Consider the following 538,566-nt stretch of genomic DNA (forward strand, 5'->3'; position numbering starts at 1 on the left):
CCAAACCGCACGTGTGAGTTTTTCCACAGAGCTTTCCCCAAGAGATGCTTAAACACTGAGATTGAATCCATTTCAGTGAGCCGGGCTCACGCTTGTAATCTGAGCTATGCAGGAGGCTGAGATCTGAGGATCCCAGTTCAAAGCCAGTCAGGAAAAGTCTGTAAGAGTCTTATCTCCAAGGAACCAACAGAAAACTGGAAGTAGAGCTATCTCAAAGTGGTAGAGCACTAGCCTTGGGCAAAAGCGTTTGGGTCAGCACCCAGGCCTTGAGTTCAAGGAACAAAAAATAAAAAAAAAGGATCCATTTTACCACAAAAGTTAAATAGTATCACAGTCTGACTTCCTGTTAAATGTGGCTCTCTAGTATTCACTGCCACAAAAGGTTAAAGCTCAAAAGGACTGACAGTCTTTTTATATAGATTTTAAAAAAGATTAAAAAGGAGCTGTGCTCTTCACTGCCTACAGCAATCCTTTCCACCCACAGGGATTTGATGTTTGACTTGAAGCCTCGTGGAACGTAGTGTCGTGAATGGAATCATGCAGTGTGCGTAGGAAAAGCCCATGTGTTAAATCGCAGTGTGCCCTGCCACCGGGTGCAAATATCACACCTTATTGAATTCCTTCCTCCAGTGCAGGCTTCTTGATGGTGCTGGGTTTGAGTTGTGACGAATACAGCTGTCAGAACCACACCCACGCCTGCTTCTTTCTGATTGGCTCCAGGGGAATTGATGGGCCTTGGGTGTGGGGTGGATTGCTGTAACAGACTTAGCCAAGTCTTGTTCCAAAGTGGAGCCAGTTTACACTTGAGCCGTGGGTGCCTGAGGGCTCCACAGTCCCCTTCCATGCCCACACTTGCTGTTGTCAACTCTTCAGTCTTGGCCATTCCAAAGGCTGTGTAATGGGCCTCATTTGCATGTTAGCTAATGAAGGTGGGACGATTTCTATGTGTTTGTCAGTCCTCCAGATCTTCTAGCACAGGAACACATAGACTATCTTCTAAAAGGCCTCAGAGTAAAGTCCCTGCCATCACCAGCCAGTGGTCTGGTTTCAACTCTCCTATCTGCTGTGGTGGGGCAGCCACAGACCACACGTGGATGAATGGGTGTGGCCACAAAGATGCCCAGGCTCAGAGCTGTTAAATGGCCAGAAGCTCCACCCCCAGGACCTCTTTCCTGACACTGTACTGATCCCTGCAAGCACACAGTATTTTGTTTCCTTTATAGATGGTCTCTTCGAAAAGAGATTTGTCAACACACAGGAAATCATCCTTGTTTCCTTGGCTCCAGATGGCTGAGTAGCTGTCCACATTTCCAAATATTTCCAACATACAGCTCCTTGGAGATGTACGTAAGTCATCCTTCAATCGTGGGATTTATCAACTCTTGAGTGTTTATTCTTGTGCAATTAGCAATATTATTTCTGGAAAAAGGACTCTGATACAGCTATTCATGTCATTTTCCTACCAGCCCTTTGCATTTTTATGCATGCTCTCATTTTTAGGGTTTATGGGAAGTTTGGGTAAACAGAGCTCTTCTGAGTAATTAGTATCCAATTAGGCCACAGTTGCGTGCCAGTGTGAGTCAAGCTCTTTTCCAACCTCTGGGAAGAATTAAACAGGTCAGGGCTCTGTTTACTGAGCACGGCATTGATTGACTGCCCCGGGCATTTCTTTCAGCTCTTTCTGAGTAGCTGAATGAGTAAATGAAATTCTCCAGTCGTTTCTATCGGTCCTTGCTGCTGGTGAAGGGTGGCTGACACCCCAGGTCCTTCCTCCCTGCCCACATCCTTGTCCTGCGGGAGCTCCCACGCCCCCAGCATCGCCAGGAAGCCTCGTCCTGACATAGAAGGAAGATCTCAGTCCTGCCCTGAGAGAAAAAGGTCGAAACCCTGTCCTTCCCAGAGTGATGGCCTTCCGCTGACCAGTACCCCAGCCTGACAAATTCCCCTAATCATGGAAGATATCGCATGGGACCCAAGTCCCAAGGTGCTCAAGCCCCTTCCTGTCAAATGTCAAAGCCATAGTATAAAACACTAAGCATGTCATCCTGCATGTTTTGCTGTTTACATTACTTTTGATTGGCAGTATTGGGAGTGGACTCAGGGCCCCATGCAACTGTGCAACTTGACCTACCTCCCCTCTCCCCCCCCCCCCCCCCCCCCGCCAGCCCCTTCTCAGCTTGTTTTTTGGATAGGGTCTTATGTTTTTCCTGGGCTGGGCCTCAATTTGCAATCCAACCTCCACCTCCGGAGGCAGTAGGATTACAGGCTTGCACAATTGAGTCCAACCCTCCTCCGGTCTATTTTCAATCATTTTTGGATCACTTGCACTATCTAATACAATGTAAACATTCTGTAAACCATTCCTATATTGTTCAAGAAAAGCCATGACAAGAAGCCCACGCATGTCAAGACAGGTACGGTTTTTGCCTTGAACATTTTCCATCAGGCATCTGGTCAGATCCAAGGATGCACACTTTTCACAACAAGGGGTCAACTGGGGACAGGAGAGGCAAAGAAAGACCTCTCGAAACACTCGTGTACACTGCTTAGGTTCAACAATTTCCACCACTCTGAGCCTGAACTATGTGAATCTGAGTCACACTTCTTAATTTTTTTCACAATTATCTTCTAAGAACAAAGACGTTTCGAATGTCAACAATAGCATTATACCGAAGAATGTATTGCATTTGAGGTACTGAAGTAATTGAAATAAAATTGGTCAGAACACTTCCGTGTTGTGTCTTTGAGTCTCTGGGGTCTGCTTCATTTGGCTTTTGTCTCCTTCTTTTCAAGCAGGTCTAGTTAAGCATTCATCTATCTACTGACTATCATCTTGCTGACTCTCATCCAAAGAGTTATTTGGTTTTTAGTTGTTTTTTTTTAAATTTATTGATGTCTACTTTTATTTCCTATTATTTTGAGATTTGTCTTTCTGTTCTAGCCTCTTAAGGTAGAAATTTAGGGGTTTTTTCTTATCCTGCACATTTTAACGTTATCTATATTTGCTTTTAGTTCATTCAAAATATTTTTTTTTTTGGTCCGGTCATGGGGCCTGAACTCTGGGCCTGGGCACTGTCCCTCAGCTCTTCAGCTCAAGGTGAGCGCTCTACCACTTGAGCCACAGCACCATTTCCGGCTTTTTTTTGCTTATGTGGTGCTGAGGAATCGAACCCAGGGCCTCATGCATGCAAGGCAAGCGCTCTATCACTGAGCCATCTTCCCAGCCCCATTCAAAATATTATTAATCCTTCTTGCTTGGGACTTCTTTGACCCATGGGTTATTTTAGAAGTATGTTGTCTAATTCTCAAATATTTGGGGATTTTCCAGCTTCTTCTGTTGTTGACTTATTAAATTCTATTGTGGCCTTGCCCGACTTCAACCCTCTTGGAGTTGTTGAGGCTTGTTCTCAGGCCCTGCATGCGGTCTCTCATTGCACTTGAAATAGTGGGCATTCTTCTGGTGCTGGGAGATATGTTTACAGGCATTAGTCAAGTTGGTAAACAGCATCGCTCAAGTCTTCTGTATTCTCAATTTCTGTACGTGTTCTACAATCATGAGGAAAGGATTGCACACATTTTCGACTTTAAATGTTGATTTGCCTATATTTCACTGGAGTCTATCAGTGTGTGTGTGTGTGTGTGTGTGTGTGTGTGTGTGTGTGTGTGTGTAAGAGAGAGAAAACTTGAGGGGGGGAATTGGGACTGTTATGTCTCTGTGATGAATTAGCTCTCTGTCATGAAATGCCTATCTTCATTTTTATTAATAGTATCATTTTCTGAAACTTAGTTGGAATTACAGCTGGTCCTGATTCACTCATTACTGTTTGCATCATATATCTATTTCCAGACTTTAACTTTGCCTACCTTTGTTGTCAATTTGAGGTAGGTTTGTGCAGATCACAGGCAGGTCTTTCTTGCAGTCTTACACACTGTTAGTCAGTGCATAACAACTACATGAGAATCTGTTGCAAGTATGCCTGCATTTAAAAGTACAATCTGAGGGAGAATGATGGGGGGAAGGGGTGACAGGAATCAAGATGGGGAAAGATGGGGGAAACAATGGAAGTGTTTACACTGATCACTGGCTCGAATCCTCTTTGCCCAACTATTTAAGGTAATTTTAAAATTGTTTAGATATCTACCCTCTTGTTTTGTCTTTCTGTTTGTCACAACCCTCCTTCAGTTCTTTTTTTTTAGCTCAATTCTAACTTTTTGGATTTGGGGGGGGGCGGGATTTTATTTATATTTTTTACTGGTTTATTATTATTCACCAGTAGGTGATAAGCTATCTCCTTTTGTTGTATTATTCTTAAAGTGGTGCCTATAAGCTTTACAACATTCAACTTCTATTTAACATAGCCCAAGTAGAATTCACACGGTCACTTCATGAGTAGTGTACAGCTCTCAGAACACTCTGCTTCTGTGTCCGCCTGCTTCCTGCCGTGTTAATGCTGTCCTCCTTCTCTTCCGTTTGGTTTTTCTTATAGAACGTGGGATTGTGGTTGTTATATGGGTGGTCTGCGACTTGACTCACACTTCCCGTCTCTTTTTGTCTTGGTGGCATGTGAGCTAGGGTCTCACACTATGCCTGACCTGCGCTGTGATATTCCTGTGTGTGCGTCCACGCATGCACCACTGCATGGAGCCACTGTGCTGTCCCCCTAGCTGGGATGGCAGGCATACAACAGTGCACTCAGCCATTGGTTGAGATGAATCTTGCAAATGCTTAGGCTCATGTTGGCCTTGAGCCACTTGAACCCCAGGTCTCTGGTTCTTGACCAGGTGGAATTAGAGATGAGCCACCATAGCTGTGTGTTTTCCCACACAAGTTTAACCTCTAGATATTTTTTGACTTAAATACTCAAATGCTGCTTGAAGAAGTTTCTGATGAGGTACAGGCATCACATTTTTCCATATATTTATCATTCCAGCACTTTATTTTTGTCTACAGACTCAAGTTCCATGTGGTGACAGGTTTCTTATTCCTGTGCTGACGTGACTTAAGTTTATTATAGAGTAGGCCCCATGAAAATGAATTCTGCAGCTTGTGTTTGAAAAAGATTTTATTTCTATTTTCAAAAGATTATTCCCTATGAATATACAATATTGGTGAGCATGATCTATGTAACTATAGATAGATAGATTCTATTTATCAGTCTCTATTCATCCATCTATCTGCCATCAAACTTTAAACCTCATTTCTTTGTCTTCTAGGGCTCATAGTTTCTCATCAGAAGTCTGTAGTCATTCCTATTTTCTTCCCATGTACTCATTTCCCTCTCCGCTTTCAAGACTTTGATGTTGTTTTGAACTATTTTATCATCATGTTTGTGTGTGTGTGTGTGTGTCCTGTGTTAGATTTGTTGTTTTTTGATGATAATATTTTTATCAAACTTGGAAACATAGATAATTTGTTAATTTTTTTTCTAGAATTTCTTAGGATGGGATTTTTTTTTTACAAATCTCTGAACTTCAGTCCATATTTTGTCCTCTCTCTCACTTCAAATGACAATAATTCTTGTGTTTTACCACCTGAGCCATGCCCCTCATCCTCTACTGCCATATCTACTTCTCTGCCATTTACTTGCAAAGTATCTAACCTATGACTGTTCCTTCCTCTGTTTTAAATACCAGTTTCAGCATTTGCATGACCTTAAGTTCCAGTTAGTTATTTTAGATTTGTTTTATTTCTATAATCATTATGTTTCTGTTTTCTTTGAAATATTTAAACACAGTGATAGTATCTACTGTGATGTTCCTGCTCATGAATTCTATAGCTTGTCATTTCCAATTTGCTTCTCTCCTAGTTATCCGGCACCTTTTGTGTATCTTGTAGGTTTTGGCTTGACACTGTAAGTGGTGTGTTTCTGGGTCTAGTTAGGGACCAGCTTCCTCTACAGCATACAGGCTTTGTTTTGGAGAGCAGCTAAGCAACTTGAGGCTAGACCAATGCCTATGTGGCTGGTTTTTAAGCTATTGCCTTTAGTTTGGAACATCAGTATTTGACTTAATAAGCTAGGAGTCTATTCAAAGAGAATATCACAGAAAAATCTGTGTTAACTAAGCAATGCTTATGTAAAATTCAAATGATTTCATACATTACTTTTTAAAAGAACACTTTATGTAGATATAATTCATATACCACAAAATCCATTTTTTTGAAATGCACAGTTCAGTGGGGGTTTTCTATGTATTCAGAGTCACATAAGATTACCCCTCCCATTTTAGGATGTTTTTATCATTCCAAAAGAAAAACTGGCCTGTAATTCTAGCTACTCAGGAGGCTGGGATTAGAGGGTCATGGATCAAAGCCAGCCTGGACAGGAAAGTTCATAAGACTTTTATCTTCAATTAACCACAAAAAAGCTGCAAGTGGAGGTGTGGCTCAAGTGGTAGAATGCTAGCCTTGAGCACAAAAGCTCAGGAACAGTGCCCAGGCCCTGAGCTCAAGCCTTAGGAATGGCATTATAAGTATCAGAGGTAGGTGTAGGTATCTCTCCTCTAAGCTCCCACAAGACACTGACCTGTTTTCTGTGATGATGGATTTGCCTATCATGGATCTGTGACATAAATGGAATCCTATAGTAAGCAGTGTTTGTGATTGGCTCCTTCTGCTTGCCCTGTCAGTTTCAAGATCCATCATGCTCAGCATACACCATAACTACTCTCTCTCTCTCTCTCTCTCTCTCTCTCTCTCTCTCTCTCTTTCTCATCAGTCATGGGGGGCTTGAACTCAGAGTCTGGGCACTGTCTCTGATCTCTTGTGCTTGAGGCTAGTGCTCTACCACTTTGAGCCACAGTGCCACTTCCAGTTTTGGGGTGGTTAATTGGAGATGAGTCTCACAGGGACTTTCTTGCCTGGGTTGGCTTCAAACTGTGATCCTCAGATCTCAGCCTCCTGAGCAGCTCCATTCTCTTTCATAGTGTGATAGCCCCCTTTGGTTTATCCACTCATCAATGCATGTATATTTACTTCACTGGCTATTATGAATAATGCTGTTACAAACATGTCTGTATGAAGTTTTGTGTGGACATGTGTTTTCAATACTCTCAGCACGGAAGTGCTAGGTCGTATTGTGTTTTGAAGAATTGCCAAATTGTTTTCCAAAGCAGCTGTATTATTTTAAATTCCCTCCATCGGTGAATAAGTGTTCAAGTTTATCTAGAGCCTTACAAAATGTATGGATTTTGTCTTTTTTCCTTCCTCTTCCCCAATCAGCTACCCTAGTGGCTGTGAAATGTGTCACAGGGTGGTTCTGAATTGCATTTCTGGAAATACTAATGATTTTTTAATGTGCTTTTTATGTGCTTATTGACTGTTTGTTTGCTTTTTACCTATTTAGCTCTTACATTTAGGTCTGTGATTCATTTTGAGTTGCCTTTCCTGTGCGATATGTGGAGTTCTAAGTGTGTTCTTTTGTATGTACTTCTTCATTGTTTCAATATTGTTTGCTACACAACCCTGCATCCTCCTCATCTCTCACCAAAGAAAAGTATCCTCTTCTACTGTGTAAATGGTTTCATAATTTTATAAACTCCCAGGACTAACTTTACCATTCTTCCTACAGGAAGCTTATTCCAAATTCCTTTAAGCAGGCCAAATGGTTTCCCAAAGCCAGCCCTACCCTAATTCTGTCCCCAGTTCACACACACAGGGTAAGTACAGATCCTGGAGCTGTGTAGCTGCTTTTCTACCAAGTTGGTAGTGAGAATTCCCAATTCCTTTCTCCTTTCTCTCCCCAAGGACTTGTGTTTTTCACTAGAGATGGAAACTTAAAAAAAAAACAACTAATTGGTGAGAGAGGGAGATTGCTGGTGACACATTTCATTTGAGAAAATAAATTTCTAAAGGAGAAGGTAGGAAAATACCTAGAGTTGGTATAAAATGGTATTATGACTTCCAAATATCCCTTCTTGACAGAGCCCCAGAAAAACAGTATAATAGGCCACTGTGGAAAAAGGACTTTAGACCTAAACTTTCTTAGGGCCACAGATTTGGCCCACTTAGCTGTCACTCTAGTGTAACAGATTCCAGAACTGAACTAACTAACTAACTAAATATCAACTTAATGGTGCTGATGGCTCACACTTGTAATCTTAGCTACTCAGGAAGTTGAGATCTGAGGATTATGGTGCAAAGCCAGTGTAGGCAGACAAATCTAAGAGACTCATCTCCAATTAGCCAACAAAAACTGGAAGTAGAGGTATGGCCCAAGTGGGAGAGCACCAGCCAGTGAGCAGAAAAGCTGAGTGAGAGTGCTAGTCCCTGAGGTTCAAGCCCCAGTACTGGCACATGCACGCACGTGCACACACACACATACACACACACACAAACCCACTGACTACAACTAGTTCTGGATATGGATTAGATACTGCCAAGCACATGCCCACATGAGACTAGCAGATTCCAGGCAGTGTGACCACTCTCTGTGCTCAGGGAGACTAGAGGTCTGTGTGGACTTGGTCACAGATACCTGGCTTCTCCTGGAAGGTTCTGGAAGCTCTTCTGAATTAAGACTCTTAGAATAGGATCTAGCCCAGAAGTTCTGCTGACGATGACTTCTCCCATGACACCAGGGAAGGCTCTGACTGATCTCTCCTCCTCCAGGACTCCTGTAGTGACTCCACAGGGAGAGCATCTGCTGCCGAGAAGGCTGTGACCAAGGAGGAAGGCTGGTGAACAGACTGGTGGCTCCTGAGGGTCCCGCTTCCCAGAGCAACTCACAGGCTGCTCTGAAGGTGCATCGTGATCACAGTCACTCCTTCCATCGCCCTCCTCCCCCTCTCCTCTGTCCCGGCTCTACCTCAGGCTTTCTAATTCATGTACATGGAGTAATACGACTGACACCAACCACCATTCCCCTCTCCCTTCCTCTGTTTCCCTGTGAAGCCCCCCTCCCCAACATGTTTTCTGGTGTTCATTTTGTTAACCTGTCTGTTCATTGTTCAGAGGGGTTACACCACAAAATCTACCCCTGCAGGTCAGTTTAATTGAGTATATACATAGGTTAGATGGTCCTGTGTATTTTTCATATGTTTACATTTTACATCTAACTTCCACATATGAGAGAACATGTGCTCCTTTTGTCTCTCCGAGGCTGTCTCCCTTTACTCAACATGATTTTTTTTCTTTCAGGACCATCTGCTTCTGTGCAAATGGCATAATTGTGATGGATGAGAAAATTTTCATTTAATACAATATTTATTAGATATAATTAATAAATATAACAAATATATATATGCAACACCACACCCAGCTTGTTTGTTGAGTTGCAGTCTTACTAACTTTTTGTCTGGCTTGGCCTTGAACTGTCATGTTCTCCATCTCTTCCTCTGAGTAGCTGAGATTACAGACCTATACCACTCAGCCTATAACTTTAGATATGAATATATATATACACACACATACATACATACATATATTATTGAATTGGCTTGGCTTGAGTTTAAAATTAATCAACTGAAAGTTAACAATTCCTTGGTTGTAGATACTTTTAAAGATTCAGGATGTTGGCTCTCAACCAAGCAGAGGATGGGACTTTTCCAGAACACAGTGTAACGCCTCAGCACAGAATCTGACACAGCTTGGTGATGGTGTGGCGGTGCTGTTTCCCCTGGCCTCCCAAGCTGGCTGGTCTGCCTAGAAACTAATTTAAGAAAATGCAGATGACGTCACTGCAGGTGTTCTTTCAAAGAGAACATAAATTTATCATGCTTCGGGCTGACAAATTTGGAAGGGGAACAAGGTGTTTAAAAAGCCTCAAATAGTTTCTCTGTGGGTGCCAACAAACTTTATCTTCAAATGAACGTATCTCTGTTTCTTCCTTCTGCCCCCTGGGCTGTGGTTATTCCCCACGAAATGTCTTGTGAACTTCTGAAGAGAAGGAAAACGTTAGGAGTTGATAGCACAGAATGTTCTAGATTTTAAGGCTGTAAATACTTTCTAGCAGAGACCACCTATTGTGGAAGTTTCAGCTCCTCTAAGTCTTCCCATTCACTGCACAGTTTACAATCATTTCCAGGCTCAAGAAGTATATGCCAGATTGGCTTAATACACTTGTGAGTGAATACCCCGAATTTTTCAAAAGATCAACATACTAAAAAAGCATCAGGTCAAACCCCAAACAAAAGAGGTACTGCCAATCGAAAGAAAGAAAGAAAGAAAGAAAGAAAGAAAGAAAGAAAGAAAGAAAGAAAGAAAGAAAGAAAGAAAGAAAGAAAGAAAGAAAGAAAGAAAGAAAGGAAGAAAGGAAGGAAGAAAGGAAGGAAGGAAGAAAGGAAGAAAGAAAGGAAGAAAGAAAGGAAGGAAGGAAGAAAGGAAGAAGGAAGGAAAAGAAACAGCTATACTAAAACTGGCTGAATTATCTTAATAAAGTCATCAGGTTGTGTGTCTTTAAGCTAAAATTCTAACAAATATTGATTTCATATTGTAGTAGGTATTAGAGAAAAACAACTGATAATATCTCAGTAAATTTAGAAAGTAACAAAAAGAAAAGACAAGCCAGAAAAAAATAACATAACTCATATATGAAAACCCAAATAACCAATTTTTTAACAAGGGGTAAAGAAGCAAATAACTAGTGAATAAGCACATTATAATTTTGCCAATGTTAATAGGTGCAGGAGAAATGGAAATCAAAACTACAGCATGATGACATTTCACACCCACTAGGATGGTTAAAATAAAGATGACTGACAACACAAAATGTTGGCCAGGATGCAAAGCAACTGGAACTCCCACAGCTGAATGGGGCAGGATGGGAGGGGGAGAATGGAGAGGGAGGGGGCATTGGGAGAATGAGGAGGGAGGGAAGGAGGAGAACAGGGCAGGAACTGTGTGGAAAGGCTGGGAAGCTCAAGGCTAAATCCACATCCACCCCCTAATCCAGAAATTTCATTTCTAGGTTTCTATTTACCCAGGGAAAACTAAAGCATCCATCTACAGAAAGATATATGCAAGAGTCTTTATCATTATTTTTTGTTTGTTTTTTGGTTTTGTTGGTCATGGGGCTTGAACTCTGGGCCTGGGTGCTGTCCCTCAGCTCTTCAGCTCAAGGCAAGTGGTCTACCACTTGAGCCACAGCACCACTTTCAGTTTTCTGGTGGTATATGGGAGATAAGAGTTTCACGGTCTTCCCTACCCGGGCTGGCTCTGAACCATGATCCTCAGATCTCAGCCTCCTGAGTAGCTAAGATTACAGGTGTGAACCAATGGTGCCCGGCTCATTGTTTTATTTAAATGGAGAAAAATATGCCTTTCATTGAGAGGGTGAGGAGAAAAAAAAATGGAAGTACCGTCAGGCACTGGGCAAATTGCTGATGGCTGAAAGCAACCAGGACACATCTCTAAGAAGATAACAGATGCCCCAGCCATAAAGGATTCCTGAGTTCAATCCCCAGTACTACAAACATATAAAATAATAAAATAGTGACAGAAAGATTTCACATGAGACATTTACCCAGGTTATAGTCCCCAATCTTGAAAGAACACAGTCTTGTCTACATATTTAAATTGGTCCTGTGACCTCAAGTGAACACACAGGAAGCTCTGCTGGGGTGTTTAGTAGCTCCACAGAGAGCTGCTGCATTTGGTAGTTGCCTGTTAGGAGACTTCACAGAATTCTACCATGGTGCCTAGTATAGTATTATACAACATACCTCGTGGGACTGTAGATATATAGATATACATATACACATACCATTATATATATAAATACCATTTATATATTATTTGAGAGTTTGCCTGTTTCCATATTGCTAAAGTCTAGCTGCTGGCATTTCCCCAAATCCATATACTGGAATTTGATCCCCCAGAGGACAGTTCTGTGAAGTGGGGTCTTTGGTTGGGATTCATGGGAGGAAAGAGGCTTGAGGGCCCTTCCTGTTCCTCTCCACAGAAGGACATGGGGAGAAGGGGTCCCATGTGAAGGAGGAAACAGACCCTCACCAGACTATCCATTTGCTGATGCCTAGGCCTTGGACTCTTCAGTTTCCTGAACTCTGAGCAGTACTCTCTGTTGTTTATAAACTACCCAGTCCAAGGAGTTTTGTTACAGCATTACAAATGATGAATGATACACCTGTTAGGCAATAATAGACATTAGTCACCTTCAGTGTTTCCCACACTGGAGTTCAGGCATGCCTCTGCCCCAACACATGCCAGCAGCCAGAATGGCATTACCCATCAGTACCCATGGTGTCATGAGGCTGCCCTGCTCATGCAGAGCAATAGTGTGAAGATCCAGGGGTGGAGGTCAGGGTGGGTTGTGATGTACAGTTTCCTTCCACCATGATGCTTGCTGATTGAGCCAGAGGGTAAACCATGTAGGCAAGGAGAGGACCACTAGGAGCCTTTGCTCAGTTCTGAGGATGCTCTGACTCCTCTTTCTCTCCCAGACACTTCCAGTCCGGTTCATTCCAGCACTACCTCAGCCTTCTGCTCCCTCCTTCCCTCCCTCCCAGCCACCCTGTTGTTGAGCACTTGAGATACTCTTGCCTGAAGATCTCTGTGGAATGTGTATCTCCCAGGTACTCTACCCCCGGTGTCCTGAGGGCAATTCCGCCCCATCTCCACAGCCTTTTTTTGAAGATTCTCCTGTTCAGGGGGGTGGTTGACCATCCCTATTTAAAATTATACTGTCTCCAATTCCTGTGCCATCCTTCCCTGCTCTGAAGGCACTGTCACCTTCAACACAACACAGCATTTCTTCACTTTAGCATGTATATTTTTCATATTTTTTTGCCAGTCCTGGGGCTTGAACTCAGGGCCTGGGCACTGTCCCTGAGCTGCTTTTGCTCAAGACAAGCACTCTACTACTTGAGCCACATCTCCACTCATGGCTTTTTCTGTTCATATGGTACTGAGGAATGGAACCCAGGGCTTCATGCATGGTAGGCAAGCACTTTACCACTAAGCCACCTTCCCAGCCCTTTAGCATGTATATTTATTAGAATATACTTCTTACCTTTCATAATGTTATCTTATGAAACCCACTCTTCACATAAGTGCCTACAGCTCCAGTCTTCATTTTATTTATCAGCACCTCTTATGCACCGAGGCTGCTGCCTGATGCATTGTAACTGCTCAGTTGTGTGTTCTGTGTCTTCCTGGATAACTTAAGTCATAGCTACAACACACCTTGGTGAAGATTCCTCATCCCATGTTTTCTTCCCATTCCCACTCACTCACCCCTCAGCTCAGGGGAGATTTGTAGAAAGTGATTCTGCACACGGAAAACTACACCGAGTGGCCTGGAAAGGCTCAACGGCGACACTGAGTGTCAAGGGCCACAGCTCCTTTCCCTGCAATGGCATCTGTGAACAGCTGTGTCTGCAAAGGCCATGGTTCCCTCTCACGTCCTTCACCCTCTGCTTCTGGTGCAGTGCTTACCCAGTTAACAACGGGAGGTGGACACAAAGCATTTGAGTGGGGTTTTCTTTGTCCTTCAACTCCAATCCATCTGAAAAATCAAGTGGGTTAAGGTCATGGTTTTAGTTTGGTCATGAGATAAAGAGGTTTAAGGAGCCCCTGGTGCTGAGATTAATAACCCCTAGGACAAACTTCATAGTAATGCCATAAAGAGCAGACCTCGGGATCATTCAAGGCTATTTGGGGGACTCGGATTCTAAGCTGCTTGTCATCCCTAGATTGAGTGTTGACTCTGCACTGTGGCCTTCTATTAGCCCAGATCTCTGACTGTCCAGTGGCTGCCACCTCTCTCCAGATGTCGTCCTCTCTTAGCACCCTCTGACAGGTGCTACTCACATTTACACTGGAGGGGTGTGACTGTCCTTGTCAATTCCTGGGGTCCCTACTTAGGGATCCCTGGCACTCAAAGGTCAATACACAGCCTACACCACGTCCAGCCCCTGCAAAACTGGGAGTTATGTTTTAGAACATTGTAGCGATTAATTTTATGTGTCAACTTGACTGGGCTACAGGGTGCCAAGACCACTAGTCAAACATTCTGAACATATCCTGAAGGGTGTTCCCCTAAAAATTAACCCTTGAATTGGACTAAGTATAGCAGATGTCCTCCTTAGTGCATGCCAGGGGTCATCGCCACTCACTCAGGGGTAACAAGGTGCACAGGGTGGACAGGAGGAGCATGTGACCAGGAGGGAATCCCTCCCCCACTGACTACTAGAGCTGGGGCACTAGTCTTCCAGCCTCAGACTTCAGCCGAAACAACAGCTCCTCCAGACTCTCGAGCTTGCCAACCACAGGTCTCAGGAACTATTCAGCTTCTATCACCACATGAGCCAGTTCCAACATGGCTGCCCCAGAACAGAAACCACTTCCTGCTTCTCCCAAAGCTACGCTGTAGGTGACCAGTTCCAGGAGACCAGGCCACCATGATGGGTGTGGGAATCATGACTTCATCATCAGTGTGGCCGCAGGAGCTGGAGAGGGCCCTTCCAGTGGGCTTGTGTGTGATCACACCGTTTCTTCAGGATCTGCAGGCCATGGAGAGTTCACGGTGCTGTCCCAAATACCCCAGGCCTCAGGCTCTTAGTCTCTGGACTTTACTTGGAACACATTACTCCTGCATCTTCCCAACAGTCAAAACCCAGCTTTTAGGTTAGGGCAGGTGTTCACAGTGACAGAATCTTCTCACTACTGGACAGTCCTGCTGGCACCCAGTAAACCTCAGCTGGATCAGAGCATCTAGGACAGGCTGACCTCCCGGCTGGACCACAAGCAGAACAGATTTCTATGAGCACCAAGAAAGCACTGGAAAGTGAAATGGATATCACAGAGGCTCCAGAGCTTCCTTCACAGGGTCTACAGGGGAAAGTCATATAGCAACCATCTGCAAGGACAGGACAGCCAGGGTCTTGAGCCTGTAGGATGCCGACCTGTTCCACAGCCAGCCACACCCACAAGCTTTTGGTTCTGGGGAAATCACAGGCATGCAGAAAACAACCTGCTGGCTGCTCTCACCTGGCATTCCACACGGCAGCGGGCGGGGGTAGAAAGCGACTTGGGATTAATAGAAGCCCTTGATGTTTGGTCCTGCAAATATTTGCTGAGTGCCTACTACGTACCAAACTCCTTTGGCTCAGAGCAAGCCCGATCCTGTGGGTGTTTTTAGGCCTGTCTCCTGCCCTACCCGTAATCTGCTTGAAACTACAGGGAACCTGGCGCTTGGTGACAGGCCTCTACAAGCCCAGTGTATTGGCCACAACTCTGATTCACATCTTTGTCCAAGAATAAAAATAGAGGCTGATGATCCCGGGAGATTAAAAGGCCTAGATAAGCTCTGAGGGAGGCGGCCAGAGGCCAACCGTGTTTCGTGATGCCAGCCGTGTCCGGGAAAGGCTCCAGCAGCCTGACGGGACTCGTCCTGGCTGCCTCTTCCCTCCCCAGGTCCTGCTCCACGGGTGCTTCTGGGAGCTGGGCCACCCCATGCCCGGGCATAGCCATGGGCACCGCCAGCACCCCACTCACAGGTCCACTGCCCCAGCCTTTCCTGCCTAGTCATTTCCAGTTAAGTGTCAGCTGCTTGGTTTAGTTTTGTTGTAAAGTTATCTATCCTGTGGATCAGAAATATGTTGAATAAGCAACTAGCCCTGCTCTGCTGGCTCCATTTTTACATCTTCCTGTGCCCCAAGGGGAATAGACTTGGATGATTTCTCAGTTTTGACCCAGAATTCTTGTTTCTCTTCCAGGGCTCATGAGGGGGTGGGGATGGGGGAGTGCTGGGTCCTGTTGTGGGAGCCCCCTCCACTCCAGACAAGAAGTGTGTGGTCAGGATGTGCAGAGTGGTGATGTGGGAACCGATAACCCAATGACAGAAGACACCGCACCTCCTGGGGTGTAGGTACGGACAGGAGAAGCCATCCTCCCTCAACCCCTGCCCCACCTGAATACCTGGAGCAGCCACTCCAGGCACTGAGAAGAAGACCAGGAAAGACCAGGGAACGTTTAGACAGCCTCCGTCCATTTGTGTTGCTGTAACAAAATACCACAGACTTGATCATTTATAAAGGAGAAAAGGTTCCTGCAGCTCTGGAGTCCACAAGTCCAAGCCAAGCCTGGGTCATTGCATGGCAGAAGGCAGAGGCGGGAGGGAAGAGGAGGCCAGCCTGCTTCATGTCCCCTCTCATCTCACTAAGGAACCTGTTTCATGGTGGTGACATTAACCCTTGATGCGGGCCACCCCCCTCCTGCCCAGCGCCTTCCAACAGGGGGCCACACTCCCAACATGGAGGTTTGGGGGAACACAATGAGCCCACAGCAGAGACACACTCCATGGTAAGTCCTGTGCCGTGTTTTCACATCTTCAGTGATGATTCCGGAAGTTTGGTGACGTAAGGAGGCCAGAGGCCCGGTGGTAGGATGTTGTTAATCTACCTGTATGGACGGAGGCCTCCGGAGTGTGCACATGCCTCAGCCCCCACCTGTGGTCCTTCGTATATGAAGTGCAGGTAGTGAAACCTGCCAGCCAGAGTCATTGGGAAAGGACTGAGGGAGGCCGAGGCAGGGGTGGAGGGGTGGGGGTTGGAGGGGGGTGAGGGGAGTGGGTTGAGGGGGGTGGGGAGAGTCCACAGGACTGGCAACACCAGGGACTCTGTACTGAGAGAAAGGAAACGATGTGCATGCTTTCTAGAACAATCTGAGCCACCATAGAATACCTGGTGTCTCTGGGTGAAGAGGCGCCTGCTGCTTTTAGGATGGGCATGGTTTTCTCCCTGCCCTGAGAATCGGCAGGAGCTCTGCCTTTTGGGAAGTGGTTGCAAGTGAAAAGCAATGGCCTGGGCAGTTTCCATGGAGTCATGGAGGCTTCCACAACACAGAGAGAAAGAGAGGGAGACAGACAGACAAACAGGCCTTTTATAGAATGTTTAAGTGAAGGTGACACATTCTGTGTGCCATGTATACCATGCACGGTGCCAACCGCACAGTGGCAAACTGTCCTCCCAGAGTGCTCAGCAGGGGCTGGCCCCGTGGTGGAGAAGTCTGTGTGTCGGTATTCCTGCCCTGAGAGAGAAGACTGCCTAGTGCAGAATCAGGCCTTCTCCACCATCTCCCAAGCAGATGAAGAGCTGCGCCCAGGAGCCCCTGTGCCCACCAAGGAATCCCAGCACAGTATCTTATCGTGCATAGGACAGGAGCAGTGGCTCTCCATGTCATCCGGGAAGAGTGGCCTGACATTGTTCCTCCTCTCACGCCACGATCCCACCGTGGAATTCTGTTCTCAGGGATCCCGCAGTGGCCACTGGCCCCTTGCACCAGAGCGTTCTTCTAAAATCCTGCCCACCCCGCCTTTCCTGGCTCACATGACACCCAGGGGCCCCACACCGTGCTGTAAGCAGAGGCGTCCTGGCAGGTTCAGGGCTTTACTGGAAATGCAGCTGCTGAAAAACAACCGGGTACCCAGACAGCCCCGTGAACACTCATCAGCACAGGCAGAGAGGAGCCACGTCCTACACAGCTGCCATCCTGTCCTGGGCCAGCCTGGCTGGGCTGTCTGCAGGTGCCGCACACCCCTCACCCTTCTTCCTTGTTGAGTTTGCTCAAGGACCTTCCAACATTTGTTTCCTGGAACAAACTCAAGCCCGACTCCAACATGGGACCTGAGCCTGCTTCTCCCACACAGTGGGTGGGGGCATCCAAGTGAACATGGAGACAGATGGAAGTGCGGGAAACCAAGTCGTTCAACCGCAGAATCATGCAGACTGGCTGCTCGAGCATTTTCTGGGTGCCTCTGTCAGTGTCCGGGCAGGGGGGCTCCATCTGGGGTCCATGTCAGCTCATGAGAAGTAAGTGTAGTTTGCTTATAAGAATCACCTCGGTCCATCAGAGAGCTGCCTGTGTAGCTAGGCTCCAGAGGTATAGCAGATGACACTGGCTGACATTTGGGTAGCTATTGTCACTTTTTTGCTTTGGCCTGACTTGTGTTTGAACTCAGGACCCTGAGCTTGTTAGGAGATGCTCTTCCACTTCACACACACACACACACACACACACACACACACACACACACACACACACACACACACAGAGCCTTGCTTTTTTGCCCAGGGCCAGCCTGGACTGAAGATACTCATACCAGTCTCCCACCCTCATAGCTGGAGTGACAGACACACTCCAGCGATTGGTTGAGATGGAGTCTCACAGACTGAGCTGGCTGTGAACTGTGATCCTCCTATGTCCACTTTCTAAGTAGCTGGGATTAAAGATGTAAGCCACAGCACTTGGTACGATATTATTATCTTACTACATTTATTCTGTAATGCCCACTCTTGCAGCTACTACATAAGTTCCCTCGAACTCAAGACCCTCCTGCCTTTGCCTCCCGGTGCTGGGCTTGTTCGCGTTTGGAGAGGGCTTCCTGCCAGGATTCACAAAAGCAAGCCCCAGAGGGCCCACAGTGTGTGGATGAGTGGCTCAGCGGGGCCTGGGGAGCCCTTGGCAGGATGTGCCCGCGTCTGGAGCCAGCGCTGGGCCCGGCCGGGGCTGTGTGGGGAAGGCTGGCAGGAGCTGCCATCCTCGTCACGATGTCCTGCCTGCCCCCTGTGACAGCAATGCGCCCGGCCCGCGCCTCCAGCACATCTCCAGAGCCGCCGAGGACACTGAGACAGAGCCGGACTCCTCTGGGGACTCCCGGGTGAGTCGCTTCCAGGGGAGCCGGGGGTCCCCACTGGCGCTGCCTTAGGGTGGGTGGCTGCAGGCCGGGATCTGGAGGGCTGCGCGGTGGTTGCTCCGGCACCTGTGTCTCTGTTTCCCTTGTCTGTCAGCTCTGAGGCCCGTCATCTACTCACATGGCTGAGCTCCAGCAGCCTGGCACATGTGCCCTGGGGCCCAGCAGCCCTGGGCTCACAGGCAGGACAGGAGGCAGTGGTGTGTGGACCCTGCGTGGCACTGGACAGTGTCACCCAGGGCCACCTGGGCCACACCCTGTGTTTGCCTGGAGAACGGCACTGGAAGACCTTGGTGTCTGAACAGTGAAGAGGGTGACTGTGCCCGCCGTGCCACCTGCACCCATCGGATGGCGCCTCCCGCGGAAATGCCTTCCTTGGGGCCTGATGTCAGCCCACGGGCTGGGCCGCCCAAGGCGCCCGGCCTTCCAGACCCTAGAAAGTGACCAGGACATCGCCGTGGCCACCTCCAGCAGAACCAGCACCCTGACTCCCAGGCCACGCGCCTGACCCACGGTGGCCATGGTGGAGAGACAGCCAGCGGGGCTGGAGGCGCTTTCAGAGCCGGGAGAGGAAGCGCCACAGGGCTCCATCCCCTTCTCCCGCATCCTGGGGTGTGAAAGGCAACCGGCTCTGCCAGTCGCAGGTGGCGCCCAGGCCTGTGCCTGGCGTCAGAGCGTGTTCAGGAAAGAAACCGGCTTTCCCGCTGACCTCAGATGGCCGTGACTCACCCTCTCGGATGCAAAGCGGCCTCGGGTGGATTTGCCAAGCGACTGCCCCAGATGCAGGCGCATTGGCTCCCAGAATCCCTGGGAGTTTCGAGCCCACAAAGCCTATTGGCACAGTCAGCCATCCAACCCAAGCCCTCCGCTGGCAGGAGCCGGTCAAGACCCCACCAGGCCACTAGGGCGCCCAGCCGTTGACCCTTGCCACTCGGCCCCAACCCCCAGATGGAAACCAAGGACAAGCCAGCCTCTCCCTTGTCTATCTCTCACGCATGACACAGCCACAGCACGTGACCAGTGTCACCTCCCTTATTCCAGCCATTTGCCTCTACTAATATGATCGGAACTCCAGCTGACAGCCAATGGTGACGCGTAATGAGATTTACTCAGCATCTGCCAAAGCCTTTTATAAAGGGCACCGTCCGGACGACGCTCCCGAGCTGGGCACGGTCCTGTCGAGTTTTGGAGTTACCTGGCAGACTTCATGTTTGTCCCTGGCACATTTCTTTTCTACTGGGTCTTGCTATTGCTCCCCTGTCAGCGCAGGCAGCATTCTGTGATGACTTCCTGTCCAGTCAGAATCACTGCAATCTTGATGATTTAATTATCACGTTATTATTATCATCACTTTCCTTACAAAGGCAAAAGGCCCATCAGTTTGCAGATTGTGTTTCTCTGCCCTGTTCAAAAAAGTTAACAGGGCTGCTCGGGAGGCTGAGGTTGGAGGATCACGGTTCAAAGCCACCCCAAGCAGGAAAGTCCATGGGACTCTTCACGTTAATTAACTACAAAAAAATGTGTAAGTGAGGTGTGGCTCAAGTGCTAGAGTGCTAACTTTGAGCTCAAGCCCCAGTACACACACACACACACACACACACACACACACACACACACACACACACACACACGTTAATATCACACTTAAACCAAAGACGCAGCACACAGCACATATATCATACAGTACCTACCTATACACCACACACATCAGATGCAATGCACAACACACACACACACACACACACACCACATACACACTCCTACACCACACATAAAACACTCTCTACACACTATATATACATCTACAAATGTCACATGAAACATACACACAGCTCAGTCAAGTATCCTAAACAAACCACACACACACACACACACACACACACACACACACACACACACACGCTTCTCCCTCCCATCCCCCTCTCTCCACCCATGTGAGCCACTTCTGCTTCCAGCCTAGGCTTCCCAGAAAGTTCAGGAAGAGAGCATGAATGCTCAGAACAAGGGGCAGCCTAGCGGTTTGCATGACTCAGCATCCAGTGCCCTGAACATGGGGCAGCCTAGCGGTTTGCATGACTCGGCACCCAGAGAGCCTTCACTCCTTTGACTCGCAGACCCCTCATTTCTCGGGGCAGAGGGTCCTCATGCCGCACAAGGTATTGTCCACCCATGTGCGGCCACCAGGTAGGGCTATCATCAGCCATGGGGAAATGCTGAGATTTGAGGTGGGGACGCGATCTCAGGGCTCTGTTATTAAGAACCCCCAGGTCACCAGGGACCCACCTCGGTGTAGACCAAAACAGCCTGCAGAGGTCCGGGATGGCCGGGATGTCGCTCAGTCCCCACCCCCCGCAGGAGTAAGGCAAGGCTTGATTCAGGCCTCAGGTGGATTGACAAACAACGGTGCTGGATCTTTAACCTAAAACTAAGAACTAGGCCCACAGACCCTGCCCTGGAGGTCAGGTGGACCCCCTATTCATTGTGCCTTGTAATTCTGTGCACCTCCCAAGCCTCGGCACCTGCTGTCCACGAGACTTCACTGTGCCCTAGCCCAGTAGGCTAGAGCCCAGGACTAGGAACTTCTTACCAGCCAACCCAATAAATCCCCAAGGCCAATGCTGCCTTTCTCCTCCATTAGAGGAGAGATAATAATAAACCTAATAACCCAATAATAATAGTAACCTAATAATAGTAAAACCTATTAAGCCTCCATGTGACTGTCACTCTTGTTCCCCATATTGCCTGAATCCTTGACAGATCCCCAAATTGGGATAGCCTGTGACCCTCTTGTAACCTGTGGAAGAGATTGGAATCGTTCAAGGATTTCATTTCAAATGGTTATTTCTGGGCAGCTGTCTGAGATGGGGTGGGGGCCAGGAAGCTCTTCTTTCCCAGGATGAAAAGTACTCTATACTGATTTCTTCCACCAACCTTTTCTAAGGGAGAAAAGTCTAGTTGCATTTAAAAATGTGTGCAGACTGAGTCAAGCTGCAGGGGTGAGGGGCGAGGACCTAGCTCTCAGGTGAGGCTGGCAGATGCCAGACCTGCCTGGCATAGGTAAATGGTTGAAGAGCATGAACAAAAGCATCTGCAAGGAAAGAGGCATCGGAGAAGCCCAGGCCCGCTCTGACAGGCACACAAACAGCCCCCAAAACCAAAAGGGCAAGGCGGTGAATTACTTGGGGGGGGATGATACCTGAATGTCGCTACAATTCTCCCCCGTCCATCACTCCTCTGTTTCGTCTTGCTTCCCAATCTTCTCTGCTTTTTATGTTAAGGAAAGTAAAATATTGCAAGCAATGGTGATCCCTTTCCAAACTGTACGGGGCAGATGCCACCTCCCAGACCCCACGCCCCAGGTGGCTAGGACCTCTGCTTGAGCCCACTGAACAGTCTGGACCATGAACAAGCCTTCCCTCCGAACCCTCAATTTCCAGAACCTTCTGCTTCCAAGACCTACATCAAGGTCTTCACCAAGAAAGCCCATGATGAACACAGACAGACCCTGGTTCCCAGCTCCACAGATGAAAGTTCCCTGCAGGCTGCTGTGAGCTCAGCTATTTCTCACATGCAGGTCTGCTACCCCTGAGGGAAGAGGCAGGAAAAGATGCCCGTGGGGCTCTGGTGGCGTTTCAAAGCAGGCCTGGAGCTCTGTGGAGACACCCTGGTGACAATTAGATGTGGAAACAAAATGCGTTCATGGGGTATCATAAACCGGATGCCCCTCCACTGGGGACCAGCCGGAATCAGATCCAACCTTACACTCCCTTTCTGTGCAGAAGCTGGGCTAAGAAAAGATGCCATTCCAGGCTGCTCTGAGCCTCTAGAAATACTCCAACAGCTCAACCTCTGAGTGGAGACAGGAGGAGACACCCCGCTCCAAACTAATGCTCACGTTGATGCCCAGGACCCTGGAGCAGGGGACCTGGGAATGCTCTGGGCTTGACTTGGCTTCCCCGGTTCTTCGCTATGGTTCAGAGAACCGGAGTTCTTTGACTCACTCAAGGTGCTGGACTATCTGAACTGTCTGCTTCCAACCTGATGAACTCAAGACCCACAGTTCGGATCCCAGGACCCTGTCCTAGGAAAAGCAAGTGAAGAGAACGCGGGGCAGGGATGAGAGGAACAGCAGACAGAGGATGTTCCTAGCTGGCACCAGTCGCTCCCACCTGCAATTTCTGCTACTCAGAAGGCTGAGAGCTGAGGCTCGCCATTGAAAGCCAGCGGAGGCAGAGGAGTTTGTGAGGCTTGTATCTCCAATGAGCCATCAAAAACCTGAAGTAGAGGTTGGTGGTAGAGCAAGGGGGCCCGGGGCTCGAGTTCAAACCCCAGTACTGGCACAGAAAAATAAATACATAACAGATAAAACAACAGTGGCTGTTCGTGGGCACCCAGGAGCCCGTCACAGAGCAGGGTCTGATTCCAGAACTCAACAACTCAATAGCCAAAGAACAAAGACAAAGACCAAGACAGCTCTACCAGTCTTCCAAAACACTAGGGAAGACTCCAAGCGTCACCCGGGAGCCATGTCAGACACACTTGTGCACTTCTACGATGTCAAATTCATCGAACATCAGTAGGGCCACAAGCCCCAACAGTTGAATTGGCTTCCAATGACCAAGTCCGGTTGAGGACGCTCGAAAGCCATGACCCGCTCAAGCAGGAGCTCTCTCACTCCAGCGTGAACCCTCAGATCATGCGCTGTGCGTCACACAACAACACACAGGACTGGGAATGTAGAAAAAGGGTTGAAGAGGCTGCAGGCTCTGAAACGTCTCTGCTCAGGCACACAGCTGTTGAAGGGGTAGAGCTGCCACATGTACATCTGGGTGGCAGAGCGATTTCAGGTGTCCTCTGATGCACGCGGTGTGGGTCATGACATGAGAAATGGAGCTCCAGCTGCAGTCTGGGGAACAGAGGTGGGAGTCGTTGGCTGTGGCAATTTTCCTGACCAGGCTTATGACCTGACACTGAGACATGCCTGCCATGTCTCTCCGTTTTGGAGATAGTCCCAGATGAGGGGGCTACACCCGGTAAGGCTGAAGAGCTTATGCGTCTGGGGTTTCTGCTGTGATTGGATAGATACACAGGTATAATTTTCTACTAGCACAAATCAGCGATGAGTGTGCGCTGCCAGGTAGCATCTCTTATTTACTTGGGTAACAAGATACAGAGTCATTTGATTTGGGCGCTTAGTTTGGAAATAGAGTGGCTTTGGTCAAAACTGTTGCTTTTTAAATGGAGCAAGCCAGAGCCAGCCCCAGCCGCCAGCTGGTGTCTGTACAACATAGAGAAACCCAGAGTAACCCACCCATTCTCCTCACCAAGCCCAGCCCCTCCCCCTCCCAGCACCACCTTTCCTCTGCCCTCCCCCACAGAGCATGGAACTCTTTACCTTCACCAAACAAACCACCACGCTCTCCTGGAACTGGCCCACTCTTGCTTACGCATCTTCCTCAAATGTTTTGGTGGAAAGTCTTACACACCTCTCTCTTCCCAAGTCCCCTGTCCTTTCCTTTCCCTCTGTCTAAAGTTCAAGAGCAGGATACACTGAAGAGCGGGGATTCCGCACGCTGGTGGGACCGAGAGGCTGTGTCTCCTGGGGCCTCTCCCGTGCGGCTCTTGCTATGAAGACGTGGCTGATGCCCTGCTCCGGGTTGCATACCCCAGAGCTCATTTGTGAGCTGAGGTCTTTCAAGTGGGTTCTGAGGGAATGTCTCCCGACTCAGAGGCTTGCTCTACCACAGGCCACCCCTCATAGCCTGACATACATCACTCTGTATTCACCCTCTCACAGTCTTTAAATCCCCCATGATCCTTGCAATCCATTCACTCATTTGTCATTGGTCACCCCGTCTGTCCTACCTTACTGATCGCCAGATTTAGATATCGTGGTAACAGAAGGCACCCGTACCTGCCATCAGTATCAAGAGACATGCATATGCGCGCACACACACACACACACACACACACACACACACACACACACACACACACACACCTCAGATCTGCAAGGTGGAAATCACCCGGCTGATCATTGCTGGCCAGGTTTCCAAGCCAGGGGATGGGTAAAGATGAGTCAGTAAGACAATGTAGTAGCTGGTGCCTCATGCCTATAATACTACTATTCAAGAGGCTGAGAGCTGGAGGATCTCTGTTTTAAGCCAGCCAGGGCAGAAAAGCCTGTAAGACTACAGTTCCAATTTGTCAGCAAAAAGTTAGACTGGAGGCATGTCTGAAGTGGTAGTGTGTCAGCCATCAACAAGAAAGCTGAGCCAGGGCTGGGAAGGTGGCTCAGTGGTAGAGTGCTTGCCTTGCATGCATGAGGCCCTGGGTTCAATTCCTCAGCACCACATAAACAGAAAAAGCTGGAAGTGGCGCTGTGGGCTCAAGCGGTCTAGTACTCGCCTTGAGCTGAAGAGCTGAGGGACAGCGAGTAAGCCCAGAGTTCAGGTCCACGACTGGCAAAAAAAAAAAAAAAAAAAGAAAGCTGAGCCAGAGCATGAGGCCCTGAGTTCGAGCTCCAACATACCAACACCAAAACATAAATAAATAAATACAAAAAATCCGAGAGAGGAGTTGTGATGGCATCCAAGGCTCCCGAGGTTGACATCCAAGAGAACCGGAAGCACAGAGACAGCATGTTTAGGGGGAGCTGAGACCAGCACTGGCTCTCACAGGGCATCAGGGGCTGAAGAGCAACGGCCTAAAGCATAAATCAATGCTGGCGGAGACTTCACCTGAAGAGTAGCCACAGGAAAATCAGTCGAACCCATCTAGCGGGATATACTTCCAAAAAATGGTCTGGCTTTGCCATTGACCCCCAGGTCCCTGGGTCCCTTTCTCATGCTCCCCTTCTCCTGTCCGCACCCGCTCGTCAGTATTGTGGCTTTTCAAATTGGACCTGCCCCAGGACGGGGCCTGAGGAGGCCCGGCCTCCAGCGCAGGCCAGCCCAGCCCGGCATTGGTGACAGCCAAAAAGAGCTGCTTCCAGATCTGTGGCTCCAGGCAGTGCGTTTGCTTTCTTTCTTTCTTTCTTTTTTCTTTTGGAACTTCTTAAAACAAATCTCAAAGAACAGAAAACACATTCTGAAACACATTCCTTTTAGAATCTAAGAAGTGACTCATGGAGGCTGTTTGGGGCATTTATACTCCCTGTCAAGATGATTAAAGTCATAAATTCTATTTTAAAATATAGACTTTGTGCCTCAGTGTTCTTCTAGAACAACAAAAAGAAAAGAAGAAAGAAATCCACCCCAGCTTGGGGAGGCTGGCTGGTGTTTACTCGCTTGCTGAATCTGATATATGCTTGCTGCCGACTACTTCTGTGTTTCATCATCTATTTTTAGCACAGGATTAAAGAGGTTGGGGAAAATATTCAGGAAAGTTGCTTAAAATGTTCTTTAGAATTAGTCTTGTTCATATGTGGGCTGGAATAAGAAATAGTCTGCTTCACCACAATGCCCAAAGAATCATAGCTCAGAAAGTATAGTCAGGTGTTGGTGGCTCATGCCTGTCATCCCAGCTACTCAGGAAGCTGAGAGCTGAAGATCTGGGGTTGATGCCAGCCCAGGCAGGAATATCTTTGAGACTCTTATCTCTAATGAACAAGCAAAAAGCCAGAAGTGAAGCTGTGGCTCAAGTAGTAGAGTGCTAGACGTGAGCAAAATAGCTCAGGGACAGCACCCAGACCTTGACTTCAAGCCAAGGAAGGAAGGAAGGAATGAACGAACGAACGAACAAACGAAGGGAGGGAGGGAAGAAGGGAAGAAGGGAGGGAGGGAGGGAGAGAAAAGACAAGGCAAGGCAGCAGTGGCCATTGAGCCTGGGCAAGAATCACCTCTTTGTCCAGAGCACCCACACTATATTCGCTACCCTCTTGGGAGTCATCTCAGCTATTCAGCCTGAAAAGGAATCGAATTCTGATGGTGGCTACACGTACAGATGAACACCCAGGAAATTCTGTTAACAAGCCAGTCATGAGAGAACAAATATGGTGGATCTGCCTCTCTCCAGCCCCTCCAATATCCCATTCCCAGGGGCAGAGCTGAAGGGGGACACGCGGGCTGGGAGGGGGGCATTATGTAACTAGGAGAGCCCTTGACTTGAGGAAAATAAAAGGGTCCTGGAGATGGACGCTGGTGTGGGCTGTATCACAAGGTCAATGTGCTTAGTAGCACTGAGCTGTAGTACTATTATAGGTAGAATGATCGGTGTTGTCTTACACAGATCCTCACCACAGTGAAATGGGTTTCCTCTGGGAGGCATCTGTAAGCTGTACTGTGGCCGACTCTTCCTCCCACTGCTACAGAAATGAACAACCTCATGCCGGGCGCCGGTGGCTCACGCCTGTCATCCTAGCTACTCAGGAGGCTGAGATCTGAGGCTCACAGTTCAAAGCCAGCCCAGGCAGGAAAGGCAGTGAGATTATTATTTCCAATAAACCACCAGAAAACCAGAAGTAGCGCTGTGGCTCAAGTGGTAGAGTGCTCGCCTTGAGTTGAAGAGTCAAGGGACAGCACCCAGGCCCAGAGTTCAAGCCCCATGACCGACCACACACACACACACACACACACACACACACACACACACACACACACACACACACACACACACACACACACACACACACACAAAAGAAATGAATGACCTTGCTCATTGAAGGCCTCAGCTGCGCTGGCCAGGCCTGACTGCCCCCAAACTGGTCCAGCCCCTCCAGCCAGGACAACAGGTGTCAGCAGGGAGCAGGCCCAGCCTTCCCTCCTAGGGTGTAGGAGGAATAGAGTTAGTGGCTCCTGAGATTTGTCTTAAGTTATCTTCCCTGTTCCAAAGTTCACACACTTCTCCTTTTGTTCTCTTATAATAAATAGTCAGAGGCCGGTAAGATGTAAACAGCCTGGCCATAAAATCCCCTAATCTAAAACCACGCCTTCCTTTCTTAACCACCCATCGGCAAGCCCAAGGCTTTAAGAAGTGCTTTTGTGGGAGAACTTTTGATAAGGCCTATATAAAAAGCAACTGTTGCTCATGATAAAAGACATCATATCATCCAATCAAGAACAATGGCCAGCACTCAACTCAAAGTATTCAAGTATTTGAGCCTGAAATAAAATAAACAAAAGTGTAGCCATCACACAGACCTTTTGAAAACTTTGAAAGAGCCTTTGGCCTGAGTCAAATTGTGATATGTATGACTTTGTGAGCTTCTTGTTTAAGGCACATTACACATTTCAGGATTGCAGTTTACAAGACATGTAAACCTGATGAGTCACCAAAGGTAAGTCCAGAACATTCTCCCACTGAAGTGTATTACAATCCTTTAAAGCTCTACTAATCCAGAACACCAAGTTTTCTCTGCCATCCACACAGTGGACTTTGGTACAGTAAGGATTGGAGAGGCCTGACTTTATCAAATACAGACCACACTGGCAGGTGAAAACCACAGCCCAGCCAGACTCAGGTGGAGTGACTTTAACTCAATCTTCCCACCGTTACCCTTCCAGAGTCCAGACCCCCCACATGGCCTTAGGGGCATAGAAGACCAGCCAGCTAAGTAAGAAGTCCGTCACCACCCATTTCCAGGAGGCCACATTAGGAAGTTTTCTTCTGTGGCCAGGCCTGGCAAGGGGTACCACTTAATCCAGTACAAATCCAGAGGGGCTAGATTTCTACCACGTGAGACCTGCCTAGACCTGCCTAGAGAACTGCCACCAAGATAGCCAGTGGGGACCACAAGTGCATCAGCCTGCTGCCACAGTAACCATGGGGACTACCAGTGCATCCTCACTGCCGCCATGGTAACCATGGGGATCATGAGTGCATCAGCCCTGATGCCATGGTAACCATGGGGACCACGAATGCATCCGCACTGCCGCCATGGTAACCATGGGGACCACGAATGCATCTGCCCTGCTGCCATGGTAACCATGGGGACCACGAGTGCATCAGTCCTGACGCCATGGTAACCATGGGGACCACGAGTGCATCCACAAGGAAAGACCTCTCAGGCATGGATGGACATCTTGGCTCTGTCAACCTCTCCATCCCTCTTCTTGGTCCTCCCTGCACATGGGGACAGAAGGAAGGATAAAAATCTTACTGGGGTCCTAGGAGCAGCCCCTCACAATGAAGTTTGGGTTTTGTGGTCTGTAGTCATGGGTGGCAAGCAATAGTCGGTGCCCAATGCAACCCCGGGAGCATCTGGGAAAGACCCGCCCATTCTCAGGACGCTGCGTGGCCTCTTGCTCTGCAGGTAAGGGCCGGGATGCCACTCATCCCTGGCCTGTGAGCACTCCTCCAGGTGGGAGGAGCCATGAGAAGACGCAGGCAGGGTAGCCTGGTGGATGCCGGCAGCTCACCAGTCTGCCAGCCTGCTGGTCTTTTTTCAGATCCTGCCACCTCCTGCTCTGAGGCCAGCCCTCCATCCACCCCAAGAAAAGAGTGGGTAGTCTCAAGAATTCTACACTGTCACAGGAGAACAGGACAGGCCTGGGGAGCACTTAACCAGATCTCATCCCAGGCCGGGATCATTCAGGGTATCCACAGAATAGTCACTACCCTCCCACACATCACTGGTAGCCATCCCAGTTATCAGATCAGTGTTACCATAGCGCGATACTTGTACACAGGCCTTGGTACCAGCCTCAGGTCTAAGTATCCACTGGGGGTCTTGGGACACATCCCTGTCAGATGAGGGTGGGTCACTCTACTTCCTTAACACCAGTCCTCGGCAGGCAGTGAGTGATCTTCTCCCTGGTCGACACCATCCACTTCTGAAGGCATGAATTCCTGGCTGGCAGAGGAGCCACTGGCATCCACAGAGGGGACAAGGGGGCAAGGGAAGCTGTGAGCGTCCAGCCTCTACATGACGGAGCAGTCCCCAGCAGAACGGGCCTCACACAAAACATCGATAGAGAGACAAAAAGAACCACAGTCTCAGGGAGACTGAGGGAGGAACTTATTCCAGGAAAAAGAAAGAAAAGAAAAGAACTTGTAATAAAACTGGCTCAGCTCCTTTCAAAATTAAATTAGCGTCCCTGTTCGTCCCATGTTGGGAAACAAAGGAGGTTCTATTTCGGTCTCCGGGGTACGACTTCCATCCATTTGGTTGGCTGGCTGGCTGGTCTGGACACACCACAGACAGAGAAGTGTGGGTGCGATGCATCAGGGGTGAACCCCACACTGACAAGCCCATGCCCCTCTGTCCTGGGGACCCTCTGAGCTTCTAGGAGCTGCCCCCCCACCCACTGGCGCCTCCCAAACAGGTTGTGACTGGATAGGATGTTAAAGCTGAAAGCCTTCCTGAACGGTGGGTTTTCACCTCTGAGATTCTTCCCCCACCCTCCTGCCCCCTTATACCTGGCAGTAAGAGTTCTCAAACTCAAAGAAAGCAGTTTGCTTAAAAATATGTTTACAGGGGCTGGGAAGGTGGCTCCATGGGAGAGTGTTTGCCTTTTATGCATGAGGCCCTGGGTTCGATTCCTCAGCACCATATAAGCAGAAAAAGCCAGAAATGGCGCTGTGGCTCAAGTGGTAGAGCGCTAGCCTTGAGCTGAAGAGCTGAGGGACAGCACCCAGGCCAGAGTTCAGGCCCCATGACTGACAAAAAAAAAAAAAATACCCTTACAATAAGGACTGGGGATGCAGCTTAGTTATAGAGCACCTGCTAGTGTTAGGAGACCTAGAGTCCAATCCCAGCACTGGAAAAAGAAGAAACAAACTTAAATAGAGGCAGCAACAATGTCTTAACACAATACAGTAGCTACTTGCTAAATTTATTCTCCTAAATCCATCCATAGAAGTCCTGACCCCCGGACCTGGAAATGTGCCTGTGTTTGGAGACTGGGTCATTAAAGAGGTGTGTACCCTGATCCAGTATTAGTGGGGCCTCATGAGAAGAGGTGATCACAACACTGACTCACTCACACTCACACACACACACACACACACACACACACACACACAGAGGGAAGAATCGGGAAAAGATGTGGTCTGCAAGCTAAGAGGCAAGGAGCCAGCCCTACCTGCACCCTCCACCTTGGACTTCAAAATTTGAGAAGTGTGAGACATAATGTTTTGTTGTTTAAGCCCACCCAGTCTAAGGGAACTTTGTTAGAGCAGCTCGAGGAGACTCATCCATAGGTCTTACAGATACGAGGGGCTGGAACTCTTCCCCATGGGTTCCCTCCCCCAGCTACCTCCTCCTTTATGAGCATCTGAGAAGCCATCGGAGTGCTATTGCTGTTAGAAATGAAGCTCACAGGGCTGGGAAGGTGGCTCAGTGGTAGAGCGCTTGCCTTGCATGCACGAGGCCCTGGGTTCGATTCCTCAGCACCACATAAGCAAAAAGAAAAAAGCTGGAAGTGGTGCTGTGGCTCAAGTGGTAGAGTGCTAGCCTTGAGCTGAAGAGCTGAGGGACAGCGCCCAGGCCCCCCCCAAAAAAAAAAAGTGTGGGCAGCAGAAGGTTCCTTAACATCACAGGCCTTGTGTGATGTAGGCCACAGATGTCACTTCAGGCTCTAAGACCTGCATTTTTACCTGCAAGGAATGAGCCCTCAACATGGACAATCTGTGAGACCAGAGACTGTCCACCTCTGGCTTCCATTGCCTGGACCCCTGCCCAATCCCTTACAGGAGCTCGAAAACAGTCTTATTCACTAAACAAGTGTAACATTAATTCTACTTCTCTGGCCATAAATGTTTATTTTTAATCTCCTATGAATATACAACTGTTAGTATCAATCAGCAGTGATTTTTAGAAGAACAAAAAAAAAAGGCTTTGGGACGGGGAGAGAGGAAGGAAGGAAGGAAGGAAGGAAGGAAGGAAGGAAGGAAGGAAGGAAGGAAGGAAGAAAGGAAGGAAGGAAGGAAACAGAAACAGAAACAGAAACAGAGTTAGAGAGACAGAAGACAATCTGTGGGATGGTGAGGCAGACATCGTGGAGGGAGAAAGTGGTGGTGGAAGCTACAGTGTCTCATGGCAGCCAGGAAAGGAGAGAGAGAGAGAGAGAGAGAGAGAGAGAGAGAGAGAGAGAGAGAGAGAGAGAGAGAGAGAGAGAGAGAGAGAGAGAGGAGGAGGAGGAACAGACTGGAATCCCACAATCCCCTGGGAGGGCATATGCTAATGACTTATATCTTCCACTAAGCTTTACTTCTTTAAGGTCTTACGTCTTTAAGGCCTCCCCCACCCCACCCCCGCCCCACGGTGGCACCTGAGACTGAGGAGCAAACCTACAACACATAGATGTTTGGGAGACATTGCAGGATAACCTCCCCATATGTAAGATCCTGAATTTAGTGCCAAATGCAAAGTGTCTTTTACCATAAAAGTCACATATTAACAGGTACCAGGGAGAGGGACCCAGGCCTACCTGGGAGAGAACAAGGCAGAATTCTTGTGTCAGACATTTCTAGCTGATGGCAGGTGACTCAATCAGGGGACAAGACGCAGTTTGACAGCACGAGGCTCACCCGCTGCTCCATGAACCAAGGCGCTGTCTTGGGCCACACCGCACGCAATACCTGCCCTTGGCTGCTGGGGGTGTTTCTGAGGAAAGGGTTTGGGATGTAGCTTTTGCCTATGATGCAAAAGACCCTGTGCTCCATCCCCAGGACCGAAAAATAAATATGTGAATAAATAGCTGTACTTGGGGGTGGGTGGCATTGAATAAAGGGTTGAAGCATGGGAGGAAGGTGGTGTGACTTGAGCGATGTGCTCACGTGCAAGCAACCCCAAGCTTGCAGAAGTCTGGATGAGACCAAGTCCTGGGGCCAGGCCCATCTTCGCCTCTGGGCATTCAGCCCAGCAGGTCACGGGGTCCTCGGGGCTCCTGAAGGCTCAGCCCCACTCAGCAGCCTTTATTTCTTTAAAACTGCTTTGAAGAAATGGCTCCAGCTGGGCACTGGTGGCTCACGCCTGTCATCCTAGCTACTCAGGAGGCTGAGATCCAAGGATCACGGTTCAAAGTCAGCCCAGTCAGCAAAGTCGATGAGACTCTTGTCTCCAATAAACCAATAGAAAACCGGAAGTGGTGCTGTGGCTCAAGTGGTAGAACGCTTGCCTTGAACTGAAGAGTTCATGGACAGCACCCAGGCCCAGAGGTTCAAACCCATGACTGACAAAAAAAAAAAGAAAGGAAAAAAGAAAAAAAGAAATGGCTCCAAGCTCACAGGGAACTCAAATACTAACACATTATTAACCATGTATACAACTTCCTTCCAGAACAGTCCATCCAGAGGCAGGAGAGTGCAAGCATTCCTTCTCAGACCACCCCCATTACCGCTCCCTCCGGTCAGTAAATTGCCTCCAGGCAAAACAAAACAAAACAAAATGTTGAAAAGGCAGAAAGAGCTAACTTAGGGGTCCCGGGTCTCTCTTTAAGGATGCTAAAGCATCCCTTCTAGGAAGGGAGCCAGGAAGGGAGCCAGGATCTAAGACATCGCCAGATTTTTCAGGACCTGCTTTGCAGGTCCTGAGAGACCAACATTGCTTCCTAAGGGTCCTGCTGATCTCTGCACAGCCAGGCCTCTGGGGGAGGAAAGGAAGGGAGGCGGGCTTCCCCCGCCCCAGGAGCAAACCCCACAGCCAGCACCCCCGAGAAGAACATAGCTCACCACTGTCCCTGCCATCTCGTTCCCCACACTGAGCCACCATGACTCACACAGCTGCTTTGGAAGTGGTGAGTGCGGATGCCAGTGTGTCTCCCAGCGCATGTGCCAGGCCTCCGTGCCTGCCACCGAGGGTCCTCACCAACGGGGGCCCTGCGGAGGTCATACAAGACTGGGGTGGGTGCTGAGCCGGCTGGGGTTCTCTGAGGAAGAGGTGGGTGCAGGTGGGCACAGAGGCAGGGTGCCGGCCATGCACAGGAGAGCACCTGGGACTGAAGGACCCCCACCCCCACCCCGTGCCCCCTCCCAGCCACGGGAACTAAGCACAGGCCAGGAAGGATCTTCTGTGAGTCTCCAGAGATGAAGCTCCTGAGAACCCACTGGCTTCCAGAACTAGGGATAATAAATGTGTTATTTAAACTCATTATGTCTGTGGTCTTTTCACAGTAGCCCGGGATACTCATTCACTGAGCAAGGCCCTAAAACACCCCCCTTTAATTCAAAAGCTATTAGCTTATTATTATTTTTTTATTCTTTTCCATTTGGTAGTACTGGCACTGGAACTCAGGACCCTTGTACTTGCTAGGCAAGCCCACTGCCACTTGAGCCATGTCCCCAGCCCTTTCGCTTTGAGTTCATTTTCCAGTTTATTTTGCTTTTCATCCGTGCACCTGAGATCCTTTTACCTCAGCCTCCTGCACAGCTGGGATCACAGGCATGTGCCGCTGTGCCCAGCCTGTCTGTGCCAAAATACTGGAGCTGTCATGTTTGTCCTCCCTGTTAGCCTGTTAAAATGAAACATCTCAGAACCAGTCTCCGAACATGGCAGAGGACACACTGACCTAAGTTCACAGTCACAAAAGGGCAGGGAAATTGGGCCATTTGTAAAAGTCTACTTGGGGGGAGGGGTAAAGAACCCTAAACTTTTCCCCTCCTCCTCTCCCTCTCTCCTCCTTCTCCCTCTCATTCTCCCTATCCCTCTTCTTCTTCCTCTCTTTCTCCTCTCACTCTCTCTCCTGTCTCTGCCCAACCTGGGATCCGGACTTGGAGAAGCAGCCTCCTCCCTCTGGGAAGGTGTGTCTGTGTGTGCACAGGCATTGTATTTACGTAGACATGGTGTGCATACACGTGTGCCCTGCTCAGCCCTGGGTCTCCGCCGGCGCCATGTGCGGCGCAGAAGTCTACCACTGACCCGCCGCAGTGTGTGGCTTTCGCAGAGGTAGGGAATTGGTTTCCACCAAGAGCCATTGGAGTGTTGATCATATCATTCTCAGGCCACACACAGCTGTCCAGAACCTGTGTTTAGAAAAAGTTTCCTTTTACACATATACCCGGCTTACTCTTAACAGAAGTAAGCATTTGTCCACACACAGAACAGCCTCTTTCATTTTACCTGTTTTATGTGTTAGCCCAAGGTCGCCACGTTTCTGTTCACGTAGAAGGGCTTGTCTGTCTGCACCCCGGGCTCCCAGAGTCGCACACACACCCACGGGTCCCTTCTTGCTAAACGGAAAGGGCAGATGGGACAGGCAGCTGTGGCCCACCTGGTGCTTTTGTCCACATCAGCAAGGGCCCCTCCCCCTTCTCAGGTAAACACACAAGCTAGTGGCTCGGTGCAGGGCACAGGAAGGTTCTGGAACCCTCTTCTGCATGGCTGGTGCAGGTCACGACCCACACAACTGTCCATAATGGCCTTTGAAAGAAGAGGATGCTGGGTGCTGTGCTGACAGAAACTTCTCTGGTTTTGGCAAACTGACCAATGCCAGGCTCGGAGCAGGAGAAGCAGGGAGGGAGACAGGCAGAGGCAGAGGCAGAGGCAGAGACACAGAGACACAGAGACAGAGAGGCAGAGACAGAGACAGAGAGGCAGACAGGCAGAGACAGAGACAGACAGAAACAGAGACAGAGACAGACAGAGACACAGAGAGACAGAGACAGACAGAAACAGAGACAGAGTCAGAGGAGACAGAGCAGAAGCAGAGACAGCCCACTCCAGATAAGGGCAGAAAATCTGTCAGAGAAACATCTTGTCCTAATGCCAGCCCCAGAGCACCCCTCCGATCTCCATCTGTCTTTCACTTGTGGCTTTGGTCTCTTTGACTCTCTCCATTGGATTCTATTTAAATTCGTTGCAACAAATAGATACTGTAGTCTCTAGATGACGTCTCCGAACCACAGAGGACTTGGAGCAAGGGCCCCATTCACACTGCAAGCCTGAAGAGCGCCTCTGATTGGCTGTGGGCACGGTTGCCCAGGCAACGGGACTGAAGCTTCCTGCCCCACCCCCATTTTCATTACCCTCCTGGCACCAAGGATGATCAAAGCTCTTTCATTAACTCAGCTCTGATTCAGAAGTCCATAGCACTGTCACTGACAGCAGGTCTAGTCATTGCTTGTGGCTACTTGTGCCGCCTCTCAGAGCATGGCAGGTGAATCCGTTCTGGCCAGTTCTCACATTTGGGCCCTAATAACATTTATATCTAAATGGCAGCTGGTAAGCTGCTAAGGAGAAAGCCCGGGCTCCCTCCCGTGCCTTCTGCCAGACGTGAGATCCCTTTTATCTTCTGAGTCCCGTTCACTTCGTGGACAGGATGATATCTCGGAGAAGAACTTGTCTCTGTCCTTTCTGGTGGCTATAGAAAGACTGAGCAGTTGACAAATCATAGCAGGTCACTCTCACTCTTTGGAGGCTGGAACCTGAGAGGGAGATTCCAGTAGATTCCACATCTGGCGAGCACCCGCTTCCTGCCAGATGTGTGTCCTCGCGCCAGCGTCCCATGATGAACAACAGGAAGCACTGATTTCATTCATGAAGGGTCTCCCTTCCTGACCTACCTCCTGCCCAAAGGCCTCATTCCCTCACTGTACCCTGGGCATGAGGGTTTCCATGAGAGACTTTGGGAGGCGGGCAAGCGCAGCAGACCACTGCAAACTCCAACTGACTGCAAGGTACGTCCAGTTATTTTATACCAGTTATTTACACCAGTTATTGACCCCTGGTTATTTTACACCAAAGCGTTCTGGTTCTGAGACGACAGTCCAGCCCTTCCTGTCCTTGCCTTGGAGGGAGAGAGGGAGAAGAGAAGGGCAGAAGGGAAAAGGGATGAAGGGCTTTTAACCAGGATCCAGGGACTTAAATAGAAAAAAGAAGGAATTGCATTAATTCTCACTGAGGATCCCACTGAGTGGTGTCATTCCTTCCGCTGGGAATGGCGGCGACAGTCGCCGGCCTTGGGGCCTGGGTGTCCACCACGCCTCCACGGTGCTCACAGCCACCTCCTGCCACCAGGTGCTTTGTCCCACTCAGGGCTCTCTTTTGCTCTGGTTGTGACGTGGTGGCTATGTTCATCAGCTGCTTTAGAAGTGAAATGCAACATATTTCGTTTCCTCCATCACCTGTGTGTTATTTCCGGCACACTCAACCTTCCTCTCCTGGAAAGTAGTCCGCTGCCGAAGAGGGCCGTGGGCATCAGTTACTGAGGACACCAGGTACCAGTGTGCCTCACTCACACAAGGCAGAGACTAGCACCGGCTGGGTGCCAGAGGCGTGTGCCTGTAATCCTAGCTAGCCAGGAGGCTGAGATCTAAGGATGATGGATTTGAAGCCTGCTTGGGCAGTAAGGTCTATCAGACTCCTATGTCCGGTTAACCAGAAAGAAGTCAGAAGTAGAGGTGTGGCTCAAGTGGTAGAGTGCCATCCTTGGGCAAAAAAAAGCCATGAGGCACTGAGTTCAAGCCCCAGTACTGGCATACACACACAAAAAAATGATAGGTAGGTAGAAAATGGGAGAGAGAGAGTGTGTGTGTGTGTGTTCTGGAGTATAGAGAGAGACACTGACAGATACAGACATAAGTAATTCTATCCATCCATCATGCCTCTGTGTATGAAAGCTCTATTTGCAAAACTGATCTTTAATCATTGTATCATTCCAGTGCTCAGAAGTGCTGCTAACAGATAGGACTGCGGGCGGGAGGAGGTCTGGCTCTGGTCTGGGTGGGGTGGCAGCTCAATGATACAGCCCCCGGTCTGGTGTATGCAAGGTCCAGTCCCATCCTCCAATCACCAGAATCAAAGCAGTGAGACAGGATGCTTCCAGGTGGGAAAATTACATTGTGAAAATGAAGGCTGAGGATGTGGCATCTGATAAACAGGAGAGACACCATGGTGGCTATTTAAAACCTAGCTCTGTCTCAATTCCACCAAAGGAGACCCTGAAGCAGAAATCGCACCTTCACGAACTCAGTCCTTCGCGAACTGAGTCCGGAGCCGGTACGATGGCTCCCTGTGTCCGCACGTTGCATCTTGAGACTCAAACAAATGTCTGACACATGCGTGTGCAGCACTTCCTCTGTCTACATCTTCTACCTGTGGATTCTGCACACTACAAAAGCAGTGGCTCCTCCGCTCCTCGCAGCTCTGGGAGGAAGGCCGAGGCGCAGACCTCCGTGTGCAGATGGAGACCTGGGGCACAGGGCGGGTGGGACGTTCCTCGGCAGGTGATGGGAGGAGCCAGGGTTTGCTCCATCCCACCTGAGCCTGCTCACCACGGGCACCCCTCCCCTGTCTCACTAGCCCCCTCCCATGCTGAGCTTCCCACCCCTGTCTTCATGCAGCATGGGGTAGGACTTGAACCTAGAGCTGCATGGATAACAGAGCAATTGTTACTGCCACGCCTTGCAGGCTGGTGTTCCAGGAGCAGTGAGCATTGGAGAGGTAAGGTTACTAAGATCCTGAGTTGGCCTCGCAGGAGGCCTCGGGGTACACACCACCCGCCCATAAATGGAGGGCATGAACCCCCGAAAGTCCAAAGCAAGCACAGGCCGCTGACGTCGCTTGCTTGGTTTTGTTGTCCTCCTTCACAGGACACCTGCTTCACAGCTGCCAAGCCCGCATCAGATGATAGCAGCGGACTCGGCGCCTGTCATTGTGACTCGAGTCTCAACTGGCCCACCGTGTGCAAGTTCCACTGCCGCAAAGTACAGCTGCGACCCTGGCCGGCCAGTCCCCAGAGCGGCAGGATGGCGTGAGTCCAGCCGCACCGCCCGGTGGGGTTTAGCCTGAGGTCATGCATCGCTCCACCCGTGGGAAGGCAAACCCGTGGCCTCTGCCCGTGAATCTGCAGCAAGATCCGCATTCAGCTCAATCCTGCAGCACTGGCTTCTCCCACACAGACAGCAACTCGTCCTGGACATCTGGTTTACCTCCACTAAGAGGCACTCACTGCTGCTTGCATAGCATTCATAGGCTTTGCCAAGTGTAACCCTTCATAAAATGTGGCAGCAAGAAACACACAGAACTGTCCCATCATCCACCCGGGCTGGCCCGAGGCGGCCTCTGCTCCGCATGGCTGGTGGCTCAGCACAGCCTGCACACACAGCTCCCCATGGCCACACCTGCCCCTTGCCTGTCCAGTTGCTCTTCTTGCTCCCCAAGACCCAGCAAAGGCTCCCACCCCCTCCTCCCCATCTCACCAATGGAGCCCACACGGGCACCCGTCCCCCTGTTCCTTTCTAGTGGGCGGGACTGAGACATATCAAGGCGGCATGGGCACTGGTCTGGCAGAGAACAACTTCTAGAGCATTCTAGTTTAGAGGCTAGATGGGCATAGTCTGGGCCCTGGCTTTCCTACACTCTGATAGGAGAGGCTTGACCTTCTGGGACTCAGTTTCCCCATGAGAAACCCAGGCTACAGGAGGTCTCTGCCTCCTGGGATTGGGAGCAGAGTCTTTGCAGGAGTCCTGCTTGTAGCACGTGTACAATAGTCTGTGTTTAGGCTGCTGCCAGCAATACCTCGCCGTGGCCGTGGCCATGGCTGGGGCTGGGGCAAGCCCCACTCAGGCAGCCAGAGCCCTTCCTTTGCTTCGGAACAGTGATAAGTGGAGCGGACCTCGCAGACACCCGCCTGCCAGTCCTGAAATCCACAGTCATGCTCTGGAGAGGCCCTGGACGGTCCACACAGGCACGATCTAATCCCACAGGCCCCCACAGCATGGTGCTTCCTCCATTTGGAAGCCAGCGTAGGGTTTCACAGGCTTCTGCTGACGCTGCGGGGCAGAGGTCCTGTGCAAAGACCAGCCAGAGGCCCTGGGCACGGCCAGCAGCTCCCAGCTGGTGAGAACACAGGCTGGGCACCACCACCACAGGGAAACGGAGTCTGCTGGTGACCGGAAGAGCTTAAAGCAAACCCTCCCACCACCTCCGGATAAAGCCCAGCTGGTCAGCACCGTGAATTAGACCAGGACACCCAAGGCCAGCAAACACACTGAGCCACTTTGGACTGTGGACCTCTTGGCCTGTGCAGGGGTGGATGGCGGGGGGAGGGGTGCCTCTGTCCCGGGCTCTGGGTCCCCCAGGCCCAGCTCTCCCCATCAAACCCAGCGCCCACATCATGTGCCATGCGCCACTCACCTCTGCCCTGGACCACTCTTGTCTCCACAGCGCCTCCTCCCCTGCCTCAGGGGCTTTATTCAATGTCACCTCTCAGATGGGGCCAGATGGGGCCCCGTTCCCTCATCAATGTGCCGCATGACCCCCCCCCCCATAATGCCCACTTAATTTCTCTAATTAACAGTATGAACACTCATTGACCCCTTTTATCTCCTGGTTTCTCTATTAAATCATCGCCCGCATGGTGATTAGGTCTCTCTCCCTCCCTCGGGGACATTGGCAGTGCCTGGCAGCGCCTTTTATTGTCACAGCTCAGGGATAAAACTCCCATCTGGCTCACTCCGGTAACCCTAGCTACTCAGGAGGCTGAGATAGAAGGATCACAGTTTGAAGCCAGCAAGGCAGGAAAGTTCATGAGACTCTTATCTCCAATAAACCACACACACACACACACACACACACACACACACACACACACACAAGCCAGAAGTAGAGCTGTGACTCAAGCAGTAGAGCACTAACCTTGAGAAAAACAAACTCAGGAACAGCACCTAGGCCCTGAGTTCAAGCCCTAAGACTGGCACACAAAAGACAAAAAACAACCAAAAAACCCTGGTACTTAGTGGGTAAGACCAACAGTGCTGCTAGATGTTCCGCAGCGCACAGCACAGGCCCCAAGGCCTCAGCCAGTCCCAAATGCCAACTGTCCTGTACTTGTGAGCCACACCGCTGAGAAACAGGGGTGACTTTTGATTCCTGGGTCCTGACGGCTGGCACCGGCGGGCACATCAGAGTGGCTCCCAGATGAGTCTGAGTGAAGATGGATTCGGGGAGTGCCCCCCCAGTTCCACACTGGCTCACAAGTAGTTATCGACCAGCTCCTCCCCACCCCCTCTCCGACTTCCTTCTCCAAAGAAAGAAAACCAGGAGCCACTTCCTGGCAGCTGCTTCCGGCTGGTTTCCACAGGGACGCCTCACTATCAAGGCCTCGCCAGCTCCTCCGTCCTCCTCCGCCCTCCTCCGCCTCCTAATCTGGAGTCGGCTCGGCAAGGTGGCAGGGCACCGTGGTTCCTGCTGCAGGACAGGGGGAGAAGAGGCCAAGGCCCAGGGCTCTCGGCCTTCCTGGATTCCCAGAGCTGACTAGCATTCAGGAATTCAGGACGGGAAGGAGCCCCATGGAAGTCTTGCTCCCAGCGAGGGGCCAAGGCTGGCATTGTACTCATGCTCTCTGGCTTCGGGAGGACCAGGTTTGGTGGGTGATGATGTATGCAGATGGCTCTGCCCACCTGAGTAGAGCCCCCCCACCTCCAGAGTCCCCTCAGCTGGGTGCCTGAGGGCTGCAAACCACGGGAAGACAAAGAGAGACAAAAGCCAAGTTCTCAAGTAAGATTTCCTCCCAGAACCTAATGTTCTGGAAAAATCCTCCTAATTAGTCATTAATTAGTACATGATCAGCACTGTGTGCCAAGGATTAAGTGGATAATTCCCATTATTTGTAGACAGCGCAGAAATGCATCTAATCAGCCAGGCAGGAGGCGAGCAGCCACCCGCTTTGAGCCCTAGTCACAGCTGGAGGCCTCCACGGTGCCAGCACCAGCCACCAGCGCCAGTCACCAGCCACCAGCCACCAGCTACCAGCACCAGCCACCAGCTACCAGCCACCAGCCACCAACTACCAGCCACCAGCGCCAGCCACCAGCCACCAGCACCAGCCACCAGACATCAGCGCCAGCCACCAGCCACCAGCACCAGTCACCAGCCACCAGCCACCAGCTACCAGCCACCAGCACCAGCCACCAGCCACCAGCCACCAGCTACCAGCCACCAGCACCAGCCACCAGCGCCAGTTACCAGCCACCAGTGCCAGCCACCAGCCACCAGCTACCAGCCACCAGCTACCAGCCACCAGCCACCAGCCACCAGCGCCAGTTACCAGCGCCAGCCACCACCACCAGCCACCAGCCACCAGCACCAGCCACCAGTGCCAGCCACCAGCCACCAGCTACCAGCCACCAGCCACCAGCCACCAGCCACCAGCCACCAGCCACCAGCCACCAGCACCAGTTACCAGCGCCAGCCACCATCACCAGCCACCAGCCACCAGCACCAGCCGCCAGCGCCAGTCACCAGCTCCAGCCACCACCACCAGCCACCAGCCACCAGCCGCCAGCCACCAGCCGCCAGCCACCAGCTCCAGCCACCAGCCACCAGCTCCAGCCACCAGCACCAGCCACCAGCCACCAACTCCAGCCACCAGCCACCAGCTCCAGCCACCAGCACCAGCCACCAGCCACCAACTCCAGCCACCAGCCACCAGCGTCAGCCACCAGTGCTAGCCACCAGCCACCACTGCCAGCCACCAGTGCTAGCCACCAGCCACCACTGCCAGCCACCAGTGCCAGCCACTGGCCTAGTCCTCAGTTTTCCTATGGCATGCTATTCCCAAGTGCAGGGAGAAATGCCGCTTCCTGGATAGGCAGGTTTTGAACACAGATTCTTCCTCCTAAAGATTCTGCAGCCTGGCTCTCCTGCTTTGGAAGCCAGTGTTCAGAACCTTTTGGCTACTCGAGCAGAGTGCATGGGTAATTTTAGCATCCATAATTGAGTCTATAACAACACCTCCTTTAAGCGACTATGATTCAGCTCTTAATCACAGTAGTTTATTATAGTGTCATTCCAAAAACCCTAGACTTTATTCCTCATTAAAAACAATTAAGTCTAAGATGCTTTGTACACATAAATGGACACATTACATTGAATCTTTGTGCAACTATGTGAAGATAATTTTTTAAAAATTTTAATAGAAAATAATTTATGACAAGTATACAAGGCAAATTTAATCCTCAAAAACATTTACAGAATACTAGCAATAAATTATTTGAAATAATGGTATGAAGTAAGCCATCTTTAGAGAAAAGCATTAATGCTAGACTCTATTGAATGTGCATAAAAAGCCAATTTATTTTTTCTTTTGTTGGTCGTGGGGCTTGAATTCTAGGCCTGGGCGCTGTCCCTCAGCTCTTCAGCTCAAGGCTAGCACTCTACCGCTTGAGCCACCGTGCCACTTCCAGCTTTTTTCTTTTTGTCTATGTGATGCTGAGGAGCCGAACCCAGGGCTTCATGCATGCAAGGCCAGCACTGTACCCCCTAGGCTACCTTCCCAGCCCTATTTTCTAATTTGTATGAAAAGTACCTTGAAAATGCATGTTACTGTTACACAGATCAGAGCAGGAAGCCCCGATCTGATGCATGTTCCTCTTAATATGGGCCTCCGACTTTGTTTCAAAAGTTACAAGCAACCTTCTCTGACAGCTTTATGTGCAGCATTAGTGAAGACAAATTTTTAAATAAGGGAGACATGCCAAGTTAAAGCTTGACTGTTCTTACATCCGGCGCAACTCCTAGAAATCCTACAGAACCCTAAGACGTTATCTCCGGTGTCAGACTGTGGTTCACAGGATTCCATGCTCACAGACCTGTGCAGGGGCCAGGGCTGGAGCAGGATGGGCGTGGTCCACTAGCATCAAGTCCCACTACGCTCTATGCAGCTCTATGTTGTTGGCTGCTGCTGTTGTGGCTTCTTTATACCCTGAGGAAAAAGCTAGGAATGCAGTTGGCACCTGACTGCTGCTGACCTTTGAACCTCAGAGGTCCTGAGCACAGGAGCAGGTCCCCTACTTCCCCTGGGGAACCTGGTCATACCCGACCCGTGATCTTATAAGGAGTTTCAGGAAGTTGTGACTTTTTCTGTCTCCCCGCTAGAACCTGAGCCCCAGATTTCTCCAGTGTGTGCCGCTGCCACCGCCCTCTGCTTCCTAAACACCTGCATCACCGCATGAGAACCCCATGCCCACAAATAAGCCACTCCCACTTCAGCCCCGGCAGCCTCCAGTTTGCTTCGGTGTGGATGGGTTTAGCTCTTCCACGCAGGCCACGTGAGTGGAGTCAGGCAACATGTCACTTTGGGAACCTGTCTTCTTGGATTTCATACATGTGTATGCATGTGTCACAGCTTTATTCCTTTTGATAGCTGAATAATATTCCATTCGATTCCATATCTGGCTAGGCATCATAATGACAGGAACACATGCATTCTGAGTTTTGTTATGCAAACCTGAGAGATGGCACTTACCCACCCTTGAGTGTCGGGGCCTGGCCCCTCATAGCCCGGCTACAAACCTAGACCATGTGCTCAGCAGCGTGGGCCACTGCAAAGCCAGGTCCAGTGGCCTCGGTAGCGCCACCTTCCACTCCTCCATCATCTTTTAAGCACATTAAACACCTTCCATCTCGAGGCCCAGGATCACTGTGACTGTGGCTCTTCATACTGCATGCTGTACACTGGGTCTGTCTATCTGGCTTTTTTGCTGCTTAATTAGAGATAAGCGTCTTGATTTGTCTGCTCAGCCCGGTCTGATCCTCAGATCTCAGCCTCCTGTGCAGCTAGGATGACAGGCACGCAGGAAAGCTTCAGTTTTATAGATGAAGAAGCAGGCCGCTCACCCCCAGGTGACTTGTCCAATTGCCGGCTGAGCTGCTCTGGATGCAGGTCCTGGACACCTTGCTCCGTTCCCACCGAGCTGTGACGGTCAAGACCACAGGCCTCCCCGGCTGGCATCGCCTGCCTGCACGTCCCTGCTCTCCACACTTGCCCACCTACAGCTCTGCCTCCCCTTGAGGCCCCTCCACCTCCCTGATCTCTTACCTTCCCAGCCCTCTAATAATCCCCTTCTGAGCCCACACAGCAGTGTAGTGTAGCCCAGGCAGCCAGTGTGGACTGGGGGCCCCCGTACCTGGGGGGGAGAGTGTGGGAGGGAAGCTGGGGTCAGCCGGGGGCCTCGGCCTGGCAGAAGCGTCACTCAGGCCCACATGTCACAATGTCACATGGTGACACTCAATAACACAGAGGGCAGGCACCTCCCCTGCTGGTGAGGCTGGCGGCAGTGAAGTCTCCATGAATACAGAGATGTAAGGGTTGATGGATGGATGGGTAGATAAGTGGGTAGATGGATGGATGGATGGATGGGTAGATGGGTGGGTGGGTGGATGGGTAGACAGATGGTTAGGTAGAGGTGGGTGGATAGATGGATGGATGGATGGATGGATGGATGGATGGATGGATAGACAAAATGGGATGTGTACACACAATGGCATACTATTCAGCTAAACAGCAGGCAAACCTAACGCATGCTGTAGGACACAGTGTAACCTAAGAACACTGCGCTGAGCGGAGAAGGCAGTCATCAGAGAGGCAAATCCTCCCCCGTCCCACTGACACGAGGCGCCCAGGCTGCCAGGCCCAGGGAGAGGGGACCGTGGAGTATCACAGGGACAGAGCTTCAGTGTTACAACATCGAGTTCAGGAAATGGAGAATGGTGGCATTGCACAGCGATGTGGATGGACTTAATGCTGCAGAACTTACCTCAGTACAGACTAAAATTTAGGGTGGTGAACGTAGAGCCAGTGTAGTATCACACGCTTGTCATCACAGCTACTTCAAAGAAGATTGGGAAGAGCTGATTTGGGCTTGAGGCCAGCCTGAGCAAAATGTTAGTGAGCTCTCCATCTCCGCAGACAACCTGGATGTGATGGTTCATGCCTGCGATCCCAGCTACATAGGAGGTATAGGTAGTAAGAACAAAAGCATGCAATCTGTCTGAAAAATAACCATAACAGGGATGGAGATGTGGTTCTAGTAGAGAGTCTGACTAACAGGTGCAACGTCTTGAGTTCAAACCCCAGTACCACCAAATACAAGAATTTAAAAAGAAAGGCAAGGAAGGAACAGCATTTCTGGGCCATCCACCAGCGGAATGCAGGAAGTCCTCTGGTTTGCTGCTCCGGGTGTGTGTCAGATGCAATCACTCCCATTTATGGCTGAAGTCTCCCTCCTGCCAGGCCATCGGTCAGTGCTGTTTGTAAGTTATTGCACGTAGTCTCCCACATGGCTGCCGATTGGCCCATTCCACAGATGAGGGTGTGGAGGATCAGAGATGCTAAAAAACTTCCTCAGGTAATACCCAGAAAGCGGGAGATGGAAGGTGAGAGCGAGTCTTTGGTTTTGAAATCTACAACTTTGATGTTTATCGGAAAACGCCCCTCAGCTGGCACCAGTGACTCACCCCAGTAATATCCTAGCTACTCAGGAGGCTAAGATCAGAGGATCAGTGACTCACCTCTGTAATCCTAGCTACTCAGGAGGCTGAGATCAGAGGATCAGTGACTCACCTCTGTAATCCTAGCTACTCAGGAGGCTGAGATCGGAGGATCACAGCCTGAAGCTAGCTCGGGTAGGAAAGTCTCTTATCTCCAATTACTAGCAAAGAAAAAAAGCCAGAAGTAGAGATGTGGCTCAAATGGTGAAGCTCTGGATTTGAGTGAAAAGACTAAAAGACAACACCCAGGCCATAATTTCAAGTCCCAAGACTGGTGCACATCTACACACGATAAACAAATAAATATTAACTAAGCAAACAAGCAAATGAATAAATGAGACAGCCAGCTGCCCTCAGGTCACAGTTGGGAGCAGGGCTGGGGCCACTGGGCCCAGGGACCGTGGTGCTGACTCAGCCACCGTGAATGCAGGCTCAGCTCTGCAGCGGCTGCCCTGAATCCCCGCACCTGGCAGCCGGTGCTGCAGGGTTGGCGTGAGCCCAGAGATGGCTGGAGGCCTTGCGCCCTCCCTGGCCTCCCCGGCCACCCACGCTCGCTTCCTGATGGAAATGTACTGCACCCCTAAGCCAGTGCATGGAAAATTACACGGCCAGTGCCACGGGCCGGCCTGGCACGGCTTGCGTCCTGCAGAGATTTCAAATGATACAGCCTTTCATCTTTGTCCTTTTTTTTTTTCCTTTTTCATCTGTGGGCGGAGGAGGGAGGCAGCGTGCAGGCCCCGAGTGCAACATGACTCACTGCAGACAGAAATGACAAAGCCTTTCTGAGCAGATAGGGCAACAGACGGCGCGGAGCGAGGGCTGGTCTCACGCTCCCACAGCCCCGCTCCTAGTTCACGCCCCACACTGGCACGTGGGCAGCGGCAGACAAACACGGAGACGAACCAAAGCCTGCCCTCAGGCTTCTGCTCTGCAGGGGGGCTGGGCTGTCACGGGACAGGGAAGCGGACAGGGCGGGCACCTCTGAGGACTAGCAGGAGCTGACACCAGTAACTCACACTGTCCTCCTGCCACTCAGGAGGCTGAGATCTGTCAGGGAAGTCCATGACACTCTTTTTGTTGTTGTTGTCGTCGTTGGTCGTGGGTCTTGAACTCTGGGCCTGGGCGCTGTCTCCAAGTTCTTCAGCTCCAGGCAACCGCTCTACCACTTGAGCCACAGCGCCACTTCCAGTTTTCTGGTGGTTCATTGGAGATGAGTCTCATGGACTTTCCTGCCGGGCTGGCTTTAAACCATGATCCTCAGATCTCAGCCTCCTGAGTAGCTAGGATGACAGGCGTGAATCACCGGCATCCAGCTCATGACACTTTTATGTCTAGTTCACCATCACAAAGCTTGAAGAGGAGCTGTGGCTCAAGTGTACAGGAGCAGCCTTGAGGGAAAAGCCAAGGGACAGCGCCCAGGCCCTCAATTCAAGTCCCAGTCCTGGCACTAAAGAAAGTTATGGCGGGAGCTCGGTGGGCCCCCTGCGGGAGGGGAAGTCACTAGGGTTTGGGAAGTCGAGCCCAGCTTGACCCTGGGACTGGTGGAAAGAAGCAGTGGGAGCACTGGGTGTCACTGGGACCACAAAGGAGCACTTGGCTTTGACTCCAAGCAAGACGGCAGCCAGCACCCGGGGCAGAGGGCACAGAGGGCTGGAGGTGCCGATGGGGTCAGGCAGAGGTGGCTGACACAGGTGATAAATCCGGGGCCTGGTGTGGGTGGCCGGCAGAAGCCAGAGCCGCGCTGTGTGTTATTGACAGAGAGCGCCAGCTCGCGCCCTAGGGCACAGCTAGGCCAGGAGGCTTATGGGAAAGGCTCCCTGGGTCCGGCTGCTGCCCCCCTGGCTCTGCAGCCAGGGCTGGCAGGCGCTCAGAGCTGCGGCGGTGTGGTTCCCGGCAGGCTGTGCTGGGATTAGGCTGCTATCTCTGTTTACCATCAGGGCAGGACTTGTGGTTCAGGAGACGGCTGGATGCACGCCCCGCGCTGCCCCGGTGCCCGCCTGCCTGTCATGTGTGTGTCCTCCGGGCTGTGTGCTGGCCACGGCCTGGCCTCAGGCAGGAGAGCAGTGTGCAGCAGCGGCACGCATCACCTGATTCTTGTCTATAGACGCTTTGCTTTCTCAGCTCCTGATGAGCAATAAGAACGGGCCGAGCCTCAAGGCCTTGGGAAGCGTGCTGTCCTGGGCTTGTCAGGACACCGACAGAAAGCCCAACAGTTTCAACTGGGAGAAAGCTTTCCTTCCTCGCCCCCAAACTTCAAGGCAGGCAAGGATCACACGTCTGTTACACAAGCAACAGACTGGCCGTCTGCAGGGAGCAATTGATGCTCAGGCCTCCCGTGCAACCCGTTATGCCTGGGCAGCCCTCGGGGCCTGACTGCGGGACCTGGCGCCAGTGCCCACCTGGTCCCCCCCCATAGACACAGTCCTGTCACATTCCTGCGAATATGGCTCTTCGAGCTCAGGTCATGTCCAGCACCCCTGGTGGTCCAAGGCACCAGAGACAGCTCCTCACTGCCGCCCGTGGAGGCTTTGAATGGTGAGTTGTTTCTGACGCTGTTCCAGACAAGGCCATGGGTTGAGAGACACACACCTCTGTGAATGTGACTGTCCCCAAGTTGGAGATGCTAAGATGAGGTCCTCCTGGATCACCCAGATGGGCCCTCGGTGCAGAAACTTTATAAGAGACCAAGAGGACAGTCCCCTGACAATGGACACAGCCCACAGCAATATAACCACGAATCAGGAAACATCCAGAACCAAGAAGCTGGAAGAAGTGTGGGTAGAACCTCTGCGAGCCTGCCAGAGAGAGGAGCGCCCGCTTGATTTCAGACTTCCAACCTCCGAAACCGTGACGCCCTGAACACCTGTTGCTCACAGCCACCAGAGCGGGTGGGTACAGCAGCTTCAGTGGTCTCCGTCTTCTTGTGCTTGTGTAATAAAATACCTGAGGCTGAGTAGATGATAAAGAAGAAAACCACCTTCTCAGTGTCTACGACCCAGGCGCTGGCAGGCTTGATTGCCCGGTGCGGGCTACCATCTGTTTTCAAGATGGCGTCTCACCGCTGCCTCCCGGGCAGAAGTGCAGGGGGATGGAGCACGGGGGATGGAGCACGGAGTGTCACCTCGGTTGAGAGGACTCGCCAGGGGAGATGCCCTTCCCACCCATCCCCCTCTGAAAGACCTCAGGAAGTTTCAACACCTGAATTCTGGAAGAGATTCCTTCAAACCATAGTACCTAGGAAACAGTCTCCAAAAAGTAATCGCCCTTTGATACCTCAATTTCAGACTTTGGCGAACCCCACGCACTCCCAAGATGTCTGCCTGCTGACTGTGAAGTAGTAACCTACAAGACACAATGTGGGTGCTGTAACCAGTGCGGTGGTGGTCCTGCCAGGGGGCAGCTGTAGGTCAGGAGGGCAGCGGCCATGGTGGGGACCTATGGCCCATACAGCAGGTCAGTCAGGTGAGGCAGTGGATGGCAGAGAAAGTCCCAGAAAGGGAGTAGCAAAGGCTCAGAGATGTATAGTCCATGAACGCAAGGCAAATGACATTAGTTTTCCGTCACAACTCGGGGAGTGGAAGCCACCCAGGGTCCTAAGGAGCAGAGGAAAATAAGCCCAAAGCTGTGTGGGCCAGAGGGTAGGCTAGGGGAGTGGGGGAAACTGAGTCAGGGCAAATGCCTCACACAGCACAGGCTCGGGGCCCGCAGCATTTCACAGTAACGGCCAGTGGAGCCCTGGGACTTCTGTCTACTTGTGTCACCCAGCAGCTTCAGGAAAGCAACGCAGCCTCAGGCACACAGCTCTCCTCATGGAGTTCTACCATTTGGACCAGGCCCAGCGCGACGGGGCATGCTGCCGGCCTCCTCATCCTGGGAACAATGACCCACAAGAAAACACGTGACTCTGGTGTCTTTCCAAAGGAAATTCTAACCTGTCCCAAATGTCTGTTCCCAAACATGCTCTTCAGACTCGGGGGACGTGACAGGACTGGCATCCCCCGTGCGCCCTGGGGGACTGGCTGGGGCAACAGCATGCCACGTGCCAAGGCCACACGACACCATACTGCGTCAGGCCCACCTGGCTGGAAAGGCCCTGGCACATGGGCAGCTTGAGAGGGGAGCCCCTGGGGAAGACCAGACACCCCAAGACCAGACACCACATGGCTGACGGACGGGCAGCCATCCCAGCATCCCAGGCAGGTCCTGTCCATTGTCCCATGCATCGTTGTCTGTAACTATTAAAACAACAACAACAACAACAACAACAGAAACATTTGCAGGCAGCTTTTCCTGTCCCAGAAGCCCATTCGCCAGCTGCAAATTCTTCTTTCCCGCTTCCCAGCAGCACAGAGCACAGTCAGCATCGCTCCCCCCGCCTTATTCTGTGGTCTGAATGTGCTTCCTAAGCCTCAAATGTCTAGAGAGGCGCCCAGGCGACCGGCGGGGTCTGTGTAAGTATGAGAGAGCCCCCGACTGGCACCCCGGCTCTGGCTCACAATGCCAAGCTGCGGCAAGAAAGCCAGCGCCAGCCTCCACAACTCTGAGAAACGTGTTTCTTTGCTTTATAAACTTAGCTAGCCTCAACGATTCGGTGACAGCAACCAGAAATGAGCACAAAGATGCTGGGAAAGTTCGAGTTGGCCACTTACTCTCATGACTCTGAACGAAAGAAAGGGCCAAGAAATGGGTCGCATCCATGCTGTGAGCGTGGTCTCCGCCGTGCTAGCCTCCCTCTTCCCGCTTCTAGCTGGGGACACATCTGGGCAGGAATGCAGGGTAGAGCACCCTAACACCACAGCGCTGAAGACCAAAGACCTCACGTGTACTCTGTCTGCGCGTGGGTCTGAAGAGGAGGGGAACAGCCCAGAAAACGAACTGTCTGCCACAAGCAGGACCGCAAGGCCGCCTTCACACTCTTGTGCCCATCTCCAGAGAAGCACAGCTAAACAAGCAGCAGGGCCTGGCTCCCCGCCCCCCCCCCCCCGCCCTTCCCCACCCTGCCACCAGCCCCCTGGAAACTCTCCCGATTTTATCGAGGTTTTGCGTGATTTAATTACTGTCTCCTCTTTCCACCTTTATTATTAAGCTTCCCACACACTTAGCAGCTCAAAGAATATATGTTTATCTTGTACTTCTAGGGGTCAGAAAGGTCAGATTTAGTCTGAATGCGCTGGTAGCGCTGGGGTGGTTGGGGGGGTGGAGGTTTATAGCTCAGGCTGTAGGAGAGAACGGGTCCTGAGGCTGCCCACACGCCTCGGCTCACAGCCCCTCCCCTCACCAAAGCCAGCGGTAAAACCAGAGGCTGAGGAAGGAGCATCGAAGACTGAGGCCAGCCCCAGAACGCAGGACCCTGAAGGATCCTTCACATCCTTCCCAGGGGACCACACGGAGGCAGGCAGGCACACAAGAAAGAATATTGTAAGGTTTATCAGAGAGGCCATATTACCAGTAAAGGGAGCCCATGGCACCCATCCCCATCCAGGTAACAGGAGGGTCTGGGGGACAGGAAGTGAGGTAGGGGCGTGCCCAGGTGGGTCTGGACAGAGAGAGGGAGGGGCCAGCTGCAGGGCGGGAACTCCAGGGCAGGGAGGAACCCAGGTCTCGGTGGAGCTGAGGACAAAAGGTGGGCATAATGCTAACAGACACCACCTGAAAAATAACTTTAAAAAGCCAAACAGCGCTGAAGGCATGACTCAGGGGGTAAATCGCCTGCCTAGCCAGTGTAAGGTCTTGAGTTCCAACCCTAATATTGCCCCCAAATAAAACAGAAACAGACCTCTCATTTACTTCATTTTTTTAAGTTCTTTCTTTTTTAAAGTATTTCAAGTAGAATCTATGAGGCCAACGTAGAGACTAGACATTTTTGTTCCCAAGGTCTTGGCTGTGGTCCTTTGCCAGACGGCTAACATACTGTTCCCGGCTCTGCACCTTTTCACTACAACCCTGTTTCCTCTCGGTGTGTGTGTGGTGGGGAGGGGAGGGGTCAGTGGGGGGGGCCGTGGGGAGGAGGGACCGTGGAGAGGGCATTACGGGGGTCTCCCTTTGTTTTCACTACAAACATGCTGTGGGCTTTCTAGGGGACACTCGCCCCCGCCCCCACGTCTGTAAACATCGTATATTGCACAGAATCTTGTTTTCATGGTGTCCCTGCGGTGGGGACAGGGGACTTTCCCCGCCCACAAGCTCTAAACCACTCACCATCTGCCCCCTGAGGAAACGTTGGCCACTGCTTGCTGCAAACTGGCCCCACCCGCCAAACAGCCCTGCCTGCCCGCTGCCAGCCGGGGGTCTGTGTGCACTGGGTGAGTGAGGAAAGCCTGTCACACCCCACCTGACCCAGCGGTGACCGCCGAGGCACAAGCAGAAGCGGCCTCAGCAGCTGCCTGGCCGGGTCATTCGCCAGCCCCGGTCCCCTGCCCCGGCGCCCGGCCACATCCCCGAGGAGGGACTAAGTGGTCCCACCACGGTGCACCCCCGGCCCCTGCCACAGCCTCTGAGCTCACAGGAGCCACAAACACACAGCCTCTGTGCGCGTGGGGTTCTGATCCCGTTAGAGGCCTGGGGAGCCGGAGGCTGAGCGACGGGGCTTTGCCACGGTCGCAGTGGGGGGGTGGAGTAGGGAGGTGGAGGCAGACGGGGTGAAGGGGCGGCTCACAGGCAAGTCAGCCCCTTTCCGCTCCCTCAGCCGCATCAGAGCCTCTTTAAAGGTGCTGAAAGTAGCACTACTCAATTCAAGCTGGTTTGCTTGAAAATGTGGGTCACAGCATCTCTGCTTTTAGACATCGGAAGCTTCTAGATAGGAATCCACAGGCTCCATCCACAGGCAAATCCAACCCTTGCCTCCTGCCAAGCCGAACCCATGGGGTCTTCTCTGGGGACCCTGGAGGGTCCCCCCCCCCCACTTCTCCACCTGCCTTCCACCCTGCCCGGCCGCGACTCACACCTGGCCAGGACTGGGCCGGGGACTCGGCCCCTGCACGGCTCTTCTAACTTGGTGAATAACACCATTCCTGAGCAATGGGCTTTCTCAGGGCAAGGCCTTTGTCTTGCTGGGAAGAAGGCTCACAAATCTTCAATTAGCCAGAATGTTCCATGAGGTTCTCGTGGGCCTCATCAGGGACTGTTCAGAGAATCAGCACCGTGGGGAGGAGGGAGGTTGGCACAGAACACATCTTCCTGGGTGGATCCCGACATCAGTGGCTTTGTGATCCCGACATCAGTGGCTTTGTCTAGACACTGTCGGTGGCTCCATCTAGACACTGTATGAGGCTCTGTCTAGATGCTGTGGCTTTGTCTAGACACTGTGGCCCCGTCTAGACACTGTCTGCGGCTCTGTCTGGACGCTGTGACTCCGGCTAGACACTGTCTAGACGCTGTGACTCCGGCTAGATACTGTCTGTGGATCCATCTGCACACTGCGGATCCGCACAGCTCCACAGCTTCAAAGCCTGCTGCCCCTAGAGCAGTCCTTCCTAGCATCCTACCTCTTGCTTGTTTTTGGAAGTACTGGTGCTGAACTCAGGGCCCCACGCTTGCTAGGCAAGTGCTCCACCATGCGAGCCGTACCCGTCTTCCTGCCATTGGCTTTTAGGATTGGGCCTTAAACCTGCATCCTCCTGCCTCTGCCTCCCAGGTAGCGGATCCTGGCATAGCTCATAGGTCTACTCTCTTGGTTTGAAATGAGAGCCTCACTGATTTTATTGTTAACCAAGGGTGGCCTCAGACTGCAATCCTTCTGTCTGCCTCCCAAGCAGCTGGGATCACAGGTGTGTGCCACTGTGCCCCAATGCTTGGTTTACCTTTTGGGGTTCTCGAAGTATCTACCCCCAATCCTTGACAGACTGCAATGTCCTTAAGCCTGTCAACCCAAAGTCCCAAAGCCACATGCAGGCGTCTGGATGGAGAGCCAGGAACACGAGAGCCTTGAGCTGTCTCAGGCACCTGTGGGCCCTCGCGTGGGGTTCTCGGTGGCTGGCTCTCGAAGGCTGACCTCCGCCCACAGGGAGTGTGGGGCTCTGTCTGTGGCAGGGCCAGGAAGAAGTCAGACAAGAAAGACTATGCCTGGCCTGGCAGAGACTCCATTCACCAACAGGGGAGGAGAGATGTGGCCGGTCTCTGACGAGAAATCCCAGCGTCTAAGGGTCTCGGAGCGCCCCGCAATGGCTCACAAACGCCATGAGGGTCCTTGGCCGATGTCCATGAGGCAGAGCTGAGGGCCCTGCGCTAATTTAGTGTGAGCTGATTTTAGATGGTGGTCTCATGATGTTACTTACCCAAGCTGGCCCCAAACTCCTAAGCTCAAATGAGCCTTTGAGCCAGGCACCAGTGGCTCACGTCTGTCATCCTAGCCACGCAGTTGGCTAAGATCTGAGGATCACAGTTCAAAGCCAGGCTGGGCAGGAAAGTCCATGAGACTCTTATCTCCAATAAACCACTCAGAAAACCAGAAGTGGTGCTGTGGCTCAAGTGGTAGAGCGCTCACCTTGAGCTGAAGAGCTGAGGGACAGCGCCCAGACTCAGGCCCAGAGTTCAAACTCCATGATAAAAAAAAAAAAAAGATCCTCCTGCCTTCACCTCCCAAGCAGCACAACACCCAGCTGTCAACATATCTAATCAAGAATGGAAGATCATGGTGGATTCTGTGTTCTGAACTGCCAGCTTCCTCCCCTGTCACGACCCAGGCACCGTGGGTTCACGCTCCGACCTTCCCATCAACCCAGCCCTCTGACCATGGTGGTTTAACAGCCTCCGACCTCAGGCTGGCACGGAAGAGGAGGGCGGAGCTTGTGGGAGCAGCCAGGACAGCCCAGGAGGGTTGGGATCAGCCTGAGAATGACCAGTTGGGCTTCCTAGAATCTCATCTCCAAGGCCCTGAATGAGCTAGACATTACTTTAGAGAGAACACAAGTAGAACTGGCCTGGTGATTTAAAGAGCCGAATGGGCAACCTGGCAACGAGCCTGCCGTGATCCACTTCCATCAAGCCCAGGCTCGGGGGCCGGGCTTCGCTCCCTGCTTTGTCAGTGATCCCACTGAGGTCAGAGAAGGCCAGACGCCCGAAGGAGGTAACGGGCAGCGGGCATTCTTGAGAAGAATGAGGCCTGCCTTCCGGAACCATCCCTGGCTAGCCACCACGTGGCCGGGTGTGAGAGCTCCCCCGTGAGCATCCTCACGATCAGAATGGAGCTGCTGTGTCAAACCGGGATGGAAAGGAAGCAAAGGAGGAAAGAGGAAGAGAGGAGGATTTCATGCACATGGACCTGATGACAATAATCACCCTGGAAGACGGGGGAGACCTGGCTTAGCCTCGAACCCTCACCATCAGAGCGTCCTCTGGGACCCGTCCAGCAGCTCACCAGCGCCGGCCCCTGGTTGCTCCCTGCAGTCATGGATCATCGGTCCAGATCCACCTCTGCTTGCCTCACGCTCCTGCATGCATGGCTTAGCGCCGTCACTGCTCCGGGGAACTCAGTCTCTGGGGAATCTCTGCTGGGGGGGGGGGACGGAACTGGACATGACCAGAATTGCAGCTGACCCTGCAAAGCAAAATACCTGGCTAAAAAATCGAACTGTTGAAATCACGAGGGTCAGGGTGAAAGAAGGTCACTTGTGGGTTGGGGCTGGGGCAGAGCCAGGGGCCTGAGAAACCTGCACCATTCTGAGCCACCTGCACATCCATAACTGACGTCTCCACAATCACCTGACCAAGTCCAAGACGGCCTCAGACCCGCAAGCAAACACGCATGGAACACTCCAGATCTCCACAGGCGGAGCCCAGAAAGCCAACCCAAACCTCCTGCCAGGCCAAGGAGCCGAGGCTGTTTGTAATGAGACATGAGCCATTTGTCTGAGCAAGCAAAGAGTCATATCACGCATGCTCTTAAAGGAAGTTATGGCACGCTTTCAAACAGCCTGAATGCAAGTGCGTGGTGGATTACAGGTGGTAACTATAGACGTGTGCCTGTAGGTGTGTACTAAGTCCACACATCCAACCCCAGTGCCCCGGCCCTGGCAAAGCTGGCAGCCCAGCGCAGACAGAGCCATCCTCCCTTAACTCTTCTCAGATCCCACGTGACTCGCTGCCAGGGCTGTGGTTCATGCTAAGGCTGGCTGGCTGTCTTTGTTCTGAAGAAAACGATCCTGCAGGAAGAACCATGAAATCACAGAAGGCGAACCTGGAATGTCGCTCCGATTTCCAGAGTCTACGCCCTCTGCTTTCCAGAAGAAGAGACAAAATGATCTCCTGGGCCAGATTCCAGAGGAAGGAAGGGGCAGCCCTTGGGAATGAAGTGGATTACCTCTGGGAGTGGTGACTTACACGTGTAATCCCAGATACTCCAGGGACGCGATCAGGAGGACTGAGGGTCAACACTGGCCTAGGAAAATAATTGACACAATCCCATCTCAACCAACAAGTGTGTAGGTGCTCATGGGGGTAAACCCAGCTATTGAGGAGGCACAGGTAAGAGGATCATAGCTGGAGGCTGGGCGCAGGCAAAAGTGTGAGACCCTATCTGTAAAATAAAGCAAGAATGACTCAAGTCACATGTCACCTGGTGTGTGTCCTCGCTATCCGACAGGGAAGATGGCAGAATGGCATTTTCCCCCAAAGTTCTGAGACTGAAAGATCGTGTCCCCCACACCCGAACACACCCAAACCCACCCAGGTGAGAAGACAGAGAAATCAGGAGGAGATTGAGTTTAGTCCTCTGCTCTTAAAAAGTCAGACTTTCCAGCCAGGCGCCGTGGCTCCCACCTGTCATCCCAGCTACTCGAGGCTGAGATCTGAGGGCCGAAGGCAGCTCGCGCAGACAAGTGCGTGTGACTCTTACCTCCAATTAACTGCCAAAAAAGCCCGCGTGGAGGAGCAGCTCAAGCAGTAGAGAGCCAGCCGAGAGCAGGAAAGCCAAGCGAGAGCACAGACTCGAGTGCAAGCCCCACTACCAACACAAAAGGAAAAACCAAAACAAAACAAAACTCCGAATCTTTTGGCGATAGATGGGGGGGCGGTGACGCCGGCTCTCCTGACCAATGGGTGGCCACGCTGCCCGCCCCGCCCCGCCCCGCCCCAGGGTCTGTTTGTGGATGTGGACAGGTGGCCTCGGGGACCAGCCTGTTGGGGGTGGGCTTGTTCTGGGTCCCACGTCCTCGCCCACAGGGCACGCGTGTGTGTGTGTGTGTGTGTGTGTGTGTGTGTGTATACACACGCGTGCATGCGCCCGTGCACCAGGGAGGAGCCGAGTGGCCCCATCCTGGCTTCAAATGATGGGGAAATGACGTGAGGAGGCAGGGAGGCCGGGGGCTGCCCTTCCGTCGCTGAGTGTGCACAGCAGCGGCTGAAGGGGACCCCAGCCCTTGAGCCCCTCCCACCACAGCGTTACAATGGTCTGTCCCTCCAGGATTCACGTTGGAATGTTTCTTCTTGGAATGTTTCTTGTCTTGTTCTGTAGACACTGCTGGGCAGGACCTAAGCTCAGTCCCCCCATCTCAGCCTCCACGCACTGGGATTACGGAGTGCGCTACCACGCCCAGCTCCGGTACGGTCTGATGGTCAATGTCACAGATGCGTGAGGTGAGATCTGTACGATCCGATGAGCTTGCTCGGAGGGAATGATGTCTGTCCTGTTCCAGAAAGCGCGGGTTACACCTCTATGTCTTCTCCCTCTGTGGCACAGGACGCCTGGCTTTCTACTTCTCGCTGATGGTGCAGCGGCGTGTGAAGCCCTTGCCCCATGTGGCCTCCCAGCTGGGAGCTCCAGAACTGGGATGGGAGATAACGCGTGTGCCAGTCACGCTCTGCGTGTGTGTTCCGCTGGGGCAGGGAGAGCAGCCTGGGACCCCGGCCGTCCCGGTCGCGGCCCCCCTCCCCCCGCCCGCCGCCCTGGCCAGGCACGGCCACCGCTGCAGGTGGCGAAGGCCACGGTGGAATCCACCAGCACAGGCTGTCCAGCAGCGCCGGACACCGCACGCTGCCTTGTAGCTGTGGCCCCGGCCACAGCCTGCGGTGACTCAGGGGACTCCTGCATGTCTGCCCGTGATCACACGCTTCCTCAGTTTCCCCAGTTGTCAGCCAGAGCAGAGGGTTTGTAATTCTTCTCTGACCTGCCAGGCATGATTAGCCGGGCTTCCAGTACCTGCCTCCAGCTGAAACCTGCCCCACAGAGGGAGAGGGGAGGGAGGGAGGGAGGACAGGTCTCAGCACCCGCCACGCTTCACCTCTGCGGAGTGTTGAGCAACCCCAGGGCAGTCCTTTCTCTTCCTTGCCCACGGCCCCCTCCACTTGGCATTCCTCCCGCCAGTATCATGCTAGGAACCTAACAAACCGCAGGCACGCACACAGGCATGCATGCCCGTGCAAAGGTCCTGGGGCTGCCTCCCCCTGCCCTGCTTAGGCTCACTGAGGGACAAAGCAACCTCCACATGGGGTTCTCACAGGTGCCATGCTGAGCAGCGGACAGGTAGTAAAGAAGTACCCCAACTTCAAAATGCCAGGGTGGTGTGGGGCTCCTCCTCCCCAGCCAGCAGCAGCTGAAGCGAGATCCAGAGGGCAGCGGGGAGATGTCAGCCCTGAGCTTGGAGGCCACGTTTCACAACACTCCCCCGGTGGCCCCATGCGTGGCCGTTCCCTGCACCTCTGGGAACGCGGCTGTGCTGGCTCAGTCCCTCTGCCACTCGGCCCGCCTCCCTTTGGCTTCTCTCTCCCTCCGAGAATGAGTTGCTCTTGCTGGAGGACACAGAACTGCGGCGTGGCCTGGTGGGCGCGGCATGGAGCGGCCCCTTGCCACGCCGTGGGCTGCCGGCAGGAACATCAGGGTCTCCCCGGGGCGCGTGGCAGACACTCACCACATCTTGTCTTCACTACTCTAAACCCAAGCACCGGGCGTGGCAGACACTGTCCGTCTGGTCTCTGCTGCGGTAACAAGACACCTAAAGCTGGGTGTCCTATCAGGAGGAGAGGGCTGCTTGGGGTTAAAGGTCATGGTCCGGCACCTGCCTGGCTCTGGCCAGGGCTCCTGGCTGCATCACATGCCAGAGTTTAACCCTGTCGTGGCTGGATTGTGAGAGGTGGAGACCACTGGAAGTCAGGGGGTGGGTGAGGAGGACCTGGCCTGTTCCCACAGGAACTAGTCAGGATTTGTGAGTGTACCCAACTCCTGGGCTGGGGCCGCCACCCATGGGCAGAACATGAGACCATGACCCTCAGATCTCAGCCTGCAGCACAGCAGGGACCACAGCATGAGCTACTGGAGCCCAGCTTCCATCTTGTTGATAGTGTGCTATCAAAAAGCCCCGCTACAGTACACAATGCTGTAGCTGCTGTGACCCACTAACCATATTTCCGTAGAATGGTCTCCTTGGTGACCGTGCCTTGTGTCTCACGCACTTCAAGTCCATGTTCATGGACGGTGTGCAAAGGCTTCTCCAAGCTGCCCAGGGGTCCGTGGAACAAAGAACTCCTGACTTAGACACTGGAGACCTCCACAAGTGAGCCAGGTACTGTGGGCATGCCTGTAGTCCTAGCTGTGCAGGAGGCTAAGGTGAGAAGGTGGAGAGTTCAATGTTAGCCTAGGCTACACAGTGGGATCTCATCTCCACAACAAATGAGGGAGGGAGGGAGGGAGGGAGGGAGGGAGGGAGGGACAGAAGGATGGAAGGAGGGAGGGAGGAATGTCATGTTTCTTTCCAGACATGCTCTGTGCAGTTGGAATATTGTCAGGGTGGGGCTTGAACGCAGGCTCTGGGCACGGTCCCTGAGCTCTTTTGCTCATGGCTAGCGCTCTACCATTTGAGCCATAGTTCTACCTCCAGATTTTTGGTGCTTAATTAGAGATAAAGAGTTTCATGGAACTTCCTGTCTGGGCTGGCTTTGATCTGTGATCCTCAGATCTCAGCCTCCTGAGTAGTTAGGATTATAGGCATGAGCTGTTGGTGCCTGGCTGAGTTAGAGTTGTGCAAGGATGCAGTCACGTGGCCAAAGCAGATGATCTTGTAGAGCCGAACAGCACCCATGGCCGCGGCCATCTTTGTGGATGGACAGAGTCGCTGAACAGTGAATGTTTCCACCGCGCCGGCCCCAGCAGGCTCCCCCCCACCCAAGAACGGGAGGTCTGCCTTTGTGAATTGTTTTAGCGTGCGGCTGTCTCATTTCCAGGAATGAGACGGTAGAAAATGATGTATTTTTGTGGTTTGGCACTTGCAGCTCCGCTCTGGCTCTTCTGGTCACTGTCAGCATCTGGAGATCATTATGTGCTTTAAAGAAAACAACCCAAGTCAGCTACCACCGCAGGCTGCCTGGGGAGTGCCCGTGGGGAGTGCCCGTGGGGCCTGGTCAGGGGACCAGGCCGTGCTGTGGAGCAGGGACAGCGTGGTGGAGAGCCAGGTTTCCCGTGACCAGGACATGCCTGTGGAGATGACGGCTCGCCCCGGCTCCCGGAGGCTGCCCCCCTCCCCAGCGCAGGCGAGTGGAATTTCACCTGTGTCAGCACCACGGATGGCAGAGTCTCTGACTCATTTGCCCAGAGCCACCAAAGGGATCCCTGGTTTGGGGTGCTGGTCCCCAAATGCAGGCGTGGGGTCTCTGGCCGGCCACCCTCCCGGTGCTCACCTGGGTGGCCTGGGGCTCTCATGACTGACTAAGAACAGATCAGGTGTTCACCCAACACCTGTCCAGTGGTGGAAGCCGCTGTGGGGGGGCGGGGAGGGAGAGACACACGTCACCCGCGGTGTGTTCTAACCACAGGGGAATTGGGGTTCAACCCAACGCCACCGCCGCAGAAAGCGATCAGCTTTAGGCGCTCTGCCTGCTGTTTGTCCTCCGTTCATTTCCTCCCCAAGTCATGGGCACACCGAAACAATTCAGGACACACGGACTCATGTCCTGGACAGCAGGACCGAATCATGTCCAGAGCTGTGGGGAGGGAGGGGGACGAGGCAAGTCAGGATCTCAGACACACACTGCTCTACTCCCACGATGACAGTCAGAGGAAACACAGGAAGGAGCTCGGGGCCGTCCTGGAGGAGGTGAGCCCCACCAGAGGCCCTGTGGGTAAGACGCAGGGCTGAGGAACGGCCCAGAGCAGAGGAAAGACTCAGAGCAGGAGCAGGGGGTGGGCGACCTGGGGAGGGTCTCTGGCAGAGGCAACAGCTGGCGGGGACGAAGCGGTCGGTCCGGGATCGAGGACAGGAAACCTCCAAGCCAGGAACAGATAGGCGATGACAGACACCCACACGCCCACAGGGCCCTCCACCAACATCCACAGCATGGCAGAGACACCAGATGGGCCCAGGCTGGCCTCCAACTGACCATCCCCTGGCCTCAGCCAGCCAGCGCTGGGATTCTAGGTGTGTACTACCATGGCTGGCTCCCGCATTGGAAAATGTCAGAGTCTGAGGTGAAGTTCATTGTGCAGGGAGACGTGTCCATGGAGACAAGGACACAGAGACCCTGAGCAAGGCACGGGAAGACCCGGTGTGGCCAGGAGAGCAGCCCCGCACGGATGCCTCCTGACCTCCGGAGGCAAGGGGCACAAGGCTGCTGCAGAAGGCCCGGCCTGGTGTTCGGTTACGTCAGCCAGAGCAAACGACAGCACGTCCCAGGCTGGGGAGCCTCAGGAACACCAGCCTCACCCTGGCTCCCAGACTCCAGCTCGGGCCGGGGCTCTGGAGCTCCAGGATGGGGTGGCCAGGGCGGGGGAGTGAGCATGCCTCCTCCAGGCAGCCTTCCCGGGCTGAGCCCCACGCTCACCCGTGTGGAGCCCGCCGAGGGGCGTGCACAGGGAGATGCCTGGAGACACAGGATGCCTGGGATGGGGACGGGGAGGGGCTGGTCGGCACCCTAAAGAAGGTGCAGCTCCCAGGCCAGCCTGGAGGACATCGTGTGATGTGAATGCTGCTCGCTCCAAAGGGCCCATGGTGAAGCCGTTGACCTCTGTGAAGTGGAGGGGTGGCCGTGGGCAGCAGAGGTGGAGGGTGGAGGGGAAGGAGGGGCAGGAGGAAAGACTTGGACTGTTCTATGGCGTCGGATGGGTTGCGGCATTAAATATACATCTCCAAGAAGCTAGTAGCACAGAGGACTCTGCGTGCTGTCTGCACACAGCAGTAATGGACACATACCAGTGGCCCTGCTCTGCCTGACACACAGAGCAAGCGTGCTCAGGGCTATCACCCTGTGCACAGGGTACACGTGTGTCATCGGGGTCCAGTGAAAATTAAAGTTAGAACACATGGACCAGGATGGCTTGGAGAGGAAAGGCCTTATCTTGTTGCTACGTATCCTGGCTTGTAAAGAACGGCCTGGGATAGGGGACAGCTCTTTCCAGAGAGCACACTGCTGGGACAGAGACAAGAACAACACACGGTGGCCCAACACTGGAGGAAGTGGAGCTACGGTCTGTGGACAGCAAGGACAGGCACTAGTCACTTCAAATGCCTTGCCTGTGTTCGCTTCCTGCTTGTGTAAAAACCCAAATCAGGCAGGGCACCAGTGGCTCACGCCTGTAATTCCAGCTACTCAGGAGGCTGAGATCTGAGGGTCATGGTTCAAAGCCAGCCTGGGCAGGAAAGTCCGTGAGACTCTTATCTCAAAAACAGGAAGTGGAGCTGTGGCTCAATGTGGTAGAGAATTAGCCCTGAGCAAAAGAGCTCAGGGACAGCACTTAGCCCAGAGTGTAAGCCCCATGACCGAAAACCACAAAAACAAAAACAAAGAAAAAACACCCAACTCTGACACCCAGCACCCCAGGGCCGTCCACCCAAAGGACCTGACTCACAGACATGCGTCGGCAGAGGATGGTTTGTGTCCACCAGTGCTGGTCTCTTTGGTTTATATTTTCACATGGATAAGCACTAGCTGGCCTTAAGGAGGTTTTTAAAAAAAAAAACAAACTTGTTTTAAAATACTGAAACTAAATGATAAGGCTCCTTGTGATTCTTCTAGGATAGTGATGAAAAGAAAGAACCCTTTCTAGAACAAAATCATTCCTCAAACATGTTAAACATGACAGAAACGCCAGTCTGGTGCAGGTGAGAGGGAGTGAGAGGGAGATAAATCCTGAGGATGGACTGACTGACGATTCAGCTGTGAGTAACCAATCATAGGCATGCAGTAAATATTGGTTAAAGGGCTAAGGAAAGGAAGAGAGCAAGGGAGGGGAGGGAAAGAGGAAGGGAGGAGGGATAGGAAAAGAAGGAAGGGAGGGAAGAAAAGAAAGAGGAAGGAGGGAGGGAGGAAGGGTTGGAAAAGAGAGAGGGAAAGGAGGGAGGGAGGAGAGGAGGAAAGAGAAAGGAGGGAGAGGATTTGACTCAGTCTGAGTCTCACACCTACTTAAGCTTCTCCCTCACCTGGCACTGAGGAAGTGAGCTCCACTGACTTTCCAGGTGAGCATCAGACCCAGCCAGGCCTCAGCCGGGCTGAGCGGAGGCCATGGCAAGTCGGGGGAGCCCTGGACGGGCCTCCATGCGGAGGACCAGGCTCTGGAGTCCTGCTCCCAACACCAATGGGGGGGGGGGAGTAAGCTGCTCATCAGATCAGGGGCCCCTCAAGGAAGAACCAGCCTGAGAGGCCAGGACCAGCACTGGGGCAGGGTTCAGCATGGCTGCACCCCTTAGGCAAAGGCCACACACCCGGCAAGAGGTGCTGCTACTTAGCTCTTTCTCTGGGTTCAGCACTGGGCTCAGAGGCCACTTCCTGACCCCTCCTGAAATCCCTCACTGCGGGAGGGGTCTGGCCTACCGAGCCTGCCAGGGCACAAGGAACCTATGAAAAGAAGAAGAAGTTGAGTCCAAGTGGTCTCCCTGTTGCCCACAGAACTGCAAAGACGCAGGGACGGGCCAGCTGGGAGCTGCAGCGGGCAGGAATGTGAAGGAAAGGCCCGCGTGCAGGCCGCCAGCTGCCTACAGAGGAAGGGAGGAGGTGAACTCTGCGGCCAGAGCAAAGCCAGCGGCTATGCACACTACAGCCCCGACTCACAAACCCCCAGAACCTGGCAGCTTCCAGGAGCGCCAGCTTTACACACAGGACGCATGTGTGCACTGCAGCGCAGGCCTGTGATGGACGGCAGGCTCCTACCTCGTCAGTACAGAGGGCAGCTTTCAGGGCCACACCAAGGCCTTAGTCCGGCCTTGAAGGCTACATCTTCCCCCAGGAACATCTTGTGTGGCCCCCGACATACGGTACAGTGTCTGTATTCTTATGTCTAGTGCCCCAGTGGTGAGATTTCCTATTTAAAGGATCTTTTTAGGTTTCTTGTTTAATTGGCTATTTTTAGAGCAGTTCCATGCTCGTGGCAAGATGGAACAAAAAGTCTGTGCCTCAAACAGCACAACCAATCTCAGCTACGTCTAACTCCACTCAAGCGATCCTAGAGGGATCCCCACATCCTTCTAATCACACACACACACACACACACACACACACACACACACACACACACACACACACACACACACACACTGACCAAAGTAATCTGAGCATGGGAACTGAGACCCAAGGCTTCCTTCCCCCACGGCTACAGTAGAGTCTGCGGGAGAGCCGCGGCCTGGGCTGAGGACCCCAGCAGTGTGTGCCACTGGCTTCCAGGCCTGACAGAAATCGTCTTTTGCTTCCACTTCCAACAGGGAGCGCTGGCTCCGGCAGAGCGGGCTCCCCGGGGGTGTGGCTGGAAGGCAAAGCACAGGGAACCAAGGGCCTTGTCGCCATGGAAACAGAGCTAAGGTAGACAGCTGTTCACTCGCACGGTTCACTCACGCCTCCGCACAGCGCACCAGCCGCCGGCTCCAGCACCCACATAGCTTCCATCAAGGACAAGTGTCACACACGTTTAAAGGAGCTGGAGATGTGACCGCCCGCCTGCCCACCTTCCAACTGGTGCTGAGATCAGTGGTCAGCTCCAAAACCAGGCGATCAGCTGTGTCCATCAAAAAGAAAATGACACAGACTGCCCATGAGCCCCGGGGAAGACCTTCAGTGTCACAATCAAAATCACCATCAGGTGCTGCTTTTATTTCACTAGGAGAGTAATAATCCAATGGAACATCACAGAGCAGGAAATAACCAGAGGCGCGGAGGATTGGGGGAAGTCAGAGCCCTTGCACACCGCGTGGTGAGACCAGGATCTGGCCGCTCGCCTCTCACCCCAGGACCCCTGACCTCACTCCACACTGTGTCAGGAGATGGCTTCCATTCCTCTGGGGAATGAAGTCACCTCTCCCAGCTCACTGGCCAGCTCTGTTTACCTTCTACTGGTCTCAACGTGGCGAGGAGCTGTCCTCCTGAGCAGCCCAGACATTCTCCACTTAACCCACTGCGCAGTCACTGATGCCCAGCTGCTAAGACCGTGTGCCCCTGGGAAGATGGACGGGGCGGGCATGGCTCCCTTGTTCTGGCCACCAGGCTGTTTCTCCATCATGCTAAGGGTCGATACTGTGAACACACTGGAGTCCTCATCCTGTGGCTCAGAACTTTACAAAGGAAACATTTTCTGGAAGCTGTAGGCCCAGGAAGTCTCTGGAAGCTTCCTAACGGCCTGGCTACAGAGCAGGGACAGTCACCTTGGTCCTCACCCCTCAGGAGAGGCCAGGCACATGGGTGTGGTTCACGGTGTGGGGACCCGGTGGCCTGCGCACCCTCTGTTACTTCCCTGGGCCATGGTCGCAGCCTTAGTCCCCAGATGGTGGCCCTATTTTGGAAGGCACTAGAAACTTTACAAGATTAGGGTCTGGCTGAAAGAAATAGGTCATGAGGTGTGCTCTGGGAGAGGTGTCTCGTCCCGGGTCCCCCTCTTCTCTCTCCTCCTGCCACCTTACCAAGGAACACACATTTGTCTTGGGCTCCTTTTCCAGCTGAGGAAACCGAGGCAGCTGGGCACTGTTGTGTGAGTCAGAGCCCGCGTGGGGGCTGAGGGTGGCCACGCAGGTCTGACTGCAGCCCCTGTGCGAAGCCCTGGGGGGTTGCGTCTCCGGGCCTTGGCCGTGGCTTCCGTGGGAGGCCATACCCCTCCCCTTCCTCCCGGCCCTTCCTCAGGAGCTGGGCCTGTGGAGAAGCAGGCCGGCAAGACAACCAGATCGGTATCGGGCTTGGAACGTGGGCTGACACCAGGCCTCCTCTTGAATCCCACGGAGGCCGGTGCCGGGGGCCCGTCCTGCAGCTGAAGCAGGTGGGAGGGCCTGAGCAGACACTTCCCCGCCTTCCACACCTCACAAATAACTCCGGGCCTAGAGGGAGGCCTACAAATCTACCCTGACGGACACACAGCACCCCACAGACAGCAGCATTGGGGCGCCGCGGCCAGGCCCCCTCTGAGGTGCTGGGGGAGGGTACGTCTGGCCTTGCCAGGGGTTTGGGACCATTCCTGGAGACCCCCAGATCACCACTGCTTCACCGCACTCTCTGCCTCCCCGTGGTATGACTCCCACACACACACACATGCATGTCTCCCCACACGTGCGTCTCTCTTCCCTGTGCACCCGGCCTCAGGGTAGGAGCCACCCCCGCGCGCTATGGTGTCATCTCTCCCGGTCACTCCTGCAAAGGCCCTCCTCCCAACGGAAGCCTGTGCAGAGGCCGTGGGGGGGGGGGAGGGGGGGCACCACCCCGTCCATTTAGCCATGTGGACCAGCCACCCTCTCTGCCGGGGCGGGGGTGGGGAGCGCAGCGGGGACTCTGAGATGGCTCCAGCTGACCGCTCGTGGGGAGCCGGGGAAGCGGGACCTGGCCCGCAGCCCACCCTGCCCGTGCCTCCAAGCAAACCTCTCCCTCTCCCCAGACACAGGACCCGTGCCCACCCCCTTCCTGGCCCTGAACCCTGACTTCCTCAACAGCCACAGACCTGGCGTGGTCGGCTGTGGCAGGATCTAAAGCTTCTCTGAGGATTCAAACAAGTCACCAGTGGGATGCATGGCGGGCCCCGGGCCAGGGCTGGCCGGATGCACCATGCTTGAAATTCCCTGTGTCCCATCCGACCCTCTGCGCTGCCTGGGTCACATGACTCTGTCCTGGCGGGGCCTCGCCCGCATCAGACACCAGGGCCTCAGCTCGGGTTTCCCCTGGGAGTGTGGACGGCCATGAAAGGCGACAGCGTGGGGCAGGCGGACAGTGGTGGGGTGAGAGCTGTCCCATCAGGCCATGGCAGTCATTCTGAAGGGAAGGCCTGCTGAGAGCGTTGTACAGGAATGACAGGACGCAGGGCCTCCCGGGCCAACAGAAGGGGCGGGCAGCCGCAGGGCAGCGCAGGGCAGCGCAGGGCAGCCAAGGCCCGGGGTTAGATCCGCAGAGCTGTGCGCAGGGTAGAAGCCGCCCGGCGTCTCCATCTGGTCTAGTCCAGCTCTCCCTCCTCCCGGCGCCCCTGCTCTTGCCGCCACAGTGGGGAGACCACCCCAGGCCCCTAGCCTGCGGCCTTGCCAGCACCCCCAGTCTCCTGGGACCTCGGCCACGACACCTGATGGCAAAGCAGAACCCCACACGCAGGGTGAGCAACTCCACCTCCCCAGCCGCAAACACTGCTATTCTTATCCCACACTCAATTTAGGAGTTCGCCAGCAGAGTAACCGGAAAGCTCACCCCAGAGCCTCCCACACCATCCGCCTGCTCCCTCCTTCCTCGGCCAGCCAGAACCCTGTCACCCACACCCCAGCCACCGCCACCTCTGCTCCAGCAGGACATGGTTAAGACGCAGCCTCCCCCCCCCTCTCCAGCATCGCTCACCACCACGCACCAGGCTGACCACACCTCGTCCCACATCCATGGAACATTCCTCAATACAATAAAGGCTGCATATGACAAACCTACAGCCAGCATTCTACTTAATGGTGAAAAACTAAAGCCATTTCCTCTAAACTCAGGAACGAGACAAGGATGTCCACTCTCTCCACTTCTCTTCAATTTAGTATTAGAATGCCTAGATACAGCACTAAGACAAGATGCAAACATAAAGAGATCCAAATAGGGAAAGATGAAGTAAAATTCTCCCTCTTTGCAGATGACATGATCTTGTATTTATAAAATCCCACGGACTCCACTCCCAAATTACTTGAGCTGATTCAAAACTTTGGCAAAGTAGCAAGGTATAAAATTAACCCTCAAAAATCAATGGCTTTTCTTTTTTTGTTGTTTTGTTTTGTTTCTTTTTTGTCGGTCATGGGGCCTGAACTCTGGGCCTGGGCACTGTCCCTCAGCTCTTCAGCTCAAGGCTAGTGCTCTAACACTTGAGCCACAGTGCCACTTCCAGCTTTTTCTGCTTACATGGTGCTGAGGAATCGAACCCAGGGCCTCATGCATGCAAGGCAAGCACTCTACCACTGAGCTACATTCCCAGCCCTTCAATGGCTTTTCTGTATGCCAACAATGAGAAGAGCGGGCTGAAATCAGGAAAGCAGCTCCTTTTGTAATAACCCCACAAAAAATAAAATACCTAGGCGTTAACTAAAGAAGTGAAGGACCTCTACAATGAAAACTTTAAAAACCTGAAAAGGGAAATCAAAGCAGAACTTAGGAAGTAGAAAAACCTCCCATGCTCCTGGATTGGAAGGATCAACATCATGAAAATGGCAATACTTCCAAAGGCTATCTACAAATTCAATGTGATACCTATCAATATTCCAACCTCATTCTTCAATGAAATAGAAGAAGCAATCCAAACATTCATAAGGAACAATAAAAGACCCCGAATAGCAAAAACAATCCTTAACAGGAAGAACAGTGCTGGAGGAAGATCAATGACTTCTCTACCACTCTTAATGGTGCTGAATTTAAAGATTCAAAATGGCTGGCTAAGCGTGGTGGCACATGCCTATAAACCCACCTACTCAGAAAGCTGGAGAAGGAGTACATTAGGGAAACCAGATTGAAGGTCAGAGCCCACCCCAGGCAAAAACTCGAGATTTCACCACAAAAACAGCTATAGCAAAAACTGGAATGAATGAGGACATGGTTCAAGTAGTCGCGCAAAGTCCTGAGTTCAAATCCCAGTTGTATCCTCCATCACACAAAAAAATCTCTCTTAGAAAAATATTTCTTGGGGTATGTTTCCTGGGTGGTATAATTTCAGGAAAAAATTTTAACTTTGTATTTTCATTTCAGAAACAATATAACTGTAAAAACTATTCTGTTTTCATACATTCACAGCTGGAGGATGGTTTCACAGTTAGAGGAATGTGATGTTTTAGAAGTGAGAAGGAAGCTGGGGGGGTTCTGCCCTCCCTCCTCCACACACACACACACACACATACACATACACATACACACACACACACACACACACACACATACACACATACACACACACTGTAAATTTGATCTAAGCACTGCTCCGCTCTGGAGGGAGATAGACTGTGCTGGACTCTAACCTGTCATCTGCGGGCCTCGGATACCCCATCCATCCCACCACCTGCACAACTGTCCTGGGCTGCAAGCTTGGGCCTCGCCCAACCTCCAGTGTGGGGAACTGGTGGCTGGGGGACCAGCAGACCCTGAGGACCGGCCGGCACCTCCAGTCTTAACAAATGTTCCACGCAGGCTCTGAACAGTCAGGCACTTCCCTAACCTGGAACTCAGTCCCGTCCCCTGCATCTGTAATTACACTGGAAACAATGCCCGCTGCCCCCTTTCCACCGCCAGCCAGGGAGGCATTCACAGAGCGCTTACTGAACACACAGGACATGGTCCATCCTCCCCACCTCCTCTGAGCTTTAAAATAACCAACCAACAACAAGGCTCCACTATTAACCTCATTCCATAGAGGAGAGGATGGACACAACTTGCGGGGACACAATCGGCGCTGGAGCTCCCCCTGTGGCCTGCACCTCCTTGCCACCCTGCAGGAAGACCCCTTCCTGGGCTGTTTTCTAGGACAGCATTGGCCTCTAAACTTCAGGGGGCCCCTGGCCATCCCTGGGCCTCACAGCTAAGACCCCTAAGGCCCTAGGGGTAGGAGGCCGCCAACTTGAGTCCCTGATCTCACTGGAGAAAGCTGCAGGCGCTGGGGGCAAAGGGATCGCTTTAGTGAGAGAAGCACACACTTCATTCTATTTCAAAGGCTTTCCAGCCTCCAAAATGTGAGAACGAGGGGCCTGGGGCAGGGGCCCCCAGTTGCCAACTCGGTCCTTCCCAGAGGAGGTGTGCAGGAAGCAGCCAGCCTCACCCTCCGGCCTGCTCCACATCAAGCCAGACATATCCTGTCTCCCTTGGGCCGAAGGTCAGGCTGTCAGTGACGTGGCAGTGGTCATCCGGGTTCTTGGCATCTCTCACAAAGAGTTGATCGAACACACACAAGTAATGAGAGAAGCAGGGCTTGCCGCAGTGCGAGGAGGAGGGTGTAAAGTGGGATCCCAGCGCGGGGACGGGCAAGCTGAGGCAGAGGGGCGGGGCGGACAGGCCCTCCCACGGAGGGCGCTGTGCTACGGGCAGCCCTGCGTGGCGGTGGTAGTGACAGGCTTGTTTATAAGCTGCGTGTCCACTCCCGCAGCGCACTGATACAATATTAATCACAGGCCGTGCGTACACACAGGCCCTAATTAGAGGTCTCTCCGGAAGCCCGGCTAAGCCCGGTGCTGCCCGCCTGCCATCCAGGGAGGTTTGTGCTGCCGCGAGCGGTGGGCTGGTCTTCAGTCGCGGACCTGCTTCCTGGTTCTCCTTTTCTTCCTCCTGTCGCCTTGTCACCCGTGACCAGTGGTAGGGTAGGCCCCTTATCTCTTACACACACATCCACACACACTCCTGTATGTCTGCTTGTCTGTCTTTTCTTTTTCTAGAATCTTCTAAAGCGGTTGAGCTCCACCCCTCCCCTGCACGCACGGCTCATGACCCGCCCTCTCCTGGGAGAATGCGGGTGTGAACCAAAGGCCTTGTTCTGCCAGGACTTTGACAGTGACCACCTGCGGCTGATGTCAGATGGGCCACGCCCCCACCGTGGGCCACGTGACACGCAGGCCTGGGCAGAGCCACGCCCCCACCGTGGGCCACGTGACACGCAGGCCTGGGCAGAGCCACGCCCCCACCGTGGGCCACGTGACACGCAGGCCTGGGCAGAGCCACGCCCCTAACGTCGACCACGTGACACGCAGGCCTGGGCAGAGCCACGCCCCCACAGTGGGACACGTGACACGCAGGCCTGGGCAGAGCCACGCCCCCACAGTGGGACACGTGACACGCAGGCCTGGGCAGAGCCACGCCCCCACCATGGGACACGTGACCCGCAGGCCTGGGCAGAGCCACGCCCCCACCGTGGGACACGTGACACGCAGGCCTGGGCAGAGCCACGCACCTACCATGGACCACGTGACACTTAGGGCTGGGCAGAGCCACGCCCCCACCGTGGGTCACATGACACTTAGGGCTGGACAGAGCCACGTCACCACCACCGTGGGCCCCTTGACGCATGGGACTAGGTGCACCCCTCCCCCACACACACCGTGGGCCACGTGACCCCTCTCCCCAGCGGCAGGCCGCGCTTCCTCCCTGTCCCCGGAAGGCCTGCCACACGCCCCGGCCTGCAGCCGCCAGGGCTCTGCTCGTGGGCCCGGCCCGTGACCGGCCAGCCGGCCCAGCCCCACCCGGGTCCCCGCTGCCGCCCGGCACCCGCGCTGTTCTGACCTGGAGCCCCACCGCCTGCGTGGAGGGGATCACCCCTCCCCAGAGCGCCCTCGGCGCGCGCAGCCAAGGGCTCTCGGCGTCCGGCGCGGCAGGCGCGGTGTCCGCACGGCGAGGTCCGGCACGGGGAGGTGTCCGCACGGGGAGGTGTCCGCACGGGGAGGTGTCCGCACGGCGAGGTCCGGCACGGGGAGGTGTCCGCGCGGGGAGGTGTCCGCACGGGGAGGTGTCCGCACGGGGAGGTGTCCGCACGGGGAGGTGTCCGCACGGGGAGGTGTCCGCACGGGGAGGTGTCCGCACGGGGAGGTGTCCGCACGGGGAGGTGTCCGCACGGGGAGGTGTCCGCACGGGGAGGTGTCCGCACGGGGAGGTGTCCCCGCGGGGAGGTGTCCGCGCGGGGAGGTGTCCGCGCGGGGAGGTGTCCCCGCGGGGAGGTGTCCGGCACGGGGAGGTGTCCGCACGGGGAGGTGTCCGCACGGGGAGGTGTCCGCGCGGGGAGGTGTCCGCGCGGGGAGGTGTCCCCGCGGGGAGGTGTCCGCACGGGGAGGTGTCCCCGCGGGGAGGTGTCCGCACGGGGAGGTGTCCCCGCGGGGAGGTGTCCGCACGGGGAGGTGTCCGCACGGGGAGGTGTCCCGCACGGGGAGGTGTCCCCGCGGGGAGGTGTCCGGCACGGGGAGGTCCGGCACGGGGAGGTGTCCGCACGGGGAGGTGTCCGGCACGGGGAGGTGTCCGCACGGGGAGGTGTCCGCACGGGGAGGTGTCCGCACGGGGAGGTGTCCGCACGGGGAGGTGTCCGCACGGGGAGGCGTCTGCAAGGCCCTGCGCTGTGAAGGCAGCCGGTGGGACAAGCGTTTGAAGAGGGGTAGCAGCCCCCTAAGGGAGGGGTCTGGGGAGGTGAGAGGTGTGTCTGTCATGCCCCACTTTTTAAATACAAAAGCCTTTGCTGGAGGGGCTGGGAAGATGGCTCAGTGGTAGAGCACTTGCCTTGCATGCATGAGGCCCTGGGTTCGATTCCTTAGCACCACATAAGCAAAAAGAAAAAAGCCTGAAGTGGTGCTATGGCTCAAGTGGTAGAGCGTTAGCCTTGAGCTGAAGAGCTGAGGGACAGCACCCAGGCCCAGAGTTCAGGCCCCACGACTGGACCAAAAAAAAAAAAAAAGCCTTTGCTGGGGAGCACTGGCTGGAACCCTCGAGATGGACCCCATCTCCACAGCCAGGCCAGGTCCTGCTGCTGCAAGGATAGCCCGTGGGGGAGGCGGGGTGTGTCTAGCCTAGGGCCCAGGCTCCCTTCTGTCCCCATCCCTCACCCCACAGAGCAAGCGGAGGAGCCTCTGTTGTGCTTGGAGAAGGGAGGTCTGGAAAGGAGGCTGAATTGCCTAGAGGGCTAAGGGAGACTTGTATTTGCACAAACAAGGGGTGGGGATGCTTAGCCACTGCCTGGAAGTCTGTGGAGGCCGGGGGCCAGCGGAGCACTCTGGCTCTGCTACAGGAACAGCTGCTTATTTCACTCATTCTGTGATGGTCCACATGCAAAAACAACTAGGTGTGAGCCATGAGAGTTATTAAAACCTGCATCTGTTAATATTCAGAAATAACAATTATCACATTGGAGGGGTGGGTTGGGGGCTTTAAATTTATTTCTCTAATGTTACCACTTCATGTTTTTGAAAGGAAACTTTCATAAAGCAGAAGTGCTGGGCAGTGGTCTTCGACATTCTCAAATGCTATTGGCATCAGCACCCCATGTCTGCGGCCCGGAATGGGCCCCGCGGGACTGCACACATCTGGCTGTATCCATGACACACACCCTGGGAAGCCATGTCCAGAGGTGCAGGTGTCCGGTCCCCACACGGGTCGCCAGGCGTGTTTTCTAACCTCACTGCTGACACCGGGGGCGTCGGTTTCTTGGGCACCTGAGAGTGGCAGTGCCAGCCCTACAGGGAGGCGATGAGCAGCCGCCAATCTGCAAGTCCAGGGGAAGCGGCCCCGCCCAGCGGGTGCGTGTTGCTGCTCCATCCATGACCATTGGTCATCTATGAACATCCATAAGCCACGCCTCCTCCGGACCATGGCATGTGTCTGCCCTGGTGAGGGCCAGAGCCCAGGTTGGAACCAGGTCCTCACTCAGGACCCTGAGGTCCCCATGTGTCATCCAGCCGGCTATCCACAGGGAGTTACAGTCAGAACCCAGCGGCTCCTTCCAGCCACACCTGCAAGGAGCTGCTTCCTGCGCCGGGCCTTCTGTCTCTCTGGGGTTTGCAGGGTCCCATCCTGAGAGAGGAACCAGTTGTATACATCGCATGTGCCCCACATGAGTGGTTTTGGACATACATAGAAGAAAGAAAGAAAATGCTGCTGAATAGGATGAACATTTCACTCTTGACAGAAGCCCGGGCACTCATCCTAAGTGAGACAGCCAGGCTCCTGGAGAGGAAACCTTCATACGCAAAGCAGGAGAGCAGCGGCGTAAACTAGCCCCATGAGCAGGTTCCACATGGGGTGTAGTGACGGTCCTGGCTGGAGCCCCCCTCCTGCGGGGAGCCTCCTGGGCTCTGCGGACGGGATCTCTCGCCTTATTCTTCCTTTATTATTTTGGTGGGCCTGGGCTTGGGCTTCACACTAGTTAGGAAGGAACTTGACCGTTCAAGCTACTCTGCCAACCCACTTCAGTCAGGGCTATTGTAGAATAGGGCCTGGCTTCGCGCCAGGCTACTATAGGTGAGCCTCCTGTTTCCTCTCCTGCGCCAGTGCTGGAGCTTCAACTCAAAGCCTTGTGTTCTTGCTTCGCTTCTTCACTCAAGACTGGGGCTCTACTACTTGAGCCACTTCCAGATTTTTGCTAATAGGAAATGAGTCTCTCAGATTTATCTGCTCAGGCTAACCTTGAACCATGGTCTACAGATCTCAGCCTGGTAAGCAGGTAGAATTATGGGCATGATATATATATATATTTATATACACACACGCACACGCACACACACACACACACACGCACACGCACACGCACACACACACAAGTCTAGGTCCAGCCACTGCTGGAGACAGAGTCCAATCCCATGAATGTTTTGTCTTTAAAAAAAAAAAAAAAAAAAGCCTGGTCTAGCCTCAAACCAAGATCCCCTGGTCTTCTCCAAAGTAGGCTTACAGGCTTACACTACTCTGCCTAGCTAGTCCTGCAGCTTGAACTCTGGGCCTGGGTGCTGTCCCTGAACTTCTTTTGCTCAACGTTAATGTTCTACCACTTGAGCCACAGCACCACCTCCGGCTTTTTCTGAGTAGCTTATTAGAGATACAACTCTCACAGCTTTCCTCCCTGTGCTAGCTTTGAACTGTGATCCTCAAATCTCACCCTCCTAAATAGCTAGGATTACAGGCGCCCCGCTGGTCCTCCCGTTTGTGATAAGGCCTTGTCCCACGCCCAGAGAGGTGGGCTGATCACACAAGACTATAGCCAGTGATAGCAGTTCTTCAGGAAGAGCACATGGCAGAGTAAGTGCCTCAATGACCTTCAGTGACCTTCAGTACATTTGAAGAGGGGAGGATGGGTCTGGGGAAGGTTGACGTGGTCAACACTAAGCAGGGCTGAACTTGGATTGCTCAGCTCAGAATCTGAAGTAGCGCTGTGCTTGCTCAGGACCAGTTAAACCAGGGCTACGAGGCCTGAGGGCCGAGACTTTATCTGATGTGGAGGGGCATGTGTCCTCTGTGCACCTCGGTGTATTTCACTCTGAAGGAACTGAAACTATCCCAGCTCCCTTCCAAAAGTCTGTCAATAAGCCAGGGTTCACACCTCAGAACCTCCCATTTCCAGACGCCGTGGAAACCGTCTCTGCAGCTCCGTCTCTTCTTCCACCCAGATCCTTGACTGGATCAGTCAACACCCTAACCCCCAGAGCCCAGAGCCATCCACAGTCCCACAGGCACGCTCCGAACTATGGCTGACTCATAAATGGACTACGCCTGCCCCCGCTTCACACACACGCACGCACGCACGCACGCACGCACGGCCTGTCAGACCATTACCCCCCTTAAAGGTGTGTGTAGAGCTGCCTTCAAGATACCAAATGTTGCAGAAAGCAGAACAGTAGTCTTTCCACCACAGGGCAGAGCAGAAGACATGAATCCCACCTGAGGTCAGCATGGGCCTGCACCCCAGACAGGGCCTGCTGCCCCAATCTGTCCCTGAACCGTCTGTACCACCCTTCCCACAGACCAGGAAGGCAGGTGCCCTGACCCAGGGGAAGGATGGAGGACAGATTGCGATCCTTCTACAGAGCAACAGCGAGCAGCACTTCTTCGGTCGTGGTGAGGGTATGGCCAAAGTGTGGCCCTATGCCTCTGGGCTGCTTCTGTATCCCATCCGAGAGAGTTCAGAATCCCAGTCAGTCACACGTGAGAACCATCAGACCCAACACAGGCCACCAGGAGCCCTGTGGAAACACCGCCCTAATCAGCACTCCACTGACCTCCACTGTGCCTGGGAGCCAAGCCTGATAAGCTGCCCGTTTATTCCAGAAGATTAAAATCTGGAAAACAGAGCAAAGTGGAGAGCTGGCACTGCCACAGAGAAGGCCCCTCCCTGCCCACGTGGTTTATCACCAGCATCAGCAATTCCTGCGGCCCACGGCCCACCGCCGGCTGGACGTCAGCCTGGATCCTTGTCTCTCTGGGCCTTCCCAGCCCACAGGCGTGTGCTCGCCCCGGACGGCCACACACTCGACTCCCAAACTAATTCTGCTGTTGTCCTTCAGCCTGCTGATTGCCCCAATGGGAAAATTATAATAATTACGGGCAGTTACACAAAACCTTTGAGATAGCAATCCTGCACAGGTGAGTTGCCTAAATATGAACTGAAGGCCACACGGGCCACGTGGGCAGTGCAGGCTGCTGCCATCTTGCAGATTGGGGGGGGGAGGAGTTAAGGGACAGAGCATTACGTTTTGCGGGCAGGCATGAGCATCGCAGTTCTTCTACATCACGTTTTACGCAGCTTCTGCACGGATGCTCGGTGCAGAGACAGTTTAACCCAGGGCAAGAGCTGCTAAAATTCTTTTCAAAGACACGGAGAATGCTTACTATGTGGCCTTCAATGAAACCACGAGGGACGTTAGTGAACACGTGAACGCTGGGTGCAGTTCCCACGCCCGTGGGTGCCCCCCTGTGTCCAGAACGGACGCCACAGATAACAGGGTCGTCTTCGGCTGGTGGAATTCCGGGGGACTCGTATAGTTTTTTCTTATACTTCTCTGTCAGTTAATACCCAATCTTTCATAAGAAGAAAAATAGCGAAGTGTGGTTTTTTCAGGCCTTCACGCTTCCCTGTTCCAATCAGGCTGATGCGGCAGGGAGAATGTCAGCTTCAGCCCTGGTCACAGTCACCTCTCCTCCTGCTCGGGGACTGGGTCTAGCTGCAGGCGCCGGCAGGCCAGACTCCCCCGGGGAGACCCGAGAGACCTACTCTATGTCTGCCGACGGCACGGGCCAAGTCCAAAGTCAGAGCCCACCTGGAAGGGGGTGAGCAGCTGTGGCCTTGGCTCAGGGCCACACAGTGCCCTCGAGAGTCAGGAGGTCTCTGAAGTGTGCTGAGCGAGCACCCACACACACACGGGGGACACTGGTGCCAACATCAAAGGTCACCGCCAGTGACCTCCAGCCCTGCGGTGGAGCTGTCAGCCTGCCCAGACCTCACATCCTCTTCTGCACACAGCTGCCCTGGAAGGTTCCAGACTTCCCACCATACCACCTCCTGCCCTGCAGGGACACATCCTATGCAGATACGAAAACCCAGCCGAGCTCTTGGATGGCAGTGACAGTGTCTGCCCCCCCCAACCAAATATGCCCACCACACCCCAAAAAAGAGAGCCCCGTGCCCTGCTCACCTTTGGATCCACGTCTCAGATGCTCCAGCCACCGCCAGGGTGTGCGCCGGAGCCTGGGCAGCCCCTCTGGACACAGGCGGCTGTTCTGGGCAGTAGGCTCCGGAGGTTCGTGGCCCAGGTGCTCACCATTGGACCAGACTGGAGCCTCCACTTGCTTCCCCCTTTGCATTGTGGGAAAGTCCAGGTGAGCGTGGTTGGCTTGCAGGAATCCATGCACACAGCTGCTCTGGGTCTTGGTGAGGATTCATCTTCATCAGCTGTGCTTAGTCCCAAGCGCTGGGGGGGTGGGGGGGAGGGGGCGGGCCAGAGGGACTGGAAGATGGCAGCAGTGCCCTGGGGAGAAGAACGCTCTCTGTGGCATCCCAGGGAGTAAGCCCAGGGTGGATCGGAGGCCTGAGGTGGCCTGAGTGCCCGCACTGGCCGCGGGGAGGCAGGGCAGCCGGAAGCCCCCGAGGCCCCCTCTGTACTGCCTCCAAGAAAGCCCTTGCCTGGAAGCCACGCGGCGTCTGGATGGAGCCCACGCTGACGGCCCCCTTGGCCGCAGTCCTGCTTCCCACCATTTCAGTCAAGGCCTCTAACATCCCAAACAAAATCTGAAAATAAACGACTTGTGTCTTTAACGGTTGTGGAAGCCTCCCGACATGTCAAGGGCCCATGTCCTTCCAGGATCTCCTTCCAGAAAGATCTGCCACATCTTCTGAGTGCAGCCTTTGCTGAGCCAGTGGTGGCTCTTGAGGTCAAGGGAGACACTTTCAGAGTTCCCAAGCTCAACACCCACCACTGGGCCTGTAACAAACATGTTCTCCCCACCCCCGCCCCCAAATCCACGCAGGCCCTTCCCATGCCCGTCATGATCCTGAGATTCTGGCCTCAAGGTCCCACCCTAGAACTGTCCCATCAGAGACTGTCCCCCGAGACCACGGGGGCAGCGAAGACCATTCCTTCTGTCCGAGAGAGACCCACGGGTGTACCCGAACACACGCAGCATGGGGCTCACACAGGAACTATGTCGTGATCATAATGGGCCTTCACAGAGGTAACCCGCAACCAAAACCCTTCCCCCCGATATGCTGGACCCCTCCAAAACCCTCCACATGACATATGGCTCCGTGTTAGAAAGGATGAAAAATTGAAATGCTAAGTGTGTGTGCCAAGACGCTGAGACTCCCCCCGCGAGAGATGGCATCTTTGTATGTCCACATTGGTAAAAGGCAGTTTCTGTTTGGACAGGGGCGTGGTGAGCGGCGGGCGTGGTGGTTGGGTGGCACGTGTCGCGGGCAGGTACACCAGTACCTAGAGCAGAGGCACAGGCAGCTCTCGGACCTGTCTTTTGGCTCTGGCTCATCTGCTCCTCACTGTCACCCCCGAGGCCACCGCGGGGCGTTGGTGCAGGCCCTGTGTGTCATCACTGCGAGGGACGACGAAGTGCAGTCATGTGTGAGTGCTTCCCAAATAAAGTTCCTTTTTGAACAGTTCATGGTTACTTTTCCCCTCTTTCATTGGCCCATACCTGTAGAACAAGAAAGAGGCTTCACTGGAAATTCCGTGGATGCATGCAGTGTGGTTGGAACCTGCTCATGCTGTGCACACCCCCTTTTCAAACAGTCTACTTGGTGGGTTTCCTTATACTGTCTGCATACACCTATGAAGCATTCAATCCTCTTCAATCCTCTTCACCACACAGTCCTTCCTCTCCCCTCCCCAGTCATTTCTCAAGAATTATGGTAGATCTTTCTGGATTTCAGCATTTGGATTATGGTGTTCACCAGGGCAGGAAACAATCTGGGATTTGGAGGAATGGGGGCGGGGGGCGGGGTGTTAATCAGTGACTGCCAGGACTCAAGAGAAGCAAGTCACTCCACAATAACGTAACATATAAAACCAGTGTTTCCAAAATACACTCAGCATATGTGAGATGTTTAGTACAGCCATTTTCTGACTAGGGATTAAGATGGCATGCAGAGAGCGGGTTCGGGACTCATGTGAACTTCCAGCCAGTCTGAAACCTGCAGGCAGGCACAAAGAGCTCCACAGTCCGCCGGAAGAATTTCTCCTTCCCAGGGGAAATCCGTTTGGCTCTTGAGGCTGTGTGGTTGTTGCTGCATGACTGGGTTTGAACTCAGGACCGGGAGTTTGCTGGGCAGATGCTCTACCACTTGAGTCATGCCTCCAGATCTTCTCTGTTTAGTGAATGGATCTCTTTACTTTTTTCCTGGGCCATCCTCAGACTTTCATTCTCCTACCTCCACCTCCCAGTAGCTGGGATTACAGGAGTAGGCAGCACACCCAGCCCTCTGAGGCCTTTCAAATGATGGATGAAGCCTACTCTGGCCGGTGAGGATAATCTTTACTTAAAGCCAACTGGCTGTGGGTACACCCTGCATCTACACATCTCCATGCCCGTGTCTGACTCAAAGCTGGTGTGTGGCCACCCACACTCTGCTGTCATTGCTGATGAGCACGGCTACTGCCACTCACCAGGCGGGGGAGACTGAGGCACACAGGAGCAGCTAACTGACAGGACTTGCAGAGACCGCAGCCGTACACGGGCTCCCTAATGTCATCTACCTCTGACCTCCTCTGCTCTGACCCATCCCAATGTTCCACTTGCTCACCACTCCCCACGGCTGGAGCGGCTCCAGACTCCCGGCTGCGCACTGGGCATTAGCGTCAGCTTTTCCTAAACACTCTCTGGTTTCAAACCCCTGGAAATTCTACTTCATCCTCAAAACCCATCTTGAGTACCCCCTCACTTGAGAATCCCCCAATATTCTCCACTCTCCAGTCTTCTCACCCAACCAGCCTCCTAGGGCTAGACTTAGCTCTTCCTCCTTCCCTCTCCACTCAAATAGTCCGCAGTCTTCTGTCCCTTCTGTTCACCCCAGGGTGACATAATCGCCCTGTGATTTCAACAAGCGAGATCATCCAACTCATAATTCATAGCTTAGGATTCATTTCGTGTGGGGAAGACATTCTCATGGGCCACGAGCTGTCAACCTGAAAGGAAGCAGGGCCTAATCCAGTCTACTACCTACGTCTGTGAGTAAAGTTTTATTGGTACACAGCCAGGCCCACTCATTCCTACATTGTCTGTAGCTGCTCTGGGGCTGTCATGGCTGAGTCAGGCAGTTGTCCAAATGGAGGTTACCGGCTACCTGGCTCTGTACGGGGAGAAACCGTGAGCCCAGCCAGGCCTCCCCAGTAAGGGCTTGGCCTCCACCTCTCGGGATCAGCAGGGCACCTGCTCGTGGAGTCCCGAGGGAAGGAGGCTGGGGCGCTGGCAGAGGCGGCTGCCCGAGAAGCAGCGAGCACTTATGCAGTAGTGCAGCGGGGTCGCAGGGTGGCCAACATCCCCTTCCCTTCCAGTCCACACATTGCTGTGCATGTGCTAAGTGCTGGCTCTATCCCTGTGGAGTTGTGGCTATGAGAAATTTCCAGAAGAGTCTCCAGAAAGGAGAATTGCTCCTTCAGATGCTAGTAATCCTGCTGCTGGGCTCCACGGGTGTTTGCAGAGTGAGGAGATGCATGGGTCAAATGCTACACCCAGTGACACCCAACAGCATCTCTGCTCTCCCGGCCAGTCGCTGGCCTGGCCCTGGCCCATCAGCGCCGCGGGTCCAGGGGACATCTTCCTGTAGATGACGGCGCTGACAGGTGCTGAACGGGCAGATTCTGAAGCCCTGGTGTGGACTGAGCAGAATCAGAGGGCAGGGCAGAGAGCTGGCACGCTGTGCACACCGCCATGCCCTCACCAGGACCCGGGCACGAGTCCTCTGCACCAGCAGAATCTCATTCGTGTTCAAGCGTCATTTCCTTGGGAAATGTTGCAGCCACACATCTTCTACCCAGCCCAGGAGAATTTTCCCAGAATCTCAAATTATTGACAATCACGTGGCCATTGATCAAAGTGATGTCACGTGCTCCAACACCTCACTCAGAGAGACAAGAAAGAAAGAAAGAAAGAAAGAAAGAAGAAAGAAAGAAAGAAAGAAAGAAAGAAAGAAAGAAAGAAAGAAAGAAAGAAAGAAAGAAAGAAAGGAAAGAAAGAAAAGAAAGAAAGAAAGAAAGAAAGAAAGAAAGAAAGAAAGAAAGAAAGAAAAGAAAGAAAGCCAGCCACCTGCTCTGAAGAGCAGAGTAGAATGACTCCATCTCCTCCTCCCCACAGGGACACGGGAAATGACACTTCTGCAGAGCGTGTGCCAAGGGAGTTCCTAAGAAGCAGAGAGGCTTCTCGTCACGGGATTCAAGACAATGTAGCTGCCGGCTGCAGAAATGACGGATGTGCCGCTGACACTCTGTCACTGCTGCCCAGCGCCCCTCCCTGATTTCCAGTAACTTCAGTACTGTGGTTTGGGCTGGCCTTTTTTTTTTTTTTTTTTTTTTTAGGAAACATCTCAGTGTGGTTTCAACAGTTGTCATGGAGAGCTGGCATGACAGAAACCTTTTGGGAAAAATTACTTTCAAGGCTAATGTTCTCTCTCACACACACATGCCACATGCACCCATGCAAGCACACACACACACACACACACACACACACACACACACACACGAGGTCTTTGTGAGAGAAACAGCAGGAGCCCTTACAGATCACAAAGTATGGTGATGTGATCTATAAATTCATGTCTTCCTTCGGCACCCTCCAGCTGTGCACCGTGTGCTGTCACCTGCAGATTGCTGGCTTCTGTTACTGGCTAAGATTTTATGTGACAGCAAATGCAGAGCATTCAGAGTCATGAGGCCTGATGAACACAGCTGTACGGGACCGACGAGCAGCTACCAACTGGAGCGCCCATGGACGAGGCAGTTCGACACCAGAATGCGTGCTGCAAGAGAGGCTCAGGAGCCTCGTCAGCTCACATTCTGCTGAGCCATGCCGGGGGCATGCGTGACTGAGAGCAGTTCCAAAAACGACTACTGAATCAGCAACAGGCACTGGCGTGTGGGCCGTTACAGACTCCACACAGTTCTCCCGCAGGTCCGGCGTAAGGCCATCAACTCCAGCCCTGTCCACCATGAGGCTCCAGGATCTATGCCTATGGAGTTGGGGTGGGGACACAGAGGAGAAACAGAGGAACAAGGACCAACAGGAAAAGAGCTGTGACCTGTGCTCCAAGCTTTACCATCTGACTTCACAAAATGACAATTCTGAGAGTTGGGGAATGGGCCTGATTCCAAAAGCCATGTGCTCTAAAACAGCACTGGGGCTCAAGCAACAGAGCACTTGTCTTAAGCTCAAAGAGACTCAGGGACAGCGCTCAGGCCCTGAGTTCAAGCCCCACAACTGATGAGAGAGAGAGAGAGAGAGAGAGAGAGAGAGAGAGAGAGAGAGAGAGAGAGAGAGAGATCTGAGGATCATGGTTCAGAGCCAGCCCCGGCAGGAAAGTCTGTGAGACTCTTACCTCCAATGAACCACCAGAAACCTGGAAGTGGCGCTGTGGCTTCAAAAACTTCCCTCTGCGTCCCATCCCACCCTCCCCTGCCTGTTCTCTGAGCACCACGCACCCTCTGCCCACACTGCCAACTGAATAGAAAGGGATGCCAAGGTCCTAGAGGATGCCACCACTGTGTGGGAGCTGAGATCTTCAGAGCCCCCCAAGGCCGGCACTACTGGGGAAGGGGAGCCATGAGGAGGCGGCGCCTGGGGGACGTGGAAGGGGATAATCAGACCAAAGCCCCTTTCTCTCTCCCCTCTCTTCACCCCACCTTCTCTCTCTTTCCTTCCATCGCAATTTCCCATTCAACTGTAGATCTTAGCAACCTCAACATGCTCTGATGTTTCTTCTTTCCTTCATAAGTCCGCCACCTTTTGCACTTCTGTCCACCTGTGAGACCTTGCCATCTACCTGAACTGGGGGGGCACTGAGGGGCTTCTGTGGGACCACAGCAGGGGCTGTGGGCAGGGGGTGCGGGTCAGGGGCACGGGCAGCGTGGACACAGCAGGCCGGGGACCAGTCATAACCTGGGCAGCGCTGGACTGGATGGCACACGTGCCCACTATTCTGAACAGAACAGTTTAACACTTACCACATGCTCATTTCTAGAATCTTCCATGTAACATGTTTTGGAGCACTGTTAAGTTCAGGTAACAGAAACCATGAAACAAGTGAAACCAGGGACACGGCAGGACTCTGCACAGATCTCTCTTCTCACACACACTCCCTCACACAAACACACACGCATGGGCACAACCACACGCATGGGCACACACATACACACACTCACACAGGACTGGGACCCCCTACCTGCTTCACCTCCTGGGGGACCCCAGGGAACCTCCCAGACCCCAGTGTCTCCACAGCTGTTGTGTTTAGCTATGACAATTGCAGTGCTTTATAAATTATATAGTAACCATTCTTCCTTACAGAAAAAAAAAAAAACACATAAACTGTTGCTGGGGAGGAGGCTCAGAGACCCTCAAGAAGAGAAATGCCCACTCCCCGGGGATCCTGGGGGTCAGGTGTTGGGGACTGTGCAGCAGAGAGCCCCAAGCATGCACCTGACACCTGAATGACCCCCACGCCCCAGTGAGCACCCCGCTACCCAGGCCTCAGCCCGCCTCCAGCCCCAGGGAGACGAGAGCAGTTTTCTATTTAAACCAGTTCCAAGTTCTGTAACTCAAGACCCCATTGACCCATGAAAGGCTTCAGTCCAGTCCCGTTCCTCCTTTCTGACCAAAATCCTTTCTAACATCTATGGGCGGGGTGTGGGTGGCTCACGCCTGTCATCCTAGCTACTCAGGAGGCTGAGATCTGAGGATCGCAGTTCACAGCAGGCCTGGGCAGGGAAGTCCATGAGACTCTTACTGCCAATTCACAGGAAAAAAAAAAAGCCAGAAGTGGAGCTGTGGCTCAAGTGGTTGAACACTAGCCGTGAGCAAAAACAGTTCAGGGACAGAGCCCAGGCCCAGAGTTCCAGCCCTAAGACAGGTACACGAAAGCAGGACGCAGTGAGTGCTGCTGATCACACGCAGCAGGAACCCCGAGCTCTGCTGCTGATCACACGCAGCAGGGACCCCGAGCTCTGCGCACCTGCTCTGCCCTTCCTGTCCGCTCTCAGCGGGACTGTGAGGTCCGGAGGGCTGCTGCCTGCTGGGCAGACACAAACTGGAGGATTAGAATCCCTGCCTCACAAGGGGGAAGCCCGGAGTTCAAGCCCAGCATCACCAAAAGGCCCAATCAGCTATAATAGATGAAATCCAGATTGGTAATATTTAAAATGAACCACTTTGATAAAGAAAAGAATCAGCCATTACCTGTGCTCTGCCTTTCACAATACCAACAAAAGGTTAAGAGAAGAACTGATGTATAAGAGAATCCCAAGTAAAAAAAAAAAAAAAAAACAAAGAAGAAATGATCCTGCGTCATAGTTCGGAACTCCTAATGGACTAATGAACGGAAGCAGTGGTAACTAGAAAAAGAAAGCACAGAGACCCTCTACCTTCAGCCTTCCCGACAGATGCTTGCTGGTATGGTATGTGTGTTTCTTTTTTTCAATTTCCATAATGAAAAGTGTTTAAAGTCATGCTTAAAAATGTTTACGGGGGCTGGGAAGGTGGCTCCATGGTAGAGTGCTTGCCTCACATGCATGAGGCCCTGGGTTCGATTCCTCAGCACCACATAAGCAGAAAAAGCCAGAAGTGGTGCTGTGACTCAAGTGGTAGAGCACTAGCCTTGAGCTGAAAAGCTGAGGGACAGCGCCCAGGCCCAGAGTTCAAGACCTACTACCGACAAAAAAAAAAAGTTTACGGTTTAGTCATGGTGGGGGATAGGAAAAATATCAATGTCAATATCAATACAGTAAAGTCCAGCCCGGATAAAACAGTATACTCCATGCCACAATGTTCATGGAGGCTGGAGTGGGGGGGGGGGCGGGGAGAATGGATAAATTTCATTCCTTACTCTATACTCTGATTCCCTGTCTCCAGTGGGGAAGGATAACGGGACTATAACTAGCCAGAACGGCCTATATGCTAATTTGAGGGCAGACGACTCTGTGCCATTTGAAATGATACTCATGCGTCTTGGATCGCGTATGGAGAGGCCTTTGTGAGCGTACATTCCCAGCCAGCCAGCCTGGCCTCTGTATCCCTCCATCTTTAATATGCGTCCCCAGCCAGGCAGTGAAAGACTCGTTCATCTCCCAGAGTTCTTCTCCGTACTACCAGAGGAATGCAAAGATCCAATAATGATGACACATAGACAATTCTCCGGATGTCTCCAAAGGAGCAGACCTGGTAAAGGCTTGTTATTAGGTACCTGCAGTTCTAGAACTGGGCCCAGGCTGCCTGGACCTTTCCTCTCTGTTGTTTTGGTGAAGGATGTGGTGGTGGCGGGGTAGCGGTGGTGGTGATGCTCTCCCAAACAAATCCTTTAGACCACAGTCCCAATGCCACCTGCAAGCAGCGGTTTGGTTTTCCTAGACTGTTTGCCTGCAGGAATCTCTCTGCCACTGCTTTCTTGGGAAACTTTAAAACCCTCCCCACCCTGTGACCCCCCTCCCCCCCCCACAAAGGAATGTGTAGAAAAAATGTGGTCAAGTTTTCTGTTATCCACCAGTCTGGAAAGTTCCAGAAGGATTTGAAATGTTGACATAGCTATCATCCATCCTTATGCTACTCTTATGCAATTATTCACATGCGGAGAGGAGCTGGATGAAACTGCTTTTTCCATAGCCTCTTAGATTCTTCATAGGTTTGTTTTATTTATTTTCCCTCTTTTAGCTTTACTGCCGGAGGGTGACTTGACCTTTCTGGTAAAAATCTTAACTTGGGAATTGCTTGGATTTCCTGCTTGGCCATTTTCACCCATATACCCTGTGGTATATGAAGATCTTCACCCCATACACCCTGTGGTATTCGGGGGTTTTCATCTCCATATTCTATGTGTGGTATGAAGATCTTCACCCCATACACCCTGTGGCATGCGGGGATTTTCATCTCCATGTATCCCGTGCTCACAGGTGCCCTTCCCGCGAGTCTGTACTTCATTCTTTCCCCTCCAGTGGAAGGAATGCCTCTCACACATCTCTACCAAGCTCAGCAAACCACCCACCGAGGCTACAAGCTCCAGCCCACCATGGGCAGAGAGAGACCCCCAAAGCACTTCCCGAGTTGCTGGACTCTCCCTGCCTGTATCCAGCTCTGGCCAGGACTGACCCCATAGCCAGGAGCACCCAGGCCCACCTCCGAGAGGCTGTCCTCCTCTTCCTCCTCCTCCTTTCTTCCTCTTCCTCCATTTTGTCTTCCTCCTCCCCCTCTTCTTCCATTTTGTCTCTGTCTTCCTTTTCCTCCTCCTCTCTTCTTTTCCTCTTCTTCCACTTGATCTTCTTCCTCCTTCTTCCCTTCCTTCTTCTTCCTCTCCACTCTCCTCTCTTCTTCCTCCTCCTCTTCGTCCTTCTCCTCCTCCTCCTCCTCCCCTCCTCCTCTTCCCCTCCTCCTCCTCCTCCTCCCCTCCTCTTCTCCTCCTCCTCCTCCTCCTTCTCCCACATCTCTTCTGGGATTAGGGAGGGGATGAGCCAGATTCACAAAACTGTTATTTATAAGGCTCTCAGATACAGGAATCTAAACTCACCTCCATGTAGGAGAGAAGGAACTTTGAGATGACAGGGAGGCCAGACAGCCCTCTTGGGGAAAGTCAGAGAGAACGCTGGCCTGCAAGTCCCCTGCCTGTGCCCAGACACACACAGCAGGGTCTGAAGGGCAGCTCAGAGCTGCTCCGACAGCACCGACAGCATGTGGTCCCAACGTGGACGCCACTCAGCGGGGCCGCAGACCACACCCCGCGCACCCCGGGCTGAGCTAGCCACGCGCTGCTTGCTGCCACCCAGCCTGGGCACCTGAGAATCAGAAGGTGGGATGAGTGAAATACACACCAGACCCCGGGACCTGCGTGAAACAGAGAACGCAAAGCAAAGCACCCATGCACGTGCAGTGAGATGAGATGGTTTGGGTTCAATCCCCAAAATCACTATAGTCAGCGCAGTTCCCGCTCACTGGCTCTGAGAACATGCTACACTAAGGAACGCTCCATCTGCTGGGCAGCACTGACCCCAGGCCTCCCCGAGTGGACAGCTCTAATTCTTGGGTTACCATTTGTTTGCCTGCTCCTGGAAACCATCAGTCATCAGCCTTCCAGAAAATTCTCATCCACCCACTGCTTCTCACTAGAGAAGAAAGAAAAAAAAGCTGAAGGAAGCTAGATATTTTTCATAATTTGTTTCTCTGATCAGCCTACTATTTGTACATATTTATGTAAAACCAGATGTTTATCTTGGCACAAATTGTTCCACACAGGGCTAAGGCTTCCTTTGATGGCCATCGTGGTGACTTGTGGTTTAACATGGCCAGTTCTAGGTGCCCAGTGCTCATCCTTATTAAAATTACCACTAACTGCCCTGCCCAAAAGATTCTCCAGAACCTGCTGACACCCAGCCTGCTGTTTTGCTTTGTTTGGGGAAGGCTCTCTCTATGCAGTCCTGTGGGCCTAGAGCTCAATGCGTGCCTGGGTTTTCCTTCACACTCGTAGCTTCCTGCCTCAGCCTCCTGAGCCCAGGACCATGAGCCTGGCCACGAAATCTGCTAAAAGCTGCTTGATCAACACAAGCCAGTCACCGTCTTCTACCCCTCTTCTCTAGAAGCATCTTCCTCATTCTCAATTCCCGCCCCCCCCTCCCCGCTTATAAATAGAAAGGCTATTTGTAGGACAAACATTTGCTAGAAGGCAAATGTTTTGCAAGGAACTTCCACTCATGATTTCCAAAGCCCAGGCCAGTATGTGCAACGTGTAACGTGTGGGCTGTCCGTGAAGCAAGCACTTCCAGGAATACTTACTCTGCAGAACTAAGTGCACATCTACACCACTCTTGGTGATGATTTCCACACATCCGTCTAACAGCCGGGGACACAGGCAGACACACAACACTCCCCCCTCCAAAAGTGGCCCCAGGAGCAGCGGTGGGCCGTGGCGCACACCCGCCCCAGTGGAGGGCTGCCTGGCGTGGCCTGACGCCTCTCCACACTCTGACATCAGCCCTGTGACCCCCGACCGGCCCACCTCACCAAGGTCAGCTCTCTACTGCGGGGGAATTCCACAAACCAACAACGGAAGAAGTCCTGGACGTCCGAGGGATGTGTTTATGGGGTTTTCCCCTCGCAAAGGACGCGTTGAGGGCCTAACCCCAAATAGCTCACACTGTGGCCTCATTTGGAGATAGTTTTTGAAGTCATCGGGGTAGGCCTCACCCCCTGGGACTTATGTCCTCAGGAAAGGGGGGATGGCTGTGGGAACCCCAGGCTGCCACGATCCACCAGTGTCTGGGCCACCAGAATCGGGGAGAGGCCTGGTCCATGTCCTTCCCCAGCATCCCTCAGAGGCCCCGCCCTGCTGCACTTTGAATTCAGATCTTCACCCTCCACAACGGGAGGATGAACCTCCCAGGTTACAAAACTCTGTTCCAGCAAAGCAATAAAGTTCCCTGAACACTGACAGACTGGTTCCCTCAGCTCAATCAGTCTTCTAACTTCAGAGTGTTTATGCACACCTTCCTGATATGTGAAGGATGTGTTCAAAACCTGGTTGCCAGCATTCACAGATAAAACTAGATTGAAGGTTGTTTAAAATTTTTTAAACTTTAAAAAGATAGGGAAAAAACAAAAAAGAAATACAACAAGAGGACACCCAGTACTATTTTGAGTTCCAGATACACAAGTCTTTTTTTTTTTTAGTGTAACTATGTCCCAAATATTGAATGGGACACTTCTACAAAACATTTATCTGTCTGAAGTTGGACTTTAACGGGGCATCTTCTATGCTATCGATGCTAGCCAGCCAGAAAAAACAGGTGCATGTTGGTGGCAAAAGGCAGGACAGGACTCACGTTTGGTCAGCCGGTAGACAGCTGGATTGCGCCATTTCCTAAATGGAGAAGCATTTCTGTTGCTGTGTGTACCCAGGGCCTGTGCCCTCCACCCTCCTGGAGGAAGTGCAGTCTTCTCAGACTATTCTGCACCGACAGGGCCATGGGGAGGGAGAGAGCAGCCGCCCAGAGCCTCCAGAGGGCCCAAGACTGACGCCAGCCTCCACTGTCACCACAGGGACGCCCTCAGTCAGGTGTGAGCAAGAGGCCCTGCATTTGTGTTCAGCGTGGGGCCACAAGCAATGCGGCCACACTAGGATCACTAACAGCCCTGTGCAGAATGCCCGCCCCAAAGACACTGGCAGAGCCCGAGCTCTCTTCTGTGCAGAACTTTCCTTAAGGGACTGGAGGCCTGGGACCTCTTCCCTGCCACTGGCTAGCATTTCCGGCTCTGCTTTGATTTCATTTGGGTCTGGCTGCTTTGGAAGATTGTGTTGGATTCCAGGTGTGTTATAGGAGCTGGGGTCCGCAGCTTCTCCAAATAACTGGAATTGGAGTTGTGGCTCAAGTGGTAGAGCGCTAGCCTTGAGCAAAAAGGGATCAGGGACAGTGTCCAGTCCCTGAGTTCAATCAATCCCCAAGACCAACACAGAGAGAGAGAGAGAGAGAGAGAGAGAGAGAGAGAGAGAGAGAGAGAGAGAGAGAGAGAGAGAGGCTTCAGATGATTAAATACAAAGAAAAACATATTTCATCATAATTTGAGCATTGAAAATATTCACATTATGCTGGCATCTAATAAAAATAAAAGTCAAGCTAATCAGTCTGGTAAACCAATCCCAGCAGCCTGCTGCCGTCCCAGCCTACCAGCACGTTAACACCCCCTTAGAACATCACAGCCAGCAATGGATTGAAATGAAGTTAGAACAGAACAAAGTCATGGGAGTGAAGAATACCTATAGCTGACATCATGGTCATTTTCGGTATACATGTGTGTGCACACGGGTTAGATGGGTCAGGCGTCCCTCATTATCCAAATATCCAGGATTTGAAATGTTCAAACATCCAAAACTTTTTGAGCACTGACCCAATGCAGTGGGTAGAAAATTTCACATCATAAAGCTGTTCTGGAGCCAAAATTATCAGAAATATGGAGTGATGTCACCTTCAGGCTATTTGTCTAAGCTGTATATGAAGCAGTAATAAATTTCATGTTCAGACTTGGGTACTAACTCCCCAAGATACCTCATTGTGCAGAGGCAGATAGTCTCAAATCCAAAAGTAATCTGAAATGCAAAGCACTTCTGGCCCCAAGCATTTCATGAATATATATATATGTATATGTATATCCATATAGATATATACACACAGATATGGAGATATATGCATGTATAAATCTATAGATAGACGTATATGGATATAGGCATAATTAACACAGACTAAAATTGAAATGTCATATTCCTAGTGAATGGCAAAAATATTGTTTGGAAAACCCTCTCCAAAGATAGATAGATAGATAGATAGATAGATAGATAGATAGATAGATAGATAGATAGATAGATAGTGTAACAAAATCCTAGATGATCCTGTAAAGAAGGATTTTAGTCTGCTCACAGTTTACTGGCTTTAGTCTGAGGTTAGTTGGCTCTGATGTTTCTGAGCCCAAAACAGTACAGACCATCATGGCAGGTGCGGAGGCAGGGATGCATGGGGGGGAGGCCTGGGGGGCGTGTGGTAGGGGATGCAGGGGCTCATGGTGGGGAAGACGGGGTGGGGGGTCATGGTGGAGGAGGTGAGGGGTTCATGGTAGAGAGGCCTGTTCATGACAATCAGGAAGCAGAGGTAGGCAGGAGAGGGAGTGAGGAAAGAAGAGAATGAGCTCCAAATTCCTCCTTCAGGATCATGCCCCGTATGACCTCGCTCCCCCTCCTAACAGCTCCACTGCCCCCTAACAGTTGACAGCCTCCCATGTGTGGACATTCAGGGGACATTCAGACTACTAGACAATGTGTGCGTACATTCACAGATGCACACGGCAGGAGATATTCATCTTAGCAAGCTGTTTTCGGTTCTGCAGACTTGGATGCACACACAAGCAAGAGATGTGTCTCTGGTAGGGAGGACAGGAAGGACTCACAGACTCTGCTAGAAGCATCCTCAGGAGGAAGACTTCTGAGCTCTCCTTGAAGGAGGTTCTGTCTGTGGCCCACTGTGCTGCCAGGCGGAGATACACAGAGCTGGAGAAGCAGAAGGTAGAATCAATCACCAAATACTTTTCATATGGAGAGCTGGGACATGTTCACTTATTTCCTGAAAAGGGGAAGGGATAAACTTAACTCTAAAGCCCCATTAAACCAATTTAAATGTGTGGAAATGGATCACTGACAGTACAACCAGTGCCTCCCAACACCCATAACCTCTTCCTGGGGTGGGGTGGGGGGTGACTAGAAAGCTTGCCTATTCCTGAAGCCGGCAGTCACGTGATCAGGAAACCTGCCTGTTCCTGAAGCCGGCAGTCAGATGATCTGGAAGCAAAGATTAGAGTACTGAGTCTTTGCACGCGGCACAGCGAACAGCATCGAGGAGGCGCATACACTGCAAGGTCCACAAACATTTTGGGTCTTAAAAAAAATGTGCTCAGCAAATGGCCTGTTACTTCAGCAAAAGGACTGAAGGTGTGTGGCCATCAGAGGCTGCGTGTGTTCCGCAAGCCCTCTGCAAAGCCGGGTCCTGAGAGGGTGGCGCTGGCCGCCCTCCATTGGCAGCCGTGCAACACACCGGGAGCCATGTTCACTTTTTTTTTTTTTTTGAGACACTAGATTTTTCCTGGGTCACATCAGGTGAGTCTCTTTTTTTAAGTTAATTGTTAAGAAAATCAAAATCCCACAGGGAACCTATGCCAGTGAAGGTCATGCTCCTTTCTGCTCATGCCCAATACAAATCTTCTCCTTTCTTCTCCTCTTCCTCAGACTTTGCCACTCGGATGTCTCAAATCCAAGCTAGCAGCTGTGATTTGGCTCTGGGATGTCACCCAAAGGCCTGCGTGCTAGAGGCTGGCCCTGGGCCTGCACTGTTGGAGGTGGAGCCCACTGGGAGTCTGGGTCACGGGGGAGCAACCTTGAAGGGGAACGTGGGGTCTGGCATCCTCCTCCGTTTGCTGCTGCCGGGAGGCGCGCGGCCTCCTCCACCACATGCTCTTGCCATGATGGGCTGCCTCACCACAGGCCCAAAAGCAGTGAGTCAACTGACCAGGCACAGAACCTTCCAGAACTGTGAGCCAAAAGTGACCCTTCCTCTTTGCAGCTGATGATCTTCAGTCACGGAAAGCTAATACAACCATGACAGGAAGTAATGCTTGTTGAGCTCTTAGGAGACAGACTCAGCTCAATCTGTGTGGTTCTCTCAATGAAAGCCAGGCCTGGGGAGCCCCTCGGTCCCCCACAGGAAACCTAGGAACCCCTAAGTACTACCGGGAGCCATCCTAAGCGCTTTGGCTGCGTCCATCCCTTTGGCCCTCACACCCCCGAGTGGGCCCTGCTACAGAACCGCCCCTCTTACACGCAGACCCGAAACACACACACACATGATGGCACCTAGTGGTGGTGGGTCTAGAATTCTGACCCCGAGCTCCGGTCCCGGTGCTCACTGTCTCCTGTCCCTGCCAGCACCCACATGCTAGCACAGCACCTCCAAAATGTGACCACAGACGCACAGGTCCACGTGATGGGCCCCCAGGCTGCGGAATGTAGGTGGTGAGACAGATGTGGGTGACCCGCGGGACTGCAGGAGAACCCAGCCCCGATGACGTCTTGCCTCCAGCCAGTGAGACCCACCTCAGATTTCTGACCTCCAGAACACCGTTGCTCAAGTTTGTCTTGCCTTACGCAGTTATGCAAATGTGTGCAGTTATACCTGGTGCCATTGGAAACTAGCACCCATTGTGTATTAGAACTAATATAGATTCTGCATTAGGACCACCTCAAGGATCTTATACTTTAGTAAGAAAAAATACAACATATGTTCATAGAAAATACGAGGTTACTCTCAAGACTGAAGCAAAGCATGAATGGCCGATAGATGCTGCCCGCCAGTACCTTGTCCACCGCCATCAGAAGAGGCTTCTACTTACCAAATGTTTTCCCCTCCTAAAAACCTGTCGTACTTGGTATCACATGGGTTCGAACCTGACACTAATCTTCCTGTTGGCTAATTCAAAGGCAGAGGATTCACAGCCCCAAAACATACACTGGAACATAAAATAATAATTACATGATAAATAAGTAAATAAGTCCAGGCACCTGTGGCACATGCCTGTAATCCTAGCTACTCAGGAGGCTGAGACCTGAGGATCACAATTTGAAGCCAGCCTAGGAAGAAAGTTCATGAGACTCTCGTCTCCAATTAACCGCCCCCCACACACACACACACACAAAGCTAGAAATGGAGCTGTGACCCAAGTGGTAGAGCAGTAGCCTTGAGCAACAGTGCCCAGGCCCTGAGTTCAAGCCCCAGACCAACACCAAAACTGAGCAAAAAAAGGACAACTTCTTTCACATTTTGCATTTATTGCCCGGATTTTAAACTCTGGAGATTTGGCATGAAAATACAGGTTCTTTCTTCTTCCTTTAAAAGCGTCTGGAATCCCAGGTTCCTGCCCAGCTCCGCTGTGACGGCCTCGTCCGGAGGGAGGGCGTGTGCCAGCCATCTCTGGAGTCTTCCCAGAGAGATGGCCCCCTTCCCTCACCGCTGGCCTCCCTCTGAGCCCCTGAGAGCAAACCTGTACTGGTTCTCAACATAACTCCGGGGCCACCAGGCCTCACCGCAGGCACAGCCACCCCGAAAGCAGCCAGGCGGGTGCCACTGTGCCCACGTGGAGAAAGACACGTGAGACTCTGCTGGGAAGGCCTCAGGGGAAACTAAGGCACCAAGGAGAACACAACGGATTCTCCCAGCATTTCATACAAAGAAAAGAACGCACATGCGCCAGTCCCCAGGCTCGAGGAGATGGAAGAAGTCTCGAGTGCACAGGCCCCAGGCCTTACCACCACCGAGGGCCGGGGCAGCAAACCCTGGGCGCCCCACGACCCACGGAGCCCAAACACGTCGCACAGCCAGATGGTCCTAGAGTTCTCCCTGGTGCAGCAACGTCATATCCTCAGTACAGCCGGCCCAAGGGTGGCAAGTGAGAGGAGAGAGCGCTGGCCAGCCAGGGAGACGCAGACGCTCTGGGCCTCGGCGTCTGCCATGTGTCCACAGCACAGTCACCGAAAGGAAGTGACAACAAGGCCAGCTCCTGCACGGAGGGGAACGGGGCAGAGAAGGGGACCCCATGGACACAGACTGGGGTCCCAGCGAGTACTGGCCATCCCAGGACATAGAGTCCTGTGACCCAGAGGCCACTGTCCCTTCCTGGCCAGGCCAGGGGCAGCCACACCCACCAGCCACGGGAGAGGGTGCTTCGGCCACCGCCGCTTTCCTGACCATGATGCTTTGCCCACGTGCTGTGTGTTCCCAGCCCAGTCAAGGTGACAGATGCTTCCCCACCAGAAACCACTTCACACCCCTCCCTCCCCTGGGGGGGTGGCAAGCAGCTCAGGGCTGGTCCCCCCCACAGCTCCCCTCCCTCCCGGGCAGGATGGAAAGTGCTTCTTGGCCGGGTCTGGATGCCTCTTCCTCTATGTTCTTCAGGCACGACTGACCCCAAAGGCCCTTCCCCTCTTCCTGCGCCCTCTGACCTTGTACTCTGCCCTTCCTGTTTCTGGGAACCGCTCTAGTCATAGATATGAAGGGTGGAGCCGAGACCTTTCTGCTTAAACTGCATTCGGTTCTGCAAGCTCCTCTGTTTCGCACCAGCCCATCTCCTCGTTGTGGGGGTGCAGAGGGAGGGGGTGGCATGACTCAGCCCAGGCCGGTTGCATAAGCCTGGCTCAGGTGAGAGGAGTGAGAATGGAGAGCACCGATTTGAATAAGAATCTGCATGTCGCAGGCATTGGGCAACATCTCCGCTTTCCTGGCAGAGTGTCCTAGCAAGGCAAGAATCAACAGCAGCAAAAACTGGGGTACAAGAGACACTGTGAGGTCTAGGACCCAGCCCCACTGAGCCTAAGCAAAATCAAAATGTCCTGGGGTTGGAGGCATGGCTCAGTGGGTAGAGTGCTAGCCAGTGAGCGAAAGCATTAGGTACCGAGTTCCAGTCCCAGTCTCTAACTGTAAAATAAAATGAAAACTTCCTGTTCAGTGCTGGGTGTTTAACAGTTGGAAATACAAGCTAGTGAGGGCGGCTTGCTGTGCCGAACACAACGCACTGAGCAGCCACGTGCTTAGGGGACTCACGCATGTGGCTGTCGGGCTGCTGGGACCAGGCCCAGTGTGGGAGGTGGGAGGCATCCAGAGGCTGGCGAAGGTAGACAGGAGCATCTACCCTCCTACCGTCTGGCCCAGGTCTCTAGCCTGCCCAGCCTACCCGTTACCAAGGATGGTGGTGAGAACTCAGCTCAGAACCCTAGCATGTCACCAGAGCACCAATGCAGAGAGCAGCAAGCAGCCTCCAGAGCCATGCACCGCTCTCAACTACTGAGACGCACCCCAACTCACAGGAGCACCTGTCCAGATACACACAGCACCCGTCTGGACACTCACTGAAAACCTCCCAGAACAGCCGCAGCAATCCCAGGCATCCGGTTTGAGCTCTATCTTGACTGATTTCTTTCTCAAAGATCTGTCTTGTAATAGATCAAACCTGAAAATCACTGTGAAACTTCTTCAGATAATCAACATTTTTTAAGTGAAAGAAAGAGAAAGAAAGAAAGAAAGAAAGAAAGAAAGAAAGAAAGAAAGAAAGAAAGAAAGAAAGGAAGGAAGGAAGGAAGGAAGAAAGAAAGAAAGAAAGAAAGAAAGAAAGAAAGAAAGAAAGAAAGAAAGAAAGAAAAAAAGAAAAGCTGGGTGTCAGTGGCTCACACTTGTCATCCTAACTACTCAGAAGGCTGAGATCTGAGGATTGTAGTCGGAAGCCAGCCTGAATAGAAGTCTGTGAGACTATTATCTCCAAATAAACAGAAAAAAAAAACCCAGAGGTGGTGCTGTGGCTCAAGTGGTAGAGTGCTAGACTTGAGCAAAAAAGCTCAGAGACAGTGAGGCCCTGAGTTCAAGCCCCAGGATAAGCAGGGGGAAAGAAAGAATGTCTAGAATGTCAAGCAACCCCTGGAGGCAGGGGAGTAGTACTGGGAGAAGGGAGGCGACCAGACGGGAGCAAGTGGGTGAAGGTACGTTATAAACCTATGAAAACACAACACTGAAACCTGCTGGAGGGTGAGGGAAAGGGTCGGCCAGGACGGATCTGACCAGGGAGCGCTATACATAGTACGGTCACCCCTGCACCACTAATAGATGCTAATAATACAACGTGAGACAGAAAAGGAAAAAGATTGGTCCCGGTGCTCATTAGATCCGCATGTTCACAGGCCTCCACTCTGCTGAGTCAGGAACTCTGGGGGGTGGCACCCACCCTTCAGGTGACAGTCAGGCCCTGCCCTGGCCATCCCACAGCCTGGGCTCACACTGCTCTAAGCATGGTGCCTGCCCAGAGCAGGCCCAGGGCTCTCCCTGGCTCCCAGGTAGAGCCCCCCTGTCTACGGGCTCACCGCAGCTCTCCAGCCTCAGGGCACAGAGCACAGAGCCGCGGACACCTGAGTGTGAGAGCAGGCTCTGCCTGTGGTGCAGGCTTCCTGGGGAACAGGGTCAGGTCCCCAGCCCTGGGCCTGTGACCGGCCAGAGCAGAGCCGGTGCACCTGTGCCTTCCCGGATACAAGCCAGCCCAGCCGACTCAGGATGCTTAAACTGGATCTTTCCATATTCCTTACCACATAAGCAGTAGAAACATACTCAGTAGAAACCCAGCTTGAAACTATTGAGAGTCCCAATACTCTTCAAGGATGCTGTGCACACAACCAGCCCTGACACAGACACCGACACCCTAACTACTTCACAACAACCAGTCCTGACACAGATAAGACCACCCTAACTCTCACAACAACCAGTCCTGACACAGATAAGACCACCCTAACTCCTTCACAACAACCAGCCCTGACACAGACACCACCACCCTAACTCCTTCACAACAACCAGCCCTGACACAGACACCGCCACCCTAACTCCTTCACAACAACCAGTCCTGACACAAACACCACCACCCTAACTACTTCACAACAACCAGTCCTGACACAGACACTGCTACCCTAACTCCTTCACAACAACCAGTCCTGACACAGACACCGCCACCCTAACTCTCACAGCCACCCTAACCCTCACAACAGCCAGCCCTGAACTAGGCACCGCCATCAAATTCCCTCACAAATGGGAAAAGTCAGATAGAGGCATGTGAAGACATGTGCCAGGCCCCATGGCTGGCCAGGCCATGGCTGAGACTTGAACCCACTCTCTTAGCAGGGCCTGGTCCTGTCTTCAAGCTGTGTGGCGCCTGCTAGCCCAAGGCACAGGACTTGGGCCAGGCTTCCAACCCTTCCTCAAAATCCAACCCGATCCAGAATGGCGGCCTTCGGAACCCAGCCCAAGTTAGCCCTTGGATGAGAAGCCGGAGATCCCTGAGATTCTGCCCCAGGACGAGCAGCAGGGTCTGAGTCCGTGAGCGGGAAGGTCAGTCCCCAGCGGTCTACCACCAACAAGAATGCACCACGAGGGCACAGCCTGTGGCGGAATGGAAGCCAGACGGGGTCTCCCCAGGGCCTGGCCTGCCGTCAAGAGGGTCTGTAATTAATTAAGACGGAGGGAGAACTGAATAAGCCTTTTGTGGACCAAGTTCTCTGTTGGAGCCCAGCCTCCCAGCTCCTTATGAGAAAACCTCTAATCCACTGGGGACCGAGAGGCACTGCTTTGTTCCAGACCTCCACCCTGCACCAGACACTCAAGTTACAAGCACGGCTGCCGAGGCCACGGCCGTCCAGGTGTGGAAAAGCCAGAAATAGCACACTGGGGCTGAGCCAGGCACTGGGGGCCAAACCTACACCTTACAGCCTTCATTTACTAAAAAAAGAAAAAGTCCCCAACCCACCCAGGAGCACCAGACAAGCCAGGGCATTGGCCTCGAGCCACCACACGTACCCCTGGGGCAGGACTGAGCTTCTCAGCAGTGGCTCAAGTGCTAGAATGACAGCCTCACGCAGAAGAGGCTCAGGGACAGCACCCAGGCCTCGAGGTCAAGCCTTAGGAGAAGGAGAGAAGCAGATCAAAGGAGACGAAGACAAAGATGAAGATGAGGAAGAAGATGACGACCAGCAATGATGAGGACCCAACGTTAGCAGACGCACCTGTGAGGCCCTGGCTCACAGACCCAGCACCACCCACACAACACAAATCCAAAGCAGGACACGTTCACTTTCAAAAGGGATTAGGGGCTGGGAAGGTGGCTCAGTGGTAGAGTGCTTGCCTTGCATGCATGAGGCCCTGGGTTTGATTCCTCAGCACCACATCAGCAGAAAAAGCCGTAAATGATGCTGTGGCTCAAGTGGTAGAGCGCTCGCCTTGAGCTGAGGAGCTGAGGGACAGCGCCAGGCCCAGAGTTCAGGTCCCATGAGCAACAAAAAAGGTGGGGGGCTAGGTTTTATCTTCCTTTCATAGCAGCATCCTCACATTTCATTACACAGAAGCAACCTTTAAGCATTTTTTTACCATTACCAAATGGAACAGACCAGGCACAGTGACAAAGGAGGTGATTTGCCATTCCCTGTATTAAAACCTCAGCTCAGAAAACGCTTCACTGTCCACCTCACTTGTCACCTGACAAAAACAGGGGACACCTCCCCATCCCTGGCTTTGGGACACAAAATGAAATCCTCAACCCAAAGCCACAATGTAGGTGTCACTTAAAGCCCAAGGATGCTAATGTTATCCCAAGTTCTCAGGACTAAGGAGAAATGGAGCCAGCACTCTGGGCTCTGCATTCTAGAACTTTCCGTACTGGGCACAGCACCCCACCTTTCTCAGGAAGGTGACTCATGAACCACTTCTGGCTGGTCCACGGGCCTTAGATGGGGTTGGTAAGTGCGGGCTGAATTATTTCATAAATGGGCAGCTACTCCCTTTGAAAGTCAAATTTTGACTTTTACGTCTGTGGGACGGGATTAGCATTGCCAGGAAGAAACAAAAGCCTCCTTTATAGATTACAACTCAAATAAATCAGCCTTCTCCAGGGCCAAATACTGCCTCCCAACCCAGAAGACACCTCAACCACAGAGCTGAGCTCCAGGCACCAGCCGCAAGCAGGAGCCTGAGCAGACATGGCGGAGAAAGATGGCGTCCACGAAATCTGAGATCAGCCACAGGGCTGGAGACAGGGAGCTGGAGCGGGGCCTTCCCCTCTCCCTCCAGCTGGCTTCTGAGAGCATTTGGTATCGAGGTTGGTCACACCATTCACAGGAAGATAGCCGTCACAGGAACCTGAGACCATTTGGTATCGAGGTAGGTCACACCATTCACAGGAACCTGCAGACAGAAGGGACACACCCCTTCTGTGTAGGTGTCAAGGACCCTGGAGAAGAGATCACAATCATGCAACTCACAAGACTCGAAGGAAATCAGTAGGCCAGCCCACAGAGTGGCCTTGGGCATGTCACTCCAGTGAGAACAATCTTGGGCTAAATTCTGGGGTGCTCTCAGCACACATTCCTCACACTGCTTTTGTGTCCACACTTCTCAGTACAAGCAGAAGACGGAGGCTTCTGTCCCTCAGGGGTGACGAATAATTACAAACAGACTGTGGGTTTGGGTTCTGTTGTGTTTTCTGAGGCCCCATCCCACCCTGTTTGCTTTCTAAGTGAGAAGACATTGTGTGCCTTTGTGTGCCTTGTTACCCAGCATGCCTCCATACCATACTGCAGCACTGCCAGGGGAAATGGCCGGAAATTCCCCAGGGGAAATGGTAACCCTGGGGCCGGGAGCACCCAGGGATGGAATGAACCATTCTTCAATTGCAAGTCCTTTTCTATAATAAGAGGTGATTTCTCTTCATATTAAATAGTTAAAGTGGCTTTTAAGACGGCATCCATTCCTTGGACAAGCCTATCATGTTAAAGTCGCAGTAGGGCATGGGAAGATGTCCAGCATAGAAAATACATTGACTGCCGGGCGCTGGTGGCTCACGCCTGTAATCCTAGCTACTCAGGAGGCTGAGATCTGAGGATCGCGGTTCAAAGCCAGCCCGGGCAGGAGAGACCGTGAGACTCCTATCTCCAATAAACCACCAGAAAACCGGAAGTGGTGCTGTAGCTCAAGTGGTAGAGCGCTCGCCTTGAGCTGAAGAGCTGAGGGACAGCGCCCAGGCCCAGAGTTCAAGCCCCACGACCGACAAAAAAAAAAAAAAAAAAAAAAGAAAATACATTGACTGACGGCCTGTTGGCCCCAGATGAGCCAAGACCCGCCTCAGTGCCACACAGGGCATTCAGTTCAGGGAGCAGCATGGATGTTTCTGCTTTCAATTAACCTGTATTTTTTTCCCTCTGATAGACAAACATTACTGCTTTCATAACAAAATTACTTTCTTTAAATAAACTTTAAAAGAAAAAAAATCTTCCATTTAACTTACCCCATGGTTCTCTGGAATGCACCGGTGAAAGAGAATCAAAAACCTAATGCTAATCAAAACACCAGCCCAGGGAGGGCTCTGTCTTTGAAGTTCAGCCTTGAGTCACAAAACACAGAACAGCCCGTGTTTTCCATTCCCAGCCCATCACGGGGCACTTTGCCCCACACTGCCAGAGCCCCTGACACTTTGCATCTCGAGGTGCGAGATGCCATTATCCCCGCCTGCAAGTCCCCCCCCTTACACCAATGCCCCACTAAGCAGCCCCCAAGGCACATGGAAGCTGAGGGGAAGGGGAAGACCTACTTCAGAGGCCACGTGGTACCCAGTGGACCCCTCCTCAGGAGACTGTCTGGAAGACAGAATAAACCCAGGACGGAGACCGTTTGCAGCTGTGGTTGCAGAAGGCCAGAAACCAGGTACTCTATAAGCGGCGAGCATTGCCTGGCTCATGCTCAGAAGGCTGGCAGTGCGGGGTGTGGTTCTGGGACCGGGTGAGGCCCGTGGTGTCCCGATGGGTAGCGCGTGGAGAGACTGCATGCAGAGCCCAGTGAATGAGCATCCACCCACTGCCCCAGCGGGAAGGCACCTGGAAGAGGGGGGACTGGTGGAAGGGAGCGCATCGGGATCTGCCTTGAACGCAGTGGGGACCCCGGCCTGTCCCGCCCCCATCCCTCCCAGCAGCCATGAGGCGACCAGGCCTTGCTGCATGCATACACTGTGCTGGGTGTGTCCCCACAGCGACACACCAGGCAGCTGTGCCAGGAATACCTGAGCCCCCCATGAGTCCGTAGCCTCGGGTACTTGTGTCACAATGACAAAAAGCAGACAACAGCACGCAAGGCCACAGGGGAGCAGAAGAACAAAGAGCCCAGGGATTCAAACTCACTATGATGCCAACCCCCACTGCAGCTGGCAACAACGCGTGCCCCCAAAGAGCCTAATCCATTCTCACGTGAGCCCCCAGTAACAGCCTTAATCCTTTCTGAGGGAAGAGTCCTTGTGACCTCACTGCCTCACCTAGAGGATAAACGAGGGAGTCTGCGTCCACAGAGTGAGAAGAGAGCTGGAGTTCACCCTGTGGACTCTTAAGCCCGCTCTGTGAAGCCCGCTGGAGGCCTTCCTCACCACCAGTGCCTGTCTGCCCACTGCCCTTCCCACCCCTTGTTCCCTGGGGGGGCTGGCTGGATGCACACATCTGTGCCTGCACACGCGCACGCACACACATGCACACACACACTCAGCTGCTCATATCCTGTCTAGCTTTGATGGCCAGATGCCCTGTCCCTCTGTCTTTCATAGATTCCCACCATGAACACCCCAGGCCGTTTCTAGAGAAGGTGGGGCAGACCCCGGGGTAGAGGGGGCACTTGGAGTCCTGATACACCAAGGGAGGAAGAAGTGGAGAAGGAAGAGGGCGGCTCCTTCCTCCCCTCTCATCACTAAGTGCTGTTGCCCAAGCAGCGAGGCCGCCATCCACGCAGGAAGCCCTCCGTGTCTTGCTCGGGTCTGTCGGCCATTTTCCAACCATGTTTCATAACTCTGAGGTGGAAGATGGATGTGTCTCGAGCAGGGAGGGCACCGCGCCCTCCCCTGAGCCTGGGGCTGCCCTTCATTCTTCAAAGTCGCCTGCAGGGTCCTGTGTGCACCTTCAGAAGGCTGCGTGAGCCAGACACAGGTCCTGGGCTCTCCGCACTTCTGCTTTTCGCAGGAATGGAGTTGTTTTGCTCGTCTGTTTCGTTTCCTCTTCGGGGATACCAGGGAACAAGCCTTCCTCCCCGTTTCCTGGCAGTGTGTCAGTCCGAGTGTGTGACAGTAGAGGTGGGATCGGAGGCCGCCGGCTCGGGTGAGCCTGCGCTACCATGTAAGACGTTCCAATGGTTCCTGGGCTGCACTGTTTCCTAAAGCACCGCACCAGGCTCATGCTCCAGACAAGAAAATACGGGAGAACAATACCCAAAGCTCTACAGAATGGCGGCGCGTGGGAGCAACCAAGCCAGGGCTCACAGCGCAGTGCTCTCCCAACAGGTTGGCAGTAGATTTAGCAGGAAAAAACAAAATCATTGTGATTAGAAGCAAAGGATGATGCAGATTCTTCCCCAGCCTCAGAGACGCGGCCAGAACAGTGGAGGACTACACACAACCCACTGGGGAAGCGGCAAGAAGGGGCGGCCCACCCACGGCCCACAGCATGCCTCATGAGGGAGCAGACTCACAGGCCCCCAGAACCACACACTGGCCGCCTGCACCATGCTCTGATCCCCCCCCCCCCCAGTCCTTGGGACTTCAAGTGCCTGTTTTGGAATCTGGCTTCTTTTGCAGTTTTCCCAGGCCTCCCTCGGCCCTCTGCCTATCCACAGTTCCCAAGTCCCCAGCTTCGTTCCAACTCAAAGGCTGGTTCAGAAACCTGCTGCTCTGACCACCACCGGAGGCTTTCAGTCACCCTTGACCTTCATCTCGGACACGTCTACAGCGGGGGAGGGGGAGCCCCCTGTGCCATGCAGGCACAGGCAGGGTGAGGCTCCTGCCGGGCACACCAGCCCACGGCCCAGCTCCACCCCCTCCTGGATGACGTGGGCCTTCCCCGGGGGGGCTGAGACACAAGTCGATAAGCCAATGAAACCCTGATGTTCTTCTGAGCCGCGTGGGGTTTGGTAACTGCTGGGTGCCCCCAGCGCTGGGTGTGAACTTGCCCCATCCAAAAGCAGGTGCTTCCCAAGGCGGAGGGGCTGAAAAAGAGGCAGAAACGCGCCCTAGAGGCGGGGCTGGTCCTTGGCAGAGTCCTGCTGTTTGGGAAGAGCACTCCCATGGCCGGGTGCTCAGAGCTAACAGAGCGCAAAGCAGCCACAGCCCCTGGCCGGCAGCGAAGCCCTGCCTTTTCCAACCATATACGAAATCTCCCTTCCAAGCACGACCAGATCCTTCAGTATCTTGCTGTGTACAGACAAGCAGCCAAGCAAAATGTGTCCCTTCAAATTACAGCGTGAACCCCAGAGAGGCAACTCCATACACAGGATCGCCAGCCGTGAATAACAGGGATAAAAAGAGAGATCCAAGAGACACATGGCAAAGCTGCCCTCCCCACCCCGGAATGGTGATGTCGAATATTAACCTGCCAAGGATTCAAAGCCCAGATAAATACCAAGAACCAATAGCAGCCAAGGAGAGTCTGAGTCTCTCCAGAGGCGGGTGGAAAGGTCACAGAATGCTCCAGCAGCCCTGTTAATCATTTCTCCCAAGTAAAGAAGTTTGGGGGCTGAAGTTCTCAACACAACCCGCAGGCGGGCGGGTGACTGGCGTGAAGTCTGTGGGCTGCTCAGTGAAGCCTCCCGGCTGCAGCTGGCGGAGACGGTGCCCAGGCCTCCTTGAGACCCAGCCAGATTGGAGGCCACCTGAATGCTCAGATGTGGCGTTTTTGTCACCGTCTTCACCTACTGTTTTAAAAGTGACATAGGAGTGGGAGGTCCCTGAAAATCTACAAGAGAAAGCTTGGTGCCAGAGGCTCACGTCTGTAATTCTAGCTACTCAGCAGATTGAGGTAGGGTCATAGTTCAAAGCCAGCCCCAGGCAACATAAAATCTACAAGATTCCATCTCCAAAAGAAAATTAAAAAGCGGGTTTAGAGGCTGGTGCTGAGAAGCAACCACACAAGCTATCAAGAGCAAGCATGAGGCCCCAAGTTCAAAGCCCAGTACTGTACCTCGCAAAAACACTCAAGAGAATCTTGCCGTAGAACTCATTCATTCCCACTGGTGCTGAACACCTGTTGTCTGTACTGGCCAGCACCAGGAACAAAGACATACAAGGAAGAGGAGGGCCCTGCTGACCCCTGGACACCAGGTGGGACTAGGCCACTGGCACAAGGCAGAGCCAGGCTGGCTGGTCAGAGCCTTTGGTGGGGAGGGAGAGCATGATATGGGGGCTAAAGAACTAAGCTCCTCAGCAGGCTGTTCCCAGCAGGTGCACTGAAGGCGGAGGACCACACAGGTACTGACTACACAGCCCTACAGATGGCTATGTCCAGAGATGACCAGCAGAACTAGCTGGAAACCATGGGCGAAGGGAGTGGACAGGGAGGACAGCAGACAGAGTGCAGGCCATGGCTGAGAACAAGCCCTGGGGCTTGCACCAGGATCCACTCCAAGTGGAAGGGAGCCCGGAAACCCCTGATATTGTTGTACGTCCACTTCCCTGTGGAGACTGGGCTGCAAAAAGGAATTTCCTAAAAGCCAGGGTAAGATTTGGACGCTCCAAGCAGAACGAGGATGACCGTCATCTCCGCTCACCTGGCTGGGGGTGTCCGTGGAAGCAGACCCTGCATGTGTGGCCAATCACCATCATGTTATCATGGAGACAAGGTCTTTCTGACCCTGTGGGCCTGCCTGCCCCTCCCCGCTTCCTCCCCTGAGCCTGTCTCCTGCTCTCCTGCCCACTCTGGGAGAAGCCTGTACTCCCTGTGGGCACACAGGCCTCAGTTCCTAAGGCCTCTCTGGTGCTTCCCAGCCTGGGGCTCTCGGCTCCAAAGTTCACAGGATCCTCCACCCAGACACGGCATCCCATGGTCTAGAGCCCAAGATGCTTGTCCTGAAGATTACCTGTGCCAAGAAAGACTTGGTTCCTTCCCCTGGGCCTGAGAGAGAAGGATACACAGTGGTGTCTGTAACTTGTGGTACCTATATACACAATGAGAACGAATAATATTATGTCATTTGCAGGGAAACGGATGGACCTAGAACAAATCATGGGAGGAAAGCCAACCTCAGGGAGACAAACGGTGTGTCTTCTCTTCCACATGTGTGAGCTAGATCTAAAATAGAGCTAAACGCGATAAATTAGACAGGGCTCTATGCATCTGCACACAAACAAACTGGCTAAAAGAGGGGAATAATTCAAAGTCATAACTCCTCTGAACATGTACTATTTATCAAAATAAACTCTAAGAAATGGAAACATGGGGTTTTTTTGTTTTGTTTTCCTTTTTGGGGTGGGCAGGGGAGCACAGGAATAGAGGAAGAATTTTTTAAAATGCAGTCATTGTGTTCCATATCCACTATGTACAAGTGAATTACATAACTTGTGGGTAGAGATGGGAGGGGGGGTGAGGGAAAGAGAAGGGAAGGGTGGCATTGCACAAGAGGTATTGTACTCATAACCTGACTTAGGAAACTGAAATCCCATTATATCACTCCTTAAAGACAATAAAAATAAAAATAAATTAAAAGAAAATTTAAGGAAGAACATAAATAAAAAGCGAACCCGGGTTATTTTTTATTTTCCTCTGTTGTTTTATTTAGGGTTTTGCAATTGAGTTGTGCACCTATTTTTGTAGATATAAGCTCAGGCAAATATTTTCTCCTATTCCATAGGCTGACTTTGCCGTGACACAATTCTGCCTGGGCTCGCTCCCGGTGAAACCGAGAGCGTCTGGCCTCATGGAAGGCTGGCAGAGAGGTCAGCAGGGGCAGGGAGGCTAGCCAGAAGGCAGGTCATGACAGGCCAACAGGAGGAAGTCACGCGCACAGCAAAGCAACGAGATGCAGACGGCGTATCAGACTCTTGAAACGTCTCCACAGTGGCTTTCAAATGCCCTCCTCACAAAAATACGAGTTAATGAGCTACACTTGGCCACCCACGAGGCCTATGTACCTTGTTGTGCTCTGGAAAAACCTTCAATGCCGTCTACCCATTAGAAAAATAAAAGCCTAACAAGCCAGGCCTGCTCTTGCCCGCCTGTGAGGCCTCTGGGCACCAGGTTCTGGCTGTCACCGTCTCATTTGCATCTGTTTTTCATCAGAGGCGGAAGTGCGGCCCCTCCCACGGTGGCCAGCTGGTCATTGTGCTGGGCACAGAGCCCTTGGGGACACCCGGAAACCTCTCCCCCTAATTAGGGTGTTCTGTGCTAACGAAGGGCTCAGGACCTGTCACTGGGTGAACTCTCACAGCCACTGCTGGCGTCTGGCGCTCTTCCATGTCACCTGAGCCAGGGCCGGGGCCTCTCGTGTCTCTGACACGTCTGTCAGTCCTGTCCATCCGGGCTCCTGGTCGCTGATTTGCGAAGTGATAATGACTGAATCGCCGTCTGCATCTGTGGGAAAACGTGCAGGGAGATCAAAGGGGACCGCAGAGGGGCTGAGGCTCTTCCGGCAGGGTGGGCAGGAGCCTGCACTGACCCAGCCTGGCCTTCTCACCTTGGTGGTGTCTCCACAAAGCCACACTCCTGATCCAGGTTAAAATGTCCTTACACTCACTCCGTAACTCAGATCTCAGACGCCTGCGCCTGCCCGCACCCCGCCTAGATGCATGTGTGTCCCAGCTGGCACCCAGCAGCCCAGCCCTCATGGCTTCTCCTGGTGTTGGCAGAGCAGCACTAGAGGGGCACAAAGCATGTGGATCACCCTGGGAGAAGGAAAGGTCAAGGGTCGTCCCTAGAGGACATCTGGCCTCAGCCCCTGGGCCTCCCAGCCCTGTCTCCAGGAAGTTCACATCTAACAAGTCGGCCAGTCGCTCTGTGAACCCGGCAGGCTGCTTAACCTCTGCTCCTTATCAACAACACCAGCAGGCACGGGGAGCCACTTACTCTGGGTTCCTGGAGAGAAGGCCAGCGGGCCGTCTTCCCCGGGTCTCTGTGGGCATTTTACAAGCATGGTTCCCGTTGCTGACATCTTTACAACTCTCCCCCAAAAGATTGTCATTACGGAGACAGCTAGCTCCACCTCCAGCTGGCCAATAAATAATTCTTTGTTTTAAATGGGAACTCTCTTTTGCGCTTTATCCCAGTTATCTTAGGGAGAAAGGCCTCCACTGCGTTGATCCGGTCTTTTACGACAGACTCACTGGCTGTCACCGAGGTTTCTCGATTAGACTGGAAGTTTTAAAGCCCGAAACCCCAGCAGAGTGAAGGGGTGGGTCCGTCGCGTCTGCTCCCCCGCCCCGGCTCTTGGAGTTTGCCACCGCACCTCCTTCCAGGCACCCTGGCCTCCACATTTGGCAGAACTAAGAGTCAATGCTTAGATGACCGCGCTCTCCTCCTCCCTCCCTGTGGGAAGCCCACAACTGTGGGCTCACTGTGGCACAGCGGGTGCTGCTGGACAAAGCCCAGCCCCCATGTCTTAGCCACAGAGACCAAGGAACCCACAAATGCACATGTGACATCAGGCCAGGGAGCAGAGGAGAATCGTGGCATCGAAAGAGGCAGAGAGAACAGGGGTGGGGGACCAAGGGTTCTTAAGAGTGGTCAGAGAGAAACTCTGTGGGGTGACCACTAAGCAAGGGCCCGAACGGCTAAGAAGAATATTTTACAAAAGGGAATTGTAGTCCTGCTCGAAAGCAAGTCTGCCAGGCCACAGCGGCCTGTGGGGTGCCTCCCACCCGTGATCCCAGTACTCCAGAGACTAAGGCTGAAAGATCACCATTCAAGGCCAGCCTGGGCTACTGGGAGCCCTTGTCTCAAGAGAGAAGGCAGGGAAGGGGGCAGATAGAATGGTAGAGCAAAGCCAGTGAGTCTTTGTCAGTAATTATTGGGAATCAGGATCTGATTTTTTGTTTTCATCTTGCCTTTGGTGGTATATTTATGTTTGTATTTATCTTGGATGGGGCTCAGAGTCTTCTGAACACAACTGGAGGTCTGTCGTCTGTTTTGGAAATTATTTGGTCATCACTTCCTTGAATAAAACCGTTGTCTTGTGTTCTCTCTTGTCTCCCTCTGAGACTTCAGCTCCTGAGCCGTGTCTTGGTCCGAGTTCAATGGGAAGGGGTGGCAATGCATGGGATAGGACTCCGGGCCTCACGTGGTGGCAAGTGCTCTGCCTCCAGAGCCGCATCCCCAGCCCTTTGGTTTGGTTTGGTTTCTTAGGGTCCTGCTGACTACACCAGCAGGGCTCAAACTCACCCTGCTCCTCCCAATAGGATCACAGGCATGATCCCACCAGGCCTGACTCTGACGTATTTTTAACTTCTAATTTGTTTTCTGTGCTTTCTAGTTCTCTGGCAAGATTCTCAACTTCTACTTACCTTTTTGCTTATGTTCAGCATAGTGTTTAAAATCTATTATTTAGATTCCCTGTTGACACGCTTCTCCCTCTCCCTCTTCCCCCCTCCCCCCCCCGGGTCTTTTCTCCTCATATACTGTTATTTTGATTGGGTGACAGACATTGTATATGAAACTCATAGAAATCAGGCCAGGTGTGCTGGCTCACAGCTGTAACCCCAGCTGCTTGGGAAGTGGAGATTGGAATGACAGAGGTTCAAGGCTAATGGAGGGGGAAGAGAGATTATCCAGGGGAAAAAATGTAACTAAAAACAGAAGGGGGGAAGTATGGCCTAAGGACTCTGAGCTCCCCATAGCGTCCTTGGAAAGCTGCACACAGGAGACAGCAGATGCGGTGTGCGCCAGCGCCCCCCAGAGGATGCAGAATGTAAGTTACACACACACACACACACACACACACACACACACACACACACACACACACACACACACACACACACACACACACACACACACACACACACACACACACACACACACACACACACACACACACACACACACACGGCAGAGTTGCCAGACAAACGTCCCGTCCATCCTGGACGCACAGGAGCCTGCGCATGGAAGGGGAGGAGGACTGGTCGGGACCCTGCGGCCAACGTCAACCGCTAAGCCATGTGCATGTCGACGTGTGGGCTGAAATCTATTTTCTCTGGGTTTGCTGGATTAGTATAGCACCCAACGCCTTCCAAGAAACGTCAGACGAGTTTACCACAGCAATTAAGCTGTCTGCCATCTGTGAGGGGCTGGGCTGAAGGTTTACACAAGTTAAATGTATTTCAAAAAGGAAAAAAAAAAAAGATCTAGACTTTCGATGTTTTGCCTATCCGTCAATCTCAGCCACACTCGCCTCAGAGACTGAAGGGAGAATTGTCCTAGCGCGGCCATGCCGAAACTCCAGGACCCAGGGACCCCTCCAAAGTGAATTACTCCTTGAGAAACCCTGAGCTTAATCGTGGGTTTGGCAAAGTTAAAACTCCACTAGGAAATTCAGCCAAGTCTCTGAGATGAAAGATTTTTATCATCTCCCTAACTGGTAAGTTCTTTCAAAAATCAGTCCCAAGTTTCATATGCTTTAAGGCAAATGAGTGTCGAAAATAGTGACTGAAATGCCTATGTCTGCAGAAGGACGTCTACAAAGACTTCTAACTCCTCAGCCAACGTCCCCGTCCCGTCTATCCCACTGCGCATGTGTCTGGAAGTGTTTGGGCCATCTTAATACAGAGTGGGTTTTCATTTTCTCAAAAAATTATATATATATATATATATATATATATATATATATATATATATATATATATATATATTTCCTCCCGCCCCTCCCACCCCCACCCAGGAGCCACAAAGTCATAGCTGAGCCAGGACGGCCTCATTTTTCTCCAGGAATAAATGACAGGAAGCCTTGTTTGTCTAAAGCTGGTGCAGTCTGGGAAAACAGCCCGCCTGGAACAGGAATCTTCTTGACTTGTGCCATTTGCCGGTTTCTAGGGCATAAATATTCCCACCATGGCCAATTTCAAGCTATCGATACTTGGATAACCAGAAGGGAAAATTCCTAAATAGTCAACAAGCATTTCCAGAAGCCACAGGGCCGGTCTCCGCCCCTCACTGCCTGGAGGCCTTCACCAAGGCCACCACACGTGGTGGATGTAACCAGAAGGGGCGCTGACACCATTTCAACAGAAAAGACGGGAACCACGGGAAAAGCCTGGTGATGGCCTCTGGAACCTGGCTGCTCAGAACTCTGGATGTGACGTCAGTCTAGAATATTCTCTGCCGAGAGCTTTTAAGCAGGCATGGATGCAGGAGGAAGACGGTGCCAGGTGTTGGACAGCTGTGGTACTGGAAGGGTGACAAAGAGACCGGTGTGTAGAATGGGACAGAGATGGGGAGGGAAAAACGCTTCAAGAGCAGGAGGGTCACCATTAGAAGACTTCTTCTTCCTCCAGTGGTAAAGGCCACAGGGCCCAGGAAGCCGAATTCTGTTCCACTTAAGGAAAAGGTTTATGAAACTGTTTAAGTTCTCATAGAGAAAGATGCAATAATAGTAACAACAACTGCTGAAGGTCATGCAGATGTCAGATGTCCCTCTTCGTTGACCTGACCCCCAGCGGGCCAGCTCTGCCATGCGGTCATTTCCCACATACCGTCCGCACATGCTCAGAAGCACAGCCCCCAGCCAGGGAGGTGTCACTCAAACCCACACCGGGGCCTCTGGGTTGCCCCTGCACCTGCCCGTGCTGTGGGGCGCGCCTGCGCACTGGCCTGTCTTCCACAGCTATGTCCTGAAATTAACCTGAAGGATTCCCCCAAATCAGCTCCAGCGGCATGATTCCAGCCGCCCCGCTGGCTGTCCCCACTGTGGCCCCTGGGAAGCACTAACAGAGGTGGGAGCCATGGAAACAGACATCTCCAGAGAAACTGGGTGAAACGGCACCAGTGGATCCTTCACAGCCCGCGCCGCAGCCGAGTGTGGGAGCCCTGGAGGGAGACAGGCCGGAAGCAGGAGCACGGGTGGGTGGTAGTAGAGCGAGAACGGCTGACAGCATGAGGGATGCAGCCATGTCAAGACTGGTCGCTAAGGAGGCACCGGGGCAGGGGGAGGGAGAGGAAGGGAGAGAATGGGCAGGAAAGGTGGGTGACAGGGAGAGGCAGAGGGGGAGAGAACCAGGACAGCTGGGCCCGCCCTGGTCATGTGGCACCAACAGCAGGTGCCGGGCGGAGCCTCGTCCTGCCTACAGCCATGGTAGAAAGGGCCAGCTCTGCCCTTCTCAACCCATGTGCCAAGGGAAAACGACCGTCAGTCGTGTTTCCACAGGTGAGCAACCTCTGCCAGCACTCCACGAGACCCAAACTGCTAAGTCGTTGATTCGTGCCAATAAACGATTATATCTGCCGATAAATCATGTACATTGCCTATCAGAAAGGACAATACAATCACCATCGTCATCCTCATGAACTGCTGAAAGCGTGCCCGTCCACTCTGGACACATCCTCGAGACACAGAAGAACAGCTGCACTGCAGAAATCCCAGACTCGGAACTCTCCACCACACCCAAAGTCGGCCCTCACTGGGGACTCTAACCCCAAGACAAGCGCGCTGACACTGGCCGCCGCCGGTCATCCGGCATGGGCCTCGTCTGGGGAACCGTCTCTCCTGCCTGGGGCACACAGCCCGCTCCCACCCATGCTGGAACCGCATTGGTCCCTCTGCAGCTGCTCTCCTGGGAAGCGTTCCCCACACTTCCCATTGCCATCCACCAGGTTTCACTCTGCCACATCCACATGTGTGTAGCAGCCTGGATGAGGCTGCCGTCCGGCGTGCTCCTCAGCCTCCCTGCCAGGAGACCTCAGCCAGCTTCACGGTCCATTTTCACACAGGCAAATCAAAGATTCCAGCGTCTTTGGCCTCCTCCACCCTCTCTCGCTGGTGCCCGTGCCCTGGACAGGACCTGGTCAGTATTCCTGACACTCATTTTGCCAGGTGCTCCTGCGGCACGTCACGCATGGTGCTCCAGGCGTGGCATTGCCTGTGTGCATTTACACAGAACTCTTCCAACGCACCCTTCACTTGCTCCTCCTTTCCCCACCCCACCCCACTGCTACTCAACTGCTTCCAGTGAGTTTGGTTTTGCCATCTTCATTCACAGATGCGGTGTATTTTTGGTATTGCTCACTTCTAATATTCTCTTCCTCCCCCTCCCTAACCTCCATAAACAGTCCTGATTAGAAACCTGCCGTGTGGATGAGATACTTTACGTATATATTTATCTTTCAGATGTAGCATCTACTAATCTGGTCCCTGTCCTTTCTGTGTGTGTTTGGGGGGGGGGGGTGTATGTGGTGTGGTGTGTGGTGTGTATGGGTGATGTGGTGTGTGTGTTCTCTGCCTATGTATTACCATTCCTTTGAACCCTGCGGTCTCTAACCCTTTCCTAGCCATTCTGTAATACACATACACATAATTGTGTGAAGTATAGCATAATCTGAGTTAATATTAGTAATTACTTCGGTGTTGCCAGTGGCTCCGGGATATCAAGTGAACTCAGTAGCATTTGGAAAACAGATGGGGACAGTTTGATCTCACTTGTGAATTTACCTTGGCAGACACAGGTCTACCTATGTTTCTGACACAGCTGGCTCACAGCCTACAGCTGAGGGGGAGGGAGCCGGGCAGGGGTGGGGGGAACTCACTGGGAAGGAAGCCATGACTACATGCCCCCCCCAGCTGTTTTAGATTCACAGATACATTTATAAATCTTCACACTGACAGGAGTCAGAGAACACTGAGCGGGAGAGATTCAAACTCCTGTCCGCTCCTGGTTAAGAAGAAAGAATGAAGGTGAACTTCTCATCTCCCAGAAGAAAAACAGATTTCTTGCTGTGTCCACCACCCGGGGCTGTCTGTCTGTCATACCAGGATGGGCAGCTGGGCACCGCAGCAGGTGCAGTGGACACACTCCCCACACTTGGCCTCCATCACAGGGGGCCTCCCTCCCGGGGGGCCTCCATCACCAGGGGGGCCTCCATCACGGGAGGGGGGCCTCCCTCCCGGGGGGCCTCCATCACCCGGGGCTTCCATCACCAGGGGGGCCTCCATCACGGGGGGGGGGTCTCCATCACCAGGGGGGCCTCCATCACGGGGGGGCCTCCATCACCGGGGGCTTCTATCACCGGGGGGGGGGTCTCCATCTCCAGGGGACTCCATCACAGGGCGGTGGGGGCTCATCACCCCGGGCCTGTGTCTCAGCCGCTGAAGCCGGCCCGGCTGAGGCGGGGGATCGGGCAGCTGAGAGCGGGGCCGTGGTTCCAAGCCAGCCCAAGCACGACTCCTCCCGCTGGCCACCAGAGGGCCACGCGCGGCCAGGGCCGGGGCAGAGCGATGGCGGAGCAAACCAGAGCTGGGGCAGCGCCCGGCCCGGCACCCAGGAGATGAGCGGGGAGCCGCGGCCCGCACCTCCCGCCCCACGCACCCCGCTGCGTCCCGCACGCGAAGGCCGGCGTGGAATGTGCCACGGCCTGTGACGTGCGCCGGCGGGCAGCGTGGGGACGTGACGCGGCGTGGGGACGTGACGCGGCGTGGGGACGTGACGGGGCGTGGGGACGTGACGCGGCGTGGGGTCGTGACGCCGGCGTTTTCGGGTCAGGGAAGCAGTCGCGGGCGGCCGAGCACCCGGGCCTGCGTGCTGCTCCCTTGTGACAGCTAACCCTGCTCCACAGACCTCTGGTCTGCTCGTGTGTGCGTGCGTGTGCGTGCGTGTGCGAGACCACTCCTCACCGTGACCAGCTAGGAACAACTCGACCCCAACGATGGAGCGGGACCTGCAGGGTCTTCTGACCTCACCCACCCCGCGCTGGCCACCCCGGCCCCGCGCCGGGGTCACCCCATGCTGATTGCCTCCGGCCCCGCGCCGTGGTCACCCTGCGCTGACCACCCCGGCCCCGCGCCGTGGTCACCCTGCACTGACCACCCCGGCCCCGCGCCGTGGTCACCCTGCACTGACCATCCCGGCCCCGCGCCGTGGTCACCCTGCGCTGACCACCCCGGCCCCGCGCCGTGGTCAATGCACGCTGGCCGCCTCCGGCCCCGTGCCGTGGTCACCGCACGCTGACCACCCCGGCCCCGCGCCGTGGTTACCCCGCACTGATCGCCTCCGGCCCCGCGCCGTGGTCACCGCACGCTGACCACCCCGGCCCCGCGCCGTGGTCACCCCGCGCTGACCACCCCGGCCCCGCACCGTGGTCACCCTGCACTGACCGCCTCCGGCCCCACGCCGTGGTCAATGCACGCTGGCCACCTCCGGCCCCGCGCCGTGGTCACCCCGCGCTGACCGCCTTACTGTGGTCACCTTGTGCTGACCATCCCGGCCCCGTGCCATGGTCACTGAACGCTGACCACCCCGGCCCCGCGCCGTGGTCACCGCACGCTGACTGCCTTACCGTGGTCACCCCGCACTGATCGCCTCCGGCCCCGCGCCGTGGTCACCGCACGCTGACCGCCTCCGGCCCCGCGCCGTGGTCACCCCGCGCTGACCATCCCGGCCCCACGCCGTGGTCAATGCACGCTGGCCGCCTCCGGCCCCGCGCCGTGGTCACCGCACGCTGACCACCCCGGCCCCGCGCCGTGGTCACCCCGCGCTGACCACCCCGGCCCCGCGCCGTGGCGCCGCCATCCTGCAGGCCCCCGCCCGGCCACCGGCCGCCAGAGAACAGCCAGGAAGAAGGCAGCGTGGAAATGAGAAGGAAATGCAGCCGGGGCAGGAGCGGCTGCGGGCTCGGTACCGGCGCCACGCAAGGGTCAGCGCTGGCCTAGGTTGGCTGGAGGCAGACGTCACACAAGGGTCAGCGCTGGCCTAGGTTGGCTGGAGGCAGACGTCTCGCCCAGGAGTCGGGGACGGCTCTTTCCTCCGGCCGCGGGCCGGGCCGCCCGGCCTCCAGCGGCCTCTGCGGAGCCCACGCCCTCGCGCGGCCCGGCCGCGGGCCCACGGGCGCCCCCCACGCGCCTGGCATCCGGCAGCACCGTGTGATGACAGGAGTCCACCAACCAAAGGCCTCTTCAACAGCGGGCTGGGCTGACTTGGCCCCCTGGAGGGACGGGGCCTGGTCACTCCGCCCGGCCTGGCGATGCAAGCGCTGGTGGGGCCGGACATACTTTTATCACAGGTTCCCGGGACTTCCCGGCTGGTCAGGGCGCCCGCCCATCACTGGGCCCTGCCCACCTGCAAGGGTGCGAGCCATTACAGAGGTGTGGCCGCGGTGCCAGCAGGGGTCAGCAAAGGGGTCAGCCGCTGAGGGCCTGGACAGGCTATCCCAGGCTTTGAAGACAGAGCCGACCTCTGTCCCCGCCAAAGCAGGCCCCCATGGCTTTGAGGCCCGGCTGCATTCAAGGGCCTCCCAGATGCCTTTACAAACACTCAGCACCCAAGCGAGTTTGGAGCCAGCTGGGAACTGGAGCTGGCAGCTGCAGGGGTGCAGCTAAGAACATAGAACCAGATTGCCCCTCGCACAGGCAGACGTTTTGCAAGGCATGCCAGTCAACCAGTCAGCAAATGAACGAAGCCGATGACTCACATCTGCAACCCTAGCTACTCAGGAGGCTGAGATCTGAGGATTGAGGAAAGTCCGTGAGACTCTTATCACCAATGAGCCACCAGGAACAAGAAGTAGAGCTGCTTCCAGTGGTAGCACACTAGCCTTGTGCACAAAAAGCTCAGGGACAGCGCGCAGGCCCCGAGCTCCAGCTCCAAGACTGACAACAACAACAACAACAAAAAGTGAATGGAAAAGAGGAGGAGGAGGAGGAAGAGGGGGAGGAGGAGGAGGGGGAGGAGGAGAGGGAGGAGGAGGAGGGGGGGAGGAGGGGGGAGGCAGGGGTGAGGAGGAGGAGGGGGAGGAGGAGGGGGAAGAGGAGGGGGGAGGCAGGGGTGAGTCTGACCAAGGACTCCTCAGCAAACTAACTCACATCCAGCTAACTGAGCTAACAGAAATGGGGGAGCAGCAGACATCAGGGAAAACTAAGAGCCTCCAAAACTACTGCCCAAAAGATGGAAAGCGCTTCCCAGAAAGTCAAGAAGGTCTCAGCCCCACGCATCCAATCCCCAAAATACTATCAGATCTGTTAAAACACCCCCCTCTCCTCCCACCCCACCCCCACCCCCCACGCCCCTCATCCCCCCACCGCCACCCCTCCCCCGCACACACATGGCCTTCCAGATCCTGGGACCCGTAAGACCCCTTTGTGGAACCAGCCCAGGCCTGGCCACACACACACACACACACACAGTAACTGTGGCAATTATGGTCATGGCATCCCTGTCATCCTAGCTATTCAGGAAGTGTAAATAGAGGCACGATTCAAATGGTAGAGCACTTGACTGACAAACACAAGCCCCAAATTCAAACTCCAGTACTTCAAAAACACAAAAGAAGGAGGGAGGAGGAAGAAAAAGGAAGAGGAGGGTGAAGAAAAGTGGGAAGAGATGGAAAGAAAGGGGAAGAGGAGGAGGAGAAGGAGGAGGAGGAGGAGGAGGAGGGGAGGAGGAGGAAGAGGAGGAGGAGGAGGAGGGGGAGGAGGAGGGGGAGGAGGAGGAGGAGGAGGAGGAGGAGGAGGAGGAGGAGGAGGAGGAGGGGGAGGAGGGGGAGGAGGAGGAGGCGGCGGCGGCAGCGGTGGCACCTGTTCATCTTTTAAGTAACCATATTATTTTCTTGTGAAAGGCTGTTACTTGTCTTCTGTCTTTTTTTCCTTGTCAGTCACAGAACTTGAACTCAGGGCCTGGGTGCCATCCCTGAACTTTTTAGCTCAAGGCTAGCACTCTACTTACAACTTTGGGCCACAGCTCCGCTTCTGGTTTTCTGGTGATTAACTGGAAATAAGAATCTCTTATTTCTTCCCTGGGCTGGCTTCACACTGTGATCCTCAGATCTCAGCCTCCTGAGTAGCTAGGATGACAGGTGTGCAGTACCAGCGCCTGGCCTGGCCTTTTTTGTAGTAGGTCTTTATTTCCTTCCTGAATTACGTGTTTCACTACTTACAGAAATCAGCTAAGCTAACTGCTATAACAAGAAGCCTCAACAATAACTGAGTGTCTTGAACGGCAGGACTGCTTGTTTTCTTGGTTCCCACAGTCCATGGGTGTAGCAGGTGCACCTGGTCACACACATCATCAGCTCAAAGCCCAGCCAGGCTGGGCCTCGGGTACATCCCCCGACGTTCTTGTGCTGGGAACTCAGTCCGCAACGCAGCTGTACTGAGCCAGGACAGGAGGGGACCAGGCAATCAGAGTTCTGCCTTCATGAATGGGGTAAGGGGCGGCGGGCTCTGTTGTGGGAGCGGCAGCCTCTGGCGAGCTTGCTCCCTCTCGCCATGTGGTGCCCACGGGTTCAGATGTTACCTGTGGGTCTCCCCAGATGCCTGTGGACTCACAGCCTACAGAAGCTTCATTCTTCATAAATCACCCAGTCCAGAATACTTATAGTCACAGTAAATAAACCTGCACAGTGCCACGTCCTGTCTATCTTATTTCTTCTCCTTGTCCTAAGCCGTCCTTCTGCAGGTTCAATGCTGGGTTACTCACAGCTCCATGCTCCCGCTATGGTGAAGGACATGGAGGGGCCCATCACCCCGACTCTTGAAGTTTCCTGACCCAGAATGACCCATATCTCTGTGTCCATCATCCAGGATTAGCATGGAGTCAAGCGACTGCATGCAGCTGACAGGAAGGCTGAGCTACAAGGTACTCCAGCCAGGTGATAGTTGTCTACTCTTAACAACACGACACTAACTTGGTGATAATGAAACCATTTCTAATCCCACACTTAGGAGCCCAGAGTTTGGGACGCATAACTTCCTCTTTGCGATTTGTGATGGAGGTGTAGCCAGGGCTCCAGTCTCGTCTGCGGGTGGGGATGTTAATTCTCACTCCCGCTCTTTCTCAAGTGATGGCAGTGATCCCTCAAAGGCATCCAGAGAGGCTGGGTTGACCTCTCACCCCCCCGCTGGGAATCACAGGTGCTCACTTGGCATCTGGAATCGAGGATGGGTTCCTGGAGGTATGTGATTGACTTGGCGCAGATCCAATGGGGGGAAAGGGTGGGCAGGAAGGAAGGGCAGATATGACCTAAGACGTGCGTTCCCTAAACAAGACCTAAGGCTCTCTGACCCTCAGGCTGCAGAATGAATGCTGTGTTCACAGCATGAAAGCAATACCAACTTCAACAAACATCTCTCTCTGAGCTCCTGGGCGGCCAGATGCATTGTCAATGAACAGTAGCACTGAGCTGAGCATGGTGAGTCATACCTGTAATCTCAGTTACTAGGGGGTTGAGATTAGGAGGATCTTGGTTCAAAGCCAGACTGGGCAAAAAGTTCATGAGACCCCAATCTCAATAATAAAGGCTGGGGCAGTGGCATAACCTGTTAGGAAGAAAGGCTGAACATCCTCCTAAGTGGAAAATAACTAGGATCATCTCCTCTAAAATCAGGAACATTCTTATTCAACACAGTACAGAGAAATAGAGCAGGAAAAAAATAAAAGGGAAGGAAGAAGTCAAAACATGATCCTATACCTAAAAGACCTTAAAGATTTAAGCATAGAAAAGTATCCTCAGGCAGTGGTAGAATGCTTGCCTTGCATGCATGAGGCCCTGGGTTCCATTCCTCAGCACCACATAAGCCAAAAGAAAAAAGCCAAAAGTGGCACTGTGGCTCAAGTGGTAGAGCACTAGCCTTGAGCTGAAGAGCTGAGGGACAGCAACCAGGCTCAGAGTTCAGGCCCATGACCGACAAGAAAAACACACACACACACACACACACACACACACACACACACACACACACACACACACATACACACATACACATACACACACACACACAAAATGTACCCTCCTACATACAATAAACATTATCAGAAAGACAGCAGAATATAAAACCAGCACTTCAAAATCAATTATTTTTCTATATACCAATAATAAACATACTGAGAAATATGTCAGGAAAACAGTTCTATTCACAATGGTCTTAAAAAATAAAATACCTGGGTATAAATTTAACCAAGGATATGAAAGAAAAAAAAACAGAAGACACTAGAAGATGGAAAAACATCCAATGCTCATGGAATACAGAATCAATTACTATAAAGATGGCCTTACTGTCAAAAGCAGCCTACAGGTTCAATGCAGTACCCATCGAAGTTCCAGTATCATTCTTCACAGAGAAGTCTAATCCAAAATTCATATGGAAGGCATACAAGACTCTAAATGGCAAAAAAGACCCCACATTGTAAACAGAGCAATGTGGGAAGTATCACAATACCAAACTTCAAATTATACTACACAGTAACAAAAACAGTATGGTACTGGCACAAAAAGAAACACAAAAACCAATGAAACTGAATAGGAGATCTAGGAATAAAAGCACACTGCTACAGCCATCTTTAACGAACAACGCTGGGAAAACTAGATATCTATATACAGGATCCTGAAATCAAGCCCTTTCTCTTACCCTGTACAAAAAAAAAAAAAAAAAAAAAATCAGCTACAAGTGGATCCAAGATCTAAATGTAACATACAGAGCTCTGAAACTACTACAGAAAAACACAGGGGAAACTCTGGAAGATACAGGAAAGGTAATTACTTCCTGAATAGAACTCCAATTGCCCAGAAAATAGGAGCATAGCAAAAGAGTAAGAGACAGCCCATGCAATGGGAGGAACAATTCTGCAGCAGCTGTTCACACAATGGATTCATACCCAGAACATACAAAATGCTCAAAAAATTAAAAAGTAAAAGGACAAGTAACCCATTAGTAATTAGCAAGTGAATTGAACAGCCAGTTCTCAAAAGAAGAAAAGCAAGTAGCTAATCAATACATGAAGAAAACATCAACATCCTTAGCCAGGAAGGAAATGAAAATCTAAACTACATTAAGGGGGGAGGGGGAGAGGAAGTGCATTAGCGTAGGGAGAGTGGTCAAAATGCAGTGTAAATGTGTGGAGATGAAACTACATCCCCCTGTATAATTAACATATGCTAATTTTTAAAATCACATTTTTAAAATAAAAGTAACTTTAAGATTTATTCTCGGAAGTGGCGCTGTAGCTCAAGTGGTAGAGCGCTCGCCTTGAGCTGAAGAGCTGAGGGACAGCGCCCAAGCCCAGAGTTCAAGCCCCACGACCGACCAAAAAAAAAAAAAGATAATTAAAAATTCTCAGCCGGGCACTGGTGGCTCACGCCTGTAATCCTAGCTACTCAGGAGGCTGAGATCTGAGGATCGTGGTTCAAAGCCAGCCCGGGCAGGAGAGACCATGAGACTCCTATCTCCAATAAACCACCAGAAAACCGGAAGAGGCGCTGTAGCTCAAGTGGTAGAGCGCTCGCCTTGAGCTGAAGAGCTGAGGGACAGCGCCCAGGCCCAGAGTTCAAGCCCCATGACCGACAAAAAAAAAAAAAAAGATTTATTCTCACCTCTGTCAGAATGATAGGGTACACTGTAGTGTGTATACAAATGTCACAACAACATATGACAATATAAAATCTCAATTACAAAAACAAAAGGGCTAGAAGTACGCCTCAGATGGTGGAGCTCCTGGAGCTTGAGGCCCCAAGTTCAAACCACAGGACTGACCAAGCAACAGCAAACCCAGTCGATCCCACTGCCCTTCTCTCTATACAATCTCATTGTGCAGCTGCAGAACGGTAATGAAAAAGTTTAAACTGCTGTGAAATTCACCAATGCAGGACACAGAAATAGGGTTGGAGCTGGAGTCTTAGGGAAGACCACCTCGATGCAAGAGCGCCATCACCTTTTCCATTTGTAAAGCATCTGTGAGCTACAATACAGTAAAGCCACAATCAGAGGTGTATGCGCATGTGTGAAGTGTGTGTGTGTGTGCGCGCGCGTGCGCGTGCACACGCACGCGCGCACACACGTGAGATGTGCACAGAGTCAAGTAGAGCCTGCTGCTGTGGCCAAACTCCATTGGCTGGACATGAGTCGCATGTCCCGCCCACACTAATGGGAAGAGAAAAGGACAGTGTACTGCAGTTAAAGGAAGTTAATTCTAGAGGACAGCGACTGTCAGCTTCCACCACAATATGTTGCAAATATTTTTCTTAGCAGGGGAAAATTGCTAGGTTGAAGACTGGCTTCATATTTTAATTAGATGGTTATTTTGTGGTTGATGTTTTAAATTTGTTTATGCTGTTCTTAACATACAGAAGCTTCAATTTGTGTAAAGTCAAACGTATCAATAGGTCCCTTTCCAGTTCTTGATTTTTAGCACTGCGTGAGAGACCTCCCTCCTTCCTGTAACACAAGGTAACTCCTACAATCCGGGCCACGCCTCCTGCATCTTCCAACCTTCCAACCACCAGGGTGATTTGTTTATATAAACTACTTGGCTGCTGGCTGGCTGGAAAGCTGTCTGTTCACAATCTTGCTAATCAGTGACTTTGGGGGAAGAAGTGAGACTTCAGCCCCTTGAATATGCAGTTCTCAGCATGGCTGGAAGGTAAACAATAACATTTCATGGAAAGCTGATCTGGCGACAAATCCGGCCGCATGTGCAGGCAGTCCATGATACACCTCATTCCAATCCCGTGGCTTTCTTGAGTTCTTTTCTTTGTGGTCTCCAGTGTTCACCATCAAGAGGTCACCCAGATGCTAACCCTCTGTTTTCTTCCAAACAGGAAGCCATGACTGGACTAAAAAGACCCATCCATCCACGGTCACCCCTCGCAAGAATCAATCACTGGGAACACGAACACAAGCATGCAGTGCTCCGCTGTCTGGGCATGGCACTCTCCAAAGAAGGTCACTGCAGCAAACAATACTCTGGAGATGGAGCCAGGACAGACAAGGCCACCCACATTTTGGTTCCCCACCTGCGATAATATTATTCTATTCCTGTACTGTTCAGATCACATGGAAAGAAGAGGCCTTAAAAATGTATTTTTAAAAACAGCCAAAAGGGGCCAAAGGGGCTCACGCCTGTAATCCTCAATACTCAGGAGGCTGAGATCTGATGATCACAATTCAAAGCCAGCCTGGCAGGAAAGGCCGTGAGACTCTTACCTCAAATAAACCACCAGAAAACCAGAAGTGGCGCTATGGCTCAAGTGGTAGAGCGCTAGCCTTGAGCTGAATAGCTGAAGGACAGCGCCCAGGCCCAGAGTTCAAGACCCATGACTGACAAGAAAAAAAAGCAAAAACAAAAAACAGCCAACAGCCATTTTAGACAATCATGCTATTCAGTAGACACCATGTGGGAAATGACTTGGGGACAAGGCTGGGGGCATGGGGCAAAGTGGAGGAACGCAAAAGAAGAGGTGACATTGTCCAAAAAACCAGAAATGTACTCACTGCCTAACTTAGGAAGTGGTAACCTCTCTGTACGACACCATAATAACAATAAAATTGCATTAAAAAAGCAACAACCAACAGACATTTCAAAAGCTCTAACACACACAGACTTGCATACAGATTTCTCTGGTATGTTTTTTAATTGCTTACAGGTCTTACCAGAAAAACCAAGGAGGGGCTGGAAATGTGGCTTAGTGGTAGAGTCCTTGCCTAGCATGCATGAAGCCCTGGGTTGGATTCCTCAGTACCACATAAACAGAAAAAACTGGAAGTGGTGCTGTGGCTCACGTGGTAGAACACTAGCCTTGAACACAGAAAAGCTCAAGATCAGTGCCCAGGCCCTGAATTCAAGTTCCAGGACCAGCGGGGGGGAAAAAAAAAAAAAAAAGAAGAAGACGAACCAAGGGCATTACTCATTCAGAAGTGCTCAGGGGACAGGCAGACACCACACACTTGGATGAGTTATACTGCCCCCTTGTGGCCAGCCATTCCAAGGTAATATACGACTTGTGTGGTTTGCACCCCTTTAACACTCTCCTCTGCCTGAAGGGAAGGTGCGTATGAAACACCAACCCCTTCTAAGTGAGGAGAGGTTTGATTTAAGACACTGTGGTCAAGGAGCTTACAGTTAACACTTGAGAAGACATGGGCCCTGGAAGTGAAGACAGCTTCAATTGATCCCCATTTTACACCAGACCCCACAAATCAGGGGATTTGAGGAAATTCCCTCCAGCCACACAACGCACCTGCTGGGTTTTTACAATTGCAGGAGGCTGGTGCTCAGATCGCCTCCAGTGACTCTAACGATGGTCTTTACAGAAACTCCTGTGGCTTGCTTCCACCCTGCTGACCCTCACAGGGCCTTAATCTTCACAGACCCTGAATATACCCAACCCACTGCCACTGTGTGCCAAGCGTCAGGCTAGAGACTGCAGGCCTGGTCCTCCACAGGCGGCCACACTTGGGAGCCCAGGAGCACAGTGGCTCAAACATATAACCCTAGGTACTTTGGAGACAAAAGCTTGGAGGATCATGGTTAGAAACCTGCCTGCGCAGAAAAGCTTAAGAGATTCCACCTCCCTCAATGGCTGGGCGTGGCGACACTCAATTGTTATCCCAGCTACAAGAGAAGCACCACGGCCGGACTCAGTAGCACATTCCTGTCACCCTTAACAACATAGGAAAGCACAAGCAGGACAACTGGAGCCCAGGCCAACAACCAATGAAAAGGGGCTGGAGATACTGTAGAGTGCATGAAGCCATGAGTTCAGTCCTGGGAGGGGGGAGGGAGAGGAGTGGGGGGGAACGGGAAGAAGCACAGCCCACTCAAGAAGCAAAGTTTGGATGTGCATTTACCAAGATCTCCACGTGGCCGGCAGTGGCCGTGGCCCACCAGGACAGCGGGCTGACTGACACACGCTGCTGGGGCACCGGGACCATCTCAGTCCCCAGGGTGAGGCCCAAGAATGCACAGGGCAAACAAGTTCCCTCTGGCTCCCAAACTTGCCAACATGCTGGCTCCGAGACAACACTGCATCCAAAACCGAAACCGTACGCGGCAGGGCGGGGCACTGTCCGAAAGCTCCCAGGGCGGTTCTCATGGCCACCGAGGCTTAGAGATCGCTGCCGTGGAGAGATGAAAAGGCAGACACTGGTGAGCCTTTCTCAGTTGAGTTTCCATCGACTCTGATAATGTGATGACGACGTTTTGGTCCATGATCATGGCTCCCTGGAAGCCCACGCACGCCCTCTGAGGGACAGACACAGATACCGTCTTGAGGAGGTCACTTGTCAGCTTGGACCCAAAGCTGGCTGGGATGTGCTAGGCTCTGGTAGGCTGAGGTCAGTGGAATACATGCAGACAGACCTGCACAGCCACAGCCAGGAGCTGGTCCTGAGAAAAGACAGAAGAGCCACGTCTACTGCGTGGAAGTGACCTTTAAAACCATTTCTCCAGGTGGCTCACACCTGTAATCCCAGATACTCAAGAGGCAGAGACAGGAGGATCTCCGCTCAAGACGAGTCCTGGCATTAGCAAACCAAAAGCAAAAGGGCTTGGGGCAGAGATGAAGTGATAGAGCACCTCCCTGAGTGCTAAGCCCAGTACTGCCAAAAGACCAGTGCTTGAGCTTTTTGGTTTCCAAATGGTAGTGGTATGTGGCCCTCACTTTTCTAGGTGTCAGGCCAAGGACGTCTGTTCATCAGAGAGCAGCCGATCTCAGGCTGTGCGGCTGGACACACATCCCCACGTGCTCGGCGCACAGACTGCCTGCAGCTCACGGTGTGCCGGGAAGCTTCCGTCCTGAGCAGGAACCCTGCCACAGATAAGGTAGCAGACAGGTAAGACTAAACCATGGGTGTGGGAGCAAAGCAGAATAGCAAATCTTTCTTCTGACAGTGACATGAGGCTGCAGTGCTATGTGATGAGCTTGGGGACCTGAGGCCGAGGGACAGAATGAAACTATGGAATGGCTTCGAGTCAGAATAAAGGAAGAGAGGGGGGGAAAGGAGGGAACAGTGGGGGGGGGGAGGAAGACAACTCAGGAAGCATGAAGTGAAGGTCAGGGCCAGGTTTGGGGGGAGAGTAGTGAGCAGAGCTCCAAGTCCTTTTGGGGTACACCTATCTCTAGCCCCTCCATGTGTTCACCCACCCAGTCCTCCACTCCAACGTTCTAGGCACTTTTATGGATCTTCACTCAGGCATGATTGATGATTTACTCAACCTCCATCTCTCTCTCTCTCTCTCTCCTCCCCGAGAACAGCGGTAGGCCTGAGGTTCAAAGCCCGTCGACTTTCTGGCCCCCACCCCCCATCTGAGGGATCCGGGGGCCTAACCAAGAATCCCCTCATCAGAACCAAGACACAGGAGCATCGGGAGAGGCGGGCGCTCCGCAGCAGGACCAGGATGAAGATCAGAGGTGTGCATCTTCTTGAGTCAAGTGTCTCGGGAGGCCTCCAGGCAAGAAGGCTGGTTAGCCAAGGCAGCAGCCGTTTCTATGAGTAAGTTCCTCTCCACTTGCTGCCTTGTCGTTGGTCCTTTTTCCAGCAGCGCGAGAGGCCTGGCCTTAAGCGTGTGCTCATTCTCTGCAGTGGGGAAACACCTCCTGTGTTCTTCGCCTTCAATGCCAGGAGTGGCGAGCTCAGCCCTACCCTGGGTAGGACAGGACGCCACTGGAGGATGGCGCTGTGACATGGCGGGACTCTGCCTGCCAGGTGGGAAATGGGCCGGCAGAAGGCAGTTTCCGTGAGGATGCTCTGGGGGGCAGAGACGGGAAACAATGAAAGCCATCTGCCTCGAGACTGCTGGGGAGTTCCGTGAGGCCTGGTGGCCATGCCTGTCTTCAAGGCCGCAGCTCTGAGGTACTAGGCACCTGTTGTAACTGGGGTCCTTGTCTTCTGGCCTCTAGGCCTGGCATGAGGTCCAGGGCTCTGGGCTTTCTCCCCTGCATCTAAGGATGAGAATCTTCTCTTTCCTCAGCCATTGAACAAAAGCCTGGAGCTTCTCAATGGTTGACTCAATACCCTTATTCTGGAGTGGACAAGGACTTCAATTCATCAACTGCCTCCCATTGTTTCACACTGGTCCATCCACGCCCTGGGCCTCGGTATGCCTGGGCCCAGGCTGAGGGGGGACTGCGCTGCCCTTGGGAAGGCCAGGTCGGGGGCACCTGACAGCAGCCACACCAGAGCGCCCCACCCTGGGAGGCTTAAAGCTCCGAAAGGGACTGTCTGGAGGCTGGGAGTGTGAGGTTCATTTCTGGAGAGGCCTCTCCCCTCCGCTTGCAGGTGGCGCCAACTCCCTGTCCTCTCATGGTTGTGCGTGCTGTGTGTGTCTGGACTGAGGGCTTGTTGCACCTTCACCACCCCTGGCGGGCTCTGTTTCAACCCCAGCCACTAGGTGAGAGCTGGGGCACAGGAATTCAGGAAGGCTGCGATCCAGTCTACCGCAGCAGACAAGGCAAGGCTTTGGACAAACACCTGCCCCTCTCGAGGGGACCCCTCTCGGTGGGACCCCTCTCGGTGGGACTCTTCTTGGTGGGATCCCTCTCGGTGGGACTCCTCTCGGGGGGACTCCTCTCAGGGGGACCCCTCTGGGGGGATCCCTCTCATCTGCCCCAGGCATCTGGCAGGGTACAGACAGAAACTGCAGGTACCTTTCCTGTCAGATCAAAATCAAAAAGAAATGGAGCCAGTGGCTCATGCCTGCAAGCCTAGCTACTGAGGAGGTTGAGACCTGAGCATCGAAGTTCAAAGCCATTCTAGGTAGGAAGGCATGTGAGACTCTCAGCTCCAACTAACTACCAACAAAGCCAGAAGTGGGGCTGTGGCTCATGTGATAGACTGCTAGCCTTGAGCATAAAAAGCTCGGGGATGGCTCAGGCCCTGAGTTCAAGGTCCAGGACTGGCGTGCATGCACATACTCACATGTAGAAATGTTGTTGGGTTTATAAATAATATTTTTTTAATTTTACCTTAAAATGACTCATCTCTTACAAATTCAAACACTATGGTGAAATTGCAGTTGAAGATTACACTCCCTCCTCCCCCATACACACACCTTTTCCAGGACTCTGTTTCAAGTTCTGAGCATTCAGACGTAAATGGCTACTCTGGCATGGGTGGTGTTTAACACCAGTTCCACAATCTTTCGGCATTAATATCTGAATAATCTTGCATTTCAATATTAAGAAATTGGGCAGACGGCTGAGTTACTAACGGGACTTCACTGCTGCACGTCATCATTGAAGAAGACTCCTGGAGCCCACAGACGCGCACAGCCACAGGCAGCCATCTGATAGTGCATGGCAACCTGAGAAGCGGGTAGCAGGTGGCTTGCTGTAACACCCACACCCCACATTTGACCTCATGGAGACGCTAGCTGACCACAGAAACTCCAAACCCAACCATGACCCGATATGGCCTGAGAAACCCTGGAGTACCCTGTGCTCACCGGGCCCGTGTCTGGCCATGACCAGCTCTGACAGGGGAGCCGGGCTGAGGCTGCAGACGGGGCAGACCAGGCTGTCTGCTCTTTGTGGGGCCCCTGTCCAGACCCCCGGTTTCCTGAGCTTGAGGCATTCTGCACCCCCACTCTCTGGGTGAGCCCAGAAAGCAGCCTGAGTGGCAGGCTGGCCTCAGGCAGGGAATTGCTTGGCTCGGAGACTGGCACATGCTGTCGGCCACCAGGCTTAGCAGCCAGGCCTGGCAGGTGAAGCCACTGGAGTGTAACGAACGCAGTGTGGTGGGTGGACACGGCGCACCCCACGGCCACACCCTGGCTCGCCAGAAACTTCGAGCTGGGCTTCTGTGGGCTCTGTGGAGTCATCTCCCTGGAGACGGGCTGCCTAACGCCTGGCTTTACCACCAGCTGTCTGACTCTGCTCTTCAGGAAACATCTGCCAACAGCCTGAGTCTAACCTGCAGCTGAGCCACAGCCCAGGGGCCTCAAATTCCCTTTCCCAGCCTCAAGCCTTGCTCCGCTGAGCTTCCTGCCCAGAGGTGGAAGTTGGCACCAAAGGAGCAGATTCTAGACAAAGACTTCTGAATCCAGACAAGGGGAATGTGTGTGTCCAGCGAGCCACAGATGGAGCCAAGACCAAGGAGCCTGCAGAACCTCTGGTCAGGGCTCAAGGTCAGTGATCCAAGGTCAGTGGGCCAAGCCTGGCCCACTCTGTGCAGAGGCAGGGGACCTGCGCTTTGAGGCTGTTTCCCTCCCTATGAGACTATGCCAAGTCTCCAGGGTGTCCAGCTTTGAAAACCCCAGATCCCTAGTCCTCCCTGGACATGGGGGCCAGGACAGACTCTGTGTTTACAGGTGACCCCCAAACTGACATGAGGAAGGATCTAGGCAAGTCCAGTCCACTCACCAGCCCTTGAGCTCCTTGCTGGCAGAGTGACAGTGCTGTTCAGAACATCCATGAGCCTTGCTGTGAAAAGCCAGCCTTGTTTCCAGAATGGTCCCAAGAATGACGCTGAAGGTATTATATAATCCACAGCTGGCTGCTTTGGCATCAGGATTATTTTGACACTTAAAATACAGACATAAGGCTGAGAGCTGATGGCTCGCGCCTGTAATCCTAGCCACTCAGGAGGCTGAGATCTGAGGACTGCAGTTCAAAGCCAGCCCAGGCAGGAAAATCTGTGAGACTCATCTCGAATTAACCAACCGAAAACCAGAAGTGGAGCTGTGACTCAAGTGGTAGAGCACTAGGCTTGGGCAAAAAGAGCTCAGGGACAGCACTCAGGTCCTGAGGTAAAGACCCATGGCCAACAAAAAACAAAAGAAAACATACATACACAGGAGTGCGTGCGTGCACACACATACACACACACACACACACACACACACACACACACACACACACACACACATATCAGGTACAGACATTCCTTTTCCTATCTTATCCACTCACTTCTCTTCCTAAAAGCAGGAGAAAGTCTGCACTGTGGAAGTTTCTCTCTCTTTCCCCAGGAGGGGAAAAAAAGTCTCTTATCACAAGAGATGAGATGCCAAGACCAAGGGAACTACAGAGTTCCAGATCCTGTTAAAATAACCCTCACTTTCATGTAAGTGTGTTGATGGGCTTTCTCTTACTGTAACCAACAACTGAGATAAAATCAACTTAAAAGGAGGAAAGGTTAATTGCTCAAGGGCTTCACAGCCATATGGCCTGTTATTTCTGGGCCTGTGGCAAGGTACAACAGATGGGAACACACAAGAGAAGAAAGCCAGGGCGCTGGTGGCTCACGCCTGTAATCCTAGCTACTCAGGAGGCTGAGATCTGAGGATCTCGGTTCAAAGCCAGCCCGAGCAGGAGAGACCGTGAGACTCCTATCTCCAATAAACCACCAGAAAACCGGAAGTGGCATTGTAGCTCAAGTGGTAGAGCGCTCAGCCTTGAGCTGAAGAGCTGAGGGACAGCGCCCAGGCCCAGAGTTCAAGCCCCATGACTGACAAAAAAAAAAAAAAAAAAACAACTTTGGGGCTGGGAAGGTGGCTCAGTGGCAGAGCGCTTGCCTTGCATGCCTGAGGCCCTGGGTTCGATTCCTCAGCACCACATAAGCAAAAAGAAAAAAGCCGGAAGTGGCGCTGTGGCTCAAGTGGTAGAGCGCTAGCCTTGAGCTGAAGAGCTGAGGGACAGCGCCCAGGCCCAGAGTTCAGGCCCCACGACCAGACCCAAAAAAAAAAAAAAAAAAAGAGAAGAAAGCCACTGGCTTCATAGTCACCAGGAAGAAAGAAGAAACAGGAAGGGGCGGGGCCCCAGCATCCTCTCCAAAGCCACACCCTGACTTCCTCCCAAGGGACCCCACCCCCAAAGGTCTACCATCTTCCAACAGTGCCTCTGGGGCCACCTGTACACCTATAGCCCTTCCTCTGTTTTCTGTAACTTTGCCAACCACTGCCTCTCTGTTCTGCCTAGTGTATAAGCACAAGGGGGAAACTTCAAAGTTCCTATTGAAGAAGAAAAATCTCTACTTCCTGGTGCTGACCCTTCTTGTGTCAGGACAGGAAAACTGCAGAGATCCCATGAGGATAGAGGTTAGGTTTCACCTCCTTCACAGCCCAAGATGACAAATTTAAACTTTCTGGACACAATGCCTAGTTCCCCGTAAGCATTTAACAAGGGTCAGCAGTTCTCTCTGGCTCACCCTGACACAGGCACAGGGACCAAACACATCCACAAATGGTGAAGAGGTGGGGGAGGAAGGGGCAGGTGCTGCTTATGATTTTTGTCCCTGAAATTTTTCAAAAAAGCTAAGTGACATACTTGGCCTTTTGAGTTCTCATTTCTTCCACTACATTAATGTCCTTGTACTTCCACTCTTCTGGCCTGTTAGAAAAAAAAAAAAAAAAACAGGGAGATTAAAGTGCAGATAACTTGCCTGTTTTTTGTTGTTGTTGTTGTTGTTGTTGTTTTTGGTCGAGTGTGGGGCCTGAACTCTGGGCCTAGGCGCTGTCCCTCAGCTCTTCAGCTCAAGGCAAGTGCTCTACCCCTTGAGCCACAGCGCCACTTCCGGCTTTTTTCTTTTTGCTTATGTGGTGCTGAGGAATCGAACCCAGGGCCTCATGCATGCAAGGCAAGCGCTCTACCACTGAGCCACCTTCCCAGCCCAGACTTGCCTGTTTTTTTGTTTGTTTTGGTTTTTTGTCTTAACTCTGGGCCTGGGCGCTGTCCCTCAGCTCTTCAGCTCAAGGCTAGGCTCTACCACTTGACCCACAGCACCACTTCCGGCTTTTTTCTTTTTGCTTATGTGGTGCTGAGGAATCAAACCCAGGGCCTCATGCATGCAAGGTAAGCACTCTACCACTGAGCTACCTTCCCAGTCACTGATTTGCCTGTTTTTATAAGACATCAATCAAAACTATACACTCTGCATCTCTCCTTTCCTTCTTCAGGGTGCCAACCCTGAAATTTCACTGAAAATAAAATACAATTTGTACAAACTGCTGAGCCAAGGCTTCTATTTGTGGTTGTAATGAAGATGATTTAAGCAGTGCCGTAGTACTCCTTATTAACTGGGTCACCATTGAAGGGCGGTGGCATCTCCCCTATCTGGAAGTGTGTGGTGGGATGGAATGCACCCGACACCAGTGACCAACACAAGGCATTCTAATGTTGGCTGATAACTTTGAGCTGTTACCCAGAACTAATGGCTCTCAGGTAAACGTGTTCCTGCCATGCTGGTGGACTCCTGATACAGTCTTACCTGAGCTTCACTTGAAGCCTGGTTTATCAGAAGATTCTCAGTTCAGAATCCATCCCTCTTTCCAACACGCCAGAATTCCAGCCCGCACTCCTTCACAGTCCCCTTTCTTCTTCTCTTTCGCTGGAGGGCCTAGTGGTCACAGTGCCACTGCGGAAGTGGAGGCTGGCCTCAAACCTGAGGCCAAACCTGATGATGCCTTAATCCTAAACTCGCAGCCATCAGAGCTGTGCTCAGTACCTTTCTCTTCATTATGAATTACCTTGTCTCAGGCTTTCTGTTACAGCTTTTCCTGCTGTTGCATACCAAGATCAATATTCATCGCCATTTACATTGGAGCAGGTTAAACCCCAGGCCCTTTACTTCTGGACAGAGTGACTTTTGGAACAGGGAGTCAGGTTGTACTTAGAAGCAGAGAAAACCCATAGAATTTTTAAGATTGCTGTATTACAGATACCTTCCTGTGGACAAGAAAACTACTCAGTGAGTACAAAAGGCCCTTTCCTTGCATGTGGGAAAGACTTGTAAAGAAAAGGATGTCTTAGAAAAGAGCAGAGATGAAGACTGGAGAGCAATGCTGGAGAAGAGAAACCAGGCCTCATCCATCAGAAAACATTCTCAACCCAGGAGTGTAGGGGCGGGCAGCATTTGCTCCTTGGACTTTCAATATTGTCAGACCCAGGCCTGCTATCGAGTTCTACTTGTCCCTTCTCAGTGGACTAGTTCACTACAGATGATGCAGCAGGATGTAGAAAACACTCAACTTGTCCTCCAAGTATGCCAGTTTTCAGATTGACAGAAGCTGCTTGTGTACGCAAGGACCTGGACTTCAAGCCTGACATGGGGTGAACACTTTCTGCACGTGGAGAGGCTGGGTAATTACAGTTAGACAACAACGGCAGAGTGATAGCATTGATGAATGCCCAGTGTAGTAGGTCCCCCATGCACATACCTTCTGGAAGCTTCCTCCTTGTCTGCCATTAGGTTAGAGGAAAACTCCATACAGAGATTTGTAAGGTCACACGTGTTTCTGTCCCTTCTCGGCAGTGGTCGCAGGAAATGCCTGGCAGGTCTGAGGATACACCAGGAGCAACTGCGAGGGAACGCGGGTGGCACACGGAAGAGAGGCGCAGCAGCCCCCTCTCACACAGCCCAGAGAAGCAGCAGCACAGCTAACTCACACTGGAGAAGTGAACAGCGGCTGCTTCCAGCCGCTGAGTCTCGTCACTAATGGATAAGACAGGTCATCATGTTATCTCCTGGATGCTTGTACAATGATCCCTTTGGCTTTATAATTCAGTGCATCTGGCCTGTTATGTTTTTCATTCTCACAATGAAGGTTAAATTCACAGACCAAGTCTTTCTTCAATAAAGAAGAATCTGATCTGTCATCAACTACTGCTTCTGGTCTGGTCCCATCTCCAGGAAACTGTTACCTATGCGTTAGATGCATTACTTCCGCCACTAACAACCCACCCAGGGACTAGGAAGTTCTGCCCCAGGTGGGCTGCGCAGGCTGCTCTTCCAGTTGGGCCTCGTGGGTCAGCAGATGCAATGGGATCTGAGGTATCGGTGGTAGACAGGAAAGCTGTGATCTGACAGGCCCCTATCCAATCCAGACAAGATTTCAGAGCAAGGCCCTGCCACCATCTTCAGACAACTCTCCTTGTGAAAACCAGCACTTGGCCCCAGTGTAGCTGTCTATCATGAACTGGATGTTATCTGATCCACAAGGTAGTAAAGCTGGAGCACTCAGCAGCAACCCATCCCATGGATGAAGGGATGTATGGGATCAGCCAGAGCAGGTCCTGGATGGGGGACATATGCAATTGGCCAGGGCAGGTCCTGGACATGGATAGGATCAGCCAGGGCAGGTCCTTTGGACACGTCAGTTTAGTGGAGTAGCTTGTCACCGCAGGCCTCCTGTCCTGGCTATTCACCACCTCTCAGTCCACGCCTGCAGCCTCAGGGGGAGTTCTCTACCATTAGGTAGCAGGAGACAATCCTAGGGCCTGGCCAACAGATGGCTCTGGGACACCCCTGAAGGACAGTATGAAGGGCACTCACTGTCCAGGTGGGAAGATTAGTGGGCACTGATCCTGGTGGTACATTCTGCATGGTAGGAGACATGGCTAGATAAGCTCCTGTATACCAATTCATGGGCTACAGCTAGCAGCTGCATCACCAGCAACCAAGCACTGAGGAGGAAGTGCAGGGATGGAGCTCTAAGAGCTGGCAAAGGAAATGAAGCCGCGTGGGTCCCATCCGCGGCCGCTTGCATCACGTGGAGGACAAAGCAGCCTGTGGATGCCAGGAGACCAGGTAGCCTCTTGGGGCCTCAGGTCACCAGCCCAGCGGCTCCTGAACAAATGGTCCCTGCTGCAGGGTGGGAGGTTGTGCCCTCACCCGGGCTGGCTGGGTCACGGCCACTGCGGTGAGTGCCAACATGCCAGCCAGAGAGATCCACACAGAGCCCCCAACCCAGCATGAGGTGGATGACACAGGGCCACTTCCAACAAGGAAGATGGCACGTCCTGGCCTTTCTGGAATAGACACTTACTCTGGATATAGATTTGCATGCCATGCTTCTGCCAAAACTCCCTCTGTAGACTTAGTGTGCCTGCTCACCACAACTCCCGTGTGGACTTACAGTGTGTCTATTCACCACCACGCCCCCCGTGCGGGCTTACAATGTGCCTGCTCACCGTCAGGGCATACCATGTGTCTTCACTTCTGACCACACTGCCAGCCAAGTGCAGCAACCCAGGTTTGCAGAAGCCACGGACCCTGCAAAACCGCCCCCTTCCCCCCGGCGCCACAAGCAGGCAGTTCCGGCTCCCACCAGTGCAGGACTGGGCAGCTTCTCCAGGCTGTCATCAAGGGGTCCATGCAACAGTACCACCCCCTACTGACCTAGTGTCACACTGAGTTCTGTGCCACCACGTCATGCTCTGCTGGCTTAGGTGTGGAGGGAGCACCCACCAGGAGACACAAGCTCCAGCAAGCGGCTCCTTCCCGCCTCACTACAGAGGTGCCTCAGCTCACCAAGCTGCCAGACAAAGAGAAGTTGGAGCTGACTGCAGTGACAGATCAAAGCCAGGAGACACCAGAATGCTGCCCACAGCAGACGTGGCGGTGACTGGCCCACGCCTTCCGATTCTTTTGGTGTTCCCATTCGTTTTTTTAATTTGTTTAATCCTAGGGCTTGAACTCATGGCCAGGGCACTGTCCCTGGGCGGTTTTTGCCCTAAGCTAGCACTTGACCACTTGAGCCACAGCGCCACCTCAAGTGTCTATTCCAGAAAGGACAGGACGCAGCCCCTTCCTCTGTGGAAGTGCCCCGTGTGGTCTATCTCTGTGAAAGCACCCCGTGTGGTCTATCTTATCATCAGCTATGGATGACCAGCCATCCCAAGAACATTTTACCAGAGATAAGAGTTTCACAGACTTTCCTACCCCGGGCTGGCCAGCCGCCTGAGTAGCCAGGATTACAGGTGTGAGCCACCAGCACCTTTTATAGACTTTTGATTAGCAGAGTATCACGGGAGTGTGTGTGTCCCAGCCTCAGCAGGAAGGCTGCTTCCACGGCCCGAGCAGACGTCCCTGTGGCTTCTGGTTTGTTCCATTCATCACCAAGTGTGTGTTCCTTGCTGCTCTGTCCACACAAGCGCGTCTCTTGCCCAAGGAGAACGCGGATCACCTCTGACATGAGACACCTTTAATTTTAAAAGCACCAAAAAAGATTGGTTTGCCTTGGAGCACCAAAGTGTGCTCTTCCGTCCGGGGTCCTCACATTTATGCAGTAAAAACTGCCTTGGTCCTTAGCCTTCCAGACATCGATGCAGACATTCTGTTTCCAGAAGACTCCGCAGCCTCCACAATGCTAGAAGAGCTCATCCTGGCATTTGGTTTGGTTTGTGGCAGTACTGAGATTGTTTCAAGTGAGCAAATGGGAGCTCAGGAGTATGCAGGCACTGGCAGACATACCTGGGGCGGGGGGGGGGGGGGGGTCGCGGCTGACCTGTGAAGGGCTCTCTCCTCCTCCATAACTCTTTTCATACATGACATGTTTACTGGTTGTATTTTCAGTACTGGGGTTTGAACAGGCCCTCGCTGCTTCTTCAGCGTGCTCTACTTGCTGGTTGGCATTCTACCACTTGCTGGCTTCTAGCCAGTTTTCTGCTCATTAGATATGGACTAGTCTTGTGGACATGGCGGGGGGGGGGGCCTTGAACTCAGGGCCTGGGCGCTGTCCCTGAGCTCTTTTGCTCAAGGCTAGCACTCTACCACTTCGAGCAGCAGCTCCACTTCAGTTTTTGAGTGGTTAATTGGAGATAAGAGGAACTTTTCAGCCCTGGCTGAGGAGCCTGAGGCCTGGATGACTCCATTTTGAGCTAGTGGTCATCTTCTGAGGTATGAGTTATGCAGCTGACCATGAGCCAGGCCTGGGAATGAACAGAAGAAGTAATTCTCGGGCACTAGGAACAGAAACAATCCTTGGGAAAATCGCAGGCAGGCAGGTGCTGGAGGGCATGGTCAGGCCACAGGCGGTGTTTGTTTGACAAAGGAACCCTGCAGTTTAGCTGGTATCTCCTTGAGACTCCCTGTCGTGCAAGCCAACCAGTTTAAAGTATGTCAGCCCTCTGATCTAACCAACAACCTGTTTCTGGTCCTTTCCTGCTTTGTAGTGCTCCAATCATACTATAGAATTGTATTATGATTTTCCCACGATGTGTAACAATTTGTTGTAAGATGCTATGATGTATACAAAGTCCCTGCCTTCCCTAAAAAGTGTATAAAAAGTACTATAACCCTGAGCTCCAGGCTTCTTAGCGTCACCGGTTAACGAGTGCATGGAGGACCGAGCTCGAGCTTGTAATAAAGACTCCTTTGTTTTTATATTGGTGATGGTCTCTGATGGTCTTCTGGGTAAGGATTTCCGAATTCGGTTTTACACTGGCTGGCTTCAAGCTGTGATCCTCAGATCTCAGTGTCCTGAGAATCTAGGATTACAGGCGTGAGCCACTGGCGCCTGGCCAGTCCTGTGGACTTTTATGACTGTCTGGCTTCAATGGCGCCTGGCCAGTCCTGTGGACTTTTATGACTGTCTGGCTTCAAAGCATGATTCTGTGAATCTCAGCCTCCTGAGCGGCTAGGATTAAAGATGTCCAGTTATAATCTGGATCTAACATGTCCCAGAAAGGCCTGTGTGTTAAAGGTTGGGTCCATGGTGTGCTAGGGGATGGTACTTCACATGAAACTTGAGGTCATCCTCAAAGTGGACCATGGGACCTGTCTCGTCGTCATCTCCTCTTCTGCTTCAAGCCCTGAGGAGCATGGCTTTGCTCAACCACACACCTCCCATATCCAGTGCTGCCCAAAACAACGCTGTCAACTGAGCTGGACAGGAATGTCAAAAACCATGAGCCAAGGGAAGGTAGCTCAGTGGTAGAGCGCTTGCCTTGCACGCATGAGGCCCTGGGTTCGATTCCTCAGCACCACATAAGCAAAAAGAAAAAAGCTGGAGGTGGCGCTGTGGCTCAAGTGGTAGAGCGCTAGCCTTGAGCTGAAGAGCTGAGGGACAGTGCCCAGGCCCAGAGTTCAGGCCCCACGACTAGACCCAAAAAGAAAAAAAAAAAAGAAAAAAACCATGAGCCAAAATAAACCTTTTGTTTTCACAGGTAATTAACTCAGGTGTTTGTTACAATGAAAGTGAGCTAACATACCATTACTAACTACACAGACCAGGCACCGGTTCCTGGATCCCAGGACTCAGGTTACTCCACGGCTCCACACACACGCTTCTGAATGGATGAAAACTGTCCGGCAATGGAGGACGTGCTTCCCTTTGTACCATCAGGGCATGTGCACAAATGCACCACGCACAAGATCTCCAATACCTGATATGCCGAGGAAACCAAGGTTATTCAAGGAGTTAGAAAACAGTACCCCCTCCAACCAATGCCAAGGTCAGTCAACCAACTGAACCTAGAAAACGGCCTACAGCAATCAGATGGAGGGTTCAATAATGAAAAAGGGTGGAAAACAGGTGACCAGAAGCATTTTTTCACCTCTATTGTTTTCAATTTAACCTTCACAACTCAGTCAGGTGTGATTGGTCCCCAGAACAAGTCCCTTCCCAGTGGTGTCACAGAATGCAGAGCTGGCACTCACATAGCACCTCATGGAGAGCCTGGGAGAGGGCGGGCGGGCGGAGGAAAGCTGTCTGGCAGGCACGCCTTTTTTTTTTTTTTTTTTGCTTCATTTTGAATATGTATGTAATTCTGTTACCTTACAGATTTTCAGCTGCAAAACAAATCAACAAAAACAACATAGATCTCAAACTATGCAATCTTTCTAATCACCTACTAAGGCTGGAGGCATGGCCCAACAGTGGAGCACCGGCCTAGCAAGCCACCTGGAGCTTTGAATTCAAACATCAGTACTACCAAGGAAATTAAACAAATCACCAACAGCGGAGCACCGGCCTAGCAAGCCGCCTGCAGCTTTGAATTCAAACAGCAGTACTACCAAGGAAACAACAACAACAACAAATCACCAACATTTAAGCCAGGTGTGGTAGCTCACACCTGTTATCCACTTAGGAGATGAAGATTGGGAGATAGCAGTTCAAAGCCAACCCAGGCACAAAGTCAGCGTGATCCTATCTGAAAATACAACTAAAAATCCACAGAGCTTGAAGCATAACTCAGGTGGGAGAGCATCCCCAACTTCATCTCTAGGCACTTCTTGTGTCTAACTATACTGGGCCACTTAAAACAACCTGTGGCCGCCCAGAGCTTCTCAGAATTGTATTAGCTTAAAAACTCAAGGCAATACTCCCACCTAGTGGATGGAGGAAGAATAAGCATGTCTTACTACAGCAGTGAGCATCACCATAAAGAAGGGATTACAATTACACTTTTTATTTTGCTTTATCACCCTCAAAATAGTCATTCCCCACCCCCCCCATAAGACACAAAACAGTTCCAGCTGCTGCCCTTAAAGCACTGGACAGAGTGGACAGCACTCCAGGGTCACGTGTAAATGTTACTCTGAGTCTCACTTGAGGTCAATTTCTTCAGAATCTCTGAGCATCGGGGCACAGCCTGGAAGGAGAGACAAAGATGTGAAGATTTTGGTTGGAGGCAGTATGTGTTCTCTCACCATGCTGCAGATTAAGAAACATGGTATCAAGCCAACAAAGACTGCCTTTCTCCACCTCATTCAAGGGAAAGGGGAGGAGGAGAAGGGCACCCAAACGCAGTGACCCCAGTGGACTCCCCACATCTCCCCCCACTGCCTCCTGCCTGGCATGCTCTGCTCCCTAGCTCCTCACTGCAGCCCCAACCCACACTAAATCCGTCACCTACTGCAGGACTGCTCTCTCCCAGGACCCCACATTTTGCCTTTCCTGGGGTGCTCAGTGTCTCACTAGCACCCCTCCTGACGCTCTGAGGAACCCCTTGGGTGACCACAGCAGGGGCTCAAATCAACAACTTGATAGCAACTGTTCCAAAACCCCACTTTCATCAGACAGAAACCATGGTCTAAGTCAGGCTGACTGCATCTGGTCACCAAGAAAACAGTACTTAGCCAGGCTAGGTAGTGCACCTACCTACCCACAAGACGGACAGAAGCATCAAAAGTTGGAGGCAAGCCTGAGCCACCTAATGAGTTTAAGGCCAGCCTGGGTGAGGCCACATAATGAAACTCCATCCTAAAAAAAAATAAAAAGTAGACTGCAAGGGAATTTGGGCTAACAAGGAGGATGGAGGTTGAACATGGTTGACATGGATTTGCAACAATGGAAGTACAATAAGAAAGCCTGTGAAATTGACTGAGAAGGGGAGCGGGGCAAGAAGACTGGATCATTTTACAAATATGTGGAGACAGAGCAATAAACTTGCCTCCATTTAACAAATGTAAGCTTATAAAAAGAGGAAAACAACAAAAACCAGCACGCTTCATAACAACCATCTCTCCTGCCACAAATCACTACCTTCAAAGCATGCAGTCTCTACAGAAGAAGAAAACATTCATCAAGACACGCAAGTAAGGTGGGCGCTGGTGGCTCACACCTGTAATCCTAATTACTCAGGAGGCTGCCATCTGAGGATTGTGGTTCAAAGCCAGCCTGGGCAGAAAAATCCACTAGACTCTTTATCTCCAATTAATCACAGAAAAAGCTGGAAGTGGCACTGTGGTTCAAGTGGTAGTGTTAGCCTTGAGCAAAATGGAGCTGAGAGACAGCCCAAAGCCCAAAGTTTGAGCTCTAGGACTGGCAACAACAACAACAAAGAAAGATAAACAAGTGCATCCAGAAGAGAAGGGGCAGTCTGTTTTTTTTTTTTTTTTTTTTTTTTTTGCATGTAAAATATGTTTTATTGTTCTTTAAAAGGGCTCAGGGTTTGGTTTTAATCAGGCTGCACGCCTCTCCTCAGTCTGACATCTCTTCCCATGTCACACTGGCTTCAGCTAGCAATACTTCATTAAATCCAAAACAATAACAAAAAGGTTTAATTTTGAGAGAAAGAAGATCCAGTTTTGAGAACATCAGCTTGTAATTTAAAACAAAATAAGGTCAAATGTTCATTTTGCTTTATACACCTTTCTCACACAAAACCAGGAATGTAATTTTCCTTGGGCAGGTACTGACACTGATGGGCACAGTCAATAAAATTTACAGCATGTCAACTGAGAAGTTTTTTGATGCTATTGATCAAAAGTCTTAGAATCAACAGCCTTATCTACACTTAGAAGGTATGATGTTCTGATCTTGAGTCTATATTATCTATTGTCATATTCAAAAATAAAATTTTGGTTAGTACCATCATTTTTTTAACTTTAAAATTCTAGAATGAATGGCAAAAGGCATTATTTTTATCTTCTGGTATGAGGGAGGAGAAAATCTACACGTTTGCACTTAAAAATAAAAACTCTGGCAATAGTAAAGAGGCAGTTCACACAGCCAGCCAACGTGTGAGGTATTATCATCAGTGTGAGACGAGGTCCCAGTCCATTCCTACTGGCCTAGCTGATGCTACAAAATGAGAAGCTTATAGCTCGGCACAGCAAATTCCCGTGGGACAAGATGACTCTAAGCCTGGATTCAGAGCCTTAGAAGCAGGACAATACTAATCTGAAATTTAATTTTTACGTGAAACATAAGAGTAAGAGCAGAAGGGGCAGTCTGATGCCAGCTGCCACACCAGAAGCTGCTGCACCAGGAGCTGCCATGCGGGAAGCTACCTTGTGGGAAACAGCCGCACCAGGAGCTGCCATGCGGGAAGCTACCTTGTGGGAAACAGCCGCACCAGGAGCTGCCATGCGGGAAGCTACCTTGTGGGAAACAGCCGCACCAGGAGCTGCCATGCGGGAAGCTACCTTGTGGGAAACAGCCGCACCAGGAGCTGCCATGCGGGAAGCTACCTTGTGGGAAACAGCCGCACCAGAAGCTGCCATGCGGGAAGCTACCTTGTGGGAAACAGCCGCACCAGAAGCTGCCATGCGGGAAGCTACCTTGTGGGAAACAGCCGCACCAGGAGCTGCCATGCGGGAAGCTACCTTGTGGGAAACAGCCGCACCAGAAGCTGCCATGCGGGAAGCTACCTTGTGGGAAACAGCCGCACCAGAAGCTGCCATGCGGGAAGCTACCTTGTGGGAAACAGCCGCACCAGGAGCTGCCATGCGGGAAGCTACCTTGTGGGAAACAGCCACACCAGAAGCTGCTGCACCAGGAGCTGCCATGCGGGAAGCTACCTTGTGGGAAACAGCCACACCAGAAGCTGCTGCACCAGGAGCTGCCATGCGGGAAGCTACCTTGTGGGAAACAGCCACACCAGAAGCTGCTGCACCAGGAGCTGCCATGCGGGAAGCTACCTTGTGGGAAACAGCCACACCAGAAGCTGCTGCACCAGAAGCTGCCATGCGGGAAGCTACCTTGTGGGAAACAGCCACACCAGAAGCTGCCATGCGGGAAGCTACCTTGTGGGAAACAGCCGCACCAGGAGCTGCCATGCGGGAAGCTACCTTGTGGGAAACAGCCGCACCAGAAGCTGCCAGACTGGAAACTGGGCCTTGAGCAGTGAGGATTCTCATGTGCAGCTTAGGGGTTAAGTTGTCCCGCAGCCACTTAGCAACCCCTAACAATTTGACTGTTAATTCCAATGAACTAAAACCGTACCGTGACCAGGTCTTTGAAGCTCATGGAAGACAGTATGGGCTTGAAAGCTTCAATTGTAACGATGTCTGGTTTCATCACATCCGTGTAACACAAGTACAGAACCGCGGGGATTTTCCACACCTGACAGTAACTCAGCACTAGAAACACACAAGGAAAAGGTCACCAGTTGTCTAGTGCATGACTTTTAAACTAAACACTTTACGTTGTATAGACTACTTTAAAAAGGCATGTCCGTGGCCTCTTTTGATGAAGGCATTTACTGCCATGTTAAACTAATTATAATGAATATCTTCTTCCAAAACAAAAAACTTTCCTAATAAGCTTTTGCAAATACTTATTTTGCATTTCCTGAACATATTGACAATTCTAAGAAAATTGAGGAGCAAAATCTTACTAACTATAATAAATGATGTAAGCTACACACAAATAACATAGAGTGCATGCTACAAGCTATTTAGTCATTTGTTCCAATAAACTTAAGATGAAAAGGGGGAAAAAAAAAAGAAAAAAAACCCACCATTGTGGTGCGAGGCATGTGAAGCATACCTCTGATCTCAGCACTCATGAAGCTAAGACAAGAGGATCTCAAGTTCAAGGGCATTCTGGGCTACACAGTACATCTCAACAACAAATAATAATCTGTCTCAAAAAAACAAAAGCTTTCTACCTAAAAATAATACATATAACAAATAACTGTATATTGTAAAAGATAAACTACTGAAAATAACTGGTTATCTATTGCTGACATGATGGCATTATATCATTAGTGACACAATAGAAAATACTCAACTCCTTAAAAAAAAATTAAAGCAACTACCAAGTTTCAGCTCCCAAAACTTTGTTTGGATAAATTAACTTTCATACACCAGTAATTTTATACCTATCACTGGCTTGCACTGAGTTACCACAGACCAAAAGGAAACAGCAAGACTGAATTAGTCAGGAGCTCTGAGCTGCTCTTATCAGATACCTTGTTCCAGAAAATTTAAAAATCCAAATCAAATTATCTTGTACAACAGACACTGAGGATTAAGAGCAATATACTGGTGTCAATGCCAATATTCTGAACAAGCAACTTCCAGAAGAGCTCTAACAGTGACAGTGATAGCTGTCAACAGGCACTGACCCACAATGTAAAGTACAAAACTAAATACCACCTGCTGCAGGAAGACCGTGTGCAATATTTGGTTGTTCCAGAAGTGAGCAACAAGCAGAGTCTTTGAAATGCTGTGTTTTTAGGGCTCTCAAGAAAGGAGTAGGAAGGCTGCCAGTAGATTCTGAGGTTTTATAGTCGGTGACATGTCGACATGTGAGAATAGTTATCTGCATGTTCTTCCTTGGAGAAGAGCCAAAAACCTAACACAAAATTGATTTCAAATTATACAAACATAATTTGGAGGGATGGCATAGTGGTCAATGCCCGCAGTCCCAACTTAGGAGGCAGAAATGAGAGGATCGATGTCTAAGGCCAACCCAGACAAAAAAAAGTTAGCAAGATCCTGACTCAAAAACAAGCTGGGCTGGACTCAGTGATTCACACTTATAATTCCAGCTACTTGACATGCAGAGAAGGAGAAGAGGAGGTTTTCAGCCAGGCCAGGCAGGTGAGCATGACCCCATCACAACCAATACACAGGTACATGGTGGTACACCGGTGTAACCTCTGCTATGTGGACGGACATCAATAGGAGGAATGAAGTCTGAAGCCAATTGCTGGCCAGGCAGGAATGAATGGAAGAACGTATCTGAAAAATAGCTAAAGTGGGGAGAGGGATTTGGTATGGCTCAAGTAGTGGAATACCCACCTAATTAACAAACCACAGTACCACTAAAAAAATATTTTAAGGGCTTGGAGATATGGCTCGAGCAATAGAGTACCTGCCTAGCAAGCAAAAAGCCCCTTGACTTCACACCCCAATATGGGGTGGGAGGGAACCCACACACACAATAAAAATAAAAATCAAGCATGGTAGCCCATATCTATAATCAGCTACATGGGGGGATTAAATTTCAAGGCCAGCCCCTGGCAACTCGGAGATAAAGTGAAAAGGGGAGGGGGAGGGCTGTGGGTGTGGCTTCTGTGGTAGAGCAACACCCAAGGTCCTGAGTTCAAACCCAAGTACTGTTAAAATACAGAAAGGAACAAGAACAACAAAATCAACCCATAATCCTGTTACAGAATGAAAACACTGCTCTGGCTCTCAGTTCCCACAACAGTCAGTCACACCTCTCATCTAGAGGGGTGCAACGTGCACTGGAAGCTGCAGGCTCTGCTGCCCTGATCTGGGGGCAACGTGGACCCTGCTTTCTAAGTCACTTCCTTGTCTCGGACCTAAGGACAGTGCTACTTAGATCGACAGACACATTAAGTGCAGCTGTGATGAGTCCACAGTCAGATGCTGAGCACGCCGCAGGACCTCCATCCACAGCAGAGTCTCAGGCAGCACGCTGCCACGCCCATTTCTTCCCCACCACAAATGGTACCTGACAAATGATTCTTGCAAAAGGTCACTTTCTCAACTACAACACTGTAGGCACGTTTCAATCACTAGACCTCAGTGTTCCCTCTATCACTTGAAGCGTGTGAACCTGATAGATATACAAAGATCCTTCTCTCTTTTTTTGCTGGTTGTAAGGCTTGAACTCAGGTCTTAGGCACTGTCCCTGAGCTTTTCTGCTCAAGGCCAGCACTCTACCACTTGAACCAGAGCACCACTTTTGGCTTTTTTTGAATAGTTCATTGGAGTTAAAAGACTCATGGACTTTCCTGCCCTAGCTGGCTTTAAACCAAAATCCTCCATTCTCAGCCTCCTGAGTAGCTAGGATTACAGGCGTGAGCCACTGACATCTGACTTACTCTGTATAATTTTACAGTGCAAAGAAAGATAGCTATTTCCTACCACATTCTGATCTTCCCCAGAAAAATACACATACCTACTTTAACTATAAAATCACACATATATTTACAACACTTCATTAGAAGAATTGTATTTGCTGGGCGCTGGTGGCTCACGCCTGTAATCCTAGCTACTCAGGAGGCTGAGATCTGAGGATCCGGGTTCAAAGCCAGCCAGGCAGGAAAGTCCATGAAACTCTTATCTCCAATAAACCACTAGAAAACCGGAAGTGTCACTGTAGCTCAATTGGTAGAGCGCTAGCCTTGAGCTGAAGAGCTCAGGGACAGCACTCAGGCCCAGAGTTTAAGCCCCATGACTGATACCCCCCAAAAAAAAAAGAATTGCATTTGCTAATTTTTGATGAGTCTTGAAAGCCAACTATTTCAAAAAATGTATACATCAAATTTCTAATGAGTTTAACTCTAATATCAGTGTTAAAATATTATAACTTAAGCTGAAGTGTGCTCAGGGAGCATATGAGGCCTTCAGGCCTGTATCATTAACAAACACAGTTGAACACAAACATGATAAATGTGTCCAGTGAAGATTTTGTCAGGTACCTGATTTGACCATCACACATTGCACATGTGGACTGAGCAATCACACTGTACCCATAAGCAGACAATTTTGTCTCTATTATAAATCAAACTATATTACTTATATATTTGCATCTTATATATGCATGTGTGCATACTACACATAGTCACACACAGACATACATGTAACCTCAAAATCTGTAAACTACAAATCAAAATCTGAAATGTTCCCACATCCCAAAGTGGGAAATTCCTTTAAGGTATTTAACAAGCTGTATATGAGACAAATGAATTGTGTTTAAATTTAGTTTCTAAAAATGTCATTACATACATATACATATTCAAAAACTATTTTTAAAAAACTTGAAATCTTGGGGCTGGGAAGGTGGCTCAGTGGTAGAGTGCTTGCCTTGCATGCATGAGGCCCTGGCTTTGATGCCTCAGCACCACATAAGCAGAAAAAGCCAGAAGTGGCACTGTGGCTCAAGAAGTAGAGCGCTCGCCTTGAGCTGAAGAGCTGAGGGACAGAAACCAGACCCAGAGTTCAGGCCCCATGACCAGGAAAAAAAAAAAAAAAAAGAAATCTAAAGCAGTCTGGCATTTCAGAGAACAAAAACCCAAACTAACATACACAGCTGGCCGACTGTGTTTCCCCACTAAACATCCTGTTGGAATTCAGTTCTTGACTCAACCATTGGCTTCCCCTGACTCATGCCACGGAGCTCAAGTGTTAGAGCAATTTTATCTTCCATGAATGAAGACTCAATATTCAGGCCTCATGTGAAGAAAACCAGATGTAGCACTTTGGGTCTGGAGTGGGTGGCAGCAAATGGTCAGCCTTCCACATCGCTCCTCCCCATGCTGCCTGTGCCACCCCCCACCCCTCGTCAGTTCGGTGACACCCTTCTATGTCTCTTTTATTTCCTACAGTCTGTAAGTAATCCCTGTACTTGCTGCCAACACAGGTTACAGTAAAAAGATACTGACCCTGGAAAAGCAGCGACTCCCTGCAGTCTAAGCAACATGGCTCTATTTCTCTTACCTTTTCCAGCCACTGATACTGTTGATCTTCAGCAACATAGCAACTACACTGGCAGATGAGGATCTGAGAAGTCAAAGTCCAGCATTTTTGTAAGTACAATACATTGTGTGCACACCCCAAATTACCACCGCATAGGTACCATGTGAATAGTAATGAACACCACTAGTCTGGATCTGGAATGCCCCCCCAAAAGCCCCAGTGTTCCCCAAGTGTCCATCCCCAACCCCCAAATGGTGCTAAGCGCCTTGAGGTCCTTGGGGTGTGTCCTTTAAGAGGTCATGGGAGGGCTGGGAAGGTGGCTCAGTGGTAGAGCGCTTGCCTTGCATGCTCAAGGCCCTGGGTTCGATTCCTCAGCACCACATAAGCAAAAAGAAAAAAGCCGGAAGTGGCACTGTGGCTCAAGTGGTAGAGCACTAGCCTTGAGCTGAAGAGCTGAGGGACAGCGCCCAGGCCCAGAGTTCAGGCCCCACGACCGGACCAAAAAAAAATAAAAATAAAAAAAAAAGAGATCATGGGATCCCCCCACCACTTCCTCATCCTCACTTTGCTTCCTGGCCATGAGGTGAGTGCCTTTGCTGCCCACACACTCCTGATGAAACATGCGGATCCTACCAGAAGCCTGACAGCAAGAGGGAGGCCCAACCATGGATCCAGAACCTCGCCTATTTGTTACAGTGGCAGAAAGATGACTAACGCACACTTGAACAACACTCATTTTCTCATCTCTGCTACTGGCATATAGATCCTTCTTTGAAATCTAAATTAATCAAATTAATCAAATTAATGAAGAACACACTAAGAGATCCACCAAGAGACCCAGAGCCCAGGCAAGTCCTGAAGCCCCACGTACCGAGGGATCGGACTTCAGTTGATAGAACACACAGAGAGCGTCTGTGGGGCACAGATGTAGACTGTCGGCTGCCCTGCACCACTCATTCCAGAGTTTAGTACAACCAACTTCTTCCCAGCCTCCTGAGTTCATAACGAATGATGACAAAAATGCTGTGAAGAAAAAATTCGGGTGAGTGAGTGCTTAGCTCCAAGCCAGTAAAGAAGTTCCAGGTACTCTAGAATTTCAGAGCTAAAACAGCCACTGGGGACCACCTAAGCCCACTTTGCAGGACAAGAAACCGAGGCCCATAAGAAGTGACAGGCCATAGTGCAAGGAAGAAAGGCCACTGCACACGGAAGACAACATCACCCCAGCGCGGGTCCACACACCTCCGACTCTTTTATCAATGTTAGGCCAGCAGAAGTTCATGTAAGTTAGGGAAAAGTTATCTACCACACACTACATTGTGCAAGTACTTGGGGTCCCTTATATGGCAAGGGATCTCAAGTTGGGTGCCTCAGTGCTCTCCTCAGAGCCTATGAACCCTCTAAAGTGATAAAGATCCATGGGCATATGCATCCTGGATAATGCTCTAACCTCTAGAGTCTTCTAGCTTAACCCACCAACCAAGACTATTCACACCAAGAGAAAAGGAGTGGAGTTCTCACTATGTTTGCAGTAACACTTAAGTAAATCTCAGCACACTAGAAATCATTCCTTAAACTGTCATTTCCTAAAGCCAAACTATTTTCTCTAACTCCTTTTTGTTGTTTTGCCAGTCCTGGGGCTTAAACTCGGCTTGGGCTCTGTCCCTGAGCCTCTCTGGGATAAGGCTAGCCACAGCACCACTTCTGGCTTTTTCTGGCTTTTTCTTTTATTGGAGCTAGAGTCTCACAGACTTTTCTATCTGGGCTGGCTTTGAATCATGATCCTCAGATCTCAGTCTCCTGATTAGCTAGGATTACAGGCACAAGCCAGCCATGACAGGATAAATCTTATTTTTATCTTGTATTTAAGACAGTGGGGAAGGGCCCCTGCCAGTGCCAGTGGTTCACACTTGTACTCCTAGCTTCGGGAGAGAGATGCTATGATTCTAATTCAAAACAACAACAGGAAGAAAAGTACATGGCACTCTTATCTTCCATTAACCAGCAAATGAGGGGAATCTGCTTGATTCTCATAAGTTAATGTCATTTCTATGGCCCATGGACCACTCTCCCAGGGGACCCCCCCCCAAAAAAAAAATCTCCTCCCTGAAGGAGATTATCAGAATCCCTATCCTTGAACTATTATCAGCAAAACCCCACCCCAACATTATCTGAAAGTGCACCATCTGCTACAGGTGCCAGGACATCACAAATCCAAAACAGGACAGTCTGCTACAACCACAAAGACATTCCAAAAAACTCTTACGCTCAACTATATTCAAATCCTAAAACCCCCACATTCTCTGCTCCTGTTTCTCCGACTCTGCCTGGCGATACTTGGAGCCCCTATGCGGTGATGGATACATCCTGATCTGCTCTGTTGAGGGCTCTATCTTCGTTTTTCCTTCCATCAGGCTTGGTCTACCCCAGCAGCAAAAAAAATAACTACAAGTAGAGCACCAGCCTTGAGAGAGAAAAAGAAAAAAGTGCAAGTTCAAGCCCTAGCACCAGCACAAAAAGAGAGTTAAAAGAGCAGGACATGGCTGGGAAGGTGGCATAGTAGTAGAGTGCTTGCCTAGCATGCATGAAGCCCTGGGTTCTATTCCTCAGTACTAAACAGAAAAGGCCAGACGTGGTGCTGTGGCTCAAGTGGTAGAGTGCTAATCTTGAGCAAAAGCTCAGGGACAATGACCAGGCCCTGAGTTCAAGCCCCAGGACTGGCAGAGAGTGAGACACAGCAAGAGAGTGGGAGGGAGAGAGAGAGAGAGCGAGAGAGTGAGAGAAAGCAAGAATGAACAGGACATGGCCCAAGTATGAGTTCAAACTCCATAAACCTTAAGAAACATGGTGGTGAACATGAGAAGCAATGTATCCTACTTAAAAAGTTACTGTACCATGACTTTTTTTTTTTTGGTCGGTTGTGGAGCCTGAACTCTGGGCCTGGGCTCTGTCCCTCAGCTCTTCAGCTCAAGGCTAGCGCTCTACCACTTGAGCCACAGCACCACTTCCGTTTTTCTGGTGGTTCATTGGAGATAAGAGTCTCATGGACTTTCCTGCCGGGGCTGGCTTTGAACTGTGATCCTCAGATATCATCCTGAGTAGCTAGAATTGCAGGTGTGAGCTACTGGCACCCAGCTCTGTACCATGACTTTTAAAAATCTCTAGTGGAAAATAAAAGTTACTTCTTTCAACTAAATGTCTAAATGTCTGGTCTTCTGCATTTTAACTTACCTACTGCATTGTTTCCTATAGCAATTATAAACTTTGAGCAAGGATGATTTTCTAGCAGAGAACCGTCCAGAGTTGTTTCTGTCTGTCTTCTAAGAAGCTGCACCTCCCTATTCAAGAAAGAAGAAACCAGGATTTAGATGCACCCACTATTATCGGCCTTACCCATGCGCACGTCTCAACCGTGTAACTATATAAAAAGAATATAACCACAGCTGGGCGCCAGTGGCTCACGCCTGTCATCCTAGCTACTCAGGAGGCTGAGATCTGGGAGTCAAGTTCGAAGCCAGCCTAGGCAGGAAACTCCATGAGACTCTTATCTCCAGTAAACCACGAAAAAGCTGGAAGCGGAGACGTGACTTAGGCGGTAAAGCTAAGAGGCAGCGCCCAGGTCCTGAGTTCAAGCCCCAGGACCGGCAGAAGAAAACAAGAGGAGCATCTGCCGGCTACCGCCACACAAGGTCACCTGAGCAAGGAAGAGAGCGCACGGCGGTAAGGAACCGGTGCGGCCTCCAGAGGACGCGGGGCTCCAGGCAGCACCGCGGGAAACGCCGCGGGCCGGAGGACGGCGGCCACCGCAGGGGCGCCGGCGAGCCCCACGCGGTCCTGCCCGGGGTGCCGGGGGCACCGCGAGGCCGGGGGCACCGCGAGGCCGACGCCCTCCAGTCCCAGGACCAGGCCCGGCCCCGCCCCGCCCCGGCCCCGCCCCGCCCAGGCCCCGCCCCGGCCCGGCCCCGCCCCGGCCCGGCCCCGCCCCGCCCAGGCCCCGCCCCGCCCCGCCCAGGCCCCGCCCCGCCCCGCCCAGGCCCCGCCCCAGCCCCTCGCGGTCGCCCCACAGCGAGCTCTCTCGGGTGGGCGCGGGGCCGCCAGGTGCGAGGGCTTCCCGCGTCCGCAGCCCGACCTCTTCTGCGCCAGCTGCCGCCGGACCTCCGTGTCTTCCGACGTCTCTCTTGCTTCCTCCTCCTCCTCTTCGTCCTCCGTCCCGGCTCGGCATGGAGCCCTCACCACCTCACCGAAGAACGTGGCCGCCATGACCCGCCGGAAACCCGGCTCGCGGCACTGCGCGTGCGCCACTCCGCTCGACCACGCCCCTGCAGGACGCGCCTCCTCCCCGCCCCCGTCGCCTGGCCACGCCCCCTGCCACGCTTGCTTTGTTCCCCGAGCACGAGCACGAGCACGAGCACGGCCCCACGCGTTGCAGCGCACGCTGCTCCCCGAGCTCCTTCCGCGTTCCAGCGTCCCCAGCCGACCCTGCAGCGGACGCCGTGGAGGACGAGGACCCGAGCGGCCTCCAGGCCGCCCGCTCCCCAGGCCTTTCCCTCCTGGCAGGGACCGGGGTCGGGGTCGGTGCGCACGCACCCGCCGCACTCCTGCCCGGGGCACGGCCGAGAGCGGGAGGCAGCACAGCGCGGCCCGAAGCTGTGAAGTGCCTTTGCTGGAGCACAGGAGTGCGCATGTCAAACGCTGGTGACTGCTGAGCTGAGCTAGAATCATTTCTATGAGAATGCAGAAGGAGTGTTTTAGCTCGGCCACTTGCAGTGCAAAACTTGCCCCGAATGGCCCTCCGCTGGTGACCGTGTGGCCGGCTTCCAGCGGACACTACCCCAGCCTGGGGAAGAGGAGCGCCGCCGTGACGCCGCGCACCGGAGACCAGCTACCCGGAGCGGCGGGGAGAGGCCAGGCCGCGTCCTGGGCCGCGCCTCCGCTCTCTGCGCGCTGCTCTGGGGTCAGATGGAGCCTTCAGCTACACACGCGCCTCAAACTCCTGGTCAAACTGGTCTTCCCTCTTCGTTAGCCCAAGTATTCAACAGCTGGGAAGCCAGAAAAAACTTGGTGGTCTTGTTCATGAGAGTGATCTTCACTATGGTATTTTAAAGCATGGGGATTCCAGGTGCATTGGTCTAAGAGGAAACGCAGAAAAGATTTGGGGGCATTTCTTGGTCTCTGTCCTTTTGTAAAATGATCTTTTTACCAGTTAAGATATTCAATTTGGGGCTGGGAAGGTGGCTCAGTGGTAGAGCGCTTGCCTTGCATGCCTGAGGCCCTGGGTTCGATTCCTCAGCACCACATAAGCAAAAAGACAAAGGCCAGAAGTGGCGCTGTGGCTCAAGTGGTAGAGCACTAGACTTGAGCTGAAGAGCTGAGGGACAGCGCCCAGGCCCAGAGTTCAGGCCCCACAACCGGACCCCCCCCAAAAAAAAGATATTCAATTTGATTTTCTCAGTTGTGCTATGAAACATCTTTTCTGAAAGTGACTAAAATGACTGTAACGGTGATGCATTTGGCTATGATGTACATGCCACAGACATTTCAGAGAACAGTTCTACAAGAATGTTAAGTTTTAAACAAATGCTTGTTTCGTGCAGTTACAACACATTTAGGCCAAACATTTTTAGAAAGCAAACACATGTTCAAATTAAACACTAAACCATAAAAGGGATTTCCAGTATAAAAGGCCAACAATACAATCTCAGATTGTGGCAAAAATTAGCCCTGCCACTACAAATGATAAATTCAGAGCTTAAGTTCATCACACTAAAATTGTAAGCCTTCACTGAAACTGAAATATTTTCATTTTATAGTATTTGAGTATCCTCAAACATATTATAATATGACCAAATAAGGAATTTCCATGAAGTCTGAGACTGGAAATAAATTCAAGCATTCCATTAAAGTTCAAAAATTCAGCCCCAAGCACCTAAAAATAATAGCAGTTTATTAGGAATTCCCTTTCTCACCTTTACTAATAAATAACAAGATACTGGACAACAGTTCTTCAAATTAAAGTATACTTCAAAAGAGCAAAGAAGATACACTGTAGGTTAGAATATTCTGGTTTTTCCTTAAAAGCAAAAGTCCTTTTAAACAGACATGCAAGCACAAATGAATTTCTCAAGTGAGCTAGACGTTTTGGTCCATTTATATAATCAAAAAATATGCATTACTCTTAGTGAAAGAAAAAAAAGAAACTTCCAGGTTTCTGTATTTTACTGGTTCTGATTTTACACGTGCAAATAATATATTAATACTCACAGATATTTTTAAATGTGAAAACAACTTGCTTGAGACAATTTTTTCCAGTAACATCTTACGTTAAAAAAGATTTGATGGTACATTCACAGATCACAGTGTGTGATCTTAATTTTTAACAAAAGGCTATTAACAACAAATTAAACCCCATTGCAAGAAAATCATGTGTAGTACTATGACCAGATTTCCTAATCCTATCAAAGGCCACAATGAAAGAGGCTAGACATGCTGCCATTAAAGTTCGTTGTGATGAGACCATGGTGAATTTGCTTAGAATTCTAATTTTTAAGGTGCTGTGGAGACACATAACAGGAGGACAGTCTATCATCTAAAAATAGGGCTGTTTGGATCTTGTTGTATTTTTATTTTCATTAAGACTAATTAAGCCTGCCTCTTAATTTTTGCTGCTACATGAAAGGAGGAAAAATGGAATAATCACATTCATAGCTCTCATAGAAAAAAATATATATTCCCTGAATTACACATACCAAGTAGACATTCAATGTGAATCTCGAGGTTAGGACCAAAATAAGCCATTGCATGGTTTGATCAGTCTCCGCCTACTGTAGAACTAAGTCACACCACGAAGCAGCACTCCATGGTCCTTTTCACTTGCTTCGGACCTCTGGTATATGAATTACCACCCAGCAGCACCAGATGCCTCATGGGACCCCTTGGAAATGTGCCTAATTTCATTCCTTTAATTTCAGCAATGACATCACCAGTCATGATGGGCTGAATTTGTATACACTAATGAAGAGCCCTTAAAATTAACATCAGACTGAGATTTTGACCTTTTTCTTTTCCAACCTTGGAAATTTGTCCTTCCTGCATATTCTGTACATTTCAGATTTCCTCCCTCTGAAGAAAGCATGGAGAGATTTCCTCCAAGCCTGACCTTCTGTCAAAGAAAAGCAATCCTGTGATGGACAGGCCCTGTGCCTTCTTTTCCCCCCATAGTTCCACTTTCCTCAGAACTCCCTGTACTTCTGGTCTGCCCAAGAGCCATGACCCCCCCGGCAAGAGAATGGATGTTCGAAAATTCCTCAGAAGACCCCCTGGGGGATGGACCTAGAGCTGCCAGGTGAGCGCTGCTGGCTTGAGGCTCCAGATCACTGAAGCCGTTTCTGAATTCTCATAGTCACTATTGTGCTTTTTCTTTCCAGGATCTGAACCGTCTAAAATAAAGCATTTTGCTACTAATGTCTTCTAGCTCTTTTTCACTCTCAGAATTTATGGGTGTATCCTCCTCTTTATAAACATTCAGTAATTTTCTCTTAGCGGCAGCAGAAGCATTTCGGTGGGGCAATTTTCTGCTACTCTTCCTAATCCAGACATTCTCTGCTCCTGAAATCGTCTCTCTTAGGTTACTCATTATCCTTATCTTATTTGCAGCAACAGTAGCACATCTGCGGGGAACTTTCTCAGGTACCACATTTGCTTTCAGGGTCTCACTAGGCTTTTGCACTACATCCGTCAGGTGATGCGTACATGTTCTCATGTTTGTATGGGGTTCTCTGTCTCTAGGAACAGATTCTGAAAAACGAGTGAAAGGTCACGTAAATGCAAAAATCTTGTAAAACAAGATTTTCCTCAACAATACTTTACAGTCCAACCTAAAAACAAATGCTAATGCTGTTTTGACACTGAGCCTCAGATTTCCTTCAGCTGTTGCCTGAGATTTGCTGATACTTAACACAGTAACAGACTTTGCATCAGAAAGACTCTCCCCTAAAAGTATTTGAAAATCCCATTTTAAAAACAAGACCATGTATGTTTTAAACTTTTGGTGTAATTTCTAGTCTACTTTGAAACACTGTTAGCAAGCTGTGATCTTTCTAGAAGGAAATCTAGAAGCATGACAGGGGCTGGGAAGGTGGCTCAGTGGTAGAATGCTTGTCTTGCATGCATGAGGCACTGGGTTCGATTCCTCAGTGCCCCATAACCAGAAAAAGCCACAAGTGGCACTGTGGCTTAAGTGGTAGAATGTTAGCCTTGAGCTGAAGAGCTGAGGGACAGTGCCCAGGCCCAGAGTTCAGGCCCCACGACTGGGAAAAAAAAAAAAAAAAAAAAGCATGACAGCATACCTGCTCTGACCTAGAGATCCTCAGGCATCACACAGAAGACCCACATTTCCTTCACTCAAAAAGTTGGCAACTGATTGGCACTCCATGCATTATAGATTTTTTTTTTCAAGCACTGGAACACTGTCTCAAAGCAAAATTCTTCAAAACAAGTCTCAAGCTAAAATATTAGTATTTCTTTGGCATTTATCTTATATTGGCAATTATCTTATATCTTATATTTGGCACTTATCTAATATTCATTAGCCCCTGAATTTAGGCTTTGTTAAGCCAATTTTGCAGCCATGAAGAGTCAAACTATCTAAAACTATTAATAAGGTACATAATAGTTGGGATGGAAATGTGACCATAGGATTTAATTAATAAGTTGAATTTCCCCCTAAAATACTTTTCCCAAAATTGCGTGGGCCATTTCCCTCCAATCAACTCTGCTGAACCTGGGTGGCTCCCGTGCTGTTTTGGTGATATTTAAGGATCCTGGTAGTGGGCACACCAAGTGTCACGGCTCTGTGGAGCAAGTTCTTGCTTCTTTGAGAGAGGACAACGGCTTTGGATGCAGCATTTTACCTCTTAAAATAATTCTTTGTGAACTGCTATGTTGAGACAACCCTATGTCCAAAATGTATACGTTATTCTGATCTTGGATAAATATTATCAATAGGATCCAAGAGTGAAGTTTTAAAATTATATAACAAATTTAGTGTGCAATTACAAGGGCATCGTGGCCCTTCCATGCTTGGAGAGGACTGTAGCTGGCTGACAGTTGCAGACACACACTGCAGGGTGTTGGGTCAGTTGGATAGTGCAGTATTGTGAAAGCTATTGTTACAAGATGGCAAGTAACGGCAGGTCTTTACATGAGTGATGACTGAGGTGTGATGACTACACTGACAACGTAAGAAAAAAATGAAGGTAGGTTTTTTAAAAAAAGTTTAAGGAAACCTAAACTTGAAATAAAGAACTATCCAGAGGAAGAATTTGAGAACTATTTTGTGTACAACCAACTCCAACTTGATTAAAAAAAACTGTTGACACTAAGTTCTGAGAAGATACACAGAATCTCACAGAAGGAGTATGAGTTAAAAGCCAACCGAAAGATGAGACCATGTGGGGATTTGTTTTTATTGATCTATATTTATTTCTCAAGCCAGTACTGGAGCTTGAACCCAGGTCCTCATAGTCTTGCTTGTTAAGTTAAGGCTAGCACACTACCAGTTGAGCCATACGTCCACCTCCAGTTGAGGCTCATGGACTCTTCTGCCCTAGGCTCGCTTTAAAACACAATCTTCCCATCTCAGCATCCTGGAAAGCTAGAATTATAGGCATGAGCCACCAGCGCCTGGTGAGGCAATGCGTTTTTAAATGCATACTTTTGTTAACTGTTAGAGAACCTGATCAATTATAACGTGCTTTATTATCCTTGAGAAAGGAGCTGTTTTTAAGAAGACATACAGATAAGCAAGAAGCTGAACGTGTGCTCAGTGTTAAGGGCACTGGAGGCTGCTGCTCTAGGAATATGTGTGACTGTCATTTTAACACCAATGCTTCAGTGTGACTCCACAAGTCCTACTGTTCCTGAATGGTCTATCAGACCTGTCCTGGAGTCCCATCTTTTGGAGGAGTAGAGGCCCTGATACTTTCTTGAAACTAGTCCCCTATGTGAACCAAGATAGACCGGCAGTGTAGGTTTGTGCTGTGGTAGTAAGCCATGCCTTCCCTGGGTGACATTGAATTGTAACTCAGCCCTGTGTGCTCTCAATGGTCTATGAACCAAGTTCAACATGGTCATGACAATTCTAATTTAAAACCCACCTGTCTAGTTGCCACATTTTAAGGACTTAAAAAATACTCTAAATGTATTCAACAAAACACATCATAACATTATAAAAATTCAACCTAGTCAACATCTTTTCATGGAAACATTTAAAATATTTAAGAAAAAAGAATGTCTACCTTAAAATGACTATTTTGTGACCGGTTTTTGCGTACTGACATGACTGGTGGTATGGCTGGTGTAAAATCCATGGTGAGTCAGCCCTTCCTCCCTCAAACCTTTTTTCAAAGTGGCTAGAGGTGGGACTTTGCCCGCTGCCATGCAGCACTCACAAAGCAAGCTGTGTGTTATCTACCAGTGATCTCACCCTTTCTAAGCTAGGGTCCCACAGGTGGAAGAGGCTCTGGAGAAGCTGGTGGAACCTTTGCTGTGTAGTGCGGAGGTGTCAACACTGCAGGTTCACCTGGTCCAAACACGTCGGGAAGTTCAGTGGACCTGGATTGCCCTTCACCATCTTAGTCACACCCAACTTCCAACTTTGGGGGAGGGGCTAGGAAGAGTCCAATCAACCTAGCTCATCACAATGCATTTTTCTTTCTTTGAAGGCAATTCATGTTAAATTGGTTAAAAAGCAATTCTTATGGGTCTCAAGAGTTGTAATGATGACTCTATTTCATAAAAGTATGTGTTGAGAGACTTTATATTCTTCTAATTGGCTTTTTTAAAAGGAACATCTCAGCTGGGCTTCAGAGGCTCATGCCTATAATCCTACCTACTCAGGAGGCTGAGATCTGAGGATAGCTGTTCAAAGCCAGCTCAGGCAGGTAAATCCATGAGACTCATCTTCAATTTATCACAGAAAAAGCTGGAAGTGGGGCTATGACTCAAGTGGTAGTGCTAAGCCTTCAGCAAAGGAAGCTCAGGGACAGCACCGAGGCCCCCCGAGTCCAAGCCCCAGGACTAGCAAAAAACAACTCAGCATTACAAAATGTAGGCAGGATAAAGTATCAGCAGTAAACCCTGGGTTTTCAGTCTCCTCGTTACTTCACTATTGCTGACAATTCACAAAATGCCCTTTTCACACCTTGCAGACGTGTAGTCTGCCTGCAGGGGGAAGAACTCACCACCAAAACAAGAGCAAAGGAGTAGAGACAGAGACAAGTGACAAGAAGTGTAACTACACCCCACACACCCTCTTATCTCAGAGTTGTTGTTTTTTTTTTTTAAGTCTTTGGCTTAAGATGACAGCTGCCTTTATTGTAACTGGCTGCAAACTGGTTCATGAATGAGAACATTAGACACCTCCATCCCCTGGCATCCTGGGGGCTCTGGGTTCCACCCACAGCTCTGCAAAACCTCACACACATTTTTAAACAATCCTACACAGGGGCCGGCCACAGTAGTTCACACCTCTAAGTTGGGAGGCAGAGATCCAGAGGACTGTGACTCTAGACCAGCCCCAGGCCAAAAGTTAGAGGCCGTGGCCTACCTCAACCAATAAGCAGGGCATGGTGGCATATGCCTGTGATCCAATTACACAGAAGGCTGTGGATAATAACATGACCACAGTCTAAGGGTCACCACAGAGAGAGAAGAGAGGGAGGAGTAGGGGGAGGGAGAGACCAAGAGAGAGAGAAGAGACCAAGAGAGAGAGAGGAGACCGAGAGAGAGAGAGGGAGAAGGGAGAAGGAGAGAGGGAGGGAGAGAGAGGAAGGGAAAGGGAGAGGGAGGGAAAGGGAGAGGGAGAGAGGTAGAGAGAGAGAGAGGGAGAAGGAAGAGAGAGAACTGGTAGAGCACTTTGCCTAATAAGCTGGAAGCTCTGTTGATATACCACCAAAAAAAAGGGGGGGGGGTACAACTTACGTTGAAGTGGAAAATGAGTAATTTTGCCTTTGTGATGGGACCCTGTAAGATACTGTTAGGATCCTGCAGGTGAACTAAATGTGCTGCTACAAGGTCTGGTCCATGTATTAAAAATTAAAGATTTCTTCAACTTTCAACCACATTTTAATCAAAAGAAGTAACAGGGAAGCTGCTAGAGTCCATATAGCCTGGAGCTGATCTTGTTTCAGTTAGTCAGTAAATTACTTTCTCATTAGCAGCCCAAATTCTCATTAATAGATAGAACACACTTACCTTAAAATTGATTTAAACTTTAAATTATAACCAGGAAGTATACTGAAGCACTGGTAATTAAATCCAACGAATCTATCATCTTGCCATAGTTGGGAAAGATAGCCTGCAGTCATTTACCTTCAGCCAGAGACGATGACTGAAGATTTGTAGGGTCCAAATATTGTGAACCCACCGGCCCCCCACCTGACATCAAATCCAGAAAATTGTGAGGGGAGCCCAACTCAAATTTGGTATTTTCCCAAAATTGTGCAGATTACACAAAAGACTTGGTTAAAAAAAAAATCCCAAATTTGAAACTCCCCAGGTATACTTAACAACCTTTAAGAGCCTTTAAAACTTACTTAAAATGTAAGAAAAGGCAACACAATCCCCAGCGTTCCAGTCTTTACTCCCCTATCCTCTCCATGAAATTCATCATTTGGCTGTGCAAGTGAGATTAACATTTGCATTCTAGTTTTCTCCACACTGTCCCATTTTCTTCCTTGTTTTGACTAGTTTTATTTGGTTTTGTCTTTATGGTTCCAAATACCAGCATATGGATTCAAGCTACAACTTCATAGGGTTTCTACTTTATCATGTTCTGGTACCTAACAGCAAGAGTTGGGGGGAGGGGCAATAACTTAAATAGCAATACTAGGTGCAAAGCACTTCACAATGCTCTGTTGGAATAATGAACTACAATTTCTCTCCAATGGGACACCTGTGAGGCACCTGATAAAAGTACACATAATGACTTTCTACTAATGACAAGATTGGAGCTGGTTATTTCAGCTATAAAAGGACAAAACACAAAACCAGTGTCTAACAATTCAAATTATTTAAGAACCAACCTGAGAGTGGAAAACAAACACCACTGCATGCCCCATCACCAATGCTTTTGCAATCTGCTGACACAAACATTTCTCTCATTTCCTTCAGCTGACATAATCAATCAACTTGTACTGATAGATTCAAATCTTTTTTTTTTTTTTTTTTGGCCAGTCCTAGGGCTTGAACTCAGGGCCTGAGCACTGTCCCTGAGCTTTTTCACTCAAGTTTAAGCTCTCTACCACTTGCACCACAGTTACACTTGCAGCTATTTTTTGCTGGTTAATCAGAGATTAGAGTCTCACTGACTTTCCTACCCAGGCTGGCTTCGAACCAAGACCCTCATATCTCAGCCTCCTGAGATCCTAGGATTATAGACGTGAGCCGCTGATAACCAGACCAATTTAATTTTGTAATGCTATATAATAAAGATAAGTTCTGTGTTGATTGCTCTGTAGGGGAGGAGGAAGAGTTTAATAAGAGGTACTAGCAATAAATGCAGTGTGTACCCAATTTCCTCATGAAGAATTTTTACTTTGGGTTAGCTATTCATACAAAGAACACGTGTATATCTTAACTTTTGGACAGTGATACCCTCAATATTCTTATGGGTTTGTTGAATAGCTTCCTATTTCCACTTGTACCTCTAGGTTTTGAAATGCCTTTTCTTAAAGCACCTTCTTCAATTTTCTTATTGAAAATCAATTACCTCTTCAGGCACAACTGTACTATGCAGAAGAAAGCTCTACATTATGAAAACTTAGAAGATGAGCCTAACAACTTCAAGTATTACATGAGAAATTATGTGACCTGAGATTTTTCCACTTTAAGAAACAGAATGACCACCCTAGGAATTATCTGAAAATGGGACAAATGTTCCTTTTATTCATACAGAAGTCACTACACATTGTTAGAACACTCTGTTAAATAAATAGGAGGTGGGGTAAAAGATACTTTTCAAACCTTATCTTTTAAATGCTCAAAATCTCTTTTTCTTAATACTCTTGGTAAATTTAATCTTTCAAAGGAAGTAAACATCACATCTGAATACTTCAAAACCTTTTTTTTTTTTTAAAGAAAGACATAACTGAATAAAATCATAGATTTTGGACATACAGCCAGAATGGAAAATAAAGTCATTTTTCATAAACACCATTAAATGACTTCAAGTGCAACAGAAAGCAATAGCACTTATTTCTGGACCAGTTCACATTCATTTTGTTAACCCTTTGTCTTTTTCTCAAGAAGAGCCCACACTGATCCTAAACATTAAAGTGCATTTGTGCACGAAGTCCCTGCTTAACTCAAGTCAGTAGAAAGAAGTCAAACATGTGCTAGTGCTCAATGTAAACATTTCAACTAGTATTTATTAATTGTCCTTAATGGTATTTAGGAGTGTGTCACATCTTCAAACTTCAGGAATAGCACCATAACAAAACAACACAAAAAACATAAATGCTTTTCTCCATTCGCATTTAACTTTACTTCTCAAGTTGAGAGGCCATCATGGCCAACCACACTTTTAAAGTCACCAGACCCATTCTTGCTTTCTGATGAAACCAAAATGCTGCTTCTATACACAAAGGTCTAACCATTTTGGACAAAAAGAAAAATCAATAACTGATTGAGCAGCCAACCAGCTAACTCCATACAAAGACTGAACAGTTCTCCCATAAAGCCCAAATTGTCCAAGGTTTATAAAAGAATTTACATACTAACGGATGAGTGTACTTTGTATTTTCTAATGGGTTTTTGGTACTTTTTGTAGATGATGGTAAACATGGAGTTATAACCCTGAGAACAGATATAATCAGAGAGAACTTAAGAAGACCTTAAATAAATTAATGGCTCTGATAACTAAACTATATTAGTTCTTAAAATTAGGGATATAGAAGGCATCCTATGAATTTTTTAGGTCAACGAAGACAACTGTCCTGAATCAGTCTATCTACTAGATACTTAACAGGAGCTCAAAGAAGAAAAGCATCAGAGCTTTAACTTTGTGGTGGGACAGAGGTCTCTAAACCACTAGATGAGAGGCAAGTACTTAGCCTATCTCTGTTGGCAATGTCCAAATACCTGCCCACTTCCCTTGCATTGGCACAGAAAGACTAAGTCCCTGCTATTATGTCAAGTGGAACAGATAACTACTATGAAGGATGCTTAAAAACACTCTCTAACACTGACACCACAGTCAAGTGATTCTGCTTGTCTGCCACCTCAAGGAAACACAGGAGAAAGGGTTAATTCTGCTTAAAACCAAACACAACTAAGTCCAACAAATAACTTAAAGGTATAGATGTTCTTATCTACCAAATATGTAAACCATTCAGGGACAAATGCTAGGAATGGCCACCTATACTGTTTAGAGTTGAAAAGCCCATCAAGTGAAAATGTTTGGCTCAAAAGTAAGTGTACTATGGTACATGGGATGATGTGATAAAAGTTTCACTTCAAATGGATGAGAGTGTCTTACTTATTTGGATGAGAGAGCATAAATAAAAACGCATTTAGTCACCTAAAGCAAAGGTTGCTTAGAATTGCACCTGGCAGCAATGAAGCTCAAAGAGATGAAGAAAAGACATTTAACTATTCTCCTATCTAGGTAAGATTTGCAATTGCACTCTTTAACAAAATTCCTCTCTACAATTTTAATACAAAGGGAGAAATCTACATATAACTTAAATAATTTTAGCCCTGTACACTCTATTAAAGAACATACTTCCTCTAAACCTAAGGCACACAAACTCCTCTATTTCAGAGTAAAATTATGGAAGAGCAAGATTTTGGTTAAACCCCTTACAATGGAAAACTAGGAGATCTTTGACAAAAGAAAAATTATGTAACATTTTGTTAGTCTACAATCTAAAAGAAAATGCTGACTATCCCCTGGCCTTAGAGTTTAAAATATGCACTCAAAACATTACAATAATTTACCAGCATTTATAAATTCAAGTTTATAAAATAAAAGTGATCACATGTCCCTTATAAAACAAAAAGAGCCAACAGCATTTGGAAAGAAACTTAGAAACCACTTCAATGAAAATGACCAAATCTAGTATAATGCATTCTACTCAAGTAGACAAGGAAAGGGGGGGAAAGTGGTAGGTACCTGGCCTACTAATCATGGCTGCACTTCCATGATTATTACGTCAGTATACACACATGTATGAAGAATTTGTAAACATAGGTCACATGAAATTGTTCACCTACTGTATAGGATGGGGGTTCGAAGCTACCAGCTCTGCAGTAACTCAGAAAAAAAACCAAAAACAAAAAAAAAAAAAAAACAACACTGCAGGACACTTGCTACCAGGACGTAATGCTCTCTGGTCTCTAGTGTTTAACTCTTCCTATATGTAGTCAAATACTGTCAAAGTAGATCTGCCCCCAAAACGAAGCATATTTTGGCACCTGTACTGAACGCTGCTACAAAAACCAGCAAGTGCAAATAAAAATAACAGTCATGATTTAGTCACATTCATAACTTTTCATAGAAAAATATAAATATATTCCCTGAATTGTAAGACAAACTAATGTTATTATCAGCCAGCTTTCGCCATACTCTCCAGTCCGTCTCCTCTTAAGTGAACTGGCTCCCTCAAGGTCATGAGGTGCACTCCTTCAGCTCTAGCACATTCTCTAAGCTTCTGTCATCATCCCCATCGTGGTACCTCACGGTCCGTCTACCCTGATTTCTCGTTTTTATTTTTGAGCGACGAAGAACTCTCTTAGACTTTGCACAATCCAACTCCTCCCAGTCGTCATCATCCATACTCAGCCTAGGACGTTTGCTTTGTCTCTGCCGTCTCACAGTTTTAGATGTGTTACTTGTAAAACCTTTACCTTTTCTAACTACTTTTGCTTTTCCTTTTGTTTTCCTCCTTTTGGTTTTCGTGTTATCGGTGCAGTCAACCTCTGAGTTAACAATGGAGTCCACGTCGGATGACGTGGGGCTGGTGTTGGGTCTGCACTTTGAACTCCCAGTTCGTTCAGACACGTTCACATCTTCTAACTCAGAATGCAATCTTTTCCTTCTGACTTCCCCTACTGCCGCTGTCTGTGGATTGTGGACCGCAGTCCTCTTTCTGAAAGGAGCCTTTCCATAGGTTCTGAGTCTTCTGCCATTCCACCTGCGGAGCCCATAGTTCAGTTCTTCTTCGAAGTTATTCTCTACAGGAGCTTTTGTTGACTCAGAAGGAAAGCTACTACCCTCACTCCCTGAAGCATGGCTTTTGGAGTCTGCTTCTGAAAACCCAACAGAAGAACCTTTTGTTTTACAATGTACATTTGTGTTGTAAGAACGGTCATGCCTGCTTTTAGGCACTGAATCTGGAACACCTTCAGAATCCGAGTCTCCATCTACAGTATGTCCAACACTCTTTGTACTGCCTTCAGAGTCAGGCTCTGGGGGCTGACCACCACATGCAGACTGTTCACTGGGCACTTCACAGTCCACAGCATTCTCATCCTCACTCAGTGCCTTCTTAGCTGTGGTACAAGCAAAACGTAGGGGCTTTTTCCTTGTCCTTCTAGGATACACATTTTCTAGACCAGCACCGTCTGTGCTGCTCACAAGCTGCCCCTTGCTGGCAGCCACAGTGGAGCTGCTTCGAGTAATCCTTAGAGAACCTGCTTTGGCTTTTGAGGATTTCTTAGTTGCCTTTGAACTGCTCTCTGAGCCCCTGGGGCAGAATCTTTTCCTGGAAACCTTTCTGCTTTGTTCATCATCTTGTGGTGTCAAATCTAAAAATTAATAAGTATTCTTTTAAATTTTGGTAAGGTAGTAATTACTTCTAAAACAACAGTTAATGTTCAACTTTGAAATGATTTAAATAAATATATTAAGTCCACACCACTCATTCTGAGTTTTCCAACCTCTAAACTATTGCCAGCAGCAACACCCACGCTCATAAAGCTATTCATGAACCCAGAAAAAATGTCTGCCACTGTGCTAAAGAATACCAACAAATCCCTAATTCTCCACCACTTTTCTTTTCTTTTTTTTTTTTTTTTTTGGGGGGGGGGAGGGAAGCTGGGGGATGCCATTCCCAGGGCTTGAACTCAGGACCTGGGCACTGTCCCTGAGCTTCTTTTGCTCAAGGCTAGCACTCTACCACTTGAGTCACACCACCACTTCCGGCTTTGTTTATATGGTACTGAGGAATCGAACCCAGGGCTACATGCAAGCTAGGAAGGCACTCTACCACTAAGTCACCTTCCTCGCCCTCCACCATACTTTTAAGGCCACAGTTCAATCACACTGCTTTGTTCTTCCATTTTCAGTTTTCTTGCTTTTTGAAGCCAATCCCCATTACTAGTAGTATGATCTTAACCACTACTTCATCACTGTGCTGTGGAAATAAGAGACAGCCTTAGGGCTGGGAAGGTGGCTCAGTGGGAGAGCGCTTGCCTTGCATACCTGAGGCCCTGGGTTCAATTCCTCAGCACCACATAAGCAAAAAGAAAAAAGCCGGAAGTGGGGCTGTGGCTCAAGTGGTAGAGCGCTAGTCTTGAGCTGAAGAGCTGAGGGACAGTGCCCATGCCCAGAGTTCAGGCCCCATGACCGGACCCAAAAAAAGAGAGAGAAAGAGAGAGAGAGAGAGAGAGAGAGAGAGAGAGAGAGAGAGAGAGAGAGAGAGAAAGAGAGAGAGAGAGAGAGAGAGAGAAAGAGAAAGAGAGAGACAGCCTCATAAACACCACAAAGTACTTAGACACTTCCTGTAGAAACAGCTGCTGGCAGCCAGGTGATAGTAGCTCACACATGTAATCTTAGCTACTTAGAAGGCTAAGATCTGAAGAATGCAGTTGTAAACCAGCCCAGGCAGGTCCATGAGACTCTTATCCCCAACTAATTACTAAATAACCATTAGCAGAGCTTGCAGCTTGAGTAGTACAGTGCTAGCCTTGAGCAAAAAAGCTCAGGGATAGTGCCAAGGCCCTGAGAGTTCAAGCCCCAAGACTTGCATACACACAAAAAGAAAATGAAAAAAAGAAAAAAGAAAGAGCTACTGTGATGACCTTCCTTACATTTAGCCAGTCCACCTTGCTTGGGAACAAGCTGTCACAGGTGGCTGGTGTGGGTGGGTGCTTACCTTCTGCTGTCCTGTCGGCTAACAAGTGATGCAGAAGACATGCAGCTGGCAAAGTTTGCCATGGGAAAAAGCATTGATGAGCAGCAGAAAGAGAATAGTATATTAAATTAGTGAACCAAGGAAAATATGTTTAATTACCTTTCTTAAAACTATGTGGTTTTCCTTTTGCTTTGCTGTCATCTGATTCTACATCAGTTTCAGATACATGATCCAAGAAAGACTGAGGCACTGCGGCAGACTCACACTTCAAGTTCCCTGAAACTGGGCTCATTTCCATTTTGTGACATCTAGCATCTTCTCTATGTTGTTCTTCTGAGTCTTCTGAATCACTCAAGATTTTTGCCTTCTTAAAGATATTCACATTCTTGCGAAACACACTGTCTCCTGGCTCAGATTCAGCTTCCTCTGAGAGACACTCTGTCTGAGTTTTCTGCTCAGATGTTGAAGGACCAGCAATTCCGTTGTGTCCACTGTCTGAATCATGACTTCTAGACTCTTCCTCAGAAGACTCTATTTCAGGAAATTTTGTTTTACAAGTTGCCTGAGTATAGGACTTGAAGCCATTAGCCTGCCAATTCTTCCGGGCTACCCGTAAATTGCTTTCTGACTCTGAATCTCCGTTTTCGGATTCACTGACAGTATTGTGGGGAGCATGACAACTGGACACCAGCAATGGCTTGTTTTCATCTTTTCGATCTTCTTCAATTTCTGACTTTAGACTCTGATCATCTTCAGAATTGTATAGCAACTTCTTCCGAGCTACTGCAGAAGCATTGCGATGAGGAAGCTTCCGTCCAGAGCAGGACTCGTCAGAGCTGGAATTTTCTTCTACATCACTCATTAGCTTCAGCTTACTGGCAGCCACAGCAGCACACTTCCGCAGGACTTTGCGGTTACTTCCAGCTTTGGCTTTTAGAATTTCACCAGTCTGTAGTGAATTGTTATCAGAATCACTTGAATAGACTCTCTTTCGAGCAGCTTTTCTGCCACATCCATTTTCTAAAGAAATGGAACCTAGGAAAAAGATAACAATAAATTAGACAGGTTTTCTTTTTTTCTTCTTTTATTGGCCAGTCCTGGGGCTTAAACTCTGGGCCTGGACGCTGTCCCTGAACTTCTTTTACTCAAGGCTAGTGCTCTACCACTTGAGCCACAGCACCACTTCTGACTTTTTTTTCTGAGTAGTTTATTGTAGATAAGAATCTCACAGACTTTCCTGCCCGGGCTGGCTTCGAACCACAATCCTCAGATCTCAGCCTCCTGAGTAGCTAGGATTACAGGCATGAGCCACTGGAACCTAGCTTAACCTAGCTTAGACTTTCAACTTTTTTCCCCTTAAGATAGCACCATGTTCTGTAGCTCTCTCCAGCCCAAGATGGACTCAAACTCCCAAACAAACCATCCCCTCAGCCATTAGACATTTTCTGAATGCTCTTTTTTTTTATGATTTTCTTTACTTTTTAATGACAAAATCGAATTCCTTTCCAAATTTAGTCTAATACACAGCTGGTCGCACATAGATGTTACACGCCCTGCCCACTGGCATGGGAGTCTCTTACCAGTTTTTCTTTGAGCAGCTCTAGTTCTGGTCACCCTGAAATTGCTGCCTCTTGACAGCCCACTGCGCAAAGAATCATGAGCTCTTGAACTCACTTTGCTTTCCTCGGAACTATCAGAAGCTGAAGAGGATGAAGAGGTAGCTAAGGAATCTTCTGTTTCACTTTCTAGAAAAAAATAAAATGACAGCTATTTCTAATATTCTCCTACCTGTACACCAAACTGTATTTCTCGCTTAGAGATTGCTCCTATCCACTCCACACCTGCCTTCAGACTCTTCCTTCGCACATCATTACTCAATTGGCTTATCTTCCTAAAAGAGACAGTTACTCGACAAGGGGCCCGGTATTAAGTAGCCATCTGTAGCAAGGTTAGGCAAGGCTCTGAAATGTGGGTGCAATCTCTATCTGTTAACCCACTCTTATTCATGTATCCCAAAAGAAGTCTTCCCGTGAGCATCATTTCGTTCCATGCTTTTTCTCCCTGCTTACCCAATTCAGGTCCCCATTTCAACCACTCTGTCACAAATGTTTGGTCATGTTACTCCATAAATGCACATAAAGTTCTATCAGCTTGTCTGACTATCTCCATAGCAGATTCCTATAACTCACTCTCATTCCAAATTTTTATTTGCAGGTATATTTTTCAATACCATGTAATGAAATATTGGATGAGAGACATACAATAAGCATTAAGTTAAAACAGTCAATCAATAATCACAAGTCACCAAAACCACTCCAGGCAAGGCAAATCTACATAAGCACCACAGCTTTACTTACACAGGTTGATAAAGAGTTAGCTTCAGCTATAGTTACCCACTAAACTACAACTGTGTCAACAAAACCTGAAACTTAACAAGACTATCAACACTCTTTTTAAGATGACATGCAAGTTGCAACAAATATTAATATTTTTAAATGCTGAAGGATGCAAATTTCCATAAAAGTTACACCATTTGCCAAACACCGTTCTTATCAAACATAATTCTAATGGGTCTGTGTTATTTTTGTCTCTTTGTGAAGCCCTATGCTCTTGCAGTGTAGTGCCAAGGCCGTGTTTCATTTTGTTTCCATCCCCATCATAATGGCACTACTACGGTGTATTTTCAATAGCTAAAAACAATGTTCTGCTGCTTACCAGAGAGCACAGAGCCACTTCTTAGGGTAACAGGTCTATTTCTCCTTATTCCTTCTGATGATGCGGCGGAGTCGGAAGAGTCACCAGAAGACATGGCTCCTGAAGACAATCCAGCACTTGCCTCACAGCTTTCAGGATGAGCTGCCCTACTTGAGGTCAACTGGGGAGGAGAATCTGCCAACTCAGGAATTACTTTTGTCTGAGATTTTAACCGCTTCTGCTTGATATTTCTGAGTAAGGTATGAATAAAAAAAAATAGTATTTATTAAAACAAATGAACTGGTTCAGAGAGTCAGTAGATAAGTGTTTTTTTTCACTATTCTGAGAATACTTTCATGATGAAGATATTAAGACATAAATACTATCAATATCATTCTAATATGGATTACTATCTTTCCTTTCTCTTCCTTTGGCATATTTCTATTCAAATTTAGAGTAAGGAATAAATAACCCAAGTACCAAATACATGCTGAACACTTTAGAATCATAACCAGGGATAGCAAAACTTCATCTCAAAAATAACCAAGGGCTGGAGAAGTGGCTCAAAACTGCTGGCCTAGCAAATCTGAGGCCTTGAGTTCAATTCCCTGTACTACCTCCAACTTCCCCCCAAAGAAAACACTTATGGAAAACTACAGAACTGAGAACATGGCTCAAGTAGTAGACACCTTATCTGCCTAGGCCCTACGTTCAATCACCACCAGTTCTGCAAAATAAATAGAGATAAACAGAGAGAAGGATGGGGGAAGGAAAAAGTAAGAAAGGGTAAAGAGAGGGGAGGGGTTCTCAAACCTAGGAAGTGCAGTGTTATACACACATAATCTCTCCCTTCCCCCACCCTCTCTCTTATATTCCCAGGACTCAAAAGGTGTGAGAATTAGCAGTTTGAGATCTTCAGTTAAAAGCTGACTGCAGGTAGTTCCACAGGGCCAACAGCACAGGCCAGGACAGCTGCATTAAGCTGAATTCACCAAGAATTCAGCCAAAATTTAAAAGACAGACTTAAGGACATGAGGCAAATGGAAATGCTTGCTGTGAGACTCACTCAAAAGTTCATGTAAAGTTTTCTGATCTCAAACAGATATCCAAGAAGCTAAGCTCAAAAATAAGAACTAAAATCAAGTTGGAGTGGAAGGGTAAAACAAAAACTTCAGTGGTTGAACAGAGCAGGAGAGACAGGCAATGCACTCAAGAAAGAACTAAAAGCAGAAGCACTGTCACTGAGGAAAAGGGATCAGAAGCAGTTTAATAGTACACTGACAGCAAACACCACTGAGAGCTCTTAAGACTACCCAGATTGTCAGACTTGGTTTTAAAACTGCAGACATTAAAATCAGTTATTAGAAAAAATTTCAAAGAACTAAAGGAAACTACATTTATAGAACTAAAAAAAAAAAAAAAAAGACTCATCAAAAAGAGAATATAAACAGAGATCCACCCAAATGTCATTCCAAAGTTGAAAAGGGCGATAAATGAAACAACAGTTAAATCCAGTAGTGGATCTTGGCTGGTAGAAGATTTGGTGATTTTCAAGATTATCCAAACATGTATAAACACTTTAAGAACCCCTAAAGGATTCCTACTTGGGATATGAAAGTGATATTTAAAGATATAATGGCTGAAAAAAATCTCCCATATTTCATGAAAACTGTTAGACATCAACAAAGCTAGACAAATTCCAAGTAGGATACACACCACACATACTCAGTACACACACACACACACACACACACACACACACACACACACACACACACACACACACACACACACACACACACACACACACACACACACACACACACACACACACACACACACACACACACACACACACACACACACACACACACACACACACACACACACACACACCCCTATACCCACCATGATCAGCAAACAGTACAAGGATAAAAATCTTGAAATAGGCAAGGGAAAAACAACTCATATATACAAGAGAGGGAACCTCAGATCAGTAGCAAATTTCTCTTCAGAAACAGACAAAACATTCAAAATGCTGGCAGGCAAAGTGACATATCCATTTTTTTTTTCTTTTGTTAGTCATGGGGTTTGAACTCTGGGCCTGAGTGCTGTCCCTCAGCTCTTCAGCTCAAGGCAAGTGCTCTATCACCTGAGCCACAGTGCCACTTCTGGTTTTCTGGTGGTTTATTGGAGATAAAGAGTTTCACAGACTTTCCTGCCCGGGCTGGCTTTGAACCATGATGCTCAGGCCTCAGTCTCCTGAGTAGCTAGGATTACAGGCTTAAGTCACCAGAACCAGGCCAACATGTACAATTTTTATATGCAGCAAAAGGATTCTTCAATAAGAAGACAAAAGAATTCACTGCTAGCATGTCTTCCTTATAAGCAATTTTAAAAGAACTCTTTAGGCAAGAAAAAAGGGATACCAGAGGATCACTCAAATCGAAACTTTTCTAACTGAGAAAGGCAAATTCAAGTACAAGTCTCAAAAGTAACAGGATTTTTATTCTTAAGAGATAGCTACACAAAACATGTCATATAAAGATGGGATCCAGCTGGGTGCCAGGTCACACCCATAATCCTACCTACTCAGGGGCTGAGATCTGAGGATGGCAGTTTGAAGGCAGCTTGGGTAGAAAAGTCCATGAGACTCAGAAAAGGCCAGAGGAGCACTGTGGCTCAAACGGTAGAGCACTAGCCTTGAATACCAAGAGGCTCGGGGACAGTTCAAGCCCAAGAATTGGCAGGAAAAAAAGATGTGATCCATAGGACAACTGTAAAATAAGGCAGAAGAGGGGAGCTAAACTTTCTATATGTATTGGAGGACAAAAAGTATTAACTGGAAAAAGTGCTGAGAACATAACATACATGGAAACAAACTCCAATCACACAACTCAACTTTCACATTCCAACACTTCAGAGTACTGAAAATTTGATATTAATGTAAGCTGTATAGTAAACGAAAATAGAATATAAATACAAAATTACTGATAAATTTCTTAGGACTAGTCTTCACTTGGATAAGGTACATTATAGCTAATGAACACTTGCCCTCCCAGAGTTAGATGCTCAAAAGATCACAGAGTAATTGTTTTACTCTATATTAACAAGCCATTTCTCGGTTGTACTGTCAAAACTCATAGAATTTGCAAACGTTGTGGATCATAATAATGACAATTTGTCTTGTGAAGGTTAAAATGTTTGTGACTTTAACTAATTATCATTATCCCACAATACTGTAAAATTTGTGAAATTTAGGTAATCAAGCTCAATAAAAAAATTATTTTTAAGCCTGGTGCCAGTGGCTCACACCTGTAACCCTAAGCTAACTCAGGAGGCTGAGAGCTGAGGATCACAGTTCAAAGCGAGCCCGAGCAGGAAAGTCCGTGAAACTCTTATCTCCAATAACCACCAGAAAACTGGAAGTGGCGCTGTAGCTCAAGTGGTAGCATGCTAGCCTTGAGGTGAAGAGTTGAGGGACAGCACTCAGGCCCAGAGTTCAAGCCCGAAGACCATACATACGTACGTATGTATGTATGTATGTATGTATGTATGTATATGTGTGTATATACATATAGCCATTTCTTATGCAAAAGACAAATATTTTATTAAATCTATGATTTCATAAAGGTCTAATAAGCATTTAACTGCTCTACATTGACAGAACTGCTTTCAAACTTTAAGAAGCTGTTACTATGGGGCTGGGAATGTGGCTTAGTGGTAAGAGGGCTTGCCTAGCATGCATGAAGCCCTGGGTTCAATTCCTCAGTACCACATAAACAGAAAAGGCCAGAAGTGGCGCTGTCGCTCAAATGGTGGAGAGTGCTAGCCTTGAGCAAAAGAAGCTCAGGGACAGTGCCCAGGCCCAGAGTTCAAGCCCCAGGACTGGTCAAAAAAAAAGAAAGAAAAGGAAAAAAGAATCTGCTACTACGTTTTTCTTTTTAATATATAGTGTTCTAAAAACATCAAGAACTTGTAGCATAATCAAAGAAGTATAATGACCTTAAAGTAAAAAGGACTGTCTAGAAAGCAAGGCATAAGCAACATACCTGACACATTGATTGGCCTGTATGACACCATTATAATTTTGGCTTTTCTTGAATCTCTGGCTTCGTCGAAGTTTTTCATTGAATTTTTGACCGATTTTAAAATCAGAGGAGATCCTCTTCATTTTTTCCTCAAATAAGGCAGACAATCGCAAGGTCATACTATAGATCTGCAGAGACACAGGAATAAAACAAGAATTAGGAAAAAAATCTTTCACAGTACTCTATTTAGAGTAACTGAGATGATCTACAATATATCCTATCACCATTTTCCTATTTCCAGCCCTCTCCTTCAATGATATCTGTGAAGAAATAGGACATTTCAAACACATAGCTTTCTGATGATAGAGAAAGCCATTTTAAATCAAATAGCTCCATAAGATCTAGAATCCAGGACTTGAGTCTACATGTTAATAGATCTTACTCTCTTTTCTACTTTCTCATATCTGCATGTCTAAGCCAAAGAATGCATGTATCCTAAAGCTCTTCTGGAAGTTACTTGGTTTTAAAGCTGTTATTGGCAGCAAAAGAGCAGCAACTGTTTGAGCCTGGGGAACAAAAGCACATTTCTACCATCTGTGTTTGCAACTTGACTGTGCTGCCAAATATGAGTAAGTCTCTACATGTGAGCTACAGAGATGCAGCACAACCAGTATAAGAAAATACATCCCACTCCCTAACCCTTTCCTTAAAGAAGCAGCAATAGATCTACAGTATGACAGAAGAGGTAAGATGGATTGGAATACAGTGCAAATGTGTGTGGAGATATAACTGTGAAATACCTCTCCATATAACTGATATAAACATATGTGTCTGTGATTTTATGTTTTTTACTTGGACCAATTTTTGGGGGGAGAGGGGTCCGGTCATGGGGCCTGAACTCTGGGCCTGGGCGCTGTCCCTCAGCTCTTCAGCTCAAGGCTAGTGCTCTACCACTTGAGCCACAGTGCCACTTCCGCCCTTAATTAAGTCTAGATTTAGTAATATAGTAGTCTGACATTATATAGTGAAGCCAAATGAACTTAGGGCAAAATTATCCATCAGCAGAGTCACTGACTGAAGTGACTGAAGACACTATCAAACAAATATTTCACATTGACTTTTTTTTTTTTAATCATGTAGCATATACATTGGCCATAAGGCTGTGTTGATTATGAAAACTGAGGATATACTACAAGCACGTTTGGTTATTTACCACACATGTCAATAATTATCCCGCATATAAATTATGTTTAATAAGAACGGAGGAATGTGCTGTCTAAACTTTTTTTTATGATACTGGAAACAACCCAGACAGAGCCATAGATTGGCTAAGCAAGCACTCTCCCACTTAAGCCATTTCCATGGATCTTGTATTGGGATTGTGGTCTTGGGAGAGGGGCTCATTTTCTTGAGGCTGGTTTGACCTTAACAACTCAAAGCAGCCAAGGTTAAAGGCTATGCCATCATACTGGTTGTATGATAGCTATGCTGCTTGTATAATGATAGCTCCTGTGTCACATTTTCAGACCTAAAACATGGTATGTAGTCAGTATCCTCAATTCCCCACTATGTATTTCTCTTTTCCTACTTTTAATGTTCTTCCAGACTCTACCAGACTCATATATCTCATTCTGTGTATCACATTTGTTGTTTTCCCTTTGCTGGTAGTGTTGTTTGAACTCAGAGCCTTACACTTCTTAAACTGGTATTCTATCGCTTAAGCCACAACTGCAGTCGGCTTTCCACAAGTTATTTTTCCAAAATAATAATCTCTCAGACTTTTCTGTCCAAGCTGGCTTTGAATCTGTCATCAGACACAATGAATCCCCAGTAAATGAAAAATCTGTTCGTTCTAACCAAACTTCACCTCAGCAGAAAATTTCAGTAGATTATGATACGCATCAATTATTGTAAGACAAAAACTGCTGGGTGGCAGCAACTCTGTCCATCATAGCATAGCCATCCTCATGGTTCACCTCTCTTTAAGCTTTCAGCAAATAGGAAATACACAGATCATGCACACTTTGTTATTGTTGTTGGTCATGGGGCCTTGGGCACTGTCCCTCAGCTCTTCAGCCCAAGGTTAGCGCTGTTCCACTTGAGCCACAGCACCACTTCTGGCTTTGTCTGCTCATGTGGTGCTGAGGAATCGAACCCAGGGCTTCATGCATGCAAGGCAAGCACTCTATCACTGAGCCACCTTCCCAGCCCAGATCGTGCACACTTTGATTAAAAATCCACTTTAAAAATTACCTTCAACATTAATCAAGACACAGTGTTCATATAAAGCTGCTTTGTTGAATGGCCAACTCTGTACAACTACTTGAATATAATAAATATATTTTTAATTACCTTTGATCTCTTGTTTGGTGTATATGCCTTTGCATTGCTAAATACCAACCGAACGTCTTTACAAAACTCCGAAGGGTTGTCATAATTTCCTGCTTCTAGAGTTTCCCTTACTGTGCCAAAATCCATTGGAGTGTCTATAATATCTCGGTAGTCCTAGGTTTTAAAAATAATTCATAGATGAATTTCTTGCTTTTAAAATCATAAATACATAAGACCTTGAAAATATTCAAAGTGATAAAAGAGAAAAAGTGAGAGAGATGTTAAGAGTTAATAATGATTAAAAACAGACTCAGACATAAAGATGAAGTAGAAAGAATATTATTTCAAGATATCAATGTCCTGCTTCATCCTCTTAGTGATTCCCAAGCTCCCTAAGGTACATCTGTGTTATCATTTCTCTTTTTTATTTGTTGGGGAAAGTCAAAATAGGGAATTGAAGAAATGTTCCAGTTACTTTAAATGAATGAAACTGTCCCACTCTTCTGCTTTTCCTAGTGCTAAGCCTACATAATGCTGACAAGAGACAACCATTTATAAACCATTGTTACGAAATACTGCTTAACAAATAACAAAAGTACTCTTTATGCTCCTACAGCTAATTTAGTGGTGGAAAAAATTAACATAAAACCTAACATATCCAGATATAAAAGCAAGGTACAAAGAAATATTTCATTGTTAATGTCTCTTGATAATAGGACATGAAAGCTTTTTTAATTTCCTGCTTTACAGTCTTCAGCAATTACTAGGCTTTCTTTTTTTGGTCCGGTTGTGGGGCCTGAACTCTGGGCCTGAGCACTGTCCCTCAGCTCTTCAGCTCAAGGCTAGTGCTCTACCACTTGAGCCACAGCGCCATTTCCGGCTTTTTTCTTTTTGCTTATGTGGTGCTGAGGAATCGAACCCAGGGCCTCAGGCATGCAAGGCAAGCGCTCTACCACTGAGCCAACTTCCCAGCCCCACCAGGCTTTCTTATACTCTGTTCATTGTTATAGTCTCTACTCTCTAAGATTTCATTTAAATACCTCTGCCCTCATCTGCTCTTCACAAAACAAGAAAATTCCCAGACATTCAAACAATGGAAACTTACTGGATATTCAACCAAATCAACAGGTTGTCTAAATGGCTCAGAATCTTCACACTGAAAAATTAAGTTCACTAGCTCCTTACACTGTTTCTCCCAGCTGCTTTCAATATAGTTGGTAGCTTTGCTGCTCCTTTTTTTCCAGTCATGGACCTAAAAATACATTCATAATATTAAAAAGTTTTATAGGAAAAAAACTACATGAGACACTATGGCAAAAATGCAACTGAACCATCTTTACTGTGTTCTCTAACTGTGTCATTAAGAATTATGGCTACTTTACAATGTATGTCATGCCACACATTGTTCTAAACACATTTCTTCAAAATTAAAGTTTAAAGTGTAATTTAACACAATTCAATATAACCTGTCCATTTCAGAAAAGCTACATGATTATCTATGAAAAGCACACTCCAAACAGAACACAATGCCCACTCAATGGCTACTTCACTAATGTATAAAATTGGTTTTCATAGATTATGAATGCCTGAATTCCATAATGTGACAGGCAAAGTAACAGCCCCACTGAAGATATCAATATCACAATCCTTAGATTATCATCACAGGGACAAGGTACTTTGCGGATGGAATTAAGGATATGGAAATTGTACCACATGGGCCCACTGCTGTAACAGGATCTTTGTAAGAGGGAGACTGAGGGTTCTATCAGAGACATCACACTGCTGGCTTGACTATTAGAAGGATGCCTGCCCCAAAGGGTGGGGGGCAACCTTGAGAAGCTGAAGAATACCAAGAGCTACCTCTAAAGCTTCCAGCCAAGCCAACACCATGACTGTAGCCCAGCAAGGCCCATATCAGCTTCTGATCCACACATCTATAGGGTAGGAACATTTTTTTAATTGCTTAAGCAACTAAGTTTATCATTTCTTAACAGATACAGCAAAGAAATGAAGATAACTCAGTATACCTGAGTTTAGAAATGAAGCTATATGAAAATGGCAAATCAGATAATACTCAAGTCTTGGATACTCAATGTTATTTAGGGCAAGCATAGTGAAAGGAAACTGGCATTGGATTTTTTTTTAATAAGCTTAAACTTAAGGAGCATTGGATGAAATTTAACATGAATTTTTAAATGTTTTACCATTTTCTTGTGAAAGATCTATTAACCTATTATTGCATCAGATGCTGGGCTAATGGCACTCCGATTCAATCACCCAGTTTTCAAAACTTCTTTTCCATTACCCTTAAAATCTTATCTTCCTCATTTTTCAAAAGATTTAGTCACCAAATCCTAGTTAATTATCTCCTTAAAAGATCTCGTTTTCCCATCTGCTCACAACAAGCACCAACCAGCCTTATCCCAGGAGACCAAGCTCCATGGGACACTCACAATCAGATCTAACATATGCACCTTTCCAAAACTCAACATCGTTTGGATTCTACTATGGCCGAGAAGCTGGTCCTGTACCAAATTCTAAATGGCATCCCTGGATTTCAGTATAGCATCATCTGCTCCTACGTAACAACCAGAAACAAGTCACTTCGCTCATAGCATCTGGCTCCTCCACACCAGCCAGACTAGCATCCCTACCAACCTATCTTCCCCACTGTCCTTCCTTGTCTCACCGACCAGCATCCTGCAGGCCTCTGGCTGCCCGCCCTGTCCCTGTCTTACAGACCAGCATCCTGTCACCCTATACCCTCGCCACTGCCCTTGTCTCACAAACCAATGTCCTGACCACGCCCCCCCATGCCCATCTTATCTCACACTCACTCACTCTGGAACAATTCAATTTAAGCATTGCCTAATTACATTTAGTAGCAATTCCTTTCTTCTATATAATATTCAACATAAACATACTTTAACTTTTCAAGGACAAAGCCCAAATCAAAAAACAAAGATTTAGGGTTTTTTCTGGTTTTTTAATTTTTTTTTGGGGGGGGGGTCTGGTCGTGGGACCTGAACCCTGGGCCTGGACACTGTCCCTCAGTTCTTCAGCTCAAGACTAGCGCTCTACCACTTGGGCCACAGCGCCACTTCTGGCTTTTTTCTTTTTGCTTATGTGGTGCTGAAGAATCGAACCCAGGGCCTCAGGCATGCAAGGCAAGCGCTCTGCCACTGAGCCACCATCCCAGTCCCAAAGATTTAGTTTTTAAAACAAAAAATACACAGAGCATAAAAGTCAGTCATGCAGAGTAACTTACTCTCCTTTTCCCAGAAGATGTTTTAGGAAGATCACTATCATCCTAGGAATAAAACAAAACATCTTGTGATTACATCACCCTGCTGATAACTAAGGTTTCTTTTTTTTTTTTTTTTTTTTTGGTCGGTTGTGGGGCTTGAACTCTGGGCCTGGGCGCTGTCCCTGAGCTCTTCAGCTCAAGGTGAGCGCTCTACCAGTTGAGCCACAGCACCACTTCCAGTTTTCTAGTGGTTTATTGGAGATAAGAGTCTCATGGACTTTCCTGCCCCGGCTGGCTTTGAACCGCAATCCTCAGATCTCAGCCTCCTGAGTAGCCAGGATTACAAGCATGAGCCACTGGTGCCCGACGAGCTAAGGTTTCTTAACTCAGGGTCTTGCATTTGCTTGCTAGGCTGGCTGGAGCTCTACCACTTGAGTCCAGCATTCTGCTGACTAACAGGAGACAGAATCTCACAGATTTTTCTACCCAGGCTGGCTTCAAACTTCCATCTTCTCCATCTCAGCCTTGGAAGTAGTTAGAATTATAGGCATGAGGCACCATCATCCATCTTAACAATGCTTAACCTTTCTCCCATTCTGTCAAAAATGTGGCTTCAAAAATGTAGCTAACTCATGCAATGATTCCAAACTTTCTAATTACAGCTGCTCATCAACAGATGCTGGTAGCTCATGCCTATAATCCTAGCTCTTCAGGAGGCTGAAACCTGAGGATCATGGTTTGAAGCCAGCCTGGGCAGGAAAGTCCTTAAGATTCTTATCTCTAAACACCAAAAAGCTGGAGATAGAACAGTGGGTCAAGTGGTGAAAGTTCAAAGACAGTGCCTAGGCCCTAAGTTCAAGTCCCAGGACCAGCACCAAAAAAACCTGTTACACAGAAATATTAAAACTGAGCCAGCTGCCAATGGCTCATGCCTGTATTCCTAGCTACTCAGGAGGCTGAGATCTGAGGATCGCGGTCCAAAACCAGCCTGGGCAGGAAAGTCTATGAGACTCTTAACTCCAATAAACCAACAGGAAACTGGAAATGGTGCTGTGGTCAAGTGGTAGAACACTAGCCTTGAGCTGAGGGACAGTGCCCAGGCCCAGAGTTCAAGCCCCATCACACACACACACACACACACACACACACACACTCAAGCCCAATCTCTCTCTCACACACACACACACACACGTTCAAGCCCCATCTCTCTCTCTCTCTCACACACACACACACACACACACACACACAAACACACACACACACACACACTGCAGTTGTATTCCCCATTTCTTAAATACACACACACACTGCAGTTGTATTCCCCATTTCTTAAATCCAAAATTCACTGTTTACATTCTGCTCTCTATCTATAACACCTAAAGAAATCTAGTCTTCTACTTCTTGGATTTGAGTTTCTGTATATTTTCCTGTTCCTTAATTATTTTCCAGAGTATATACTTTTATTCCCATCTATCTTGGCAAAATAAAATCAGTAAGCCCAAGTAGAAGATTATGTAGAAATTAACATTATTCTTATAGATGTACAGAACAGCCTTCTGTTCTGCATAAAATGAAACCACAGAACAACTCTCCCAGTTATCCATGGGCTTATATGTTAGGGCCATCCAAAAAAATCCAAAAGAAAGAATTGTCCGCATACTCTGTACAGTCTTTTTTTTTTCTTTTCTATTGGGTGGTTTTAGGTTTTGAAGGCAAGGCCTTGCCTCATACTTATTAGGCAGGTGCCCTATCATTTGAACCAACCTCTCAACCCAACAGCTGTTATTTGGCAAAAACTTTTAAACATTTAACAAAAGTAATGATAAAACTGACAAGCTTCATACCAAATCATCAGCATTTTGCTCATCATTTTCAGATGTGTTAGACAGTTCTGAGATATTTGTACAGTCTTGGTTCCTAAAAAAGCAAAAATTTACATTAAAAGAATGTAGATGTGGTCACTATTGCCAAGAATTCAAACTGAATACTGAAGTATAAACAGCTCCCTAAGGTTCATATTCCTAAAGAATCAGACCAGATTTTGCCCTAATCCACCATGGAGGCCATCTGAAAATCCTAATCTAAAATACTGCTGGGTTTTTGTTGTTTTTATTTTAGGTGACATAGGTTTGAATTCAGAGCGTTGCCCTTACAAGGCAGGGACTCTCCCACTTGACCCATACCCCTAGCCCTCGTCTGCTTTTTGGTTATTTGTTCAAATAAGGTCTTGAATTTTTATCCAGGAGTGGCCTCATACAGAGTCTCCTACCTCCAGCCTCTTGAATAGCTGGAAGATATCATGCCCCACTATACCCAGCTTGCTTGTTGAGATGGTATCTTATTAACTTTTTGCCTGGAATGGCCTTGAACCACAATCCTCCCCATCTCCACCTCCTGAGTAGCTAGGATTGCAGATATGAGCCATGGCATCTACCCTACAATGACTTTTTAAGTATATACAAAAATTAAACTGTCACCAGTGACTCTGGCTCATGCCTATAATCCTAGCCACTCAAGAGGCTGAGATCCAAGGACTGTGGTTCAAAGCCAGCCTAGGCAGAAAGTCCGAGAGACTCTTATCTCCAATTAACCACACAGAAAGCCAGAAGTGGAGCTGGGCTCAAAGTGATAGCTAGCACTCTGTGACGCACTGTGGTACACAATTCAAGCCCCACTGGAGGAAAAAAAATGCAAGCTATAACTCCCGAAAAGGCCCTATGAATACCCTCACTTTGAGGAATCTCTGAATGGATTCTCTTACAAAAAGTGAAGTACTGAGACAGGAAGGAAAGGAGGAAGAAGACATTAAAGTGAAGGCCTGACCCTCACTGAACGTTCACACAGGAGAAGACTGAGGATGAGAAAAATGTGTTTCCTGAAGTAGAGAAGAGGACTCTGGGGAGACATAACCAAGTCTGAGTCCTGAAGACAGGACAGAATTAACTCAGGAAATCTGAGAGGGAAGCAGTTTTCCAGTTTTGGTCTAGGTCCAAAAAAATGATGGACCATCTACAAATTATTCTCTCAACCTGGACATAAAGACACTGAAAACTGATTTATTGTATTATGTCTGAAACCATTCTAGAACTCAGATCACAATTGCCACCTCAATCTTCATTCTATTCCAAACTGATTTCCCAATGCAAGAAAGAATGGGGAATATTCATAATGTACAGTTTCATAGAATCACCAGGAAATACCAGGAAGTCACAAATTAAGTGCCCTCAGCAAAGTCAGAGACTAACTCTGGGGAAAATATCAAGGTACAGTGAGGAACAGAGAAAAGAGGACAGAAAATACAACTGGATCTTTAGAAAACCAAAAAGGATATTGGTATAAAAATTATCAAAGTCCAAGGAAACCCTACAACTTGTTCAACACCAATTTATGGGAGCTAATCATTATTTCACAGGTATGCTATATAAAAAGAGGGTGTGGATGAGAGGCATGTGGCACCCAACAACAAAACCACTTCATCATTTTACAAGCAGAAAAAGTGGATCAGTCAGTTTCTCCTTCTTTTATTAAAACTGCAATTTGGTACCTAAAGTAAAATTTAAACAGGCATAATTCAGGAAGTAAAAAATAAAAAAGTAAACAATTCTAAAAACACAATATGCAGTAAACTTTTATACAACATAGATAATCTAAGATTACTTACTTAATAAATTTTAAAAGCTGGTCAGTTATCTTTTTAGCTGATCTTGCAATTACACTTTCCGGTTCATTAAATGTTCGGGCATTATGTTCTATGTATCGGACTTCCCAAATTAATGCAGACAGCCTCCTTCAAAAGCAAATAAACAGTTGAGGGCTTAGACTAAAAAGTTAGAAAGAAAGCAAATCAAAGGACATGCATGTTAATGAAAGAAGCAGCACATGATCCAAACCACTGAAATGGGACAGTGAACTACCTTCCATGCCATCCACTCAACCGCAGGCCTGGGCTGTGATACCTGTAGTGACATGGAACTTCAGAAAGCAGCTGAACACACCACTTACACAAACACCACCTTTCCTTTCTACAACTCAACACTTACATACACACTCACAAACACACAAACTTTCTTTTCCACCAGGCCTTTTTCCACCTTAGAAAACTGCTGGGCTACAGTCAATGTGGCTGTAAACTGCCACACCGGTTTCTCACTCACATGCACAGTCTAGTGTATAATGTCAGAGATATAAAGGAAAGCAACTGTGAACTTAAGAAAATGCCTGTGTAATGGTTAAGTTCTATTAATCAACTGCTATAAAAATCAATACTGGACATGAAAGAAAAGCCACTGCTTCTGTCAAGTAATCTTTCTGGGTCACAGGCACACTGCTAACATACCCTTAACCAATTACATCGAGTGTAAAGGAATCTGAACATACAAGTAAGAAACAGTAAGGGCTGGGAAGGTGGCTCAGTGGTAGAGTGCCTGCCTTGCATGCCTGAGGCCCTGGGTTCGATTCCTCAGCACCACATAAGAAAAAGAAAAAAGCCGGAAGTGGCGCTGTGGCTCAAGTGGTTGAACACTAGCCTTGAGCTGAAGAGCTGAGGGATAGCGCCCAGGCCCAGAGTTCAGGCCCCACGACCGGACCTCCCCCCCCCCCAAAAAAAGTAAGAAACAGTATCTACATAATATAATCTAACAAAAACACAGGACTAAAAATTAAGGACAGAAGCAAGGTATTTTACTTTATGGCTTGCTCTCTCCAAATTCACCCAACACCACTAAGGAGAACATCTTATTCCAAAAGAATGAAACCCAAATAAGAAAGGTTCATCTGACCACCTGTTTCTCATTTACCGTAACCGCTAAGGCCAAAGGGTATACCAATATACCAGTTGGAAAGTTCTCTGCTCACCTGTAAAACCGATTGCTGAGCCTCGTTCGAATGGTGTACAGATCAGTTGGATAAGCCACCACAGTGCAATACTTTGGATATGTAGAGAGATCGACTGGGCCTGCAAATGCTGCTGCTGCATCTGTTAGGGAAGACAGGAGAGCCTTTGACAATAATTCATCATCTTTAGGTGACAGAGTAATGTGACTGGTCAACTCACAAGGCAACAAATACAACCTCAACTATGCTATTTGAAAATGCTTTTATAAAAGGGGTTGAGTGTGGGTCTCAAGTGGCTATGTAGAAAGCCAACACAGCAAGAGCAAGGCCCTGAGTTCAAGCTCTAGTACTGACAGAAATACATAGATATAAGCATACATCTATACAACAGAATACTTGTATAGAAAAGTTAAAAATGAGCCGGGCACCGGTGGCTCACGCCTGTAATCCTAGCTACTCAGGAGGCTGAGATCTGAGGATCGCAGTTCAACGCCAGCCCGGGCAGGAAAGTCTATGAGACTCTTAACTCCAATAAACCACCAGAAAACCTGAAGTGGCGCTGTGGTTCAAGTGGTAGGGCACCAGCCTTGAGCTGAAGAACTGAGGGACAGTGTCCAGGCCCAGAGTTCAAGCCCCACGACCGACAAAAAAAAAAAAAAGTTGAAAATGAAACTTTTCACCCCCAAAAAGCTTACCAAGATTCAATAGTTGATCTATACCACTGATAATCCGGTCACATTCTTCATCGCGTGATTTCTGACCCCATTCACCTTCCTGTGGCTTGTAGAGCAATTTCTCAAGCTCATCTGATGTGACAGAAACACTTGCTCCTAATTCTTCAGGTGGATCAACTATTAATTCAAGTTAAAAAAAGAACAAGAAGAGGTAGGAAGAAATCAATCCAAGTACTAATGGTCCTATACCAAAATTCAATTTTCAAAGCTCACTAACTATGCTACATCTATATAATTAAAGTAAAAGTCATCCAGGTGCCACTGGCTCACACCTGTTGTCCTAGCTTAGGAAGGTGGGATCTGAGGATTGCAGTTTAAAGCCGCTCCAGGCAGGGAAAATCCATGCAACTCTTATATTCAATAAAATACCAAAAAGCCAGAAGTGGAGTGAGGCCTCAAGTGGTAGGGTGCTAGTCTTGAGCACAAAAACTCAGGACAGTAGATAGGCCCAGAGTAAAAGCCATAGTCCCGACAAAAAAATTAAAAATTTAAATATTTTTTAACAAGTTCAAATTTGTAATTTTTCCTATTAGTACTGGGGTTTCAATTCAGGGCTCTGTGCTGTGAGCCAAATACCACTCAAACCACACCTCCAGACCACCTCTTTCCTTATTTTTCAGACAAAGTAGCCTGCTGTTTGCCCAGGCAAGCCTTGGCCTATCTCCTCCTATCTCTGCCTCCAGGGTGGCTGGATTGGTGGCAAGTATTAGCCTGTAGGGCTTGTTTGTTGAGATGGCAGTCTCACCAATGTTTTGCCTGGAATGACCTAAAATCACAATCTTACTCATCCCTGCCTCTGGAGTGGTAGAAATGCTTGTTTGCACTGCTGAACCTGGCCCCAAATCTGCAGCTTTGTAAAGATTATTACTTGAGATTAACAAATTGCTACAATTCAAGTACAACACAATCTACCCACCCTAATAAAACTTAAAAGACAATTGTCATCACATTCTCAGACATCAGAACTCATTTAAAAACTTAAGGCAACATAGGCAAATTAATCTCGACAGGAGAGATGACTAATCTCCTTAAATGCAGGGAGTATAAATGAAGCAGATGATTTCTTTTAACTCCTAGTGGGGAAAGTGGAACGCTTAAGTACAAGTTCTGACAGACACAGGATGTCATCATCCATTGTGGCAGCTCATGTTTTCAGGCCACTCTCCAATGGAGACATGCCACACACATACACATGTAACACACACACAAATAGTGCCTCTAAGACAGCTGCTTTAAAGCAGTTTTTAAACTAAAGCATGAAGAAAATGCTTATGGGAACTTTCCTGACAAATATAGTCATTAAAAAGCCAATGAACATGTTTTATACACCATCAATTGATTAACTTTTTGAACTCTGGGCTTCATGCTCTCACTTGACTCCACCACTTGCAGCACACCTCCACTCTGGATTTTGCTGGTTAATTGGTGGTAAGAGTCTCTTGGATTTGTCTGCCTGGGCTGAGATCCTCAGATCTCAGCTTCCTGAGTAGTTAGAATTACAGGTGTGAGATACCACTGTCTGGCTCTGTGAATGATCTCAACTTCAAGGTCTGACCTGTTATGATTAGCTATGGGATGGACAATTTTAAGTATGAATGATGATGGCAACAAACCTTTAAGTCATGTTCTTGAAAAAGAAAAAATGACTTCAATTGAGGAGACAAGATATCCACCACTCAAAGAAAGTGAAATTCTCTCTTTCACAGTCCATTTCACAGTAATGACTTCTGCCTATCCAAAAGGCAAGGCAGTTAAGGCAGTTGGGAGAGGTGGCACAAGTCTGTACTTCCACAGCTCAGGAAGAGGGCTGACTCCAGCCAGGCTAGGCAACCCACCCACCTGCCAAACAGGAACAAGGACCTAGGACTAATCCCATGCACCTCAACTTAAAAAAAAAAAAAAAAAGGAGAGGATGGAGGAAAGCTGTATGAGCAGCCAATATAACAAAAGACTTTTTTTTTAACCAAAGAATCTTAAACCACATCACACTCAATACCATGGACCCTAAACAAGGTTTGTTTATAAACAGGGTTTCACTATGCAGACCAGGTTGTTGCCCTCTCTCTCTGAGACTCCACCTTGTCCAGCTCTTACTTTGCATTTTTAACCTGTGTCTCAATCTACCCACTGCTAACAAGGACAGTAAAAAACTTTCTACCTGAGCTGGGGGCTGGAAGCTCACAACTGTAATCCTAGCTACTCAGCAGGCTAAGATCTGAGAATCACAGTCCAAAGCCAGCCCATAGGACTCTTATCTTCAATCAATCAACAGAAAACTAAAAGTCGCAATGTGGCTCAAAGTGGTAGAGTACTAGACCTGAGCAAAAAGAGCTCACGGACAATGCCCAGGCCCCAAGTTCAAGCCCCAAGACCTCCCTCTCTGCCACCCCCACCCCGCAACCAAAAATGAAGGTTTCTACCTCATAGAGTTGTTGAAAACAATGTCTAGCAGAGTGCTCAAAAGTTAATTATGTGGCATTTGCAGGGAAATGGATGGAGCTAGAAGAAATCATGTTGAGCAAGGTAAGCCAAGAGCAAAGAGACAAATAGTACATGGTCTCCCTGATAAGTGGATGCTAAATCCAAAATGTTAGGTGATACGACAAAATTAACAGGACTTAAGAAACAAAGAACTTCCACTCATCTGGTAGAACCACTACTAAATAACCCCATGCTGCTGATCACATGTATGGTGTATATGTGTACACCGTTATATGTTATAGACTGTGATAGACAATTTGCTCCAGGAAAGTTAGAATGAGCTTGTGACTTTAAATGAGCATCATTATTCCACAATACTGTGAAATTTGGGAAATTATGTAATCACTTAATCACAATAAAAAAAAAAAAAAACACCAGAAAACTGTAAGTGGTGCGATGGCTCAAGTGGTAGAGCATGAGCCTTGAGCTAAATTGTTCAGGGACAGCTCCCAGGCCTAGAACTCAAGCCCCACGACTGACCAAAAAAAAAAAAAAAGAGAGAGAGAGAGAGAGAGAGAGATCTTTCATGCAATTGTTTCTAACATATTTATAAGATTATGTCTTTGTTGCCTTGTATGTCCCTCCCCCATGGTACAACCCCTGCTTTCACTATATGTGATGTTGGTATATGTGGAGGGGAAGGGAAAAAACAAATTGTTAAAACAGGGATACAGGAGGACCCATTGCAGCAATGAGATGTCATTATGTCGAAAACGAACTTTACGGGGCTGGGAAGGTGGCTCAGCAGTAGAGTGCATGCCTTGCAAGCATGAGGCCCTGGGTTCGATTCCTCAGCACCACATAAACAGAAAAAGCCGGAAGTGGCGCTGTGGCTCCAGTGGTAGAGAGCTAGCCTTGAGCTGAAGAGCTGAGGGACAGCGCCCAGACCCAGAGTTCAGGCCCCATGACCGGCAAAAAAAAAAACCAAAAAAAAAAAAACAAAAAAACAAAAAAAAACGAACTTTACAACTTTGGTGGGGAGAGGACGGGGGGGGGGGGGGGGGGGATGCGAAGGGATGGGAAGGGGAAACAAAGCAGGAGGCTACAATGCTTGATAAGAAATGTGCTCATTATCTTGCCCATGTTATTGTAACCCTTCTGTACAGTATTTTCACAATAAAAATTTAAAATAATAAAAATAAAAAAATTAATTAGGGATTTTTTTGTGTATCATTCAGGTTAGAATCCTTCCCCTCCCCCCACCAAAAAAAAAAACACAAGAGGCAATAGTTTGTGAGGCACTGAACATTAGCATAGAGAATAGAAACAAAACTGGGAGAAGATGAAGGAGGGGGTGACACTGCTCAAAAAGAAACGTACTCATTACTTGGGCTTATATAACTGTAACCCCTCTTTATATTACCTTTACAATAAAATAAAATTTAAACAAAGAAACAAAGATGGAGCCCTTGGACTGCAGCAGCCTGCCTGGTAAAAGAAAGGAGGCCACATGTAAGGAGGAGAAAGCCAGGGGCCAAAAGATCAGCTGAGGTCTGAAGACAGAACTTAAGAGTACAGGGAGAACAGGGAAGAACAGACCACTGGAGAAGAGAGAGCCATAAAGTACTTCCTGTTAAATGTTCTGTTTAATACTGATCACCCTATGTGTGGAACAAAAACAACAACAATAAAAGCAAATAAATAAAACAATAAAACAAAATAATAAAACAATAATAATAAAAGCAAAAAAAGAGATAGCAAGGCAATTGGGCCATGGCAGCTCACACCTGTCATCCTAGTTACTCAGGACTGAAATCTGAGGATCATGGTTCAAAGCCAGCCCAGGCAGGAAAGTCCATGAGACTCTTATCTCCAATTAATCACCAGAAAACCGAAGTGGTGGTGTACTTCAAAGTGGCAGAGTACTAGAGACTTGAGTTGAAGAGCTCAAGGACAGCGCCCAGGTCAAGCCCCACGACCAACCAAAAAAAAGTGGGATTTTTACTATCTATTAAGTGCTTTGCACACTGCAAATTACCTTCGTATGCATACCTACTACTGGTAAGTAAGCTCAAAATAAAATTTAACAGTCATTAATGACTACTAATAATGCTGTTATAAAATTCTGAAGGTGGTCAGTATTTCCACAAAACTCTTAATTACGAAATAAAACTGCAACAATGGTTGATGGTGATGTGACAGAAGAGAAAACACAGAAGGTGGCTTGGGACCTGCCTCTGTCTCCCAGTGCCATGATTACAGGTCTGCACCACAGTGCCAGCTAGAACAAGTTCTGTTAAGCTAGGCAAACATGACAGAAGACAGTTTGGCAGTTAAAAAAAAAAAATAGCAGAAAGAAAGATAAAGTATCCTTTCAAATATTGATCAAAGTGAACAAGAAGGAAATAATTTCACAGCTAAAATCAATACAGCCAAATGAAAAGTGAAAAAGTAACAGTACTAGAGGAAAGGAGCTAAGTAAACAGCTGGTGGCTCAGGAGCCCGCAGCATGGCTGCAGCAGTGCTTGACTTTCAAAGTAAGAACAGACAGTCCATGGAAAGGAAGACCAGAGTAACAGAGTAAGGATGGAGGAAAGGGAGCAGGGCTACATGCGGAGGCCCATCAGAGTTTCGAGCGGGGTTCTGGGGCAGATAACAGGTTACTGACTTCTGGAATAGGGCTGGAATCTGAGGTCAGGAACAAGTAAGTCACATATGGAGTTCTGTCATCTTTTTCCATACATAAAGTTCTGAGTTCCTAAACAATTTGAAAACAATTATGGAAGAACAGCGGTATGTCTTGAATATATATTGGCAATAGAAAAATGTAAATAATGTGAAGTATGATTTGGTGATATATACCATTTTCAGGAATTGGTTCCATGTCCCATGGGCTCAGTTTTTCAATTTCAGTATTGTCCCACCTGTTTACAAAAACAATAATACTCTTGTTAGCCTTTCAGGAGAACAAATCATGCACAGCAGAGAAGGCAGCAAAAAGACCTCAACTATGAAATGACCCACTGCAGCAAGGAAAGGCTAAATACTGACTTCAATCACTTAAAAAGGTTTAGTAGTAATAGAAAGTGTAAAGTGTTCTGCGAGGTGAAGGAGAAAGCAGTCCTCCTGGACCTAGAGCATGAAGTGAAGACATTATGAAGGCTTTGCCTGGCAGCCCAGGCTAGGTAGCCAATGGGAAGAAGATTAATGATCTAATATTAATACTTACTCCTGAACTCTAATTATGACAATATTAGGTAAATAAAAATGAGGAGGATACAGACATATTTCCAGGGTAGCAAGCAGAACATGAACCAGCAGGAGAATTATAACAGAAAATAAACAAGACGTCACAATGAGTTCACGATAAGTCAAATTCTATCAAACCTGAAATGTCTACTTCAGGGACCTATCATCTTAAATGACTGACAAGTGATACTTTCTACCAGCATACAAACCTTACAACGTAACACTGGAAATGACTATCTGGATACTGTGGCTGATATGGTTCTTGACTCAGCACTGTCCCAAACCACCAAGCGTCATCAATGATAGACCGAAATCTGTCACCTAGGAAACAAAGGACCAAAATGACTGAGACTTTGTTAACATCTGTCAACAATGTTATTTATAAAATACCATGGAAACATATAGAATAGAAATCAACATGTATAGCTAGGCATCAGACCTGTAGTTCTAGCTACTCAGGAGGTTGAAATCCAAAATCACTGTTCAAAGCCAGCTCAAACAGGAAATCCATGAGACATTTTTCTCCAAATAACTGGGAAAAAGCTTGAAGTGGTAGAGCCAGCGTTGAGCAAAAAAATCACCCAGGCCCTGAGTTCAAGCCCCAGTACTGGCACAAAAAAGAAATTAACATGAATTATTTTGAAATGAGCCAACTTTCCTGCACTCTCCAACAAGTTTCAGCGATAACAAATGTAAGAACAGTGTTACATTTACGAACACATTAAGGTCAACAGCCATACAACATAATAGAACAAAATGGCTTATGAGTGAAATTTCTTTATTCAATGAACTCAAAAGACCATCCCAGATAAGTTATATTACAGTTTACAAAATGAACCAAAGAATAAAGGTTAAGAAAATCCAAAAATCTCTCATTATATGTATGTTATTAATATATACTTGTTAGTACAGTTATTAAGTATAGAGTGTACACAAAATTTCCTACAGAATCAAAATTGTAACAGTTAAGTTTTGTTACACTTCATGATTACATTAAGATTATATAAACTATCCTATTTTTAAAATCATAGGACAGTAGTGCAAATTATCATATGAAAATAACCATACCTGACATGGTGTGTGGAGATCTAAAAATTAAGCCCATACTCAAAGGGCCAAAATAATGTTTTCCAAATGTACAAACCACAAAAGAAAAATGGTTGGCTAACAAAGTCTCCTAAAATTTGGGCCAAGCCCTAAGTAAAATATCCAGCAATAACTCAAGTTTCATTCTGAAGAGTTTCTATGTTTACATAAATCACAATCAAGAGTGTTACAACCAAAAGATAGATAAAATGAAAGATTGTTAAGACTATATAAAATTCAATAGGCAGACAGACTTACAAGACTGCCAATTCCTCTGTCTTGCTTCATCGTAAAACTGACGCAATACAAGAAAGTCAATAACATCTGGCATGTCATGATATCTAAAAAAAAAAAAAGTTAAAAAATTTACAATGCTAGAGAAAAAAAAAGTTTCTGCCCAGCAAAGAAAAAAAAATTTACAATGCTCACTCAAGTTATAATAGAAAACAACACTGTCCAAAAGGAATGTAAAAGAAACTGTGTAAGTTTTTAACTAGAGACACACACACACATAATTTTTGTCCACCATGGGGCTTGAACTCTGGGCCTGGGGACAGTCCCTGAGATCAAGGCAAGTACTCTACCACTTGAGCCACAGCACCACTTCCAGTTTTCTGGTGGTTTATTGGAGATAAGAGTCTCATGGACTCTCCTGCCCAGGCTGGCTCTGAACCGTGATCCTCAGAATAGCAAAGATTATAGGCATGAGCCACCAGGGCCCAGCTAACTAGCCATATTTTTAAAGGTAAAAAGAAATAAATTTTAATAGTGTATTTTATTTAATCCAGTTATATCTTCAGTATTATTTCAGTAAGAATTATTGGGCTTTTTTTCCTACTTTCCAAGTTTTAAAAGCACAGTGTGCACATGAACACCACGCTGGAATCAGCCATGCTGCAGGTGTGTAGCAGCGACCACCATGGATGGCACAGGTGCAGCAACTTACTCTGAAATGTTCTTCACTAAGGCAGAAAGCATTCCCAGCAGTTCCCTGCCCACACAAGTGGCATCAAAGCCTATGGAACAGATGGTCCCTGCCTAAGGCCTGCTTGACAAAGTGCCAGTCCCCTAACAAGTTCTAGTCACCTGAAGCTCAACCCCTATCTCTGGCTGCCCACAAGACTACTACAGCTGAAATGGAAGACAAGCTAATGAGCAAGAAGGGAGATTAAGTGCAGTAATTCACTAAAACCACACCCACCTAATGGAGAAGGATTTATCAGTAAGTCTTCCACTAGCCGGGTCGAGGAATGCTAGTTTGAGGCAACAGAGCGTAGGCGGCCCAACCTCGTACCGGATCCCAACTATTTTGACCAATTCTTGATCCTTTAACATAAAATGGTTAAAATAAAGCAATTCAGTACTGTAACTCTCAACTGAATTAAACTTAGACCACCCAATCAGCCATGTTAATTTATAATAGCAATCATTTTTAAAAATCTCCATGGCACAACATTTAGTTTCTAATGTAAGAATTATACTTATTCAAGACTGTACACTCATATAACCAAATATATACTACAAAAGAATACAAATAACATTACCTTGCTCGTATAACTGTAACCCCTCTGTACAGTATCTTTACAATAAAAAATATATATTAAGAAAAAAAGAATACAAATAAAAACACAGATCAGCACAGTATTAAAAGACAACTGTTAACAAAGTAATACATTTTGTTGTCTTCTCTTTGTACACAAATTTTTACTTATGGAATCATGTATAAGTGTTTTAATTACTCATATATATTCTTCAAACACACTTGGCATTAACTTTCTGCCTAATGCACTCAATGACCTCTCTTGTTTTATGGTCCACTATGTGTAGTGAGAAGAGCACAGGAGCAGGGTAAAGTGCCCTCCCACCTAAACAAAATAACCTTCAAATACCAGGAGTACCGAAAAACACTAAGCATTTATTCATAAAACAAACATTCTATGTAATTACTCAAAAGACCATCCTATTCACAATATAGGCAAAGAAAAGAAAATACCAAAGAACAAATTTAAATAAAGGTGAATGAATTCTACAATAAAAATAATAAAACACTGATGAATGAAACTGAGGAGAGCACAAAATTTAGAAGGATATCTCATGTTTACAAACTGGAAACAGTGGTGTTAAAAAGCAATCCACAGATTCAATGCACCAGAAAAGCACTCCGGAAGCCGGGCGCCGGTGGCTCATGCCTGTATCCCAGCTACTCAGAAGGCTGAGATCTGAGGATCGTGGTTCAAAGCCAGCCCGGGCAGGAGAGTTCGTGAGACTCTTATCTCCAATAAACCACTAGAAAACCGGAAGTGGTGCTGTGGCTCAAACGGTAGAGCACAAACGGTAGAGCACTCACCTTGAGCTGAAGAGCACAAGGACAGCGCCCAAGCCCAGAGTTCAAGCCCCATGACTGACAAAAAAAAAAAAACAAAAAACACTCCTGATGTGCACATCACATGGAACCACAAAACCCCAAGAACCAAAGCAATCTTCCTCTTCCTTCCAAGTAGTAGCCTACAAAAGGCTGGGAGTGAAACACTAGTGGTAGACTGCTTGCTAGGAAGCAAGAGGTCCTGAATTCAAACCACAATGGGGGGGTGGGGGGTGGGACAGCAGCAAAAGAGCTGTAGTAATTCACAATAAGGGGGGGGGGGGGGGAGAGCAGCAAAAGAGCTGTAGTAATTAACAGCAAGGTACTATCATAAAAACAGACTCAAAGATGTAGAATGTAATAGCTAATTCCTGCCATCCTACCTACTTGGGAGGGAATCCAAGACAAAAGTTAGAAATACTCTATCAGAAAAGAGAAAGTGAGAATGGTGGTACATATCTGTCATGCCAGCTGGAGAAACACAGTCCAGGCTAGCCTGAGAAAAGAAGCAAGACCCTACTTCAAAAATAATCACAGCAGGGCTAGGAAGATGGCTCAGTGGTAGAGCGCTTGCCTCTGAGGCCCTGGGTTCGATTCCTCAGCCCCACATAAGCAAAAAGAAAAAAGCCGGAAGTGGTGCTGTGGCTCAAATGGTAGAGCGCTAGCCTTGAGCTGAAGACCTGAGGGACAGCGCCCAGGCCCAGAGTTCAGGCCCTGTGACCAAACTCAAAAAATAAAAAATAAAAAAAATAAAGAAAAAATAAACACAGCAGCCAGGCACCAGAGGCTCATACCCATCCTCCTAGCTACCTAAGAGGTCAAGACCTATGGGATCCAGGTTCAAAGCCAACAAAGGCAGAAAAGTCTACAGACTCCATCTCCAAAACAACCAGCAGAAAGCCAGGGTGGGTACATGGCTCTAGGCAGGTGGAGAGCTAGTAAGCAAGCCAAGTGAGCTTAGGACCTTGATTTCAAACCCCGGTACCAGTAAAAATAATGACATAAAATAACTAGAATGAATATCCACAGACCAACAGAACAAGAACCTAAAGGTAAAAAGCACACATCTACAGTCAACTGATCTTTGATAAAAGCACTACAAACATGAATTGTAGATGGACAGTCTTCAAAAACCTGTGCTGTAGAGCTGAACAACAGTTCATGCCTGTAATCCCAGTACTCAACAAGTGGAGGCTCAGGAAGGAGAATCATGATTTTTGACATCATACTTCACAAAATTAAAAACAAAATGAGAGAGAAATAATGCTGGTGAGGAAAATAGACATGCACATGAATTAATTTAAAAAAAGATACCCTCATCTCCTGTATATATGAACATCAACAAAGGAGATTCACACAAGGGCAAAGAATGTGGGTTAACAAAGTATAGGAAGGATAGGAAAAAGCTGACAGTATGGTTAGAAGAAGAAATAATCTCTGGTGTTCTCCTATAGATGATGATGATGATGATGATGATGATGATGATGCACTGTGCATCTCAAAAGGGCTAGAAGCTTGAGCATGGGAGCACACACCTACAATTGCAGCACTCAGGAGAGTAAGCAGTAGGATCACAAGTTCAAGGCCATTCTGACCTATAAGAACCTAGTTGGGCACCAGTGGTTCATGCCTGTAACCCTACCTACTGAGGAAGATGTGAGCTGAGGACCACAGCCGAGGCAGGACAGTCCATGAGACCCTTATCTCCAATAAACTACCAAAAAGCCAGACGGGGAGCTGTGGCCCGAGTGGCAGAGCACCGGTCTTGAGCAAAATAAGCTCAGGGATAGCACTCAGGCCCCTGAGTTCAAGCCCAAGGACTAGCACAAAATAAAAAGAACCTATCTCAAAAATAAAAAATTAGCAATACACATTGCCACGCACTTTCTGAGAGCCTATGTTTTGTCCTTAAAAAACATATTGGATCTCCTCAACTTAGCCTTCTCACTAGATCTTAAGGCTTGATACATAAGAGCAGAAAGAAGCAGGAGAAGATAACGCATTCATAAATAATTTATACATGTGCTAATATACAATATTTAGTAATATCATAAACCTACCCTAAGATCTATTTTCCTCCATGGCTCTTTGCTAGGGTTTAATTCATAAATGTTATTTCTTCTGACAGCTTCAATATAAGCTTCATGACCCTGGCGAAAATAGATTACCTAGAAAAGAAAGTACAGAAGTAAAGTTAACAGAAATATATAGAGCATTTAAATTGTTTCCATACTCATGTTTTGAGTGTGATTACTCTCACCTCATCACCCATTTGAGGAACAAAGGGAGACTTGCGCAGTGTGGTGTCCGTTATCCACACAGGAGGATGGAATTCATACAGATGCTCCAAGTCTGCAAGCTCTGCGGGAGTCATCCTCCCCAAACTCTGCCAAAGGGAAGAGCACAAAGCTTGGGAGAAGAGGAAGGGTAAGGCCATTCTGTCCCTAGAGATGATCCACTTTCAGGTCTTCTGAAATTGTACTCCTAACAAACTTTCCTATCACTTTCAAGAGGAGGTGAGAGAGGATTGGAGGGGAAGGAATTGTGTGTCACCTGGAAGACTGAGTCAGCGAAGCACTAGCCTTGCTCCTTGCTCACTGGCAAAATGCTAAGGAAAGTAAGTACCACGCATGAGCACATCCAAACAACTAGCTGTAAGGAGACACACCTGCGGTAAGGAACTGACATAGCAGCCAATGGGCACTTGAGTGCATTTGGAAAAACATAATGTATCCTGTCGCCCTCAGATGACTGCACCTTGGTCACGTTTTCAACTTTATAAGCCAAAGTCACCCAGACAGTTAGCTTCCAAATTCGTAACTTATTAAAACACAAAACAACTCCTGTTTGTTCTTGTAAATACCTAAGTTTTAGAGATTTTGTTACACAGTAAAGGGAATATAAAGATTTAACTCTTCCAAGAGAACTATCTGCCTGACATGAGTACCTACTGTGTACATATTATAAAGGAACAGCAATGTTATTACAATCAGAGAAAAATAACAAGACAGAACATTTAAAATAAAAATGGTAAACATAGCAATAACAGGTTTAGTCATGGTAATCTCAGCTATTTGAGAGATAAGGGAGATCACAGTTTGAGGCCAGTCTGGGCAAAATGTTAGCTAAGACCTCATCTCAAAAAAAGCCAGGAGCCAGTGGTTTAGGCCTATAATCCTAGCTACTTAGGAGACTGAGATCTGAGAATCTTAGTTGAAGGCCAGTCCAGGAAGAAAAGTCTATCAGACTCTTATCTCCAATTAATCAAGGAGAAAAAAAAAATACAGACACAGACACAAGACACAAGACACACACACACACACACACATGCACGCACGCACGCACGCACGCACGCACACAACCAGAAGTGGAGCTATAGTTCAAATGGTACAGTGCTTGCCTAACATGCATTAAGGCCTGGGTTCCATTCCTCAGTACCACATAAACAGAAAAAGCCAAAGTAGCACTGTGGCTCAACTGGTAGCATAGTAACCTTGAATAAAAGCTCAGGTACAGTGCCAAGACCCTGAGTTCAAGCCCTAGGACTGGTTCCCCCACCAAAAAATTCTTAGGGACAGCACCCCAGTTCAAGCCACAGGACCAGCACACATATAGAAAAAAACAGTAAGACGGCCATGGTTCAAAAAGCCTGGGATTTCAAATAAGCAAGACATAGGTAAAAGGACTCCAGGTTGGGAAATATGACGCCATGCCTACAAAATAACTAAAGCAAAAAAGATCTGCATATGTGGCTAAAGCAGTAAAGTGTCTGCCTCTCAAGCATAAACCCTAAGTTCAAACCCCAGTACCACAAAACAATATTTAAAAAAAAAAATTGTATGCCGGGTACAGGTGGCTCTCACCTGTAATCCTAGCTACTTAGGAGGCTGAGATCTGAGGATCGTGGTTCAAAGCCAGCCCAGGCAGGGAACTCCATGAGACTCCTATCTCCAATTAACCACCAGAAAACCAGAAGTGGAGCAATGGCTCAAATGGTAGAGCTCTAGCCTTGAGCAAAAGAAAATCAAGAAGAGTGCTCAGGAACTGAGTTCAAGCCCCAGGACTGGCAAAAAAAAAGCAACTGCAGACAAAATCGGATGATAGCATCTAAACATGCCTTGGAAGCCCTTCTATTGTTGGTGTGTTATGGTGAACTATAAGCAAAACAGAGCTTTCTTTTTAGGTTTCAGATTTGGAAAGGTGTGATACTCCTCAGGCTCAGTGGAAATGAATCAGTGTTATATAAAGGATCTTACCCTGAGGAAAGAGGAGTGTAAAGAAAGAAATAAGTGGGCCTGAGAAGGTGGCTCAGTGGTAGAGTGCTTGCCTTGCATGCACAAGGCCCTTGGTTCGATTTCTCAGCACCACATAAGCAAAAAAGCAGGAAGTGGGGCTTAGGCTCAAGTGGTAGAGCACTAATCTATAGCTGAAGAGCTGAGGGACAGTGCCCAGGCTCAGAGTTCAGGCCCCACAGAGAGAGAGACAGAGACAGAGAGAGAGACAGAGAGAGACAGAGAGAGACAAGAGAGAGAGACAGAGAGAGAGAGAGAGAGAGAGAGACAGACAGACAGACAGAAAGAGAGAGACAGAGAGACAGAGAGAAAGAGAGAGACAGACAGACAGACAGAGAGAGAGAGAGAGAGAGAGAGAGAGAGAGAGAGAGAGAGAGAGAGAGAGGCTGGGATGGAGGCTCAGGGACCCAGTGCTTACCTAGCAGCAATGAGGCCCTCTGTTCAACACACAGCACCCCAAGTTAATTTATTCATAAATTATTTTAAAACACACACATACAGAGACAGAAGGGGAAAAAGAAAAGAAACAAAAAAAAGTTTCAACTTCTCAAAGATTTCTGGTTACTAGATATATAAAACATCACAGCAACAGAATGTACATACTGTATTTCTAAAAGACACATTTCTTACCTCATTTCTAGGCTTACTTTCTTTCTTTCTCTTCCGTCTTCTCTTTGGGGGAGATAAATTCTCAGTAGACAGTTCATCCTCTGAACTACTACAAAATCGAGTGATTCGTCTACGACATGACATCCTTAAAGGAGGTTGCAAATTAATTCCTGCATCTGCTGTCCAATCTGAGTATCTAGATGAAGAGTCACTGGAAGAGGAGAATGTTTTAAATTGCATAGGACCAGAACCAAAGCACTAATAGCAAGTTAATCATATAATCCTGAGGGGAGACAGGAGAGAGAACACAGAAAGAGGGAAAATGAGATCCCAATGAGGTATAACTTGAACATCCTGCCCACAGGATAGAGTACACCAAAAATCATGACAAAGGTGGAGAAAAGGAGAGGTCATCGCTGACACTGAACGTAAGGGAAGAATGTAAACACAAGTGAGAAATCCTTCTGAGAGCTGATGGAAGTCACTACTCTCAGAAAACAAAGTCCGTTAGACAGCAAAGATCAACTGTCTGTTAGACAGCAAAGAACTCTAAGAGAAGCCCCCACTACACTGTGCTGGAGAAAGCTGAGGATTAGGCAAGAGATCATCTAAGTCATCAATGGCTACACTGAGAAGCCCCAGGCAAACACACACAGAAAGCTGTTAAATGAGGCTTGCTCTGATATGATAGAAATCAAAGAATGGACTTCAGCTTCAACATACACTAGAGGATAAGAAGAGTCAAAGGAAACTAGAAATGAAAAGCTACCTCATGGCCCACAATTACTTTCATCAACCCCCAAAACGGGGTGAGAGATTTTACGAGAGCCATCCTCAGCCCAGTCCACAATAACTCCCTCAATCTCTAAACCCTCAACAGGATGCCGGTGGCTCACACCTGTCATCCTAGCTACTCAGGAGGCTGAGACATGAGGATAGTGACTTGAAGACAGGCCAGGCCGGAAGGTCCGTGAGACTAACCACCAAAAAGCTAGAAGTGGAGCTCTAGCTAGCCTTGAGCAAAAAAGTTCTGAGATAGGATGCAGGCTTTGAGTTCAAGCCCCAGGACTTGCACAAAAAGAAAAAAAGAAACAAAAATAAAACCCCTCAGAAATGTCGCTTTTATAAGAAAAATTGAAGTGAATAAAAAATGTAATACAGGCACAGAACGATAGTCACCAGGAGACAGGGAAAAGGTGGAGTGAGGAATTATTTAATGAGTAAAGAGTTTTAGATCTACAAGACAAAAAGGATTCTGGAGGCGGTAGCATAACAAAGTGAATTAATACTGAAATTCACACTCAAAAAAGGTTAAGAGAGAATGCGTACTTGCCACAAATCAAAATTTTACAAAACAGTGAACACACCTACCTATGTTCAACACTCTACATCAGCCACCAATCATATTGGAGGTGCAGAAGACAAAAAAGGAAGCAGAGTACATGACTGAACTGGGTCAAGACAAAAAAAAAGCAACTAACAAAAATAATTTTGAGTGATCTGTAAGTAGCAGAATTTTCTGGACATGGTTAAGAATAATTTATATAGACAGAAGAGAGATTAATGTCAAGATTCCTGGCTTGAATGACTTTTATCAAGTTGACAAACACAGCCTGACATGCTAGTCATACTAAAATTTAGATCCCAATGGATAAAATTATAGCACAGTAATAAATACATTTATATATTAGTGGTTTCATCACATATACTTTCAACACTCATCTTTTAAAATATAGCATCAGGCCAAGATAGTAATCTTTTTTTTTTTTTTTTTTTTTTTGTCGGTTGTGGGACTTGAACTCTGGGCCTGGGCACTGTCCGTCAGCTCTTCAGCTCAAGGCGAGTGCTCTACCACTTGAGCTACAGCACCACTTCCAGTTTTCTGGTGGTTTATTGGAGATAGGAGTCTCATGGTCTCTCCTGCCCGGGCTGGCTTTGAACTGAGATCCTCAGATCTCAGCCTCCTGAGTAGCTAGGATTACAGGCGTGAGCCACCAGCGCCTGGCAAGATAGTAATCTTTTTGAGGGGCTTGACCGAGGCACTGGCTAGCACTCTACCCCTGAAGACACAGCTCCCCTTCGAACTTTTTTTTTTTTTTTTTTTGTCGGTCGTGGGGCTTGAACTCTGGGCCTGGGCGTTGTCCCTTAGCTCTTCAGCTCAAGGCGAGCGCTCTACCACTTGAGCTACAGCGCCACTTCCGGTTTCTGGTGGTTTTTTTATTGGAGATAGGAGTCTCACGGTCTCTCCTGCCCGGGCTGGCTTTGAACCGTGATCCTCAGATCTCAGCCTCCTGAGTAGCTAGGATTACAGGCGTGAGCCACCAGCGCCCGGCCCCTTCGAACTTTTTAAAAGTTTAATAGACATAAGAGTCTCATGGACTTTCCTGCTCAAATTGGCTTCGAACCTCAAGATCTCAGCCTCCTGAGTAGCTAGGATTACAGATGTGAGCCACCAGAGCCCAACGGAAGTAATTTTTTGTTTTACTTTTTTGGTCAATCCTGGGGCTTGAACTCAGGGACTAGGCTTTATCCCTGAGCTCTTTTGCTCAAGATTAGCATTCTACCACTTTGAGGCACAGCACCACTTCCAGTTTTTGGTAGTTAATTGGAGATAATGGTCTTATAGATGGGCTGGAAATGCATCTTAGTGGTAGAGTGCTGGCCTAGCATGCATGAAGCCATGGGTTCAATTCCTCAGTACCACATAAACAGAAAAAGCCAGAAGTGGCACTGAGGCTCAAGTGGTAGAGTGCTAGCCTTGAGCAACAGAAACTCAGAGACAGTGCCCAGGCCCTGAGTTCAAGCCTCAGGACAAAAAAAAATAAAAAGTTTTATGAACTGTCCTGCTCTGGCTTTGAACCACAATTCTCAGATCTCAGCCTGCTGAGCAGGTATGATTACAGGTGTGAGCCACTGGTGCCCACTTAAAGTAATAGTTTTAATAAATATTATTTCCTACTGACAATTCAAATAAAGATCTTCAGAGTAATTTTATAGAAAGTTATTAATCCAGTATTGTTCTTTTAAATGTATTTAGAATTCAGTGTTAATTGTTCTATATTTGCAGTTCTGTATTTGCTATTTAAATATAGTTCCCATCCATGGCTATGACAAAAAACAATTAAAAACAGGTACCTTGAACTTTCACTGTAACTTTCACTTTTTCTATCACTTTTCCATTCGTCATCGTCTGAAGAACAAGAACCTTCACTCTGATCACAGGAAGTCTCCTAAGTTTTGAGGTGAGAGAAAAATCTTGATTGCTTAAAGTCAATAACATGTCGTTAAAAAACAAATCATCCCAAAAGATTTAAAATATGAGCCAGGTGCAGGTGGCTCGTGCCTATAACCATAACTACTTAGGAGGCTGAGATTTGGGGATCATGATTCAAAGTCAACCTGGGAACAGAAGTCTATGAGACCCCTATCACCAATTAACCACCAAAAAGCCAGAAGTAGAGCTATGACTCAAGTAGGCACAGTACTAGCTTTACAGAGAGGAAAAAAAACCTCAGGAACAGCTTTCAGGCCCTGAGCTAAGCCTCAGGACCATCACAACAAAACAAAAACAAGCAAACAAAAACAAAAAAAAAACATTAAAATGTATAGGAACTATGATAACTGGTTAACAAAAACAGCAGGATAAACTTGAAATAAAAGGCAGTTTTCTTTACTAAATCCTATTCTCTGACACAGGTCAAATGAGTAATTTGTGAGATTTAACCCTGCCACTAACAGGAAGGGAGGAAGTAATCAACAAGCCATTTGCTGATGGGCCCCGTGGATGTGTGGGGTTTCCCTGGGCAGGTGTGTGAGGGCATGTGGCTACAGTGTCACTTCCCAGGCCTCCGGGCAGGAAGGTGAGCTCATGGCTGGCATCTGTGTATCTTTGTTGGTAGGGTTAAATTATTTGCCCATTTGAAACTAAGTTTTTTCCTTCATTAAGCTGAGTTCTAAGAGTATATTTTTAAAATTAGAGTACACAGTTCAATAAAAAGTACATTTTCCTTAGCCTTTTATCAGATGAGTTTTGTAAAGATATACTTCCAGTTTTGTCTTTTTGTTTTCTTAACAGTATCTTTCTCAGAATAATACATCTTCATTTTAATGTAGTCCAAATGATCAATTTTAGTTTATCTAAGATATCATTACACCTAGACAAGGCAATAATAAACAAGATGGCCTCTGATATCCCAACTACAGTACAAGGCCATCTATGAGCTCTCATTGAGATACCCCAGACAATCCAGTTAGCTGAGGTGAAATCAATGCACTCACTGTCTGTCCCTGCTATAAAATGGAGAATCCCCTGACTACCTGGTCCCGTGGAATGATGAACACCCTCAGAGGGGCCTGGTTCTGACCCTTTCTGGTATTTTCCAATGTTTCTCACTGGTCTTAACCTGCTATTCTGTGTCTCTGTAGCAGAGTTTCTCCTCCTCCTCCTCCTCCTCAAATGCCACGACAGCTGGTTATGTCACAGGGCCTCCAGGCTCATCCATGACCTGAACCACAGCTGTCCCCATCAAGAACAAGAGCAACAGACTCTAGACCTGGGTCCATTCCCAATACCAGAGGAAAAAGCCATAGTAACTTTAACCTCTCACTCCCTAAGGAAATTCAGGGTCTTGAGACCTTGATGGGGTAGGATAGGTAGCAGTTAGCCATAAAGCAAAGGAGGAACCTAAAATGGAGGATGAGATCACAAGGTCTTTGACAAAGAACCTTGTAATTAAACTTTGCAACCAGCCTAGGTGGCCGACCAAGGTCTTCGAATGTCACTAAGATTGTCTTCTACAGATTCGTGAAAGGCTTCATTCCAGATTCTTTTCAACCAGGATCTAGACACCCATGGCTCATGCCTATATTTACAGAGATAGAAGGCTGCAATGGAGAAGAGAGAGGCTCCAGGTCAGCCCATGAAGGAAAAATCTGCAAGACTCCATCTCAACTTAAGATGGTGAATACCTATCATCCCAGTTAATAAAGGGCTGGAGGACTCAGCAGCCAAGTTCCTGCCTAGAAAATTTAAGACCGGGCCTGGGAAGGTGGCTCAGTGGTAGAGCGCTTGCCTTGCATGCTCGAGGCCCTGGGTTCGATTCCTCAGCACCACATAAGAAAAAAGAAAAAAGCCAGAAGTGGTGCTATGGCTCAAGTGGTAGAGCACTAGCCTTGAGCTGAAGAGCTGAGGAACAGTGCCCAGGCCCAGAGTTCAGGCCCCACTACCGGACCAAAAAAAAAAAGAAAATTTAAGACCAACTTCAAACCCCAAAGCTAAAAACATAGAAATAGTAATAATAATAATAATCATTACTTTAAAGCCTGGCCAAATCTCAATTAAGCATCTACCTTTGTGTTTTTTATTAACATGTTAACATATGTCAATTTTTTATATTTATATTAGTTGTGACAAGCAGGAAGAATGACATTTGCCTATATGTATACAAAGTATCTGAATCAATCCCCAACACTTCCTCTCTTACCCCCTCTTAGCACATAATTTAAGTGAAAAAGGCCAAGCAAAATATCTACAGTGCATTTTGTGTAATAGTAATATATAAATATATCTGATTTAAAGACACAGAATATAAAGTGTAAACTAGAGAAATTTGTTACTAGGGAAGATAAGTGGGAAGGGAATGAGAAACGGATGGGAGGGTGCAATGAGGAAGAAAGGCTGGGAGAGGAGAGTGAGATAGGCAAGACATGATAGGAGAGACAGCCTCTTTTCCAAGTATTTTCACTCTAGACTTGGAATAAAAAAAATCATGTTGACAATTTGCAAAGAAGAGGAGAGACAGGATAAGCAACCAGCACCCAGTTTGAAGTTTAACTTCTGAGTGAGTATTTGGACTAAATGCTCTGGATAAGCCAGGAGCCAGTAGTTCATGCCAGTAATTCTAGCTACTCAGGAGGCTGAGATCTGAGGATCGCAGCTCAAAGCCAGCCCAGGCAGGAAAGTCCATGAGACTCTTATCTCCAATTAACCACCTGAAAACCAGAAGTGGGGCTGTGGCTCATAGTGGTAGAACGCTAGCCTTGAGCTGAAGAGCTTAGGGACAGCACCCAGGCCCAGATTCAAGACCCATGATGTATGTGGGGGCGGGGGGGGGGGGGGAATACTCTGGATAACAACAAAGAAACTGTAGATAACCACCACAGGATAGATAACCACCACAAATACATAGCTAAGTGGATCTGAAACTACTTTCTGTGTATGCTAGAATTAGGCAGATGCTTATTTCATGGCCAACAGAATATGCTTTTCCAAGAGGAGGAAGAGGGTGGCACCAAGCATAATGATACAGGCCTGTGATCCTAGCACCAGGGCATCTAAAACGAGGGTCTTGAGCCTAGGCTACACAGGGAGACACTGTCACACAAAAGATATAGGGCCTGTAAACTAAACTCTAGGCTACTCAGTCAAAATCATACTGTCAGTCAAAATCACACTGTGAAACTCCATTTTCTTATTTTCAAGTAAATAATTAAGATAAATTCATTTAGGATGATTGCAAATAATATTTTAAGTTTATTCTACTCACATGTCTTACAGAGCTTGAGGATTCATTTCCAGAAGAGAACTCACGCCGGCCAGTATTTCTTCTAGCATAATTAGTAGGATATTTACGTCTACATGTCCTCTGTCTAGACTGTGACACTGAAACCAATGATTCTGACTAAGACACAAAGAAACATGGAGATGAAAACCAATACCTAAAGTAAAAACACATCAACAAAATGGGCATTCTATCAAGTTCCCTACAGGAATTAAAGCGAAACAGTAAAGGCTTAAGAATGTTTTCTGAAATAGACAGAATGTTTGCCATATACTATTATCTCAAGTTGGTATTTTAACTTTTTTTTTTTTTTTGACAGTCCTGGGGCTTGAACTCTGGGCCTGGGCACGGTCCCTGAGCTTTTTTTTGCTCCAGGGTAGTGCTCTACCACTTGAGACACAGCGCCACTTCCTTCTTTTTGTTTATGTGATACTGAGTAATTGAAGCCAGGGCTTCATGCATGCTAGGCAAGCACTCTACCACTAAGCCATATTCCCAGCCCAGTATTTTAACTTTTAAAGGAGAGTCAGAAGAAACAAGAAAACAAGAAAAGGTCTAATAGATTAACATTTTTTTAACTTTCTTATACACTAACTGGCTCATCAGAAATGAGCTAAAATGCTAACTCAAGAAAAGGTGCAAGAATTCCAAGAACCACCCTATACACACACACAGTGTGTACATGCACATGTGTCAGCCAGGCAGTGAGATCAGGTGAATCATGGTACAAGGTCAGCTCAGGCAGAAGATTTCACAAGAATATGGTCAAAAAAGACTGTGTGCAACCATGAAAATAGAACAAGGAAACCTGTTCAAATTGTTTGAGAAGAGGAAAAGATAAGAGGTAGTGATGGAGTAAGATTGACTGGAATAAACTTGAAAATGTTACAATGAAATCCCCCTTAGTATAACTAATATAAGCTAGCTTTTAAAAAAAGGTAGCAGCTGGGAATGTGGCTTAGTGGTAGAGTACCTAGCATGCATGAAGCCCTGGATTCAATTCCTCAGCATCACATAAACAGAAGAAAATGGAAATGGCAATGTGGCTCAAGTGGTAGAGTGCTAGCCTTGAGCCAAAGCAACTCAGAGACAGTGCCCAGGCCCTGAGTTCAAGCCCCAGAACTGGAAAAAGAAAATAGCTTGTCCCCCATTGGCTCATGCCTATAATAATCCTACTACTCAGGAGACTGAGATCTGAGGCTCATGATTTGAAGCCAGGTCAGGCAGGAAAGTCCATGAAACTCTTATCCCCAATTAGTCACAGGAAAAACTGGAAGTAGCATTATGGCTCAAATGGTAGAAGTGCTAGCCTTGAGCAAAAAGGAGCTCAGGGACAGTGCCCAGGCCCAGAGTTGGAGCCCCAGGACCAGCAAAAAAAAAAAAGAAAAAAGAAAAGAAAAGAAAAAGAAAAAGAACGCATAACAACAAAACCAGTCACAGCAAACAAATCCATGAAAAGTATTATCTTCAATGACCCAGCAAAAAAGCTAGAAGTGAAATGAGGCATAAGTGATGGAGCATCAGCCGTCAGAAGATTTGGGTTCACTGAACTAACTAGGGCTTCTGCCCTTAAGACTGGAAAGTTTGGACTTTGGATTGACAAACAGGGAAGGGGTGAAAGGTACAAAGAGAAGCCAGGATATTTGTGTTAGATCTCAGCTGAAAAGCACTCAGTCCCGGGGCTGGGAAGGTGGCTCAGTGGTAGAGTGCTTGCCTAGCATGCATGCAGCCCTGGGTTCGATTCCTTAGCACCACATAAGCAGAAAAAGCTGGAAGTGGTGCTGTGGCTCAAGTGGTAGAGCACTAGCCTTGAGATGATGAGCTAAGGGACAGCGCCCAGGCCCAGAGTTCAGGCCCCATGCCTAGCAAAAAAAAAAAAAAAAAAGCACTCAGTCCCATCTTGTCCTCTATGGAGAATTCCAGCAGTCTACTCAAGGGGGGAAAAAAAGAGAGCAAAAAGCTGGGCAGTAGCTCCTATTACTCAGGAGGTTGAGATCTGAGGGAGGATCGTGGTTTTTTGAAGCCAACCTTAGGCAGAAAGTTCAGGAGACTATCTTCAATTAATCACCAGAAAACAAGAAGTGTTACTGTGGCTCAAAGTGGTAGAGTGCTAGCCCTGAGCTCAGGGATATGCTGGCTGAGTTCAAGCCCCACAACCCACGAGAGAGAGAGAGAGAGAGAGAGAGAGAGAGGGGGGGGAGAGAGAGAGAGGGAGAGAGAGAGAGAGAGAGAGAGGAGGTGGTATGTGGTGGGGATTGTTTGTAATTAGTACCTTTTAGATGAAAAATGTTCTGCCATTTGTTCTGCAGGGCTACTTAAAACCTGGCCTATCACTTATTTTTCCTAACCAAATCACTGTGATTGTCCATCAAAGTCTCTTTGTGGTCACTGCACTGTCCCCTCACTTAACAGAGATCTAAACTTCTGATTTTTGTCAGTGCTGTATACTATTATCATACCTTGCCAAAGTTTCAAGATCTTACACCAAAGGTAAAACCTATATAAACTGTGTAACTGTGACTGTTGCCCACTCTTTTGTATGTTACATGTATTTGTTTCCCAAATACATTAGCCTTCTAGAATGCAAAAACAACAACAACAAACAAACAGCTAGGCTGGCATCCACTAAACTGAAACTGATGGTGACACTAACCTTTTACAGGCTTCTGTAACATCGAGAGCTGATGGTGTGGCATAATGCTGTCAATCATCATTATTATTCTGAAAATGCTGTACACAATAGAAATACTATTCTCTCAACTGCTAACCTATTTTTCACAATTTTAACCATAACTACTTTAAGGCATTTCCCCTTTCCCATCCATTCTGTGATACATTCGTGGGGCTTGAACTCTGGGCCTGAACACTGTCCCTCAGCTCTTCAGCTCAAGGCTAGCACTCTACCACTTGAGCCACAATGCCCCATCCAGTTTCTGAGTGGTGACTTTCCTACCCGAACTGGCTCTGAACCACGATCCTCAGCAATCCTCAGTTCTATGCCACCTGAGTACCTAGGATTAGAGGCGTGAGCCACCAGCACCCGGTCTGTGATCCTTTTTTCTAAATAAAGCATTTGGAATGAGAGCCATGAAAAATGACTATAAGTTTTATCTGTCAACCAAGTTTGCTTTTGAAATTCTTGCTTTTATTAGTTTTATTATTTTCCTTGTAAAACTTCTTAACTGTTCTCAGTTGACAGTCTGAGCAACATTTTTGAGAGGCTAGGACATCATTTACAGGGAAGACAGAATTAATAATGGACACCAAGTGAGCCTGTATAAGAACCTTTAAAATCTTCTACATGCTTAAATTAGGCCAAAAGGGTCTTACTGATCTGCCTGATCTGTTACTTCTCATCTGAACTGGTTGGGATCAGACCATGTGGGAACAAGTTCATCCTAGAGACAAGAAGCCATTAGCCATACCACCAGAGGATTACTCAACACGTCTCCAGGAAAGACAATTCATTCAAACGACAGTTTGGGAGAAAATTTTCAACATGAAAAACTTCCATATCCAAATGGAGTGACTCATCCCAATCCTTAGAAGAATGGGTTCCAGTCTTTATGAAGCATGGTTTCATTAAGCTCGACCACTGAACACTAAAGCCAGCCTTTCCAGGAACCTCTCAGAGAAAGCAAACTCTTATTTTTGGCAAAGGCATTCTATTTAAGTAGAGACAAAAATAACTACTTCTACTACCGTCTAACATGTTTAGAGATTCAAACTCTTGAAAACAAATTCAAAAATGGTGTGTTCTGAACAATTTATGTAATTGTTTTGGACTTTTACTCTTATTTGTGTTCTGCTTTATAACTGGTATGCTCTACCTATTACAATTTGTCTCCTTCTCTTATACCAAATTACTATAGGCCAAGAAACTTACAAGCAAGACTAGATGACACTTTAGCTTCCTCAAGACTGAGAAATTTTCAAATATATGGGGAAAACTGTAACACAGACTTAAAAGGTTTTTTTTGAAAGGCACTGACCTCTTACTTGGACCTATGAGGTATCTAAAAGCAAGAGAAAAGCATGGCATCACAGCTCTTACTTCAAATCTATGTCCTGTGCTCTGAGCTAGTCATCTTGAACTCATCTAGAACCGACATATAGAAAGACAAATGGTAAGTATTCACAAAACAGGACTGGAAAACTGAACTCAAAGAAAACAAACAGCAGGAGCTCCTCAGAACAGACCACTCCACTCACCAGAAACAATGACTCCTTTACCCTGATGACAACTGCTACAGAAACTTTCTGAGATAACCACCAAGCCATACCTGTTACTCAGACATTATACGCAGACCTTTATACCTCCTGCTAGACTACTTTGTCTACTTAAACATAAAGCTCAAGTATTTATTCATAGATGTCTAAAGATCTGCTGAAGTACTTACTTCACCTCTCAGATGCCGTGTAATTATTAAATCTTTTCCTACCTTTCAAAACATACACACACAACACACACATACATAAGCATATACGCACAACGGACAGAAGGAATAGAAGAAACAAGAAGAAAGGGACAGAAGAAAAAGGAAGGGGGAGAAGGACAATAAAGGGGAGGTAGGGAGGGGAGAGGAAGAAAAAGGAAGGGAGGGAGGGAGGAACAGAGGGAGGGAAAGAAATGGAAAAGGGAGGGAAGGAAATAGGAAAGGGAGGGAGAGAAGGGGAGGAGAGATGAGGAAGAGGGAGAGGGGGGCAAAGAGGGGAAGGGAAGGATGGAGGGAAGGAGAAGGAAGAAAGGAAAGAAGAGAAAGAAGGGGAGGGGTAAGGGAAAAAGTGAGAGGGGAAGGAAGGAAAGGAAGAAAGGAATGAAGGAAGGAACAAAGGGATGAAGGAAACAAACCCTGGAAAAACCAAAAACTAAAAGCTCAAGAAACAAAAAGGAAGCAACAGAAAACATCTAATATATATTAAACTAGAGAGAAGATAAAAATAGGAAGTATACAAGTAAACACTAACCAAAGAAAACTAATACAGCTAAATTAACAATAGAAAGTCTTAACAAAAGAGCATTAAGGTAAAAAAATGACAATTCACAATAACGATATCAGACAATCACTTGCAATCATTTCTTTTAACACGGTTAAGCACTAGGCAACTTTGCTAAGTTTTAGCTCTATTATTTGAAAATCCAAGTAAGAAAATCTTAAGTGAAGCTGGGCACCGGTGGCACATGCCTGTAATCCTAGCTACTCAGGAGGCTGAGATCTGAGGATCACAGTTCAAAGCCAGCCGAGGCAGGAAAGTCCCTGAGACTCTTATCTCCAATAAACCACTAAAAAACCAGAAGCGGCGCTGTGGCTCAAGCAAGTGGAGTGCTCGCCTTGAGCTGAAGAGCACAGGAATAGCGCCCAAGCCCAGAGTTCAAGTCCCACCACCAACCAAAAAAAAAAAAAAAAAAAAGAAAAGAAAATCTGAAGTGAAACATTGTATATCATCAGAAAATTACTAATATGCGATAAATCAAAGGTACATTCCAAATTTCATTTCAAATTCACTTATCCCTAAGAAAACAGACTTTAAGCCAGGCTCTGGTGGCTCACACCTGTAATACTAGCTACTCAGGAGGCTGAGATGTGAGGATTGTGCTGCAAAGCCAGCCTGGGCATCAAAGTCCATGATACTTGGACGTGGCGCTGTGGCTTAAAGTGATAGAGCGCTTGCTTTGAGCAAAAAAGCTCAGAGACAGGGCCCTGAGATCAAGCCCCATGATGGGCCAAAACACAAATATATTTGTTACCTTTTGTGAGAGCTGAAGAGTCTTTCTTTTCCTTCCTTGTATATAGAGATTTCTTTCTGCCTCACCTTTCTCCATCCGAAAGTCTTCCAACTTCCTAAAAAATTTAACCAGTTACAATGGTTATGCAACTGTTATCAACAATAAAAAGTAATCCCTTAATTAACTTACCATTCCTGGGTAAATTTTTTCTTTTTCTTTTTGGTCTGGCTAGAACTCGGGACCTGCAGCTTGATTGCTTGCTGGCACTCTTATCCAGTGAGTCATCTTACAGCCTATTTTTTTCTCCTTTGGATAGACAACTGGATATTGAGCCTGTCATATTTGTTTACACAGGCTGGCCTTACATCTTGATCTCTCTGCTTGCTGAATCGACAGGACTACAGTTGTCCACTGATGCTCAGAAAAGTCTACTTTAAAATTAACACATAAGCCAGATGCCAGTCGCTCACACATGTAATCCTAGCTACTCAGGATGTTAAATCTTAGAAATGTGGGGTGGGGCTGGGTAGAATATACATATAATACATACACTAAGGCTGAGTACCGGTGACTCACACCTGTAATCTTAGCTACTCAAGAGGCTGAGATCAGAGGATCATGGCTCAAAGCCAGCCCATTGAGGAAAGTCCATGAGACTCTTATATCCAATAAATTATTCTAAAAAAAAAAAAGCCAGAAGTGGCGCTGTGACTCAAGTGGTAGAATGCTGGCCTTGAACAAAAGAAGCTCAGTCACAGAGCCCAGGCCCAGAGTTCAAGACTCAGGACGAGCAAAAATTAAAATTAAAAAACCTCAGGAATGGCACACCTAGGCCCCTGAGTTCAAGCCCCAAGACAGGCACAAAAATAGTAGTAATAATAATAAAAGGAAAAAATTGGAGGTCTACAGATGAAACAAAACTGAGAATGAAAAAAATTCCCAGAGTAAAAAACTTAATAATTTTGACATTTTTCTACCACAATAAAAAGCATATTACCATACAAGAAGGGGTGACATTATCCAAAAAAAGAAATGTGCTTGTTACCTGTCTTATGAAATGGTAACCCCTCTATACACCACTTTAACAATAACAATGAAATTTTTTTAAAGCATATTACCACTCAGTAAATCTCCATGATTATTTACACAACTAATGGAATAAAGAATATTCACAAGACTGTATTCTAGATATAAGCAATGTAAATAGATATCCTAAAACAAACCTAAATATGCCTAGTGGTACCTCAGGCACAACCACTCTACGTTTCCAAGCCTGGAGATCACGTTCTGTAGCAATCTGACTCCGTGGAGCATTCTGATGCATTTGACGAACACCTTCAACTTGCCCACTACGACGCAGACCAATATTTGGAGGAGACTGGATCTCTAAACTTTGTCTTCTAAAACCTAAGAAAAATTATCCAAAAAATGAGTCCAAATAAACTCAAATTAATATGCATTCAATGTACCCTATATTCTACCTAGTTCAACATCATCTGCCAAAAGCAAATAAAACTACTTACTGACAAAACTTTCTAAGAAAACTCTAAATGTAACAAAGATCAAAATGTAAAATACAATCAATAAGTGTTAAAGCTCAATTTCAACTTTATTATACTTCCTGAAATTGTAAAATATATGTTTTTCATTTTGTGTGTGCATGTGTGTGTGTACACTGGGTCGGAGGACATGAACTCAGGCCTGAGTACACAAGGCTGGTACTTTACCATTTGAGCCAAACCACTACCTCTACTTCTGATATTTTGCTGGCTAATTGGAGATCAGAGTCCCTCAGATTTGTCTGCCCAGGCTAGCTTTGAACCAAGATCCTCAGATCTCAACACTGTGAGTCAACTGTGTCCAGCTTATTATGAAATTATATTTTTCTGTCTTTACGAACATTAAAACAAAGGCTTTTAATGAAATCTGCATTGAAAACAAGAGTCCTAAATGAGGGAGGGGTAACAAGTTCAACAAGAAATGTACTCACTACCTCACTTATGTGACTGTACCCCTTCTGTACATCACCTTGACTATTAAATTAGAAAATAAATTTAAAAAAAAAAAAAGAAAGAAAAAATAAAAGGAAGGGGCTGGGAAGGTGGCTCAGTGGTAAAGCGCTTGCCTTGCATGCTCGAGGCCCTGGGTTCGATTCCTCAGCACCACATAAGCAAAAAGAAAAAAGCCGGAAGTGGTGCTGTGGCTCAAGTGGTAGAGCACTAGCCTTGAGCTGAAGAGCTGAGGGACAGCGCCCAGGCCCAGAGTTCAGGGCCCACGACCGGACCCAAATAAATAAATAAACAAACAAACAAACAAATGGAAGCCGGGCACAAGTGACTCACGCCTGTCATCCTAGCTACTCAGGAGGCTGAGATCTGAGGATCACGGTTCAAAGCCAGCTTGGGCAGGAAAGTCCCTGAGACTTATCTCCAATAAGCCACTAGAAAACCGGAAGTGGTGCTCCGGCTCAAGTGGTAGAGCGTTCGCCTTGAGCTGAAGAGCGCAGGGACAATGGCCAAGCCCAGAGTTCAAGCTCCACGACCAGAAAAAGAAAAAAGAAAATCAGAGTTCTCAAATGTAAGTGGGTTTATGACATTCACCTTGACATTATGAGCCACCAACCAAGCACTACAAAATGGGTATTAATACCTTTCCACAAGTGAAATGTTTCAGTTACTCTTTAGTGTCAATATAGTCATATTAAGGTAAATTATTTCCCACACATGTGTTACCTCTTCGAGGAGTTCCTTCCCCATTGGGAAGTCCACTTGAAGCAGGAGCCTGAGCCACTCCCAACCTCTGATCTTGTTGCTGCTGTAACTGCCGTATCACTCCATCAAGAAGGCTGGGCTCCGGGCTTCCTTCACCATTCTCATGGGCTTCTAGGCTAATAATTTGTTCAATTACCTCTCCATCACCTGGAAATTCAATACACAATCAGGTAATCATAATATACACCAAGAAAAAAACTAAAAAACCTCATCAGACTACGATTAAAAATACAACAGTGGGGAATGGAAATGTGGCTTAGTGGAAGAGTGCTTACCTAGTGTTCACAAAGCCCTGAGTTCAATTCCTCACCAATACATAAACAGCAAGCCAAAAGTGGTGCTGTGGCTCAAATGGCAGAGTGCTAGCCTAGCCTTGATCAAAAAGAAGCTCAAGTACAGTGCTCAGGCCCTGAGTTCAAGCCCCAGGACTGCCAAAAACAAACAAACAAACAGTAAAGCACTTTAGCCTAGCATGAATGAGGCACTGGGTTCTAATCCCAATATAGCAAAAACTAACTAAAGTTAACAATGGTCACAATTCTTGTTTTGTTAACAAAGTAATCTATTAGAAGCCAGGCACCAGTGGCTACTCAGATGACTGAGGCCTGAAGGGCAGAGGTCAAAAACAGCCCAAGCCCAAAAGGTTGATGTTTGTTTTTCCCTGGGGCTTGACCTCAGCCTGAGCTCTTTTGCTCAAGACGGAAAAACTGGGAGAGCACAGGGAAGTGGTGACACTGTCCAAAAATAAATGCACTCTTTACCTGATTTATGTAATTGTATACATCACCTTTATAATAATTTTTTTAATGTAGAAAGGTAGGGCAAGATAGCAAACCAGAATATGCTGGTAACACAGAAGAGTGCCAAGGTGCCCAATAACTTATGATTTGATACGTATTTGGTACATATATGCCAAGGAATATTGCTCATCCATCAAGAAAAATGAAACTTCATGCAACTGGATGAAGGTGAAGACTCTTTGGTATAGAAATACAGACATAGACACATATAACTTGACTGAATTATAAGACTGTTTAGAGGGATGAGGGAAGAGGGAAGGATAATGATGGATGTTATCAAAATAAAGGGTGCTTCTTTATGAAAAAAATAAAATCACTTCTCCCAGAGAGGAAAAAGATTTCTTAGTCTTCAAACTCTCCAAAGAAAAAACTTTAGACCTCTAACACTTTTTTGGTTACAGCACACAGCATTTTAGATGTTAACTCCTCAAATATCAGAAAAATTGTTAGTATTTGATATAGTTAATCAATATTAAATATTAAATCACAGTTCAACTCATAAAGATTTAAGTACTCCTGAAAGTACCCTACCACCAAAAACAAAGCACTGGAAAATTTTATAAAACAAGGACTTTCAAACATTGGACAAGAGGCAAGACAGGACTATAATGCCCAAAAGAAAACAATGTAGACAAAACCATTAACTTCTCTTGGTTAATGTCTGGAAGTGGCTTGTAGGCTGATGGGGAGGAAAAAAAAAAAAAAGGAAGAAATCCACACAGCACTCAGACTCTTTTTTTTTTTCTTTTTGCCAGTCCTGGCTCAGTGGTAGAGCGCTTGCCTTGCATGCCTGAGGCCCTGGGTTCGATTCCTCAACACCACATAAGCCAAAAGAAAAAAGCCAGAAGTGGCGCTGTGGCTCAAGTGGTAGAGCGCTAGCTTTGAGCTGAAGAGCTGAGGGACAGCGCCCAGGCCCAGAGCTCAAGCCCCATGACCAGAACCAAAAAAAAAAAAAGTCTCATGGACTTTCCAGCCTGGGATTGACTTTGAACCATGATCCTCAGATCTCAGCCTCCTGAGTAGCTAGGATTACAGGTCAGGGCCACCGGTGCTGGGCCAGGACTTAATTTTCAAATAGTACTTGTAAGATGAAGGAAACAAGTATCAAAAATTGTTAATGACTGCTGAACTTTCATATCGGAGTTTTTGATAAATTTTATGTGGCAAAAGAACACAACTCTGAACTTACTTGTGGCCACGTATCCTAGCTGTGGAACCAAATGTTCATCTGCAGAATTTTCTCGACCTGGTACTAATCTTTGATACTTAGTTGGATGAGGATTTCCATCTACATCTACCAAGAATGGTGGAGGCATAAGGTGAGGAGCCTGCTGAGTTTGCTCATCTAAGACATAATTATTAGAATCTCTAATCAGTGGTCGGTAGTCAGTATGGAAGAACATCTGATCCGGAATCTAAAAAAAAAAAAAGTTCAAAGAATGACACTGTGAGGTTTACTTGTGAAAGAAAGCAAATCATAAAACAGGTAATTCAAACTGAAAGCATGATGTGAACTTTTTTCCAAATTATCTCTCATATTTGTTTTATATGGTACAAGAAAATATTAAAAATGACCTTTTCAATCACAGAGAAAAATTACAAGGTTTATCAGCACCCAGGATAGCAAACTACCTCCAAAAGCCAGCAGCCACCCAGGGAACAGCCACAGTGGAAGCAAAGCAGGAATGGAAGAAAAATGCTACATCCAAGAGATGCTGAAGGCAATAACACAAGAATTAAAGGGAGCCGGGAGCCGGGAGCCGGTGGCTCACACCTGTAATCCTAGATACTCAGGAGGCTGAGATCTGAGGATTATGGTTCAAAGCCAGCCCGGGCAGAAAAGTCTGTGAGACTCTTATATCCAATTCTGTGAGACTCTTATAGCCAATTAACCACTAGAAAACTGGAAGTGGTGCTGTGGCTCAAGCAGTAGAGCACTTGCCTTGAGCTGCAGAGTGCAGGGATAGCACCCAAGCCCAGAGTTCAAGCCCCATGACTAACAAAAAAAGAATTAAAGGGAGAAATAGATCAGAAATGTAAAGAACACAGAAAGGAAATATCAAAAGAGATGCAGGATTTCAAACAGGAGATATATGCAAAAATAAATGCAATACACACCTGACTAAGAGGTGAGATTAATACTGAGAACCAACAAAGAATCCATGCAAACCACAATGGAAGCCATAGTTAACAGAGTGAATGAAATGGAATTTCGTTATAGAAGACAAAATGCAGCAACTGGAAAACAAAGTCACAGATATGGAAAAACCACTTAAATTATGCCAAAGGGAAATCCAAGAATAAGCAGACAGTGCCAAGAAATTTAACCTTCATATAATTGGGGTGGACAAAGGTGAAGAATATCAAAGCAAGGGAATGCAACACCTATTCAACAAGATCATCAATGAAAATTTCCCCCATCTTAAAAGAGAACATCTGACCTACATAACAGAAGCATACAGAAAACCTAACAAGCAGGATCCCAGGAGAAATATTTCTAGACACATTATAGTAAAAATGATATATCTGAACAATACGGATACAATCTTGCATGCAGCAAAAACAAAGGAGCTATACTACAATGGGAAAAAAAATCATAATCACCGCAGATCTTTCCACATAGACACTGAATGAAAGAAAGGCTTGGGAAAGTACGACCAGAGCCCAGACTGATATACCCAGCAAAGCTAGCATTCACATTTGATGGAGAAACTAAAATTTTTTATGGTAAAGAAAAACTAAATGAATTCATGAACAATAAGCCAGCATTACAAAGACTACTAAGAGGGGGGAACCCAAACGAAGAAAGCAACCAAGAACAGGGAATTTTATCAGACAGGTATTACTAGAAGTCCAACTTAGTAAGCACAGGCGGAAAGGAAAGAAGAAAAACTTAGGAAAACAGGGAATTAACAGGAAACACAATGCATCTCTATATAATAACCATAAATATTAATGGACTCAACTCATCAATCAAAAGAAAAAGAACTGCAGATTGGATCAGAAAACAAGACCCATCCATCTGTTGCCTTCAGGAGACCCACCTCCCAGCCAAACATACAAACAAACTCAAGAGTGAAGGGTTAGAGAAAGATCTACCAAGCAAATGCCCCCAGTAAGAAAGCAGGAGTAGGAGGCTAGGAAGGTGGCTCAGTGGTAGAGTACTTGCCTTGCATGCCTGAGGCCCTGGGTTCGATTCCTCAGCACCACATAAGCAAAAAAAGAAAAAAGGCCAGAAGTGGCGCTGTGGCTCAAGTGGTAGAGCGCTAGCCTTGAGCTGAAGAGCTGAGGGACAGCGCCCAGGCCCAGCGTTCAGGCCTCATGACCAGACCAAAAACAAAACAAAACAAAAAACGAAAGCAGGAGTAGCTATCCTGATATCTGACAAAATAAACATTTCAGGGAACAATCCAAGAGGAGGTTATTACCATTATCAACTTATACTCCCCAAACACTGGAGCACCCAAATATGTTAAGCAAATATTCTCAAACTTACAGAATTAGATGCAAATATGATAATACTAGGAGACTTTAATACCCAACTCTGACCAAAGGACAGGTCTACCAACCAGAGGCTGACCAAAAAACTACTGAATTAAGTAATTCTTCTTGAAAGAAGAATTATCTGACATATACCGAATTTTTCACCCTAAAACGACACAGTACACGTTCTTCTAAGCAGCTCATGGAACTTTCTTCAATATAGACGATATCATAGTTCATACCAGGAACTTAAGCAAATACAAGGGGATTGACATAATCCCCTGTATCCCAGCTGGCCATAGTGGAATCAAGCTAGTTCTCAATAACAAAGCATGCCGTAGAAATTATTCAAATACATGGAAATTGAACAGCACATTTCTTAGCAACACCTGGGCAACAGAAGAAATTAAAGAAGAAATTAAAAAGTTCCTACAATTCAATGAAAATGAATATACATCACAAAGAAACCTGTGGGACACAGCAAAAGCAGTACCAAGGGGCAAATTTATCACCCTCAGTGCCCACATCAAAAAATTAGAGACAGCCCAAGTAAATAATCTCATGTTGCAATTAAAACTACTAGAAAAACATGAAAAAAATGGAACCTAAAGTTACTAGACGGAGCCAGATAACCAAATTAAGAGCTGAAATTAATGAGATAGAGAATAGGAAAATTATAAATAAAATTAATAAAACAAAAAGCTGGGTTTTTTTAAAAACAAATTAAAAAATGAACCTTTGGCAAGATTAATTAAAAAGAGAGGAAACCCAAATTAACAGGATTAGGGATGCCACAAGAAAAATCACAACAAATACCCAAGATATCCAAACAATTATAAAGAACTATTTCCAAACGCTACACTCTCCAAAGAAAGAAAACCTAGCAGAAATGGATGCATTTTTAGAGAAATACAAGTTGCCCAAACTGAGCAAAAGAAAAAATAAATCAATTAAATAAGCCAATATCTTACAACAAGATACAGGAAGCAATCAGAAGTCTTCCAACAAGGAAAAGCCTAGGACCAGATGGACTCAATGGAATTCTGTAAGACCTTTAAAGAAGAACTAATACCCATACTCCTCAAGCTCTTCAGAGAAATAGAAAAGGAGGGAGCTATCCCAAACTCATTCTATGATGCCAATATCACACATCCCCAAACCAGGCAAAGACCCAACAAAAAAAAACTACAGACCAATATCCTTGATGAACACAGATGCAAAGATCCTTAACAAAATTCTAGCTAACGGAATCCAGAAACACACACAAAAAAAATCATACACTACAACCAAGTAGGCTTCATCCCAGAGATGCAGGCATAGTTTAACATACGTAAATCAATAAATGTAATTCAACACAGCAACAGATCCAAAGTCAAGAACCACATGATTATCTCCTTTGACGCAGAAAAGGCTTTTGATAAGATACAACACTCATACATGTTAAAAGCTCTGGAGAAAATAGGAATAGGAGGAACATTTTTTAAAACAATAAAAGCCATTTATGACAGACCAATAGCCAATATTATACTTAATGGGGAAAACTACAACCAATTCTCCTAAAATCAGGAACAAGGCAAGAATGCCCAACTTCTCCACTCCTCTTCAATATAGTCCTGGGATCCTTACCCAGAGCAATAAGACAAGAAAAAGACATTAAAGGGATCCACACAAGGAAGGAAGAAGTTAAATTATACCTTTTCGCAGATGACATAATAGTATACCTCCATGATCCCAAAAAGTCCACCCCCAAACTCTTAGAGAACTTATAAACCACTTTGGCAAAGTAGCAGTATACAATATCAACCCACAAAAATCAGTTGCCTTCCTGTACATGAAGAATGTACAAGCAGAAAGGGAAATAAAGGAAACAACCCCATTCAAAAGAACCTCCCAAAAAAATAAAGTATTTAGGAATTAACCTAACCAAAGATGTAAAAGAACTATTTAATGAAAACTATAAAGACTTAAAGAAAGAAATTACAGAGGACACCAGGAAATGGAAAGACCTTCCATGCTCTTGGATAGGCAGATTCAATATAGTGAAAATGGCCATGCTGCCAAAATTAATATACAAATTCAATGCAATCCCTATTAAAATCCCAATGACGTACATTTCTGAAATACAAAAAAAACAGTCCAAATATTCATAGGGAACAACAAAAGACCTAGAATAGCCAAAACAATTCTAGGCAAAAAAAGACAACATGGGAAAGATCTCAATGCTGGACTTCAAACTCTACTATAGAGCCCTAACAAAGACAGCCTGGTACTGGCACAAAAACAGATCTGAAGACCAATGGAATAGAAGATCCAGAAATAAAACCACATGCCTACAGTCAGCTGATATTTGACAAAGGAGCCAAAGATGTACAGTGGAAGAAGTACAGCCTCTTCAACTACTGGTGCTGGGAAAACTAGGAGGCCACAAGCAGAAAACTAAAAGTGGAGCCTAGCCTATCACCATGCACCAACATCAACTCAAAATGGATTAAAGTCGTTAATATTAAACCTGAATCTCTGAAACTACTGCAGGACAGAGTAGGAGAGACACTTGAACTTATAAAGGCACAGGAAGGAACTTCCTGAACAGAGTTCTAGGGTCACAACAAATTGGATAAAGAATCAACAAATGGGACTACCTTAAAATAAAAAGTTTCTGCACAGCTAAAGACATAACAACCAAGCTAGAAAGACAACCAACTAACTGGGAAAAAATATTTACCAGCAATATATCAGACATGGGGTTAATATCTAGTATATACAGGGAACTCAAGAAACAATCCCTCCCAAACCCAACAAACTAATTATTAAATGGGCAAGAGAACTAAAGAGAGACTTCTCAGAAGAAGAGATAAAAATGGCAAAGAAACACAGGAGGAAATTTTCACCATCCCTGGTTGTAAAGGAAATGCAAATAAAAACCACCCTGAGATACCACCTTACCCCAGTCCGAATGGCCCACATCCTAAAGTCAGCCAACTACAAATGCTGGAGGAGATGTGGAAAAAAGGAACCCTATTACACTGCTGGTGGGAATGTACACTTATACAACTATTTTGGAAAGCACTCTGGAGGGTCCTCAAAAAGCTAAATATTGACCTTCCCTATGACCCAGTCATAACACTCCTAGGCATCTATCCTGAACAGGAACCAGGATACAAGAACACATGCACCTCCATGTTTATTGCAGCACTGTTCGCAATAGCCAGGAATGGAAACAACCCAGATGTCCCACCACAGATGAATGGATCCAAAAATTGTGTTATATATACACAATGGAATATTATGCAGCCATTAGAAAGGACAAAATAATGTCATTTGCAGGGAAATGGATGGAGCTAGAAGAAATCATGTTGAGTGAGGTAAACCAAGAGGAAAGAGACAAACAGCACATGGTCTCCATGATAAGTGGATGTTAAATCCAAAACGTAAGTAAACAAAGTAAATAAGACTTGAGAAACAAAGGACTTCCACTCATCCAGTTGAATCACTACTAAATAACCCCATGCTGCTGGATCACACATATGGTATATATGTGCAGACCAGAGGGAAACGAGGAAGACACAGGGAATCAGGGAAAACATACAACAGCAGGACCCATCAGCTGCACTGGTCATTGATCAAAATGAACTAAGAAACTCAATGGCAGCGATGGGAAGGAGGGAATGAGCAGGAAAGAGGGAACAGCTGACACAATGCAAAAAGAAAGGAATGTACACAAAGAGATAACTGTATTGTCAAAACCCATAGAACTCATAAACTTTACAGACCACAATATACAATTTGCCTCATGAAAGTTAGAATGTCTTTGTGACTTTAAGCATCACTATCCCACAGTACTGTAAAATTTATGAAATTCTTTAATCACTTAATCACAATAAAGAATTTGAAAAAAAAAAAAGAAAGAAAGAAAATGACCTTTTCATATGGTTTGCTGCATCCAAAACCAAATATCAGAAGGTGCCCATGAGAATCTGTACAGGCAAAATGCTGTCCATCCTGTGAAAACTTACAGTCAAATACAGCTCCATGTCCTTGCCCTTCGATCTAGAAAACCCAAAGGGAAAAAGTAAGGCCCAATCTTTTGTCAAGTGCTTTTGCTATGTAAAGACACAGGGTAACTAAGAATTATTTTTTTCCTTTGTTCTATTTTTTTAAGTTTACTTATTTATTTTTGTCGGTCGTGGGTCCTGAGCTCTGGGCCTGGGTTGGTCGTGGGTCCTGAGCTCTGGGCCTGGGTTCTGTCCCTCAGCTCTTCAGCTCAAGGCTAGTGCTCTAACACTTGAGCCACAGCACCACTTCCTGCTTTTTCTGCTTATGTGGTGCTGAGGAATTAAACCCAGGGCCTCATGCATACAAAACAAGCACTCTACCACTGAGCCACCTTCCCAGTCCCTATTTTATTTTTTTGTTCTAGTAACAGCGCTGAACTCAGAGCTTGGCACTGTCCCTTTTTTGCTCAAGGCTAGCATTCTGCCACAAGTCACAGCTCCACTTGCAGCTTTTTACTGTTTAACTGGAGATAAAAGAGTTTCATGCACTTTCTTGTCTGGCTGGCTTCAAAAGTATGATCCTCATATCTCAAGCCTCCTGAGTAACTATAATTATATCCCTGAGCCACCAGCACTTCAAATTGCACTTGGGTCAAAACTGCGTGCAACAAACCCATAAGTAAGTGCACTGGGCTTCCTGTACTTGCTTCTGCAATTCTGTTCATGAATTGGCTTCAATTAGAACTGATAAAATATGAATCTGGACCTGATGCTTTCTTTATCAGACTCTGAGTATACGAGAGAAACCCTAAAAACACAATGGAGTATTTTGCTATTAAAAAAAAAAAAAAAAGACAAAGGAAGTGGAGCTGTGGCTCAAGCAGTAGAGCGCTCGCCTTGAGCTGAAGAGCGCAAGGATAGCGCCCAGGCCCAGAGTTCAAGCCCCATGACCAACCAAAAAAAAAAAAAACCACAAAGTTGAAAGGTTGAATTCTAACTATCAGCTAGGGATATGTACCAAATATTACTTAGCTACACTACAGTATTTTAGCCATAATTATTTTTACATCTTTATAAAATATTTCTATAATTTCAATTGGCAAGATTGCATAATTACCATAAATTTACCAATTTAGCCACTGATAGACACATAAATGACACATAAAAAGTTAATAAGATAACTTCAGAAAATGTTTCTCTTAGGGCTATGGTGGGATTCAGTGTTACAGCTCCCGCAGAGAGCAAGCACAAGGCCATGACTTCAAAGCCCATACCACAAAAAAGGAACATCTTTCTCAAAATCAACTACACAGAATTTTATGTGAGTACACATATATGGCTGCCAGATACTGAGTAGGCTTTGAGTAGCCTGCCTTCTAGAAAACTGCTAAAGTACATTAATACATTTATGGCTGAGCCTAACAGTTCAAGTACTCTGCACAAATGCCAGCATGGCATAAAGACACCCCGACTTCACTCACCATATTAAAATAATGTTTCATCTTGACACCTTTAGCTATGTCCCATATAAATATGCTGCCATCATGTCCTGCAGATAACATAATTCTGGAATCAAAGGGATGGGTCTCCAAAACAAATACTTCATCAGCATGTCCCTTTATTTAATAAAGTCATAACATTAAGAGTTTGCAAGTTGTAAGTTGAAATTAAACAAAAAAAAACACATTTTCATATAATTTAAGAGCTTCACAAATGTACTGGTGACATTACATACATTATTGTATATCAAAATTCCTACTAAATTGATTATTTAAATGAGACACCTGCTCACAAATTTTATGGTTCCAGAAATAAAGAGTTTGAAAATTCTGACATACTGTAGAAAATCTACTGCGTTCTGAAACATGATCTGTGTAGGAATGGGAAAGGAGGTGGGATGACGGGAAGGAGCAGCTGTGCTCAAATGTGTTGTACACACAAACGATATGCTAAGCTGAATCCCCTTTGTCCAACTACTTAAAAACAGAAAAAAATAAACACATAAATGTAACAGAAATTACCCACCAGTAAGTTATGAAGCAGCTGTCCAGTGTAAGAGTCCCATACTTTCAGAACATGATCGTTCACAGCTGTGACAACAATGCTGTCATCTTGATTCCAAGCTATCATTGTTACTTTAGGTTTCATAAATCTTTCCTCTTCTGAAGATAGGTCCCTAACCAAAAACAGCATATAATATATAAAATCATTTGGATGATAGGCTACAAAGAAATATAACCCCTTACCCATGGTATTAAAACTAAGGAAATCACCTCATGTGCCTATTTGACCAACCCTATAAAAGGTTGACTTGTAATTTTCTAGAAACAGATTAAGGAAAACCAGGGGGACAGGGAATAATTTAGCAGCAGTTCTATGCACTAAATGAGACTTTACAACACTGGTGCTGCTATGGAAAGCATTGATTTTTCTCCTTAGCATTTTTTAATTATTCCCTTCTCAATATGGTAAATCTAACACTTCAACCATTTCTCCAAAAAAGACATGAAATGTTAGCCAGGTGCCAGTGGCTCACACCTGTAATCCTAGTTACTCAGGAGGCTGAGATCTGAGGATCACGGTTTAAAGCCAGCCCAGGCAGAAAAGTCCATGAAACTCTTATCGCCAATGAACCACCAGAAAACCGGAAGTGATGCTGTAGCTCAAGCGGTAGAGCGCTTGCCTTGAGCTGAAGAGCACAGGGACAGCACCCAAGCCCAGAGTTCAAGCCCCACGACCAACAGAAAAAAAAAAAAAAAAGACATGAAATTTTGTAAGACAGAAAAGTAATCTTTGTATCCCCACGGTCTAGATAAATACCTCACACTGAAATGGTTTAACTATAACTGTGCATTTCATTATTCCAATGGGCCTCTTGTCAGAAGAAAAAGGGCTGGACCTAAAGTGTCTTTACAAAAGTGGTCTTTACAAAAAGTGGTATGTGGGAAGGGGGAGAGGAGAGTTGTCTGCAAAATAGGACAGTCAATAGTAAACTGGAGAGGGGAAGGACACTAATTTGTGCTGAAATCATACAACACAATCTAAAGACTATAGGCAGGTAAAAATTAAAAAAAAAAAAAGACTATAGGCAGGTAGAATATTTTCCTTAATGAAGAAAAAGCTTTAAGAATATGGAATGCATGCACCACAGCAACAGAACGAAAGGTAAGTCCACTGAAACTGGCCATGGAATCAGAACAATACAGAAATCAAAGGAAATAGACTCAAGACTTTCTTCTTGACCTTAATTAAAGCCTTTCCAAATGTTGTTCTCATCACATAGACAGTACTGCAGCCTTGCTAAAAGAAGTAACTATAAACTTTGTCCTCAGGAGGCCCAGCAAGGACTAAAAGAGGACATGGACCCAATCCTCCCCTTTGAGAAGAAGTGGAGGTCAATTTAAAATTACTGTTAGGTTCTGGAACCATGTATGGGTCCAGAAGTTACTTATTAAAACCCTGTTATCATTAAGCAGGTCTAAGACGGATCTGCAGTTCTGTACTTATAGTCTTAAGAGATGCTGAGAAAACTGTAGTTTCTGGAAAATTTTTTAATAGAAAAGTTGTTAGAACTCTATTGTGCATATACACCACATTCATCTGCTGAGGGGAATCTGGGTTGGTTTCATATCTTAGCTATGGTAAATAATACTGCAATGAACATGGTTGTGCTGGTAGCTTTTGTAAGGCCTTGTTTGATTTCGGTGCCCTTTGTTTTGTACACAGGTCTATCTGATTTGGGGAAGGGGAGGGGAATCACAGAACTGGTGAGACAATGGACAAAGGGTGAACCAATGCAACAGCAATACTCACAAGACACTTTGTTGGAAATGAACTTTACAACTTAGGGTTGGGGAAAGGAGTCAGGGGGGAAGGAAGGTGGGAGATAATGAGGGAGGGAGTGACACTGTTCTACAAGAAATATACTCATGCTTTTACTTCCTTGGCCTTGAACTCTGGGCCTAGGCACTGTCCCCACGACTGTGCTCAAGGCTAGCATTCTACCACTTGAGCCACAGTGCTACTTCCAGCTTTTTCTAATTAGTTTGCTGGAGATAAGAGTCGCAGAGCTGAGCACACTGGTGGCTCACACCTGTCATCCTGGCTATTCAGGAGGCTGAGATCTGAGGATTGCAGTTTAAAGCCAGCCCAGACAGGAAAGTCTTTGAGACTCATCTCCAATTAACCACTAGAAAACCAGAAGTGACGCTGTGGCTCAAGTGGTAGAGCACTCTCCTTGAGCTAAAGATCTCAGGGACAGTGCCCAGGCCCAGAGTTGAAAACCTAGGACAAAAAAGAAAAAAAGTCTCATACTTTTGTGTCCAGGCTGGCTTCAAACAGCTATCCTCAGATCTCAGCCTCTTGAGTAGCTAGGATTACAGGCATGAGCCACCAGCACCCAGCTAAGATGTAATTTCAAGACAAAAATTCTCAAAAGGATTGGTATGAGAAAGCATTAAGTTAGATTTATACATCAAGCACTAAAGTATAATTTATGAATAGATTTCTATTACTTGCACTGTAACCACAGGAATGACAGCATTGGAAGTACTCCCTCCAGGCCAGACACACTTGGCTAGTGCTGAAGGTCCATTTGTTCAGAATATGAAGATTACAAAATATTAAATATTTCAAAACATCTTAAGCGGGAAGAGGTGCTGTGGCTCAAGTGGTACAGCACTCGCCTTGAGCTGAAGAGCTGAGAGACAGAGCCCAGGCCCAGGGTTCAAGCCCCACAACCAACAACAAAAAAAAAAAAAACACCTTTTAAGTGGTATTCAAGTCATGACTCCTCAATAAGTATGATTTCCACCACCTAGGCTGTCTTCCATATATACAAACCAAAAAGAGCTGTCCACTATCTTAAAAAAGATTACTGGTCCTAAAACATATCTGAAAGTTTCACAGGACCAAAGACTGACAAAGTCACCTTCAAAACCATTTTAGAGTTCAATATTTTGGCATGCAAAATTTCCACTAATGTATTTTTGTTTTTAAAGTGTGATTAACTTATTACCATCCATAACTCTTCGCTAGTTTTGCAAAAATCCTTGTTAGGCACCAGTGGCTCACACCTGTAATCCAAGCTATTCTGGAGGCTGAGATCTGATGATCGCAGTTCAAAGCCAGCTGGGGAGGAAAAATCTGTGGAACGGGGGAGGAGGGGAGGGTGTCTGGTCATGGGGCCTGAACTCTGGGCCTGGGCGCTGTCCCTCAGCTCTTCAGCTCAAGGCTAGTGCTCTACCACTTGAGCCACAGTGCCACTTCCGGCTTTTTTCTTTTTGCTTATGTGGTGCTGAGGAATCGAACCCAGGGCCTCAGGCATGCAAGGCAAGCGCTCTACCACTGAGCCACCTTCCCAGCCCTGTGAATACTCTTATATTCAATAAACCACCAGAAAACCAAAAGTGGTACTGTGGCTCAAATGGCAGAGCACTTGCCTTGAGCTGAAGAGCTGAGGGACAGAGCCCAGGCCCAGAGTTCAAGTCCCAACCAACCAAAAAAAAAAAAAAGAGTAAAATTGTCACACTGGTCAAACTTATTTTTCCATTTTATTTTCCAACTCAAAAGGATTTTTATTTGCTTTTGTCAGCCCTGAGACTTGAACTCGGCCTTGGCACTGTTCCTTTTGCTCAAGGCTAGCACTCTACCACGTAAGCTACAGCTCCACTTCCAGCTTTTTCTGTGATTAATTGATAATAAAGAGTCTCACAGACTTTCTTGCCCAAGATGCTGGTGAACTGTGATCTTCATATCTCAGCTTCTAAGTAGCTAGGATTACAGGTGTAAACAACTTGCTGTTAAGGAAGTTTTAAATGCAAAGCCTAAGAAAGAGGCCAGTCGGGTAATGAAAATTCATTACACACTTCCTTACGTGAGTTTAGATATATGGGACAGACATTCAGAACACAGTAATTCACTTAGACCACTGCTTTTTGTTTTTGTTGGTGGCAGTCCTGAGGATTGAACTCAGGGCCTGAGCACTGTCCCTTAGCTTCTTTTTTGCAAGGCTGGCATGCTAGCACTTAAGCTACCACTAACAGCTCTTCCTGAGTAGTTTATTAAAGAGTTTCAGCGGCTAGGAAGGAGGCTCAGTGGTACAGTGCTTGTCTTGCACGCATGAGGCCCTGGGTTTGATTCCTCAGTACCACATAAGCAGAAAAAAGACCGAAGTGGAGCTATGGCTCAAGTGGTAGAGCACTAGCCTCGAGCTGAAGAGCTGAGGGACAGCACCCAGGCCCAGAGTTCAGGCCCCACGACCAACAAAAAAATAGAAAAGAAAAAGTTTCATAGGCATTCTTGCCCATGCTGGCTTTGAATCAAGATCTTCAGATCTCAGATAATCCATGTGCCTCCAGAGCCCAATTCCATGGCTTTTTATAACAGGTTAATCCCCTCAACAAATAGCCAACATCTACAAAGAGAAAACTATGCCACATCTACTTGTAATAATTTCAACTTACCCTGAAATTCTGGTAGCCATATCCAACAAAATGCTTCTCCACTCTAACTGCTCAAATCTCCAAATCCGTGCTGTTCCATCTCTGCTACCACTCAGGAAGCTTAAAATATTAAGAAAAAGATAAGTCTACTCACATACTTGTCAACACAGGCTATAATTAATATCACCAGGACTGGGAGGAGCTCTGTGGTACATTGTTTGTCTAACTAGCACAGGCGCTGAGTTCAAACCCCAGTACTATAACCATCAGAATAAAATGACATATTGCAGAATATTATCACAACAACTGTAGACAGAGACTTGTGTGTGTGTGTGTGTGTGTGTGTGTGTGTGTGTGTTAGTCCTGGGTTTTGAAGTAGGAACCCAGATGATGTTCTTGAGATTTTTTGCTTGAAGCTAGCACTCTACCACTTAAGATACAGCTCTACTTGCATCTAACTTTTTTGGTAGTTAACTGGAGGTAAATGTCTCATGGACTTTGCTGCTAGGCTGCCTTTAAACTGTAATCCTCAATCTGAGCCTACTGAGTAGTCAGGATTACAGGCATGAGCCACTGGCACCTAGCTGGAAAAAGATTATTAGCATGTGTATTTGTGGTATTTCCATACATGTATACAACATATCCCAATCAAACCCATCTCCTTTTCACATTTCCATTCCTTCCTTCTTTGTTAAAAATCACTTCCTTAGCAGGGCGCCGGTGGCTCACACCTATAATCCTAGCTACTCAGGAGGCTGAGATCTGAGGATTTCAGTTCAAAGCCAGTCCAGGCAGCAAAGACCTTGAGACTCCTATCTCCAATAAACCACTAGAAAACCGGAAGTGGCGCTGTAGCTCAAGCGGTAGAGCGCTTTTCTTGAGCTGAAGAGCTGAGGAACAGTGTCCAGGCCCAGAGTTCAAGCCCCACAACTGACCAAAAAAAAAAATCACTTCCTTAGGCTGGAAATGTGGCTTAGTGGTAGAGTGCTTGCCTAGCATGCATGAAGCCCTGGGTTCCATTCCTCAGTATCACATAAACAGAAAAAAGCCAGAATTGGCACTGTGGCTCAAGTAGTAGAATGCTAGCATTGAGCACAGAGAAGCTCAGGGGACAGTGCCCAGACCCTGATTTCAAACCCTAAGACTGGGGAAAAAAAGGAATACACACACACACACACACACACACACACACAACTACTGTACCCTATGAACATATACTATTATTATCTGTCAATTAAAAATGTAAACATACAAACACCAAAACACACACTTACCGGTCACCATTATTACAAAATTGTATACTATCCACTTTATCCTAAAGGGGAAAAAAAACGAAATGCAAGAAAATGGTTATCTACATAGATTACAAATTCAACTTAAAATATGAGTGTTAGAAGTAGCTGATTTAACAAAAGATTTACAGCTGTTCTACATGCACTGTGCCTTTAAATGCAATGGCAATTAGGTATCTAACAAGACTACTAAAACATTCTAGAAAGGAAAAGGAGTAATATGTGAACAATGATAAAATATTAACTGAAGAAATTCAAAGCGTTATCACTTTGATTACTTATTGGCAAAAATATCTTTTCTTTTAAAGTGCCTTGAGTCTGTGTATCAAATAGCTTCTGAATACAACTGTCTTCCTTAGAACTTTCTAGAGAAAAAAGATGAGCAGATCCTGACCTATATCGTAGAATACTACTACTACTACTTATTGCTAGGTCATAGACAACTGGAAACAAACCCAGTTGAACCAATTGTTATGATCAGGTTTTTCAATGAATAACCACTGTAAAATCAGACTATTCTCAACCTGTTACTCTGAGTGTCAATGACAACCCATCATTTAAAGCGTATCTATGTGCTTGTCCAGAAAAGAATTAAAAAATCCATCTTGTACATTTTCATTTTTATAAATATGAAATAAAATTAAAAGCCAGGCACTAGTGGGTCATGCTTATAGTTGTAACTGTTCAGGATGCTGAGATCTGAGAATCACAGTTTGAAGCCAGCCCAGGCAGAAAAATCTCTGTGAAACTCTTATCACCAATTAACCACTTAAAAACTAGAAGTGGTGCTGTGGCTCAAGTGGTCCTTGAGCAAAAGAGCTAAGGGACAGCATTTAGGCCTTGAGTTCAGGCCCCATGACTAAATTAAATAAATAAATAATACTACCACTTTGAGCCACAACTCCACTTCCGGTTTTTGAGTGGTTAATTGAAGATTAGTGTTTCTTGGGGACATTATGCCCCAGCTGGTTTTAAACCACAATCCTCAGATCTCAGCCTCCTGTGTAGCTAGGATTACAGGCGTGAGCCACCAGCGCCTGGCTTCAAAATTTTAATTAAAATTTCAATTGTTGAATATGCTTCAGTGAAAATGAGAATACCACCACAATCAGGGCTGGGATATAGCTTAGTGTTACAGTGGCCAGCATGCCTGAGAGTTGGGTTCAATCTTCATTACAGTGAGAAAAAATGAGATTCAGAATGAATGATTCATCTTAGAAATGCAACTATGCCGGGCGCTGGTGGCTCACGCCTGTAATCCTAGCTACTCAGGAGGCTGAGATCTGAGGATCACGGTTCAAAGCCAGCCCGGGCAGGAGACCGTGAGACTCCTATCTCCAATAAAACCACCAGAAAACCGGAAGTGGCGCTGTAGCTCAAGTGGTAGAGCGCTCGCCTTGAGCTGAAGAGCTAAGGGACAACGCCCAGGCCCAGAGTTCAAGCCCCACGACCGACAAAAAAAAAAAAAAAAGAAATGCAACTATGACTTAATACTATAAATCTAACAAAATAGCCACAAATAACTTTAAAATAAGCCAGACATGGTAGTACATGCCTTTAAACCCATTATTCAGAAGGTTGAGTCAGGAGGATCTCAAGTTCCTGGTAAGTCTGTAGTACCTAAGAAGATCTGGTCTCAAAATATTAACAAGCTGGGCGCTGGAGGCGCACACCTATAATCCTAGCTACTGATCTGAGCTAGGCTACTGATCCTAGCTGAGATCTCAGGATATCGGTTCAAAGCCAGCCTGGGCAGAAAAGTCTGTGAGACTATTGTCTCCAATTAACTGCCAGAAAACTGGAAGTGGTGCTGTGACTCAAATGGTAGAGCGCTGGCCTTGAGCTGGCCTAGAGCTGAAGGACAGAGCCCAGGCCCAGAGTTTAAGCCCCACCACGGACAAAAAAAAAAAACAACATTAAAATTCATTTGCTAAGTAGAAAGTGAGCTAAAATAAATCAGAATGATAATCTTAGCAATAATACGACTACTAGCAATTAATCTACAGAATTTTAAAATATGAATGCTTACAGTATGGCTTTCAAGTTCTGCGATTTTTTCAGGTGCTTCAAAACCCAAAAAATACATTCTGATAACATGATCAGTACTACCTGTAGCCAAAAACATACCACCTGAAATAAAAATATTAAGGTTTAAACATTCAGATTGTAACAAGTATTTGAATCAGTTTCTTTACTGAAACACAGAAAAACTCGATTTATCTCAATAAATCCATTTTCTAGCTCATTATATAGATTCAGTTATATTTGTTGCTTTGTTAAGAAAGCAAATCCAAATGTTCAGTCTCATTCTATATAAATGAAATAAAGCGAATCCAAATGTTCAGTCTCATTCTATATAAATGAGGTAAAGTGTCCATTTAACTGCCAGAGTTTTAAAATAACAGGAAAAGGGAGATTCTGGTTTCCAAACATTTATATCTTGCTTTGGAATACACAGCTTACTAGCATTTCAGATTCTCCTTCCGTTAAAAAGAACACCACAAAAGTTTGCTGTACAAGAAAAGAAAAATGGTGCCCGGGGCCAGTGGCTCACATCTATAATCCTAGCTATGTGGTTCAAAGCAAGCAGAGGAAGAGAAGTCCGTAAGACTCCTATCTCCAGTTAAGTACTAAAAAGCTGCAGTAGAGATGTGACTCAAGGGGTAGAGTACCAACCTTGTGAGAAAAAGGAAAAACACCCAAGCCCTGAGTCCAGCCCCAGTACCGGCACAAAAATAAATAAATAAATAAATAAATAAATAAATAAATAAATAAATAAATAAATAAATAAATAAGAAAAACAAGTAATGTCACCAAAGTTGGTGTGGAAAACAAATTTAAATGTACAAAAATAAGTAGACTTAAAACCACAGAGAATATTCCACACAGGACCGCGACAGAGGAGATTATGTGGACACCTTGAGCTTCAGTTTTACCATTGCCACTGACTGACTACTTCTAGAAACCAGAGGAAATCTGAATAAGGTAGAGGACAAGAAAAAGGCTAACTCATATTAAGTCTAATAAAATGAAGATTTGAAGCCATTTATCGTCTTTCTGATAAAGGTTCTTAGCAGTAATATGGTTATTTAATAAATGCTAAAATAAAGTTAAGAAATAAAATTACCTTACCAACACTAAAAGAAGAACAAAGCATTTGAACACCTGGCCTAGGCTTTTCAGTGAACTTCAAGGGACGTGGACTTTAAAAGAAGAACATGTTTTGAAATCCGTTAGTTTAACACATTAACACACTTACATTATGGTTTCAATCTAGCATATTTAAACACTATAAGCTTATTCCCCTAATACCCTATCGCACACACAGTTCTACCTATGCCATAACATCTACACGAACTTTGAGCATGAAGTCTAATCGCAACCCTCATGCAAATGCAAAGCCATTTCTGAAGCAAGGTGAATAAAACACAGGGGCCAAGAGGACCCACTGGCAAGACTATCAAGCAGGGAATACACATCCTGTACCCTGTACCAGGGTATACCACTGAGAGCCACACATTTCCTAGTCACACTTCTAAAAAAAAAAGGGGGGGGCCCCCACAGGCCACAGATACTACACAGATACTGCTCAGCTATAGAGCATTTGTCTACCATGCATGGAGCCCAAGGTTCAATTCCCAACAAGGCAAAATAATAAAACTTTATTTCACACAGTGGTAAAAAAATCTCTAATCCTAGCTACTCATGACACTGTGGTGATATGACTCTGGAGTTCAAGGCCAGTGGAAGCAATATAGTGAGAACCCACTGCAAGAATGAAATAAAGACAGGAATGGGAGATAAATTTTATCTAATCAAAGTATCTAAAGTATCAACATATCAATTGTTAGTATAATTTTAATGGTACTTTATTCTTTAATACATAATAAATCTTTCACACCTTCTAGCACGAATTTGATAACACTGTTTTCATCAAAAATACATGATTGGGGGTATGACTCAAGTAAGAGGCAGAGTACCTGCCTAGCAAATATGAAGCCCTGCGTTCAAATTCCTACACTGCAAAAGAATATATACTTGACCTAGCAAGACAAACTGACTCGCTACTCAGGGAAGCAAAGATTAGGAGGATCACTATTCAAGGCCAGCCCAGGCAAAAAGTTACCAATGTCCTTATCTCAATGATCAGGATGTGGTAGTATGTATCTGTGGGTCCCACTAAGTAGGAACTTGTAGGTAAGAAGATCATGGTCCAAGATGTGCCCAGGTCAAAAATGTGAGACTTCCAGGCGCAGGTGGCTCACACCTGTAATCCTAGCTGCTCAGGAAGCTGAGATCTGAGGATGAAGGTTCAAAGCCAGCCTAGGCAGGAAAGTCCATGAGACTCTTATCTCCAATTAACCACCAGAAAACCAGATGTGGCACTGTGGCTCAAGTGGTAGAGTGCTTGCCTTGAGCTGAAGAGCTCAGGGACAGTGCCCAGGCAGGCCCAGAGTTCCAGCCCCTCACTGACCAAAAAAAAAAAAAAAAAAAATACAATGTGAGACCCTACCTGACAAATAACCAAAGGAAGAACTGGCTTCATGGCTCAAGTGGACAGTGCCTGTCTACCAAACACAAGATCCTGAGTTCAAAACCTCAGGGGCACCTGGGACTGGAAATACAGTTCAGACAAAAAAGGCTGGCTAAGCATGTACAGGGCTCTGGAGAGATCTCCAGTACCATAAAAAAAAAAAAAAAAAGAAACAATTGAAATATAATAGCTCAAAAATCCATGGACTCTAATTGTTTAAACCATACTTAGACAAGTTTTCTAACAAGTGGCCCAAGTATCAACTTTTAAATCTAACTAAACATACTTCAGTTCCTGCATGTGAAGGGCTAAGCAGTCACTGGACTGATCTATAACCCAGCAGTGGTCTCCAAGTGTCACTGTGGCAGCTCTCATTACATATCTAACTGTATATTTCTAACTTAAATGGTTAACATATATTATTTCACTTTGCTTACATACAAATGTAATCACCAAGAAACAAAGTTGTGCTTATCTTATTTCCAACTCTCTAAATAAGTGCAGAAACATAAAGGTTCATGTAACACCTCTGTTGTAAAACAGTGAAAGTTCAGAGTAAAAAGACCACCACAATTCATCATCGCCCTTTGTAATCAAATTCAATTTCACTGAAAAGGATTTGTTAAATAAATTCACTTACTTGAATTTTAGGGATTCTAAATCCCACTGCCAAAAACAAACTGTTCCATCAGCACCAGTGGAAACCATGTATCTTTGGGAGCCTTTGGCCATAGGGCTAAACTAAAAATCAGTAATATAAATACATAATTCAGTTACTAGGAATTTCTACTCAAGTTACACATTTAACTATTTTCCAAAGTTAACTTCAACTGACATGCTAAGGCAATAAAACACAAATATAAAATATAGTTAATATTTTATTGAAAAAATCTAACAATTAACTTACACATAATGTGACCAATGAAAGACAAAACTAAAAAAAAAAAAAAAAAAAAATCTTCACAAGATGTATACTAAAACATGCAAGTCCCTCATATAAAACCAGGTGCCAGTGGCTCACATCTATAATCCTAGCTATTCAAGAAGCTGGGTGCTGAAGGATTGCAGTATGGAGCCAGGTCAGGCAGCAAAATCTGAGAGACTTAGCTCCAACAGACAAAAACGTGGAGCTGGAAGTATGACTCAAGTAGTGAAGCAACAGCCATGAGCAAACAAGCCTAGAGTGTGAGGCTTTGAGTTCAAGCACCATTACCAGAAAAAAAAAGTAAAGCCAGTAACTACAACAATGGACTCCAGTGATAAAGAACAGGAAAAATGTTCAAATACAAGCTCAATAAAACAAAAAAAGGGTAATGAAACAAAGGACTTTATGTACAAGCAGAAATTCACGTAAGAATCAAACTACTAGAGAATTCAAACAGCCAAATGAAATGAAGAAGACATCCAGAATACAAAAGAAAAACTCAATGAAAGTACAGAAATCTTGAAAAACAAACTGAACTCCTGTAAATGAAGAAAACTCAATCCAAAGTCTAGCTTATAGAACAGAACAAACTGAAAATAAGGTATAAAGAATTAAAGGAGCTGGGTGTCAGTAATCCTAGATACTTAGGAGGCTGAGATCTGAGTATTATGGTTCAAAGCCAGCTCGGGCCGTGAGATTCTTATCTCTAATAAACCACTCAGAAAACTGGAAGTGGCACTGTGGCTCAAGTGGTAGAGAGCTAGCCTTGAGCCGAAGAGCTGAGGGGCAGCGTCCAGACCCAGAGTTCAGGCCACACAACCGAAAGAAAAAAAAAAAATTAAATGTGGCTCAGTAGTACAGTGCTTGCCTTGACCCAGAGTTCAAGACCCACAACGGACAAAAAAAAAAAAAAAAAAAAAGGGCCGGGCGCTGGTACCTCATACCTGTAATCCTAGCTGATCCTAGCATCTCAAAAGATGCTGAGATCGGAGGATCGAGCTTCAAAGCCAGCCTGGGCAGGAATATCAGTGAGACTCTTACCTCCAATAAACCACTAGAAAACTGGAAGTGGCGCTGTGGCTCAAGGGGTAGAGCACTTGCCTTGAGCTGAAGAGCGCAGGGACAGCGCCCAAGTTCAAGCCCCATGACCAACAACAACAACAAAAAAAGTAATTAAAGATGGGGCTGAGAGGGTGGCTCAGTGGTAGAGCGCTTGCCTTGCATGCATGAGGCCCTGGGTTCGATTCCTCAGCACCACATAAGCAGAAAAAGCCAAAGTGGTGCTGTGGTTCAAGTGGTAGAGCACTAGCTTGAGCTAAAGAGCTGAGGGACAGTGCCCAGGCCCCAAGTTCAAGCACCACGACAAACAAACAAAAAAAAAAAAAAAATAGATAAAGCAGAGAAATTGGATCAAATAATCAAAAATGTTGAAACAGACTAAAAAAATATGAATTAAAGTTACAAGGCCATTCATACTCCATCAAAATACCAAACCTCCAATCACAGATATACGAAGAAATACAAACTGAAGGCACTGAGAAACTATTTAATAAAACAATAGCAGAAAACTTCTCCAACCCCAAGTGGTAGAGCATTAGCCTTGAGCTGAAGAGCTGAGGGACAGTACTCAGGGCCCAGAGTTCAGGCCCCATGACAGACAAAACAAACAAACAAAGTCTAAATTCAAGGAGGTAATAGAAGGACATAACTCAAGCTCTAAAAGAAAGCAACTGACCTAGGCGCCAGTGACTCACGCCTGTAACCCTAGCTACTCTGGAGGCTGAGACCTGAAGATCATGGTTCAAAGCCAGCCTGGGTAGGAGAGTCCATGAGACTCTTATCTCCAATTAGCCACCAGAAAACTCGAAGTGGTGCTGCAGCTCAAAGTGCTAGCATGTTAGCTTTGAGCAAAAAAGCTCAGGGACAGTGTCCAGGCCTTGAGTTCAAACCCACAATTGACCAAAAAAAAATGTAAAACTCAAGAAGTTTTGGTGGCTCAGGCCTGAAATTATTAGCTACTCAGGAAACTAAGATCTGAGGATTATAGTTCACAGCCAGCACAGGCAGGAAACTCCTTGATACTCTTATGTCCAATTAACCATCAGAAAACCGTAAGTGGTGCTGTGGCTCAAGTGGTAGAGCACTAGCCTTGAGCTGAAGAGCTCAATGACAGTGCCCAGGCCCAGAGTTCAAGCCCCACAACTGACATAAATACATAAATAAATGCTGCAGGTATCATAATATCAGATGTCAAATTATACTATATAGCCACAGTAATAAAAACAGAATGGTACTGGCACAAAAAGACACAAAAACCAATCACTAAACAGAAGACCCAGGAAGTGGTGCTGTGGCTCACATGGTAGAGCACTCACCTTGAGCGGAAGAACTGAGGGACAGCGCCTAGGCCCAGAGTTCAAACCCCATGACCAACAAAAAAAAAAAAAAAGAAAAGAAAAGAAAGAGAATTGTACGCAAATAGAAGACCCAAAAAATAAAACTACATCCATCTCATTTTGGACAAAAATGCCAAAACATACACTGGAAAGCAACAGCAACAAATGATGCTGGAAAGACTAGTTATCTACATACGAGCCCTGTCACCCTATTAAAGGCACAGGTAATTATTTTCTGAATATGATTCCACTTGCACAGAAATCAAAACAAGAACAAACAACCCATATCAAATTACTAATTGGGGTTCAGTGGCTCATCCTCTAATCCTAGCCATTCAGGAGGCTGAGATCTGAGAATCCCAATATGAAGCCAAGCCACGCCAAATAAAACAACAACAACAACAAAAAAAAAAAACCTCTGTGAGACTCTTCTCCAACCAACTACCAAAAATCCAGAAGTAGAGTTGTGGCTCAAGTGGTAGACAGTCAACCATGAGAGAAAAAGCTAAGAGACAGTACACAGGCACTGAGTCCAAGCCTCAAGACCAGCACAAAAAATAAAAATAAAAGGCTACGTATCACCTTTGAAGACTATGGAGCTCTACTACATGAGGTACTATGTTAGTCCTGCATGATTTGTGTAAAATATCAATGATCACATATTCTCATAATTACCTCAGTTTCAAAACGGGCGTATAATTACTACGCATTTTGCTATTCCTCAGCTCCAAAGATCGAGTTTTAAAAGAAAAGGCAAGAGCACACAGATGTGTCCGCGTGGCTCACTGACCTGTAAAGACGTGATTGATCCCGTGTGTCCTTGCAGCACAGCCACTGGGGCACAGGTCCTCAAGCACCACACTCGAATGATCTTATCACAGCTCCCTGCAGCAATCATGGTGTTCTCATAGTTTACGGCCATATCTGAAATTTCTGCAGAATGACCTCTTAATGTGGACAGCAGGCGGCCATTATGTGTTGACCAAATCTTTACCAAACAGTCATCCGAACCCTGAGAGAAAATACAACAAATGTAAGTATTAGACTAGTAAGTCCAGTAAAAATACTTTAAAGAGTGCCTTTTTACATTACCCAAATTAAGTAACTATAACTCTTCCTCTACTTCCAACAACAGTGTCTAAACTGATCCTCAGTCAGCACACATGTATAATATGCATAATAGAATACTTTTCTTCAAAAGTATACATAAAGATACAGTAACAGTACCATTTCTAGGGATCAAAGCACCTTATCAATGCTATTTTTCCTGAAAATTCTCTATCAAGTAATATATCTAACTGAAGATTCCTGCTCACATATATAATCATGTCTGAACTAATTCATATTGGTATAACTTAGGAGGCTAAATAATATGTATACAAGTACAGATCTAAATTTCCTAGCCTGGAAAACAAGACTAAGTGTCAATCCCAGAAAGAATAAAAAAGTAGTAGGAAAATACCACCAATTCAAATTACCCAGTGATAGTGTCGCAAATTACAATACAAGCCAGCACTCATCATGCAACATTGTGTATGCTCTGAATCACAACTACAAGCTTTTCATTCACTTAACTGTCCCCTTAAAAATACTGGAAAGAGGCAGGCGCCAGTGGCTCATACCTCTAATCCTAGCTACTCAGGAGGCTGAGATCTGAGGATCGCGGTTCAAAGCCAGCCCAGGCAGCAAAATCCGTGAGATTCTTATCTCCAATAAACCACTAGTAAACCAGAGTAGCACTGTGGCTCAAGAAGAAGAGGGATAGCCTTAAGCTGACGAGCTCAGGGACAGCACCCAGGCTGAGTTCAAGCCCCACAACTGACAAAAAAAAAAAAAAAAATAGAATACTAGAAATGGAGCCAGGTGCTAGTGGCTCACATTTGTAATCCTGATTACTTAGAAGGCTGAGATCGGCTGATCAGTTTGGAGCCGACCAGGGCAGGAAAGACTATGAGACTCTTATCTAAAACCAAGCATCAAGAAAGCCAGAAGTGGAGCTGTGTTCAAGTGATACAGCATTAGCCTTGAGCAGAAAAGCTCAAGGATAGCACCCAGGTCCTAAGTTCGAGCCCCCCAAAAAAATAATTTTAAAAAAATTCCGGAAATTTTATTTTTATACAGTTTTCTAATAACTGGGACACTAGAACCAGTAAACACTATTTTCACTGATCAGATTAATCAATGAGTATAATTATCGCTAATGGTTTCAGTTTTAGCAAAGTTTTTATTGTTGAATTTTTTAATATATCACTTATTTAGCTTACAATATAATTCATTAAGTCTACAAAAAGCTAAAAAGAAAATTTTACTTATATATGTTTTCAAGTACCCTTAACGCTCATGATAAAGAACTACTGCTCTAGAAAGTCTCTTAAACAGCCGAATTATGACTATGTTACTTAAGTCACCTGAAATACTTAATCAAAGTACAAATTCAGGACCCCCACACCAGATGTATTTAGTCAAAATCATGCTTGATAAAATTTCCTAGTGAAGGGTAGAGAATTCTCTGCCAACAGCCATTTTTACGTGTAGATCATCACTGGAGGGCCATACAAAATGATCGATTCAGGCAGAGGGCTGTGAGCAGTAGTCAAGAAGCATCAGAGGAGTTGTATGTCTGTCCTGCATTTATAAATGATTCTGAAGCTGAAAAAGGCTGGCTGTTCCCAGCCCTACCCTAGGTGATCCTGAAGCACACTTAAGTACCTAAGGGGCACCACATTGAGGTCAAAATGTTAACTCACTGTAAAGATTCTATGTCCTGTCCTATCAAATGCTACACAGTAAACAGCAGACAGATGTCCAAGAATCCTCCTGTGCATTTTTATATGCTGATACAGAGTTCCTGGAAATGCTGTGCTAAAAGTGGAGCACCCTGTGAGTTGTTTTCCTCGATGGATCTCCACTAGGAAATAAAAACAATGAGAACAGTTAAGGGGAGTTATGGAAGACACTAAGAAAAATTCCAAAACAATTTCTAGAAGATTATAAAATATATCTGAGAAATCCTAGGGAAAGTTTCTTGCCAATTCTAGCCTACTAGAAGTACTAAGATTTCTTATCAAAACACAATTGCTTTCCTTAATTTCTAATTTTGTTAAGGAAACCATTTAAAATACGACACTTATTACTAAACAACAACACTATGAGTACTTCCTTTCCAACTCTAAGACCACATTTTTAAATTCTGTCAACAACTTAAAAGCACAGTTTCGGAGGTCTCAAAGGCCAGGTCACTTACCAAGATTTGGCGGGGAACCATAATGCACCGGCATTTCGGGAGGCCTTCCTCTGTGAAGAGCAGCAAAGGCAGAGCCCTTCCAGACTGTGTGCCTGCAGTCTTTAAAACGAATTTTAGATACACATAAAACCTTGAAAGTTAACCCCCAGAAAGATTTTATAGAATACTTACGTATATTGTAATAAACTGTTTTATTCAAAGTTTTACCAGCTAATATACTTTTAACAGAAAAGCCCTGGATGTTTATTAGACTATTTCTGAAGGAAAAAGAAAACTGAAGACATCTCAGATACAGCAGCAACAACAACTAACATTTGAATAGCACTTTACAATTCACAAAGTGCTTTCCACATACAGTATCTCATTGAGTCCTCACAACAACCCTGTGAGGTAGGTATTTTCACCAAAGTACAAGTGAGGTAACTGAGGCTCAAAGGTTCCAGGACCTTTAAAAAGATCCAATGCAAATGACTACTAAAGATGGGCCAGCCAGAAGACCAGGTCTTTTCTTCAAGTCCCATTGAATGCCATGTGTTTATATTTCAATGCGGAATTATACCATCCAATATGAAGATGAGCACCCTTAATCACAACTGATCCAACATTTGAGAAATAGAAACTTTTATAAGGAATGTATTCTTATATATAAAGATCCTTGACTTAATTTGTTTAGTTTTGAAATTAATTTGGACAATACTAACCATGACTTTTATCTCCTTAGAAAGTATTGGAAACTTGTTTTAGAATCACAGATACTCTTTTCCAGAAGAACACACGGATAGAGACCTGAGAGTCTGAACACTAATTTGAAAGCCCCATCCTTCCTTGAACTACTAGAAATGCACCAAGGCGAAAATGCCTGGCCCCTCTTTAGGAGCTAGTAACAAAACACAGGTCATGAACAGACCTCATGTCCATGCTGTGCTAGAAATTAAAATTAGCTTTTTCACAACTGAGAGAGAAAGGGAGGGAAGGCATCAAACTAACCCTCCACTGAGCCTCGGGTGCCCCAAACTAACAGGCATGTTAGGTTTTACATGAACGGATTCATCACCACTATTGTGACCAAAGAGTAGTGATAAGGCATCCTCTCACCGCACTGGTACAAAACAAATACAGAAATATGGCCTACCCTATGACACCTGGCTAGAGTTTCTTCTAAGGCCTGCCAGTTAGTTCTAAAGCAGTGCTCATCACAAAACAACATTGAGCTTGACACAAAGAAAAACAAAGCAAAACAGGCTGCCCAAGCAACTACTATATAACAACCTCCAGTAGGATAATTACACAGTAAGGACGCAGAAAAGGAAGGATAGGAAGTTTCCTGATTGAAGCCCCAGTGCAGCACAGCTACAGAGCACTGAGAACTCAAGCTGACAAACCAGTCTGGCATGGAACCAAGAGGGAGGGTTGTTCTTTCTGGTCAAACTTAATACTGGTGGTGCATATAGAGGTAGCATCACAGTAACATAGCTCTTAACAAAAAAAAAAAAAAAAAAAAAAAGAAAATCACCTGGTAAACTTGAAGTATGCTATAGATCAGAAGAACCAACAATCTTGCCCATTAGCAATTTAGCCACATGTATACATAGATCATATCACATACACATACTTAGTCTAGGTCATTTATACCACGCTAACAAGAAAAGTATAGCAATTCCAAACATTTTGCTAACATATAACTTTGCAAAAAATTAAATCAGTGGCAAAAAAAAAAAAAGGGACCATGCAAGTTTACATTTTTTGTGCTACTTTCAAACTGCTACTAACTTTAGAAAGTCACTTTCTCTTATAACAAAGGGCTTTTGGAATCTAAATACCAAAGGAAATACTTCTAGCATTTAAAGAGTTTATTAGACACATACAATTACATTCCATGAGATTATGAGTAAGCTACAAAATAGAAAATTAAAACTCACATGGATAAAACCTCAAACACATCTCAGAATAAATTGAAGCTTTTTAGCTTAACATCTATATCTTTATCAATTTTTAAATGCAGAAGGACCCATTAAACACTTACGCAATAAAATTCATTGTTCTATGCTAAATGCGGAGAATTTTATAGTCCACAGCATGATTTATAGTTACATTAACACCTTTCTTCCACAATGCTTACATTACTTCACAATTAGAATAAGAATTCTTAAGCTACTAATACATAGCAGAACACTTCTTCAAATTAAGGTACCTTTTGCTGTACGTAGCAAAGACTGCCTTCCTGCACCAAGTAAAGAAGTGACTCTTGAAATACTGGGCGGGATTTCTTTATCCAACATAGGACCGATGCGCTGGCAGATTTGCAACAGATGATCAGGAGCCACATGTTTATTGGACAAGACCTGGTTAGAGAGTTATGTTTTAATAACAGTGTCATTTGCAGCCATATGAAAAACCATTAACTCATTAACATGTAATACTGAAAATTACAAACTATTTCAGATAACTTAAATATAAGTTAGTCTATGGATTCAATCTCTTTTCAATCAAATCCAGAAGGAGGCTTGAGATCTGAGTACGGATCACAGTTTGAAAAGGATCAGAGGTTTGAGACTCTATCTCCAATTAATCAACAAAAAGCCGGAAGTTGAGCTGCAGTTCAAGTGCTAGAGCACTGTAACTGTCAGCCCAACATGAAAGACACATAGCATCCCTGGCTCCCTCCACCCACTAATGTCTGAAGGAGTGCTTGTCAGTGCACTGGGATACAAGCAATACTCTGTGTTTACAAACTCTGATAAAGTATAATGAGCTGAAGACAACTAAAGAATTCATAATAAAACTAAGCTTGGGCTGGGAATGTAGCTCAGTGATAAAATGCTTGCCTAGCAAGCATGAAGCCCGGGGTTCCATTCCTCAGTACCACATGAACAGAAAAAGCTGGAAGTAGCACGGTGGCTCAAGTTGTAGAGTACTAGCCTTGAGCACAGAGAGGCTCTGGGACAGTGCCCAAACCCTGAGTTCAAGCCCCAGAAATGGCAAAAAATAAGACAAAAAAATAAAAATAAAAATAAGGTCCTAGGTACTGTATTGTCCTTTACCTTTTTCACTCAAGGCTAGTGCTCACTTGAACCATAGTTCTATTTTTGATGGTTAATTAGAGATACAAATCCTATGGACTTTTCTGCCCCGGCTGGCTTCAAACTAAGATCCTCAGAGTTCAGCCTCCTAAGTAGCTAGGATTACAGGTATGCCATCAGTACGGATTAAAAGGACACAGGCTGGGAATGTGACTTAGTGACAGAGTGCTTGCCTAGTATGCATGAAGCCCTGGGTTCGATTCCTCCGTACCACATGAACGGAAAAAGTTGGAAGTGGCGCTGGGGCTCAATTAGTTGAGTGCTAGCCTTGAGCAAAAAGAAGCTCAGGGACAGTGCCCAGTCCCTGAGTTCAAGCCCCAGGACTGGCAAACAAAAAGGTTTAAAGGACAAAATGCACTGTGCAATTGCTGTGCTTGGATCAATATGAAGCAAGGAAAACTTTTTTTTTTTTTTGTCGGTCGTGGGGCTTGAACTCAGGGCCTGGGCGTTGTCCCTCAGCTCTTCAGCTCAAGGCGAGCGCTCTACCACTTGAGCTACAGTGCCACTTCCGGTTTTCTGGTGGTTTATTGGAGATAGGAGTCTCACGGTCTTTCTTGCCCGGGCTGGCTGTGAACCGCGATCCTCAGATCTCAGCCTCCTGAGTAGCTAGGATTACAGGCGTGAGCCACCAGCGCCCGGCAGCAAGGAAAACTTTTAATCCCTTAGATACAATGCAGTGACTGGGTAAGCCATGGAAACTACTCTCTTTCAAAGGGAACGCAACTAAGACCAAGAAACTCATGGCTCACCTCTACCACCAGTGTTAAGCATTGAGCTGTTACAGGCGCTGCTCTTAGATCAGTATCATTATTCACTCAACCCCAGCATGAGTGAAACAGGTTAAGACTCTACAAATGGACATAAAGTAAAAGGCATCTACATAATTATGCCTTCTATCAGGATTGTTACCAACAAATATTACTAATTACTACTGCACATGTACTAGAAAACCACCTCTTTCCATGTCAATAGTACCTGTTGAGCTAGTTATCATTATCAACCCTGTTATACACGTAGAGAAATGGGGGTAGAGTATTTGGGGGGGTGGGTTGGTCATGGGGCCTGAACTCGGCCTGAGAGCTGTCTCTTAGCTCTTCAGCTAAAGGCCACTTCGGGCTTTTTCTGTTTATGTGGTGCTGAGGAATCAAACCCAGGGCCTCATGCATTCAAGGCAAGCACTTGGGGTAGAGTATTCGTTAAAGACTAAAAAACCAAGTAAAAAGGACAACAAAATCAGGATTACAATGCAGCCAGCACCAAAAGTCAAGCTTCTAATATGCACTGTGTCTAGTGCCTGGAAATTAGAAATACCTACAGAACCACCAATGTCTACAATCAATTACAAAGAAAATGCAGTTTCTGCAGGGCGCTGGTGGCTCTCGCCTTTATCCTAGCTACTCAGGAGGCTGAGATCTGAGGTTCACGGTTCAAAGCCAACCCGGGCAGGAAACCACCAGAAAACCAGAAGTGGCACTATGGCTCAAGTGGTAGAGGGCTTGCCTTGAGCTGAAGAGCTCAGGGACAGCACCCAGGCCCAGAAAAAGACCCAGGACAGACAAAAAAAAGAAAATGCAGATTCCACAAAAGAAACAAGCTGCAGTAAAGATGAAGGGTCTTTAGAGTAACAGTGAAAATATAGAACAGTAGAAGAAAAAGTTAAGTAAGTTTGTTTTCACTGTAAAAAAGATAGGGAAACAAGAAGGATGAATGGATACAAGGTATGAGATTGCTTAGAACATCTTGTAAACATGTAGAAATGTAACAATGAAATCTCCCTTTGTTTAACTAATGCAAAAACTAGTCATTGTTTGCTTATTTAATCTTTTTGTCCTTTAAAATAAAGGGCTTTTCATTGGACTCTGGTAAAGTAAACTATGCAACTTGAGGGTGGAGATGGGAAGGAAGGAATGGAAGAGAATGAGAGAACAAATGACACCTCACCAAAGGAAATGTACTTATTACATATGTAAATGTAATCTTGCTGCATATCACCACTAATATAAGAAGTTAAAAATAAATGTCTCTTTTGTAATGACTTCAAAAAAAAATTTTTAAGAAGCTCAAACCAAGACAAAAAGAGCCCTATCTGGCAAAGCACTCCAATCCAAGTCTTGGTTTGTTTTTGTTTTGTTGGTAATGAGGCCTGAACTCTGGGCCTTGGATGCTGTCCCTCAGCTCTTCAGCTCAAGGCTAGTTCTCTACCACTTGAGCCACAGCATCACTTCCGGCTTTTTCTGCTTACGTGGTGCTGAGGAATCGAACTCAGGGCCTTGTGCATGCAAGGCAAGCACTCTACCAGTGAGCCACCTTCCCAGCCCTCCAATCCAAGTCTTGGATTTCTTAATCTTACAGTGTTCAAGAAGGTCCAACTGTTCTCTGCTCAGGAAATTAATTCAGAATTCAGCAAAGTATACAAATAAGCAAAAATGGAGGAAAAAAAGAAACTGCAGACTTATATTTATTGTTACATTTATTCTGACAGTGGTTTTTCAGTTACTGAACTTTTATTTGATATGACAAAAAGAATTTGCAAAATAAATTCGCTATTTTTATAAAAGTGAAATACTAGCAAGGAATGATGTATACCTTTAAATTCAACTATTCCACAGGCAGAAATAGGATTTGGGTCCAAGAACAATCATAGCAAAAGCTGCTAACAGTGAAGAAAAGTACGGGAGACATGACAGAAGTCAGATACCATGCCCCAAGCCCCAGACCCTGGGGAGGGGGAAAGGGAAGTTTACCTCACAGAGTTGACTAAGCTTATCAGATACCTGCTCACAAAAATTTAACTAAATGTGTAAGTGGTGTTAAATATTTTCAGATGGTTATTCTGCACACACACACACACACACACACACACACACACACACACACACACACACACACACACACACACACACACACACACACACACACACACACACACAAAATCACTCAAGCCAGGCATCAGTGACCCATGCCTGCAATCCTATATAGGAGGCTCCATCTGAGACTGATGGTTAGGGGGAGGGGAGGAAAGTGTGACTCTTCTCACCAATTAACTACTCATTTCATAAAAAATAAAAAGCCAGAAATGGAGCTGTGGCTCAAAGTGGCAAAGCACTAGCACTAGCCTTGAGCACCGAGCTCAGAGAGAGTTCCCAGGCCCTGAGTTCAAGCTCCAAGATTGTGTATGTATATACATACACACACAAAAATCTTACTCAAATTTAGGTGACAAAGAATAATGAGTAGATTATTCTGATTAGAATATGTGAATGTTTTATATTCAACCATACCTTGGCATCTTGTACCTTGGTACAAAGTTAAAACAGGCTCTGATGAGGGATGGTTATAAGCAGGATGAGGAGAATCAAAAGGGAGAGTATGGTCAGTATTGTACATATGTGAATAATCTCAAGTGGGAAGGGAGAAGGAGGTATGTCAAAGTGAAATCTCCCTTGTGTAACTAAAGCTAATAAAATTTAAAAAAGAAAAACTAAATGCCAATATAACTACATTGTAAAGACAATTTCTTTGGGGGAGAGGAAGGTGTTAAGGAAAACGCTGGCCTTTTATAAATCTAAATCATGTTAGTCAATCAAGAATCAACCTTGGTGGGTGCTGGTAGCTCAAGCCTGTAATTCTAGCAACAAGGATGTTGAGATCTGAGTATCATGGTTCAAAGTCAGCCTGGGCAGGAAAGCCTGTGAGACTCTTATCTCCAATAAATCACCAGAAAACCAAGAAAGTGGAGCTGTAGCTCAAAGTGGTAGAGCTTTAGCCTTGAGCACAAGGCTCAGGGAGAGCGCCCAAACCTTAAATTCAAGTTCCACAACCAAAATAAATAAAATAAAAATAAAATCTTAATCCCCAAAACCACACACAAAAAAATGCTTAATAGTAGCCAGACATCTTGGTGCAAATTCTTAATTACAGCATTCAGAAAGCTGTAGCAGAACTACTCCATGTTCCAAGCCAACTTTCAGCTATATAGTAAGATCCTGTCTCCAAAAGGCTAATATTTCACTGAAGGTTTGCCTGTTTTAAAACCATTGGAAAATCCACTCCATAGGCTTCTTTTTTTCAACTGTTCTCTTTGTACAATATGATGAACATGGTCTGGCAACAAAAGAAATCCTTTGTTCCTTCTACTAAAATTGTCGGGGCTGGGAAGGTGGCCCAGTGGTAGAGTGCTTGCCTTGCATGCATGAGGCCCTGGGTTCGATTCCTCAGCACCACATAAGCAAAAAGCCGGAAGTGGCACTGTGGCTCAAGTGGTAGAGCGCTAGCCTTGAGCTGAAGAGCTGAGGGACAGCGCCCAGGCCCAAAGTTCAGGCCCCACGACCGGACCCAAAAATAAATAAATAAATAAATAAATAAATAAATAAATAAATAAATAAAAATTGTCAAATATTGGTAGGCGCCAAGCAGCTCATGCCTGTCATCCCATCTACTCAGAAGGATGAGATCTGAGCATCTTGGTCTGAAGCCAATCCGGACAGAAAAGTCTGTAAGACTCTAATTTCCAATTAAATATCCAAAAAATCCAAAAGTGGAGCTATGACTGAAGTGGTAGAGCACTTGGCGTTGAGCACTCAGGAGAACACCCAGGCCCTGACTCCTGCCCAGTGGTGTTAACTGTGGGGGAAAAGAATTATAGAGAATGGCAAAAGAGATTCACAAGGTGTAAGGAACAAAGGTATTCCTAGTCAAGGAAAGACAACTAGTCCATTTAAAGCCCGCATTAAATTATACACAGCTAGGTCAAAGTGTAAAACTGATCAAAAATTGAATCTCGACACTCAACAAATATTGTTCTATTCACAGCACAGATCCACTGACATATTCGCTGAGAGGCAATAGATTACCTCGCTGCCGGAGAAAAACAAAAAACAGAAGCTCAACTCGGGGAAAACACTAGCCCACCTTCACAGACTAATGACCCGTGTGCTCCTAGGAAACAAGTGGTCGGAAGGCGTGGGCGGGGCAGAAAGAGGAGGGCCAATCAGAGCTCGAGTTGCAAGTGCGGTCGAGAGAGAAAGCTATGAGAGCGCGCCGCGGAGTGGCTGACGGGCGTGTCCCGCCCCCTGGCGGGCGGCCGCAACCTGGAGACCCACCCCCGCCCCACACGGGGGCGCCCCCACCTCCGCCCGGAGCCGCCGCCTCCCCCCCCATTCCCCGGGCTCTCTCCGGCCAAAACAAACCCCAAACAGGGCCTCGGGGGAGAGGGGCTGTGAGACCCGTCAAGCCCGGGGGTCCCCCGTCCCCCCCCCGCCCCGAGCGCGGCTGCCACGCGCACCCGGCGGGCCGGCGCGGCGCGCGTGCAGGGCGGGGGGCGCGCGGGGCGGCGTGTCCGGTGCTCACCAATTCCTCGTAGCTCCTGCTGTGCTCGTTGCCTTCCCAGTCCAACCTCTTCGGCAACAGCTGGAAAAGATACGAGAGGCGCCCGGTGACCTCCTCCCCCCCAGCTCCGGCGCGGCGGGCGGTGGGCGCGCGGGCCGGGCGGGGCGGGGCGGGGCGGGGGACGCGTGGGGACCGCGGGCACCGACCTGGTACTGCTCCAGCTCCTGCACCAGCACCTGCGGAGGAGACGCGCCGTCAGCGCCCGGGCTGCTCGGCCCGGCGCGCCGGCCCGCACCCCCGTCCCTCCGGGGCCCGCGACCCCCGGCGGCGGGGCCCCCAGACCCCCGCCGCGCCGCCGCCCGCACTCACCTGGGCTGCTCGGCGACACGGGCCGGCCGATAGGTACCGGGCGATGAGGAAGTACAGCTCTGCGGGGAAGAGAGGGCGAGAGTGCGGTCAGGACCCGGCGGGCGGGCACGGGGCGGGGGCGGCGCGGCTCGCGTCTTACCCGACTCGATGAGAGGCACCGGGCGTCGGGCGGGCGAGGACTCCGCCATGGCCGGGCGCGGGGCGGAAGCGAGCGAGCGAAGCGTGTAGGCCGCGCCGAGGCCTGACTGGGCCGGCGTCCCTCCGCTCAGGCGCGCGCCTCCGCCATGCCGTGCGCGCCGCCCGCGGCCGACGCCTCCGCCGGGGAGAAGTAGTCCCTCCGCGGAGGGGCTGGAAAGTAGTCCCCTCCCGCGGAGCCCCGGCGGACGCGCCCCTCGGGAATCCGCTCTCGTCCCGGGTCTCCTGGTCTCCGCGACCGGAACGCGAGGGGGCCGAGGCCGGTGGGCAGCGGGCCTGGCGGCGGCGTGAGGGTGGGGCGCGCGGGCCGGATCCCTGCGCGCGGTGAGGCGGCCTCCGGCCTTTGTGCGCCGGCTCCGCGGCGGGAGCGCGCGCGCGGGGGCGGGCGCCGGAGGCGGAGGTCGGGCCGCGGCCGGGCGGGGGCGGGACCCGGGGGTCCGCTCTCTTGGGCGGCCCTTTCTGGGTCGCTGGCCCCGGACAATCGGCCGACCGTCACGGAAGATCGCTCTCCCCGAGGACGCGAGAAGCGAGGCGCCGTCCGTCGCCGGCAAGGGGCGGCCCCGGCGAGTGGAGGAGCGCGGCCGGGAAGGCGAGGCTGCGGCCGGGCACCGACCGACCCGCTGGAGCGGCGGCTTGGGGGCCGCGGATGGAGGGGAAGGGGGGCGCGGGCTGTGCGTCCGCAGCCTCTGCCCGAGTCCGCGGAGGGAAACGGTGCTTAAGAGGCTGCGCGTCGCCCGGGGTGTCGACCGGGCGGCGGTGACCGCTGGACTCGCGCGGAGGAGCGGAGGGCCCGGGGGGACGACGTGTCGGGACGATGCTCCGGGAAGACCGCGGGGAGGGGGGGGTCCGAAATTGTCCTCAGCTGACTCCCGGACCTGTGCCCCGAGCCTGTGCAGCGGCCCCGGTCCCGAGCCCGCAGCGCCCTGCCGCAGGACTCGGCCCGGTGACCTTGAGCACCAGCCCCTCCGCCTCCGAGCTGCAGCCTTCCTCAGCCTACCTGGGCTGACTCCCAGGGTTGTGAGTTCGTGAGCACCGTCTACGGTCCATCGAGGCCTGGCACTGCCCCCAACACCAGGCAGACGTGTCCGTCGGAGCTGGGGCACGCCATCCGCACGCGTGCCGCAGCCCCGCGCGTGCACGCGCGCCCCCCGCTCTAGGTTGGCGCGTTCTCCCTGGAGCCACATCGCTGCTGCTTGGCTTTTTAGCGATCAGCTGGGGATAAGGGAGTCTCACAGGACCCTTCCTGCCGGGGCTGGCTCCAGACGGTGATCCTCAGCTCCCAGTTTCCAGAGTAGATCGGATTACAGGCATGACACACGCACACACAGAGTGTATTATTACTGAATCAGGAGAAACAGATTTAACCAAATGTTACAAGGTTCAGGGCACCAGTGGAGGGAAGAGCACCTTGCCTAAGAGATGTGGTCAAGTTTGAGTTACCCAGGCTGCAGGAGGAAAAAAGACTTCAGGCATGTTTAAAAAAAAGAAAAAGACGTGCCAAAAACGAAAAGCCACGACAAAAATGTTATCTCCATTTTAAAGAATTCAGTTTAGTGTGACTATCTGGAAGTGGACATGACCAGAAAGAAATTAACATGGGAAGCAGCTGGCTATGTAAGTCAGTCAGGATGGAGCTGAGGTCGAATTCCAAGAGACAATAACATCAATTTTAGACTCAGAAACTAGAAATGAAATGCAGATTCATTAGAGCAGTGGCCATAGGACGGAAAGAAGATAAGTTGGTGAAATAAGAAGAGTCCGTCTCAAGTGGAGTTCCGTGGGTCAGAGTTGTGCCACCCTCCCCGGACAAGCAGACAAGCGTTACCTAAATTAAGATGGGTTACTAAGCTCACACCCATGATCCTAGCTACTTAAGAGGCTAAGAGCTGAGGATGGCAGTTCAAAGCACACCGGAGTTGGAAAAAAGAGACTCATATCCAATTACCACAAAAAGCCAGAAGTGGAGCTCTGGCTCAAATAGTAGGGTACCAGCCTTGAACAAAAATACCTCGGGGACAGCACGTAGGCCCTGAAGTCAAGTCCCAGGACTGGCACATAGTCAAAAGGAACATTATATTGAGGGCTGGGAAGGTGGCTCAGTGGTAGAGCGCTTGCCTTGCATGCCGGAGGCCCTGGGTTCGATACCTCAGCACCACATAAGCAAAATGAAAAAAGCCGGAAGTGGCACTGTGGCAAGTGGTAGAGCGCTAGCCTTGAGCTGAAGAGCTGAGGGACAGCACACAGGCCCAGAGTTCAGACCCCATCACCGGACCCCAAAAAAAAAAAAAAGGAACACTATATTGACAAGTTTGACCATCTGCAACTTGGTAAGCAGGTTCCTGCCACACACAAGTAATCTCAACTAGGGTTAGAATCACCCATGCATCCCTCACACAGCTGAACCATACACCTGGGCTTTGTTTGGGGGGTAAATGGAAACAAATTATGTGGAGCTGGGCGCTGGTGGCTCACGCCTGTAATCCTAGCTACTCAGGAGGCTGAGATATGAGGATCGCGGTTCAAAGCCAGCCCGGGCAGGAGAGACCGTGAGACTCCTATCTCCAATAAACCACCAGAAAACCGGAAGTGGCGCTGTAGCTCAAGTGGTAGAGCACTCGCCTTGAGCTGAAGAGCTGAGGGACAGCGCTCAGGCCCAGAGTTCAAGCCCCACGACCGACAAAAAAAAAAAAAAAATTATGTGGAGAACCAAAATATCAAAATGGCTTGATACGCAAGGATGGAAAAACCATTAACAGCTAATGATGGTATGCTTTCATGTGGCCTAGCTTACTCTTGGGATAAATCCTCCAGGGAGCTGTGATGATTTAACCCTTAGCAAGCAACTCTTCTTAGATAAAACAGCTGTTGGTCAGGTGCCCTCTGTTTTCCTACATCAACAGTGAGAAAGAGAAACACAGATGGATGGAATCCCAAGGGTACACAGACAGTAACTGACTTAAACTTAAGGCAATCACCTGCGCCTTTCTCCCTTTGCCATATTTCACCAGGAGGTGAGCAGGACTGAAAAGCATAGATTTGAACAAGACCTGCCCAGCCAGTGCATTAGAGAGCTAAAATCTGAAAGTGGGTGATGTAGGGTGTCGCACAAATGACTCCCAGATTCAGTCATTCGCACTTTAGAATGAAGAAAGTGAGGAAAATTTAAGAATGTGTCTGGTGCTGCTAGTTCATGCCTGAAATCCTAACTACTGAGGATACTAAGATCTGAAGATTGTGGCTAAGATCTGAAGATTGTGGTTCAAATCCAGCTCAGGAGCCTGGCGCCAGTGGCTCACGCCTGTAATCCTACTCAGGAGACTGAGATCTGAGGATCACGGTTCAGAGCCAGCCTGGGCAGGAAAATTCATGAGACTCTTAGCTCCACTAACACCCCCTGCGCCGCCCTCCCCTCCCCCCCCCAACTAGAAAACCGGAAGTGGTGCTGTGGCTCAAGCGGTAGAGCCCTCACCTTGAGCTGAAGAGCTGAGGGACAGCGCCCAAGCCCAGAGTTCAAGCCCCACAACTGACAAAAAAAAAAAAAAATCCAGCTCAGGCAGAAAAGTGTGAGCATCTCTAGTTAAACAGCAAAAAGCCAGAAGTAGAGATGTGGCTCAAGCACCAGTCCTGAAGAAAAGAATACAAACCCTGAGCTCGAGTTTCAGTACTAGCATGCATGTGCACACACACACACACAACCAATTTGCCTAAGGACAGAAAGTACTTTAAAAAAAAAATCAGCAGGACCTTCCACGCCTCATAGGCGGCTTCTAAACCATTAGTGTAAAAAACTGGAAATTGGTGAGCCACAATTTCACTTGATAGTACTCAAAAAAAGATAGGCTAGGGTGTGGCTAAGTGGGAGAGCACTTGCCTTGCAAGTGTGGAAATCCCTCAATTTCATCCCTAGTACCACAAAAGAAAAAAAGTACATTAGGGGCATGGTCTTTGCAATCCCAGCACCCAGGCTGAGGATGGAGCAACTAAAGGTCCAAACCAGCCTAGGCTACATACTGAGACTGACCCTTCCCCTCCTCCCCCCCCCAAAAAAAAAAACATTGATTTTTAAAGGCTGGGAAATGAGATAAGAGGCTGGGAGTGTGGCTTAGTGATAGAGTGCTTGCCTGGCATGCATGAAGCCCTAGGTTCGATTCCTCACTACCTCATAAACAAAGCCAGAAGTGGTGCTGTGGCTCAAGTGGTAGAGTGCTAGCCTTGAGCAGAAGCTCAGAGACAATGCCCAGGCCCTTAGTCCAAGCCCCAGGGACGACAAATAATGTGTTGGTGCAAATGTTATGTTAATTTAGGCTGGCTGGGCAGGCCTGCATGATGTGTCCCCAATGCTGAGTTATCAGGGACATGAAGTAGGTGACACCGAGTCCATGCAGTTGAGGTTGAAATCACGAGCACACTTCACCTGACTAACATGATACTGAAGGCCTTCTCCGGGCTCCTGCTAGCTAAATCTAATAGAAATGCAAGACTTAACTAAAGTGCCCATAGATGTTCAGAAGGTCTGAAAAACGGAATGAAGAGGTCACCCCTCCATGATGGAAAACATTCATCTCAATCCTGAGGCCCCTTTTGCACACGCGGGTGCTTTCCTCCCTCCCCCCCTCCGCCTTTCCCTCCCTCCCAGCAGCTGTCCACTCCATGCTGCTTATCCCTGCCTCCCTCTGCAAATTGTTTCCACATTTATCTCCTCTCCAACTTCTGCCTCCCTCCTCGCTGCTGCTGTTCCCAATTGTTCCCAGACAGGCCCTGACCCAGGGCTGTCTCCAGCTCATACCTGTGTTAGAGCAAGCCAAGACCTAGGGAATGTGGGAGCTAGATCCAGAATATGTCTGTGCTGCATGTCAGCATTATACAGGGGCTAGCAGCTTGTTTGTTCCATCTTTGCCAGCATTTATTGAACATGCTCACATCTGGACATGGCCCACCTATCTCTATGTAGCTACATCACACAGGTTGTGAGCATGCCCAGAGGGTAGGCAAGAAGGAAGACTTGGTGAAGCCTCACTCTCAACACCATCTTGAGCCTCCAGTTCCTGTCATGTTGTCATGACAGCTTCTTCCCCTGTGACTTCTCTGTCCCTTCAGATCCAAACGCCTTGGCTTTGCTTTTAAGGCTGCACAGGACATCTTACACCTCACCCTGTCCTATCAGGGAAGCCAGGCACACACTGAGGGCATGGACTTGCGAGTTCTCTGGATTCCAGAACCATCCAAGAGGAGGCTCAGCAGGAAGCAGAAGGCTGACAGGAGAGAGGAACCGAGGGTTCCTGTCCCTCTTCTTGTCCAGCTGCAGTCAAGTGGGTTATCTCTCCACAGAACCACAGTCTCTGGGGTTCTTTGTTGTTTTGTTTTGTGTCAGGTCTTACGCTTTGCACTCTGGGCCTGGGCACTGTCCCTCAGCTTTTTCACTCAAGGCTAGCACTCTAGCACTTGAGCCACAACTTCACTTCCAACTTCAGGATGGTTAATTGGAGATCAGTCTCATGGACTTTCTTGCCAGGGCTGGCCTCAAACTTCCATCCTCAGAATTCAGCCTCCTGAGTAGCTAGGATTCCAGGCATGAGCCGCAGTCGGCCAACAAGTCTCTGGTTTTAATACTAATGTCCCCCTGATTGTTAGAGGCTCTGGCTTCTCTCTTGGCTCAGCTGGGAGGCTGGAGAGGGAGTGTGGGTGGGGAGGGAGTGTAGGTGTGCAGAGCTCCTGCCCATTGAACAGCCTCAAACTCTCCCTCAATCCCCATTGATTAGGCCTTTGTTCTTCTACCACTGATACTGAAGGTCTGTCTCTGTCAAAGATGCCAGCCCTAAGACACAGAGGCAGGCTTGTCCCTTGTATACACACCTCTTAGTCCCCTGCTTAGAGGACTCCTAGATCCCCGAACTTCTTCCTCCACATTGTTGTCTTTCCTAAGTCATTTCCCGGTCTCAGATGCATCAGCAAGATGTGTAGAAGCCTGTGTTCTCCGCTGCTGTTCACTGCTCACACTCTGGCCACACACCTGCCCAGCCCAGCGTGAGGAATAGCCAAATGAAATGCTTGGTTCTGTCCCTTCCCTGCAGCTCTCCCACATGTTATAAGTTGCGTGAGATCTCCTGTAACTTCCCTAAACAATTACAGCTCAGACTCGCTAGATTTCCCCCACTCCCCTCTCTTCCCTGGCTTTCCCTCCACAGCTCTACACCTCACCTACAGTCATATTTGTATTGTTCCCATCCTGGGTTTGGGGCCCTTTTCTCCACCAAATAAAGATGTATGAGGCAGGAAAGGTGGGAGTAGGGGCACTGTTTATTTGAAAGCAAGATGGCAGGAAAAACTGTGGAAAAGCCTCTTAGCTATTGGCAAGCTGGTATAAACTCTCATGGCCACCTTAGGCCATGTGAGATCTTTATCTGCTTGCTTCCCATACAGGGAGTGGGGGGTGGGAGGGAGGAGGAAGAGGAGGAAAAACTCCATGTAAGATAGGAGCAGTAGCCAGGCACCGGTGGCTCACACCTGTCATCCTAGCCACTCAGGAGGCTGAGATCTGAGGATCCTGGTTCAAAGCCAGCCCAGGCAGGAAAGTCCATGAGACTCTTGTCTCCAATGAACCACCAGAAAACGGGAAGTAGTGCTATGGCTCAAGTGGTAGAGGGCTTGCCTTGAGCTGAACTGCTCAGGGACAGCGCCCAGGCCCAGAGTTCAAGCCCCACCACTGACAAAAAAAAAAAAAAAGTGAAGTTGTGGCTCAATTGACAGAGCGATAGCCCTGAGCCAAGAGTTCAGCGTTAGCTCCCATGCCCCCAAGCTCAAGCCCCAGTACCACACAAAAAAACAAACAAACAAAAAAAAAACCCAGCCTCTGACAGGGAAAGAGGCACTGGCAGAGCAGCAGAGAAGCTGCTGTGGGCGAGGATGCCTCGAGAGGGCGTCCGCGTGTGCACGCACTTCCCAGGGGCCGTGCGGGGCCTACGCCCACTTTCTTTTTTCTTTTTTTTTTTTGGGGGGGGGGGGGTCCGGTCATGGGCCTGAACTCTGGACTTGGGCGCTGTCCCTCAGCTCTTTAGCTCAAGGCTAGCGCTCTACCACTTGAGCCACAGCGCCTCTTCCTGCTTTTTTTCCTGTTTATGTGGTGCTGAGGAATCGAACCCAGGGCCTCATGCATGCAAGGCAAGCACTCTACCACTGAGCCACCTTCCCAGCCCCCTATGCCCACTTTCTGTGCATAGAATACCACTCATGGCAACCTGCTTTACCCCCCTGCCAGCAGTCATTTTCACAGGCCTCCATCCTCCTGAACCCTGAGAAAGGGAACACACACTACGGCCTTCACCCCAGCCTTATGAGCCCCACCCAAGCACAAGGTCCTCCCAATGCCCTAGCACCACAGATGAGGCTCATGTCTGTAATCCTAGCTGCTCAGGGGACTGAGCCAGCCCAGAAGGGAAAGCCCTGTAAGTAAAAGTATAAAGTAGCAAAAAGTATCAAGCCCCATCCAAGCAAGCAGTAAAAAGCTGGACATGGAGGTGTGGCTCATGTAGTAGAGCACCAGCCTTGAAGAAGAAGAAAAATAAAGGAGACGCTAGTCTAGTCTTGACCTAGCCTGCCTTCCCACAAAGCAAAAGGGGAGGCAAAGGGAGATCTAAGCCGCTGAGTCACAGACTTGGGATACTTCCCCTGTGGGAACAGATTGCCGCCCTGAGGCACACCTCAGGACCTTTGACTATAGCAGCAACCCCCAGAACAGCCTGGAGAAAACTTCCAAGTCCTTTTATTTAGGGCACAGTTCTGACCCTGGGTAAAGAAACCCACAAACACAAAACCATCCTATAAGAAAAAAAACAAAATACCTGGCGCCCGTGGCTCATGCCTGTCATCGTAGCTATTCAGGAGGCTGAGATCTGAGGATTGCAGTTCAAAGCTAGCCCGGGCAGGAAAGTCTGTAGACTCCTATCTCCAATTAACCACCAGAAAACTGGAAGTGGCACTGTGGCTCAAGTGGTAAAGTGCTAGCCTTGAGCTGAAGAGCTGAGGGACAGTGCCCAGGCCCAGAGTCCAAGCCCCATGACTGACAAAAAAATAACAAAAGCCAAGCCACTAGTCTAGGCACTGGTGGCTCATACCTCTAAGTCTGGTTACTCAGTAGACTTGGATATGAGGATCATGGTTTAAAGCCAGCCAGGACAGGAAAGTCTGTGAAATACTCATCTCCAATTATCCATCACAAATTCAGAGGTGAAGCCAGGCACTGGTGGCTCACGCCCGTGATCCTACTTACTCAGGAGGCTGAGATCTGAGGATCATGGTTCAAAGCCAGCACGGGCAGGAAGGTCTATGGCATTTTATCTCCAATAAACAACCAGAAGACTAGAAATGGCACTTGTCTCAAGTGGTAGAATGCTAACCTTGAGCAAAAAGCTCAGGGGGCTGGGAATGTGGCTCAGTGGTAGAGCACTTGCCTGGCATGCATGAAGCCCTGGGTTCCATTCCTCAGTACCACATACACAGAAAAAACTGGAAGTAGCCAGCCACTGGTGGCTCACGCCTGTCATCCTAGCTACTCAGGAGGCTGAGATCTGAAGATCACGGTTCAAAGCCAGCCCAGGCAGGAAAGTCCATGAGACTTTTATCTCCAATAAGCCACTAGAAAACCGGAAGTGGCCCTGTGGCTCAAGCAGTAGAGCACTCGCCTTGAGCTGAAGAGTGCAGGGACACCTCCCAAGCCCAGAGTTCAAGCCCCAGGACCGACCAAAAAAAGAAAAAGCTGGAAGTGGTGCTGTGGCTTAAGTGGTAGAGGGCTAGCTTTGAGCACAGAGGCTCAGGGACAGTGTGTAAGCCCTGAGTTCAAGCCCAAGATGGGGGGAGGGGGAGCTCAGGAATAGCTCCCAAGCCCAGAGTTCAATACCCACGACTAACCAAAAAAACAAACAAACCAGAAGTGAAGCTGTGGATCAAGTGGTAGAGTGCCAGCCTGTGGTGAGAAGCTCAGCAGCAATGCCTAAGTCCTGAGGCCAAACCCCAGTACCAGCAGACACATTCACACGAAGCCACCAAAGGCTGAAGAAATGAAAATTGGCTTGAATGAAATGAGGCTTGAGAATTTAGAATTTCAAGTCTTGTTCTCATCCACCCACTTAGTCCCTGAAACTGTGCAATAAAACTAGGACATGGGCTGCAAGAAGTCCTTGATGGATGGCTGAGCCATTTCCTGGTGATCTAAGTCCTGGGCATGAAGTCTTTGACCCAGCAGTCTCTGGAGCCCTGCAAGGGACCGGCATACAGACAGGCAGCAGGCGTGTGCACCAAGGTTTAGAGAGCCCACTCCCCCATCCCTCCAAGGCTAGGAACTTGTAGAACTGTGGGAGGCAGCTGGTTGGTTTCTAGGCCTTTTGACACCAGAGACCAGCACACTGACCAGCCATGGCATTCATGATAAAAGGGAAAGTTACTGTAAAATAAGTGTATTCATTTTCAAGTAGATTATGAGAACAAGTCACATGCACCCTAGATACACTTATCACACAGTGAGTATGTTCACATTCAAGTAGATTAATTTTCCATAAAAATAACAACTAAAAGATACAATTGCCTAAAAAAGAAAAAAAAAGATACAATTGCCTATAAAAGCCTACAAGGAGCCAGAATCTCTCCCCGTGAATGTTATACATTCCACAGCAAGTTCCAATTGGAAAACATCTTGTTCTTCACACTACACAATTCAGAAACTGTTTCAAACTAGAATTTATCTGTTTTCCCTGTTTCTTTTCCTTTTTTATCTTTTTGTCCAAGTACTGGGGCTTGAACTCAGGACACAAGTGCTATCCCTTTGCTTTTTCTGTTCAGGGCTGGAGTTCATGCTAGGTGTCAGTGGCTCACTCCTGTAATCCTAATTATGCAGGAGGCTGTGATCTGAGGATGGAGGTTCAAAGACATCCTGGGCAAGAAAGTCCATGAGACTCTCATCTCCAATTAACAATCAGAAAACCAGAAGTACAGTTGTGGCTTAAAGTGGTAGAGTGCTATCCTTGAGCAAAAGAGCTCAGAGACAGTACCCAGGCACTGGGTTCAAGCCCCATAACTGACCAACACACACACACACACACACACACACACACACACACACACACACACACACACACACACACACACACACACACACACACACACACACACACACACACACACACACACACAGAGGGAAAGAAATACAGATATTCCTAAGAGTTAAATAATATGCTGTAGGCACTGTCTCAGATACAAGGCAGGCACATTTTTGTTGGGTTAGTTGATCCCTTTACTAAATGAGCTATTCAGAGAGAATGAGCCTTTGGGTTAAACTCATAAAAACCTGTATAAAAACCCTCTGAAAACTCTGAAATGTTAAGAATTATTACATGCAGAGACTTCCTGGAGGAGGAGACTGACTCAAGAAGTCAGACATAGAAAGAATTTCACACAAAGAACAGCCAGAGCAAAGACCAGAGGGGAAGGATCACAGCTCTGTGGAGAAACACTCCCGTGGCTTCCGTGGGAGGGGACATAGACCACTCCAGCAAGGGTCTGTGGACAATGCAGTCAGTCCCATGGACAAAGACAAAATCAAGAACTACAAGTGACTATCTTTTCTGACAGCTGACCGGGTCAAGTACCACAGGCCGCCCCACCCAACTGTCCCTGCAATGACTCAGAGGTGTCACAGTGCCCCTATATGTGCACAAGGCCCTTGGCCTGGGGCTTAGTCCTGTGTCGGGGCATTTCCTGGGAAGATCTGGACTACCCACCTCTCTTCAGTCCTCTGTTCTTCTCCCAGGCTGCTAAAGAAGGACGGGAGAGGCAGGGCGCCGGTGCCTCTGCTTGTCATCCTAGCTACTCAGGAGGCTGAGATGGGAGGATCGGGGCTGTCCAAGAGGGAAAGGCAGTGAAATTCTTTTATTTTTTGGCCAGCTCTGGGGCTTGAACTCAGGGCCTGGGCACCGTCCTGAGTTTCTTTTACTCAAGGCTAGCACCTTGAGCCACAGTACCATGTCTGACTTTTTCAGTTTATGCAGTACTGAGGAATAGAACCCAGGGCTTCATGCATGTTAGGCAAGCACTCCACCATGAAGCCACCTTCTCAGCCCCAGTCAGTGAAATTCTTATCTCCAAAAAGTTGGAAGTGGCGCCGTGACTGACATGCCAAAATGCTAGGGACAACGCCCAGGCCTGAGTTCAAGCCCCAGTACTGACACACATTCACACACAAACCAAGGCTGCATGCAGGGCTCAAGTGGGAGAGTGCCAGTTGCGCAAGCAAGCTGAGCCAGAGCACAAGTTCCTGAGTCCAATACCACCCCACACACATATCCTATAGTACGCAAGCATGTGGCACATGTCTGTAATCCCATTACTCTGGAGACAGATAGGAGGGTTTTTAAGCGCAAAGCCAGCTTGAGCTAAGTAGTGAGTCCTTTCTCAAAAAAGAGCAAAACAAAAACCCTACCAAGATATTGTCTAGCAAAGCAGAATGATGGAGTCAGTGTGGCACTTCTGAAAGGACCGACCCACAGAACAGCACAGGAGAGCAGAGTGCAGACACACAGATGCTTGTAGTCTGTTTTCTGCTGCTCATAGTACTGGAGGCTGGGAAGCCCAGGAGCCTGGCTGGGATGGCAGCATACACTGGACTGTTTCTTCCCATTGAGATGAATTCTCATGGACTTTTCTATCTGGGCTGGCTTCGCATCTTGATTCTCCTGACCTCATCCTCCCATGTAGCTAGATTACAGAGGACCCTCTTACTGCATCATCACCTGGCAGAGGATGGCACACACAAGATGGAGCAAGTGTGCCTGTCTCCTTTCCTCCACTTAGAAAGACACTTCTTTCAGGTGTTGTTCCTGGGGGACAGAACTTAGGGCCTGGGTGCTGAGTTTGTTCATTTGTTTTCTCAAGGCTAGTGCTCTACCACTTAAGCCACATAAAGCCACTATTTTTATCAGAAGTGCCCCAGTTTTGTAACCCCATCTAGTCTGAATCCTCTAAGAAAACTCCAAATACCACTAAAACGTGATTTAGGGGATTAACTTCTCAACATCCACATTTGGGGTACATGACCAAACTGCAGTACAGAAACATGGCCAAATGGTTGGGACAGAAAGGTAAAGGAGGCTGAGTGAGCAATGCTGTAACAATGGCATGAATACACTTGTGCGGCGGCATACCTTCCGCCATACCAACAAATGAACACAAAACCAACAGTTTTAAAGGTAAACCTAAACCTACACAACTTCTGGGAGAAAGAATTCTACGTATTCTTCAGTTAGGCAAATATTGCCTAGATACAAGACCAAAAGCAGGAAATTAAAAGCATGGCTCAAGTGGGAGAGTGCCAGGCATGGGCAGAAAAGGCTGAGCAAAAACCCAGGGCCATGAGTTCAAGTCCCAGCACTGAGGTACACCAATTAAGTTAGCTGGAGGTATGGCTCAAGCGGTAGAGCACTAGCTGTGCAGGCATGGGGCCCTGAGTTAAAACCCTACCACCACTGCCCCCTAAAAAAAAAAAAAAAAAAAAAAAAAAGCATGATTCCCAAAGCACTTTTTTTTTCTTTTTTTTGGTCGGTCATGGGGCTTCAACTCCAGGCCTGGGTGCTGTCTCTCAGCTCTTTAGCTCCAAGGCTAGCGCTCTACCACTTGAGCCACAGTGCCATTTCCAGTTTTCTGGTGATTAATTGGAGGTAAGAGTCTCACTGACTTTCCTGTGGGAGGCTGGCTTTGAACTGCAAATCCTCAGCCCTCAGCCTCCTGAGCAGCTAGGATTTTAGGCGTGAGAGACCAGTGCCTGGCTACTTCTCACACTTTCCTAACCTCAATTTCCATGGGAAGGTGGTCCTAATATCTGCCCTGGATGTTATGTGTCTCCACTGCTACTAGGGTGAGAAGTGCACATTCGGTGCCTGGTTTACTCAGCAAACCCTTGCTGAGCATCTATTATGTTCTGGTGATGCTCATGGCCTGGAGATAGAGGGCTGCTCAGGCTGTAAGTGCAGGTTGTCTCTGGATCACTTGACCTGTAATACAAACCAATCTGTAGGGGTTCCGGCTGCTTGTGGTGGTCCTGGCTCTGTGTGTGTGTGTGTGTGTGCGCGGCTGCTTGTGGTGGTCCTGGCTCTGTGTGTGTGTGTGTGTGCGCGGCTGCTTGTGGTGGTCCTGGCTTTGTGTGTGTGTGTGTGTGTGTGTGTGTGTGTGTGTGTGCACGCGCGGCTGCTTGTGGTGGTCCTGGCTCTGTGTGTGTGTGTGTGTGTGTGTGTGTGTGCGCGCACGCGCGCGCACGTGCTGGTACTGGGGCTTGATCTCAGGGCCTGGGCACTGTCTTTTAGCTTTTCAGCTCTAAGATAGGGTTCTACCACTCTATCATTCTATCTTCATACATGCATATAAAGTACTTTGACCTCTTCCCCATGTTCCTCCCCCATCCTGCTGGTGCTAGCCCCCGAACAGAGCTGCTTCAGTCTCGTCACTGTGGCCGCGTGTTTCGACGTGGTTTTTGTATGTGCAGATGTTAACGTGTTATCACAATGAGCTCCTCTAGTGCTCTGTGTTGTAAGGCGGGGTGGGGGCACAGGTGCACCCCATCAAACAGGTGGTCTGAGCGTGAACATTTCATCAGATGCAAATTTTACCTCCGAAGGGAAAAAAATAGAAGCATAAACAAATATGGAACTTTAATACTATGTGTGCTGAAGATTTAGGGGGAAGGGTACTGAAGTGTGCAACTCAAGTTTGAAATTAATTTAGAAAATCAGATTGAGGGAGGGATGAGTAAAGAGTGTATAAAAATATAAACTATAGACTGCAACTAGTAGGTATGAGGCTTTTCTCTGTAAAAAAAAAAAAAATCAAAACCACTAGAAAACCTCCAGTGGTGCTGTGGCTCAAGAGGTAGAGTGCTCGTTTTGAGCTGAAGAGCACAGGGACAATGACTAGGCCCAGAGTTCAAGCCCCAGGACCAACCAAAAAACAAAACAAAATTCAACTGGTCTGAGCAGGCACGTGGCTCAGTGGTAGAGTGCCTGCCTAGCAAACATGAGGCTTTTTTTCCCCTCTTTAGCTCTTCTGTGTATTTTAAACTTTCTTAAGTTTCTACCAGTGGCTCACACCTATAACCCTGGCTACTCAGGAGGCAGAGATCTAAGGATCACAGTTAGAAGCCAGACCAGGCAGGAGAGCCCACGAGACTCTTTATTTTCTTTTTTTTTTTTTTTGGGGGGGGGGTCCGGTTGTGGGGCCTGAACTCGGCCTGGGCACTGTCCCTCAGCTCTTCAGCTCAAGGCTAGCGCTCTACCACTTGAGCCACAGCGCCACTTCCGGCTTTTTTCTTTTTGCTTATGTGGTGCTGGGGAATCGAACCCAGGGCCTCAGGCATGCAAGGCAAGCGCTCTACCACTGAGCCAACTTCCCAGCCCCAAAAATTGGATAATTCTAACAGTATAGAGAATCTTTCTTTTTTTTTGGGGGGGGGGTCTGGTCATGGGGCCTGAACTCTGTGCCTGGGCGCTGTCCCTGAGCTCTTCAGCTCAAGGCTAGCCCTCTACCACTTGAGCCACAGCGCCACTTCCGGCTTTTTTTCTTTTTGTTTATGTGGTGCTGAGAATCGAACCCAGGGCTTCAGGCATGCAAGGCAAGTGCTCTACCACTGAGCCGCCTTCCCAGCCCCCCACGAGTCTCTTATCTCCAATTAACCACCAAAAAGTCAAAAGTGGAGCTGTGGTTCAAGTGGTAGAGTGCCAGCCTTGAGTGAAAAAACTAAGGGGCAGTTCCCAGACCCTGAGCTCAAGCCCTAGGACCAACACACACACACACACACACACACACACACACACACACACACACACACACACACACACACACACACACACACACACACACACACACACACACACACACACAAATATAGCACTGGAGCAGAGCATGGCTCAAGTGGTAAAGGGCTTGCTTAGCAATCGAGAATCCCTGAATGCAAACTCTTAATACTAAAAAAATCCAATCATGACAGCAAGCAGCTTTCTGCACACTCAGCTGCTCCCTCACTGGGGGGAGTGTGCCTTTGTGTTGGCTGTGTCCCTTCGTAGTGTTGCATGGGGGACCCTCTCTGCACAGCGTGTCACTGATTCCTGTCTAGCTCCAGGAACCTGTCTTCTGCCATTTGGAGGTTCCCTGGCTTAGTTCCAAATGGGAAAAAAAGTGATCCAGACACGTACACTTGCTTTTTCTTCCCTCGCTGTCTTGCATGTGTACAGGTGATCCACCCTCAGGACAAATTCTCAGCTCTGTTTTCAAACCATTTCTTAATTTTGAGACCAAGTTTCACTGTGTGGCCCATGCTGGCTCTGAACTTTGGAGCTTTCTAGCTCAGCCTCTGGTGTTCTGGTATTACAAGTCTGCACTACCCCACCTGCTCTAATTTCAAAATTAGAACTAGAACTCCAGATCCTCCTGACTCCACCTTCTCAGTTAGTTAGGATTGCGGCTGTGTGCCACCGCACTCAGTTTGGTTTCAAGAACACCAAAATGATTATGTTCTTGTTTTAAACACTCAAATCATACAGACATAAATCCAAGGTTTCAATTTCCCTCTTAACCATCTTCGCCTGGGAACAGCATCTGGAACAGCTCCTGCAATGTACAAATGACCTTGTTTATGAGCCACAGCACCACTTCCAGCTTTTTCTGAGGAGTTTATTGGAGATAAGAGTCTCATGGACTTTCCTGCCCAGGCTGGCTTCAAACCACCATCCTCAGATCTCAGCCTCCTGAGTAGCTAGGATTACAGGCATGCGCACTACTGGTGCACAGCCACATTTTTAAACTTTTGTTTTGTTTTGTTTGGTGCCAGTACTGAGGCTAAAGCTGGGTTTGAATGATGTATATTAGTTGTTTCCCCTGCCTCCCACTCCCACCCCAAGGCTAGCACTTTACCATTTGAGCCACAAGCTCCACTTCTGACTTATTTTTAGTGCTGACCTGGTGCCTGGAACTCAGAGCCCGGGTGGTCCCTGAGCTTATGTCCTCAAGGCCAGTAACATGTGAGCAATACCTCTACCTCTGGCTTTTTGCTGGCTAATTGGAGATAAGAGTCTCATGAAAGCCGGGCGCTGGTGGCTCACGCCTGTAATCCTAGCTACTCAGGAGGCTGAGATCTGAGGATCGCGGTTCAAAGCCAGCTCGGGCAGGAGAGACCGTGAGACTCCTTTCTCCAATAAACCACCAGAAAACTGGAAGTGGCGCTGTAGCTCAAGTGGTAGAGTGCTCGCCTTGAGCTGAAGAGCTGAGGGACAGCGCCCAGGCCCAGAGTTCAAGCCCCACGACTGACAAAAAAAAAAAAAAGAGTCTCATGAACCTTCCTGCCCCAGATTTGGAGATCTCAGCCTCCCAAGTAGTATTACAGGTGTGAGCAATTGGATACAGAGTTGATTTTCACTCACAGGTGGTGGGCTGGAGTGGTAGATGAAGTAACCTTCCCTGACCTATGTGTGTGAATGTATGTGTGTGTACACATGCATACATCCTCATACTGACTGGGAACGCCTTCTGCCTGTGTTTTGCTCCTTTGGTCTCTTTCTTCCCATCATGACATCATCTGCCCTTTTCACACCCTCAAACTTCCCCTTTTCATTGGAGATTTTTTTGTGCCATCAGCATCCAGGAGGTAATACATGATTCTAAAGGCTGAAATGGCCACACTGGAATTGTTGTTTGTTGGTTGTGGGGCTTGAACTCGGTTTGGGCGCTGTCCCTGTGCTCTTCAGCTCAAGGTGAGAGCTCTACCACTTGAGCCACAGTGCCACTTCCGGTTTTCTAGTGGTTTATTGGAGATAAGTCTCATAGCCTTTCCTGCCTGGGCTGGCTTTGAACTGTGACCCTCAGATCTCAGCCTCCTGAGTAGCTAGGATTACAGTAATGAGCCACCAGCACCCGGCTCACACTGGAATTTTGAAACCGAAGAGTGGATTCCTATTGTCTGTATCCAACCATGGAAATGTGTAAAACACCAGAGGTAAATGAATAGTTTTTACTCCTAATATAAACATCTGTTGTTATGTATCACTTTATTTTTTTAATGTCCACCCTGGGGCTTGAACATAGGGTCTAAGCACTTTCTCTGAACTTTTTTTTGCTCAAGGTTAGTCCTCTTATCACTTGAACCACAGCTCCACTTCCTGGGTTTTGTTGTTCATTTGGAGATAAGAGTGTCATGGACTTTTCTCTCCAGGCTTGATTTGAATGCGATCCTCAGATCTCAGCTTCCTGTGTAGCCAGAATGACAGGCATGAGCCACCAGTGCACAGCTGAAACTTAGTGGGAGGTATCTAAAACGTATGTGGTCAATCTTATTCCTGTGAGGCCACAGGGGTGGGCAGGACTGGTTGAGTTGAAGGATGGTGGGACCAGACTGGTATGGGCTGCACCTAGTTGCACTGTTTTGGAGCATCAGCAAGATTATCTTGATCGTTTGTAAAAGCTGTAATTGCTATAAGTAAGGCTTATTTACATAATAAACTGAACTATGAAAATATTTTTCATGGTTCCCAGCCCCAGAGGGCTGGGAACGTGGCTTAGCGGTAGGTAGAGTGCTCGTCCAGCAAGCTTGAAGTCATGGGTTTGATTCCTCAGTACCATGTAAACAGAAAGGCTGGAAGTGGCTCAGTGGCTCAAGTGGCAGAGCTCTAGCCTTGAGCACAGAGAGGCTCAGGGACAGTGCCCAGGCCCTGAGTTCAAGCCCCAGGACTGGCAAAAGAAAAAAAAAAAAAAGAGGAAAGAAAAAGCCCACAGGTAAATTAAATTTGCCATGTCTAAAGTCTAAAATACTTTCAGCTTATGAAATTTTTTTTTCAAGTTTGTGAAAAAAATGTAGCTCATCTTTTTTCAGTCCCAGGGTTTGAACTCAGGGGGTTATACATGCTCAGAATGTTGCTCTTTTGCCACTTGAATTGATTGTACCTCCAGCTCTTTTGCTGGTTATTTTGGAGATGGAAGCTGTCTTTTCTACCCAGGCTGACCTCAAACTGATTCTCTGGATCCGTTTCCTGAGGAGCTACTCGAATTACAGGCATGAGCTAGCAGTACCCAGGAACTTTTATTATAAAACCAATTGTTACTAAGTTACTTCCCATCATTCACTTAATGTTTAGAAACTTCCAACTGTCTTGAAGTATTTATATCCCAAACTCATTGAAGTGAGTTTTGTGATATATTAGGTATCCAGGCCAGGCCAGCCCCAGTGACTCACGCCTGTAATCCTACTCAGAAGGCTGAAATCTGAGGATAGTTCAAAGCCAGCCTGAAGCAAAGGTCTGAGATTCTTACCTTCAATTAACTACCAAAAAACTCTAAGTTGTGGTGTGGTTTCAAGTGGTAGAGTACCAGACTTGTGTGAAAAAGCTAAGGGACACTACCCAGGCTAAATTCAAGCCCTAGTACCAGCATAAGACAAAAATGTATCCTTAGCTCTATGGAACCGAGGATTTTGATCAACTGAATCGTCAGTTCTACCTGTAAGGATTTAGACTACTCATGCTTTTTTCAACTGGGAAAAAGACCAAGAGCTTAAATTATGAAATCTCTATGCACACAATGAATATTCCTCTATAGTACGTTCACAGCATATTGACACCAATTTTTATAATTAGACAAAAAAAGTATCTGAGGCAGTTGTATCTTGGAATAGCTATTTAAAGTAACTGCCCAAGTAAGTAGATGAAGGGTGAGCTTGTTGGCATTTCCTATGTTCTTTCCCAGAATGAATTTTTTTTTTTTTTTTGTCAGTTGTGGGGCTTGAACTCTGGGACTGGTCACTATCCCTCAGCTCTTTTTTGGTCAGTCATGAGGCTTGAACTCTGGGCTTGGGCGCTGTCCCTGCGCTCTTCAGCTCAAGGCGAGCTACCACTTGAGCCACAGCACCACTTTTGGTTTTCTGAGTTTATTGGAGATATGAGTCTCACAGACTTTCCTGCCCAGGCTGGCTTTGAACTGGGATCCTCAGATCTCAGCCTGAGTAGCTAGGAATATAGGCGTGAACCACTGACACCCGGCTACAAATCGCTTCTGTACTATTACCACACTCACTTCTGCCTGCATCTGCCATTCTCACAGGATAAAAGACCTGCTATATAGAGAGCTCCCAGACACTGCTACAACAGACCAACTGTCCAGGCCACCCGCCGGGCTGGCCTGTGCCTTCAGCCTGTTTCTGAACTCCAGTATGGAACTTCCCGTTTGTGAACTTGTACTTTCAAGATATCTTCATTGCATGCCCTGCCAACTGTTCTCACACCTCACATTTACACACCGTTAGCAGTTTAAAGGCAAGTTTTTTTCTCAAGTACGGGGCCTGGAAAATTTGGTCTATTTTTTAAAGAAAAACTTGGGAACAACAAACCTTGGGAGGCTGAGACAGGACGAGTTCCAGGCCAGCCTGGGATACACAGCAAGACCTTATAAAATTACTCAACAGAGAATACTCCCTTCTGATTAGTGAACATCAAAGGGCTCATTGTACCTTAAAAAAAATGGCTCTCTGGAAGTGGTGCTGTGGCTCAAGTGGTAGAGCGATCGCTTTATGCTGAATAGCGCAAGGACAGTGCTCAGGCCCAGAGTTCAAGCCCCATGACCGAAAAAAAAAAAAAAAAAAGTGACTCTCATCTCTAATCCTAGCTCCTCAGGAGTCTTGAGATCTGAGGATCACAGGTCAAAAAGCCAACCTGGAAAGCCCTTGAGTCTTAGTTCCGATTAACTACCAGAAAGCTGAAAGCGGAGCTGGGGCTCAAGTGAGTAAAGCAGTAGCTTGATTATAAAAGCTCAGGGACAGTACCCAGGCCCTGAGCTTAAATACCAATTGTCACAAAAAAAAAAAACAGCTGGTGTCATGGTGCATACCTAGACCCAGCACCCAGGAGTCCACCCTGGGCTCCAGAGCCCTTGTCCCAAACCAAACAAGACATCAAACATCTTCCAGTCTCATGGTAATGCTCAAGAATGACAGAACTAAAAAAACTATTTGTTTCTTTAAATTCTAAAATTCAGAAAATCAAGCGTGGGAATTCTGTAGACTTTTTTTTTTTTAATTTGGTCCGTCGCAGGGCTTGAACTCTGGGCTTGGCGCTGTCCCTGCACTCTTCAGCTCTTGAGCCACAGCACCACTTCCAGTTTTCTAGTGGTTTATTGGAGATAAGGGTCTCACGGACTTTCCTGCCCAGGCTGGCTTTGAACCACAATCCTCAGATCTCAGCCTGCTGAGTAGCTAGGATGACAGGCGTTAAGCCAGCGGCGCCCGGCTTCCTTAGACTTTTAGATCACTTAAAACATTTTCAGCTGGAGGCTGGAGCACCTAGCAAGAATAAGGCCCCGAGTTCAAATCCCAGTACCACCAAAAAGGAAACAAAACCATTTTCGTAACTGTGATTTTATTGGTTGTGTCAAGGATCAGTACACAGACAGTTCAATTTGTACACAATTCTTAGCACGCGTACCAAAAGTCACAGGCCATGAGCTGTTTGGAAAAGTGTTCCAGTGACATTCCAGCTTCAAACCCGCAAGCACATTTCCCTTTAGAGGAAGCCAAGTACCCATATTCCAAATGTTGGTCCCGTTACCTAACTTCCACCACGTCACCACGTCACAGCGTGTGCACGACACACCCACGTTCTCCATCATTCACAGCACAGCAACAATTAGGAAAACTGGACTACCACGAGCAGAGGTGTGACAGAGCACACAGAGTTCTGACAGAAAGGATCAAGGAGTGGTTTTCTTCAGGAAAACAGTTCTACCAGAAAACACGGAACTAGAATTTCAAATATTCAAGACATAAAATGCACAACTGTGACTCCAAAATTGCCATTTACTATGCTTTGTATTGCAGGATAGAAAACTAACCCCCCACCTATGGAATGTTATGTTAAGCCGGCACTGAGACCGCCGAGGCCTCCCATAATACAATAGCCCACTGTTTTCTGGTTGTACCAAAAAATAAACAACCAGCAAATGATTTCACTTCTTAAAAAAAATCATTTACACTTAAAAAATGGGATGAGGTGGGATTCCCTCCTTTTTAAAAATGTTTCTAGAGCTACTAAAAAACTTGCATTTACAAAATAGTTGATAAAAATACTCCTCTGGATTGTACAAGACGGGGGGTCAGGGACGGGGCCAGGAAACGGGGGACGGCCCGGGAAGACGCGTCGTATTGGTTAGTCAGACTTGGCTTCCTGCTCTGCTTCATCAGAGACTGCACTCTGCAGCAAATTAAAGGGAGAACAAGGATTAAACACCTGATTTGTTTCTGCTGTGCCCTGTAGCAATTGCACTACGGATATAAAACTGCTATTTCCGAAAACTACCGCTGATCTTCATGAACAGACTCTGTACTTGCAAATGTACTTATTTTTGCATAGACTAAAAAAAAAATGTGTGTGTGTGTGGGCAGTTATTAGGGCTTGAACTCAGGGCCTCTCAATGACTAGGCTGGTATTCTACCACCTGAACTGTTCCCACTACAGCCTTTTGCTGGTTATTTAGGAGTTGGGAGTCTCTCATTGACTTTTTTGCCCAGGCTGGCCTAAACTTTAATCCTCCGTATCACAGCCTCTGAATAGCTAAGAGTACAAGCATAAACCATCAACAGCAACTGGCTCTTACTCTTAAGATTCATAACCCAGGGCTGGGAAGGTGGCTCAGTGGTAGAGCGCTTGCCTTGCATGCCTAAGGCCCTGGGTTCGATTCCTCAGAACCACATAAGCAAAAAGAAAAAAAGCCGGAAGTGGCGCTGTGGCTCAGGTGGTAGAGCGCTAGCCTTGAGCTGAAAAGCTGAGGGACAGTGCCCAGGCCCAGAGTTCAGGCCCCACGACCGGACCCCCCCCCCCAAAAAAAGATGCATAACCCAAACCAACAGGCAGTATTTTCTGTGCAGACAGAGCAGCAACAATAGGTGTCACTGCAGGCATACATCCAGCTAAGGTTCTCTTGCCTTGCTTCCATCTTTTAGGCTGTGTCCACTTACTGCCATATATTTCCTGTTTTTGTCGGTTTTGCTCTTTAGACTAGCCTCCAAGCACTGTGCCCACCTGATATTTAAGTGTCCTCAGTGAAAGGTGCCTGTAACATATCCTCCAAAGAAAACTCATGCACTGAAGGGCTTCATACAGGGTGAGTTTACGTACTGGGGTTGTGAGTTCAATGCAATAATATACAGCAAGAACACATATAATGCACAGGCAGTTGAGAAGTCATGACCCCGCCCATGAAGTGGTCTAACCCACAGTGCAGTGGTGCAGTAGTGCAGACAGGCAATCTTGTAAGACGTAACTACCATGAATAAGACTAATTAACTGTAACCTGTAATACATGCCAGAAAGTCTACTTATACCCTTACAACTGGGACTTCATTAGTAATGTGATTACAAATTTTTTTTTTTTTTTGGGTCCGGTCGTGGGGCCTGCACTCTGGGCCTGGGCGCTGTCCCTCAGCTCTTCAGCTCAAGGCTAGTGCTCTACCACTTGAGCCACAGCACCACTTCTGGCTTTTTTTCCCCTGCTTATGTGGTGCTGAGGAATCGAACCCAGGGCCTCAGGTACGCAAGGCAAGCGCTCTACCACTGAGCCACCTTCCTAGCCCATGATTACAAATTTCTTATCTTAACCTGTACCAATGCTGGCAAGGTTCTGGGTTTTTGTTTTTGATCCCTGGCACTGTCAAAACCCCCAACCAAAATCCAGCATATTGACAGCTCTCCTTCATTCATAAAGACACTGAAATAATCTGGGCACCGGTGGCTCACGCCTATAATCCTAGCTACTCAGGAGGCTGAGATCTAAGGATCATGGTTCAAAGCCAGTCTGGGCAGGTAAGTCTGTGAAACTCTGATCTCCAATAAACCCCCAAAAAACCTGAAATGGAGGTGTGGCTCAAGCTGTAGAGCACTCCCCTTGAGCTGAAGAGCAAAGGGACCAACAACAAAAAAAGTGTCTTATTTCAGTGTCTTTTTTTTTCAGTCGGTCATAGGGCTTGAATGGGCTTGGGTGCTGTCCCTGCGCTCTTCAGCTCAAGGCGAGTGCTCTACAGCTTGAGCCACAGCTTTACTTCAGGTTTTCTGAGGGTTTATTGGAGATCAGAGTCTCACAGATGTTACTGCCCGAGCTGGCTTTGAACCATGATCCTCAGATCTCAGCCTCCTGAGTAGCTAGGATTACAGGCGTGAGCCACCAACACCCAGCTTAAGACACCTATTTTAATAAAGAAACAGCTGTCCATTCACTTAAGTTCACTGTGCAATAGACTATCGTACACAGATGCTGTCTAGTATCCACGGTCCAGAGCGGAAACCCAGAGCTCCCCGCCCCATGCTCTCACCTCCTCATTCTTGGTCTCTCCATTTTCTGCAGGCAAATCTTCTTTAGTTTCCTGGCTGGTTACCTCAGCCTGTTTGCCCTTTGCTCCCCTTTTTCCTTTTGTTTGCACTTTCTTGTCAGAAGATTTATCCTAAAACAGTACGAGAATATTTTAATACAAACTTGACACTTAAGACTTCAGAAGCAACAAGGGTTATACAACAGAAGCCTTATGAATGTTGCAGTGCACACCTGTACACCAACCTGTGCTCCCCCACTTTTTACAGAGAGCTTAGGGTCCACCCCTACAAGCGAGGATGACAGATTCATAGCAATGCTGGCACACCATGTTCTTAGCTGTGATTAAACCCAAGGTGGAAAAACCCTCCTAACACACCATCACTTGCCAGCCTCAACCCAGCATACACTAAAACATATACAAAGTTGCTACCAAGCGCCAATGGGTCACACCTATATTCCTACTCTGGAAGCTGAGATCTGAGGACTAAGGTTCAAAGCCCACCCGCAGGTGAATTTATGAGCCTCTTGTTTCCAGTTAACAAGCCAAAAACCTGGAAGTGGATGTGTGGCTCAGTACTAGCACCAAAAAAATTAGAGTCAAGTAAAAATCTCAAGGAAGTGGCGCTGTGGTTCAAGAGGTAGAGCGCTCACCTTGAGCTGAAGAGCGCAGGAACAGAGCCCAGGCCCAGAATTCAAGCCCCACGACCGACAAAAGAAAACAAAAACAACAAAAAAAATCCCAAGTTGGAAGAGAATCTTCTCAACCCTACCCCACCAGCCCCAAAATTCTTTTTAAGCATCAACAGCAATCCAAATGTGAAGTAGCCATTGTCCCAACTGAACATTAAGACAGTCATCTATCCATTCCGCTATACAAACTAAAAGCACTAGCTTTGAGTTTATCATTTTCAGAGAGGTGTTTTAATGAATCTGAAAAGTACAGGTATTAGGAAGAATTCAGAAAATTAAGGTGATTTGATCCAAGTACATTGTATGTATATAAATATCACAATGAGACGTGTACAATTAATTTACAGTAACTAAAAGAACATAAAGCACCCATCCACGGGGAAGAATTTTAACAAAAACAAAAATGAATCATTAGAAGACTACAGAACAGCTAATTAAGTTAGAAGTCACCAGAAAGGTGTACAGAAACAATCCCTGAAAGCGCCAAGTTACCTTGGTTATTAAAAAGTCAAGAGTCAGAATGTAGCCAAGAATTCATTGTATTTACCACAAAATTAAGAAAAGGGAAGGGATGGGTGGAAAGTGGATGAGAATATTGAAGGGGTTGACACTGATCAAGATGCACTGTTTGTAGACTGCTTTGTTAAGTGGCACCTCCTTTGTACAGCTAAAAAAAAAAATTTAGAAAGAAAATCCTTTATTTTGTAAGTCAAGCTGCAAATGCCTCGGAAAGAGACAATGAACAAAATTGTAAAAGACTTGGTCAGGCTGAGCTCCTGACCTTTTCTGGGATGTTATTAAATTAAGCCAAGCAAAAAACAAAAATTAAATCAATTGGAAAAAAGACAAAGGCTGCTTGTGTTGGTGGCTCATGCCTGTAAGGATCCAGGGCAGTAAAGTCTCAAGACTCCATCTCCAAAATGCTGGGATGGAAGCATGGGTCAACTGTGCCCTGTGCCCAGCAGAGGTCCTCAACCCATGCCCTTGTACTGTCTCCTCCCCCAAAAGGCCTTTGCATGTAGACATACACTACTAATCCAATGGATCTTGGTATAAATAAATTACATCTGGGACCCTGCTACCCATTGGCTACCAGAAGCATCAAGCTGTTCCTGAATTTATAAACCATACCTTTGAGATCTGATTTCTTTAGGTGTCTCATTAATTTCCTAACTAATATCTCAGTAATAAGTGTTAAACCTTCAGCCACACAGTAATAGCTGTGGCCCCAATGGCTACAGGGTTGGGGGAAGGAGGCCAGACCCCTCACACAAAGGGAAGCAGAGAAAACCATATTCAACCAATACATGCCAATAAAAAGTGGAAAAATAGTTAAAGTTCACACTTAAGTGTGAAGATGTGATTAACACAAAATGTGAAGAGTGAAAGGGAAAGTCCCTTTTTTCCCTCAAATTTACAGGGCTCCTGAAAAAATAAAATAAATAAGCTTTCCTACTGCCCTCTCACTTCTGCCTCAAACACTAATGGGTAAAAAGCTGAATGTTCTCAAACTATTTTAGGAGCAGATCAAGGTTTTAACACTTAAAACTCCAGGGGGGGTTTAGCCCAGCGGCAGGGCGCCCACCCGGCACACGCAAGGCCCTGGGGTCGGTCCTCAGCCCTGGAAAAAACAAAACTCCAGGCCTTTGGAAGTAAAGGCAGGAGAATGGGGAACTGGAAGCCATTCTGGGATACATGTAGACCCAGACCCTGTTTTAAAAAAGATACAAAATGCAAGAGCGTAATAGGAAATAAACAGTAATTTAACCAACTGTTTTACATGAAGAGGCAAAGGACCAAAAAAGAGGGGCAGTAGAATATGGTGCTCAGGTCAAAGTTTTATAGACAATTTGCTACTTTTCTCCCCCAAGGCCTTCACAAAAAAATTCCAGTAGCACTCTGTATACCATTTGGTATACAACTCTGTATAGTACTTAGCCGGGCACTGATGGCTCACGCCTGTAATCCTAGCTACTCAGGAAGCAGAGTTCTAAGGATCATGGTACAAAGCCCCACCAGGTAAGAAAGTCTGAGACTCTTATATCCAATTAACCACCCCCAAACTGGAAGTGGAGCTGTGGCTCAAAGTGGCAGAGGGCTAGGCTTCAGCAAAGGAGTTCAGGGACAGTACCCAGGCCTTGAGTTTAAGACCCAGAACTTAAAAACAAAACAAAAAAACACACCCAAACAAGCAAAAAACCTGCTTGTCTTTAAGCAGGTTGATACTCCCTTGATACTCCCTTGACTGGGTACTGCACCTCACTCAGTCTTGTATTTTGCCAAGGCTGACCCGAACTCCTGCCTAGCTCTACTGCTGAGTATCTGGGATTAGAGGTGTCACCATGCCCCACCCCCTTTACCTTAAAAAGAAAAATCACAAATGCAGAACTTTGTTCAATTGTTAAGATTTTTGCACTCTGCTCCGTGCAATGTTTAAATGAAACCTTTTATACCCTTATTTAGTGAGTAAAAATGGAAGCATTATCCAAAGTATAGGGTGAAATCTTAGATTTCACCCTATACTTTGGGAAGTGCTGTTCGGACTTTTTTTCTTTTCTGTTTTTTTTTTTTTTTTTTTTTTTTTGGGTCCAGTCGTGGGCCTGAACTCTGGGCCTGGGCGCTGTCCCTCAGCTCTTCAGCTCAAGGTGCTTGTCCGTTCCTTGTATCCCAGTACCTCCTTTTTTAACTACACCCAAGGTAGGACTAAAGCTAGAAGAACGGGCTTTTGGTTTTTGGTTTTACTTTTTATATGCATGCAATACCTAATCTAGAAGTGGCTCTACCACTTGAGCCACAGCGCCACTTCCGGCTTTTTTCTTTTTGCTTATGTGGTGCTGAGGAATCGAACCCAGGGCTTCATGCATGCAAGGCAAGCGCTCTACCACTGAGCCACCTTCCCAGCCCCTTTTTTCTTTTCTACAAATTGCAATTCTACCTTGTCAAGTTTGAGTGGAATTAATCACTTAGGAAAACACATAGAAAGCTTTGCAGTGTACGGGTATAAAAAGCTTGTTCATAATTCATGCATGTGTATTTTTTCCTATTATCATGCATGCATATGTACTTAAAGACAACTTTCTAAACACCTGTAATCTGATGAATAAGCATTTATAAATCTGTGTAACCATAATCTCGTTTACTACAATTCAGTTTGGGGATTTCCTTGGTTGGTTGGTCTTAGTGCCTGTACTGGCCTTCAGCTTGGTCTCAGGCTCTTGCTTGGCTTTTCCACTCAAGGCTGGCACTCCCCCACTTCCAAATCTTTGCTGGTTAACTGAAGATGAGTCTCTTGGATTGTCTGCTTTGGCTGGCTTCAAAGTGAGATCCTCAGATTTCAGGTGTGACACACCAACACTTGGCTTACTTAACTCAAAGATCTTTTACACACAACTACACAACTGCACTTCAGATAACTGACAATAAGCCCTTTAGTTCTCAGGGGACAAAACTTTCGATCTGCCCCCACCCCCTCCTTTCAGATAGAAAGGCAAGACCTCCAATTCTAGATTAGGTATTGCATGCATATAAAAAGTAAAACCAAAAACCAAAAGCCCGTTCTTCTAGCTTTAGTCCTACCTTGGGTGTAGTTAAAAAAGGAGGTACTGGGATACAAGGAACGGACAAGCACCCGTCAGAAGCGACACATCACAACACAGATTCACTTGCAACCCGAGGCCCTCAGGCCTTACTGTCACCATCCCCGGCAGCGCAGCGCGCGGCTCCTCCCGTCCCGGCTACCTGGGGACGGCTGGGCCGATCGGCGCGTCCTCGGGCGCCCCGGAGAGGCTCGGGTAGCGACGGGAGGCGGCACCGCGCGGAGCCCGCGGCCTGCAGGGGAGACCTACCTTTCCCGCGGGCTTTTTGGGCTTGGGTTCCACCTTGGCGGGAGCGGGCTTCTGAAAGGCAAAAAGAAGGGCGGCGGCTGAGCGGGGCGGAGCGGGGCCGGGCGCGGGCGCGGGGTCCCGGGGGCGCGGGCGCCGTACTCACCGCCGACAGCCGGGCCGACCTCCGCTTGGGCTGGAGAGAGAAAAGCCATCAGTCAGCGCGTGCGCACGGCACGCACCCACCCCCCGCGGGAGGCACCGGCTCACCTCGTCCTTCGCCGCCCCTTCGGCCGAGCTGACCTGCGGGAGAAGCAGGGGGCGAGTGGGGAGGGGAAGCCGCCCGCCCCGGGGGCCCGGGCCGCCCGCGCTCCCCGCCCCCGAGAACAATGCCCGCCGCGTGACGTCAGCGTGCCCGCCGCGGGCGCCGCGCGCACCCCCACCGCGCGACCCGAGCCTCGCAGATCCCGCGCCCGGGGCCCCGAGGAGGGCGCTGGGCGCCGCCCGCGCCGAGCCCCGAGCGCGCTCCGCACCCCCCCACCCCGGGCCGCGCGGAGGCCGCCCGGGCGCCGGGGCCCACGCGGGGACGGGCGCGAGGGCCCGGGCCCCGCCGCCCGGCTCACCTTCCTCTTGGGCATGGTGGCGGTGCGGGGCGCGTGCGTTCGCTGCGGGCCGGAGCGCGCGAGAACCTTCGCAGACCTACGCCGCCGGGGCCGCCGCTCGTCCCGCCGCCCGAGCTGCTGGGGACCCGCGGCGGGGGCGGTGGGAGAACCGGATGGAACCGGATTGGAGCCCGCCCCCTCCTCCCCCCGCGCCCCCGCCGGGCGGGCCGCCCCCCGCCCCCATTGGCTGCGGGCCCCACCGCGCCGGCGCGCACCTCCCCCCGCGCCCCGAATAGGTGAGGCGGGCAGTCACTCGACCCCGCGCCCCGCCCCGCGCCCCCGCCCCGCGCCCCGCGGGCCCCAGACCCGGCCGGGGGGCGGGGCCTCCGCCGGTCCTTTGGAGCCCGGCTGCGAAGTGCGGTCTGCACGCCGATTGGTGCGGGCGCGTCACGTGATGCCGCTGTTTCCCGCCTCCCTCCCCCCCAGCCGCTCCGAACACCTGGCTGCCCGTAAGCCCTGGCGTCCGCGGGCTCCAGGCCTCCTCTCCCGGGCCTTTTACGTTTGAACTTAGGAAGGTGGTGTCGCAGAGTGGAAGGGAGACGAACAGTGGGCACGCGGCGTGCAAATTCCTCCGTGTCGGGAGAAAGCAGCTCTTCAGGCCTGCGAGAGGCGGGGTCTTCGTGCGCAGGCGCGACCGGAGGGCTCGTGGGAAGGGAAGCGGCGGGGTGCTGCTGCGCATGCGCGGCGGGTCCACGCGCCGTTTCTCACGTTCTCACTGCGGCCATCTGCCCGCTCTCTGTGGCTTTGCTGATGGCGCGCCCGGGGGTCTGCGGCCGCCGGGGGGCGGGCCTGCCCGGTGCCCCCTGCCCGCCCCGCGCCACCCTCTGCAGGCGGCTCCGCCCGCGGCGTGGCAGTCTGTCCGGGAAGACGCCGTCCGCGCCCTTTATCCTCAGTGTCGGCCGAGGACAGGGCGCCCCGCCCGCGCCCGCAGCCTCCCCGCCCGGCTGGGCAGCACCGTTCGGGTCGGAGGAGGTCTGGCGCGGGGATCCTAGCTGGAGACGCGCCGACGGTGACACGGCGCGCTGTTCCGCCTCTCCCGCGCATTGTTTTCCTTCCTCAGTATTTAGCCTAGAGTGGCTTCGAACTTGTGACACACCTGCCCGTCCCGCGTGCGGGCCTGGCGGACACGCATCCCCGTGCCTCCTCTGCCCCCTCCCCGGACGCGCATCCCGCATCCCCGTGCCTCCCCCCTCTCATCCCCCCCCACTCATCCCCGTGCCTCCCCCACCTCAGTCCCCTCCCCGGTACCCGGGGCCTTTGATTGTAAAAAAATAAAATAAAAAAAGATTGCATTGCCAGCGTGACCTTTGGAGAGGGAAGAGACAAAGCCCTTCGGGTAAAATATTGGAAGGTGGCAGCACGTGACACGGTTAACCTGGGCAACTTCAACACATCAAAACCTCCAAGGTAGCTCATACCAGGAAGCAAAGTTCTTAAATTACACCTGACCCAAAACTCATGTCTTCCATTCTCAAAAGTCATACCTGAGCCGAGCACCGGTGGCTCTCGCCGGTCATCCTAGCTACTCAGGAGGCTGAGATCTCAGGATCGCAGTTCAAAGCCAGCCCAGGCAGGAAAGTCCATCCGTGAGACTCTTATCTCCAATTAACCAGGAAACTGGAAGTGGCACTGTGGCTCAAGTGGTAGAGCGCTAGCCTTGAGCTGAAGAGCTGAGGGACAGTGCCCAGGCCCAGAGTTCAGGCCCCACGACCGGACCCAAAAAAAATAATAAAATAAAGCCAAAGGGCTGGGCACAGGTGGCTCACACCTGTAATCCTAGCTACTCAGGAGGCTGAGATCTGAGGACAGAGGTTCAAAGCCAGCCAGGGCAGGAAAGACTTGTCACCAATTAACCACCAGAAAATCAGAAGTAGTGCTGTGGCTCAAGTGGGAGAGTGCTCACCTTGAGATGAAGAGCTGAGGGACAGCACCCAGACCCAGAGTAGATAGATAGATAGATAGATAGATAGATAGATAGATAGATAGATAGATAGATAGATAGATATTAACGGCAAGATCCAACTACTTGTTGCCTACCAAAAACATATCTCACTGATAAAAACCAACATAGACTTAAGGGGATAGGATGGGAAACAGAGCTTTTAAGCAAATGGAGTTCCAAGGCAAGTAGGAGTAATCATACTTATATCTTATAAAACAGTCTTTATCCAGTTAAAAACAAGAAAGTCAAACAATCTCAAGGTCCTGCGTTCAATCAAGCTTCAGTACAAGCAGAAAAAGTGTGTGTGAAGGTAATAAAGTTGATCATTTGTAACTATGAAAATTGAACAATTAAACAGTGAAATTGTTTTCAGAAGGTGAAATGAAGGGAGAATAACAGTAGGATTGATTGGAATACATTGCAAGTATAGAAATTACTGGTGCAATCCCTCTCTGACTCCTGCTTGTCATCCCAGCTAATCAGGAGAAGGCTGAAAGCCAGACTGGGCAGAAACATCCATGAGACTTTATATCCAATTAAACAGCAAAAAAAAAAAAAAAAAAAAAAAGTTGGACTGCAGGGATAGTTCAAGTGGTAGAGCATCAACCATGAGCAAAAAAATTCAAATAGCTGGAGGCAGTGAGTTGACTATAAGCCTGGTACTCACCAAAAGAATTAATCTTTAAAATCAGAAATGACCAAGGTCATTTTCTATTAATGAAGAGAATGGTACATGGCAGAGATTGTCATGAATACACGGTGCACCTGTGTTCATTAAGCAAGCGCTTCTCAACTTACCAGCACTGCTCTACCCCAGCAGGATAGTAGGCGATGACTTCAGTGCCCCACTCCCACCCATAGGTAGGTCATCCAAATAAAATCAACAAAGAAACCTCCGAAGTACACCATACATCAATGCCAAACATCTCTACAGAGCGTTTCCTCTAGCTGCTGCCCAGTGCACATACACATCTGAATAGAAGTAAATTTAAAAAAATTTAGTATCTAGTGAAAAGGAACACCTGCAGCACTTGTAGCAAATGCAGTGTAAGATGAATGAGTAAAAGAATCATGGCAGACACATGCAATGGAATGCTACTCAGCCTTAAAATACAAACATTGCCTTTTTTTTTTTTTTTTTTTTTGGTCAGTTGTGGGGTCTGAATTCTGAGCTTGGGCGTTCTCCATCAGCTCTTCAAGGCTAGCACTCTACCACTTGAGTCATAGCACCACTCCTGGCTTTTTCTGCTTATGTGGTGCTGAGGAATTGAACCCAGGGCCCCATGCATGCAAGGCAAGCACTCTACCACTGAGCTACTTGAGCCATAGCACCACTCCTGGCTTTTTCTGCTTATGTGGTGCTGAGGAATTGAACCCAGGGCCCCATGCATGCAAGGCAAGCACTCTACCACTGAGCTACCTTCCCAGACCCCAAATCTTGCCATTTGTGGCAATATGGGCAGACCTGCAGGAAGTTACACGAAGTAAAATATGTCTTGTGATGGGATGACAAATCCTGTAATATCACACTTGTATGTGGAACCTAAAGTAGTGAAATGCATGACAGCAGAGACTGGATTAATTGGTTGCCTGGGGCTGGGGGTAGGGTTGATAGTTATACAGTATAAACTTTCACCTTTGGGAGATTACCAAGTTCTGGAGGTAGACTCTGTAGGACTGTGCCTACAGGAACATAAATGTACTGAACATTAGCTTGGAGAGAAGGGCTAATATCTTGTGTTCTTACTACGAAATAACAACCACAGCAATAAACAGGAAATGATGTACCTGTAGGAGGCAGGCAAGGGACATATTTATGCTTATGGTGATAATGGTTCTATGGATGCACAATTGCTCACAAAATCATTGACTTCTTTGTATAAACTATGTACTGCTTTTTATGTGTCAATCATACCTTGACAAAGTGATTTTAAGGAAGAATAGAGTTCAGTGACTGTGGTTTATGCCTGTAGACCTAACTACTCAAGAAGCTTGAGATCCCAGTTCAAAGCAGCCCAGTAAAAGCTTGAAGTGGAGATGAAGCTCAAGTGGTACAATGCCAATTGTGTGTGTGTGTGTGTGTGTGTGTGTGTGTGTGTGTGTGCATGTGAGTGCACACGCACACGTGTGCTGGTTCTAGGCCCTGAACTCAGGGCCTGGACTTTGTCCTTTAAACTGGCACTCTAGATTTTGTTCTGTGCATCTATTTCTGGCTTTTTGCTGGCTAATTGGCAATAAGAGCCCCAGTGCCATAATGAGAATGAGGAGGAGGAGGACAAGGATGAGTAGGGGCGGGGGAGCTGCCTACCCTGGAAGGGTTTGTGCTATTGCATGAGGTGACAGGCAGCAAATAACCAAACCAGAAGCTCTAGGAAGAAGGCATGTCACGCATTATAGATGTGGGAAAGGCAGGCCAGGGGAGGCTTTGGACGGAGGCAGGCAGTGAGAGGTTGAGGAGAACTGGGCCTTTGGGAGTTTCAGAGGCAGATGCTGGGCAGAGACAGAAGCTAGTACAAAGGGGTCAAGTTGGCGGTGATCTCTGTGTAATTGAAGAGTAGAAATGTGGTCGAGTGGTATGTATTGTGGTTAGAGAAGGAAACACCGCCTGGTGTGTGTAGGGTTGAAGACACACTGCAGGGTTGTAGGTGGGGAATGTGTGGTTGATGTGGACTCTGAGCGATGTGGGTGTGGCTGTTGGGCACAGGAGACGAGCTGGGCTGTGTCACAGTACTTAGGTGATGAATGACTGAGATATCGATGGGGGGGATGGAAACTACTGGTGGTGAGGAGATTTCGGATAGTTTTTGATGGAAAGAATCTGGTAAGACTGGTGGTTTGTATGTGAGAGAGCAAAGATATTTGGCTTTGAGCATCAGCAACCCAAATAATTACAAACAATTAGAAAATGGAGGGGGGCTGGGAAGGTGGCTCAGTGGTAGAGCGCTTGCCTTGCATGCCTGAGGCCCTGGGTTCGATTCCTCAGCACCACATAAGCAAAAAGAAAAAAGCCGGAAGTGGCGCTGTGGCTCAAGTGGCAGAGTGCTAGCCTTGAGCTGAAGAGCTGAGGGACAGCGCCCAGGCCCAGAGTTCAGGCCCCATGACCGGATCCCCCCCCCAAAAAAGAAAAGAAAAGAAAAGAAAATGGGTTATCTCCCACATTAGCATCTTCCAGATTATTGGATTCTGCTGGGATGTCCCCCAAACCACACCTTTTCTTTTCTCCCTCCCCTGCTCCCCTCCCTCTTAATCCTTTCCTCCCTTCCTTGCTTTCTATGAGACAAGGCTTAGCTGTGCGGCTCAGCGTAGTTTCAAAGTCTATTTATTTTAAGGAAGGACACAGGGCTTAGAAGGGACATTCCATGAAACACATCTTTTGTTTAAAAGGATGCTCAAGGAGGGCAGACCTCTGCATCACAATGGCTTGATATCTCTGGGCCAGACTGACAAGGTCCCAACAGTGTCACAGCTGTTATTGAGTTGAACCTACCAGGTGTCCCGACTGATACTCGTCACAAATACCAGTGCTGATACAGTAGTTAGCTCACTCTCATCATGCGTGCCCAGACCCTTGGCTGCCTGTGTACTAGTCTTTCCATTGCTTTACTAATAAGCTGTATTGGTCTTTAACTCTGTGAGTTCTAAAATTCCTTATCTTTGTGTCAGCATCATAAATCCAGTATCCAGGGGCCAGGTAGAGACATTTTCCCTTTTGGAGACCCTCCCTAATGTTTGGCTGTTTCTGTGAACAGTTGACTCTACAGTCCTAAAAGCTCCAAGGGAGATGGGTTAGGAGCTGATGTCATGAGATCCCTGGAGAAGCTGAGGCAAAATGCTGGTCTCAGCCTGTTTTCTGGAGCATGTTATCATTTACTGATACTTTGGTTTTTCCCATTGTGTCACAATCATCTTAGCTTATTTTCCCAATGTCTCTTTGGTAGGCAGAATAATGTCTCCTCCCAAAGTCCACATTTGAATCCACAGAACCTGTGAATATGTTACATCACCTGCAAAAAGGGCTTTTTCTTTTTTTCTTTTGTTGTTGGTCCTGAACTCTGGGCCTGGGCACTGTCCCTCAGCAATTCAGATCAAGGCTAGCGCTCCACCACTTGAGCCATAGCACCACTTCTGGCTTTTTCTGCTTATGTGGTGTTGAGGAATCGATGCATGTAAGGCAAGCGCTCTACCACTAAGCCAACTTCCCAGCCCTGAAAAAAGGACTTTGCGCATATAAGTGTGTGTATGTGCATGTGAGTGCGCGCGCACGCTGCTGGGGAATCAGCCCAGGGCCTTTACTATGGGAGCTATGAAAAGTGAATGGGGAGGTTATCTTGGCTTATTTATATAGATCTAATGTAATCACCGGTCCTGATAGTGGGAAAGAGAGGGTAGAGGAGATGAGGCAATGGAAACAGGCCAGAGTGCAGTGACGCTGGCTTTCAAGATAGAAAAAGCCTAGAAGACTAGGGATGCTGGCAGACTGCGAAGGCTAGAAAATGCAAGAGATTGTAGAAGGAAGCAACCCTGCCAATGCTTTTATTCTTAACCAGTGAGATGCACTTCAGAATTTAGAGCTTCTGGGCTGGGAAGGTGGCTCAGTGTTAGAGCACTAGCCTTGAGCTGAAGAGCCGAGGGACAGCGCTCAGGCCCAGAGTTCAGGCCCCACGACCAGACCCAAAAAATTTTTTTGAGCTCCTTGGGCTGGGAAGGTGGCTCAGTGGCAGAGTGCTTTCCTTGCACGCATGAGGTCCTGGGTTCGATTCCTCAACCCCACATAAGCAGAAAAAGCCGGAAGTGGTGCTGTGGCTCAAGTGGTAGAGCACTAGCCTTGAGTTGAAGGGCTGAGGGACAGCACCCAGGCCCCGAGTTCAGGTCCCACGTCCAGCAAAAAAAAAAAAAGAAAAAAAAAAAAAAAGAATTTTGAGCTCCAGAACTGTAAGAGAATGAATTTGTTACTTCAAAGTATCACACGGAGGTAACACGATCTTATTAATGAGTCTCTTTTTAACCATTTTAACCTGTACCAGAATGCTACTGATTTGTACTAAGATATCTTGATTTTGTGCTTTTGTGTGCACAAATGGAGTAACAACAGAACCGAGTACTCAAACCCAACCACCTCTGAAGGCCAGCACCCACCTAGGCTGCACATTTCTGGGATATTCCCCAGTGGGGTTTGGTTGCTGTTAGAGCCTCGCTTCCCTAGGAACGGGCTGGCCTGGCTCTTTGGGGAGACGTGGTGCTGGGGGAATGCAGTCTGGGAGCGAGCTCTGTGGTTTCTTCAGGCACAGATTGGGGGTGGCTGGGGGACCAGGAGGAGGCAGGTCCGAGAGCGGACGGGCACCCCGCCTGCAGCTTGGGGTGGGGCCGTGGAGGGGAAGATTCTGGAGAAGAGGTCGCAGGGGGTTCAGCAGCCAGCCGCCAGGCAAGGCCTGCCGCGGGGACCGGCAGGACCCCCGCCCCTTGCTGGAAGGGGTCTTCGGGATCCAAAGACGGCCAGGCCTCTCTTGCTGATTCGCTATGCGCACGTGAGTTGGGGTTCTCTGGCTTCTGAGTGTGTTCCATCCCTGGCTGACGGTAAACCACGGAGCTACACCCCCGTTACCTGCCGCTCGACAGTGCGCGGCTGAACGGACTGCGTGCAGACACGACTGGCAAGGTGCCCGGTGGGCTACGGAAGCCCGGCGGGCTCAAAGGAAGACAGAGCGCCTCCTAGGAGCCGCGGGGCGTCAGTGCGCAGGCGCGGTCACGGGGACGGCCTCTGGGGAGCTGCCGCTTACGCGTGTGCGCACGGGCGGGGAGGGGATGGGGGGGGGGAGGCGGTGGTTAGGAGACCGGAGCGCCGCCGGGTCCCAGTGCGCAGGCGCGCGCACGGTGGGCGGCGTGGTCGCTCGGAGCCGCCGTAGCGGTGCGGGCGCTGGGGCCCGGTCGGGATGGGCACCGGCGAGGCCGACCGCGGGGCGTGGCTGCTGGTGCTGGGCTTCGTGTTCGGGTGCAACGTTCTGCGGATCCTCCTCCCGTCCTTCTCCGCCTTCGTGAGTGGCGGCCGGGAGTCCCAGGCCCGACGTGGACTCGGGGCGGGGGGTGGGCAGGGTCTGTGGACGGCGGCCGGAGGCCCGGCTCACCTGCGCAGGCGCCGGGTCAGACGGTGGCGTGATTTTAGGTGTTCGTGCTGGGAGTGAGCGTGCGTGTGTGCGCGCGGTGCGTGCCTGCGTGCGTGCGTGCCGGGGGTGTGGGGCTTGAACTCGGGGCCAGCTCTCACTCTGGTCGCCCCCCCCCCCCGCCGCTGATTAACCGGAGATCGGGCGGTGTCCGGGTTTGTCCTGCCGGCCGGGCTCCCCCCAGCAGCCCCTGCCCGGCGGGGTGCGCAGGGCCGTCCCAGGGCCCTGCCCCTCTGGCGGGGCGTCTCCTTTCATCCCGGTGCCCCCCTCGCCGGGTCTGGCAGAGGAGGCCCCGCCCGTTGCCTTGATAGAACGCGTGAGCCGCTGGCCTCCGCGCATCCTTCTCGTCTTTGGAGGAAGCATTGGCCGCCTTAGGTCTTGACGCGTTCGGGTAACGGCAGAGCTGTGCCACCGCAGCCTCGCAGAGCTTTGCATCTTCCCTGACTGATCCTGTGCCCGGTACCCAGCGCACGGCCCCGCCCTGCCTCTCCCAGCCCTGGAACCCGCATTCCGCTTTATTTATTTATTTATTTATTTATTTATTTATTTATTTATTTATTTATTTTTGGTCCAGTCGTGGGGCCTGAACTCTGGGCCTGGGCGCTGTCCCTCAGCTCTTCAGCTCAAGGCTAGCGCTCTACCATTTGAACCACAGCACCGCTTCTGGCTTTTTCTGCTTATGTGGTGCTGAGGAATCGAATCCAGGGCCTCCTGCATGCAAGGCAAGCACTCCACCACAGAGCCACCTTCCCAGCCCCTCGTTGTGGTTTTGATGGGCATTTTCCTAATCACCGGTGATGTTGTTTTCTTTTCATGTGTGCCGGCCGTGGTGATGCTTGGTGCGTCGATGCTCTGCCTGCAGCTCCTGGCTCCTAATCCCCTTAGCTTTTGTCATTTTCTGGTGGCTTCACAACAATAAAGATGACAGTTTCGTCACCGTGTTGGGTCCCTTTAGGCCTCTGGAGGCTTGATTGATTTTCTGTTTTTCTATGACTTAGTCCTTTTAGTCCTCCAGGCAGGTTCTAGAAAGTAGAATTTCTCTTCCTCTCTTCCTCAAGACAGGCCATAGTACCCCCATCATCTCACCCCAACTCAAAGAAAAAGGTAGATGAATCTCTCTCTTCTGGTGAGAGTGGTGGTAGAGGCGGGCGGGGCAGAGGCACACGCAGAGGGTGTGCAGACCCCTGCTCCCCGCACAAGGCCTGTGGCCCACGTCGTGTCTGCTCAGGCCGCACCGTGCAGGTGCAGCAGGGCCTTGGTGCGCGACTCAGCCCAGGGCTTGGCTGTTGCTCTGGCTCTGACTGCAGCTGTTCTGTGGTTTGGCAGGCAGAAAGGTCCCGTGAGTGTGTACTTGGTCTGTGGCAAATCCACTACCATTTCGTCTTTTTAACAACCCATTTACAGTATGCATACAGCACAAAAAAACACTCCCTGAGACATCTGGAAGTAGGGCAACCTCTGTCGCCCATGCTTTGGTGGACAAGCTTTGTCAGTAGCGGCTATGTAGTATGGTAGTTCTCATTGCTCTTGAAGTGCTGTCCAGGCTTTCACTTGTTCTGAGACCCCAGGCCATCGATCGTGTGCTGTGAGTACTTGGCATACTCCTGTTGTCTCTGGTGCGTGTGTTTGATTTGGACTGGATCTCGGGGGCCATGTTGGATCTTGTGCATCTCAGCCCCTGGTGGGAGCTCCCATTTCAGGGTATTCCCTGATTACTTGGGGCAGGTCACTGGCAGGTCACTCTGTCCAGGGACAGAGGCTTGTCTCTAACAGTCGGCGGGCGCCACCTGGCGGCCTTCATCCTCATCCCCTGAGTGTTGGCTATTAGTGTGCAGCCAACAGAGAGAGGAGGGGAAGTCACCAGCACACACTCACCAGCAGGGACCCCTGGGCTTGCCTGGAGGGCCCCCTTCACAAACACGCCATCTGTATTCTCCTTTCCGTGTGTAGGAAGCACTCATTTACCCCTGGAGTTACAGGTTCGTTCCAGCCCCTTCCATTGCAGATTTCTGCCTGTCTTGGCTGGCTCCTGTCAGCGTCAGCGTTGTTATATGCTCAGTCCTTTGCACCAGTCTCTCATCCCTTCCTCCTCACGCTCTGTGGGTGCCTATTCCGCTTCACATGGCTCTCAGACCATGTTTGCCCTGACTTGGACATCTGTTCGGATTCTGGCCTGGGTGGCCATTTTTTCTTTGTCAGTCGTGGGGCTTGAACTCTGGGCCTGGGCGCTGTCCCTCAGCTCTTCAGCTCAAGGCTAGCGCTCTACCACTTGAACCACAGCGCCACTTGTGGCTCTTTCTGCTTATGTGGTGCTGAGGAATCGAACCCAGGGCCTCATGCATGCCAGGCAAGCCCTCTGCCACTGAGCCACCTTCCCAGCCCTGGCCACGCAGTCTTGCAGACCATGTATCACAGAGCCTGGCCTGCCCTCCCCTGCTGGGTGCCCTGCCCTCCCCGCCAGGTGCCTCTTTGTAGGAAGGCCCTTTCCACTGGGCCACTACTGGAGCCCTTGGCTCTGTTCCTTCCTTGGCTTCAGGAAGAATGTTCCCTGTCTCTGGCTCTGGTAATGGGACTGGCGTTCATTTTATGATCCCAATCGTCCTGTTGCTGTGAAAGGTACATCCCTTTTCCTAGAACAATCTGCAAAGGGTTCCTGCAGTTGGAATAGGAGGGGACTGCGGTTTTTCTCTGTGGTCATTGTAGGGAGCAGGAAAAGGCCCCAGAGCCCGGCTCTGTAGGTCAGCGGCAGCGTGATGGATATTGGGAGGGCACCCTGCTCTTTCCAGCTGAGCTGTGCTTAGAGCACTGGCGGCGGTTCCCTCAAGGGACCAACCCAAGCCCTCTGGGGGTGGGCTGGGTGGGGTTCAAAGGAGGGAGGCTTCTCAGAGGACTAGCTTGTGAGGGCGGCCGCAGCCCTGCGCCTGCGCACGCAGCCAGTTCGGCCGTGCTTACCTGGCACGTCCTCCACAAGTGGCCACACTCCCTGTGTGGGAGCCGCGCACCCATGGCTCATTCCTGCAATCCCAGCTACGCAGGAGGCTGAGATCCGGGGGTCACGGTTCAAAGCCAGCCTGCAGACAAATACACAGGCTCTTACCACCAATTAACAAAAAGCTCAAAGTGGATCTATGGCTCAATTGGTAGAGTGCCAACCTTGTGTAAAAATTAAAAAGCTCAGTGAGAGCGTAAGGCCCTGAATTCAAAACTCGCTCTGTTACTGGCACAAAACCCGAAATGAGTTCTGGGGCATGCGGTGGGGAGCGAGGACTTGGGCTGGTGGGGATTGTGCCGGCCCGTGTGACGTCAGGCCTGACGTGATCTCAGCGTGCCCGGCGTCAGCTAAGCCTTCCAAGGACCTGTGGTGTTCAGAGCACCGTCTCGCCCTCAGGCCTGGTCAGGACACGGTGTTCCTCAGACCCAGAAAGAGAGCGGGGCCCTGCTTCCCACGCGGGAGGCCTGAGGCCACTGCCTTCCCCGCCAGGTGTCCAGGGTGCTGCAGCAGGACGCGGAGCAGGAGTCGCAGATGCGGGCCGAGATCCAGGACATGAAGCAGGAGCTCGCCACGGTCAACATGATGGACGAGTTCGCTAGATACGCCAGGCTGGAGAGAAAGATCAACAAGATGACCGATAAGCTCAAAACCCACGGTACTGCGTTCTGGCCACGCCAGAGAGGGCCACAAGATAGATGTGGTCAGTGGAGGAGTGTTGGTGGTAGACTTCCTCCTCAGAGCTTCTGAATGTTGGTAGGCGCTTTCGAGAGGTCCGGAAGATGCCCGGGCACCCCAATCCTTTCTCCTGGCCGCCAGGAGGGCTGGCTGTGTGGACACAGGCAGCGAGGGACCCTGTTAGGCCGCCATCAGAGCCACCTGCAGGGGACATTTTCCAACTCACTTTTCTGAGGGACGCCCACAGAGATGTCACTGTGGGGCCTGGCTGTGTCCTCTCACTGTCTGGACAGTGCGTGTCCTCACCTCTTAGGTCACTGTCCTGCGCAGCAGCGCGTGTGCAGTGTGGCAGGGTGCCGTGTGTGTGCAGGGAGCGTGCCGTCTGGTAAAATGGATTATAAGGAGTTGTTCAAAGGGGTTACAGTTTCATGAGTCAGGTGATAGGCACAGTGCTTCTTGGCAGTGTCCCCTCTTCCTTTGTTCTCCCCCATTTTCTCCCTCCCTTCTCTCCAGTGACGTTTGCACAGTTTATGTTTGCACAGTACACAGTGAATATAACGACTGCGTCTGCCCACCCTTCCTCCATTCCCATGCCTCTCCCCACTTTGCACACTGCCCAAAACACGTTTCTGCTTCCTGTATTGAGAGTGCTATCCTCCTGGGGAGAAGGCAGGGGCCTGCCCCGGCCCGGGACAAGCGGGGGGGGGGGCCCTTGTGGAGCTGCACGAACTGTAGCTCAGGAAATCAGGGAGAAAACTTAGCCATGAATCCACGGTCCATGTGGTACCAAGAGGATTGCTGGTGCAGGTGAAATCTTAAGGGACTTCAAATGAAAGCCATTCAGATCTCACCATCTGAGGGAGATTCTGTTTTAAATGGTGGTGTCGTAAGATAACGAGTTACTTACACATTCTATTTTGTGCTTTCTAAATCTGGAGTGATTGTTCTGTTTAGGTGTTTGGTGAGGAAAGGCGTGTTCAGTGTGTTACATACGCCCCCAGTTTCCAGGACTGACACACAATTCTGTCCCATTTCTCCTCTCAGTGAAAGCGCGGGCAGCCCAGTCAGCCAAGATCAAGTGGGCCATGAGCGTCGCTTTCTACGTGCTGCAAGTAAGTGCTCTGCATTCCAGCCCGGAAGTGGGTGGTGGTGGTGGTGGTGGTGGTGTGTGTGTGTATGTGTGTGGCTGTGGCTGTAGGGACTGGTGCTTTTTGAAATCTGACTGTGGCGTTTGCTCATGCGCTTTTTCTGTGGTAATTGTGCGTGCGGCTCACAGGAGGTTTTTCACTCACCCGAAGCGTCTCTCTAGGCTGCCTTGATGATTTCGCTCATTTGGAAGTATTACTCTGTCCCCGTGGCTGTGGTACCAAGTAAATGGATCACCCCACTAGACCGCCTGGTAGCCTTTCCTACGAGGGTAGCAGGTAAGGATTTTCCCGGCAAACACAATGGAAGACTGCGAACAGGCTTGTGTAGAGGCGCGTGGTGGGTGTCTTGTTGGCTGCCTGGCCTCATCCTCTGCATGCACTTAGCGAGCTCTGCTCTCTGCACCTGGGCCCTGCACGAGGTGTAGAGAAGCTGCTAGACCTTTCCAAGGTCAGAATGTGAGGCTGGGCTGCAGTCCCGGGTGGGCGTTGGATCTGGAACCCCGCCCTGGCTCCCCACTGCGTGTCCAGTCTTCGCAGTGGCCATCTGCGCCACCTCTGCGCTTGGACCTGGTGCTGCTGAGTGGTCACCCTTCTGAATTTGAAAGTGCTTTGTGGACAATGAGGGCAGTGTTTCACAAGCCCGCTGGGTGTAGAGAGCCGCTCCGATGGTGGCGCATTACTTCCTATGACTAGTGAAGTAGGTAAGGCCATCTGGCTCATCTTCTTCTTTTTTTTTTTGGTTGGTCGTGGGGCTTGAACTCTGGGCCTGGGTGCTGTCCCTGTGCTCTGCTCTTCAGCTCAAGGCAAGTGCTCTACCGCTTGAGCCACAGCGCCACTTCTAGTTTTCTAGTGGTTTACTGGAGATAAGACACTCACGGTCTTTCCTGCCTGGGCTGACTTTGAACTTCGAACCTCAGCTCTCAGCCTCCTGAGTAGCTAGGATGACAGGTGTGAGCCACTGGCATGTGCGCAGCTGGCTCTTCTTCGTTATATCCACTTCTTACTATATAATGGAAGTCATCCCTTATGTGTTAGTTCAGACTGCCTAACAAAATGCTGTAAGCTGTGTAGCTTATCAACCAGGTGTTTCTCTCAGAACTTGATCTCCTGGGGACTGGGGGAGTCCAAAGCCAAGTTGCTGGCAGACCTCCGTTTGGAGGGTGTCTTGCTGGTTCCTGGATGGCTCCTCCGTGGCGTCCTAGGGGGTGGGAGGAGCTGGCGTGAGCTTGCCAGTGTGCTCCCTCGGGAGCGCCTTGTCCCCAGGAAGACATGCCCTACTAGTAATCCCACAGGGCGCCACGGGACCCCAGCCTTTAAAGGGAGTGGGGGGAGGATTTGGATAAATACTTCCCTAGCTCGTCTTCATTTGGGTTTTCTTGTTAAAAGCATGTTTATTTAGGTCCAGGGTTTTGCTATTGAAGGTAATGCACAGCACCTACTTTTTTTTATTTTTTATTTTTGTCAGTCCTGGGGCTTGAACTCTGGGCCTGGGCGCTGTCCCTCAGCTCTTCAGCTCAAGGCCAGAGCTCTACCACTTCAGCCACAGCACTACTTTCAGTTTTCTGGTGGTTTATTGGAGATAAGTGTCTTACAGACTTTCCTACCCAGGCTGGCTTTGAACTGTGATCTTCAGATCTCAGCTTCCTGGGTAGCTGGGATGACAGGCGTGAGCCATCAGAGCCTGGCTGGCACCTACTTTCCTTGGTAGTCTTTGGTTATAATTTGCAGTTATGGTGGCGATGGATTGCTGACGCAAGAGGAATGGTTCTCTCAGAATCCTAGTTCGGCTGTGCTTTGTTCCACCTTCCTCTGCACCCCTGGGCTCAAGCCTGGACCTCTGTGCTGACCAGAGACACAGCAGACCACTCTGCATGCTGCAGACCTCGTTGCCTCCCATAGCCTGGGACTGGAGCTGGGTTCTCTGTCTCCTGTAGGCTGGGCATACATTGCTTGTTTGAGATTGCAGATTAAACACTCCCACACGTGCGCTTACAACCTAGTTCTGTCAGACTTGAAGCAGTGATCACGGTGCAGCGTAACCCTCATCAGATACCAGCTGTGAAAGTCTCCAGATTTGAACCAACAAAGCACAGACTGCTCAGCTGTGCTCAGAAAGAACTGGGGTCCTGTTTCCTGTGAGTGAAGGGCAATGGCCAGAAGACTGTTGGCATGCTCTCTCCATGCTGGCTTTCTCTTTGCAGGTGGCGTCGGCATTACCTGTTGGATCTTGGTCTGTAACAAAGTGGTGGCGATTGTACTTCATCCTTTCAGCTGAAGAGGAAGATGTTGCCGGCTATGAGACTTTAAAGATGGATTTTGTTACGTTAAAAATCTGGTTCACTTTTAACAAAAACACAAAAGTACACGTTATGAATGTGTTTCTCCTTGGACTTTGAGAGTCTTCAAAGAATCGTAACTGTGTCTTGTCCTTGAGCCAGAAAGCCCGTTTAAGACATGGCGGGTAACCACAGTGGCTCCAGGTTTGTAAGTTACGGGGTCTCTACATACTCTCCTCATGGTTTGTGCACTTGGTGTATTTTGGTCCTCAGAATTTTCTAACAACTTAAGTACTTTAAAGACTTAGTGTTGTTTTAAACCCCTGTTTAGAAAGTAACTTAATATTTTCACACTATTCGAATTTAAAAATTTGCTGTTTAATCTTACGAGAACAACTGAAAGAATGACACTAATATTAGTTAACACTGGCTGTGCATTCTTCCTTTCTTTAAAATATGTCACTGTTGGACATAAATTTGTATGGTGTGTATAAAGTAGGTAACTGTAGTACTACGAACCTGTTAATTTGTTATTACTGTATTATACATGTACTCCTGAGACCCTACATGTCATCCCATTTTCAAAGTGTGTTTTGTATTTAAAGTGTTCCAGATGATATGTTTTGTAAGCGGTTAACATTCACGCTCTGTGGAACAGAGATCTGGTTCAGTTAGTTGAATGGATGCTGGTCTGGCCTGTAAAAATGTAATGTGTGAAGCACTTTTTCCAATGACAACACCTTTGAGTGCTGCTCGCCTTCCCTCTCCACAGACGCGTCCTTGCTGTGTGTGTCCTTTGCTGGCACGTGGCTGGAGCTTTGCCCTGCACTCCGTGTGACCATAACACAGTTAAGCTAAGTCCTATCACTAGTGCTTCAAAGATAGTATTAATATTCTTTTGTTTCCTAATAAGATCTAATAAGTAGCTCATTATTTCAACTGACTGCACTGTGAGAGGACGTGTGGTCTTTTATTGTCCTGAAGACCCCCAGAGCAGGCTTAAGGTTCCCCTCCCTTACGTGCAGACATACAGACAGACTTGCACTTGCTTAGCTCCGTAAAGGTGCAGAATATGGAGCACAGCTGGGTTTACCTTGAACAGCATCAGGAGGACACTGCTTCCAGCAGCTTCTCCCATGTGAGACATTTCAGCTACAAAGGATGACAGGCGAGCCTGAGGAGGAGAATAGAGGCACAGGGCAAGGCTGCAGATCCGGTCCCTCCTGGAGCTTTCCCACTCAGCCCTTTTCCAGCGAGCTGCAGCCTGAGTGCCAGGTTGGGCATCGTGTACCTGGAGGCCACGCAGATCACTAATCAGAACCAGATGTCCCCAACCAGAGCCTTCTGTCCCAAGGATGAGTGCTGCTAGGTGACGCAGGAAACTGACAGCTCACTGCTGCTGGAACAGCAGGCTTCGCCACAGCTGCTAATGTGCTCGTGTAGTTCCGAGGATTAAGCAGGGGAGAAATACATGTCCTTTACGTTTTACCTCATGGTATGTCTTTTAGATTGTATTTGTTTTTTTTTTTCTTTTGAATCTGTTCTTAAACAGATAAATAAACATGCTGTCTTCCAACTGTGTCCTGTCCTCAGATTCTACTGTGAGCCACTGCTTGGCTCACCATTGTGAATATTGATGTGTGTGTTCTTAAAGCCTTTAAATTATAAAAGCAAAACTTGGAAAACTATTTAAATTTTTTTTTAATTTGGAAAGCATAGAAAAACAGCACTATCACACACAACTCCACAGGACAGAGACTGCTGGAGCTTTTGCTTTTCTGTTTATGGTATCATATTTGTGCATAATACAGGTGTTTAAATGTTTAAGTATTTCATATGCTTTTAAAGAATATATATTTTAAATGTTTTACCGCTTTACATAGAATCTGTTTGATTTAAAGTCCATCATACCAATTTATACCCCAAGCGGGGTGGCCCTGGCACACGCAGCTTGCTGCCACTTTTGTATGTGTCCCTGAGCATCTGTGGTCACACCGGGACCTATCTCTGATGGGACCAGACTCGTGTCTGCTGGCTTGGTTTTCAAACATATCCCTGGTGCTTGGGGAGGCAAAGCGGGCCTCGGAGAAACAGCCCCTACAAGCCGCCCTGCCGGGCTGCTCTCCATACTGTCCCTGACCACCGACACTGATGATGATTCGGATTTTCTTTCCCTTTCCATCTTAACAGACATGTCAGCTGATTTGCAATGCAAGGTTTTCTTCCAAGCAGTGCTGCTAAGTGCCTTGGGCAGCAGAGACTCATTACTGAGGCATTTGTGGACTCTTCCTAGTAGGCTTAGTCGAGTACTGAGGAAGGAAAATCAGTGGCTTTCCACCAGGCCCTGTGTGCCTCTTGCAGGGTGTTTTCTTCCTAGTTGAAGCATTAACAATTAACATGGTCAGGAATGTCTGGGTGTCCTCACAGGCTGTGATGTGAAGCCCTGTGTTGGCTTCAGTCAGCCTTCTTACTGTATTTTTATTAGTATACCTCAATCATACAAGGGGGCTAGGTTGTGACAGTTCTGTAATATGTACAATGTACCTCAAACATGTCCACCCCTGCTCCATTTCCTCTGCTCTCCACCACTCCTCTCTCCCTTTCAAACACTACTTGTTGAATTTCATTATGCAAGGAGTGTATGTGTGTGTAATATACTTTGACCTTCACCCCCAACACCCCTCCCTCCCACTCCTGGGCTCCTGTCCCCCAGTCTAGTTTTTTACTATTACCACCATGATTTTGGATCTAGAATGTATACATAAGAAAAAAATACATACATGGCTTTTGATTTTGGCTTGCTTATCTCACTTGATGTCTAGATCCATTTTCTTGCAGATAATGTCATTTCATTCTTCTTTTCTATGGATGAATTATACTCTATTGTGTAGATAAACACATTTTTTTTTTTTTTTGTCGGTCATGGGGCTTGAACTCTGGGCCTGGGCGCTGTCCCTCAGCTCTTCAGCTCAAGGCGAGAGCTCTACCACTTGAGCTACAGCGCCACTCCCGGTTTTCTAGTGGTTTATTGGAGATAGGAGTCTCATGGTCTCTCCTGCCCGGGCTGGCTTTGAACCATGATCCTCAGATCTCAGCCTCCTGAGTAGCTAGGATTACAGGCGTGAGCCACCAGCGCCCGGCTAAACACATTTTCTTTATCAGTTTATCAGTTATTTGGTACCTGGGCTGATCTCACAGCTTGGCTGTTGTGAACAGTGCTACGAAAAATGTGAGTAGCCAGGTATCCTTATTGTATGCTGACTTATATTCCTTTAGATGTATGCCCAGAAGTGGTTTGGCAGGCTCATAAGACAGGTGTATTTTTAGTTTTTTTGAGAAACCTCCATATTGAGTTCCATGGTGGATGCACTAATTTACATTCCCCACCAGCTGTGTATGAGGGTTCCTTTTTCTCAGCATCCTTCTTAGCATTTCTTGGTTTCTTATTTCCCTTCTTACTAGTATGGTGGAATCTCCATGTACTTTTGATCTGCCTTTCCTTTATAGTAAAAGATGTTGAACATTTCTTGGTGTATTTATCAGCCATTTGTACTTTCAAATAATTAACCTGTTTATTTATCCACTTACAGTTAACTTTTTCTGTTGATGTGTGATTTTGGAGCTCATTACATTGTCAGGTTGTTAATCTTTTGTTAAATAAATGGCAAAGATTTTCTGTGGGTTGTCTCTTGATCTGGCAACTTTCCTTCAATGTAAATGAACTTATTGATGCAATCTCACATCCATTCTTGTTTTTATTTCCTAGATAGTTGGGAGTCCTATTCAGGAAATAAATGCCTATGCCTATATTTCCAGTGTTCCCCTATAGTACTTTCCAAGTGTTAGATCTTAGGTCCAGTTTGAATTGCTTTTACAGGGTAATATCTTTCTTTTGACACAGGGACTCAGAGCTGAAACATTTAGCACCATCTTTGGTAAGTTGTGTTTTCATTTCCATAGATCCTAGGCATCTTTTTATTTCCTCCCCTTATTTCTCTGATGACCCAGTGGTCACTCAACAGTGTGTTGTTCAGTCTTTACATGTTTGAAACTTTCCTGTATTTTCTATTGTTGTTAGTTTCTAGTTTTATTCCTGTGTGGTTTGTGGTTTTCTGATATTTGTTAAGACTTGCTTCATGTCATAAAATCTGATCTATTTTGGAGGAAGTTCCATGAGCTGCTGCTGAAATACTCCAAATGTTTAGTCAATTTGGTATACAGTGTTAATTCTGAAGTTTCTTTGATTTTTGGGCAGGGAGGGGATATATGAATGACCTACCTATGGTAGAGCTGTGTATTGAAGTCTGTGTCACTGTGTTAGGGTCTGTGGAACAGGAGTGTTTGTTTAATTAAATTAGAACACACCAATGTTTGGTAGATACAACTTAATAATTGTTATTTTTTCTTGATGGATTGAACCCTTTATCACTATGAAATGACATGAAGGTTTTTGGAGTCTTTAAACTTTTTTTTTATCAGATATGTATATAGATAGCTTCTGCCTCCTTTCAGAGTTGGTTTACTTTGATCTTTTTTCCATACTAGGCCACTGTTTGTCAGTGGGGGACATTTCTTGTAGGCAGCAAGTGGTTTTTAATACAACTGGCTATTTTTCTGTGTCTTAGAGAACTGAGACCATTAACATTCAGTGTTACCTAAGCTATATAATCAACCAGTCTTTAAAAGGAATAGACACATTTCATTTTTAGTATAAAGATGTAAGTTTATATTTAAAATATTACCATTGACTAATATACAGTGGATTTTTTTGTTAGATTAGAAATAAAACAATTGTCCAAAGACAGTTCAAGTACTGAAACACCCATACATGTGTACGCCCTCTCACGTGTTGAAATGGTGAGATTGCTGGCATCTAGGAGCTCGCACACCACACCAGAATGTCCTAGGGCATTGGTTATATTTACATAATAATTTTTCTTTTCTCTTCTGTAGGTGAGGAGGCCTTCATGGAGTTTACCACAGTAACGTTTGAGTCTCCAAAGGCGTTGCTGGCAGAGGCCTGACCAGGAGGTAGGTGATGCGAGGCCTTGTTTTTCAGGGGCTCCTCCAAGCCCTCTGTAGCCACAGGACTGCTCTGGTCTTGCTTTAAGACAGAGCCAGACCCAAAGAGTTCTTCCATCAGACAGTTTTTCCTGATTTGGAATGCAGTGTCTTCTACCTTGGTTCGGGAAGGCGCAGCAGGGGAGGTCTCGTAGCTGCTGGCCTCCTGCTCTGGTCTCATTTCCTCTACATGGCAGCGGTGTCGGCCGCCTGCCAGGCACCGTGTGCTACCAGGGTAGGCCGGCCCTGGGCAGGTGGGGAGGCCCTGGTGCAGGTTCTCCGTGGCCTCTGTGAAGGAGTAGTGCTTCCTGTGGCGGAAGACCAGCTTGGTGCTGGGAACCACGAATGTGTCCGGGGCCTCGGCCCTGTCACTCATTTGTGAACACAGCTTTTCTTTGGCTGCTTCATCTTCCTGATGGCCTCTACTTTCAGGATGAGGTGCTGGAATTCTTGGGGGGGATGGTTCTTGTTCTTCTAAGATGGTTTTCTTTTCTTGCTCTTCCCTTTTCTCTTTATGTCTCCTAGTGTTCTCCAGTAGTCCTTGCATTTCTTCTGCCTTTGATAAATCTACAGCAGAAAGATAGACAACTTAGTGCCCTGAAAATCAATGGATTTCTTGGATGGAACTAGAAAAAATCATTTTGAGCGAGGTAAGCCAAGAGACAAATGGCACATAGTCTCCCTGATATATGGATGTTAAATCCAAAATGCTAGGAGATACAACAAAGTAAACAGGACTTGAGAAACAAAGGACCTCCATTCATCTTGTCTTATCATTATTAAATGACTCCATGTTGTTGACCACATACATGGTGTGTGTGTGTGTGTGTGTGTGTGTGTGTGTGTGTGTGTGTGTGTGTGTGTGTGTGTGTGTGTGTGTGTGTGTGTGTGTGTGTGTGTGTGTGTGTGTGTGTGTGTGTGTGTGTGTGTGTGTGTGTATGCGTACATCTGAGGGAAGCTAGGAGGAGCATACAGAATCAGAGGGAAACGGGAAAACATAACAGAGGGGCCCATCAGCTGCACTGGACATTGATGAAAACGTGCTCAGCAACTCAAGGGCAGCGATGGGAGGGAACGTGAACAGCTAACACTAAGCAAAAGGGAAGAAATGCGCATATCACCCGATATGGAAGAAATAGTTGTATTGTCAAAGCTCAGAATTCACAAACTTTATAGACCACGATAATGACAATTTGCCTCATGAATGTGTTTGTGACTGTAAGTATCACTATTTCACAATTCTGTGAACTTTGTGAAATTTATGTAATCACTTAATCTCAAATAACTATAAAAAAAGATGGATTTCTGGTTTGGGGTATAGCTCAGCAGTAGAGCGGAGCCTCGCACATGGGGGGCGCTGGCTGGGTTACATGGCATATGCAGACATGGGTCTGTGGAAAACCCCCTGGGTCAGAAGCACACCTGACACCGGGACAGGGTGTCTCCCAGCTCCCAGAGCCATGCCTCTGTCTGGTGCATCCTCACACACAACGTGCCAAGTGCACACATACCTTTCTGGGTTAAGTCTCACCTAAATGGAATGAAATGGATTTAAGCAGAGCCCTGTGAGTATGGCTGGATATCAGTCCCCCAGATCGCATAGGACAGAGTGGCTTTTTCAGTGGCTTTTACCAGCTTGCTGGTATTTTGCTCCATTTGGCTTTCCAGCCAGCCTGGCTGGCACTTGGTCTAGTGCCCAGCGTGTTCGGCAGGCTGATCCCCTGGCCCTGAGCAACTCTGGAATTGTTGTGGCTTTTCACTCAGAAGCTGCCCTTGTCTGGCCTGGGTGGAGTTCACTGGCTTCTACTGGCAGTAATGAAGTATGGACACAAGGGGCTGTGTCTGCCCAATGCTGGAGGGACTGGTTCAATAAGAATAAAGGAGAATCTTTTCCTCTTATATATTTCTTTTACAGGTGTGTACTGCTACACCCAGCTTGAGAAAATTGTTCCAAGTCATGTTTTACTTTAAAAAGCTGTTAAAATTTTAGCAGGGGTACGGTGGCATACACCAATAATCCAAGCTACGAAGGAAGTAGGAATCAGGAAGACTTGAGTTTGAAGTCAGCCTGGGAAAAAAATTATAGACCTAGTGTCAGCTAACAAGCCAAGCACAGTTCTGTATTTTCATAATTCCAGCTATTTGGAAGGGAGGATCATAGTTTAAAGTTGGCCCCGGGTTAGGCGTAGGGGAGGCTATCTGAAGTATAAAGCAGTGGAAGGCTAGGGCTGTGGCTCAGATGGTAGAGTGCTTGTTCAGTAAATGAGAAGACAGGTTCAAACCCTAGTACTACCCAAAAGAAACAACAAAAAAACAAACCCCAGTTACCTTCATATTTCCTTTTAGATTCCTCTAGTCTTGGTAGTTTACTGATAACTGGAGGAATTTCACAGTTTATTTCAGCTGATTTTTCTTTATGATCAGTGTTTCTTGTCTTTTTACTCTGTAACAGAAAAGCAGTGAAAGATATGTTTTTGGTGATCTAGACAATTGTATTATATTCTAATGAATACAAATACTTTTTACATAGAACAAATGATTACAGCATACTCTATTTGTGTTAAGTAAGATGTGTAATTAGACACTGAGGTTTCAGGTCTGTCTTACCTTAGTTTTCAAAGGTGGAAAGTCATCTGATTTTTGAGTTTCTTTGTGTCTCATAATTGTAAATGACAAGCTTTTTCTGTCTGCTTGGACTGATTTTGTAGAAGAAGCTATAGAATTGGAAGATTATGTATGAGAAAGATTTTACAAATGGAAGCCATTTTTAAGTGTAAAATAACATTTGAAGTATGTGATGTAGACATTTAATATTTGTGAAACGTCTGATAGATTCCCCTTCTTTTTTTTTCCTATCATCTCCATTTTGGTCTCATTTTGGACTAAAGAGGTGAAGGGTCACATAGAGGTGATGGGGTCACACAGAGGTGATGGGGTTACACTAAGATGATAAGGGTCACATTGAGGTGACAGATAACAGAAGTAACGGGTTACACTGGTGATGGTCAGGTGATGGTCAGAAAGTTGATGGGGTCATACGGAGGTGATATGGGGTCACACAGAAGTGATATGGGGTCACACAAAGGTGATGGGATCACACTGAGGTGATGTGGGGTCACACAGGTGATGTGTGGTCACAGGTGAGTGGGGTCACACTATCCAGTGTTAAGGACAGCTGCTACTGATGGCAAGCTGCCCTCCACACAAAGAGGCCAGCGACGGCCATTCACCTTTCCTCACTGTCCTTGAAATACTCTTGTTTAAAGGCCCCATGGTTGACACACCCCTCTCTCCTGGGCTGTTATTCTGTATTTTAAGCCAGAGCAAGCAAGGAAGGCACGTGGGAAGCGGCTGCCTGTGAGGGGAGCCTGTGATGGCTGCCGGTGGAGCAGGTGGTTCCCGTAGTCACTTTGAGCAGAAACTGATGCTTGCCGGCCATGCCGGAAGAGAAGGGGGAGCAGCATCATGTGGCATTTAAACGGTACCCTGCCCTTGCCACACTGCTGAACCAAAGCAGGCTGCTACAGAGGAGTGCTGTGTGCTGTGAGCGACAGAGTGAAGTTCTAGAACAGTGAGAGCTTATGGTGGTTCAGGCCGGAGGGGAGAGTGGGGTGTGGAATGTGAAGGCCATGGGGAGCCCCCCTACCCTGCCCTTTCCAGGAGATGTCACCTCCATCCCAGACAGTGCAGGTTACAGGCGGTGAGCGGGGGCCAAAGCCCAACCAACTGCATCTCATGGAAGTAAAGTAAAACTCCAAAGAAGTTCGTTTTCAAGAATTGGAAAGTTCAGTGTGGAGCAGACACTTTCCTTCAAGCAGCCTCATGCTACCTGAAGTAAGAGACTGGGCCCAACCATAGATTTTGAGCAGAAGTAACTAACATACCTTTTGGGTAATCTTCTTTTTCATGTAAGTTTTTAAGTATCCGATTAGTATAGATATTTTTAATTTCAAGCTCACGCTCTTTCTCCTAAAAAGAATTGAAACATCAATTTTCTATGAATATTTCAGTTTTATTAATCTTGATTAAAAATATAAAGCAAGCAAATTCAGTGTGTGTTAAATGAAATCTGTAAGTTCTAATAGGAAACAGGAATGGCTGAATCACGTACACTGCTGGCAACGGGACGTGCCAGTTTGTGATGATAGTGACACCTGTGAGGAGACCATCCTGCTGTGCCAGGCAGCTGCGTGCCTTCACTGTGCGTTTGGTGCCCTGGGCTGCTGCTCTGTCACTAACTGCATTTCACCATTGAAATTCATTAAAGAGAAAACATTAAAATACAGTTCTCAGGGGCTGGGAAGGTGGCTCAGTCGTAGAGTGCTTGCCTCAGATGCATGAGGCCCTGGGTTTGATTCAAGAGAAAAAGCAGGAAGTGGTACTGTGGCTCAAGTGGTAGAGCACTCTTCTTGAGCTGAAAAGCTCAGGGGCAGCGCCCAGGCCCAGAGTTCAGGACCTACGCCTGACAAAAAAATAAAAAGTTCAGTCCTCAGTCCCACTGGCCAGGTTGTGATGCCCAGGAGCCACCTGTTTCGTGAGGTGGTGTGTGTGTTTGTGGACAGAACTTCTGCAGCACAGCACTTCTGCTGTGTTTACACACTGGCTGAGCACAGGACATGGCTGCTCCCTTTTAAATCTCAACACTGACTTCCTTAGGTCATGGCAAAACAAGTTTGGAAACTAACTTGCTGGGGTGATTAGCTACTCCATGTTCCTTTCTTACCCCTACATCTGTGGGCAAGCCTGATGAGTGCAGTGGACTCAAGACCGTGAGGCTGTTTCTCCAGCTTCATTCCCCAGCTGACCTAGAGACGAGGCACATTAGGAAGTAATGGCTTTGAGGATATAGACTCAGAAGAGACTGTTGTAGGTCTGGGCAGCAGTATAGGTTTTGAGCTCATTTAATCACAGTCATTTGACCAGAACAGGCACAGGAGTGTTTTCTAGAGTTTAAGAAGCAGAAATGCGCTGGTGGCTCACGCCTGTAATCCTAGCTACTCAGGAGGCTGAGATCTGAGGATCATGGTTCAAAGCCAGCCCGGGCAGGAAAGACCGTGAGACTCCTATCTCCAATAAACCACCAGAAAACCGGAAGTGGCGCTGTAGCTCAAGTGGTAGAGTGCTCGCCTTGAGCTGAAGAGCTGAGGGACAGCGCCCAGGCCCAGAGTTCAAGCCCCACGACCGACAAAAAAAAAAAAAAAAAAGAAGCAGAAATGCTGTGGTCCTCTTCCCTTCTCATCGTGGTAAAACCTTGTCCAGAAACTGCCAGATGGAAGACGAACAAGTGCTTTCTGGGTTATGGTGCTGAGTTGGAGGTATACTGAACAAAGGGTTTTAGAATGATGATGTGGCCTGTTCAGTCCCATCTGCTGGGCTGGTCTGGGTCCCCAGAGGGTGGCCTAAAGCTCAGCTGCAGCATGCATCAGGAGGCCAATGGTGGAGAGCAATGGCTGGTGTATGGCAGTGATGGCTGGGGATGGACAGGTCAGTCCTGGCTTGCAGCAGAGGTTTGAGTTGGGTACCTGTGACCTAGCTGGCTCCCTAAGTCTAAGGCAGAGATTTTAGGTCACCATCTAGGATACTTATGTGGTTGAGATATGCAGGTGGTCATGACCTTGAAAATAAGATTGCCAGATGCTGGTGGCTCATGCCTGTAATCTTAGCAAAGATCTGAGGATCATGGTTCAAAGCCAGCCTGGGCAGGAAAGTCTGAGATTCTTGGCTCCAACCAGCAAAAAGTCAGAAGTAGAGCTGTGGCTTAAGTGGTAGAGCCCTGGCCTTGAGTGAAAAGGCCTGTGCCCGGGTCCTCAGTTCAAGCCCCAGTACTAGCACCAAAGGAAGGCAGGATCAAGGTTAAGAAATAGATGTTCTCATTGTTGGGGCCAAAGCCTCTTCCTAAGCCCAAACAATAACAACAGATGGAAGTGTTTTCTTAAGATTGCCACGGCCTTATTTCCAGACCTCCTGCCTCGGGTTGCGTGGGCACATGCAAGGAGCTGAGGACCGATGCTGTGTGACAGGGCTAGGTGGTAAAGGGACACATGGCTTCCGCCTGTCCTCTCACCTCCATCTCCCCTTTCCTTCTCTCCCTCCCTCCCTCCCTCCCTGTCTCCCTCCCTCCCTCCCTCCCTGCATCTCTTGCTCCCTCCTACCCATTTTTCTTTCTCCATTCTTGCCCTTGGAACCAGCCAGCAAGGTGAGGGGAAGCTTGTTCCACATGGAGAAGCCGCTAAGGCTTAACAGATGGCAGATCTCCGCTACTGCACTACAGGTGTACAGGGGAGACTCCAGAGAATCTGGGGGCGACCTCCCAACTGCCCCAACACATCAGACTCTGGCCATCCCTGGTAAGCCCTGACAGTACTATAGAGCTGTGTGAACACATATTTTTTTTTTGAGTAACTTCTGAAGTACTGATGTTTGGAAGTATTTTTTTTTAATGCAGAGGAAGAGGAAGAGTCTAGTTTTATAAGATATCCTGGAAGTTTCTGCTCCTTTACAAGGGATGACCTTGGGGACAACTATCGGACAACCTCACTGACCCAGGTGAGGTGACTGGTGGGAGACTGGCAGGCAGCCGAGGGCCAGTGATAGGTTATACATTTGGAAAAATGACACCTGGTTATTTTACAGTAGCTGTGTAACATATTCTCTTTCCTCCAGTTCTTTGTTAGAGAGATTTACTTACTGACTGTAGCCTTCCAAATCCTCCAGGGCTTCTCTGCCTTCTGCCTTTTGTTTTTCTGCAGTCATGGGGCCTGAACTCTGAGCCTGGGCACTGTCCCTCAGCTCTTCAGCTCAAGGCTAGCACTCCACCACTTGAGCCACAGCAGCACTTCTAGCTTTTTCTGCTTATGTGGTACTAAGGAATGGAACCCAGGGCCTCATGCATGCAAAGCAAGCACTCTACCAGTGAGCCACCTTCCCAGCCCATCCATGCCTTCTGCCTTTGAGCCCTTCAATTTTAATGCTTTAATGCATTTTGGCTTCTGAATTTTCCATCCTCATAATGTCAAAATATGTTGTTATGGGTACAGTCTTCTCTCCTGGGATGCCAAATTCAACACCAGACCATCTATCCTTTTGTGCTTTCTTATTCCATGCTGCTGGTCTTCAGAGATCTGGGTGCTTCTCTCTGAAGAGGAAGGCACCTGGCTCTGGGTCCCTCAGGGACTATCTGGCCGGCTTCCCTTTGAGCCCAGTTACCCTCGTTCCTAGAATGTGCTCTGTGGGCATCTGCTCTGGGATGCCAGCCTTTCTACCCAGAGCCCTCTTTCTCTCAAGCAAAGTGTTGAGGTACCTTGGGTTTTTCCTGGTGATCCTGTGGAGGAATGGTGGGGCAGGTGACAGGAGGGCCTGTTCTCAGCCCTCTTCCTTTAGACAGAAGCCTGCCTTCTACAGGCCAAGGCCCCTCTGACGCCTCCTGCTGGGGCCTCTGCTCCATGACATTCATACTGATGCACCCATCTACTTTCTTAGGAAATATTTCCATTGTTTGTGGATCACACACCCTGATTCTCCTTGCTATTATTTATTTCCTTTTAGTGTCCTTGACTGGTATTTTCCTGGGGCAGGTAGGAGGGAAGGAAGTCAAGGGTCAGAGTGAGCAGTGCCTGCTTTTCTTAGCCTCTGCTGGCTGCTGCTCTCCTCCCCGCGGTGGTGAGTATGGTGGTATGTGTTGAGTCTGTCAGACCCAGGGGCCATCCTGACGGCCATGGTCACGTGGTCATGAAGGCAGGCGAGTTAGGGACCGCCGCTCTGCTGCCCCAAGGCTCTGCTTGATTCTTTTGTTCACCTCTTCAGAGCTGAGCTGGGTGTTCTTCCATGTTCCTATGGCCACCTCTCTAGGTGTTTACCTGTGCACTTTGTGCATTGTGATGGCTGAAGTCAGGTCCCTCCATCACCCTAAAATTCTTGCTTTCTTCCCTCTCTCTCCTTCTCCCTCCTCCTCCCCCACATCTCTCTTTTGGGTCAGTTCTGGGTCTGGGTGCTGTCCCTGAGCTCTTCAGCTCAAGGCTAGCACTCTACCACTTGAGCCACAGCGCCACTTCCAGTTTTCTGGTGGTTAATTGGAGATAAGAGTCTCATGGACTTTCCTTGCCTGGGCTGGCTTTGAACTGTGATCCTCAGATCTCAGCCTCCTGAGTAGCTAGGATTATAGGTGTGAGCCACCAGTGCTCGACTCCTGTTCTCTTTTTAAATCAACTTTTGATGGATTTCATAATGTTATTCCACACAGTTAGAAAGTTCTTAAGATATGTTTTGCTCCCCTCCATGCTGCTTCCCACCCCAAATTGTCACTCTGACATTTTGCACTTATTTTTTAAAAAAAGGTCTAGATTTGACATAGAGAGAGAGAGAGAAGAGAGCACATACATGCGATATTTGTCTTTCTTGGTCTGACATATTTCATTTAACAAGGTCATTCCTAGTTCTCTCCATTTTTCCTGCAAATGCCGCAAGTCTACTCTTCTTTATTTTATTAATCTGTGCACTGGTTGGTGGGATCCTAGGTTGACTTGATTCCACAGTTTGGCCATTGTGAACAGTGCTATCAACATGCATGTTCAGGTGTCTTGATTGAATGTGACTTACATTCTGTCTGAAATAGGTCAGGAGGGGCATAGAAGAGTCTTTTGCTTTTTAAGGAATCACCATATGATTTCTGTATTGGCTTTATCAATTTGCACTCCCACTAACTGTAGAAAGGGTCCCCCCTCCACCTTCCTCATCAGCACTTGCTTTTCATTCTCTTGGTGATTGCCAGCTGACTGGATTATTTCTTCTTTTGATGTTTTAATTTTTGGAGCTCCTTTATATATTATCCTGGATATGAATCCTTTAACTGACAAATAGCTGGCAGAGATCTTCTTCCATTCTGTAGGTTATCTGTTAGTTTCTCTTTTTTAATGGTACTGGAGTTTAAACTTAGGGATTAATGCTTGCTAGGCAATTGTACCACTTGAATTATGCCTGCACTCTTGTAGGTTGTCTCTTGATTCTGGTAATTGTTTCCTTTGTGGTGCAGAAGCTTTCTAATTTGATGAAATGCCATTTATTTTATTTTTATTTTTTTTGGGTCCGATCGTGGGGCCTGAACTCTGGGCCTGGGCGCTGTCCCTCAGCTCTTCAGCTCAAGGCTAGCACTATACCACTTGAGCCACAGTGCCACTTCCGGCTTTTTTTTTCTTTTTGCTTATGTGGTACTGAGGAATCGAACTCAGGGCCTCAGGCATGCAAGGCAAGCGCTCTACCACTGAGTCACCTTCCCAGCCCCTATTTTTAATTTTTTTTTTTTGAGGAAGGACAGTTTTATCTTCATGTACAGAGAAATCAGCATTGCACACTTACCCAGCTCAGTGGCCAGCTCCTTAGCCTTTACCTTTTCCAGCCTGGCAATCAGAATCGCAGATTTTGGACTCAGGACACTGCCTCCCCAGTGCCGATGGATCTCATCATATCTGTCATTGGTCCTGATAGCCTCCCCCAGCTTCACCAGAGATCCTTTGTCTTCTGAGTTAACCTGGGTGAAGGCAACGGTGGTGCATGTTTTCCTGTGGAGGAGGCGCCCTGGCTTGGCCTCCCCCTTGAGGCAGTAAGGAGCATTCATCTCTGGCACAGGGCAGGCAGGATTACAATCAGCCGATGGGGTCCACGTCATGTACGATCACCATGAGCTGAGCCTTCTTGTTCTCCACCAAAGTAGTAACCGTGTTAACCCCTGCTCAAAGGATTGGAGGTCTCTTAGTGGGGACGTCTCCTTTGCCAGCAGCTTTCTTCTCAGCTCAAGCCAACAGTCTCGGCTTCTTCTCTGGCCTGTACTTGTGGGCCAGCTTGAGTAGCTGTGTCACTGTCTGGCTGTCCAAGGCCTGGGTAAACTGGTTCATTGCAGGAGGAACTTTCAGCCCTGGTAGAGGCTTGTCCTTTGCCGCTGCAGGCAGATACAGTGGGGCCGTTTGACAAAATGGGTGAGATTTCTTTTGGACTGGATGTCCTGTCCAATGCCAATTTTTTTTTTTTTTTTTTGGTCGTGGGGCTTGAACTGTGGGCCTGGGCGCTGTCCCTCAGCTCTTCAGCTCAAGGCTGGCGCTCTACCACTTGAGCTACAGCGCCACTTCTGGTTTTCTGGTGGTTTATTGGAGATAAAGCGTTTCATGAACTTTTCTTGCCCGGGCTGGCTTTGAACCGTGATCCTCAGATCTCAGCCTCCTGAGTAACTAGGATTACAGGCGTGAGCCACCAGTGCCCGGCTAATGCCAAAGTTTTTAGGCTGTTTTTCAAACAGCAGATTTACTACCTCCTTGGCCTCCTGCTTTTTCACGATAGCAGGGGCCGGGGCCACCATCTCCCCCTTGGCCTTCTTTCCTTTTGGCATCTTGGGTGGCTGGAGAGAGTGACTACTCTTTTAATGATGTTTAATTCATAGCTTCCCACACCAGCTTTTCTATTTTTCTGCTTTGCTGTTTATGTTGTAGAATGGGGTTGCAGCAAGCTGGACTCCCTGCTGTCCGATGCTGTGGACGGTTCTCATGCACTGCTAGCTAGTGCTGTGTCATCAATACCCTCATTGATTAGAACTGCTAATTCAACTGAGGTCCTGCCTGCTCCCTTCTTCATTTAACTGGACTGCTTTCACAAGGAGCCTAAAACCACTTCACACTGTTTGGTTCCTTTAACAAATAGTTTATGTAGGAGAGGCCAAAAAGAAATGTTTCTTTTCCTTTATTTGAGAGTTTTCAAACTTAAGACTTATAGCTTGAAGCCGGGCGCTGGTGGCTCACGCCTGTAATCCTAGCTACTCAGGAGGCTGAGATCTGAGGATCGTGGCTCAAAGCCAGCCCGGGCAGGAGAGACCATGAGACTCCTATCTCCAATAAACCACCAGAAAACAGGAAGTGGCGCTGTAGCTCAAGTGGTAGAGCTCTCGCCTTGAGCTGAAGAGCTGAGGGACAGCGCCCAGGCCCAGAGTTCAAGCCCATGACCGACAAAAAAAAAAAAAAAAAAAAAAAAAAAAAAAAAAGACTTATAGCTTGAGGCTCAAAACATCTTTCTAGTTTGTTTTTAATTAATTAAATTTTCAATCATAGCTACTGACCACTCTTAATTATATAAATCAGATTTACCGTGATATTTCTATATATGCATTAATCATACGTTAATCATTCCTACCCCGCTTTCTTCTACCCTTTCTACACCCTATTTTCCTCCCCCTGGATTCTCTTTTCCCAGAAGCTACTGTTTGCTCTTCAACTTTTCAGGTTATTTATTTTTAGTTTCCACATATGAGATAAAACATGTGACACTTAGGTTTCTGTGTCTGCCTTATTCTACTTCATACACGTTCTCTAGTTCCATCCATTAGCCTGTAATGACAGGGCTTCTGTCTTCATTATGACTAAATAATACTCCATTATGTATATACGTCCATAATTTGTTTATCCATTCATTGATTGATAAGCATATATTATATGATTTCATAGCTTGGCTGTTGTAAATAATGCTGTAGTAAACATCATATGCTGACTTCATTTCCTTCATGTACTCAGGAGAGGGACTGCAGGATTATATGGGAGCATTCTCTCTCTCTTTCTCTCATTAACTTTGAACCTTGTGCTTGCTATACAGATGTTCTAATACATGGGCCACTCCTCTAGCCCTGGGAAGTGCTGTTTTTGCTTTTTGGTGGAACTGCACACTGATTTTTTTTTTTTGTGGCTGCATTGGTTTACATCTCTACCAACAGCTCATAAGGGTAACTTTTCCTTTACTTTTTTTTTTTTTTTTTGGTACTGGTCCTGGGGCTTGAACTCAGGGCCTGGATGCCATCCCTGAGCTTTTTTCCCCCAGCTCACAGCCAGTGCTCTACCACTTTGAGCTACAGCACCACTCTTGATTTTCTGGTGGTTAATTGGAGATAAGAATCTTGCAGACTTTCCTGCCTAGGTTGGCTTCTGTGATCCTCAGATCTCGAATCCTGAGTAGTTAGAATTACAGATAGGAGCCGCTTGGCACCTGCCTTTCATCATATTTTGACAGCACCTGTTATCTTCTTATTGTTTTCAGAAAAAAATATTCTAACTGGGGTAAAATGAAATCTTATTACAGTTGTGGTTTAAAAATGCTTTAAAGCCAGGGTGCTGGTGGCTCACGCCTGTAATCCTATCTACTCAGGAGGCTGAGATCTGAGAATCACAGTTCAAAGCCAGCCTGGGCAGGAAAGTCCATGAGACTCTTATCTCCAATAAACCACTAGAAAACTGGAAGTGGCACTGTGGCTCAATCGGTAGAGTGCTTGTCTTGAGCTGAAGAGTGCAGGGACAAGCGCCCAAGCCCCGAGTTCAAGCCCCACGACCAACAAAAATAAATAAATAAATAAATAAATAAATAATAAAAATGCTTTAAAGTTGGGTTTTTTTTTTTTTTTTTGGTCCAGTTGTGGGGCCTGAACTCTGGGCCTGGGCGCTGTCCCTCAGCTCTTCAGCTCAAGGCTAGCGCTCTACCACTTGAGCCACAGCGCCACTTCTGGCTTTTTTCTTTTTGCTTATGTGGTGTTGAGGAATCGAACCTAGGGCCTCAGGCATGCAAGGCAAGCACTCTACCACTGAGCCACCTTCCCAGCCCCTGCTTTAAAGTTCTTATACTTCAGAAGGTATAGTGCAGTGGCAGAAACTTATCTAGTACATATAAAGGCCTGGGTTCCTTCCTCTGCACCATAAAAATGTTGTTTATTAAAACAACATTTATACTTTAAAAGATAGTTTTTCAAGTGTATTTGCAAGGAGACTAATTTACTTTGTGTGTGCCGGCATCAAACCCAGAGCCTGGTGCATTCCAGGCAAAGGCACTGTCATGGAGACACAGTCCTAGTCACACAGTAGATTTTAAATTTACTGTATCATGGATTATGTTAGTTTTTAAATTCAGAAGCCTATTTTAAGTTGCTTTAAACATAAAAAATCAATAATGTTACTTGTCATGAAGTATGACTACCAAATCTGCTGAGTGAATAGAGCCAGTGGCATGAGCCACCAGTGCCTGGCAGCTCCTATGATTTAGCATTTTTTTTTATGCCAGTCTTGGGGTTTGAACTCAGGGCTTGGACACTGTCCCTGAGCTTTTTTGCTCAAGGCTACCACTCTACCAATTGAGCCACAGCTCCTATTTTTCCTAGGCATGCTTATGGTTTCCATGGTAGCTGGAATGATGGGTACATTCCATCACACCCAGCTATTCCTGTTGAGATGGGGTCTTGAGTCTTTTCCCAGGCTGGCCTGGAGTCACACTTCCCATCATTGCCTCCTGAGTAGCTGGGATTACAGGTAAGAACTGGGATTATAGCTGGTTTATGGCGCTTGCTCATGCCATTTGAGAAGGAACAAAAGGATATCTTAAACTTTTTTAGCTGGGATTACAGGCATGAACTGCAGGCTTGGCTATAGATTGCTCACACCATTTGTGAAGAAAGGAAAGAATACCTTAAGCTTTTGTAGCAGGTGTTTCACCTCCACTTGCAGAGTCTTTGTCTCAGTTTGAGCTGCTGCTGTCTTCCGATTTTCAATAGCCAACTGCCGGCCAAAGGCGCTGTTGTTCAGCCTCAATTGTTTTTCTAAGCTCTGAAAACGATGCATAGTTTAACTGTTCTGCAGCCAATTTGGGATTATGAAAACCTATTGTAATAGAACTAATTACATTTATGAAAAAGACAAAATTACAGTATGTTTTTAGCATGTCTTAGAACTAACTATATCAAGAATAGTGAGATCCCAGAGAATAAATGTTTGAAATGTTTCAATGCTAGGGCTGGGAAGGTGGCTCAGTGGTAGAGCGCTTGCGTTGCATGCATGAGGCCCTGGGTTCGATTCCTCAGCACCACATAAGCAAAAAGAAAAAACCTGGAAGTGGTGCTGTGGCTCAAGTGGTAGAGTGCTAGCCTTGAGCTGAAGAGCTGAGGGACAGCGCCCAGGCCCAGAGTTCAGGCCCCACAACTGGACCCCCCCCCCCCGAAAAAAAAAAATCAAATGTTTCGATGCTTTTTTTTTTTTGGGTCCGGTCGTGGGGCCTGAACTCTGGGCCTGGGCGCTGTCCCTCAGCTCTTCAGCTCAAGGCTAGCACTCTACCACTTGAGCCACAGCACCACTTCCGGCTTTTTTCTTTTTGCTTATGTGGTGCTGGGAATTGAACCCAGGGCCTCAGGCATGCAAGGCAAGCGCTCTACCACTGAGCTACCTTCCCAGCCCTGTTTCAATGCTTTTAACACACTCTGAATTTGATAAAAAAAAATTTAACATATTCTGTAAAAGTCAATAAAATAGTCATACTTTCCATCAAAATCTAAGCAGTTTTGCCCAAATGAGCTACTCTGATGTCTTTACACATGGTCCTCTTCCAAAATCCTGTGCCCCTCCTCCTGGAGGGCTGTCTAGTACCAGTGCAGACCACTGTAAGCAGGGATTCCACATTCAGAGCGGGGTGGGGGGAAAGATGGAGGGAGAAAGCGAGTTGACTGAACTGCACACATACCTGCTTTCTGCAGGAACTTTTGGACTAGAGAACTTCGTTCTGAACTTGGAAGTGTGGGTCAGAGCTTAAAGAAAAATAGGGTCTTCTCTTTTTTTTTCTGGTCGTGGGAGCTGAACTCTGGGCCTGGCACTGTCCCTCAGCTTTTCAGTTCAAGCTAGCGCTCTACCACTTGAGCCACAGCGCCAATTCAGACTTTTTCTGCTTATGTGGTGCTGAGGAATGGCACCCAGGGCCTCGTGCATGCAAGGCAAGCACTCCACCACTGAGCCACCTTCCCAGCCCCCAGTCTTCTCTTTTATAGGATTAGTAACTCCCCATTAAAGAAAAGTGGAAAACAGAAAGCTAAAAGGTGAAATCACAAAACATTCCATTTTCTAAAAAACAGTGTCCACAATATACCTACACATTTTGGCCTGAAAAATATTTCTCCCTTCGAATGCCCTACAACAAAGTGGAACTCCCCACACTAGCAAGTGCTTCTGATAGCTAACAAAATGCTCAGGTTTAGAATTAGTTTTAGCTTTGTCTAATAGGCATAAAGACATAGCTTCTTGAATGTGTATGTGTACAGTCTTGCAGATTGAGATAAAAATGCACTTAGTTTTACATGGTAGACACACACTAAAAGGGATCCAGTACAATCCAAAGCCAAAGATTATCACTTTAGTAGGCAAGAGTGAAAAATGAAAAAAAAAAAAAGGTTGCTCATTATTTTCCATGCCTCAGATATTCATTATACATGACACAGTCCTTCAGGGAAGCAGAATAGTTTACCAATTAAGGAAAACAGATAAAAATATGGACAAAATGAACTTTCTGTTTATTTCATGGTCAGAGAGAAAACTAGTTTATGGGAGCATGCCTATAGCCCCAACATTTACGAGGCTGAGCATCACAAATTCTATGCCTGCCTGGGCTACTCGTGAGGCCCTGCCTCAAAAAAAAAAAAAGAGAGAAAAGGGACTGGGCAGGTGGCTCAGCGGTACATGCATGAGGCAAGGGGTTCAATTCCTCAGCACCACAAAAACAGAAAAGGTCAGAAGTGGCACTGTGACTCAAGTCATAGAGTGCTAGCCTTGAGCTGAAGAGCTGAGGGACAGTGCCCAGGCCTAGAGTTCAGGCCCCACAACTGACCAAAGGAGGGGTGGGAGGGGGGGAGGGGGAGGGAGAAAGAGAGAGAGAGAGAGAGAGAGAGGAGAGAATATGCCTCTCAAAATTAAGTGTCAAAGAATTAAAGTCAAATAATTCCATAGAGACCACAATTATCTACCATGTAAAATGGGCAGGAAAACCAGTGTCTTCTTCCTTATAATTAATTGTAATTAATTGTCTCTTATAATGTGGCCAACTGGCTTTTGACAACCAGGGACTGATGGGGAAAACCACACCATTCACCTCCAGTTATTTATTTATTTATTTTTTGTCGGTCATGGGGCTTGAACTCTGGGCTTGGGCGCTGTCCCTCAGCTCTTCAGCTCAAGGCGAGCGCTCTACCACTTGAGCTACAGCGCCACTTCCGGTTTTCTGGTGGTTTATTGGAGATAGGAGTCTCACGGTCTTTCCTGCCCGGGCTGGCTTTGAACCATGATCCTCAGATCTCAGCCTCCTGAGTAGCTAGGATTACAGGCGTGAGCCACCGGCGCCCGGCAACCTCCAGTTATTTTTAATTAATTATTTATTTTATTTTTTGTTGGTCATGGGGCCTGAATTGTGGGCCTGGGCGCTGTCCCTCAGCTCTTTAGCTCAAGGCTATCACTCTACCACTTGAGCTACAGTGCCACTTTTGGCTTTTTCTGCTTATGTGGTGCTGAGGAATCGAACCCAGAGCCTCATACATGCATGGCAAGCACTTTACCACTAAGCTACCTTCCTAGCCTAACCTCCAGTTTTTTTTGAAGTCTATTCCTTCTCTATTCCCTGAAGCATTATGGGAAAAACTCCTCTTTCTAAAATAACTCAGCATGTCTGTGCAGGAATGATCTGCCAGACAGAATGGGAAGAACAAGAAGGGGACTGAAGGACATTGTTGGGGGCAGCCTCCAAAACAAAGGAGGGAGATGATATCACAGGGTTCTCCTGTGTCCCATGCAGAACAACTCTGGGCATCTGAGAGGAAGTTTCTGCTGCTGGCAGCCAGGCTGCTTCCACAAACAGCCCTTTCTCTCCACATGGCTACAGAGTGAACTCTTGCTCACTTAACAGAACCAACGTTCATGGGTCTCCAACTCTGTGCCTTCTGTTTTTGTGCTACACCTCTGCCTTCGCCCTGCCCCCCTCTAGGTGCATGTTCACTCTTGTGGTGCTCTGGAGTTCAGGGGTGGGGTGGGGGGACTGAACAGCATCCTCTGTAAGTTGGGGACCTAATGACCTAATGAAATGCAGACCCGGCTGGGCACTGGTGACTCACGCCTAGCTATTCAGACGGCTGAGATTTGAGGATTTAGGCAGGAAAGTCCATGAGACTCTATAATTAACCATTAAAGAAGTAGAGCTGTGGCTCAGAGCACCAGCCCTGAGTGAAAAAATAAGGGACAGTGCCTTGGCTTTGAGTTCAAGCCCAAGTACTGCTACAAAAGAAAGGAAAGAAGAAATACAGACCTGTATTTTTTTGTCATTTGTCTCCATCTTGGTGGTGAGGAGAGACAATTTGTGTGTCAGTTCCTCTCTCTCTGCCAGGCTTTTGTCTTCAGAAAGCTTCTGCAGGGCCTGGAGGGCGTCCCTTGTCTTCAGCAGCTTGCTGTCAGCTTCTCGGAGCTTTCTGGACACAGTTCTTTCCTTCTCTTGTGACTTCCTAAGGAGCTGCCGTAAATTCCTCACCTCGTTCTGGTGTTTGGCTGTAATTTGAGGCAGATTGTTTTGGGAGTTCTCGTATTTGCCTATGGCTTTCAAGTGCCTTACCTGAAGCTGTTTCAGAAATTGGTTTTCTATGACGACAGCTTCCAGCTTCCGGTGCATGTCAGTTAATTCGTTTTTCAATTCTTTAATTGTATGAAGTCTTGCTGAGAGTATTCGTTGGGCCATTGCATTTCTTTTTTGTGTAATCATACTGAGTTGAGAAGTGAAAAATGATGCATTCCAGGTGTGCTTTTTTTCACCTGTGGTTTCCTTCTTGCCTATGTAAACAGATAATCCAGTTGGTTACTAGTGATATGTAGAAACATGCAAATATGTTTGTATGTGTACAGGCAAAAAGTTAGCAAGTCCTCTATTACAACAAATAAGCCGGGGCAGTGGAGCTTGTGATTCCAGCAAGGCAAGAGGCCATGGGGAGGAGGACTATAGTTTGAGGCTGGCCCAGGGCACAGACCCTACCTAAACTAAAAGAAAAAGGAGCTAGAAGTGTGGTTTAAGTAGCACAACACCTGCATGGCAAGCATGAAGCCCTAAGTTCAAATCCCAGTACCACAAAAAAGGTATCTTTTGAGACAGTGTCTCACTATGTAGGACAGGCTAGCCTTGAACTTGTAATCTTCCTGTCTCCACTTCCTGAATACTGGAGTAACGATATGTGCCACCATGCTGAGCTATGACAGAGATGGAATTTCCCCTTTACCCCAGTGGGTGAGCCGGAGAGAGAGGATAAGCCGGCTTTGTTTGCTTCAAAAACCTCAAGGAGCCACTTGTGTTTTGTGGTATGCCAGAAAACCATACTCCCTGTGTCACACGCACTTGTATAATTAAGGTCACAGAAACCTGGACTAGTGTTTAGTCCCTAATGATTTTCTGTCTCTTTACCTTACCCCACACTCTAGGGGTGGTATAGTCTGTAGTTTAGACCCCATTTCACACGATAAAACAGAGTTAGTCAAATTATTACATTACTTTTTTTTTTTTGCCACTCCTGGGGTTTGAACTCTAGGCTTGGGCACTGTCCCTGAGCTTCTTTGCTCAAGGCGAGCACTCTACCACTTGAGCCACAATGCCACTTCTGGCTCTTTTGAGTACTGTATTGGAGATAAAAGTCTCAGGACTTCCCTGCCTGGGCTGGCTTCTCAGCCTCCTGAGTAGCTAGGATTACAGGCATGAGCCCCGACACCTGGCTAATTACTCTTAAAATACCTAATTCTTAGCCGGGCGCTGGTGGCTCACGCCTGTAATCCTAGCTACTCAGGAGGCTGAGATCTGAGGATCGCGGTTCAAAGCCAACCCCGGGCAGGAGAGACCATGAGACTCCTATCTCCAATAAACCACCAGAAAACCGGAAGTGGCGCTGTAGCTCAAGTGGTACAGCGCTCGCCTTGAGCTGAAGAGCTGAGGGACAGCGCCCAGGCCCAGAGTTCAAGCCCCACGACCGACAAAAAACAAAAAGCAAAAAAAAAAAAACAACCTAATTCTTAAACCACTGATCTAAAATAAAATACTCAATTGATTTAATTAACAAAAAAATGACAGTTACCTAAAAGGCACATTATCAATAATGAAATGTACTCTGAACACATTTTCCTGACTTGACCAGCAAGCTCATCCCCAGGCCACCATCTACCTCTCCATCTATCTATATGTATATGTACACATATTTACATGTAGTAAAGGATGACAGTGTTTGATATTGAAAGAATTTTTTTCCAATCAGCTTTGGTTCCAGAGGTTGGATTTTTAGATGTATGCATGTGGATGAGGTTTGTGTACTTGCTGGACTGGGCAGGATGCTGTTTCAGTTGTGGTCATCTCTCCCAAATGCGACTCACAGTCTTCTCACTGGCTCCCACCGTGAGAGAAGGACTAGGCCAGTGGTGTGGGGCCCATTCCTCTCTAGGAAACAAGGGACTTTTCGCTTTCAGAAGTGAATGCTCTGGGTCTTTCCCACTAGAAAACTTCTCAAATGCACAGACAAAACAAAACACATCAGATTTCATGCAACTACAGGTGAGTCCTGTGAAGAAGAGCCCTTGTTTGGTAGGTATGAGCTGAGGGAACTGAAGCCCCACAATGGTCCAGAGGTGGCACAGAGGTCCCCAGCACATCTGGTGATAGCAGGCTAGTGAAAGACCCAGGGCAAATGGGATAGTGGTGGAGGGAGCCCCAGGGATAGCAGGCTTTGAGTGTCATCCAGATGTTGGCTGAGGGTGTTCTGATTGTCAGAGTGGTAAAGCCACAGCTCTCCCTGCATCAGGAATGCTAAGCAGCTTCAGACTGGTAAAATGGAAAAAAGTAACACAATCTGGGCAGGGAGAAGCATGAGGGTGAGGGATCAAGGACATCACAAGACTGATACTAGTTTGGACAGGCAGACGCTGATGAGGTTGAGGTAGATACTCTTAGAACCTACAAGGAAACTGCAGTGATAGCAGCCTTTGAACCTGTTTCAAGACTGTCTGCAGTAGGCCTCGCCAGACTTGGAGGCCATCTGCCTGTGTGGAGGCAGGCGCTTCCATTTCACTGGCAGTTCAAACCTTGATTCTTCAGCTGCAAAGGCCAGAGGTCCTGTGGCTCTCTGTAACAAAGCCACCTGTGAAATGAAATGGAACTAGCCTCACTAGCAGGGTCCACAGGGAAAAGCTGGGCAAGGACAGAGCTTCTGTTTTCCTTTGGTGCCAGTCCTGGTACTCTAACTCAGGACCTAGGCACTGTCTCTGAGCTTTTGTGCTCAAGGGCTTACGCTGTATCACTCCAGCCACAACTCTACTTCTGACTTTTTTTTTTTTGGTCGGTCGTGGGGCTTGAACTCTGGACCTGGGCGCTGTCCCTCAGCTCTTCATCTCAAGGCGAGCGCTCTACCACTTGAGCTACAGCACCACTTCCGGTTTTCTGGTGGTTTATTGGCGATAGGAGTCTCACGGTCTCTCCTGCCTGGGCTGGCTTTGAACCGCGATCCTCAGATCTCAGCCTCCTGAGTAGCTAGGATTACAGGCGTGAGCCACCAACACCCGGCTCACTTCTGACTTTTTGATAGTTAATTGGAGATAAGTGTCTCATGGACTTTCCTGCCTGGACTGGTTTCAAACTGTCATCCCAAGATCTCAGTCTCCTGAATAGTTAGGATGACATGGGAAAGCCTCTGGCACCTGTCTGTAATTATTCTTAATTTCTCTACTTCCTAATTCCTTTCAGAAAAGTAAACTTACCAATCAATTATACTGAATATGGATCACTTCAGAACATTAGGGTGTGGGGGCTGGGAAGGTGGCTCAGTGGTAGAGTGCTTGCCTTGCATGCATGAGGCTCTGGGTTTGATTCCTCAGCACCACATAAGCAGAAAAAGCCGGAAGTGGCGCTGTGGCTCAAGTGGTAGAGTGATAGCCTTGAGCTAAAGAGCTGAGGGGCAGCGCCCAAGCCCAGAGTTTAGGCCCCAGGACCAGCAAAAACAAACAAAAAAAACCCAAGCTGGGCGCTGATAGCTCCTGCCTGTAATCCTAGCTACTTAGGAGGCTGAGATCTGAGGATCTCGGTTCAAAGCCAGCCCAGACAGGAAATTCTATGACACTCTTAACTCCAATAAACCACTTAGAAAACCAGAAGTGACACTGTGGCTCAAGTGGTAAAGCACCTGCCTTGAGCTGAAGAGCTCAGGGACAGTGTTCAAGCCAAGAGTTCAAGGCCCACAACCAACCAAAAACAAAAACAAACAGAACATTAGGGCGTGAAGGCACCAGTCTTGGCTGGGAAATCTTGCTTCTTACCTTTGGACAGGGAGATTTTAGAAACATTATGCATTTTCTTCTCCTTTTCTTTTACCACAGGATGTTCTAAATAATTTCTGTTAATGCCTGCTTCTGAAGCCTCAGAGAGAAAGTCTTCTGAATAGTCACAGTGAGAATTTAGACTTCTGCAGGAGCATTGGGACCTGCTGTAATCCACACTCTCATTGGAAGTCCTGCCGGTCCTGGACAAATCCCCTATGACCGAGCGTCTCCTGCACTCTCCAGACTTCCTTCTCTTTTCTAATTCCACCATCGGGAAATGCTCATCAGAATGTGATTTTGTTGTATCAGCCAAAGACATAACAAACAACCTAGTAAAAGAAAAGTCATTTTGAAGTTATAGCTATTGACACTAAAATGAATCTACAATTTATTGTATTTTCCTTATTTTCTCACAGGCAGGAATGTGAAACAATGTTATCATTATCAAGTGTTTTCTGGAGGAATTTCAGTTTGGTTTTCATGTTATTTTTGTATGAAATGTAAGACCCTTGGGTTCACACTTTGATAATGTTCACAGGTAACACAAGGTAAAATCTTACTTGATAACATAGAACGATTTGTGAATTGGTTAGAAATGAAGAAATGGTAGAATTGGTAAATTTGGACATTTGGTAAGAAACACAATGCTTGTGTTTATGGAGATATATACTTGTGCTTACTGATGATGAGATAATCCCCGTAACTGTCCTAAAATTCCTACCTGTGCCCGCCCTGAACATGGGTTTGTCTGGCTCACTTGGCTCTCACTACCAATTACATTCACTCTTTATTTATTTATTTGGTAGGTTGTGGGGCCTGAACTCTGAGCCTGGGCACTGTCCCTCAGCTCTTCAGCTCGAGGCTAGCATCCTACCACTTGAGCCACAGCACCACTTCTGGCTTTTTCTGCTTATGTGGTGCTGAGGAATCAAACCCAGGGCCTCTGCATGCCAGGCAAGCACTCTAACACTGAGCCACCTTCTCAGCCCTACATTCACTCTTTCTTAACGGAGAATCTAAGACATGCTGTCAGCTCATAGCCAAAGGAGCCCACTGCTTCCCTGCAGTCAGCAATGAGGTGTGCTCTGAATTTATATAGCAAGCCCACTCTGGAATTTTCCATTGTTATGTACATTTTATTGATAATATGTTAACAATTGATGATTAGTATCAGTCTTGTTGTTTCACTTTTAAGATGGTTAAAGTGTTTTTAGAGCCAGGCGCTGGTGGCTCACACCTGTCATCCTACTACTCAGGAGTCTGAGACCTGAGGATCATGGTTCAAAGCCAGCCCAGGCAGGAAAAATCTGTGAGTCTCTTATCTCCAGTAAACCACCAGAAAACTGGAAGTGGTGCTGTGGCTCAAGTGGTAGAGTGCTTGCCTTGAGCTGAAGAGCTGAGGGACAGTGCCCAGGCCCAGAGTTCAAGCCCATGACCGACAAAAAAAAAAAAAAAAAGTGTTTTTAGAGTGTCTCTGGATTAATATAAATAGGCCACATTTCATTATTATCAAAAATGTATGCTGTTTCTACTGGTATGAAGAAATCTAGGTATTGGGCCAACCACCAATTAATATATATATATATATATCAATTAATAAGTTCAACCAGAGAAAATTCTGAAGGCATAATTCTATTGTGAAGATCTCAAAATGAGGAGTCCCATTTTCAGTGTGAGGAAATATTTCTCTTTTCCTATTTCTCCCTACTTTAACTCTGTTATACTAAAAAAAATTCTTGTTAAAACTTTAAAAAACCTCTTAAAATGAGCCATATCAGTAATTACCTAATTACTATCTAGTACCTTTATCACATTCATTTTGCTATATCTAATTTGAGGTGGTGTATAGTTCACACTCATTTTAGAAGCACTTGTGTGTGTGTGTGCGTGTGCGTGTGTGTGTGTGTGTGTGTGTGTGTGTGTGTGTGTGTGTGTATGTGCCAGTAGTGGGGCTTGAACTCAGTGCCTCACACTCTTGCTTGGTCTTTTTTGCTCATGGCTGCAACTCTGTCACCTGAGCCATACCACCACTTCTGGCTTTTTGCTGGTTAACTGGACATAAGAATCACATGGAATTCATCTGTGTGGGCTGGCTTCAAACTGTGTCAGATCTCAGCCTTCTGAGTGTCTAGGATCACAGGTGTGTACTTGTATTTTGAGCAGCCAATGTTTACAGTTTTACTCAGGCGAAGCACTACTTCACCGTGTTGTTCTCACTACTTTATTACATCATTCTTACTCCAGAGTTCACAGGTGTTTCTCTGCTCTTAGAAGACAAACACATGACCCATATTCTAAGCACTGTTGTAGTAGAGAAGTCTAGTTTGCCTGATGATCATTTCTTGGAGCACACCATGCAAAAGGGGTGGCTGTGCTGGGCACCAGTGGCTCATGCCTGTAATCCCAGCTACTCAGGAGGCTGAGATCTGAGGATCACGGTTCAAAGCCAGCCCAGGCAGGGAAGTCAGTGAGACACTTATCTCCAATTAACTACCAGAAAATTGGAAGTGATGCTGTGGCTCAAGTGGTAGAATACTCACCTTGAGCTGAAGAGCTGAGGGACAGTGCCCAGGCCCAGAGTTCAAGCCTCACGATGGACACACACACACACACACACAAATGGGGGGTGGCTGCTTCTCAGAAGAGGAAACTTCTATGTGTTCGCCTGACTATCATGTAAGAAATAAGAATGTTCTATGTCAAAGTATACATGTGGATCATTTTGAATAACACGCTGTCTTCAATACTGCTTTTGCAGTAAGGCAGACAAAACAGGCACATTTAACAATGGGTTTCTGCATACCTGCTGTTCTTTCTGGAACTTCCCTAAGATGTCTGAAGATACACTGTATTTTCTGAGCAGAAGGGTTCTTTCACACGGTAGTATTTATGAAATTTCCATGGTAGTAGTTTTTTGACATGCTTTGGGTCTTTTTTTAGAAAATGTATTTCAAAAAACCTAAAATGATATCACAAGAGGAAAGTGTTACTATCTCACAAAGAAACACTGAAGAACAAAAGCTTTGAGGCAGTATTCATCTCTCTCTCTATTTACTTGCTATATAGAGATCACCATAGGCTTCACATACTAAGGCTTTTCCTCCATTCAAGCAAATCAGCTATTGGCAATTTATTGGGAAACTCTTGATTGTGACTATTGATTATGCCAATGGAGAATTGGCAGGAGTCACATAGAGCACAGCTTTCCAGAAGATCCTGTAATCCATCTGTACACCCTTTCTTTCCATGAAAAGCTGAATAAAAAGAATTCAATTATTTGGATTGCATGTCACTTGCCTATCAACCACAAAAATTACAAAAGGAAGATCTTGGTGCTTCTGGTGGGCACTAAAATTTATTTCAGAAACATTACCTCTGGTTTAGCATTACCTACTGGAATCTCATGACCCACCCACCACATTCTTGGGTGTTGTCACAAAATCCTACTTCTTCATTTTGATTTTTGGTGTCTGAGGCAGTGTTTATCAGACTATCTCTGTCAACTACTGAGATATGGTACAAAGTTACAAATAGTCATATGATGAGGGGTTGTATTAAAATGAGAAATACTGGGTTAATATTGTATTCACACACAATGATACATATATATACACACATACACACATATAATTACATATAGCTACATGTACTGATAAAAATATATCTATCTATATGCATCTATGTCCATGTATATTTTCCTTTTAAATTCTGCACTATAATGTAATGGCCAGTTAGTAAGACTGAGGTCAGTGACCAAGCCCTGTCCTTCACAAATGCCATTCGACATGACAAGGAACCAGAGCTTCTGGGAGAAATGGATGACTCTAAGCCTGGACCAGGCAAAGTACAAATGCTAATCAAATACAAAGGGAAAGAGGTGACTCTGTGGAGAAAGCTGGTAGATCCCTGCTGGGACAGGTAGCCAAGGATCAAGTCTGCAGTTGGGAGACAAGTGAATCTCAAGTGCAACCACGGGCACTGAAAAGGGCAGAGCACCATTTCCTTGACCCTCCACCAGAAGCTCAGGCTGAGCCTGCTGGGAGGAAGTACCACACAGCAGTTCGGTCCTGCATAATGATAAACCTGAATTCTCACACAGACTGGCACAAAGCTAAGCAGAGGATGAACTGAGCAGAGATCTTCCCCTAGCTTATAAATATGCCATTGTGTAGGACAGACAATACGCTATCTTAGCGCTGTCAAGAATGCTATTTAAAACTTGAAAATATCTTTTTTTTTTTGGAGGTCACTGGGGTTGGAACTCAAGAACTCATGCTTTACTACAAGTGCTTTACCACTCCAACTCTGCCCTAGGCCTTCAAACACTATTTTCATTTAAGATTATATGTCCCAATTTTTGGCTACTCTATAACATGGACAAAGGGAAGTTAAGAATTAACACTCATTGGGAAGAAGGCTTGTAAAACAAGATGTCAAAAAGCTATGTGGCCAGGCGCTGGTGGCTCACGCCTGTAATCCTAGCTGCTCAGAAGGCTGAGATCTGAGGATTTTGCTTCAAAGCCACCCAGGCAGAAAGTCCATGAGACTCTCATCTCCAATTAACCACCAGAAACTAGAAGTGGTGTTGTGGCTCAAGTGATAGAGTGCTCACCTTGAGCTGAAGAGCTAATGGACAGCGCCCAGGCCCAGGGTTCAAGCTGACAAAAAAAAAAAAAAAAAAAAGCTGTGTAGTGTCAACTGACAAAAGCAAATATTTAGTTGATTCCTCAATGATTTTTTTTTTGGTTGGTCAGTGCTGAGGAATAGAACCTAGGGCTTCATGCATGCAAGGCAAGCACTACCACTGAGCCAACTTCCCAGCCCTCCTCAATGATTTCTACGATATAGTCTAGTACTATACTCACAAGTGAAATCTATACACACACACACATACACCAGAAATATTAGGCTTTACCTGATGACATGAAAATGTGTCATGTGGATTTTGATTACTTATACAATTTATTTTTGATAAAGAGTTGAATGCATTACTAGGCTAACATTGGTAGGAAGCTGTACTGGCCATGGACCAATACAGTAACTGCAGTGCCAAAGGGACACTGAATGTGGGTCGGCTCTAGGAAGGGCCACCTATCATGATAGATGTGCTTAGTTTTAGCACCCATGCAACACTTGTGTTTGGAAGCACTGGGGTTTTGAACTCAAAGCCTTGTACTTGCAAAGCAAGTGCTCTACATTTGAGCCATGCCCCCTACCCTTTTGCTTTAGTTCCTTTTCAGATAGAGTCTCTTCCCCCCTCCCCCTCAACCCCCTCCCCTCCCCACCCGGGTTGGCCTTCCATTTAGCTGAGATTACAGGTATGAGACTCTACACTCAGCTCCACACAATACTTTTAAATTTCAATGTATATCTCATTTTTACTAGCTTTTTTTTGTTTCAATGACATTCAATAATATCACTTACACATGTCTAGCTCAGTATTTCCCCAACACACCCTAATGGGGTTAATACCAGTTACATACTAGCATTTCATTCACTTTCAGTGAATACTTGGGTTTTACCATGTGCTAGCAACTGTGTGCAGTGTAGGTAAATAATGATGAACACAAACAGGAATGTTTAGGGGGAATTTACTAATCACTAAGACTGCTGTTTTAAAGGAAAGAGAAGCAAGTCTGTGAGGACACAGGACACTGAGGTCCCTGGGAGGAGACTGAGGACTCTGGTCTCTTTCATTTTCTCTTCTGGTTCTTGGCCATGGGGTGAGTGGTTTAATTCTTCCATCCACCCCTGCCAGAATGCGCTGCCTTATCTGAACAGGCCCAAAGCAACGAGGCCAACTGACTCTGGGATGAAACCTCCACAACTGTGTGCCAAGATGTCTTCTTTTTATAAGGTGATGATAATAGCTACAGAAAGGACTGATGTTTATGACATGGAAACAGGTGAAAGATGCCCAGAATACAGGACAAGGGCTAAGTGAAGGGCTGGGTGTGGGTAAAGGTCTAGGAGGAACACTAGCTTAGAGTAGAAGAGCTCCCTTGTTAGGGACTGGCAGGTTAGGCATTGGTCCTGTCCATGTTGAGCTGAACATACCTGTGTGATGCCATTCAGACTAGGTTGGGATCTACGTGCTTGTAACTCAAGAGTGTGGAGTCTAGGAAGCATGTGGGGGACAGACAGACAGCAGCTAAGTACAGTAACAGGAGGAGCAGAAGCCCAGAGAGGAGTGCTGTCAGGCTGAGATGAGACAGCAGGGTTACACAAGGCTCGGACTAAGCAAGGTGAGGCATCGGAAGATCTCATGGGAGGTTTCTGCTCCGGCAGAGGTGAGGATGGAAGCCAGGCTGCAGAGGGTAGAGGAATGACGGGTAGGCGGTTAGATGCATCCAGTATGGTAATTTTCCAAAAGTGGCCTGTCCAAAGGGAGGAGGGATTGAACAGTAACCTAAAACTGAAGGGAAATGTGAGGCCAAGATTTCTTCTCGTGATGGGAGATAGGAACACCTTTAAAAGCCACCACTGGTTGAGATGGAGCAGTGAACGGAGCAGTGACATGTAGGGTTTGAACAGCAGGAAGAGACGGGATTCAGGGTGTGGGGAGAAAGGCCTTGGATGGGAGGAAGATGGCTACAGATGAGGTGGGCCTTGCGGGCTGGACATCTGGATTTCCAACCTGGCATGTTATCACTACCCTGCAAATTGAGAGCACAAGGGGGAGGAAATGGGAGCTCAAATTTGAGTGGAGCTTTATGATCTTTGACCTCTACTGACCTCAGAAAGTTGCAGCAAGCCCTTCTGTTACTTTGTGGACTGAAATTTTAGTTAATAGGGGGGAAAAAAAAACCCAAATACTTTCCCTTTATTTTTGTGCCTGAACTGGGGAACTCATGGCCCAGGTGCTGTCCCTTAGCTTTTTTTCTTTTTTTTCCCTGAAGGCTGGTTCTCTACCACTTGAGTTGCAGCTCTACTGGCCTTTGGGCAGTTAACTGGAATTAAGACTCTGGAATTAAGACTTTCCTGCCTGGACTGACTGCACCCTGATCCTCAGATCTTAGTAGCTAGGATTATAGGTATCGGCCATCTGTGCCTGGTTCAGGGGTGCTTTTCTTTGTCTCTTTTTAAAGACTGCAAGGGTGACTAGTGTTTTAACACTGAGGCACCATCAAAATGAGCACCACTGGGAGGGTCATTGGTTTCATTTCAATTGGCCTCTTCCAGAACTTGTCTAAAACACAAAAAAACAAACAGTAGAGAACAGAGCTTAAGTTCCCACGTGACTCCTTTCTCTCCCTTGGAAAGATGGTTCTGGATTTTTTTTTGTCGGCCGTGCTGCTTGAACTCTTGAGTCTGGCGCTGTCCCTCAGCTCTTCAGCTCAAGGCTAGCTAGCGCTCTACCACTTCAGCTACAGCGCCACTTCCGTTTTTTTTTTTTTTCTGGTCGTTAATTGGAGATAAGAGTTTCAAGGACTTTCCTGCCCGGGCTGGCTTTGAACCGTGATCCTCAGATCTCAGCCTCCTGAGTAGCTAGGATGACAGGCGTGAGCCACGGGCGCCCGGCTTGGTTCTGGATTTTTCTGTTCTTCGGTACAATCGATTTTCAAGTTCTTGCCCAAGTTCTGTTCCAGGGACACTGGCCTATTTGGGCCCAGCAAAGCCAGACGGCATTTCTCAATCTTTAGCTTGTGAATAAATGTGTTATGTCATCTCATCTATGAGCTGAAATTCTCAAAAGGGTGCGCTGAAGGTACCGTTGGGCTTTTATCTGTGGGGAGTGTAACATCCATGCAACCCATCCTTTTATTAAACACACTCACACCTTAGTGCTCCGAAGTCACAGAGGAAGGGAAACTGCACGACCATCTTGGCCCAAGGAGGAAACAATTAGGTCACTGCAATTACTCAAGCCGCCAGGGCAGTGACGGGGTTGGGGCGGGGGCCGGAGGGGGAACTTAGGGTACACTAGGAAGGTGATGGAATTCCGGCGCGGGGAGGGGGGCGCGGTGCGGGTCACGGGGAGCGGGGCCCCTGGGCCTGGCCTTCCGGGAACGGGCCTGGGCTGCGTGTGTGGATACGTGTGGAGCTCGCGGTCTCGTCCGGCCGGGCCGGGCCGGGCCTCGGCGGCGGCTGACACACGCGGGGACGGGGGCCGAGTGCCAGGCTGCGCCGGTGCGGGGCAAAGCGCCAAGGTCGGCGCCAAGGTCACAGGGCCCCGCACCGGACGCGGCGGCGCGGGCCTCGGCGGGCGCCCCTGGCGGCGGGCCCGGCCCCCCGGCCTTCCCCAGGGAGGCGGCCCTCACCGGCCGCGCGTCGCGGACGGCTCGGCGGGCGCCCGGCTACGTTACCAGCGGTGCTGCGCGCCCGGCGCGAGGCCCGAGAAGGCGCCGAGGGACTCGGCCTCCGGAGGCCCTCAAATACTTCGGCTGGCGGCGGTGGCCAAGGCTGCCGCGGGGTCCGAATCGGGACGGCGGGCGGCGGGCGGCGGGCGGGCGGCGGCAGGCGGCACACGGGCCGTTACCTGCTCGCCGCGCGGCTCCCGCGGCGGCGCCGACCCCGGGCCTGCGGGGCGGGGGCGGGGAGGAGGGAAATGCCGAGGCGTTTCCATGGGAACCACGCGCGGGGCCTCCTGGGACAGGCGGCTGGCGCGCGCATGCGCCTTGGGGGGGCGCTGACGCCGCGGCGGGGAGGGGCCGGCGCAGGCCCAGGTCCAGCGGGACCTTGAACTCGTGTCTCTAGGCTCAGGGTGAGAAGTTTGTGTGTGTCCCACTTTGCTGGGCGCTGGTTCCCCCTACTCTCAGCCCTCTGGCCCTGCCTGGGAAGTGGGGGACCCAGGGCAGAGTGCTCCTGTGGCCTTTGCATACATGAGTTTTCTTTGCGGAAACAGGATTTTATTACACAAATACTGTAATACGTGCGTGTTTGGGCCTAGAGAGTTTAGAGATGGACTGCAAGGACAGAGGACAGTTAAAGTTCATCCAGATGATTTTTTTTTTAAATTTTTGTATTGTAAAGATACTATACAGAGGGTTACAGTTACATGATTGAGGTAATGAGTACACTTCCTCTTGAACATTGGTACCCCCTCCATTGTTTTCCCCCTACCATCCCCTCCCTCCCTCCCTTCCCCAAGGTTCTTTTTTTTTTTTTTTTGATTGTGATTAAGTGATTACTTAATTTCCGGTAATTCACAGTATTGTGGAATAATGATGCTCGTTTAAAGTCACAAGTTCATTCTAACTTTCCTGGAGCAAATTGTCTAACACAGTCTGTAATATATAACGGTGCTCACATGTTATATACCATATATGTGATCAGCAGCATGGGGATATTTGGTAGTGGTTCAACCATATCCAGATGATTTTTAATGACGTGTTGGCTCCATGTCAAAAAGCTTGGCATCTTTCCATTGTATTCCCTTCCTTGGTCTGTGTCTTCAGTGACTCTTGAGCTTATTTTCTGATTTACTTTTTCCTGCTTTGTGGTTGTGTTGTTTTGCTTGTCTTTGAAGACAGAGTAGTCCCCAAGCTGTGTACCCAAGCTGGCTTGAACTTGGAATCTTTTGTCTTTTCCTGTCAAATGCTGGCATTGCAAATGTGCACCACCAGCCTGCCCGCACTACATTTGCTTGTTTGTTTTGAGGTGCTCAGGATGCAACCCAGGGCTTCATGACCTCCAGGTGTGGAATGTGGACGAGGAAGAGGCCCTTAGGTGGGCGGCTGAAGTAACTCAGTAATTATGGTGCTCAGCTCCATCATGAGGAGAACCATAATTCTGCACCTTTATTTCTCTGGGCTGGTGTTCTGGGGATGCTCTTAACAAATTACCACAGCCCTGGTGGCTTAGGAAAGTACAGATTTATGATCTCACAGTTCTGGAGGCTGCAAGTATTTTCACAAAGTATCTGCAAGTCCGTCATCCTCTGAAGGATCTTAGAATTTGTCTTTTCCTTTTCCAGCTTCTGATAGGTTCCTGGCATTTCTTGGCTTGACAGCAGCATTACTCCAGTTGGCCACTGTAGTGGGGAGTTCCAGGCCAGAGGCCCAGCTCCAGGGTTCTACCTATCAGGTGTGGGCACTCTCCTTGGTCTGCTAAATGAAGAGACAAGTGGTGGTTCAAGGTCAGAGAAAGGAGATTTACTATGCAGTACCTGAGCTTTAGGTTAAAATAGGTTAAAATTGGGGTTGGGGACAGGAGAGGTACCTAATTATTGCACTGTCTTGGTCACAGGTGTGATTTGGTTGTTTGGTATGGTTGTGGTCAGGCAGTCCCTGGTCACCGTGAGAAAGGCATTGTGGTCTGGATGAGTGGTTTGGAGTCCTGTAACAAGATGTGACCATCCACCGTGGCCTTCCTGGATTCCAAGGTGGCTGCAGGGTGACTGCAGAGAGAATGGCTCAGAGCAAGGACAGATACAAAATGGATGCAAGGATGCTTTTGAATATTGGCAGGCCCAAGTGGGGAGTTTGTGCCTTCAGCAAAAGCAGCTTCTGTGCACCAGTCATGCCCTTATTCCCAATGGTGCGCTTCTTTACATGTCTCTGTCTTCTCATCATAATTCATCCCAAGATCCCCTCATTGCATCTGCAAAGGCCTCATTTTCTCTTCTTTTCTTTTTTTTTTTTTTGGGTCCCATCGTGAGGCCTGAACTCTGAACTCTGGGCCTGGGCGCTGTTCCTCAGCTCTTTAGCCCAAGGCTAGTGCTCTACCGCTTGAGCCACAGTCCCACTTCCGGCTTTTTTCTTTTTGCTTATGTGGTGCTGAGGAATCGAACTCAAGGCAAGCACTCTACCACTGAGCCACCTTCCCAGCCCAAAGGCCCCATTTTCAAATAAGCTTACATGCAGAGGGGTTCTGAATTTTTGGGAACATTTGGCCCACCAGAGTTACTACGGTAATCACATGATTCTGTATACTAATAACATATTTGTCATTTTAGGGCACTCATAAAGTCTTGTAAATAAAAATGTAATATCTGAAATAATTTGTCTTAAGGGAATCTCTACGAAGTTTTTTTGGTCAATCCCTCATACTTCTATAATCAAAATTAGGACAAATTAGTAGATGTTATTTGATGTAAACACATGCACTGGAGATGTTAAACAGATATCCCAAAGCCCCTCCCTCCCATATTTACTAGATTACACAGCTTCCCTCTCTCTGAACTGGATTTTGTCAGAAATCTGTGTGTGTGTATGTGTGTGTGTGTGTGTGTGTGTGTGTGTGTGTATGTGTGTGTGCATGTGTGCGCTGATATTGGGGCTTGAACTTAGGGCCTAGGACACGGGCCTTTAGCTTTTTTGCTCAGTAATGACACTATGTGTACACTTATACAACCACTTTGGAAAGCAGTCTGGAGGGTCCTCAGCTAAATATTGGCTTCCCTTATGACCCAGTCATACCATCTATCCTGAACAACAGGAACCAGTATACAAGGACACATGCACCTCCATGTTTATTGCAGCACTGTTCACGATAGCCAGGATATGGAAACAACTCAGATGTCCCACCACAGATGAATGGACCCAAAAATTGTGATATCTCTACACAATGGAATATTATGCAGCCATTAGAAATGACAAAATAATGGCATTTACAGGGAAATGGATGGAGCTAGAAGAAATCATGTTGAGTGAGGTAAGCCAAGAGCAAAGAGACAAACGGCACATGGTCTCCCTGATAAGTGGATGTTAAATCCAAAATGTAAGGTGATATGACAAAACTAACAAGACTTAAGAAACAAAGGACTTCCACTCATCCAGTTGAATCACTACTAAATAACCTTATATGCTGATCACATATATGGTATATATGTGCACTCTGGAGGGAAACCAGGAGGCTGGCACAGAACTAGAGGGAATCAGGAAAAACATACAACAGTGGGACCCATCAGCTGCACTGGACATTGATCAAAATGAACTAAGCAACACAATGGCAGCTATCTGAGTGAGGGAACAAGTGGGGAAAAGGGAACAGCTGATGCTATGCAAAACAAAAGAAAGGTACATGTCACCCAGTGTGGAAGAAATAACTGTATTGCAAAGCTCATAGAACTCATAAATGTTATAGACCATGACAGACAATTTGCCCCATGAAAGTTAGAATGTGTTTGTAACTTTAACTAAGCATCACTATCCCACAATACTGTGAAATTTGGAAAATTATGTAATTAATCACAATAAAGAATTTGAAAAAAAGTAATGACACTCTGCCACTTAGGCTACAGTTCCATTTCTGGCTTTTTGCTGGTTAAGTGGAGAGTTTTATAGACTTTCCTGCTCAGTCTAGCTTCTTACCATGATCCTCAAATCTCAGCCTCCTGAGCAAGTAGGATTACAGGCGTGAGCCACAGGAGCCTGCTTGACAGAGATTTATTGAGCTTTATTTTAAGGCTCATGTGGAATGTTTGTTATCCCTGTTCTCTTGCAACTCCTTAGTGTCAATGTAATACATTAAAAGGAGTTCTTCAGCTTGAGTTTTCAAATTCCTAATTGGCAACTTTTTATGGTCATATTTAAGAAAAGAAACTTCTGAAAAAACTAGTTCATTGTGAGAGCGTTAGGGGTCTGAGGATGATGTCTCAGGAGCGTCTGTGGGAGGGTGTGAGAGCAGGAGAGGGGGTTGAGTCTTGGATATTTACTGTTCCCATCGCCTCCATGTCTGTGTCTTCACTGAGCGTCGGAACCCAGTGTTCGGCTGGGATGGATTAGAGAGGTTCATGTAGAACAAGGCAGAGCTGCCACGCAATGGTTTTAGTAGGAATTCTGTTTCTCCCTGAGTCCTGCAGATGGCAGATCAGAGGATCTCATGGTTGAAGCCAGTGTTCTCTTATTTTCAAATTCATCATCATCATCATTATTTCATCAGTGGTTCTGGTCTGAATTCAGGACCTCACACTCGCAAGGTATGTGCCTTATCAGCTCAAAGAACATGCTTATCCTCTAGGACAGGAATGTTTATTCTCTAGAGAACATAAAAATTCAGCTGTAATTTGTTATCACTTTGCAGAGCCATTAGGAACTATGTCTAGAGGGGTGTGAGTGTGTGTGTGAGTGTGTGTGTGTGTGTGTGAGTGTGTGTGTGTGTGAGTGTGTGTGTGTGTGTGTGTGTGTGTGTGTGTGTGTGTGTGTGTGTGTGTGATACTGGGCTTGAACTCAGGATCTTATGCTCTCATTGGTTTCACAAAGGACCTAGTTTTGGTAGCTAACTTTACAGGCTGAGCCCATAGTTAAATCTTGTCTTGTGACAAGTGAATTCACTTGGGAGCCAAGTGAACTTTCTTGTAAGTGCTGGGTGCCCTTTCTCCTCATAGGCACATACCTGAGCAGGAAGGGGGTGGGCCTCAGAACCCTGGCATTGGGAAAAAGAGACAGGTGCAGAAATCTGAGAGGTACTCCCTGCTCCATGATGAGTACCAGGCATCTGGCTGTGTAGCCCAGGCTGGCCTAGAACTCCTGATCCTCCTGTCTCAGAGACTGACACAGCTTAGAAGACAACTTAAGATTAAAAAAGGGAGTAGGGTGGGTGTCATGGGACCAGAAGAAGGCTTTGTTATAAAACCCATTGGTGGAGTATGGGTGGCAATTTGCCATGGTTTGTGTGTGTGTGTGTGTGTGTGTGTGTGTGTGTGTGTGTGTGTGCACGCATGCATGCACATGCATGCTAGTAGTCAGGCTTGAATTCAGGGCCTAACATTAGCTCAGTTTTTGGCTCAAGGATGGCACTCTACCACTTGAGCCACAGCTCTACTTCTGGCTTTTTGCTGATTAAGTGGAGATAAGATTCCCTTGGATTTGTCTGCTTGGGCTGGCTTGGAACTGTGGTCCTCAGATCAGCCTCATGAGTAGCAAGGATTATAGGAGTGAGCCATTGCTGGTACTTGGTTTGCTTTCTTTGCTAGCATTTGTGTTCTTCTGAGTCTTCTTTTTTCTTTTTCTTTCTTTTTTTTTTTTGAGCTGCTAGGAATAGAACTAGGGTCTTCTGCATACTAGGCAAGCATTTCACTAGTCAATTATGTTCCAGCCTACACTTGACTATTTTTTTTTAACAATTCAAATTGCCTATGTAGATAAACTGGGACAGTCCTATCATCTAGTTTATCATCTCCTCCTACTATGTCTTTAGAATAGAGAAGGCCACATAGGGTGAATTTAATGTTTTTTATTGTAAAATACTGTACAGAGGAGTTACAGTTACATGAGTAAGGTAATGAGTGCTTTTTCTAGGGTGAATTTGATCTAATTATGTTATTTGCATATATGTAAATGTCACAACAGAACCCCTTGTACAATTAGTTTGTGCTAATAACAAATTCAAGAAAAGAAAGTAAGGAAGGTCATTTGCTTGTTGCAGGCTTCTGTGAGAAGCCGGCTGCTATTTCCTGCCCAGGCTGAGATGTCAGTGCACCTGGCCCAGCGGGGGCAGAAAGATTTCTAATGTCTGACAGTTCACTGACTTGTAAAACAATCTTCCAGAAAATCTTTAAAACAAGTCCTCTTGTGGCCAACTCCTTTTGTTTGCCAAAAGCCAGCCTCCTCTTGGATGTAGGTGGCATTTTCTGGACTTTTCTGGCAGCTCCCAGCTTCTTTTCTCCCTTTCTCCAGGCCCCACCTCTCTGTCCCCAGGCATCTCTCTGCGGTCCTCTGATTGGTGCGCTTCGAGGCCTGGCCTTTTAGGGACTGTTGTCAGGCATTTAAAGTGATAAGGGAAAGTGTCCAGGGCTGCTTTTATCAACCAATCAAATACATTCCTGACCGATCCCAAAATATTCCCGGGCATTGGAGGGGACGCCCGAGATGCCCGTGTGCCCCTCTCTTTACGTTGGAGGGGAGGGGCAGGAGCGCAGCCCTGGGCGGCAGCCAGCTCTCATCTGGCACTGGGTGTCCCTGTCGGGATTTGTCTAGCGCCGCGTTCCCTCACAGGGGTGTGTTGGGGGGAGCCCTCCTTCTGACTGTCGAAATGGTTATCAAAGTGTTTGTGGCCACGTCGTCCGGCTCCATAGCGGTAGGTGTCTGGTGCGTGTGTGGGGCTTTTGCTTCCCAGGCAATTTTCTGGATAACTCAAGAGTTGCAGAGTTGAAGCAGCCAGGATGGCCAAGTGTGGGCTTTGATTCTATTTTGCACGTAAGTCAATTGAACTCTAGTGAGCGTGTATGCCTTTGACTTTCTGTGTTTGTTTTCATGGTGTTGAGAAGAGCATGAACAAATGCGTAATCCCCACAGGTGGGGTCTGAGAGAGGCTTCTGGGAAGGAAGTAAGCCAGTGCTAGAGTTTTGTTTTGTTTTCTGATGTGATTTGTGTTGTGTTGAATATGTCATAGAATTATGGACTGGAGAAAAAAAAGAATGATGGACTGGTTTTTCTTCCTGCCGTTCATTCTGCAGGACAGACCTATTTACAATTGGGAATATATAAAACTTTGTGAAACCCCTTTTGGGTGGGATGGACTAGACAGCTGAATGGTTTCTGGATATTATTTTTTGTGAGTGTGATTAGCCATGCAGAAGATGCAACAAAGCTAGTTATAGTACTATTTATGATTTGAAGAAAATGGTGTCACAGTGGTGAGACCCAACATCTCTGAGGCCACAGCTTTAAGTTGTAGGAATTCAAGCAGCCCAAAACATAGCAAGGAAAGGCCAGCGTCCACATTGCTTTCTCAGACTTCCTTGAGAACAAAGGGCTAGAAAGCCCTTCACCATGCGGTGGAAACCTGCCCTACAAGGAAGGCTAATGCCACAGAGCAATTTCTCCCTTGAAAATGATTCAGGCTCTGGTTACAGGCTTGATTCTGTACTGTCTGTCTAGGTGTGATGTGTTGGTCAGCATTTTAGCAGAAATTGGGAAGGCTGTGGAAAGAAAACAGTCTGTGACTCCCCAGAGTTAGACACCAGAGAGGAGTCTGTTTCCTTTTATATCGAGTTCTTGGAGGATCTCAGATTGCACTGGCCCCACACCAGCCTTAACCACCACCTGCCCACTGTCCCAGCCCCAGAATTTCAGGGGGTTTCCCGAGTCCCTGCCATCACAGCCAGACCAATGATGGCTTCACTGAGCTCTGGGTCAGTTGCGCAAGGAAAGATGAGCAAAATGTAAATGCCAGCTGGGCATCGGTGGCTCACGTCTGTAATCCTAGCTACTCAGGAGGCTGAGATCTGAGGATCTCGGTTCAAAGCCAGCCTGTGCAGTAAAGTCCATGAGACTTATTTCTAATTAACCACCAGAAAACTGGAAGTGGCTCTGTAGCTCAAGTGGTAGAGCACCAGCCTTGAGCCTGAAGAGCTGAGGAACAGCGCCCAGGCCTAGAGTTCAAGCCCCATGACTGACAAAAAAAAAAGTAAGTGCCATGCATACATCTGACCTCGCTGTGAATGACTGCAGAAAATGCTCATTAGATCTGTGGTACTTTTTGTTTGTTTTCGCTGTGCTGGGGTTCAAACCCAGGGCCTCATATCTGCTAGCTAAGGTACTATTACTGTTATGTCTCCAGCTCAAGAGTACACTTTTGTGTAATTTAGATGACAAATACCTGTGTGTGTAAAGTGAACATGGTGCTAGCAGGCTGGAAAATATGTTAATGTCAAGGCCCCAAACCTTTCCTTGCCACTCATTATACAGGCTGGAGGCCTACCCTGTGAGGCTGTACACAGGCAGAAGACAAGGGCTATGTTTACAGATTCCTCTGGCTTACTTGCTTGCCCACATCCTGGGCATTTGGAAGTGGGATTTAGTTAGCCTTGGGGAAATGGAGGGGTTGCCATTCATCCTAGATGTTGGAAAAGCTGAGCTGGAAAAGCATCGCTAAGCAGATGCTTCAGCACCCTGGGTAACGCTCTGACCTTGGAATGGTATTTCACCTTGCCAAGCCTCAATTTCTTTGTCTGTAAAATGAGGATAAGAATAGTCCCCACCTCATAGCGTTGACATGAGGGCTTCTGAAATAACATGCTTGGGTGCCCAGTGTAGTGGCAGGTTTTTAACCAGGCTCACAAAGTGCCATGGCTGCTAGTTAAGCTTATGATCACTAACTACCATTCATTAGTATTAGCTACTACTATGATTTTATGACAATTATTAGCTAATTAGTACCAATCGGTATTGCAGGTGCTCTCATGCTCCTGTCAGTTACTATGATTACTGGCTAAGGTGGTTTGAGTGGATCTAGATCTGTGATGATTTTGTGTCAGAAGCTTGTGTAAACCCACATAAATGGAAAAGAGTCTGCCTTACTGCAAAGACAGAAGGCATACCCTCCAAAGCTTCTTGGCAGAAAAGCCCTGGAGCAGCTTCATGTTGACTGTGTCCTGCAGAGCAACCCCCCACCCCAACTTTGCTTCTTGGGTCTCCATATTTCAGAAGGGAATTCTTGCTCAAGCCTTGTCCTCCTCCCTGAGGGCATTCCGGCTGCTGTGGGGGGTGGGAAACAGCTGAGGGACTACTCAGTACAGGGTGTTTATCTGGGATGACCCCCGAGAGCTGTGGCCTTCTTTGCCACGTTCTGGAGGACTTTGGGTTCACAGACCACAGGGAGAAAGATCAGGTGGGTGTCTTCTGGTGGGGCGTGGGGACAGGGAGGGAACTGCATCTTTACGGCTGACTCTTCTGGAACCACTGGTTTTTCAGTTGGGACGAGAGTGTAAACAAGTAGCCTTTTTTTTTTTCTTCCTCCTTCAGAACTGGGGTTTGAACTCAGGTCCTCACTTTGCCAGGCGGGAGCTCTATCATTTGAGTCATGTCCCTTCTCCCCAACTTCTCCTTTTATTTTTTTACTTTAGCTGTGTTTTGAATAGAGTCTTGTATTTTGCACATGCGAGGCTGGCCCAAATCCTCCTATTAATACTTCCCAAGTATCTGGGATGACAAGTTGTACACACAGTTACTGGTCCCAACCTATTGTTGAGATTGGCTCGCTTGAATCTGGTAGTTCACTGAGGATGGTTGGATCTTAGTGAACGACCAGATCATTCTCAGCCTCTAGAGAAGCTGTGGTTATAGGCATGAGCCACCACACCCAGCAAAATGTGGCTTATGAATTAGATTGATGTAGAGGTCAGTCTTGGAAGATCACGACTTAATTGGAGCTTTCATTTTGTTAATTAAAAATCATGATGAGAAATCTGGGTGCTGGTGGCTCATACCTGTAAATTTAGCAACTCAGGAGACTGAGATCTGAGGATCATGGTTCAGAGAGCCAGCCCGGGCAGGAAAGTCTGTGAGACTCCTATCTCCAATTAACCACCAGAAAACCAGAAGTGGAGCTGTGGCTCCACTAGCCTTGAGCAAAAGAGCTCAGGCACAGTGCCTAAGTCCTTGGTTCAAGCCTTACAACTAACCCTTCTCTCCCCGCCCCCCCCCCCCCAAAAAAAAATCATGACATGAACACCTACCTGGTGAGCTGGGTTTGGTGCCAGCCCTGGGCACACAAGGCAGGAGGATGGAGAGTTCCATGAGGCTCTCATGGGAACCAGCAACAGCTCCCTAACCCCCACGGACCTGGCATGCCTGGTGTGGCCGTGCGAGATAGCATGCTGGGAACCTGCCAGCACGTGGCAGCTTCTCCCTCAGCTCTCATCAGCGTCCCGCGAGGAAGACATGGCATTACCAAGCACGTGGGGAGTCCTTGCTCAGAAAGCCACCAGCCGAGCCAGGGCAGAAACACAGGTCATGAGTGACCTGCAGGTGGCCTACTTTTACTGCTGTGCGGCGACCTCAGCTGGAAAGGCTCCTAACTGTACTCGACAATACGCTGGAGGTGCTGCCCTCAGACACATTAGCTGACCCGGGCCGGGACAGAGAACAGACCGCTCTTAGGACTAAATAACATGGAAAACATGGTTTGCCCAGCCTCTCCTGAGCTCGAAGGCTTCCAACAGTAACCCAGATTTGTGGTATGTCCCAGTCTTGGAGGGCGATGGCAGCCTGCGCCATGACCCCGGGATGTGGCAAGGGGCTGGAGGAGGTGGGGAGAGGGATCTCGGCAGGCCTTGCTCCTGAGCCATGCAGGAGGTGAGCTCTGGAGGCCCAGGAAGCCACGTGCACAGTAGCTGCATTTGGGAGGGTCCTATGAGCTTGTTGACCAAATTCCCACCAAGGGAGGGATTTTGGGGGGGACAAGGGCTCCCACACTGCAGGAAGCTTATCAGATGGCAAAGGAGACAGTGTCTGCCAGGTGCGCTCATGTTCCCCTCCGCCATCCTCCTTCCTCTGGACATGACCCCGAGGCCCTTCGTGCTCCTCCGCTGCAGCCCAGCATGGCCTAGTGCTCGGCCAGCCCCGTGGGCCAGGGCGGTGTGGTCAGGGAGTCCGGGAGCCAGCAGGTGTTCTATTTTGCAGTGTTGGGGTTGAGAAGCAGCCCTGAGCCCAGCGTGGGGCATCGGGTGGTTGCTTCACCTGGGGCTTCCCCATCCATTCCCAAGACAAAGCAGAAGCCGGGACTAACGGGGACCTTTATCCATTAAGAAACTGTGGGATAAAAATCTCACAGGTACCAGTGGCTCACTCCTGTCATCCTCGCTACTCAGGAGGCTGAGATCTGAGGATCACAGTTCAAAGCCAGTCTGGACAGTAAAGTCTGTTGAGACTTTTTGTTTTTGGTCAGTCGTGGGACTTGAACTGTGGGCCTGGACACTGTCCCAGAGCTCTTCAGCTCAAGGCAAGCACTCTACCTCTTGAGTCACAGCGCCACTTCTTGTTTTCTAGTGGTTTATTGGAGATAAGAGTCTCATGGACTTTCCTGCCCAGGCTGGCTTTAAAACGCGATCCTCAGATCTCAGCCTCCTGAGTAGCTAGGATGACAGGCGTGAGCCACTGGTGCCCACAAGACTTTTATCTCCAGTAAGCCACTAAAAAACTGGTTCTTCCTCTCCTCCCAGCCATAGCTCTTCTTCCTTACAAATTCATCTTTACTGTTATTGCCTATTAAACCTTTGAATTTAAAGTATTTCAAAGCACTTTCAAAGTATTTTTAAGTACTTTCTTTGACAGATGTTAGGGAACCTCTCTATTTTAATAATACTGATTTTATAATGCTTTAAAGGTCATTGATAAATACATCTCAGATTTTAAAAAATCACCCTTTATAATAATAGATTATAAGGTGCAATACTTTAAAGTTGTGATTTTGTTTTTTCCCTTCTTTGCATACTTTACACAATTATTTGTGGTTTATTGACTCATTTATGTTATGCAGAGGAGGATTCTAATGACCTAACTCCTTTGAACAACTAATTTATAGTCTAACCAGTGACTACCAGGAAGCTGGAACATGTGTGTGTGCAGGAGGTGAGGTCAAGGGGTGGGGTGGGTAGGAGAGTGGAAGGGTGGGAGAATGCCGCCTTAATATTCAGTGTACCTATGTGAAGATGGAGCAGCCAAATTGAGGGACTGCATGGGGCTGAGGGAGATGGAGGAGAAGAGTGAGGGAAATGGCATCCACAAAGATGCTTTGTACTCACAAACTGACACACTGGATTGAAGCCTCTTGTTCAACTTCTTAAAGATAACATAAATAGGGCTGGGAAGGTGGCTCAGTGGTAGAGTGCTTGCCTTGCATGCATGAGACCCTGGGTTCAATTCCTCAGCACCACATAAGCAAAAAAGAAAAAAAACGGAAGTGGCGCTGTGACTCAAGTGGTAGAGCGCTAGCCTTGAGCTGAAGAGCTGAGGGACAGCGCCCAGGCCCAGAGTTCAGGCCCCACGACCGGACCAAAAAAAAAAAAAAAAAAAAAAAGATAACATAAATAAGCCAGGTCACACCTGTAATCCTAGCTACTCAGGAGGCTGAGATCTAAGAACAACAGCTTGAAGCCAGCCCAGGCAGGAAAGTCTGTGAGATTCTGATGTCCAAATAACTACCAAAAAGCCAAAAATTAAGCTCAGGACAATACCCAGGCCCTGATTTCAAGCCCCAGGATCTGCATACACACACACACACACACACACACACACACACACACACACACACACACACACGCACACACTGATGTACACATGCACACACATGTGCACATGAGCACACATGCCCAGATAATATACTTTGTCTCAGATGTATTGCTTGGCTTGATAAAGGATTTGATTTCTGTAACTGTCGGCCCAAACTTTCTCTAAAACTGATTATATAATTCTTTGTGTCTCCTCTCCACCAGATTAGGAAGAAGCAGCAGGAAGTGGTGGGATTTTTGGAAGCTAATAAAATTGACTTCAAGGAGTTAGACATAGCTGGAGATGAAGACAACCGGAAGTGGATGAGGGAGAATGTTCCTGGAGAGAAAAAACCTCAGAATGGGATCCCCTTGCCTCCCCAGATCTTCAATGAGGAGCAGTACTGTGGGGTGAGTGCTGGCCGTGTGGAGAGCCACTGTGTCCACAGCACTGTGTGTTTATCAGCGTGGTTTGAGGCAGCGTCTGAGGCGGTTCACCGGCTGTCGCTGGGTTTCTGCTTTCTAGTAGCTGCTTGGATACATTGTGAGTAAGGAGTTCCTCAGACCTGGAAAGTGGTGCTGTGGATTGAATTGGATTGGATTATTCTAGATTCCTTCTTTTGTTTTTGAAGAATTAGAGGTTACTTGTTGAAACAAGATAGGCATTGTGTGAGAAAGGAAATCTATTCAACTTTGCTGAAGAGCTTCATGATAAGTTCTCACTTTTTTTTTTTTTTTTTTGGTCAGTGGTGGCGTTTGAGCTCAGGGCCTGGTCACTGTCCTGAGCTCTTTTGTTCAAGGCTAGCACTTTACCACTTTAAGCCACAGCTCTACTTCTGGTTTTCTAGTGGTTAATTGGAGGTAAGAGTCTCATGGACTTTTCTGCCTGGCCTTGCTTTGAATTGCGATCCGCAGATCTCAGCCTCCTGAGTAGCTAGGATTACAGGCCTAAGCCTGACTAACTTTTTACTTTTTTTTTTTGTCCATCTTGGGGCTTGAACTTGGGACCAGGGCACTGTCCCTGAGCATTTTTGTTCAAGGCTAGCACTCCACCACTTGAGCCACAGCGCCACTTCCGGTTTTCTGATGGCTTATTGGAGATAAGCGTCGCATGGACTTTCCTGCCTGGGCTGGCTTTGAATCCTGATCTTCAGATCTCAGCCTCCTGAGTAGCTAAGATTACAGGCGTGAGCCACCCACGCCTGGCAACTTTTCACTTTTGTAAAGGCTAATCTGCATAAATGTAGACACATTAAATTTGTGCAATTTTATGTCATTTGCTTAAAAACCTCTGAACCATTTGACTATAACAGAGTTTTAGAATGAGAAGTGGAAATTATCACAAGGACCACCTGAGCTACCTGGCCGTTTAACACGCTAATTGCGTGTTTAACACGCTGGGCCGTTTCTCTGAGGCGGGCAGTAGGTGTGCTGCTACTTGGGTTGTCCTGAAAGCTTCCTGTTCTCACCATGCACAGTGGCTGCTTCTTTGGTGTGTGTTTGCTGTATTATTAGGCATTTCATCTAGAGAACCTGTCATCATCAGTGACTCACGCCTATAATCCTGGCTGCTCAGGAGGCTGAAATCTGAGAGTCACTGTTTGGAGCCAGTCTGGGCAGGCAGATCTTTGAGAGACTCTCCATTTCCAATTAACCAGCAAAGAGCTAAATGAGGAAATGTGGCTTCAATGGCTAAGCACCTGCCACAAGTGCAAAACCCGGGAGCACAAGCCCTAGTATTTGTGTACACATACACACACACCCCTACACCTACACCTGTCTTTTTTTTTTTTTTGGTCCGGTCATGGGGCCTGAACTCTGGGCCTGGGTGCTGTCCCTCAGCTCTTCAGCTCAAGGCTAGCGCTCTACCACTTGAGCCACAGCGCCACTTCCGGCTTTTTGCTTATGTGGTGCTGAGGAATCGAACCCAGGGCCTCATGCATACAAGGCAAGCACTCTACCACTGAGCCACTTTCCCAGCCTGAGGGATTTTGTTTTTATTTCTTCTAAAATCATTTTTTTCAATCATTGAAAAAATGCACATGGAAGAGGATCTAAGTGGGTGGACAGTGCTCCCTCTTCTCTGACCTGCCCAGCAGCCATCTTCCCGGGGTCAGGCTGCCTTCAGGGGTGTCTCACAGGACTCCCCGGATGCCCAGGACTCAGCATTCCTAAGTGGTCAACATTCCTAAGCCTGGCCTTGCCTGTGTAGTGTATACTGTGTGCACACACACACACACACACACACACAAATAAAAATCTGCCGGGCACTCACCGGTGGCTCATGTCTGTAATCTCAGCTACTCAAGAGGCTGAGATCTGAGGATCGAGGTTCAAAGCCAGCCTGGGCAGGAATATCTGTGAGACTCTTATCTCCAATAAACCACTAGAAAACCGGAAGTGGCTCAAGCGGTAGAGTGCTGGCTTTGAGCTGAAGAGCTCAGAGGCAGCGCCCAGGCCCAGAGTTCAAGCCCCATGACAAACAAGCAAAAAACAAAAATAAAAATCTCAGTGTATTTTGTGATACTATTTTTTCTTTTCATTCAGTTGTGGAGAAATAAAAGTTTTCTCAACTAGTCATTTCTGTTTTTAAGATGTAGTTTTTGAGGGGCTGGGAAGGTGGCTCAGTGGTAGAGCGCTTGCCTTGCATGCCTGAGGCCCTGGGTTCAATTCCCCAGCACCACATAAGCAAAAAGAAAAAAGCTGGAAGTGGTGCTGTGGCTCAAGTGGAAGAGCGCTAGCCTTAAGCTGAAGAGCTGAGGGACAGTGCCCAGGCCCAGAGTTCAGGCCCCACGACCGGACCCAAAAAAAAAAAAAAAAAAAAAAAGATGTAGTTTTTGAGTACAAGTATGGATCTAATGATTTTACAAGTTACTTTATGTTTAACTGTTTTAAAATTTTTTCAGTTGTCTTCATCAAGGTGCTCGTAGCTACTAGTGTCTGAATTGCAATGCCCATCAAAGGCCCATTTGTTCAAGGCTGCATCTTCAGCATGAAGCTGTTGGGAGGTGGTAGACATTTTAAGAGGCGGAGCCTCACTAGGGGTGTGGCCTTGAAGGAGATGTGGCCCTCCCTTCCCCTTTCTTAGTTTCCTAGGCACTTGTGTGCCACTTTGCCAGAGGCTCAGAGCAATGGGACCAGTTGAGTATAAGTGAAACCATGAGCTAACCAACCCATCTCAGAGCTGTTTATATTAGTAGTAAGAAGCTTCCTTAAACTTCTTTTTTTTTTTTTCTTTGTTTTCAATCCATGGTATGCCCTTAACTAAAGTACATTATTGATGCAGAGAATTTGTTCCCAGAAAGAGACTGAGGATTGGCTCATGGTCCCATATTTTAAAAGTCAACCCAAAAGAGGTGGGCGTGCAGGTGGCTCACACCTGTCATCCTAGCTACTGAGGAGGCTGAGATCTGAGGATTGCTGTTCAAAGCCAGCCTGGGCAGGAAAGTCCATGAGACTCTCATCTCCAATAAACTACTCAGAAAACTGGAAGTGGCGCTGTGGCTCAAGTGGTAGAGCGCTTGCCTTGAGCTGAAGAGTTGAGGGACAGCGCCCAGGCCCAGAGTTCAAGACCCACAACTGACAAAAAAAAAAAAAAAGTTAACCCAAAAGTTGTGAAGGATATGTCAGGCGTGAAATGGCAAAAGTGTAGTCAGTAGATGAGTACAAGGCAGTCACTGTTTCTCCAGTCTCCCCTCCGGCTCGTAGGGATTCTTGGTGAACGATCGGGCATGCATGCTGGTGAAGGCAGTAGGGCAGGTAGTGAGGGGATTGGATGCCATCTCACTGTTGCCGGCAGTTTGAGCTCCTTCTGCTCTGTGCGCGACAGATGAAGATATTATCCTGGGAGCCATGGAAGACAACTGTGAGACAGAGAAAGGGGACACCAGAGGGGAAGCCAGGCCCAGCGACGGCCAGGATCCCTTTCTGGCTGGGATTACACTGGAAGAGGCATGTCTGTTGATGACAGGTTGGAATCTGTGTATCTTAGTCCAGGTAAGGACTGGGCTACCCGGAGCCTGGCCTGAGCACCACCCAAGGGGGACTCGGCTATTCAGGAGAGAGAGGGTACGGAATGCAGCCCAGATGAGGGGATGCGGGAAGGGCTTCCCTGGATGAACTGTGTTTTTTAGTATTTATTTTGAAATATGACATATATGATAAAACCTGCCATTTAAAGAAGAGCAATACATACCTACATCCAGTTGAAGAAATGTGAAGTGCTTGGGCTTTTGGAAGGCAGCTCAGATGCTCTGGGTCATTCTCTCTCTACAGAGCCAGGGACACTGGCCTGCTCTTGGCTCCCTGCCCTTCCTTGTTCTCTGTCTTGTGTCTTAAACAAGTGTGTGCCTTAAACAAGTTATTTTGCCTGTCTGTGAATTTTACCTCGATGGACCCAAACACTGCATTTTTCTTGGATTTGCTTCTTTCACCTACATATTTTAAAGCTATACCATGTTCATTGTATGGTTTTAAAGCTATACCATGTTCATTGTGTGGTTCCTGGTTTGGGGCTGTTTACCATCACTGTTCTGGACAGGGTTTTGTAAGTTGGAGCCGAATCACTAGCTCACAGCTAGGCCAGGTTTAGTTTAGTAGGGAATTCAGAGTGTCTTCCTGAATGTCAATTCTGCCACATGCACTCCTTCCGGTAGTTATAGCTTCCCAGAATTTCACATCCTTTCTACACTAGCCTTGTCCATCCTTGACCCTTTCTTGAACCTGGGTGCATGTGAAATGAACTCATTGTGGCTTTAGTTCTCTAATTACTAGGGAGAGCATGTAGCTGTTTGTGTGTCTCATCTGAATGTCCTCTTGGGATATCTTCAGCACATTTCCTATTCAGGTTTTCAGGTTTTACTTTCCCTTGTAATATACAAGGATCCCTTAATTTTATTCTTGTGTTCCTGGGGTTTGAATTCAGGGCCTCATAGTTGAGTCACAGCCAAACCCTCCCTCCCAACCTCCCTCCCTCCCTCCTTCCCTCCCTCCCTCCTTCCCTCCCTCCCTCCCTCCCTCCCTTCCTTCCTTCTTTCCTTCTTTCCTTCCTTCCTTTCTCTTTTTTTCTTTCCTTCCCTCCCTCCCTTCCTTCCTTGATTTCTCTTTTTTATTTCCCTTCTCTCTTTTTTCTTTGCCTCCCTCCCTCCCTTCTTTCCTTCCTCTTTTTTCTTTCCTTTCTTTCTTTTTCTTTCCCTCCCTCCCTCCATCCTTCCCTTCTTTCTCTTCCTCTCTCTCTCTCTCTCTCTCTCTCTCTCTCTCTCTCTCTCTCTCTCCTGTCTCTCTCTTTTCTTCTCCAGTCCTAGGGCTTGATCTCAGGGCCTGGGCACTGTCCCTGAGCTTCTTTAGTTCAAGCTAGCATTCTACCACTTGAGGCACAGCACCACTTCCAGCTTTTTCTGTTTATGTGGTACTGAGGAATTGAACCTAGGGCTTCATGCATGCTAGGCAAGCACTCTAACCACTAAGCCACATTCCAAGTCCCCCCTTTTTTCCATTTGTTATTTTCTATGTTGGACCTCAGAGTATGACTTGGGTGGTCTAGGCTACGATCTTCCTATTTGTGCTTCCTTGTGCTGCTGGAGTGACCTGTGGGTCTCACTACACCAGCCATTGTGATTCTCCTGAAACTGGGTTGGCAGCCGTTGCTACCATGCCCAGCCATTGATTGAGATGGAGTCTCACAAACGTCTTTTTTTTCTGGGCTGACTTTGAGCCATAACCTACTAGTAGCCTAGCTACTTGGGAGTAGCTAGGACTAGAGCTTGAACCATCACATCTGACTTTTCCCTTCCTTCCATCCCTCTTTCTCTCCCTCCCTCCCCTTTTCCTCTCCCTTCTTCTCCCTTCTTGTGATAATGGGATTGAACTTAGACTCTTGCACTTGAAGTCAACTACCACTTGAGCCATGCCCTGAGCCATGCCCTTTTTTTTTTTTTGCCTTAGTTTGTTTTTAATAGGATCTCAAGCTTTTGTGTGGACTTGCTTTTGACAATCTTCCTTTCTTGTGGATTAGCTGAGATTATAGGCCTGTGTCATCCAGCCCAGCCGGGGTTTTGTCATTTTCCACAAAGCAAATGGGATAACCTTTTGTGTTTGTGTCTTAACAATAACTAATAAACAAAAGGGATCAGTTTGTGAAAATGCCGTGGCTCATACATGTATAATAACTTCTCACATTCTCTTTCTTTGCTTCAAGGATTTTGACTCTTTCTTCTCTGCAAAAGAAGAGAATATTATTTATTCGTTCCTTGGTTTGGCACCCCCTCCAGGCTCAAAGGTAAGTTCAAATATCCTACTGTGGGTCTGTGTAGGTTAAAACAGAAGCACTGGGGCTGCATGATGATCTTTTTTTTTTAATGGAAAAATTTAAAACTGTGATTGACTATATTTCACAGTATTGTGAGATAATGATACTTAGTTAAAGTCACAAACATATTCTAACCTTCATGGGGCAAATTGTCTTTATCGTGGTCTATAAAGTTACTGAATTCTATGAGCTTTGACAATGCAGTTATTTCTTCCACATCAGGTGACATGTACATTTCTTTCCTTTTGCTTAGTGTCCTGCTCATTCCCTCCCTTCCATTGCTGCCAAGGAGTTGCTTAGTTCGTTTTGATCAATGTGCAATGCAGCTGATGGGTCCCACTGTTGTATGTTTTCCCCTGCATAATGATCTTTTCTCTTTTTCTCTTTTTCTTTTTTTTTGTGTTGCTCCTGGGTTTGGACTCAGGGCCTGGGTGCTATTCCTGAGCTTTTGTGTTCAAGGCTAATGCTATACCAAGTACTTAAGCCACAACTCCATTTCAGGCTTTCCTGCCCAGGCTGGCTTCGAACTGCAATCTTCAGACTTTAGTCTCTTGAGTAGCTAGGGTTACAGGTATGAGCCACCAGTGCCCAGCTCACATGATGATCTTTAGGCTGCAATGCTTCAAGAATTTGCCCAGTATCCTTCTACAGGGGTGTGGCAATCTCCTGTTGTTTCCGTCTTTGTGTTGGTGCTGCCAACACAAGCTCTCCTATGATTTTAGTACACACTTCAGTCAGAGAAAGGCGCATATGTTCGATAATGCAAAGCCTTTACTAAAAATGTTTGAGTTACGCTTTAAATATTTTTTCTGTGTTTTTGCGTTGCCATAGTAAATTTAGAATACTAAAGAATATAAAGACTAGGGTGTACCCTGTTCTAGAGCATTTGTTTAGCATGAGTGATACCCAGATTTTGATTCTCAGCACCACCATAAAAAAAACCTCTCAAAACAACAGAAAAAGAAAAAAGGAAATATTAATATACTTAATAATTTGAAGTATGTTTATTAAATATTGAATAGTAAGGGTGATGTTGATCAAGGTGCATTCTACTTGTAAACTGACATGTTGAACTGAAACTCCTTTGTACAACTACTTAAAGATAATAAAAAATGAAAAATGAAAAAATTAAAAAAATAGTAAAACTATGAACTCCTAGGTCATATATGCAATTATTTTGTCATGAATTAAGTTTTGCACAGCTTATATTAAATAACTTCAAAATGAAAGCTATCCTTGCATGAATGCTTTCCACTTAAAATTAATTGAAATTGGCTTGCTAAGTTTGATAAAAATGGGAAAGTAAAATGAAGACTCAAACTCTAGAGAGATTTTCATCGGCTTCTTTCCTCCAGAATTGTGTTATCTTTAATTATGTTAAAATTTATTAGAGATTTAAATTAACTATGTCAATAAAGTCAGTGTCACAAATTTGGGTGTGGAATGCGGACCACTCTTTTCACTCTACACCAACCCTGTGCCTATTTCTGTAACTGATACCCATTCACTTGATGGTCAAAATTGCCATTCATTCCTATGATTTTGTTTACACTTAGGAATATATCATTATGATCTCATAATGGTCTGTTAAGTAGTTTATATAATATTAAGATTATTTTGCCAGTCCTGAGGCTTGAACTTATTTATGAGTGCTTTCTTCCGCAGCTCAAATTCCAGCTTTTTTTGGTGGTTAATTGGAGATGAGAGTCTCCTGGACTTTCCTTCCCAGTCCGGCTTTGAACTGTGATCCTCAGATCTCAGCCGCTCAGAAAGCCAGGATTACAGGCGTGAGCCACTTGGTATTATAAGCAGTTTTAAGAATATAAATTTGTGTGTTGCCATGCTGTAATTTTTGGCTGCTGACCATACTTTATTATGAGTAACTCTGCAGGAATTGTGACTGGAAGCAGGGTTCTTTCGGAAAATTTCCTTGGGATCAGTCTCAAGTAGCTGTTGAAGTGAGACAGAGGCACATGGCTGTAGGGATTTGCGATGTCCACCAGATCCCGCTGTGAGAGGGTGGTGACATTTGTCCTCTCTCAGGCAGAGGCCAGGCTGCTGGTGCCTCGCCACACAGAGCGTGTTTAGTGTCCTTGATCCCGGGGCCATTCCATTCTATTTTAAACATTTGTTTCTGCTTCTGTTGTGCTCTGAAGCGAATCTGGTCTGACAAGTTTCTGTCTTAAGCATATACCCATTGTGCTTTTTTTTTTTTCATATTGTCTAAAATTGACACATGAAAGTAATGAGCATTGATCATGTCCCAGAGTCTGGTGTTTTGAAGTGTGAATACATTGTGCAGGAGTCCACTGAGTTTATGAGCCTTCATGTTACTTTATTTAATTTTTTTTTTCCGTTGTGGGGCCTAAACTCGGCCTGGGCACTGTCCCTCAGCTCTTCAGCTCAAGGCTAGCGCTTTACCACTTGAGTCACAGTGCCACTTCTGGCTTTTTCTGCTTATGTGGTGCTGAAGAATTGAACCCAGAGCCTCATGCATGCAAGACAAGCACTCTACCACTGAGCCACCTTCCCAGCCCCTCACATTACTTTATATCTTTTCAATATTTGTGGTGAGGACACTTAAAGTTTACTCTTATGAGTTTCCAAATTGCACTATCTTCTCATTTTCTACTGTCACCTTTTTGTGTACAACAGAGTTCTTCACTGTATTCTCTTTACTACATGGTGTGTACTTTCATCTCTTTATGAAAACACCATTTTTATGGGTGCAATCAAATATTTTTATTCTGTTTATATTTACTCAGATGAAGATAAAAACAGTTTTGAAACTGATTCTAATTCTTTGGAATTTTGGCATAAATGGTATGATGAATCTCTGTTATGGTCTCAGAGGAAAGCACCACTTTTGAATATTAAAAGATAATTCTTCTCAAATGAATACTTGTCAAATATTGGAGCAGAGTCCTATGGGGCTCATTGTGTACAATGGCCCTGCTTAGACACAGACTGTTGGAAGAGGTGGTTTTCCCTTTCCCTACCCTCTGTAGTTTGCTAGGTGCAGAGTTTCAGGGTGTGCCTTTCTGCACCCCTGTGCTGGTCAGCGCTGCCGACTTCTCCCGCTACCCAGCATGCTGAGGAACCTGGTTTGGAGAGGTTGTGGGGCTCTTCGTGCTGAAGTTCTATGAAGAGGTGCCAGGGACAGGTGTTTCCCTCATCCTCTGTGGCGGGCTTTAGCTGTACCCTCCACCGAGGAAGTCATGTCTTCACGTCTAGAAGATGAGATGCCGGCGGTGCAGCTCCTTGTGTGGGATTCACAGAACCCTGGTGGGCAGAGCGGGCCAATGATTAGATGGCATGTTAGGAGCGGGCGAGCTCCAGCAGGACTGGGTTGGTTGCTTTGCTTTGAGAACAAGTTGATAGGAAGAGAGACAACACCCTGGCTGATTCCATGGGCTTGGATTCCCCAGCCTCTAAGACTTTCTAAGTTCCTGGTCTGGTCTTGCTGAGTCACTCAGCCTCAGGCGTTCTGTAATAGCAATAGGAAATGGAATTGGATAGGTTGCTCTTTGAAGACCTGATAGACGGTGATAAGTAAAAGAAGATAGTACCGGCAGCGAGGCTTTGCTGTAGTATGGGAGACACTGGAATGTATGGTGTGGACCTTGGGGAGGGAGGAGGAGGTTTCGGTAGAGCCCAGGCACAAGGATGGGCGAAGACAAGAGAAGAGACCAGGCAGGTGTGCAGGCAGCACTGCTCAGCATCCTCCATGACTTCGGCTCTCAGCCGTGGGAAGGGATGAAGAAGAGGTTGGTGAGGGAGCCCTGTAGAGAAGCAGTGTGGAAGGTGATAGAGAAGGACAGGGCCCAGGCCCCACCTCTGATCCTCACACACAGCTCCTAGCACATAGTAGGTGCTCAGCTCTGAAATGGAGGTAAACGTTAACAGAGATACTAAAGTCAGGGGGACACTGTCAATACTGAATGCAAATTGAATGTAAGTGGGACACGTCTGTTTATGCAACTTACCTTTTTTCATCTTTTTTATTGTTATTATAAAGGCGATGTACAGAAAGCTTACCATTTCATAAGTCAGGCAAAGAATACATTTCTGTTTGGACAATGTCACCCCCTCCTTTGCTCTTTCCTAGTTTTCCCTCCCCTCCCCACCCACAAGTTGTGCAGGTCATTTTTACCATAGCATCTGCACAGCTTTTTATTTTTTTGGAAAAAAGAAAAAAAACCCTTCTTTTGAGATCTATCCTTGCTGACTCCTTCTAAGTCTAGTTCAGTTTCTACCATGTGTCATCTCATCATTATCTGTGGGCATTCTATGTACAGTAGCACACCAAAGCTCTTACTCCTGTCTGACTGTAATTTCCTACCATTGATTGCCCTCTGCCTGTCCCCCCTTTCCCAATGCTCTCCCCTGACTTCGGAAGCCACGTTTTCTACTTGTGGGATTCCATCTTCAAAAAAGTCCACGTATGGTCCATGTCACCAAATATTTATCTTACTGATCCCAGCTTACCTTACAGAACATGGTGGTCTCCAATTCCATCCAGGTTGTTGCCGATCATCTCAGTTTTTAGATCCTGGTTTTAAGCCTTGATTTGAGCTTAGGTCTTGTCATAGTCCGTGAAATTCCCTTTCCTTGGGGGAAAAGGATGGCCTATTTGAATTCTTCCTCTGGAGAGGAGCATCTCAGTGCTTGTCTGCAGCCATCCCACTCCTCAGCAGCACAGCCATGCTCTCTGTGTCTCTGGGTTTGCTGGTGTTTGTGCATGCACACAGGGGAAGTACCTCAAGTATCCTTGGAAAGACAGATGCTTGATTTATGCAAACGATATGACTTGTCGCAGTGTCAGATTGTCGTAAACAACATTGTGAAGAAGTGTCAGCAAGGAAAATTAATCTTGATCAAGCTAAAAATAGACACCCTTGACAGTTACGTAGAAATTTAAATTTTCCATGTCTTAGGCAGGCCACACCAGGCCAATTACCAGACGGGTTTTTCCCAAGAAGGCTTTGTCAGGAAGCTTTTGCTCCACAAAGTCTAACTTAGCTCTTTAAAAGAGGGCTCACAGCTGATAATCATTCTTAATATGGTGTTCCAGGCAAGGCCATTTCAGGCAAGGCCATGGTTGTATAGACAAGGTTTTACTCATGCCCTGGCAAGAAGAAAGATTGATTCTTGTTAAAGCTGTGCAAATAACTTGATTGTCCTAAGAGTAAGATAGGTACTCTAGGGGCTGGGAAGGTGGATCAGTCATAGAATGCTTGCCTTGCATGCATGAGGCCTTGGGTTTGATTCCTCAACACCACATAAACAGAAAAAGCCGGAAGTGGAGCTGTGGCTCAAGTGGTAGAGTGCTAGCCTTGAGCTGAAGAGCTGAGGGACAGCGCCCAGGCCCAGAGTTCAAGCCCCATGACCATCACCACCACTACCACTCTAGTTCAATAAAGTAGATTCAGTGAGAAATTGAATTCTGAAGGGGTTAAGCAAGGAGGGTAAGATGTCAGTTACACATATTTCCTTTTAGTTTGCAAAGTCAGAGTGTTACATTGTTGTGATCTACAAGGTGGGAGAGGAACAACCAAGGACTTTCCTGTATGCCCAGTAAACATCCATCATCCAGACAGAAATTCCTATTGCTTCTCACCAGTTCACTTCATTTTATGTAATTAATTCTTACTCAGAAAGAGAGAGGGTAGGGGAGAGTGTGGGCCAGAAGACACAGCACAAGATCAGCTAGGGGCCTGAGGATACACTGGTGATGCAGACTAGCTACAGGATGAACCACATGCTCTGCAAGCCTTAAACCCATGTGGAGATTTGGAGAGACGAGGATTGGTGACACCATTCCAGTGTGAAAGGCCAGACTTGGTGAAGACAAACATTTTGTTTTTTCCTTTATCTTGAGAAGAGGCCTCCTGAGACTGATCCATTCTGGGGACTGAAAAAACAATCATGGCTCGAGGAATCTTGGAACACCTCTCCTCATGTCTGGGTGGGAGACCGTGTGAGAGGTGGGGTGGAGAGGTAGAGGTTTCACAGACTCTCTGAGAGCTTCAACAGCAGTTTGCTGGGGCAAGGAAGGGTGCGGTGGCTGGAGGCCTCACCCCCTGGGTCATGGAGGCAATGGAGCATTGGCTGCTGAGTCCAGTGCTGAAAAATAGCTCTTTGCATGGTTACTACGCTGTCTTTCCTGACCACTGAAGGTGCCTAGTGAAAGACTAGTGACTTGGCCTCAGATGCACAAATTCCAACACAGAACAATAAATATGAAATAAAACCTCTCCAAAACAAGGCAACATGACCCCGCAATTCCAGAGACTCCATAGCTCCACAGTAGCAACCATGTAGCAAATAGCAAATAATTTAAAAATTCTCTCAGGCCATCAATGGAATTAAAGAGGACACAAATAATGCTTGAATGTATTCTAGGGCTGGGAAGGTGGCTCAGTGGTAAGAGTGCTTGCCTTGCATTCATAAGGCCCTGGGTTCAATTCCTCAGTACCACATAAGTAGAAAAAGCTGGAAGTGGCACTGTGGCTCAAGTGGTAGAGCACTAGCTTTGAGTTGAATGTATTCTAAGGGAACATAAAGAGCTGAATGAAATAAAAGACAAAGAGGGCATAGAAAATGGATTCAATAAAGATATAGAAATTCTGAAAAAAGATCAGTTTGAAAATTCTGGAAATGAAAAGATGACTAAGTCAAATTGAAACTCAGTTGAAGATGGATACAATGGCTCACACTTGTATTCCCAGTTACTTGGGAGGCAGAGATAGGAGGATCTCTATTTGAAGCTATCCCAGCCCCCCTCCAACCCCCCCCAAAGTTAATAAGACTCTCTCAAAAAACAAACTGAGTCAGGGAAGGGGTGACATTGTAAAAAAAAAAGAAAATAAACGTATTCATTATCTGATTTATTAAATGACAAGCCCTCTATATAATAATAAATATAATAAAATTATACTTTAAGAAAAAACTCAAAACTAAGCTGGGTATATTGGTGCATGTCTGTAATCTAAGTTATGGGAAGAGGTAGGAGAATCACAGTATAAGGGTGACCTGGTCAAAAGTGCAAGGTCTATCTGAAAAATAGCTAAAGTAAAAAGGACTGGGTGTGTGGACCAAATGGTAGAGCACTTGCCTATCAGGAGCAAGGTAGTGAGTTCAGATTTCAGTACTGCCAACAGACAAACCTCACTTGGAATCTCTCTAGTATGCTGGACCAAATTAAAGACTATCAGAACTTAAAAAGAAGGTAGACACATTGGAACATTCAGATGAAGGTAAAGGAAAATAAAGAAGTACACAACATTTAAGCTCACTTGGACACCATTTAAGAGACCAAACATACAAGTTATAGGCATAGAAGAAGTGTAAGCTAAAGGCACAAAACATATTCAATAAAGTCATAGTGGAAAACTTCCCAGATCTTGAAAGATGATAAGGTCTTCCAGGTACAGGAGTGTTTTAGGTAAGAGCAGCCAAGAACCTCTCCAAGGTATATTAGAGTTAAAGCATTCGCCACACAGAACAAAAGCTCAAAAGAGAACCTGTGAGTCACTGTTAAGGCAAACCTTCAGAATAGTAGTAGATTGCTCAACAGAGACTTTAAAGGCAAGGAAGGCATAGAATGAGATCTTTGAAGCCCTGAAATCAAGTAATGTCAATCATAATTACTTCTTATCTTGAAAAAAACAATTTAGACCTCTACTATATGTGCATGCTAGGCAAGAGCTCTTATCACTTAGCTCCATCTCCAGCCTTAGACCTCTGCTTCATATCTATGGAAAATAAAATTCTAGTGGATTAAAGGTCTAGATATTGATAAACAGTATGGAGTAATAGAATATATTTTACACACTAAAATTTAGATAAATGTATCCATATAAGAGGCCAACAGTTTTGTAACAAAATTTATACAGATCATAGATTAGGGTAAAAACATTTGTAATGTGGCAAAGGTTAGGTATTTGTATCATATGAGAACCTCTGAAACTGATAAGAAAGGAAAAATACATATGAGTGGGTAAACCAAGAAGGTGATATCAAAGCAAAGCGTAAGCGGCTAGAAATAAATTTATGAAAAATATGTTCTTTCTTCCCAGTCATTAGGATGATGCAGAAATGAAATTCTATTTTACTTTGAACATGTTGACCAACGTAAAAAGAATAATTGTTGCTGGGCAACAGTGGTTCACAAACCACGAGGCTGAGACCTAGAGGATTATGGTTGGAAGCCAGTCCAGGCAGAAAAGTCCTGGAGACTCCATCTCCAGTTAACCAGCAAGAGCTGGGTTGGAAGTGTGACTGAAGCGGTAGAGCACTAGCCAAGCAAAGTGAGGAAGCGGGAGGCTCAGAGTTCAACTCCAGTACCTGCACCAAAATGACAAGAAAAGAAAATATGAATTGCTATCACCCAACAAAATATCCTCACTACTTTATTATTAGTATTATTCGTAGAGACACAATTGGAACATCCCTCAAATAGGAAGGTTTTGAATGAATTATGTATTAACTATGAAGCATATGTTAAAAAGAATGGTCAGAATTATTTCAATTAACCTGGACAAATGTCCATGCTACATTAACAAAATCAGCTCATTTCTGTTCCAAAATACACAAAAATAAGAAGGAAAATAACTCACCCCCAAATCACCTTTATGTATTGGGACAGGGTTAGGAGAATCTAATTAAAAAATGGATTGTTATTTCCATGAATCTGGAAGGGGTAACACAAGCTTGGGAACCATGGCTAAACTGATAGAGCATCAGGTGGGAGGCATAGCCCAGCCCTGCCTTGCCTGTGCTTTCTTGTCACTAGAGCGTGGGTGGCCAGGGCTGCTTACACAGACTGGCCACACTGTATGCTGTGGATTAAATACAGAATGAAGAGTTAAAAGACACTGAATTAATTTATACCATGCAGGTGACAAAGTCGCCCGAGGAAGCGTCTTCTCTCCCCAATGGCGACGTGGCTGGAGAGTCAGAGAGTGCTGCCCAGGTAAGAGCCATGTGGTAGCCCTCTTCCCACTGCCGGGGTCCTCAGGGTAGCTGCCCGGGCCCATCTGTCTGTCTGCCTCATTTGTTCACACCCACCCACCTATGCATGGATCATGTCCATAAGCCTCAAAGAGGTCAGTAGAGACCCCTCGGCCGGCTGGTGTGTGCACTGAGCTGCTGGCGTCAGCCCATAATCTGGGGGAGCGGCAGCCTCTGCAGGGGGCAGCTCCATGACCTCCCAAAGGAGAGGCCTGCGGGGACATCGCAGGATCTGAACAAGGAGGCCGCAGCAGGCCTGGCTGTGCTTCTCCTCGGGAGCTTACCGAGGTAACCTGGTAACCTGGTAACCTGGCTCTCCGTTCTGATCAGGGCACAGAGAAGACTGAAGAAAGTGGAGAAAATGAGGGGCAGAAAGAGGAGGGTGAAAATGCGGGCAACCTCCCCGAGTCCCAGGAGAAGAACGTGAGTGTTGGCTGCGTTTGCCGTCGTTTCATGCAGGGTTTGGTCTGTCTATTTCCTTGGCTCCACAGCAGTGGGGGAGGAGGTGAGCAGAGGGTTAGCTGGGTGGATTGCAGGTAGCTTCTGTTACTATGGTAACCGTGTGGGCCCCCGGTATAGAGAGACAGATGAAAGCAGGGAAAGGCAGAGGGAGGACCCAGAGGACCCAGAGCAGGGCCTGGAGGCCCAGCTGGACGGGGCCTCACCAAGCCTGGCTGTGCGCTTGCAGGGCTGTTAGTGGTGGTTGGTGTATGTTCTCTGTCCACCTTGGTCCTTCCAACTCCTACCTACACCAGCTTCACAGCCCGTCTACTTGGGAAACAGAGACCAAGGCATGAAATGTATTTGTGGGGTGACAAGATTAAAGGGGGAGGAGGCACATGGAGTTCAAGCCCAGTCAGGGGAGGACAGGTCCCAGAGAGGCTGAAGCACAGATCTGATCCTAAGGTGCTTCCTGTTAGGTACAAGAGGATGGCACCTGGGGAAGGGGGAGGGGACAGTGGGTGATGGGCAGGCCCTCTGGAATTGTGGGAATGTATCTGGGAAGATAGGCGGGCGAGCATGCATGGCGGGGCTGGGCCGAGCCTCTCTGAGGAGGAATTTCAGCAGAACATCAAGAGAACTGCATAAAATGATGCAAGTGTCCCATTTCATAAAATTCATGTTTGTATTTGGCTTTTATCAGGTAAAATTATTTTTTTTTTAAAAAGATAGCTTTGGCCTCATTTTTTGACTTTAATTTTTTTACTGTTATTATTATTATTTTTTTGTCAGTCGTGGGGCTTGAACTCTGGGCCTGAGCGCTGTCCCTCAGCTCTTCAGCTCAAGGCGAGCATGCTACCACTTGAGCTACAGCACCACTTCCGGTTTTCTGGTGGTTTATTAGAGATAAGAGTCTCACGGACTTTCTTGCCAGGCTGGCTTTGCATCCTGATCCTCAGAGCTCAGCCTTCTGAGTAGCGAGGATGACAGGTGTGAGCCACTGGCGCCTGGCTTTTACTGTTATTATTGAGGTGATGTACGAAGGGGTTACCATTCCACAGGTCAGTCATTTCTATTTGGGCAATATTACCCCTTCCTTTGCTTTCCTCCGTTTCCCCCTCCCGTCCCCAGCCACAAGTTGCATGGTTCATTTTCAACATAGTGTGGTAAGATTATTTTACTGAAAAGCTCAAATCATTCTGAGTCGCAATCTTTGACTGAAAACCTGTAAGCCCTCAGTTGGTTGATTGACATGTGATCAGGATGCATTCTCCAGGAAAGCTCCTTTCTCAAGCCAAATGTTGGTGTGGGTGGCCAGGAGCTTGGCTGTCTCAGGCGGGACCCTAGCAGGGCCTGCCATCCTGCCAGCCTGGAAGGCCAGAGCCCTCACAGATCTCCCTCACGGCCCTCGGCTCCCTCCTCTGTCCCCTGCTGACACTCATCACCGCTCACACCTGGCCTGGCTCTGGCCCCGAGCCCTGAGGCCCTGGCCAACCTCCCAGCAAAAACAGCCACCGTGGAAGGCCTCAGCCTTCTCACTTCTCCTTTTGGATCCTTCAGTCACCTGTCTCCACATCTGTGGTTCACACCATGGTGGATAATTTTGCGAGAGCTTATCTTAGGTAACCAGGCAATCACAGTTCAGTTACCTTTTTTAAAAAGCCAGTTTTCAATATAATTATTTGCCACTATGAAAGTTAGTTCAAGCTTTGTACGAGGACTTGTAAGAACCTGCCCAATTCTACTTCTAATAACAATAATACTATTACATTGTGTGCCAGTCTTTGGGCTTGAACTCAGGACCTGGGTGTTCTCCCTGAGCTTTTGTACTCAAGGCTAGCGTTCTACCACTTGAGCCACAGCTCCACTTCCAGCTTTTTTGGTGGTTAATTGGAGATAAGAATGTCCTGGACTCAGCTGGGAAGGTGGCTCAGTGGTAGAGTGCTTGCCTTGCATGCCTGAGGCCCTGGGTTCGATTCCTCAGCACCACATAAGCAAAAAGAAAAAAGCAGGAAGTGGCGCTGTGGCTCCAGTGGTAGAGCACTAGCCTTGAGCTGAAGAGCTGAGGGACAGTGCCCAGGCTCAGAGTTCAGGCCCCACGACCGGACCCCCCCAAAAAAAATTAAAAAAAAAAAAGAGTCTCCTGGACTCTGTTGCCCAGTGTTGGCTTGCAGTTGCAATCCTGAGTAGGTAGGATTACAGGCATGAGCCACTGGCACTTGGCCTAATTGCTTTTTGTGTATGTCTGTACTGGTATTAGGATTCAAACTCAAGACCTTGTCCTTTTGCTCAGTTTACTTGCTCATGGCTAGCCCTCTACCACTTGAGCCATGCTTCCAGCCCAGCATTTTGCTGGTTCATGGAAATAGTGTTTCATCATCTTTTTTGCCCTGATTGGCTTCAAACCTCATTCTCTAAGTCTTAGTTTCCTAAGTAGCTAGGACCACAGGTGTGAGCCCTGGGCACCCTGCTTGATCTTGTCTGATTCTATGAGATAAAGTTCAAAGTTCTTTTGTTATGTTTTGTTTTTCCTGCTGGTCCTGGGACTTAAACTCAGGCAGGGCCTGGGCAAGGTCCCCGAGTCTCTTTGTTCTCAGGACTAGCAATCTAGCATTAAAGTCACAGCACCACTTCTGGCTGGAGATAAGAGTTGTCTGGGGACTTTTCTGCTAGGGCTGGCTTTGAAGCGTGATCCTCAGATCTCAGCCTCCTGAGTAGCTAGGATGACAGGCGTGAGCCTCTGGTGCCAGGTGGCAGTTTGTTATTTTTGTTTTTGTTAGTTAACCTATCCCATCTCATCCTGAGAAGGATTAGAGGCGGGAAAGCATTATAGAAATGCTTTCATTCAACATTCTCTCCACCTATTCAAACTGCCCTCCCCAGGAGGAGCTCGGGGAGGGCCCATTGCGGCTGAGTCTGCTGGCTCAGGAACTGGTGTTCTGGTGGGCCAGAGACACAGCCTCCAGACACCTTCCCTGCTCCCTGACCTTTGGGGCTGTCTGTGTAAGTTCTCTGAGCATGTACTTTCCCCTCTAGCCTCTCTTCCAAGAAATTAAGGTCAATTTGAATATACGATGGAGAGGGCAAAGTCTCTCTGTAATGTGTTTTTTCCATGCCTCAATTTATTTTATTTTGTAAATATAATTTTATTGTTATTATTATGGTGTACAGAGGGCTTTCTGTTTCATAAGTCAGGTAATGCGTGCGTTTCTGGTTTTGGACAGAGTCACCCTTTCCTTTCCCCAGTTTCCCCCTCCGGTTCCTGCTCATGGTTACACACTTCATTTTCCACACGCTGTTTTCTGAATAGCATGATTGCACCATTTATTCATCCTCCCTTCCTGTACTCTCCTTTATCCTCCCCAAAGGGGGGGGCAGAGCAAAACCAAACACCACTACCACCAATAACAATCACAACCCCACCCCCAGTGTTTCCATTTCCTGGAATACCCTTTGATAAACAGTATTTTAAATGTTCAGGGGGAGTTTCACCTGTGGGGTCCTCCCCTAAGGGTATCCTCCTTTTGTGTGTGTGTGTGATCCTAGGGTCCTGTATAGATTATTGTATCCAGTTTAATTTTAGATCTAGCTTCTGCATACGAGAGAAATTATGTGCTGTTTGTCTTTCTGAGCTTGATTTACTTAATATGATTTTTTCTGGGTCCATCCATTTCCCTGCAGATGGCATAATCTTATTCTTCCTCATGGATGAGTAATATTTTACTGTGTATAGGTACCACATTTTATTAAACCACTCATCTGTTTTAGGGTATCTGGGCTGTGTCCATAACTTGGCTCTTGTGAATAGTGCAGCAATGAACATGGGTGTAATTTCTTCTTAAATTACATGAATCAAAGCTAATCCTATAAGACTCCGCTGCCTCCAGGCTCACATTAGTACCTTGTTTAGGCTAGATCTAATCAGCGAAGATAATTAGATTGGGGGGGGAAATAAATGACTTGTCTACTGCTGTTAATTCTATACTACCTAGAGTACATGTTAATCTGATTGTGTTCTCTTTGAGAACCACAGGCACTGTGTTCTTCCTCAGTCATCTGACATGCATTTAGGAGCTAACACCTTGCTTCCAGAAAATTGTCCTGGAAATTTAACAAATAAATAAGACACGGATTATGCCCTACAGATAGTGGGGTGTGGGTGGGGCGGGAGCAGATAAGAGGCTCCCCAAACTCAGCTTTAAGGGTCTTCATTGCAAACAGCAGAGTCCTGGAAGGGTGTCCCTGTGGCTCAGTATGGCTGGGATAGAATGGGCAGGGGTGAAGTGAGGCGGACAGGCAGGAATCTAGGAGTCTTCAGACATGGAGGTTTGCCCACGCCAGCGGCATGGTTAGGCTCATTGTGTGTTGGAGCTACTGTGTGGAGAACAGATCGGAAATGAAGAAGGGGGGACGGTGACCCCTTGGGGGCAGGGGGTCCTTGCCATAGCCCAGATGAGCGAAGGCAGGTGGGCAGCACCCGGAGTATACAACAGGAGCAAGCAGGGCGTTTTCCTCCCGTTACTTCCACACATCCGAATGCGGGATTAGTTGGAGAATCCTCTTGGCCCGGGGCTTGGCCTCGGTGCCAGGCAGTGATGATCTGTGCCAGTTGCTGAGATCTGAAGGTATTGTTCTGGAACTGGCCTGTGGTGTAGGCAGGGACTGGGGAAGAGTGCTGGGTCCTCTGTAGCCTGGCTTCTGGAATGTGCTTGGTCCTGTTCTCAGTCTTGACAGGCAGCTTGGCAGAGGAGGATGGACGCCAAATTAGGAGTCAGGAGTCTGAGGCCTGATTGTATTGACAAATTACTTGACCACAATCTCAGCTCTGTCCAGAGGGTAGAGAGAGGGTGCATATGACAGCCAGACTGCTTTTTACCCCAAGTACTGTGGCTCACGCCTGTGATCTCAGAAGGCTGAGATCTGGGGATCGAGGCTAGAAGCTATCCCAGGCAGGAAAGTCTGTGAGACTCCCATCTCCAATTAACCAGAAAAATAATGGCGATGAAGCTGTGGCTCCAGCTAAGGGACAGCATCCGGGTCCTGGGTTCAAGTCCCAGTATAGCACACACAAGCAAGAAGGCTTTGCAGCCCAACCAGGTTCCAGCTGGTGCTGCTGGCCTGGGAGGCGGTGGGGATGGACTACCAGGATGGCTCTGGGAAGCCGGAAGCTGTCACTATTTAATGATGCTGTGGAGCCTCTGGGCCCGCCATGTTGGGAGGTGCTGGACAGAGCTCTGGCCTCCTTCTTAGAGCTGTGAGCTAGGAGGTGTGCAGCGAGTTTGATACCCTGATCTGGAGGACGTTAGGGATTGGGGGCAGGCAGCAGACCTCTGACCTCTTCAACAGTGCTCTTCTTTTTTTTTTGTCGGTCGTGGGGCTTGAACCCTGGGCCTGGGTGCTGTCCCTGCATTCTTCAGCTCAAGGTGAACACTCTACCACTTGAGCCACAGTGCCACTTCCGGTTTTCTGGTGGTTCATTGGAGACAAGAGTCTCATGGACTTTCCTGCCTGGGCTAGCTTTGAACCGAGATCCTCAGATCTCAGCCTCTGGTGTAGCTAGGATGACAGGTGTGAGCCACCAGCACCTGGCTAGATGAACTGCTTTCTTACAGTAGCGTGCATAGATTTGGGATTCAACTGAACACTGACTTGAATTATGATTTTGTTTTCCTTTCTTTCTGGAGCTCAGGAAGAAGAAGGAGAGAGCGCAGTGGGAGAGGTATGGCCTGCCCTTAACCACTGTGTGCAATCAGCTTAGTTGACAGGCCGGCTAAGTGAGGGCCTTGAAGCCCTCGCTCCGCCTCTCCCCTTCCCCGCCCCGCCTCTCCCCTTCCCTGCCCCATTCTTTGTGGAGGAAGGGGGCCAGGGCTACCCCACACCCCAAGAACCCTCCCGAGGTCCGTGACCCAGGGGCCTCCTTCAGATGAAGTTGTGCCCGGAAGGCAGGCAGAGGCCGTGCGGGGCTGGAGCTCCCAGTGTTGGTGAGACTAATCGCTTCCCATTGATGGTCAGCAGTACAAAGCAACTGAGTTCTGTGCATGGAAGTGTGACTGATAAAAACACAACTGTCAGGAAGGTAAAAACACATTGGCCGTATTTCATCCCCTGACTGTGGATGGCTAGAGGCAGTTCTGTGGGCCAGTGTGCTAACACAGAGGGGTGTGTGTGTGTGTGTGTGTGTGTGTGTGTGTGTGTGTGTGTGTGTGTGTGTGTGTGTGTGTATGTGTGTGTGTGTGTATGTGTGTGTGTGTGTGTGTATGTGTGTGTGTGTGTGTGTGTGTGTGTGTGTGTGTGTGTGTGTGTGTGTGTGTGTGTGTGTTTCTCTCTGAGAGGCTGCAGGCTTTAGGATCTTACCTCCTCTTTCTTTGTGTCTCTGGCCTTGTTTCTCCATGACTCCATGCTGATGGATTCTGTGACCCCAGACGGAAGAGATAAGGGAGGAGGCTGAGGAGGAGGCGGAGGGGGAGGCCGAGGAGGAGGAGGCCGAGGAGGGGGAGGCCGAGGCCCAGGCAGCTGAAGGAGAAGAGGAGCCAGGAGAAGGGGAGGATTCTTAGGCCTGTTCCTGCTGAAGTCTTCAATTTGCCAGGTAGGCAGAGAATTCTGGGGTGGAGGTGCAGGGGGAGGGGCCAGTCCGGATTCATAACACCCGCCCCCACCCCCTCTCCGCTCCAGGCACACCAGCTCCAAGGTCCCTCTCCACGCAGCCCTGGCTTGGTGCTGCAGTGGGTGGATTTCCAGGCAGAGGCACCCCTGATCCAGGAGGCGCTGCCATGGGCACATCCCAGCCTCGGTGCCCCTTTGCTCAGGAGCTGCTGGTGCCTGTCCCCTGTACCCGTGCTTCTGAGGGGAGTGGTGATCGCTGTTCACAGCAGCAGGAAAATATAACCTTGACCATCACGAAGCCCATGATGGCCAGGCCTTGGGGCCCAAGTGACGTGTATTATTAAACATTAGCCAGCAGGCTCATGAGACACCCTGGCTTTTAAACATTTTATCATTATTATTTTGTGTGTGGGGGTGTGGCTAACTCTTTTTCCTTTTAGCTTTTATTATTTTTAAGTAGTTGTACAGAGGGGTTTCAGTTCCACACAGTTTCTGAGTACAGTGCTTGTTGGTAGGTCTCACGCAGTCCCCCCCCCTGTCCCCTCCCATCTCTCCCAGCTGCAGCCCTCCTCCCCTCCCCTCCTCTCCGGTCACCTGGTCTGTTCCCACACATGGGCAGTGAATCTCAGGACTGCATTTGTGCACCACAAGTGTGGATACATTCATAAGGAATGTACTTCTACTGATGATAAGAATAATTGTGTACATTTTTTTTTTGGTCATGGGGCTTGAACTCTGGGCCTGGGCGCTGTCCCTGGGCTCTTCAGCTCAAGGCGAGTGATCTACCATTTGAGCCATAGTGCCACTTCTGGTTTTCAGGTAATTAATTGGAGATAAGAGTCTCACAGACTTTTCTGCCAAGGCTGGCTTTGAACTGCAATCCTCAAATCTCAGCCTCTTGAGTAGTTAGGATGATAGGTGTCAGCCACCAGTGCCCAGCTTGAAAAGGTGCATTTTGTGACGCGCGCGCGTGCGTGTGTGTGTGTGTGTGTGTGTGTGTGTGTGTGTGTGTGTGTGTGTGTGTGTGTGTGTGTGTATGTGTTGGTCCTGGGGCTTGAAATCAGGGCCTGGACACTGTCCCTGAGCTTTTTTGCATGAGGATAGCTCTCTACCATTTGAGTCACAGCTCCAATTCCATTTCAGCTTTTTGGAATATAATAGAAGAGGCTCAAAGTCTTTCCTGCCAAGCTGGCTTTGAACCATGATCCTCAGACCTTAGCCTTGTGAATAGCTAGGATTATAGGTGTGAGCCACCACAGCCATAGCATTCTTGTGTTTTGCTTTGTGGTACTGGGATTTGAACTCAGGACTGCACATTCGAGAGGAATATTCTTTGGATGCTGGTTGTGACACTCAAACTCAGGGTGTCATGTTCTCTCTTGTTTTGTTGCTTATGGCTGGTGCTCTACCATTTGAGACACATCTCTAGTTCCTGCTTCTTGCTGGCTAAGTGGAGATAAGTGTCTCCGGGATTTGTTTGACGGGGCTGGCTTTGAGGTGTGGGCCTCAGATCTTAGCCTCCCAACTAGCTAGGAGTACAGGTGTGAGCCACGGCACCTGGCTTGCCTTCTCCCAGGCTGTGGCCACACAGCCCTCTGACTCAAGGCCTGCTGCCGATGCTTTGGGTACTGGTTCTGTTGATAAGGAAGAAACGGGGGGCCCATTTCTGAGACAGGAGAAAAGAGTGGAGAATTTCTGGAATTCTGTGTGAAGAAGGGTAGGAGATGAAGCAGGCCGGGACACAACGGATCACACGCCCCCAGCGAGAGACCAGAGTGCCAAGTCCCCCGAGAACCGTGTGGTGTGAATGACATTTTCAGTCCTCAGACACGGGGGGATGGGCGGGCGCAGCGGGAGATGGGGGCCGGTTACAGCCAGTGCGAGGCCGGCCCGTTTGGGGCATTTTAAGCTTGGCCATGGGGACCACAGTCGTCTGCTGTAAGGTCAAGATGTCTGTGGAGGAGGGAACCCCAGATTCTACCCCACCCCAGATTCCACCCCACCCCAGATTCCACTCCCCCACCCCCACCCGAGATTCCACCCCCCACCTCGACCCCAGATTCCATCCCCACCCCAGATTCCACCCCCCCACCCCAGATTCTATCCCCCCCACCCCAGATCCACTAACCACCTCGATCCCAGATTCCACTCCCCACCTCGATCCCAGATTCCACCCCCACCCCAGATTCCACCCCCTACCCCAGATTCCACCCCCCACCCCAGATTCCATTCCCCCCCTCGATCCCAGATTCCACCCCCTGACCCCAGATTCCACCCTCCCCCGACCCCCGAGGCCCACAAGGATCACCTCCTTCAACACTGGGTGAAATCCAAAATGGTTCTGCAAGTGATTCACCGTCCAGGGACAAACCCATTGCGTGGTTCCCAGGCGGGCGTGGGGTGATGGCGGATGGAGGGCTCTCCCCTCCCCCGTGCCATCCAGGCTGCATCTCCGTCCCTCCCTGGGGCCTTCCTCCACTTCCCCTGCTGGGATGCGGTTGCACACGCAGCCTCTGTTTGCCCTGAATGTATTCGCTGCTTGAAGTTCAGCATGCTCAGTTAGCACAGACATGTGGCCTGGCTCAGTTTCTCAGGAGAAAAAAAAACCAATTCCTTTCCGGGCACTGAGGACCAGTTGGCAAATGAGGCTTTTGGTGTCAAAGGTCAGAGCCGTTTCCTTTCTTGTATGTCACATCATAAAGATTGGGGCGAGCAACGCGCTGTCCCTCTCTGACAGCCTTGTTCCCCCGACCCTCCTTTACTTTTAGATGACCCATCCACGAAGCAGCATTTGAAATATCTCCCCACACACTCAACCAAAAATGCTCCGGCCTAAAACCAGCCCCTTGCCTTGGAGCAGCTGGGGTTCACCGGGGACACCTTCGGGGTGCCGTGTCCATGGCGTCTGTCCAGCTGTGTCCATCCGGAGCTAAGTGCAAAGACCGTCTACGCCTGCCCACACGCCCGGCCCTCTTGCCTTCGTTCGTGATGATTAGTTTTGCTCTGAACAAATAGATCTTCTTTATTAGTACACAGGAAAAGCAGCTGGAAGGAATTGAGATTCTCTGTGATACAGCACCAGCTTTGTATGTGCCATGCGCTCCTCGTCCTAGATTTGGCTTGGAAAGTGAAGTGCTCTCCAGAGAACAATCATATAAATAAAGATCAATAGCAAACATCTCGTGCCACGGTCCCTTTTCTTCTGCATGTGAACTCAGGGTCTGCGCACTGCCCATTAGCTTTTAGTTTACAGAGGAGGGGTTAGAGTTACATAAGTCAGATAAAGAATATATTTCTATTTGAGCAATGTCAGCCCTTCTCTTGCTCTCTCCCCGGTTTTCCCTCCTGTCCCCACCCACAAGCTGTAGAGCTCATTTTCAACCTAGTGCCTAGTGAGTACCACTGTTGCCTTTGTTCACGCTTTGCCCCTCTATTTCTCCCAAAGAGAGATAAACGAACAAATAAGACAAAAGGGAAAGAAAACAAGAGGAATAACAACAACAACAAAACAAAACTCTTGCTTCCCTCTCCTGGAGTTCATTTTGATAAATATTTTGTACGATCAGATGCACAGAGGCATTGTGCCTTTGTGTTCCACTCTAAGAATATCGTCCTTTGCTTTCACTGTGTGACAGCCTGGAGACCTGTACGATTTCTCGTGTCCCAGTGCCCGTTAGCTTTTTCACTCAAGGCTAGAGCTCTACCACTTGAATCACAGCTCCATTTCCTGCTTTTTGATGGTTAATTGGGGATATACATTTCACAGACTTTCCTTCCAGCTGGCTTTGAACCGTAGTCCTCAGATCTCAGCCTGTTACTGTGTAGTTGGGATTACAGGCGTGAGCCACCGGTGCCTGGCACTGTTGTTTCTGACCTCGTAGACTTGGGTATATGCCTCAGCTTGTCTGCAGCCAAGTTTGGATCCTGCGTGCATGCTGACAGACGGTTTTGTTTCAGCCATTATTTGATTTGGTCTTTGTTTTCAAATTGCACGGGTTGTCTTGTTACATCATAGCTTGTGCCACCCAAAGGGCTGTGTGCGCTGTCTAACTGTGGCTCTATCACCCTTGCGTGCAGGGAGGGCTGTGAGGACAGAGACTCCTGCAGCTCGGGTTCGCATGCCTCCTGAGCTTCGGGGGTCCAGGGAGCCGCTGCTTCTGGTGCTGGCCGTTGACTGATGGGCGGCATGGCCTCCACGCGTGCAGCCTGCTCTGTTGTTTTGCCTCCTTGGCCAGGTGTCTGGTCACCAACAGCGGATTCGGCCCCTGACTGTGGACCAGGTAGGTTGAACAGCATTTCTCGGCTCACCTGCCTGCCTCTGTTTGCCATGGCTATTTTTGCTTACAGGGTTTGTTGCTGTTCTGCTCTGTCTGTGTGCTGTCTCCTGCATTTTCCTTGTAGCAAACATTGCTTGTGTCTTGTCAGGAAGTTGCTGGGCTGTTTCCCTAGGTTGCAGTCTCGGTGGCGGTTTCTTTGGAGCGGCCAGACTCTCCCCTCAGGAATGGACCGCAACAGTGCAAGAGTCCTGTGTATCTTGGGAACTCTGGAAAAGGGCTCATTTCGTGTTACCTTGGTAACAAAGAGACATTCTGAAGGGAAGTAAGGTTATTTTGCCCCAAGTTGATGAAGTGACACACACACACACACACACACACACACACACACACACACACACACACACACACACACTCCTTTTCTTGCTGGAAATAAGGTGAAAGATGACAGTGAAATTCATATAATTAAAAATTAATTCTTATTTTTATCTTATTACATTAAAATTTGGCCTATGTGAAAAGCCTGACAATGGACTGGAGGTGAGGTTCAAGTGGTAGAGCCCTAGCCATGAGCAAGAAAGCCAAGAGAGACCGGAGGCCTTGAGTTCCAATGCTGGTACTGGCAAAAAGAGAGCAGAGAGGCATAGTGAAGGCAGGAAGGCAGAAATGTAGGTGGGTTCAGGGTAATGGAATAATTCCATGGTTATCTGAAGGTAATGGAGATTTAAAGAATTTGATTACTCTGAAGGATGCCCAAAAAATTCCAGCTAGCTTTTTTAAGTTCAAAACGTGTCTACACAAAAGCTCGAGTGCATATGAAATTGGCCTCCCCGTCCCTCCTGTCCCTGCTCCTGGTTCCTCTTCCTTCTGTGCAGGGATCTACGCTCTGCATTGAGGAAGGCCCTTTGTTTTCTTGGTTAACTGTGAGGGCTACAGGAGGAGGCATGGCGTTTTCTCTGCAGAGGATCTTGGAGCCCTCTTCACAAGTGTTTTCTCAAAATCCTCGAACTCAGAGCAGGTAGGGAAGGAGCAGTGCAACAAGTGCACTGTAGTAATAAGAAACTGCCATTAGGTGGCGCCAAAAGACAGTGTCTTGGCTGGGTTTATCCACCTCAAGAGCCCCCCCCCCCCCCCCCCAGCTTGCCTTATCCTTGGCAGGCTACTGCGGGCTGAAATCAGAGGGTGAGCATAAAATAATCGTCCACTACAGAGAGAAAATAAGCAAAAGCAAAACCCTCCACGCCAACGAGCATGTCCACTAGTGTATCACTTGTGATGTTTTTATCCCTGATAATGGGCAACGTGAGGTGCATTGTTAAGAGCTTTAACATGGCAGGTGACTCACTCCAGCTTTGGCACCATGCTGGAATCTGAACCCAGCCCCTGTGCTTGCATGCTGACCATTCTGATAAAGACCTGGGGTCTTCCAGTCCTATCGTGCCATAAAACTAACCAGAACGCTGATTATCTGACCCAGCTAAGCCCAGCGGCATGCTTCGCCTGCTCACTGCCTCCTGGCGGGAGGGGCTTCTGGAGCAGCCAGCTGAGTTGTGGAGTCTTCTCGATGGATTAGGACCTTGGCTGTCTCCTAAACCAGACATCGAACGCGCAAGGACGCCGCCGTGTTTGGGGGTGTGCAAGGGGCCAGGGTAAGACGTGTGGAGGGTGTCACGGAGCCTTCACTGGGGCCACCCCTCTCCAGCCCCGCGTTTGTGGGGCCCGCGCCTGCCTCTGGCCAGCACAGGTGCACAAGGCCTTCTCCCAGGGGATTCAGCTGACACGAAGGTCACCTGGGTCACTGTCTTTCCGTGTGACCTATCACCTGACCTGAGACCTTGGAGCCAGGGCTTCCCTCAATCATCATAGTAACCTGATAAGGGGGGCTATGCCCTCATTGACCAGAAGGGGAAACTGAGGCAGGGGACTGCCTGGAAACAGCTGGGCTGCAGCCAAGAGGTATGTGTATCCTGCCCCTTCCCCAGACCTTCTCTCCCACCTTTGATCATGCCTCACGGCCCCCAGAGCCTCCGTTTCCTGCCCTCCCTCGGGCCTGTGCGTTCTGTGGTTAGGCCCACCGCCACCTTCGAGACGGGGCAGGGCCCCGGGAGCTGGGTGACTGCCTCTGCACCCCTGCCCCAGTGTGGGGGCTCCGGGGGCTGCTGTGACCCCACCCCAGTCCTCTTCCTTTCTGATGAGCACAGAGTGGCGGGTACCATTCCACCCCAGCAAGGTTAGAAGCGGCCCACCTGGCCTGCCCCCCGACCCGGCCCTGGCACCCAGCCACGGCCCCGGGGAGGGCCTGTGCGGGATTCTCACAGGCAGCCGGCCCAGTCAGAAGTGTGAGTGAGTGAGTGACATTCCAGATCATTCCAGCCGGCAGTCTTCGGCCACACCACGGGGGACAGACTGCAGGTTTGGGGCACCGATGTCTACCACAGCCCCAGGCCGCAGTGCCATCTTGTCTAGCTAGACAAACCTCAGCTTATGCCGAACGAGATGCACTTCGCCACCAGAGCCATGCGCCATGCAGGAAGGCCTGCTCTGTGCCACCTGTGCCACGAAGCCCTCTTCCCTCCTGAAGCCGTGTACTCCACGAGAGCGCCCTCACCAGCCTGCTCCCACCCACTCCCCATTCCCTCACCCGGCAGCCCAGATTGACCCCCAATACAAAATTCAGATGCAGGGACAGCTAGTCTGAGAGCGCTTCAAGGGACCTTGAGCTGCCAGGACTTAGTTCAGAGCTGTGGGAAAGCCCTGTGTTTGATGGTAGCATTTGAAGTTTTATGAGGTTTCATTTTGAGTATATATACACATACATATATATGTATATTGTGTGTGTGTGTGTGTGTGTGTGTGTGTGTGTGTGTGTGTGTGTGAGACAGTAGTGGGTCTTGAACTCATGATCTGGGTGCTGTCCCTTAGTTTTTCTGATCAAATCTGGTGCTCTACCACTTGAGCCATAGCTTCACTACCAGATTTTTGGTAGATAATTGGTTTTCCTTCCTGGGCTGGTTACAAACCAAAATCCTCAGCTCTCAGCTTCCTGCGTAGCTGGGAGTACAGGTGTGAGCTGCTAGTGTCGGCCTGAGCATATTTTCCACAAGTCCTGATCTTCAGCACCTTGCCATGTACAAGGGTAGAAAAGCCTGCAAGACTCCATGTCAGCAGAGCAATGCCGGGCCTGGTGGCCTGGGCCAGTGGGACAGGATGCCTAAAGCAGGCAGACTACAGTCTGGGTGCACGTTTGGGCAAGAGGCCAGACCTTATTTCAGAAATAGCCAGTGCAGGGCTGGGAAGGTGACTCAGTGGTACAGCGCTTGTCTTGCATGCATGAGGCCCTAGGTTGGATTCCTCAGCACCACATAAGCAGAAAAAGCCAGAAGTGGCGCTGTGGCTCAAGTGGTAGAGCGCTAGCCTTGAGCTGAAGAGCTGAGGGACAGCGTCCAGGCCCAGAGTTCAGGCCCCATGACTGACAAATAAAATAAAATAAAATAAAATAACCAGTACAAAATAGGGCTGGAGGTGTAGCTCAATAATAGAGCACCTAGCAAGTCTGAGCCTCCGAGTTTGTACCCGGGCACCACCACCACCAAAAACCCAACTTCACGGTGAGACAAGGGAATGAAGACCTTCAAATTTAAAAAAAAATTAAAAAAATACCTGATTTGCTGAATGTTTATTATGTTTTCCATATATTATTGTACATTTGTCCCCTAGTATTCATGGGGTATCAGTCCTAGGGTTCCCCCGGCACCCCCAAATCTGAGAATCCAAGTTCCTTATATGAAGGGGCATGGTCCTTGCAAATACTCCACACACACATCACCCCTCTTTAGATCAGCTGTAAATTACATGTAACACCTACTATCAGGTACATGTATTATTTAGGGACTAATGACAAGAAATAAAACACCAGTGTGTGTTCTGTGGGGATGAACTTTGCTTTCCCTGCCTGTGTGCAGTCTGCGGTTGGCTGAATCTGGGGAAATGAACGGATGGCCAACTGTATTTGGTCCTGTTGACAGCCGCAGGGCGTGTGTTGTTTCTGTCCGTGTTATCCGGTCCCGGGCATTGAACTCAGGCTTGGCCCTTTCTAAGCAAGGACTCTCTTACTTGGGCCAGGCCTTGGTCTGTTTTTCAGACAGGGGCTCACACGTGTGTCCAGGCCAGACTGCGTCTGACCTTCCTACCTCTGCCATCCTATCGGTGCTATTTTAAGAGAACTTTATTTCTGGCCAGGAAGTGATAGAACCAGAGCTGGGAGGCAAATGCTGTCTCTCACCCTGAGAGCCATGATGATTTCTTACTGTTTCTTTGGCTGGGTTGATTGAATTTGTAGGAGAATCTCAGACTTTTCCCCAGACAGTGTGAGATGGAGGAGAGCCTCTCTGTCCAAAGGGGTCAGACCCTGCTCTAGCAGAGCCCGGCCGTCAGTGTGTAACTCAGGGATACGGACACAAATAGTTAAGTACTTTGGTATAACTGCTGGCTAAACGTCATCTTTAAAGAGAAATTTATAGCTCGGGATATTCTTGTCCCACTATCCAGTTATTGTACTCATCGTTAATATTACCTTCAAATAGTTGTCCCAGGGGGTTTCAATGTAACACGTCCCTTGAGTCATATATGCTAGCAATTCTGTGTATCTTTGTCTCTCTGAGCCTGACTTATTTTACTTCATGTGAATTTTGGCAAGGTTCATTAGAGGACCTGACTTTGTGTGGCTAGATTTCAGCTTCCTGCCTTTCTGTCTTCTTTCCTAGTCTTCCTCCTTGTCTTTCCTTCCTATCCACTTTCTCCTAATTTTTCTTCTTCCTCCACCTCTCCTTTTTCCTTCTTTCCCTCCTGCTTCTCCTTCCCTTCTTCTTCCTTCTCCCTTTTTCTTCAGTAGATTCCATTTCTCTTTTTGGTCGGTTGTGGGGCCTGAACTCTGGGCCTAGGCGCTGTCCCTCAGCTCTTCAGCTCAAGGCGAGCGCTTGAGCCACAGCGCCCCTTCTGGCTTTTTCTGCTTATGTGGTGCTGAGGAATGGAACCCAGGGCCTCATGCGTGCAAGGCAAGCACTCTACCACGGAGCCACCTTCCCAGCCCTAGTAGGTTTCATTTCTATAGAAAAATTGATTTAAAATAGTAGGAAGTCAAGCAAAAGAGTAGAAAACCAAATTCAGGGCCTGCTTCTTGTCTCTTGGTTTCTCACCCTCTTGAGCTTGAACGCAAAGACTCTTCTGGACAAAAAAACCCCTCAGGTGTCTTGGGGTTTGAGTGCTTACTTTTACATTGTTAGTGATAACGGTAGCAGCTCTAGTCTGCCTAGCCATTCTTTCTTCCTGATGAGGTTGGAAAGGAATCTGGGTGCTGTTGGTTCATGTCTGTTGTCCTAGCTACTCAGGAGGCTGAGATCTGAGGATCACGGTTCAAAGCCAGTTCAGGCAGGAAAGGCTGTGAGACGCTTATCTCCAATTAACCACCAGAAAACTGGAAGTGGCGCTGTTCTTCCTGACACACACTCCTGGCACGGGCACACCCAGCTTATTTATTGATGGCCACCCCTGTCCGGTGTTTGTTCAATGTTATCAACAGGACCTTCCCTGGCCACCTGTTAAAATGGGACTCCCTCCTCACAAAGTGACACATGGAATACTACACAACCCAGCCAACAGGCTCCTGCTCGTACAGCGAAGAAAAAGAAGAGCCTGTGCCCTCATGCGCAAGACTGACGGCACAGCAGCAGGATGTGTGAGAGCAGAAGGTGGAGTGATCCCATTCCCATCCACAGATGAGTGGCGCCATAGATACACAATGGAGTCTTACTAAGTCATGAAAAGGAGTGAGGCATTAGGATGTGCGAATGCACAGGGGAACCTCGGCAGGAGTGTGCTCGTGGGAAGAAGCATGCCACAAAGGCCTCGTGCACTGTGATTCCCTTTGTGTAAAAGGTCCCGAGCTGACAGATCTCAAGGGAGACAAAGTTCCCGCGAGGTTGCCAGCCTGAGGCGGGTGGACAGGTGCCTTTCGTGGGGATGTGATGGTGGACAGAGATGGAGGTAGATGGTGGGGAACTGCACAGCACTGTGAACCTGTCGAACCTCAGGGGACCCGTCGGGTGAATTTGATGAATGATGTCCTCAGTGAAGTTCCCCCGTGCCCGCGTTTCCCATGGCAGATTCCCACGGAATTCCCTCCTCCCAGTGCTTCCAGTCACTGCATTGGATTGGAAGGTGTGTGGTTGGGGACTTCGGTCAGTGCTGTTTCTTGGGCTATGTCGTGGGTCTAGAAAAATACACACAGGAGGTGCCTGATAACATTGTTGACTCATAGCTTGAATAGCCGTGACTGGATGCCCAGTGCTGCTGCTGGCTGTTTGAGGGCAATGCTAGAATGATGCTTTCCCGAGTAAGCCAAAGGCAACGCTAGAATGATGCTTTCCCGCGTAAGCCAAAGAGGCTCCGGAAGCCAGACACACCTTCGTGTCAGATTCATGCAATGAAAGCAGGCGTGACTGAAACGCCAGCTCAGAGTCGGCGCTGTCAGACGGAGGGTGACTCTGTGGCCCACGAGCGCCACTCTGCCATCGCGTTATCACACCAGCCTCAGCCAATGTCCAGTCTCTCATCCTTTCCTGCCCTTCCTGCTTCCATGCTCTCCTTCCTTCTCTTCTTTCCTCCTCTTTGTCCTGCTCTTCCTTTCCTTCTGCTTCTTCCTCCTATTTTCTTCTTCATTATTATTATTATTAATTATTATTATTATTTTGTTGGTTGTGGGGCTTGAACTCAGGGCCTGGGCCCTGAGCTCCTTTGTTCGAGGCTAGCACTCTATCACTTGAGCCACAGTGCCACTTCTGGGTTTCTGGTGGTTTATTGGAGATAAGTCACAGCCAGGTACTGTGGCTCATGCCTGTAATCCTAGCTACTCAGGAGACTGAGATCTGAGGATCATGGTTCAAAGCCAGCCCAGGCAGCAAAGTCTGCGAGCCTCTTATCTCCAACAAAGCACCAGAAAACTGGAAGTAGCGCTGTGGCTCAAGTGGTAGAGCACTCACCTTGAACTGAAGAGCTGAGGGACAGCGCCCAGGCCTAGAGTTCAACTCACCTTGAACTGAAGAGCTGAGGGACAGCGCCCAGGCCTAGAGTTCAAGCCCCACGACTGACCAAAAAAAAAAAAAAAAAAAAGTCTCACAGTCTTTCCTGCCTGGGCTGGCTTTGAACAGCGATCCTCAGATCTCAGCCTCCTGAGTAGCTAGGATGACAGGCGTGAGCTACTGGTGCCCAGCTTCCCTCTTGCTATTCTAGTAAGTTCCACTTTTCACAAGCTGCCACGTCCCCAGCCCAGGTGTGGAGCTCTCTTGTCCGGGCTTCCTTCAGTTATGCATGGAAGCTCCCCACCACTTTACCATGAAGAAACAGGCAGTCAGGGGCATGTGGCTCCACTGAGTTCTCATGGCTAGTGAAGACCTGGGGTTCCCTGGCAGATCTTCCCACCTTCAAAGCTGGAGCTCTACTTTGGTAGCGGCTTCCCTTCGGGCTGACTGTGGGAGGACTCGCTGTTTCTCCCTGGGCCTTGCACATGTGTTGAGAGCCATCACCGCCCTCTGTCTTCCAGGGGGCAGAGGTTAGCTGCTTCACCCCCACCAAGCGTCCACAGCGCAGGCCTCACGCAGGGCTGGCCTGGCTGCTCCTTCTGGGCCTGCTGGAGCTGCACCCTGGGTCCAGCCCAGTCTCTGCAGACTTGTCCCCCTGACTTAAGCAAGGCTACCGGCCTTGAAGACATCCCTGCCCAGCTGAGCTTCACCTGAAGGCATTCTTACCTCATCATGGATGTATGGCTGGAAGGCCAAAGTCATGGCTCTCCATCATTCACTGTTACTTTCACTTCTTCCTGTTGGTCATTCATGGTGGAAGAGTTTGTCTTCTTCCTTACCGCAGGACCTTGTTGTAGGCTTCTGCCCGTGGTAGGCACAATGTAGAAATGACTGCGCGAAGACATGCGTTCTGCTCATCAGAGCCAGGCTGGGGCTCCCTCCCGGGAAGCCCTCGGTCCCCAGCCCTCTCAGAGACTGTATAAACTGGATCAGTCAGAGGATCACACGTGACAAACACAAGGCCAACGGGAAATGTGCAACCAGAAACAAATCAAACAAAATCCCAGCTTGCTTTCTGAAAGGTCTGTCACCTGGGAAGCAGTTTGTTTTCCCTGATGAGTTGTGCTGCGCAGTCTTGAAAATCCAAGTGGCAGAGCACTCCCAGGTGACTTCAAGAAGTGCCACTTCCATTTCTCTTTCCTTCTTTTCCTCTTCCAAAGGTGGTCATGTACATCGGACCCCAGAAATGATTCCTAGTATAGTCACGTGTGTGGCTCAACTGGTTTTGTTTTTCCTGAAGCTTTTGTGGCAAGGCGGGGGGTGGGGGGGACACGGGGAGGGTGCTCGGGGAGGGAGAAGCCTTGTAACCATGGCAACAGCACAGTCCTCACCGAGGTGCGCTGAGAGCCGGTGTTCCAGCCAGCCAGGAGGCTAAATTCCTCCAACAAAGCCTTCTGTGTCCTTTGCTGCCGGATGAGATCAAGATGGAGATGGCTGCCGCAGTGATTCAGGCTATAGGTGCATGAGAAAAACGTGAGTCACGCGTTTCCCCTCCATTGTTCTATGACAGATGAGTGAATGCAGCAGCAAGCCGAGATCTCCCTCAGCCCCAGCCGTCTGCAGGCTCCTGTAGAAGCACACTGAATGTACAGTGCAGTGTGGATTAAGCATTTTCTTATTCGGTGTACAAAGCAGATCATACCTGGGGCTGGCTTTGATCACTACACGGGATTTCAAGGGCCAACCTTTTCTGACTTCATCTGAAAACAACCCTCCCGAATGGAGGAGTGAGTTGTCGGCTTTGCTGGTTTTTCTGTGGCTTCTTCCTATGGAAATAAAACTCGATTAAGAGGAACGTGGTCTTTCGTGATGCATGGTCCACACCTGACTAAAAGTTACAAGTTCAAGGTGGAATGGATCACAAGTTGGTCAAATATCTAGGATTGGAAAGGTAGAGCTTGAAAAGAAATTTCATTTTGAAATCTGGAGAAGGCGGAATGTATAGTTGAGAAAATCAGTGGTTGTAGAAATGTGTCTGAGTCTTGTTCTTTTTTTTTTTTTTTTTTTTGCCAATCCTGGGGCTTGAACTCTGGGCCTGGGCGCTGTCCCTCAGCTTTTCAGCACAGGGCGAGCGCTCTACCACTTGAGCCACAGCACCACTTCTGGTTTTCTGAGCAGTTTATTGGAGACAAGAGTCTTCACAGACTTTCCTGCCTGGGTTGGCTTTGAATTGTGATCCTCAGATCTCAGCCTTCCGAGTAGCTAGAATGACAGGCGTGAGCCACTGGCTTGCCCTGCTGTTCTTGATTGGGGTAAGTTGCTTTTACCTGCACCACTTCCTCCTCCTCAATTAGTTTTCTTCTGTGTCTTGGAATCAGGCAAATCTCTGTGGCCTAGCGGGAAGGCTCTTTGTTTCTTGTCTGTCTCATTTAAAATATTAAGATGATCTATCTACATGACTGCATACCTTAAAAAAAATCCTTTTGAAAAGTATCTAGTATCACCACAGTGATGTCATCAAGTATGTTCTGTAGATTTGGGGGTTAGACTTTTTTTTATGTATTTGATATGATAAATCATGCTCCTATGAATATTTTTTATAGATCCATGTTGTAATTGGTGCAAATGTCCACAAGGTAAAGGATTAAGTCGAGGACAGGGTTAACGCGAGCATTTGGAATATATGTAGCCATCCCCCATGTGCTCACCCTCCAGTGGTAACGAGCCTACAACCCGTACCTCCTCCCGGCACTTAAACTTTCGCAGTAGCCCATACTTAAGACTTTCACTTGACTGTCTTCAATCATGAGCTAGTAGGAAGTCTTCTCTTCTTCTCTCTGGATAATGTAATGTTCTTTCCATCTCCCTGATCTCCCATCTCCCTGCGCCACACATACTCAGACAAGCTTAGTCATGTGGCGCATGTCCTTTAACACATGTTTCATTGGATATTTTTTTCCTTTGTGCAGAAGTTCTGAAAGGCTATGGAGTTAAGTAATCAGCTCTTTCTGTAGCCTTGGAGATCAGCGGAGGCTTTCACCAGCAGGGAAAAGCATCCTGTTCTAAGGCTGACTGCGGTGTCATTAGAGAACAATACTGCCCTCTCTCCCTAGGTCTGGAGAGATCTCAGGATGTCTAAAATAGCTCCATCTTCCGGCCCTTGGCATGTCTTGTTCTGTGGGGCAAAGGACATGGACCAACACAGGAAGTGTCCTGGGTCCTGTGCTCTGGCCCAGTGAGGCCCTGTGGCTCCAGCAACAGGACAAGTGTTGCTTATTAGGTTTTGTTTTGAGACAATCACCTGTGTGAAAACCCCATGGACAGCAGCAGAGGCCAGCATAGCCTGCACAGTGACTTTCCAGGTCAACTCAGGGATTCATCCGGAGGCCCTGGCCATCAGTGGTTGGCAGAAGCTCTTGTAGGTGGTGAATGGATAGGTAAACTTGCCAGGTGTGCTCACTGGATCATGACCAGAGTTCTCCTTGTCCCGTGCTGGCTGTTAGGTCAATGGTTATCCTCAGGCTAGGGTTCAAACCAGGCTTATGCCCGCTAGGCTGTTAAATCCATTTCTGTTAGTTTCCTAGTTACCAGATTCCTAGGAGCTTGGCACGTGTGTTCTCTCAGGGTTCGGGGAGGCAGAGCATGCAGATGAGCTGCCTCGCAGGGTGCCTGACCCGGCTCCTGCTGCTGCCTCTCAGTCCCTTGGTGTTGCATCTTTCCAGCCTCTGCCTCGGTCCTCACGATGCCTTCCCTGCAGGCCTCTGTGTACCACTGCCTCAGTGTGCGGGCTTACCAACTGTCGGGTTTAGGGTGGAGCCCCCCTAAGAGGAGGGCATCTCACTTGGAGATCTTCAGCTTGGTAAAGACCCTTGTTCAGATTAATGTCACATTCTGAGGTTCTGAGTGGATGCAAGTTTTGGGGAGCCACAACTCAATTCTCTACACCCATGGAGGCCAACGACCTCTATACTTCAGGAGGTTCCAGACTAGTTTTCACCTCGCTGGAAGTCTGGGAGCTGCGTGGGGCCGGTGCAGGACTGACCTGTTGAGATGCAAATCTGACATCCCGGAAGCTCCTTGGTTAGTGATGAGAAGGGGTTTATGACCAATAAAACTTTCTGCAAATGTGAATGAAAATATGAAACCAGTAAGAATCTTGAGGGGTGCCTGTCCACAGGTACGCGGACCCTCTGTTGACTGTGTGCTTTTGGCCACACGCCTGACAGTCCTCCTCTCATGCACATTGTCCACTTGCTGAAGAAAGCACCTAAGAAGCTCAGAAAGTGCCTGTGCCCTGGTGGCTGTGGTGTCTGGAGAGGCTCGTTCAATGGTAACGCGCAGTAAAGCCTTCTCAGGTCATAGGAGCTAAGGAAAGATGCCAGGTCAGCGCAGACAGCCAAATGACTGGGGAATATAGATATTTCTAGAAGAAGTCATAAAGGGAGCTTGCGTAGGAGCCCAGGCATAGACACAGAAAGGTTGGAGCTTGTCAGAGTGATGGAGACCCAGGTCTCTGTTCCCAGGGGGAGGAAATAGCATGCTCTCATGACAGCAACCGGTGAAGGGGCGAAGCAAAGCCCTGGGTGTGTACGCGCAGGGGGAAGAGTGGAAGGCAGAGGCCAGGGTCAGTGCAGCAGAGGGGGAGGGAGGAAGTGACCACTGGGACAAGGATGGGAAGGACACCAGAGCTACCTTCCTACAGCAGGGGCGAGGGAATACACGCAGACAGCACTCTGTACCTCCTCTTCTCAATCACCCCTCTCCCTCCTCCCCTCCCTTCCCCCACCAGCTACCTCTGCTGAGTTAGTTTTGAACTCACGGAGCAAGGTTGCTTCCTGATCACTGTGAGAAGCAAGCCTCTCTGGGTGTGAAAACAACGAGGACAGGCCAGGGCGTCTTGGGAAACAGATGGAAACACACCTGTCTTGACTTCCGGGTCACCGGGTTTCATTGCCAGCCATGGCGCGGTCTCCTCTGTAGATGGCGCCCTTCATGCATGCAGTGGCTCAGCACTTGGGCAGTGACTCCACCCAGGGGGGCTTCCTGTCACACCTGCCAGATGTCCACCAATTTTGCTACAATTCTGCCAACTTTGGCACCAAATGGAAGGCTGTGCGGGCAAGGGTGGAGCTCCGGGCAGAGGCATAGCCCTGATATATTGCATTTACCTCTATCTGCAGAGATAGCTGGCCCAGCCCGCCGAAGAAGACATAACTGCCAATCTTCTATAAGGGGAGCAACCGGCGTGGCTGCCGGGGTTGTGAGCTACTGAGCCCCTTCCTCAAGCAGCCAGCAGGACCTGCTCATTCAGCTCCTCCCACCCCACCCCTTCTCCACACCATTTACCTGCAAGGTTCCTTCCTTCCTTCCCTCCCCCTACTTCCTCTTCCCTCTCCTTCCCTTCTTTCTTCCTTCTCTCTCATTCCCACCAGGACATCAGGCTCAGGGGGCTGAGTTAGTTCACGATGCTTTCGTGTCTGCTTCGTGTCAGGATCTGGTTTTATTCCTTACGTTTCTTTATGAAAGTGAACAACCCCCACCAGGTCTTCCTGGTGCTGACTTTGGGCGGGTACTGTGCGTGCCCCCTCTTTGCCCCTCTTTGGTTGAGGTCTTCCTAGATGGCTCAGAGCGAGCCAAGGAATTCACCAGAGTTCCCAGGACCCAAGGCCACGCCCAGGCGGTGTTCCTCAGTGGGAGCTCGGGCCCCTGCTCAGTTTCCCTGCACTCCCTCCCCACCCTCCATTCAGTGCCTGGCATCTTACAAGTTCTTGCCTTCTTTAATAATGATATTTTTTTTCCAAAATAGGCACAAAATATCACAATCTATTTTTCCTCAATAAGAATTACGTCTAGATTTCATCTGCAGTAATGTGCACACGTGACTTGTCACCGTTTCTAGCTGGAGCAGAGTCTCTGGCTCAACCCAGGGCAGGCCCAGTCTCCCTGGCTTCCGGCTCTGGCCTGCATGTGGAGCTGTGATCGGCCATCTCCCATGGGTCTTCTCCAGGGGTTGTGCAGTGTTCCCATGCCTGGGTCAAAGTGGCCAGGTCCCAGAGGTGCTGGGTCTCAGGGCAGCTGAGAGCCAGATGTGCCAGATGTGCCAGCCTGCCTCCCAGCGGTGGTCCATACCCTGTCCCCACTGGTGCTTGGCCCAGCTGGCTGTTGGGTCTGTGCCAGGCTAACAGGTGTAAAGCGCCTTTCTGTGGCACTAATTTGTATGTCTTCTCTCAGCCCACACAGACTTCCACTGCCGCTGCCTCTGTAAATTTCTGGCACTCATTTTGGGTTTCTGGAATTTTCCTGTTGGGTTTCAGGGGATCCCTGTTGCCTGATCTGATATATTTCTTGTCTATTTTCCTCTCCATCAACTATTTATCCTTAACTTTCAAAGGCCCTTTTTGAAGAGAAATCCTTCATTTGTACATTACTACACATTCATTCATATTTCAATGTATTTCAAGCTGGTCTCCAGCGGCTCGCGCCTGTCATCCAGCCACTCAGGAGGCTGACATCTGAGCATCATGATTTGAAGCCAGCAAGGGCAGTAAAGTCCATGAGACTCTTACCTGCAGTCAAAAACAAAACGAACCAAGCCAGAAGTGGCGCTGGGACTCCAGTGGTAGCAAAGGGACAGCGACATGCCTGAGTTCAAGTCCCAGTGCCAGCACAGAAAAACAGCAACCAGAAACAGGGGCTGGGGAGTTGGCTCAGTGGTAGAGTGCTTGTGTGGCATACATGAGGCCCTGGGTTCGATTCCTCAGCACCACATACACAGAAATAGTAATAAAGAAGTAGAAAAAAACCCCACAAAGGAAATAGAAAACAAAACCTCACCCTTTGCCCAGCTGGGAGCTATTCTCTCCTGTGCTTCTGTCAAGCTCATGGCTTTACCTCTCTCACGCAGGTGTCCCTCTCATTGAGAACTCATGGCTAGCTATGTCAGGGAGAGGCCAACTGTGTTTTTCTTGATGGTTTTCTGCCGACTGAAAAATGAAGCCATGTGGCCTTTCCTTGCAGAGCTCCGTTGAGCAGCCGGGCTACCTCTCCATGGGCTCAGGCTGCCCCATGCGCGATGGCTTTGTGTCCTGACTGATTTTGACTTTGTGTGGGTGCGGCACTGCTCAGCCAGGCTTTCAATTGGCAGCCTCCGCCTTCTGAGGGTTGGGGCGACAGCTTCCCTCCCGGCACCCACCGTGCGCTTCCTCTGGTGTTCACCAACATTTGAGGTGTGCTTGTGTCTAATGGGACCCAGGCCTTACTTCTTTGGGCATCTAAAAAGTTGACTTAGGTCTTCATCTCGTTTTCTCCCTCTATGAAAAAAAGCCTTGCAAGATCTTGAGTTCCAAAAGTCCCACTTGGACTTTTATCACCAGCGGATTGTATTTGCAGATCAATGTTGGGAGAGTGACATTTTTATTCTATTGCTTCCCACGGGAAGGGTCATCTTTCATGGACTGTTGATTCCTTCAGCCTGCTGGCAAGGGTCAAAGGTGAATCCTGAGGGCTGGTGGCAGGAAATTGCCAAGTTCTCTGTCCCCTCTACTCCATCCATACTAGGCTGGAGGGAGGACTCTACCACTTGAGCCACAGTGCCACTTACGCTTTTCTGGTGGCTCCTTGGAGATAAGAGTCTCAAGGACTTCCCTGCCCGGGCTGGCTTTGAACTGTGATCCTCAGATCTCAGCCTTCTGTGTAGCTAGGATGACAGGCATGAGCCACTGGCTCCCAGCTGAGCCATGTTTTAAATGGCTCTACCGAGCAGCTATCATTTTGGCTACTTCAGATTTGGATATTTCCAGCATCACAGATCAACCTACTAGAACCTTCTAGCCACTTTGTTATTACCAGCTAGTGCAGTTCCTCCACCCTCTCAGCTGGGTGCCCCCCTCCGCCCATTGCCTCCTGGTCTAGCTCCTGAACCTGGCCGGGTCCCATGACCTGCCCACTCCTGCTTTTCCCCTGACTGTCTGCCCTGCGTCGCTCAGCACCTGCAGACTTGCTGCTTGCTTTGGGCTGTGCTGAGTTTGGAAAAATATGGAGAATTTATTCAGAAGCATGGACGTGGAGAGCAGGTCTCAAATCTTCCTCACCAAGAAAGGACTTGGGGTGTTTATGGGGTGGAGGATCAGGCGGCCCGAGGATGAGGTGTGTGTGGGGGGTACAGGAAGCAAGGCCGTAAGTGGTCTGCACATGCACAATTGGTTTTTGTGACTCCTCTGGGGACATCGTGGTGGCATCAACCTGATCAGAGGACGTTTTCAGGTCCTGCTGTCACAGACATCACTCACTCGCTGGACACCTGCGGCTCCAGCAGAGACCAGTGGCTCCAACAGAACCTTCACGTCCCTGAGAGTCCCACTATCATCTGGGCGCACACAGGGCTGTGGCCTGCAGCAGAGCAGGTGGGGACCGAGAGCACCCGCTCAGCGGTGTGACCCCTACCACGGGTGATTCTTCAAGTGGACAGGAAACACACGACTCAAAGGCAGGGTGGCTGGAGGGTCATTGGTGCCGAAGGCTTTCAGGCCGCGCTGTGCACCGTGTGCGCCGTGACATTTCCTGCTCTGTGTGATCGTCGTCTGCTTGCGCAGTGTTAGCTGCTGTTAGTTCTCACTCCCACGTTATTGTGCTTCTTGTTTCATTGTGCGCACGTGGTGAGACCACACCATGGTGAAGTGCAACTCACCTGTACCTCTGCCTGTGCCCGTTTGACAGATTGGAGTCCATGGGGCTCTCGGGCTAAGCCATGGAAACAGTCTTCTTTTAGCGCTCCAGCAGGTCCTCTCCTCTTCTCCAGGGTGAGGATTTCTGGGGCCACCGCTCCCTGATTCCTGTCATCCTCACCTTTCCTCACTGAAGACACATACGTAGGAGAGCTTTCTCACTGGCGGGTGTGGGTCTCTTTCCTGTGCCAGTGGAGATGGACTCTGCAGGCCTCTGTAAGTACCCAGTGTATGCCTGGGTTCTGGCTGTCCCCTGCTGCCAGTCAAGGAGCGCTGCTGGACGGACGTCCCTTCCCGTCCTCCCTCAGTATCCTCTCGTCCTGTCTGCCTCAGACAAGCACAAGCACTCCTTCCTGTTCCCCCTCTCCTTCTTCCCCCTTCCTAGTGGATGAATCGTTTATTCCGCTTGCTGCCAATTTTATATTCTCATTCTATTTCATTAAAGAGCACTACTTTGGAAGCCATTTTCTGAAAAGAAATTCCAGAGGAAAGGTGCAAAAGCAGCCCTGGTCACTGTGCGTTCGCCTTGATTGGCCCTTGCCTGCCCATCTCCCAGCTCCAGTGTCCAGTCTCGGCCCAGGTATTACGCCCCGTGTCAGCAGCACATGGCTAGCTGGCCCTGCCGGCCCCCACCATGGGCCAGGCAGCTTTCCTGTTCCCATTCTGCCTGCCTGCTTTGCTGCCTTCTGTGCCCTCCCAGAGTCTCAGCCCGGGGCCTCTCCTCTCTGCACCGGCCCCTCCCTCCCTCCCTCCTAACCCATCTGTTCAACTCTGCTTCCCTCCTAACCCATCTGTTCAGCTCTGCGTAAGCCGATGCCTGAACTCTGGAAACTCACAGCCAACTGACTTCCTAGCCAGTTTGTGGGGAGCCCGTCTGGCTCCTTCCCAAGCCTGTCTACAGCTTTAGACCGCTGAGGCCAGAGGCCCCCTCCCCTCCTCCTCCCGTCTCCTGCAGCTGGATGGGTCAGGCTATTGCTTCTCCTGCCCTGTTTTCCTTAGCCTTCTCGACCTCTTTTCTCCCCAGAGCCCAGAAGGACCCTTCCAGAGGTCAGCCAGGCAGGCCATTCCCTCATCTGAGGACTCATCTTCTATCGTGGGCAGAAGCCACACTCCTGACCGCAGTTGCAGGGCCTGCTGTAGCCGGGCTGTTTCCTTCCTCCCCTCCTTCCTTGCCATACCTCAGACACACGGTCGTGTTCCGGCTCATGGCCTTCACACCAACTGTTCTCTCTGCCTAGAACATTCTTTCCCCTGGATATCAGCCTACCTCATTACATCCCATCTTCTGAGTCTTTTTTAGGGCAAATATTTTCTCTTAATGAAGCTACTTTGGAAAACATCCCTGTAATCCCATCCCTCTTCCCAGCCTCCTAACAGGTTCTGCTTAGCCCTGTAAAGCTTCTTCTTCTAATATATAGAATCTACTTAACAGTAAATTCTGTCTCCTGCTAGCCTTTACATGTCACAAGGGTGTTTTTGGTGTTTGGTTCACAGATTTGTCTTTTTTTTGTGTGTGTGTGCCAGTTCTGGGGCTTGAACTCAGGGCCTGGGCGCTGTCCCTGAGCTTCTTTTGCTCAAAGCTAGCACTCTAGCACTTGAGCCACAGTGCCACTTCCAGCTTTTTCTGTGTATGTGGAGCTGAGGCTATCGAGGAATCGAACCCAGGGCTTCATGTATGCTGGGTAAGCACACTATGACTACGCCTCATTCCCATCCACAGATTTGCCTTTATGTTATGGTGCATGGCACGTGCTGGGTGGGCCAAGAGTGTCTTGGCCCAAGGCGTTCACAGTGTTTGGAAGCCACACAGCTCTCCCTGTGCTCCCTGCAAGAAGCATCCTTCCTCTCCACCCCGGATGATGAAGGTCAGTGACTGCCTCTCTTCTCGGGGGAGATACTTTTCTCCACTGGTCTCTTGGCACAAGGTGCTCACAGTGGTCAGGAAAAGCCAAGGAATTCTCTCTGTGTTCCCTGGAAGAAGCATTGCATCTCGGTCGATGCCCAGACTTGAGAGTGTGGGTATGAGAAACATGCATTTCTCAGAGATGATTGATTGATGCATCAATAGTCGTGGGATTGAGGCTGCTCTCTCTCCCCTTGCCCTTGGGAGCATGTACTGGCGACAGAGCACCAAATGCTGGCCCTTGACTAGGGGCAGGTACTGCATCCCGGAGGTTGGAGCTCCAGTTGGGCCAAGTTAATCTCTCAGCTGCGTCTTTGATTACTATATTTTATCAGTTGTGGGCATGAACTCTGGGCCTGGGCGCTGTCCTTCAGCTCAAGGCTAGCGCGCTCTACCACTTGAGCCATAGCGCCACTTCTGGCTTTTCCTGCTTATGTGGTGCCGAGGAATCGAACCCAGGGCCTCACGCATGCAAGGCAAGCACTCTACCACTGAGCCACCTTCCCAGCCCATCTCAGCTGCGTCTTTGAAAGGTGACTCCATCCTCACAGGGTGAGTGGCTCTCCTGCATTCTCTGTGTTCTATGGTGGGCCATGCTGACTGCAGTACTTCTTTATAGGTCTAAGGCAGTGCAATGTGTTATTTGGCCAGAACCTCAGCCCTCAGTTAGTTGTGTTGACACCTCCTTCTAGGCAAGAAAGACAAAAACACACCCAGAATATTTATTGGTTTGGTTTACTACAGAGATACCTGTATACCCACGGTTACTGTGTCCTGTTCACAAAAGCCAAATTATGGAATCAGCCTGGGTATCCACCAGTGGGCAGATGGATAAGAGAAATGTATGTATTTAGTAAAACTCAGCCCTAAGAAAGAAGGGAATTGCTGAAAAATGGGTGTAACTGGAGATCATCACAATAAGTGAAACAAACCAGTCTCATGGGGACAAATGTCTTCTTCCCTCTTCTTCATGGAAGCCAGGGGGAAAAGGAAAAAAACCAACCACAAGATCATGAAAGCAAAATGGGGACTAAAATGGAGATGGAAGGGGAGGCAAAGAAGAGAAAGGAGAAGGAGGATAAGAAGAATGACAGAGGAGTGCATTGTCCAAGTATATTAACCCATAGTATAATGAAATCCTTCACTTTGAATAACTCATACGTGCTAGTAAAAAGCCTGATAACATCTACATTCATCTGTGGATTTTTACTTTTTGTTATCATGTAACGCCTCTGTTACCATTGTTTTTAAATTCTACTTTGTCTGGCATTAACGATGCCACTCGAACTTTCTTGGTCTGTATTAGCTGGTTACAACCCTGTTCTTATATTTGCATTATTCTTCGTACCATTGCTTTAATGTACTTTTCTATTGATGACCCATCACGTGATTTATGGTGAAATAGAATCTTATGGGCAGCTTCAATTCCAATACGCCTAAGTAAGCCCCTCGTGGGCCAGTATTTCAACAGGCTACGACAACAGATTCTGGAATGGCCAAGCAACACCTCAGGTCCTCAGAGAACTAGCGTAAACAAGCCAATGTGGGATGAGCTGACACTTGAGAGAGAACATTCATTTCTGTAGCTTTTAGCCTGAGAGGTGGCAGAGTCCTTTAGAAAAGATAAAGCACCAATACAGATTCATTATTCTTCCCAGCCTGAAACCGTGGAGGGTGGAGTTTGGTGAAACCCCATGGTTCTAGGAAAGTCTGTGTCTGTAATCCTGGAAAGATGAAAAGGATGTGGGGCAGTCTCAGTTCCTCAATTCTGGGTATAAACTTCAGAATTCTTAGCTGATTCCTGAGCCATGCATCTATGGAATCTTCCAGCTAGGGGAGAAAGAAAGGAAGGGAAAACGAAAGAGAGAAAGAAAGAAGGACAAAAAGAAAGAAAGAAAGGAAGAAAGGAAGGAAGGAAGGAAGGAGGAAAGAAAGAAAGGTCTGAGAAATGAGGTTTCCAGAGAGACTGGAGTTGGAGTCCAGAGATCCTGAGTATAGAAGAACCTCCATGTGCCCTGGAGGAATACAAAGTGCTCCATCTCCCAAACACAAGATTCATAACGTCCAGAATTTGTATACATAAGGGTATTTTACTTCCCTCTTTCCTTCTTCACACACCTAAGTTTTCATGAGATAGTTAAGAACGAATGATTTCCCTACTACTTCCTTTAAGAAGTGGATCCACTGTGGTGAACACTTAAGTTCACCGGGCTCCCCGTGGCTGGTGGCTGAGGGGGTTCACAAGGACATTTCCACTGTACCCAGATTTCCAAATACCCAAGGGTTAGAAAGCAGTGCACAGGGGCTCCTGAATGCCACGCTGCCCAGCATGATGCATGCCCCGGAGGCCCCTGGGTGCTTGTTCTTGCTCAGATATGGGGAGAGGTTCATTTCATCTCCGTAGGTATTTGTCTTCTCAGGCAGCAGATGTCCTGTAAGCATGCGGGGACCCTCAGGGCAGTATTTGCGTTTAGGGTGTTGTTGTTTTAATGCAGAACATGCAGTGCTCTTCCTGAGTCCCTGGAAATCCTTGCAGCTCAAGGCCCCTAAAGACACCAGTCTGCCACCAAAGAGGCAGGTCTCAACTTGTCTAAGGGAAACCAAACACGCTGCCCTTTTTGTTGTTTAAACTCTCTACATTATGGTTAAGCTTATGATTTTAGGTAGCTACTCCAAAGATAAAAGAGTTTAGTTATCAATAAAGGATTTAAATAAAGCCTTCCCTGTGCTTTAGTACCCTCTGCATTGGATCTTAGCAGCTCGTATAGTTACTCATTCATTCATTTACCTGGGACTTGCTGAGGTCCACCGTGTGTTTCTCTTAGACCCAGACATTTACACCCTGGAGGTCTGAGGACATTCCCAAGCCTTGCCCAAGGTTACAAGCTCGTTAACAGCACGGCCTTGGCCTTAGATTTCCCCAAACAACGCTCCTTCCATTTTACTAGCCCACATTTCTTTTTTTAATAAGTTTTTTTTAAAATTGTTGTTGTAAAGGTGATGTACAGACGGGCTACAGCTATATAAGCCAGGTAAAGCATACATTTCTTTTTGGACAATGTTACCCCTTCTCTCACTTTCTTTCCCATCCCTACCTGCCAGTTGTAAAATTCATTTTCAACATAGCATCCAGTGACGACCACTGCTACATTTGTTTACCCTTCCTCCTTGCTTTCTGTGCCTCCCCTTGTACTCCCAAAGACAGATAAATGAGCAAACAGGACAAGAAGAAAAGAAAACAAAAATAGCAAAAAGGAAAAAGAAACCCTCTTGTTTCCATTTCCTGGAGTTGATTTTGATAAATATTATTTTGTACGATCAGGTGCACGTAGGCATTGCGCCTTTGTGTTCCTCCCTGAAGAGCATGCTCCTTTGGTCTCACTGTGTGTGAATGTCTGCACTAGCCCACGTTTTTATTTAACTTCCTTTCTCTCCTTGAAAAATCTTTTATCTCAATGGATGTAGGTTTACTATGTCCTGGGCATGGTGTACTGTTTGCTTTTCTAAAACCATTTTACTTTCTCACCTGCTAGGTGTGTGGCTGGGCTCTGCTGTGGACAGAGTCAGCCCTGCCCTGCCGAGGTGGGGGTTCAAGACAATGTTGAAGAGGAGGACAGCGTGGGCTGGCTTCCTGCCCATAGCCTCGGGGCTGCCTGCTTCCAAAACTGGCGGGTGGGGGGTCGGGAAGGATGGCAGGCTCAGCTGCAGGGCAGCCGGAAGGCCTGAGGATTCGAGTCAGAGCACAGAAGGGTCATTTAGTCTTCAGACAGAGCTGCTGGCTGAGCAGGGGATGAGGAATTGGCAGTCATAGGCCTCTGTGCCCTTGTGCTGCCAGCTCAGTGCTGGTTGATGCTCATATCTCTGGGGTCTGCCTCATGGGAACATTTGTGCTCTCTTTAACATGGAGTTCATTGAGAGATGACTGGCCATAAGACTTCCTTCTTTTCTTGACGTTTCCCAACAACAGTACAAATGCAACTAGGCAGGTGGATGTTACCTACTTGGGAAGTGCTGGTAGATGTATTTGATGCTGCCGTCATGGCTGGTGGCTTGACCAGGCAGTGGTCAAATTCCATGCTGACACCTGCAAACAGGTGAATGAGGTCCTTAAGGCACTTGCAGGTAGGGTCCCTGGAGAAGTGGGACATGTGAGTTAGGGCCAGGTGAAGTGAGTTTGTGGAACAATCGTGCTGCAGGGTGCCCAGGGACCATCTGGGTCTGAATGCTTCTGTTCCATTGGCCTTGCCATGTATCAGGTCGTGGCTAGTGTTTCTGAAGGCTCGTCTGTCGAAGCCTTCGTCCCCAGTGTGGCAGTGAAGCCCATGACCTGTGGCTTAGGGCTATGGATGACCCATTTGTGGATGCATAGCCCTTCCCTAGGCTGGGGGGTGGGGTGGAGGGGGTCGACTTTGTAATAGAAGTGAGCTCTCTCTGCTTCCTGACCACCACGAGGTGAGCAGCTTTGCTCCACCGTGATGTTCTGCCTTCCTCACCATGTCAGAGAGTAAACAAACAACTACAAACGGCAAGCGGAAAAGTCAGGCCTTTATAACCACCTCTGCATGCTAGGCAGGGTGGCATGAACCCCTGGGGAACATGGTCCTCACAAAATGACCAGTTGCCTGATACTAGCCAGGAGATAAGAGGCCATGCAAGTGGAATGGACTTTCCCAACCTTGCTGCTGATCCTCTGCGCCCAGCTATGAGGACACAGAAAACAGAGGCAAGTGGACCCCTTTGTACTTGGGCACTATTGCCTTGGTTCCAGTTGGTTACAGAATGAGAATGCTTAGGAAGGTAAGGAGTAGGAACATCATGATTAAACTGTAGTGAGCCATTTAACGTAAGCCATATGCCTGTTTATACTTATGGTAACCAATAGTACCAAAATGTAGGAAAAAAAATATCCTCTTTTAAGGTGAAATACATATGCTGTTATAAAGAGCGTAGCTATATTAGTGTAGGAATTTATTTCAGACAGAGTGCGGACAGATTTCTAGTGCTTAATTTAAAAATATAATGTCTGATTATCCTCCAAGGAGCAACATATTTAAATGTAGAAACAAAATAATTTCTGCCTGGAGTCCCAGCTCCCCTGCAGGCTGAGTCAGGAGGATTCCTTGAATGCAAGAGTTGGATACCAGCCTGAGCAATAGAGACCCCATGTCAAAAAACCAAACCATGTGCCTCAATAACCTTCTTCAACCTGAAAAGCATCAAGCCACTAACATAGTTATATTAGCCAAAAATTGTTTCTAATTAAGCTAGGAAGATCAATTTTGCTTTCAATTTATTGGGGTTTTCTTATACCCTAGGGTTGATTAAGCAGAAGAGCTCTCCTGATAGCTGTGCTTAATTAAATCTGGAGGATGCCCAACAAGTTCAATTATTTTGTTTTTTCTCTTTTGATAAGCCAAAGGAGCCAGCATTCATGCTCACCTAGTGACAATCTGGGGAAGCCTGAAGATATTATTCTAGATTTAAAAGCTATTTCAAAGATTGTTATTACAAAGATGATTTACAGCTGGGCCCTGGTGGCTTACTCCTATAATCCTAGCTACTCAGGAGGCTGAGATCGGAGGATCGCAGTTCAAAGCCAGCCCAGGCAGGAAAGTCCGTGAGACTCTTATCTCCAATAAACCACTAGAAAACCAGAGTGGCACTGTGGCTCAAGTGGTAGAGCACTTGTATTGAGCTGAAGAGCTGAGGAACAGCACCCAGGCCCAGAGTTCAAGCCCCACAACCAACAAAAATAATGATAATATAAAACAGGGCTACAGTTTTGGAAGCAAGATAATGAGTACATTTCTTTTTTGGGAAATGTCACCCCTTTTTTGGTCCTCTCCTGGCTTTGCCCTCCATCCCAATCCACAAGTTCATTTTCAACAGAGTGTCTAGTGAGTACCACTGCTGCATTTGTTTACCCTTTGTCCCTCCATTTCTGTGTCCCCCCCTTACCCTCTCAAAGACAGATAAACAAGCAAGACCAAAAGAAAACAAAAACACAACAAAGAAAAAAACCCTCTTGTTTCCATTTCCTGGATTTCCATTTCCTGGAGTTCATTTTGATAAATATTATTTTATGAGATAAGATACACATAGTATGTTTAGCTATTTTGAGGACGCTTCGGGCTGCCATCCAGAGTACTAGTCTACATTCCCGTCAATGGTGCATAGGGTGACTTTCCCCACGTCCCCGCCAGCATTTGTGTTTGAATTCACCATGGTGGTCATTCTAACTGGGGTGAGAGGGTATCTTAGCGTTGTTCTGATTGGCATTTCCTTTATGGCCAGGGATGTTGAGCATTTCCCCATGTGTTTCTTTGCCATTCTTACCTCTTCTGAGAAGTCTCTCCTTAGCTCCTTTGCACATTTAATGATTGGTTTATTGGCTTTGGGAGGTTTGAATTTCTTGAGCTCCTTGTATATTTTGGGTATTAGGCCTTTGTCAGATGTATTGCTGGTTAAGATCTTCTCCCAGGCTGTTGACTGTCTTTCTAGTTTAGCAACTGTGTCCTTTGTTGTGCAGAAACTTTTAATTTTGATGCAACCCCATTTGTCAAGTCTCTCTCCTGTTTGCTGTGCCCCTGGGACTCTTTTCAAAAAGTTTCCGTCTATGCCCATAAGTTCTAGTGTTTCTCCTACTTCCTCCTGCAGTAATTTCAGTTTCAGGTCTGACATTGTGGTCTTTGATCCACTTTGAGTTGATATTAGTGAATGGTGACAAACAGGGAATCATTTTCAGTTTTCAGCATATGGATGCCCAGTTTCCCCAACACCAAAGTTATTGATCAGTTCTAGGATCTTGGGGATGGAGTCTTTCAGGTCCTTTAGTATAAGATCATGTCATCTGCAAACAGGGATAGTTTGACTTCTTCTTTTCCTATGTGAATCCCTTTTATGTTGTTTTCCTGCCTTATTGCTCTGGAAGTTCCAGAATTATACTGAAAAGGTGTAGAGAGAGTGGAATCCTTGCCTTGTTACTGATTTTGGAGAAAATGGTTTTAGTTTTTCACTGTTTAGCATGATGTTGCCGGTCTGTCTGTCCTATATAGCTTTTATTATTTTGAAGTATGTGCCTTCTATTCCTAGCTTCTCTAGAGCTGTAAAAATCATTTTTAACAGTCTCATGATTCTGAATTCGGGGATCTGAGTTTGGTAAAAGTAATATTAAAATGATTTTTTTAGATCAAGTTGTCTACGAACAAAGAATGCAGTTATTTTAGCACTTTCATTAGTGAGATGGCAAATACAGCATTTAGAATGAACATAATGCAGTTGTGTTCCTGTGGAGGAATCCATATGGTCTCAACTAAAATGACCCAAGACATTGTGGAGCTGGCTAATACGGATTAATGCCAGTACAACTGACTTCTGTCACAGACTACAGCTATACACTAGCAAAAAAAAAATATCACACAGAAGGCAATTAACTATGGGACCAATCTCAAAAGTCAAAACAATAGGCACATTCAGGAGACATGTCAAAGTTTGGAGTGACTGAGCAATTGCTCTCTCTGTTTCTCTTTCTTCCGCATGTACCTCTGACCTTTTGGTGGCCCTTGTCCTGTGAATGGGTGACACAGGGCTGAAGGAAAGCCCTCTTCCCGATCAGAGTGCTTGGAAAGGGGTCTCTGCAGGTCTGAGGGTGGGGGCGGGGATAGCCCTCTCCTTCTGCCCTCTGACACGACTTGTGGCTCTAGATGGAACACACTGGGGTCCACACTGGCAGCTGCACTGAGTAAACCCCAAGTTTCAGGCAGGCTGGAGGAGCTGGTTAAGGATCCTTGTGTTCCAGAGTTCTTTTCCTCCTGAATTGTGTCCCAGGTGCATGGCATCTGAAACGTGGGTAGAAATTTGTTCCTGATGGAAGAATAGGGAAAGGGAAGGTAGAAGAAACTAGAGGTAATGCAGACATGGAAGCCGCTGCCACATAAGACCAGACCAAATTTTTGGCTTGATTAAGTCTCGGTCGATGACCTGTTAATAATGATAATAGTGATAGATTTTCACATGACCTTAGCTTTCAAGCTATGCAGGATGAGAGTCGTACTCACTCAACATGCAAAGAACCAGGAAAATGTGCTCCATCTCAAGGGAAGATTAATGAGCGAATTCAAACCCCAAGGTGATTCACATTTGGATAAAGACTTTTAAGTAAGTGATTCTGAGCACATTCCATGAACAGCAAATATTCCTGACACAGGTGAAGAGTGAGACACTCTCAGCAGAAAACCAGAACGTATGAAAGTACAAGGACCCATCCCTTGATGGTGAGGAACATTATGGGAAGTGAGTTGCAGGAGTCCACCATTGTGTGGATCATCGTGTGAACCCAGACAGCACAGACTCCTGGACACTGTGGCTTCCTGGAGGAGCTGAGGGTTCTACAGCGTGTTGCTGTGCTGATACCACAGGCAGGCGCTTATGCGGTAATGGGAAATAAGCATTTGTGTGTCTAGACATCTCCCCAGGACAAAAAGTTACAGTGACTACTTCAGGGGGGTCTGACAGGTCTGTGATAGTCCCACGGGACCACCAGTGCATATGCAGCTCAAGACTTGGTGTGTCTTATTGCAATGTTGCTTATCAAAAAACCCAGATTAGCTGAGCAAGCTTTCTTTTTAATATTTGGTCCACTGGGGTTTGAACTCAGAGGTTTGTGCTCACGAAGGCAGGCCTACTACTGTGTGAGCCCTGAACATATTTTTATAATCTTAAAATAAAGACCACTATGGAAGGCAGTTTGGAGATTCCTCAATAAACTAAACACAGAACTATGATCCGGCAGTACTGCTCTTGGGCAATTATCCACAAGATTATACACACATGTGTGCACATACACATATGTGTGTATATATGTATATGCATATATTTCTTTTATTTATCCATCAGGAAGAATAAGATAATGTCATTTGCGGGGAAATGGGTAGACCTGGAAAAAATTGATTAAGTGAATTAATCCAAGTGAAGTAAGCTCAGGAAGAAAAAGACACTTTTTTTTCTCGTATGTGCAAGTTAGACTTCAATTATAAATAGGTATGAAAGTGTATGCAGAGCCATATCTATAAATTAAATTATTTATATATGTATATATAATACAGATGAACTCAGGGTATGACTCCTTTGGACAGCTATCTTACAGTTAAAAACAAGAATACCAGGATGCTAGAGCACCTATTTTTGGGAGAGGGGAAGGTCAAGAGGAGGAGGACAGATAAATGGAGAGAGTACATGCAGCCATAGTATTTGATGTTCACATGTGAGAATGGAACCAGCTAGCTGGAGGGTAGGGTAGGGGCTGACACTGATCGGGATTCACTGTACTCATCAATTGAAACTCTAATGCAGCTGCTTAAATAATAACAATAACGATAATAATAATAATAAATATATATGAAAGCAATGTTAGCTTCAGACCGGAAAAACAGGATAGGAAATCTAAGAAGTTCAGGTTAATTGAAATTTTGATAAAGGATTTTCTAGAAGTTAAAATGGTATGTTAGCTATTTTTACACCATTTTAATAGTCAAGAAAATAGTCCAAAATCTGGATTCACTTTGATGAAACATATTGTTTGAAAAAGTTCTCAACTGCCGTAACCAGGAAATCAGTTCTAACTAATTCTTTCCTTTTGCTCCTAGAAATGCAGCTTTTGCTTAGAAGATCCAATACGTGGGGTCATTAGCTATTAATTTTTTCCCCTTGGGGATTCTTTTATGTGAGTTTAGATTTATGAAAGTGCTTGCAAGTCTCTACGAAGCAATTAACACGAGAGGCTTTGTAATTTGACTGATTAATTTCCTTGTCTGAAGACTGATGGAGGCTTGCTGAGGAGGGCGTCTGTGGAAGGCAAGAGCGCACCCCTTGGAAGAGATGCTCCCTGCACAGCCAAAAGACAGACCCACGAATCACAGCCAAACCCCAAACAAATCAGTGGATGAGACACAAGAGTGAACACAGAACGTCAGTGAAATCCACGGGCCAGGGTCACAACACAGTCCTCGAGTTTCAGGAAATAAGCTGCGGGGGGAGCTCTGGGATACTCAGCTCAAGGAGACCAGGGGGCCTGGGGCTGGAGGCCCAGCCTCTGCCGGAGCCCAGGAAAGCTCCAGTCTCTGCCCACAGGTCCAGCCCTCCTCCTGAAATGGTGTAGCTTTGATAACGTTTGATGGTCAGACTCTAAAGGTATGAAAGTCGCAGATGCCTTTGGTCTTGTACTGCTGGAGCCGCCAAGCAGATAACTGCTGCTAAGGACTGCACCCCAACTTCTGTGGGAGCCCTGACAGGGAATGGGGCTGTGTGTGGAGGTAAGCCTGTGAGAAGCGAGGTGTTTACATGCCGAAGGTGATTAACAGGTTCTTGGTCTCGCTGAAGAGAGAATTTAGGGACAGACACACAGGGATGTTTTAACAGAGAAAGATTTATGGGCGCGAAGGTAGAAGTCTGCACTCACCAGAAGCTTAGGATGGGCCGCTGGGCCAGGGAGGGGGTCCTGGGCCCCATAGCCTTAGGCACTTTGATGGATGGAGTTTCAGGACTGTGCTAAGGATCTATCCATCATTGTGGAGAATTCTAAGCATTCTGAGAATTCTAAGAATGGGCAAATCAGGCACCGAGTCACCAGGGTGTCCTCAGAGCTAAGGCAGTGATTTGAGGAGAGGCAGGACGCTGAGATGGAACGGAAACAAGGCCGTGGTGGAAACAAGGCTGTGGCCGAGCTCTGGAGCTGGGGAAGTCCTTGCTGGGCAGCCCCTAGACTTCGGCAGATTTACTCAGATGTGTGCTGTGTCTGTCCCTGCCTTCTTGGTGTTATTATTTTCCCCTTTCTGCCTGTCCATCTCTACCCATTAGGTATTCCTAATCTCTCAGAATTGATATCTTTATTATCAAGGGAAGAGCCAACTCCTGTAGGCGTGTCCTGCGGTTGGGGCTGCTGAGGGAGTATGGAGGATAAAAGAGGTGAAACGCAACCCAGGTAGCATTACGACCCTCCCACACAGCCCTGAGCAGTTTGGACCCGTAGTTGGATGTGGAGGATATGATTCCTGCAGCTCACGACAGGCCGGGCACAAGGGTCGGTGGTTCTCTGCCTCACTGGTCCTGTTGGAGCCGTTCAGGGAAGAACTGAACAGAATAAATCATTGACCACCAGGGGAGAACGGGACATCTCAGAGCAGTTATTATCACAAAAAAGTCAGGAGATTGTGAGAGCTGAACATCGAGGCATTAAACAAATCCTTTTTTTTTTTTCTTTTCTTTTTGTGCCAATTCTGGGTTTGATCTTAGGGCCTGGGCACTGTCCCTGAGCTTTTTTTTTTTTTTTTTTTTTTCCCCCCTCAAGGCTACTGTTCTACCACTTGAGCCACAGCTCCACTTCTGGTTTTTTGATGGTTCATTAGAGATGAGTTTCACAGACTTTCCTGCCTGGATAGGCTTTGAACTGTGATCCTCAGATCTCAGCTTCCTGAGTAGCTAGGATGACAGATGTGCATCACTGGTGTCCAGCAAACAAATCATTATTTTACACTATCAAATAAGATGAACAAGTGTCCTTTCAATGGTTACTTTTCTAAGACTAAAAGCTTGCACGGGGAAAGGGCTGGTCACTTCCCTGCCACAAGAGATTCCTGCGTCCTCTGCAGAGCTCTGCTCTCCTGGTTATCTGGTTTCTGAAGGTTTCTGGAGGTATTGATTTTAGTCCACTGGTCCAGCTGGCTTCAGAATTCCCCAGAGAGCTGCCTAATGTGGTCTCCTGGTGGTTTTTCAGGAGGGGATTGCTGTGTATGAGGCTCCCAGTGACGTGCTGTTTAAATATTGACTATGTGTGCCGTAGCGTGTAAGCAAGAAATGAGAGTTTGGAGGCCCAACCCACTTCCCAAAGTCCTCTCACAGTGGCCAGGGCCTGAAGTTAAGTGGCCAGGTGATTCTCCCGATCCCCCGTCCCCCAGGACAGCTTACAGCAAGTTCTGCTGCCTTTCCCTCCAGGCCTCACAGACGCCCCCACCCCCACCCCGTGCGGATGCGCCCCCAGCCTGCAGCGTGTGATACCTTGTTTGCTGTTTTGAGTGTGTGTTTTCTAAATACAGTTTTTGTGTGCGCTTGAACTCAGGGTCTAGGTGCTGTCCCTGAGCTTTTGTGCTCAAAGCTAGTGTTCTACCACTTAAACTACAGCTCCACTTTTTGTCTTTTTGTGGTGAATTGGAGATCAGAGTCTCATAGACTTTCCTGGGGCTGGCTAAGAGTCCCGACGCTGGGATCTCAGCCTGAATTGCTAGGATCCCAGCCTGAATTGCTAGGATTACGGCGTGAGCCACCAGGGACTGGGTGTAAATGTGTTTATCACACAGTGACTTGCTGCCACAGCCAGACAAAGCAGGCAATCCTCTCACGGTCCTACTGAGTACCTGTGAACGAAGGGACAGATGGGGCTTCGGGAAACACAGTACCGGGCTCTCCCAACTCGAGAGGCAGGGCCTGTTCTTTTCGTGGCTCTTCCTCTTCTGCTTTCATCTGCTCTCTAATTACATTTTCTCATTTCTCTCAGCCTGTTTCTCGATGTTTTGCCTTTGATAAAGTAGGGTAATGAGCTCCTTAGCTTCTCTTGAAAAGGGATTTCATCCAGCTTCCAGCACAGCCACTAATTGGGGCTGTAGGGTTTCCATCTTTGAAGTAAATCTGGGCTGAACACTACCAGCTCCCAGTTGCTCCAGGATGAGGGGAACAAGTCTGATTTCACCTACACCTCAGCAAGCCTGAGAACACATAACACACACAATGTGGCTTCACCTTACCCCTGACTGTCTAGACATTGTTTACAACCATTGGCCTGTGTGGCAGCTCATACCTGTAATCCTAGCTACTCTCAGAAGACTCAGATCTGAGAATCTGAGCCTATGTAGAAAGTCCATGAGATTCTTTTCTCCTCCTCCTCCTCCTCCTCCTCCTCCCCCTCCTCCTCCTCCTCCTCCTCCTCCTCCTCCTCCTCCTCCTCCTCCTCCCCCTCCTCCTCCTCCTCCTCCTCCTCCTCCTCCTCCTCCTCTTCTTTTTTTCTGGTTATGGGACTTGAACTGGCTGCCTTTGAACCCTGATCCTCAGATCTCAGCCTCTTGAGTAGCTAAGATTACACGTGTGAGCCACCACTGCCTGGTTTCATGAGATTCTTATCTCCAGTTAACTAGCAAAAGAAGAAAAAAACCAGAAGTAGAGCTGTGGCTTAGTAGTGGAATACCAATCTTTAGTGATAAATCTAAGGGACAATGCCCAGGTCCTGAGTACAAGCACACACACACATACATACACACACACACACACAAATATCAGTGCACAAAACCACACACACACATACATATACACTTATTTTTGCCTAGTAGGCTAATGGCTAATTTCCTTCTAGCTTTAACAATGTTATTTAGTGTTAATTTTCAAAGAAGCAAAAGCTAAGTTTATTATCATTATTATATACAGAAACAAATAGCTCTGAGTTCTCTGGGGTTCCACGTTCTCACCTGGGCAGTGGGGTACAGAAGCACTCCCTGCAGTCATCCTGGGAGTGACAATCACACGTGTAGAGTATCTGAGTGGCAGAACAGAATTCTAGCCGTACAGGAACAGTAGTCATTTTGCTTCTAAAAGATGGTCAGATGGGTTTTTCCGCATCGTCTCTGATTCATTTGTCTACTCGGGCTTCACTGAACCAAACCAGTTCCGGCAAGCATACCCCTCATGCGTTATTCTTAGATTCATCAGGCAGAGCAGCAGGTAGCACTTCCCTACTAGTGGCAATTGGAGATATGCAGCTGGGTGCTTGGTACGGGGGTGGGGGGGGTGGGGAGGGGGAATCTCACTTCCTGGCTGTTCACTAAGACCAGCACCTGTATATCCAAGGTGTCACCACGGCGGACCCTGGACACCTAGGGGACCCCAGCAAGTCGGGGCCTGGCCCTGGGGTGTGCGCAGGCATCCTGACAGAGGCACAGTGGGACAAACGCTTTCGATCTGCAGGTTCTGGTACTGAGGACAGGGGTCTCCAAAACCTCCCTGAGCCTTCAGTCGCTCCTTGTCTTTGCGGGGGCTGTGTGTGGTAGCACATCGCTCACAGACCCTGCTTTTACCCACCTGCCCTGCATGCCTGCATGTTCTAACTGCAGAGGAAGGAAGTGGCGGGGAGCACGGGAGGCCCCGGCCTCCTGCAGCTTCCTCTGTGTGCTTTGTGCTTTGTGTGTGTGTGTGTGTGTGTGTGTGTGTGTGTGTGTGTGTGTGTGAGAGAGAGAGAGAGAGAGAGAGAGAGAGAAAGAGAGAGAGCGAGAGAGAGAGCTGGAAGGGGACCCCCCCCCCTACGGCAGGGTATCAAAGCAGCAGTCACCTGCAGAGCCCAGGGCTGAGGACTGGCCTCTGAGGCCTGGTGGGGGATAGGAGGCCCTGGGTACCGAAGGATGCCCTCTGACCTGGCATCATGATGTTCTAAGATCCCATGATCCCACGCTGTATTTGAAAACAAGTTGCTCACTCCCCCCCCCCTCCATTTGGTGCTGGGGCTCGAACTCAGGTCTTAGTTTTGTTTTTTTTTTGAACTCTGGGCCTGGGCTCTGTCCCTCAGCTCTTCAGCTCAAGGCTAGCGCTCTACCACTTGAGCCACAGTGCCACTTGTGGTTTTGTGGTGGTTAATTGGAGATAAGAGTCTCATGGATTTTCCTGCCCAGGCTGGCCTTGATCTGTGATCCTCAGATCTCAGCCTTCTGAGTAGCTAGGATGACAGGCGTGAGCCACCAGTGCCAGCTTCTCTCTTAGCTTTTTCAGTCAAGGCTGGCACTCAAGCATGTGAATCACAGCTCCATGTCCAGCTTTCTGCTGGTTGATTGGACATAAGAGTCTCATGGGCTTTGTGGCCCCAGACTGGCTTTGAACTTTGAGCCTCAGATCTCAGCCTCCTGAGTAGTGGGGATTACAAGTGTGAGCCACAGCATCTGCCGTTAGCCCCTCGCTTCAAAAAACAACAAATCCTGTTCTTCTTCTGGTGTCCCCGTCTCCAGAGTTCATCTTTTATTTCCCAGCTGTCTGTGGGCTTTGAGTACTGAAGACCCCACCACTGTGGACATCTTTTTGAGAATGAATTCAGCTTCTGAGCATCCAAAAATTCTGTAGTTCCCTTTTCCCCCTGGCTGACTTGGATGGTAACCCTCCGACCTTCCCTTCCTGTGTAGTAGCTTGAATTAGATACACACAGCGTTGCCCGGCTTGTTAGTTGAGATGGAGTCTCACTTTCTTTGTCTGGGCCTTGTACCACAGTCCTCCTGATCTCTGCCTTCTGGGTAGCTGGGATTGTAAGAGCATGCTACCATAGTTGGCCATCACTGGTCATTTTCGAAGTGTTCTTGGGTTTCTTATGCGGTACAAATTGCATTATTTTGAAACCACCTCTGAATAAAACAACGTATAGGAAAAATGATGGGGAAATCTCCTTAGGTGAGTGTAGGGGCTGGCACGTTTATGTTCTCTGTGCTTCAGCGATGGAGGGCTCTATTTATTCCAGGAGGACGGGCCGCCCAAACACAGTATCCCTCTGTTAACCTGACCCTCTCGTTCCCCTTTCCGGTGGTGTTCTGAGGGTGTTCCTTTGTCCCCCTGGACTGAGCAGTCACTGTCGCCCAACCTGTCCACAATGTGAGCTGTGGCCTTGCACGTGGGTCACCTGGGCTGGGAGGCAGTGTGGGGCCGGCCCCTTGCAGGAGCCGCTGGCCATGCCGTTATGGGCCCCGGCCTCCTCCCAGGCCCAAGCCCTGCCTGCTGGCAGCCAGCGAGCTTTGTTTAACGTTTCAGAGGAGCGCTGCGGGCCTCACCGGCGACCAGCACAATTAGCAGAGTGGCTGTCCTGGGAAAAGCGCCTTCAAGGCCTCACACGCGCTCCGAGCTCCCGGGCCATGCGGCTCTGCACGTGTGCAGCAGACCAGGGGCTTTCTCAGCCACGGCTGGCTGCACGCAGACCCCGGAATCAGAGCCCGGGGATTTCTCACTGCCTTCGGCCTTCCTGAGATGAGAGGAAGTCAAGCCCCTCCCCCCATCCCGTGACTGCCAGCTGGGGTCGGGGGTCAGCGGGGGGAGAAGGGGCTGCTCCCACTCTCACACTGTGCCAAGAGCCCCTGCCCGCTCCTCTGCCCCCCTCCAGCCGCTGCGTGACTGATGCCATCTGCGGACGGTCCTGGTTATCAAGTGGGTATTGTGTACCTGCTGTGTGCCAGGCTGGGGCCTCCCTGGGATATGGGTATGTGCCCTAAAGTCTCGCCTGGCAGAGGAGACAGGGCACAGAGAGGTAGAGGACCAGTGCAGTGTTACACCAGACAACATCAGACAGCAGGGATGAACAAACAGGGTAAAGAGTGTATGAGTCTGATGTGTGTCTCCGTAACAAAACATCCGAGGTGGGGCTCTTTGGAAGAACAAGAGGTTGATTTAGCTCCCAGATACGGAGGCTGAGAGACTGATTAAGGCAGGACCATCGACCATCGACCTTGTCTCTTGTCTCAAGTGAGGCTGCTCTCTCCCCTCCCCCTCTCCTGTAGGTCATGTGTGGTGGGACCCAGGAGCACTTGGTGAGGGGTCTCATGGAGGGCTGGGAGGGCCACCCTTTGCTCCTTTGTCGAGTATCTAACTGGGGTACCACAGAAACCGTCCATCCTCCAAAGGCAGAGCCCCAGTGACCCAATGACCTTTTTCTAAGCCATACTTCCTAAAAGTCCTGTCACTGGTGACTGTCACCACACTGGGGACTGTGCTTCCAACAAGGACACATCCAGAACCACGGTGGCGGGACAGAGGGTGACGATGCAGAGCGCTGTGAGCCCCAGACTGGATGCCAGGCTGTCTGAGCAGAGACCTGGGGTGGGGGTGGGGGGCGAGACAGGCAGCACAGGGCTGAGCGACAAGGACGGCAGGACCCTGTCCTGTCTTCCAGCTTTCCCGCCTCGCTGAGGGGCCCTCTCCGTGGGCCATCGTCTGTGGATGTCTCTGTGCACGTTTGGGGGTGCTGGGCCTATTCCTTTGACGGGACAGTCGTGCTCAGCTGGGGTGATTTTGTTTTCCGAAGGACGTTTGACAAATCTACAGACACAGCAAGTATATGTGTGTGCATGCGTGTGCATATGGGCATGCACACGTGTCTAAGTGTGTGTGTGTGCATGTGTGTGTGTGTTCCTGTGCAGACTGGGTAGAGACCAGGGACACCGTTAAACATCACACAATGCACGTGACGGCCCCACAGGAATGAGCCACAACACAGAGCGTCCCGGCCTGCCTTTGGCATGCCATGGGAGCTGGGACGGCGTTGAGGGGACGGGGTCTTTGTGACCTTTGGGAAGGCTGTTTTCATGGGCAGGCTCTGGGGTGCGTTGTGGTGGCTGGGGGCACACAAGGGACAGAGGTGCCACGTGCCTGGCTCTCAGACCAGGCCAGGGCTTCGCACAGAAGTTTTGTTTTCAGCGCTGGGGATGAAACCCAAGGCATGGAGTGTGCCAGGCAAGCCCGCTACCACGGGCCGCACCCCTGCCTTCCCACCGGGCCCAGTCAGATGCTGAGATGGGGCTCGGCTACTCCGACACGCGGACCTGTGGGCCTGTGCTCTCCTAAGGGCCCATTTCCCACGCAGTACCACCGAGTTCTCGCCAGGCAGCCACCTGGCTGTTCATCTCCTGCTCATTCCACAGCTCTGTTCGCAGCTCAGCACCAGTGTCTCAAGCTGGGCCATTCCCCCCCCCCCCATGCCCCTCTACCCGCCCTTCAGAGTAGACGCTGTGTCCCACCTCTCTCCCCCTCCCCCCTCCCTCTCTTCACTGGGACCTCTGCCACCTGTCACAGGCTCCCAGCCTTGTGGGATTGGGTAGCTCAGAGCCAAGGTGACTGTGCCACTCAGAGGCCTGAGTCAGGTGGGCCAGGGTGCCTGTGGCCTGGAGGGGTATGTGTGGGGCTGTGGAGACCGCAGCCTGACCCTCCTCCTGGTGGGCAGGCCTGCCCTTGGCACCCCTCAGGCTGGATCCTGCCTGGCTGAGAGCCTCGGGAATGTGCCAGACCCACATTACCCCAGGAGACCGAAGCTTCCCCTCCCAGCCAGGCTCCGTGCGGTGTGGGAGTTTAATAACGGGGCTGGTGATGTGCACACCGTTATTCCACCCTCCCAGACACCAGCCCACCGCCGCTGCCTCCCCTTCCTGAAAGCACCCCACATCTTTCTGGCATGGGACTCTCAGCTCCCTCACCATGTGTGTGGCCATCCCCCCATGTGTTCTGCCGACATTGCTCCCCAGCCTTGAAGGTGAAGGTGAGACAAGTCAGATTCCTGGATGGGAGAAGGGCTGCGGACTGAGCCCTGGGGTCTGAGACCAGGACATGGCCCGGATCCCAGGGCGGAGCTCGCCTCCCAGGCCTCCTGAGTGGCCAGCACTGGGGTAGACACTAAGGTCTCAGTCCTTAAGAAACGAGAAGCAGACCTGGTGCATGACTGTGGTCCTAGCTACTCAGGAGACTTGAGATCTGAGGATCAAGGTTCAAAGCCAGCCCAGGCAGAAAAGTCGTGAGATGCCTGTCTCCAATTAATCAGCAAAAAAGCTGACAGTGGAGCTGTGGATCAAGTGCTGGAGTCGCTGTCTTTGGCAAAAACAAAACAAAACAAAAAAGGCAAAAACTCAAGGACAGCACGGGCCAAGTTCACACACACACACACACACACACACACACACACACACACACACACACAGAGTCACAGAACGAGGTGCATTTTTGTACATAAATACAAAGACTTTTCCTGCCAGAGAAAGGAGGGGCCCATCTGTCTGGCCTACCTCGGTATCCTTTACCGACGATTTTAACCTTTGCTGGCCACACGGCCTCCGCAGGGTCTTGAACTTCGTTCTGAGGCTGAAGGATTCAGGCAGCCACCTGACCTTGACTCCCAAGCGAACCTCTTGTGGGCAAACAGCATCTTAAAAGAAGAAGAGAGTGAGGGCTTCTGGGGGGAGGGGTCCTTGTCCCCTGGGTGTGTGTGTGGGGGGTCTGAAACCTGCAGGCTCGGGGCCTAGGGGATCTGAGCAGCCTGGTGCTGGACCCTGCGCTCTGCCCACCGGCTCTGGAGGCGGAGCATCTGCGAACAGCGCGGGCGGGGCCTGTCTCCAGCCGGCTCCAGGCCAGGGGACTGGGGTGGGGAGGTGGGGGGTCCTGCCCGCAGCGGGGATCGCGGCGGGATCCGACCCCGTGACCCGCGTCCCCGCCCGCGCGCGCTCCCCGATCAGATTTCCCGTGCGCATCGCGCGCTCCGCCCACCGCCTCCGTGCGCGGGGCCGGGCCGGGCCGAGCCATCCTGGGCGCGGACAGCGCCTCCGGGGGGCGGTGCTGGCCTGGCCGTGAGGTCGGCGGGGGTCCAGCCCGGGCCGCGCCGTCCCCGCGCACGGGAAGGGCCCCGGGCGGGCCCGGGGCTCCGCGCGCCCCGCGCCCCCCCCCCCGCGCGCCCCCCCTGCGCGCCCCCACCCCCGCGCGCCCCGCGGCGCCCTCCGCCCCAGCTAGGGGACCCGCGGCAGGTGAGATGCGCAGACGGCACCAGCGGTGGTGCCGAGGGAGCTGTCCCGGGGCAGGGCGGCGGCGGGCGGGGGGTTCGGATGGGGGCCGAGGCCGGGATGCGGGGCGGGGGGGCGCAGCGCTGCGGCACCTGCGCGGCCCGCGCGCGTGTGGAGACCCCGGGGCGTCGTCCGGGGCCGGCCGGGCCGCTCCCGCTCCCGCAACGACGAGCGGGCGGGAGGGGAAAGCCATCTTGTCACCAGGGAGAGCGGAGAGCGGGGCCGCCAGGGTGATGGCAGGGGCCGCAGGTCTCAGAGGACCGGGACTGTGCGTGAGTGTGTGTGTGTGTGTGTGTGTGTGCGCTCGCGCGCGCGTGTGTGTGAGGGGCAACCATTGTGCAGGTCGTGTTGGGGAGGAAATAACGGGGAGGCTGGTGCAGACTTAGTAAGCAACTCTCTCTAGATACACATATACACTGCAGTGTCTGTGCCCGTTTGCATGCGCGCGCGTGCGTGTGCATGGGTGTGCAGGCGCGGCCACTGGTATAATAGGCATGGTAAAGTGTACAGAAAACATTTGCATTTGAATAACTTTTCCTTCCCTCCTTCCTTTCCTCCCTCCCTCCTTCCCTCCTTCCCTCTTTCCTTCCCTCCCTCCTTCCTTCCTTCCTTTCTTCTTTCCATCTTTTTTCTCCCTTCTTCCCTCCCTTCCTTACTCTCTCTCTCTCTCTCTCTGGTTTATTTTGTTTAGGGTTTTGATTTTGGGGAATCCAATGCCCAAATAACAAAAGGGAACCCGCAGTTATAGAATATAAAGTTATTTCTCTCTCTTCCTTTATAGTAGTGTTACAAAAATGAAAGAAAATCACGTTATGTGGCAAGCTCTTGGAAATGTCAGTGAATTTTAGGATTGTTATCTCTTTCATTTACTATTCCCGTGCCTGGCCCAAGGGAAGGAGGAATAGATATTTTCCCCCCTTTCTCCTCTTTAATTATCTTTAAGTAGTTGTACAAAGGGGTTTCAGTGCAACATATTAGTTCATGGGTCCAATGCTTCTCAAGCAGCCTCACCCCCTTCAGGAATAGATTTTAATGAGGAAGCAGGGGTAGAGTTGTGCCCAGTGCCTGGTGCCAGTGTTGTACGAGTTTGGGAAAGGATTAGTTATAAGACATATTTTAATTAGAGTTGGGGATATTGCTCAGTGGTGGAGTGTTTGCTGGCATGCATGAGGTCCTGAGTTTGACACACACACACACACACACACACACACACACACACACACACACACACACACACACACACACACAGCCTGCTTTTGGTCACCTTTCATCTTCCCCCTTCTCCAGTCAGTCTATCCTGGGTAATCTTTTTTCACTAAGGCAGATTAAGAAACAATTACGGTGTGATGTTGAGGGAGGAGCAGTGTAGGCCTGTTGGCCTCAGCCTCTGGCTGCAAGCAAATGCTTTCTGTGCCGACACCTCAAAAGCCTGCCTTGGGCCATTCTGTCTTAACAAGTGTTTTCTAGGCACAGAGGTCTTTCTTTGTGTGTGTGTGATTTCTAGGTGGGGTCTTTTAAAAAACAAGGAGCTCTTTTGAGATCAGATGTCATGAGGTTCCGCACACCCACCATGGCAGGTGTTCTTGCAATGTGAGGGTTCTCATCCTTTGTTCGGGAAGTGGAGGGGCACGCTAGGGCCTGGCTGTCCTAACCCAGCCCTTTAACACAGAAACTGGATGGCTGCTGGTTCAAGCCAGCACTGAGGAGCCTGGAAGGGCTTCTGCACATGCGCCTGGTCCCAGGGTTGCACTTGTCCCTTCCACTGAGCTCCTCTTTGAATTTCTGCCCGGACTAGATCCTCAATCCCAGTTCCAATGGTTTGAAAAGCTGATTGGCCCTGCCATCCTTTCTCCCAGTGAGGGGGATGCTGACGAGGATGGAGTCTTTCTTTGAGTCTGGTAGACTCCGCTCCCCCACTCTGGCCCCACTCTAGATTGGATGAACCTAGTGGACATCCTCCAGAGGACACAGCGGTTCTGCTGCTGACCTTCTCCTGTTCTACATTTCTTCTGTCCAGTCCCCTCCTGGTCGCCCCGTATCAGGTTCTTCTTTGCCTGGACCTGGGGTGGGTGGGGTCCCATCTGTCTTGGTGCTGGCCTCCTGTAGGTTGGTTGGTGTTGTTGCTGGTCGTGGGGCTTGGACTCAGGGCCTGGGCGCTGCCCCTCAGCTCTTTAGCTCAATGCTAGTGCTCTGCCACTTTAAGCCACAGCACCGTAGATTTTTGACTCTTTTCTTTGCCCTTTATTGTGAGCACCTGTGCTTGCTGAGGCCCAATGACGGGGTGGGGATGATGGAAGACAGAGATTGTAGTAGACCGCAGGATCTTTACTTCCCTCTGGGCTCAGGAGGTAAGGTGGCCAGCCTGCCTCCCGAGTCCCTCATCACCTCTAGTCCTTCCTGTCTGCTGTGCCACCGCACTGCAGCACCCGAAGGCTGCGTTCCCACAGCCGCTGACTTGGGAGTCTTCACGTGTTCCTCACCTGGGCTCATCATAATTTCATTGGGATGACTCACCCCCCGCCCATGGCAACAGCAGATATGGCCACCCCCATTAAAGAAGGGGCACCCTTGTTCCGGCACTTTCCCTCATGCTCTGTGAGGATGCTGGTGACAGCGGGCATACTCTCATAACCCAGTGCTGGTGAAGCCCAGACCTCAGACCCGCTTGGGGGGGAGGGTGCCTCCAATGCATGCACCTCCCTGCCGGCTGCATCCATTGGCTGCGGAATGGAATGTCCCTCCTCTTTCCAGGGTTGCATGGTTATTGGAAATGGCATTCAGTGGGAAAGGAGTCTGAAGCTTTAGTGACAGATTTCTTTTCTTTTTGCTGGTCCTGGGGCTTGGAACTCAGGGCCCAGGCACTGTCCTTGAGCTTTTGTGCTCAAGGCTAAAGCACTCTACCCCTTGAGTCATGGCTCCACTTCCAGCTTTTCGGTGGTTAATTGGAGATAAGAGGCTCACAGACTTTTCTCCTGGGCTGGCTTCCCTTGAACTGGAATCCTCAGATCTCAGCCTCCTGCAAAACTAGGATTACAGGTGTGAGCCACACTGGAGCCTGGCTACTAATAGGTATTTTGATGATAAATGAACTTAACTGCCAGCTGTATCAGGAGATGAGTACCATGTAACGAAATTATTTCCCAAACACATCTAAAATTTTTATGTCTAATTTTGACTGTCATTCTACATCCTCAACAGGAGCTGAAGGGCTAGCAGTTATGTGACCACTAAAATGAGCGAGCAAAGTGGCTGATTATTCTTTCACTTGTATCCTGAACTTTCCTGTAGAGGTCATGAGCTCAGTTCTGTCAGATTCTTGTTTTGTGATCTTTGGACAATTACTAATTTCTTCATGTCTTAGGTTAACAGATTGTCCTGGTTGCACCTCTCCTGTGAATCTGATTTGTTTATTTTGGTTAATCAGCTGTTCTGATACCTGAGGGATGAAGAAGAGTGAGATTTTTGTGGGCGCTGTGCGTTGTCGTTGTAATGATTGGCAGATGTGGTCTGTTTTTCCTGTAATTGTGTGAAAAGTTGTTTTCAAGGTACTCGGATTTCATATTGCTCAAAGTTCAGGCTGTGGTTTTGAGGCATTAAAATAATTGCTTTTCAAGTATGTGGGGAGCAGCCAACAAATAACAGAGAAGCCCCTCCAGCCATGCTAGATGCTGACATGTGCCACCAGCTTCCCATTTAAAGGATGTCACAAGCTGGGCGCCGGTGCCTCGTACCTGTCATCTTAGCTACTCAGGAGGCTAAGATGTGAGGATCACGGTTTTATGCCAGTCCAGGCAGAAAAGTCCCTGAGACTCTTATTTCCAATTAACCAGCAAAAAACTGGCAGTGGAGGTGTGCCTCCAGTGGGAAAATATTAGCCTTGAGCAAAAAAGCCAAGTGAGAGTATGAGACCCCGGGTTCAGGCCCCAGATCCAGCACAGCAATTTACATATATAGATGCATGTGTATGTGTGTGTGTGTACGCACGCGCGTGTGTGTGTACGTCCACATGCATTTTTTATGTGTGTCTTCCGGATCTAGCTTCCACATATGTGTGAAAATGCATATGAAAATTTTTGCTGAGGCTCACCCCTCTTTGAGTGCTTATACGTGTTTTGGTTCATTGTGAGCCAAGCAGAGAAACTCATGGCCAAAGTGTTCATCTAAACAGCAGTGATCACTCCTGTGAGCCAGGCGGGGCACAGGAAGTCCAAGTGGCTTTTCAGCATCCCAGTTTTATAGGAAGTCTGACATGATGTCCACGTAGCTTTGGGGAAGAATGGACGTGAATGAAGGGATTGAGGAATTGGAATGGATCGGGAAGTAGGAACCAGCAAATGCGATGGCGCTGACATTGCTAAGGTGGAGGCGTGGATGGGAGGGAGCGCGTGGCTCCCCAACATAGCTCTTACTGACTGCTGCTCCCTGTTCACTCTGAGAGAGGACAGTTCAGCATGAGTGAAGTTGGACTTTGTTTTGTTCCCTTGTTTCACTTTCTCAAGGACGAAGTGGCCAAATTACCTCACCTTTAGTTCCTAGCTGACCAGTTTAGTATAAATAAAATGAAGGGTTCCAAGATGCTCTCCAGTCATTATTTTCTGGTTTTCACTATTTTGGGATCTTGTTTTGCCTTTCTGCTTTAAGACTCAGTTTACCAGTAGACTCCATAGAAGAATCCATTTGAGTGACAGAACACAAAACCACACTTCAAATCTGGAATTTTCTCGGGTGTTTATTCAAAGAACTATGTATGTCTCATATGTTTTATTTTATTGTTGTTTTAAAAGTATTTTTTGTTGTTATTATAAAGGTGATGTACCGTGGGGTTCCTGTTTCATAAGTCACATGAAGAGTGCATTTCTTTTCGGACAATCCCACCCCTTTCCTCACTCTCTCCCAGTTTTCCCCTCCTGTCTCCACCCTCAAGTTGTATATAGTCATTTGCTCACATAGTGACAGTGACACCACTGCTGTATTTGTCCCTCCATTGCTATGTCCCTCACTTCACATCCTACACCTACACTGTCTCACTGAGGCCTAACCTGACACGAGCACTTTTTAGATTCCTGTTTTTGGGTGGTTTCTAAGACACAGTATTCACACATGTCTCTAGAAGCTCTGTGTTCAAGTGCAGTGTTCTAAAAGGCGTGAGCTGTTCCATCAGACAAAGGAGAAGCTCTGGTCAAACCTTGGGTGGAAAGTTAAAATGGCCCAGCCAAAGAAGTGGCAAAGGTGGTTTCCGTGTGGTGTAGCTCTGGAGATCCTGGGCCTCTGACTTACTTTGTTCCTGGTCTTGACCCAGCAGCAACCCCATCAAACCCATTCAGTCAGTGTGTATCTGATTTCCTCATCCGTCTGTGGGATGTGGTCTTCACAGGCTGCTTTAGTTTCAGATAAGTTTGGGCATCCGACCTTTGAGTTCCCATTTTGAGCCTCATTCTACTCACTAGCTGTAAGTCGAATGCGTTCAAGAACCCAGCACTAAACCTGTGAAGCCATCAGTTTCCTAGTTTACAACTTTGCCTCCCCCTCTCCCACCTCCTCTCTCTAATGCACACGGGCACTCTAGATGGGAGGGCCAGTTTGGGTCCTTTATTGGTAGAAAGGACTCTACCTGACCTCTAGCCCGAATTTTGGCTGTTAGCCCTTCTCTCCTACTGTTTTGTCTGTCTGTTTTTTGTTTGTTTTGGTGGCATGGGGATTGAAACTCAGGGCTTCTCATTTGGTTAGCTTGCTCGCTCGTAGTTGGCATTCTACTACTTGAGCTATGCCTCCAGTCAAGCTTTTTGCTGGTTATTCTGGAGATAAGAATCACATGGATTTTTCTACCCAGGCTGGCTTTGCACCTTCAAATCCTCCAGGTCAAACCCTCCTCTGTGGCCAGGATCACAGGCATGAGCCACTGGCACTTGGCTCTTTCCTTTTCTTAATGAGTAGTTTTGCTGGGGATGTAATATATCAACATCAAATTTCATCTGTAAAGTCTTTAGCAAACCCCTAGTCCCTTTTCTCTCCCTGACAGTGTGGTGAAATTTACCTAAGTTAAACTTGCAATTTTGACCACAATCCTACGGCATTTTGTAACACACAGTATTGGGCAAATAACACCCTATTTGTCTCCAGAACATGTTCATCACTCCAAAAGGAAACCAGACCTGTTCCCAGTCATTTCCATCCACCCGGCTTCCCCAGACCCCAGCAGCCAACATTTAAATTCATGTCTCTGAATTATCGTCCTTGTGAAGGGTGAGTGACACTCTGTGTGTGGATGTACGTCCATGGTTATCCATGCTTTCCTCAGGGTGCTTTGTTGTTCCCTCCCTTTGGCAGACATCGTTGCTGTGAGCACAAACGTGCAAAGAGCTGCCGAGTCCAACTGTGGGAAGTTGGAATTGCTGGATCATCTGGTCATTTTATTCTTTTTTTTTTGAGGGATTGCTATGCTATTTTCCACAGTGTCTGTACTGTTGTTTACTTGACCAGTGATGCCCAGGGCTCCAACTTGTGTGCCTTATCACTAGCATTTGCCGTTTTCTGTTTAGATGTATCATGGGACCATCATTCCCCAATGATTGTCCACATCCAGTATGTTCACTTGTCTCTTGGCCATCTATCGGTCTTCTCAGGAGAGATGTCTGTCCCTGTCCTTGGCCCGTTTCCCTGTCGGCTGTTTTCTGTTGCTGATAAACCCTGAACCTTTCACACATCTGAGGCTCTCACCGCTGTGAGCTTGGTTCCTGGGTAGATGTCGAGGGCCGTCTGCTTCCTTCTGCTCTCCCCTCCCTTCATTTCCCAGCAACCATCATTACTCTTCCAGACCTCTGCATTCTTTCCCACCGTTCACATCCCCAGCCTTGGGCTCACTGGACAGGTGGCTCGGTGGAGGTGGGGTGAGGGGGGTGGAAATTTTATGGAAGCCATCAACACCATCTTTTTCTTGGCTCTGATTTAGCCATGGTGACTTCACCCTTCATGGTGAAGCCATGGTGACTTCATGGAGGTCAAAGCTTCTGGCTCACAAGTCTTCTGCAGGATTGGCCCTGATGATGCTGGATGTCCTCTTTCTTCTTGAGTGCCTCTGATCCTGGGCCTCCGGGAGGCCAGGGAGGGAGTGGTTGGGATGGTTTGGGTGCAGGCTCTGCAGGGTTCTCACTTGGCTGGAGATCTTACCCCGACATCAGGGTATAAGGAGATCCTTAGCACCACGCATGGGCTGCGGGCAGGGCTGACACTCACAAGGCGTCAGCCTGTCCGCTCCACCGGGACTTTGGTCTGGGTTTTCTCTCGTGCATCTGATTGAGCCCTCTCGCCCCCCTTTCTTGTCCTTATTTTTAAGTTCCATTCTTTGTGCTCCGCTGATTGGTTCCTGGCTGCTGTCATGTCATGGTCCCTCTTGATGTAGGCTGATCGAAGCGGGACACTGGCTACGTCCCAGTGGGTTTTATGGATGAAGGACATGTCTCCCAGAGGGCGTTTTGGGCCTTGCTGCTCCTCAGCTGTCCCCCTTGGGCTGCTACAGGCTCCTCAGTGCTGCGTCAGAGATGGAGAATCTGACCCCACACCAGTTCCTAGGAGTTGTCGGTCACCTGTGCAGTGGACCGAATGGAACCAGGGGAAAAGATCGTATCCCGAGCAGGTGTCAGGAATCTCAGGGCTTTATGCATCGAGTACACTCGCAGAGTTCTTTAAGTCTGTCTATGTTATCACCTGAGTACTTCCTACTTCCTAGGCATTGGACTATTAGTCAGCTTCAGTTTACCACAACAAAATACCAGAGGCAACTATGTTATAAAGAGAAAGCTTTCATGTAGCCGTTCTTTTGGAGGTTCAAGCCCAAGCTCAGGGAGTTTCCTGACCTTGTTTGATCTCCTGTGAGGCGGCCTGTCTTGGGCAGAGGACACATACAGGCAGGTAGACATTTTGAGCTGGAGCAGGGACAGGAAGGGCAGCATCCCACAGCTCTTTCCCGGGCACCCCAGCTGGCGAAGGCCCCTTCCTAGACTTCACCTCCGGAAGGTCTGCACTTCCGAGGCGGCTGCCTTCTGGGCTCAGCCTTTCGTGGGGGGGGGGCACTCAAACCAATACCCACACTACAACAGGTAGCAGGAAGTGCTCACCTAGGTAGCAGGAAGTGCTCACATAGGTAGTAAGAGGTGCTCACTTGACCTGTACAAGATCATTCAAGTATTACAGTCTCATTTTTGTTTTTCACCTCTCCTTTATGGAGAAAAGTGACTTGCATGGTTAGGTGTTCACAGAGGTTCACGGCCTGGCACAGTTAAGGTTCTATTCAGTTTAGATTCCAAGCAATACTCCGGACAATTTGATTGTGAGACTATAGTCATTATTATTATTTGCTATATTTCATAACTAATCTGTTATATACATTCCATTTTTCCTTTGAACCCATAGTCAATTATCTTTCTAAGTGGTTGGGATTCTATCTTTATGACACCTGGTGTTAATTTCTACCTGTGTTGCTTTGGGACTATGGTGATAGTCTATTTTTCTTGTATCTATTCATGTAATAGCAATATTGGTTTAAAATGAAAATAACTAGAATGTTAAAATAGTGCCAAGAAGTCATTTATTACAGTATAGACTTGAATTTTGTACCCCCCATTGTCTAATTCAAATGGAATATATCTTTTCAATAAAGTTCTTAGTGCCACTTGCTAGTTTGGGTTTTTATGGTAAAACACTCTCAGCCTGTTTGGAAACAAGCTTCTCGCAAAGCTTGATAACCTGTGAAAAATTAAGAGACACTCTCTAGCAAGTCTATCAATGTTTAACAGCTTTAACAAGCCTTTCAGAAGTGTCATGTGTTAGCTGAGAATCATTTCACATTAAAATCTCTGGTTTTCCTGCCAAAGTTATCTTCAGTGAGAGCCATGTCTTTGTAGCTAGACTTGGAGCAGAGTGAAGGTAAGGAAAGCTGGAAAGAAGTTCCATGGAAAACCCAGATGTGGGAGGGGACCTTGTGTGCACCGCTGAGTCTGAGCTCTGCCAATACCATGGTTGACATCCTAGCCAGGCTCCGCTTCCCAGGGCCTCACGCGGCGCCCCTCACAGTCTGTACCTGAGGTGAGCGAAAGCACCCTCACCCTCTGTCTCTCCTTCCTCTTCCTCTTCCCCTCCTAGTTTCCCCTGGCGCATCCTGGCATCTGTGCTGGGTTTATGATTTCAAGTGACAGACAAGGAAATGCTTGCTCTTGGTCAGTGACGGCGGTTGAATTTCCCTTCCTTTCCTGGTCACCCAGTTGGAAAAGCTTATCTGGCGTCAGGGAAGATAGTTGGTGTAATTTTCCTGCCAAGGTATCTTTGCTTAGACCTGAGCAGAAGACAGAAGGCGGGCCCGAGGTAAGACGAGGCAGAAAGCTGAAGGATGGGGAGGGACAAGGTCCCACGCTGTCTTCAGGGCTGACTCGACCACCCACCTTCTCTTTGGTGATGGTGGCGGTGTGGAGAATGTGCCCAGGCACCAGTGAAGATCTGGTGGGGAAACTACGTGGGCGGCATCTCACTCATTCCTATCTTTCTTTCAAAATCTTCCGGGAGGCTGCGTGGTTCCATACAAGGGGATGTGATGTTCCACCCTGGGTGGCTGTTCTGTTTGGGTCTGAGGATGTCCACAGAGGGGCCTGTGGGTGCCCAGACACACGGGGGCACCAGAAGAGCCCAGCCAGTGGCTTCTCTTCCTGCTGCTGCTGCTGGTGTCTGGCATTCCTTAGGTTATAGGAGAGCTACCCTCTCTCTCTCTCTCTCTCTCTCTCTCTCTCTCTCTCTCTCTCTCTCTCTCTCTCTCTCTCTCTCTCTCTCTCGGGTCCAGTCATGGGCACTGTCCCTCAGCTCTTCAGCTCAAGGCTAGCGCTCTACCACTTGAGCCACAGCACCACTTCTGGCTTTTTCTGTTTATGTGGTGCTGAGGAATTGAACCCAGGGCCTCATGCATGCAAGGCAAGCACTCTACCACTGAGCCACCTTCCCAGCCCAAGCCACTCTCTCTTGTGGTCTGCCCTGTCACGTTCTGTGGATGTCAGTGCCCAAATACCTTCAAATTAAAAGGACACCAGACATGTTGGAGTAGATGCCCACTCTACTCCAGTGAGAACTACTTCAGCAAAGATTCTATGTCCAGATAAATTCAAGTTGTCTGACTAACAGTCAATATTCATGAAGTCACTCAGTAAACATTTATTGAGCATTTATTATGTGAAATGTACTATATGGGGTGTTGAGATTTATGTATATATGTATGTGATAAAATATTTCCTGTGCCCATGCCATTTACAATATAGAAGAAGAGAACTATAGCATGGTATAATAAGGAACTGTGCTGGTTCCACCAAGGGGATGTTGGTGCGGTCTGCTCATTAGAAAAGCAGGGGAGAGTTTGCACTGGACTGAGGGGGTGATGAGGAGGTCCCCCACGGGCCTTCAGCAAGGGCTGAAACACCATGTGGTGGCACAGTGGAGGAGGACAGGTGTCAGCGCCAGGGTGACTTGGGTGACGCAGCTGCACTGGTGGTGTTGGACAGTTCTGATGGGTCTGGGGCTGTCGGGCATGGCGGAGAAGGGTGGGTGGGAGGAAGGTGATAGACCAGGTCTGCCGATGAGTTCATTCTTTCTTCACCCAAGCAGGCTACGCTGATGTTGGACAAAGTCATTTTCTCAGATCCACGGTGGGGCAGAGACAGGATCTGAGCGGCTCTGGGACTCATCGAGGGAATGAGGCAATTTTCAGGGGACGGCTCTTCTTTAGCGGGCTCTTCAGGAGGGTGAACAAAAGTTGTGAGGGGAATACCTATTTTCTGCTAGAATGGCTTGCAAACACCCACAGTGGCAGGGAGGAAGGCAGGATCACCACACCCCTGCAGAGGGAAGGGAGGGGCAGGCAGGGATGGAGCTAGGATGTGGGGAAGAGCACATCCTTTGTTTCGAGCCAGCAGACTGCCCAGATTATTCATTTCAATAACTTACTCAACAAATATTTGTGCATTTCTTACTACTTCCTGCCCGCTCTGCCAGCCTCAGGGTTTTCAGCCTCTTGGAGCTACATGGCAAGGTAGATACATTATCCTATTGCTTCTTGGTTCATTTTTTTTTTTCCTGACCCCAAAGACTTGTTGTTGAGAAATGACTGTCGTACCTTTCTCTCCTCAGACGGAATGCTGTGGCTGTGGGATCAGGGGATTGGCTGGCCGGGTTCATCTTGGGGAGGGGAGGGGATGGAGGGCTGGCTCCATCCATTGTAGGCCATGGTGATTTTCTTTTCTTGATGTCAAAATCTTTATGTGGCTGTAAACTGAAGATTGGTTACCTACATTATTCCTTGTTCTGGTTTGTTCAAAATGCATTTTTTTAAAAAAAAAGGCATCAACATCATCTTTTTCGGTCTATATTAATGAGTGAGAATGGACAGAATTTGGCTTTTTGACTTTGGTTTGTTGTGCTCAAACTCATCTCTGATATTCTATTGTATATACAATGGTTTTACTCCATTCATTGGTTATTGACTGAATCTACATTTGTCTGTGGTAGACAATACTACAGTCAACCTGGGCCTGCAGTTGTCTTTCTTGTATGTTTACTCTCCTGTGGCTATGTGCCCAACAAAGGGGTGGGGAGTTGGTCATAAGGGAGGTCTATTTTTATTTGTTTTTGAGAAGCTTCCATACTGATTTCCATAGTGGTTGCTTACATCCCAACAACAGTGTATGAGGGTTCCTAAGAACCCCGCATCCTCACCAGCATTCATTGTTTGTTTTCTTGATGATTACCATTCTTACTGGGGTGAGATGGAATTTTGGTGTGGTTTTGATTTGCATTTCCTTTATGACTAAGGATGTCAGACATTTCTTCATGTCCTTTTTAGCCATTTATATTTTTTCTTCTGAGAACTGGCTGTTTAACTCGTTTGCTGTCTATTAATTGAACTATTTGTTCTTTTGCTGTTTTATTTTTTTTGAGCTTGTTGTACATGTTGAATATCATTCCCTTTTCCAACGAGTAGCAATCAGCAGGAGTAATTTTGTGAATGTGGATGTGCTATTGAAAGCAGTTTAATGTAATATCCCTTAAGATCCCAGTGTCATTTTTTGTAGAGATAGAAAAGTCAATCCTAAAATTCACATGGATGCCTAAAGGGTCCCGAATAGCAAAAGCAATTTTGGGCAAAAGAGCAGTGCTGCAAGTGTCACAATATTGGCCTTCAAATTATACGAAAGAGTCATAGTAACAAAATCAGCTTGGTTCTAAGACAAAGGAAGATACGAAGACAAGTGGAACAGATTGGAAGACTAAAAAATAAAGCAGTACAACTTCAAGTATCTGGAACCAATACACTGGAGGAACTACTGTCTTCAACAAATAGATCTGGGAGAGCAGCTATCTGCATGCAGAAGACTAAAACACCAGATACCTGTGTCTCCCTGTGAAAAAAGCAACTCCCAGTGGATCAAATGTCTTAATGTAATAACTAATATCTTAAAACTACCACAGGGAATTGTAAGGAAATCTCTGAAAGGTATAGGCCCGAGTAATTATTTTCTGAATAGGATTCCAGTAGTCGAGCAGCTAAGAGCAAGAACAGGTGAATGGGATGCTATCAAACGAAGCAGTGTCTGCACATCAAAAGAAAGAATTCCAGAATCAAGAGAAAGCCCATGCAGAGGAGATAGTCGTGACTTGCCAACGCTTTCGTTCTTGATGATGACGGAGGAGCTTTTCAGTGGCTAGGGTTTCTTCTTGATGATGGTAGAGTTTCTTTTTCTTTTTCTTTTTTTCTGAAGAGAATGAAGCTTTGAATTCTAGAACCAAGGTGCACAATGTGCAACAGTATCAGTGTAATTTAATAGCTGTTTACATCTGTGAGTTCCTCCCATTTGACAAATTTTGTTCAAATACATTTGCTTTCTTTAATCCCTACTGTCCTACAAGGCAATCTTATCTTCTTCACTAGTCTTAGTAGATTGACTTTATGATGCAGTAAATAATGGATCATGATGAAGAACTTGAAAAAAAAAACACCCTATATTTAATCGCTTCCCTGTGAAGTGGAGGATGGATTGGAAAAAGAGGAAGGTGAAAAAGAAAAGTGTATGTTTCTGTGCAATGGGAAGGAGTGCTGGTCACGTGACTCTCCCACACCTGACAGAGGGTAGGAGAAGGCTGGGGAATGTCCTTTAGTCCTCTCTCCCACTTCTCATGTTCCGGTGGCTCTGTCGGCCATGTTTGGTTGGTGTGGTTGGCTCTGTGTGCTCCAGGCTTCCTTTTCCTTGATCATGGTCTTCGGCTCTGCAGGGTTTTACTCTTGACTACTCCTATCTGGAAATGAAACTAGATTGTAGCCTTGCAAGTCTGAGATGGGGCCTCTTGGCAATTCAAATCCTGGACCTGGGCGGCTTTCACCCTCTGGACTGACTTGAGCCTGAGACATTTATATTGAACTCAGTAAGTCCAGAGTCTAGACATAGAATCTCCTTCAAACCAGGCAAAGTGGTCTGGATCTCAAGTGGCAGAAGTCACGTGTGTTTATGCGAGTTCAGTTATTAGAAAAACAGTTCAAAGTGCATTCCTGGTTCATGTCTATCAGTAGATTTATCTCAGTTTCCCCAAGATCATTAGCACACAACGGGAGCCAGAGGAACCCCTGTCATCGCTGCAGATAAGCCCCTCCTACCCAAGGTCATTGCCAGGGCACCAGGAAAAGAGGGTGTGCATCACCCAGCCCTCCCCAGAGGCTGAGTGCCATCCTACCAGATCCCCGCAAGGAGGAAGAAGGGCCAGGTGACGTCTACGTGAGCACCTGCTGTATACAGCAGCACTGCTGTATACAGTCTCCTCACCTAATCAGCCATATCCTGTCATTTTGTAGACATGCACTGCAGGAAGGCACAGAGGTGCTTTTGCCTTTGCCCCTTTCCACATACCCAGACTCTTCTTTTACTGTCGGTTCTGGGACACCTCCGTGTGTCTGTGGACTGGCCCAGTGGTCTCTCCTGCCTCTTCCCGCATGTGGCTTGCAGACCTTAGGCTCGGCTTTTGTCAAAACATACCAGACAAATGAAAAAGCTGCTCATTCATACCTCTGCCCCCTGGGAACCCACGCACCATGGCTTTCTAGTTGCAGCAGTCTGCGGTTGTCTGAGGGGACAGATGAGACCTTTCAGGATGTTTCAGAAGAGGAAGGGCTATTCACCATGGGTGAATTCTGTGGCCAGCCATGGCTTGAAGCAATCAACCGAGTGTCAGAAGTGACTTCATCGTCCTTGCTGGGGACAAGGTGCCAGAGAAAGCCTTTCTACTTTTAGATCAAGGTGACTAATGTGAGGATTGGGCTGGTGCGGAGAGAAGCAAGGCTGAGAGGGAGAGCTGGCTTGGAAGACAAACCTCTTTATTCTTCTGGGTAGGTAAGAAGGCTGTGAATAGAACAGTGGGTCCAGAGAAACTCATTCCCAGAGCCCCACACTGGGCTGCATAGAGGAGAATCCCAAGGAAATCCCAGTTGTTCATAAACCAGACCCTCACCCTCACCCAATCCCTAACAATTCCTAACCCAAACCCAATCCCTAACCCAAACCCAGTTCCTTACCCAAACCCAATTCCTAACCCAATCCCTAACTGTAACCCGCTCCCTAAACCTAAGCCTAACCCCAAGCCTAACCCCATCCCTAACTCAATTCCTAACCCAAACCCAATCCCTAACCTAAAACCAATTCCTAACCCAAACCATCCCTAACTCTAACCCGATCCCTAAGCCTAGTATGAGCAAGGCCCTGGCTTCATACTCCCTCCTGCCTTTCTTTAGGCTGCTGGGCTTAGCTAGCAGGAGAGAGAGTGGCAGGTGTGTTCTTCACGAGTAATTCTGTCATTCCGCATAGGAACTTCAGGCCAGCAGCATTTTCCAGTCCAGTGGCTAGAAACGGGACTACACCCTCCTTCCTGCTGCTAACTCTATGATGCCCTCGAGGGACGGAGTGGGCTTGTGGGGGAGGTAGAGGCCAGGGTTTTAGAGCCTAGGACCAACCTCCAGGGTCCCATGTGCGGTCTTGCAACTCTCCCCCAACCCCCACCCCATACCAAATAAAAAGACATGGTGAAAGGCAGAGAAAGGAGATTTGTTCTGTGGCAGCCATGGGAAGACAGCGCTTCAGTTTATCTCTGGCTGTCTTCAGAGGTGCAGATAATGGCTACAGGTTAAATGGGAGCACTGGGGCGGAGGATGAGGACGGTGTGAGCAGCCTCAAGGCTCAGGCATGGCCTGCGGTAGGCGCTCAGCCACGGTCTCCTGAGGCCTGGCAGGCGGGCTGTAGCTTCTGCCTAATCAACGAGATGAGATTTGCCTTTTGGCACAAGATGCTTCCTGGTAAATCTTGTTCTTCCTGGAGCCCAATGTAGTGGTTGAAACATGACTGACCATAACAGGAATTGGCTCAGATCAAAGAACACAGATGCAAATGTGTGTGTGTGTGTGTGTGAAAGGGGGGGGGGAGGGAGGGAGACAGGAGGGAGGGGCCAAGTGTTCGGCTTTTAGTTAATTCACATGCCCAACACAAGCATCTTTGAAGGCGGGTGGAACAAGCAGGGATGAGATGCAACCCCCACGAGAAGTCTGCACGGAACAATCCAAAGGGCGCTGCCGGGCATTGTCAGGAGAGCTTTGCTGAAGACCTGGCATCTGAGGGGAGGCTGGCATCAGTCGGCCCAGCAGAAGTGGGTGGATATGGGGGCAAGAGTCAGCTCAGGACACTGGCTTGAGGGCAGAGACCCAGGGGAGGGAGCCCACTGGAACGGGCCGGCCGAACACCGTGAGCTGGCCTGCGGTGCCCAGAGCACTCACACACTGGCTTCTTCACATAGCGATCTTCAAGCCTGGTCTGCGAAGCATGCCTCACTCTGCACGGTCAAAAGCTGCAGATAGCGTCCGGTGCATCTCACGAGAAATTGACCTGGGCAGACCTGGATTTCCAGAATGATCTCCATCCTTGGTTTTGTTTTCTAGATGTATAATTTAAAACAGTTATTAATGTAATTAAAAATGATCTGTAAGTCGTTGTACAAAGAGATGTCAACCTGTCAGTTTGTGAGTGAAGCACATCTTGATCCACGCTGCCCTTCTATCGTTCTCCTCTATCTTCTCCCCACCCCACTCATCCCCTCAGTTTACCTGGTTGCATTTTTCATGCACCGGTTATTGTGAGTATTCACTGTCTCTCTCCCTCGTCGGCCTCTCCTCATCAGGATTTCCCATCATCAGATCATGTCTCTGCTTCCTGGTACTCACTTTGTTAAACTGTAAGTCTCTTGAAGGAATTACACCACTAAAATCTCCCCCTGTGTCTACTGGCTTTTGTCAGTATGTTCGTGTGTACATTCATACGTTTTATATATGTTTATAATTCAGACCTAATTTCTACACATGAGAGAAAACACGTGCCGCTTGTCTCTATGAGCTTGACACACTTCACTTAACATAATTTTTACCAGGTCCATCCATTTCCCTGCAAATGACATCTGTGATTCTTGCCGATAGGTGAGTAACATTCCACCAGAAAACCGGAAGTGGCGCTGAGCGACAGTGCCCAGGCCCAGAGTTCAAGACCCATGACTGACAAATAAAATTAAAAAATAAGATAAAAGCTGGGCACTGGTGGCTCATGCCTGTAATCCCAGCTACTCAGGAGGCTGAGATCTGAGGATCATGGTTCAAAGCCAGCCCGGGCAGGCAAGAACATCTGTGAGACTCTTATCTCCAATAAACCACCAGAAAACCGGAAGTGGTGCTGTGGCTCAAGTGGTAGAGCGCTCACCTTGAGCTGAAGAGCTGAGAGACAGTGCCCAGGCCCCACGACCAACCACCAACAATAGTAAAAAAAAAAAAAAAAGTCAGACTTTTGGTAAAATAAATATGGCAAATTCTATAGAACGTGTCACCTGCTTAGAGATTCCTCTTTAGATTTAAAGGGGTTGAAAATTATTCATATGTCTAGATAGACCACCACCATTCCAACAATAGAATATACCCAGCTTTCTTGTTCGCCTGCCTAGTTGATTATCTCCCCAGAAATAATTGCTTACATTGGTAAGTTTTGTCTGGTTCTGCTTCGTATACATGCAGTCTCCCTGTGTTCTAGTCATGCCCGGCTCTCTTTATTGGGCATGATACCTGTTGGGTTACTTTGTAGTGTTATCAGTCATTTGTAATTTTGTTTATGCCTGTGAAGCTTTTATCTATCCTGTCGTTGCTGGAAACTTCTTGACAGTGGTTATGTTGTTGATCAGTTTATCTTCTCTCAACCTCTTTCAATGACCATGAATGTAGAGCTGGACCATTGAATCTTTGCCCTCTGTAATCCAACCCTGAAAGCTTGTCCGACAGGCAGCTGGAGATGTCCTATGTGAGATTCTTTCCTTTCTGGCTCACGGGCAGGTCAGGCTCCCAGGGCAGGGTAGCAGGAAGCAGCCTCTCCTGGGACAGCTCTACGTGACTTCTTAGCAGAGAAGAGCTCCTGGCCCCCTCCCTCCCCCCATTTCTGGCACGTTCCAAAGGGTGCATTTTAAGCTTGCTCCACTGATGTAGCTGACATGGGACTTCTGTCATTGGGTGTGTGTGTGTGTGTGTGTGTGTGTGTGTGTGTGTGTGCATGTGTCTCTACCCTTCTAGCTAAGTCTACGTCTTCCCCTGGGGGCCTCTGAGCTCTTCCTTGGAGTTCACTCTCAGTCCTGTGTGCTTATTCTTACAACCTTTTCTTTTCTTTTCTTTCTTTTTTTTTTTTGACAGTCCTGGGGCTTGAACTCAAGGCCTACTGTCCCTGAGCCTTTCTGTGCTCAAGGCTAGCACTCTACCACTTGAGCCACAGCACCACTTCCAGATTTTTATGTTTATGTGGTACTGAGGAATTGAACCCAGGGTTTCATGCATGCATGACAAGCACTCTACTTCTAAGCCACCTTCCCAGCCCCCTTTAGAATGTTCCTAACTTCATACTGTTAATCTCTCGCTACTCCGATCCAGCGTCATACAAATAATGCTCTGTGTCAAAATTTACTTTATTTTGAGTTACTATGTGGTTTCTTTCTCCTGTTTGGGGCCTGACTCCCAGAACCACTTCTGGTCATTTCTGACGCGTGAATTACAGGAGTGCTAAGCACTGTAAAACTTGGCACCCCTCAGTGTTGCCACCCGTTTGGTTTTAGTCCTGGGGGCAGTGGTGGCTCATTACGGTTTTATCTGATGATGAGTCACGTTGACCTTTCTTGGGTGTTTAGAGTTTTGGACATTGTGTGTGTGCGTATGTGTGTGTGTGTGTGTGTGTGTGGTGTGTGTGTGTGTGTATGTGAGAGAGAGAGAGAGAGAGAGAGAGAGAGAGAGAGAGAGAGAGAGAGAGAGAGAGAGAGAGAGAGAGAGGGAAATACCTATGCATAATCCATGCTTTAAATTATAGGCATTTTGATCCTTTTCTCTTCTTTCCCTCCTTTCTTTTGCTTATTGTCTTGAAATCATTGTACAAAGCACTTTCACCTCAGTGTGTCTGTTTCCATGTGTGACACATCCTATCCGTGTGGCGTTTCCCATCGTTTTCTCCCATCCGTCTTTCTCCTCAAGTTTCCTAGTTCCGTGTTCTCATGGGTGCATTAAATATTATCACGGCATTCATCCGTGAGTCCTGCTCCCTTTTCCCACCCCTTCCCCTCATCTCCCACTCTGCCGCCTCAGACGTGTTCCACTTCCTTGTGTTCATTTCCTTAGACTATCTGTTAGTTGTTCAAAGGGGTTACACCATGGGAGTCCACCCTGTGTGTACTGTGCCCGAGTCAGCACACGTGCATATGGCCCTGGATGTCTTTTATGTGTCTTCACTTTAGGTCAGTTTCCCACATATGCAAGAAAATGTGTCTTTTGTCTCTGAGTCTGGCTGGCTTCGCCCAGTGTGGACCTCCTCGCCCCCCCTCCGCCCCCAGGTTCATTCAGTTTTTGATGACTTGTGGATGTTCCTGACATGTGCTGGACGGCAGCCCCTGTCAGGAGTGTGGATGTAGCTTGGTGGCTGTATTCTAGTGGATGTCTCACTTTCTGAGGGTGTCTTCTGAACTCCCATTTAACAGCTTTTCCTTTCATGGTGTTTTTTTTTTTTTTGTCAGTGGTGGGGCTTGAACTCTGGGCCTGGGCGCTGTCTCTCAGCTCCACTTCTGGTTTTCTGGTATCTAATCGGAGATAAGAGTCTCATGGGCTTTCCTGCCAGGCTGGCTTTGAACCTCCACCCTTGGATCTCAGCCTCCTAAATAGCTAGGATTATAGGCGTGAGTTACCGGTGCGCCCGGCTCCTGGTTTTTGTTGTTTTTTAATGACAGTTAAAAAATAAAAACATACGATGCACAAGACAAGAGTGTAGTGGGTTCTTATTCTCAGGTAGTACAGAAATAAAACAAGGAAGGATGAGCACAGTTGGAAAGAGTTAAGAGGAAGTGAAAGGAGCTTAGGAGAGTTAACAGTGGACCCCAAAACCAGTTGTCCCGCAGCGTGGCCCTGGCTTCGTGTCCTCCTTCCTTCCCCCTCCTCCCTGTCTCCCTTTCTCTTCCCTTCAGGCAGTCTGTCAGATTGATATGTTTGAAGCAGGCTGTTCCTTCTCAGGCCAGTGGCCTCAGGATGGCGGCCTGGCCAGGGCTCATGGTGTGTTTGCAACAGGCAAGACCCTCTCCTGAGTAGTCTGTCTGAGAAAGGTGTTTGGCCTGAGACAGGTCAGGGCCCAAGACCCTCCTCTGGGCGGTGGTTTGTAGGAGGGCTGGCGTGGGTTTTATGGCCACCCTGGGTGATGGCCGCTGGTGTGGGGGTAAGCCTGTGGGTGGTAGTCTCTGGTGTGGGGGAGGGTAAGCCCCTTGGTGGCAGCCCCTGATATGAGGGGCAAGCTGGCCAGACTGGTTTGTTGATATCTTTCACCTAGTTGAAGATTAGACAGCTTCTTTCCCAGAAAGTCACGCTATCTTCTACCTTTTGCTAAACTGTCTGTGTGGTATCGATTTTCGAGTGTAGTTTGCCCTTCCTTTACCCCGACTGGGCCTGCGTGGACCTGGGACACGGTGAGAGGTCAGTCTCCACTGTGTATTACTGGGACACGTTGGTGGGGAGCATCCTGGGTGCAGCTGTAGTTTGGCTCCATGGATCTCTTGGTCTCTGTGCCACCTTTCTTAATTAAAACACACATGAGCTTATCCCTCTTGTGAAAGGGATCCTGGCTTCTGTTATAAGGTAGGCAAGTGGGTTCAGCTGGTCTGTCCAGGTCTCCTGCCAGCTTAGAAGAAGCGTCATGGCGCACACTAAGGTACAGGGCATGGTCCGTTTCCTTCTGCTTCCTGAGCTCGCTGTCTACTTTCTTCCCCCTGGGACACCATCTTTGTTTCTCTTATTGGCATGAGAACTTGGGCCATGAGCTTGCTTGATAGGAGGTCTGCTTTGCTTGGGAGAGCTCCAAGTCAAATGCTATTCTCTCCCCAAATGCCTTCACAGACACAGCCAGAAACAATGTTCGACCAAACATCTGGGCACCCCATAGCCAAGTCAAGTTGACATAAAATTAGCCACCACACTGACGGAGCTTTGCAGTCTGCTCTGCATGTGTCATGACACTCGTCCCCCTGTTGGGTGGCAGGTAGCTAGCTGGACACTGGGTAGGAGCTTGGAGCTGCCAACTGGGCAGTGGCTGGCCTGGGCAGTGGTGAGGATCTTGCTCCTCCCTCCCCACCCTCGGGGGTGGTTGGAAGGTCACTGGCGATGCCTGACTCAGCTTGTTCTTGGAGGCTCTTTTCCTCTGCGTGTGCCAGGCTGGGTTCATGTTTCAGGGTGTCTCCTAGAGGAAGATCCTTTTAAAGAGATAGAAATCAGTGGAGCTAAGTGTCCCTGAGTCTTGGCTACCTTGGTCTTCGTCAGAAGAAGGTCGAGGCCAGGCCTCCCAAGGCTGTGCTTCTGGGGCGGGAAGGGGCTGGTGGCCAGGAAGCTTTGTTCACAGGTACGGTGCATCTTGTCCGTGTCACTTTTTCCAGATTTTGCTCCCTGTCTGTTTCCCGTGGGGAGGGGGGTCCCCGTCTTCTCTGCTCTGTGTCATCTGTGCCGTGTTCTGCCACCACTGTCCTGTCCTCACGTGGCCAGCGGGATTGTGAGGGTGAGCAGGATGGATGCTGGATTGCCTGGCTCGCGGCCCCCCCACATCTCCCCCCCACCCCCCACTCTACCCATTCTACCACCCGTGTCCCCCCCCTCCCGCATGGCTGGCCCAGGGCTCTGGCGCTCCTCAGTCCTCTCCCTCCGGTCACCACAGTGGCCCTGAGGGTCTCTTGGCCTCATGGTGTGACTTCACCCCGGATCTCTTTCCATTTAGGTCTGACGATCTTCCCCTTCCCTCAGCCATCTCCAGTGTAACTTCCAGACTGCCCCTTCAGAGTCTCGTCCTTGGGAACATGGGCTTGTGATCCTTCTGTCTCTGTGGTCTGTAACCCTGGGTCAATCTTCAGGCTAAGCCTTCCTGCCTGGGCCAGGCGAAGAATCTAGGACTTTGCCTATACTTACTTGTCAGGGAGTTAGCATGGCAGGTTGATTTCAGATACGTTTCAGGTAAGCTCTCCCAGCCCCGATGGCTCCCGCTTCATGTGTTTTACTTGTTTCCTGTTGATTCACCCTAACATGCCACCTGGTCTGTCACCAGAGGAGGCAGCGTGGGCCACGCGGAGGAGCTGGGGTGCGTGGCTCCCCAACATAGCTCTTACTGACCGCTGCTCCCTGTTCACTCTGAGAGAGTGAACTTCACTCAGCATGAGTGAAGTTGGACTTTGTTTTGTTCCCTTGCTTCACTTTCTCAAGGACAAAGTGGCCAAATTACCTCACCTTTAGTTCCTAGCTGACCAGTTTAGTATAAATAAAATGAAGGGTTCCAAGATGCTCTCCAGTCATTATTTTCTGGTTTTCACTATTTTGGGATCTTGTTTTGCCTTTCTGCTTTAAGACTCAGTTTACCAGTAGACTCCATAGAAGAATCCATTTGAGTGACAGAACACAAAACCACACTTCAAATCTGGAATTTTCTCGGGTGTTTATTCAAAGAACTATGTATGTCTCATATGTTTTATTTTATTGTTGTTTTAAAAATATTTTTTGTGTTATTATAAAGGTGATGTACCGTGGGGTTCCTGTTTCATAAGTCACATGAAGAGTGCATTTCTTTTCGGACAATCCCACCCCTTTCCTCACTCTCTCCCAGTTTTCCCCTCCTGTCTCCACCCTCAAGTTGTATATAGTCATTTGCTCACATAGTGACAGTGACACCACTGCTGTATTTGTCCCTCCATTGCTATGTCCCTCACTTCACATCCTACACCTACACTGTCTCACTGAGGCCTAACCTGACACGAGCACTTTTTAGATTCCTGTTTTTGGGTGGTTTCTAAGACACAGTATTCACACATGTCTCTAGAAGCTCTATGTTCAAGTGCAGTGTTCTAAAAGGCGTGAGCTGTTCCATCAGACAAAGGAGAAGCTCTGGTCAAACCTTGGGTGGAAAGTTAAAATGGCCCAGCCAAAGAAGTGGCAAAGGTGGTTTCCGTGTGGTGTAGCTCTGGAGATCCTGGGCCTCTGACTCACTTTGTTCCTGGTCTTGACCCAGCAGCAACCCCATCAAACCCATTCAGTCAGTGTGTATCTGATTTCCTCATCCGTCTGTGGGATGTGGTCTTCACAGGCTGCTTTAGTTTCAGATAAGTTTGGGCATCCGACCTTTGAGTTCCCATTTTGAGCCTCATTCTACTCACTAGCTGTAAGTCGAATGCGTTCAAGAACCCAGCACTAAACCTGTGAAGCCATCAGTTTCCCAGTTTACAACTTTGCCTCCCCTTCTCCCACCTCCTCTCTCTAATGCACATGGGCACTCTAGATAGGAGGGTCAGTTCTGACCCTTGGTATCCGAGTCTGTGTGGCTCCTGGGCCACAGAGCTGAGCCTGGAATGCACAGGCCACTTCTAGATTCCTCTTTCTGACTGGCTGGCCACTGGATGTTTAGAGGAGGGACTTCTGGAGCCAAGGGGGCTCCTGGGGGTGGTTCGTATTGGGTGAATGGGGTCACTTTGTGTTAAGGGCTCCTGCTTGCTGGCCAGCCTGGGGCCACGGGCCTGGGGTACACAGCAATCTCTCCAGAAACACACTGTCCTGGGCTCTGCCTCCTCCCTCACTAGGTGCTTTGTCAAATCCCCCTCCATTTGGTGCAAGGTACTGGCGCAAACATACAAGAGCTCCAGCACAAACAAACATGCACGAACTCCAGCGCAAACACGCATGAGCTCCAGCGCAAACGTGCACAAGCTCCAGCGCAAACACGCATGAGCTCCAGCGCAAACACACATGAGCTCCAGTGCAAACACACATGATCTCCAGCGCAAACACGCATGAGCTCCAGCACAAACACATGAGCTCCAGTGCAAACACGCATGATCTCCAGCGCAAACACGCATGAGCTCCAGCACAAACATGCACGAACTCCAGCGCAAACACACATGAGCTCCAGCGCAAACGTGCACAAGCTCCAGCACAAACACGCATGATCTCCAGCGCAAACACGCATGAGCTCCAGCGCAAACACACATGAGCTCCAGCGCAAACACACATGAGCTCCAGCGCAAACACGCATGATCTCCAGTGCAAACACGCATGAGCTCCAGCACAAACGAATGAGCTCCAGCGTAAACACGCATGAGCTCCAGCGCAAACACGCATGAGCTCCAGTGCAAACACATGAGCTCCAGCACAAACATGCATGAGCTCCAGCGCAAACATGCATGAGCTCCAGCGCAAACACGCATGAGCTCCAGCGCAAACACGCATGAGCTCCAGCACAAACGAATGAGCTCCAGCGTAAACACGCATGAGCTCCAGTGTAAACATGCATGGACTCCAGGACTGCAGCCCCCGGTAGCTTTGGGGGTGTATTTGGCCACTGCAACTTCAGGCAGAAGCGTGCCTGCCATGGGGGGCATGGAGGGCCGCGGGGAGCTTCGGCATCGGGCTTGGCGTCGGCTCTGTTCCGGATGCCGTCTGGCGTCCATCCCGGTGGCGCTGCGGAGCCTCGGAGAGCCACAGGTGAGAGAGCGAGGCGTCAGAGCCGAGGGGCGACGGCCCCGTGGAAAAAGAGGGAGATTAGCCAAGGAAGGAAGTCACGTGAGAGAGTGGTGCCCTTCCCTCACCTGGGGAAATGTACGGTGGGGAGCACGCGGCCCAGCCTGGCACCCCCATAGCCAGGCAGGTAGAGACGCATACAGAGAAGGAAGAGCAGCACCCCAGAATCTTGGGGGCAGACAGGTCCTTCCACAGTGAGGGCTCTGATGCTGGCCCGGGGCGCCGCGGGCTTGGCGAGGGGTGCTCACGCGGCTGCTGTGCAAGACAGGACCTGGTTCACTAGCCCAGGCTGGCTGGAACTGGGGAACCTTCTCCATCAGCCTCCCAAGTGCTGAGACTATAGGAGTAAGCTGTCACTCCCAGCATTGAAGAACAGCTGAGCATTGAAAATAACTCTGCCATTCCACACCATCGCTTTCTTTCCTTTTGCACCCTTTGTCCGTTTACCCCAGAAAACGTGTGTGTGTGTGATTTAAATTCATGCCGTTTGAGTTGGGAAATGCTTTCCTCTGCATTGAGTTATTGTTGCATTTTGATGGTTCTTGGGTTGAAACTCAAGGCATCTCCCACGTGAGCCATGCCCCCAGCCCTTTCCGCTTCTTGTGATTTTTCAGCTAGGTTCTTGCATTCCCTCCACACTCCCCCTTCTCCCGCCGGCCCCCACCAGGCTGGATTGGCCCATCTGCCATCTACTTGTGTCTCCCCTGGGCTGGGCTGGTTTATTGAGGTCTTCTTGACTTTAGGCCTGTGCTGGCCTCAAATCTCGGTCCTCCTATTCCTTACTCCCCAAGTAGCTAACATTGCAGGCATGGACCATGGGTGCCTGCCTGAACCTGTGTTAAATTCTTGAGGCATTGGCCACACGATCTGTGATGTAGGTAAATTAGTAGGGCAAGAAATGGAACTGGAAGTGTGCTGAGGGTTTCTCTTGTCTCCTTAGGAAGCGCTCAGGGACCAATTTCACCTGCCAAAGATGCATAGATGTTTGCACACCGCACTTGTTGCGGACAGACTAGTCACGTGCCGGGCCAGGCCTCGTCTCCTTGAGCTCCCTGCGTTATTGAGAGGGAGAAGCTGGGAGTCAGGCTCTGCTGAGGGACACATGGGGAGGTGGCAGCGTGCTGCTGCTCACAGTGAGGCTCGGGTGACTTGAATCCCATCCCTTTTCATTCCTCCAGTGATGCCTGAGAGACAGAGCGGCCGTTCCTCCATAAACAGACCCAGGCCGGAATGTAACAGAACGCAGCCCGGGTTCTCGGATGCCAGCGGCTCTTCCAAGCACTTTTCCTCCTGGAACTAGCCCGAGGCTGAGCAGCTAAACCACGTGTCTCCTCTCCAGCTGAACGTGAGTAATCAATCGGCTTCCTTATTGCTAGAACACTAACATCATCTGACACTCATCCTTTACCTGCTGGGGATAGTAGCAAGTGGTGGACAGAAGAAGAACGTACAGCAGAGGAGATTTGAAAAGGTCACCTAGACACATCACATCAGCCTTTGCAACCTCCAGACTGCTGTGCGAAACAGAGAACTAGACTTGCTTCTTTTGGCAGTGCTTAATTAGATCATGGAAGACTGCAAAGACTTCCTATGTTTTATCCTACCAAGAATGGCCTCTAGTCCTGCCGGCGATCTGACCACCATTTATTAAAGGGCAGAGATGGAGGACCTGTTGAAAGATTTGGTCCCAGGTACTTATGAACAAGGAATCTGGGACACCCATCTGTGTAGGCTGGTTTCAAATGGAGATTCTCAGATCTCAGCCCCGAGTAGGTAGTATTACAGGAGTGAGCCGGGCGCTCTCTATCATCCGCCCATATCTATCTGTCTGTCTGTCTATCTATCATTTATTTATCATCTACCATTCATCTCTCTCTCTATTATCTGTCGTCCGTCTCTCTAGCATCTGTGTATGTATGTATATATGTACATCTGTCCATTTCTTGGCCGTACTGACGTCTGAACTCAAGGCTTTACTCCTGGAAGGCAGCTGTCCCACCTGAGCCGTGCCTCCAGCTTGGTTTTATTGGAATGGCACCTGTTTTGGAGGTTCCGAGTGACAGTTTGTTCCTCGCCTCCGGTGGGCAGAGGGGCGGCGATTCAGGACTTCGCCCTCCCGCCACCCTGGAGTTTGCCCCCAGTCTCCCTCCCTCTTGGTCTAACCGCCCGCGTGTCTTCTTTCAGATGGCTTTTCTGAAGTTGAGGCTGGTGTACGCGTGCCTTTTGGTGGTGGGCGCGCTCTGTGTGTATTTCAGCATGACTCCATTTCCAGAGGAGCCGTTCATCTTCAAGAAGAAACACGGGAAGTTCCTTCAGCTGCCGGCCATCGACTGCAGCCGCAATCCCCCGTTCCTCGTCCTGCTGGTCACCTCCTCGCACCGGCAGGTGGCCGCACGCATGGCCATCCGGAAGACGTGGGGGAGGGAGATGACGGTGAGGGGGAGGCAGGTGAGGGCCTTCTTCCTCCTGGGGGCCACGGCCAGCCCGGAGCAGATGGCCGCGGTGGCCCGGGAGAGCCAGCAGTACGGGGACGTCATCCAGAAGGACTTCAAGGACGTCTACTTCAACTTGACCTTGAAGACGCTGATGGGCATGGAGTGGGTCCACCACTTCTGCCCGCAGGCCGACTTTGTGATGAAAACGGACTCGGACATGTTCGTCAACGTCCACTATCTGACCGAGTTGCTGCTGAAGAAGAACAGGACCACCGGGTTCTTCACTGGCTACTTGAAGCTGAACGAGTTCCCCATCAGGAAGAGGTTCAATAAGTGGTTTGTGAGCAAGTACGAGTACCCCTGGGATAAATACCCGCCCTTCTGCTCGGGCACCGGCTACGTGCTGTCCAGCGACGTGGCCAGCCAGGTGTACAACGTCTCGGAGAGCGTGCCCTTCATCAAGCTGGAGGACGTCTTCGTGGGGCTGTGCCTGGCCAAGCTGAAGATCCGGCCGCAGGAGCTGCACTCCCGGCAGACCTTCTTCCCCGAGGGGCTGCGCTTCTCCCCCTGCCGCTTCCGCACCATCGTGGCCTGCCACTTCGTCACGCCCCAGGAGCTGCTGGCCTACTGGCAGGCCCTGGAGGGCGCCCGGGAGGAGGACTGTCAGACGGCGGCCTGAGGGAGCCTGCTGTGCCCCCAGACTTCCTCTGTGCAAACCAGAGGAGACCCTTCCCCTCCTCTGGCTGTTTCCCCTTCGCGTCCCCCCCCCCCCCCCCCCCCGCCCGGGACAGCAGTGTGCATCTCAGGGGACCTGGTCTGGCTGGTGACTTGTCTTTGATCAGCGGGGACTGGCTGCAGACCTCCTCCGTGGGGCACTTCCGGTGTGTAAGGTCAGACCCAAGCGCAGCAGGGCACAGTGTGGTGCACACGCGGCCAGCTGCCCAGGGTCCCAGAACACACAGCACGGACGCGGGCCTGGCCTCGGTCGGGACCCAGGGACGCAGCACGGTTGCAGGCCTGGTCTGGGCTCAGGACACAGCGTGGATGGCGGCCCGACCTCGGTCTCCCTGTGTCTCTGGCTCCAGCCCCAGGCAGCTCAGCAGCACTGATTTGTGACGCGGCCAAGAAACAGCCCAGCGCTGTGATTTTGTGTCTCACCTGTCATTTTCTCCCCCAGATGTCTGCATGAACCTCTTTTGCGGGGCTGGGTGAAGACTAGAGGCTCGTTGGCCAGGGCTGGTGCCTGGCCGCAGTGTCTGCGTGAGACGCAGGGGCCTGGCCGCCCGGAACCCCGAAGCACGGCTCTCCCCTCTCTCTCTCCCGTCTCCGGGCTGGGAGGGACAGTGGCGTGGGCCCAGCTCTCGCGTGAACTCAGGAACCGCGGCGGGGACAGCGCTCAGCTGCGGAGGAGGCACGGCGTCCGCTCTGCACGGCTCTTCCCGTGTGTGCGCGTGCACGCCGGTGCACACACAGCACCATACTCAGAGGGCTCAGCTGGAAGAAGTGGGGCTTGAACTCTGGGTTCTGGAACCCCTGAGCTCGGAGCAGCCCTGCCCAGCTCAGTCCAGCAGCTGGCCGCCCCGATGCGTCGTGGATGGCGTCTGTCTGGTCGGAGGCCTGGGCCTGGGCTCGGCTGTCCAGCTGCGTTGGGGGGTGGGGGAGCGAGTGTAGCCCCAGCCCCCAGCCCTTGGCCTTGGGGACAGATGAGGCCATTTCCCCCCACCTCTCCCTGCAGGGCACCGTGCCTGCCATAGTATTTCTCCAGACAAGCAGTGTTGTGTTCTTTAGGGGAATGTGTTTCCGTGATCCGGGACTGGAAGGGACCTGCTGTCGGCACAGTCCGGTCTTCTCTGGGGTAGGATGGACGTGGAACCCAGAGAGGCCCGGGGGCTGGCCCAAGGCTGCACAGCACAATCTTCTACGGGGTGCGGTGTGGGTCCCCAGTTGAGGGGCGTGCTGGCAGTGACACTGGCTAGGTCCCGGGAGCTTTGCTCCCAGCCATCTGCAACAGGCCATTTTGTTACCAAACACCAGTGGCCCAGCCCTGGCGGGGCTCTCTGCGTTCTACCTCAGTGACAGTTCCCGGTGGCTCCCTCCGTAGGTGTGCATGTGTACGTGCGTGCGTGCGTGCGTGCCGACACCTGTGGTTTCCAGTTAACAGCGAGACGGGACAGGAGGAAGAACAAACGACCTGAGGTGGCTCTGTGGGAATGTAGCAGAAGCAGGATGCAAGCCACAGAGTCACATCCAGCTCTCTCCCTCTTCCTCCCTCCCCCCGCCCCGCTCAAGCGGCTGGGGGGGGGCTGCTCCAGACGCACTTCCTGAACCCCCTCCGAGCCCCTGCTCCGTGCCTGCCTCTCCAGATGGAGGGGAGGAAAGCTGGCGCCCCTGGCCAGCGCCTTGGCTTTGAACTGGAGGCCTAGGTCATCTGACCTCCTGGCCCACCTTCCCCATGGCCCCGCCCGCCGCCCTGCCCGCCGGCTTTGCCCAGCACACAGCCAGCTGCCGGTTCAGACCCTTCCCCCACGCCCTGCCCTCGCAGCCCCCAGCTGAGGGTGCCCCCAAGACTGGGAGGTGGGGTGGTGAGAGGTCGGGAGGTGGTGGAGCTCTGTTCTCTAATGGTATCACAGCAGGAGTTAACGCTAGAGTGCGTTGCTATAAAAGCCAGTCTGAGCTGGGCGCTGGTGGCTCACGCCTGTCATCCTAGCTACTCAGGAGGCTGAGATCTGAGGATCATGGTTCAAAGCCAGCCCAGGCAGGAAAGTTCTTGAGACTCTTATCTCCAGTTAATCACGAGAAAACAGGAAGTGGTGCTGTGGCTCAAGTGGTAGAGCGCTCGCCTTGAGCTGAAGAGCTGAGGGACAGCGCCCAGGCCCAGAGTTCAAGTCCCACGACTAACCCAAAAAAAAGTGAGTCTGACTCTCTCCACTCTGACCTTTGACCTTCCACCTGGGCTAGCACAGCACTTCTTGGAATTCCCAGAACCTGAACCCAGTTCTTTCCTTTGTAAATTTCCCTGACTCAGGTACCTTGGTGTAACAGTAACACAGAGGAAGATGGGATGGGCATTTCCCGCCTCCATGCTGAGCCTTTCCACACTTCCCATCCTCATCAAAAGCCCTGTCTTCACTGACATCCTGTCTCAGTCTCCTTCACAGGGCCTTGCCGTCCTAGCCGCAGCAGTCACCATGCTTTTTCTTGAACATCTACCACAGGGCCTTTGCACTGGCTGACACCTCAGCCAGGAATTCCCTATCCTGCCATTCCCCTGGCTCACTCCTTTTCTAGTCACATGTGAATTTCTTGTTGCTCAGCTCACCCACCCCTGAGTCCCATGGCCTTCTATGTTTCTAATTGCACTCAACAATTTTGAACAAAGCCTGGAAGATCTATCTATGACAACTTAGCTATTTTGCTATTTTGTTTCTTGTTTATGCTCCAGTGGACTGGGATGTAAGCTTTGTGCACTCTATCTCTGTGGTCTTCGCTGACAAACCCTGAATTTTTACATGGACCCAGCAATAATGAGTAGAGGCTCAATAAAAGTATTGATTGTTTAGCACTGAATTATCCTTTCTGGAAGGATGGGAAGGGGTGAATCTGATATAATAATAATAGGTGAATGAAAGGAAGGGTTCCAAACACAGCCCCAGACATGCCGGTTTTTGTTGGCTGTGTGACCCGCAGATGCCCAGGGCAGGCTCCTCAGCCCACATCCCGTCTTCTTCCCTCTGCAAGGAACATGCTCAGGGCCCTGGTAGATGAGAACAGTGTGGTCTGCGGGCCGTCCCCCCGCCCCGGCGTCCCCCCGCCCCGGCGTCCCCCCGCCCCGGCATCCCCCCGCCCCGGCATCCCCCCGCCCCGGCCGCAGCTTTCACACGCCATCCTGCCCCAGCCAGCCTCTGCTCCAGCCCTCCGTGCCCCTCCCTCTGAGTGCGGAGCCCGGCCTCGGTGCCCGCCGGTGTCCCGCCGGTGATCTGTGAGGAGGATGGCTAACCCAGGGCCCGGCACTGGTGTTGCTGCCTCCGCAGTGCGGGCGGGGCTCACCTTCCTCAGGCCGCAGCTGGGCGCCCGCGGAAGCCGTCAGTGCCGGGAGGGCACCTGCGTTCCCCGCCCGGGGACAGCAGCCACTCCTAACACGTCCACTCCGCAGGCGTGGCGAGAGGCCATCTACAGGAGCCCTCTGCACAGGGCCTGGCATGGGTGTGGCCTGTGTGTGTGTCAGCCATCGTGGTGTGGTGTTGGGTGTGGACTGTGTGTCAGCCATCTTGGGGTGGTGTTGGGTGTGGCCTGTGTGTGTGTCAGCCATCTTGGTGAGGCGTTGGGTGTGTTGTGTGTGTGTGAGCCATCTTGGTGTAGTGTTGGGTGTGTTGTGTGTGTGAGCCATCTTGGTGTGGTGTTGGGTGTGTTGTGTGTGTCAGCCATCTTGGTATGGTGTTGGGTGTGGCCTGTGTGTGTCAGCCATCTTGGTATGGTGTTGGGTGTGGCCTGTGTGTGTCAGCCATCTTGATATGGTGTTGGGTGTGGCCTGTGTGTGTCAGCCATCTTGATATGGTGTTGGGTGTGTCAGCCATCTTGGTGTGGTTTTGGGTGTTGATTGTGTGTGTGTCAGCCATCTTGGTGTGGCGTTGGGTGTGGATTGTGTGTGTCAGCCATCTTGGTGTGGCATTGGGTGTTGATTATGTCAGCCATCTTGGTGTGGTGTTGGGTGTGGCCTGTGTGTGTGTCAGCCATCTTGATGTGGTGTTGTGTGTGTCAGCCATCTTGGTGTGGTTTTGGGTGTTGATTGTGTGTGTGTCAGCCATCTTGGTGTGGCGTTGGGTGTGGATTGTGTGTGTCAGCCATCTTGGGGTGGTGTTGGGTGTGGCCTGTGTGTGTGTCAGCCATCTTGGTGAGGCGTTGGGTGTGTTGTGTGTGTGTGAGCCATCTTGGTGTGGTGTTGGGTGTGTTGTGTGTGTGAGCCATCTTGGTGTGGTGTTGGGTGTGTTGTGTGTGTCAGCCATCTTGGTATGGTGTTGGGTGTGGCCTGTGTGTGTCAGCCATCTTGGTATGGTGTTGGGTGTGGCCTGTGTGTGTCAGCCATCTTGGTGTGGCGTTGGGTGTTGGTTATGTCAGCCATCTTGGTGTGGTGTTGGGTGTGGCCTGTGTGTGTGTCAGCCATCTTGATGTGGTGTTGTGTGTGTCAGCCATCTTGGTGTGGTTTTGGGTGTTGATTGTGTGTGTGTCAGCCATCTTGGTGTGGCGTTGGGTGTGGATTGTGTGTGTGTCACCTATCTTGGTGTGGTGTTGGGTGTTGATTGTGTGTGTGTCAGCCATCTTGGTGTGGTGTTGGGTGTGGCCTGTGTGTGTCAGCCATCGTGGGGTGGTGTTGCTTGGTGGGGATTGTGTGTGTGTGTGTCAGCCATCTTGGGGTGGTGTTGGGTGTGTAGTGTGTGTCAGCCATCTTGGTGTGGCGTTGGTTGTGTTGTGTGTGTGTCAGCCATCGTGGGGTGGTGTTGCTCGCTGGGGATTGTGTGTGTGTGTGTCAGCCATCGTGGGTGGTGTTGCTCGCTGGGGAGGGGTCTGTGTGGCTGTCTCCCCGTTTGCGTCTGTGTGTGGCACGGGAGGAGAGGGTGTGTTCTGAGGCAGCGCTGTGTGCACGTGTGGTTTCACGAAGGCAGGCTGCGGTCACCTCCGGGAATGACACGCTGCCCCGGACGTGTTTGTTCGGCCTCTGTCTTGCTCTCTCTGGGGTGAGTGAGCTATGTACATGGGTAGAGCTAAGAGGACAGGTGCCCGGCCTCTGGGTGTTTAGAACCCAGCATGATGGCCCCGGGCCGGTGCTGCTCAGAGCCTCAGATGTGGTTCTCCTGAGACGGGCCTGGTGAGCAGCGTCCTCTCCCGCCCCGTCCTATCCTGACCGGCCTGGGTGGGCGGACTCACGTTCCCACTTGTCATCTAAACAAGCGTCCACTCGCAGCCTAACCCTTCAGTCCACACTGCTCCAGCCATCCTCACCGGTGCTACCTCACACTCCAGACGTGTGTGTGTGTGTGTGTGCACGCGCGTGCGCAATCATGCGTGCATCCTCATGAGTCAGGTCCTGGGCTTTATCACAGACAGCACACTCTGTGTGTGTGTGTGTGTGTGTGTGTGTGTGCACATGTGTGCATCCTCATGAGTCAGGTCCTGGGCTCTATCACAGAGCACACTGAGTGTGTATGTGTGTGTGTGCACATGTATGTATCCTCATGAGTCAGGTCCTGGGCTCTATCATAGACAGCACACTGTGGGTGTACGTGTGTGTATGTGTGTGTGTGTGTGTGTGTGTGTGTGTGTGTGTGTGTGCGCACATGCGTGCATCCTCATGAGTCAGGTCTGGCCTCTGGTCTCAGGCACCAGCCACTTGGTTAGGGAGGTGCCCAGTCTTTCCCTCAGCCATCAGGTGAGTGTGAGGCATCCCTGGTTCTTAGCTTTGCACCATCAGCTCCACACTTACCAGATGGCAGGTGTGCGCTGCAGGCTGGCCTGTGTGGCGGGGTGGGAGGAAGTGCACCTCGGGCGCGGGTGGGGGCACGGAGAGTGTCAGGGCCGGCAGGGGCAGGACCGTGGGAGCCCCGCTGTCTCCCAGCCTCCCAGCCGGCTCTCCACACCGGCCCTGCCAGGGATTAAATAATTCACGAGGCTGACTTACTGTGACAGCAGCTGTGCACCATGTTAAAAATAGATGAGACGTTGCCTGCGTTTCCTGGCCGTCTCTCCCTGGGAAGCATTCACTTTCTTATAACATTTTTCTTCTTTAATTAGGAATTATCTTTCGGCGTCTGTCATGTGGTGCCTGGCATTCTGGCTGTTTCGGGGTGGGGGTGGGGTTCCCTGCAGACTTGTTCTTTCTGCCTTGTCCCCACTCCAGACCTGCTGCAGAAGAGACACCTGGAGCTACCTGGTCTCTTTTTTGGTCATGGGGCTTGAACTCAGGGCCTGGGCGCCGTCCCTGAGCTCTTCAGCTCAAGGTGAGTGCTCTACCATGTTGAGCCTCAGCACCACTTTCAATTTTCTGGTGGTTCATTGGAGATAAGAGTCTCTTGGATGTTCCTGCCTGGGCTGGCTGAGTAGCTGGGATGACAGGCGTGAGCTACCGGTACCGGCTGATAGTTATCTTCTGAATCCTCTGGGGTCTCACCAAGGCCGCATCCACCTTCCGGAACGGGTGGAAAGGGAGGGCTGAGGTCCCTCCAGCGTCTTGGGCCTCACTCACTCGCTGTTTATTTGGTTCTTGAAGTAGATCTCCAGATGCAACAGCTGGGACATGCCACCATGTGTCACCGGCTGAGGTGCAGGGCAGATACGTGCAGCGGATCTCTGGGGGGAATGGGCGTGACACTGCTGTGCGGACGGTTGGAGGAATCTGTCACCATCTCCTGAACTATTAACTTCCCTTGATTTCCCTGCACTGGACGTACAACGCCCAGGAAAGGAGCCGCAAGAGCCTCGGGCTGGGCCTGGAGCAGAGGGTGAGGAGACCCACCCTCAGGGTACAGCGAGGAGCCACGGAGGGCCAGGCTGGCACCCACCGCGGGGAGACAGAGCCTGTGCCAGCAAGTCGTTAGCAAACCGAATGTGTGCCCCTAATTTATCTGACAGGGTTACTTTTGTACATTTTTATGTTTTTGATACGGTTTCACTATGTCACCCAGACTGGTCTTGAATTCATGATCCTCCTCTTCTGAAACAACTTCCCGAGTGCTGGGATTATAGGCATGTACCACTATACCTGACAACCATTTTTTTAAATACTAGTGGCGAAATCTATTCCATAGGCAATTGTCACCTGTGTGTGTGTGTGTGTGTGTGTGTGTGTGTGTGTGTGTGTTCTTGCTCTGTGAGTTTAGATGCTGGGGGTGGGACTTCAGGCCCCGAGCATGCTGCATATCAGCTGCACACACAGTACCTCAGCCCCTATCATGCTGTGTCTGCAGAGTATCGTAATTCAGCCACCTCCATTCTCTGGTGTTAGAAACCAGTGCCCTGCACGTGCTGAATTTACTGCTCAGCGAGGCCACACAGCCAGGCTCAGAGACTCCTCTCACAGACACAGGCCTGGGATCATCCGCTCTAAGGTCTCCACGGTCCTGCCTGAAGACCCTTGCAAGGTAAACCAAGGTGCTGATAGCTAAGGTGTATTTTATTCTGGGAACTTTGTTTCATCTGGACAAATAAAACATTAAAAAAAACTCCATGACTGGAAATTACCTGGCAGCACCCAAGGAGACTTGGTGGTCAACTGTTAGCTTTTCCTAAAATGGTAAGAAATGAAAGCAAAATTTTTCTGTCACTGGGTGATTTTGGAAACTCTTTATTCCCTTGTGTGTTATGGGGACCCTCATCCCGAATCTCATTGGGTCTCTGTATTTATTTATGATTGCTAGTGTTTGGTATTTATCTTTACTAAAAAGCAGATTATGAGTAGAATGTAATGCTCTTGACATAAATAGATGGAGGATAAAGCTGGACTGTTCCGGAAAGCCAGCAATGTGTGCTCCAAACTGACTATCTTTTCCATCTTGATGTTTTCTGTATTTAGTTGTGTTTGGAAAAAGATGTTTTTGGAAATGGGACGTTGTTTTAAGTGTTTGTGGAAGTACGGGGCACTCTGGCCGTCTGTGAGCCGGGGCCTGTGGTTTGCCTTGGGTTTTGGAAGCACGCTCACTGGGCACCACAGCTTGGTGGGTCTTGGGGCGTAGCAGCGTCGGGGTGAGGGGTCTGGCCCGGGATAAGTCGGGGCATTATGAGGCAGGGGCATCCTTAAGAATTTCTTTCTCAGGTATTCTTTCTATCATTTAAGAGTTCAAGTGCTATGGGTTGATTTGATTGTATCTTTGGAGGACTTGGATACTTGACCTTTGAGGTACAGATTGGGGTCCTGGGTCTTTTAAAATGTCCTGACACTGGAAATAAAGTCTGACACAGATCTGTTTTGCTGTTCTTTCGGCTTTGGTGTCCGTTTCTCCCCGTTCTGGAAGCTGTCTGGCCCCTGGCTGCATCCTTGGCCGGCCGGCCTCGGGAACCAAACAGAAGTTGGGGGCACAGGGCTGCGTGGGGATCCAGATGCCTAGGGATGGCCAGCTTCCCAGGTGAAGGGCTGCGGCCCCTCCCCAGCTGGCTTCCTCTTCCCCCGGGGCACGGTGGGGACCCGACCCCCCTCCACCCTGTCCGGTCCTCCCCGCTTGCTCGTTCCCTCTCCCCTGCTGTGTCCCTCACCCACCCGCAGCTCCAGGGTGCGCCTTCCCTTCTAGAACATTCCACAGCACACAGTACACTCTTACTACCTTCTTCAATGATTTCGAGACTTCTTCTTTCCAGTAATATTCTTTTCTTTCTTTCTCCTTTGTTTTTGCTTTTGGTGCCAATTCTGGGACTTAGCTCAGGACCGGGGCACTGCCCCTTAGCTTTTGTGCTCAAGGGTAGCGCTCTACCACTTGAGCCATAGCTTCACGTCCAGCTTTTTGGTGGTTAATTGGAGAAAAGAGTCTCATAGACTTTCCTGCCCACACTGGCTTTAAACCTTGATCTTCAGATCTGAGCTTCCCGAGTAGCTGGGATTACAAGCGTGAGCCAGCAGCCTTCTCCTCCTCCGTCTCCGTGGTCCATACTACAATGGCCCATTATGAATGCTTGCCCGAATACAGCACTCTGTTAGGATATTACTAAGTAATGAAGATGTGAAGTAGAATTTGAAAACAAATGCTCACACTAAGGTTTTGCTGTTTTTTTTTTTTTTTTTGGGTCGGTCATGGGCCTAAACTCTGGGCCTGGGCGCTGTCCCTCAGCTCTTCAGCTCAAGGCGAGCGCTCTACCACTTGAGCCACAGCACCACTTCTGGCTTTTTTCTGCTTATGTGGTGCTGAGGAATCAAACCCAGGGCCTCATGCATGCAAGGCAAGCGCTCTACCACTGAGCCACCTTCCCAACCCCAACACCAAGGCATTTTTAATGGTCAACAATAGAAACTTAATCCCAACAAGCTGTAAGCAGAGGCCATTTATTTTCTTTTAAAAATTGTTATCTTTAAGTAATTGTATAACGGAGTTGCCATGTAGCCAAGCAGCTTACAAAGACAGTGCATCTCCATCGATGCCACCTCTTCCAACGTTCTCCCCCACTCTCCTCCCGCCTCTCCCTCCCTCTTCTCAGGCTTGTCTTGAATCCTCCCCCGGGCTTGGGGGAGGGCGGGGAAGGAGCTCCGGGCTTCAGTGGAGCTGACCTCAGGATGTGGCGGCCATTTGCCTCCTGTGGGATCAAGCCTCTGCAGTGACAGGAATTATGGACCCAGAGCCCCACGCCTGTGGAAGGAGGGGCCTCATTGGCTGGCTTTGGGGATGGCTCCACAGGAAGTCCTCTGGCCTGCTGTGCCACAGGTGCATGTGGACAGCAGTCAGGGCTGCGAGGGGGACAGAGGGGCTGCGACAGGAATACTGCGTTCCATGCAAAGGATCACCCAGTCAGTAATCCAGGTCCACTGCAGAGATGCTCAGCAAAGCTCAGAAGACAGAGGGATAAAGCTCCCACAGATGAATGATATGTGTGTGTGTGTGTGTGTGTGTGTGTGTGTGTGTGTGTGTGTGTCTGTCTGTCTGTCTGTCTGTCTGTCTGTCTGTCTGAGAGAAGATTCTAGAATGTACCTCTTTAAACCTCCTTCTCAGGCAGTGTCCAGATTCCCTCCTCATGAGTCCACCACTCCTGAGAAGCTTATCTGTCAGCCGATCATAAGCATTTGCCATGTCGTAAATGGTTGGTTGTAGACATTATTTCAGGTGAGTCTTGTTTGCATAATGAGTAGAATTGTCCCCACTGCAGGACAGACACAGCGGCGTCCATTGAATCATTAAGAAGCCAAAGGAAAATCCGCAGCAACCATCACTTCCCTTTACATTGGCCTCAGGGTTGTCTACTGTCACACAGAAGAGCGAATGAAAGCCGAAAGGCCTGCGGATTCCTTACTCCCAACAGCTGTGCTGTCCTGAATTCCTTACTCCCAACAGCTGTGCTGTCCTGAATTCCTTACAACAGCAGTGCATCCCGTCCTGGGAAAGGGAACCACAGGGAGCCATAACGTTAAGGAATCACTTGGGCAGAAAACCACAGCGCTGTCTTTGGAATTCTAGGTGAGTCACTTGATGGCCGATGTCTCTGGACCATGACCATCATGTCCAGCTTCTACCGGGGCTCTGGCCAGCCCCAGCCATCTCACACGGCAGCAGCGGCTGCTGATTTTCTCATTTGGACACGCCCCAACTTTCGTGTGTGTGTGTGTGTGTGTGTGTGTGTGTGTGTGTGTGTGTGTGTGTGTGTGTGTGTGTGTGTGTGTGTGTGTGTTGTCTTTTGTGAGCAGAGGAAGACTGGAACTCAGCAGTTAGCCCTTTCCCTGATGACAACCAGGTGGCTTCTAGATTAGATAACATTTCCATTCGCTCATTTAGCTGCAGTACTCCAAGCAAACACATGCTCATCTCAGACAGAAAACAGGCAATGTCGAGCAGCTTCGGGGCTGTGGACACAAATGGGCCCAGCTTCCCTGCTGCTTAGTCCGCATAGTTGCGTTTGACCCACGCTGCTAAGAAGACTACCAGAGCCAAGGACTTTCTACTTTTGCTCTCCGTACTTTGGGCTGTCTTAAAATTTTGAATGACACATTAAATCATATCACTTAAAAATCTAACACCTGGCCGGGCACCAGTGGCTCATACCTGTGATCCTAGCTACTCAGGAGGCTGAGATCTGAGGATTGAGGTCCAAAGCCAGCCTGGGCAGGAAAGTTCATGAGACTCTTATCTCCAATGAACCTCCCCAAAACCAGATATGGCGCTCTGGCTCAAGTGGTAGAAAACTTGCCTTGAGCTGAAGAGCTCAGGGACAGCGCCCAGGGCCAGAATTAAAACCCCACCATCAAAAGAAAAAAAAAAAAAAGAACAGGAATGAAAGAGGTTTCTTGGAAATTAAGACTATGATGAGAAGGAACACTCGGAAGAGAGTTTGGGAGAAAAACAGGTCTGCCACCATGTCTGCCTCTGTGCTCCATCTGGCACAAGAAAAGGGGAGAAGGTTCAGTGCGGAGCAGGCCTCTCCCTCAGAGGTCTCAAAGCACGTGTGCACACCCAGTGCTCAGCCGCATCCTCCTCCCCAGGCTACGTACGCGGCCCGGTTTTAGGGTCTGTGTGTCCTGGCTGTGTAGCTCAGTCCTCTGGAGCTGCCAGCACTAAACACCTGAAGCCAGGTGCTCGACAAGAACAGGAAGGTTTGTCTCACAGCTCTGGAGGCTGACAGGTGTAAGATGAAGTCAAGAGCCACAGAGGCCTTGGGGGTCCGGGGGGGCCTGGCCTGGTCACTCACCCAAGACAGCAGGGGCTCTGCTCAGGGGTGGGTGTTGCAGGGGGAAGTCTGGGTGGAGCTGCCTCTGGCTGCGGGGGTCGAAGCACCGGACGCTTGCTGTTGGCCCCGGTTTGTCCGCCATGGCCACCCTGGCCACTGTCCATGGTACACACCGGCTTTGCAGACTGCTCATTGATTCTGTCAGCAACCCGATATCGCTCTGTTGCCGTTGCCGGGAGGCTGCATTTTGCCTGAGTCAGTTTCTGTTGGTTGTAACAATAAACCTTAATTAGTGCCGACAGAAAGCGTGTGGCAACAAGTCAAACCTCGTGGTGCGATGTTAGAAGTCTTTTTGGGGGGATCCCAGCCCTCACAGAGCCTGCTCTGGCACCCCATCTCCGACATGACACCTTGCCACCGGGGCAAAGCAGCAGCCCCAGCCCCTCTCGGGAGGGCATGGCTCCAAGGCCGGCCATCTCCTAGGAGATCCTCTGAGACAACGCAGGCCCCTGGACCTCGGCTAGCGCCATAGGACAGTGCTGAGGGCGCGGATGGGGCGCATCATGTTAACTACTACAGGACAGCTTACCTGAGATCAGCGATGGCCATGAAATGGGGACTGGTCACACAGGACTGATAACGGCTTTTTCCGGGCAGGGAGTGTCAATGGGATAAATGTCAATGAAAACTGGCAGGTGGGTGGGTGGGGGCTCATCCGGTTTGTTTTTCTCTTCGAATGTCTGCCATCTATTTCTCCTTCACGTATGCCATGTTTTGTCCTCGTCCTCAGGACTCCACCAGACTGACAGAATCCCCCCTGCAGCTTGGTATTTCTCAGTGAACATAGCCATCACAAGTCCCGCCCTCCCTCCTCTCCCTCGGTGATTGGATGGCTGCCGGGAGCCACCCTGTGGCCCCCCAGGGAGTTCGGCGGTGGCTTTCAGGTCTGAGGGAGCTGCCCTGGTGTCCTGCACTGTCAGATGTGCAGCCACAGCTCCACCCACCCCGTGGGGACACAGAAGCCTCCAGTATCACAGCACCGGGGCTCCAAGCTGTATTTCTGGTCTCCAATCTCTTATTTTCTTATTAGGAGAGCTTCTGTCACCACTACAAAAGAGAAAAGAAAAGCTCGGCAAAGACGAGAACAAATAAAAGCTAAGTGATCGCTGTCGCTTTTGATAATGGTGAAGATGAGAGGAAATAATCATATGTCGCCTTGGAAAGATGAAGTGTGTTAGAAAGGTTAAGGAAAGCCAGGATGTAGGTCTGTCCCAACTGAGGGTGGACACATGGCCATCTCCCCCCGCCCCTCTCCCCCAGTCAGGAATGTGTACATGGGAAGAGAGAGGCTTTCTAGAACCTTCTGTGTGTTCAGTAAGCCACTCAATTGATCCCGCTTGGGTTAACACATTTAGAGACTGGGCAAGCAGCAAGGAAATTCTCTGCTGGCAATGGTGCAGAAGACCGTGTGTGTACACAGTCTGCGCCTGCCAGACCACTCACAGCTCTCCCGAGGCCGTCCATTAATGACTGACAGCACACCTTCTCCTTTCCTGCCCCAGGATGGCTGACAGGAGAGCAGATGGCGTCCGTGTTCCTGGTGCCGGGATCACTGTCTGTCCGCTTCTCATTCTCCTTGCCCATCCATTTTGGCAGCCATTCTACCATGGCAGAGTATGGTGAGCTCACGTAATGACCCGTGAACTCCCGTGGATTCCTCAGCGGCTCCTGAAGTTGGTCTGGGACCAAGTTCCCTGCCCAGGGGTCAGTGCCAGCTGGCGCGCCCGAGGCCTATCTTCTCTGCCGGAGGCCCAGGCCCGGGTGGAACTTGCAGCAGTGGGCAATGGCTGTGTGATTATATCCCGCTCACCTGGTGGCCTGCAATGGTGACATGGAAAGAGGCTTGTCAGCATTGCTGGAAATGGCAGCTCTGACACCACACAGTGAGCACACATCTGGGAAGACTCTGAGTGTCATTTTTTTTGTCAGTTGTGGGGCTTGAACTCTGGGCCTGGGCACTGTTCCTGAGCTCTTCAGCTCAAGGCGAGCGCTCTACTGCTTGAGCCACATCCAGCTTTCTGGTGGTTCACTGGAGATAAGAGTCTCTCAGACTTTCCTGCCCGGGCTGGCTTTGAATTGTGATCCTCAGATCTCAGCCTCCTGAGTAGCGAGGATGACAGGGGTGAGCCACTGGCGCCTGATTCAAGTATCATTTTTAAATGCGGATGAAGCTTAAACTCATATAATGGATGCTTATTCTTAAAATTTTTTTGATGGATTTTCCTGTATGAAGGATGGTAGGAATGAGCATAATCTCAATGAGACACAGACTCTGAGTACAATGTCACAGGTGCTGAGCCATAAAGAACTGTGACAGCCCACGCTTCTGGGCCTGGCCAGCCCTGCTGCTCCTTCTGGTAGCCACCTCCTTGTAGAGCTGTGTGTCACTGATCGGCGTGGATGTGTTGTTAGGTGATCTCACATGCAAACATCCTAGAGAGCACACGCCGGCCGAGGCGGGGCGGGCTTCTTGCTGCAGGCTGGGGACTGGTAAACAGGTGTTGGAGGCAGTTCCCAGGTCACATGGCCCACCTCCCGCCATGCCCCGGGCTTCTCGCAATCGCTAGGAGTATATTGTAAAACAATAGTAACAAGTATAGTGTAATAAACGACAAGCACCAGTCATTTTTGATCATAACCACCGTGTACTGTACGTAATTTCATGTGCTATACTTCTTTATTTACATTTGCTGGCAGTGTTGGGGGTTGAACTCAGGGCCTCTCCCTTGTGAGGCAGGTACTCTAACGTTTGCGTCACATCTCGGTCTCCCTGCTTCCCTGTTCAGTCAGATTCAAAGAGCATTGAACCATCCTTGGGCAGAGAGCCTCCTATCTTTGCTTCCCACATGACTGGGATGGGAGACCTGCCTCCCTCTGTTCAGCCTGGCCAGGTGACAAAGGTCCCGGGTGGTGAGTGCTTCACTGGCTGTAACCACTGGAGTATCTTAGACAAAGCAGGGACATCAAAAGATGAGGGACAAATGGCCAGATCGACTTCCATGGTATGGTTTTGATTCTAAAACTATATCATTTCATAGGCATGAAAACATTTGTGATCATTCCAACATTCCTGCTCATCCCATGCAGTACACATACATGCACACATGTGTACATATACACACACACCAAGTTAAAACTTGTTTAAAGAAGACAAGACTCCATGATTACCTTAGTCTGGGGTGTGGTTCTTAAAACAGAGGCTCTGGGTGGTCAAGCCCAGCCCTGTGGAGGTCCTGGTGGCCGTCTCTCCCAGAGGCTGGGAAGTCATCGGTCCGGGTTTCCAGAGCTCGGGAAAGACTTCTTCGGGGGTTTCTCACTGTTCTCCAGACCTGAGCTTTCTTCTCAAATCCTAGCTTCTAGGACAGGAAGCAGAAGAAAGCATCTTTATCCAACGGGTCACCCAGAAGTCCTCCGGAGACTGTTGTCTTTGTGTTTTATGTGTTTAGCATGAGATATTTTTACATCTAAAAGGCTTCGCCTAGTCCATCACAATGCAGAGGAGAGGGTGGGAGGATTTCCCCGCAGCCCTGGCTGACTCCATCGCAGCCCTGGCTGACTCCATCGCAGCCCTTCTACGCCTCCAGGCTCAACGTCTCCCCTGTGCTCACCCCTTATGGTTCCTGACCCCACACTGACACATCGCTTGGTCCGGAGCCTGTCAGGGCCCCCCCTGGTGGGGCTGAATATCAAGACACGTCCCCAGACAGCACAGTTGTTCATCCGTCCCCCACTCTGCACCCATGCCGGCCCTCTCTCCCCCAAGGTCAGGTAACCCTGATCTTTATATTGTCCAACTGTGGCCTTATCTGCACTGTCCTAGAGTTGGATCCTAATGGTAAGTACACACGCAGCCTTTACAGACCGGCTCTGTTTACGCACTAGAGCGCTGCTGGGCAGCTTGTTTGTTCATTGTTTCTGTGCTGGGCCGTAGCTCACTGTTTGGATGTACGACAGTGCAGCCATTCTCCTCCTGAAGGACATCTGGTGACTTCCAAGGTTTTACAATTATGAACAAAGCCGTTCTAATCCCCTGTGGGCAGGTGTTGTGTGTGGACAGACTTTGCAAAGCCTTTGGGTAAATATCAAAGGCAAGATGCCTGAACTGTCTGCCAAATTGACGTCCACGGCTGGGTTCCGCTTGGCCAGGCCTGTCGCCTCGCCAACTCCTGTGTGTTCAAGACTCTTCCATCCTAAAGGGTGTATAGTAATAGCATTCACTGGGCAGTAACTACATTTGCTGGATTTCATTGCTACTCCCGATTGTAGTATGTACTAAACACACCTGAGCCCTAATTATGGCTGGGTTTTTGGCTTATGTCACATCACTCTCTTTGTCTTTTATGTTTAAAAAGGGAAGATACAGGTGGGCACTGGTGGCTCACACGTGTAATCCTAGCTACCCTGGAGGCTGAGAGCCAAGAATTGTGGTTTGAAGCCAGCCCAAGCAGAAAAAGTCCGTGAGCTTCTTCTTCCTTTTTAATATATGTTTTTTCATTGTAAAGATACTGTACAGAGGGGTTACAGTTACATGAGTACATTTCCCATCAAGCATTGTTACCCCTCCTTTGTTTTTCCCCTACCATCCCTTCCCTCCACAGCTCCCCTATCTCCCCCACTCCCTGCCAAGTTGTAAAGGTCATTTTCAACATAGTGTCTTGTACATCTCATTGTTACAGTGTCCGTATTTCAGCATCTGAACTCCAATTAAGCACCATAAAAAGCTGGAAGTGGAGCTGTAGCTCACATGGTAGAGTTCAAGCCCCAGGACCGACACAAAAAATAAAAAATTAAAAACAAAAGAGGTGTGTGTGTGTAGGGGATACGTAGGTAGCATTTGATGAGCCCTGGCTGTGAGGTGAGCTCAGAAACACGTCTTACCCCGGCTCCTTTTCTACTCACACCAGCCCCTGCCCCTCCCCCTCCCCAGCTTCTGCCTGCTTTCCAGCGAGTGTCTCCAGCACCAGTGCCCGGCCCCCCAGCTTCTGCCTGCTTTCCAGCCAGTGTCCCCAGCACGGAGCTTGTCAGCTCTCCCGGGAAGGGAAGCAGCACCTGGGGTCACGGGCAGGCTGCTCCAATGCAGCAGCACACAAGCAGCTGGGAGAGGTCTCCCAGGCTCAGATGCCCCCCTGATCTCCACGTCACCAGCTCTCCTGGCTCCACCAAAATGGCGGTGTTGCTGGCATCCTCGGGAGTTCTGATGAGAGTCTTCTCAAGTAGTGTCAAAAAAGGGGAGAGTGTGCAGCCGCCTCTTGGAGGGCATCTGCTGACAGCTGGGGTTCTCCATCCATCTTACTTGCTGTTTCCTTTCTTGCTCCTGGCGTTATTAGGTTCTTTGCTCATTAACTTTCAGCCGTTTCCCTTTCCACAGATGTCTTGAAGCGATGTAATTCTTCCTCTGTAGTTGCAGTCCACACATGTTAGTATGTGGCATTTTCATAAACTTCCAACTCGAGCTGAAGACTGACAAACGCCCTTACTACCTAATTTGGGAGCATTTCTCCGCTATCTCATTAGATCAAATCTAATGCCACCCATGTCCACCTTTGCTTTTCTGTTTTTGGTCTGTCAATTTCTGCAGAGAAACATTAGGATTCTCCCACCATCATTGCAGACTTCACTTGATATATTTTGGAGCTATTAGATATGCACTCACTATAAATTTTCATGCCATTCTGCTCTACTGAATGGGGTATTCTTGTGAGTGAATCCTCTCTATACTTCTTTGTTGATTTTAACATGGGCATCATTACCTTGGTACCTGCCTGTGTTTTTTATGAATTATTTCCCATCCTTTAATGTCCAGCCTCATCTTCAATAAGTGTGTTGTCAATGCTACATCAATGAAACATTATGAATAACAGCCTGAATTCCAGAAGCAGTAGATTCGGACTATTATTGGAATACTCACGCCATGCCCTTTCTTACTCGAATTTGTTGCAGCTGATGAGACAGAGCGGAAGCTCCTGTGGAGCTCCTGTGTGTCTCTGATGTTATCTACCTGGGAGGAGACATTGTGGCTGGAGGAGCAGAAGCCATCCTTCTCTTAGAGTCAGGGAGCATTGACAATGGACTTGGAAGGCAGAAGCCCAGCACTTGGGGAGTAAAGATTTCAGCATGTAACCTTCAGATTGTCACATGAGGAAGGTGCTGTGCTCAAGCTGGGTCTTTGTCCAGTTTCTGTTTTAGCCTCAATCAATCAGCCAGTCAATCGGCCAGTCAGTCAATCCATCTGTGAGAGCAGCCTTAAACTAACCTGCTGTCAGGGAACACATTCTGTACCAACAGGGGCCCTCAGCAGCGGGAGGGTTATTACTGAGTGCGCCATTTTAGACGCCTCCTATATGCGCTGGGTTCTGAGAACTCACTGAGGTTGAGATTTATCGTGGGGAGCCAGGCGTCCGGTGCTGTGCTGGGTGCTCGGGTGCAGGGGACCTGGCTTGCACAGGCCAGCTCTGCGGCCCAAACGCAGCCCCCCTCTTCCCCCAGGCAGCGTGGGGTGGGGTGGGGAGTCCTGAGTGTGTGTCGCAGCCACCCCGGGACTCTGTCCCCACGAGCAGGTCAGGGTGAGGGTTAAGATCGTGTTTGGAGGGAGAGGTGGGAAAGGCAGCTTCTCTGCAGGGAAGGCGTTTGGGCGACGGGATGTTCTGGAGAGACGCCGGCGGGCAGCTTCCTCTCACCGGGTCCTGGTGAGGATGCCACCCCTTCCCACGTGCCTTCCTTTGTGCAGTGCGGAAACACAGAACACACCGTCCAAGTGAGCGCCGCGGACCCGTGCTCTGGCTGCGTCAGTTTGATCACCAAACCCAGCCAGCTGGATACGTTCAGGATGAAGACGAACTACGGCTACTTTTCATCATCTGCACGACCTGGCTTCTTGCTGACGTTCATCTGAAGAATCCTGGTCCGGGGGGCGTCTGAGGGGCCCCGTCACTCTGGGGGCCCCGTGTGTGTGTGTGTGTGGCTCGCTTTCCTGTCCTCGGGGGTGAGTCGCTGAGGGCAGAAGGATGCTCAGAGAAAGACACAGTGTCATTGCCGGGCCTTCATCCGCAGTTACTCACTGCTCCTCTGTGTTGCTCACACTTCCGAGCAAGTGTTTGCTAAGCAAATGAACAGCATAATCCAGATCCCAGGGAAAAGGCCTTAGGGACCGAGATCTCAAGGCAAAATGCCAAGAGTGTAATTGGGAATTTGAGTAAATACCACAGGATTTCCCCCTGGAAGCAGCTTCAGCAAATCCTGTCATTTTCCACACCTACAAATCAGGAAGGTCGCATTCCCTTCGCATCGCCCCATAACTGATGTGTATCCGACGGCACCCTAAATCCTTGTGCATACTTCAAAGGGTAATTACAGGAATGCCCATGCTAGTTTATGAAGTTATAGATCTATATATCTTAGCCTTAAACAAGGCTTGTCATCTTTGTATATGATCCCAACTTAAACTTGGGGAACTTGATAATTAATTACTTCTGTTGTTCCGTTTAAAAATAAAAGAAGCTGGGCCCGGGGGGCTCATGCCTATAATCCTAGCTACTTAGAGAGCTGAGAATAAGGCTCATGGTTCAAGTCAAGCGCAGCAGGAGAGTCTGAGAGACTCCATCTGCCCAGGGAAGCTGGGCATGGTGACGTCCCTGTGATCTCAGCAGAGGTTGACTCTGAGACTTTGGGTTTGGCAGGAATTTTAGTAGGATCTTCTGCTTTGCTCAGGCAGAAAGGGGTCTCCTTCTCCACTGGTCATACGCCCATGACTCTCGGGTGTGTATGAGCTCCAGAAAGGAAGGGCCTGGCTGCCGGGCATAGAGTCGAAAGTGCTCAGTATTCTACTAACTGAGTTTAAGATGGGAGCAATCAGCCCCTCTGAGCTCACGTCACACGCTACCTGGGAACTCACAATGGAATCCAGCGCATCTTAAATTGCCTGTCATGGTGACAACTTGGACCGGAATCATCCGAACGTATTGAAACCCCGACCTGGGGATCCACCACCCCTATAGGAGGGAGTGGAGATGCAGGCTCTTTGCTCCCTCTGTCCTCCAGGTGATTCTGTGCTCCCTGCAGTGAGCATCCACTAGGCACAGAGGTGGAGAAGATGAGGTCCAAGGGGCAGAGGATCAGGTGACTGCGGCCTCCTAGAAAGCAGCAGAGCTTCGGAGGAAGGGTTTGGTTCCACTGGGTCATGTGATATGAGGGAGGTGAAAGGTGCGGGAACTCGGAGCCTACAGTGTCTTCATGCAGCACACCTGCCTGTGGCTGAGCTACAGCTCCACCTCCTGGCATCACACCCGGCCCCACGCGCAGCTCGTCTGTGCACGGAGGACACATGCGGGCATTCGACTTAACTGTATCCCTGATGGAAACAAAACAAAACAAAACAGGTTTTCAATTTCCACTGACAGACAAGGACCCAGTAACGCAGACAGAAGCGGCTGCAGACGCTGTGCATCCCCGGAGGAGGTGCAATATCCTTAGGAGGGAAAGAAGTTGGCATCAAGCTCTATGGGAGGGGGAGAGGTTTACCTGCTAAGGGGTTTCCAGGGCTCAGCTGGAGGTGTCCAACCTGAGACCTTCCAGGCCGGGTACCTGTTGTCTGCCTCACTGGCAGGCAGAACCACCCGAACACCAGCATTGCTTGTGAAGCAGGTGGTTTGGCAGAGGTGTCCTACGTTTATTCCCTGGCTCTGCGTGTTTTCCTATCCCCGCTCTGCCTGCGTACCCAATCTCAACGCATTATACAGCCACTGAAGCAAACGCATTTAACACGTACAAAGGAGGCCACTGCACAGAACCACAAAGTGCACGGAGGCCAGCCATTGCTGTACTGGGGCGGTGAGCAGAAGGGTCGTTGGTGCTAACAGAAGCCTCTGGATCCCTCCTCGTGAGCTCTGTGGTGACGCCAGGGACTCGGAGAGACACAAGGACACAAGGCGGGAGCAGGGTTGGCCTTCCAGTCATGGCTGTTGACGTCTTAAGAGAATGTCATCAACAGAACTCGGAATTGGCGTGGCCGGCGTGGCCGGCGTGGCTACCGCTTTCCTGACGCAGGGCAGGGGGGCATTTTAGTAGGTGCTGAATTAAGAGCTGGTGGCCACACATCCATGTCTTGTAGACACATCACTGTGGCGGGAACTCAGCCCCGTGGTTAGCCCCATGGTCAGGGCATTCGTTTCTCTCCAGTGTCTAACTTCCATCGTCCTGTCAGCCCGGGCTCCTGGGGAGCAAGCGATGCTCGTAGCTCATGCCAACAGGTGCGCCACTTTGTGATTCTCATGCCCCACATAGCCCCATGTCACCACGAGGGTATGTTTAGAATGGTGGGGTATTACCAGGCATGCGGTGCACGCCTGTAATCCCCGTACTCCAGAGGGCGAGGCAGGAGGATCCCAAGGGTGAGGCCAGTATGCAGATACAGCAAGGCTGACACTTTGCCTGGTGCCTGCGTCTAGTGTCCAGGCGGTCAAAGGTCTTAGGAAAGCTATAGAAGTCTTAAGGCATACCTTTGTATCTATGCACAGGTAAATGACTGAAAAGAATCCCCGTTAAGGAAGTGGGTGGGTCCAAGTGAGTGCCTTGTGTCAGCAGCTCAGGGCGTGTTCGAGGGACGCTGCTCTGCTGCTGTCCTGTGGGCCTGGCTGACGCCCTCTCCACCCACGCCCGGCCTTGGCGGAGGAGCTCTCCTGACCCGGAATCAAAACCTAGAAAGTGAAGCATTGTGCTCAGAAACCTGCAGTCCGACCAGGCCCCAAGACCCGGCCTCTGAAGCCGGGCCTCTGTCCTCAGGCCGCAGCAACCCGCAGCCTGGGAGGCCTGAGGGAACGTCCACACTCTACATGGGGCTGGCCCAGAACCAGGAGGTATCCCCTGTCCCCGCAGATGCCAGTCTGGTGACACCCGAGACTCTGTCCTGCGCTGAGATGCTATAGGAGGCCCACGGAGGGGAGCAGGGGAGGCCGCCCTGGCGGTCTGATCCGCAGTGTCCATCCAGATAAGGGAGTTTGCCTTAAATGATCAGCAAGGATGCTTCTGGGGGGAAAGGGCTGGCTTGGGAAGCTTGAGACAGAAATCTAATTCATAGCCGGGCACAGTGGCTCAGGCCTGTAATGGTGCCCACTCAGGAGCTGAGATCTGAGGAGGGCAGTTCAAAGCCAGCCCGGCCAGGAAATTCCATGAGACTCTTAGGTACAATGAACTACCCCCAAAGCCGGAAAATGGAGCTATAGCTCAACTGGTAGAGTGCTAGCCTTGAGACAAGGCAGCTCAGAGGCAGTGTCTGGGTCTCGGAGGTAGTGTTGAAGCCCCAGCCAGCAGGAAAAAGAAAAAAAAAAGAAAAGAAGAAAAGAAAGCAATTGAATTCATCACAGTCAGCACATAAAAGAAAGGGGCAACATGTGAGGCCCGCCTGAGGCTTGTGGATCGAGACGCCGCGCTTTCAAAGCTCTGGCTCGACACATCAGACACCAATCTAATGTTCCATCAGTGATACCATCCTGTAATCAGAATCGACTGGATCAGAGGCGTTACCGTGTCATTTTAGATGAGACGTTCAAAAAAGTCGAGTAACTTTCTCAAGATTACATGGCTCAAAAGAGGGTTATTGGGTAGGCCCAGGTTCTCTTCCTTCCTCTCCTTTCCCTTCCCCTTCCCTTCCCTCTCCCTTCCCTTCCCACTTGTCCTCTCCCCTGCCCTCCTGTTACAGCAATCAAACGGTGTTCTGCATAAAGGTGGACATACTGAGCACCAGGATAGAACGGAAGGTTGGGTTGTGATCCCTTGCACAGTCATGACACAATGGGAGAAATATAATGAAGAACCTATCAACTGATAAGGAACACACACACACACACACACACACACACACACACACACACACACACACACACACACACACACACACACAAATGACTCTAATGGCCCAACAAGTAAAAAGGTCAATAACAAGTTTAAAATGTGCTAAGGATTTGAAGAGATGATTCTACCATGGAGATATACACATATACTGCTGTGAAAAGATATTTATTATTACTAGTCATAAGGAAAAAGAAAAAGACAGAATCATGTGAGGCTAGCACTAAGATGATTAAAAGTATAAAATCCTAGGTGCCCATCAATGGAGAAATACAAAGTCACATTTTATATACACAGGGAAGTATTATTATTCAAACACAAAGAACCATGAAATTGTATCATTTTCAGGAGAATGGATGAAATGGAGATCATGATATTAAGTAAAAAAGAACAAACCAGCTGTTTTCTCACATATGTGAAATCTAGATCTAAAAAGAAACAGACGAGCAAATTAAAATATGAATTTTAGGAGGGGAAACTGGGCAGGCAGTAGGGGGTCAGGGGACTAGAGAGGACAATGAGGAAGATACCATTGAAGTGTACTGTGTATGTGTATGATTGTGGAACCCATGATTTTGTGAAATAAAGTTATGTACACGCAATTCTCAGTTTATTACCCTGCAGTGCCATCTGGTGGCTACAACAGAGGACTGCAGTCAATCTACAAGAAACATCTGGTCCCTCTGCTGACCTGTTAAGGTAATCACCCAAACACAGGTGATTTCAATGAGAAAATGGGACCCCATCAGTAACTTCCCAGGGTAACCAGCACACACCAAGCTGCTTAAGAGCCAACCTATAACAAATGGATGAGTAAAGGTTGCACTGGCATTTATGATGCAATCTTTTCCAGCATTCTTTGTTTGCATTAATTAGTCACACTAAGAGGATTTTCATTTGCCATGTCTGTACAAGCTACAGTGTACTTTGATGACATTCACCCCTCTGAAGTCTGTCATGCTTTACTTTGTAAATACTCATAGTAGCTGGGTGCTAGTGGCTCACACCTGTAATCCTAGCTGCTCAAGAGGCTGAGATCTGAGGATTGAGGTTTGAAGTCAGCATGGGCAGGAAAGTCTGTGAGACTCTGATTCCCAATGAACCAACAGAAAACCAGAAGTGGGGCTGTGGCTCAAAGTGGTGGACTGCTAGCCTTGAGCAGAAAAACTCAGGAACAGTGTCCAGGCCCTGAGTTCAAGCCCCATGACTGACAAATACAAAACAAAACAAAATGCTCATAGTAACCCCATGAAAGTTAAGTCGAATTACTCTATTTTAATGATCAAAATATGGGAATGGTAAGGCTGTCAGATGACACACTGGACTTCTAGTTAATTTCAGATAATCTATAGCTCTCTTTGATCTTGTGTCGGCGTGTCTTGAATATTCAGATAAGCAAAGACACCTTTTATTTAGTAAACACATGAGAAATATTTATAACTGGCAATGATTTGTCGCTTACCTGCACTTCAGATATAACTGGAGGGTCTGTGGGTTTGTTTTCTCCTAAATTGGAAACTTTGGAGAGTTCTAGTAACTTCCTTAAGACCAAAGAGTTGGATGAAGGCAGCGATGGGATTTGAAATCAGCTTAGACTCAAGCTTTTGCAGCCTGGGTCACTGGGTGCTCAGGGATGGGACTGAAGATTCTGTCACCATGGAGTGACCACCGGGAGGGTGGAGAAGCGAAGGCCTGAGGGGAGGGGGTCTGTGGCCTCCTCCTGGGGTCTGGGGAGGCAGCAGCGTCACCTCGAGAGCCCAGGAAGCTCTCAAGAGCCTGGAGGGCAGGCAGCATCCAAAGCCATCACGTCTGTGATGAGGAGAACCTGCCACAATCAGAACTAGCTCAACCTGGCATTGGCGGGAAATGTAGTTTTTGAGACGCTGTAAGGTCTGGGGTAAACCAGAACTCACAACACCTGTGCTCCTCCCGTGACCAAGACCCACAGCCCAGGAGGGCGCTGCCGCGGTCGGGGCTCAGACCTTGCTGGTAGCGCCCCGCGCCCGTGGGTGTAGTAAAGCTGGCTTCTTCTGTACTCTGAGTGCCGCTGGCTTCTTCCCTGACTGTTTTCCATGATACTGTGGCGCATGGGCCCGGAAGAGATGACAGTTCTGGCTGCTCCAGCCACGGTGCCGGCCTCTGTGCGCAGAGCACCTGGCACTCCTGGGTTTGAGAGGGCACCGCCTGATTGTTCTCCAGCCTCCTTCTCCCCGGGCAGAAGTTCGGTTCCAGGAGGAGGCGGGAGCTCCAGGGACTCAGTGGAGAGACGGCCATCCCTCACCACCTGCTTCTGGATCAGGTGAGGTCTGGGGACCCCAGACCCAGCCAGGCCGCTCTGGTGGGAGGGAAGGGAAGCGGAGTCCCTCCCACGGCTTGTCTAGCAGTGCCCCGGGCCAGGCCCCTCCCTTTAGAGGGTGCCATCCAGTTCAGGGCACTCCCAAACGGGGGAGGAAGGGTTCTAGGCTGTTGTGTGACTCTGAGTGAAACAGTGGCTCCCTAGAGTCACAGCGAGCCGTGCCCTGCGGTGTAGCGGTGATTCGTGTCAGCAGCGGGGCCTCAGGCCAGGCCCGGGCTTCCTGCGTGCACAGCTTCCGCCAACAAGCCCCTAAGACTTGTGTAGGCCTGGCTCAGGGGACAATGCCAGCGACTTTCCCTTGTCTATGTGACGCAAAGCAGGGCGGCACCTGGTGCAGGGAATTCAAAACCCCGGTTCCTTCACCGTATGACAATGAGTTTTAAGAACAGCTACTCTGGAGACCATGGGGTCAAGATGGCCCCTCTGTTTTGTTGAGTGGCTGACTTTGGTGTGGATTAGCCTCCGCTGGGCAGTGCCATCGGGGCAGTCTCCCGCTTGGTGTCTGCGAGCCCGGTCATCCAGGCCTGTTCCCAGAGGTGGATTCCCGGGCGTGGGTGCCCCAACCCTCCCTCCTGGGTGAGGAGCTGCACGAACTCACAGGGCCATCGGGGATCTTATTGACAAAGCCATTGGGGCCTCAGGAAGACAAGAAGCCCACCGATGGCGGGGGGGGGGTCCTGGGGAGGAGGCCCCTGTACCCCTGCTGTACGTCCCAGCTGCCCCACCACAGCTGGTGGAGGTGCCAGGACCTGACGGCCCATCACCATCGGTCTTGCCTCAGTGGATGGAGCCAGTCCATCCTGGAACCTGTGGACTGGCGCGTAGACCTGCACTGCAGGCTCAGGCACAAACATTGCACCCCCCCCCCACTTTCTCCCTGCCAAGCTCAGGGCCCTCAGCAATGGGCCCTGACCTACAGTCCAAGATGGGGCAGCCCAAAGGTGATAAGGACATTTGGTAAAGCAATATGGCGGAGAAAGAGAGCAGGTGGCATGGCTGACACTCCAGGAAGCCGCCTCAGGGATCTTTCCTCTTCTGCCTCCCTTGTTAGAGGGTCCCGAGCTGGGCCTTGGGCTCAATGGAGGGATTCACAGTCTTGGAAGATGGCTTTCCCGTGGCTGGGTTCCTTTCTGTGAAGTTAAAGCATCCCAGGCCGGCACAGAGGGGCGGCCGGACCTGGCACCAGGCGGCCTTGTTGATAATTGTCTCAAGGTTGCTCAGGTGGGACCTGAGTAACAACATCATGGACTCTCGCAGGTGGCCAGGCCTTTCTACATGGCCTCAAAGTGACTCGAGGAGAGAATGGCTGAAATTCAGGGCCACCCTTGAGTCTGGCAAGGTGTCCACTTCACAACTGCGCTCCAGAAACCTGTGCCCCGGAGCTCAATCAAGACACTGAAGATCTCCCTGCGGTCTGCGCCACAGGCTAAAAATACCCCCTCCCCCAGGCTGTTGACTTAAGGAGCAAACCCTGAGAGATGGCGCATGTGACACGTGGCTGTGCACCAAGAACAAGAACCGTACCCAGAGGCTTCGGAACACAGGCGTCCGTCATCCGTAGAAGCAAGGGAAGGAGAGCTCTCAATACAACAAAAACACCCCGGGTTTTGTTCCTTGCAGCCAGCAGCCCGTGTGAAGCACCGACTGCCGAGAACAGACGTCGTGGCACGATCTCCGCCGTGCGTGACTGTCAGGCGCGAGGCGCGTGGACGTGCGCACAGCAGAACTCCCGGCAGAAATAGAAGAGACAGGATGACGGCGTGCCAGAGGCTGTGCGTCCTTTGCTACCGTGCTTTGCTTTCCAAACACAACTTGTCTTTGGAGGTTTAATGTCACCTGTGAGGACTGCGTTCACTTGGCTTTTGTCTCACTTTTGGCCTGTGGTCTGTGCGATACACAGGCTGTGAATGGCCCCGGCGGAGAGCTCCTGGTTTAGGGCTGGTGAATCAAGCAGAGTCCCTGCGGGAGCGTATGCTTAAAACCAACTTAAAACACTTTACGCCCTAAAAAACCCTTGAAACACTGTACACCCCTTGACAAACACCTCCCTTTCTCTATTGGAAGAATCGGGTTTTTACCAGAAGGACCTGAGGTCCAGGGGTGAGGGGGGTCCTGCTGGTGTGGTGCTGTGGACTGGAGATGATCTTTCTCCCCAGGGTGTGTGTACTTGAGGCTTGGTCTTTAGTTTGGTAGTGTAGATGTGTGTGGAACCTTCTAGAAGGCCCTGGGGGAGGTCCTGGGGTCATTTGGTAGTATGTACTTCTGTTTCTAATCCTGACCTCCTCCTCTCACACATATTCTTGCTGACGGTAGTGCCAGCCCCAAACCTTGCAGTGGTTTGGACTTACAGTGTTTCCAGAAGTCCAGGCATTCATTCAGCTAAAGGCCTGGTCAGCACTGAGTTGCTATTGAGAGGTGAGGCCTGGAGGAGGTCAGGTCAGGCCGGACTTCGATGTGGACATTGGAACCCTAGCCAGGTTCCCTTCTTACTCCTGATTCCCACCTCCCCAAACGGCAGCAGCCATCATGGTGTGCTACTACTCTGCCACAGGCCCGAAGAGCAATGGAGCCACTAGTGCAGAAACTTCTGTGCTCCGAAATGAACAGTTCCCCCTTTTGTGAGAAAAGCTCTCTTTCCTATTAAATTGGGTTGCTTAAAAGTTCCTGCTTTGTGAAGTTAGAGGCATGCCTCAGTTGGTAGAGTGGTGGCCAGTGAGCAAAAGCGTCAAGTACCAAGTTTGAGTCCCAGTCACAAACCTGGAAAAGATGAAGTTCCTTCTTTGGCCTGGTGGCTTCTGTCTTGATTATTCTTCTAAGACAATATCAAGGCAAGGAAGGGAAAGAGGGAAAGGCTTGGGATAGGAAGGATGTTTGAAAGGTAGGGGTTTTGTTTTTGTTTTAACTGGTTGCTCCAAAGTGTAATTAAGATGCATCTCAGATTGCTCAAGAAAATAGAGGGTACACCAAGTGCTGGTGACTCACACCTGTAATTTTATCTAAGATCTGAGGATTGAGGTTCAAAGTCAGCCTGAGCAGGAAAGTCTGTGAGACTTTTATCTCCAATGAACCACTAGAAAACAGATGTGGCGCTGTGGCTCAAGTGGTAGAGTGCTCGCCTTGAGCTGAAGAGCGCAGGGACAGTACCTAAGCCCAGAGTTCAAGCCCTATGACTAAAAAAAAGAAAAGAAAAAGAAAAAAGGGAAAAAAGAAAATAGAGGTTGTATTTGGGGCTTGCTTGTGCACTGTTAATCTTACCTCAAAGTCTTTGAAGTGTTGCTGTATAACTAACTAGGAAAAACTGTGTTTAGGATACATCCTACGCTCTTCAAACTAGCCAATCGTGAGCAGAGCATGAACCTGAGCCCAGCCAATTGGGGCAGAGGGGTGGGGCCTGCTAGGCTGGGGAGACAAAGGGAAGCCTGCCTGCTCTGTGTGCTTGCTTGCTGGGACTCCCACTAATGGTGGCCTTCCAAGCCTATCCCATCAAGTCCAGCTGACCCATCCCATGCCAGGCTCCGCCCAGACCACGAAAGCAAGGATTCTTCTGAGTTGAAAATGTTAACCTTTGGGGGTTGCCTTAAAGAGGGGGTGACTTTCCTATTGGTTGCACTCATGCCAAACTTGTTAGTTATGTTTCTGGTCTCTGGTGATACCGCAGATGTAAAAGAACGTAGAGCCATTGGGCTATAGGGGGAAACCTCTACCCAAGGGGAGATCAACGGCCCTTGCCATTTTAAGGCCATTTTATCTGGGCCCAGTGTTCTCCCACGATTTCATGAATCAATGAGTGCCACACACAGAGAACATTTTGCACATTGTGATTTCAAGAGAACTTTCCAACTCTGCACCCTCACCTGCCACTTGGAAAATGGCCACCTTCGGGGCCTTTGGATGCAATGGGATCGGGACACCTCAGACCCTGCAGGTTGGACCGGGGACGGGGAATGGCGTCACGATGCAAACAAACTGAATGCCGCCACTGATTTCAGAGTGATCCGTGATCTGACAGAGCATTCTCCTTAGAGCAGGCTAATGTCAGCTATAATCCCAAATACAAAAGGAAAACCAGCAACACCAACCCTGACGGCATGAACACATTCGTCTTAGCATTATTTGCAAGACTGAAGAACTAGAAAGAATGCATTGCATAGTCAAATGGGTATTTTTATTCTTAAAGTCACATGAAATACATATGATATAAGATTATGTGTCCTAATATTGTCTTTTATTATGAAGTCATTAAAACAATGCTCAGGAATTTTTTTTAATGATAGCAAATAGTGCTTATGAGATAGTGTTAAATTAAAGGATATAAAATTGCGCCCACAACATTATATTCTACTATAAAACATTTGAAAGTAGATATGGTTCTTGAGTTAAAGTGTTTCTGATGCTTAAGATGCCATCACCATTCAATGTTTAATAATAAAGTATTCTTTATGCACTGTGTATAGACTTGCTAAAATGAAACCTTCTTATACAACTAATTGATACTAATAAAAAAGCATTCTTGTGGGCCATCGGTGGCTCATGCCTGTTATCCTAGTTACTTAGGAGGCTGAGATCTGAGGATTGTGACTCTAAAGCTAGCTCTAGCAGGAAAGCCCATGAAATTCTTATCTCCAATTAATCACACACAAAAAAGAGCAGAAATGGAGCTGTGGCTCAAGTGGTAGAATGTTAGCCTTGAGCAAAAAAAGCTCAAGGACAGTGTCCCGACCCTGAGTGTAAGCTCTATAATGGACACACACACACACAGAAGAATTTTTAAAATACATCCATAATACATAATACTGCTTAACCACTTGAAATGACTTCACACTTATGGAAAAAGAGGTAAGCCATTTACTGACATGTGTGTATTGGTCCTTGGGCTGCTCTGGGGAACAGCATGTGACAAGTCTTAATACAGTAGTTATTCTGTCATGTGCCAAGGGCCAGATGGTGCATTCAGGGGCCTCCACATGGCTTTCTGTTGTAAAGTTTCCCTCCTTTTCCCTTTCTTGTACTTTCTAATTTTCCATAGTGACTGTGTATCACTTCTTTAATAAGGAAAACGGTCTCAGCTCCTCATAAAATTCATGACACCTCTCTGTGGAGGATGTTTTGACTAGAGATGATCTTCATTTTCTTCTTTATATGAAGCTGAGCCTAAGGTGATATTGATCATTCTAAAGGTGACTAAAGTATTTCCCTTCCCCTTTTATTGGTGGTAGTGGGGCTTGAACTCAGGGCCTTGAACTTGCTAGGCAGGTGTTCTACCACTTAAGCCCCACCCAACCCCCTTTTTGCTTTAATTTCCTCTTCAGATTGAGTGTTACTCTATGATTCTCCTACCTCGATTTCCAGAGCAGCTGAGATTATAGTTTCTGTCACCATGCATAGCTTTTTTTTTTTTTTTTTTTTTTTGTGGAAGGGTTTCCCCAAGTCTGGGCTGAACTTTCATTGTAATTTTCCTGATCTCTGCCCAGCTGAGGATTTTTATTTTTTAGAAAAATAGAATGATGGCTCTCCTTCAGATCTAAAATATACATGTGTCAAAATTCATTCTTGGGGTCCCACAAAGACATGGAGACATCAGTGAGTTCATGTTCACTCATGCCACCAGCTCTGAGGGCGTATAGATGGAGCAGGCACTGGTCAGTATCCACAGGGTGAAATCAACGGTCTCTCCAGGGATGAAATCCCATTGCAGGCAAGGGCTCACGCCTATACTCCTAGATACTCAGGGGACTGAGATCTGAGGAGTGTGGTTCAAAGCCAGCCTGAGTAAAGTTAATGAGACCATCTCCAATTAACCACCCAAAAAACTGAAAGTGGAGCTGTATCTCAAGTGGTAGAGTAGTAGCCTTGAGTACAAAAGCTCAGGAACAGTGCCTAGGCCCTGAGTTCAAGCCCCAGGACTGACCTGTGTGCATGTGTGTGTGCTCTCTGTCTCTCACATACACACGCACACATACATGCACATGCATGTGCACACACATGCACCTGCACACACACGCACACATGCACACACATGCACGTGAACACACATGCACGTGCACACACATGCACACGCACACACGTACACACGCACACATGCACATGCACACACACGTGCATGTGCACACACACATTCTATTTCTGTGTCTGAGTTCCCTTTCCTTTCCTCCTAGTGCCCCGCCCTGCGCGTGGCAGTAACCCACGGATGCCCTGTGAAGTCAGACACCCTCAGCACAGATCTCATTACCTTTCTCCACATTTCCTTGTCCAGCTGACAAGGAACACTAGACTCCCGCGTGTGTCCTTGGTGGTCCGTTCCTGGGCACAACATGTAAGTCCCCCGCAGCTCTGGCCCTGCATTCAGCAGGCCCTCCAAGCCTCCTGCTCCTCTCCCCGCTGTCTCCGTGTCCGTGCTGGGCTGTGTCCCCAGGGAGGTTGTCTCCACAGTGCAGGTTCCGGCCCTTCACGTCCTGCCATCTGCCTCACCTGAGAGCTCAGGCTGGCTTCCTGGGCCCCTGGCTCCTGCCCCCCCCCCCCCCGCCTTCTGTCTCCAGGTACGTCCAAGCGGCACACGAAGAGAGTTATGTAAGTGTGAACTTGATGATTTTCAAATAGCAGTCAAGGCTCTCTTTATGCTCAAACTCTAACAGGGCGAGTCTACCAATTTCCCTAAGTAAGGAGTCCCAAGCACCTGGGGGGCTCAGGTCCTGCCCATGGGAAACGGCCAGGGCCCTGGTCACCGTGGGGCCCTGCTGGGGCTCTGGGTCCTTGTGAGGGTGCCTGTTACCAGCGTGTGTGCATTTGGTTATGGCAATCATTGTCAGATGATAGAATTGTCTAGAAACTCAGGAAATGTTTTCTAGAAGCAGTGTCGGGGCTGAGGCTGGCGCTGGAGATCCTGGCATGGAAAAGCAGAGCTCATCCGCACTTTGCTGGAGCCCATGCTCCTCCCGTCCACGGTGACGGCTGAGATGTGAATAGAGCATTGCGGGCACCATGCTGGCTCGGGTTCCCATTGGCATGGCATGTTGTCTTGGACTGATGCGAGTTTTGGATGATGCTGCGTGTGTGGGGACACAGCGCAGGAGAGAAGAAATGACCCTGTGTGCTTCTGTGATGATTTGATAGTGCAGTGATTTCTGAGTCTGTTTAGTTCCCTTTTGTCTCACCAGCTCCGAGTATACAACGTTGGAGGGGAGGGAGAAAAAGAATATTTTCTTTTACTTCCAGGAGCTGTAACTAAAATGGATAAAAGCTAGTTTAGGAGAAAGGAATACACATTTCATTTGATATTAATATTTTGATTTTTATGTACACAGAGGCCTTTACAGAAGGTAGCTAGATGCTGTTTCTACAAAGGATAATCAATTGTGGAGAAGCCACAGGAGACAGGAAAGGAGTTGGGCTTCTGACGGTGATAAATTATGAGGAACAAATGTCCGCGTGCAGGTGCGGCGCGCAGGCTGGGCCCTGCTTCGAGTTCTTCTACTCTGTGGGGAGCTGGAGCCCGTAGGCTGTGTCCTGTCCTCACTGGCTGCTTATTATAAAGCAGCAGTGTCTGCATCTAGAGGCGGAACAGCTTAGTACATAAAAAAAAAAAAACAGAAGTGGAGCTGTGGCTCAGTGGTAGCCGAGTGTAACTTATTGATACAAATCCAATGTTCCCACCTAGACCCTGTGAGCTCAGGGATGCACGGACAATGAGTGATCAAATGCATGCCAGGAAAGCCAGGCTCCTGGGCTCATCAGTCCCAGCAGACACGGGACGGGCTCTCCATTTGGGTTCCACGAGCAGGACAGGTGACCTGGCAGCATGGCCTGCCCCGCCACCAGACCACCCAGCGTGGGCCTTGTGCATGGGCAGGCTGTGAACTCTCCACTCTTCTGTGCCACCAGCTCGGCTCCACCCTCCTGCTTGACTCAGCTTACCCAAGTCTCTGTCCGTCTGGACTGAGCAGCTTGGGAGTACTGTGCATCCCAGCACCTGAGTCCTCAACAGCTCTGCAACTGGGGCTGCGTTCTTCTCTAACCACCTGGAGCGGCCAGCGTCGAACTTCTCTCAGCCCTACTGCCCGACGGAAGTCCTGAAGCCACACTAGTCCCGTCGTTCCCCATCACCACCCGCAGATGATTGTGACACATCATGTGTGATCTGAGTTCATATTTGTAATCTAGACCGGAAAATGACCTGCATGCCATTGGCTTACGGTTACCAAGTGACGTCAGTGGTACTTGGCAAATGCTGGTGCTGGCTGGCACATGGGAAATGATAGTGTGGGAATTGTTAGTACATCCTGACGCCGTGGAAGGACACCGGCGCTCACGCATGACCGGGAGGAGTGAAGGAGATGTTCACCGCGCACTCTGCCTCCCCAGCCATGTGGGACCTTCTGTCCCCAGGGGAGGCAGGAGTGGTGGGAAGGTGCATTCTGCTTTCAGGCAGATAGGGGGAGACCGAGAGCCGTGTCTGCTTTTCCTTCCCTTCAGCTCCCACTGGTCTTCGAAACCGCCTGCTTCTTTTCCTGGGTGGCGTCTATAGATCGACTCCAAACACAGCCCGCAATGATTTTCCAGAGAATCGATGAGTCCTCCCTGCTCCTATCAGACAAAGCCATCGATTTCAGGGGTTCTTCTGAAGGGGGTGGGGTCGACGTCACCATGCCTAGTTCGGCTTGCTGAGGAAGTGCAGTCAGTCTCGGGCTTTCCAGAGGCTTCTCCCAGGCTGGAGGAGGGAAGGTGCCGCGGGAACCAGGGCTCGGCATACTCAGGGTTCCCGGAGTGCAGGGGGTGTTCTTGCTGCCCTGTGATCACCCCTCCTTGGTGGGGATTGCTCTCACACCTGCTCCATCCGCCATCCTGTAAGCAGAACGCAGGGCTCAGCTCTGGCTGGGCAGGCAGCCTTGGGGAGCCGGGCTGTTCCTGGGACCCAGGGATGATGCCACCCGGCCCTCCTCAAAGGAGGGTTCACGTGCTTGGTCCCGTGCTGGCTCTCCTGCCCGGAACAGGCTGGGATTCCATCCAGCCGGCTGCGTGGCCGGTGGGTGGTGGGATTGGCCATTGGGCCTGATGAAATGATTTGGATGGCTTCAAAAGATACAGATAAACACACGTCTACTTACTATGGGAAGACAGAAAGTCACGTTTCCTTTACCCTCTTGTGCTCGGTACTGGGGGTCTGCAGGTTAATCAGCTCAAGGCAGACTAGCAAGAGCACAGATGAGTGTGGGAGACGGTGGAGGGAGGAGCTGGCCCATCAATCAGCTAGAAGGTTCCATGTCTGATATAATTTGGGGAAGGTGAAGAGGGGGAAAATCCACATGGGAAGAACAAATTGCTGTCTTAGGAAAGCTAAACAAGTCTTTAGAAGAGCAGATAGGAGCTGGATTTTGTGACCTTTTTTGCCTATGCATGTGTGGATGCTTTGTCTGTCTTCTTCAAGGTCCTAAATCTCCCTAGGTCAAGGACATTTCGAGTATGTTTATTTTCGTTCCCCTCTGGGAACAGATCTGCCCCAAAGAGGAGTCTACGGCCGCCTCAGATTTATGCTTCTTCTAGTCACATAAGAAAAGATCTTTAAAAAATTTTTAAATTATTTTTCCCCAGTAGTACTGGCGATTGAACTCTAGGCCTCATGCTTACTAGGTAAGTGTGTTTACTACTTGAGCGATGTCTCTAGTCCTTTTGCTTTTAGTTTGTTTTTTTAAGTTAGAATCTCCCTAGATTTCAGGGCCTGGGCCATGAACCTCAATCCTCCTACTTTTGATTCCCGAGTAGCAGGGAATTATAGACCTGTGCCACTATGCCCAGTCCCAGATAAAGTTCTGCTGGGTGCCAGTGGCGCATGCCTGTAATCTTAGCTACTCAGGAGGCTGAGATCTGAGGATCACAGTTCAAAGCCAGCCTGGGCAGGAAAGTCTGTGAGACTCTTATCTCCAATAAACCACTTAGAAAACCAGAAGTGGTGAGTGGTTCAAATGGTAGAGCACTAGCCTTGAGCTGAAGAGCACAGGGACAGCACCCAGGCCCAGAATTCAAGTCCCACAACTGACAAAAAAAAAGAAAGTTCTGAGAGGACCGTTTTCCTTCCTTCCCTTCCTCCCTCCCTCCCTCCCTCCCTCCCTCGCTTCCTCCCTCCCTCCCTCCCTCCCTCCCTCCCTCCCTCCCTCCCTTCCTTCCTTCCTTCCTTCCTTTCTTCCTTCCTTCCTTCCTTCCTTCCTTCCTTCCTTCCTTCCTTCCTTCCTTCCTTCCTTCCTTTATTTCTTTCTCTTTCTTGTTCTCTCTCTCTCCTCCTTCCCTCTCTCCCTCCTTTCTATTGGTTTTCTTTCTCTCTGTTTCTTTCTCTTTCTCTTTCCTCCTTCCATCTCTCCCTTCTGTTTCTTTTGTTTTGTTTTCCTCTCTCTTTCTTCATCCCTTCTTGTCTCCCTTTGGTTCTTTTTTACCCTTGAGGCTGCTGACTCTCAAACGTCTTCCACTTAGATCATCTTAAGACAAAGCCGGTGTTGGAGCAGTGGGCCTGCCGCTGCAGCTGGGAGGCAGGACTCCTCCCGCCTCCCCCCACGTGTTCCCTTGTAGGTCTTCCTTTACATGTGTGCTCTGCTCTTTCTTTTGGTGCCTAAAGTTAGGTCACTCCTTCCCTGTGCTTCCTCTCCATGGGAAACCACCGTAGACCTGTTCCCCTCTGTTCTCTCTCCTTGCAAGACTCTCTAGAAGTCCCTGGCTGCACCTGTCACCCAGGTAGCTGTGGGAGGGTGGGCAGTGCCAGGCTCTGAGGTCACTTCCTCACCCACTGCTGCGGCCACACCCCCTCGCCCTTCCCGATGTAATCTCTCTCTGCCATCCGTGTAGCTCCCTCACCGGTCACCCTGCTGTAGAGTGAGGCCCGGCCGGGCTGGCTGTCCCCAGGAAGCTCCCTTCTGCCTGAACCAGGTGGCGGTCTCCTGCCAGCAGCTCTTACCCCTAATAGGAGCCGATGCTCTGGCTCTGGGCACATTGACATGGGGGAGGCAGGCCGAGTCTCACCAGGAGCGGCCACAAAGCAGAGGAGTTGGTGCCGGTGCCGATCATCAGGATCTCTGCTGGACTTGGCCAGCACGTTCTGTCCAGCTCCTTGGCTGGCTTGGAGGGGTGCAGCGTAGCCCTGAGGAGGGCCAGGTGTGGAGGCTTCTGGCAGGTCTTATTCTTCAGGAGGCCCTGGCCCCCCCCCCCACTGCCCCCCCAAGGCTTCCGGTCCGAGCACACGGCCCCTAGGTCTTACTCTTCCTAAAGCCCCAGCCCTGTGGACGGGGCGGCCTGCCTGCCTGCCTGCCTGCCTGCCAGAGGAACCGGTTTCTCCAACCCCTGCTCTGCTGAAGGCAGGAGGAGCCGCCGAGGTCCAGGGAGGACAGCAGGCCAGTGTCTCCAGGCCTGCGGGTTGTAGTGGGGGGGCAGGTCAGGGCCTGCCAGGCTCCAGCCAGGGGAGCTGGGGCCTGGACGGCAGGAGCTGGGCTGGGCTCTGCGGACTTCCGGTGCCGCAGCTCCGTGGAGCTGGCTAATGTTTAATGGCGTTTGTCCCCTGCCCTGTGGCTGCGCTCACACCTCCCTACACCCCTATGTTGATAGCCTGGCCCGTGACACGGCACAGCCACGCTGGGAGGCACTTCCTGTTACCGGGGGAGAGCCTCGCTGCCAGGGCCCTGGCTGGCCACACGGAGCCGTGCCTGTGCCTGTGGAGACGGGACGGCGGCCAGGAGCCCGGCGGGACCCACGGCCTTCCTGCAGCCGTCCAGACAAAGTTCACCTGCCCCAGGTAGGTGAGCGCTCCGCGGGAGCGGCCCTCCGGGGCCCCGCACAGGAGGTTTTCCTCTGGTGAGCCTTTGCCAGGCCTCGCTGCACCTGAGGGTTCTGGGGGAGAGGCTGCTCTTGAGCTCAGGTGTTCCAGACAATTCCAGCCAGCCCTGGACACCTGCAGGACACCTGCAGGACACCAGGCCCTGCCAGGCTGGGGAGGGGTCTCCCGACTCTCCTGCCGCGATGTCACCGAGTCCTGTCCTTCTGCGGGCACCTCTGTCGATGCCTTCTCGAGACCCCAGAGGTGGCTTTGTTGGGGCAGGAAATGTGCAGGCCTCTCTGGGTGTTCTGACAAGGCTGTCCCCGGGGAGGGGGCATGTCCTGAGAGGGTGTGTGTGTGTGTGTCCCGTAGAGATATGTCCCCAGTAAAGGGGACGGGCCCCGAGGGGGCGTCATGCCAATGTGGCAGTCCCTGCCTCCCCCTGGGCGCTGTGTCCACACAGCTCGTCTGTGGGCCGTCTCGTCCCCGACCACGGGCTTCTGCCCTCTGGGAGCGTGGCTCGCGGCCGTCTCGGGGCGGGGGGGGGGAGGGCTCTCGTGGTGGTCTGCGGCTGCAGTGCGTGCCAGGGGCCTTGGACGGCATGCCGCCCCTGCAGCCTCACACGTTGGTCCACGAGCTGCGGTCGTCACTTCCGATCAAACACGCCCCTTCCGCAACCCGGTGGGCTCCGCGCTCTCTTCCTTCTCCCCCGAGCCCGGCATTCCAGGGGACGGCTGACGTGCCTTCCCGCTGGGCTGTGTCAACTGAGGCTTGAAAATTAGGAAATGATTTACCGGGTGCTGCGTCATCCTGGCTTCGGGTACACCCCAGAAGGCGGCACTTCACTCCCGCCTGGGCCTGGCTGCGCGGCTGACACGCTGCGGGACACGCCCACGCGTGGGTTTTGCCCAGTCTCTTTGGGGGTTGTCCCGAGGGCTGGATGCTTTGAGGGGTTCCATAGTCCTGCAGCACAGGAATTCAGCACAGGAATTGTGGACGGGAGTCGCTGCAGCGTGGGGCGTGTTCTGAAGCTTGCTCTCTGGAGGCCTGGCAAGTGCATAAGCGTTGCTGTCGTCTCACCAGCTGAAAGTGCTGGATAAGGAGCCGGAATGGGAAATGTGATGGCTTTGCCCCCCCCCCCCCAGCAGCCCTTGTTCCATCCAGTAGCTTGGAGATGCTCAGACCTGTGCGCGGGCAGTCTTACTCCACCCCGGGGTTGGCTGGGGGCCCCCCGTCCAGGCCCCAGCCCTGAATGTCCTGTCCACTAGAGACAAAACTCCACCCCAGGGCTCTGGTGGGACCTGGCACTGCCCGTTCTGGAGGGATGAGGTGGGACGGGCCTGCTGGTTACACACACGCGCGCATGCACACACACAGACACCCCTCCTGGAGCCCACAGCATTGCCTTGGGACAGGCCGCAGGGCATTTGGTGTTGAGCAAGGATGCCCTGGGCACCGCAGTGCTGGAACATGCTGGGGAGGACGGAGAGAGAGGAAGTAAGTGCAAGGGCTGCAGCGCCAGCGAGAGGATTGTCAAGAGAGGGGTTTAGAAGCAGGACGGGCTGAGTCCTGCCGACCTCTGGCTGGGCCTTGTTCTGCCTCCTCAGCCTCATCCTCACCCACTCGCCCTTGCTTTGCCCTATGCCCTCTCCGCAGTTCTGCAGTCATGGCCAACACAATCCCCCTCCTTCCCGCCTCCCGCCCCCCGGGGCCCTTGCACCCACCACTTCCTCTGTGGGGAAAGCCTTACAGAGACCTCATGTCATTCTCCTCACCAGGACCCTGCCCCTGAGCACCTGCCTGGCAGGATGGCCAGTCCCTCCTAACCACACATGCCCTTCCTCTCAACTCTTGCTCCTCTTCCTCTCTCCTCTTGCTCTTCTTCCTCTCTCCTCTTGCTACCTTCCTCTCTGAGATCCATCTGTTTGCCTGGTGGGCCGCCCCCCTCCCCCGTGAGGCTGTGAGCACCTGTGGGCAGAGTTTTCCGCAGAGGTAGATGGAGAGCCGTGGCCTACACGCAGCTTCTCAGCCAGCCTGCTCCGTCGCCGGGGACCTGGAGCTGGGTGGCTCCCCGTGTCTGTCTGCAGTGGCGGCCCTGGGATCAGGGGTCGCAGCGGCCCCCGCCTGCCTCCACCTCTGCTGCGGACCCAGCGGGTCTGGGTTGGCCCATGTGTGTGGTCCCGGAGCGGGACCTGGCGGTGAGCGCCGAGCTGCCTGGCACACCAGGAGCTGCCGGGTCCCGGGACCCGCTCCTCCGTGCTGGCTGTTACCTGCCTGCTTCTGTTCTAGGAGAGGAGGACCATGCAGAGATGGAGAGCAGCCGGAGAGGCGTCCTGGCTGTGCTGGGAGTCCTGGCTGGACTGGCAGGTAGGGAGGTACGTGTGTGTGTGTGTGCATGTATGCATGTACACATAGGTGCGTGCATCTGTGTGTATGTGTACACACATGTGTGCATGTGTGCACGCCTATGTGTGTGCAGAAACACGTGTGCATGCACATGTTGGGAAACCACGGCTGGAGGGGATGGAGGCTGCACGCCGTGAGGGCCTTCCTGACCCTCTGTCCGTCCGTCCGTCCCCATCCTGTGACTGCCTGCTTGGGCTCAGGTCCTTCCCTGCCTAGCTCTTCTCCAGGATGGCCCTCACTGCTCTGCACCAGCCCTGTCCTCCCCGGGGGCCTTCCCAGGGCTGTTCTACAAGCTGGCTTTTATCTCCTTCCTTTCTACCTATCTGGCTTTGCCAGCGCGGGCATGGCCGGCGCTTCCTGCCCCTGTGTGTCCAGGGTGGGGTCCCGTGTCCCCAGCACCACGCCCACACCCACCGGTGTGACACGTCCCACTCATCTTGTCACCTGCAGACACACGTAAGGTGTCAGGTGGGTGACCCAGGAGCCCTGCGGCCTGGGTCTCCCTCTGGGTTGGACTTTGCTGGACAGGAAGGGAACAGAGGATGGCGGTCCTGGTCACTGATGCCCCCGGGCACCAGCGTAACACTGCCTGGGCTGCCACCAAGGGACCTTTCTATCCTAGCACGGGGGCCACGGCCTCACACTGGGGACACAACGATTGTGTTGCATCTTCCTTACAGCCAGATGCCCCTCCTTGGCCTCGGCCTCCCCGCCCTGCCCCGTCCCCAGTCCCCAGTCCCCGGGCCGTCTATGTGTGCAGGTCACCAGGCTTGTGGTGGTGAAGAAAAGCCAGGAATGTAGCATGAGGAGGTCTGAGTTGGGGTCCCGTGTTCGTATCTTCGGCTGCCAGTCCCAGGCGTTGATGGCAGCCGGGACGGATAGCTCTGAAGCTCGGGGGGAACCGGGGCTGCCTCTCTCTAGCTTCTGCTGGCTGCTGGAAAACCTCAGCATTCCCTGGCTTGCAGGCGTAGCATTCGATCTCTGCCTGCATCTCCACACGGCATTCTCTGTGGGCTTCTTAGCTTTGCCCCTTCCCCCACCTTCCTGTCCTGTTCAGGTGACGGAGGAGCGGACATGGTGTCCTTCCTAAGGGCAGGTGAGTCCATCAATGGATGGGCAAAGACTCCTCTCAAAGGTCACATTCTGAGGAGGAGCTTTAGGGCAGGGTGTGGAGAGGGGGACCTGGAGCTGCAGTCCTGGGTGGGCCTCCGGGAGGTCACGGTTGGTAAACACGGAAGGGTTGGAGGCATTGTTGATTAGGAGGTGCATTCCTTTACCAGCTTCGGGGTCCGGGTATCAGATCGTAGAAGGTCCCCAGAACGTCACGGTCCTGAAGGGCTCGGAGGCCCGCTTCAACTGCACGGTGTCGCCGGGCTGGAAGCTCATCATGTGGGCCCTGAACGGCGTGGTGGTGCTGAGTGTCACGCCGCGGGAGCCCATCATCACCAACGACCGCTTCACCTCCGCCAGCTACGACCGCGGCGGGGACTTCGTCTCCGAGATGATCGTCCATGACGTGCAGCTCCGCGATGCGGGGCAGGTCCGCTGCAGCCTCCAGAGCAGCGACCTGGACGCCTCGGCCTTCCTGTCCGTCCAAGGTGAGGGCGCGGCCGGAGCCCGGGCCGGCAGGGGCCTTAAGGTGCTGTGCTGTGTAGTGAGGGCTCCCTGAGTCTTCCTTGAGGTGGTGGTAGGCTGTCATTGTTCTAAAGCAACTGATGCTTCCTTGTACCTTTGTCTGTCTCCTCCCTCCTTCCCTCACTCCTGTTATTCTGAACTAATGGTTGCCATTTGTTTGTCTGTCTCCTCCCTTCCTCTTTCCATCTTTCCACTCCTTTTATCTTCTTATTAGATTCTTAGACAGAGGTGGTATCACTTTCCCAGCTCATTGGCTCAAGCGTCTTGTAGACGCATACCTTGGCATTCCCTGGGTCCGGTTGCAGTCATGTTGGTGTGAACAATGGGAAGTTATCTCTCTTCCCATGGTGTTTTGTGTGATCCATAAGATTTCTTTGCCTGCAGCTTTGAAGCATGCTTTAACCTTTTTCTCTTCCTGGGAGAATTTCCTTAGTCTACCTTGTTTGGGCCACAGTGGTGGCAGTCCAAAGTTCACCAAAATATAGCAAGTCTTTCAGAGGAAGGGAAAGGGTCAACAAAATCTGTAATATTTGATTCCTTGCTTTTCTTGCTTTAAGGTATTTTTAAGGTGCTGAAGGTCACATTGCATAGTGAAAAAAGTTAAAGGATCTTATCACTTTGTAGTCTTTAATAGTGTACATATACACCATTTCTAGAAGCCCCAAGGCGAGTCCTGATCTCTGTGATTGCCTGTCTCACCAGAGACCACACTGTGCCGCTGACATTATTTCTTAAGCCTGTTCATTTACTCGCCTCAGCAAAATCTCCAACGATTCCATCTGTATTTTGTCTGCATTTGTATTGCTGTCTAATCAAACTGGATAACTTTTGGTGGAAGGACATGTCTAATTCCATTTGCATTTAAAAGATTTTTTTAAACTTCAAAATGTAGCTAGATGGATGGTTCTTTGCTTTTGGTGGCTTTAATTTTGTGTAGTTTAATGGTGGGTACAGTGATGATTTAGAAATAACCTTTTAAGTTTTCCAGAACTTTTGGCTAGTTTGCATGCTCAACTGTTTATTGTTATTTATTGTTATAATTGGAAAGAACGCAGGAAGAATCAAAGATGTGAATTCTGGCTTTGCATTCATCAACCAACCTTCTTTAATAGGAGACCCCCCCCCCACCAGATGGCTTCATTTCTTTGTCTTTTCAAATGAAGACAAGAGAGGTTTGGAGACATGGCTCAGTTAGTAGAGCACTACCAAAAAGCAAAAGCATCGGGTACTGAGTTTGGGTCTTGGTCTTGCACCAAGAGAAGAAAAGGAAAGAAAAGAAATAAAGTGAGGATGAGAGTTCATGGGGGACATGAATGAGGATGCTGTAAAGACTCATGTCCATCCATTCAGCTCATTGTATACCAGGTCCAGGCCGGTGTGGGGTGAGGCTTAGCAGCACAGGCCTTGGCCTGGCCGCCTGGTCTCATGCTCCAGTGTGGCCTCGGTCACAGCACCCGTGGACTCTGTGTCTTGGTGCTCTCCTCGGACAGCAGCTGGATGGAGCGTCTTTAGACTTGCACGGCTCCCAGCACGTACCACACGTGACCTGCACGAGTGATCGCACTCATTCCCAGCCAGACCGGGCCACTGTGCCAGCCAGTTTAGTGGGTCAAACAGACGAAGAGAGGAGCAGATCCTGTCCTCAGGACCCAACGGGAAGGGTGGATGTGACAAGGTGTGAGTATGAGGCATGGTCCAGATGCTGGCAGAGGCAGGGAGGAGAGACGCTCATTGGTAGCCTGGAGGGCTATCGATGGCAAATCCACAAAGAGAGGAAGAGGGAGAGACAGGCAGAGAAAGAGAGAATGAGAGAAAGAGAGATAAAGAGAGAGGAGGGGGCTCCTGGACGAGGGACATGGGAACCAAGGGCAGGACAATCATCGCTTTGCAAATCCGCAAAGCCACGCGGCATCTCAGTGTAGGGACTTGTCTGACCACCGCTAAGGTGCATTTCGTGTATGGTGATTGCTGTCACGTCAGATCCCAACGCAGCCTCTGGCCGTGTGAAAGCATCCTCGCTGGCCGGCTGAAGCGTCTCGGAGCTGGCGGGGCGTGCTGTCATGGGCCCTGATTCCACGGGGCTCCGGTGTCCTTAGAGCCACACGCGCCTCTGAGCCGCGGGGTCTCCTCGCGGAGGAGGAAATGCCCACGAGCTCCCCAGCCGTGAGTGCTTTCTCCTCCCCATAGATCAATGAGGAAGACGAGCACAGGTGACCAGCTCCAGCTGGAGTCACCGGAGTGCATGTGACCGCCGCGGCAGTCACATGCTGCTCACACTCCCAGACAGCCTTTACGGAAGCTGCTGGGGGAACGTTGGGGGTCTCGGGGTCCTCGGTGGTTCCGAAGAATGCAAAGGGTGCCCAGACAGCTGCAAACAGCAGCCCAAACCTGAGAGAAATACAATCTAGTCTCCAACTGAGACCCGAGAGCTCCCAGAGTTCAGCCATTTGCCTGAGGTGTCTCGGGAGCTGGAGGCCAGGGGGGCCCAGTCTTCAGTCCTTGGTCCTGCGTTCTTTCTGTTGTACTGGGCAGCTGCGGTTTCTTGTCGTTTGAATGTATCAATGCATTTGTATTTCACAAAGGCTGTGTCTGGGCTGGGGCTGGACTCCCAGGTTATTGTTTATATTATTTATATTAACAAAAATAATATTCTTTTCAAATGTATGAACGCCAGCAGAGGCAAAGGGATTCTTCTCTTTTTAAAAATTATATTTGTAGTGTCTTTAAGTGGCTGTAAAATCACCTTCTAAGTACAGTACATTTTGAGTAATGTCACCTCTTTCATTTTCCATTCCTCCCAATCCCACTCCTCCTTTCAAGCCTGTCCTGGGGCTTGAACTCAGGGCCTGGACACTATCCCTGAATCCCTTTTTACTCAAGGCTAGTGCTCTACCCCTTGAGCCATAGCACCACTTCTGTCTTTTTTGAGTAGTTTATTGGTGATAAGAGTCTCATGGACTTTCCTGTCCAAGCTGGTTTTGAACTGTGATCCTCAGCTCTCAGCCTTCTGAGTGGCATGAGCCACCAGCATCTAGCTGCAAGAGGATTCTTAACAAAAACAATAATTTATCTTGGTCAACAATTTGAACACCTCACTTGGGTTAGTCATTGATGCTAGATTTTACCTTGACCTTTTGTTTTAAATTTTGATTGAACTTGGAACTAGAAATATGTTCAGAGTAATTTAAAAAATGTTATGTTTTAAATTTGTGATATTCCCTCCCCCTCCAATAAAGAAAATAAATCTGACTGATGGAAATTACAGGAGGGGTTTGTTTCCCACAAGGCCCCAGGGTATCTCCTCCTCCCCTTGAAAAGAACATAGATTCTTTCCCTTTTCACTTTTGCTGCCAGGACAATCCAAGACAATTTTGAGGGCATATGCATCCACCATCGCCTTCTCCTATAATTATCTCCCCATGGGTCTGCATATATCCTCATTTTCTCTGGAATTTTCTATTTCCTGGTGAACAACCTCACCTTTCCCCAAGAACCTGGAAGGTTAAAAAAAAAAGAAAAAGAAAAAACACAGATCAAAACCTGAGCTGAGGTGTCCTGGGACAGACACAGCCTTTTGGGGTCCGGGGGGGGAGGGGCTTGGGAAGAATGTGATTTGAAGCAAAAATTAGTGGAAACATGGTGGAGAAAAGCTGACTGGGAGCGGTGCTGCCATGCCTCGTTGTCTCTCTTGTCTCTCTCTCTCCTTCAGTCATGGGAACCTTGAGCATCCCTGGCGATGACCTTGAGGTCACCGAGGATGAGCCCTGTAATGTCACCTGCCGAGCCCAGGGCTGGACCCCGCTCCCGGACATTACTTGGAGGGTTGGCGTCCCTGCCAGCCATTCCAGCTACTCCTCGTTCGCGGAGCCGGGGGCCGGTGGCGGTGTGGTGAGCGTCCTGGCGCTCCGGCCGCAGGGCAACGGGACGCTGACTTGCGTGGCTGCACTGAGGGCTCCGGAGGCCCACATGGCCGTCACCGTGAACCTCACGGTGGTCCCGCCGTCCCCTGGTAAGTGAAGGCCGGCCGCTGGCCGCATGCGGGTCACGGCCTCGACCTCTGCTTGCTCTGCGTCGGCTTGAGAAAGTCCTGCATGGCGTGGGGACCACAGGGCGCTGTGGGCTCGCCCACCCTTCCACCCGGAAGAGCTGCCTTTCCCCAGTTCCTCCATAGTGACCCCTCGGAAGCCTTGGTGATCAGGGCCACCAGGCTGCAGCCAAGTTCAGAGACAGACAGAGGGCGCATTTTAAACCTCTCTTTTCCTACCGTGAAGAAGCAAGTCCTAAAACATCGGGGAGATGTTCAGGTCCCCTTTGGTTTCCCCAGTCGTTGAAGACTTCCCATGCTTTGCTTTCCTCCAGCAGTTGAAAGTACCAAGCCTGGTATGTCATGTATGTGATCAAGTGGTAGAACTGGAAGGTTTAGATCCTTCAGAGGAATCTACTGCCAAGCCTCAGCCCAGAAGAGCTCAGACCGCAGCGCTCCCAGCAGCCTGTGCGCTTGGAGTCAGGGTGGGTGGGGCCTGCAGGGGTGGGGTGGGTGTCATCAGGGGCTGGATGTCTTCTCTTCCTCCCCTCCCTCTCCTCTCCTCCCCTCCCCTCCCCTCTCCTCTCCTTTCCTCTCCTTCTTTCCCTTCCTTTTCCTTCTCTTCCTTTCCCCCTTTTCCCTTTCCTCTCCTCCTCCTCTCTCGCCTCTCCCCTACTTTTTGTTTTTTGGAGCTGGAGATGTATGCAAAGCCTCATGTAAGCTAGGCAAGTGAGGTACCACTGCCACATCCCAGGAGATGTCCCTGTTATTTATTTACTTACTTGTTTGCTTGTTTGCTTTTTGAGCTAGGCTTGGGGCTTGAATCTAGAGCCTGGGTGCTGTTCCTGAGCCTTTACACTCAAGGCTAGCACTCTACTACTCGAGCCATAGCTCTACTTCTGGTGTTTTTGGGTGGTTCATTGGAGATAAGGGCTCATGGACTTTCCTACCTGGGCTGGTTTTGAACCTTGATCCTCAGATCTCTGCTTCTTGATTAGCTAAGACTAAGGTATGAGTCACTGGTACCTGGCTAGAAATGTACCTTTATCCCTTAGTCTCGAGAGTAAGGAAAGGGAGTTTCTGCATGAGTCATATTTTAATCAAGGTTGCATAGCGAAACCAGCAGAGCAGGGCTTAGAAGCTAAGAATAGCTTTTCTCTTGGTCCACACTGAAAATACCATGACTTAAAGTCTTTCAAAGTTCAGAACAAAGTTTATGGTCAAAGTAAAGAGTACTACTACTACAAACAACAACAATGAATAACAACAAACAGTACTCTATAGTGTGTACAATGTACTGTGTTAAATCCTCCTTGAATGTTCACTATATGCACCTCAACCCTGCTGTGGGTCTCTGTTGTGAGTCTGGGTGAAGGAGGGTGTGGTCTGGGGGTCTGTCCAGGTCTGTGGGACAGTCCTCTGCGGGGCCAGCCCTGGCAGACTGTCACCAGGACCTGCCCCCATCCCTGCCACCCACCGTGTGTGAGCAGTATGAGTCTCCTGTGGCTGCCGTGACAAACAGCACAGGCTGAGGAGCTTCAACTAGAGACGGGCCTCCTTGTGTTGGAGCTGGAGCTCGGGGTGGCAGGGGGCAGCTCCCCGGGGGCCCTGCCTCTCCCCTGGTTCCTGGAGGTCGTGTGGAGAAGCAGTGTGCGCAGATGCCGAGGTTCTCTGGGGCACTCAGGTTCCAGGACGCTCAGGGGTAGCTGTGGTAATGTCAGCCCTTTCCAGCTAGAGGCCTGTGGGCCCAGGCTTCTGTAGGTCAGGGATAATTTATTCCTGCCCATTATATTTAAGGGAATGTAGTTTAATCTGGCCCAGACTGCACACAAAGACCAAGTGAGAATCTTGCTTCTCTTTCTCCTGTTTATTTTGGGCATCTCTGCCCTCCCTCTCTCCCTCCCTCCCTTTTCCTTTTAGCCTGCTTTGGTTCCATCCATGTTAACCGTTCCTGTCATGATTCAGTTCCATGCTCAGCCAGACCAGTTTTGTCCGTGGGAGTCCTTGCTGGTTGGCTCAGGGATCCCTTTGACATTTTCCTATCAGTCATTAAACACTGGGCCTACTAGAATGTTCCAGCTTCATTTTACCCTCCCCTATCCCACCCTGGCATCAGCCCTCCAAGGCGCCAACCCCTCTTTGTCTTTAAGCTACTTAACTATAATAGAAGTTGGGTGCAGGCTTTGAAAGGGAAGATTGAAAAAAAAAAGTTCCATTAGCCCTAAATGGACTAAAATTGACTATTGACAGCACCATTTAACAAGGTAACGGCGCAGCCCTGCGACGGCTCGATCGAAATGGGGTTGAGGGATCGGCTTGCCCGCAAATTTCTTCTCCTGTAGGGGAAGGGCAAGGGGAGGCACCTTTAATTTCCCCAGATCAGGATCAGCGCAGTGGCGTTCTTCATAGACTAGGACCAGAGCCTTAATTGTGGCAGCTGGAGGCTGGGAAGGAAGGCTCTTTGGGTGGGCAGGCTGCAGTGAGTCTTGCTTTATTGGACTCATTTGGAAAAGGGTAATTCTTGTCTAAATTATTCATCAAGACCCAGAGCAGCGGGCGGCTGGCCACATGTTGCGTGTTTTATCCAAGTTGTATTAGCTGCAGACTTCAGCGCGGGCCTGGCTGGCAGAGCTGGCTGCTGAGCCAGTAGGGGACCAGCCGAGATCCTGGAAAGCTGCCAGTGGTCCAGGGTTTGTTAGGGATAGGGTGGGGCTCTGTCTGGCCATCTTTCTGGCCTGGGAGTGCAAGGAAGGAGCGCTTTCCTTTCTGGAAGGAAAGAAGAAAGAGATGGCAGTGTAGGAAGGCCCCTGGGGTCGGGGGGATGTTACAGCCAGAAAGTCTGCTTTGGTTTCTAGATCCACAGGCTCCTTTGCAGAGAAGCGTATTAGGAGATTTCAGAGCTGTGCTTTAAAAGATGGATTTTTCCCCCGTTGCATAATTCATGCCAAGGTAGAGCACCACAGGCAGCCATGGAGCTGGGGGCTGGCGGCGCCCCAGCTTGCTGTCCTGGCCCTCGGGGGCGGCCGGTGACCCCTGGGGTTCCTGGGACACTGGCATGGGTGTGGGCTGTGTAACGGGCGGTACAGATGCACTGTGGGGACCCACAGGCTCCTTGTGGGGTGTTGTGATTGCAGAGTGGAATGTGTTTTGTGGGAAGCGGCAATTTCGGGGTGGGGTGGGGTGTGGGAAGAGTGACCGGCTGACCTTCCTCCCTCACGCAGCACGGGGCTCTACGCTCCAGCCGCTCCTGGGGGCCCAGGGTTCTTCCTGGAAAAGGGGTGGGAGGGGAACAGAGCACTTCTCTCCTAGCCTGGTCAGAGTCACCATAGGTGACCAAATGCATGCCTTACACCAAACAAAATTTCTACAGTGTTCTACACATATGCAGATATAGACACATTTATTCCATATGCTGTATGGAACGGGGCCATATATATGTCTGATGTGTGTGTATAATTGAGTATGCACATTTGTTTACATGCACATGCTTATATACAGACACATGTTTGTGCATATCACACACACATGCATACACACTCCACATGCACACACATGTACATACATGGGATACATGAAATTAAAATTGCTACTAAAATTACTCATACTTACTCCTGAGGCTCTAGCACTACTAACTCGAGCCGCCTCACACACTAACACTCTGGGCCCCGCGGTGTTGGAGGGGATGTGTGAGCGGAAGTCTCCCCTAGGTGTGAGACTCTGGGGAAAACAGACTTCCGACAGAGAGAGCCGGCAAACGGAGCAGAGGAAGGAGCGACGTGGCCCACAAAGGCTTTGTGGTGGTCGGCGTTTGGCGACTGTTGTGGGAGGGAAGGGGGCACCTGTGGGTGGCTCTGCTGAACTGCTGAACTGCTGGCTGAGAGCAAGCGAGCGGAGGAGGCGTGCGCGAGACGCCTCCCCCCAGACTCAGTCGGGAGCCACAACGCCGTGGCCTCGCTTCCTGCCCGACGCTCCCACAGTGACACGGGGGTCTCTGTGGGCCGGAGGAAAGGTGGTCAGGTCCAGATCGGGTGGGGCACAGACTGCAGACGGCATATTTATCTCCAGCAGGAAAGGGAGGGCCAGTAAGTCAACACACGTGTGGTCTCCCACCTGCCCCTAATCATGGCCCCGGACAGTATTTACACACGCTAGCTTGTGAGCGTCCGCCTAACTGGGTTTTCAGTGACCACTGCACACTCCACCCTCCTCAGCTGGTTCAGCTGGCAAAGCAGGAATGCTTCACCAGGTGAGCCAGCGAAGGCTAAAGATAACACAGCGAGTAAACAGTGGCCGAGAGATTGGCGGGTTCCACCATGGCCAGCCCAGCGCCCGGGCAGTCAGAGGTTCCTTCAGCTGCAAGCCCTTGGTGGGGAACACGGTCGGCGCCATTCTGCCCCAGCGTGGAGAGGAACGTAGAGCGTCCTGTGACGTGTGGGCTGCCCAGGCAGCATTCCTACTTTGGCCACACACGGGGATTGGCCAAGCGTGGACCATCTTCCTCCTGAATCCGAATCTCTGGGGTGCCGCTTGAGACCCATGCCGGCATTGCTGGGGGTGGCCTTGAGCTGCACGTAGGAGGGCCTTCCAGATGGTTCTTGGGTCCTGCTGTCTGTCAAGTAAGGGAAAAGGCCCACTGGGCACTGGTGTGCCCAGATTCGCGGTGCCAGTCAGTGATCTGGCTTAGGCCGGAGAGGTGTGGTGTGGGAAGAGGATCAGTTTGCTCCTTTTTCCTTGTCTCTGCCCCAGCCCATCTCTGGGAGTCAGTGGGGAAGAGGAAATAGAGGGTGTAAGGAAAATACTTTGGCCTTTCTATAATCCCACAATTCTTCTCTGGATGCCTTGATATGGGGACAATTTGATTTTCTGAGCTACAGCTGACTACGTTGCTCATAGATTTTTCTATGGAAAGTCAGAAGGGAACAGCCTCATAATCAGTCCATCCATCCCTCCATCCCTTCTCCATCTCTCCTTTCCTTCTCCCCATCCATCTATCTATCCATCCATTTACCCATCCACACACCAATCCATCTATCCACCATCCATCCATCTTTCCCTTCCTCCAACCTCCCTCCCTATCTTCCTCTCTCTCTCTCCATCCACCCAATCCATCCACCCATCCATCTACCTACTCATCTACTCAATCTACCCATCCATCTACCCACCCACCCACCCACCCAACCATCCATCCATCCATCCATCCACCCATCCATCCACCCACCCAACCATGTGTCCATCTGTCCCTCCCTCCCTCCCCCTTTCCCTCCCTCCCTCCCCCTTACCCTCCCTCCCTCCTTCCCCCACCCAACCGTCTGTCCATCTGTTCACTCATCTGTCCATCTGTTCTCTTATCTGTCCATCTGTTCATTCATCTGTCCATCCATCCATGCCTTTCTTCAAACACCCACCCACCTACCTTCTCATTCCTTCCTTCCCTCCCTCCTTCCCTCCATCCATCTACCAATGAGTGATATTCTCCAGATGCTTGGGACATAAGGGAAAAAATGAGCCATAGTCCTTAGACTTGAAGGAGCTAAGTCCAACTTAGACAGTAGAAAATATAAGAAGAAATGGAAGCAACAGCCATGGATTGCCTATTCATTCACGATAACAATGTACGTGAGGCATTAAGAAAAGAAACTTGTCAAAATGATTTAGTGTTTATTAATTTCTTGGTGAGAAGTTCAAAGAAATCCTTTCAGGTAAGCAGAGTAGCTCTCATAAAAGGGACAAAGACAAATGATCTTTAAAATGTTATGTAATTTTCCCAAGCACGGAGTTCCTTGGGTTTCAGCACGTGTTTTCAGATGAGCCGGTGGGTTATTCCCACCGGTAGCTGGGCCTCGGCTTCCAGGCAGGGGTGGGGTGGGTGGGGGTGGGGGTGGCTGAGACACTGGCCTTGACCATGTAATATGGACACAAGGTTAACAAACCACAGCTTTCAAAACTCTAGATTCTGGCTCCAAAATACTGATGGCCAGGGGTTCCAGGGCGGCCCCATGTCTCTTCTAAGGAAGCCGGTTAACATTTTGTAAGGACCCACACAGAATGCACTTTCATTGAGATGCCACCTAAACACTCAGGGTGGAAAGACAGACTACGGTTAAGCAGTGGTTCACAATTAAGCACAACTTAAGTGCGGTTTGGCCTCCGTGTGGTGAAATGCCAGGGAAGGGCTCTCTTGGGAATACTGTGTCCTGCCCACAAGCCCGTGATTCGGGAAGCGCCCTATGTCTGTGGCGGCTGAGCACTTGAGGTCAGCAGCTCAGGCACTGAATATTCAATTGCACATAATTTAAATTTAAAAATTGAGTTAGAGAGCCGGGCGCTGGTGGCTCACACCTGTCATCCTAGCTGCTCAGGAGGCTAAGATCTGAGGATTGAGGTACAAAGCCAGCCCGGGCAGGAAGGTCCCAGATGTGGTGCTGTGGCTCAAGTGGTAGAGCGCTCACCTTGAGCTGAAGAGCTGAGGGACAGTGCCCAGGCCCAGAGTTCAAGACCCGAGTTAGATAACCACATAAAATGATATTACCCAGATCTAAGATTTGGTTATAACAACCACCACCCCAGGTGGGTTTTCTTCTCTTTTTCCTTCCCTCCGTATCTCTCTTTAACTTCCTGCTTGCTCGACCTGCCCTCCCCTTTTATCTTCTCCTCTCCCGACTATGGTCTCAAGAAGCAGGGAAGGCAGATGGTAAAGAGGGTAGCTCAGGAGAGTCCAGAGAAAGCCACCCACGGGTGGTAGAGCGTTGCAGGGGTTTGGGAGGCTTCGGTGAAAGTTGTGCACCCCAGGTCCTCTGGAAGTGACCCTCTCTCAGTGCGCCCTGATTTCCTTTGTGCTGTGGAACTGCAAATGGTGGAGAAGACAGAGGCGATGTTATTCCCCATTCTTGTCCGTAAGACAATCCCTACGCCAAGCCCAGGCTGTTGGCTTCTTGGCCCAGCCTGATCTGCCTCCCGGGAAAGTGAGAGGCATTAACCAAATAAAGTGTGGGCTGGTTGACTGGCTCAGCAGCTCTCTCTTGGCTGTGACAAATACGGTCATTCCAGATACTGAGTAATTACACACCAACAGGAAGCTGGGCTGGGACCCCTCAGGAGAGGAGTTCCAATATCACTGGTAACCATAATGTGGTCTCGAATGAGGCAACAGAATGCGAGATCTGGAATGGTGCAGACATCACTAATGCATTTTCTCTCTTCGACCTCATAGACGCTGTTGATAAGCCAGGAGCCGCACTGCCCACCTGGGCCATAGCTCTGCTGGCAGTCTCTCTGTCGCTGCTTTTGATCCTGATCATTGTTCTGATTATAATATTCTGCTGCTGCTGCGTGTCTGGAAAAGACAAAAAAGGTAATTTTTTCCCCATAGAAATTTAAATGTAGTTTTGAACTTTTGGAACAGGTAGTTGAAATGAATGAGCTCACCAGTTCTTTCAAAAGACAGGTGAAGCCTTTGAGAGATGAAGCCTTTCCTCCTATGCCTTTGATCCTAGCCAGGTCTGGTGGTGTGCGCCTTTAATCTCAGGTCTTGGGAGGCTGAGGCAGGAGGATTGCAAGTTTGAGGACTATAGAATAATGGTGTATGGGGGGGAGAGAGGCCTGTGGTTAATAACAACAGTAGTATTAAGTTCCTTAGCATGAATGCGCATTTCTCTTCTTTGAAAGAGAGCGCTGAGCTACGTGGAATTGTGGGTGCCATGGCCTGGTCATGAGGGAGTTAGGCAGCTGTAATTATTGAGCCTCAGACGCTCTGTCATGGGATGGCCTAGAACTTTCTAAGATCTGAAAGTGTGTCCGTCCTCATCGTCCTTTCTTTCACTTTCTCCTCGTTGGATAGCTTCCTCAGCCCAGTTGTATTTCCTGAGATGCGATGATGGGGAGCCTGTGGGTGGCCTTGTGGTTGTCACTGTTGTGGCCCTCGCTGCCATCCGAGGGCACCCGTGGCGCATACCGGGCATCGCACCGCGGTACACGGACACCGCTTACTGGACAGTGCATGTGAACGGCGTGGGCCAGTCTGAGCTGGGCTGTGGGTGGGCCCTGGCTCCTCCATAGGCTGTGTTTGTGCGTGGGAGATTCATTCTGTGGTCCAAGTTTATTCCTTGAGAAGCAGAAGTGGCTCATGCCTGTCATCCTAGCTACTCAGGAGGCTGAGATCTGAGGATGGCGGTTCACAGCCAGCCACGGCAGGAAAGTCCGTGAGACTCTTGGCCTCAATTAACCACCAGAAAACTGGAAGTAGTGCTGTGGCTCAAGTGGTAGAGCGCTAGTCATGAGCAGAAGAAGCTCAAGCCAAGCGGTAAACTCGTATTGACATAGATGAGGTGGGAGTTTGCTTCTGTCCCGCGGTGATCTCACTCGATGGCCGGCTCTGGGGAAGCACCGTGGATTTTCTCCAGGTTGTGGAGACAGCCTCAGTTTTCATCCAGAGGTGATGGCACACTGTCGCTGGGGTCTGTGACCTCGTCTCCTGTGGAATAGCGGGGTTCCTGGCCCCTTGGACTTTCTGCTCCCCTGGGGCCTTGTCTGCCCCTGCGGGTCACAAAGCCTTGATGAAAGTCCCCGTGGCCCCACACATGCCATGCGGAGGGTGCCTGTCCATTCCCTCAGCATTTCTCACCCTGTGACAAGCCGTCATCTTAGACTGACTGTGAGGATCAAGCATCTTCACGCTCCTGTGATCCCTCCTGGGTTTGCCCCTTTGTGTGGCTTTGTGGTGTTGGCTGGAGGGACAGCCGGCCCCTCCCTCTTCTCCGTAGCCAGTCCGGGGCTGTGGCCAGGGTCTGCCCTGACTCACTTACAGTGCTCCCGTTCCACCGCCAGCCGTGGCTCAGTGGAAATGACACGATATCTTAGCAAAATGCAAGAACTCGAGTGCTGCTGGATTTTCTAGGGAGAGTACACCCATGCTTCAAGTTAGTAAACATCTTTTGTCCAAAACGTAGTTCCCGGTGTCCTGCTCATACCTGGAGAACCTCAGTGTGCCTCTGGCTAATGGAGGAACGGTTGGGAAGGACAGAGGTTCCCACCTAGCCGGGCTTGGGGGCCTTCGTGTGTAGAGCGGGGGACCTGAGGCCAGCCCCCCGGCCCTGCTTTTGTGGGGTGTCAGTAGCTTTCCTGTATCCCTGTGGGTGCCTGATGGAGGGGTACCTAACTCCCCTGAAATTAAACCAAAATCGGCTCCAAGGTGGAGATGTGAGCAGGAAGACATTATTCGAACTGGAATCGAGTGAGGACACTATCCTGAGATAAAGAAAATGGGTGTCTTGTTGGTCTTTGGGAGTTCTGGGTAAGGAACGCAGCTCTTGAGACAGATGCTGGGGTTTTACATCTTCACATTCAAGATTCTTTCTGGCCCAGAAAGCCATTGATTAGAAATAGTAATCACAGCTTTTTCTGTGTGTGTGCTATGCCATATGAATTGCTACTATTTAGTGAAAATGTATCTTAGAATTAAAGAAATAGGGTAATACTAACCTAATGGTGGCCATCCTGTTAAAATATGATGGCATTCATTAACTAAAGTGTTTGTACAGTTCTGGTGTGAGGCACATAGTAAATAATAAATAGCAGCTGTCATTAGTAAAACAGTCCATCTTGGTGATGAGCTGTTGATTATCTTGCTAATCAAATCCAGTATTCATTCACTAGGTGTACACTGGGTACCTATACCATTTCAATTACTCAGATTATTCCCCTTTGCTAGATAACAGTGAATCCTATTTTACTTATGCTTAGGAGCCAGTTGACACTCTGGTATGGGGTCATGTAACATGTGTTTGTTCAAACTGCTAATATAAGGCCCATTAAAAATCAATGATGTATTCTTTTTTGAATGAATAACCTTATTTTTCTAATTGCCTTTTCTTCTTCTTTCCTCCATCTAGAATCTAGTTATCAAAATGAAATAAGGTAAGTTTGCAACCACATTTGTCTTTTTGGTCAAACATAACCAACCAACACACACCCACACCTAACTGTGGCGTTTTAAGGATTATGCTTCTTAAAACTGAGTACTGAAAATAGACGAGACTAAAAAAAAAAAAAACCCAACAAAAACCCTATGCCAACCACAAACTCACAGGCAACACTGATTATATATTCAGCACAAGTGGGTGGAGCTGCCTACCTCTGACTTGCTCTGGCTCACGGGGAGGCGGAGTCTCCTAGTGCCTGCCATGTGCAACTCTCTCCACAGGAGGGTGCTGTGCACCACAGCTCTTGTCCCCACCCCTGGGTCCCGCCTGTGGCCACCAGCAGGGGGCCTGCTGGGATTTCTGGGGCAGTGGGGAGCAGGCCAGGCTGGATGCATGGCTCAGGCAGGCACACTGGGCAATGTTCACTGACTGGTCCATCCACCTGGGGGGGAGGGTGGGGGCTGAGCCCTGGGTTCCCGCTGCCCAGCCGTAGCTGAAAGCACTCTTAAGGTGATGGAGCTCAGGACAGGCAGCAGGACATGACAGACAGCGTGACCCTCGGCAGACGCTTGGAGGGAGGCTTCTCAGGAGGCGCTGGTTCAGCCGGGCGTCCTCACAGCCACGCGAGGTATTTATTAGATAATCCAACATGCTCTCGACAGTAGAGTAGGTGGATGTGGGCAATCACCGAGGGTCAGGGGGGCTACGTATGCAGCTCCCCCTGCCCGACAAATAACGGGGCTCTCAGAGTGGGGGTTGGTCCGAGAATCCCACCCTGCAGGTCTGAAAACTCGTGCCTCTGACTGGGCGGGGGAAGAGGCAGGAAAGAGGCCCCAGCTGCTCAGTCCTCCTGTGTTTCTCCTGGTGACCAGCTATGACTCGGCCCAGCACTGCCCACTGCCCCAGCGCCTTCTGTTTCTGCTCTTGGAGGATCGTTGGGGATTTCAGAACATAGTGAAGCAATCAAGGGCCGTGGGATATGGGGTGGGGAACCAACAGCCATAAGAGAACCTCGAGGTGGCGATGATAGCAGCTAACGCAGGTGTCACACACATGTGCACACGCATGTGCACGCATACACGCAGAGATAGGGAGGCTAAGCAATTCTCCTGGACCTGGGGAAAGGGTGGACCATGGGCTCTGTCTGTGTGTGCTCTCCCTGTCCCGTTGGTCCTGGCCCAGATGAGGCAGGCAGCTCATTGCTGACCACATCTACCTGCTTGTTCCTACCAGTGTGTCCACATCGTTCAGTCCAGGTTCTCGCAGACATCTTTCGTATTAAAATGACCCTACCTAGTTACAAAAATAGAATTGGTGCACATTTATTGTCTAAAAATTAAATGCAATAGATACTAGAAATAATGCCAGTGGCTCACGCCTGTAATCCTAGCTACTCAGGAGGCTGAGATCCGAGGATCACAGTTCAGAGTCAGCCTGAGCAGGAAAGTCCCTGAAACTCTTATCTCCTGTTAACCAGCAAGAAGCTGGGCTGGAAACGTGGCTCATAGGGTAGAATGCTAGCCTACAGTAAAGAAATAGCAAGTTCACCCCAGTTCTACTATCTAGAGGTGACCATTGCCAGCAGAGTATGAGTGTGTTTGCACGTGCGTATTCACATGCGCACTGCTGTGCAGACGTGGGTATTTAGTAAAATATGGACCACAGTAAGCATGGCTTGCTTTTTTCACTAGACACTATTCTGCAGAGTATATCTGCTAATAAATGCTTGTCTCTAACATTTTTCCTTTGTTTGTCTGATAGAGCTTTTGGAGGAAGTGTAGCACAGAGAGAGCACGCATCTTAGCGGTACCTCAGCTCAGGTAGTGGGGTCTTGACCACTGAAATCCATCCTCAGCACCCCACAGATCCCTCACAGACCCATGGCACGTGAGCTCCTCCCCACAGGTGATAGCCCCCCTCCCCACACCCAGAGATGTGACTCACAGGTTATTGGAGATAGAATATATCCCGTGTGCTCATTTAAGTCTTCCTCCTGAGCCACAAACAGATCTAGGCGTTTTATGCTCATGTGATTCCACATCCTGGGCAAATTTGTTTTCTCCTTTTGCCTTAAATGGGCTTGGGGTAATAATAGAAGCAGTGGTAGTAGTAGTAATAATAATAATATAATACTTTTTGCCACACTGGGATTTGAACTCAGAGTCTTATGTCTGCTAGGCAGCTGCTCTACCATTTGACCCCCATCTCCAGCCCTTTTGGCTTTAGTTTGTTTATGCTCTTTGCTCAGGGCTAGTCTCAGACTGCAGTCCCTTCTACCTAAGCCTCCTGTATAGCTGAGACTACAGACATGCACTAGCATGCGCAGTCAACAGACCCTGTTTCCAAGTTGGGGTCATTATGAACGGAGTGTCACAGTGAGCGTTCTCATGCAGGCTGCTCCTGTGTGGTGTCTGGGATTCCCCTCTGGTATGCCTGGGCTGTCCCTTCAGCCAGGCCCGAGGTTCTTACTAGACTGCATGAAAACTCATCCCAGGAGATACGTTGTCTTTTCTTTTGCCAACGACCAGCTGCATCACTTGTGCTATTCCCTTACGCGTAACTCACACAAGGAAGTGTTTCCACACATCTATGATTATTCCCTTGGAAGAAATCGGTGGGTGTTGAGGATAGCGCTTTGAGTTCTCTAGATCCCCATTCCCACACTTCCCTTCCCCACGACTTCCGACCTGCATTTGTTTCGGAGATTGGCGCACTTTTTCTATAGCAAGGCAGCATTGTAAATTCTTTTGTTTTTGCCAACCATCTGGTCCCTGTGAGGTCTCAACTCTGAAATCAGCTGTGGATAATATGAAGACAGGTGATGTTTCAATTAAACTTTATTTATAAAGATCAGGTGGCAAGCCAGATGGGACTCAGGGATTGGAGTTTCCCAATCCCTGCTTTATTTGGCCAATGGCTTCTGGAGTGTTCATGCACCTGTCTGCACCTGTCACAGGGGGACGCCCCTGTGGGTGTGTGTGCACAGGGTGTGCACTGCTGTGGAAGGCAGGAGGATGTCCCCGTGGGGGACAGGCAGGCCGTGTGCACCTGTCACAGGGGGATGCCCCCGTGGTGGGTATGCACAGGCAGGCCGTGTGCACCGCTGTGAAGGCAGTGGCTCAGCTCAGTGTACAAGTTCAGTGTATAAGAAAACATGCAAACCAGATCTCCAGCCCCAGGTAGTGTTTGATGATACAATGATTTAATTTTAGAAAATCTGCAACTGCGAAGACAACCAGAGATGCTGTTGACAGCAAGCTAAAGAGGGGAAATGAGAACTATGGATATAGCTCGGATGAGCCCAAGGCTGCACGTGAGTAGGGAGGGTAGGGATGGTGGTGGACCTGCAGGGAAATGTGTCATGAGTCTCCCGGGTGACCAGAGACCAGCTTCTCCTGGCCCGTGGCTCAGCCATTGGTGGAGATTAAAGGTTGGATAATTCTCAAGGGAAAGATTCTAGAATTAGGAACATTCTAGAGTAAACTTAGCAGTGGAGGGAAAAACTTGCCTGTTTATCTATAGCTTAAAGTGTATCTGAAAGCTTAAGGAAATTCTTCATTCTCTGTTCATGTGTGTGCACACGTGCGCACACCAGTACTGGGGTTTGAACTCAGGGCCTGAGCGCTGTCCTTGAACTTTTTCTGCTGAAGGCTAGTGCTCTATCACTTGAGCCACAGTTCCATTCGAACTTTTTGTGATAAATTGGACATAAGACTCCACTGGGCATTTCCTGCCCAGGCTGGCTTTGAACCACAATCCTCAGATCTCAGTCTCCTGAGTAGCTAGGATTACAAGCATGAGCCACCAGCACCTATTCATGATTTTCTTTGAATAACCTCTGCTTTACAATGTGTGGGGTGGTCTTTTAACCTGTCGGCAGAAACCTCCTTTGGACTTGAAGCAGATCAGGTAAAACTGCAATGTGGCAAGGAGGAAATGTCTGCTCCAACTCAGTGGATCAGGACGTTGGGGAATGTCGGCATGCTAAGCTTACTTTTGGAAAGTCTTTCTGTAGGATCCCATTCTCACATGGTCATGAGGGGGTGGGGACTCAGAAGGTCACATTGGAGCAGCCAGGCCGGTTGATGAGGGGGGTTAGGCTGAGTATGAGGGGGGTTAGGCTGAGTTGGCCAGGGATAAACAGTCTGAAAGGAAGTCCACCTGCACAAAACGCCTGGCAAGACAATGCCATGGAGAGATTGTCAGCCGACACACCCTTGCTGGTGTGTGTTGAGTGTTGTGTGTGTGTGTGCATGCATGCTCAAAACTTCTTCCTTTCTTGCTAGGTTTTGGTGGCTCACGCCTGTCATCCTAGCTACTCAGGAGGCTGAGATCTGAGGATCATGGCTCAAAGCCAGCCTGGGCAGGGATGAGATTCTTGTCTCCCAAAAAGCTGGAAGTAAAGCTGTAGCTCAGCTGGTAGAATGCTAGCCTTGAGCACAAAAGTTTCAGGGACAGTGTCCAGGTCTTGAGTTCGAGCCCCAGGAGCAGGACCACAGAACTAAATTAAACCTCTCTTCTTTTCTTTCTTTTTCTGGCAGTGCTGGAGTTTGAACTCAAGGCCTTCATGCTGTCCAGGCAGCACCCCCCCAAAATGATTTTTGTCGAGATTGGGACTCTTTTTGGGAGGCTGTCCTTTGCTTTTTACGCCAGCTTCGCCTATGCATTCCAGAAGATGTTCTTTAGATAAAAAAAAAAGTTCCGCAAAGCATTTCTTTGATAATGCAAACACAATGTTTGGCAAAATTTATTGTGACTATTTATTTGCCTGGGCAGTGAAGCAAGTACTTGACCCAGAGTGGCTAAACCCCAACCTCTTCCCCTTGTGCCTCTCTGCTCTGTGTTTATTTTTTCCCCAATTAGCTGTTCAAGCCATGGGTTCATTCTGTCTCTGGGAGAGACTAATGTATCAAGAAAGGAACTGGTTTTGAGCCAGTTTTCCCTATTTTTATTCTGCGTGCAACAAAGTAGTAAAATTATGTATTTTCACAGGAATAAAAAAAGTCTATTTATAATTCTGCACGTCATGTGACCGAATTCCCGGGACGAGCAACTCACGGGAGGAAAGGGTTCTTGTGTATCACAGTCTCAGAGCTCTGGTCTGGGATCTGATGGCCCCTTCCTTGAGTTCCAATGAAGCTGCTCATGGAGGGAGGGGCCTGGTGGAGCAGAGCTGCTCACAACAGGGTGGACAGGGAGGAGGGAGAGGGAGAGGGGAGGGAGGAGGGAGAGGGAGAGGGAGAGACACCCAAGGTTCCCTCCACATCCTCCCCCCAGCTCCAGTCCTTTAAAGCTCCAGCCCCTCCTTATCCTACCAAGCCTCTGATACCTGGCCTTTGGGGGAACATTCCAGATCCACCCTGTAGCCATGGCGAGGATTGTGTTATTGGAGGAGAACTCATGCGAGCAGACATCTTTGTGCAGTTGTCAGAGCATGCGGCTCGTGTCTTCATCATTCGTACTCAGGACATTCTCTCCTTACAGAGCTTGCTTCACTCCCTCCGAAGTCTGCCGATCCCAGCGCCGTCCCGGAGCCGGGGGGCAGCCGCTCTCCTCAGGTGAGGCAGACCACCCTCCCGCCTCCTCTTCTCTTTACGAGTCTCCCTTCCTCAGCTCTGGGTCGAGTGGGCAGCCTGGCCAGGACATGGGGTGGTCTTGTCCACCGCATCGCTGTGGCTCCAAACACCGTGGTGGATGTGAAGTAGCCGTCTGTGCACCCTGTGGGAGCATGAGCCTCGATGGGGGACATGCTCGTCACAGTCGGCCGGATCACAAGCAACGCAGGCCGGTGCTCCTTCGTTCCCCTCAGGCCCAGGTCTCCTAGGGACTTCGGACAGCTCTGCCCTCCTGTCTGCCCGGACCTCCTGAGGCCCAGCCATCCCCCGCTCTCAGATGCTGTGGCTCTCGGAGGGCTGCTCAGTGCTGAGTGCGAGGAGCGCATGTGAGATCTGTGCTTGTGAGACTGGAAGATGGAGGGGTTGGCATCTCCCCGGGGGGAGTGAGGAGTCTCTGGGGATTCAGGAATGGAGTCAGGGCTGGAGGAGGCTGGAGTGCCCCTTCACTGAGATGGATGGTGCTGAGGGCTGAGCAGTTCACTGAGATGGATGGTGCTGAGGGCTGAGCGGATTTTTTTTTTTGGGGGGGAGGACAGACATTCCACTTGGAGCTTGTTTTGAAGTCACTGCTGGGTGGCCTGTGGGTCATGTGGCCTCACCGGTCCTCTAGAGAGCTTCATGATTGGGTCATGGATGAAGGTCATCGAGTCCGCAGCAGGTTGCTCCGTCCCTGTGGTCTGGGAGCTGTGGCTTTCTTCAGGGATCCTCTGTCTAAGCACATTGCAAGATGGAAGAGCAGGTGTGGCTCACTGTGCGGACTCCAGGGGACGGAGGCCTGACCCCCAGCTCTGCTCTTCTGGCTCAGAAGGATTGAGGTGGGGAGGAATCTGAGCATCTCTGCTTTTTTTTTTTTTTTTTTTTTTGAACAAATTGGTAGGCTTGTGACCGTGGCTGAGTGTAAGGGTCCTCTGACCTCCTCCCGGACAGGTGGGAATGGAGAGGGGCTAGGAGGGAAGCAGAGTTCTTGTTGAGGTGTAGAACCACGTGACTCTTCTTTTTAAACCAGAACCTCGAGTCCAGGGGCTTCTCACATTGGTGTGTTTGGACCCCGAGCCTCACATGCCTGTTGAGCTTGCCATACATCACGGGAAACTCTGAGGTGTAACATTGGTGCCAAGGGCAAGGCAAGGCATGAAAACACTCCAGCATTTGTGGGCAGTGGCGTCCCCAAACTTCCTGTGCTTTAGAGGGCCTACACAGCGCTGCCTCGGGAAGGTGTTCCACTGAGCGATCCAGGCTGCAGATAGTGTGTCAACTTGTAGCGAGATTGATTTTCAAAATCTATATATACCAAACCCTGGCATCTTCTCGCTGCCTGTTTCTATGATGATGGAGTCTGTGGGTGGGGCCTGTAACACCAGCGTTTCCAAGACGAGGATTCTGCCGGGAGAGCGCAGTCAGCTCAGTGGCTTCTCACTGGGATAACACGAATGTATCAGACGTCACACGTTTACTCAAACTTGCATCCAGTTAATGAGAAAGGCAAGTTCTTTTCTGTGTCGCCACAAATCTGTATATTTGCAACTTTGTGTGTGTCTGTGCGTGCACGTGTGCACATGCGTGTGCATGCGTGTGCTAGCATTCTACCACTTGAGTCACACCTCCACCTCCAGCTTTTTAAATTTTGGTATTTCATTGGAAATACAAGTCACACAGATTTTCCTGCTGGGGCTGGCTTCGAACTGTGATCCTCAACTCTCAGGCTCCTGAGTAGCTAGGATTACAGGCATGAGTTACCAGTGCCCCAAAGTGTTTGCAAATGTTTTGCACCTGGACGAAGATGGAAAACACTGGTCACCATTTTCTCTCCTCTTTCTAGAAGAAGAGATAGGGACTCTCGGCCAGTGAATCTTGCTGGTTGTGTTGGGTGGTTGTGTCTGCCCTTCTGTCAGGCTGAGAGGGTTAGCCTGTCACCCATTCTAACCTCATTGGGGCCTTTCCCACGAACCCCTCTCATTTGTTTAGATCAGCAGAAAGAAGCACGCAATAAATTTAGTAAAACGCCGGGACACCTGTGCAACCCACAGTGGGAAATGAGACAAACCACACTTGTCTCCGGCACCTTCAGCACATAAAGGCGCCATTTTGAGAGGCCCTGGGATTCCTCCCGTTCTTGGGAGTCAATCGATTTGGGCCACATTCTGTCCTCAACCTGCGTGAACGTTCCTTGCAGCCTGAATAATTCATCCCGCGCAGCTGCATTATTTATGACGTTAAATGCAGCGACTGTGCCTGGAATCGGAGCCAGCCTGGTTGAGGCTGGTGGAGGAAACGGGTTGTACGCAGTTTAATGGGGAGGGGGTCTCCTAGCAGACAGGCCTCCATCCTGCCGGGGGATTTCCTGGTTTTCTGGAAAAGTCAGCGTGGAGGCACGCTAACCCAGGAGGTAGGCAGGGGCTCCGGGTTCGCTCAGTGCTTCCGTTCACAGGCCCCGTCCACCTTGCACAAGAATCACGTGCGGCTTAAAGAAGTCCAGAAATGTTTGATGTGTTCATAAAGAAGGCAAGCACTCCCATAGGGAAACCGAAGAGCAAAACAGGGAATCTTTGTGTCTGCCTAGTGTGTTCTTGTATTGGATTGCTCTTTGAGCCCTGAGTTTGGAGAGTGCCCGGAGTGTGCGTGATTGGAAATACTGAAGTAGCTGTGTTTTTAACATTTTTGTTCCTTCTCTGCCTTCATTTTATCTTAGGAGATGACGGAGCTTGCTTCCTCCAGTGAGAATCGTGCTGTGAGCTCAGCCAATTAAATCCATCCTTTATCTTTTGTTGCCAGGATCTCAGTAAGCCTCGGCCCGGCCGGGCGGGTCGTCCACAGGTTTCCTTTGACATCGCCAGTCCTCGGAAGGTCAGGAATGTCACTTTAGTATAAGAATGACTTCCTGTGCGGTCCGCTTGTGCTTGGGTGAAGATTTACGCCGCCCTGACATCTTTGTTCTTGTCCATCCTGAGACAAGACTTCAGCTCTGTCAACATTCCCTGAAGAAGTCGGTTGGAGCGATGGGAGCTAATGCTATTCAGTGACAGGAGGAATCGGTTCCCCAAGTTCCAAGTAGAATGTGGCTTTTAAGACTGTCATGGTTTTAGTGAGCCCCTTAAAGTTACCGAGTAAAAACCTGCACATTTATCCTGGTGATATTTTTCATCACCTAACACTCCTGCTTTGCTAATCCAGTAAGTGGTAGCTATGTCTGTATTCTACCATGACTTAAAAAAATGTTTTCATTGCTCTCAATCTTATTAAGGATGGTATTTATATCTGCATATTATTAGTGAAGCAAGAAGAAAAAAATTAGGATCAATCAGAACTCTCAGATTGACTGGCAAATCAGAGCTCCTTAGGTTGACAGTAAGATGAAATGTAATGCTGCTACATGCATTCCTGTGTCACGATTGGATATTGAGGAGAAAACAACACTTTGGTGGCTCCCTTGTCAGGCTTATTTTTATCTCAAATGACTTAGCTGTGGGGACAAAGCTCACACACTACAAACAGAAGAACTGGAAATGGGTAATGCATTCTTTAATAAATGCAAAAGGAAACAACCCAAAATGTGTATTGCTTTTCTTGACCTCGCTACTTGGTGGTAGTTTCTTACTACTTTGGTGGTCATTTAACTAGTGTTTTGAAACAAAGCATTTTCTAAGATGGGACCAGAAGAGATGTGTGTAAAAATGTCTTGTCTTCATGTTCATCTTTTTCCTGGTCTGTCTGTTCTATGTGAAGTCAACAAAATAAAAATTTCTGCCTTTGAAAAAAGTATAATCTTATTGTTATTATCGAGGTGTTTTACATAAAGGTTATTTTATAAGTCAGGAGCTGAGTTCGAGCCTTTTTTGGACCAGGTCACTCCTTCCTTCGCTTTCCCACTCCTGTCCCTCCTCGCAGGCTGCATAGTTCATTCCCCACATAGTGTGTGGTGAATAGCAAGAGTGCATTTGTTCAGCTTTCCTCCCTCCTTTTCTGTGTGTCTCCCTTCCCCCACCTTTAAAAAACCCCAAAGCAAAGACAAACACCACCACCACCACCACCAATAACAGCAACAGCAACAACAATAACAAAACTCAGGCTTCCAACTCTTGACATTTGTTATCATATAACAGTGGGATTACTCCTATCTTTCTTCAGGGTCATTTGCATAGAATATCTTTTCCCATCCCATCATTCAGAATTGGTGTTTATCGTTGACCATGAAATGTGTTTCTTGGAGACAACAAATGGTTGGATCTTGTTTTGTGATCTGATCTGCTGTTGCATGTCTCTTGGTTAGGGGATTGAGCCTGTTGGTTTAATGTTACTGTGGAGAAATATGTCATGTTTCCTGCTATTTTGTTGTTTTCCTCTATGTATGTTTACTAGTCTTCTTGTGATTTTTATTCAATGCTGTGTTTCCTTGACTTTGATTCTTTTCTTCAGATTGTATGCTTCCCTTTAGTATATCCTGTGTAGTGCTAGTTTAGTGCTCAGGAATTCCTTTATTTTTTCTTCATTGTGAAAGGTTTTAGTTTCTCCATCAATTGTGAATGATAGCTTTGCTTGGTACAATCATTTAGGTTGTCAGTTGTCATCCGAGCTTGAATTATACCACTCCAGTCTCTCCTTGCATTCAGAGTTTGTGTGGAGAAATAGGCTGTTATTTGAATCTATTTTCCCATTGTAATAATGTTCCCTCTTTGACTATGCTTCCTTTAAAACTAATTTCTGGTTTTTTTAAAGTCAGAGTTTTCACGAAGAAGGGTTTCTAGTTCTACATGCCTCTGTCAGCTGGGTGAGATTCTCTTCTTGAGGGTGGGGAAGTTTTCTGTTTTGAATTCTTCCACCTATCCCAGTTATGGGTAGATCTGATCTTTTGGCCAAATCTGCCAATTCTTGAATGGCCCTCTGGGATGTTCAGAGTGTTTTTCCCCACGCCTTTGACTATTTGTTCTAACTTTTCTGCTTTATTGTCAACTCCTGATAACTCTGTTTTTGAGCTCATTTGTTTTATTGCCTGTGCTCTCACCTATACTTTGTAGGAGAGAGATAAAGGCTTTCATACTCTTCATTCATAGCTCTTCATTGATGTCAATTCTCATGTCTTCATTGAAGTTTTCCTTGTGTCTCTCCTTGTTAATTCATTTCCATTTCCTTCATCAAGGTGTGTAAAGTTTTTGTCTTCCTGTTGGTATTGTCTTGGATGTCCTGCGTTTGCTTCATCATTTCTTCTCTGTATTCTTTTAGTTGTTTGTGGACCCGCCCTTTTATTTTGTCAGCCATTTCTCTTGCCATTTCTTTAATGATTGTTTTGTTCATCCTTGCTTCTTCATTCCCCTAGTCTTCTCCTGAGGTGTTGTTGGTTTTTGAGAGCGGCACATTGTCTTGATTACTTATGGATTTTGTGATCTTTCACTGTGATGGATGCATGAGGGTTCAGGGTTTGTAGAGGCCTTTAAGATTTGGTATCAGGTCCAGTCGTAATGGGCTGTGGCTTACTGGGTTTCTTGCAAGGGCCATGAAGGAGGTATGGGCAGGCTTTGGGGGCCAGCTGGGCAGTGACTCCCAGGAGGCCGGTGGGTGGAGCAGTACCAGCAGTTTATTGGGGTTCATTCCATTGGGCACCCTTCCTGGAAGTATCGCAGGAGTGGGCGGGGAGGTGCAGGCAAGCTGCTGGGCTTCACTTAAACACTGTCTGGGGCAGCTGCCAGCAGAGAGGAGAGCAGGGGTTCGGGGCCGATGTTGGAAGGCCTGCCTAATCCTGTAGCAACCTTGGAGTGTGGCTTTGTCCCTGGTGTAGCTGCGGTAGTGTATGGAGGTGGGTGGGGGTTGGTCTAGCATTGGAGGGCCCATTGTCTGCTCCCTGGAGTTTGAAGTCCTGCTGAGTTTTGTAGCAACCTCACAAAGTTGTTTTCGTCTCTGAAAATGGCATTCCTAGTGTGCACTGCTGTGGCTGAGTTTTCCAATTCCAAGACTCAGCTTCTGGTTCAAAGGTATGTGGTTGACTGTCTGCTGGTGAGGCTGAGTCTCTGGTAGGGAGTGAGGGAAGAAAGGAGAAGGGAAGAAGACAACAAAAAGTTCTCCAATGGGAGCGTATGGCTGCAGCACAGTTGTGCTGGATGCCTGCTTCAGTTCCTGTGTTTTCTCCTCTCTTGTAGGCATGGAAGTTAGAATCTTCTGGGTGGGTGCCAAGCTCTGATTGTTTCTAGTTTGTTTGGCATGCTCTCTGGAGGTGGAGTTCTGTGTGAGAGGCCCCATCCCTCTGTTGGATCAGAGGGAGCTCCGGTTAATCCCTGTCACTATTCCTCTATCTTGGTTCCCCTAATTTCTAACTTTTTTTTGAAATAATCTTTCTCACTTAGACATATTCAGTGGATTTCACTATCCATCCTGTCCCTTTATATTTAACCTGGAGGCAGGACTGTTATTCTTGAGCTCTGAACTGTTTCCTATGCTGGCTGGTAATTAACTCTCAGCCCCAAGCCAACCACACTATTGTTAAAGTGAGTTTAACTTTTTAAATGTGGTAGGATTTTAGTGAAGTTGTTCAGTAAAAGATGCAAATACATTTGATGAATGCACAGTCCTGCTTCTTACCCGACAAGTGGTGGACAAGTCTTAACTATCATGATTTGTAAAGAGATTAGGACCTGAAGTTGCCCACAGCCCCCAGTTTAGGCCTCCTCTTAAAAGCCAACAATTTCCTGAAAGGTTATTTCTTGGCACTCTGTGGGCCCATGGAAGGTTCCTAATTGGATTGGCTGGTATCCATACAGAATCCATTCTGAATGGCTGGTATCCATATAGAACCTATCAGTGCCTAGTCAAGTATCTGTTCTGATTGGGTGGTGTTCTTGCCTTTCCCTTTCAGATATTTTGAGCATTTCTTCCTGTACTATCTCTGGTTAGAGAGAATTGGCTGGCTGTTTTCTTGAAAGTAGAACTAAAATGCAAGATTGCAAAAATTGAGGAATATTGCTCTGTCACTCTCCTAAGAATCTTTTCTCTGGAAAAATTGCCAATGCAGATGCTTAAAAATGACACTTTTGCTTACTATGCTAATTTCTTTAGTCTTTGCCGGTGTAGTTCTGTCTCCTACCACTGCCCTCCAGTTGGTATAAGGAGAAGAGAAACACAGACAGAAAGGCTCACGAGGGCTTTTCCTCAGTGAATGAGTGAATTCCTATTCTTTACTGGATAGTTTGCCCTGTCTCTGTATGTCCTTCCTGCCTTCTGGGACTTCTATAGTGCCTTGTGTACTGTAGGCGTTCTGTTGGGAAAGGCAATGTACTGAATATAATGAATATTTGCCACCCAACTGCAGAAAGAATTGTCTAACTGTGGTTATGAGTATTGACTACAATTGAATTTCTTAACTTTTGGACTCAGGAGGACAGGGTCAAAAGAATTTTGCCAGAGTTTATCCAGTTTTTTGTTTTTTATTTTTACTGGTCTGACTGTAGAAGTGTCTCAGTATCACTGCTATGGCTGGAATGTGGTTCGTCCCCCAAAATTATGCAGGCATTGAATCCCCAAAGTTATGTGTTAATGATACTAACAGAGTGCAACCCTAGTTCTACTATAGTGCTTAGAGGTAAGGACTTCGATGAGATTAGGTGAGGCTGTTAGCCTGCGTTCACATGGCTGAATCTTGGCAGGGAAAGACAACACATAGACACAGAAACACATGATGTGATGTGGCCAGGGAGATCCTTGTAAGCCTTCTCCACAATGGCTGCACTTCCAACCTTTCCTTCGGTGAGCTCACTGTGTGCACGTTTCAAGTGTTCCCAGCCTCACAGGGCTGGTGGCTTCTGTTGTAGACAGTACAGATTATAGGTTTCTATGGTTGCAGAAAGTTCTTGAGAGAGCTATTTGGGAATGACCTTGACATGTCAGGGACTGGCTCTTTTACAAGTGCGTGATTGGTGTTTTCTTCTGTGCTATGTCCACTGCGGACCAGTTTCTATTTAGAAACCCTGCAAATCCCAAGGCCGCTCTCAGCTGCCGGTGGTGGTGTGCTGATGTGGTAAAATCACCTCTTGCTTTGCAATGCAGTGAGCAGAGCTGGCTCAGGGGGGCTGGGGCAGGATGGATCGATCACAGCACGCCGTCGCCATCACGGTTGTCTCTCAGAAGGATGGGTGAGGTCTCTGCTAATGAATGGCTGATGAGGGTGCAGATGAGTTTAAACACATCGCTTTCAAAGCCTGGTGTGGTAACCTCCTGGCTCTTTGCTCCCAAGGCGTGGATTTTGGTTAGATTCCATACCTGCCCCACAAAAGTAAGGATTTTGTTTTTGTTTCTTTTTTACAGTAGGACCCCAGGTGGTAAGGACCAGGAGGATAGTTGGGAAGCTTGGACAGTTCTTGGTGATCCTGTCCTTGGAGAGCTGCTAGTGACATAGAGGTCTGGAGGCTCCTTCCTAGGAGTCAGAGGAGATCAGGGGGACGGTGCTGTGGTGCCAACCCAAGATTCCATGTCAGTATCTGAACCCAGACAGCCAAATGCTTACAATAGTTCCTACTCCATCCTGAGTGAAGATGCAGGACCCTTTGCTCACCAACATGAGACAGTGGAGAGCTGCTCCCAGACAGGGGAAAGGAGAAAGCAAGATAGTAAGGGAGAGTCCTAGGGGGTGGAAAGTGAGCGGGTCCTGATAGATGGGGCAGGAGCTGCCGGTCCTGGGAGCCTTTCCCTCTCTCCTCCCAAGATGTTCTGCACCAGAACTGACCAGAACCAGGAGCTCCAGAGCCCTGGGCTGTGGGCTGTGGGCTCAGGACTTGGAGCCCAGACCGATGGTGTCTGGTTCTACCTGAACAGAACCAGGGGATGGACAGAATGGTGGACCCCAGGGCTCACTTCCACAGAGGTGTCCACACCCATGTTCACACATGAGCACACACACTCTGACCTCACCTGGCACAGCCCGGCGGCCAGGACCAAGCCCGCTGCTTGGGGGCTGTAGCCCCCTGCCCCCTGCGGCACTCGAGGGAGGGGGCTGTGCTTTTGCAGATGATAAATATTAATTCTCACATAGCTCAGGCTGCAGCTCAGGCTGCCGGCAGCGAGGGCCTTGGGAAGCTCCCTCTGCGTTCTTGGAACAGGTGCTCAGACCTCTGAGCAGAGCTTGTGGTGGCAGGCAGACTGGGTCCCTGCCCAGGGCAAGTCACTTTCCTCTTGTTGGGAGCTACGTGGCATTTCCAACTCCTCAGCAGGGTTCTGATTGTGCAAGTATTATGCGAAGATCTGTGAGAATTCAGCCCAACCCACAGCTTCCACTGAGAGCGTTATGCTCTCAGCCTAACACTGGGTCGATGCGGGAGAAAACGGATGAGGTTGCAGCACAGGCTGCGGGCAGATGGAGCTCACGATGGATCCATTCTCTGTGGAAACCTTAAGAACGTGTGGCGTGTCATAGGCTTTCTTATTTTGCCAGCGATTGGCTTTGATTTCATGGAAAATAAGTCTGAGTGAGTAGAAATAATAGCAGATTCTTGTCTAAATTTAAAAAAAACAACTAATTTTAAGAACAGCACAGTTGATGCGGCTTTGTCCTCCTTGGCAATTGGAGACAGGGTGAGGTGTGAGGTAGCAAGTCTCTCTGGTGCCCTCCACCCCCCCCCCTTTACGGTGTGTGTGTGTGTGTGTGTGCGTGCGTGTGTGTGTGTGTGCGTGCGTGTGTGTGTGTGTGTGTGTGTGTGTGTGTGTGTGTGTGCGCGTGTGCGTGTATGTGTGTGTGTGTGCTTGCATGGTGTGTCTTCTCCAGTGTGCATATGGCATAGTCTATGTCTGAATTTGTTCCTCAAGCTATGATATGTATTACTGGTGTATGTGTGTGCATGTGTCTGAATATTTGCAGGTATATGACGTTTGTGTATGTAGGTGCCTGTTCATAATCTGTGCCTATGTGAACTTATATGCGCTTGTGTGAATTTGGGTGTCTGTGTTTGAATGTGTGTTGTCTATATATAGTGTGTATCTCAGTGTGTCTGTATATATGGTTCATGCGTGTATGCTGGTGTATACTTTGTATGTGCATGTCTGAAGAACATGGGATGCTTTGTATCTACCACAGAGGCAGGCAAATCCCGCCTGCTGCTTATGTCATCTGGCTCACAAACTACGAATGGATTCTACAGTGTGCAGTGGCTGGAAAAAGAAACTGAAAGAAGAATAACATTTCTTGACATGAAAATCACGGAGTTCAAGGCTGGCGGTCCTCAGGTCAGGTTCTCCCGAGTCATGAATGGCCGCCCCTCCTCTGTGTCCAGCTCTTGCTTTGTGAACCACATTCAAGTTCCTGCAGTGCAGACATTTCTGTGGGGCTCTGGGTCCCCATCTTGCACTGTCTGGTCCAGTACTTAGGGAGCCTCTGCCCTTAGAATTGCCCAACGCCGTCTGGGGGAGGTTGGCTCCAGTTGGGTGAAGCCTGCCAGGTGGTTTTCTCTGCTGTCCATTAGCTGTCTGGTCTATGGCTCTGGGTGGGAGTTTGTCCCAGTGAAATGAGGCCAAGGCAGAAGGCGGGCCCTGTGATGGGCTACACGGGGACTGTGCGGCTGACCTGCTGACTTACCTGGCTGCTACCGTCCGTGGCCCACAGCCCCGGAGGGCCTCCGGCTGGCCTGACGCCTTCTGCCTCAGCGCTCTGGCGTCTGCAGCCGCTCTGGGCGCAGCTTTCTGGGGAGACGTACCAGCTTCGGCTGTGTCATAGCAATCTGAGGCTCCTTCTGCGCCTTCCGCTTCGTGCCCAGCTTTCTTACTGGCCAAGGTGCCAACAGGCCAGGGATGCACGGGAGCAGCTTGCCCTGGGCGCCTCTCATTTCCCACCGTAGCCCTGGTGAGCAACTTTCCCCGGAGTCTCTTTTGATGGTTGCTTCCGTGGCGTGTCCTCCACCAGGAGATACCTAAGTGCTGTCAGACTGTCTGCTTCCATACGAGGCCTAGGGGATGCTCTCTGTACCCTCCCTGTGCCCGCCTCCTTCAGAGGCCCCAGGCTGTTCCCGTGAACCGCCTGCTGTCCTTTGGCTCTGCTTAGGAATCACAAGTGGGCAAGGGTTAGCTCTTCTATTGGTCCTGGGACCTGAAGTACTTCTGAGCTGGGTAGACAGGCTCAGAGGCTTCCAAGTGAGAGTCTTAGAGCTCTAGGCTTGCAGTTAGAGACTGACTGCAGTGGCCTTTGGTTGCTTGGGGCCCAGCCCTGGGCAGTGAGTAAAGTCCTCCGCTTTCAGCAGTAGCACCGCTCCTGGCTGTTGAGGCTCAGTTTTCAGAAGTGGAAGCTCCCTGGAGCCTTTTCAGCAACAGGACTAGAACTCTCGGTCTTGGACTCTCCACAGGCATCCTCCATCTCTGTGCTCTCAATACTGTCATCTCCTCTACGTTGGTTCTCCATCATCTCCATCATCCACTGTTCACTCTCAGACAGTTCAGTCACCCTTCCCCTGTTACTGTCATAAAGCTCAGCCATTCTACCTAAGATAGACTAAAGATAGACATGGAAAGATCATTCTGAAGAAGCCTTTTACTGGGCCTAATGTTACTATGGGGAGGGGGGAGGGGGGAGGGACAGTGCTAGGCGTTGTTTCTGGAGTAACTGGAAAAGTGGGCCAAACAGCCTGATTGTTTTGTGTATGTAAATGAAGGATTGTATTTGCACCAATCACAGCCTATACCTAGGGATGAATGCCAACCTTTGATAATCCCAGCCATTCACCATTCCACCCTGTACCATCGCTGGCGTGCTGCCGAAGAGGAAGCCCTCTCTCCCCATTCTGTTCCCAATGAGAGGAACTGCAGGGCTGTCTGCACTTTGACAAGGCTTGCCTTGCCTGGTGTTCTGCCCTCGAAGGCCAGTGTCGAGTGTCTGCAGTGGTGGTTCACTAGAGCAAGGGCTCCTGGAGCGAGTCGAAGGCTAAGTTGCAGTTCAAGTGTGTACGGAGTGACGGTCAAGGGTCCCAAACAGCCAGGCCACTGTGAGAGCACGTTGGCTGGCTGCAGGAGGAGGGACTGCTGGGCTCCAAGCTCCCCGCTCCAAGCTGCCAGGCTGAAGGGAAGGGTCTCTCTGCTGCCATTTGAAGGCCTGTAATATCCACTCCCTGTGGCTTTGTTCATTCACAGAGGAAAACATTATAGAGTGCACGGCATACAGGCTCAGAGAAAGCTCAGCAGGAAACTAAAATGAACATTTTCAACAGCATTTCACAGTGCGTAACCCCTGTCCCCGGGCCCTGGGGTTGGGGAATTAGGTTCCTCTGATCTGTCTCAAAACCCACTCTTCCTAAGCTGGTAGAGAACCCTCAATCGGCTCGCTGCTTCCTGGAGACTCTTTGGTTCTTGGTGAACTTCCCTGCATAAAATTTGGGATCAAAACCGTCTTTTTCTCTAGCTAATGTGTTTCTTTTTAATGTGATAATTAGTATCTGGCCTTTGAGTCTAGGAGAGCAGGGAGAAAATGTTTCTTTTTTTTTTTTTAATTTTATTTTATTTTATTTGAGAACATACTGTACAGAGGGGTTACAATTACATTGGCAGGATAATGCATACATTTCTTACCAAGCATTGCAGCCTCCTCCTTTGTTTACCCTTCACCTCCCTTCCCAGCCTCCCCCCTCCCCCCACCCAATCATACCCCCTCCCCCCCCCACACCGACATTGTAAAGCTTGCTTTGATATGACATTTTGTAATTCTCCTTGTTACAACAGGTCCACCTGAATCCTTAAACGACTTGTTTGTCCCCATCTCCTCCACATGTTATACTGACATCAAATAAAGTAAGAAAATGTTTCTATACTACCTTATGAGCCAGGAAATCAAAAAAGAAGTTAAAAGCAAGACAGTTTTATGTGGGTATAGATGAGATTTCCTGTCAGGAAACAGTTTGAGTCAGGCTGATGCAGGCTGGCCAGTGTTCAGGGAGGGAAGGTAGCTTGCGCTTTCTTAAGTCCAGAGGTTGAAAGCACACCTCCTCACACCACACCCACACACCTCCTAAAGTTACACCCACACAGAACACCTCCTCACACCACACCCACACACCTCCTAAAGTTACACCCAAACACACAGAACACCTCCTCACACCATACCCACACACCTCCTAAAGTTACACCCAAACACACAGAACACCTCCTCACACCACACCCACACGCACACAACACCTCCTAAAGTTACACCCACATAGAACACCTCCACACCACACCCACACGTACACAACACCTCCTAAAGTTATATCCAAACACACAGAACACCTCCTCACACCACACCCACATGCACACAACACCTCCTAAAGTTACACCTACACAGAACACCTCCATACCCCCCACACAACACCTCCTAAAGTTACACCCAAACACACAGAACACCTCCTCACCCTGCATACAAACGTACTCAAAACCTCCTAAAGTTACACCCACACAGAATACCTCCACACCACACCCACATGCACACAACACCTCCTAAAGTTACACCCACACAGAACACCTCCACACCACACCCCCCCACACAACACCTCCTAAAGTTATATCCAAACACATAGAACACCTCCTAATATCACACTCAAACACATACAACACCTTGTGAAGTTACACCCAACATAAAAAACCCCCTAACATACATCCAAATACACAGAACACCTCCTTACACCACACCTACATGCACATAACACCTGTTAAAGTTACAGAAATCCATGCCCAACCCTATAGCCATCTTAGCACACCTCTTCCAAAGTATTTTATACTTATCTTAATATATAAGGAGGGTTAGTTAAATACCTCATGGTGAAATGACCTGTGGTAATTTAGAAAACAGAGAAGAAAACTTCAATAAACTGTTTTTCTATGGCATATGGCAGCAAATATGGTGAGTAGAAGTTGCATAAAATTTAAAGTGAGTAGCTGAGCGGGAATGTACTGCAGTTGGGAGACAGACTCCCAGCTCCCAAGGCACAGCTTTCTGGGTCTCAAGAGCAGGGAGTCACGTTTGTTTCACAATCATCTTCAGTGATCCTTCGGCAATAAACATTTGCTGAACTTTAAAGGTTTCTGTCTTCACAGAATTTCCAAGTGATTAGTTTTGTCCAAGTGTTGTTTTACAGTCAACTGTGACTCACAATTATATCTATGAACCTGTATTTGAGATCTTGTCTGACACATTGAAACATCTTTGCTTTATAGGTTGGTCCACCGTATATTTCTTTAAAGATGGCGATCTTGCAGCCAATGGATAGAGCCAGGACAGTTGAGATATTTGTGACATCTTCAGGTGGTCCAGAATTGGCTCTTTGAATTAAAGATGGTTCTTAAGTTCAGTTATCTTTTTGCCCAGATTGCTGATTAGATACTTGACCCAGTGGTTGCACCATTGGTGGGATGGGTTACGATTGTATGAGAGTCAGGGATTGGGAATGAAACAGAGGGGAAAGGAAGCCACTGTTTGGATTAGCTACTTGTCTAGGCTGGCCTGGAACTGTAATTGTTCTCTAGTTCTCAGTCTCCTAAGCGTCAGAGGAAGCTAAAGAGGAAGCTTTTCGAATGCAAACAAGAGTCTCAAAGATGTTTAGATTTAGGATTTCTTGATGAGAACGCTCAAGTGGTAGTAAAGTCAGGAAAATATTCCAAAATCTGAAAATCCCCTTATTGAAGACTCTTCTCATCTGGTGTTCCCGTGAAGGATGATCACCCCGCACATTTGGAAGGCCCACATGCTTTCCTTCATCTCTGACCTCCCTTGTCCAGCTCCATCTCGTTACAGAATTTCCTATTGGGTGGCTCACTGGAATGTTGGATGAGAATGCTGAATCTATATCAAATCAACACCAGATTTCTTCCCTGACTCATTGGTCCTCATGTCAGTAAGTAGTACCCCACAAGTGAATTCAACCATATAGTCAAAATTAATTTCCAGGTGTTAATGGCTTACTACTTAGGAGTCTGAGGCTTGAGATCATGGTTTGAAGCCAGTGTGGGCAGGAAAGTGCATAGGACTCTTACCTACAAGTAAGCACCAAAAAGCCAGAAGTGGAGCTGTGGCTCAAGTAATAGAGTACCATCCTTGAGTGGAAAAGCTAAGAGATAGAGCCCAGGCCCTAAGTTTAAGTCCCAGCACACAATGGAATTCTATGCCTCCATCAGAAAGAATGACATTGCCCCATTTGTTAGGAAATGGAAAGGCTTGGAAAAAAAAAAGTAAGCCAGGCCCAAAGAAACATAGGTCCCATGGTTTCCCTTATTTGCAATAACTACTATTGTCTGAGACAAGCAGAAACGGTCAGATAAGTTGATGTTAGGTGAATGAACCCCAAGATAAGGACTCAAATGGTTTTTCTTTCTTGCTATTGTTTCTAACATATTTATAAGATGATTTCTTTGTTGCTTTGTATGTCCCTCCCCCACGGTATAACCTCTGTTTTCACTGTATATGATGTTGATATACCTTATGGAGGGGAAGGGAAAAAACAAATCGTTTAAATAGGGTTACAGGTGGACCCATTGCAACAATGAGATGTACAAGACGTTATGTCGAAAAATGAACTTTACAACTTGGGTAGGGGATGGGAGGGTAGGGATCATAAGGGGAAACAAAGGAGGAGGCAACAATGCTTGATAAGAAATTCACTCAGGGGCTGGGAAGGTAGCTCAGTGGTAGAGCGCTTGCCTTGCATGCATGAGGCCCTGGGTTCGATTCCTCAGCACCACATAAGCAGAAAGAAAAAAGCCAGAAGTGGTGCTGTGGCTTAAGTGGTAGAGTGCTAGCCTTGAGCTGAAGAGCTGAGGGACAGCGCCCAGGCCCAGAGTTCAGGCCCCACAACCGGACCCTCCCCCCCCCAAAAAAAGAAATGCACTCATTACCTTGCTCATGTAATTGTAACCCCTCTATATGGTATTTTCACCATAAAAAACTTATTAATAAAAAAGTTAAAGTCCCAGGACCAATACACACACAGACATACACACACATTCATACACACACGCATGCACACACACATTAATATGTCTACTCACTTTTAAAATATGGTGACTAGAAAGTGGACTATTACGCAATGGCTGGGGTTACATTTCATCAGAGCGGCAGCTGGGCTGGGGTTTCTTTACCTTGACCTGTGGGTGGGAAGGTCGGGCCTTGCCTGGCTCTTAGAGGCTCCTAGGGGAGACTCTGCAGCAGCCCTCTGGGTCTGGAAACTCGGGGTGCACTTTCCCAAAAGAGGGTTGGTGCTGGCCAGAGTCTAGAACAGGGCTGTGAGTGGACAGGATATTCACAAACAATGTGTCTGAGGTTTTGCTGGCTGGTGGACAGGGCAGGGTTCCATTCTTCTCACTCTCCTGTCACATATGACATGATACATCTACAGAGAATGATCTCAGTGGCCCATGAACGGGCTGGCTCTACCCCTTGGGGAGCAGGAGGGTGCTTCCCTCCCACCTCTCCTCTTCCAGCAGCAGGGAGCGGTGGTCTGTGTGCTGTGCTTGGTGAACAGAAGGCTGCAGAGGCATTGATAGGTTTGTGGAGGGTTTGGATCCCTGGACCCCAAGAGCAACAACAGTGAGCAAAAAAGCCAAAGGAGAATTCAAGGTCTTGAGTTCCAGCCCCAGGCCCAGCACACATAAAATTTGTCTTGTATATCTTTGTCTTATGCATGGACAGCTAGATTAGCTCCCTCTCTCTCTCTCTCCTCTCTCTCTCTCTCTGTCTCACACACACACACATATATAATGCAGTCCTGGGATTTGAACACACAGCTTTATACATGCTTGGCTTGCTCTCTAGGCTGGTGCTCTACTACACCTCCAGACCTACTTTTTGCTGATTATATGGAAGATAGAATCTAGTGGACTTTTTGCCTGGGTTGGCCTTGAGCCAGGATCCTCTTGAGTCGCTAGGATTTGTAGGCCCGAGCCACCAGTGCACAGGCTTCAGCACATTGTAGTCACATGAACAGATAAGCAGCAGCAGCAGTGGCTGGCTGCACTCTTTCTGAGCCTCACGTGCTTGAGGAGGGAATGGAGAGAGACACTCAATTTTCTGAGTAACTGATTTCTTATCAGACGGATGACCACACCTGTGAGCCGGGTAGGGCTGGAGGGAGGAGGATGTATGTAGCGTGTGATGCCTACACATGTGATTGGTTAACAGTACCCTCATACGTTTAACAAATAAACTGTGAATCTTACAAATTTTGGCAATAAGGCTATGTTTAATCAAACCTAGGATTTAAGAGGTTCAGAAAGGAGGTGGTCCCTGAGGATAAATCTATAGAACCCAGGCAGATCTGTCATTTTGAAGGCAGAAGGTAGAGTGGACTTTTGGGTCATTGGTGATTCTGCTCTGAAATGCAAGCTAGTCACAGTGCCAAGGGGTAGGAGGCGGGGCTTGAGGGTCACAGGAGGCAGGAGGCGGGGCTTGAGGGTCACAGGAGGCAGGGGGCGGAGCTTGAGAGTCTTGTCTGGCTGGTGGTAGCCACTTTGCTTTCACCTGTGCTCTAGCTCTCAGCAGACTTAGGAGTTGACGAGAGCGCTCTTGAAGAGTGGGTTATTCTGGAGAGAAACCAAACAGCCTTGTCAGCGCAGGGGCTTTCAGAGCTGAGTCAGAGACCGTCACTTCAGTTCGGAGGAGGGGGTCTGTGTGGGCTCTCCCCAGGGTTCAGTCCTTAGTTACAAAGCTTATACACAGGTGTGCGTGCTCGGGGAACTAGCTGCTGAGGCCTGGTGTGTGTGTGCGTCCCTCGTGGCTGACCCTAGGGCATGGCCCTGCTATGGTTACTTCCAGAGGATGGAGGCATGTGGTCTTCCAAACGGGACCCCCAGTACCCCCACTTACGTGGTTCTGTCGGGGCTGGAGCTCCTCCCTTCATGAAGTGGGTCAGGACCAAATAGATGACCACCAGGAGAAAAATGAGCACACAGACACAGCACATGCCTATTACCACCGACATCGTGATGGTGATTCTGGGAGCCAACACGCACTCTAGAGAGGAAGCGCATGGCTGGTGTCCAGTCCCACTGTAGGACTGTGGTGACTGCATCCTGTGCGGCCTTGTCACCCACCATGGCCCCCCAGGCCTCGTGGCTCCGAATGGCACTTGCTTGGCATGACCCTTTGTTCCCAGAGGGGAGAGGACAGGCCACAGGCCTCCCAGAGCAAAGCCCGGCGGAGACAGCACGTGGTCACCAGCCACCGGGACAGCCGGTAGTTCCATGCCCAGTAGGCGTGGTGTGTGCCGTGGGAACCCCAGCGGCGGTCTGCTGCCTGTTGCAGGCTCAGGTAAGGAAAGTGGAGCGAGAGGGAAAGCCAGTGGGACAGCGCAGGTGATCGGCTGCCCTGAGATGCCGCCATCCAGTGGCATGGACAGCAAGCCCTCTGTTGCTGGGCTAGCCTGGCCCCGCCCCAGAGTCCCCACCCCTGCAGCTCCTTCCCATCTGTGGTTGGAGTTCTTGTCACCATAGTCCACCTGCCCACACTGTCCCCCTGGCCAGCCTCACCCCGGCTGTCCTCCACGTGGACGTCGTAGCTGTCCCTCCCGTCCTGTCCCCCTGGCCAGCCTCACCTCGGCTGTCCTCCACATAGATGTCGTAGCTGTCCCTCCCGTCCCGCTGCTGCATGGTGTAGGAGATCCAGCAGTTGTCCGAGTCCCGCTCCTTGCAGGACTTGCCCTTCCTGGTGGCGTTCTGCAGCCTCACGTTCACGCACGCAGTGCTGCAGTTCTTCTTGTAGGGGCCCTTGGCGAATTTCAGGCACTCCACGCAGGAGCTGTGGAGGACAGGGGTGAGCAGGTGTGAGGGGGCTTCAGACGGGACGCGTGTGGAGGGGTGTGCCAGGGTGTGTGGTGTGCACACCTGGGGTGTGGTCTGGGTGCTGGCTCTCCAGTGGGTGGGGGTGTGGGGAGTGCATGCTGGGGAGCTGAAGGGCTCAGAGGGAGGCGGGGCACACGGCCCCGGCCAGCTGAACCCTGCCTGGGACTGCTGCGAAGCGGGTGCTCCCGGGCGTCCCCAGCGTGCCCAGAGCCAGGCGGGCCTGGGCGGTGGCACACTCACATGTAGTTGCTGCAGGGCGCTGGGCAGCCCGGGCACTCCTCGCACAGGGGCGGCTGGTAGCCAGGGTCACACTTGCACGTGTTGCACTCGCACCTGCCGCGGCCGCTGCATTCCACCCGGCGTGGGTTCAGGCAGGCTGCGGTGGACCTCCGGCACTGGCAGGCAGAGCCCTCGAATCCCGGCCTGCATTGGCACTGGCCGCAGAAGCACACACCCCTGTCTGGAGACAGCGAGGTCCGGGGATTCACCAGGCAGCCGGGAAGCCCACAGCTGCTCCCTCCCCAGACACGGCCTCCTGAAGAGGTCAGAATGTCCAGCCTCCACCCACCCTTCCCTGCCCTCTGCCCACCCCTCCTCCCTTCTCCTCCTGCCCCTCCTCCACTCTCTGCCTGCCCTTCCTGGGCTCCACAGCCCCACCAAGTAAGGACAACTGTGCCTAGCCGTTCCTCAGATGCTCTGACTAGGACCATCTTCCTTGTGTGACTTTCTCAGATGAAGAAAGTGGCCACGCAGAGACCAGGGCCCCTCTAGGTCCTGCTGCTGATGGACTGAGCAGAATTCCCAGTCATCTGTCATCTGTCTGTCCGTCCCTGAGTTCTGTGCTTGGTCTTGCTGTGCAAATGGACAAGAAAGCCTAGCCGATGGCCCAGGCCGGGCCGCCACTCACTCAGGCCACCGCAGGGCTGGCCTTGGTGCCGTTCACAGTTGACATTGTCACACTCGCAGTACCGCCCAAAGATCTCCTTGTGGGGTTCGTCGCTGGCGTGGCACATACACTGCCCGCAGACGCAGTCCCCCATCCCCGAGCACACCAGGGAGCTGTTGTCCTTCCGGCAGCTTCCCTCCAGCTCCTGGATGCTCTTGCCCTGTGTCTGACACTCGCAGTTCTTCCCAATGTAGCCAGCATCACACCTGCGGCGAGAGGCGCTGGGCTCAGGGCCTCCCCTGTGGTGAGGACACTTCCTGTCCTCAGGCCCTCCCCTGTGGTGGGGACACTTCCTATGCTCAGGCCCTCCCCTGTGGTGGGGACACCTCCTGTCCTCAGGCCCTCCCCTGTGGTGGGGACACTTCCTGTCCTCAGGCCCTCCCCTGTGGTGGGGACACTTCCTGTCCTCAGGCCCTCCCCTGTGGTGGGGACACTTCCTGTCCTCAGGCACTCCCCTGTGGTGGGGACACTTCCTGTTCTCAGGCCCTCCCCTGTGGTGGGGACACCTCCTGTCCTCAGGCCCTCCCCTGTGGTGGGGACACTTCCTGTCCTCAGGCCCGCCCCTGTGGTGGGGACACCTCCTGTCCTCAGGCCCTCCCCTGTGGTGGGGACACTTCCTGTCCTCAGGCCCGCCCCTGTGGTGGGGACACTTCCTGTCCTCAGGCCCTCCCCTGTGGTGGGGACACTTCCTGTGCTCAGGCCCTCCCCTGTGGTGGGGACACTTCCTGTTCTCAGGCCCTCCCTGTGGTGGGGACACTTCCTGGGCTCAGGCCCTCCCCTGTGGTGGGGACACTTCCTGTCCTCAGGCCCTCCCCTGTGGTGGGGACACTTCCTGGGCTCAGGGCCCTCCCCTGTGGTGGGGACACTTCCTGGGCTCAGGGCCCTCCCCTGTGGTGGGGACACTTCCTTGGCTCAGGCCCTCCCCTGTGGTGGGGACACTTTCTGGACTCAGGCCCTCCCCTGTGGTGGGGACACTTCCTGTGCTCAGGCCCGCCCCTGTGGTGGGGACACCTCCTGTGCTCAGGCCTGCCCCTGTGGTGGGGACACTTCCTGTCCTCAGGCCCGCCCCTGTGGTGGGGACACTTCCTGGGCTCAGGGCCCTCTCCTGTGGTGGGGACACTTCCTGTGCTCAGGGCCCGACCACTGGTCCACAGTGGCAGTGTTACCAGCTCTGGATCTGTTTCTCCAGGAACCAGGCCAGGTCATCCCAAGGGCACATGTGTGACCCTGCCCTGTGACCTGGGACCTGGGTGGAGCTGTGCATACAGCCTGGGCCAGGTAGGCAGTGCGAGCTCCTCACCCCACCCCAGGCCTGCTGAGGGTGGGTGGGACACATCGCGCTAGGTTGGCAGGAGGAAGTGGCACATGCAGGTCAGTAGGACATGGGGGCAGCAGCCGGGCCACTGGCCTTTGGGCTCCGAGCATGTGTCTCGATGTGCTCAGAGAGGACGCTGTGATGGGCTGTCCTGCCCCTGGGAGGAGGAAGCTTCTGGATCATTGACCAGTGGCCATATGCGCAGAGGAGTCATCTTATTCCCCGGGGAGGACGCCCCACAGCTGCACACGCAGGACAAGGGCAAGGTAGCACTGCCCGGAGGTGCGGGACGGCCATGGAGTAGTCACGTTCTAGAGCTGCTGGGCATGGGCAGGGTAGCAAGGACGGGGAGAGGGGGGTTGGTAGTAAAAGGAGAAGGTGCCCTGGGGCGGGCAGGGTCAGCCTGGAAAGTACTCTGGGCTCCAGAGTAGGTGGGGGTCCTAGGGCCTGGGGCCGAGGGGTCTAGTCCAGCCCCAGGGTCGGCCGTCTGGCTGCAGCTTGGCAGCTTGGTGAGTGTGTGGGCTCAGGGCTGGAGGAGAGCCACAGGGCCGTGGTGCCCCAGGATGGGCCCTGCAGAGTGAGTCAGCCAGTCTCTGGAAGATTCTCCTGCCTGCTCTGCCTTGGTTTCTCCATCTCACAGCTGGTTGGAGCTGTTGGGAACTTATGGGGTCTTCGGGTCTGCTTTAGTGGGGTCTAAATGCAGTGGGCACGCGCCTGGCGCTGGCTAGTGAGTTAGTGTTCACCGTGGGCCCCCGCACCCTGAGGAATAGCATGTGACTGTGTGGATCTGTGTGGACCCAGACTGCAGCAGCCTCTCTGGTGTCTTTGGGGACCGGTGGCAGCAGGGCTCAGAATGAGGATAATCCGCATGTGGCTGGAGCGCCGGGCTGCGCATGGCAGCCAGCGCCCTGCGGGTCAGGACTCTCCCGTAGGGCACATGAACAAGGCCTCTTCTGAATGTATTTTGAACCAAGGCTTTGTGTGACAGCTCAGGGGTGGGTCGGGGGGGAGCTTCCAAGATCCAGGCTGCTGGATTGTCACCAGTCCTGGGGTTCTCTGGCTCCGTGCTGCTGGCCTGCTGGCCAGGAATCCCAGGGCCACAGAGCGGTAAGTCGTGGGTGAGTGGGTGCACTGTGTGCTTAGGCGTGGGTCTGCTGCCCAGTGTGTGTGTGTGTGTGTGTGTGTGTGTGTGTGTGTGTGTGTGTGTGTGTGTGCGTGTATGTATGCACACATGTGCGTGCCCGCCTCACCTGCAGACACCGCACTCTAGCGAGCCCTTGCCCCCGCAGAGCCCGAGGTCCTGCTTCTGGTCCCGACACTGGCACTGGCACTGCGGGAGGACCCGCACGGTCACCGTGTCTGTGAAGCCCAGGGCCCGGATGACAAACGACTGCTGCTGCAGGCAGGCGGTGGCCGTGACCTTCACCTGGAAGGTGATCTGTGGGGAGAGCAGGACACAGTGGGGAGGGGGAGGCAGGCCTTGCTCCGTGGGGCCGTGTGGACGGGGGTCCGGGCGCCCCATACCCTCCATGGGGCTCCTGTGGATGGAGGCGTCCGCAGGGCCTCATGGATGGAGGTGGTGTCACCCTGCGCCCTGCAGCCACCCCTGGAGGTGCTGTCTAGAGCCTTGCACACTGGCCCAGTGCGGGGATGTGGGCTCTCTGTGCGGGTGATCGTGGAAGGTGCCTTCCTGAGTCCTGTCCCTGACATTAGAGCCCAGGCGAGTGCCACAGGGAATCCTTGGCCTGGGGGCAGAGGATGTTCAAAGGCAGGAGAGCGGGGCTGGCTGCTGGACGGAGGCTATGACCTTCTTGCTATTCCCATGCGAGCCTCCATTCCTGTGGCCGTCAGTGGGGACAAGTCTGGGAAATCCTGGCAGGCCTTCCAGAGGCTGGGATGGAGTCCCCAGGCTATGGTGGAGGCCAGGGCTCCCGGGCCGGGGTGGAGGCCCAGCTTACCGGGACATTGATCTGCACGCCATCACAGTCTCCTCTGGGCTGGCCCATGTGAGATGCCCCGTTACTGCAGAAGGAGTCGTAGGTGACCCTCAGGGTGTTGGGGAGGGGGCTGTGGTCCAGGAAGACGCGGGAAGACAGTTTCTGCAGGCAGAGCGGCCAGGCTTAGGGCTGAGAGCTCTCGGAACACCGATCACTTCCGAGAGCTTTCCAGGGCAGCTGGGGACCCACTGGTGCCGGGCCCTGAGTGGAGCCTGGCTCACTCCCACAGGTACCAGGACCCCGGTCCTGGGAGCAGCACAGCTCTGGGGGCAGCAGCAGGGTGGGCCGGGAGCCTGGGAGGAGGAAGAGGAGGGGGAGGAGGGGGAGGAGGAGGGGGAGGAGGAGGGGGGAAGGAGGAGGAGGAGCAGGGACCCTGCAGGGCTCGTGCAGGACAGTGTAGGGAGGCTGGCAAAAAGGGGTGCCCCACCCCACGGGCATCTTTGCAGGGATTCCGGGGCCTCCCCCATAGGGAAAACATCTACCTTCCTTCTCCAGGGTGACCAGTGGGCGGAGCCCCGAGGGAGGAGTGGGGGAGAGACTGGGTGGCACCCTCATACCATCGATGGGGTTTTGTGTGAGTGGCCACCAGGCTGAGGGGTCCAATGAGACAGGGAGCCCCCCTCCCCATCCTTCTGCTGGCCAGCAGAGGGCAGGGGGGCTGCTTCTGGGGCCCAGCCCAGCCCCCCTGCACCGCGCCCTGCCAGCGACTCACATTATAGGCGTTTTTGATGAGCTGCCCCACGTTGCTGAAGTCGTCAGACAGCTCCCCCACAGCTGACTTGGGGATGATCTCGGTGAGTTTCTGTCGGTGAGAGGGACAGGTGGGTGCAACTAGCACCGGGCCCCCCTGGGTGGGGGCTTGTCATGTCCAGGGGCCTCTGGTGCCTGTGCGGAGGCTCGGCCATCCTCAGGTGAGACCACCACTGCAGAGCACGTGGTCACTGGCGGGCTGAAAAGCGTTCACCAACCGGCTCTCTCTTGGTGTGAATGCTCCCAGCGGGTCACTGCTGAGCTGGCCATGTCCCTGTGTGTGTCACCACATCCACATGGCAGGCAGAAATATCCCCGGGTTATTACTATTACCAGTAAACTGTGGGAGAACTGCACCAAGTGGTGAGCCAAAGTGTGTCCATGCCTAATTTTAACCATGACTGTGACCTGACTCCTGACCATCTATCTGCCTTGGCAGGGCAGTCTGATGCCCCTTGGCCACACCCCCATCTACCTCTGGAGGCGGGCCAGTTGATGACAGACAGGCCAGCCCTCCACACAAATGTGTGCCTCATCCTAGGGCCTTGTTTCTTGAAGAGAGAGCATTCCTCTCCCCTTCCTGAGACACACAACTGAGGGCTAGGACACTTCTTGCCTGGTGTCCTCCCGTGACTGCCCGAGGGAGCTCCACAGCCTCGCCACCAACCTCCTGCAGGGCTCCGCTGCCCACTCCACCTGACCCAGTGTGGGAGGCGTCCCTGGCTCAGGGAGGCTGGGCTCTTCCTTGTCTGCCTGTAGAACCTGCTCAACACTCAGCCAGAAGCGGAGGGGGGAGTGATGCGTGTGGGTACCCACAGGACTGGTGCGAGATGCCCACCGTTCCAGAGTGCAGAGCTTGACAAAGTTTACCTGGGGAACAGCCAAATGGCTGTGTGTGGCTGAAGAGCCAGATGCCCTAAAGACCACTTCCTTCTCCTTTCATCCTTACATCCCTGCTTGGGAATTTTCAGAGTGCCCCGATTCTGTTTGTTGGTGGGTTGGTACTGGGGCTGGATCTCCGGGTACTGCACTTGCTAGGCAGGTGCTTTTCCACTTGAACCACATCTCCAACTCTTCTTCTGTCAGTTGTGGGGCTTGAACTCTGGGCCTGGGCGCTGTCCCTCAGCTCTTCAGCTCAAGAGTACCATTCTACTGCTTGAGCCCCAGTGCCACTTCTAGTTTTCCGAGTGGTTTATTGGAGATTAGAGTCTCACCGAGTTTCCTGCCTGGGCTGGCTTTGAACCATGATCCTAAGATCTCAGTCTCCTGAGTGGCTAGGATGACAGGCATGAGCCACCAGCACCTGGCTCAAACTCTTTTTGTTTCAGGTTTTTTTAAAATTTTTCCTCCCAGGACTGTGGTAACGCCCGCGCTGGGAAGCAGAGTCAGGAGGTACATGCTGTGCGGTCTTGGGTTTTGCCGTCTTGCGGCTGGGCTGCCCTCACTCCACTGCTCCAGACCCTGACACTCACCTCATAGCTTTTCACTGCCCGCGCGGTCACCATAAAGATGGTTTGGATACCACTTTCTGCCAGTTTGTGTGCTAGCTGGCCCACCGATGGGTAGTCCTGGAGGGAGGAGACACCTGTCACATGGCATCTGAAGCTGGGGACAAGCCTTCCAGGCTGCCCGGTGGATGCGGGTGCTAAGGGGCAGCAGCTAAAGGCAGGCCCACCCCTACGTTCTGGGGTGCCTTCTCTGAATAACCCATGCGTGAATGGAATCAGTGGGAAAGCAAGTGGATGGAAGTTCAGTGGGGACAACCTTTGAAATGGTTGTTACGTGTTTGACAAAGAAGCCAAGAGGTGAGCGGGTGGAGGCTCCCTGACAGCGCCCGTGCTGTGAGTGCTGGGCAGACACCCCAGATTTCTAACAGGGCAATGTCAGACATCATGTCTTGCCAAGTGGGAGTGTGTTTGTGTAACCGAGGGATACTGACTCGTTGTGTGTCCCTTTCCTGACCAAGTTCGAGACCTCCTAGATTCTGAACGCCAGCACCCCAGAGTGTGTGGGCTCCAGGAGGGGCAGCTGAGTCGTCCTTGGTTGCACCCGGAGTTTTTGTGACTGCTGAGAACGGCCATGCTGCAGGGGGTAGGACCCCGGACCTCTCTGATGCAGGCTTCTGCGGGAGGACAGGGACTCGGGGCCCCAGGCCACCTGACTCCAGCGGAGCTGCAGGCCCCCCCCTTCCTGCCCCTACCTCCCCACTGCCAGGCTATCCCTGTCCCCCATCCCTACGGCTGCTCTGGGTGCTGGAGGCAGGGCAGGGAGAGGAAGGCAAGAAGAAGTCACAAGAGAAATGCTGGGAGGAGATGGGAAGGAGGGGAAGCGGAGGGTGGGAGAGGGGAGAAAAGAACGATGGGGAGGGGAAGGAAGGGGAGGAGAGCGAGGGGAGGGGGACGCCATGGCCTTTAGGAGATATCCAGGGATATGAGGGATGAAGGCTGGACCCCGTGAGTCTCCTCTGCCCCCTGCCCTGCTCCCCCCCCGAGGCAGAGGGTGGCAGTTTGTGCACCCCGTGTTATGGAGCAGGGTAGGAGGGCAGCCCCTGCCGCCCCCCACCCCGGGGGAGTGAGCTGCGTCTGCACCACCTCTCTTTATACCTACCCTCAGTCATCCACCACTCTCTTCTGGCTCGAGGCTGGTTCCCCATGGGCCTAACCTGCAACCTAGGGCTTCCAGAAGTTTCTACATGAATTTGCAACTGAGCTTGGAAGGAGGCCCTGGGGCTGGCTGTGTGGATGAGCCCGCCTCGTCTCTCCTCGCTCTGCCCCTGGCTCACAGGCAGGGTTGTCTAATGTCTGGGGGACACTTGCCCCGGCTCCCCTGTGGGTCCCCGCCCTGCGCCCAGCCAGGGCGGGTGCGGTGCTCACAGAGCCACGGCTGCTCTTGGGCATGTCATCCTTCAGGTGGCAGCGGCCATCGCTGGGGGTCAGGAGGGCGCCCGGCTTCTCATCGCTGCCATAGCGCAGGCCACGGTCAGTAGCCAATACCAGGATTCGAGTAACGTTGCGCCAGCCGACTTCCTCCTGAGATGAAGATGCCCAGTGGGAGGGAGGGGTGTTACTTGCCTCAGTTTCCCCTCTGGGTGTTCCCAGAGCTCTGTGGGGAAACTTGCAGGCCCATCTGTCCTCTCTTTATGGAGTTCCGTAAGGAGCCTTCTTACCTGCCCAGTGTCAGCACCAGCAGCTCACAGCACCCCGTGGGGGGCCCCGTGGGGCGGCCCGACACCCGAGCACGCCAGTGACTCACCGGGCAGGCGGCCACTTGCATCATGGCGTTCAGCCCGCCTTCCAGGGTGTCCAGCTCCCCGGAAACCAACAGCTTCCCAGCCTCCATCAGAAACCGGTTGGCGTCGTCCGTCAGCTTCAATGTGTGCCGGAAGGTCTCCTTCACAATGTAGCCAAATCCTGGGGACACATTTGAGTCTGGCTGGGGAGGCCGGGTGGCAGGCGGGGCCCTAGATAGGGAGCTGAGCCTGGGGCACAAGGGCAGTCTCAGTTTCCCTATCTTGCAGCACAGCTGGGAAGAAAGCCAGATGGCACGTGTGGAAACTTGTCCGGGGCACATGTGTTGTATGGCACTTGTATGCACATGGGAGTGTGTACAGTAGTGGACGTCTGTGAGTGTGTGAATGGGCATGTGTTGTGTGCTTCTGTACATATGTGAGTGTAGGCAGGTGCGGACACACCAGGTCTCCACATCCCCGGGCATGTGTGGGCATGCTCACCAGTGTGTGAGCCTCTTCCACGTGCAGGAGGGGCACACACGTCATGGGGGATGGTGCTACGTGGTTGTGCCTTGCCCCTTGCATGTGTTCTTTGAGCTTTGCGTCCTCTGCATGAACTGGTGCTCATAAAGCGCAGGGACTCCTGAGCCATGGGGTTTGCTGTGATTGCTTCCTTACGGCTTCCCTTGCTGTGTACTTTTGTGCTCTTTAATTTTGAAGAATGAGCTCTGAAAGAGTTGTGTCTTTAAAACAGAAGTAAAGACAGCCGGGCATTGGTGGCCCAGGCCTTCCAGCCTAGCTACTCAGGAGGCTGAGATCTGAGGATCACGGTTCAAAGTCATCCTGTGCTGGAAACTCCGTAAGACGCTTATCACCAACTAACCACCAGAAAACCGGAAGTGGCGCTGTGGCTCAAGTGGTAGAGCACTAGCCTTGAGCAAAAGGGCTCAGGGACAGTGCCCAGGCCCCTGAGTTCAAGCCCCAGGACTGACAAAAAAAACAAACAAACATAACAATAAACACACACAAAAAATCACAGATAAATAAAAGAAGCAAGAGGAGGAAGAGGAAAAGGCGGTGGGAGACTGGATGATGACTGAAGTCTTGAGTAGACATGATGGTTGGTAGAGATGCAGCTCTGTCTGTAGCCATGCAGATGCCCAGGTGAGCCAGGTGAGCCACCCCCTCCGCAGCTCCCTGCCTGCCGGCCGCAGCCGTTGTGGGACTTACCGACGCGGGCAGACCTGGTGGTCCAGTTGAAGGCTTGGAGCAGGTGGCGACCCAGCCTCTGGATGTCGGTGGGGTTGCTGTGCCTGGGGTCCGACAGGGCCATCAGGAGGTACAGGTCGATGGGGGCGTCCTGGGCCCTCTGGAAGACCACATTGACTGCAGCCGCCTTCCCTGTGGGTGGGGAGGAAGGCCGGTGAGCAGCGAGGCGGGCATGCGGGCTGCCGTGGGGCTGCCCGTCCTGGGGCTTGCCCAGACGGCCCGGTCCGGCAGGCTCCAGTTCCCTTCACTTCCTCCTTCACCACAGACTGTCAGGGGCTGCGGGTCAGACAGGGGGTGGACTTGAATGCAGATACAAGTCACTTGGTGCCCAGCGCAGCGGTGGAGGGGAGGTCCGCTATGCTGGACCTCATCAGTGGGCATGGCATGGGGGGGTGCTTCGGGAGTCCCTGGGTCATGAGGATGGGGGCCCCAAGAAGGTGACCCATGGCACCCGGTGGGGAGGTCAGCCTTTACTCTTGAGGTTCCCTGGCGGGGCGCAGTCTGGTCTGGCCAGCCCTCAGCCACACAGGGTGCCTGGCTCACCACGGGCAAGGCCACGCCTACCTGGCCGCAGGTAAAGGGCCAGCTGCTTTGGGGACAGCTGTGTGCCTCCCCCCTGCGGGTCTTCCTGGGGCACGGCGAAGCTCCTGGGGTCCAGGATGTCCTTGGCTTCACAGCCCTTGTTCTGCAGCTGCTCCCGGGTGTCACAGCGGGCAGAGTCGGGCTCCCTCGGGTCCGTGAAGTCCTGGGGGAGTGGGCTGGCTCAGGAGGAGGCTGCAGGACCCAGCTGCAGGACCAGGGGCTCAGACTTGGGGATTGAGATCCCTGGCCATGGGGACAGAGGCAGGGGAAGACCCCAGCCTCCCAGACAGCTTCCCAAGGGGCCCAGGTCAGACGGAGTCAGACCACAGGCCCGTCTCCCTCCCTCAGCCACTGTGCCCGACAGCCGGAGGGACTGCAGCCCAGGGGCTGATCCTCGAGGGGCAGCCCGGCAATCCTAGTAAAGAAGTGACTACTGTGCTTCCATGGGGGGGGGGGAGAAAAAGAGAGAGAAGGAAAGAGAGGAGAAAGGAAGGAGGAGAGCTGGGAGAGAGCAAATGGGGGAGAAAGACAAGAGGGTGGGGCTTCCTTACACAGGAGTTACGGGAAGGACCCTGCCTGTTTGCAATGATCCCAGTGTCATCCATTGAGGCTGAGTCATGGAAGGAGGCCATGTTAGTGGGTGCGGTTTCGTGGGAACAGAATGCACAAACATTAGTTCCCAGCGATAGTGCAGGTGGGAGGTGGGGCAAGGATCTCAGCTGGGGTTCTGGTGGACATCACCAGCACTGGCACCACATGTGCCCTTGGGCACAGAGAAGGTGTAGTCACTGGCAGAGCGATGCTGGGATCAATCCAGATAACCAGCCCAGCTGAGGGTTCTCCACACACGGATGTTGCTGGTCTTCCAGAAGACAGAGAGCTGAGACTGTCCCTGACTCAAGGTGACTAAAGATCCCAGACATCTGCTTGCCTAGTGCAGGCCTGGGTGGTAAAACCACCAAGAAAGTACATGCTACCACAGGCCTGGTGGGAAGAAGCTGCAAAATGTGCATAAGATCTATAGATTCGGTCATCATAAGACATTATGATGGGTTTTCTGAGTATAAAGATGTATTTGTCAATATGAATACGCATATACTGATCAAAACACATGCTTGGTTTTGCAAGTGAATACTGAGTTCTAAAGACCCTCGATGAGGCAAAGGGCAAGGGCTTCCTGTTCCAGCTGGCTCTGGAGCCTGAAGTGAAGCCCTGATGTGAATTTCCAAAGACACCTACAGAGTCAGGCCCGGGGAGCCCTGGAGAGGGTGTGGTCTCATTCTGCACGAACTGTCTCTCCACCTCTAGATGTCTGGGTGCCACTGGATGCTCCTCTGCCTCCTTCTAGAAGCTTCTCTCCTGAGCTGCTTGTGCCTCTGGACCTGCAGCTGGCTTAGGGACAGCCTGTTTGTCTCTCTCTCTTGGACTGCCTGGGGGCCTCTGGGCTATTCCTTGAGGAAAGGGCCCTGGCGTCCCTCTCTGGTGTCACGGTGGGAAGGTAGAGGGACAGGGCAGAGCCGCTCAGCCTCCAGGAACCTCAGGGACCATGGGGCTCTTACCAGCTTCTGGCACCAGGCACAGTCAGGCCCCGACTGGATGCAGTCCTCGCAGGTTCTGACCTTGAACCTGGTGCATTCCTGGCATAGAACTGGGAGACAGGCGGGTGGGTGAGTGGGCCCTAAGCCCCACCCTTGACTGCCCTTTAGGGTGAGTGGAGGAGGTGAAGGGGCCTGGGGGGGCTTTGAGCCAGCTGACTTGGGGGTAACGAGGGAGACTCCTGGAGGAGGCCAGAACTCCCTCCTCTGCTGGGTGGGAGATTGAGGTCGTGTGTGAGCCTGGGCCTCCCTCAGGCTGCAGGGCTTTGGGTCGAGGGGGTCAGGAGGCAGCCCTTCTGTCTGTGGAGAGCTGTGGACTCACCGGGCCTGAGGGGGAGCAGCCCCACCAGGGTCAGCAGCAGGAGGCAGGGACGCAGCATGCCCCAGGAGGAGGCGCTCCCAGGAAGGAGGGGCATGGAGACTCGGGTGACCGCTTGGAGACTCTCCGGCTGGCCTAGAGCTGCAGAGCCAGAGATCCCATCCCCATGGCTGTGGGGTATAAGAACCGTGTACGGGCAGCACACAAAGCCCCAGACTCAGAGGAGGGAAGCCCGGAAGGTTGGCTGCACACCTGTTCAGGTATAGAAGACAGGAAACACTACAAGGACACACAGATACACACACGTGCACACACACTACACACGTATCACACACACACATATATGCCATATACATACCATGTGCATACACAACTTAGACACCATGTACAACATGTTCCCTATAGCACACACAATACACATTTCATACAAACTACACACAAAGCACACATCCACACCTACCACACATCTGTACACGCAGCCTGCATGAGCACAGCACCCGGTATACATACACACTTGGCCTAGGGCAGGGCTCTGAGCTTTGTGAAGTTATGTCCTCAAAGCCGAACTGGAGCAGACTGTCCTGACCAGGGCTCCCAGCAGGCAGCTGGCCTAGAATAGGAGGGAGTCAGGCCTTGAACTCCTGCAGGAGAGGGGCTGTGCTGAGAGTCTGGCCAGGAGCTGTGCAGATTAGCTGTCTGCTTTTCTATGCCCACTTCCAGTGTGTCCTTACAAGCCTGAGTGTCAGTGTGTGTGAGTGTGGGGTCACTCACAATCCTTGCACCCCTGGGGGGGGCAGTGCAGCTGGGTGGACCAGGCCAGATCTGGATGACAGCCTGCAGACAGTGTTCTGCTCTCTGTGTCTGTGGACAGGACTCCCGCCACACTCCCAAAGCCCTGGTGACCACCAGCAGGAGAACTTGAACCTCACAGGAGGAGACTGAGCCCCTGAGTAGCATTCCCATTGCGCAGAAAGACAAGTGCAAATCTGGGTGACAGCAAGACAGACCTACAATACAACAAGATAGATCTACAGTACTGCAAGACAGACCTACAATACAGCAAGATAGATCCACAGTTCTGCAAGACCTACAATAAGCAAGATCTACAGTACAGCAAGACAGATCTACAGCAAGATAGCTCTAAAGTATATCCTACAAGACCAAACCTAGACCACAGGAAGCCTGGTGGTGGGGACATGGCCTCCTCTCACCATCCAGGTTACACCCTGCTTGCTTAAGTGTGACTGCCCCCAAAACTAGCTGGGCCGCGGGGAGGCTCAGGGTGAGGGGCTATGGGAGTTTAGTTTCCCACATCAATGCTTCAGGTGCAAAATTCCAAGAGAGGCTCTTTGAGAAGGGCCGGGCCCCACCCACCTCCCAGAACTCTGCAGCTCAGGCAGCTCCATGTCAGCGAAGCACTGGGGCATCTAGCACAACCTTAGGAACGAATGTCAAGAGTCACCTGTCCCGAGTCGTGGCCCAGGTTGTGTTCTCTGATGAGCCCACTGGGGCCTGGCACCTTCCTTCATCCTGGCCTCTAGAACACACCAACAACAACCCTGTGATACCACCAGCAAAGCTGTGGGACAAAGCTGGTGATCGAGGGGTGTGGAGGCCTTAAGAAATCAGACATGTTCCGGTGAACACAGGGAAAGAGGAAACCAGGAGGAAAGAGCCACTTAAGCAAGACCTCAGCAGGAGGTGAGAGGCGGGTGAGAAGAAAACCCTCAGAATGGGTCAGGCTTCCTGTTGTGAGGAAAGATTTGCAAAGCTACAAAACCATATGTCCAGGCCCTTAAGAAGCCCAGGCTCTGGGGGGTCTCTCAGAATGCCACCTCAGAGCCTGGCCTGGCCTGGGGGGGAACAAAGCCCAGCCCTGTGCTGCTAGACAAGCGGCCCTCATGGATGAACACATCGAGCCAAGTAGAGGCACCCTGGGAAGGAGGATGGAGATAGAGGAAGGGAAGTCCCCCTCCAAGTCTACATCTACAATGACCACATAGTAGGCCTCAAGCTTTCACAAGTCTAAGCCTCCAGTTGAAATGTGGTCAGTCTCCTGTGTCCATTTAGAAAAGAGTCTGAGGGCAGCTGGACTCTCGGTGGCTTCTCAGGTCATTGGTTCCTGGGGACCCAAAGGGTCATTAGGAACAAAGGGGCAGGGACAGCCCAGGAAAACTCAACCTATGTATTTTCTGAACCCACAGCCCTGCCAAGTAAATGTGTGTGTGTATGTGTGTGTGTGTGTGTATGTGTGTGTGTGCGCGTGCACACACATGCTGGTCCTGGAGCTTGAACTCAAGGTCTGGCTGCTATCCCTGAGTTTTTTCTTTTTCTTTTGTCTTTTTGCTTGGGATTATACCTTGAGCCACAGCTCCACTTCTAGTCTTTTGGTGGTTAATTAAAGATAGAGTCTCTTGTTCTTTCTTGGCCAAAGTGCTTTGAACCCTGATCCTTAGATCTCAGCCTCCTGAGTAGCTAGAGTGACAGGCGTGAGCCAGCAGTACCTGGCCTGCCAAGTACAGTTTTCCATTAATTTGCTGTTGATGGAGTCCAACAGTGGGAGTATTAGAGCCATGGTTTTTGATGAAAGGAATAGAACGAGACCTTCCCACATTAGCTAGCAGTTTGAAAACACGCCAATAAATACCTCTGAAGTTAAAGCAGAACTCACACTATTTTTATGGAGATTTTAGGAGACAGCCTGTCCACCATCTAACACCACATGAACGCTTCATGTCTACCATTAACATCATGTGAACGCTTCATGTCCACCATTAACACCATGTGAATGCTTCATGTCTTGCCGTAGACCTGTGGCTGAGGTCCCCACTGCTTTTGGGGTAGGCAGGAAAGCCAGTGAATATGTTTGAAAATGAAATAGTAAAAGAAGCAGGAGGCTATGTACCTCAGAGTGTACACCTGAGGGCAAAGACATCAACCAGCTAGACTAAAAAAAGACACAATTTGTGCCTAACAGATTGTAGGGAGAAATGACCATCTTTGCAGTATAAAAGGTGAAAGGTCATCTTCATTTCCAAAGACATCTTAGAAACTGATGAAGGTTAGCTATTCCTAGCAAAGTCTGTCGAACTACATGCTTGGTCTCAACCTTCCCATTTGCCAGAGCCTTTGGGGATAGCTCTGGGAACCCATCACAGTGGGAGCCTGCGGCCATTCAGGCCAGAGCCACACACTAATGGTGTGTGACACAGTGAAGACAAAGTTCACCCAGTGCTCCATCTGTGAAATCCTGGGAATGACGGCCTAGCCATAGCACATACACATCGTGTATTCATATCTTGCAGACACACGTATACAAAGAGCTATGTGCACGCGCACGCACGCACACACACACACACACACACACACACAGAGTCACATCTACACAAGTCTGGAAAGAACATTTCCAGGGCTAAGAAAAGAGGTATATAGAGAGGAGGGGAGTAGCCAGGGCAGGAAGAGGCAGGCACAGTTGGCCCTGGGGCAGGAAGAGGCCCCATTGCTCTGGCACTGGCCTCTGGAGCTTTCCCACATAGCCCCTACCACACCCGGCACCCCCTAGCCTAGGAGGCTTCCAGACTCTGCCTTCTGGCTTGGCTAAGTCTAGAGGTCCCCATGTTCTCGGAGGCTGGTAGACTCTGGGCCAGGAGCTGGCAGCCTGAGCATGTGTGGCTGCTCTCTGCCTGCCTGACCCCACCCGCAGCTGCATGCAGGACCTCCCAGGATCTGCCAGTAGATAGGAGGAGGCCCTGAGACATGGAGATACGGGACAAAGAGAGGCTACCAGGCCCACTCAAGGCCTAGATCACGTGAAGCTGCTCCCTGAGGACAGCTGGTGTTTGGGAAGAGCCTTGCACCAGCGTGTCCCCCGTGAAAGCCACTGCAGACATAAGGAATCTGTTCTCACCCCGCCAGGTCCCCCGGAGACCGCAGCTCTGTGTCAGCTGGGCTGATGCTGTTTTGCCTGCTGGTCACCTCTGGAGGACACGGCCACGCCTGATGCTTCCTCTTTTAAGTCTGTCCCTCGGAGGAAGTCGAGGGACATGTGATCCCACAGCTTGTCTCCCCTCTGCTCCCCAGGTGGGATCCACAGCGCAGCCACCATGATGGGCTGGAGTCTGCTTGGGACCAGTAAGAAATGAGAAGCCACTGTGGGGACCGCAGTCTGGTGGCACCGAAGGACTGCACGATGTGTCAAGGATGGGCGGGGGCTGACTCCGGAGGCTTCCTGCCTGGAGAGGGGCTCAGCCTGTGGGTCAGCAGAGGATGGCAATGCATCCCTGAAGAAAACCACTCCAGGGGGCGAGCATGTTGGCAGCGAGGAAACAGCCCGACTGGCTGCCAGCGGGAGGGAGGACAGCCAAGGGTGGATCCCCAGGGGCCAGAGCAGAGGCAAAGGCTTAAGAGGGGAGAAGGGATGAAGATGTAAACCAAGGACCATGCATGTGACAGTTCCATCTGCACAGGAGTTCCAGGGGGGGACATGGAGACGGAGAGAAGGAAGCAGAGTGACAGATGAGAGCTGAGACAGCACCAGGAAGCCCCTGTGTGCTCCTGGCACGGGTAGATAAGGTCCTGTGCCTAGGCAAAGAAGGGAGGGGCGTAGAGAAGAAGGAGGAGGAAAAGGAGGAGAAGAGGAGGCATAGGAAGGCCCAAGATTAAGTTGTAAAGAACAGAGGCTCACCTACAGTCTACGTGGGCACTCATTCATTTGTTCATTCATTCGGAGTTTATCTCGCAGGTGCTCTGGTGGTAGGGATGGGCATCTAAGAGTAGATGCGGACTGCGGTTCCCTGGTGCATGGGTTTTCCCCAGTGCAGACACACTCTGGACGCATGAACACATTAATGATAAGCGGAGGCAGGTATTGGGCCTGGAAGGGTAGGAAGGACAGAACTTAGACGGGGCTGAAGGATTTGTAAACGTCTTTGTTTTGCTGGCCTGACATCCGCTGGTGGGAATGAACGAACCTGGAGCCCGATGGCCACCGTCCATGGTGGACTGGAGGACCCAATTCCCGCACAGCCCACCACCCCCACAGGCCTGCCAATGTCCTGGGGTGCCCTTCCTAACATCCTTCAATTTTAGCTACTCAGACTTTGGTCCCAAAGAGGCAATAAACTAAATATTTAAAGACCTTGGCAATAAAATTGATGATTAGACTCAAAGAAGTCTTTTATTTTCTTCATAGTTATAGAAATTAGCATAGTTTCCACTTCATAAAAATGCATAGTTGGAGGATTTATTAGTTTCCATTTTATCCTGGCCAGTTTCACAAATGGCTGATCTCAATCCAGGCCCTCAGAGCATTTTTATGAATTCAAAAGAAATAGTGACTTTATTTCATTCTTTGAAGGCTTTAATTTCATTTCTCTATCTAATGGAAGGAGAGGGCAGATTCTAAATCCCAATAATGCCTAGGAATTCTTATTCTAATGGATTGGATTTATCCTGTTGGGTATATTCACCCTTGATCTCTGTCTCTCTGTCTCTCTGTCTCTCCTTCCCTCCTCTATCTCTCTCTCTCTTCCCCTTCCTTTGCCTCTCTCAACTGAATGTAAATAGAGACCTGAAGCTTATTTCTTTAGAAAAAATTCTGTAACACCCATGCAGTCTAGGACACAGCAAAGACCATCTGGAATTCTTCTTTACCAGTAAGCCTATGACAAGAAACAGAATGTCTCACAATGTGTGAGTGCATCTTCCTTCACGGGGATATGATGCTGATTGATGTCAGACTTTTCCATTTTATTTGTATGACTGAGGTTTGAACTCAAGGCCTCATATTTTTCTAAGCAGGCCCTCTGTCCTGGGGGCTACAGCTTCAGCCCTTTTCTGTTTTTTTTTTTTTTTTTTTTTTTGGACATAGGCTCTTATTTCTTGCCTATATGTGCACCTGGGCTGCGATCCTCCTGTTTTTCACTTCCCATGGTACCTGGATGACAGGTGCATGCTACCATGTCTGGCTTCTTCCGCAGAAACAAAGTTTCTTGGACTTGTCTTTCTGCTCTGGCCTAGAACTGCGGTCCTCTCAAGCTCAGCCTTCTCCATAGCTAAGATTTACAGGCATAGACCATGGTGCCTTGATATTGATTGAGGAATTGCATGATGTTTTCTGCCCTAGTTGGTCTCAAACTGAAATCCTTGCAAAGACGGGCCGAGTCCGTGGTGTCCAGCTGTGCTAATCAATGTACCAGCACTGTGACAAAGCACCGGAGGAAAACAATGGAGAGGAAGCACGTTTGTTGTGTGGCTCTCTCAGAGCTTTCAGTTCATGGCTGCACAGTGTAGTCGCTTTTTAAGGTAGAGCACGAGGAGGAGGGGGCGGTGAGCATGGTGGGGAGGGAGGGAGGGAGGGAGAAGACGGGACAACACAGCCTCCAGGGGTACTCTCGAGAACCTGGCTCTTTCAACTGTGTTTTACCTCCTATGTTTCCATCACCTCTCAGTAGCCCATTAACTTACTAACTCGTCGGCATCCTTTTCCTTTGGGAAATGTCTCCCCTCTGGTCCTGGGTCCTATGACCTCAGAGGGTGTTGTTGGTGACAAGTGGAGTTGTGGGGTCTTTCAGACACAAAGCGAGAAGGTTTTCTCAGCCTGCTTGCTCAGGTTTTACTGAACTGAGGGGCAGGACCCATGGCTCCCCTCGGGCTGTCCATCTGCCCCGGACATCTCCCAGTAGTATTTAATCCCAGGAGTTAAAGCCTTTGATCCTGTCCCACTTTCCATTTGTGCTAGCTGAATAATTCAAGCAGGCCTCATCACCTCAATTTTCCTTCCGAGGAAAGCAGGGAAGGAAAGAAAATGACTGCTCTGGAAACAAGGTGTGGGGGGGAGATATTTCAGAAGGAGTTTGGGTGGCAAAACACCGGAAGCTATAAATAAACCTTCAAGGAGAGATGAAAACCAAGAGGAGACCGCCATGGGGGAGGGGCATAGCCCCTTATTTCTTCTACTCTGAGCTCTGGCGACTTGGCATGGGCCTGGGAAGGTGGCTCAGTGGTAGAGCGCTTGCCTTTGCCTTGCATATGTATGAAGCATAATGGCATGTTTAAATTAATATATATATCGGGTGGTGATAAACTCAGAGTAATAAGAATATATATCACCTTGAAGTTTTTTTTTGATTACTTTGTCCTGAATAAATCGTATCTTCTATTTTGAGATTGTATAATTCTTTACTGTAATTAATTTCCTCCCTTTCCTTGGCTTCCCTTTGATTCCCTTTTCTTCCCTTCCTTCCCATCCCCTCCTCTCTTCCTCTCCCATCCCTTGCCCCCTTTCTCTTCTTTCCCATCCTCTTCCCCTCCTCTTCCTGTTCTTAGAATCCTGGATGGAACCCCAGGCCTTGTGCATGCTAGGCGAGCACTCTTTCCTGAGCAAAAATCCCTGGCCTTGGCATTACTATAATTTCTATTTTGAGAGAGGAGAAAATGCACCTTGACCTCGTGCACCAAGCATCATTGCTCCCTGGGTATGGGATGTGGGGTCCATGGGGCGAGGCCGGAGGGCGCGGGGCCCAGCGTGCCCCCGGCTCTCAGAGGAGGCTCCCTGCACCCTGTCCTCCCCGGGTCCTGGGTCGGATGCTGAATTAAGACCACAGGCTTCAGCTCCTGAAGAGTCCTGGCACAGGTGCCAGGTGTGGCTGTCCTTGTGGCCAAGTTTCCCCAAAGCAGAAGAGAGCAGAGGGAAGAGGTGTACTTTTATCTTCAGTCCTTTTCTCTAAACTTCAAGAAATAATTATCGAGAGCCTTTTTAAAACCCATTAATTCCCTTGTCTGCACTGAGATTGAAATTTGTTAACTGATCATTAATGTCTTTTGCTTCCCTTCTAATTAAAAGTTCACTGCCAGAGGAGAGTGTGAAGAAGGCTCTTGTTTGGCTGTCTGCCTCACTGGGCCGGGAGAGGGGGAGGAGGGGGCTCTGAATCCAAGCCAGCTGTGGGAACCCACAGAGTCTGGCCAGGGAAGTGATTTCTCTTAGGCAAAGCTGGAGATAAGGTGGTAAATGAAGGTGCCTGCCACCCTTCAGTCAGCCACGGCCCCTGCTCTGCTCCTGCTCCCATCTGGATCCCAGTCCAACCCCCACCCCGCCCCCTTGCAGGACAACCAAGCTGTAAGCTTCTTCTAGGGCCCACCAGTGAGCCCTGGCCACCAGGTAGCCTGGCTGGCTGGGGAGTTCCCCTTCCCCCTGCCATCCACTCACCTGCCTGCTAGCTGCCACAGATGGTGTGCAATTAAAATCTCCCTAAAGGGTGCTTTCTTCTCCCCATGGGTTGTATTTCAGTTAATGGTGTGTGTGTGTGTGTGTGTGTGTGTGTGTGTGTGTGTGTGTGTGTGTGTGTGTGTGTGTGTGTGTGTGTGTGTATGTGTGATTCTGTCCAAGCTTTGGGTGGTTGTGGAATGCAATACTCTTCTGTAGGAATCATTTTTTTAATTAAAAATTTTTAAATAGATTGTTTTTAAAATTGTTATTGTAAAGATGTTGTACAGAGGCGCTACAGTTATGTAAGTCAAGTAAAGAGTGCATTTCTTTTTGGACAGTGTCACCTCTTCCCTCACTCTCTCCCAGATTTCCACCCCCCAATTCCCACCCACAAGTTGTGTGCTGTGTTTTGAGGGTAGAGCCAGTCTATGCAGGTGGACTGTGAGGGATCTGCTCTCTCCCTCCTTCTTTCCCTCCCTCTTTCCTTCCCTCCCTCCCTCCCCACTCTCTCTTTCTCTCTCATGACAGAGCCTAGAAAATAAGCTACCCATCAGCCTCTCTTTCAGAAAGGCAAACGTGATGCAAAAATAAAGATGCTCATCTTAATTGGACTTAGGGAGATTGATGTTTCTACAGAAAGAAAATGCAGCTTTCATTGCCCAAGGTCAATTCTTTATAATTAAAAGACAAGTTACCAATGAAATTGGAAGCCATTATTCATTAAAAAGAATTCCAAGCCAGGCGCCAGTGGCTCACACCTGTAATCCTAGCTACTCAGGAGGCTGAGATCTGAGGATACCAGTTTGAAGCCAAACCAGGGAGGAAATCCCATGAGACTCTTATTTCCAATTAACCACCAAAGAGCTGGAAGTAGAGCTGTGGCTCAAGTGGTAAAGTGCTAGCCTTGAGCAAGAAAGGTCAGGGACAGAGCCTAGGCCCTGAGTTCAAGCTCCAGGACTGGCAAAAAAAATCTACCTCTAAACAATCCTCCCCCTCAAAAAACCATACTTTCAACAATGGTTTCTTAGGTTCCCAACTTAAATTTTTTTCCCTATGATCCTACTTTGAAATTGGTCTTGTCATTTGTCTCAAAACTTAACCAGTGTCTACTTATTTGTTGTGCAGCTAATTTTAATAAAATAGAAATGCATTATCATAAGTGAGCTACATTTTGAAGTAAGAATGTGTGCTTTGTGCATCAAATATCTATTAACCATAAAATCTTTTTATCCTGTGTATTTTTTTATAGATAAAAAGAGCTGCTATTTTCCTTGGATTTAAATTGTCTCTGCTTAACTATTCCAGCTTAATTATGTTCAAGGCTTTATCTTTATAAAAGTCACAGAACTACTTGGAAATAATCACTTCAGCATCAACTAATAGAATTATAGTTGACAAAAGTTCCAGCCTCAGAGCTGAAAGGAATCCTGACAGCGCCAGACGTCTCCGCTCCTCTTCTTTTATAATTATAAGTATGAAATACCATCATTACGAAAAACGAATACACTTAATTTATTGGGAAAAATGGATTGTGTCTGTCACACAATGAGAATCAGACTTGCAACGTGTCTGATGCTTAGGGAAATTCTTTGAGATGAGAGAAAATTTCCAAAAATTTTATGTCAGAGTTATTTTCAAGGTGAATCATCTAGACAACTCTAAGTGCATTGGGACTGTCACCCAGTCCGGCAGAGCTTCTGGACCTACACTGGCCTGGGCTGAATTATTCATGAGTTGGCTTCGTGCCTGCATGTGTATGTGTATCTGTCTGGGAGTGGTTATGTTTTATTTTATGTATTTATTTATTATACACATACACACACATTTTCCAGTCCTGGGGCTTGGACTCTAAGCCTGGGCAATGACCCTGAGTCTCTTTGTGTTCAAGGCTAGTGTTCTATCATTTCAACCACAGGGCCACTTCCAGCTTTTTCTTTGTAGTTTATTAGAGATAGGAGTCTCATGGACTTTCCTGCCTGGGCTAGCTTTGAACCTTGATCCTCAGATCTCAGCCTCCTGAGTAGCTAGGATTGATTACAGGCATGAGCCACTGATGCCCAGCTTTTCTTACCATAGTTTCAAAATTATCTTTAAGTAGTTGGACAAAGAAGTTTACCTTCATCATACTAATTCATAAGTACAACCCGTCTTGATCCATGTCTTGATCCATTGTTCTCCTGGGGTTATAATTTGGGGGAAGACGTGGAGGAGGATGGATGGATGTGTGTGGGAACTCCAGGTGGCAACCGCTGGTCCACATAATGCGGACCGGTCCTTTCCAGGCAGGCCCCCTCTCAGATGTCCTCTGGGTACTCTGGCTATTGTTGCAGTAGCCACAGCTCTGCTTGTCCACTTCTGAGCTACAGGACTGGGATAATGTGGTAGGGAATCGCAGCTTCCCAGACGTGTCCGCATGTCCACACCCCAGTCTCTAGACCCCTGTATGGTGAAAGGGGAAAGTGAAGAGTCATGAAGTGGGAAGAGTTTCCTGTCTTGTCCAGGTGGGTTCAATGTCATGCGAGGGCCTTTAACAGATAGACATGCAGGCGGGAGGGAAGAAAAAGGAAGGGCAGGGGAGAGGAATGGAGGGGAGGGAAGGTTCTCCCTAGAACCTCCAGAGGGAGGTTTGGATTTTGGACTTCTGGCATCCAGAACAGCGTGACAATAAATTGATTGTTTTAAATAAATTAAAAAAAAGAAAGAAATCCAAGCAGAAGGATCAGAGATGGAGATGAGGTGGAGGAAGCAGAGGGGTGAGTGAGCTCCAGCTGTGGTGTGAGGGAGGGCTCTGAATGCTGGAACAGTGAGGAAACAAGTTCTGCCATCAGCCTGGGGCACCCAGAACTACAAGGAAATGGATCCATGCTGCCTTAAGCCACGGTCACTTGTTAAAGCGGCAACTGCAGACTAGCACAGATGTTTCACTGGTCTATCTACATTTAAAATGGAGCCAAGTTACACCCAGATCCCGGAGGAAGATACATGCTGTAAGGCTTGGGGGTGTGTTTTAGAGACACTCTTGCCCTTCCTGGTAGGGTCCTCTATGATGCTCTGAAAGCCAGCTGTGATGGCTGGCTGAGCTGTCAGCTGATGTCCACTGGGAACCACCCTCCATTCAAAACCAAGCGAGCAGGACAAGGCTGAGATCACGCACAGATGAGTCCTCCAAGGCTGGTATGTAAAAGGTTTCATCCTCAGCCATGGTGCTATGAGGAGGGGATTCTTAGTGGGTCGTTTTCTGGACCTTAGGGACCTGTCCTAAAAAGGGATATTGTGACCTGGCTGCTGCTGCTTCTCCTCTTCCTCCTCTTCTTCCTCTTCCATTTTCTTTTCCTTCTCTCCTTCTCTTCCTCCCCTCCCTCCCTCCCTCCCTCCCTCCCTCCCTCCCTCTCTCCCTCCCTCCCTCTCTTCCTTCCTTCCTTCCTTCCTTCCTCCCTCCCTCCCTCCCTTCCTTCCTTCCTCCCTTCCTTCCTCCCTTCCTTCCTTCCTTCCTCCCTCCCTCCCTCCCTCCCTCCCTCCCTCCCTCCCTCCCTCCCTCCCTCCCTTCCTTCCTTCCTTCCTTCCTTCCTTCCTTCCTTCCTTCCTTCCTTCCTTCCTTCCTTCCGTCCTTCCTTCCTTCCTTCCTTCCTTCCTCTTCTTTACCAAGATAAACAGTTTTGTCTGGTTTACTCTGTCTTGCTCTCCCACCATGATGTTTGTCTCACCACAGGCTCAAAGCAACAGGGTCAAACAGCCTCAGAACACTGAGGCAGCGTCAGCCTGCCCTGGCCGGGATGGGCCCCCAGCGTGCACTTGCAGCTCCCACCTCTCAGCTGCTCAGTCAGGGATTTAAACTTTTTTTCCAAGGAGTTTTAGTTCACTGCATTTAATTGGTTGCAAATTGTTCTGATTTTTATTATATTGGTAATAATTCCTTCAGCATGACTTAGTATTTGGAATTGCTTAAAGCAAGTACTCCTATTAAACCGAATTAATGTACCACTTTTTATGCTAATGCCTTTCAGTCTTGAAATAACTGATGATCATAACATCTTGTAGGATATCAGCTTTGCATATCATGTTTGATGTTATTTTGAAAGACAGTTACTTGTACTTTATTGATATTGACACATGTATTGCAAGTAGAAAGTGCTATTTTAATTCTTCTTTTGTGACCCATGTAAATGCTGTGCAATGAGATGAAGTCAGAGGTGCTCCTGGGAATACACTGGGGTTACTTCCTTTCTATCTACCCCTTTCTTTATTTGTGTGTGTGTGTGTGTGTGTGTGTGTGTGTGTGTGTGTGTGTGTGTGTGTGTGTGTGTGTATGTACACATTCACACATACCCACACACCCTGCTGACATAACCCTTAATACTATTCCATGTTATGTGAATGAAAAGCACTATCTGCACATTAACATGCCCAGTAAAAATACAACCAAGCTTCTTTACTTGTCAACCATAGAAACCATGTTTTCTTGGGAGAAATAGCTGGACTCTTTGGAGTCCTGGTTGGTAACTGTGAAGGTTCATCTTGCAAGACAAGTAATCAGACACCAGAATTGCTCTTGCTGCCTGGGCTTGGGATCACGGGCCTCTGGGGCAGTGCCCCGAAGAGGCTTTGGGGAACAGATACTACCTTATAGCATCAGCCAGCGGAAGCGAGTTGTGTCCTAGCAGAAAACCCCAGACTTTCACCCCAATGCCTGCTTGAGGGCCCCAGCAATCTGAGGGGAGACACATCAGTGCAATGAGTGGTTTGGAGGTTGGTGCTCCCTGATTGCCATTGGAAACTTGGAGGTGTAGTAGGGGAGTCACACAATCGGTGGTGGGGAAGGAGTGGGGGTTGCTGTTGTGCACGTGTGGGGACCGGGAGAACAATGAAGGATGTCACAGCGCAGTTCTAAAGCTGCCAGGGCTGCTGATTACATGAGTCTTTTCCATAGGCCCACAATACAGCCTGTGGTCCTGGGTGCCAGTTCTCTGAGGCCACTGACGTTGGTGTCAAGGAGAGACTCACGGCTCCATGAGTAACCCAGACAGCCCTTGTCCCTGGGACAGGTGTGGGCAGCTAATTGGGCTAAAAGACACTGCAAGTTATAAAATGACCTTTTCATGCACAAACAGGGAATCATTTAAAGCCGAATGGCTTCAGATAAGGTTGCAGCACTGAGCCTGGAAGAAGGTGAGCAGAGCCCTGCAGAGCCCGGGATGGACTGGACCTGCCACGTCCTCACCCCGGGTCTGCCTGGCTGTCTTCTCTCCTGCTGGCTGCTCCCTCCCTCCTGTTCCATGCATTCCACCTCCCGTCTGGCCTCAGTGCTGGGTGGGATGGGAGGCTGAGTGAATAGGACATAAGTTAAATCTAAAATAAGATGAGAGAGATGGAGGGGAGGGAGAGGAAGAGAGGGGAATATGGAGCAAGTGTGGGAGAGACAGAAAAGGACAAGGACAAAGAGGGGAAGGAGAAGGAGGAAGGGACAGGGGAGAAGCTCAAGTCTAACCAGTTCTCAATATCTTCAAGAAATGAGAAGGCATGTACACTTACTTACTACACAGTGTGATACCTAGCTAAGTGTGTGAACTCCCTGGAGGATGGAAGAGACAAGGGAGGAGCTGGGCCAGAAGGACCTGCAGGCTAATCTGTTTATCCCTCAGTCTGGATTTAAAACCAGTTCAGGGGCTGGGAAGGTGGCTCAGTGGTAGAGTGCTCACCTTGTATGCATGAGGCCCTGGGTTCGATTCCTCAGTACCACATAAGCAGAAAAAGCCAGAAGTGGTGCTGTGGCTCAAGTGGTAGAGCACTTGCCTTGAGCTGAAAAGCTGAGGGACCGTGCCCAGGCCCAGAGTTCAGGCTCCACGACCAACAAACAAACAAATAAAACAATACTAGTTTATTCTATCTATCTATCTATCTATCTATCTATCTATCTATCTATCTATCTATCTATCTATCTATCTATCATCCATCTGCCTGTCAGTGTCTGTCTGTCCTTAATGTTTTAGGAAACTGGATTAGAATTTGACAGCATGAAGATTCTGAAATGACTTTTTCCTCTCATCTCTAAACAAGAAAATTCTTCGATGGTAGCCTTGGAAAGTGAATCTAATTTTCTAGAACAGAAGAGCTTTCTTTCCTACAGCAGCCCTGTGCTTAGTGACCACTGGGATATTTATTTATTTCAAAATCAGTGTGGAGTCTGCTCAGTGCTGGATGCCAGGCTTGGTGGGGCCTGACCTCTCTCCCTTTCAAGGGGCTTTCAAATTCAGAAGGTGAGAGATACAACCCCAGTAAACAAAGGACTCATGAATGCACCATTAAAATCAACAAGAGAGGTTTCTGGAATCAGGTTGCCTTTCCAAGCCTGCAGCTAGAACGGAGGAAGCCTCTGGCTTGGGGCCTGTGGATATCTGATGGGTTGGCGGGAGGCTGGAAACTGCAGGAAAGCAGACAGTTCAAGGCAGCAGGAAAGACAAGGATGTAAAGATGAGAGCTCACGGGTCCAGCCACTGTGGTGGGTGTGCAGGGCTTGGAGTTGGGGAGGATTCGTAGAAACCCAGCGTCTCCTTGGATGCTGGCCGGGGACCAGGAAGGCTGGAAGGGGAAGGGGGAGCTATGGCGGCCGGACCAGCTGCAGACGTTGCTCCAAGGACGCTTTCTCTGTCCACGTGAAAGTCTTGTGGGTCATGGGTTAAGAGCATCAGAGGGTGAACAGTTCTGAGCTGCTTTGCAGCTGTGAGTGAACAAGACAGCACGAAGCTCCCTGAAAGCTGCTGGATTGGGGGGGGGGCAGGGAGAGGTAAGGGGGGTACGGGCAGTGAGGGTAGGAGAGAGGGCCTGACTGAAGCATTGTGCACGCACGTTTGAGGTGGCAGGGTGAAAACCCATGAACCGTGAGCATACAATAAAAATAGGAAAGCCAGGAGCGTAAGACAGGCAGGAGCCTGGGCCTCCCGTGGGCAGGAGGGGGCTGCGGTCAAACCCTTTATAAGCATGTGTGCACACGGCACCGGGAAGCTGGCAGAGATTGGTTTTGGAAGGGGAGGCATGAGGGAGAGAGGTGGGGTGGGGAGTCTGGTGAAGGCGCACTGGATGCTTCTATGGACAGGCCAAAAGAAAACCCTCTTGCTCCACCCATGCCTGGGAGGATTCCAAGGTGTGAGTCCTTTGAAAAAACAACTTAAAGTCTAATAAAATGTATTCTAGGAGGCCGAGATATGTGTGTGTGTGTGTGTGTGTGTGTGTGTGTGTATGTGTGTGAAGGTCAAAGGGAAGAGGGCAGATCACGGAGAGAGGAAGGGTTAGTGAATAAAGTCACACAATTCCATGTACACAGGTTGCAACAGAGGCAGGTAACACGAGGGGAGGGGAGGGGGGTTGGGAGAGATGGGGAGACGAGGAAGGGGTAACACTTCTCAGGATGCGCTGAATTAACCCTCTTTGTACAATGACTTAAAGATAATAAGAAATACAGTTAAACAAGTGAGAAGGGGAGGTTTTCCCGTGTTGCACCGCGGGCACCCGAGGTCATGGAGCATGAAGACAGAAGCAGCAGAGGTGGCGGGGGAAGCAGAGGAGCGTTCCCCTCACCACCCCTGTGTCCGGAAGCTGCGTACATTTGATGCAGTGACATTAAAGTCTGACGGGAGCTCTGGGTCATCAATATACAGTGTCCCATCAGTAACCCAGAGGCTGCCTGCACCAACTCCGTCCCTGCGTGCAGATCACACCCTAAGAAGTGGAGAGCAAGCTTCCCCTCTTAGATGGAATTTTTTTTCTTTCCTTGTATGTGTGTGCCTGTCTTGGGGCTTGAACTCAGGGCCTGATTATGCCCTTTTACCCCCTCAAGGCTATTGCTCTATCACTTGAGCCATAGCTCTACTTTTGGCTTTTTGGTGGTTAATGAAAATGAGAGTCTTGTGGGCTTTCCTGCCTGGACTGGTTTCAAACTGTGATCGTCAGATGTCAGCCTCTTGAGCAGCTAGGATTACAGGCGTGACCACCAGCGCCCTTCCTTATCTTTTCTTTCTTTCTCTCCCTATCTCTCTCTCTTTCCTTCTCTTCTCTTCTTTTTTGGGCCAGTAGCAGGGCTTGGCCTCAGGGCTATGTGCTCTCACTTGGCTTTTTTGCTCAAGGCTGGTGCTCTGCCAGTTGAGCCACAGCCCCACTTTGGAGAATGTGTTAAGTGTGTGCATGTGAGGATATGTGTGTGTGCAGGTGAGACATGAGTGCACATGCCTCCCACCACCCCTTGAAGCTGTGATCTTTGAACCCACGGCTTGTGGGCACCACAGGGAATCACTGGGGCGTTTGCTGTCCTCAGCCCCAGGGAGCCCTGCGGTCCACCCTCAGGCTGATGGGTGCTGTTTGGGGGCTCCGCAGTAGCAGACAACCCTGGAGCTGCCGTGGGGAGAGGGTGGAGGTGCTGGTGCCCGGCTTGCCTGGCAGCGTGTGTGCCATGGTGTGGTGTGCGTGCTCAGATGCTCGCAGGGGGCCCACGAGTGCCCGACTCGAGGCATGGTGCTCCTGTCCTGGTGGCCACACTGGGGGTTAGCAGCTTTGTGTTCCCAGGCCAGGTCCACTGCCTCTGCGGAGGTAACTGCTCTGCCAGAGGCATGCTGGGAAACGAGGAGCATGCTGGGAGTGGGAGGGGCATGCTGGGAATGAGAGGCATGCTGGGACGAGGGGGAGTGAGGAGCGCTGAGTTTGCTGCCCCAAGGTGATGCTGACGACTCTCCCCTCAAGGGATTCCTGTCGGCTCCTGAAACATGCCCCAGGGCCCCAGCACTGGGAGAAGTCTGCCAAGATGGCCACCACACAGGGCCAGAGTGGGGCTTAGGCTGCGGGCTTGACTTACAGCACGGAGAGCAATAGGGCCGAGCCTCCCTGCAGGAAGGCTGGGCAGGTGGAGCAAGGAGGCTGGGCGGGAACCAGAGTTCCAGCTGCGTCTTCTTGCTGCCCTGGCGGCTGTGGGGAAGGTGGGAGGTGCAGCTCCAGCAGGTGTGGGAGCCCAGAGTGGGTCTGTGACCTGCTGGACACCCCGCGTCCTGCTGGCAGGCTCTGTCTGCCAGGGGGTCAGCGGGAAGAAGGCTATTTTGTGCCTGGAAGCTGTGATCTCTCTCTCTCTCTCTGTCTCTCTCTCTCTGAGCTTCCTTGCTCAGCTGATGCTCTAC

General features: G+C 49.0%; 11 protein-coding genes and 1 pseudogene across 34 annotated transcripts; 4 read left to right on the forward strand and 8 right to left on the reverse strand.

The window, feature by feature from the left end:
• Positions 1–71,411: 71,411 nt before the first annotated feature.
• LOC138831894 (uncharacterized protein DKFZp434B061-like) lies at positions 71,412–72,293 on the reverse strand. Its single transcript, XM_070028901.1, has one exon. The coding sequence runs from the start codon at positions 72,291–72,293 to the stop codon at positions 71,412–71,414; it is 882 nt and encodes a 293-aa protein (XP_069885002.1).
• Positions 72,294–138,241: 65,948 nt separating this feature from the next.
• On the reverse strand, positions 138,242–150,252 carry Psmg1 (proteasome assembly chaperone 1). Of its 3 annotated transcripts, none has more exons than XM_070030692.1 (7): positions 150,088–150,251; positions 149,190–149,296; positions 146,830–146,981; positions 145,980–146,042; positions 142,662–142,860; positions 141,505–141,641; positions 138,244–138,427 (listed from the first exon to the last, which is right to left on the reverse strand). In XM_070030692.1, the coding sequence occupies exons 1-7, from the start codon at positions 150,216–150,218 to the stop codon at positions 138,356–138,358; spliced, it is 861 nt and encodes a 286-aa protein (XP_069886793.1). In that variant the 5' UTR covers positions 150,219–150,251; the 3' UTR covers positions 138,244–138,355. The 3 variants fall into 3 exon arrangements, with proteins under 3 accessions (XP_069886794.1, XP_069886793.1, XP_069886796.1); XM_070030695.1 differs by lacking the exon at positions 150,088–150,251 and adding an exon at positions 149,653–149,845 and having other exon boundaries at positions 138,245–138,427; XM_070030693.1 differs by lacking the exon at positions 145,980–146,042 and having other exon boundaries at positions 138,242–138,427; positions 150,088–150,252.
• Positions 150,253–151,410: 1,158 nt separating this feature from the next.
• Brwd1 (bromodomain and WD repeat domain containing 1) lies at positions 151,411–248,281 on the reverse strand. 2 transcript variants are annotated; one of them, XM_070030696.1, is made up of 42 exons: positions 248,065–248,281; positions 247,926–247,984; positions 247,763–247,792; positions 247,578–247,637; positions 241,340–241,490; positions 239,149–239,247; positions 238,652–238,812; positions 236,695–236,916; positions 233,224–233,324; positions 231,182–231,252; positions 230,079–230,179; positions 228,032–228,072; positions 226,779–226,877; positions 222,340–222,490; positions 221,796–221,930; positions 220,241–220,369; positions 214,029–214,254; positions 212,001–212,186; positions 210,492–210,675; positions 209,290–209,383; positions 203,526–203,660; positions 200,116–200,210; positions 197,002–197,191; positions 194,340–194,465; positions 194,140–194,247; positions 190,919–191,043; positions 189,976–190,058; positions 188,841–188,952; positions 188,245–188,306; positions 182,923–183,078; positions 182,249–182,369; positions 181,056–181,181; positions 179,239–179,311; positions 177,416–177,457; positions 175,253–175,399; positions 174,169–174,321; positions 171,838–172,004; positions 167,807–168,036; positions 166,672–166,836; positions 165,251–166,126; positions 162,864–163,763; positions 151,411–153,752 (listed from the first exon to the last, which is right to left on the reverse strand). In XM_070030696.1, the coding sequence occupies exons 1-42, from the start codon at positions 248,111–248,113 to the stop codon at positions 153,361–153,363; spliced, it is 6,933 nt and encodes a 2,310-aa protein (XP_069886797.1). In that variant the 5' UTR covers positions 248,114–248,281; the 3' UTR covers positions 151,411–153,360. The 2 variants fall into 2 exon arrangements, with proteins under 2 accessions (XP_069886797.1, XP_069886798.1); XM_070030697.1 differs by lacking the exon at positions 151,411–153,752 and having other exon boundaries at positions 159,872–163,763; positions 248,065–248,279.
• On the reverse strand, positions 248,191–249,228 carry LOC138831895 (proline-rich protein HaeIII subfamily 1-like). Its single transcript, XM_070028902.1, has 2 exons — positions 249,161–249,228; positions 248,191–248,752 (listed from the first exon to the last, which is right to left on the reverse strand). The coding sequence occupies exons 1-2, from the start codon at positions 249,226–249,228 to the stop codon at positions 248,191–248,193; spliced, it is 630 nt and encodes a 209-aa protein (XP_069885003.1).
• Positions 249,229–268,529: 19,301 nt separating this feature from the next.
• Hmgn1 (high mobility group nucleosome binding domain 1) lies at positions 268,530–277,357 on the reverse strand. The gene is made up of 7 exons (XM_070030698.1): positions 277,103–277,357; positions 276,625–276,741; positions 276,272–276,304; positions 276,168–276,197; positions 276,026–276,076; positions 271,492–271,620; positions 268,530–269,377 (listed from the first exon to the last, which is right to left on the reverse strand). Exons 1-7 carry the CDS (start codon positions 277,340–277,342, stop codon positions 269,333–269,335), a joined length of 645 nt encoding a protein of 214 aa, XP_069886799.1. The 5' UTR covers positions 277,343–277,357; the 3' UTR covers positions 268,530–269,332.
• A 7,086-nt stretch (positions 277,358–284,443) lies between these two features.
• Get1 (guided entry of tail-anchored proteins factor 1) lies at positions 284,444–293,430 on the forward strand. Of its 4 annotated transcripts, none has more exons than XM_070030708.1 (5): positions 284,444–284,637; positions 288,245–288,455; positions 289,475–289,542; positions 289,740–289,854; positions 291,780–293,430. In XM_070030708.1, exons 1-5 carry the CDS (start codon positions 284,536–284,538, stop codon positions 291,851–291,853), a joined length of 570 nt encoding a protein of 189 aa, XP_069886809.1. In that variant the 5' UTR covers positions 284,444–284,535; the 3' UTR covers positions 291,854–293,430. The 4 variants fall into 4 exon arrangements, with proteins under 4 accessions (XP_069886809.1, XP_069886811.1, XP_069886810.1 ...); XM_070030710.1 differs by lacking the exon at positions 291,780–293,430 and adding an exon at positions 291,545–291,771; XM_070030709.1 differs by having other exon boundaries at positions 284,446–284,637; positions 288,245–288,410.
• A 3,139-nt stretch (positions 293,431–296,569) lies between these two features.
• Positions 296,570–326,550, reverse strand: Lca5l (lebercilin LCA5 like). 4 transcript variants are annotated; one of them, XM_070030699.1, is made up of 9 exons: positions 326,365–326,550; positions 320,862–321,017; positions 318,056–318,387; positions 314,034–314,548; positions 310,391–310,528; positions 300,800–300,884; positions 299,523–299,629; positions 299,244–299,358; positions 296,570–297,482 (listed from the first exon to the last, which is right to left on the reverse strand). In XM_070030699.1, the coding sequence occupies exons 3-9, from the start codon at positions 318,375–318,377 to the stop codon at positions 296,776–296,778; spliced, it is 1,989 nt and encodes a 662-aa protein (XP_069886800.1). In that variant the 5' UTR covers positions 318,378–318,387; positions 320,862–321,017; positions 326,365–326,550; the 3' UTR covers positions 296,570–296,775. The 4 variants fall into 4 exon arrangements, with proteins under 4 accessions (XP_069886800.1, XP_069886801.1, XP_069886804.1 ...); XM_070030700.1 differs by having other exon boundaries at positions 326,320–326,550; XM_070030703.1 differs by lacking the exon at positions 326,365–326,550 and adding an exon at positions 325,839–325,996.
• On the reverse strand, positions 303,086–307,313 carry LOC138832542 (large ribosomal subunit protein eL8-like; annotated as a pseudogene).
• Positions 326,551–332,879: 6,329 nt separating the features above from the next.
• Sh3bgr (SH3 domain binding glutamate rich protein) lies at positions 332,880–364,477 on the forward strand. Of its 4 annotated transcripts, none has more exons than XM_070030704.1 (8): positions 332,880–333,019; positions 339,159–339,344; positions 345,130–345,210; positions 354,143–354,217; positions 354,586–354,678; positions 360,386–360,415; positions 361,119–361,282; positions 364,068–364,477. In XM_070030704.1, the coding sequence occupies exons 1-7, from the start codon at positions 332,975–332,977 to the stop codon at positions 361,248–361,250; spliced, it is 642 nt and encodes a 213-aa protein (XP_069886805.1). In that variant the 5' UTR covers positions 332,880–332,974; the 3' UTR covers positions 361,251–361,282; positions 364,068–364,477. The 4 variants fall into 4 exon arrangements, with proteins under 4 accessions (XP_069886805.1, XP_069886807.1, XP_069886806.1 ...); XM_070030707.1 differs by lacking the exon at positions 332,880–333,019 and adding an exon at positions 333,026–333,138; XM_070030706.1 differs by lacking the exons at positions 361,119–361,282; positions 364,068–364,477 and adding an exon at positions 360,712–360,785.
• A 9,578-nt stretch (positions 364,478–374,055) lies between these two features.
• Positions 374,056–433,018, forward strand: B3galt5 (beta-1,3-galactosyltransferase 5). Of its 9 annotated transcripts, none has more exons than XM_070030714.1 (4): positions 374,056–374,182; positions 392,920–393,585; positions 428,203–428,369; positions 429,209–433,018. In XM_070030714.1, the coding sequence occupies exon 4, from the start codon at positions 429,209–429,211 to the stop codon at positions 430,136–430,138; it is 930 nt and encodes a 309-aa protein (XP_069886815.1). In that variant the 5' UTR covers positions 374,056–374,182; positions 392,920–393,585; positions 428,203–428,369; the 3' UTR covers positions 430,139–433,018. The 9 variants fall into 9 exon arrangements, with proteins under 9 accessions (XP_069886815.1, XP_069886816.1, XP_069886818.1 ...); XM_070030717.1 differs by lacking the exon at positions 374,056–374,182 and adding an exon at positions 383,200–383,237; XM_070030715.1 differs by lacking the exon at positions 392,920–393,585.
• Positions 433,019–465,892: 32,874 nt separating this feature from the next.
• On the forward strand, positions 465,893–493,999 carry Igsf5 (immunoglobulin superfamily member 5). 4 transcript variants are annotated; one of them, XM_070030723.1, is made up of 10 exons: positions 465,893–465,973; positions 466,646–466,832; positions 469,143–469,220; positions 470,540–470,857; positions 474,604–474,903; positions 482,129–482,269; positions 484,806–484,830; positions 488,048–488,148; positions 490,320–490,393; positions 493,223–493,999. In XM_070030723.1, the coding sequence occupies exons 3-10, from the start codon at positions 469,163–469,165 to the stop codon at positions 493,316–493,318; spliced, it is 1,113 nt and encodes a 370-aa protein (XP_069886824.1). In that variant the 5' UTR covers positions 465,893–465,973; positions 466,646–466,832; positions 469,143–469,162; the 3' UTR covers positions 493,319–493,999. The 4 variants fall into 4 exon arrangements, with proteins under 4 accessions (XP_069886824.1, XP_069886827.1, XP_069886825.1 ...); XM_070030726.1 differs by lacking the exon at positions 474,604–474,903 and having other exon boundaries at positions 465,896–465,973; XM_070030724.1 differs by lacking the exon at positions 465,893–465,973 and having other exon boundaries at positions 466,599–466,832.
• A 13,606-nt stretch (positions 494,000–507,605) lies between these two features.
• Positions 507,606–520,934, reverse strand: LOC138831896 (integrin beta-2-like; the record flags this gene model as incomplete). The annotated part of the gene is made up of 14 exons (XM_070028903.1): positions 507,606–507,946; positions 508,230–508,376; positions 508,957–509,159; positions 509,444–509,663; positions 510,111–510,355; positions 512,715–512,902; positions 513,423–513,563; positions 514,174–514,263; positions 515,684–515,779; positions 517,085–517,240; positions 517,464–517,621; positions 518,671–518,841; positions 519,274–519,454; positions 520,851–520,934. Coding segments are annotated over 14 exons (2,085 nt in total), but the record flags the coding sequence as incomplete, so codon positions are not given.
• Between the last annotated feature and the right edge of the window lie 17,632 nt (positions 520,935–538,566).

Source organism: Dipodomys merriami, unplaced genomic scaffold (genome assembly GCF_024711535.1).
Source record: "Dipodomys merriami isolate MVZ:Mamm:240054 unplaced genomic scaffold, mDipMer1.0.p SCAF_2, whole genome shotgun sequence".
In the NCBI taxonomy this organism is placed as follows: domain Eukaryota; kingdom Metazoa; phylum Chordata; class Mammalia; order Rodentia; family Heteromyidae; genus Dipodomys; species Dipodomys merriami.

Bases quoted from the DNA above. Each gene is read 5' to 3' on its own strand.
- Psmg1 (XM_070030692.1), bottom strand. From the start codon at position 150,218: ATGGCGGCCACGTTCTTCGGTGAGGTGGTGAGGGCTCCATGCCGAGCC. The intron at 146,982-149,189 runs GTAAGTTAAAAT...TTTTCTTCACAG, and splicing joins TATAGGAAACAATGCAGTAG to CATTTTTGTCATCATTCGTT. The intron at 141,642-142,661 runs GTGGTATTTAGT...GTGTGTTTCTAG, and splicing joins ACACGGTCTTCCTGCAGCAG to TGCTGAGTTACTGTCAGGTG.
- Get1 (XM_070030708.1), top strand. From the start codon at position 284,536: ATGGGCACCGGCGAGGCCGACCGCGGGGCGTGGCTGCTGGTGCTGGGC. The intron at 284,638-288,244 runs GTGAGTGGCGGC...CTTCCCCGCCAG, and splicing joins TCCCGTCCTTCTCCGCCTTC to GTGTCCAGGGTGCTGCAGCA. The intron at 289,855-291,779 runs GTAAGGATTTTC...TTCTCTTTGCAG, and splicing joins CTTTCCTACGAGGGTAGCAG to GTGGCGTCGGCATTACCTGT.
- Igsf5 (XM_070030723.1), top strand. From the start codon at position 469,163: ATGGAGAGCAGCCGGAGAGGCGTCCTGGCTGTGCTGGGAGTCCTGGCT. The intron at 488,149-490,319 runs GTGAGTAGGGAG...CTCTCCTTACAG, and splicing joins GGATGAGCCCAAGGCTGCAC to AGCTTGCTTCACTCCCTCCG. The intron at 490,394-493,222 runs GTGAGGCAGACC...TTTTGTTGCCAG, and splicing joins GGGGCAGCCGCTCTCCTCAG to GATCTCAGTAAGCCTCGGCC.
- Hmgn1 (XM_070030698.1), bottom strand. From the start codon at position 277,342: ATGCGCAGCAGCACCCCGCCGCTTCCCTTCCCACGAGCCCTCCGGTCG. The intron at 276,742-277,102 runs GTGTTCGGAGCG...GCGGGTCCCCAG, and splicing joins CAGGGCTTACGGGCAGCCAG to CAGCTCGGGCGGCGGGACGA. The intron at 276,077-276,167 runs GTGAGTACGGCG...TTTGCCTTTCAG, and splicing joins GGTCGGCCCGGCTGTCGGCG to AAGCCCGCTCCCGCCAAGGT.
- Lca5l (XM_070030699.1), bottom strand. From the start codon at position 318,377: ATGTCTTTGGCTGATACAACAAAATCACATTCTGATGAGCATTTCCCG. The intron at 300,885-310,390 runs GTATTCTTTCCT...AATTCTTTTTAG, and splicing joins ACCTGCTACAAAAGCTTAAG to GAGAAAGAGCGTGAGCTTGA. The intron at 299,630-300,799 runs GTATGTTAGTTA...CCAATTCTATAG, and splicing joins AAAAGAAGATTACCCAAAAG to CTTCTTCTACAAAATCAGTC.
- B3galt5 (XM_070030714.1), top strand. From the start codon at position 429,209: ATGGCTTTTCTGAAGTTGAGGCTGGTGTACGCGTGCCTTTTGGTGGTG.
- Sh3bgr (XM_070030704.1), top strand. From the start codon at position 332,975: ATGGTTATCAAAGTGTTTGTGGCCACGTCGTCCGGCTCCATAGCG. The intron at 339,345-345,129 runs GTGAGTGCTGGC...CTTTGCTTCAAG, and splicing joins ATGAGGAGCAGTACTGTGGG to GATTTTGACTCTTTCTTCTC. The intron at 354,679-360,385 runs GTGAGTGTTGGC...TCTGGAGCTCAG, and splicing joins CCGAGTCCCAGGAGAAGAAC to GAAGAAGAAGGAGAGAGCGC.
- LOC138831895 (XM_070028902.1), bottom strand. From the start codon at position 249,228: ATGGCGTGCCCCAGCTCCGACGGACACGTCTGCCTGGTGTTGGGGGCA. The intron at 248,753-249,160 runs GTAGACGGTGCT...GCGGCCCCCAAG, and splicing joins GTGCCAGGCCTCGATGGACC to CCGCCGCTCCAGCGGGTCGG.
- Brwd1 (XM_070030696.1), bottom strand. From the start codon at position 248,113: ATGGCGGAGTCCTCGCCCGCCCGACGCCCGGTGCCTCTCATCGAGTCG. The intron at 197,192-200,115 runs GTACCTGTTTTT...CTCCTCTTCCAG, and splicing joins AGTTACAGTGAAAGTTCAAG to TGACTCTTCATCTAGATACT. The intron at 174,322-175,252 runs GTAAGTTTCCAT...TTTAAAACCTAG, and splicing joins TTGATTTGGTTGAATATCCA to GACTACCGAGATATTATAGA.
- LOC138831894 (XM_070028901.1), bottom strand. From the start codon at position 72,293: ATGACAGACACACCTCTCACCTCCCCAGACCCCTCCCTTAGGGGGCTG.